The sequence below is a fragment of the Pelodiscus sinensis genome, chromosome 6 (genome assembly GCF_049634645.1).
Source record: "Pelodiscus sinensis isolate JC-2024 chromosome 6, ASM4963464v1, whole genome shotgun sequence".
Lineage (NCBI taxonomy): Eukaryota > Metazoa > Chordata > Testudines > Trionychidae > Pelodiscus > Pelodiscus sinensis.
Window position 1 is genome coordinate 36,649,380 of NC_134716.1, and position 576,716 is coordinate 37,226,095.

General features: G+C 42.2%; 4 protein-coding genes and 1 long non-coding RNA gene across 14 annotated transcripts in view; 2 read left to right on the plus strand and 3 right to left on the minus strand.

Annotated features, from left to right (window-relative positions):
- Positions 1-1,485: 1,485 nt before the first annotated feature.
- FOXB2 (forkhead box B2) lies at positions 1,486-3,386 on the plus strand. Its single transcript, XM_075932889.1, has one exon. The coding sequence runs from the start codon at positions 2,043-2,045 to the stop codon at positions 3,024-3,026; it is 984 nt and encodes a 327-aa protein (XP_075789004.1). The 5' UTR covers positions 1,486-2,042; the 3' UTR covers positions 3,027-3,386.
- Positions 3,387-61,818: 58,432 nt separating this feature from the next.
- Positions 61,819-358,078, plus strand: VPS13A (vacuolar protein sorting 13 homolog A). 8 transcript variants are annotated; one of them, XR_012904697.1, is made up of 75 exons: positions 61,819-62,115; positions 73,665-73,708; positions 79,681-79,723; positions 81,112-81,207; positions 81,502-81,603; positions 84,168-84,277; positions 84,638-84,697; positions 100,484-100,543; positions 106,192-106,272; positions 106,752-106,809; positions 116,659-116,786; positions 117,055-117,161; positions 118,179-118,350; positions 119,331-119,393; positions 122,137-122,272; positions 125,170-125,264; positions 143,169-143,311; positions 144,743-144,944; positions 146,354-146,468; positions 151,063-151,199; positions 157,017-157,149; positions 159,431-159,548; positions 165,848-165,986; positions 172,302-172,386; positions 173,956-174,134; positions 176,489-176,645; positions 177,480-177,556; positions 177,721-177,780; positions 177,880-178,033; positions 179,737-179,853; positions 179,925-180,028; positions 180,524-180,691; positions 181,382-181,686; positions 182,126-182,273; positions 183,280-183,430; positions 186,331-186,455; positions 190,986-191,155; positions 195,647-195,867; positions 204,158-204,390; positions 206,734-206,826; positions 224,187-224,543; positions 229,370-229,471; positions 231,629-231,781; positions 231,956-232,217; positions 233,756-233,916; positions 237,975-238,078; positions 240,468-240,765; positions 243,576-243,971; positions 246,366-246,470; positions 246,564-246,710; positions 251,423-251,551; positions 253,052-253,185; positions 255,793-255,922; positions 258,240-258,475; positions 264,266-264,419; positions 264,863-265,009; positions 266,101-266,182; positions 273,851-273,920; positions 274,945-275,050; positions 280,710-280,823; positions 287,069-287,214; positions 287,307-287,388; positions 288,959-289,072; positions 289,436-289,511; positions 289,631-289,794; positions 290,031-290,076; positions 290,391-290,514; positions 293,226-293,340; positions 313,083-313,168; positions 315,866-315,989; positions 318,278-318,352; positions 328,083-328,234; positions 344,069-344,131; positions 345,308-351,848; positions 357,856-358,078. XR_012904697.1 is itself a non-coding variant. In XM_006122479.4 (72 exons), the coding sequence occupies exons 1-72, from the start codon at positions 62,016-62,018 to the stop codon at positions 319,554-319,556; spliced, it is 9,579 nt and encodes a 3,192-aa protein (XP_006122541.2). In that variant the 5' UTR covers positions 61,819-62,015; the 3' UTR covers positions 319,557-323,974. The 8 variants fall into 8 exon arrangements, 3 of the variants coding, with proteins under 3 accessions (XP_006122541.2, XP_014428812.2, XP_075787852.1); XR_012904695.1 differs by having other exon boundaries at positions 345,308-358,078; XR_012904698.1 differs by lacking the exon at positions 344,069-344,131 and having other exon boundaries at positions 351,781-351,848.
- Positions 301,207-338,690, minus strand: LOC112545689 (uncharacterized). Of its 3 annotated transcripts, XR_012904702.1 has the most exons (5): positions 333,468-338,690; positions 329,388-329,659; positions 302,211-302,297; positions 301,676-301,747; positions 301,207-301,344 (listed from the first exon to the last, which is right to left on the minus strand). It is a non-coding gene; the product is annotated as an uncharacterized LOC112545689 (long non-coding RNA). The 3 variants fall into 3 exon arrangements; XR_012904700.1 differs by having other exon boundaries at positions 329,388-338,690; XR_012904701.1 differs by lacking the exons at positions 329,388-329,659; positions 333,468-338,690 and adding an exon at positions 303,356-303,578.
- LOC102454716 (guanine nucleotide-binding protein subunit alpha-14) lies at positions 340,027-400,535 on the minus strand. Its single transcript, XM_006122477.4, has 7 exons — positions 400,018-400,535; positions 363,398-363,582; positions 350,496-350,650; positions 347,931-348,059; positions 345,947-346,073; positions 343,356-343,509; positions 340,027-340,752 (listed from the first exon to the last, which is right to left on the minus strand). The coding sequence occupies exons 1-7, from the start codon at positions 400,127-400,129 to the stop codon at positions 340,562-340,564; spliced, it is 1,053 nt and encodes a 350-aa protein (XP_006122539.1). The 5' UTR covers positions 400,130-400,535; the 3' UTR covers positions 340,027-340,561.
- Positions 400,536-435,722: 35,187 nt separating this feature from the next.
- Positions 435,723-576,716, minus strand: part of LOC102454459 (guanine nucleotide-binding protein G(q) subunit alpha) — a 222,015-nt gene continuing 81,021 nt past the window's right edge. Inside the window, exons 3-7 of the mRNA XM_014573325.3 lie at positions 512,490-512,644; positions 492,712-492,840; positions 490,713-490,842; positions 442,839-442,992; positions 435,723-439,929 (exon numbers count right to left, since the gene is read on the minus strand). Of these exons, the coding sequence (XP_014428811.1) occupies positions 439,739-439,929; positions 442,839-442,992; positions 490,713-490,842; positions 492,712-492,840; positions 512,490-512,644 (759 nt within the window). The 3' untranslated portion in view covers positions 435,723-439,738. The remainder of the gene's footprint in view (positions 439,930-442,838; positions 442,993-490,712; positions 490,843-492,711; positions 492,841-512,489; positions 512,645-576,716) is intronic.

Genomic DNA, 576,716 nt, shown 5'->3' on the forward strand with positions numbered 1-576,716 from the left:
TGAGGCAATCCATTGACTTTCAGGCTATTTGAATGTGTAAGGAAAAAGGGGGAGGGGGGAGAGAAGCTGAAACAGGACTTCTAATCAAGTGGCATCACCTTCATAATTCGACTAGAAAATAAATGTTTTGGAAAAATTCATAGCTACCGCAAGGAGAGGAGTCACACGATGTCTCCACTGGCTGTCATTGCCAAATTAGAGTAATGCCCACAATTAGGGTGCAAGGTGTAGGTGTTCTATATCGTTCGACTGAAGATAACTACAGTAAGGAACAAATCGGGTGCCTTCAATAATAATAATAAATACTATACCGTGTAATACATCATTGTGCACGTTAATGGTGCTGACCTTGACCTGTTTGTTTTCCAAAATCACGCATTTAGCAAATTAGTACGCGTTCCTGTCCCCTTGCTTTAACCTGTGATTGAGATCTTTCTTTCAGTGAGCCTGAAGCCTACCCCGCTAGATGCAGTAGGCAATAAAAGTCACTCTTGCAAGAGTTCTCTGTCTTCGATATAGAAATCTAATTTTTCCCCTTTCATCAATTCTCATTGTAGTGTCTGAATCACCAAGGAAAACATATTTGGTGCTCACAACAAACTTGTCATAGATGGAGGCTACTGGCTACGGGCAAGCACCTCCGTGCTACAAGTTAGAGATGTCTATGTTATTATTTTTTATTGCACTGTTGTATGAATACATTAAAAGTACGAAAATAAAACAGAGTAGGGTGTGTGTATTAAAAGAACGCATGGTTAGTGTGTGTTTTATGTTTGGGGGGTCCATTAGATTATATTCACCCTTCTTTACATAGAAATTAAAGCCACGCGGGGTTGATTGGTTTGTTTTTCAGCGTTAGTATTAACTGGGGCCGGTTTTTTTCCATCCGACGTTCAAATACCTAGCTTTTGCCAAATACATTTTGGAGGGCGCCTATCAATTGTTGCATTCTCAGTTGATTTCTACTGATTAACATCTCAAAAACACCTGAAGCGCATAGGTGTTGGTTGGAGGGAGCTTTGTTTTACTTTAACAACCCCCCCCCCCCAAGACTTGTCACTGCAGTAAAATACGTTACTTATGATCCCTGAGGGAGAGTGGCGGTACAGAATTGTTACTTCTCCTTTGTTCCTTCACAATGCGTAGCTGTTTTATTGTTCTATTAAAAGTAGCCCGAAGTTCCCTCTTTTCCAAGAAAAGATGTGTAAGCTCAGTTGATGTCAGTTACTAGTTTCCACTTGCTTAAATGGATCAGGAGCTACCAGCTCTCCGTTTCAAATCGTGCCGGGGAGGGTGACCCTGGAGGCTGCTAGGTTTGGAGCGTGGCTGCACATGCTGGCCCCAGGAAGGCCAGGAAAGCGGCTGAGGGGCTTGCGGAGAGGGGAGGCTTGGCAGAGGGGAGGAGTGCGCCTTCCGGCTCGGGCTGCCTCCCCTCTCCGCGCTTTGAAAGCGCCTCTGGACCTCACAGGGCGCTTTCGAGCCTCCCAGAAGCGCCGCCTGCGCATCTGGCCCCACCTCGTCCCGCTGAGGACTTTGTGAGCCGCTGCGCGGCTTCTGGCCCCTTTCGCAGGAGTCGCTAAGTCCCTGAGCAACTGTCATGTGATGACTCGGGCGAGCTGCGGGGGTCTCCGCAGCTCCGGGATCGTTACAAAACCGCGCCGGAGAGCGCTTCGCAGCCAGAGCCGCGGCAGCCGCCTCTCCGCCGCCTCCTCCCCGCGCCGGCTGCGCCACCCCGCCGGCCGCCGCAGCTCGGCCAGACTTTGATGGGACGCGGCGCCACCCCCGCCGCTCACCCCTGCGCTGGGCAGCCGAGCTCTGCCGCGCCGAGAAAGGCCCGCGCCGCTCCCGCCGACAAAGGGAAACTTGGCGGCGGTGCGGGGCCCGGGGGCGCAGCCCGGCAGCGAGCGCCCGCCCCGGTCCCCTCGCGCGGGCTGCGGCGGGCAGGGCAGAGCGCACGGGAGACGGGCCGTCCGGCCGCGGGATGTAGCGGCGCCGCGGCGGGGGCGCGCTAGGCGGGGGGCGCGGGGCCCGGCGGGGCGGCCATGCCGCGGCCGGGGAAGAGCTCGTACAGCGACCAGAAGCCGCCCTACTCCTACATCTCGCTGACGGCCATGGCCATCCAGCACTCGGCCGAGAAGATGCTGCCGCTGAGCGACATCTACAAGTTCATCATGGAGCGCTTCCCCTACTACCGCGAGCACACGCAGCGCTGGCAGAACTCGCTGCGCCACAACCTCTCCTTCAACGACTGCTTCATCAAGATCCCGCGCCGGCCCGACCAGCCGGGCAAGGGCAGCTTCTGGGCGCTGCACCCGGACTGCGGCGACATGTTCGAGAACGGCAGCTTCCTGCGGCGCCGCAAGCGCTTCAAGGTGCCGCGCCCGGAGCCGCCGCTGCCCAAGGGCCCGGCGCACGCCCCGCACGTGGTGCACTACTTCCACCCGCAGCCCGCCGCCAAGGGGCAGGGCGGCCTGGGCGCCTCCGAGGCGGCCGTGGCTGCCGCCGCCGCCGCCGCTGCTGCTGCTGCGGCCGCCGGCGTGGGGCGGCTGCCCCAGTTCCAGCCCTACAGCCTGGGCGGGAGCAGCCCGTCGGCGGGCTTCAAGCACCCCTTCGCCATCGAGAACATCATCGGCCGAGATTACAAGGGCGTGATCCAGGCCGGCGGGCTGCCCTTGGCCTCCGTCATGCACCACCTCGGGTACCCGGTGTCCAGCCAGCTCGGCTCCGTGTGGCCGCACGTGGGCGTCATGGACTCCATGGCCGGCATGCCCGTGGCGCACGAGTACGGACCCTTCGGGATGCCCATGAAGGCTCTGTGCCCCCCGCCCGGCCAGACTCTGCCCGCGGTCCCCGTGCCCATCAAACCCACCCCGGCCATGCCACCCGGCTCTGCCCTGCCCGCTCTGACAGTCACCCCGTCGCAGCTCTGCCCTTCCTCTTCGCCAGCCTCTTCCTCCCTCCTGGAGCAGACTCCAGCCCCCTCCGAGGGCAAGAGCTCCTTGCCCTCTGTCCTAGTCCATTCCTAAAGGAGTCGGGCAGAGAGGGACACCTACCCGCGAAGGGTGTATCCTAGGGGCCAGGACTGGATCTGAGACATGGGCTCTTAAATGGTTTCATTAATATAACCCCTCTGGTGTCTGTGTTTATATATTGTACAATCAGATTTATTGAGAGCCAGGTTTCAGGTAAGAGCTTCTGTTGTTGTTAAATATTATCAAAGAAGGGGTGAAAAGGTGATGTGAAAAGGCCCTGTGGCTGCCCAAGTGTGCCCTGCTCCGTTTCTGAACAGAGGGAACGGCTGGGTGGGCAGCACACGGGAGCGGGGCTAAAATCCAGGTACATAAGAGCTCCTCACTCGGAGTGAAATCGGTTTCTCTTCAGCATTCTCTGTTTTAAGTGGAATCCTATTTCTGCAGCCGGGATATATGTATAAAAAATGCTCAGATTCAAGATGTGAATCTGGCCAATAGAAAGGATTCTCGAGTAGTTAGGGCAAAAGGGAATTATTTTTAGAAACATTGTATTTCCTGAGCAAGATGAAGAGTTGCATAAAATTGCCATTCAAGCCTGCGTTTCTCCGCTGGAGAGCGAGGCTGATCTTGCTCTGCAAGGGACACCAAAGCAATTACCGTTGACAAAGGCAAGCAACAAGGGATTAAAGTGGGAGGCTCTCGATTGCAAAAGTAAATTTTGCAAAACAATAGAGAAATGACGAGTAGAAATTTAAACTGCAGCTGCATTAACAACAAAGGGCTCCTTTAAATATAGGTAAGTAGCCATGACTCCTCTATATTCTTGTGTGCGGTGTTGTGGCAGAGTTTGTCACAGGATATCAGAGACACAAGGTGGGTGGGGCAATATATTTTACTGGACCAACTTCTGTCGGTGAAATAGACACGCTTTTGAGCTATTCTGGTCTTGACGACTTGAAGAAGAGCCCGGGATAGTTCGAAAGTTTGTTTCTTGACCAACAGAAGTTGACCAATAAAAAATAGAACCTCGCCTTTCTGCTGTATACTCTTTACATTTTACAGCGAATGAATATTTAACCGGAGGAGGGGGACATTTTTATAGAGGACTCTTTAATTAAACAAATGTGCGGAATGTAGCATTGCCTGTAAACTTGTACCATATCTCTCAGTTTTCTGTTTTCTTCTCAACATAAAAAATCCCCGCCGTTAAGCTTTTCACATCACCTTTTAACAACTCACAGATATAGCTGTTGTATGTGTGTTGCTCTGTGTGTATTGCAGCTGAATTTGAAAACTTAAGAACTGCTGAATGAGAAGTATAAAAACAGAATTAAAAAAATCACAGGAAAAGCACTTTACTTAAAAAAAAAACTTCCAACTGAAAAGAGGGAAGTTATGAAGCAAACCTTTCAAAAGTCACCTTTTGTTTCTTTGACTGATGAATCCCGATTGGTTTGTGAATGATTGTTACCGTTGTCTGTCTGCCCTGCTGTACAGTAGACCAATGTTTTATTAAAACCGAACTATTGATTTGCTTCTGCTGGCGCTGCTGTTTAGGAGTTTTCACTTGTTTTCGTCCCAGATGGGCACAGATTTCTGCTCATAATTCAGTTTTATGAATTAGGAATCTCCCAAACATACACAAATACACAAACATTTCTGGTGTTGTGTTCTGCTAAGCATAAAAGGAGGAGTGTTGTGAAAAGCAAAGTTGCTATTTCATAGAGACATTCTTCATCCACTTCTACTTGATCTGTTTCTTTCGCCTAGTTGGAAAGTTTGTTTAGAAGTTTCTACTTTTTTCTCAGCCTTAATCTCCAATATGGGTCTGCTCTTATACTTCCGCTAATGAAAGAACAAAAGTCTTGAAGTTGGTTTTCAATGACCAGAAATCCTGCTCCTTTGCTTCTCCACAGCGATGCTGTGAGAAGGGTGGGAAGACAGGAAAAAGAAAATGAAGCTGTGAAAGGAAAGACGGGGCCACTAGCTCCGATTCTGATTCCACTGAAGTCAGTTTGAACTAATGCCATTGATTTAAACGGATGCAGGGGTCGGATTCACGGGCTATACTTGTCTGACTAGATAAACTTGAAACCTTCCGACTCATTCGTTTCAAAATTTTCATCGAAGGGGTCTGCCGGGTTCCCAGACATCGCAGTCCAAGGCTTTGCTTTAGAGGAGGATGGCTGGTACCTAAACCAACTGCTTTCCCCTTCTTTGGCGATATGGATCTATTCGAAACTTTGCCTGGGAAAGCAAACCTGTTGCAATCTCCGTGGTCTAGGCTGAAACTGCATGTAGCTTCCTGACACAAATTGTGGCAGTATCTGTTCACCTGACATTCCACTGGAATGGTTCCATCTGATCCAGAAAATGTTTTAGACTTTAATTTCCAGAATCAAAATAACTCTTAGAGCAGCGAAGACCGGGGAAAAGAGGAGGGGGGGACTGCGAAGGAAGCATAGATCTGTTGCACTGTTAGGAAATCAGATGGGGGACGATGCAAGAAAAGTTTTTCATCGCAGATATGCCGGGCAGATGTTCAGAATAAAAAATGACAAGAAATAGACACACACACACCTTCTAACCCTTTTGTAGCTTCCCTTAGATTTTACATGGGAACAAACTTGGCTATTTCTGTAATGGCATTAGTTATATATTAAGCGATTCTTAAAATATTTGAAATTTAAATTTACTTTCGGCTGTTGAAAGCCTTATACATTGCTTTTAAAAATTAAAAATCGCTCTTGATTTAAAAATGTGCTCTTTTCAGAATTAGTTCTGTCTAGATTTTTATTTTATTGTAAATCCGGACTGTTTTTAAAGTAATCTTTGTCGGTTTTGTATATTTGATTGCAGCTATGTTGGCACCTAATAGAAAAGAAAGTTGTGCGCTTTTAGGGCCAGCTCCTACTGACTTCAATAAAAGTAGGGTCTGTCCCTTATATTGATATGAATACCATTTTCTGGTGTATCTTAAACAAATCCCCCCCCCCCCAAAAAAAAACCCAACACACACGGGGTAAAGGAGACGACAAATTCAGAGTGGAAGAAATAATGAGACTGCAGATACTTAGAAGATTCATTTCTGGGTGGAAACGTCATTTGATTCAACAGGAATATTGGTGTCAGAAATATGGGTGGAACTGTAACAGTGTGGATTAGATATCTGTTGGTAGGGTGTAGACAGACTCTGCCAAGGTAAGTGAAAGGGATTGTGCAAGTAGAGGGACCTTTATTATATCTAATACTCTTCCCCCCTTTAGTTGTTTCTCTGTCAGAATACTATAGTGTTTGGCTGGCTGTCAAAATATCTTGCGTGTGGGGATTGTCTGGGTTTTTATTCCAAAGTGAATAGATTTTGCCAGCAGTTAACTCATCACGTATGATACAGCAGTCAGAAAAGGGCTGTGGATCGGGAGGGAAGAAACAAGGCGAGAGGCACAGGTGACAAGCAGAGACTGGACATCCCTCAAGTTTGAGAAATTCCTTCCATTGACACGCTGGTTTTGTCCGGGGTTCTAACGATGCAGCCCCGGTCCCTGCAAAACTCCACGTCCTTTAAGTAGGCGGTGAGCCTGGGCACATGGGCAGGGCTGCACGCTGAAAGAATGCAGGGGCTGTGTAGGCAGAGTGACTTGAGGGTTATCGACAGTGATGTTTGCTCATCATGCAAAATATGTCAGGGAGGGATCGGGAGAGGAACTCGCCATACTGGGCCCTGCTGCCAGAAATAGTCATTCATTTCCACAGGACTAGCCTGCAAGAAGTGAACTGGATTTGGCCCGAGGTCAATGACTCAGACTAACCTGCTGAGTCCTATTCAGGTCCCCCAAGTACAACTACAACAAGTTTTTAACTCGGATAATTTGCAGTCTATCCATTTTAATACAGCTGCTGGAAGGAGTGAACAAAGATCCTACCCTTACAGCACCGGGGAGACATTAGTTGGCTTACACTTCTGGACAGACGGGAAGTAGAGAAATGAATCACTGACACCTGTTCTCAGGCAAGTCATGTCTCAGCACTAACATCAAAAAAGAGAAAGTCCCTCCAGTCCCATGCCACCGCAGAGGACTCCCATCAAAGACTCCACGTGCTTGCCCACAGGTGATGGCTGGGTTTCCAAAAAGGCGCTTGCTCCCCGGCACCCATATTCGAGCATGGGGTAGAGGGTTTAAATCACACGCTTTGTGAAACTGGGCGTTTCTGATCTGATTCGCTTGGACCACAACTAAATAGGCGAGTTAATATCCCCACTGACTGATTTGAGATTTTTGTTCCGTCAGCCGAAGAGGGCATTGGGGAAAGAGCGAGCCACCCTAAGCCTCCTGCGCTGTATTAAAAGGAATGCATTACAAATGGTGTACATTAAACATTTGATTGCAGCTGTGGCTTTCAGATATGCGAGGCAGAGATTACACCGTGCCTGCCCGCTAGGGGGCAGGTACTGGAGGGGGGGGCGGTTACAGTCTTCAGGTTGCTGTCCCCCAGTAGAGTTCTAAGAGGCCCAGGCAAAGGAGAGTGATTCATGTTATGTTCCTGGTGAACTTTTTTCGGATGCCAATGAAAACCTGGAAGGAAATCTTGAGTGTCACATCTCAAAATCGTGGGAAATTAAGAAGTGCCCTGGGACCTGCAGCAGGACCAGAGACCCATTTCAGTCCGAAATGCACCTCTGTGACAGCTTGACACACACACAGGTGGCATTTCCAGACACTGAGAAAAAGGTATCAGACCTTCTCCCCTCAGGTAGATTGGCACATCTCTAACTACTGCTTTCCTGTTTTAGCAGGAAGTCTTGGAGTCACTGGATGTGTCCTTCTTAGTTATGAATGGTTTAGAGTCTTTGGTGATGTACATATGTGTGTACACTGACAGGCCACAGCTGGCTATTAGCTCTATTGGGGAGGAGCGGGGAGGTGATCACATGCAGAAATCTCCACAGTGTAAATTACACTATTCAGAAGTAATTTCCTCACCTAAGCAACAGTTGATGGAAGGAGTGGAATTACATAGTCCTCCTGATAAAAGACAGATAAACTAATTTATTTGGAAATCTAAAACTTTTCCACTTCAGGATGACTAAATAAAAGAAGATCTTTATGCATGTAGCTTGTAATGAAACATTTACATAACTCAGGATAACCTCATAATTTGATTGAAGATTGGAGGAGAGAGAAAAAAAGCATAGCCATAAGTGGGGGATATTTTAAAAATATAACTTACATCGATTTTTTTATTTCAAAACATTGATTTCCAAATACCTACCTAAAAGGTGTCATATATAAGATTAACTACGCTTGCATCAAAATTGGTCTTTCTGCTCCAAAAATGCCAGCCCATGGTGTGAACAAAAAGCAGTAAAAATAAAATAATTGCCCAAAGGAAAAGTCTGATAAAAAAGAGCAAAACATTTTTATAGCTGTAACCATTAACTTTGCACAGCATGGAAAAGTCCCTCAATATACTACATTTAGAAGCTGTTGGTCTTCAAAGCATAGTGCAAGGTGCATCATTTCAGCCAAGCCTTTAGTGGCTGAAGATAAAGTCTCAATCTTGCAAGCACTTAAGCATTTGGTTAACTTAACTATCATGGACAGTTGAATTGAAATCTTTGACCACTCATGGTAATAAAGATAAACACGCGTCCGAAGGTCTGAGGAATACATACTGCCATCACACTATTTTTCTGATTTATTTTCTTGTGGACAATCATTAATTAGGGGAAGGTTAATATTTCTACTCCTTGGGGGTTATTCTAAAATCGTATATTGTTTTGAGTCTAATTTGGTTTATTGAACCTTTATAATTGATGATCATATGCATGATGGAGATAACTCAGCTTAGTTGTCAGAGGACTTTGAAAGAATGGCTATTAGGGGAAAAATCAGCCTCATATTTTTACACATATACTGAGTATATCTGATAAGGAAATTCACAGTGCCATCGAGTCCATAAAGACATTTTGTATCAATTTTAACTACTTTAAATACAACTTGTTGCATGTTACAAGCTGTTGCAATAATTAGTGTTGCAATAATTTTGGATAATGATAGTACGTCATTTGGTTTTTACCTGTTCTACTCATTCAAAATGTCTGACAGATGATAAATTAATCCAAAATTAATGTTAGCATTTTTAAGACACTGATGACTAGATAGAATAAGAAAATTAGGTTGGTATAGAGGACCTTTGTCTACCAGCATCCCTGCATGTAAAACCAGAGCTCTTATAACAGATATAGGTGCTACAGCAAATATTGATCTTTGGAATGAGCCACTAAAGATTTTAACATATTTCAAAAACTCATGAAAATGAAATAAACATGTGGGTTCTCTACATTTGACACTTCAACATTAAGTTTGCTCTGACAATAACTGGCTGCTGTTGTTTAAGCCCTCAAGAACAAGTGACTTATCAGTTTTACAGTTAACTGCAAACATCAGCTATAGGTTTTATCACTGCACTCCTGCCCCATTAAAGTAAATCAGAGTTTTAATATTGCCTTTAATGAACCCCAATTTCCCTTTATCCTTTGAGAGGAACTTAAAAATTGAAAAAGTTGTTTTTAAATTAACTAGCACTGAATCATGGAGGGAAAGAGTAGTGTTATTTATAACCTTCACTAATGATCAGTAGCATGAACAAACACCACATTAGTGATATTCACTGATGACACTAAATTGATAGTAGACCAATAAGGAAAGAGAGATAATACCAAGGGACGCAGAGAGTTTAGAAAAAAAAAAGGTCAGAAAATAAAATATATTTCTGCATGGACAAGGGCAAGTTACTACATCTTGTGAAAATAACTCAAAACTGATAGAAAGGAGAAATTTTCACAGCAGTAATGCAGATTGAGACCTATGTGGATAGTGGACCATAAATGATGTACGTTTTCAATGAATTTTAGTGGCAAAATAAAAGTTTAATGTAATTTTGAGTTCAATAAGCAAAAGTATCATGTCACCAAACAGAGGGGAACTAACTTTTCCTTGCAGAGTTCTGCTGTGACCTGAGATACTGTATTCAGGGCTGGGCACCAGCAGAGAGTCACTAGGACCTAGATCCTGAAAGGTATTTAGGTGCCTAACTACCTTTGAGTATCTGAGCCTTTCTGTCTCTTTCTTGAGCCTTTTTAGAACTCTGCTCCTTGATCCTCGTAGAAAAACATTAATACATTTGAAGGGCATTTAGAAAAGAGCGAGAGAAATGATCAAGGGGCTTTTGAGGAAAGATTTCAGGAGTGTTTTATGTATAGTTTGGCTAAGAAATAACTGTGAGTAGACATAATACCCTACAAATATCTAAAGGGTGTAAATAGTTAGGGAGGGATGAATATTTAGTGTGATACATTAAGAAAGGTCAAAGTCAGGCCAAATACCTGGGGAAAACCTCCTTGTAGAGAGATATTCTTAGGTATACCAAAGGGAGGGGCAGAAGCTCCACTTAAAGGAGAAAAGGCAGGGACAAAACACTAGCAAAATTACTGCAGAGAATAATCCTGCATTGACAGGGAAAGGAACTCGATAATCTAATTGATGTTTTCAATATTTAGTGTCTAGAATTATGTGATAATACGATGAAGTGTATGGGATTATAATTTAGTAAAATATTAAAATCCAGCATGCGTTTCTGTGTAAATCAGTTTCCTAAAATTAAAGATCCACAAAGTTCATATTTCAGAGATGAAGGGACTTTGCAGAAGAGATGTTCCCTTACTCCTGACAAAGAGTAACTAAAAAATACCATTTAAAAACATCATCTAATCTCCTTGTTCAGGACTCTCAGGCATGCTTAAAATCCATAAATTCTCATTTTACACTAAACACTAACCACTTTATATTGTGTACTATTTGTGTTCCTACAGGCAGCCTCAGATATCATGATGATTTGCTAGCATTTTCTTTTGCATCCTGGGTGACCTACTGTAGTTTCCATGTTTCTTCTTCAATTCCTCTTAAAGCCTCTTGGACAGTCTGCTGCTGTTTCTTAGGCCTCATTTCTGCAAACATTTACTTATACGCTTAACACATATGAATAGCCCCACTGACTTAAATGGCAGGCGAATAAAGCTAAGCATGTGAATAAATATTTGTGGGATCAGAACTTCATTCATTATGCCTTTTTAAATTCCTGACACAGGATCCTCAACAGCTGCAGCTGAGTTGAGGTAAATATTGCAGCTATACCTGGTGCTGCCATCTGGAATGAGAGCTCCAGTTTTTAATAAAAGCCTTTAATTTCCCCAATTTTTTCACTTTGGTGGTCTCTCTGTCTTACACTTTAGCAGAAGTCAGGTTCATAGTGAGCTGTGTTACCAGACTGTAATTTTAAAAGGCTTGTAAGCAGGTATTATTTTTAAAATGCTGGTAGACCCATGGAGCTTTGGGCAAATCCACCTGATTTCCATTTCACAGGTGTTTACCCTAGTGTAACTTCATTTTGAAAGGTTGTACCATATTCATCATTTTTGCCTTTATTCTCCTCCTCTGCCATACATAATTGAAGAAGGGGTAATTAAATCAATTCCCACTATAGGTGTGATCCTGCAACCTTTACTCAGGCAAAAATTCCACTGAGCCCTCTGTTAGTCAGCTAGCCAAGTACACAATTACTTTACAATGCGTTTCCTTTGCAGTTTATATATCCAGGGAATGATTCACATTAGAGGTTTAGAGCTTGACAGGGTTACAACAAATTGGTGTTACAACCATGCAGTTTATTCATTACAATTATTATTTTACAAAATGAAAGCAGAGGAAATGTAATCATGTTTTTCATTTTTCTAATCATATTGTTTAGTCTTTTATCATCTGCAGATAAAAACAATGTGTACAATTTAAGAAAATAAAACTGACACTAATTTGACAAAAAGGAGGAAACCCCCGTCAACCATCCCACAGAAGAAGAAGAATGTCTGAATACAGCACAAATGGCCTCTAGCCAACACACTGGTGTGATCTTTTACATTTGGTCCATCCAACAACAGACCAATCTCCAGTAACAATCTTATGGTATAGATAGGTCTGATTGAGCTGTATTAGATTCTTCAGTGCCCATAGATTTTTGTCACAGATTGTAGCCAGATACAAAGGCACTGACTTGAGTTAGGGGTTTTTGTTGTCTTTTGCAAGAGGGTTAAAACATACCTGCTTCAGTACACAGAAGAAGAAGAAGAAAAGATAATGGACATGCTTCAACTGCAGCAGAGCATTTCATTCTGAAGGAGCATATGTAACAGTGGGCCAAACTCTGAGCTAGACTGCAGTCTGAAGAAAGGTTACAGATGGAACACAGATAAGTAAACCTGGGGTGAAGGTGCAGAAAACCAGGGAAAGACCTGAAGTCATATCCATGTGGTAACTCTCAGCTCTTTCCCTGGGATTGCACACAATAATGAACTCTTTCATTTTAGATAGCATTTCAGCCAACCAGGTCAGGCACTATGGGGGCAGTAAAATGTGTATCACAAAGTCAACTTAACTTACATCATCAAATGCCATGTAGTTTAATACTGCTCATTCAGGGTCAGGTTAACAATTGAGAATAATAGGCCCATACTCGGGGATCACATGATGAGATCAATGACAGATCTCAGTAATTAACTGTAAATAGGGAAATATAAAATTGTCAATGGGGCTGTTTCAAATGGGGTCCCACAGGGATTGGGTCTTTGTCTAACACCATTTAATGTGTTTTTATCAGCAATACAGAAGAAAATACAAAATCATTGCTTATAGAGTTTGAAGATGACACAAAGATTGGTAAATAAAGAAGGTATGTCACTTATGTATAGTGATCTGAATTGCTTGGTAAACTGGGTGCAAATGAACATATTCAGGAAAGTGCCACTCAGAAAAAGACGTAGAAGTCATCATGGGCCACTCAGGAGCTAAATACATGTAAATTCTGAATGTAATATGGCCAAAAAAGCTTCTGTATTCCTGGTATATATAAGTAAGTATACTGAGTAGTAGTAAGGAGGTGACATTACTTGCATTGTATATGGAGCTGGTGAGGTCTTTTCTAGAATACTACGTCAAGGTCTGGTGTCCACACTTCAACCAGAATGTTGAAAATTGGAAAGAGTTCAGAGAAGAGCTACAAGAAATGGTGTGAGGACTAGAAAACATGCCTTACAGAGAGAGACTTATGGAACTCAATCGATTTAGCTTGTTAAAGTCAAGGTTAAAGGTGACATTTCACACTCTGTAAGTAGCTACATAGGGAGAAAATACCTGTTAACAGAGGTCTCTTTAATATAGCAGACAAAACACAAGATCCGGTGGCTGGAAATTTAAGCTAAACAAATTCAAATGGAAAGTGAGGCACATGTTTTTAAAAGCCAACATAGTTAACAACTGAAAAAACTTACAAAGAGATGCCATGAATAGTCCTCCATCCCTTGATGGGTCTCTTTCTAAAAGCACAGTCATGTCTCCTTACCTTTTTTAATGTGGGATTTAGCATTGTCCAATTCCTGATATACTTCTGTCCCTGAAATACGTTTTTTGAAGATGGGGATATATGATCCCAAGATATGTGTGTGTGTGTGTGTGTGTGTGTGTAACTGTAGATAAAATGGTGATTTTAAAAATAACCATAATATAAATATTCTGGAATAATAAAAGGAAATGTGATTTCTGTGGAATTGGGGAGGGATGAACATAGCCTACCTGCTAGGAAAGTGACAGTGTAAAGAGGTGATACTTGAATGTATCCTGAAGACTAAAGGACTCCTGTTCAGCTTGTTCACTGATGGAGTTCATAATAGCTGAGACTGGTCTGCCCCAGTTTTCTACTAGATGCAGTTGGAGCCACGTCAAATTTGTTTTTGTTCCAGGCAGCTGCCACTCTTGAGTGGGGAATAGCAGGCCCAGCCAAAGAGTTTGTGGGGCCCAAGGCAGCATGCTGTGCCACTGAGCAGTAAGCACAATAAACAAGAGGCAGGCCGGGCGGGCGGGCAACAGGCAGCACAGGACCTTGAAGGAGTGAGGCCCAAAGTAATCACCTTGCCTTAAAGCCAGGCCTGGGGAAGAGAGAGAAACACGGAGCCATCTCCACCCTACAACAGACCAACAAACTCATAACTTTAGGTTAACTAATTGTGTGAATATACGCTTGAACCTTGATACGCTTGGTATCCCTAACCCGGAGACGCCTGTCATACAGAGGAGGAAGTAGCTCTTTGTGCTACCATTCCCCACTGGGGGAATGCCAGTGCACAGAGCTACTTCCTCTCAGGCTGATCCCCGCTGCTCCCAAAGCAGTGGGGGCAGTGCCTGGAAGTGGCAGGGAGCTCAGAGCCCTTGGGAGTGAGGCACCAGGTAAGTGCCACACCTGTACCCCCTCAAGCCCAGACTTGGCAGCACCTTCTCTGGCCTGGCAAAATCTTTAATCCAGAATACTCTGTTTCCCAGGGTTGCCAGATTAAAGAAGTTCAAGTGTACTTACATGGATTTAGGGTGGACATTAGACATCCTAATACACTATATTTTTATCCACAGATGTCATAGGGAAATCTAGACTCTAAGTCAGTGGAAGATTTAAGGTTAGTAGGACCCTGTGTGTAGCTTCATTTTTGGGGTATCCCTACAAATACCCAGCCAAGAGAAAGAACATTAGCTCTTATCTCCCCCCACCCATTTTTCATTCTTGTTTTCTTCCTCCTCCTCCTCTATTATAAGTAATAACTAGTAAATGACAATCAAATAAAGTGAGGTACCATGATTGAGGGAAGGGATGCAGTATGGGAGAGAGTGTGGGAGTCAGGCTCTGAGAGGGAGTTTGTGTGCACGGTATGGGCTCTGGGTTGGGGCAGGAGGTTGGAGTGTGTGAGAGGGCATGGGGGCCAGCAGGACATTTTGGAGACTTCCTGGGCTAAACTAGCCAGTCAGTTTTACGTAGATCTACAGGCTGTGGCTTCAACTTGATGCAAGCCCTTGTCTAAGAGGCGTGTATGTTCAGATCACTTTCAGAACTTGTATTAGCCTGAATGGAAGTTCACCATATCACTGAACACTAGTGCATAGGTCTAAGGGAAATGGGGGAGGGGAGGGAAATTTCTGACTCATAAGTCACATGCACAGTTAAAGTTAACTCTAGCTGGCGCTAGGACTAACCAGAACCATGTGAATGGTTTCTGAACTTTTATTTGTATCAGGTAACTCTGCCTACCAACCTGTTCTTCTGTATCTCACACAGAATGTTTTGAAAGTGCTCTTTCAACTTTTGCAGGTTGGGAATTAGGGAAGCTGTGAGAATGAAAGCAGAGAGAAGCAGCAAAGGTTATTGAAAGCTTGTTAAATATTCTAATAGTCCCTCTCCCCAAGACATGTAGAATTTCCAAGAATTGCATTGACTGCAAATGTTTAGAGGAAACCAACTAGCCACAAAGGATCAGTAGGACCACCCAGAGCTGCAAATACTATAAGGAGCTTCAAGGGCCTCTTGCAGGATTAAAGTTGCTCCCCCCATTAACATCCTGAAAATCTTCCATGAAGGCCTCCCCACCTCCATCAAGTAATGAAAACCTTTCTTTGTAGTCTTCCAACCACTTCAGCATCACCACTATGTCCTGAAAGTGGACCAGAAGAAAATATCCCACCTGTAAAACCGACCTGACATAATGGTGTTATATGATACTGCTAAGGCCATTTTAAAACACATTCCTTTCAATTCTCACATTTCATGATTCTTTGGAAAATATAATGAATGATCACAGGCCCACACACATTTAGTATGTATTACTAAGCTCTGCATCATGAAAAAACATTCCAAAGCAATCTCTCAATGAATCATTTTGAAAAGGCACTATTAATGGCTCTTCAATAGACTGTACACTAACACATCTTTCTGTATAGGAGGATGTCCTACATCTCGATGAGCTAATTCTAAAAATTTCACAAGATGAAAATTATCAGCATCATTAATAAAATAAATCCAGACAGAAAAAGAAACAGGTAATTAAGTGTGAGGTGACAGCGGCGGGGGGAGAGAGAGAAAAATTATGAATTGTGAGCCCACTTATAACAGTACAAATCAATGTAACATTGTTTTGCTTCTCCTATAGTATAACTACAACCATGAAGCTTAAAAATCCAACTGTTGATTGAAAAGAAGTATTAAATTTCTACAATGATCAATACATGGAACATATTTGTTCCATGTTTACAGAAAATAAGAATATAAACATTGTATTAACAAGGTAAATGTTCTTCTTTAAAGTCAAGGCAAATATTGACTTGTACCATGTATTTGATGAGAACAGAGTAGAATAGCAGCAACGTTGCCCATTTAACACTGCAGTTGATATTGTTGAGAATATGAAGATGCTTTGGTGTGTGTAGAGAAGGTGCATGTTTCTTATGTAGACTGTTGAATCTGATTGTCCATGTTTTGTAACTAATAGTTCGTTATCTCTAATCTCTTTGTCTGGGGAGGGTGTGCCTAATTCCACAAAAGTTAGAGAAAAGAAAAGCTAACAGAGACCAATCTCAGTCTTGTGTAGAGAGCAATCATACTAGCGTTTAGTATTTGAAAAAGCTTCTAATAGTCAGCCTGAGTTATAAACTGCCCAAGAGCACTTATTTTGGCCTTTGGGAGATTAACCAACCACTTGAATTCTGATTTACTGCTTAAAAAGCAAGAACACTAAAAGTCATGGGTTTGTAGTTTGCAAGTGTTTAAAAGTCTTCCTGTAACCATGTGAGACAGTGAATCTGTAAAGGTTTGTATTCATCTCAGACAATTCCTTTGAGGCTCAAAGCAGATCATATCACTCAGTTATAGAGAATTATCATTTTGGAAGACTTCCCTGCTGAAAAAAGCCAAGTATTTGAAGTGTAAAAAAGCTCAACATTTTGCCTTATATTCAGATTCCTTTTATAATACATATACACACTTGTGGTGTCAAATGAACAAGAGATAAGGTATAAAACCTGTGGTACCTTACAAAATATGATCATAGGAAATTCATTAGTAACCGATGTTGTATTTTGGCATTTCCCTCTTTAACTCTAATAACTCCGTACTTGCCTTCCCTGAAATCAAGTGAAATAAGTTAAATTCTCATTAAAGAATAATTCCAACAACATGCATAACAACATATTAACTTGTAGAACACAGCCTCCAAAACCCTCAGATAATCCTTTAGCACATTTTCGAAGATTATGGCTTAATGTACAATCCTTCAGCCTGCCTGATATACTAGTGCATTGATGGAACTTACTCCCTGCACCTGGACCCTCGCTTTTTGTGTTATGAGGAGGGTTATTTTGGCTTGGAGAGAGGAGGACTTTCATGACTTCAAACATGGACATTAGATCAAGTTTTTATCTTCTCACATAATCCTGTCTTTGATGTCACAAGACCGAAGCCTCTCAGAATAGAAAGAGAAAGCTGTGAAAAGAGGCCTAGTTAATTTATACATTTAAGTGCTGCTGTTCTAATTCGCCTGTGTAGCATTTTCATTGTTTTCTGCTTTGCATCCTAAAGGCAGGCTTACACCAGGCAATTATGAATAGTCCCTCTGAACAAATAATTGAAATTCACAAGTTGTGGGATATAGTTAAACAATGTCAGGGTTGGAGGTGTGAGGTCAGACATATTCCCAGTGGCATTATTAAAGTTACAAGGTATTCTTTTCACTTGTTTTGAAAGATGAATATTTGTGTTACATTAGCTTTAATAGCAACTAATCAGGTGAGCAACATGAACTAAATAACAAGCATGTGGTGACGTTTTGCCTCATCTTCCAAGCAAAATAACAGTCATTAGCTAAAATTGGTGTCCATATATAAAATGTTATTCAGAAATTCTTATGAAGTATACTCTGGACTTGAGAAAATATTTGTAAGAGGCAATTACTTTTAACATTTCAAATTTGCAAACCCCCTTCCTTTGCAATGGCAGTGGAAAAACAATAATAAAAAGGTGAGTGACCATATGCAGATACATGAATCTTTGAGCAATATTGCAGAGTAAAGGTAGTGCATAGTATTAGGACTAACATTTTATTCTGTCCACACTAGAGACAAATGCAAGAGAAATAAATTCTCCTGAAACATTTTTCTTCAGACATCAGAGAACAAACATCCTTGCCCATGTTATTATATCAATCTGTTATTTAAGCGCTGATAAAAACCAGCCAACCAACTCTAACATAAATTATTTACAGATTACTTTACAGTGAATTATGTAATGGGAAGAGTTTTGCCCCTACCAAAGACTGTAGTCTTAGTAACAACAGATTTGGGGTTTTTTTCCATAATAAAAGGAGATGCCAGGATGGTGGTTTTGGTGGAAAGGAAGAGGCAGCTGCAGAAGTATAGAATATATAATCTTGTCAAGGGAAAAGATGCCATCCTAATGTATTAAGGAATTTATCTGGGTCACAAGACAGAAGTCTTAACTGACAGAAAATGCGAGTCCTTCTAATAAGTGCTTTGAAAAAACCTGAACACGGAAAACACCCTCGCTGAATTTTGCCATACCAAAAATAAAACAACTTATTACACAACCTTTTTCAAAATGCTGCCCACATGACAAATTTTCCCTTTTTAGCCTATTGCCTTACCAATTTAAAACATATAGTTGGCATAGTACTGCCAATTCTAAGCATTCAAAATCCATGAATATGACCCCCCAAAATCATGATATTGCCTTAAAACAAGGTGGATAAAAATCAATGGTTATTTTAAAATAAAAAATCAGATTTTTTAATTTAAATTGAATTTTTTTGATTTTTTAATATCAGCTAAATATTACATTTTTCATGTAAAAATAAGAGTTACAATTAAATCTCATTACAAACATGCTATACTGACACTTTTACAGTCTCATAAAATGAATTAATGGTTCTAGTCTGTCCAGCCTAATTACTAGCTATTGGTTTTTGAAAGTTCTGGGCTTTCAATTTCTGTTTCTCAGCCAGGAGCATACTGGCAATCAAAATAGGCCCAGGAAATGGGTTAAGAATGGCCCTTAATCCTCGTGGAATGAGGTTTACAGGGACATGGGAAGAGTGTGCCTGCTATTTCGAAAGATATTTTGAAACAATGGGTGCGCTGTCAAGATGCGGAATAGCGATTTCTGGATACCAGAAGTATTCAGAAATAATGCTGGAGTGTAGACGTACCCTAAGCACAGTCAGACTTAGCTTTTTTGGAACTTGATTTAAATAAATTTTTTTTGGTGATTTAAATCACCTTGCTTTAAATCAATCCAGTCTAGCTTAAATAATAAATGTTGGGTCCATTTTATTTGTCTTCTGGACTTTGATTCTTTAAGGTTCAGATTTTCAAGCTTTTCTCTGCAACTACAGGCCTAGAAATTTATTTTTCTTGACAATTAAGGCTGGCATTCACATATACTCACATTACTTCATTAGCTGTGTCTCTAACAAAAACATCCAATATTGTGAGGCTTAGGATACAATTGTGAGAGTTGGCTACACTGTAGAGTCTAGACAGAAAATCCACATATCACATTTTTAAATATATGACCAATATGATATAGGCTATGATGTTTAAATATTTTCTGTATTTAATAACAATAGTTTAATAAAACACACAAATAAATAATTCTAATGAAATGTTCAGCTTTTCATTCTACAGACAAACCTTTACAAGTGAAGGAGTAAGGAAAATATATAAAAATAAGATGCTGTCATACAAAACATTAGCTAGACCTAAGCTTCCAAAGGCACTGAATAATAATGAGTATCCAGACAGATACACCTATTGAGTGAGCTGCTCATGGGGACTTGAGGTAGTGTTGTGGAGTTCCATACCTCTGAAACTCAGCCAATAAGCAGCCCTAGGAAGTCTATTCCACGTCTACACAAAGCGCCTGTTATTTCAAAATATTTTTTTAAATAACGGGCGTGCTATTTTGGTATCCCAGTAACTCTCGTTCCACGAGGGTTAAGGGATGTCTTGAAATAGCATGTTATTTCGAAATTTGGCACTGTGTAGATGCGCCAAATTTCAAAATAAGTTATTTCAAAATAGATTCAAAATAAGATACACAATTCGTGTAGGGCAAATTGCATATCTTATTTTGAGTTTAGGGTGCTGTGTAGATGCACCCTTAGTTACATTACAACTGTGTTGTCCCTCACAATAGTCCACAATCAAGAAGGCTGAAAGGTAAGGCAACATTTATTTTGCCCCTTTCTGTTTTGTCTAGACTGTACTTCATAGGAGGGTACAGAACAGATTCTAGCTCAGTATCATATATAGTGCATTTCACGCAAAGATATCAGGCTGGTTTGTTATCCATTCGATGTTCATTGCTGCACATACCAATGTAAAGAACCAGAAATAAGGGTATGTCTACACTGCATTTCTCTTTCAAGAGAGGAATGCAAATGCAGCCGAGCGAAATTGCAAATGAAGCGCAGATTTGAATTTCCCATGCTTCATTTGCATAATTGCATCCAGCTGCTATTTTGAAATATCCTATTTCAAGATTAAAAACACCATGTAGATGCGGTTATTTTGAAAGAAACCCCTTCTTTCAAAATAAACCTTGCTCCTTAAAAAATGAGATTTAATGGTTATTTCAAAAGAAGGGGTTTCTTTCAAAATATCCGTGTCTATACAGCGTTTTTTATCTCGAAATAAGGTATTTCGAAATAGCGGCCAGATGTGATTATGCAAATGAAGTACAGGAAATTCAAATCCGCGCTTCATTTGCAATTTCACTCTGCTGGTTTTGCATTCCTCTCTCAAAAGAGGAATGCATTGTAGACATACCCTAAATGTAAAATATGAATTAGTATATTGATCTATCTATTAGAGTACATCTGTCTGTGAGTCCATCTGTATGTATGTCTGTGAGTCCATTTGTTTGAAAACTCCTCCCAAATAGTAAGAGTTAGGGCCAGCAAATTTGGTATGCAACTTCCTCTTCTCCTAATTTAAAGCTAAGTCAGGGTTTGGTTGTGATTTTTAGTCCCATTTTGTGTATCGGGGTGAAATACTTGATTCCACCAAAATCAAGGATAGTTTTGCCATTGACTTCAAAGGAGCCAGGATTCTGCCCAGGAAGAATGAAGCCTGGTGATTTTCCCAAGGGCATGCAGTAACCATTAGCTGTGTTGGGAATCTCTCGGAGCTATTCAGACCTTTACACTGCCTCAGTTAGCCTTCCAAATACAAACTGAGTGTTTCCTCACAATCATAAGGTCTAGGAACTTACTTTTTTAATGAAAACTTGGATTCTGAATAACCTATGTCTTCAGGATACACACGTACATAAAATAGATCAGATTGGCCTATAGGATGGATATTTAATAATCCTGCTTTTAACACTGTTTTATCATCATAAAGGAAACCTTGAATACTATTCTGTTCTTAAGAACTATTTAAAGTAATGTTACAATGGTTACATTAGCAAATATTGCTAAATTGAAGAATTTATAGGGAAAAATCTTTCACACTAAAATATTTTTTCTCTCAAGGATACTACATATAGTTAAAAGTACAAATAAATGCTATCCCCAGCTGCTCTCAGTTACACATCCTTTCCTTTGTTTATGGCCCTTTTATGGCTATTAATTTTTAATTTCAGGAGACACATTCACTGTTTTTTCTGCTCTCTGGTGGGAGGTTAACATGATTTAAACCCTAATTTATGTTTATTAGGAGTTGATGGTTCTGACTGTATTCCCACAAGAAATATTGTCGATTTTCACAACTACCATCTTGCTGGTTGTAAAACAAATATTGAACAATTACAGCAGCTAAAGAACTTGTAGGTAGAATTAAATGAGGGCTGCCAAAACACAGGCCCAGATTCTGTTCTGCAGTGCTGTCCATCAGTGTTTTTAACCACTGTGTCCTCCAGATATGATCTGTGCAGGCTGTGGTAACACAGTGGTTACAAAGCCCATAAACACTGGCTGCATCTAGACTGGCATGATTTTGCGCAAATACTTTTAACGGAAAAGTTTTTTCGTTAAAAGTATTTGCACAAGAGAGCGTCTATACTGGCATGTGCCTTAGAGCAAAAGATTTGCTTTTGCGCGAACGCATCCATGCCAGTGTAGACGCTCTCTTGCGCAAGAAAGCTCTGATAGCCATTTTAGCCATCGGGCTTTCTTGCGCAAGAAATTAACGTCGCTGTCTACACTGGCCCTCTTGCACAAGAATACTTGAGCAAGAGGGCTTATCCCTGAGCAGGAGTGTTGGAGTATTTGCGCAAGAACCACTGATTGTGTACATTACAAAGTCAGTGTTCTTGCACAAATACTTGTGACCAGTGTAGAGAGGAGGCAAGATTTTGCGCAAAAGCAATTGCTTTTGCACAAAATCGTGCCAGTCTAGACGCACCCACTAGCTTTCCCAGTGCTAGAGTAGCAGAAAGAAAATTTCCTAAAATAGTTAATGTAGCCATGCCTTAGGAAAGAGGACACTGTAAGCATGATACTGCTCTTACTGAAGTTGACAACAAACATCCCATTATCTTCTACAGGAACAGCATCAATTTCTTTGTGTATGGGGGGGGGGGAGGAGAGGAGGAGTTAAGTGTTTTAGAGCCACTCAACATCTCCTTGTACATTGTACAACATCCCCATTGTCCTCAGAATCAGTCATGATAGGATTGATGCTCTGTAGACTGAGTAAACTGCGCAATTTCCCTTTCTATTTTAGCACTAATATAGATAATTCTTTGTCTGACTTATTTAACAGCCACTTGCATTACAATACAATTGTCCAGTGAGATTGTAGATAGTGAGGTGGTTTTGTAGTTTACCTGAGAAGACACTGAATTCAGCAACTAATGTGTATATTTTCTCCCAGGGATAAAAATTTTGGCTCACCCTTTCTAAAGGAAAATTTCCTCAAGTGATTTTTAATTAGATCTTGAATAGGTAAATGCATATTTTCTGAAAATAATATCTAGACTATATCTGTAAATACCACATTTTAATAATAAAATAATCATAGTACTTTGTATAACCCATATGCTTGCATTGCAGCATTTAGTGGTATAAATAAGAGAAGAAAAAGTAAGAATACTTAATTATAAATTTTGCTTTGGGAGACTCTGGGAGTATGATGGTAGAGCAAAATTGCCAGAGCCAGGTGGAGTAACCCTGCTAGATCCAGAAATTGCATGTGACAGAGAGTAGGTGTGCTCATTAGACATTTCAAGTTACATGAGTGATTTCCACTGTGGGCAAGCAATCTGCTAGGACACACCCAGAGTCGGCCTCTGCAAGTGGAACCAATGGGAACTCAAAGAGGACATGGAGAGTTTATAAAAACGTGTGGCAGTTAGATTAAATGAGTCCACTATGGAGTAAAAGGGGCTGTTACAAAGGATAGAGTTTCAGGGATTTTATGCTGTTGTTGGATTTAGACTGAAAGCTTGTTCACCTCACTGGAGAAGAAGAAAATAGAATTTCTGAGTGCCGTGTAAGTTGCAAACTGCCCTTACAAAGATTCAAGGGGAGACAGAAGGAGATTGTGGGGCTATCTTCCCCACCCCCAGTTATAAGGAGCTGGAGAACAGAGGATTTGGATACCATTGCACAAACACCATGAAGGATAAATCATGCCAGATAAGAGGCTTGAGGGTGTGTAGGTATAAGCATATGCATAATTATATTTTGCATTTGAACTTGTGATCGGGAACCCTTCCACCTGCAAAACTGTATGCAAACGAGTTGTTATTGACACTCTTGAAACAATTTTGAATAGTATAAGTAAATGATATTTATGTACATATAGAAAAAGTGGGTAAATTTCCCTATAGGGAGTGTATTGCACAGTGAGTTAACTTTCTATAACATATATAATCAAAGCCCTGAAAAGACTAAAATGTGCTGTGCTACAACAGAGAGGTAAACTGATGTATAGGAAAGGGGAAAGAAACATTATATTTAACATTAGCCTTGTGCTTTTCCCTAAACCCAGATACAAGAATTTAATGTGAAAATCAATCTGAATATAATCAGGCAACTGTCAGAACTAGATCCCGTTGGCTGACAGCTCAGATTTATAGGGGGTCTGATTCTTCACTTTTGTGTGCCTATGAAAAATGAGTGCAAAATGGGGTAGAAAATGCTATCATCAGTGAAAGTGATTGGAGAATTCAAATTTGGCACCAATTCATGCTCACTTTGCACAAATCTAATTGACTACTAAAACTGCTAAGCAGTGTAGAATCAGATCCAAGAAAGGTACTTTTCCTTCTTTATAAGTAAAACAGACATTTCTAAATCCGCATACTTCCTTTGAGTCGAAAGCACCCAGCTGGCTTACTATGCCTTTATTTTTGGTTTGCATTTTCTGAATTTTTCATATCTTTAAATAAAACTAGCCATTTATATACATGAAGTTATGAAAAAGTAAGCAGCAAATATTTATTTATATAGAACTTTCTGGAATATTTGTTATCTTTTGCAGCTGGTCTTTTTACTTTTGTAATAAACATACAGTTTTAAATGAGGTGATTGGATTGCCTTCACCAAGTTCTTCATTATCATTTATTTATGCATTAGTGCAACTAAACACTTTCAGACACTTAAAGATGATCGTGGCCTGAGGAGTTCACCACTTGAGGACAGAGGTCAAGAGAATAATAGACAAATTATATACAGTTTATTACAAATAAAAATGATTAACTTCTGGCTACATGGCACAGGTAGATCTCAAAGGGTATGTCTCCACTCTGGGGTGGACCAGAGCTGCAGCGATCGACCCACCAGGGATTGGTTTAGTATGTCTAATGAAGACTAGCATTCCCCCTCATTTTTTTTATGTCCATGTGCGGAATGACTTTTGCTGTGTTTCCCACTACGGAGCTGATGTAATACATACCAAAAGTCATTTTGCAGACCGCTAGTGTATGGAAGGGGTGGAGCCAAGAAGTTGGGTTGTGGAAGGGACCTCAGAGCTGGGGCAAAGGGTTGGGGTTCAGGGCGAGGGCTGTGGCTGGGGGTTTGGGCTCTGTAGTGGGGCCAGAGATAAGGGCTTCAGGATGCAGGTTGCTATGCCCAGTGTGCTCTCTCACCGCAGCAGCAGATGAGAGGCACCTCTCCATTGCTGGAAGAGAGGTACCCTTCCCTGGGTCCAGCACCGAGCTGCCATGGCAGATCTGCTGTGGCAGCTCTGTGCTGGGGCCGGTGGGAAATGGTGCTTCTGCCCTGGTCATGGTAGTTCAGTGCTCGGACCACAGAAGCAGGCCTCTCTCTGGTTGTGGCTACTCAGTGCTGGGGCTGGTGGGTAGAGGTGACACAGTATGTAGCAGCCCTAATTCCTGTGCAGGTCTAGTTATGCAGCTGCACAGGGTAGAAGGAACTTAGGATCCACTAAATCAACTGCTAACCATTCTCCCATCAACTCCAGTGTATCACCAGAACAAGATGAGTAAGGGGAATAATGGGAGAGTTTCTTCTGCCGACCCAGCATGTTGTGGACCCTGTGGTAAGTAGATCTAAGCTACATCAATTTGAGTTATAGTACTAATGTAATGCAAATTGCATGGCTTAACTCAACTTGTCCCCATAGTGTAGACAAGAGAGACTTGAATATGAATAATAAAGGCTTTGTGGATCATAGAAGAGTATTGTGCCTAAGGGCTTCATGAAAGAAGGGTCAGAGATGACTGAAAATCTGACAAAGAAGCAGCTGAGGTTGGAAGCACTGGCAGAAGTAAGGGGAGATAAGTAAGGTGAGGTAGTGTTCTGCAGAGCTTTGAAGGTGGTGACAAGAAGGTTCAGTCTGAAATATTCCATGGGAAACTGATGAAGGATTAAAAAAGGGAGCTATATGATCAAATTCATGCATTTTGTATGGACTGAAAGGGATAATGCACGTGATTATGAAGCCAGAGAGGAGGATGTTGCAGAAATCAAGACAGGGTGTAATTAGGGGTGAATAAAGGATTTAAGCATGGTAGTAGAGAGTAAAGAACATATCTTGGAGATATGGAGGCGGAAACAGTGGCAAAATTTAGAAATGTCCTGGATGTGAGTTAGCAAGCTCACAGAAATGCAAAGCAATTGTCTCTCAAGGTGCAACCCCTGAACTGCATTATATGCAGTGGCTTCCACAAAAGCAGGATCAAACATTCTGTAGGATTGGATTAGCACAATCCCTAAGTAAGACAGCATCGTAAATGTGATATAGGGTGCCTCTCAAAAGAGCAGACCCATTAAGTCAGTAGTGGAGACTGCTGAAAGAAATAACTTGAAAGTACATCACACACTCTTAAACATATGACCCCATATACCAATGGGAAAACGCAATTAAAATGTAGACTATCAAATCTTTCACTGCACACAGCATATTTACTTTAGATTCATTGACTTCTACAGTGAGAGCAGTACAATTATCCTGGTTATAATGGAGATCTGAAGTGAAATGAAGATGGGCTTTAGGTGATGAAAATTAAAATACTTGTATTTTATGGAGAAATGGACTACCAGTTAATTGCATCAAGATAATGATTTGGTATATCTCAATATTCTCAGTAGATTTCCTCTCCTTGGTTAGCATGCTCCTGTTTTGCTTTGGCTAACATATTCATCAACAAAAGCACAAACAATTTCATAAAGAGTTTGTAATTCTGAAAACTGATACTTTTCCCCGTCTGCAAAGAGCAATCACTTGAGTAAAATCAGGCTTCAATTTGATATGTAATCTCGCATTTCAAAAATATTGAAATTTCTGCTTAAAAACAGATAGTGTGACATGGTTCATTCATTGCATTCCTTTTGGTAACAACTTATGTGTGAGTACAGGCAGTCCCCGAGTTACACGGATCCGACTTATGTCGGATCCGCAGTTACGAACGGGGCCCTCCCTCTCCCTGGTCTCCAGCAGACCAGGGAGAGGAAGCAAAGCGGCGGAACACGCGGGCAGTGGACAGCCCAGACGCGTCTGGGCTGTCCGCTGCCCGCGTGCTCTGCAGCTTTGCTCTGCTTTGCTCCCCGTCCCCCTGGTCTGCAGATCAGGGGGACGGGGAGCAAAGCGGCAGAACACGCAGGCAGTGGACAGCCCAGACACGTCTGGGCTGTCCGCTGCCCGTGTGCTCCGCGGCTTTGCTCTGCTTTGCTCCCCCGGGGAGCAAAGCAGAGCAAAGCCGCGGAGCCTGGGGTTTTTAAGTTGAATCTGTATGTAAGTCAGAACTGGCGTCCAGATTCAGCCGCTGTTGAAACTGATCAGTTTCAGCAGCGGCTGAATCTGGACGCCAGTTCCGACTTACATACAGATTCAACTTAAGAACAAACCTACAGTCCCTATCTTGTACGTAACCCGGAGACTGCCTGTATAGGATAAGAGTAAATAAAGTCATCCTCCCCACCCCCAAATAAATAAAAATCACATTGGACCTAGTTCTCAATTACAAGATGGCTCAGGCATCTTAAACAGGCCTTCATATGGATATATGCTTTTATTCCGTTACATTGCCCTGGCAGTAATAGGTAACTTAATGTAAATGAGAACCAGACTGATGAAGTAACTGTTGTAATACATGTGAAATTGCTTTTGCTTTTCTCTACTCTTTAGTTATACTCTTTCTCTCCCTTAAATTCATAGCAGCAGATAGTTTGCAATAGTGCCTGTGGCAATGGTGTGGTTTGTTGAAAGGGGAGTTGGTCCAGTCTTGTGCTAAGTTAGATGCTGGTTTGGGGATGGTACATGTCAACTTAACCCTCTCCCCCATAAAATAATGGTTAGTATACTTGAAAGAGGGTAATCAAAATGTTAGAATATTTCATTTATCTTGAACACACAACCATGGTTCAGCAGAGCATGAAGGGTTTTACACTGTGTTGTGGATAAAATACATTTTAGAAATTAAAAAAAATACATGAGGTTGCTTTTAGTTCTTGCTAAATCTGTTAAATATGAATGTGAAAATGAATAAAGTATAAGGCCAAAAGCAAATCACCCTGTTTTTATGAACCTTGATCATATAATAGAAGTTATATTTGTTCCTGAGATGTGAATGGAGATGGAATTCAAGATAAGGTATTAATCATAATTAGAGTGACTATGACAGGTCTGTGGTGACAAATTCTTAACTACTAGAAAGGATGCTTATCCATAATGAACTGTTTAATTCATTAATTTCCTCATTAAAAAGGTTGCCACTTAATAAGTTCAATATAAAGTTGATATAACATTATGTTTGTATTCTCTATTTTTTATCAATTTCCATTTCAGTGGTATATTATTCAGAAAATGAAATAATCATTTAAAACATATAATTGCTCGTATATATTCATACAGTAATTCCCTAAAGCTAGGCTGTGGTTATAAGTTGTCAGTGTGCATATTAATTTATCATACCCAGTAGCCCCATGTTCATTTATTTGCTACTAGCCATTGAAAAGCAAATTAAAAAACACATGCTGCCCTTCTTCGAAAGTTTTATTATGGTGCAAGTAGGCCAAATGGTATATTCCAGTTAAAACCCTGATGATTGTCAGGACTCGAAAATTACTCATTACAGTCATAACTGACTTAATGTTTGTATGGATGATTATTTATGAATACATGTTAGTGATGCATAAAATACTTTGTTGTTTCAATGTAAACTCTTACCAGTTGTCCAGCAGGTGCAGGTTTCAACTGACCTTAGTGAATTCCCTTAACATATTGAGATATATTCATGTCTATTAAATCTGGCAAAGATTTAAAATAAAAACATGATAAATGTCAGCCCTCAGTCAGTGGCTATATATGTGTATATTTAAACTACAATTACCTGGGGAGAGTCAGACTATCCCCTAGATCATTTTTCATTTCCCAGACAAACAGCAGTACAGGCTAGCGGGTGCGTCTAGACTGGCAAGATTTTGCGCAAAAGCAGCTGGGTCACTATTGTCCATCCCTGAGCCAGACCAAAGGCTCAGCCACCATTGCTGATAAACTGCATGAAGACAAACTTCCCTGCTGTGTGCCCCAAAGGTGCCATCTAGATTGCGTGGGGGTGGGGACCAGGGGCATCTAGCATGTGATCTACACTTTCTGGACACTGCCAAAGGAGGAGACCAGTGAAAACTCTTGCTGAACTGAATGGCAGAGAGTTGGGCTGCAGTCTACTCAGTCACAGGTTTGAAAAGTTGAGGCTGTAGCTGTTTCTGCCCACCTTTACTCTCCACTGCCATATTGAACAGATCTGTTCTCCCTAAATCCTACTTCCCCATAATAGCTTATAGAATTTGCCAGAAGTTAAGGGATACCTTCTTCACAACCAAAGGAGACCCATCCTCAAACCACCATCCAGCTCATCACTAGAGGGGACCAATTCCCCTTCCAGCAAACCATGCCATTGCCACATCACTATTCCAAACTGTCTGCAGCTGTGAGAACAGAGCTGGTAGATAGAAGAGCTTATCTCAGCTGTTCCAAACTGGAAATTATGCAAGGTGAATGAGGGGTAAATAAGCAATGGATTTAGCAGAGCGAAAGAGTATGAACTTGATGTAGCTACTAAGAATGTTTCTTTGTGGCTCCTACTGCAGAGAGTCTGTGGAATATGAACTTGGCAGGTTCCCCCCTCAGCCATAGGTTCTGAGATATGCACATCTGTGCAGGCAGAGACCTGAATATTTAATTGACCAAATTTGGACATAGTTGGTCTGTAACACCATGCCTGAATTTAGCACTCTGTGCTCTTTAGAATGCAGCAGCTCTTTCAAAATATTTTATTTCTTACTTATAGATAACTTCTATCAACCATCTAACATGCAATGGCAGCAGACATCTAGATAACACAGAGAAATAACTAAAACCACAATTATAAAAAAGATGGATTTTATGCCACAGAAGAGGATTAAACACGCATTGGGCAGTGTGTTCCCTCTTTCTTCTATTCATGCGTGGAATACATTTTGTTACATGCATCAAGGCATGTGTAGAGGTGCACCACCAGTAGAAACACAGGCTGCCAGCTGCTGCCAGCTGTGGGTTCACTGCTAATCAGCTGGGCAGCACTGGAATCTCTCTGGGGCAGCCACCCAAGCGCTCAGTTTAGGGGGAACACTAGTCTTAACTACATAAAGCAATTCTTAAATCATTTATCAGGAACAGTGTTTAGTTTCCCAAGGCCAAAATCTGCTTGCAGGTACCTTGTGTAACTGAAAGAAGAATTTAATAACCCCATCCTCCCATCTTCAGCAGATAACTGCTAGAAGTTAATCTGGAAGTGACAAATTCATTTTGCTGTAGTTGCAAATAAGAACTCACAATTTATAAATGTCTCAGGTATTTTCTATAAATTGGAGGTCACTGTAAAAAGATGTTAAGATAATAAATCTATCTTATAAACATATTCTCTTGGTACTCAGCAGGAGCCCACTTGGGATCATTTGTCTCCAGTTCATTATCTTGTCTGCATTATTCAGCAGCCCAGTTCATGCTCAATGGGCTTCAAACAGCTTTTAACAGATAGTCGTCTTCAATTCTGAGTGAAATTCTCACTTTTCTTTTTAATAAAAATTTGGAAACTAATAGCTGGCTAGGTAATTGATGTCAAAGGTCAGTGCACTTACACACCCTCATCAATGTTCGACTTCTAATATCTGGTGTACATCATTTGCATTTAAATATTATAACTGTCAAAACATTTAATATACCTATTACATTTTTGTTTAAAAAACTGGTGCTTTGTGTTAGGGAGCAGGACATAGAGGATCTTGCCAGTGGTTGGAGCAGGCATCCCGCCTAAGGGGTCAGAAACTGAGGTTGGGGTCAGAATCGGTGTCAAATGCTAATTACCAGAGCCACAAGTTGAGCCAGAGCCAAAACCAGAAATTGAAGCTGAAGGTCAGAGCCAGGATCAAATACAAAAATGCCGAAGTCAAGGATCAAGTTGGAGTCAGAGCCAGAACTCAGATGGTCCGAATGAGGTGTAAGGACAGGAACTGAAAGAAAGTCGAACATCGGGCATGGAGCAGAAGCACAGTTCAAAGGCAGAGGTGGAGCAGAAATGGAGAAAGAAGGCAATCACCTAGTTGCTCAGACATTTTTCTGTGCCACATTCTAGCTTAAATAGCAGTTTGAACCAGTCAGTGAGGTTGGGTGATTCTCCAGTCAAAACTTGCATGGATAGTGCTTCAGCTGAAACTGTAGTTCTGCTTGCAGCACCAAGTTTCAGCAGATGTCAGGTGGTGGCAAGAATGATTATCTGGGAACTCACAGATCTGGATTAGGGACCCAGGAACTCACTCTACCATACTTAGGGTTTCAAAACAATTGTGATAAATTATAAGTGTGTGTGTGTATAACAAACTTCTGTGTGAAACTAATAAATCCATGAAAATATCTCCAACTAACATTATACTGAAGTTAAAATTAATTTTGAGCAGGTGATGTTTTATTTACATATAAGAAAATGATATATTGGAGAGTGCTTAGTGATCTGAAGACTCATTATGTATTAGTTCATCTATTCTTCCATGAATGGAGTGGGTCTAGCAGATCTCAATAGGAGGGCATGGAAGAGGCTGTAAGCTGGAATTGGGTTTTTTCCGCCCACGTTCTCCTCAGCCTCAAGGAAGCTTCCCCTCATTTCCTGATAAGGTTTGCTATAACAAGGAGTAAGGTGGGGCAGGGCTTTGGAACTTCCACTCTTTATAGTGCTGTTTCCTTTCAAGTCAAATGCTATTATCGTACACACCATGTTAGTTGAATGAAATTCTGGCCCTTGAGAAGAAGGTTTGGATGGACGCACAGTATGAAGGACCCATTTTACCACTGGGGTCCAGATGGTATAGGAATCAATGCATATGGTCAGGGATTTTATCTGTGTCCCCAAGAATCATGGATTTCGGTACTAAACTTCTATCTGTTTTACCAGCTGGTAAACCCTACTCCCATAGGGTATGTCTACACTACCCCGCTAGTTCGAACTAGCGGGGTAATGTAGGCATACCGCACTTGCAAATGAAGCCCGGGATTTGAATTTCCCGGGCTTCATTTGCATAAGCCGGGCGCCGCCATTTTTAAATCCCGGCTAGTTCGAACCCCATGCTGCGCGGCTACACTCGGCACGGAGTAGCTAGTTCGGATTAGGCTTCCTAATCTGAACTAGCTGTACTCCTCATTCCACGAGTACAGCTAGTTCGGAAATGGCGGCGCCCGGCTTATGCAAATGAAGCCCGGGAAATTCAAATCCTGGGCTTCATTTGCAAGTGCGGTATGCCTACATTACCCCGCTAGTTCGAACTAGCGGGGTAGTGTAGACATACCCATATAGAATAATTTGAAGGAAACCCTTCAATTGGGAACTCTCATTTCTTTCTCTTGTCCTGTTGTTGTCTAGTTTTCTATCCCTATATTGGGGAAAATCTAGCCTTGTGGTGTCCAACACACTAGCCACTAGCTACATGTGGCTATTTGGCCAGAGTAGTGTGGCTAGTTCACTATAGCAGTAGCCATTATCGTGGTAAACTGTGGTAAAATCTTCATTGTCCTGAAATATTTTCAGAATGAAAGGTACTCTATAAGCATCTGATAGTGTTATTGATTCTCCTGTTTCTCTTGTCAATATAGTATAGCATCCTAAGTTGTATCATGATCACCAGTCACAATTAATAAAAGACAATACGTTCAGATCATTGAGATTTTGGAATATAAGGGAATGTTAAATTGGATGTGGCTATTTAAACATGTTTATCACACACCTGTGACTGCATGCTTCACATATTAATGTTTCTCCAGTGATGAATAATGTGAACATCCCAAATTCTTGCTGATAAATTATTTATTCCACATCCTAATGTATTTAATCCATGTAGGCTTATCTATAGATATACTAACTGACTTAAAATTTAGATAACTAGAAGATGCACTGTGTAATGAAGCAAAATAGATTTTATAATAGAAAAGGTAGATAGCCAACAGAAAGGAATATGCACACAGTTCTGATTTGGCATCCACAGTCATTGGAACTGCCAAGAATAGATACCTCCATTGTGTGTTTGTAAAAATTAAATTCACAGAAGAGCTAATGAAGGCACTTCAGAGACCTATCAAATGCCAATTATTTCATCCTACTTATTTGAAAGTCAGGCATCTATTCAACAACTTCCAGTGCTGAGATCACGATACTGAAACTTAATAGCACTGATACCTAAATTATGAAAAGTCAACTAGATGTGATGGGAAAGAAAAAAAGTTGTAAAGAACAGTTTTTTGAAGAGAATTTGGTAATGGAAATATTGTTTCGTATTATTTAACCATGTGGCAGTATCATGATTATCAGAGCTCTTTATTAAGTTCACAATTGAAATCCTAATATTCTCCTTTTTGATGAAGAGGAACAAAATAACCCAAAAGCCTTGTAGTTTTAAAAGTGTAAATATTGTCCTGCATGATTAAACATCTCCACTGAAAGGTGAAGCAATGGAGTAGTCAGTTATACACTATAACACCATCATCCAGATCATATCGTCACTTGAGACGGACACATCTACAATTGTTGGAGTAAGAGGGTTATATCTTTTTATATTTGCATTTTAGGTTTAATAATGTTGTAATGTAAGATATATTTTTAACATTTTATTAATTAAACCCGTTAGTTAAATATACATTTTTGTTTTAAAGTTTAGTAAGTAGAGACTAGGTTTTGGTATTGTGTCTGTTAATGAGATTAGAAATACTGAAGGCCCGGGCCTTCTATGTGAATTGTTTTGATTTTGATTTTGGTTAATATAAAACAGTACTGTTTACCTTTGAAGGTTTCTGTGAAAGACTGTTTGTATGAAGGAGAAATGTATCATCATAAAGATAAAGGTGTGATTGCCACTGTTAGAGCCAGATGGCCAAGAAAGGAGGGGGCAATGCGGGTGAAGACAAACTGTGAAAGAGGGACTGCGAAGAGACATATAGGCATCAGAAGAACCATCAGTGTGTACCCATGGTCAAGGATTGATCAGATTGGCGGATTGATGACTCTAAAGTGAAGCGAGCACCCCCAAAAGACAATTGATTCTAGGATGACCTCTCAGAGATGTTTAGAATGTCAACATCAAAAGATAACAGTAACCGGCCACAGACTGACCCAGCAAAATCCATAGCGGAAAGGATTATAAAAGCAGGGTGCTTTGTCATAAAACTTTGGGTTCGTCTTGCCACCAACTCCAGGAGAGCATCGGATAGCGACCGACAAAGCCCGTCTCCTCCTCTATGATCGATCTGGCTGGCCACTAGATTGATCCAGACTCTGGACTGATAACTATAACATCATCTGACAGTACTGTGTGTGTGTGGTGTTCGTGTGTGTGTGAGTGATTGAAAAACATATGCTACTTTCGTATTCTCAATAAATGTAGCGTACTGCCTTTTCCCCTATAAAAGATATTGTGTGCTTTGTTTAAGCATAACACAATGAAAACACAGATGAGTAAATAGACCTGGGGAAGAAATCCCAACATGAATGTGTTGAAATAACAAGAGTACTTGAGAGCAGAGAAAGAGACAGTAGAAACAGATGGAGGAAGAAACTTTAGGGAGAGACATGATGAAGAAACTATACTATTGTAAATATTCTTTGCATACTTGAATCTGTGGTAAAGACACAGTGCTTTTGACCTTTGAGCTGCAGATACTTTGATTCATTGGAAGTTAATGTGTATTTTCAGAAAAAAAAAGTAGAAGGAATGCAAAAGATCATCAGGTTTTAGGAACAACATATAGCTATGGGACTGGAAGGCCTGGGGTTTTCACCTCAATGTGGTATGTAGAGAAAAAGCAGAATAGTTAAACAGGTCACACACAATAAACACACCACTGTTTCTTAAAGCCAGCTTCTGTGTTGCATCACTTTTTGCTAATGAGACAGTCTTCTGTAACTGGTAAGACTAGACGTTGAATTGGACTTTAAAGATATCAGAACTATTTTTAAAATTTTCCAAAGTACGTTCTTTTATTTTTATCCATAAATAGTACTACAATAGTAATCCAATCAATAGTTAAAGTGAATGTTAGCAAGGTAAAATTACTAACTACTAGCCAAGTATTTTTAACTATTCTTGATAGAGTTCATATTCTCCAAGAGATAGCTCTAAAAGAATGCTATCGTACAATGTTCGACAGAGGCCAGGCCATCTGCTTCTAACACTAGGAAGCAGACAAGAGCTAATTTAACTATGTTCCAAAAATTAATTCTGACTAAAGATACACAGAAAATTGGGAGAAAGGCAGACATCTGACAAGTTGGCAAAAAGTAAATAGAATCACAAAGGGCAAAACATCCATTGATGTTAGAGAGATTGATTAAGTTGGACATCAGTATGTTACAATATTATTTTTAATTAGTTTTTAGAAATACAGAAAACTGCTGCCTCAAGTAATGAGAGAACCCATTTACAGAACAAAGCACAACTTTGAATAGGAATAAGGAGCCTGATTCACACCTGCTTTCCTGCAGTTTTATGCTAGTATGACTCCATTGACTTTATTTGAAGTTATACCAGCATAAAACTGGAATAATACAGCCGTGACTCATCCTCAAGATGCTTTATATTCATTACTGTATTGCCCGATAGTTTTAAGGAGTATAAGAAGAGAAGAAGATGAGAAATGATTAAGAGTAATGAGTAATGAAGAGAAGAAAAGGGAAGAATGATGAAACCTTCCTAAGGAAGACTTCATCACTGATACAGTCACGAAACCAGTCCCAGGTGCTCTCATACTTTTCTTCATTGATGTGCAATTATTATAATTTTTTTTAAATGAGAGGCTTCTTCTGTTAGAGATAACATGTCTCCGGAGTTAGGAAGGAAATCTTATTTTAGTTTTGATTTGCCCCCTCCCTCCCCCCTCCATTTTATAGCATTACAGTAAAGAGGTAGCAGTCTCTGAAATGAGTACAAAAACACTAGCTGGCCCTTGGACAGGGCCAGCTATTGGATAACACATGCCCCTCTGAACAAGGCAGGCAAAGTGAGAGACCACAGCAGGTGTAGAGACACAAAGGCAATCACAAAAGGAGTTATCAGCCTTATGAATTGAGAAGTCTTGACACTACTTGACATTCATTCTCAATTATCAAGCACAGGTTTCTCTCCTTCATTGAACAGCACTACAGAATACCTCAAGTAAATGAGTGGATTCTGTGCATCCATAATAGTGTAAGTAGCATGCTTCACTTCTTCAAAGGACCTGGGTCAGCCAACAAAGCACTAGGCATTAAATTAAGTTTGACAGCAGCCACAAGCTATTAGAAATATAACTTTCCACTATCTTTTAGATGTTTATCTTTGAAGAAAGCACTCAGTATTTTATTGCAGCAATAAAGGCTGTTGTAATGATTAAGAAAAGACATTTGACCTATGGTTTTACACAGTAGCAGACCACTAAAAAGTGTTAATTGTCTTCTTTCACACTTCTTTTAGTTATAACTCCAGGTAGACTTGTTCAGAGCACAAAATTAAGGATTTATGATAAATAGTCAGAAGAATCATATGAAATATCAAATAATTTGTCTGCAGGAGAATGCAACACTGTACAAAATGCGTAAGGGAAAATATAGATGTTTAAGACAAATACTTTGTATAAAACACAGTCATTAATTAGAATCTACTGCTAATAAGAAACCATTGGAATTGGATATTTTAGCTGTTCAGCAAACTAGCCTAACAGAAAACATTCTAAATGATTCCATCTAGTTTCTAATTTCTACCTAGTTCTTCCTATCTAATCCTGTGACGATGATTAGGGTTCTTCACAATAAAAGCACTTAGCTGGTAGTACTTTTTGAACTAACATTAAATTTGAAAGATAAAAAAGAGCTTTTATATCCTTTCCTATTTTACATAAACCCTACCAATAGCTGTGTACTGAATTTTCTTTACAGATAGACCTTAGATAATGATGGATAGTTAATCCATTGTTTAGATTCTAAAGATGAACAGCCTACCCTTTACATTCTATTATTTGGTATCTGTGTAGTATTCTGGTTCCTAACCAACATTCTCTTCCAGCCAAAAAACCTCAGGACTCCCACATAGCTACTGCTGTCCAACAAGTTTATCTTTCCTCTTGGTTGGTGCTATCTTCTGGAAATGGCCTAGAAACATACTAACTCTCTCTACCCTCAACAAAAATACTCCGGTATGAGTTCTTCAACTGATGTTCATCTGTCTCACCTTCCTGTCTTCTTGTGAATGAAGAGATAGAACATTGCGGCTAGACCTCCCTTACAGAATCCTCACAGCAGAGATCTTTCAAGGTTGTGGAATTCTGGCCATGTTGCATCAGTGAGTGCCAAAACTCTGCTTTTTCATTCATTTAATTCACTGTGTGATGATGAACCATCCCAGAATGCACTGGGCAGAAGAAAAACTGATGGAGTCAGGTGTAGCAGAGGCAGACTAACAAATGCTCAAAGAATATTTGGTGGGACCACGGCTGGTGACAGATTTCGCTGGGCCCCTGGAAGGGGCAGGATCTCAGGCAGAAGGAGTGGGGGCAGGGGCTAACCACCTCCTCCCAGCCTTCAGCACCAACGAGACTGTGCCACCCAGGGATCCAGCTACTGTGGCTATCGCCACAGTGGCAGCCAGGAGCCACAGGCCCTTTAAAATCACCAGGCCTCAGGACCATTATCCCCTTTACTCTCCCTGTGGCCCGTAAGGGGGCAGAACAATTGTTACTATATACAATTTAAAAAAATGTGGCTGTCCAAATATTACAGATTGTTTTATTTGTTTTGCTGTTTGGAGTATATAATATTAGATTTACACATTCTGACTTGTAGATGAATCCTGAAATTACTCAGACATTTTGTGTAGCTATTATTTGTTTTATAAAATACACTTCATTATAAAATCTCAGTATGTATGTATGCCATTTGTAAACATTTAGAATGTTTATTACATCAATTTCTTGTATTAACTGCATATAGATAATATTGGGAGCATAGCATCCAAGGCAATAGCAAGGTTTGGTGAAATTGCCTTTCCAAAATGAATGCCTTCATATATTAAAAAAGAAATACTTAATTTATCGTCTTAAATAATACTTAAATTAATTATGGTCTTGAATACTAACTTTCTCTCTAAGCTGTAAGTGGAAGCTTGTAAGAAGGATATCTTGAAGGTTACCCTCATGGAAATTCTCCCATGTTGATCTATGGTAGGGGCAGTATAGGGTTTGCCCCCGCATGATATAACTTGAGAGAACTTTTTCCAAATGCCTCAGATCTACAATAGAACCGGACATCTCCATTGTGACTTAATGTCTTTGAAGCTCTGAAACCTGGCCTAAGACATGGCTGGCTGTGAGTCTCTAGTTAAAGATCACAGGAGAGCAAGGTATGGTTTCTACTCAATGTACCTTTCCCCTGCATGGAACCCATATCCACAAAAAACTACCCACAGGATTTTTGGAAAAGGGGACCATTGCTGGAGCAGCAGCAGCTGACATGTCTTTCTGCACAGCAGAGGTGAGATCATAATTGTGTCAAGATTTTGGGAGGATAATTCTCCTCAACCCACAGTAATTTGGTACAGATTATACTGCTGCAATAATAGGAAGATGAATTGATTTAAATTGTATTAAATTGCATATTATATGATCTTTTCCAAATGCAGAGAAAAAATATACAATCTAAACCAGCAACATCAATTAATACAAATAATATATTTAAAATATCAATCAGAACTTCATCAAAACAACCTTCTTTGGCATGATGATAAAAAGGTAAAAATTGTCACTGATTTAATTACTACTTAAGATTGAAAGAATTCTAAAAATGTTATCTTTTGAGGTGATGACAATGCTTCTTTTTAATGCAAAACAGTTACAATCCAGCATTCTCTCAGAAACTGTAAAATTCTACATTCCTGAATCTAATGAGGAAGATCTGCCAGTACTTCAGATTTTCATGGTCAAAAACAAAGTTGTGAAGGGAGTCTTCCATATTTGCCTTTGTGGATAGCAGTTTCCATGGTCTGAAATCATTACTGAGTATAAGTCTTACATAAATGAGTGTTTGATAAGTCATTCAATTGCAGTTAAAAACTATGAGCTGTCTTCAACATTAAAAACCAGAAGACACATTTAGATTTATAGCCAAATCTTCTTGTTGGGTAATGTCTGTCACTGGCTACAAACCTGAAAAAGAGTTCTGTGTGGCTTGAAAGCTTGTTTCTTTCATCACCAGAAATTGGTCCAATAAAAGATATTACTTCATCCACCTTGTCACTCTCTGTGGGTGCATGTACACAGTAGGGCTTAACTCAAAATAAGCTATGCAAATTTAGCTTCATCAATTGCAAAGCTTATTTTGAAATTGGGAGTGTCTACACAGTACTTATATTGAAATAGAGCACTCTTCCTCTGATTTCCCTTACTCCTCGTACAATGAAGGTTACAGGAGTTGGAGTAAGAAGTCCTCTAGCTTGACAATATTTTGACATTATTTCAAATTAATTGCCAGCTGTGTAGATGCAGACTATGTTATTTTGAAATAATGCTAGTTATTTTTAAATAATACTGTTGTGTACACATACCCTGTAGGAACAGTTGATTAAAACAGATTGACAATAAATAAGTAGTATTAAAAAAATCCAGTCTAACTACAATAAATTGGAAGATCTTTTACCATGGAAATAAGGAATCTACATGTTGTTTCTCCATCTCCTAAAGGCAAAGATGGGACAATCTATAATCTGGAAGTGAACAGATCTTAGTTCAAAATTTAAGAAAAGTAGAAAAGTATTACAAAATCTACTACTTACAAAAGAACTGCCCTTTTCCCCCCCCTCCCCCGTCCCCCTCCAAAAAAATCCCCCACCCCACACATGCTCACAAAAGTGAGGCAGAAGTAAACTTTGGGAAAATGAAGAGTCTCATCAAAAATAATTTTGAATGTTCTCTGAGGCCCAAATTTGGCCTCTAACCCAAACTTTGTCCTAGGGGCCAAACTCTACCTTGATTGCTTTACTTTTATGTTGTGGCCCATTCCTGTCTCTTGTCATTTTAGACTGTGCAAGCTCTTTTGAGGGTAGGGCTCAAGTTGTCTTTTATGTTTGCATAGAACTGAACTGCTTCAGGAAACAAACAATAATAGATGAATAACATTATGGTGCCAGATCTTTGTAGTATTGAAACCTAATTAACTTAATTTTAATGCAAATTTAAGAGAAGCAGTGCTGAAGTCACTGGTGGTAAATATTAAAAACTAAGCTAAGTGGATGAATTCTTGGTGGAAATGAAGAACAAATAAGTTTAATCATCTAGCTTTATTACTTCGACATTATAGCAGACATGCTAAAACTGAATAAAAATACACTATAAGGATGATATTTCTTATGTTAATAGAACTTGGAATATTTAGCAAATACAAATTATTGAACGATTAAGGTGATTGTATTGTTAAGCAATGTGTCCAAATATTCCCTATAATGCAGCTGCAGTTTATCATCAAGTTCCTTATCATATAGTGATTTATGGAATTCTATTTATCTATTCTATTCTAATATCTCAAAGTCTAAGGGTACGTCTAGACTACATGCCTCTGTTGCCAGAGGCATGTAGTCTAGACGTACCCTTAATGTTGTATCTTACAGGGGCAATTGTCTTCTGAAGTGTGATATTATAGTTTCTGTTAATATAACAAAGTTCCTATAAGATATCTAAATTTCTTCTCTTCAAAGGATCGTGATATAACAATGTCATTTTATAACATTTATTAGCTTTGTTATGACTCTTTCAGCTCCCTTCTGGTCCATCCTCACTTATGTAAATCAGAGAGCACAGTTCTACCCTGAAATGTATGGAATTACCAAGGTAGAGTTGGGGATGAAATATGACACTCCCCCCCAAATCAGAATGTGATTTTTCCATAGAGGATTTTAAACTAATATTTTTACAAACATGCAGTTGCTGTTACAGACTTGAGGTAAATGCAGTGTTGCAACAAATGGTCTGGTAGCACTTTATAGACTAACAAAACACGTAGATGGTATCAGTCCCTACTCAGTACTTACTAAGGTGATACTCTCTCTAAAATCAAGGCTAATTTTGCATCTATTAAGAAATGTAGAAGCTATCTTGAAATTAATATATATGTAGGTACAAAAAAAGCTTAGTCTTTTTTTGTTTTCAGATCTTGATATTTCTATATAGCTATCTCATATCTCTTTACAAACTTGCACTAAGGAAAGCTTCAGAGATTAAATTCAACAAACAGCCCTTGTTTAAACATCAAGCATACAAATACATATGGCCTTAGTACTGGGAATATATGAGCGCTCTCATATTATTTGTTCGGCATATGCATGCTGGCAATCTCTCACAGCGCCAGTCTTTTCAAATGGATAAATCTGTTTGAAATGCATTAGGCTCCTTACTTCTCTGTGTAAGAATAATGGAACTGATGCAAATGTAAATCAGCTTTTTGGTTGTTATGCACAACATTCAAAGCAAATGTTTGTATTACAAAGGTTATTAATTTGCTCTAAAGGTGTGGAGTAGCTGGATAGAGTTATGGTCGACACTTGCTGCCATCTTCTGGTCTCACAGAAACCTGCAAACATAAAATATAAAGGCTTCTTAGCAGGTAGACGGAATAGATCAGATTGTGTTCAAACTGAAACAGTGAATTTCTTTTAAAGTTCACTATTTAATTTAGTAGGTAGTATTATTGTGTTAATGCCAGGATATTTGAGAGGCAAGGTGAGTGAGGTAATGTCTTTTATTGAACTTCTGTTGGTGAGAGAGACAAGCTTTCATGCTTATACACAACAGAAGGAGAGTTTTGTTGTAATCTAAAAAGCTTGTGCTCCTCACTAACAAAAGCTGCTGTTTCAAAAAAATATATTCCTTCACCCCCTACCTTTATTCATAAGAACATCAGAACGGCCGTACTGGGTCAGACCAAGGGTTCCTCCAGCCCAGTATCCTGTCTGCCGACAGCGGCCAGCACCAGGTGCCCCAGAGAGGGTGGACCGAAGACAATGATCAAGTGATTTGTCTCCTGCCATCTCTCTCCAGCCACTGATAAACAGAAGCCAAGGACACCATTTTATCCCCTGGCTAATAGCTTTTATGGACCTAACCTCCATGAAATTATCTAGCTTCTCTTTAAACTCTGTTATAGTCCTAGCCTTCACAGCCTCCTCTGGCAAGGAGTTCCACAGGTTGACTACACGCTGTGTGAAGAAGAACTTTCTTTTATTAGTTTTAAACCTGTTACCCACTAATTTCATTTGGTGTCCTCTAGTTCTTCTATTTAGGGACCTAATAAATAACTTTTCTTTATCGGCCCTCTCCACACCACTCATGATTTTATAGACCTCTATCATATCCCCCCTCAGTCTCCTCTTTTCCAAACTGAAAAGTCCCAGTCGCCTTAATCTCTCCTCATATAGGTTAACACTATGGACAAGCAATTAAATGGGATTTTATATCCCTACCCAGAGTGGTGGCTTCTGAATCAAGGCCCAACTCTCCAGGCACCAGTGCAGAAGTAAGGGCAATAATACGGTACCTAGCTATACTAACTGCTGTTGCTGGCAGTGGCTCTGCTTTCAGTGCTGAATTGCCAGGCCTCTGGGAAAGGGGGGTGGGGCAACTCCATGCTCCTGGAAGGTGCAGGGCTGCTGACAGAAGTGGTACGGCTATAGGGAGCCAGCCTTCAGAGCCATCCAGACTATACCCTCCCTCTCCTGCCAGCCCTTTGTGCCTCCTGGAGTGTGCCACCTGGTCTCAATGGCGATTTAAAAAGCCTAGGTGTGTGAAGGGAATAAATGCAAGTTTATGTATAGACAAGCCCTCTGTTCTTAGTTCTTCTATTTTTTTCCTCTCATTTCCTTCTCCTAGTTCTCTTGCCCCATCTTCTGAATTTCACAAATTAAGATTGCATGTTTGTGATGTTAAACAGTGTTCCCTATAAGCTGAGTGCTTGTGTGGCCACGCAGGAGAGATTCAAATGCAGCTGATTAGCAGAATGCCCACAGCGTCCACAGCTGGCAGCACGTGTTTCTACTGGTGGTGCACATCCGCACATGCCTTGGTACACATAATGCAATTTATTCTGCACGTGGATGGAAAAAAAATTAGAAGAACATTTGTGACAGAGGCTATTCCCTGTGAAATGGTAGCATATTTGATGTTATAAACAGCTTTTGATTTAAAGGGAAAAAAATCAGGGACAAATGCATAACATGTTTAAGATTTTTCAGGAAATCATGAGAATTTGATATCTAACTGCTTTCATAATGTTTGGACATTCATTAGTGAATGCTTAATCTAATAAGACTCATCACAACCTTCCCAAATGCTCTGCATCTTTTTAACATTAAACTCAAGTTGGAGAGGTATTTGTCTTAAAGTATGTACCAAAGTGATCAATAGTAATTAATAGTAATCTATATAGAGATTATTTTTATTTTGAATGTATTTACTTTGGTATGCCTTTGGTGAAATTTGCTGTGATGTGAAATCATTTAGGGATATGTTGGACTGAAACTAAATGATGTGATGACTAGAAGGCTCAAACTTTTGCTTTTTGTGTGGGCTGTATGTTCAAAGGACTGAATGGGCCTGAATATTGAATTTTCTTTCAATTTATAGTTTTTAGACTCTCCAGGGCAGAGCACATTGACATGGGAGTGTTCAGTCTCCCAGAGTACTAATGTACTCTTAGAAAAAACAATAAATAAATGAAACTGTCAAGTGATTCCATGCCACCCCGCCGTTCACAGACTGATTCAATATGATTTGGAACTCAGAATTTTTCCTCAGATGGATTCCAATCAATAGATTTGTTCCATCATCTGCTGTAGATTCAGATGCTCATATTGGCACTCCTGAAATTTGTGAAGAGAGGATCTGAATAAGAGAAACACTTCTTTTCCACTGAGAGAAATGTATTCTTTGGAGAGAATACTGATTGGCTAAGGGAATAGAGCAGGCTAACATAAGCACCATTTTATTTGGAGGGGGCAGGTGGTTTTGGCAGCAAAATCAGGCAGCAAGGGACAAAGCTAAAACAAGCTGTACATCTAATCTTTGCTCTTTGCAGGTGGGTGGGCCTCTGCTCCTTCATTTTGCCTCACTTCATTTCCCATATGACTCTCATGTCTTTGACATGTCTCATTCCTCACATCATTGATGACTGGCATCAGGCGCTCTGGCTTTTCTTGAAGTTTCAGCTGCTTCCGGGGGCAGGGGCATGGTGCCTTAATGCTTTTTTTAATGCTAAACGTTACTATTGACTTTCATTAGGCTACCTAGGCTAGCTGTTATAAAACAAGGTTAGTTTCAGTACCATGTGGTTCTTAATTACAGAGATCTATCATTTGGATGTATTAGAACACAACCGCCCATATGCTCTGCTCCTGTGCAAAAACCCATACAGGGGAATACATCAATGGAAAAACTCCACTGGAGCTGCAGAGTCTAGGCATTCTCCCTACAGTCTGCAGAACTAGTGAGAGAGCAGAATGGGCAGGAAGCCAGACCAAAAAAGGGAGTGGGAAGCCAGAGATCCTGGCTTCAAACACTATGGACGTTAAGTGCTGACACCAGGGATGCTCTGGGGCTAGAGCTCCCATGGAAAAAAAAAGTGGGTACTGAAACCCACTAGCAGGCCTCTCCTCCCCACCACAAGCAGTGGCCTGGCCAATCAGCTCATCCCTATTCCTTTCCCCAGTGATTCCAGTATGTTGTCGAACAGCTGATAGCAGTGGGTGGGAAGCACCGAGAGGCAGGGGCAAGAGCAGGAAGCAGGCCTATTTGCTGCATGGCCCACATGCCAGGAATGATAGGGATGGGACCAGCCCTTTCTAACTGCTGAGATGCTGCTTTCCATCCCTGCATGGCAGCTGCTTGAGAGAGACTGTCTGGTGTGTGTGTGTGTGTGTGTGTGTGTGTGTGTGTGTGTGTGTGTGTGTGTGTGTGTGTGTTGGGGGGGGGGAATGGAAGCCACCTCCTTCTCAGCTAGGCTTGCTTGGGCAGATGTCAGGCAGGGCTGCAGAGCACTGACTGAGAGAGGCTGGCATTCAAAATGGCTCCCTCCTGCTCCACGCCTGAGCAGCAGAACATGCGGAGGGTGGGGGGACAGATGTAGCAGGAGGACAATGTGCACATACGTGCGCTCACACACACACACACACACACACACACCTTCTGCAGGTTACCATGGGGAGGCGAGAGCATAGCGGCTCCAGGGCTGGCCACAAGGGGTGGGGGCACGTGACTCTTAGATCATGCCTCCACCACAGCATCCAGATGAATATGGTGCCCCCTCAGAGGGGCAGGAAGTGTTGGGATGAAGTGGGCACTGGAGGGAATAGTGTGGGGGAGCAGGGCTTAGAACTAAGTGTAGGGTCCGGGGAAATCTAGAAGTAAGTGCCTATGCTATGAATGTATCCAGTTGTACAGAAACTCCCCTTTGAGTTCCACTGCAGCACACCCTTCACTGTCAGGACAGCAGAAGAGGGCTAATATCTGTTCTGCCATTGATTCACTGCCCCAGTGTGTACTCTCTGGCTTGGTCTATACTACAATGTAAGCTGCTTTCTGTGACTTGACTCTGTAGGCATCTACACTAAAAGGTAACTCCCCTCAGTGTAACTCACCCATTACACCAACTTAATATCTCCACCTCAGCAAAAGATGTAGCACTTCCATTGATGTAGTTAGGTCAGTGCAGTACCAGTGTAGACACTCTGTTACTTACATTGATTGCTGCTGCCTTTGAGGAGCCATACCCAAATGCCCCACTCAGACAGTGAAATAGGTGCATGTGCTACTACTGAGGATTCAGCAAGCTTCTGACACCAGCAGTGTGTCGCATGGATGTGTAAAACCTATATAGTTACTGCAGTGATGTAACTTTGGTCAACTTAATTTTGTAGTGTAGACTTGGCCTGTGATTCCAGGGAGATAAATCCTATAGGGTGGAGGAGGCATTGATATTTCTTCAAGCAAATTTCATTATGGCTAGATCTAGTTTTGTAGGAGGGTACTCAATGCCTCTCCTTTCCAAAGGTGAAAGTAAGCTGGCACACTTCGGTGCAGCACACTGGAAAGAGACTGGCCTACTGTGCAGCCACAGTGCACCCAGACACCAATCCCAGTACTCAAGCAGCATGACACCTGACACCCTGGCCAGGCCTGGTGTTCAGGCTTCTAGGCAGCGTGATAGCCACTCTCCGCGGTTGCCTGCCTTGAACCCTTGGCACTCCATCCTATGCTTACATTTCTTACAGGTACTGTCCTATCATAACTCTCCTTTGCCCACCTCCTGTTTACCCCCTCCCAAAAGGGCTGCAATATGACAGTAACTGTAAGAAATTTGTTACTTTCATTCCTGCTCCTCTCTTGATCTTCCTATTTTTTACCAAGTAGCTTTTAGATGAAGAGGAAAAAAGTGGGTATCAGGAACATAGCTCTATTCCCTCTTCCATTGGTCAAAAATAGCCTTCACGATAGATTTTTCTCCCCTCCATACCACATGATATAGATGGAGAACACAAGGGCCAATGTAAATAACAATGGGGGGGTGGTAGCGCTAAGACTTGGGTTTGTTCTAATTTAACCTCAGACTGTATGTGGGCCATGAACAGCTAAAATAACTGCAAAGTATTACATTCCAGAAATACACCCTGGCTACGTCTAGACTGGCATGATTTTCTGGAAATGCTTTTAACGGACATCTTTTCCGTTAAAAGCATTTTCGGAAAAGAGTGTCTAGATTGGCACGGATGCTTTTCCGCAAAAGCACTTTTTGTGGAAAAGCGTCCGTGCCAATCTAGACGCGCTTTTCCGCAAAAAAGCCCTGATTGCCATTTTCACGGTTGGGGCTTTTTTACGGAAAACAAAGCTGAGCTGTCTACACTGGCCCTTTTGCGCAAAAGTTTTGCGCAAAAGCACTTTTGCCTGAATGGGAGCAGCATAGTATTTCCGTAAAAACACTGACAATCTTACATGAGATCGTCAGTGCTTTTGCGGAAATTCAAGCGGCCAGTGTAGACAGCTGGCAAGTTTTTCCGGAAAAGCGGCTGATTTAGACACAGCCCCTGTGTATCCCTGCATGCCACATACTAGGGCTATAAAGGGGTTGGTGATTTAGAGCTGTCCCACTATCTAATTCAAGAAGAGACCTATTCCCTTTCCTGAGGGTATTTTATAAGGCAAGGATGGGTAGTAAAAAAGCAGTGGCCTGCCTGCCACTGCTATGTTTAACTGTGCCTCCATAGGTATTGGGCAACTTAGATGGGGCTACTATAAGGTGGGTGCATAACTGGCTGGATAACCATACTCAGAGAGTAGTTATTAAAGGTTCTCAATCCTGCTGGAAAGGTATAACAAGTGTGAGGAGGCGGGGCGGGACGCCAGGAAGCTGGGGTGACCTGGCCCCACTGGTTTTAAAGGGCCGTGGCAGCTTGGCTCTGGCCGCATGTCCCTAGGAGCTGGCTGCGGTGCGTGGCACAGCCAGGGCCCACCCCGCCGGCTCTAGTCCTGCCACGGCCCCAGCCCCCCTTTGTCTCCGCGCCGCCCGTTTCCCACGCCGACCCTGAACCCTGGACCCCCTGCTCTCCCTCTTTCCTGTGACCCTTTGGCTCTGCGCCGCCCTTACACCCTGCATCCTGATCCCCCCAATCTCTGCCCCCCCAACTCTGTGCTGCCCATTCCCTGCACTGCCCCTAGACCCCGATCCCTCTGCCCCTCCCGTTCCCCGCGTCCCATTCCCCATGCCTCCACCACACCCTGCTACCCCTGATCCCTGCATCCCTCTGGCTCTGTGCCTTCTGTTTCCTGCGCCACCCCCGTACTCTCCCACTGTTCCCTGCACCCCTCTGGCTCTGTGCTGTCCCTGCACCCTGCTCCCCCTGTGGGTCGGGAGTGAAGGGTTCTTGCCCATAGAGGGGCTGAACAGGGCAAGGAAAAGGCTGCTGTGACCCAGCAGTGAGTGAAAGGGGGAGTTCACTTGAAGCGCCTTTGCCTTTACAGAAAAAAATGAATGAAAATGCTATTTGTTATTTATAGGGCTAAAATGCCAGGACAAAAAAGAAAACAAAAAATAAACCCCATTGCAAAATGCAAATGTGTAAAAGACAACAACAAAGGGGGGGGCAAAAATGTTTTGCTTGGGGCAGCAAAAAACCTAGAGCTGGCCCCTGGGGAGGGGAGGAGAAAAATATGGGGAAGGGGCTTGTGCTGAGGGGAGGAGGTCAGGAGAAGAATAAGAATAAGAAATGGGAAGGCACCAAGGAACAGGGGTGGAGGACAGACAAATGCCAGGGGCCAAGTGCAGACAGTGAGGAAATGGGCAGGAGGGGAGGTGTCAGTGGGAGGGGGGACAGGGTGATGCTGGGAGAGGAGAGGGTAAGGGCACTGGGGGGCTAGACTGGGAGGGGGAGGTGCTGGGAGAAGACTTGAAAGGAGTGGGCATGAGGAAGGCAGGGATGGAGCAAGGCATCTGTGAGGGCACAGGGGCATGAGGGGAATGGGGGCAGAGGGTGGTGAGGGGGTGGGTATCAGGGAAAAAGAAAGCAAAGGGGGCAGGAGCAGTGAGGGAAGGGAGAGGCACCAGGAGGGTGCAGGTGCCAAGGGATTCTGAGGGTGAAGCAGAAGGGCAGACACCTGCAAGGGAGAGACCAGCACCAGTGGTGAGAGGCAGAGCAGGTGTGTAGAGGGAAGTTTTAGGAGAGGGGATGAGGAGGGGTAGCTCACATGATCAGAGTGGGGCTACTGGAGGAGTGGGCACAGGGCGGAGAGAAGGGCTGGAGGAGGGGGGCAGGTCTCAGGAAGGCTTAGGGCAGTGAGAAGGGCAGGAGTCAGGACAGCAGAGGGTGAGGGGTTGGGGGCAGCAGGCACCAGGAGAGCTGATGAAGCAAGGGGAGGAGACATGGCAGCAGAGAGAAAAGGTAGAGATTTATAAGATATTTAATAATAACCAGGGTGATATTTATTAACTTGTTAGTAATTACTGTTCTTATTCTTATTAGGAATTTATGCCATTAAAAAAACACTTTTTGTGGGGGAGGGTGGCAAGTCCCTTTTTTGTCTGGCGAGTAGGGTTTTCCATAATTTGTCTGCCCCTGGTTGTGATCATCCAATACCCGCAAAGGCGCAGGTAAACATAGATGTGGAGGACCACCAGGGACTAACTCTGGTGGACCAGATCTAGCTTGTGGACTAGTATTTGCTCACTCCGGTTGTAAAGGCTACTTTCACTTGGTATATTGCCCCTGCACACCATTGGCTGTGTAAATATTGCACATGCTTAACTTTACTCATATGCATTGTTCCATTGACTTAAAACCTTTATTTTAATTTAAAATAGATACAAAATAATTGTCACTAATTATTGATAATTTATAATCATACTTCTGAGGAAATAAGATTATAATTAATATATTATCTATTATCTGAATTTAAACAATGTAATGCTAGTTCCTGAAATCTGATGTGTGTCCACTAGATGGTGCCATCTCTATCAGCTAAACCAGAAGATTTTCAATTCAATTGACTCAAAGTCCTTGAAATCAATAGATAAATGTTTCAATTACTTTGTTTCCTGAAATCTTATGAAGAACATGAGCTCTTCTGCTTTCTATTTTAGCACCAAGAGGTCTCACTAAAGTTAAGGTTGTAAAACAGTTTCCATTATAATCTTGTGTTTTTGCCATAAGCGTAATTTACCATTCTGAGATTCAATTTTCCATGCTTCACCCTGCCCATAGATGTTTTTTAAAAAAATGTTTGAATTCCCACTAGCTGTTTGTTTTATAAGAGAAATTACACTTTTCACAGATGAAAATAATTCTAAGTATAAGTGTTTGATCAGGGATATAAACATAATGGAAGTTTGAAACTTTGCCCAGATGTAGCTTTCACTGAGCATGGGCAACAGAAAATTTCCTACAAGAGGATAATGAACACGGTGATACTATGTATAACATGAAGTAAATTAAATCCTTGTTAGTTGTACAGTGAATGAAGATTGTGAATTTCCATTAGACAAATGGGGAGAATGTTCTGCTGCATAACTGGCTGGTAAAATGGGAGAAATGGGTGATCCAAGTGTCAAGTAACATGATTTGGAGAAAAATAGTATCCAGCTATGATCCATGTTAAAATTCATTCAAGTTGCACCTACTAGCTGGTGCAGCTTCACTTTACTGATCAGTTTTGTCATGACTTCATGTATGGAAGGATCAATTACAATCATTCTGATACTCCCTCTGAATTCCAGATGGAGGAAGATATTTGAATGCTGTAGGCTGGTTGTGAGTCATATGTTGTCATTTCCAGTCTAAACAGTGCTTAGTGGCTGGTATTTACTAATCTTGAACAGAGCTGCGAAGAATGTGTGCTGTGTTTCCCTTACTCCTGATTACATTTTGACATCTTCAAAAAGTATTTTTTGCTTCCAAGTGCTGTATATTTCTGTCCATACACTAAGATCAATGGTCATACCTAGTCTCCATATTCCTACGAATTTGATCGTAAAAACAGTAAATGAAGGTTAGGACTGGGGATAGCTTGAAATGGTTTAATAGCCAGGACAATATTCATCATTGTGGTGCCCAAGCTCTAAGTTAAATGTCTCCTTTTCTGCCTTCCCAATCTCTTCTCCTGCCTTGAAATGTGTAATAAAAATAATGATAATAAATGCTGGATCCTAAATTGTACTGTGGCCTCCTTGTTTCCAGATCACTCCATTTGCAATCAGTCTCTGCATCAAATTCAGTTGCAATTTGATGTCTGATCAATTAGCCACAAAAATGGCTAATGTGAGAGGTCAGTAATCCAGTAACAACTGGATACATCTGATAAACTAAGCGGCGGCTACATGCTGTGCAATAAATACAACACAAGATTTCTTGGTTACTCAAAATGCATTGTGTTGAGACAACTGTCTTAAACTGTGATCCATGAATCATCTATAGTTTGTGGAACCCTTGGTGGTGGTCCACAGAATGAAACGTTTTGAGAACCAGGCACTTGGACTTTGGAAAGCTGGTAGTGGGACTAATATTGAGATTACCTCAGGGCAAGTCTGAACCATATGAGTCAGTCTAAACTCAGACAACCACTAGAACTGTGTTATAGATAGATGGAGGTAAAATGATTTTCAGCCTGAAGCAAATTCAGATCCGATCCTGATACTGCTTTTCTGGCCTAATATAGCCTGTAGAGTTGCCCAGTGTATGACTGTTCCATTTTGTGGCAACTTCTGAGAGTTCAGCTTTTTTGGTTGTTGTTCTGCACTGAAACAAACATAAAAACATAAAGCTTTCAGAATAAAGACTTTTATAAAAGGGATATTTGTTGTAATTTCCCTTTTCTGAGGGAAAAGAGAGATGATAAATTGCCTACTCTGAGAAGACATTTTCAATATTCGGGCATAAGAGATGAAAATCCCCATGCTAACTGAAAGTTACTTAAGATATATCACAAGAAGTCAAATATTTGTTTACAATGGCTCTATCAACAGTATACATATTGGCTGTGTCTACATTGGCACCCTTTTCTGTAAAAGGGATGCTAATGAGACACTTCGGAATTGCAAATGCCGCGGGGGATTTAAATATCCCCCGTGGCATTTGCATGAACATGGCTGCTGCTTTTTTCCGGCTCGGGGTTTTGCCAGAGAAAAGCGCCAGTCTAGATGGGATCTTGCGGAAAATAAACCCTTTTCTGGAAGATCCCTTATTCCTACTTTCAAGTAGTTTCAAGATATTTAAATCCCCTGCGGCATTTGCAATTCCGAAGTGTCTCATTAGCATCCCTTTTACGGAAAAGGGTGCCAATGTAGATACAGCCATTATGGAGGTGATATGACTCAAAGAAATCTTGTATATTGCAACACTGTGCACTCAACATGTGTTCAATGTATGCTTGCCAAGTGCCTTTTCATTTGCTATTGACAAATATTAGCATCAATGGTCGTACACCAATGTTTGAAGTATGGCTGTTCCTTATGTAAATACAACCCATATACATCCACAAACAAGGGTATTCACATATTAGCAGAAAAGGTAAGTTTATATTTATATCAACTATTCATCAGTTGTTTTTTTTATTAAAATGTTTCATTTGGTATATGTCTACACTACAGGGTTTTTGTGCAAAAGCCCGCAGAGCGTCCACACCTCAAGTGCAAGTAAATTTATAGTAAATCAAAAGAACGGAGGGGTTTTTGTGGTGTAGGTATTCCTCTTTCTATGAGTTTTTTCAAGAGTTCTTGCACAAAAAGGTGTGTGTGAACGGGCAACAGGAGGTTTTTGCGCAAAAAGAGCCAATCAACAAAAGCACAGGTGCTCTGGTGGCTATTCTGTGAATAGCAATCAGAGCTTTCTTTCGAGAGAGCATCCATGCAGTGTGGACGTGTTCTTGCTCAAGAAGATTTTGTGGAAGATCTCTTCCGCAAAAAGCTTCTTGCACAAGAGCCTGCTATGTAGACATAGCCTCTGAAGGCAAAAACAATACTTACTGTAAGACTTACATGACCATACAAATTATCATTAACAATGAACAATATGCAAACAATTCATTGGTTGATTTTGCATGCACTTACTTTTAATCAAACAATTAAATTTAAGTTGTAAAATTAAATAGGTTATTCATAATTTGTATTTAAAGATGAGTTAAAAAGATTTTTTCCCTAATTATGGCAGGAGTACCAATAAGGTTTTTAAGATAGCTCTGTTCAAAATTCTACATTAGATGTAAGCTATAAAAAATGGCAGAAACCATCAATTAGTGTTTTTGTTGATTTGCTTCATGACACAGTAAGCACAGCTAAAATATTTAGCTTGAAATATTTAGCTTGAAATCCATTGTTGACTTCAATAGGTCCTGGATTTTGCCCTTAACTTTTATCAAAATCTTATGAATGAAAAGCTAAGGAGATTTAATATGGACAACTCTATATTTATTGTACTGGAAACAGAATGAATTTATTTTATTATGATTCTATCCAATTGTTCATTAAACTTCTAAACTCAATGATACATTTTAAATTGCTTGTCTCTTTACTTTCTAGGATGGTATCAATGTAAATTATGTACCATGTGTAGATAGCTTATCAGAAAAAAATTAATGATAAGAAATATGGACTTAGTCCTGGTTTACCTCTTTTAAAGAAAAGAAAGCAATTTCTTAAATATTAAATTTATCAGAGATAAACTGACTACATATTCTATCCAATATGTACTTTATTGATTATCACAATGGTCCCTTCTGGTCTGAAAATTTCTGAATAAACTAAAACTTCATGAATAAGATTTCCTTGGAAAAGTCTGCAAAAGTGGCGAGGAGTCCTGTGGCACCTTATAGACTAACTGAAGTGTAGGAGCATAAGCTTTCGTGGGCAAAGACCCACTTCGTCAGATAAATACCCACAGGCTACGTCTAGACTGGCATGATTTTCCGCAAATGCTTCTAATGGAAAAGTTTTTCCGTTAATAGTATTTGTGGAAAAGAGCGTATAGATTGGCATGGACGCTTTTCTGCAAAAGCACTTTTTGAGGAAAAGCGTCCGTGCCAATCTAGACGCGGTTTTGCGCAAGAAAACCCTGATCACCATTTTCACGATTGAGGCTTTTTTGAGCAAAACAATACCGCGTTGTCTACACTGGCCCTCTTGCGCAAAAGCATTTGTGCAAGAGGGCTTTTGCCCGAACGGGAGCAGCATAGCATTTCCGCAAGAACACTGACAATCTTACATGAGATCGTCAGTGTTCTTGCAGAAATTCAAGCGGCCAGTGTAGACAGCTGCTTTTGCAGAAAAACTTGCCAGTCTAGACACAGCCACAGAGTTGGCACCTATGCTCAGTGGCATAAAAAAATACACATCTCTGAGAGACACAGTTAAATGGACCTAACTCCTGATGTAGATAGTGCTAACTAGGTGGCTGGGAAGGTGCATTACTGACTAGAGACGCCCTCCCATTGGTATACATAGCCTGTTGACTGAAGAGCCATAGTGATGCAGCATTAGTATAAATAGCAGTGTAGCTGTCACAGTGTGGGTAGTGGCTGTACAGGCACAGCTGAGCCACGCTGACTGACATACACACCAATTTCAGGTGGGATTATGCTTGGCAGTCAGCCCTTCTTTTATTGACACTGCTGTGGCTACGCTGCTATTTATACCAGTGCTAATTTGATGAGAGCTAGAACGAGAGTGTGTACTTGAGCAGAGGAATCATACCCATAGCTAAGGATCAACCCCAACCCATAGTTCATAATGTATGCATAGTCAGACTGTTCACAGTATACACAGAGAATGCTCTTACAGGAAGGTTGCAATATAACATGACTTTATTTCTTAGAATTCAGTATGACAATCCACAAGACAAGAATCCAAAAACAGAGAGGCACAGAATGCATTGTTCCCTAAAACAGAGCCACAACTCTCCTCCCTGTCTGCAGAAATGACTCTCTAGACCATATAGCAGTGCTGCAATTAATTCAGGAATCCTTTTTCCCATGTGCACTCTGTTGTGTTAATAACCTAGGGCCAGATTTTTAAAGGTGCTTAGACATCTTTGAAAATAGATGCCTAGTGGTATTTTTTTGAAAAGCACCTAAGCAATTTAGGAGCTTAGAAAATCTGACCCTTTGCACTTTGGTTTATATGTGTTTGAAGACTATCGGAGATAAAATATTGTATTTTAAATATTAAAATATTTTATATATATATATATATATATATATTATTTTTAGATAAAGAATTAAGTCAATCTTAATTAACTTTGGTCTCTAGGAACCAAACTCAAAGCTTGTAGTTAATCCTAGTTGCTGATACTCAATGGACAACATAAGCAGTATTCCTTTGAAATGTAACTCCAATTATGTCAAATCAGGAGTGTGGCTTTTCCCACATGGTGGGGAGAAGAATGAGTAAATTCATAGTTTAGACCGGGGTCGGTAAAAGTCTCTCAGTGGAACAGATCTGGCCCACGAGGCAAGTCCAGGCCCCGCCCCCTAACTGACATGTGCTTCAGGGGAAGGAGCTGAGGCCCACCCTCCTTCCCCAGCGCAACCTCTGGAAAGGAGGCAGTGCTGGGGCTGAGGCACCTCAACAGAGCCAGCCCCGGAGGTGGTGCTACTGTGGCCAGGTGGCCGGAGCCAGCCCCGGAGGTGCGCTACCGCAGCTACGTGGTCTGGGGCCAGCCCAGAAGACTGGAGGTGCCGCTGCCACAACACCTCTGGGGCCGGCTCCAGGCCACGTGGTCATGGCAGCGGTGCCTCTGGTGCCGGCCCTGGGCCTCCTGGCCATGGTAGTGTGCCTCCGAGTTGGCCTCGTGATGCGTGGGCATGGTAACAGCGCCTCTGGGGCCGGCCCCAGGCTGTGCGCCTCCAGCTTCTAGGGCAGCCTGGGGACACATAACTGTGGTGTAACAGTTAACTCAAACTAAGGACTTAGTTCGAGTTAACGTTTGACTGCTGCGTGTAGCCGCAGGCAGTTAGTTCAGACTAAGGGGATTTAAAAATGGCGCCCGGACGGGAAGATGCAAATAAAGCCCGGCATATTTAAATCCTGGGCTTCATTTGCAACTTCGAAAGCCTACATTAGCCTTCCTGGTTCGAACTAGGGGACTAGTGTAGACATACCCTTTATGTTAGGCCTTGTCCACACTGGCATATTTTGGTGACAAAACAGTGATTACACTGCAATGCAGCTTTTGTGAAGAAAACCATGCAGTTTTGTTGACTTCCACTCCTGCAAGAGACTTTTTTTCCTTTCCTCTCCTTTTATTGTAAACAAAGAGCCAGTGTGGACTCTGCTGTTTGTTTTGTCTAGAGAACTGACTTTTTCCAATATCTACAATAATTATCCTAATTAAGGATGTTAAATATTGACTAGTTGATAGGCATTTCCGCATTCCTCCTTTGAAATGTACAAGAGCCTCCTACCTTTCAAAGGAGGAATGAGGAACTCTGCGTGCAACTCAGAGTCCCCCACTGACTCCAGCTCCACGCTGTGCTGCCACTTTGAAATGCCACGTGGAATCCGGGCTCCGCTGGGGACTCCCCAGCGGATCCTGGGCTCTACGCAAATGCTGCGGCGGTGTTTCTAAGAGGCAGTGTCTTCAAAAAGAGGCAGCTGATCCCGGGCTTAGCCATGCGGTGCTGCCCCTTTGAAACACCACGGCAGCATTTCAAAGCAGTGCCGCAGAGAGCTGGCCCCAGGCTCCATGCAGTGCTGCCCCTTTGAAATGCAGAGGTGGTGTTTTAAAAGGGCAGTGCCGCACAGAGCCTGGGCTCAGGTTTGCAGCACTGCCCCTTTGAAATGCTGCCACAGCGTTTCAAAGGGGCAGCGCCGCATGAAGCCAGGGTACGGGGTCTGTGCGGCACTGCCACTTTGAAGTACCCCTTCTCCCCCCCACTTTGCTACCTCTATATGTTAGAGGCAGCAAGGGGAGGATATCGATTAGTCGACTATTCCTTAACATCCTTAGTCCTGATGGCTGTGCTCAGTGTTCTATGATTTCTTCTGACCTGCAGGCATGGACCCCTCCCCTTTCAAAGCTCCTGGAAGTATCTGACATCTGAGTGAGCTGCTTCCTTTGGGGAAGAAATGAAGAACAAATTATTGGAGTGCTTTTGTTCTGCCCTGCACTAGCAACACAGCAGCAGGCAGACTGCTGCTGGAAGGAGAGATTGCTGTGCTGCTTTGACATTCCTCAGCACAGAGAGTTCCCTGAGTTACAAGGGACTCCCAATAAGTGCAGCAATCAGCTCTGCCTTCCCACAGCACTGCCAGGAAATGTTGACAATGGAAGGCAGAAAAACTGGTTTGATTGGTTTTCACTTTGGGCAACTTTTGCATGTCAACAGCACTTTTGTCATGAAACATTCCCAGTGTAGCTATAGCCTTAGTCCAGGGGTTGGCAACCCCCGGGTATGTGTGCCATAAGCAGAACATGAGCGGATTTCCCGTGACATGTGGGGTGGGAGCTCAGCCCCGCCCCCGCTCCCTCCCCTGCACAGTGGGGAACTTGTGCTGTGGCTCCTGCCTTAGCTGCGCGTCCCTGGGACTGTGCCTGGGTGTGCAGCTCCTGGGAGCTAAGGGGTTAACACCCCTCCTCCCAGTTAACGGTTTCCTACTTTGGGAGAGGGCAGAGTTGGGCCTGCTTCGAAGAGCCAGGACTGGGCGCCTGGGACATATTGTGCGCCAGGGCCTGGGCTGCTCCCCAGTCTGCGTGTGGGGGTGGGGAGCCCATTCCTCAGCACCCCACTGCACCTGGCTGGGCTGGAGCTGCCAGACCTGGGCAGCCCTGGGCTTTGCCTACCCCAGCCCAGGAGCCACAGCCTGCAGGCAAAGGGTTGGGCTGGGCAGGAAAGAGATTCTGTCTCTCCTGCATTTCCTTGTCATAGTGCTGCTGCCCTGATGGTGAGTGATGTGGGAACAGGAGGGGGGTGAAGGAGGATGCAGGGCAGAATGTGAGGGGGCAAGGGTTGCATTGAGGGGCATGGAGCGATGCAGGGGATCAGGCTGGGGGTTGGGGATCATGGAGCTGAAGGAAGCAAGGCTGGAGCAGAGGGAAGATGTGAGAGAGGGATACAATACTACTTTGCAAAAGCTGCACTTTCCTTTACTCCCCACTTCTTTGCCTCCTTCCCCAACTAGCTATTTGGCTGCATTCTCACCCTCTTACCGTTTTGGTGTTACACCTCCTCTCACCCCCAAAGTCCCTCTTGTACCTCTACCTCACACCCTCTTCTGCCACCAAACACCCTTCCAGACCCTGCCCTCCTCACCCCATCCTGCATCCCTATCCCACTCGCTGGCAGCCCTGTCCCACACATTTAACCCCTCATTTTTCTTCCCACCCCAGAGCCTAAGGGGGGGGGGGTCCACAAAATCCACTAACTCCAGAACCCCAGAAAAATAAATCTGGTCTATGGGAAACCCTGAACCTCAGTCCTCTCTGTCCCTTGCCCCCACCCCGTGGGGGCTGGAGTGCAGAGGAGTGAGCTGTCTCAGTTGCGGGCCTCATCAGTGAGCATTGGAGATTTGAAGAGTTGTTTTGCTTCTCACTTGTGTGGTCCCCAACTGATTTTTCTGTGGGTCAGTGACCCCCCCAACCCAAAAAAATGTTCCCCGCCCCTGCCATAAAGAAAACATTGAAACCTTTTGTGTTGGATATATTTTACTCTATTGAAATTAAGTTTGGGAAACTAACATGAGAAAGTTAAAATTTAATAATTTTAAATTAAACCATTCTCTCCAGGTGCAGCACTAGCAAAATGGCTCGGATGTAATTATGTAATTAACGGTAAGTTTCCATTAGCAACTGGTGGTCCGTGGAAAGGTTTACATTAAGCCAGGTGGTTCATGGGCCAAAAAGTTTGAGAACCACTGAAACAGAGGCATCCCCGGCCTTTCCTGCCGAGTTAATGCAATACAAGTTGGTTTAATGCAGTTGCAGCATAGTTGCATGGAGGATTTGTATAAGGCTCAAACCCAACCCTATTGATAGAGGATGGTGGGTGGAGTTCTTAGAGGGGGCCACAAGACACCTTTTATTTCAGGTCATGTGTCCATCTTGACTCCTGGGAGTATTACCTCCAGGGATGGGATTTCTTGTGGCAGGTGGGCATGGCTAATGGGGGGTAAGGAGGTGTGGCTAATTGAGGTCAGGGGGCATGGCTAAAATGTCCCCTAATTTTGGTTCAGAAAATATGGTCACAATGCTTATACTGGACTATTTTTTAATCCCATCCCCAGGCAATGTGGTCACAGACCACGAGCTGCTCTCAGTCACCCCAACCCTATACCAAGAGCAGTTATAGAGTCCAAGGGCTCCCCACAGTGGGCTGGGATCTGTGGCCTGCTCTTTCCACAGCCTGCCTCAAGTTTCCAGCCTGGTCAGGGAGCACAGCCAGAGTGGGGGGAAAGAAGGTAGAGGTGCAGGGAGTTCCAGAATGTATCTGCTTTTGCATTTTGAAAAGGTGGTCTCCTTCCTCTGGATGGCGTTGGCTGGAGCTATGCTGTGAGTTCAGGGTGGAGTCCATATCCAGCCCCCCATCAATGACACGGTCACCCTTCCTGGTTGAAAAACCTTGCTCTGACACTGAGTGTATTCAATTACAAATTAACATCAAGGCATATAGATAAAATACAAATAAAAACTAATGGCAGAGAACAGATTTAGAGGTGAACACATGATCCATAGATGCCCAGCAAAAGGATTGTGTTAAAGATCTTTGTGCACTGACCACTATATAAACTCAATCAGGGTTCAATTAAAATGTTCTAATTGGTACATGAATTGTTAAATTTCAATGTATATTTCTAAAATCAAATCAACATTTTTGTGTTTCAATTTCATAACCTAAAATACTGGGTTTTAGATTAAAGGTAACTTGTACTCCAAACTCTGAAGTTTTATTTATAAATTCCTGTTACAGTATTTCATAAGCCTCAGCACATGTCAGAAAAAATATCTCCCAAGAACCCAAGGGCATTACAAAATGGAATAGGAATTAATCTTAAAATTTTGGACTGGGTTTGAAAATCAATGTTCAATACCATCATTAACTTCCTACTACTATTCTTTATTTTTTTAACATAGATGTACAACACAGGTCTCCCATAATGATTTTGGCATAATGCCTTTCTTTATTGCTTCTGGATAAATCTCCCTTGAGTCTCCCATTAATTTCATCTAAATGCCCAGTTGTGAGCCGCTCCAAATCAGCATGTTTATTGTGCTTTAAATTTAGTTTTCTTGAATATTTTTAACCTCAAGGTTCTATTTCGTAATCTTCTGTTCTGGCTGTTCTATATGCATATATAAAATTAAACTCCTGTCCTTATTTTGAATGGTATCTTATTTTTTGCATTGTGAGGATACAACACTATTTTCTTCTTCTGCACTACAAAAGCTCTGAAAAATATTTTTGGGTTTATTAAGGCCCAGAGTTTGGGGGAATAAAAGAGAAATTATTTTTTCTATCATAAAAGCCTTATCCACAATGGAAAATCTATTGACTGGTGAAGTATTAGTATTTGTAGTATTTGTTTAAGAAATTGTAGTTAAATTTGTTAAAACATTTAGATTCTGATATGGTGCTGAATAGGGTTTGTCTTTGCCTACCCTTGAAGCTGTTCTGTTTAGAATCAGTTTACCTGAATCTGTTACTAATACCTAATGACAAAATCTGGCACATCTTATAACACATACAAGGCTATAGAAAGAGTCTAATTTACACATGTGTTTCCATAGCTTTATCAATGCATGAAAAGTTTTATGAATTTCCTGATTGTGGACGCAACTTACAAGGAAAATACAAGAGCAAAACTTGGTGGTTTTCTTAACAAGGAGAAACTTGAACTTGACCTTCAACCTAAGCCTTTGCTGTTCTTGTAACACTCAGTTTATATAAAAATAAACACTTTCTAAAAACAGAAAATAAAACAGAACAATACTTCTTGCTATTAGCAGAGAAGTGTATTCTGCTGGTTGAACAAATTACTAAACCACCATTCATCAATCACAATATCCACCATTCTTTAGCAAATCACACCTAGGCCTGGTCCGCATTAAGAATTTAGATTCCTATAGCTCTGACTCCAGGAGTGAGTGGTATGAAAAATCTGCATCCTGAGGGAGATACTGACCTAATCCCTGGTGTATATAGTGCTAGTTTAACAAACGGATCCTTCTGTAGATCTAGCTTCTGCCTCTGGGGGAGATGGATTAAATATAGCAAGGGAAAAACCAATTGACCCTGGCTCTGAACTTGACATGTGCTTTTTCTATGCAGTGTAGACATTGTGGCTGTGTCTTGACTGGCAAGTTTTTCCGCAAAATCATTTGTTTTGCGGAAAAACTTGACAGCTGTCTACACTGGCCGCTTGAATTTCCGCAAGAACACTGACAATCTCATGTAAGATCGTCAGTGTTCTTGCGGAAATACTGTGCTGCTCCTGTTCGGGCAAAAGCCCTCTTGCGCAAATCATTTGTGCAAGAGGGCCAGTGTAGACAGCACAGTGCTGTTTTGTGCAAAAAAGCCCCGATGGCTAAAATGGCGATCGGGGCTTTTTTGTGCAAAAGCACATCTAGATTGGCATGGACGCTTTTCCGCAAAAAGTGCTTTCGCGGAAAAGCGTCCGTGCCAATCTAGACGCTCTTTTCCGAAAATGCTTTTAACAGAAAACTTTTCCGTTAAAAGCATTTCCGGAAAATCATGCCAGTGTAGACATAGCCTGTGTGTCTCTAGGAATGTGGATGTTTGGAATTGTTATGGGGAAACATGACCTATGGGGGTGGAATAGAGGGATGTGTGGTATGGATGTGGAGGGTTATTTGAAAATATAGTAAATATGTGTAGTGGGGTGGATTTGGGTACAGGATCTGTAGTGAGTTGGTTACATGGTGTGGAGTGTGTAATGGTTGGGGATGGGGATAGTGGGCTGATGGGGCATTTGTAAATGTGATGTACAGGGAGTGGAGAGAGGGGGTGCATGATGCATATTGGGGACGTGGTGTGGAATGGGCGGAACTGAGGGAAGGGGGAGAGGAGGAGCGCTGAGGAGGAGCTGGGAAGGGAGGTGGTGTGTCCCGGGCAGCAGCTGGAGGCAGGGCGGAGGAGGATTTGGGGAGGGGCGGTATGTTTGGCCAGGAGGCAGAGCACTGGACTCCAATCTAGGAAGCTGGGTTCTGACTCCTGGGTCAGGTGGGCCCGGGGTCTTCGCCTTGGTCCCCACTTCACAGCGGGTCCCTCCCACGTGCAGGGACACAGCGGCAAACGGTCGCAACCAGAACCCCAACGGCGCGCCCGCTACCGTTTGGGATGGTAGCAGCGCGCGCCGCCGCGTCACGCGCTCTGCTCTCTGTCAGGTGGCGGTGGGTGGGAGGCAGGGAGCGCCGCTCGCGCGCCTGCGCGGAGGGAGTGGCCGGTCGGGGAGTCCAGCTCTCGCGCTGCAGGGGAGGGGAGCGATCCCGCCGCGCCGCGGTCCCGGCTGCTGCTCGCTGCGCAGGGCGAGGACCCCGCAGCTTCTCGCCGGGGCGACGCCCCAGCAGGCGGACGGGAGCGAGCGCGCGGCCCGAGGCAGCGGCGGCTCCCGGGCCGGGGCAGGATGGTGTTCGAGTCGCTGGTCGTGGACGTTCTCAACCGCTTCCTGGGCGACTATGTGGTGAACCTGGACAGCTCCCAGCTCAGCCTGGGCATCTGGGGAGGTAACGCGTCCCCGGCTCCTCCTCGCTCCCTCCTCACGCGGGCGGCCCGGCGCCTCCCCCACCCCGCCGCTGGGAGCAGGCCCCTCCTCGCGCTCAGGGCGAGCCGCCTACCTCTCTGCACGAGGGGCCCCTTTCTCTCGGCGGTGCCTGGAGGTGGCGAGGGGCAGGTGGCTCGGGGGCTGCCCCACGCGCCGTGGCCCCGGGGTGTGGCCCGCCCTCCCTGCCCCTGCGCTGAGCGTGGCCCGCTGCCAGCTGTGCTCGCCTCGCCTCGCCTCGATCTCCTTTCACAGAGCGAAGGGACGCTGCCAAGTTAGGACGACTGCTTCTGTCCGGGTGTTGAACCCAACGCGACTCCTAGGAAGAGGGCGGAGGAAAACGAGCTCGTCATTGGATTTGACAGCTCGTAGGTAGAGATTTCCCGTCCTTCCAGCTCGTGCCCCCCTGTTCCTCTGCCCCGTCAGTGGACGGGGAACCCCAAGAGGCAATTGTGGCTGCAAAACTAGACAAATTGGGGCGGGAGGCATAAAAGCAGGACCTGAAACTACTTCACTTTCTTTACAAAAGATCCTGTAATCTTAGTATTAGTGTCTCAGTTTGGCTGACGACTTTTGAAAGGAGCTCTTGCCATCCAGGACCAGTGCACACTTCAAACACTCTAAAAGTGTTTTTAAATACTCACCTGCACAGTTTAAAACCTAAACAAGTGAACTGTTGAGAAACTAAAAGTGAAACTGCCTGTGAATAAAAGTGGATCAGACTTGATTCAATTTTCATTATCCAAGGGTAGAGAAAAACAGGTAACTTTCAAATGTAATTGCATAAAGATGAAGGGAAATCAGTTTTACTGTAAACAGATGATTTGTTAATGATTTATAAAAAAACTTTTTTGTTTTTTTTTTGCTTCAAAATATATGAGCATGGAACATATATGACGTGGAAGGTTTTATTTACTTGTTTAGCTTTCATTTCTTTTTACCTATGTTAACCCCTCCTCTTCTCTAGCCGAGTGTGAGGTTATTCAGCATAGGAGAAGCCTTGTGACTTCTTACACCACTGTGGGAGGCTAGGCCTGAGGCTGCTTAGTGTGCTTTGTATTCTGTATTTTGTGTGTGTGCACCTCAGACCAGACTAATTCAGACAAACCACCAGGAACAGGCTTTATTCTGTAACAAAACATAAAACAGGATTACAGTTTCAGCAACCCCTCCTCTCAGCATGCAGCCTGTGTGCTGCTTCTAGCCCTGTCCCTGCTGAGACCCTGCTGGGGGCAGAGGTTGCAGCATACAACACAGCCCCCTTACAACGTGTTCCGACTCTCACAGTAACTAAACCCCACAATAACCAAGTCCATGTTCTCCCTTTGTGTCACTTAAACTCCTCTCAGGGTGCTCTATAGCCCTTTCTGGTCCTACCTGTGAAAAACATAAAATAGGATCTCAGTTCAGTAGCCCCTCCTCTCCGCATGCAGCCTGTATGCTGCTTCTAGCACAGTCCCTGCTGAGACCCTGCTGCAGGCAGAGGGCACATCCTGGCAGGAACCAGGAAGTTTTCCCAACATGCTGCAGTTTGCAGACCACAACTTGTAGTTCCCAGGGCTGCTGCTGAAGCACACTGGATCTTGGGCTACACCTAGAAATTATCAGGAATAGCAAGTATGCTTTTCCCTACTTATTTTTTCTTTGGAGGACTGATTGGTTGTCTGTCTGAAAGCATTGTAACCAACTCCCTCTTGCCCAAAATAGCTTTAAGCTTGTGAGCCTATGAATGTTAGCGAGTAGTCGACTAGTCTATTGGAGTATTGACTGCTTGCTTCTCGCCTTGCTGCCTCTCTGTGGGCCGAGGCAGCTCCCACAGCAGCCCCTGTCCGTGGAGGTCCCAGCGTGGAGCGCCCCCCCCACCGCAGACAGGGGCTACTGGCTGCCAAGCAGCCCCTGTTTGCTGTGGCCTGGGCTGGTCACATGCAGGGGCTGCTCCAGCAGCAGCCCCGGCAGTGGTGAAAAGGGGCTGCTCCTGTAGCAGCCTGCAGAAGCTCCGTTTGAGGTGGACCAGGCTGGCCACGGACAGGGGCTGCTGGACTCAGTGGGAGCTGGGATGGAGTTGCTGTGCCTCTCCTGGCGGCTCTTACTTCATTTAAAATTCAGTCACAGCACAGGTTGCTCCTGGAGCTATCTCTGCTATGGCTCTGAAGAGTGGTCCTTATTGATTAATCATCAATAATCAAATTGTTATCAACTATACGATTAGCCAGAAAACTGCAATTTAACATCCTTATTTTAGCCATTGTATATACTATAGAAACAGGTAGTGCGAGTGACAGTGCTGACCACACCACAAGCCCTGAAGGCAAGTACTCCAGCTATTAGAATTTCTTAAGCATCTGGGCTCACTAAGTGGCTTGCATGCAGGATATGCAAAATAATCAGAACCTTTACTGTCAGAGTAGCTGGAGCAAGGGAGTTCAGCAAAGTAAAGAACAAGTAATATATATGTGCGCACACATATACACAGATAAGGCGAGTGGATACTTTATTTGACCATCTTTTGTTTTGGTGAAAGATACAAGATTCTGAATTTGAACAGAGCAAGTGTGAAAGCTTGTCTCTTTCACAAACAGAAGTTGGTCCAATAAGGATATTACTTCACCTTCTTTGTTTCCCTAATATCTTGGATGCATACACACGTACAAAAAAATCAGTTAATAACTAGGAATGTGAATGTGAACCCAACATGGTTAATTAACGAGCCTGGGATTGTCAGTTAACCCTTGGTTTACATGCAAGCCTCGCCCATTCCCGTAGCTGCTACCTCTGTATCAAAGGCGGGGCAGGGGGGAACCTTTGACAGAGGGAAGCTGGTTTAAAAAATTAGTGGTTACATGCTTACACTCAGGGGTAGCTCCCCGGGAGCAGGTGTCTCAGTTGATAAGAGGTGTGGGAACTAGAAAAATGTAAGTAGGCATTTTCCAGTATATCCTGAACTCTGCATAACTTGTACAGGGTGTTTAGGACCCTATCAAATTCATGTCTATTTTGATTAGGGATGTAAGAGACTAGTTGCTTCCGCCCTCCCGCCACTGCCTCTATGGGAGAGAGGCAGCAAGGTGGGAGGAGCAGGAGCTAGTGCTGGGGGGAGCCAGCTTAAAAGCTGGTTTTTCCCCCCAGCACCATCTTTGCGGGGGGGGGGGGACACGGGAGGTAGAGGCACAGCGGAAATGGTGAACGGGGACTGAAGCAGTCTCCGCTTGCGCCACTTCTGCTTTTGAAATGTATAAGAGGAGAAGCCCGGCAGGGAGCGCGGGGCCCAGTGAGAGACTCCCTTGCTGGTCCTGTGCTCCTTGTGGGGCTTCCTTAGCCCACTGGGGCTCTTGTACATTTCAAAGGCTAAGGCGCTGCAGGGAGCACAGGGCCAAAGGGGTGCCCCGCTGGTCCCATGTTCCCTGCTGGGCTTTTTTTTTTTTTTTTTGGAAATGTACAAGATCCCCACTGGGCTTTGTAAATTTCAAAAGGAAGGTCCTCTTCTGCTTTTGAACTGGAGCAAGAGCTCGGCAAGTCCCAGCAGGGCTCTTGCTACAGTTCAAAGGTGGAAGCGCCCTTGTAGACTAGTGAAGTAGTTGATGGAAATCCCATCGACTGTTCTGTTAATCTAAATTTAACATCTCTAATTTTGATCAATTTCATTTTCATAGGATTTTTTTAAATCATACATTTAATTATTTTAGCTGTTTAAATCTGAAATGTCATGGTGTTGTAATTGTAGGAGGACCTGACCCAAAAAAGTGGTGTGGGGAGTAGGGATGTGAACGACTAGTTGACTATCTTATAGGCAAATGCTTATCAGATAGTTGACATACTAGTCGACCAGTCGCTTTCTGTCCCCCCACCCTCTTGTTGCCTCTATCAGAAAGAGACAGCAAGGGAAAGGGGGAAGAGGAGGGGGTGCTTCAAAGCAGCAGTGCTGCATGGAGACCAGGGGCAGACCTGGGGCTCCCACAACGCTGCTGCTTTGAAATGCCACATGCAGCCCTGGGGCCAGCTGGGTGTCCCTCGCTGGCTCCATGCTCCCCACAGCGCTTTCGCCTTTGAAATGTAGTAACAGCTGTTTGAAGGGGCACTGCAAAGGCCAAGGTGCCCTTGTTGATTAATCGAATAGTCAATGTAAATTGCATTGATTATTTGACTAGCCGATTAATTTAAATTTAACATCCCTAGTGGGGAGATCACATGGTTATTGTTAGGGATGTTTAACAAATTAATTGTGTAATTGTAGTGCTGCCACCAATTAAAGGGGGTGTGTCTGGAAGAGCTGCTCCAGCCCCACTGGGGTCAGGCTAGAGAGGTGTGGTTCCCCCCTCATGGGGGCTGCTGCCATGGTTCCCAGCTCATGTAACATTTTAACTGATTACCTGCTAACATCCCTAGTTATTGAGGGGAGCAAAGCCTTCAGAGCTGGTCAGTTGGAGTATGTCTAGACTACATCCCTCTGGCGCCAGAGAGATGTAAATTAGACATACCGACATTGCAAATGAAGCCACCCAGCTCTGAAGGCAGCACAGTTGTAAGGTGGTAATAATATGACCTCTCCCACATCCCCATAACCTTGTGAACTCCATGAAACTCCCTTTTAGGTTGGGTCCCCTAATTTGAGGAAAAAGTGGTCTCTCCCATGAAATCTGTATAGTATAGGGCAGTGGTACCCAACCTTTTGGAGTTGCTGGGTGCCCAGGGGCGGGGCCGCTCGCGCACCCAGGGCCAGTGCTCCCCGCGCACCCAGGACTGACACTGCGCATGCACTGCGCGCCTGGGGCGGGGCCAGCCCCGAGCACTTGGCGGGTGCACATAAATGGAGTTGCTCCCCAGGAGCCTCTTGCTTACTGTGCAATGTGGGGAAGGCACAGGAAGGAAGAGGGTGTTGATGACTGTGTCTTACTCACTTCACTCCTGTGCCATATCTCTGCAGAGAGGGTGGACACAATAAGATTTGGGATGGAGCGAGTTTGCTGATAGTTCCTTCTATGTCTGAATTAGGCATGTTAAAGACTAGTCGACTATCTGATTTGCTTATCGGATAGTCTGTTTACTAGTTGATATCCACCTCCCCTTGCTGCCTTTGGAGGGGAGGGAAAGCGGTACTTCAAAGCAGCAGAGCCACACAGTCGATCCACGGCTCAGCTGTGCAGCGACGCTGCTCCTTTAAAATGCCCAAAGGCTGTGGAGCCTAGGGTCAGCTGGGGACTCATCAGCTTACCCTGGGTTCCGAGCAGCATTTCCCCAGAACCCGAGGTCAGCTGGAAAAGCAAGGAATTCCATTGACTACTCGACTAGTCAATGAATCTCATTTTAACATCCCTAGTCTGCATATGCTCAAATGCCAATCTCTGTCACTCTCACACGCTATGTGTGTGTCTGTCTCTCACACAAACATACTCCTCTGTCTTTCATATTCACATCCCTACCAAGCACACACTTAGTTGTTGGAAAAACTTAAACAACAAATAGTCTTTAAGGTGCTATTAGACTAACAAAACATATAGATGATGTCATGAGCTTTCGTGGACACAACCCAATTCTTCACATGACAGGAGTGTTGGAAGTCTGGATCCAAGAATAAGTAAGGGGAGGGAGGAGAAGGAGAAAAAATGGAGGGGAGGAAGAAAAAAAGAGACATTGAGTAGATAAGCTTCAGAGGGATAGCCAAGTTAGTTGGTGATGGTACTTTTACATTTTTCAAGCTTATTGACTTTTAACGGCAGCTAAAATATAATGTGAAATGCAGGCATGGAGCACTTATGAAAATCCATTCACTTTTATTTAGGAATCTAAACAAGTTTTAAGCATCTAGATTTTTAACACATTTTTAACAGACATTTCACTTTAGATTTTTGTACAGGAATTTCTTAACTTGGTGGCATGCTGAAAGTTAAAATTAATTTGACATAAAAAGCTCTGAGAGGAACTCTTTGGACATGATGACCCTGCACAGACTAAACACTATTGGTTGTGAGTGAATAGTATGGTAACTGAAGTTTTAGTCTGCTTGCAGGATAGTAAAACTTAATACTTCATTTTTAGCCAAAAAGGAAAAGAATCTGAAAAGAGAGTTTTTAAACCATTTTTTGTGTGACTGCCAACCATAGATTCCCTCTCCTGCTCCCTCTTTTAAAGTGTCAGTAGTTATATTTAGTCTTATAAATATCTGAACGGTAAGAGCTAGAAACACCATATTTTGCACGGATGCTACTGATTTCCTAACTTAAATAACGTGATTGGTTATATCTTGAAATTGGTTCCCCTGTTGCCCCCAGAGCCCCAATTGGGCCCACTGATAATTAGCTTTTAGTAGTGCCCGATCATAGGCGTTTGCTGGATTCTTCTATTAAGCATGTCACATAAACTGCAACTACGAGATCCTAGAGGATAAAGCATATGGGCACCTGCAGCACCATCAAGAGAAAGCCCATGGGGAAGAGGCTGCAGTGGGGCAGAGAATCGGCAACCTCTCCTATACTAGGGCATCAGCAGGTCTCCAGAACAGACCCAAATGTGGCTGATGCTGGCTGGGGTCTAGCCTTGCTAATTGTGGCTGGGAGAAGCCTCCAGCTATTACAGCCTCTCAACATCTTCACGCAACCGGGCTCCGACTGAACCCCATCTGGAAATTAAAGTTGCTTCCCTCCCCCCACACCCAAACTAGCCATCCCACCACTCACTCTCCCTTGTTCTGTATGCGTTATCAGCAAGTGCCATGGGCATTATGCACTATGCAGGATTCAGCTCACGGTACAAAGAGGGGAGGTGGGTAAGAGGACAAGGTTTTGAGCATCGTGGAGCCTGAGGGAGGACACAGTATACTCAGAACAGCCTCTTCTCATTAGAACAGGTACATTCAGATGCTGCATGTTCAGATCATCTAGATATCACTAATTGCACTTGGTCTGAAGGTGTTCAGTTTTGTCTGATCAATGCAACTGGTCCAGCTGCCGCTAGGAAGTCTATTCAGGTTGCCTAATGGAGCATGCAGTGAAGGCACTCGGGGAGTGGCTACTTGGGGAGCAGTGATTTACTGTTACTGCAGAGCCCAGGAGACATCCCCTCCATTTCTCAGGGCTTCTGGCAAGGAGGCTGCAGGCATTGGTTTTCATAGAGTCTTTAAGGGAAGATGGGCCTTCCTGATTTGTGGCGATTGAGAAAAGAGACCCTATGGGATTGGTTGTTTTGTAACATCACTAGCTATGTTAATTTCTTAAAGTAATATATCAGAGAAAAGTATTTCCAATAAAATATGCTGTGTTAATGTAATTGAGACAGTTCATTCATCACACCTTTTACTATATTTTCCCCAGGCGATGCCGGATATTTCTGCTGGTAGTTAATATGTAAGCTGCATGAAGTGTCTGCTTCTTAATTAAGGAACTGATTGCAGTATCTTTTTATATTAACTTTCTGCTTAGAATATCTGTGGTATGGTACAAACTTTATCAGCATCATTATAGGTAAAATTTAGGTGGTGGGAGAAATATCTCTTCTACCAAACAGTGATGTATGTACTGTTATTTCAGCCAAGAAGCTAACCCAATAATTTAGGAATGAACTCCTATGGATTCAGTTAGGGATGTAAAATCCAGTTAGTAAGTTAATCTGCTAAATGTTATGATTAACTGTTAACTGATTAAACCTGCAGCTTGGGTGGAGTGCTCTTCCCTCCCCCCCTCCACCTCCTGTGTCAGGGGCTGGAGCTGGAGCTGATTTAGCCCTCATTAAGGGTGAAGTTTACCAGTTAATTGTTTAAACATTCACATTCCTACTTTCATTATGCCCGTGTTAACAGTTTGTAACCTTCTTAGTAGTTGTAGCTGACCTCCAAAGTTTGATTATGTCCTAACTCGTGCAAATACATTGTGTTGTTTATAAATTACCTTTCTTTTGCAAATGGTAAAGTATTAATAAACTATTAAGTGAAGATGCTGGTAGATGGTGATGGTGATGCTGGTAGATGGTGAAACCAGAAACCATATTGAGTGGGAGAATGATTTTTAAAAAAAGTGAGGAGAAAATATGAATGAATATAAACTGAAAGTTTGAAGACAAGATCTTTGAAAAGGATTAAGAAAAATGATAGAAAGAAACAAATGACAAAGGCCTGATCCAAAAGCTTTAGAAAACTGGGGGAGTCTTCCCATAGATTTGTTTCAGGAGCAGGATGAAAATAGCATTTTTTATTTAAAACTTGTTGCTGATGTTCATATGATAAAATCTGTTCCGTAGTCTTTTTAAAACTTGTGAATAAACTTCAAGCAATGAATAGGGCTTTAGTAACATGACACTTACTCTGTGTAATTTGTGCAGGGAAAACCCATTTACAACTTTGAAGATGTATGTTTTAAAAAAAATAATTTATAAAGCAAATTGTAATTTAACCTATAAATGAAATGTTTAGAGTATCTGAAAGTTCTGTAAGAAATATAGTATAAAAAAATTTAGCTCTTGATCTGGAGAGTTATATTACTACAGACATTTCACAAGATTTTGTTGGCAGATTGATACTGTGGTATATTGCACCCTCAGTTCATTAGTAAAAATAACAGTTTATACAGTGTCAGACAAAACTAAGAGAAAAATGCCTTTTTAATTTTAGGTTGCCATTGTGCATATATGTGTATGTAGGAGCATAAATGTAAAGAAACAAGCACTTGTTTATGGTGGGAAGTAGATACACTCACAGTTCATACAGATTTTTTAAATACACACACTAGAAATGGTGACATTTCTCAGTGAAGATTTAACATTCTTACCTGAGCTGTGCAGTGAAGTGTCATTACCCAATTTCATTATCTGTAAAATGTTGTTTAGAAGATTTATTGGTGTATTATGAAATGCAGATAATTCAGATTAAATTGCAGCTGTCAAACCAAGAAAACATTTTGATGGCTTTCTTGTTTTTGGAACGTTGTAAATTGCCAAGTAATCTGTAGTGCATATCCCAATCATTGACAAGTTACTGACCTACTTTATATGTTGTTGTGCATCACAGCAAATTCCTGTTTATGGGGCCTTTCTATAATCCTGTTTTGGTCTGTATAGTGTCCTAGTGTTGTGATACATTTCTAGCCAGCAGTGTCCACTGATGCCATTTAGCCTTTCTCTGCAGAAGATTCTGAGAGAATAGATTGGTGCCTGATGGGCCATTTTGCACAGTCCCAAGATGCTCTGCGCTCTATCCCGCAGTTCCACAACACCTAGTGACAGATGTTAACAGATGAATTAAAAAGGTGGACACATTCTGTTGACAAAGGGAGCCAGTGTAAACACAGTTTGGTGACTTTTTTTGGCAATTTCTGCGTGTCGACATTAGTTTACGCAACACAACTCCATAGTGTAGACATATCCTTAAAAACAACTGAAGGAGTCCAGTTGACAAAGCAAAAGCTGCTTGTTAGGGGGCTAAAAGTGCAGACAAACACAGTGTTTATCCTGCCTGACTTTTAGCAGAATGGCTGTCGACATAGTTATGTTGCTAAATGCTGTGTAATGTGGATATGCCCTCACAAAAGAATCCAGTTAACTCTCTCATAGTTGTTTTGTTTCTACAGTGTTAAATACAATGAAAAGCAGGAGAAGATTATCTAAATAAGTAGCTATAACTTAGTATATATCCAGGCAGCTGATCTGTGGAGCAGCAATGTTCTGTGTTTATTCAGGTAGTCACTTTTTTGAGCACATTCATACAGTACTTGAAAACATTTATGGTTAGATTTTCTTCATTGTTCTAGTAGGAAATATGAGCATTAATTGTAAGCCTGTAAAAGTCACATACATGGATGTTTAGCCATGTTGTTAACAGATGCAATTTCAAACTTAATTGCTTTTCTGGATGCTAGGGTCTGGAAATGTAGCCACAGGTAGCATCTGGGCCCTTACTTCTTGCCCTACTCTGCCTGGAGCTCCAGCTGGGCTTGGGGAGCAGAATCAGGGACTTCCCTTGCTCTGCTCATCTGGCATTTCTGCCAGCGAGCAGGGAGCATGTTCCCACTCTTTAGCAGGAGCACCTAGTGGGAAGATCAGGGCATGCCCCTGACTTCACTGACTGTCTAGAGTGCTGGGCAAGCATGGGGAGCAGGGCAAGCCCCCAGTCTAACTCTGCAGCTGGAGTGCCAGAGCGAGGCAAGCCCCCTGATGTCCTGATCCTTTCTCCCCATTGGAACTCCAGGTAGGCACAGCAGGGCAAACCCTGAGTGGGGGAAGTGGTGTGCATTTGTATGCCCCTCCCCCCATTTTTACAGAAGCTGCTAGCCAGAACATGTATCTCTCCCTTCCTCCTATGCAAGCTGGATGCACTCACTGTCCTATCCTAGTTATACCATTACCAGGGCCTGGCCTAAAACTAACTGAATTGTGGTGAGTCTTCTATTTCTTTACTAGTCTATGAGTTAGCCTCTCAATCAATAACAGAGGATCTCAAAATTTTCTCCATCCTTCTCCTCCCCTCTCTCCAGTTATCAGTTCTGGTCAGTTAACAAAAGAGACACAATATTCAGTATACAAATTTAGTACACCTAGCTCTATAGAAGGCAATTTTGATACACTAAAGAATGTTTCAGAGAGTGTCTGTGAAAATTAGGTATAAGCGTGTAGTCAACTATTCGACTACCTGATATGCTTATGTTAATTGGATAGTCGAATGGAGTTCTCGACTACTCGCCCTTCCCCTTGCTGCCTCTGTATTAGCTGGTCCTGGGGGGAGCTGGCACTGAGGGATTGGGGAGGTTGCAGCCCCTGTCTGAGGGGGTCCCAGCAGGGAGCTGGGCCCCCTCCCGCTCCACGGACAGGGGCAGTTGCCACCAACCAGCCCCTGTTCACAGCGGGTGTTGGCTGGCCACAAGCAGAGTCTGCTGGACTTAGCATGAGCTGGGGCTGAGCAGTCCCAGCTCGCATTGGTCTGGGACACTGCGCCTCTGTGTTTTAAAAGTAGTAAGAGCCCAGTGGCTCCTAATACATTTAAATGCAGAGCTGCAGCAGTGTGAGTCGGTACTGCTCAGTCCCAACTCCAGCTGGCTCATGCTGAGGCTCTGCAGAGGGCCCCCTTATAGACTAATCATGTATTTGATAAAATTTTGATCTACTAAACAGATAATTGCAATTTAACATCCTTAATGAAAATAATAAGAGCTAATAAAGACATATGAAACTTGTTTATATAAAGTCATTTTTAAAGATCTCCTGATATTGCTGTATCATTGGTGCTAGTATTAGTGGCAGTTCTAGTGGTCTGGCAGCTAACCATTTTTGATCATGGCCCCATCTATTCTAGACCTGCTTTGCGACAGCTGGCTTACAATAGTACTCCCTTCGTTATTGGCAACTGGGAAAATGTCATTAATTGCAGCATATGGGCTGTTTGCTCTTTATAAACAACAAGCAAAATATTAATACTGAACTGCTATCCTAATTACTCAAAGCTTACTGTGAAATAAAGGTGTTTGTATGTTTACAGGCGCTCAAGAGATCTAGTACTGTTCAAACTTCAATATCAACCCTTTTCATTTTTCTCTTTAGGAGCTGTAGCACTTAAGAATCTTGAAATAAAAGAAAATGCACTGGTAAGTTCAAAGTGAGCAAAAATGAGATACTGTTGTGAGAATAAATGTTTGTGAGAATAAATATTTATTATTTGGACATTTAAACACCACGTAAGGATGAAGTTAGTGGAATTTTAGATGGAATATTAGTAAACAGACTAAGGATGTTAAGTATCAGGTAATTGACTAATCAAATAGTCAATGCATATTGCATCAACTATTTGATTAGTTGATAGGGCACCTCCACGGTGGCATTTCAAAGCAGCAGCGCTGCATGGAGCCCAGGGTCAATGGGGGAATCTCCAGCTGATCCTGGGCTCCACGTGACGCTGTTGCTTTGAAATGCCGTGAGGAGCCTTGATGCTGAGCTCCCCATGGCATTTTAAAGTGACAGAGCCACATGGAGCCCGGGATCAGCTGGGGAGTTTCCAGTTGATCCTGGGCTCCACACGGTGCTGCCGCTTTGAACTATCTCCCTCCCCCTGCTACCTCTATCTGGTAGAGGCAGCAAGTGGGGGAGGGAAGCGTCTAGTCGACTGTCCATTAAGCATTTGCTTATCAGATAGTTAACTAGTCCTTCACATCCCTAAAACAGACATCTTTCATCTCAAGAGATGCATTGCTTTGGTCTTTTGAAAAACCTTCACAAGTGTTTTGTTCTGTAACTTTTATTGAATGCTCGGTTATTCTTATTTGAGAGGCCATTATAAAACAAAGTTACTGTTGAATCTGACTTGCATTAGAAGACATGGATCTTGAACACTGCTTAAGAGAGCAAAAATTGTTTTATGGTCTTGATTCTACAAATGCTTATTCACGTGAGTGTGAGAGTTGATGTTGGATTGTCAGCGCTGTTCCCCACTCTGGCGCTCCTCAAGTGCAGAAGATGGGGACCCAAAAGACACCTTAAATACCTTGCCTTTAAAGGCTCTGCTTACAAAAAGTCCCCAGAGTCACAGATTCATTGACTTTGGGAGATAGCTGCTACCATCAAGTGATTTAATCCCCCCATCCCAAAAAAACCAAGGAATAAACACTTAAAATTCTTCCCAAGGGGTACCCCAAGCTCTTTTGCCACAAGAGAGCTTGAAAAAATGAAGAACAAACTGTGTCCCTGATAGCTGATCTCTCAAGGCTAGGCAGGCACACACATAGACCTCTTGTTACCTTCCAGGACACAAGAATAAAATCATTGCTTTTAAAAAAAGGCAATTTTATTAACAGCAACGAAAAAGATATACTTGATAAAGCATACTTGATTGCTAGGTGTTACAGAGCAACTGAGAAAAGAACAGATTAAAACACAGAGAAAAATGGTATCTCTGGGCTGTAGCTTAAATATGGTGAGTGGGGAAGGTAAGGCATGGATTCATACAGATGTTTAACCAAACAACCAAAACAAAGAAAAAACACCCTGATTGTGACTAAATACACATTTTCCCCTTACTTACTCATAATCCCTTCGTGGTCCAGTCCACTTCCATTCCTGAATTCCTTTGAGGCATGGTAGTCCCGCCTGGGTATAGATAGTTTTAAACCAGAATTTGGAAGAAAGAGAATTAACACAAAGAGAAACACCAGCAGGTATATATTTACAATTTAAATTTCAGCACTGTATCCCATTGGTTCTTTTAACTACCTGCCAACAACATCTTTAGCTACCTGAGTTTAATCCTTTGCTGCTCCTATCCATCACTGGAGACTAAGCTACAAAACAGTAATTGAAATCAGGAAATTAAAAGTGAAGGCTTAGCCTTTGTCTTTTTTGCAATTTGGGGGAAAAAGGGAGCGTAATCTCATTAAGTTCATTTTTATCAAAGGAGCACTTCCATGTCAAACAACTTGTTTGAAAACCAAATATCCTCATTTTTATAGTGTAGATTATGTGTAGGCTTGCCAGGTGTCCGGTTTTGAACTGGACAGTCCATTATTTGAGCTTTCTTTTCGGGAAATAAATTGAGAAAATATAAATGAGAAAATATAAATGTCCGGTATTTTCTAACTAAGATGTAATGTAGATTGTGATGTAATGTCAAGTGTGTGTCAGGTATTTTTGTTGAATCCATCTGGCAACCCTAGTTATGTGGCTGTGTAGGTATGTATAAAAATAGCAGCATTATGTCAGTGAAGAATCTAGCATATATGGCATTGTTTGGAGGGGCATGACTAATTACTCAATACTTCAGACATAATGCTAATGAAAACAATATTTCTAAGGCCTAACTCTAAAAAGTGAGGAGGAGGTTTTTTAATTATTTTAAAAATATTACTCTTTTAAATGTTTGGCCTAATATTTAAGTTTCATGAGGAAGCTTGAATGACAAATACCACTCTGATCTAAAAAATATTTAGTTTTATGAATAACAAAAAAAATTGCTGTCTAGAATACAGTTACGCATGTTATCTAGTAAACATATTTGATTTATATTTAAATATATAGCAATATCCTGAGGACATCAGGAAATATTAAAACGTGATGTTCTTGACGTTTAAAAATTATTTTTAACATTTAAAAATTATTTAAAGATTGTACAATCATGGAAGAAAATTCCTTCTTCCAGGAGTGTTGGAATGTTTGTTTGAAGACCTTGGATATTGTTTCCAGAGCTTCCAATGTGATATAGAAGTAGTGGTTTGCAGGGGTGGGAAGCCTTGCTTGTAACCAGGAAGGTTAACCAATGAGCACAGGTTCATTAGTTAACCATTTAAGCATTTTAACTATCACATTCCTAACCAGAATTGGTATGTTGGAAACTAGGCCTGATTGGTAGACAGCATAAGGGGATAGGTTACTGTACTGAGTGTTCCCTTTGTGGGTCCTTAAAGAGATTTTGGGGAGAGAAATTGGCTAGTAAAGCAAGCATCCGCATCATGGCCAACACTCCCACTGTCTCCTGGGACACCGGGCCTCGGTTATCCCAAGAGATGTCCTGACCAGGCCAGAGATTGGATCCAGAAGATATCAACAGGTCTTCTATGTCCAGCTGAATCCAGGAGACTGCTTGAGAGGAAATGTGATCAGACCTCAACAATAGTAGTATCAGCCTCTCTTAACTAATTGCTCTTTTCCCCAAGAGAACAATCATTAATATCTTAGATACCATATAAGAGCCTGTCAGACAAAGGTTCCTTCAGGAACTGTCTCCAGCTTAAGGGAACAAAGGATATTGTTAAGATGAAAGCCTTACTTTAATATTTTACACTTGAACTGCTTTGTTTTTCTTTTTCTTTATATTTATTAAAAGCTTGAGAGGATTTCTAATGGTTCATTTTCCGTGCTATTAAGCATACTGAGATCTCTCTAAACCAAGCCCCAGACTTTGTTTAATACCTTTTGACTCTCTGGGCCCATATAGTTCATCAGCGAAGCATATAGACAAGTTAAATAATTTTCCTTTATGAGCTCAGTGTCAGACTGTCTTTAAAACAACCAAAACAAAAAGTGATCTGATTCATTTTTCATTGTGCCTAGAAAGAGATTTTGCCAAGATCCACAGATCTAATATAATAAGTACTTCAACTTGCAGTTGCTATAGTTGGAAGCAGAACCAGATCTGTCAGTCACCCAATATAGAGGAATGACTTCCTCACTGAAGTGCTTCCCAGTTTTCCTGCAAGTGCACTGGGTGTACGTAAATACATCACCATCTCCATGAAGTGCTGTTTGTGGCTACAAGCTTCAGGTGAATTGAAGTGGCTGCAAAATATGATAGAAGATTTGTCCTTTAAAGGATCCGAGCTTTTTTTTCACTCAAAAGGCAGACATTGCAATGTGCACTGTAAAGTGCTCTTGTGCATATCTCTGTTCACTAGGAGTTTACACTCCAGTGACAAAAGCAGTTTAGGCCTCATCTTTATTAGAGATCCTTGATCGAGCAGAGGTCAGAAGATTCTACCATGAGAAGTTCTAGAGCTCCTCCATTGTTGTTAGCCAACTTTGTCTATAGGCCCTTCTCACCATATAGCCTCAGTCTCCAAGCAGTCATTTTTGATTGCTTGACAGTGACCATGTCTGCTTTGAAAGACAGCTATCTCACATTCTCTGTGCCTAGAAAGAGATTTTGCCAGACAAGTGGGTGCTCATAGTGAACGAATGATATGTTATCCAATTCTTCTTACTTCCTTATGCCAGCATACTTTCCCTATCTTTTTTCAGGGGTGCATCTTTTGAGACAATTTAATTTTAAGAAGTGCAGTCTCTTCTGGAATTGGAAATGATTGGGGAGTTTCCATACAAACAACTATTCCTTGTACTTCCTGCTCCCAGAAAAATCTGGTGGACTTTGCCCCACTCTAGATCTAGGAAACATGAACCTTTTCATTAACAAAGTCACATTCAGGATAGTCACTGTTGCTTCCATTAAACTATTATTCGAGACTGGAAATTGGTATGCTGCTTTCTGCGTAACAAAAATCTGCTCCACAGGAAGTACCTTTGAAACATAGCAGGAAACAATTACTATCATCTCACAATGTTCCCATTGACTACCGTTACCCAGGAGACTTCACTTACTATCATCTCACAATGTTCCCATTGACTACCGTTACCCAGGAGACTTCACTTACTATCATCTCACAATGTTCCCATTGACTACCGTTACCCAGGAGACTTCACTAAGTGCATTGTGGTGGTAGTGGAACAATGATGATAAGTTTAGGTATTTAAATATTCCCTTATTTGAATAACTGGCTGGTTTGTGGAGCAATAACTGGTCAACTCCAGAAAATCATCCTTGTTATCAAGTAGCTGTTGTCTGACCTGAGACTATATTTGGAAAAAATCAAAGTTACAGCCAATACAGTACACAACCTTCATGAGGCAGGCCTTGATGCCATGATTGCCAAGACTTATCTCCAGTTCAAAGCCTTTCTGCTTGAAAGTTTTAAATCCAACCCAACGACAGTAGTGCATACCATCCTACAACTTAGATCCAGAGAACAGCAACAAACATGATTAAAGGTCTAGAAAGCATGACCTGTGAGGGAAGACTGAAAGAATTAGGTTTGTTTAGTATGGAAACAGAAGAGTAAGAGGAGACAAAATCACTTTCAAGTACCTAAAAAGTTGTTACAAGGAAGAGGGAGAAAAATTATTCTCCTTAACCTCTGAAGATAGGACAAGAAGCAATAGGCTTAAATTGCAGCAGGGAAGCTGAAGGTTGGACATTAGGAAAAACTTCATAACTGTCAGGCTGGTTAAGCACTGGAATAAATTGCCTAGAGAGGTTGTGGAATCTCCATCATTAGAGATTAAGAGCATGTTAGACAAACACTTGTCAGGGATAGTCTGGACCAGGGATGGGCAATAAAACGGAGGAGATACACCAGGGATTTCCCCTCCTGAGCTGCTGTTGCTTTATTTACCTGTACCTCCATTGCTTGCAATTCCTGTTGGCAGTGGATCACTGTTCCTGGCCAATTGGAGCTGCAGGAAGTGGTGTGGACCGGGCATGTTCCTCCATTCCCCCTTGAAAGTGTGACCCACGGTTGAAAATCTCTGGTCTTAAACGGTTCTTCCTGAAAAGACAGTGGGATACAATTATATGAAGCTCTGGTCCTTGAGATCAAACAAATAGGCAGATCAGCTCTCCTGATGTCATTGTGGAAAACTTTATGGGAAAATTCAAGCTTAACCAAGGTATGGAAAATAAAGTCGTCTTACCATCCCGGTTCTTAGAAGCTGTAGGAAGGAATATAGATCATATATTGAAGTAGTTCAAAGGAGAGCAGCTGGGAGAAAATACCACTTTGCAAGTGATAGGTAATATAGTATGTTAATTGAGGTCACTAGTTTCCCTCAGTTCTATCTATCTGACTCCCAGTCAGCCTAGTCTAGAGTTAGACCCCTTCCCCCAGTTGGTACTATGCATGTTAAAAATTGTGTATTAAAATAACTATGTAAGTGCTGAAAATCTCAGAGATTAAATGGTTACCCATGCTACAGGCTCTGCGGTATAAAGCTTTTTTTTTTTTTTTTAATATTCTCTTTGCAGAGTCAGCTGGATGTACCATTTAAAGTAAAAGCAGGGCATATTGGTAAGTTGTGTTTTTGTAGCATGCACTACTTTTGTAATAAATGAATAAGAATTTGCAAATGTATTCTGTGCTCTTTCATTTGACTTTGAGCATTTCCAGTAGTTAATTTTCTTAAGGGGGCTCTTCAGTGTGTAAATGAATATGAATCAATTCATCCATTCTGGAATAAATGATATAATTTAGAAATGAAATTTCAGTCTGCCTGCTGTTTGTGCAAGAATTCCTCCTAAATGGTAGGGCCACCAAATTTGGTAGACAGCTTCCTCTTATCTTAAAGCAAGGTCAGGGTTTGCTTGTACCAGGAACATGGGAAGTGGCAGGAATGGGGCTTTTCTTTCCAACATGGAAAGGGGAGGGACAGAGAGAGGAGGGACGTGATCCTTATTTACCATTGGGACCAACGAGCGGAGATGGGATACTGAAGAGTGAGCACTGAAGATAGCCATACCAGCAAGAGACTGACCGGCTGGGGACAGGGCTCTGCATGTTGCCAGCCAGGCCACCACCTTATCTCTCTCTCCCTCCTCTTCTCTCCCCCACTCCATCTACAGCTACAGGGCCTAAATGTTACTTTCCTCTTACTATGGAGCCTGGGGGATTCTCTCCCCTCCTCTCCCAGCTATGAGGGGCCTGCATACTCTCTCTTCTCTGCTATTCCACACAGGTGCATGGAGATTTCTACTCCCCCATAAGGCTCCTATAGGGCCCAGTGATTTCCCCCACATGCCCTTCCACGTCACTTGGAGTTCCTCATGGGGCATAGAGATGCCCTCTGCCCCCCTCCCCCACCTCTGGGCCTCTCCTCTTGGGTCCTGATGATTCCTTCCCCTCCCATCCTGCATCACTTCACCTTGGGTAGAGAGACTGTGTGCTTCAACTCAATTCACACACACGGTTGCCAGGTGTCTGGTATTTTTGCCTCCTGTCAGGTTTAAAAAAAAAAAAAAAATCAGAAAATACTGCACACAGGTATGCTGAATCTCAATCCGATATTTTTTCCTCATTCAAATCTATCCCTACGTGCACTTTTTTCATAAAGCTTACAGTAAATACTTAAATATTTTGGTTGAGCAACATATACATATACCTAAAATGTCCAATCCTGTTGCTGTTGGCCTTATCTTTCCTAATCTTATCTTCTCCCCACTCTTGTGTGTTTACCTTATTTCTAGAAAATTGTAACGTATCTAAAGAATTTAAAATTGTTAGACTGTTTTTCTGTTTGCTTTGAAAAGTAGCTAATATGCATTTGACTGTTGTAAATATAATTTCTTGCTCCTAACCTACATATTAGGGCAATTTTAGATTTTTATTTTTTAAAAGCCTTGTAACGTGGTTTTTAGTCAAATATCATTGCCTAGTCTAACTCTTTCTTTTATATATACTAGGTCAACTTAATCTACAAATCCCATGGAAAAACCTTTATACTCAACCAGTAGAGGCTGTTTTAGATGGAGTTTTTTTGCTGATAGTGCCTACAGCTAGTAAGTTGAGTGAGAGGAAAACTATCATAGAGCTTTATTTTACTGTAATCCTATTTTAAAAATCACAGTAATAGATTATATATACTGTTTCTCTTATTCCCAGGAATTGCTGTTGCCTGACCCTAATTCCGTTTTTCGTATCTGATTTTGTGTTACTGTATTGTTAAATCTTTCTGTTCAATGTATTCAATAGAGATTTTTTCTTTATTACATCAAATTATCTTCAAAGATTTTTTCAGAATTTTTCATTTTATATAGTTATTTGTCTTAACTTTCTCTCTCTTCTGTACGTAGGCATAAAGTATGATGCTGAAAAGGAAGATAGACAGCTCCTAGAAGCAAAGCAAAGGGAACTACAAAGAATAGAGGATGCAAAACAGAAAATAGCTGACAAAGGTAAGGAGGAAAAACCAATAACATGGGCATGCAAATTGCTAGATTTTTTTTTAACTCCAAAACTGCCTGATGTTAAACTAATTGAATATGGCTTTTAGCAGATTAGTTTTAGCTATGTGTATTAACATATAAGTTAACTAATGCCCTTAACTAGTAGCTATGAAAATTGATGGCTACTGGCTACTACACATTTTTGTGCAGTATATTTACTTTATTTCCAAAGTTTCTGTGTTTCTTAGAAATATTTATGGTAGAGATAGGTCAACTATTATAGTTGGTATGTCAGTTACGTTATCTGGCTTTCAGGATGCATCTATTGCATAAACTTTCAAAATTAAACATGAATAGATATAAACAGGGCTTTGGAAATACGATTCACTATTTAAAAAAAATTGTTTGCCAAAACACACACGCTTTCTGATATGAAGCCATTTTAATTTTGCCTCCAACAACATAGAATCTCCTTGTATTTTTGTGGCAGTGCCTCTCTAAATCTTAATTCTACAACTTAATAAATGCCTTATTGAAAATTTGAGTGTTGAAAGAGTATACCTAGGACTGGACTTTGAAAGGTATATAGGTACCTAAAGGTGTAGGATGGGTACTAGTAACTTTTGAAAGTCTGTGGGTGTGCCTAACATCTAGAAGAGTGATAGAAATGTAGCCGTGTTAGTCTGGCATAGCTGAAACAAAATACAGGACTATGTAACACTTTAAAGACTAACAAGATGGTTTAATAGATGATGAGCTTTCGTGGGCCAGACCCACTTCCTCAGATCAAATAGTGGAAGAAAATAGTCACAACCATATATACCAGAGGATACAATTAAAAAAAATGAACACACATGAAAAGGACAAATCAAATTTCAGAACAGAAAGGGAATGGGGGGGGGGGGGGGGGAGGTAAATGTCTGTGAGCTAATGATATTAGAGGTGATAATTGGGGAAGCTATCTTTGTAATGGGTAAGATAACTAGATCCTTTATTCAGACCCAGGTGTAAAGTGTCGCATTTTAGCATGAATAACAGTTCAGAGGATTCTCTTTCAAGTGCAGTCTTAAAAGGCTTTTGAAGCAGGATGCAGGTAATTAAGTCGTTGAGACAATGTCCTTTCTGGTTGAAATGGCAAGAAACTGTTTTTTCTTTGTGATCCTGTCCAATATCTGTTTTGTGGGCATTGATCCTTTGGCGAAGTGTCTGAGACGTTTGTCCAATGTACATAGCAGACAGACACTTTCGGCACATGTTCGCATATATTATATTTCTGGATGCGCAGGAATATGTGTTCTTGATCTTATAACTCACTTGGTTAGGTCCAATAATGGTATCAGGAGAGTGAATATGTGGACAAAGCTGGCAACGGGGTTTGTTGCAAGGGAAGGTACCAGGGTTGGTATTAGTGTGGTATGTCCTGTGGTTGTTGGTAAGAATCATCTTGAGGTTTGGTGGTTGTCTATAGCAGACTATGGGTCTGTCTCCCAGAGCCTCTTGGAGTTTAGTATCCTGTTCCAGTATAGGCTTTAGTTTATTGATAATGTGTTGGGCAGGTTTAAGTTGGGGGCTGTAGGTTTTGACAAGTGGTGTTCTATTGTTGGTTTTCTTGGGTCTGTCTTGAAGTAGATGGTTTCTAGGTATTCGTCTGGCTCTTTCAATTTGCTTTTTTTATTTCTCCGGGTGGGTAGTTGAGGCTTATAAATGCTTGGTAGAGATCCTGAAGTTTCTGGTCTCTGTCAGTGGGATTAGAGCAGATGCGGTTGTATTGAAGGGCTTGGCTATAGATGATGGATCATATGGTGTGTTCTGGATGGGAGCTGGAAGCATGTAGATAACTGTATGAGTCAGTGGGTTTTCTGTAGAGAGTGGTGTCTAATTTTCCATTGTTGATTTGTACTGTGGTGTCCAGGAAATGGATCTCTCGTGTAGAATGGTCCAGGCTGAGGTTGATGGTGGAGTGTAGGTTGTTGAAATCTCTGTGGAATGTCTCCAGTGTTTCTTGGCCGTGCGTCCAGATCATAAAGATGTCATCGATGTAGCATAAGTAGAGAAGGGGTAAAAGGGGGCGGGAGTTGAGGAAATGTTGTTCTAGGTCAGCCATAAAGATATTAGCATACTGTGGGGCCATGCGTGTACCCATGGTTGTGCCGCTGATCTGGAGGTATAAGTTGTTCTCAAACTGGAAATAATTGTGGGTGAGAACAAAGTTACATAGGTCTGCTATCAGGTTGGCAGTGGTCTCCTCTGTCTAACATCTAGAAGGATTTTCAAAATCCTGCTGGGTGCCTGTCTGCATTTTCAAATGCCTTTAAAATTCTAGCCCTTAAGCCTGGTGGCTTAAACAGGAAAAGGCCTTAGAAAACAGCGATGTAAAGATTATGAAAGTAAAGTGAAGGGTACTGTTTGATACCACTCCAGAACACTATACCAGGCTTTTATAATTAGGAATAAGTATGCTCCTAACAATGTTGATTCCTGGAGTCTAATAAGTTAGAACATTTATAATATTTAAATTATTTCTCAGTCATAATTTGAGTAAAATATATATTTAAATATTTATTTCAATTTAGATAAAGAAAAAGAAGAAAAACAAGATACCTTTGTAGAAAAATTAGTCACTCAGGTCATCAAAAATCTTCAGGTGAAAATTTCCAACATTCATGTTCGATATGAAGATGATGTAAGTATATATGGAACATTTAGCTCTTGTTTATAATTTTCAGTTATGATGGATAGACCCCAGTTTGTTTCTTTTCTCCTCCTTACACTTTCTACGTTGTGAGGGAACTTTTAACATTCCATCTGTTTTTGTCTTTTCTAAGGATTATGCTGTGTAATAAATTAAATAGCATTGATTGAGATTTCTAAAACTACTAAAATAAGTAAATACAAAAATAAATTTGGAGTTCAAAGTACAGAAAATAAGATTGCATAATTGAGCGGACATTTTCAAGCAATTATTCTCATGTTGCAAGTTTATTATTTTCTTTGCATGAATTCTGATTTTAAGTAATTCTTTTTGTATTTTTCTTCTTATTAGATCACAAATCGAGAGATCCCCCTGTCATTTGGGGTCTCACTTCAGAATCTCAGTTTGCAGGTAATTTAGTTTTATACTTGAAAGTATCCAATAGACTGATTGTGTTATAAGGAATATTAATCTAGTAAATTTAAAGATGGATTTGGTATACTGATATTGTTGCTAATGATATACTTTCCTAGGAAAAAGACCTAGGAGATTGAACTATGCACAATAGCTGTCACTTTATGGAACATGAAATCTAGCATACAGCTGTAAAAGTCATGTAGTGCAGCAGTACTCACTAGAAGGGTTTGAATTCTAAATCTCACCATATTGTACACTAAGGGTATATGTCCACTGCATGTCCCAGCTACCTTGCAGAGTGCTTCTAGCCCGAGCCCACGTGTCTGTACTACAATTAAATAGTCTTCAGTGCCAGCCTGAATCAGTTTGTACACAGGCCAGCTATAGGTTATACGCCAATTGGCCTGTGTAGATCAGTGCTTCTCATATTTGATCATGCTCCCTTCTTTGTATCTGTACAGGCTGAATTACTCTAGTCTGGCACCCTTGAGACCTGACCAGTGCCAAACCAGAGAAATTGCTGGTCCACGGGAGGTCAAAATTGTCTAGCAGCAACAACACTTCCACTGCTTACTAGGCTCTTCAAAGGCATTAGGGGGTAAATTAGAGCTAAATAACTGCACAGAACACTGAGAGCCAGGACTGCTGGCTGTAAACAAACTTTGTGGGACTGTGGGAAACTTGGCCACATCCATGTTAAGTGGACATCTGGCTAACTAAAATCATGCTGGATCACAGATGTTTCTGGACCAGAGAATGCTGAATTAGAGAGGTTCAACCTGTAGTAGCTTATGCCCTCTCCTACCATACAAGTACATGTACTGTACTGTTTTTAAAAAATACGCCTATCACTAAATATGAAGAACAGTAAGATATTGATTCATATAGCCCTGTGGGGTTCAACACGCTAGCCACATATGGTGGTTTAGCTGGTTAAGTGTGGCTAGCTTGCCATAGCAGTGGTTACTGCTTCAGAACTGGTTGAACACCATTGATTGAGCTATTTAAGAATACTGTATAGCTCTCTGGCCCAGCTCTCTGCGTTCAGCTCTGAAGGCAGCACCTCCACTAGCAACAGCAGGAAGGGTGATAACTGTTTCTCTCCAGGTATTGTCAGAAGTAAATTAATGTGTCTGATAAATAATTGACATAAACATGCTTTTATTTAAAACTGTTAGATATAGTGCACATATACATATGCAGTAGGTTTAGGACGTTCCAGATATAGTTACCTATAGTCTAAGGTGGTTTCTAGTGATCCCCAGTTGGGCTTCCAGGGGTCCTCTTTCTGCCCAGCTGATGGGGCACTTAAATGTCAACTCCTTCCCTGAAGACAATCTCTTGGATTGTTCTCGGGTATTTATTTTTACCTATCTTTTATAGCTAATTCTAGCACATCACATATCCTATAGTGACTCCTAGTGGATCAACATATAACCTCTATTATATCACCAATTCTCCTAATTTCAACAAATTGTTCATCTCAAAACATTTCTAACAGTATATCAGATCAACATAAAATCAAGGTAGCTATTCACTCACTGTCTTCCATAACTTCTTATCCCATCCTCCCATTCTGATGATAAACTGCAAGTATGCTGCTGTCTGACCATGTCTCTCAAAGGCCAAAGATTATTCTTTGCTGTGTGATACTTGGTTTTCAGCTGCCAATGGCTGAATCTACAAAGTGGCTGACTGTAATATTGTTAAGTTCTGGGGTACATTCAGGAATGACGAATTCTGGGTTAACAGTGATGCTGCTTTCAGATGTAGGACTTGGCTAGCTGCCACCACTTTGCTTTCTCCCCCATCTGCTCCCCCAAGAAAACATCTGGCATTGAGGTTCCATGCTGATATGCATAAAAAATTCTCTAGTATAGCTGGAGTATGTCTTGCACTGTCTGAAGTTGCTTACAACTGGGAGAGCCTACTTCAGGGCAAACTGTCATCAGAAAACAAGTCAGATGCCTCAATTTGGTGGTATGTTCTGTAACTAGATTTCACCAAACCAGTGATCAGCATGAATTCCTGTATCATTGTACTGGTCACATGGTGTGTCAGAACCATAGACTTGCTACCCCAATCAACTTGCTGTGCAGACAAACTGGACTTTGTGATACAAGGACAATTAAACCAAAAATCATACCACAGCAGGTTGCTCCACGAGGCCACTTACCTTAGATCAATTGATGATCTAGATGCTACACCAAAACCAATCTGGTAGCCATTTCTATAGTAAAGTGACTAAAGGTTTGTTAGCTAAGAAAAGGAAATGAGAGTTTTTGAGAGGTTAAAGCAGATAAAACACGTGCACAGGTGAGTTCATTTGTAATTCCAAATGGTTGCAGTGATTTAATAAAAAATATTTTCAGGGTAACTAGAGTGTGTTTGGTAATCTCCACTTTTTATCTGGTTCACTCCCTCTGAGTCCAAATACTCCAAAGATCCAGGATCTTTCCTTGAATCCATACTTACTGCTTCTTCTCACAGAAACAGTGTCAATGTCATTACCCACATGAGTTTTTTCTTTGACAGTGAAAAGTGAGGAATGCATTTTGAGTCTTTGACCTCTGATCATCACACACAATGACCATTTGCTTTGAAATTAGCACTTTAACAGAAAAGTTCTTCATTTGCATTCTACAAGGCTTCTTTCTTTTTTATTATGGGGTATACACAAAGTAAATGTTTGTTCCTACATTATAACAGGATGCAAATAATATACCATTTGTTTTCATGATGCTTTAACTCCAAATAAACTCATATATCTAACAGTCATTTTGATCAATACTAATGCATGAGTGAATTGGCCTTGGACTCTGTCATGAGCTGGCATCTGATCTGCTATCTGTGTATTACTTTTGAATCAGTACTATGTTAATGTATTGTGCATTATGGAAGTTTGTATGTGTCAGCAGGGTCTACATGGGCAAGTTGGAGTGCAACATCCTGTGGCTTTTTAGAATTCACGTCCCTTTAGTGTTCGCTGTATAAGCAAATTCTCTGACTCTACTAGCCCTGAGACCTCAAGTTAGTCATAGGAATTGCCAGTATCCTAAATACAAAGGGTGATAGCTTCTAGAACTCATTTCTCACTGTTCCAGAGGCTGTCTTGTATCTGTACTCCATGTTAATAGATGCATCTTCCAATTTTAGACTCAGATTACAACACTGATATTTTAATTCACTTCTCACTGAAGATTATTGTACCACCAAAAAAAATTGCTACAAAATATGATGCTAGCATTACATTGCAACCACCATATCCTAAGTAGTTACTGCACTTATTAAGAAAAGAAAAAGTGTAAATGGAATTTAATCACGTTAGTCAGATGCTCAGATTTTAAATGATAGAATTGCAGCTGCCACCATTCCAGAATGTACTCTAAAAGAGTGGAGGTGGTGAAAAGTAGTGACTAGATGAAGTTTTTGTGTGTAAAGGAGTGAGAGAAAGTCCTGAGTAGTCTCTTGCCTAAGTCATTAAGTCAAGTGGGAAGTAAGAAAAAAGCTTAGAGAACTCTAAAAATGTTCAGGAATGGAAAAATGGGAATGGTGTGTTTTTGTTTTTCCATAAGCTCTTTTTTATTTATTTTATTTTTGTTTTTCCATATATTTAAAGATGTAGAATCCTAGCAAACCAATCAAACTTTTGAAAATAGGATTAAATATAGTTTCACATACAACCACTGCCCCACACTGAAAAACCTAGCTGTTCTATATTGTTGCGTTGATGACAGACTAACAGGAAGATACGTGGAAAAACAATAAAAAGATGTATTTAGCAGCTCTTTATGTAAAGTCAAAACAAGCCAAAAATAAATTCCCTCCCATTCTTAATTTCTCGGGATGTCTGTTGCAAAAAAGGTATGTTCTCAATTTGAGTTAAAATAGCAATGAAAACAAGGCATTTTGGGTTTTTACTTGTTTTATCAGCTTGAGTTCAATCCCATGTTCCTCTACAACAGTGGTCCCCAAACTTTTTCTGTCATTCCCCTCTCCTTTAATGTAGGACACCTCAGACTCTTTGAAAACAAGCTGAGCCTTCTCTTCAGTCCTGTCGGGGGTAGGAGAGAGCCAGTATCTTTGGATGGTGTTTCTCACTAGTCACCATCCCACAGAATCTGCTAAAAAAAAGTCCAAGATTTATCACTTCCCAAGCCCTGCTCCTTCCAAATCTGTGTGACACTGTGATCTGTATCTGCCAGATGATAGTCTTTTTGCACTGTCTCTACTGATCACACAAATTCAAATCAGATATCAAGTTACTACCTGTCTGCAACTTCTTGGGTGTGTGGTAGCTTGTATTTTTGTCATGTTTCATGCTTGACTGTAGTTGTGTTGCTTCCAAGCCAGTTCAAGTCCATTTATACAAACCCAACAGAGACAGTCTATACTAGGGATGTAATAGTATAGTCGATTAACTGATAAGCGAAAGCGTATAGATTAATGCTATAGATTACATGCATTTCCTTCCCCACCTTTTGCCTGTACATTTTTTAGCTGGCTGGCCAGCAGCCCAGCTCAGTCCCAGATTGCACTGGGTCCTGAACTACCCCCGCTGCAGCTCTGCATTTAAAATGTGTTAGGAGCCAGGCGGGCAGGCAGCCCAGTTCAGTTCCGGTGTATGCCTGGTTTGGGAGCTCAAACCCCTCCCCCCCCCCAGGACAGGCGCTGCTTGGGGATTATGGAATAATCGACTAACCAATAAGAATTCATGAGGTTAATCGACTATTCAGCTAACTGATATTTAACATCCCTAGTCTATACATGTTGCTCTCAATCTCCTGTCCCTCAGTCACCAGTCTAGTTGCTCCCCACAGTCATTGAGGTCAGCCTCAGGGAACTCCTGATACTGAGGAGAAGGGAATGTATTCATTCACCATCTAGGGCATTGGCCAGTGTCCGGTCTGCAAGCACTGTTTTGGAACCTTTCTCCCGTCCTTCAGCACAGACATCGGCACCCTCTTCAATGTTGCACCAGTTGGTACTGCAGGCAGGCTTACAACCTGCACCATGACCACAGACACCCTGGCCTACACAATGGTGCCCATGAAACTCTGGGGGTTCCCCCATGGAGCCCCAGGTTACCTGTTTGGTGGCCACATTGGCGGTTCTCTCTGCTTCTCCCTTCTGCCAGCCCTTCTCTGGCATTGGAGTCTGCCAGATCTGCCACTCCTCTGATAAAGAAGCAGCAGTAGACTAGCTCCCAGCAGCAGAAGAGTTAGTCAGGACAGGCCTCATCTTTGTCTCTGGATGAAGCTATGGTGGTCCTACAGGACAACACCATGGCCCACCAGGACTTTTTTTAAAAGCCTGGCCTCTAACCTGAACCTCCAAGCAGAGGAGCTAGAAGAATCAACTGACACTCCTTTTGGAATGCTAGGACAGGTTGCCCTGGCTAGGATGGTCTTACCCTTACACAGTAGTCGCCAAGATTGCCAATGCTCTTTGGCAAACACCTTCCTCATTCTCCCAAATTCCAAAAGGAGCCAACCGTAAGTACTTCATCCTTTTGAAAGGGCACAGTACTTATGCATTCTCACATGACACTCAGTTGGCTCGTTGTGGAAGCAGTTAACTACCATGAACAACAAGGCTAGCTCGCTGCAACCCTGAGAAATAAAAACTCCAATGATTTGATCTCATTGGTTGCAAGCTTTATTCCTCCTCCAGTTTCAGATCAGGTGGCAAATGATCAGGCCCTCATTGCCGACTAGAACTTGACAGACAATGCCAAAGTTTGAGGTATCCCTGCTGAAGGCCCCTAGGAAGAAGTTTCAGGCCAACACCAATGAAGGCATGTCAGCAGCCAGAGTCACACTGTAAGCAGCATCTGATGCATCAGACTCTGCAGTGCGATCAGTGGTGTCCACTGTGTCCATGTACTCAGCAGCATGGTTACTCCTGTTGGGGTTGTTCTGTGAGCCCAGCAGTCTATCCAGGACCTCCCATTTGACAGGGCTGCCCTGTTTGCAGGACACACAGACATAGAGCTACAAAGGCTTAAAGACTCCTGTACCACCTGAAAGATCTTAGGTTGTATGTCCCAGGTCCTGAGATAAATTGAAGCCCAAACCTTCCCAGCCCACTGGGTTTTACCCCTGAAAGGACTCATCTTAGGGGAAGCCTAAGCCCTGGAGGAGGAGGCCGAGTGGACAGTCACAACCCTCCTCCCAGTCAACCTCATGTTGCCCCAGGACTACCAGAAAACACCTCTTTTGAGGGTGCACCTGAGGATGATATACCTCTTAGATTACCGGATTATTTTCCTCCTGCTTATGCCCCTTCTTCCCAGCCTGGTGCTCTATTATGGCGGACTGTTGGATTCTCAGTATGGTGTAGCATAGCTATACTCTCCAGCTCTCCTCTACCCTTCCTTCCCATCCTCCTTCCCTGTTGCTCTTCTGGGATCCTCCTCATGAGAAATTGCTCTTGAAAGAGGTAAGGGTTGCTTCGGATGAGTTTGGTGGACAAAGTTTCACCCCCACTACAGAAAGTTGGGCTATTACTCCTGGTACTTTCTAATCCCAAAAAAGGTCAAATGGGGCCTTTGCCCCATTTTGGACCTGCAAAAACTGAACTACTACCTAGTGAGGTTCAAGGTCTGCATGGTCTCCCTGACTTCTATCATCCCCTCCCTGCATCCTGGGGATTGACATGCTGTCCTCCACTTCAATGATGCATATTTCTATATCACAGTCTTCGAGGGGCACAAATGCTTCTTTTGATTGACAGTAGGTGTGAACCATTTCTAATTCATGTCTCTCCTTTTGCTTTGGCTATGGGTCTCGGGGTTCACAAAGATGGTAGCAGCTTACCTGAAATGCCAGAGGGTCCAGGTTTCTCCATATCTGGATGATTGTCTCATCAGTGGTCTCTGAAATCAAGGTCCAAGAGGACATCAGTATTCTGCTGAGCATGTGCCAGTATCTAGGCCTCCTAATAACAAAAAGTCCACATTAGTCCCAGTGCAGAGAATCAAATTCATTGGAGCAGAGCTGGATTCAACTTTGGCCAGGGTATTGCTGCCTCAAGACAGGTTCCTGATGCTGGCAAGCCTCATAGCGGGAGGTCTGACCACATGCAAAGTCTGCCTCTGCATTCTAGGCCACATGGCGGCATGCAATTACATGGTGCACTTTGCCAAACTTAGGATGCACTCCCTACAGCAGTGGCTAGCATCAGATACTCATCTGCCAGATATCTTCTGGATCTGGTAGTGACTATTCTGGCAGAGATCCTCTAGTCCCTGTCCATGACTGTGCAAAAGAATGTCATGATGGGCATACCCTTTCAGATGGCATGGCATTCCATCAAGCTGGCATCTGATGCCTCAGATCAGAGCTGGGGTGCCCATGTGGCATGCTTCAAATGCAGGGAGAGTGGTCTCTGGATGACGCAACGCTTCATATAAATGTCAGGGAGCTCAGAGAGTGCAGAGGGTATGCAAAGTCTTCCTCATTTATTTGTCAGGGCAGAGTGGTTTGAGTCCTCATGGGCAATACAGCTACGATGTCCTACATCAACAGATAGGGAAAGGTCTGGCTCTGGGATTTTTGAGTTCACCATGACATATCTTTGGAGGCTTGAAACCTCCCCAAACTTGGAACACGCACATCTGAGCATGGAATGAAGGATGTCCTCTTAGAAAGTTAAGTCATTCACCAGGCAAAATTACTTCAGTAAAATGGACCCAGTTCTCAATGTGGGCCAGTAAGAAGGGCATTAAACCTCTTGAGAGCCTGCTGCAAATGATCTTAGATTATCTTCTGTGTCCGAAGCATGAAGATCTCGCACTTGCTTCAATCAAGGTGCACTTGGCCACAATCTCAGCCTTTCTTCTACCGATTCAAGGCCAGTTAGGGTTTTCTCAGAACATGACAGCCAGATTCTTGAAAAACTTTGAGAAGGTCTTACTGCAGGTTCAAAACCACCTGCCCCAATGGTAGTTTAATTTTGTCCTTGCCAGGTTGATGGGGCCTCCCTTCAGGCCAGTGGCTGCTTCCTCTGTTTCACATCTTTCTTCCAATGTAGCCTTTTTTGGTGGTGATTACATCTGTTAGGAAGGTGTCTGAGCTCCATGCCTTGATGATGCACTACTTTATACTGCCTTCTTCAGAGATAAGGTGCAACCCCACCTGGCCTTCCTACCCAAGGTGTTCTCCATTTCCCACATGAGTCAGAACATTTTTCTCCCAGTCTTTTACCCCATATTGTGCATGAACAATGAGGAGAGGTGCCGTCATGCTTTGGACATGAGGTAAAGAGCAAGCACCCTCCTAAAGTGCACAAGGTCTTGTCCTAAATCATTTCAGCTATTCATGGGCTATTCTCTGGGAATGAAGAGCTTTGTAGTGTCCTCGCAGAAACTCTCCAAGTGGATTAGCTCCAGCATCAAGATGTGTTATAAATTGGCAGGGCTGCAACTGCCCCTGTTGGTGAGGGCACTCTGCCAGTGTATAAGCCTCTTCCATGGCCTTCCTAGCTCACATTTCAATTCGAGATCTGCAAGGCTGTGATGTGGTCTTCTGTTCATACATTCACAACTCATTACATCATCACATAGCAGGCAAGAGCTGATGCTGGGTTTGGCAGTGCTGTGTCGCTTTCAGCATGTCCTTAAACTCCTGTGCACCTCTGCAAATACTGCTCGGAGTCCCCTACGGTGAATGGATATAAGCAAGCCGTCGTGTGGTTTGATTTTTAGATACGAGAGGAGCCAGTAAAATACCTCAGATAAACTCTCTTTAACTTTATTGTGCACAGAATAGTAAAGTAAAAAGCAATACAAGGTTTCTCAGATCTATTTCAATACACAGGATATTTAGCATAGACAATATAATAACACCTACACCTAGAACAATACACACTATACTTGATTTTAAGAATATGAAAGTACATGTACTTATTTCTATAAATCACATGGCATTCCAATGCTGTTACCCTTACAATTGTCAGATGGGAGGTCGTGGCCTCTTTCTTTTCCCACGCACAAAGGTGTCTACAATGCACCGGGCAGTAGGAACTGGTTCATTTGCCTGTTGCAGTGAATACGGTAATGGGAACACCTTACCCAATCCTTCGCACTGATTAGGTTTTCTATCCCATATTTATACTCAACTTGGTCATTCTAATATCTACCAATCAACTACATATTGTGTAAGATACCTACTATGCCAATATTTAGGGTGCATTTTGCTACTTAGAATATTGCAAAAGCACTTAAGTTTCTTTTCAGCTGTCTCTGGAATTTTTCTCTTATAAAAAATGGGATGTACTAGTACCAGGTTGTTTCTAGTCGTCTTTGCCTGGTCTGACAGAACTGTACAATTTCTGCATGATTGTGCAAGCATTCCTGACTCTCAAAGCTCCCCCCACTTTCGGACTGGCCTGCATGTGTATGTGCACCAGACTTGAGACAGGCCTAGGGTTTGCTTTGGTAGAGATCCATACTTTTGATGAGGCCTAACAATGCAGACATTGTTCAGGTCACCGGAGGCCAGTCCAGGCTCCCCTACACAAGCACTCAAAGGGACAGTTAACTGGTATTCTTTGAGATGTGTTGCTCATGTTCATTCAACATCCCTCCCTCTTGCCTCTCTGATGTAATTCCCAGCAAGAAGGAACTGAGGGGAGAAGGGTTTGTTTGGAAGATAAGGTGATAAGTAACAGTCAGCATGGATTTGTCAAGAACAAATCATGTCACGCCAACCATATAGCTTCCATGCTTATGATTCTGTGATGGGGTCCCTGTGTGCAGTCTGGGACACTAGGATTGCTAGGCCTCTTTTAACTCTAACACTAAAGCCTGGACTGTCTCATTATTTCTTTTCTGGGGAGACCAGACAGCATACACTACATTTACACAGAGCTATATAATTTTCTGTTTCTAGAATGAAGCAATTTCCTGTATCATTCAGACTTTTTGTGGCTATAGGTGGCAAATTTAAGAATCAGACTGTTGCCTCTTGGAGGCCTTTAAAGTGTGTTTCAGATTGTACTAAGGTATCCTATACACCGAATAAACTACCATTTTCTTCAGGCGTTAGGGCACATTATACTACAGCTCAGGTGACACTGGGAGCTTATTATAGTAAAGCACTTAGTTCTGAGATTGTGTAGGAGAGCTACTTGAAGTTCTAGTCTTATGTTTACCAGTTGCTACTCCATTGTGACAGCTCCCAAATTCATGTGTGTGTTTTCCAGGGCTTTCTTACAGTTATTTACGTAGGACTATAACAGGCATCTTCTTCAGAGGTAACTGCTAGTTAGGCACCTGTGGTGGGATCTCTAAAAATAAATGTCTGAGGAAGAGAGTTTGATTACCTTATAGTAATTGGGCTACTTCTAGATTCTTTTTCCCACAAGGATCCCCCACTAATCCTCCTTCCCCATGGATGAATAGTCCTTTACTTGGATGCTCTGTATTCATGAAGGAACTGACCAGTGATTGGGACTAATTTACCTGTTCAGGGGCCTGAAGGCATAAAGGGCGGCATGTGCATAGCCTCAACAGACGTTGCCAGCTCATCAATTGCAAACTCATGCATGTGGGGTGCACACTTTCATTGGGATCTGGGTAGGTAAAAAGAACTTCAGTTTCTCTAAGGGAAATAATCTCTTTTTTTGAGTGCCTGTGATTTCATATCTATGGTATTTGGCATCTCTGGCATTAAGCTATGAACCTGCATCGAAGAGATGCTTGTTGGCAAATGTAGATTGCTGTCATACTTTGGATCACATCATTTGGCTCTGTCTTTGTAAGAGAGCATCTCTCCTGATCACCTTGGTTTCTTGTCTACTACAGAAAGACAGTACCACCTATGTCTGCAAACTTGTTGTTGCATATTTTCATCCAGTTTCTTGTTATAGTTAGTTATATAGGTTAGAGTTATCTGTGTTATTTCTCAGGCCTACGTTAGGACCTGAACCTCACAGAATGTTGAAAAGATGCATGTCTGGTTCAGTTATATTTCCTAGGACAGATGTCCATGTTAGGTTCGTGGTGTGCATAGCTCAGTGCATGGTCTGCTGCTGCAACTTCACTCTTCAGATGAGGAGGAATACACAGTGAGGCCGCAATCACACTTGGTCTTGTCTACACAAACATTTAATTTTCAACAAGGTGATGTGTGTAAATTACCTCACATTAGTCTGTGTGCTAACTGTCCGTGTGGATCTTTCTGACATGCACTAACATGCGCTTTGATTTACTATTTGGTTTGAAATAGGCCTACAGTGAATGCCGAGAGGATGTAAACTTGAAGTACTTGGGCCTGGTCTACACTGGGAGCTTAGGCTGATTTTTCTAAACAATGAGTCCATACCATTGGACATGAAGGGCTGTTAAAGTTGATTTCTGTACTTCTGCTTTCACGAGGAGTAGCTGCTAAATTCAACCTTGCATGGTTGACTTTGAGGTAGTGCAGATGCAGTGCTTTGAAAGTTGACATTCTTAGTCTCCAGGAGAGACCCTGCAGTGACTGCTCTGGCCACAACTTTCAACACTCTTGCTCTACAGGTGAACAGGAAAAGCCCTGGGAAAATTTGATTTTCTTTTCCTGTTGGTCAGCATGGTGAGCAGACCTCAGTGCAGGCAGCAGACCTGAGCAGCACACCTGCCCATGAGCTCCATGAATTCCTAGGGTTGCAGATGAGCACCACCAGGGTGTATGCAGGGGATCCTGGACCTCATTGCTGTGTGAGGAGAGGAATCTGTTCTCGCAGAACTATGAACTTGTAAAGGAAATGCAGATATCTATGCTAAGATCACAAAGAATGGAGAGAGGATATGCTAGGGACATGCAGCAATGCCGAGTGAAAATAAAAGGAGCTGAGGCGGTTGTACTGAAAGATACAGTAGGCATATGGTTTGTCTGGAGCATCATTACAAACATGCCACTTCTGTGAGCAGCTCCATGCGATCCTTTTGGGCGGGAGGACCTAACCAGCTTCCCTAGCCAGTCTGGGGAAGTCTCCCAAGTCTCGGGGCAGTAGCGTGAAGGACATCGAGGAAGATAATGGTCAGTAAGCGAATGGGACAACTGATGTCACTGAGAGCCAAGAATTTTTTCTATAACCTTGGTGACAATCTCCCTCCTGCTTCCCAGGATGTCTCCTAGTTGGACACTGATCCTGGGAAAGGCACTTCAGGTGACTTAACCCACATTTAGTAAAATAAAAAAATGTGAAGGCAGTTAGATTTAATCTGTGGCAGTCACTGTGCCTACACAGTAGGGCCGTGGTCACCAACAGGTCGATCGCGATCTACTGGTCGATCGCGAGGCCTCGACCAGTCGCTCGCGAGGCGTCCTGTCTGCCCCGCCCCCATTTCCCTCCCACCCCCAAGAAGCCACGCTATTTACCTCAAGTGAAAATGGAGGTAGTGCCGGCTTCCTGGGGATGGACAGAAGTCCCGCAGCTTAGTGCCATTTCTGGCGATTCTAGAAGTGCGCTAGCTGCTCTGCCGGATGTACTGCGGGAGGGAGCATTGGCTCCCTGCACCGCACAGGAGGGGTGAGTCAGCCCCATGGGAGGTGTGCAGGGGGGTTGGCCCTGGGGCAGGCGTGTGCATGGGGCTTCCCTGCATGGGGGGATTGGTGCTGGGACAGGCGCGCACGGGGCTTTCCTGCACGGGGGGGAGGGTTGGCCCCCTGGGCAGGCGTGCGCACGTGTGGGGGGGGTTGGCGCCGGGGCAAGCAGGTGGGGCTTCCCTGCGCCGGGGGTGGGGAATAGGTCGCCCCCTCTGGGAAGGCGCGCGCAGGCCTTCCCTGAATGGGGGGTTGGCCCCGGGGCAGGCGCGCGCATGCGGGATTTCCCTGTGTGGGTGGGGGGGATTGGCCCCCTGGGCAGGCGCGCCCGCGTGGGGCTTCCCTGCGTGGGGGAGGTTTGGCCCCGGGGCTTCCCTGCTTGGGGGGGAGGGGGCTTCCCTGGGGGTGGAAGGGAGAATCCTGGGAGGAGGGAGATGCAGGGGACTCTCCCCCTCCCACTCCGCGGTCCCCACTTCCCGAACTCTGTCCCCACTGGCACCCTGTCCTCAGCTGCAGAAACCTGTCCTCTGCCTTCCCAGCACCCTGTTCCCTCTCCCCTGCCCCCAGCCCCCGAACTCTGTCCCCACAAAATGTATAATTATAAATGCTTCATTTTAGATTTAAATAGCATGAATAAAAACCAGACCATTTATTTCATAACTATAAACACGTGATTTTAATTTTACGTATCGCATAATTTAAAAATAAGCTGTTTATCAGAGTGTAAGTAAGGGCTGGGGATAGCAAGTGATGGACAGTAGGAGAATAGAGAGGGTGGGGTGGTAGATCTTCACCTGCTCTGAGATTTAAAAAGTGATCTTGGGTGTAAAAAGGTTGGAGACCACTGTAGTAGGGCATCCCCAGCTGGAGAGGGAGTGGGAATGCTCCCTGCATATTTCCATAAAGCTCTCATACAGGAACTCTTTCATCCTTCTTGCATGGTTTCTGGAAAGGCCCATCTTATTCTGTCCTCCATGGTAGGACATCTTTTCACATCAAGCCAGCAGTAAGTGGTCTGGCATCATTGCAGCAAAAGGTGCAGGTTTCTGGCCACATTGAGTCAGCATCTGCTCCCTGTCTGGGTGATTTGGAGAAGACTGATATTCTGCATGGCAACGTAGATTAAGAAGTTTTAGCTATTAGCTGATGTCTCTCCAGCAAACATTAGTTTGCTCATCCTCAGTGAAGCATGGCTTGAACCCTGGCCCTGACCTGCCACCACACCTGAACCTGCTTCCGCCCACCTGGTCCGGATAGAAGAGAAAGTTGCATTCTCCGAGCAAATGTGGGTGCTGGACACACGGGCACTATGTAGGCTCCTGTCTGCTGCCATGCCTTGATCCTCTCTTTCCTCCTGTCTACAGGCTGTCCTGCCCTGCCCTGTTCCTTACCATGCTTGCCACCAAACTGAGTCTAGCTGCTCCCCGAAGACTCTTTGCACTTGCTGCGTATTGGCTGTTAAAAGCTTAACTGTGGCTTTGTACAGTGGCCCTATTGTCTTTAGACAGACCTTCATTTTATTCTAACAGATTAGGTTTTACACTCTACAGTGTAGCTCCTGTAAAGTCTGTCCTTCACTTTTCATTATGGCAGGAACAACAGTGAGCCTGCTGCGCACTCCCCTGGCTCCACCAGCTGTCCACCTGGCACAAATCCACCAACTTAGGGAGTATGTAACCAAACAGAGGAACCCAATCATGGCAAAGTGCTCCACTATATCCGCCACATTTCCTAGAGTCACTACTCTCCGTAGCAGAAGAGTATTGATTGTCTTGGTTACTTGGATAACAACTGCTCCCACCGTAGATTTCCCCACTATGAATTGATTCCCAACTGATCGGTAATTGTCTGATATTGCAGACTTCCACAGGGCAATTACCACTCGTTTCTCCACTGTCAGAGTGGGTCTCATTCTGGTATTCTTGATCTTCATCATGTGGGAAAGCAGTTCTCAAACTTCCATAAAGTGGCCTTGCTCATTTGGAAGTTATTCAACCACTGTTGATCATCTCATACCTACATAAAAATGCTGCCCCACCAGTCTGCTTGTGAGACATTACCAGAACCATCATTCCCCTGTGTCCAGAAGATTGAATGTCAGTGACATTTGCAATTTGCTCAACTCAAGTGCTTCTCAGAGTATGTTCATGGCCTCCAGAGATTCTTCTTCATTCTAGCAGACCCTGGATAGGCTCTGGACATACTCCTGCATTAGGTGCGCTAAGGTTAACATCATCAACATCATGCTTTGATGCTCAACAGGATCGATGATGTGTTCCATGCTTATGCCGCTATGATGTCTGCGCAGACAACCAAGGCAAAAAAGAGTGTGAAAAGACTGTTTGCTCTCGGTCTTAAGTGGAGGTCGAGGGAGGAAATGAGTGCAGTATGGGGTGTGGATAATGGGTACCTAGAACCTCCCTCTGCACAGTTTTGGTCCCAGTGTGCGTTGGGAGCATAACCCAGAATGCAAAGGGGTGCAAGTGCTGTTGGATAGCTACCTCCAGGTGCATCACTCTCATAGTTGATGGTAGCCAACTAACTAGGGATGCCCTGCTTTGAACTGTTTTGAATTCTTGCACACTGGGGGGGCATGCACCCTTGACTTTACAAAATCTAGTGCTTACAAAGTCAACCTTAATCAATTCAACCTTATCTCATAGTGTGGACATGTCCTTAGGAAAAACACGCACTCCAGTGAAGTGAAGAGAAGGTATTATTGCTTCACTCGTGGCAGATGCTGTTTTTGTTCTGAGAGCCCACTTAATATGGCATGGTGTGCTGTCTATTGAGTTGCTTTTATTAATCAGCTGCTATAGATCATAAAAGTGAAGTTTCCATGTGAATATTGTTTAATTTCCTGCGGGACAATGCTTAATGAATTGAAATCAGTATGCTAACGTAAATGGCGTTTTTTGGGGGGTGGGGGGTTCTGTCAGACACTTAAAAATAATTAATCGTGCAGTTAGACAATAATAGAATGACATTTATTTAAATGTTTTGACTTTTTTTAATACTTTCAAATATGTTGATTCCAGTTACAATATAGAATACAAAGTGTGTTCAGAAAGAATTCCAGTCATGGGCACCATTGTATGAGATTCTGTACAAATAGCTCTAAAAGCCAGCCCATGTCCATTAACTTCAGGGGTTATTGAGCTAGGCCCATACAGTGTTTTCCCTTTTGTTGTGTGATCTGTTAGACTCTGTGATTTGATTGTACTAAGTCTAAACCTTTTTTCCTTTTTAGACCTCAGATCAAAATTGGAATCCATGTTTACATGATGAAGCTACCAAGTTGTTCTATAAGGTAAAATATAGACAGTGGCTGCCTAAGTTCCCTGTAAGCTACACGGCTACACAACTGTTTTCTGAGCTCTGCTCATAAGTTCAAAGCTCCCGTGAAGGCAAAGAGCTCAACTGACCAGCAGAGGGGGAAGGGCTTTGTCTCACTGAGCAAGCAGAAAAATGGGGCCGCTCTGTGCTAGAAATGGAGTAGCTCTCAGAGCAAATAATAAAAAGCGAGATAATGAGACAATAAGTGACTGTGGGGAGTGGGTGGTTGGCTGAGGTGGAGTCAGAGGGGAGGGGAGTTTGGAGAATCCCATCTGTGCAAGGAGAGAGGAGCAGGAACTCTGCGCACTCAAGCCTCCTGGGAAGGCAGATAAGGGGCTGACTGCATGGGGTGTGTCAAGATATTTGCATGATTACATTTCAAACAAAGTTTACATCGGTGTTAATGTCTTACAATAAGCAAGAAAAATATTCTTTTTAACAGAATTTTTTTGGAGTGTTGCAGATATCTCAAACTCTGGTCTTAATGATTTTTTTTTTTAGATCCTTTGTTACTAATTAATACATAGTATGTTGTATGGCATTAAGGCTAGATCTTTGCTATGTGGTAGAGTTCTGGCTCTTATGAGTCAGAAGTACCAAGTACTAGGTGTGATGCTAGTTGTTTTGTAGGATGAAACCTTATTTGCCAGTTCTTTGAAACATGTATCTGTCTACAAACCCTGAAACCATGTGTTAATTTGTTCTGGGGCATCTATCTTATCTATCGTCTAACACACATGATTGGAATATTGCTGTAGAAGGATACAGATTACTCAGGAAAGATAGATGGGGAAAGCAGGGAGGAGGTATTGCCTTATATATTAAAAATGTATACACTTGGACTCAGGTGGAGATGGACATAGGAGAAAGACTTGTTGAGAGTCTCTGGGTTAGGTTAAAAGGGGTAAGAAACAAGGGTGATGTTATGTTAGGATTCTGCTACAGACCATCTACACAGGTAGAAGAGGTGGATGAGGCATTTTTTTTAAACAACTAACAAAATCATCCAATGTACAGAATTTCGTGGTGATGGGGTGCTTCAGTTATCCAGACATATGTTGGGAAACTAACACAGTGGGGCACAGATTATCCAATAAGTTCCTGGACTACACTGGAGACAGTTTTTTATTTCAGAAGGTTGAGTGTGCTACTGGGGGAAGCTGTTCTAGATTTGATTTTAACGAATAGGGGGGAACTGGTTGAGAATTTGAAAGTGAAAAGCAGCTTGGATGAAAGTGATCATGAAATCATAGAGTTCATGATTCTAAGGAATGGTAGAAGGGAGGAAGAACAGCAAAATAATGACAGTGGATTTCAGGAAGGCATATTTTAATAAACTCCGAGAGCTGGTGGGTAAGGTCCCATGAGAAGCAAGACTAAGAGGGAAAACAACTGGAGAGTTGGCAGTTTTTCAAAGGGACATTAAGGGCCCAAAAGCAAACTATTCTACATTGTCCTGTATTTTGCTTCAACTACCCCAGACTAACACGGCTACATTTCTATCACTATTCTACATGATCTAAAAATAAAAAAGGAGTCATATAAAAAGTGGAAACCAGGACAGATTACAAAGGAAGAATGTAAGCAAACAGTACAGGTATGCAGGGACAAAATTAGAAAAGCAAAGGGACAAAACAAGCTCAAACTAGCTAGAGATATAAAGAGAATTCTATAAACAAGAAGACATTCTATAAATATATTAGAAGCAAGAATAAGTATAAGGACAGGATAGGCCCACTGCTTAGTGAAGAGGGAGAAACAATAACAGGAAACTTGGAAATGGCAGAGATGCTGAATGACTTCTTTGTTTAGGTCTTCGCCAAGAAGTCCGATGATGAAGGAATGCCTAACATAGTGAATGCTAGTGGGAATGGGGTAGGTGTAGAAGATAAAACAAACAAAAAAAGTTAAAAATTACTTAGGTTAGATGTCTGCAAGTCACCAGGGCCTGATGAATTGCATCCTAGAATACTCAAGGAGCTGTTAGAGGAGGTATCTGAGCCGTTAGCTATCATCTTTGAAAAATCATGGAAGATGGGAGAGATTCTGGAAGACTGGAAAAGGGCATAAAAAGGGAAATAAGAACAACCAAGGAAATTAAAGACCAGTAAGTTTAACTTCTGTGCTAGGAAAGAGAATAGAGCAAGTAATTAAGGAATTAATCTGCAACTATCTGGAAGAAAATAAGGTGATAGGCAACAGCCAGCATGGATTTGTAAAGAACAAGTCATGTCAAACCAATCTGATAGCTTTCTTGTGAATAAGGGAGAAGCAGTGGACATGGTATACCTAGACTTTCGTAAAGCATTTGATACAGTCTTGCATGATCTTCTTATCAATAAAATAGGCAAATATAACTTAGATGGAGCTACTGTAAGGTGGATGCATAACTGGCTGGATAACCGTTCTCAAAGAGTAGTTAATTGACGGTTCACAATCCTGCTGGAAGGGCATAACAAGTGGGGTTCCACAGGGATCTGTTTTGGGACCAGTTCTGTTCAATATCTTCATAAACGATTTAGATATTGGCATTGAGAGTACGCTTATTAAGTTTGCAGAGGATACCAAGCTCGAAGGGGTTGCAACTGCTTTGGACGATAGGGTCATACTTCAAAATGATTTGGAGAAATGGTCTGAGGTAAATTGGATGAAGTTTAATAAGGACAAATGCAAAGTACTCCACTTAGGAATGAACAATCAATTTCTCACACAAAGAATGGAAAGCGACTGTCTAGGAAGGAATACTGCAGAAACGGATCTAGGGGTCATAATGAACCACAAGCTAAGTATGAGTCAATAGCGTGATACTGTTGCAAAAAAAGCAAACATGATTCTGGGATGCATTAACAGGAGTTTTGTGAGCAAGACACAAGAAGTCATTCCACTCTACTCTGCGCTGATTAGGCCTCAGTTGGAATATTGTGTCTAGTTCTGGGCACCACACTAGAAAGGTGTGGAGAAATTGGAGAAGGTCCATAGGAGAGCAACAAGAATGTTTAAAGGTCTAGAGAACATGAACTATGAGGGAAGGGTGAAGGAATTGGGCTTGTTTAGTTTGGAAAGGAGAAGTTTGAGGGGGGACATGATAGCGGTTACTAGTATCTAAAAGGGTGTCACAAGGAGGAGGGAGGGAAAAATTGTTCTCCTTGGACTCTAAGGATAGGACAAGAAGCAATGAGCTTCAATGCAGCAAGGGAGGTTTAGGTTGGACATTAGAAAAAACTTCCTTAAGTGTCAGGGTGGATAAAAAATGGAATAAATTGCCTAGGGAGGTTGTGGAATCTCTTTCTCTGGAGATGTTTAAGAGCAGGTTAGATAGACACCTATTAGGGATGGTCTAGATCAGTGGTCCCCAACCTTTTGAGGCTGCTAGGGTGGGGGCCGTGCATGTGCCGCGCGCCCTGGGCGCAAGAATGGCTTGGGCCAGCCCTCGTCACTTGGCGAGTGCACATAAATGCCCCGGCGGGCGCCATGGTGCCCACAGGCACCATGTTGGGGACCAGTGGTCTAAATGGTACTGGGTCCTGCCATGAGGGCAGGGGATTGAACTCGATGACCTCTCCAGGTCTCTTCCAGATCTTCTCTATCTAAAATGTAGGTGGTTTTTTGTTTGTATTGGCGGTGCACATCCACACCCTACCTCAATATTAGTTTTGCATATAAAAAATTTCGACCCGCCCAAAAGAAAATTCATCCTGCCCAAGAATAGAAGATGTTATAGGGAACACTGATGGCTGCTATCATTATAACTAGGGATGTAATAGTATACAGGCAGTCCCCGGGTTACATCGATCCAACTTAAGTCGGACCCCAATTTACGAAGGGGGGGGACGCAGCTAGTGCGGGGTGCCTCCCCCATTGTCGCCGCCAGAGGCGGCGTGGGGGGCACCCCCCCCAGCAGACCAGGGAGACGCGGAGCTAGCACCCCCCCCCCCAGCAGACCAGGGAGACATCGAGCGGCTTTTCTCGCCGCGGAGGACGCGGGCGGCGGGACCGCTGAGACGCGCTGCGGTCCTGCCGCCTGCGTCCTCTGCCGCGAGGAAAGCAGCTCCGCGTCTCCCTGGTCTGCTGGGGGGGGGGGTGCAACTAGTGCGCCCCCCCGCCCCAGCAGACCAGGCTTCTCTCACTGACGCCTGGGGTAGAGCAGCTGGGGGGCTGCCGGGTTGGTCCCACAGCGCCGAGGAGCAGCGCTGCGGGACCAACCCAGCAGCACACCAGCTGCTCTGCCCCAGGCGCCCCCAAGTCAGCCACTGCTGAAACTGACCAGCGGCTGACTACAGGAAGCCCGAGGCAGAGCTCCTCTGCCCCGGGCTTCCTGGAATCAGCTGCTGATCAGTTTCAGCAGCAGCTGACTTGGGGACATTTGGGGTAGAGCAGCTGGGGTGCTGCTGGGTTGGTCCCGCCGCGCCAAGGGTCGGTGCTACCAGACCAACCCAGCAGCACCCCAGCTGCTCTGCCCCAGGCATGTCTGATTCAGCCGCTGCTGGTCAGTTTCAACAGCAGCTGAATCTGGATGCCTGGGACAGAGCAGCTGGGGCGCTGCTGGGTTGGTCCCCGCAGCGCCACACCTCGGCGCTGCGGGGACGAACCTGGAAGCACCCCAGCTGCTCTACCCCCAGGTGTCCCCAAGTCAGCTGCTGCTGAAACTGATCAGCGGCTGATTCCAGGAAGCCAGGGGCAAAGCAGCTCTGCCTCGGGCTCCCTGTAGTCAGCCGCTGGTCAGTTTCAGCAGCGGCTGAATCGGGGACACCTGGGGTACAATATGTACCAGTTCCGACTTACATACAAATTCAACTTAAGAACAAACCTACAGTCCCTATCTTGTACGTAACCTGGGGACTGCCTGTAGTTGATTAACTGATTAGCCAATAAGCAAAAGCTTATAGGTTAATGCTATAGATTATACTCATTTTCCTCTCCCCCTCTTTCTGCCAGTAAATTTTTTTAGCAGACTGGCAAGTAGCCTGGCTCAGTCCTGGCTTACAATGTGTCTGGGACCTATGCCTGCTCTGCATTTGAAGCGTATTAGGAACAGAGCAGGCTGGCAACCCAGCTCGGGACTGGGTCCGGGATCTACCCCCGTTTCGGCTCTGCATTTCAGAGCTGGGCGGGTAGGCAGCCCGGCTTAGTTCTGCCTTGTGCTGAGTCCGGGAGCTCAGACCCTGCTAGACAGGGACTGCTGATATCCTGCAATGCTGCCTCTTTCTCAGAAGCAGCAGCATAAGGTGACAGAGAGGAGCTGGTTTTTAAACTGACTCCCCTCATGGACCAGCTCCTGCATGGCATCCTGTGCTGCTGCCTCTGAAACAGTGGCTGCTGGCCCCGCCTCTGGGGGCTATAGAATAGTCTACTAACTGATACAGTTTTTATAAGGTTACTTGACAGTTCAATTAACTGATGTTTAACATCCCTAATTATAACAAAACATTGTCAAAATAGAAGCCAGCTTCTGTTGGTTTAAGGTTTTGCTAGGTAAAAGGTATCTATCTGTATATAATCAAAACTGCTGGGGGGAGAATGCATTTGGTGATTTTAATATCCATTAGAAACCTAAAAATAATGGAAAGCACTGAAAGAGATCACAGTGTATTCAACTTCATAAGTGTTCTATTTTATTTTCAGCTTGTACGTCTGGATAACCTTTTTGCTTACTGGAATGTGAAGTCTAAGATGTTCTACCATGGAGGTTACGATGAATCTTTAGTAAGTATGAGAAAGTGTATTCGGCCTTTCCATGTTTCATTTATGTAATATTCAGTGTCATTCCTGTTCATTAGGATCCAGTTCTGATTGATTGAAGCCAGAGTCAGTTTTGCCATTTGCAGGATCAAGGTGTATGTTCGTAACTATTCTACTGGAAGATGTTGAATGTTACATTAATTAGAATGTACAAATATTTTGTGGTATAACTTATTCTTCTCAATCTATCCCAAGCTACTTAAAATTACCTGTGCATTCTGTATGATAGGCTGATTGTTTTTCACTCCATTACAGGGTGGTTAAAACCTTATGTCTTTAATAAAAGGGCTTTATAGATGTAAGGTGCAGGAAGACGGACTTGTTTTAAAATATATTTTGTTTTCAGAGGTATTATTCTAAGAGTGTTTTATTATATCCTTTTTATATAAAAATGTTAAGTGAAAATGAAGCCCTCAAACTGAATTTTAATTTTTTATAAACAGAATAATTTAAAGCATGGAGTTGCCTGCCGTAATGTGATGCCAGAAGGTTATGATTTTGGTAAGTGTTTTCCTCACTTTCTGTACTTTGAGTACTTAACAGATTATTTCACTTTTATTTTAAAAGTATAAGATCTTAAATAAAACTAAAGAACATAGCGCACACCTCTCTTGCCACGGTGATTACAGCATATAAGTGTCTACAAAATTGTTTTTGCTCAAGAACTAAAATAGATAGCAATTATAAACTATATATTTAATGTCACCATCCCTTGTTCATATAACGGATTATCTGGATTTTAAAATACAGGCAGTCCCCGGGTTACGTACAAGATAGGGACTATAGGTTTGTTCTTAAGTTGAATCTGTATGTAAGTCGGAACTGGCGTCAGCTGCTGCTGAAACTGATCAGTTTCAACCGCAGCTGAATCTGGACGCCAGTTCTGACTTACATACAGATTCAGCTTAAGAAACCCAGTCGTCCCCAAGTCAGCTGCTGCTGAAACTGATCAGCGGCTGATTCCAGGAAGCCTGGGGCAGAGCAACTCTGCCTCGGGCTTCCTGTAGTCAGCCGCTGGTCAGTTTCAGCAGCGGCTGACTTGGGGACGCCTGGGGCAGAGCAGCTGGGGTGCTGCTGGGTTGCTGGTCTGCAGGGAGACGGGGAGCAAAGCCTTGGAGCACGCCTGCAGCGGGACAGCCCAGGCGCGCTTGGGCTGTCCCCCTGCGGGCGTGCTCCGTGGCTTTGCTCCCCGTCTTCCTGGTCTGCAGGGAGACGGGGAGCAAAGCCTTGGAGCACGCCCACAGCGGGACAGCCCGGGCGCGCTTGGGCTGTCCCGCTGCGGGCGTGCTCCGAGGCTTTGCTCCCCGTTTCCCTGGTCTGCTGGTCAGGAGACGGGGAGCAAAGCCGCGGAGCACGCCCGCAGGGGGACAGCTCAAGCGCGCCCAGGCTGTCCTGCTGCGGGCGTGCTCCAAGGCTTTGCTTCCCGTCTCCCTGCAGACCAGGGAGACCGGGAGCAGCTTTTCTTGCCCCGGAGGACGGGGACGGCGGACTGCGGTGCATCTGGGCATCCCGCCGCTCCCGTCCTCTGGGGTGAGAAAAGCCCTGTTCGTAACTGCGGATCCGACATAAGTCGGATCCGCGTAACTCGGGGACTGCCTGTAACAAAAACACTACTACTAAAGTGAAGAAAATACAGCTCTGTATGATGCTGGACCAATAGTTTCAGTGTTAACTAAATTATGTTGAGGATATTTTTTTCAGAAAAAGATACAGTAGCAGCCACCCATAAGTGTCAATCTGTAAAAATACATTGTTCTCTTAATTGTCTCTTCACACTTTTTTTTTTTTACTTTATTTTGAGGAGCATCATTAATTTTAGTTCCAAACTTGCCTCCAGTAAAACTTAAATTTTGGTGATCCTTCTCTTTCATTGTTGGGTAATTATGCATGTCAGAAGGAAAAACTCATGAAACTTCTAGAAAGTCACTTACTGTAAAGGAACAAATCCCACAGTTAGCCTTTTGCACAAAATACAGGGGTTGAATCTTTTTCATACATTGTCTTGCTGAGAGGTATGGTGATGGTAGGTTTGCAGAATGAAAAATGTAATGAAAGAGGAGGTGGTCTACTTTGGAACCTGCAAATGTTGTGACTCGTCAATTTTTGTAACTTCTAAATGTTAGCAATACTTTTGGCTATTTTAGTGTTCAAAATTTTGCAGTTATGTTAACTGTTTATAAGGTCATCAGGGTTAAAAACTTCATTGATTTGTTCCTCTTTTGGTCCCCGGCTTTTCCCTCCTCCTCAATTTCCAGTTCATAGCTTATTCAGTTGTTCCTACACATTGTCCTTTTACGGTTATCCAGGACTAGTCTGTGAGATCTGCAACCATGGGTGATTCTTTGAGGGATTGCTCATATACATTCCATTTAGGTGCATGTGCGCTGTATGAATGATTGTCGGAAGGTTTTTCCCTTAGCGGTATCAGTTGGGTTGCCTGTGGATCCGCCTGGACTGGCTCCTTTATGGAGTTGCGTATATATACCCCTGCTGACCCACTGTCCACTGAGGTTTTTTTCTTACTGCCTGTGCCTGTTGTTGGAGTGTCTTGGTTCTTGTGTTCTGCAAGTGCTTTTCCTAGAGGTCATTTCTTTTTATTTCCTTATATATACTTGTTGGGCATCTTCCCCTATCTCCGTTTCTTTGGATGGGGCACGTCTCAGACTCAGGGCGTAAGCCCTGTGACAAGTGCTTGCAGCAGATGCCACGTGTTGTGACCCTGTCTTAAGTGTTTTGGATAGGATCACCAATTGGACAAGTGCAAAAGCTGAAGAAGCTTCAAGCCCTGAACAAAGGAGAAGGATTCTTGGCTGAAATGCTTCCTCTTGGAGGCAGCGCTTAGTCTGTAGCTGACATCGGAGGTGGCCTGGCAGCTTTTGTGTGCAGCTCATTGGCATAGATGCCGGACCCCCTCTATACCGACGATCTCTGGCACTGAGGCCTAGTGGGAGTGTGTAGCACTGTTCCCAGTCACCGGTGCCAAATAAGAAGAGTGGAAGGGGACTGCTCTCTGACTCTGTATCCCAGCGGAGTGCTTCCTCAGTCAGGACACTAAGTCTGCTGCACATGCTACACAGCCATTGACTGTGGCTATCCGTAGGGAGCTGTTGAATCCAATGTGGGTAGACTCTCCCAGGCCTGAGGACATGGAGCCGAAGACCTAGACATCCCTTCTATGCAGGAAGTATTTAAGGGACTGATAAAAATTGATCCAGTCCCCAGGCTTGTCCTTCAGAGCCCTTGCACTGCATTCCTCAAACATTGCATTACGAGCCCCAGCACTGATTGTGGCATCGACTTCAGCGGTACCAATGCTGGCATGGGCCACAGACCCACTATTACTGAGTTCTTGGTCTGCTCCTGTACGCCACTCTTCCCTAGCACTACTGATGGTAGCACCACACATCCGACATCAGAGGAAGCCAATGATGTTGAGCCAGAGCTCCATGTTGCCTGGTCTGCCTCCGAGTACTCCTCCCACGGGGAGGCAGAGTTGTGTTCCTCAGGCTCCATAGCTGCCCCAGTGGCAAGGGCCCATGCAAAGGCTCTTCTATATCCCATGGGCATACAGTCAGGTTCAGGGCCCCCCAGAGTCCAGAAGAGCCATTGCATGTCAGTGCTATGCAGAATCCTGTCAGCCACATTGGTTTCCAGGAATGCAGTGCCAAGCCTAGGCACAGGCAGACTCGTGCTAGACCCTGGCCATCTCTGGCAGGTAGAATGACATCAGCCTAGGACCTGGCAATGGTGGTGGCAGTCCAGGATGCTGCCTATGTCTCCCCCTTCTCCCACTGTGGTAATCATTGCTGTCTTCCCCAGATGCAGTGATAACAGGCACAGCTATCTCCCTCCCTGCTAAGGATTCCAGGGCTCCCCAGGACCTTCTTTGCAGGGTTACCCAGAATGTGAGAATTCTGACAGAGGAGGTTGCAGAGGAGTTTGACCCCATGGTGGTGGCACTATCCCTTATAAAAACAATTGCCAATACTGTTAAGAGTCTTTGTCAAATCCCAACCTCCATTCCACCCAAAGACAAAGGGTGAAAAATGCTGCTTTGTCCTGTAAAAGAGGCATAAGTACCTATTCATGTACTTCCCCACTGTGAACTCTGGTATTGGATGTTGCTATTCATGGGGTGGCAGGGGCAGCCGGGCTCTATACCGATGTCCAAGGAGCCATCAGCTCCGCACCTCTGGTGAACAGGCGGTGCTGAGCAGATACTGCTCCTGGTCATCCCTTGCTAAATTCAAGGAGTTGCTCCCCTCTGATGCCCTTGCAGACTGAGAGTCTGAGAGTCTATGGAGGTGACCATTTTGAGTGTTAATATCATTCTTCACTCTTGATTCTGTAGACTTGCAGGAAAGATAAAATATCCTAACATTTACCAGTATGTGCATATGCAGCTCTCCAGCAGATGCATTTGAAGAATTATCACTTAAGAAATCTTCAGATTTTGAGAACTGCTCAAATAGGTGGGCTGCAGTTCTGTACCAGATGAAAATAGCCCTAATTATCTTGCTTATCTTCTCCAAAATCTTAGCCTGTATTGTAAATACTATATTGCAAAGCACTGAGAGCTGTTGTGGTCTGTCATGACAGTAGTCCTTTGAAAATACAAGTTTACTTCTTGTTGAAGTTATACATTTTCCAAAGCAGCCAGGGTGGTCTGCCTTAAAGAATGGGAAGTGTTCAGTTTTCTGTTTGTTTCTTTCTTGAAAGTGTTGAGTTTTGAAATTTTATAATCCATCAATTTTACATTTTGCTCTGGTTTTAATTTTTTTTTGTTGTGTTTTGGCAATCATAGTGGCATAACTGTAACAAATATATATTTAACTGTATAGGGATGTTTACCATATGTTAAAGTTTATTTGATACTGCCACGAAAGCTATAATTTTGAACGTATAGCTGCTTTCCAAAAGAGTAATTTTCCTTACAAAAATAGAGTTTCTGTTGTTAATCACTGATACTTGTGTGTCTAGTTCTAGTACCTTATGCTTATCTAATAGATATCTTTAGAAAGCTGAATGTAAACAACCTTAGCTAGCTGTAAGAGTTTAGAATACCAAAAAAGATGGTTGTTTCTACTGAATAGTCTAAATTCTCCATTGAATGGCTTCTTCATATTTCCACTCATGAAATGCACCAGCTATGTGCAACTCAGATATTGGAACCTGACTAGCAGTGCCTGTTGGAATGCTCATATATCCCTGAATGTTCTAGGAGCAAGACTACATGGGTCTCTAGCCATTTCAGTTCCTTTCACTTGCCAACTATGATGGATTAGGAATCATTCTGGACCTTCGGTCCCAAACTTTCTATTAGATGATGCCAAATTAGTCTGAACATTCTGTTCTTTAGATAACTACTTATTGCTTTTTTAAATAGGTACTGTTATTCAGTTGTTTAGTATAGGGTTTTATTGACTTAATTTGTATTATGGTTAGTATTGCGTTTTTCAGCTTTGGTTCTGGACTAAGACTTTATGATGGATTTGAAGATCAGGTAACTAGGTTTGAAATGCTATGCCTCTTGCTCTTTGCTTTTTGCAGTGTCAGAAGCATAAACACACTTCCTTACCTGCATCAGTGAAGGAAATTCAGACTCCATATGTTTCATCTGCAACACCTTTATCCTGAGATCATGATAGGAGAGACAGAACAGATGACAAGCTTTACTCCTTTGAGAGATGCTTACTGTTCAATTTGCTAGGCTAAACTGCAGCGTTCCTTCTAATCTTTTCCATCCATGTGCAGATTTCTTTCACCCATTTGCAGAATAAAATTTTTATGTGCACCGAGGCATATGTGAATCTACATCACCAGTAGAAATAAAAAAACCTAGCTGTGGTCACTCTGATAATCAGCTGGGTGACATTTGGATCTTTCTTGAGTGGCCGTACAAGTGCACAGCATATAGGGAATGCTGTTTGACAGTATGGTTGGATTGTCATGGGGCCTCCCCATGTTTTATGAAAATTGGCTCATGAATATGCATAACTTGAGGAAGCTTTAGACAACATACCTCCTGTAACACATCACTGTTAATGTTACAATCTGCTGAATGTGTGTATCTTATTTTTGTGCATGTATCATTCTTGTACTTCATATTTCTAACTTCATGTATGAATCTGTTTATAGTTCTAATGTGCTAATGAGGGACAATAGTGATATTTCAAGAACCCAGTCATGCATTGCTTAAACCAACGACCAGTGAATGGCCATGTTTGTCCTATACGCCCAAATTGTGTGTGTTCCTAGAAAGACATGACTATGCCATCTGGTACTGGAATTCATCTTGAACCTTGTATTTTTCCATGGACATGGTGGGTATCGAACAAAGGATTCCCTCCCTGGGACAAAGTCTGTTTAAGCAATGGGAAGCCATTAGTCCTTTGTTTTCAGCTAAACTTTGAAATTGCCTGGCCCACCCTAAGATGATACGTAACAATGACGAACTATGAAAAAGCTTTTAGACCCAAATTAAAAATCAACTCTGATTTGAAGCATTTCATTTGAGATAAAATCATTTGTTTAGGGTAAGAATTTGTACATGGAGCAAGTTTTTTTTAGAGCTTAGCTAATCATTTCGGTTCATTTGACGTTAGTAACTTACTTTAATCTGTTTTCACTTGCAACCATGTAAATCCTCCTTTTTATTCTTAATAGAAATACTTTTGTTTGTTATCAAGCCCAGTGTAAATAATAGTTAGCTGGAGTGGGGAGCAGCCATTGTGCATCTCTCTCTTTTCATGGATAAAGTGGGTGGACGTTATGCCTTTTCCCTGTGTAAAATTTTTGCACACTGCAATATGGATTTGTTTGGTCCCTTTTAAGGAGTTGGTTTCCTGGGTGTTGATCTGGAGGGGGAACAGTTACCCTGCCTCTGTGCCTGGTCTGGGAGAGACCAGAGGATTTGGCCCAGAAGAACAGGGTGGTTGGGAGCCCCAGAGAGCAAGAAGGTTGGTGTTAGTGGCATGATCAGCACACTGGGGGACCACCCCAACAAGATTGCTATGATTCAACCCATCACAGTATGATTGGCTCTGAAAGAGGTCATAGACCAGTTTTGATAAATGAATATGTGGATAAGACTCAATGTTATAATGTGTTGTCAGTACCAAAATCTTAATTGGATCTATTTTCTAAGAAAATTTGAAAAGATCGAAAACTTCAGATCAGAAATCTGAGGGATTAGTGGATAATTTCCTCTTTGAGCAGAGCCAGTCCACAAACAAGAACTTCTTTGAATCCTGTTGCATCAGAACAAAGTAGAGGATCGTTACCTGGAGGTGGCGCTAAGAAGCACCTGATTGTGATGGGGTATCCCACTTTGACACTAGTTTCCAGAGATACTGATCTTGTACAGGAATCATAGTATTCTGAAGACTCCATCATCAAGATGACACAGGGACATAACAAAGGGCAGAACTGGATGTGTGTATTGATTCTCATCTTTTTACTTCACATCCTTTTGTGGGAGCTGTGCAAATCAATTGCTCAAATGCCTCTTCCTTGGTTCGATCTAGAGCGTGAAGGTCTACAGAAGAGATCTCCAGAATCAGCTGTAGCAGAAATGGCCACAAACAATAGCTTTCTGTGGTTTTAGACTGTGTGTCTTGTCAACTCACCGGGCCAGGGCCCAACAGGATTATGGATTAACTTCAAGACAGAATTGATTAGTAATAGCTGCTGTTATTAATCTCACTACGTGACTACTATTACAGGCTTAATACCTCCAGATGGTTACACAACTACTGCGAAGTAATATGCCAATAAGTACAAGCAGAGCAATGCATGAGAGAGCAAACAGGCATTTGGAAATGCTTATGCCCCTTCAGTCTGCAGGGAGTCCCGTTCTGGTCACCTTGTACCAGGCTATAGTGGATGTGGCTCCAGCTGGGGGGGATCCAGGGCACCCTTTGAAGTCTAGGTCCCTGATGAGTCTCACCAGGGACCTGGGACTTCCCTACACTAGTTATACTACAGTTGTTTACCGGGTGTGTGTATGCTGGCCCAGTGCCACACTAAATGTCCCACGGGGCTGAGAACTGAGGTAGTGTTGTTTATCCCATACTTGGCTCTCAGCTAGCAAGCACAGGGAGTTTAAATTTAACTGCTGCAGGCCTTCATGTGTCTCTTTATGTGGCATATGTAATGTATGCTGTCTTAATTTATTTCCTGTCAATGGATTTTTGTCTGATCTTCAGTGTAAATAAAGGTACAGGTTGGACCTCCCTGGTCTGGCACCCTCAGGGCCTGACTGGTCCCAGGTGAGGGATTTTGCCAGACCAGGGGAGATCATTTTTGGAATCCCTGCTTCCAGCCCGCTGCCCTCCTGGCTGGCTCCTCACCTTCTGCTGGCCCCACTGCTTTGCTAACTCTCTGGGCAGCCATCTCTGCACTGGCTCTGGGTCCTGCTGAGCAGCTGTCTGTCTATGCGCCAGGCAGCCACGGGCGTGTTTCCCAACTCTGCTGGGCAGTCCTACTGCCTCGTGCTGGTCAGCTCACTATGAGCTGCTTGCTGCCTTAATGGCCCCACAGGGATCCTTGCCATTGGCTCTCCACCGAGACTCTCATCCTGCAACATCTGTGCTGGATCATGGATGTTGCTGTACCAGAGAATCCTGGTTAAGGATTTCAACCTGTATAAATTATGTCAGTTTTAGCTACAAGTAATCAATGTGTAAGATTGTTTATAGGAAGGTTTAAAAAGTTTGACTCCAAGTATGTTTTAAAAGTAACCTACAAATCTCACTGCAAAATATGTTTGGATGCTCCCAACTGCCAGTTTAAGAGATGACTAGGCAACAAGTTATAATTGTGAAAAGATTTGCAGGTCACTGGCAAATGACAAGATTATTAAATGAATAGGTGCTATATATAACAGATGGATGTTGGCATTCACATTTTTAATGGAATTATCCTGGAACCTTCACTAAGGCCCCATGTATACATATGTATTCACAAAGATGCTTTGTTCTACCTATACAGATGCAGCTTGCAGAATCAGGAGTCAAATGATGAATAGAAACCTGCCCTGAATATTTAGATATCTATTAATTTTTCCACTGTTCTTCTCTAGTATTTCCATGGATCATATTGTGCAAATGTGATGTTGATGTTTATTTAGACTTAGATTTGAAACTTGATGTGTCAGTAAGTGATGAATGTTCATCCTTTAAGTAGAGCTGACAGAAAATGAAAGAATTTACCAAAATTTGTTTTAATCAGTTGTCAATATTTCATTTTCTCTTAATCAATTTTCTGACACTTTCAGTTTGCTGAATTGAACAATAAGTGAAATTAATATCTGCACCTGAAGCAATGAATAGCCTTTTCTCTATAATACACTGATGTTACTTGAGAATACTAGTAAAATTCTAGAGACTAGTACTTGTCACTAGGGATGTTAACTATCGGTTATTTTACTAGTCAAGTAGACTATGGAATTAACATTGACTAGTCGATAGGTACTTCCACATTCCTTCTTTGAAATGTACAAGAGTCCCCGCTGGGGCTCTTATACTTTTCAAAGGAGGAACGCGGAACTCCGTGTGCAGCCCGGGGTCAGCGGAAATTCCCACTGACTCTGGGCTACACGCGGCATGTCAGCTTTGAAATGTACAAGATTTCCCAGTGGGGGCTCTCATGCATCTCAAAGCGGAAGGGTAGCATGGAGCCCGGGCTTGATGCTGCGCTGACCACGGGCTTGATGCTGCGCTTCCGATTTGAAATGCACGAGAGCCTGGGATCAGTTGGGGAGTCCCAGCTGACCCTGGGATCTGCGCAGCGCTGCTGCTTGGAAGTACCCCCTTTTTTCCCCTCCCTATTCTGCCCCTATCTGATTGAGGCAGCAAGGGGGAGGAAATTGACTGGTCTACTGACTATCTGATAAGCATTTGCTTATTGGATAGTTGACAAGTCCTTAACATCCTTACTTGTCACATAGTAATAATTGGTATTGTGAAATACGTATTTTGTTTGAATGATTTCCCTAATGCAATAGAGAACTCAACATCAAAGGAGGCAAATCAAATTTAGGTTTTACTGCAGATTGAGATTACTTCTTGAAATTCCTGATTTATAATTCTATTGAAGATAATTTTGAAAGGGAATTTCTTTACAAATATCCATTGGTTTGGGATTTGGCTCAGTTCTAATTGAGTGAACTTAAGATGTCTTATAACAATCTTAGTGTTCTGAAATTGGGATATTTCAATTGGATGGCATGTTCTAACTTTTACAGTGGAATCTATCCTGTGTAAATATTAGACTGCATCAAATAGCTTACTTATTTTCACATTTCAGTTTCTTTTAATTCACACTTTTTTCTAAAATTCTATTTTCTAGTATTCCGTCCAATTTCTGCTAAAGCCAAACTCCGTATGAATCCTCGATCTGATTTTGACTTTTCTTCACCAAAAATGGACTTGGATGTAAATTTACAGGATATAGCCATTGAATTCAATAAACCCCAGGTAACATTTTGTTGGTAAAATTCAGCTGATTCAGTTAAAAATATGAGTGGATTTATTAGTTTGGGATGTCTTTTCCTGAGATTTACAGAATTAATAAATAGCACAAAAACTTTCTGAAAGAGAGGTTCTATTAAAAGGAACCTACTAAATTAAACCTCTTTGAACCTTACTGTGCTTGACTTTAAATAGTATTACTTTGGATACATTTGAGTTTGTATAGTATTACTATCTTTCTGCTAATCAGACCATTTTGGTATGTTTTGCATAGTACTTCAGTGTAATGGAGCTCCTTGAGTCTATTGATATGATGACCCGAAATCTGCCATATAGGAAATACAGACCTGATGTTCTTCTGCACAATAATGCCAAGATATGGTAATATCTCTTTAAAAGCTTTTAAATCTTATTTGTTTTTTTTATAAGTTGCTTACTTGAAATCATTTTCTGATCATTGTTTTCCTCTTTAAAGAAGAGTGTGTTGCATAAATTCTTTGCAGAAATTTTTGCTTATCTGGATTTTACTTTATATATTTGGTAGATCTCCTCATTGCACATCCAAAGTAAACTTGTGGCATCTTGGAGTGTATTGTGATTTTAACAGGGCACCATGCTACAAATTTTTCTTGTTGCCATCACAGCTTCCACGAAACTGATGATACATTGATTCTTGACCATTTCTGTATACTTGGAGCTTACAAGGGAAGAACTGATCTTAATGGATATGTGATGATATAATAGGAATATACATATCCACAAACCAAAATGAATTAATGCAACTGCTTTTCTTCCTAAATGTCAAGGATAACAGTAAGCCCCAGGAGACAAAACTCACTTTTAAATAGCTAGGATATGGTTAAAGCGGGTTTTACTACAGCTGTCATTCTAAGAATACTACCCTGTGTAGATCCTCCCTCAGTGTCTTCTGAGTATGAGTTTAAGGGTTTCCGTAATTATACTCTAATTTTTAGTAGTTTATAGTTTTAAAAAAAAGTGAATAGTTGAGAAACTGAGAGCTAAATACAGCATACTTGCTCAAAGCTTGTAGCTAGTGTCGTGGACAGCATATTTCTGTTTGACTCTGATAGCATCCTAGTTTTTATGCTGTGATTTGTGGATGAAACTCCAATACTGCATTGAAGGTCACTAGTTGAAGAATGCTATTGTTCACAATAAATAGTTAGATCTTTTGTAGGGAGATGAAGATAAAGTAGTAAACTGAAACTTTTAAGTGATACCCTTTTGTTGGACCAGAGGACTGATTTTTGACGAGGTGTTACACCGTTGCAAAACTTGGTTCTATCTTTTTGGAGATAAGTCAGTGTGGAATAGGGAAATGAGTACTTTTATCTTTTATTGATGTATAACAAACACTTGACTTTGGTTTTACATCAGGTGGAAATACATTATTAATGGTATTCTTGAAGTGAATGTTCGACCCAAACTTAATATGTGGTCATGGGAACACATTCGACACCATAGGAAACAAGTGAAGAACTACAAAGAAATGTATAAAATGAAGATAACATCAAAGAAACCCAGTGAAGAGATTGTAAAATTGTTGGAGGTTAGCAATTTTCCCTTTTGATATTGAGCCCCAAAATTTAAGTGTCTTGTTAATTTTTTTAGACCTAAAAGGTCAAACATAGTCAGAAATTCAGTAGTAAAATCCAGTAAAATTTATTAAAGACCTTAGATTACAAACTTATTCATTTTAACTAGTTATATGCTTTGTAAGTAGCATAGTGGTACTAATTAGCAGGGCTCAACAAACTGCGGCGAGAGCTTACTCGCCAGCTCCGCATGTGCACAGTGCCGGTGAATGGGGCGCACGGAGCGACCGGCTGAAATCTACTCGCTACTGGCGAGTAGAAACAGCAGTTTGTCGAGTCCTGCTAATTAGGAATGTTAAAATCCATTTAATTTAGTAATTTTTCAACAGTTACACTTGGGAGCAGGTGGTGCCCATCAGAGGCAACAGCTTATGTGTGTGGGGGCGAGAAGATGGCAGCTTGGAAGTTTATTTGCACAGAGATGTGATGTAAGCCAGCTCTCCGCCCATACTGGTTCCCACCTGCCCCATTGTGCTGCTGTCTCTGTATCAGAGACAGTAGCGCAAGGGGTCACACTGCTCTCTGGGAGCCAGTACATGCATACCTGGAGCATCCATTTAACTGTGAAGGTTAACTGATGAGCCCAAGCTCATCGATTAACTGTGTACATGGTTACACTTTCACATTCCCAGTACTAATTATGTTGAGTTAGGGTTGCAGAAAGTCAAGTTAATAGAGTGAGGAAAACTGGTGGTTGCATTCCTCTGAATCTTGTCTTCAAAAGCAAAATACTTGGATTATGTTGAAAGATCTATATACTATATAAGGAAATATAAGAGTATAATTATTAGAGTTTTATTAAATAGCTGCCATGCTGAATCAGAGCAGTAGACAATTTAGCCTAGTATCTGGTTTCCAGAAGAAATTTATAATGGAGCTTATGGGAGAGTATGGTAAGCTGAGCAGTTAATATTCTATTTTTTTCACTTTTTAGGAATTTGAAAAGACTCTGGATATATTTAACATCACTCTAGCAAGACAACAGGCAGAAGTTGAGGTAAAATGGCTATTAAGCTCGTTGAAAATAAACAATATATGAAAAGCGATTTTGAGGAGATCTTAGGCAGATAAATTATTTTATTTCTGCCTTTTAATTGTAAAGTTGGCTTAGTTGCTCATTGTCTTCCTGCCTTGGATTGATAGTACATGTGAATAATTGGGCTGAGTCTGTTGTCAAGAAGCATCCTGAGTGGACAGAACTCAATGGCCCCCTAATCTTCTTGAAATACCATGAGCATTTCCCCCACCTTTTTTTAGCACCAAGGCTTGCTCTGGATATATAATAAAGAATTGCATAACATACCTTTTTCTCAGTTGAACTACACACTTTAGTCTTTTCCTTCTGGAAAAATGACTGGGACTCAAAACACTATTTCATGTACACTACAAAGTTCCTGAAATATTTGATTACTGTTGGCAGATGGTATCCCACATATATAAGTAATACAAAATGACCACACACTAGTAATCACGTATGGTCAGATTTTTCCACCTTTACTTGGTAAGTAGCAAACTTTTTATTAGTGTTATCTTTTCAAGGGTTTGTACTGTTGGCATTTAACATAGCACTTGAACATCTGTTATAGAAAATAGATTGGAAATAGAAAAGTGTATACTGGATTTCATAGAATCTTGGCTTTTCTCCCTTAAAACACTACTCTGAGAATAAGGGTGGCAAAAACTAGCTCATAGTGAGTTGATAGATCTCATAAGTCTTATGCTACAGCGATGCTTCTGATCTTGGATCTAAAACTAACTTTATCAGTAGAAATTCATAAATGTGAACTCTCTAGACCCTATGAATTTAGAGTTTTATAGCCTAGTTTGTAGATGTGTTTTTGCTTTAGCTTATCTTTTTGATGGTATACTGTAGCACAATAGTGCATTTGTGTGCTTAATATACAGATAGATAATTTATATTATAACCTGCGTATGAGCAACTTTCTCTGGTACCATTCAATTTGGCATATTTGAAAAAATAGGAAAAGTTGAATGAAGAAACAAAATAGAAAAAAAATTCATATCTGATCAAATGCTATTGTTATGAGCGCCTTCATTTCAACATGGGGATCAAAATGGAAAGAAGTTATCTGGCAGCAGCAGAAGCCAAAGCTCAGTCTAAGATGCATCTGGCCTTAGAGCTACCTGAGCAACTGACCCCGGAGCCAGCCAAACTAGCAGCTGCAGAAATCATGGAGATGGTAGAAATTCATGGAATCTGTTACTTCTTTGATCTCTGATGTCATTAGTTGTATCAAATCATCTAGGCAGCAAAAAGATGTGCCAAATTTAGGGCAAAGGGTCTGTTTAATTGATGTTTTAATGGTTATACCAACAAATGAGAATCCTTCCCCTTTTTAGAAAAGTTGATTAATTTTAATTATTTAAATCAAGGTTTTCCACTTGATAATTTACTCAGCTCATTCTTTAGCAGGGGGGAGAAACTACAAAACAATGTACAAAATATATTTAAAAATATTATTTAGGTTACAAAGTCAAGCACCTGTAAATTAGGACTTGCTAGTTCTCCAGTTGTCGTAATTTTGTCTGTGTATACAAACCTTAATTTTCATAGAATCATATCAGATGAGGTATGGAAGAGACCTCAGGAGGCCATCTAGTCCCAACCCTCTTCTTCTCAAAGCAGGACCAGCCTCAACTAAGTCATTCCAGCCAAGGCTTTATCAAGCATGACTTAAACCTTTATGGATGGAGATTCTACCAACTCCCTAGGCAACCCATTTCAGAGCTTCACCACCGTTGTAGTGAAATAGTTTTCCATAATATCTAACCTAGACCTCCCCTATTGCAACTTGAGACCATTGCTTATTGTTCTGTCATCTGCTGCCACTGAGGATAGCCTTGCTCCATTCTCTTTGGAACCCCTCCTTCAGGTAGTTGAACACTACAATCAAATCCCTTCTCATTCTTCTGCAGATTAATTATGATGAGTTCCTTCAGCCTTTCCTCATAAGTCACATGCTCCAACCCCCTAAACATTTTCATTGTCTTTCACTGGACACTATCCAGTTTGTCCATATCCTTTCTGTAGTGGGGGTCCAAAACTGGATGTAATACTCGAGGAGTGGCCTCACCTCTGCCACATAGAGAGGAATAATCATGTCCTTTGATCTGCTGATGCAGCCCAATATGCTGTTCATTCTTTTGCCTCAGTATATATGAAATGTGATTATATGGTCTTTAAAAATGCAGTCAAACGCTATTTTTACAGGATTAACTTCATTAGTCAGTGCATAGTTTGGATGGCCAAAGAGCGAGAACTGAGGCTGTATGAACAAACCTAAATGTGGCCTTTCCTGGCTTTGTAATACTTGACTTTATGTTCTAAATAACTTAATTTTAATGTACATTTTGTATGTTGTATAATAAATATATTAAATTATCATGGAATATTTTGTGTAGTTGGGTTTGAGAGAAGAATGCCTGGCTTACGTGGAAAGCTTATAATAAAGGCATTTGGTGACTTGAAAGAGATTAATTTTCTTCCACTTTATCACTCACTTCACTGAGTTACCTTAATGAAAATTGAGACATGATTTGATATTGGGTCTACTGTGTCTGAAAAACTATACAAGAATATAAACCAAAAGATAAATGTCATCTTTGTCATGAATTCATTCCTTTTGCTTTGGGACACTGAATCATGACCTGTATTTATGTTTTTTTACCTACTCTTTAACACATGTATAGAATTTAACTGAGCTATTTTAAAATGACAGGTAACTAAAGCTGGATTAAAGATTTACAGACCAGGCGTAAAACAAGATGATGAAAATTCTGGCGGTTGGTTCAGTTGGATATGGGGTTGGGCAGGAGAAAGAAATGATGAGACGAAACAAGAAATAAAGGGTGCAAGTATGTCTTATTTTATTTTATTTTAGTAGTAGTAATTTTCTCTCACCATAAATTGGACTTGATGGAAAAGCTGGTCTATACCAAAGAGTCTTGAGTTTTTTGTAATGTTGCTATTAGAAAATGTCCTATAATCTTTGTTGTTAGACTTTCTTCTATTGTTATTCTCAAGGATGTTGTTGCACATTGAGAAGTCTCTAGGTTTTTAATTGTATTTTGTATAATTCTTTTTTTCTTTCCGCTCTTGGCCATTGTTTGAAGTTTGCATCATCCTGCTCTACTAAAAATGGGGCATTGGAGAGATAATTTAGTCAGAAAACATTGGTTACTGAAAAGTAACTTATTTAATTTTTTTACACTAATTCCCTTTATTAATCTGGTCATATTACGTATTTTATTACATTGCAACTCACTTAAATGATTATCTGGTAGATGACCTGAAAGGATTTGGGAATGGGGAAGCAAAGCCAAAAAATCTTTAGGTTTATGATAGAAAATTAGGAAGTGGATCTGTTTGGATTTAAAATAGAACTACTGTATTTTTAAACCATAATTTAGGAGACTTGTTTTCAATGAAAGTTTTTTGTGGGGTCTCAACTGTATATTTACTATTCTGTTTGCTTTGGTGGAGTGAGGGTAGAAACCCTTAAACATCATAAGACTAGATGAAGTAAAGGGAAGCCCTGATGAGTGGAATACATTTTAGTTGTAAAATACTTGTTTGTGATCCTCTGAACTAGTTTATTTAAACTCTAGAGAGACAGTAAGGTTAAAATCAAAAAATTAGGCAGTCACAAAATGCCTCTTGAAACTTGAGAATTTGAATCCATTTATTTTTTTATTTCTAACCCCTGCTAATTAAATATAGTTCATAATCTTTGCTTAAGGAATAATTTTAAGACTTGTTGGGTTCATTTAAACAATTGTCATTTAAACAATTGCACAAATTTTCGAAAAGAGAGACCCTTAAAATGGTCTTCTTTGGATGCAGACAAGCAAGTTAAGACAGTGTTCCCTTTAAGGTGTGGGGCAGCACAGCTTCACAGGTGATTAATCAGCCCCTCCTAGTTAGTCAGCTGGCCCTAAGCCTCTGATTGGTCAGGGTTGTTTAATGACCTGTGAAGGGGTATTGTTGAGTAGCTTAGATGGAACACTGGTTAAGACCTCCTTTCATTTGTTGTTCTTTGTACAGCAGCATGATAGGACATGAGATTATGCCAGTGCAGCAATGTCTCCTCTGTTAGCTGTACGAAATCTTCTGAAATGCATCCAGCAGGAGACTAAATGGGAGGATTATAAGGAATGGTAAATCAGCATTTCTAATAGCCTTTTGTTAAATTATGTATTTACTGATTGATCTGATAGGGTGAGTGTGTGGCAAATACTTGCTGTCATAGTATTCAATACTAAGGTTTCTCAGGAGTTACTTGAAGAAAAGGAAATAAAACTTTCAATAAAACATACAATTTTGGGTATGAAATGTGATTGCTGATCTGGGAGTCATTCAGATGCAGTAGCAGTGCAGAGGGGGGGCTCTTGTGATGGTCAGTGACTTCAACTTCAGTTTGATTACACACATTCTGATTTTTCAGACTGTGTTGTTTCCATTTTGAACACACACAAGGCTGTGTTAAGAGAACAGTGTTAGGTTTCAAAGTCAAGCATTTAAAATTAGGAAATGCCAGTATTTGCCTGTGGAACCTTAATTTGCATTCCACCCATCTTGTGCATAGGTATTGTGTGGCAATCTTTAATTAGACTGACTTGTTCTTGTTGATCTATAACAATTCATTAATAACACCCGTGAAAACTTTCAGATGGTCAACTATAAGGAAAATCCATTACATATTTTCTGTAGTAAGAAGGCAGTGGCTGAAGATTTTTAAATCTGTTGTGAAATCTAAACCAACTATTTTTGGATTAATTTCCAATATGAAAGTTTAGCTTCTAAATTCTTCTTCTGACAAGTTTTAGCCAAATACTTTCAGACCAATTGCTTTATCCCATCCCTATTGATTTTCAAATCTAAACATGAAACCTTAATTGCTGCCTCCATAATAAACTTTTCCATTTTTAGTCGTCAGTACTTTCTTTGACTTGAGGAAGGTTGTCTACACAATGTCGCGTGCTGCACAATAGGCAGGTGTTATCATTATTCTTTTTCCCCCTTCTGAGGAAAGGTTGAAACTAGTTCTGAGTCCACAAACTTGCTTCAAGATATATTTTAAAGTCTGATTCTGCAAGCATACATTGATTAGCGCTTCATGTCTCTGGGTCTACTTGCTAGAGGTGGGGAGTTGGGAGTGTGGTGCTAGATAATTTCATGGAGGTTAGGTCCATAAAAGGCTATTAGCCAGGGGATAAAATGGTGTCCTTGGCCTCTGTTTGTCAGAGGCTGGAGAGGGATGGCAGGAGACAAATCGCTTGATCGTTGTCTTCAGTCCACCCTCTCTGGGGCACCTGTTGCTGGCCACTGTCGGCAGACAGGATACTGGGCTGGAAGGACCTTTGGTCTGACCCAGTACAGCCGTTCTTATGATGCGGGATGGGGGCAACATGCAGCTCGGCTGTGCTGCGCTGGGAAGGGGGCGAGAACTAGAAAGTTGAAAGTGTGGCTCAGCTGGGCTGCTGGGGGAGGAAAGGAGCCATGAGCTGGCAAGGCTGCAGGGGGAGCCAGAAAGCCCGATTGAGGGGTTAGGAAAGAGGTGGGGCTGGAAGCAGGGGAGCCAGAAATGACCTCCTTGGTCCAGCAAAATCCTTCATCTGGGGCCAGTAAGATTCCAAGGGTGCAGGACCTAGGAGGTCCAACCTGTAGTTGTACAAAGACAGCTGCATTGTTTTTTTTGTGTGGGTGTGGAAATGCATACTGCAGACATAATAAATGTTTTATAATGTGGCAGGTCTTGAAGAATTGATGACACTTGAAGAAAAAGCTAAACTCTATGCAGCCATTGGGTATAGTGAAACAACTGTTGATCCAACATTGCCAAAAACAGTAAGTAAGGTTTGGCTAGCTTATCTCATCAGCAAACATTCAAGTATATATTCTATATAAATATAAAAAGCAGTTTGACACTGAAGTACAGTGTCGAAAATGTAATCTCTGCAAAATGCATGGAAAGACACCATAATAGAGGTTCAACTTTGATGTATACTCCAAATTACAAAATCATAGTAAGAGAACCAAAAAAATACCACTGTGGCTTAACAGCTAAGTAAAAACGTAGTGAGAAACAAAAAAGAATCCTTTAAAAAGTGGAAGTTTTAAATCGTAGCGAGGAAAATAGGTGCCTAAACTCTGTCAAACGAAGTATAAAAATATAATTAGGAAGGCCAAAAAGGAAATTGAAGAACAGCTAGCCAAAAACTCAAAAAATAATAGCAAACTTTTAAGTACATCTGAAGCAAGAAGCTTGCTAAGCAACCGGTGGGGCCACTGGACAATCAAAATGCTAAAGGAGTACTGAAGGATGATAAGGTCATTGTGGAGAAAGTAAATGAATTCTTTGCATTGGTCTTCAGGGCTGATGACGTGAGGGAGGTTTCCAAATCTGAGCCATTCTTTTTAGGTGACAAATCTGAGAAACAGTCCCAAATTGAGGTGTCATGTATCAACTTGTTCCAAAACCGCCTCTAAACAGTAATAATTTACTAGGACCAGATGACGTTCGCCCAAGAGTTAACTCATTTATGAAATTCTGGAACTAGCAACTGCTTGTTACCTACCATTTAAATAATCTTCTGTACCAAATGACTGGAAGATAGCTCATGTGATGCTAATTCTTAAAAAGGACTCTACAGGGGATCCTGGCACTTATAGGCCGATAAATCTAAGTTCAGAATGGGGCAAATTGGTTGAAACTCTAGTAAAGAATAGAATTGTCAAACATAGATGAACATAATTTTTTGCAAAAAGGTCAACACGGTTTCTGTAAAGGGTAATTTTGCATCACCAGTCAACTAGAATTCTTTGAGGGGGTCAGTAAGCCTGTGGACAAGGGGGATCCAGTGGATATAGATTTCCAGAAAGCCTTTGACAAGGTCCTTCACCAAAGACTCTTAAGCAAAGTAAACTGTCATGGGATAACAGGGAAGGTCCACTTATGGATGGTTAACTGCTTAAAAGATAAGAAACAAAGGGTAGGAATAAATGGTCAGTTTTCAGAATAGAGAGTCTTAACTAATGTTGTCTTCCAGGGGTCTGTACTGGGACCAGTCCTGTTCAATATATTCATAAATGATCTGGAGAAAGGTGTAAAACAGGGATACTCAACATGCAGCCTGCAGGCCACATGTGGCCTGTGGCCCATTTGTTTACAGCCTGCGGGGAGTTTTGGGTTTATGTGGGGCTCAACACACGGCCCGCGAGTGGGATCCTTTGAACATGGCCTCCACTGGGAACACTCTCCACAATGGTTAGGTGTCTCCCAGGTAGGGTGAACATTGAAAGACTCAAGCAGAAGGCTGGCTGGAGCAGGTGGGTACAGGGTGTCAGCATTTCTAGCCCCAACAGAGGAGGTGCTGGGAGCACTGGGACATTGTGGTCAGTGCTTTGTATTCATGCCTGTCAGTGTGAAAGAAGCTATTTGCATATATATGCAACCACACTTAAGTTGTGGCCCTCAGCATGTGCTGTGAGTATCATTGTGGACTGTGGGGCATCCAAAGTTGAGTAGCCCTGGTGAAAATAGTGACATGGCAAAATCTGTAGGTGATACAAATCTGCTCAAGATAGTTAAGTCCAAAGCGGACTGTGAAGAGCTTCAAAAGCAGGGGCAGGCAATCATTTTTGCAGGGGAGCCACTTCATGAATTTTATGTGGCCACAGGCTGGCTTCAAGCCCCTCGTAAGGAGGAGGGGTCCCAGGCAGAAAGGGTAGAGCTGGGGCTACAGAGAGAGAGAGAGAGAGAGAGAGACACTGTATGTGAGACAGACTTTGATACAGATTGAGTGGGTGTGGCACAAAGACGGAAGAGTGTGTGTGGCAGTGAGTGTGTGTGGGGCTCAGACAGTGTGGCACGAACTGGGTGCGTGTGAGTGACAGTGTGCATGTTCTGGCGGCTGCTGGTAAGTTTCTGAGAAAAGCCACGTTCTGTCTAAAACCTGGAAAGCTGTCCTGTCTTGATAATTGCCTCCTGCTAGGGAGGGAGGGAGAGAACAAACTGAAATTTAAGAAACTGCCTCTTAAGACAGACATGCCTGTGTCACTTACAATCCATACTTCAAATTGGAGCAGTTTCTCTGTGTGTGTTCTCCCCAACCCCTGCTCTGCAAAGAGCGGGTACAGAGACACCTTGACTTCAGCACTCCCCTTCACCCTCTCTCCCAACTCTGCACAGCTAGCAGGAGATCCTGGGATTAGGTCAGCTGCAGGTTGGAGCAAGATGGGTGGAGGGGCAGCTGAACACAAGCTGCCTGCTATAATTATGCATACTTTAATCAGCTGGGCAGGCCAGAGAGAAATGCTTGATAGGCTGAATGCCTGCAGGCTGGATTTTGTTCAAAAAGATCTCCCAAAACTAGGTGACTGGGCAACAAAATGGTAAATGAATTTTAATATTGATAAATGCAAAGTGTAATACACAGGGCTCGACATATCGCTGTATCTACTTGCCCGTGGTGAGTAGATTTCAGCTGGTCGCCCTGTTTGTCCCGTTCACTGGCGCTGCGCGCATGTGCAGTACCAATCTGGCACATGCATGGTGTGGGGCTGGGGAGTAGATCTCACTGCAGTTTGTCGAGCCCTGGTAATACATATTGGAAAATATGATCCCACCTCTATGTATAATATAGTGGTGACTAAATTAGCTATTTCCACTTGAGAGAGAGTTATTGTGGATACACGTGACCCTATGAACTGTGGGTGTCCCTAATCTGGAAACACCTGTGGTATGGAGGAGGAAGCTGGGGGAACGGCTGCACAGTGATGCACTTTCCATGAGGCTTTTCCTCACTGCTCCCACAGAGGCAGGGGGTGGTGCGTGTGAGTAGCAGTAACATGTGCCCCCAGGAGCAGGATGCCAGATAAGTGCTACACCCTATCCCCCTCAAGACCTGACACCGCAGCCCCCCCCCACCCCCCCACCCCCCGGCCCAGAAAAATTTTAATCTAGCATTCCCTTTTTCCTAGGGTTGGTGGATTAGAGGTTCAAGTGTAGTTCTCTGAGAACATCCAATCAATGTGCAGTAGCAGTCAAAAAAGCAAACAACGTTAGGAATTAAGAAAAGGATAGAGATAGAGAATATCTTATTGCCTCTATATAAATCCTTGATATGCTCACATCTTGAACACTGTATGCAGATACGGCCTCCAAAAAAGATATCTTGGCATTGGAAAAAGTTCAAAAAAGGGCAACAGAAATGATTAGGGGCATGGACAGCTGCCATATGAGGAGAGGAAAAATAAGACTGGGACTTTAAAGCCTGATAAAGAGATGTTTAAGGGGGGATCTGATAGAGAGCTATAAAATCACAACTTGTGTGGAAAAAGTGAATAAAGAAGAGTTATTTAACATAAGAACTAGGGGTCATCACATGAAATTAATAGATAGCAGGTTTAAAACAAATAAAAGGAAGTACTACTACTTCAAGGACTGTCCCTGTGGGTGCTCCACCGCCGCTGAGCCCTGGATGGAGATCTTTTACAGCAGTACCCCTGGCCGGCTGCGCACACAGGGAGCTGGTGTGTGTTCTATACAGGCTACTGCACATACTACCGCCCCTCCCAGTTCCTTCTCTACTGCTGCTGGCTTTGGTGACAGCTCCAGCAGTCTCCCTCTAAGCCTTATCTTATCTACTCTGGAAATAGTTACCTTAGCAGTTAGCCACTTAAGTTTAGTCAGTGTTAAGTAGTTTGTTTAGATAGTTTAGAAGAAGAAAAAACAAACAAACAAAAAATAAGTGAGTTATAAGATCAAGAACACATATTCCTGCGCATCCAGAAATATAATTTATTCTATCATGTGCCGAAAGTGTCCGTCTGCTATGTACATTGGACAAACGTCTCAGACACTTTGCCAAAGGATTAATGCCCACAAAACAGATATCAGACAAGACCACAAAGAAAAAACTATTTCTTGCCATTTCAACCAGAAAGGACACTGTCTCAGCGACTTCACCACCTGCGTTCTTCTACAAAGACCTTTTACATCTGCACTTGAAAGGGAATCCTCTGAACTGTCATTCATGTTAAAATTCGACACTCTCCGGGGGGGGGGGCGGATTGAACAAAGACCCCAACTATCTTACCCATTACCAGGATAGCTTCCCCAATTATCACCTCTAATACCATTAGCTCACAGACATCTAACTTTCCCCACCTCTAATATCATTAATTCACAGACACTTACCTTCCTTCCTTCCCTCCCCCCCCCCCCCCGCATCCCCCATCTGTTCTGAAATGTGAATTGTCCTTTTCATATGTGTTCATTTTTTTAATTGTATCCCTTGGTATATATGGTTGTGACTATTTTCTTCCACTATTTGATCTGAGGAAGTGGGACTGAGGAACAAAAAAAAGGACGACTGAAAGAGAAGCAGCCGCTTCCCTCAACCATCCTTCCTTCCGCATCTCAGCGGGATATGACTGACTCGCCTGACCTCAAGTACTGCTCCATTTGTAAAGCAGCCTTATCTATGTCTGACAGACACGATAAGTGCCTCTGCTGTTTAGGGCAGCTTTATTTCAGGAAAAGCAGCCCTCACTGTCAGCAACTGACAAGCCGCTCCAAGAGAGCAAGAGTGCTCTGAACAAAACTCCTCACCATAGAGAAAAATGACAGCTTTTCTTGCGGAAAGGCACACTCCACCCCAACCTGTCATGTATCACCAGTTATGGGGTTGGAGATAATGGCTCCCTCCAGGTCAAGCCCGAAGATCAAAGGATGAGTAACCTCAATAAAAGGGCTCATTCTCCGTCAGGCACTGACTCTCCATTCAGGAAGCGGTCAGTTGCCACTGCTGAGCTGTCCCAGCCAGCTGCAAAAAAGGCTGCGGACAAGCTAAAAGCAAAAGCTGCTGACAGAGAGAAAAGCCGGGAGGCAAAGCACGCTTCCCGTGCTTCAACCATGGTACCGAATGGGGCAAAAGATAAAGCCTCCACATCGGTACCGAACGCCCACTCAGGGCTCAGAGGGGTGGTGCGAAAACAGCTGCCTACGCCCCCAGTACTGAGCTCTGCCAATCTTCCACAGCTGGTGCCACACATTCCGCACCAGAGAATAGCTAATGCTGAGCACAGCAGGCAGGCAGATATGCAAATGCCTCAAGCCTCACAGCTGCTGGCATTTGCTCTCCCTCCCCTCCTACCACAGTTGACTAAGGCAGCAGAGTTGGCAGTGCACTATGTCCCGAGCACGCTTCTCTTTGGCACTGACGGGACCTCACACAATCTGCGGGGCACACTTACAGTTAACCCATGCAGCTTGCCCACAGGTGCCCTTGGTGAGGAGGAGCAGGGATCATATATTAGAACACCAACCTGTTCCCACTGCAAACTCGACTAGATATCTCTCACAGGCACCTCCCTCAGTGGCTCTCACTGCCAGTTGTATCTAACTGGCCATACTGGGATCTATCTCTTTTTTTTTTTTTTTTTTATAGGCAGCAACGGTGCACGCTGCCATAGCCTGAACCTGTGACAACCCAGTCACAGACTCAGCCCATAAGTTATTTGCATTGCATCTCTGACTCAGATGATCAAGAGAGCTATATCACGGATGAGGAAAGTAGTTTTCCCTCCTTCCTTCCAGAGCAAGCCACTGACAAGTCCCTTGAAGACACATTAATGGCCCCAGCCACCACAGGAGGTGATGATGCTAAGGCCTTTCAAGAGGGTGTTAGAGACATTAGACATCACGCTTTCAGATGCCCCCCAAACCCAGCACAAGTTGATGAATTTTTTACAAGCATCTCCATATTCAAAATTGGCCATCCTGATGAATGAGATATTAATGGATCTGGCAAAAGTGGTATGGAATACCCAGCCACAGTTCCCCCGGTATATAAGAGAACGGATAAGAAATATCATGTAGCTCCCAAAGGGGCAGAATTCCTTTTCTCCCACCCGACACCAAATTTTCTGGTAGTGGAGGCACTTACTCAAAGGGGCAGGAAACAAAACTTACACTTAGCCCCCAATGACAGAGACTGGATGTAATGGGAGTAAAAAGGCTTATTCTTCCGCAAGCCTACAGATGAGAATAGCTAATTACACAGCCCTCTTAGCAAAATGCACGCATCACATCTTTGATCAAATGTCAACCTTTATTGAGGACATTCCAAATCAGAACAAGGACATCAAATCAGAAAAAGTCAAAGCAAACGTCAAAGAGGATACGCTTATACACGCACAGCGCTTCAAGATGCGCTGGACTCCTCAGACACTGCATCTAGATCTCTTGCATCCGCTGTAGTCATGAGAAGGGCATCATGGCTGCAACAGTCAGGTTTTCTGAGAGAGGTTCAGGACACAGTGAAGGACCTGGTGTTTGAAGGCACAAAACTGTTTGTGGAGGGCACAGATACATCTCTTTAACATGTTGAAGGACCCCCGGGCTGTCCTCAGAACATTAAGTATCAGAGGGCTAGCCGTGTTAGTCTGAATCTGCAAAAGCGGCGAGGAGTCCTGTGGCACCTTATAGACTAACTGAAGTGTTGGAGCATAAGCTTTTGTGGGCAAAGACCCACTTCATCAGATGCATGTAGTGGAAATTTCCAGAGGCAGATATAAATATGCAGGCCAGAATCAGGCTGGAGATGACGAGGTGGATCCAATCAGGGAGGATGAGGTCCACTTCTAGTAGCTGATCTGGAGGTGTGAATTCCAAGAGAAGACTCTTGGAATTCCAATTCTACTCAGACCCTACGCCACCAGCACTCCCAGTTACCTCCGTGACACTACGGATTTCCTGAGAAAACTACAATGCATTGGTGCTCTTCCAGAAAACACCATCCTAGCCTCCATGGATGTAGAGGCTCTCTACACAAACATCCCACATGCAGATGGAGTACAAGCTGTCAGGAACAGTATCCCTGATGATGCCACAGCACAACTGGTGGCTGAACTCTGTGAATCTATCTTCACACACAACTATGTCAGATTTGGTGACAATATATACCTTCAGACCAGTGGCACTGCTGTGGGCACCCGCATGGCCCCACAATACGCCAATATTTTTATGGCTGACTTGGAACAACGCTTCCTCAGCTCTCGTCCACTTACGCCCCTTCTCTACCTACACTACATCGATGACATCTTCATCATCTGGACCCAGGGGAAGGAGACTCTGGAAAAATTTCACCACGATTTCAACAGCTTCCACCCCACCACCAACCTCAGCATGGACCAGTCTACACGGGAGGTCCATTTTCTGGACACCATGGTGCAAATAAGTGACAGTCACATCAACACCACCCTATACCGAAAGTCTACCGACCACTATGCTTACCTGCATGCCTCCAGCTTCCATCCCGGACACACCACACGATCCATTGTTTACAGCCAAGCACTGAGGTACAACCACATATGCTCCAATCCCTCAAACAGAGACCTACAAGATTTTCAACAAGCATTCTGTAAACTACGATACCAACACGAGGAAGTGAGGAGACAGATTGACAGAGCCAGACGTGTACCCAGAAGCCGCCTGCTACGGGACAAGCCCAAGAAAGAAACCAACAGAACACCACTGGCCATCACCTACAGTCCTCAGCTAAAACCTCTCCAACGCATCATTAGTGACCTACAACCCATCCTGGACAATGATCCCTCGCTTTCACAGGCCTTGGGAGGCAAGCCAGTCCTTGCCCACAGACAACCTGCCAACCTGAAGCATATTCTCACCAGCAACTACACACCGCACCATAATAACTCTAACTCAGGAACCACTCCATGCAACAAACCTCGGTGCCAACTCTGCCCACATATATACACCAGCAACACCATCACAGGACCTAACCAGATCAGCCATACTGTCACTGGTTCATTCTCCTGTACATCTACTAACGTAATATATGCCATCATGTGCCAACAATGCCCCACTGCTATATACATTGGCCACAGTCCCTACGTAAAAGAATCAATGGACACAAATCCGATATTAGCAATGGCAACATACAAAAACCTTTAGGGGAAGACTTAAATCTCCCTGGACACACAATTACTGATCTAAAGGTAGCCATCCTGCAGCAAAAAAACTTCAAGACCAGACTTCAAAGAGAAACTGCTGAGCTACAGTTCATCTTCAAGTTTAACACAATCAACTCAAGATTAAACAAAGACTGAAATGGCTCGCTAACTACAAAAGCAGCTTTTCCTCTCTTGGAATTCACACCTCCAGATCAGCTACTAGAAGTGGACCTCATCCTCCCTGATTGGATCCACCCCGTCATCTCTAGCCTGATTCTGGCCTGCATATTTATACCTGCCTCTGGAAATTTCCACTACGTGCATCTGACGAAGTGGGTCTTTGCCCACGAAAGCTTATGCTCCAACACTTCAGTTAGTCTATAAGGTGCCACAGGACTCCTCGGCTCAGAACATTAGGAATCCATGTACCTGTGATGAGAAGAAAACAAAATATAGGTCTTTCCAACAACAATACAGACCTACAGCTTTCAACCAGCAGCAAAGACACTTCTGCAACAGATGCAGACAAAGACAAAACAGGTGCAGGCAACCATCTGACAGTTATCCAATCAACAATCCATGGCAGCTAGACAGCAAATTTGAAGGCCCGGTGTGATGGACCCAGGGCCGGCCCGAGCCATTCGTGCGCCTGGCGCATGTGCGGCCCTGCCCCCGCCCGGTCCGGCAGCTCCATGCAGCGCCCCCTACAGTGGCGCACCCCTGGCGGTAGCCTGGTCAGCCTGTAGCTTGGGCCGGCTCTGGATGGACCGGGCCGGCTCTGGGCACAGCTGAGGGTGTCTGCTCAGGGTGAATTGCTCAAACTCGGGGCTCCTTACAGCTCCAGACCCGCATACCTTCCCAAATAGGTCAAAACCAGTCACACTGAGCGCTTCAGCTGCCAGTCTGGTCAGCTTGAAGCCTCGATTAAAACCCCTCTGACATCCCAGCTCTTCCTCTGCCCCAATCAGCCCTGGACCTAACACACAGGTGAGGGATTATAGAACCCAATCTCACCTGCCCTGAACGGGTTCTTCCAGTCCCAAGAAACCAGCCACAGTTCCCAGGTCAATTTACACTTTGGATCTTGCCCACAAGATCATTCTGAGCCAATCCTTTAGAATCTACAATCTAAAGGTTTATTACTAAAGGAAAGAAAAGAATGAGAGTAAGGTTGTTAAAGAAAATACATTATATGGATCAAATCACCCAGTTCTTGATACAGGCTCTTAGCAGAGATGTTATAAACTGCTATCTTAAAAGTCTCTGATGTACATCCTATGACAAGATGGGTCCACGGTTCTTCCCGGCTCGTTGTTCCCTTCAAGGCTGAATCTGGAATCAGGAGCTGAACTCAAGACAAGATGGAGAGTGCCATATGGCACTTATATATCCATCCCTGGTCTCTTCCAAGCTGTAGCAGGTCACATGCTTGCAGCCGTTATGCCCTGGCTGGTTGCAGATAGCCAGACACATTCCTTCAAGTGTGTGTCTGGCACTTAGAGATCTATTGTCCATGGAGCCTTGCACTAATTAGCATAGCCATTGAATGAACATTCCTGGTACATTGCTCTGCCTCACACAGAGAATTTTCCAGCATCAATACAGAGTACATATTTATAACCACATACAGATACTGTACAAGTACATGAATAGCATATACAGAATCAGTAGATCGGTCAAGGATCTGATATCACCTGAATCTCCAGAGCAGCAAACAAAGCCATCTGCATCATTTGGCAACAGACGAGCCAACTTTTATCCATCCTGGCAGGACATCACCACTGACAAGCGGGTGTTGGAAATCATAAGAAACGGTTACTGAATCCCCTTCACATTCATCCCCCCATCTTGTCCCCTCTTTGCCCCGGTCCCTCTTCAGGGACCCTGCTCACAAGGCCTTACTCTTACAAGAGGCGGACCACCTCAAGGCCATAGGAGCGATAGAGGAGGTCCCCAAACAGCACAGGAGAAGGAGTTTTTACTCCCATTATTTTCTTACGACCAAAAAGTCAGAGGGATGGAGACCGATAGTAGATCTCTACAAACTAAACCGATATGTCCAATTCCAGTGCTTCAAGATGGTTACGTTGGCTATGATTATACCTACCCTGGAGAAAGGAGCATGGATGTCTACCCTCGACCTTCAAGATGCTTATTTCCATATCTTTGCTGCACAATAAAACACAGACATTTTCAATTCAGGGTACTACCTTTCGGCCTCTCCACAGCCCCAAGGGTCTTCTCAAAAGTCCTGGCAGTTGTGACCGCCCACTTACGCAGGAACAACGTTGCAATATTCCGTTACCTTGATGACTGCCTCATTACAGGGCCCGCTCAACAAGAAACACAGCAAGCTGTCTCCATGTCCAGAGACAGCTTTGGCAAACTGGGCCTGATGCTCAATATAGCAAAGTGCAGTTTCTCTCCTTCCCAGACCCTGGAGTTCATAGGGGCATATCTAGACTGCACAAAAGCCAGGGCATTCTTACCTCACAACAGATGGCTGTCTCTCAAACACCTCATACAGACAGCACAGTCATGCCCAGGCATAAGTGCACAATCTTGCATGCAAATACTGGGACACATCAGCTGCCACCTTTGTGGTCCAATATGCCAGATTACAAATGAGACCACTACAGCTGTGGCTATGCATGGTACATCAACCTCACCTTCACCAGTTGAGCAAGAACCTTGTTATGCCCAACTACATAAAAACTTCTCATGGTTGACGGTACATGACAACATGTGTGCAGGAGTCCCTTTTCAGCAGCCTTCCCTGTCAGTGACAATCGCCACAGATGCCTCCCTCCTAGGTTGGGGAGCGCACCTGCCCCACAAACACGTACAAGGACAATGGACACTGAACGAGACCAGACAACACACAAATGTGCTGGAACTAATGGCAGTAAGGAATGTGTGCCTCCACTTTCTCCCTACCATTCGAGGCAAAACAGTACAGATACTCACAGACAACATCTCAACTATGTACTACATCAACAGACAGGGAGGAGCATGCTCTTACCAGTTGTACCAGGAAGCACTGAGTCTCTGGGAATGGTGCATTCCATGGAACATACAGCTGACTGTGACATACCTGCCAGGCAAAGACAATATACTGGCAGACAAGCAAAGCAGAGTTTCCTCAAAACCACGAATGGGAGATGAGGAAAACAATCCTCAATCACCTCTTCAAGAAATGGGGCTTCCCAATAGTAGACCTTTTCGTGACCAGCAATAACTCCTGATGCCCACGCTACTGCTCCAGAGCAGGCATAGGTCCAGAGTCTCTGGGGGATGCGTTCAGCATAAAATGGAATGCACACTTAGCATACGCGTTCCCTCCCTTCCCTCTAATACAAAAAGTGATCCTCAAGATCAGATGGGACAGGGCTAAAGTGATACTTATAACACTCAAACTGGCCCAGACAAACCTGGTATCCATACCTGTTATGGATGAACGTACTGCCACCATATCGCTTCCCGTCAGTATGTATGTTGCTGGCTCAACAGAACAGTCGAATCCTCCATCCGCACATCCACAAATTACATTTGCGGGTGTGGATGCTTCCTGGCTGACTCCATCAGAAAGGGTATTCATGGAACTGGTGCAGCTTGGCCTCACCAACTACAGACAACCTGCAGTGAGAGAGAGACATGCTCAGAAATGGAAGAAGTTCCAGTTCTGGTACACAGCCCACAGATGTGAACCTCCTCACACGGACGTATCTTACTTTTTACAATACCTGTTAGAATTACATAGCACGGGTTTCTCCCTCAATACCACTCATCAATCAAACGATTTATGTGGGGTCTAGACAACCTATCTCCTCCCCCCCATAAGGACCCAACCCCAGCGTGGGACTTAAATCTGGTACTGAAAGTGCTCATGGGAAAACCTTTTGAGCCGCTTGCCACCTGCTTGATCTTGCATCTTTGTATGAAAGTGGCATTCCTCGTTGCAATCACATTGGCGAGACAAGTAGGTGAAATAGCAGCTTTGATGTCAGACCCACCTTACACTGTATTCTACAAGGTCATGCTTGGAACCCACCCCAAATTCCTTCCCAAAGTACTTACCAAATTCCATTGCAACTAATCTATGTATTTACCTGTCTTCTTTCCTAAACCGCACAAGGAAAACGAAGAAGCAGCTTCTCCATACCTGGGACGTCCTCAGGGCATTAGCGTTTTACTTACTATGGACTTAGCCCTTTAGGAAATCTCCATGGCTGTTTATCTCTTCAACAGAGAGGTCACAGGGACTGCCTATATCTAATCAGACTGTCAAAGTGGATATCTAGCTGTATCAAACTAGCATATGCCGTAGCCTAAAAAGAGTTAACAACTGTATGGATACACTCGACACGGGCAATGGCAGTCATGACAGCGTTTCTACGAGCTGTCTCCACGGAAAACATTTGTAGAGCCACTATATGGGCTTCAATACACACCTTCACGCAACAGTATGCACTGCAGATTTTCTCAGACGCGAACACGAAGTTTGGCCACACAATACTTTTGGCCTCACAATCTCAGCATCCGAAGCTCCCACTTCCTCATATGAGCACTGCTTCATAGTCACCTAAGATGGAGCACCCACGGGGACAGTCCTCGAAGAAGGAGAGGTTACTCACCCATGGGGACAACCATCTCAAAGAACTCCAGTTACTGCACAAGGTGAGTAACCTCTCCTTCACACAATGCACAGTCAACCTATGCAACTCCTTACCAAACGATATTGTGAAGGCCGAGGCTATAACAGGTTTCAAAAAAGAGCTAGATAAAGTCATGGAGGATAGGTCCATCAATGGCTATTAGCTATGATGGACAGGAAGGATATCCCTAGCTTCTGTTTGACAGAAGCTGAGAATGAGCAACAGGGGATGGATCTCTTGGTTACTTTTTCTGTTAATTTCCTCTGGGGCACCTGACATTAGCCACTGTTGAGAGACAGGATACCCATTCCTGAACAAGATCATACAGACACTGTTGAAGCTAATATTCTTGGCCTGGTACAATCTGGCCATTTCAAAATGGCGACTGCTTTAGTGAGATGGATGGATGATTTCTCCTGTCAATGAATAAAGAGTAGACATCCTTTCTCATATGTTTGGGAAGGTCTGCAGCATTTGAAACTGCAGAGAAATCTGAGAGTAAGGCCCTGAGAAAATCAGTATTTTTTTAAATTCATGGTTGTCCTGAGTAATGTACAGATTTTTGCAGACTGTGCACGGCCACCAAATGTCTTCCCCTGTCCACTGAACTGCTGCAGATTTTCCAACAGCAGGGAGGCAGAAACTGGCATCCACGCATGCTAGTTTTGTGCTTGCTGTGCCTCAGAACATGTGTGTGTGACAGCATCATAATATCAGAGCAGCAGTTTAGGTAGAGGACTAGGTGGCTGGTTATACCAAGCCAGTAGCCAATGTTGTTGCCTCTTGGAACATGCACTGTGAGCCCTAAGTGTGTGCACATGTCTGCTACTGTGCCTTGAATAAAAACAGACATTAAGTCCTCTTCTGAACTGTTGCTCTAACATAAGGCACACTAAGTACGAGATTGCTGTGCGAGAATGCCCAGTTCTTCCTTTCTGCTGTTGGAAAAGTCCAACACAATGATAACTTTGTGATTTTCATGAAGTCTATGAAGTTGGAGACGTAGCCTTAGTTATGCATTTTTTTCATCACCTCTTGGCAGTGGTGATGCACTATATCCAGGCATGAAACATTCAGCTCTGAAAGTCCAGCTCATACAAAATGCTGCACCGCATCTCTTCAGGGCACAGACTATTGTACCTGTTTTCTGCTGTCTGCCTTAGCTTCCTTTAGAATTTTGAATCAAGTTCAGTTTCTTTCTTTAGGCACAATGGACTTCTCAACAATAGAGGTAAAGTTCAGCTGTGTGGGAGACAGAACATCCTCTTGGGGTGGTCTGAAGTTGTGGAATTAACTCCCCCAGGAACTAAAGACAATCCAAATCTCAGCACTTTCCTCTCCAAAGACAAGGCACATTTTTTGACCTTGGTTTCTCTAATGTAAACATACAGCAATTGGTATATTTACAATCCCACACCAAAATTAGATACTCCGCTGTACGTTCTTCTTCCCCTAGGAAAGAGAGAGAGCAGATGTGACAGCTATGTAGTTACATAACTTACTGTGCCACTGGAAGGCATTCATATGCTATGGGGATGAATCCTGTATAAAAATCTATTTAAAATCAAACCTGGAATTTCCCCTGACTTGATCTCAAGGACCCCAGTCACCTTCCTTAGCCCCAGATTCAGTCATCATAGAAGTATCTCATGCACATCCCTATTCATTTCTGCATATGACCCTGCATATGCCATTCTATGGAAGACCTTCTGGAGACTGATAATACTCTTTTCAGCACCATGCTAATGGTGTTCTTGGGTACAGATGCCTTTACAAGTACACATTTAAAACCCAGCACCTGTGCAAAATTTGATGTCAAGGGACCTTTCACATAAGTTTGAGGATGGGATGAATGTCTATCAGAGGGATTGTGGGAGTCCCCTCCAGAAGAACATACAGATGGCACCTTACCAGAAGATCACATTGGTTGTTCATTTGTCCACCCCTGTGAATAGCAGCTGTTTTTGAGGAACTGTTGGGGAGAAGGGCAAGCATACTGCCACTACAGTCTGGCTACAGCACTGGAAACATCAGCTCCTCAGTTGGATGGGATAGAAATGCAGGCAAGGGATAAATTAGCTCTACTTATCAGCTCCAGCTTTCTTTAAGTGGCCAAGAATATCTATCTCACTCCATTCTTATTAACACCTGTATCCAAGAGAGCTGAAGGACATCAATTTTGTTTTGTTGTCCTTTATCAAACCCCTTGGTGTGATTTGCAGCATAGGAAAGAGTTAGAGACAAGAAGACAAGACCTCTCAACTCTTCCCCATCTGACATTGAGGGGACGTAAGTTTTTGCCTAAAGAGCCTATTTGTTTGCCTTAGATCTTGAGTGGCCACTTTTTTGTGGCTATTACATTCAGATCAAGAATATGTGGTTCTCTGGGGGGGATGACACATTTCCACTTCAGTTTTTTGGTTTGTTCACAGCCCTAAGATAATTCACTGTGAAGTTCCCTATGAGTATCCAGGATCTAATGGTACCTCCTCACCACCCTCCCTTTAGTATGAAGTAACCTTGTCTGTTCCTGCAGTGAATCACAAGTCTGTGGTAATGACTACCTCTCAGGTCTTGCTAGGTTTGCTCTCTCTGTATGGATAGTAATGGGTAGGAACCCCCATGTCCCTGGAGTATTCCCGGTAGTGGCCATCCTCAGACGGTTCATGTATCCTCTGAACAGTCTCACTGAAGTACCAGGTATGCTATTTCCGAAGGATCAGTACATACCAGCTTATAAGATTCAACTCAGGACCAGAACTTTGCTTAACTCCACTGCACTAAGGTGCATTTAAAGTAAAAATAAGAATGTTTATCCTTAATGCCTAGAGATTCAGGAGATAGTGAGTTAAGGATATAGGAAATAATCATAACACATTTGCCTGGATATCTGAGACATGACCTGTATAGCCCTTGGAAGCCCAGACTCCATGTTAAGGAATATGATGTACTGTCAAGACTTTTCTCTTGGCCTGCAGCTTGATGCAGTGTAGATGCTTACAGACAATGTCAGGGTTACATACTAGACCTACACGCATGGAGGCTTATGTTGTCTTTTCATTAGAGGCAAGACAATTTTGAAGGTGATACTTCAAGAACCAAAACCACTTAGTGGCTCTTCACCTTGGTGGGGAAGAAAATGTGAAGGCAGGATCACTTAGCAGATGCTCTCAAGATCAACACAAGTATTCAGTGAAACCAGTACTCCATGTCGTCAATGGGTTCACCAGGTAAAAGATCTCTGTGAACAAAACATCAGATGCCAGCCATACTGAATGAGAGCACCACAGTCAAAAGCTCTATCTGATATGGGTCTTCTGGCCTGGAGACTATTCCTTTACATCTTCCAGTCCTCCTATTGCCCAGCGTCATAAAGAAGATAATGGTGGACATCACATACTAATAGCCCCAACTTGGCATGTCAACAGTGATATCTAGATTTTGTGTACTTGGCCAGGGATCTACCATATTTGCTGCCCTTTTCTACTGACCTGTGTCAATAATAAGGGGAGGATTCTGCATTCCAACCCAAAGACACTTCACTTGGCATTGTGGAGGAGGAACCTCCTAACTAATGTGGTCATTTTATGCTCTGAGTTTGAGACACTTTTGTAATCCATAAAGAGCTTCACTTTGCAATTATAGACAGTCTCAGGGCTTAGCTGTAGCCTTTCTTATAGTCCATAGAACAACAGTTATCTGTTCACATTATGTTATGGACAAACACATATTTTCTTTCCTTGCAGTCTCCAGATTCCTTAAGGACATGGTAAACCCCCCCATTAGGGAGCTTCTATTTTTATGGAACCTAAAAGTTGACCTAACAAAGCCCATGGATTCTCTTTATGAGCCTCTGGCAGAAGCCTTTCTTGAAAATATATCTTGATCAAAACTGCCTTCCTTGTTGTAGGATCTATGTTCTGATAGCTTCTCTATCTTATGTTCTAGTGGGAGGGAAAAAAGGCAGTCACATTGAGACCTCATCCCAGCTTTATGATTATTGGTCTTAGATTTCCCCCTATTTCAGTGTATTTTCATGCTTGTTTTTCTCCAGATCCCTTTTCCATATCCTAGATGTTAAGTGGGAATTCTGTTCTTGTCTGGAAAATATCAAGCATTTAGAAAATGTGTTTTTGTAGCATATGGTCAGATGCCAAGACAGGGGTGGCTAACCCGTTACAGACAAAGAGCCAAAATAGTGGTGGATACAATGCAAAGAGCCGAGGGAGAAAAGTTGTTGAGCCACCGCCCTTTTAAGAGCAGAGCAGGCATTGCCCTTTGAAGATGGCAATTTTGATCTCAGCACGGGATGCCACAACTCTGTCTCTGTCTCAGAAACACGCTGCCCCGCGAGGTGCAGGTGCAGGAGCTGCAATATTTTCTTTGAAGAATCGCACGTGGCTCTCTAGTCACAGGTTGGCCACCCCTATGCCGAGAGAACCCATCACCAAACAGATTTTCTTATGGATTAGGAACTTTATAGAACGTAGTTACATTTTAATTAGGAGACTAGTAACTTATGGTTTAAAGATCCATTCGAGGAGAATCACTGGCATATCTTAGCAGGTTTTCCTAGTGGAGATAAGCAGAGCAACTTGCAGTTCTGTGCACACTTTCACAAGATGTTAATTTTTAGATTTAGCATCTTACTCTCATGCCTGACCGGGGAGAGCAGCTATGTTACAGCTAACAACTTATATGTTCATCAAAACTCCTAGTTCGTTGTTCTTCTTTTGGACCACTGTTTGGCAATGCTCTCACAAATGGAATGTACAGGGACCTTTGAAGAAATAGGAGATACTTACTAGTAACTTTTCTTCGAGTTGCTCCTGTAAATTCATACAGTTTATCTCTCTTCACTTCTGCATTGCAGTTTTGTCTACTCTGAAGTTAGTGCAAAGAGAAGTTGAGTGGTTGGGGTGGCATGTGTATTCTTCAGAGTGAGGCAATGACATCACCGTCATGTGAGCTTTCTTGTGAAACCCCAATGGGCATGACTTTTCCGGTAGTAGTACTACTCAGTGCCAGGAGCGCAAGGGTGACTACATCAAGGTGATTTTCAAACTACAACAGTTACTGTTAAATAATCTCTTTATTTTTTATCCTATTTACATAGTATGAAGCCATGAAACTTTCTGTAAAGCTGTTAAGCATGTCCATATCAATAAGGGAAAACAAGGAGAAACCGGAGTTGATTAAATTTGCAGTAATTGACTTGAGCACATTGTTAACGCAGCGACCAGGTGCAAAAGCAATAAGGTAAGCCTTTTCCATCAAACTATTTTATTCCTCAGAAAATGACCAAGATATTAATAAAGATGCCCCTCTTAAGACTTTTCCTTTTATTCATTGATACAAATAAGTGAAGTATAACATACCAGTCACTGTTAGTTAGCAGGTGCCCTTTGAAGTAGGAATAAGATCCTCCAGAAAAGGGCGCTTTTTCCGGAGGATCGGGGCCAGTGTAGACGCTCTTTTCCGGCTTTTCTAAAAGCCGGAAAAAAGCTGCGGACATTTTTATTTAAATGCCGCAGGGGATATTTAAATCCCCCACGCATTTCCCTATTGCGATCTCAAAAATTACCATGCCCCTTCCGGAAAAGGGGCCAGTGTAGACGTAGCCCCCGTGTGCTACGATTCTGCCACGGCCAGGCATATATTGGTTTATAGGCTTTGGTTCATCCCAGTGCTTTTTTTGTGATGGTTCACACTGATCATCTTTTTTTTGGGAGCACTCGCTGCTTTTCTCCAGCATAGCCCCCAGCCGACCCTGGACACACTCGAGCCGCGCTGGATGGAAGCCCGCTCAGGACATGTGGCAATTAAAGGGGCTGCTATCACTTTTATTTCTTCGACAAAACCATTGGCAACCCTAGTACTGGCACTTTTTTTTTTAAACAACAAAAGCACTAGTTCACACTATTAGTTATGCCTAAGGATCCTGCAAGGCCTACACAAGTAAAATGACCTGAAAGATCTGGGAATTGGTAACTGAAGGACTAGCATTCTAATCTAAATTTTTTCTTCTCCATTTCAGAAAAGACTATCAGAATGCTCACAAGGAGCATTGAAAACAAGAAAAGGGGCATTTGCTATATACTGTAGCAGTGTAGAATACTTCTGTTTTTATGAGGGGAATTCTCCAACAGGGAAATATTTAAAAGGTGGGGAGTGTTTTAGAAAATGAGGGCTTTGCTACACAACCAGTTCTCAGAAAACACACACACACACACACACACACACACACACACACACACACACACACACACACACACACACACACACACACACACACACACACAGCTTGCTGAGAACCGAATGTGTATTAGATGAGTGTGTGTGTGTATAAAATATAATAGAGAATATCAGCATCACAGTCAGTCCTGCTAGGGACTAACTGTTGTTGTTGACCCCACTGATTCATTGGTAGTACTTTCATCTGGTCCTTTTTTACATGGAAGTAGGTTAAATGCTCTTCAGCAGAGTTAGATAGTCCTTTGTGAGCTAGTACTGGGTAGATTCGCTCCATAGCTTGTTGTGAATTAAATGCTCATTAAGGTAATTCCTTAGACTTGTTTTGATGGAGGGAGGAGGGTGTTTATTCCTTTAAACTGGTATACATTACTTGTAGCTAATAAGACATCTGCTGTTTATTTAATGTTCCATTTCTATACTATTTTAACTTCACAGATTTGAAACAAAAATAAGCATGTTTGAAGTTACAGGCATGTCTCAAGCAAAATACATACCTTGTTTACTATCTTCTCGAACAATCCATTCGGAAAACAATACATCACTCTTGAGCATAATGTTTGAAACCAATCCTTTAGATGAGAAAGCCGATCAGAAACTCAGAATAGAATCACAGCCATTGGAAATAATATATGATGCTGTAAGTAAAAAATAAGTTAATGAAGGATTAGTCTGCTAAAAATATGATGTACCGTATATACTCGAGTATAAGTCGACCCGAATATAAGCCGAGGCACCTAATTTTACCACAAAAAACTGGGAAAAAGTATTGACTCGAGTATAAGCCTAGGGTAGGAAATGAGGCAGCTACTGGTAAATGTAAAAAATGAAGATAGATACCAATAAAATTACATGAATATTTATTTCAAAGAAAAACAATAACCTAGCTCTGTAAGGGGAAAAGGGGGTCAACAAAAACAATATGATTCTGCAGGCACAGCCACAGCTCAGCCCCCACAGCCCCCACGTTCCGGCCCCCTCGCCTGCCAACGAGCCCCCTCTAAACGAGCCGGGGGGGGGGGGGGGGGGGGCTGTGAGAGACCAGAGCCGGGCATCGATGGGCCAATGAGCCGCGGGGGGGGGGGGGGGGGGGGGGGGCTGTGCGAGACCCGGGCCAGGCGTCGATGGGCCAATGAGCCAGCGGGAGGGGGGGGGGGGGAGAAGAGAGAGGGAAAGAGGCTCCGCGCAGGGGCGGGGGCAGATCCAGGCTCCCTGCCCGCCCGCCCTCGGTTCGGGACCCACCGGAGCCTCCCGGGCAGTGGCGCTGGCCCTGGGCGCAGCAGAGCTCCCGCCACCTGGCGGCGCCGCGGGCTGGTTACCGCCGCTCCCTGGGCCCGGCAGCTGCATTGATGCGCACCTGGCATGGGGCCTCCCTGTAGCCGGGAGGCCGGGGCCGCCGCTGCCGCCGGGGGCTTTGCGGTTGTTCCCAGCGCCCTGGGCCGTCTGCTGCTGCTGCTGCTTGAGGGACATGGCGAAGGGGCCGGGGCCTGCTGCACTCGCTCGCTGCGCAGGAGCCGCCGCCTCGGCCGGTTGCTCCCAAACAGTGTGAGCCGAGCCGGGCTGGGTAGGGGAGGGAGGGGGAGCGCGCGGGCAGCGGGGCGCGGAGGGATCCGGCAGGGGGAGGGGAGGGGCGCTGCGTACCTGCCCGCCCAGCCCTGCCCGCTGCCTGACAGCGCCCCGCCGGGGGGCCGCGCCCCGCCCCGCGGCCCCGGCAGCCCGTCGGAAGGGTCTGAGCGGGGAAGCGGTAGGTGAAGGGGCGGCCGGGGAGCGAGGGGACAGGGGGGCTGAGAGGGTCAAGAGGGCAGGGGCCGGAAGGGCCAGGAGGGCAGGGGCAGGGGCTGGGGGGCCGGAGCTCCGGGCTCACGCATCTAGACCCGGCTGGCGGCAGAGACGCGCTGAGCCCGCCCGCGAGCAGGAGGCTGACTCGAGTATAAGCCGAGGGGGGTCATTTTTCAGCACAAAAACTGTGCTGAAAAACTCGGCTTATACTCGAGTATATACGGTAAGCATATATATTGTTTTATGTTTATTATATCTTTGTTTTAACAGAGAACTGTGAATTGTTTAGTGGATTTCTTCAGGCCTCCGAAAGATGTACATTTAGAGCAACTGACCTCAGCAACTTTGTTGAAGCTTGAAGAATTTCGTGAGAAGACATCAACAGGTGAATGTTGATAGATGCTTTCAGTGATGCAGTTTCTGATAAATTTTGAACACTTTTTTTAGCTGAATTTGTATATATATTGTAAATATATCAACTATTGACTAATGTACTAATTGCAGAGAGACACAAATAGGAAATGTTTTCTTATATGTACTCGGATATTGTGGTAATGGGGCCATGTAAATACGTAGATAGTTTAATGAGTTCAATAAACACATCACAAAAGATGAAATTTAAATAGAGCAAAATGTCCATATAATATGGGTAATACTGTTAATCACTGGTTTCTGGCACTTTTAGGTATGTTTAAAAGTTATGTAACGTTATATAATTTAATACATAAAAATTTTTTGTTTGGAAACAGTTGTGTTAGGAAAGAATAGTTAGTTGAAGGACTGTGTGCTGAAGAGTTGTTACAGGGGACAATAAAAACCTTGTATGACATTGAAGCAGACTTCATCCTTATAGGATTATCTTTTGCATATTGCAAAGTCTGAGGCACTTGCTGGAGCCTGATGCTATGATAGTGTTAAATTCTGTAAGTATAACATGGATAATACTTTCATTTTCCAAAGCAGACCAAAGAAAAGGCTGAACATCAGTTCTGTGAGTAACCAGATGGAGACTTACGGGGCATTTGAACATGAGAAAATACTTCTGTTAGTTTCCATCGTATGTGGTGAACATTTGATAGTATAATACATCAGCTTGCAAAGTCCATTGTACTGTAACTCCCTTCTGACAAGAAAAATTACAGAGGGCACTGAGGTCATATAGTTACTCAGAATTGTTAGTATTTTAAATAAAAACATTACAAGGTTGTATCTATGAAATGCAGCCACTAAATGTTTTAATTCACAAGATAATCTTTATATCTAGTTAGGGATGTGAAGTAGCAATTAATTAAGTGATTAAAGGGACAGAGGAGGGGGTAATCTAGTAGTTGATAGTGCTTTTCAACTACTCCTTCTCATCCCAGCAAAGGTGGGAGGAGACTTCAAAGGGCAGCACCGTGCAGCTGAGCCCAGCTGAGCTGTGAGGCGCTGTCCCTTTGAAACGCCGTCTCGGTGTTTCAAAGGGGCAGTGCCACCTGGAGCCTGGGAGAGTCCCCAGCTGACCCTGGGTTCTGTGAAAATGCCACGCAGAACCTGCAGTCAGCTGGGGAGCCCCCCACTGACCCTGGGCTCCATGAGTGTGCTTCTGCTTTGAAATGCACAGGAGTTTACATTTCAAAGCTGGCACACCCACATGTAGCCCGGAGTCAGCGGGACATCCCGCTGGCCTTGGGCTGCACACTGTGTTCCACATTCCTAATTTGAAATGTTCAAGAGCCCAGGGGGCTCTTGTATATTTCGAAGGAGGAATGTGGAAGTGCCTGTCAACTAGTAAATTAACCGCAATTTACTAGTAAATTTACTACCCGACTAGTAAATTAACCGCAGTTTAACATCCTTAAGTCACATTTCCATTTAAGGGATTTCTAATCTGTGCCTCTGTTTCCTGATACTTTTCAGAGGAATAGTCAGAAACTGTAGCTTCAAGCTTTTCATGGCTGATAATAAAGGTTTATAAGTAGTGCTTTAGCAAGGCATTTTCATCCAAAAAGTCATCTAGTGGGGGGAAAAAAGCTTAAAAACTGCCATGGTTCACACAAGTCTACCACAAAGAGTTTTTTGATCCAGCTTTCAATTTTCTCAGTGAGAGAAAAGATGAAGTGTGTCACATTTTAAGTGAGGTATTTAACACATTTAAGCATTCAAAAATGTCCATCAGGTAAGCTATCAGAGCGAGCCTCTTGTATCTGCAAACTTTTCAGCCATCTCATAAAACAATACTCCAAACAGATATACACTTCCTTAACGATTCTTGTTTAAGTTAATTGTGTGAACAGCTTTAATAAGAACTTGTTTGAGCAGATGGAATTTTTTTTCAACTAGAGCTTGTATGTATATAATACGGAGAGTCCAAACTGCTTGTGGTGCAGCAGACTTCACTCGTTACGAGTCCCCTGTTTCTTTAAGTCATTGCACGAGTGCTATCACTGCAGATTCCTACGCAGTGCTTCCATTCCAAGCCCAAATGTGAATCAAAAGCATCCATAAGTGTGAAGAGCCAGTTCCCTGTAGTTTGCTATGATAATAGCCTTCAGAACAGAAATTCCTCTTAGTTTTTTGTCATTCTGAAATTTAACATGTCAGCATCTGACAGTACCCACCACATCTGTCATTTCAACAGGTTGAATGAGAAAAGAGAGGACTTCACTAAATTTTGGTAATCATTCAGTCACATTTGCCGTAGTGGCAATGCACCTGGAAATAGTGTAATTAAGGATTGGAGTTGAATCAGTTGCTCTACCTTGCTCTGCCATAATTTGAAAGTACTGTCTTGGCACATGGCAGAACAAGTTTCACCAATACTGTGCTATTTCCCAGTTTTAGCTATCCACATCAAATGATGCCTTGGGGGCTTTCTCATTTGCTGTAGCTACCATTCCCAGTACTGTTTTTCTGGCCCTTTAACTTTCCAAGTTTTCATTGAAGGGAAAAAAGCAGTTCTATTTGAAGAGAACTGTGCCTTGTCTGCAAGTGCCACCGTATTTTAATCTATTTTAAGCTCTCTTTTACCAGAACTTTACCACACACATGTGCTGTGGCCATGATTTTTCCTGAAAGCAAGTCCATGTGAATCCATATTCCATATATTTTGGATCGTATTTGTGGTTTCTTGGCTTTTTTACTGCTGTTTCAAATCCCATTGTCAGCCCATCTTTTGCTACAAAAGCAGCCCATATGTGCCGGAACAGCAGCAGAGCTGGGGCCACAGCTGTCCGGGTGGCAGAAAGGCTGGCCACAGCAAGCCCAGCAGGGAAAGCCTGTCCAGGGCTGCAGCAACCCAGCTGGGGCAGGCCGGCAGCCCAGTTAGGGCTGAGTGCTCGTCCAGCAGCAGGGCTTGTGCTGCCACAATAACCTGTCTGGGACCAGGGCTGCTCAGCCATCTGCTGCCCAGGAGTGGGACTAGCTCTGCAGCGGAGTTGGGACTGTGCCAGCCTTTCTGGCAGCAGGGCCAGGGCAGCTGTCGCCTGCCTGGCAGTGTGGCTGAAGGAACCAGCAGCAGGGAGAGGCGGCAGGCTAAGAGGGTTGCTGGCAGAGGCCTCCCCTGGTCCGGCAAATTCTCTCATCTGGGGCCACGGAGGTCCAGAAGGTGTCAGACCAGAGAGGTCCCAACCTATACTTAGTAGAAGCTGTTTAACATCCTCCTTAGTTATTTAGGGATTGCAAAGGACTTCATCATTCTAATCCTATTTCATCCTGCTTCTTTACAAATATAGAAGATTTTAGTAAATGCTTTTTCCTCTTCTAAATTAACATTTTTACCATCTCCATTTAGTAATGGACCCATGCCATTGTTAGGAATTCTTTTGTCCCTAATATATGTTTAAAAAAAAAGATTCTTTTCCTTGTCCTCCAGCTCTGTCAGCATGGAATTTTTCTTGTTGTCTTCAGCTTCCGTTATCAATTTTCTCCACTTAATGCCTCTTGATGTTTATTGATGGCTGTCTACTTCCTCTTTTTCATTTCTTGTTTTCAACCTTCACTTTCTTGCTTAACCAGATTGATTAATGATCATAGCTAAATTAGTAGCTGAGGCTTACATTTCAAAAACTCATAAGGTAGTGTGTGTATATTACAAGTCTTGTTATTTTAAAAACAATATGATTTGTTTCTTTACTTTTTTTGTCTCAATTTGCTGAATTCTTGGGGCTAGCAGTAGTTGACTGACTTTCCCAGGTAATGGAGTCTTTTGTAAAAATGATTCAATAAAATTGTTTTTTCTGAGCAATGACTCAGAAATTATCAGACTAAGACATGGTAAAAATAGATGGGAAATAGAGAAAATACATTGAAGATTTAAACTTTAATTAAAAGCGACGAGGAGTCCTGTGGCACCTTATAGACTAACTGAAGTGTAGGAGCATAAGCTTTCGTGGGCAAAGACCCACTTCGTCAGATGCATGTGGGTCTTTGCCCACGAAAGCTTATGCTCCTACACTTCAGTTAGTCTATAAGGTGCCACAGGACTCCTCGTCGCTTTTGCAGATTCAGACTAACACGGCTACCCCTCTGATACTAAACTTTAATTAAAAGCAGATCTCATTGTCACATGATTTTTTTTGTTATAACTCAGTTCCAGTGTATTAAGCTTAGACTGTCACACAGTCCTCATGAACATGGTTATGTGATTTCTTAGAGAATATCTTATTTGTCACGGTTTATGCTATGTTCATTAGGGCTGGCATGATTGATTATTATTCATGGATACTTGGAACACTGAACTACGTTAATTATGAAATGTTTCTGAAAGTGGAACAGATAAAGAGAATTGAGACTATCAGAATAAACCAAATTACCAAACATTTGGGACTGTTGGCAAGTTTGATGTGGTTGAACAATTTAAGCTGTGTATTTTTGGTCTTTTTATTGTAATTAAATTCATCCTCCTGTTCATAAATCATCACCATAATTTATTTTAAATCTGTTTAAAGATATGGTTTAATGTTGGCTCCTTAACTGTCTCAATGTGATTATTTTCCTAGGATTATTATATATTATTGAAACACAGAAAGTTCTTGATCTAAAAATTAATTTAATGGCATCATACATCCTTGTTCCCCAAAATGGATTTTATGAGTCTAAGTCCAGTTTACTTCTTCTGGATCTTGGTAACCTACAGGTACAATTTCCACTCATTAAATGATTTATTGTTTGTGATAATTTGGTTTCTGTTTGTTCTAATAAATTAACCTAAATTCTGTTGCATGTAACTGGTTAATTTAAATGTTCCTCATTCATTTTAAACTGCTTTTGAGTCAAGGCTGGATTTCTTCTCTTTTGAACACTTCTCTAATCCACTTCAGAGTTACTAGCATAGATGACAAAAATGAGACCATTTCCTTTATGAATCTTTGAATGTCCCTAAAAGTAATAGATGAAAAGTGTTAACAATTTTTAATCCTGGCATCTCTAGTGCAGTATTGCAATACAAAGAAACCGAATCTCTTTACTTTGACACATGTGACTAAGATTCAACAGATTGAACCTCTGTAGTATGGCACTCTCTTGTCCAACAACATCCGTGATCAGCATAATTGAGCCAGATGTCCACTCTTCATGGGTGTGACCAACTTTCCCTCAGTCCAGTAAAGTTTGTTTACAGCCACCAGTCCTGCCTCTCTGGGTTCAATGCTGTTGTTTAGCTCCAATTTAACCCTCAGTGTCTTCTGAGATCCCAGGAAGCAATGGAAGTGTTGGTAATGCAGTTAGACAATATTGACCTCCCAATATTGTTTGTCCTTTTCCTCCCTCTCCTTGTCAATGCTATTTTCTTTGTTCATTATTCACTAAAATGATATGAATTGAACAGAGTGATCATTTGAGTATTGTACTTCAGAGTTTTTATCATCTAAATTTATAGATGTATAGATTATTTAAACTGAAGTGTAAGGAAAAAAGCAAGCAAAGATAAATTAAATGTATATAATATTCTATTAAAGTATTTGACACCCTACAAAACACAAAAAATATTATGGCTTCCACCAACTTGATAGACCTCTGATTGAGCTAACAAAATTTAAACTCGCATGTTTCCTTTCTTTATATGTTAGAAATTGATCTCTGTCTATCTGCATATTAGATTTGCTTGACATTTCCCATTGTGAGAATGTTTGCTATTGCTGTTTATCCAGTTTCCTCTCAGTCTTCTCTTTTTCAGACTAAATAAATCCAGTTCTTTTAATCTTCCCTCATACATCATGTTTTCTGGACCTTATAATCATTTCTGGACCTTCTTTCATGAAATATGGAGCCAAGAACTGCACACATTACTCCAATTGAGGCCTAATCAGTGCAGAGTAGAGCGGAAGAATTACTTCTCGTATCTTGCTTTACAACGCTGTTATTAATACATCCCAAAATAATATTTGCTTTTTTTGCAACAGTGTCACATGTTTTACTCATATTTATTTTGTAGTCCACTCTGACCTCTTGATCTCTTTCTGCAATACTCCTTGCTAGACAGTCATTTCCCATTTTACATGAGTGAAATTGATTGTTCCTAAGTGGAGTGCTTATCATTTATCCTTGTTGAATTTCATCTTATTTACTTCAGACCATGTCTCCCTTTTGTCTAGATAATTTTGAATTATAATCCTATCCTACAAAGCAGTTTCAACCCCTCCCAGTTTGATATCATCCACAAACTTTACAAGTGTACTCTCAATGACATTATCTATATTGTTGATGAAGACATCGAACAATCAATCCCAAAACTGATCCCTGTGGAACCCACTCATTATGCCTTTCTGCCATGACTGTGAACCACTCTCTCTGTTGTGCTCCCACCATACAGCAGCTCCATCTAGGTTGTATTTCCCTAGATTGTTAGTGGGAAGGTCGTGAGAGAGGCATATCAGATGCCTTCCCAAAGTTGAGTTATGCCACATCATCTGCTTTTCCCTTCCCCACAAGGCTACCAGGTTGATTTGATGTGACGTGTTTTTTACAAATTTGTGCTGTTTCTTATCACCTTATTGTTTTCTAGATGCTTGTGAATGGATTCCTTAATTATTTGCTCCATTATCTTTTCCGGTACAGAAGTTAAACTGACTGGTCTGTAATTGCTTGGTTTGTCCTTATTTATCCCTTATTTATAGATGGACACTGTCTTTGCCCTTTTCCAGTCTTCTGGAATCTCTTCCAGCTTCCATGAGTTCAAAGATAATAGCTAATGGTTCAGATATCTCCTCAGTATGCTCCTTGAGTATTCTAGGATGTCCTTGTGCCCTGAAGACCTCTAACTTGTCTAAATAATATTTAACTTGTTCTGTTCTTAGTTTAGCTTTTGAACCTATCCCATTTTCACTGGCATTCACTATGGTAGGCATCCCTTCACCACCAACCTTCTTGGTGAAAACGGTAACAAAAGTCATTAGCCACCTTTCACATTTCCACATTTTCTGTTAGAGGTTGAATCTCTGTAATCAGGATTTCCCCAGTCTGGCAATATCCATGGTCCAGCTTCGGTTGCTGACCCTCTGGGTACTCTGGGTCTGGAGCATTCACAGGGAATAGCCAGCAAGCTGGGACCAGGATTGTTGCCAGACCAGGAAAGAATCTCCCAGTGGTCTGAGCAGGGGAGCTCTGGAGGCTGTGCGCTTGTGTGGCCACTCAGAAGAGATTCAAGTGCTGCCCAGCTGATTAGCAGAGTTGCACAGTTCACACATGCCTTGGTGCATGTAAAAATTTATTTTGTACCTGGATGAAAAACGTTAAAGGGAACATTGCATTGCGCCCTGTGGGCTGGAGCATGGGAGCCGTCGTGGTCAGAGCAGGAGAGCTGTGGGGTTCCGAGGGCTGGTGGCCAGAGCAGGGGAGCCACAGTGACCTGGAGACCAGAGCAGGAGAGCCTTGGTGGCCAGGAGTGGAGGGGCTGGCAGTGGCCTCCGCTGGTCTGGCAAATTCCCTGGTTTAGGACCAATGAGGCCCTGAGGGTACCTGAGCAGGGAGGTTCAACCTGTATTGTTTTTCCCTCTTTGTTGAGTCTTTGGTCTTTCTCTTGATTCTGTTATATTTGTAGAATATTTTTTATCCCCCTTTATGTCCCTAGCTACTTTGATCTTGTTTTGTGCCTTGGCATTTCTAATTTTGCCCCTACATACATCTGTTACTTGTTTATATTCATCCTTTGTAATTTGACTTAGTTTCCACGTTTTGTGGAACTAATTTTTTATTTTGAAATCACTCAACATCATCTGGGTAAGCTATGGTGGTCTCTTGCCATATTTTCCTATCTTTCTAATGCAGTGGAAAAGTTTGCTCTTGTACCCTTGATAATGTTTTGTTAAAAACGGCTGTGTTCAATTGTTTTTCCTCTTAAACTTGCTTCCCATGGGATCTTACCCACCAACTCCAAGTTTGCTAAGGTCTGCCTTCTTGAAATCCATTGCCTTTATTTTGCTGTTCTCCCTCCTACCCATTCCTTAGAATCATGAACTCTTACCGTTTCATGATCACTTTCACCCATGCTCCCATTCGCTTTCAAATTCTCAACCAATTCCTCCCTATTTGTTAAAATCAAATCTAGAACAGCCTCCCCCCAGTAGCTTTCTCCACCTTCTGGGGAAAAAAAACCATTGTTTCTTATACATTCCAAGAACTTGGATAATCTGTGCCATGCTATTTTCTTTTCTCAACAGATAATCTGTAGAGTTGAAATTCCCTATAATCCCTGTGCTTTGCATGATTTTGTTGTTCAAAAAAAGCCTCATCCACCTCTTCTTCCGGGGTAGGTGGTCTGTAGTAGAGCCCTTAAAATGAGATCACCCTCTTTTTTTTTAACCCCTTTTATTCTTACTCAGTCTCAAAAAGTGTCTCCTATTTCCATCTCAACCTCAGTTCAAGTGTATACATTTTAAATATATAAGGCAACACCTTCTCCTTTTTTCTCTTCCTGTCCTTCCTGAACAAGCTCTATCTTTGTATACCAGTATTCCAGTCGTGTCTATTATCCCACCAAACGTCTGTGACACCAACCATGTCATAGTTGAGTTTATTTATTAGCATTATCAGTTCTTCTTGCTTATTCCCCATACTTCTTGTATTAGTAGAAAAGGAGGATACTGATGTGATTTCTCTCCCTAGTTCTGTCTTTTGTCTCCTATTATTAGAGCAGGGGGTGGGCAATAATTTTTGAGTGTGGACCAATTCAAAACATTTTTGAAATGGTCACAGGCCGCCCTGAACAGGGTGGGGTCTCGAATGGCAGGGGTGGAGCTTTTAAAAAGCAGGAGTTTAAAGAGCTTGCACTTCCCCTGCGGCTCCCGGGCATCACTTTAGCCAGACATGCGAGCTGCAAGCCCTTTCAGTTCCTGATATTGAAAGGGCTTGCTGCTCCTGGCCTCACTGCTAGTTCATTGCCTGGGAGCCAGGGGCATGCGAGCCCTTTCAACTGCTTCTGTTTAAAGGGCTTATGCTTTCCCTGAGGCTGTTGCCTGCTAACAACAGGGAAGGCCTGAGTCCTTTTAAATAGAAGCAGTTAAAAGGGCTTGTGCGTGGCTCCCAGGGAATGTGCTAACAGTGGGCAAACCCTTTTAACTGCTAGTGCATTGCCTGGGAACCAGAGCCCTTTCATCTGCTTCTATTTAAAGGGCTCATGCCTTCCCCAGCTGCCAAGGCTCTGTGTGTGGAGGGGTTGTGCCTCGTGGGCTAGATCTGGCTTGCAGGGGAAGGAAGCAGCTCCGTGCGCTGCTGTTCCCTCTATCTCTAGGAGAACAGCAGCACAGGAAACCACTCACTTGGAGGCTTTCCTTGTTGCTCTCATTGACTAGAATTATGGCCAGTGGATGGCAGTGTCTGAGAGCAGCCGGAGGCATGGAGCCAAGTAAGTATCCCCCTTCCCCTCATGCCCAGATGCTGTACTCTCATCCCCCTCAAATACCTCTTTCCATGGAGATCCCCAGTCCACTCCTGTACACTTCTCCCTCCCTCACCGGTCACCTTCATCTTCAACACCCACCCTCAGCCCCCTTCTGCACCTCACCTTTCACTCAGAACCCTCACCCTCAGCCCACTCCTGTGCCTTACCTCCCAGCCAGACGGTGCACCCCAAACCCGTCTTGCATTCCTTTTGTCATGGGTGTTTGGCTGGTGGTCCATGGAAAAGTCTGTGTTGAGCAGGGTGGGCTGTGGAACAAAACATTTGAAAACCACTGATCTAGGATGGAACTTCATAATTGCATTTTTTTTTAAAGATTGTTTAACTCATCTCAGAAACATATCTTACAAATATAAGTTTCTGAAGGTAGATGATGACTAGAAGCCTGGGAGAATTTTTTTATGGGATTAAAAAGACGAGGACTTGTCTAAATTAGTAGATGAGTAAAGGGGATAGCATGAATATACAGAATGGTACTGAGGACATTTAGACACTTTTATGTTTACCGTTTTTCATAATAGAAGACCAGTGTGATGGCTTATAAGATTGAAGTGCAAGAAATTTAAAACTGATTAAAAGGAAATACATTTCCATGTATATTGGAAAGTATGTAATTCTGCTACAAATTACATTAGAAAGTGAGAGTTTAAATTGGCAGGATAAAAAAGATTAGACTGTTGCATGGTAAACTATTACAGCTTATTTTGTTATTGTTACTATAAGGAATATGATTCCTCATGCGCCTGGATAGAAGTCACTCAATAACTAATAGGAGTTTAAGAACCAATTTCTCCTATGAGCAGTTTATTTCATAGTAGTTCATTATGGGGCTTCTTGCAAAGTATTTAATTCTGGCTTCTACTGGAGACAGGATTTTCCATTAAATAAATTACTGGTCTGATCTGGTATATTAGTCCTAAGGATCCTGTGTTGTTGTTTTTTTAATTATTTGATATTTGACATCTAATCATGCTAGATGTTGAATATTTATGTAACCAGTGCTTTGAAGGCCTTTTAAATTGATTTTAATTGTTTTATTTTTTGTGATTTATTTTTAAGATGACGAGTAAAAGTCGTTCTGATGTGTCAGAACTCAAAGTAGGTCAAACCACCATTGAAGATATCATGTCAAAAGCTTATGATAGCTTTGATATTCAACTCAGCAGTATACAGCTACTTTACTGCAAACATCGTAAGTATTCACAAAATAAATTGCTTTTTGTTCTGCCAACTGAACAAAAAAATTTGCTAACCGATGTGCCAATTTTTAACCAATCATTGAGTTTACACTAAATTTTGTTCTTCACTTCCGCAGATTAGCACATGCTGGGGCATGATCGTCTTTAGGATAGATACTTTTAAAACTGCAAATTGAGGCCCACACATTTATACACAGTGAATTTCCCTAGCCCTTAAGTAAGCCTATCAGCCAAGCTTTGCAATCTTGGTGCTCATCTGTGTGACGCAGGTTGCCATAAGGCAATTACGTCCAGGGCTGGCTCTAGGTTTTTTGCCGCCTCAAGCAAAAAATCCCCCCCCCCTTTTTGTCCGGGGAGGGTGCGCGTGCAAATGCAGCTTGTGTGGCTTCCTGGGGGGTGGGGTGCGCGCTTCAGGGGGAGCCCAAACCCTGGGGCATTTTCATCTCCTAGGAGATCACCAGGAACTCACCACGTGAGGAGGGCAGGTTTATCCACAGAAAGTCAGGTAAAGACTTCCAAAGCATGCAGCTGTTCACATCACCTAGTGCTGGATTCCCGATCCCACTCCTCACTCTGCAAAGGGATTTTATTATTAGAAGCCTTATATAATCACTCAGACTCCAGCACCAACACATAAGCTGTCCAACTCTTATGAAGAGGGCTGGTGGGGGGGACAGTCGGGCAAGGGGGGATTCACAGGCAGGGGAGTTTTGGGGGAGGGGAAGTTGCGGGAAGGGCACACGGGAGGGAGGTGGCCGGCCAGGGGGAGGAGGGGCACTCACGAAGGTGAAGAGGCTGTCCCCAGGCTCAGCCTCACCACCTGCAGCCACCCTCCAGGAAGCACCCAAGCAGGAGCCGCGCCTCGGGGTTGCCCTTCAGGCTCCAAGTAGCTGGGTCCGAGGTTCCTAGCTCGAGGCGGCCTCCGGGGGGCTCCCCGCTTGCGGGATGGAGCCCCGCCGTGGCTGAGCCCCAGTGCCCGCCGAGCCCCTGAACTCCGCTCCAGTGAGCTGGCTGCCTGGAGCAGCCACCATAGCTGAGGCCTGCCCCGCTGTCTTCAGCATCACCAGCTGCAGCTGCCCTGCACAGGGGCCAGGCGCCCCACCCCGCCTTCCCAGTGCCCCGCCCTGCCCTCCCAGCACCCTGGGGCCAGGCGCAGGCTCTGAGCAGCCTGGCGCGGGGCTCCAGCTCGGGGCGGCTTCCACAGGGCTCCTTGCCTGCTCCTCCTTAGGCCGGAATGCTGCCCCTGGCAATGTGCCACCCCAAGCACCTGCTTGTTTTGCTGGTGCCTAGAGCCAGCCCTGATTACATCCCTGTCTGCACTACAGCCTTCCTTTTACGGCCGTAAATACTGAAATACGCAGACGTCATAATTCCATCTCATCTGGGAGCTGAAGCCTGGGTGGCTTTGATTCATGGGGTCAGAAGTGGGGGGGGCAGCTTTGAATCCAGCTGGGTGAGAAGCCCAGTAAGCCCCTTACCTCTCCCTGGATGAGAGGGGACAGCTCAAAAAGCTAGGGGGCCTAAACACTGCTCCCCCAGTTGTAAGAAGCTCTGAGCAACTCCCAAACTCCACTTTTGGTGGGGAACGGGAAGCCAGAGGATGTTGCAGGGGGAGGGGGAACAGCATCCTGAGAGGCAGTCAGGCTCCTGAGAGGAAGCTGCCAACACTAGAGATGTTAATGGGTAACTGGATAAACGATTGCCCAGTAACATCACCCTTAATGGTGACTGGCAGCCTGCACCCCGGGGGGGGGGGGAAGGGACAGAATGGGAGCCACGGCCTCAGCAGCAGCCCCCCTCAGGGCTGGGAGCATCTAGCCTGATCACGGTGGCTTCCACGCATTTAACCATTAAAAGGGGATTTTACATCCCTAGCCAACACAGCTGAGCAACCAGGCTCCCCAACCTGCCCTTTTTAGGTTGGTGGAGGCACTCATGGTGAGGACATAACACCAGCTTAGGCTGGGTAGTGTGGACATGCACTTCTGCAGTAATTACTGTGGTAGAGGTAAGCCAACCTAATATAGATAGACTTCAGTTTCAAGTGTAAATATACACTTCTTTTTTGCATTCTTAAAAATACATAGACATTTGAGGCCTAAAGGTCTCAAGATCACTTAGCCTGGTCTGGTGCATAATATATAGACCATAGAATTTCACTTGTGATTTTGGCATCTTCACCTTTCCCAACTCCAAAACACGCTTTGTCATTGTATTCAACTTGGAAAAATCTGTTGTGCTATAAAATAAATACAACTGTTTTCCTTTCTCTAGAAGAAAATTGGAAGGAGGCTCGTAAGCTAAAATATTCATCACACCATATCTTACAGCCTTTGGATGTGAAAGTGGAATTTAGCAGGGCAATGGTTGTCACTGATGCAAGAATGCCCAAGTACGTTTTTCTTTCTGTTTTGTAAATGTTTACAGCTGATATCTCTTTATTGGAAAAGTCTTGCTAAGGACCTAATAAATTACAGGCTAAAGAAAGTGTAGTTTAATCTTTATCATGTTTTTCAATCTAATTTTATTTATTGCTTATTAATTGTATTATCATGTATATGGCCCAGGATATCACTATGTGAAGCATTGAACAAAAAGGATTGTCCCTGTCTCTAAGGGTATGTCTACACTACCCCGCTAGTTCGAACTAGCGGGGGTAATGTAGTCGTCCGCAATTGCAAATGAAGCCCAGGATTTGAATTTCCCGGGCTTCATTTGCATGAAGCCGGCCGGCGCCATTTTTAAATGCCGGCTAGTTCGAACCCCGTGCCGCGTGGCTACACACAGCACGGAGTAGCTAGTGGAATGAGGAGTACAGCTAGTTCGGATTAGGAAGCCTAATCTGAACTAGCTACTCCGTGCTGCGTGTAGCCACGCGGCACGGGGTTCGAACTAGCCGGCATTTAAAAATGGCGCCGGCCGGCTTCATGCAAATGAAGCCCGGGAAATTCAAATCCCGGGCTTCATTTGCAATTGCGGATGACTACATTACCCCCGCTAGTTCGAACTAGCGGGGTAGTGTAGACATACCCTAAGAGCTTATAACCTTATTCTAATTCAAGAGATATTGGGTAGATAAGATGGATTGAGTAGTGAGATGATATTGATCAGAATGGTGCATTTTGGGTTCAGTGAACTAGAAGACTAATTGTCAAGTTTTTTGTGGGTGACTTGGCAAAATAGAATTTGAAGGAGAAAAATAAGTTAGTCTTGTGCATGTTTAAGGGAAACTCATTGAAGTGTGAGGTGTAGCATAGAAGAAGGCATGTAGCCGTGTGTTAGAAAATGTGATAAGGGGGCAATGGAGGCTGGCAAAGCCAGCGCTGTGTGTTGGCCTTTTAATGCAGAATAATAGATAATAGTAGGGTGAAGAGCCATGAAGTAGCTTGAAAGTGAAAACAGTTCTCTGATGATAAAAGAAAATGGAGACTGCGGAGGGATGCAAAGAGCGGATGTGATCAAAGTAATAGGCTATGAATATACTTTTAGCAGTATTCTGGATGTATCCTATTGGCGCAAGATTTTATTATCAAGACCAGAGAAAAGATAGCCAGGGAATAAAAGGGAGGAAGTGTTTCTTTATGTATTACAAATGCTTATGCTTGGAGTGAGGTTGAGCTGGACATAGGAGACAGATTTGTTGAGAATATCTGGGTAAAGATAAAAGGGGTAAAAAAATTAAGGTGATATCATTTTAGGGGGGCTACTGCAAATCACCTAGCCAGGTAGAAGAGGTGGATGAGGCTTTTTTTTAACAACTAATAAAATCATCGAAAGCACAGGATTTGGTGGTGATTGGGGACTTCAACTATCCAGACATCTGTTGGGAAAGTAAGACAGCAGGGCATAAGTTATCCAAAAAGTTCTTGGACTGTATTGGGGAAAGTTACAGAGGGGAGGCTGTTCTAGATTTGATTTTAGCAAATAGGAAGAACTGGTTTCGAATTTGAAAGTGGAAACCAGCTTGAGTTAAAGTGATCTTGAAATGATGGGAGTTCATGATTGTAAAAAATGGTAGGAGGGAGAACAGCAAAGTAAGGACAATGGATTTCAAAAAAGCAGACTTGAACAAATTCAGGGAGTTGGTAGGTAAAGTCCCATGGGATGTGGGACTAAGGAAAAACAATTGAAGACAGTTGACAGTTTTTCAAAGAGACATTATTTAGGGTGCAAGAACAAACTATTCCACTGTGTAGAAAAAATGGGAAGTATGATAAGAGACTGCTCTAGCTTAAAAAGGAAATCATGAAGGATCAAAAAAATTCTACAAAAAGTAGAAACTAGGTCACATTTCAAAGGATGAATATTAACAAGTAACATAGTGTGGCAAAGATCTGGCTGTATCTGTGGGTCCTGCGCTTCTGGTGGTTAGTGTTCAGCCACAAAGGCTCACTGTCCCACCACACGACCTCTTTTTACTAGAGGCAGCGTTCACAGCCTACTAAACCATGTCACAGGCTAGTCCATAATATGCAGGTGAAACCCCTCTATAGTCTTGGTCTCCCTATCCTGAGCCTGCCCACTACTCTGGGTTCCGGCCCAGGGACCTAAGGCAGCGGCAATGGATGGCATACTCCCTGTTTGGCAACTACTTCCCTGGGCCACTTCCCCAACAATTCCTCCCGGTACCTTTCCTCTGGTACCTGTTCCTCCAACACACTCTTATCTTGCAGCTCCCAGATCTCACCCAAACTCTTCTCACTCACAGCACTTTGGCTCTTTTCTTCCTTCTCATGCACCTCTCAACTGACAAAAGAGGAGTCCTTTTGCTTTCTTTTACCCATCTCAACTGGTTCTTGATTGGCCATTGGTTCTTGATTGGTCTGATTTGCCTGACTCCCTTGGCTCTGGAAGGCTTCTAATTAACTTCAAGTGTTCCAACTGACCTGATTGTCCAGACTGCTTCTGGAAAGTTCCTGCCAGTTCTAGGCCAGCCCCTGCCAGTTTACCCAAGGAACATAAACCTACTTAATCTAGGGCTCATATACTTTCCTTATACCACTCTTTTATATCCTTCTGACCTACCCTGTTACAATAGATCTGTAGGAGCAAAATTAGAAAAGCCAAGGCAAAAAATGAGCTCAAACTAGCTAAAGACATAAAGGGTAACAAGAAAATGTTCTATAAATATATTAAAAACAAGAGGAAGACCAAGGTCAGGGTAGACCCATTCCTCAATGAAGTGGGAAAAACAGTTACAGAAGATGTGGAAATGGCAGAAGTGCTTAATGAGTTCTTTGTTTCAGTTTTCACTAAGGATGTTAAGTAACGGTTAATTGACTGGTTGAGTAATCGATGGAATTTCCATCGACTGCTCAACTAGTCGATAGGCACTTCTGCATTCCTCCTTTGAAACGTACAAGGGCCCCTGCTGGGGCTCTTACACGTTTCAAAGGAGGGATGCAGAACTCTGCATGTAGTCCAGGGCCAGTGAGAAATCGCACTGACTCCAGGCTGCACGCGGATGCCAGCTTTTAAATTTACAAGAGTGGCTCTTGTGCATTTCAAAGCAGCAGAACAACATGGAGCCCAGGTTCAGCGGGGAACCTCCCAGCTGATCCCAGGCTCCATGTGGCACTTCAGCGGAACTTGGGATCAACTGGGGACTCCCCAGCTGACTGCAGGTTCTGCACGGTATTTCCCCAGAACCCAGGGTCAGCTGGGAGTGCTGCAGAAAGGGATCTAGGAGTCATAGTGAACCACAAACTAAATATGAGTCAACAGTTTGACACTGTTGCTAAAAAAAAGCAAATCTTATTCTGGGATATATTAGCAGGAGTGGTTGTAGCAAGATGGGAGAAGTAATTCTTCCACTCTATTCCGCATTGATTAGGCCTCAATTGGAGTATTTTGTCCAATTATGAGCTCTAAATTAGTTGTCACTACTTGAGAGAGATCTTGGAGTCAGCATGGATATTTCTCTGAAAATACCCACTCAATATGCAGCTGAAGCCAAAAAGCAAACTGAATGTTGGGAATCATTAAGAAAGGGATACACAATAAAACTATATTGCCTCTGTTCAAATTCATTATATCCACATCTTGAATTCTGACTGCAGATATGGTTGCTTCATCTGAAAAAAGATATACTGGAATAGGAAGAAAGGGGAAACAAAAATAATGAGGGGTGTGGAACAGCTGCTTTATGAGGAAAGATTAATAAGACTAGGACTTCTCAGCTTAGAAAAGAGACCACCCAAGGGGGGATATAATAAGAGAGAGAGAAAATAAGGAAAAGTTATGGCAGCCCAGCATGGGGCACCCGGTGGGGCTGGAGCAGCCCTCTGCTGCAGCAGACCGTGGATGAGAGTACTGCTCACGGGGAACAGATTAACCAAACAGAACAATTAAAAGAAGTATTTCTTCACACAATACACACACAGTACTTAAACATGTGGACCTCCTTGTGAGAGGATGTTGTGAAGGGTTTTAAAAAATCTAGATAAATTCATGGAGGATATTAGCCAGGATGAGTAGGGATGGTGATTCTAGCCTCTGTTTGTCAGGGCTGGGGATAGTCAGCAGGGGATGCTTACATTTTCTGTTCATTCCCTCTGAGGTACATGGCATTGTCTACTGTTGGCAGACAGGATACAGGCCTAGATGGACCTTAGGTTTCACCCAGTATGGCTATTTTTATGTTCAGAATCAGCTGCTTTCAGGCTTACCTAAAAGGAGGCCCTTGCTACTGTTTTTCCCTCCTCAATCAATGAGAACTCTTGTCTTGCATCCTGAGGGAGTAAGTCCTTAAATTTTTGCATTGATTTCTACACATTAAAGTCATAGCAGCCTCCCAGAGCCTTCTGGCTTGCTATTGGAAGTTACAGATCTCCCATTGAGTAGGCCTTCCAGCCACACAGGCACAACTTCTTTGGATCCTTTGCCTTGAATGTGATTCTCAACTGACCCTGTCAATCTCTCTCCTGGGCAGCCACTGCCACCAGAGAACCTGGGAGAAGGTGCAAGTAGAGAAACGTGTACCTTTGGTTGTATTTCCTCTGCGTACATTTTGCTATGGGAGGGAGAAAAGGAGGAATCTACCACAGAACAGTAACTGAGTCTATAACATTATTTCTGAGAGGCAGACCTGCCTTAGAGGAGCCCGCTTCTGACAAAATATCTAGAAACTGGTGACCTATTTCCTTGACCGCTTTTGTCTGTATAGGTTGCTTAGGTTTGAGTCCACCCACTTTAAGTTTTCATAAGCCTCGTGGTCATCTTGGGGAAGGGACACTCCTGCTGCCAATATAGTTTGATCTGGGGAAGATGCTATGACTAGCTTGGGGACCTCCACCACTCTCTGCGTATCACCCGAGACCTGTGGGATTTCTCTGAGGCTCTGTGCAAGGCTTGATACCAGAGTCTAGTTTGGGGATCTCCGAGCAAGTTACCAAAAATTCTCTACTCTGAGGCCACCAAGTAAGAATAACTTGAGAGGCTGCCCTGGCCTGGGAGAAACCCCCACAGGTTTCAGAATAGCCACTGCCTGGAAACCTGTCTGCATGCGCATATGGTGGCCAAGCATTTGAGGGCATCCCTGTGCTTGGGGCAACAGCAGAGTAGAAATGGCTCTGAGCTGCACAGATGGCACCTGGAAGAATAGCACCTCGTTCAGGCTCTGATGAAGACTAAAAGCTGCAGAAACCATTGCAGTCCTGAACTCCTTGGTGCCGGTGACTGGTGCCGAGGAGAAATCTCGGATGAAGCTGTTATAGGGGGTTTCCTTTACACAACAACAGTGCTCCCAGGTGGGGGATGAAGGATGTTTCTCTGCCATTCATGGGTACCAGGAATACAGAGTCATGAACCTTTGGGAAGGCAGGAGCTAGTAGCGAAAACAGGTCTCTGGCTGCTGTGCTTTTGGAGTAGACAGTATTGCCAACTGACTAGCATGCTTTCTGTTCATACCTCTGGTGCCAGAGTCAGCAGGGCCAGTGAAGGAGCGTGACCAGCATGGGTGTGTCTATCCTGGTCCCCAGGCATGCTTGCCTTTGGCACCACTAATCGGTGGTTCTCCTATTACTTGTATTTCTTCTTGAGCACTGAGAATGCAGATGAATGTCAATACTCATTACCAGTAGGAGTGCTCTCCTCAATCACATAGTTGTGATTGTTTTCCAATGTGCATTCCTTTTCATTTATCATAATTGAATTTCATCTGCCATTTTATTGCCCACTCACCCAGTTTGAGAGATCCTTTTGAAGCTCTGCTGTGTACTTAACTATCTTGAGTGGTTTGCTGAATTGGAGTCCTAGATAGCACACAATTTGGGGTAGAGAGAATGTGTTCTACTTCATAAAGTACTGTGGAAGTATGATACTATTCAAGTGATATGCTCTAAATAATACAATAAAAAAAGCAAATAACGGGATTTTCTGGTTGTGGAACATGTGTTGTATACTACCAAGTCAGAACTTGGTATAGTACCCCAAAAATAGATATTGAAAGTCTTCTTTTAACAGAACATGGTAGCAGTGGGGAAACTTAGAATTGCTCAGATTGTTGAAAGGGTATTTCTGCAACAGTTTTATATAGACAAAATAACTTTTCCTCAAATTAAATATATCATATTTAGTAATTTTCCTGTTTCTGTAATTTGCTACCAAATAAGCATTATGTAGTAACAAGAAAACACACGCAGCATTTAAATTGATAAATCTATTTGAAGTAACTATAATTATTTATGACAGATTCAAAATCTTTGGAGAACTGCCTTTGCTCTCTGTTCAAATCTCTGACCAAAAGCTGATGGGTATCTTGGAGCTAATTGACAGCATTCCTAAACCAGAAAGTGATCCTGCTACTATGTCTGCTCCCAAACCAGCTCAGGTAAGCTAAATGTTTTACATGGTAAAGACCAGACCTTTTACTAAAATATATGGGTTTGAAAAGCAGTTTACAGTAGTTAAATGTACAACACACATTGTCTTTTAATGGGAGTTGGGCACCTCCCTCCCTTTTATGCTCCTTTGAAAATCCCATGCAACTTTCTACTACAGCTCCAGAATCAAATATAAGGTTTTTTCCCCTGTTGGTTTCTGTACTGTATCTATAGCATGGGTGCCTTATGGAGTTTAGCTTCATTAACAGTGAAATGAAGATTTTAATTTGGATACAGGTCAGTTGCTTTGCAGATGGGAATCTCTCTGCTTGTGTTCATTATGTGGTATGCTCTGTAATATACAACAGTTACTGTTCCCTACCTCCAAAAGAGACCAGAACTCTGAGTCTTTCTGCTCCCTCATAGACTTTTGCCTTTAGAAGCAGCTTCTGCCTGACTGTTCTATTTTACCATCTCAACCATGGTCCCCATTAGAGGGCAAAGGAGGTCAACAGGCTTCTGCATGTAAAGCTGTTGAGATAATAGCATAGCACGCAATTTATTCTGGCTATATGCAGAAGTTTCAGCTCAACTGTCTAGTGATTTTCAGCTGCTGCATTTTTAGGCAGATACCGACATCTGATTGCATTGTGTTTGAGCTGAGGTTTTTGTCATTGGAGCCTTGGTGTATGTAGTGCATTTTAGCAGTATTGTGCTAATTTGTATTGTTGTAGTTTCTTTACCATAGGCTTCAAAAACTAATTCTCTTCTGTATCAATAAAAATAAACCTAGCACACGTTGGATGGATAATCTTCATCTCTGATTTGAGTGATTGCAAATATCCATTTAACATTAGGTGTGCACACCTAGTGCACCAATTTTGGAGATTTTCTATAGCAGTATCTGTCAGGGCAGATGTTACTACTCTTAGGATTGTGTCTCCTGGTTTGAGTGATACTCCTTTTCACTGGAGCATCAAAGAAATGATATCCTTTTTCTATGGGGTAGGGATGTGATAGTGTAATTGATTAACCAATTAACCGATAAGTGAAACGTTATAGGCTAATGCATAGACTACACACGTTACCCCCCTCTCCCCCCCCCAGTAAAGTTTTAGCAGGCTGGTGTAGCCCAGCTTGGTCCTGGCTTGCGATGGGTCCGGGACCTACCCCTATTGCAGCTCTACATTTAAACTGTATTAGGAGCCAGGTGGGCAGGCAGCCTGGCTCAGTTCCAGCTTGTGCCAAGTCCAGGAGCTCAGCCCCGCCCTCTCCCCCGTCCGAACAGGGACTGCTGCTACCCTGATACAGAGGCAACAGTGTGGGGTGGCAAGGGGCTCCTCGTCAGTGGGCTGGAGCACACTGACTGCTGGCCCTGGCCCTGGGGACTATAGAATAGTCCACTAACCAGCAAGAATTAATGAGATTACTTGACTATTCAGTTAACTGATATTTAACATCCTTACTATGGGGTCAATGAGCTAAAGGCAGATGATTTGGAAGCAGCTTCCAAAGACAAAGAATAGGGCAAAGAATACCCACCCTGCTACTAACAAGGCTTCATAATCTTGCTATCCCTTGATTGAGAATTTAGAGGTACTTGGATATCAAGGTTAGTGTGTGTCACGACTCAATCTCCACTCTGGCATTACAAATGCAGAAGGTGGGGAGCCAACTACCAGAATAAACACTGCAAAACCTCTGACTGTGGTTCCCAGAGACAAACTTATTTGATCTCCACCAAAGTGATTAAAAGAAAATATAAAATAAAAACCCTTTTCCAGGGAAGAGATCACTTGGGAATCCCCTCCCTAAGGAAAAGCTCTCCCCTTTGCTCCAACCTCTGTTTTGCTTGGAGTTGGAAAAACAGAGGGAATCCACAGACAACAATAGACTCTGCCCTTTTAACTAGGCACTTAATCCTTAGCATACAACAATCAACCAATACCAGTTAATTAAAATGAAAAGAAAACTCTTATCAAAACAAAACTACTATTGCAAGCATAATAAATTGGGTAGGTGGTAAAAAGCCATAATTGACATAATCTCAGGTAAAGTCCCTGGGCTGTAATCCCTAGTTACAAAAGAGAAAAAACAATTAACCAGCTCAGACATCATATCCAAACCCCCCCCAAACAAGGAAAACAGTAAACCCTGATGAACTATCTAAACTTTTCCCTGCTTACACTATTCAAGAAGTTTGTTCCTGGAGAGAGACAGCGTCTCCCGTCTCCCTCAATACCTGGGAGAAACTGCTCTGCTCTCAAACAAAGGAGAAAGAGAGGGGAAAAAACCCTCTCCCAGTTTGAAATTCCTATCTGCATTTTTATTGGCTGACTGACTGACTGACCCCCCCTTCCCGCCCCCCGGTCGACACCTTTGCTAGGTACCTGAGTTAACCCCTTAGTCACTGGATGTTGGTCAGCACTCCTGTTCATGAAAGAGTGCAAGACCCAGCTCGTTGTTGCCCAGTACTGATGGATAGCTGTCTCTGATTCCAATTTCAGAAGGTTAGCTATGTTAGTCTGTAACTGAAAAAGTTAGAAAATCACAAATACTCTTGCAGCACTTGAGACTAACAAAACATTGTAGATGATATCATGAGCTTTCGTGGGCACAGCCCACTTTTTCAGATGACTCCAGTGCCATTCATGCTATTGCTGAGACCATCACTAACTACTCTACTCCTTATATTGTGGAACCAGCCTCCATTTCAGCACTACCACAAAGCAGAGTGTAGTCTGTATTGTTGGTGTCAAAAGTGCCAAAGAAATGTGAGCTGACTAAGCTCTTATCTATACTTTTGATCCGATGAATGCTCTGGAGGTCAATTTTCTGGGGTTTGATTTAGTGGGTCTAGTAAGGACTCACTAAATCAAAGGCTGGAGTAAGAAAAGTTGACGGGGGGGCCACCCCAGAAATTCAGGTCACGGTACATCGACTCCATCTATGCAATTCTCATAGCTAGAGTTGCCTATCTTAAGTTGAATTTCTGGGGTAGCGTAGACCAGGTCTAAGGACCTTCTGTGCTTCTTGGTGCTGGACTCTCCATTACTACAAACTGATGTGGCCCATTCCCTTCAGCTATACAAATTCTAAGACCATTCTCGGAATCATTATTGTTGCATACCATTGCTGCCCTGAACCCACCACCATTTTCACGTTGAAACTGACTGGGAAAAAGCCCCCAGTGCAGTTTCCAGGCAGACAGAAGGTACTAATTGCTTGTAAACATTTATTTCCTTCAGCATTGATGTCCACACATCACTTCCACTTTCAGTCCTCATTGACTCTGCCCAGAACTAGGGATGTAAGGAACTAGTTGATTAGTGGACTACCAATAAGCATATGCTTATTGGGTAGTGGTGTCAACTACTTGCTTTCCTCCATTGCTATCTCTGTGTCAGAGGCAACAAAGGGACAGAAGCAGGAGCCCGTTTTGAGGGAAGCCAGCTTAAAAGACTGTTCCCCCAGCACTGTCTCCCCACGGGAGTGGGGTTGGGGGAGGCAGAGGTGCAATGGTTATGGAGCTGGCACAAACCAGGACTGCTTAGTCCCTGCTCGTGCCGGCCCTGGGAGTTAACCCCGAAGTGACCCTGCCTTTTAAATGTAGGAAGAGCCTGGTGGGCTTTTCCTACATTTAAAAGGCAGACCACAACTTCCTGGAGCTGTTGCAAACTGAGATTGTTTGATCCCAGCTTGCACCGGCCCCAGGAGCTAACAGTTCTGCAGTTTAAATGTAGTATGAGCCATACAGGCTTGGCGTTTCAAAGCAGCAGCGCCTCACAGCTGATCCCGGGCTCAGCTATGTGACGCTGCCACTTTGAAGTACTCCCCCCCCTTTGCTGCCTCTATCTGATAGAGGCAGCAAGGCGGGTGGGAATTTGCACTTCCCCCCCCCTCCCCCCATCCTAACTCCAACATGCTATATAGCTGATGTGAGTGTGAGGTTTCACTCAGATATTCTTTCTGCTCAGTGGAGAAGAGTTGTTTTCATGTTCAAAAATTATAATGAAAAACATTTTGTGCAATGAAAATCTGACCATGCTGATTCTGGGGAAGGAATAAACAGAGCCAGAAAAAAATACAAATAGGAAATATGGAATCCTTTGGAATTCATATAGTCCTTGGCTGCAATGTGTTGTTTGTGCTGAAGTTCTTGCTCAGAATAGCATAAAACCAAGAAAACTAAACATCACTTGAAAACCAAACTAAGGATGTTAAGGACTAGTCGACTATCCAATAAGCAAATGCTTATCGACTAGTTGATGGGCCCTCGGTCAATCTGTCCTGTCAAGCCTTTTTATCTGGCCCTTGGGAATGAAGCAGCTCCATGCCACTCAAAGTGGCTGGCTGCTTCATGTGGCTCTCTGCACTGCTTACTAGATGGGAGGAGCCTTTGTGCATTGTCCCCTGCACAGTCTCTCTGCACCTATTGCCTGAGAGGATTGTGTGGAGGTGGGGACAGGGAGCAAAGCCTCCTCCTCCCCGGTACATGGCACGAAAGAACCACATGGAACAGCCAGACACTTTGAGTGGTCTTGGGCTGCAAGCTGCTGGCAGGGAGCCTGCCTGAAGGTCCCGTTGGGCTGCTGGCCAGGAGCTGCCTAAGTAGGTGGCAGCAAGAGAAGGGGGAAGCAAGTAGTTGAGTAGTGACTCCATTATGCAATAAGCCTAGACTTATCGGGTAGTTGACTATTTGACTAATCATTTAAATGCCTATCCTGCATTCTAGTCTCCTATCCCAAGCTCCCTTCTGCACCCAATTTGCCTCCATAGAAAAGTGTGGCCCTTGAACACTTACCAAATTTTGGTATGTCTCCCTCCCCCCCCCCCAATGAAAAATTATTGCCCACCCCTTGGTTAGGAGGTGCTGACTTGGCATCAGCACACTGGTATGTTCTGGTAATGTGATTTGAGGGACAAAATCCATGTGTAATGAAAGCAACAGGCTCTTTCTGAAGGGAAATTCTAATTTTATCAACAGTATTTTGAAGAAACAAGAAAAAAATTACTATGGCCCTTATTTTCTCTTACTATTTTAATTTAATTTAAAAATCTGAAGAAATTCACTAAAAGCTAAAAATGAAGTGCAGACTGTGGAAGTGATTAAATTTAGGGGGATCTGGAGGTGAGGTGGGCTCCCGTACTACTTTCAGAGCCACCTCACTTGGACGTATTCAAAGGCTCCAAGGAAGCTGTGTTTTCTTTCCCATATACTCATGCTTTGTGCCTAATAGTAGGGCCAAAAGCTGCAGCAAAAGAAGCTGTCGCAGGTAACACCACCCTATTGTGAGGTGGGAAAAAGTCAGGGTGAATTGAGGGGATTATCTGCTGAGAGAGGGAGACTGCTGGAGCAATCAGACTCCTTTATGTCATTGCAAGGGGAAAGAGGATGGCAGAGAACAGGAGCTGTCGCTACAAGGGACCCATGATTCAGAGGGACAACAACCCAGCCATGCCCTTTCTAGGAGTTCTGCACTGGATCTGCATCTTCTAGATAGAGAAGTTAGAGTAAAATGTGGACAGAGATGAAGGGTGGAGGCAGGGGTGTTAGACGCAGAGAAGAACAAGAGAGCTAGGGAGTGCTGAGTAGGTGCAGAAGGCTGGAGGAAAAGCCACAGGGTAGAGGTGGGAGTTCTTGGCAGGGACAGGATCACAAGGCAGATGGGAATGTAAGGGGTAGTGGCAGTTATAAGGGATGTTTGTGTGGGCACAGAAGGGAAAATTATTATGAGGACATGAAGTGGAAGGTGTGAGGGGTATTGATAAAGGAGATGGGGGAAATTAGGATTGGGCAGAAAGGACAGACAGAAAAGGAAAGGTATGGGTAAGGGAGGAGGCAGGAGCTAGGTCCTCAATATCCAGGGACTTGGGGGGCTGATCATGTAGCACTTAAGAGCCTTCAGCTCTCCACAGCACGCACTTTGTCTTGGCTGTTTGGACACAGGTCCTACCCATCTTGATCCCCGAAGCACTTTGCTGATGGGCTGGGGTCAGGACGAGAACATAAGTCTGCACCCTATGAGTATTGGCCCATACCAGGCAGAGCCCCATTTTGACCCTTTGCCACTCATTGTGGCCCCATGTACTACTTCTGCTTTGCTGACTTCACTACCAAGGGAGCCTGCCCACAGTTTCAAAACTTTTCATTTAAGATGTTATTTTTAGCAGTTAATTAAAAATAATTCCTATGGAAAAATTTCTTCCTCATTATTGCAAAATCGTAAAATACATACATATAGTTGTCTGAAATTGCTGTATTCAGTCAAAATGGATAGAAAATTGAATTAACATATTTTTAAACATGTTTTTTGTTTCAGATTTCAGTAACTCCTCTGATTTTAACACCACAAGTGTCTCAAAATGTACTTCCTCTTTTGGAACTTCACTCGTTAACTGAGTCAGGTAAATTATTTTAGAGCACGTTTTCTTAAATAGGTACTATAATATCTCAATAGAATGATCAAATTAAGTGTAGTATTTCTGTGAATTTTAAAAATCTAAAGATGGTGAAAAGTAAACATAAGACACTTCAATATAATGTGGCATTGCAGAGCAAAGTTACTATTTTGAGATTCAGTTCATGTTGTGTATAACCTTCTTCCCCAATTGAAGATTCAGATGGCGTGGAAGAAGTGATAAGTTGCTAAATGTTTCTCGCATACTGAAAATCATAATTTCCATTGTATGTTCATTAAACAGCAATGGTGCTGGGTTTTTTGCTGTTTCCATTTTTATGCTTTGGATATATTGGATGACAGTGTTCAGGTGTGAGAGGGTTTAATTTGCCTTTTACTTTCTATTAAATCAAAATTTGTTTTAATGGCCAAAAAACATTCATGAGACTGCATAAATAACAAGTTCAAAATGTACAGTGCGTTCATGGATTGCTAATTGGAAGCTTGTGGGCAGCAGAGTTTTAGCTTTTTTTTAAAAGAGCACTGTGACATGGAAACACATTTGAGGTAGAGTAAGATGATATTCATGCAAAAAAAAATCATGGTTCTGCTGAAAATACTCTTGCTTAAGGCTTCCCCATTCTAGCTCATTTTTTTCTGAATGATACTGCAATGAAATAATGATTATAGAAGTGATCATCATGTGAAAAATAGAGCATCGAGTCTTCTGCAGGATCAAATAGAAGATGTCCGATGGGAGAGATTACTTCTGAATATGTATGTTCATAAGGAGGTTATGAAATCTCATGTATTGATTACATTTATTTTTTTTAGTTATGTAGGCTAATGTTTTTTCTAGTATTAGACTTCCTTATACATAAAAAGATCATCAATAGAAAAATAACATCTGACAAGGTTTATTTACTTTAATATATTGTATATGTAATTATTTTAACAGGATTAGAGAAAAATGTAGTTCTTTTAAAATAATTTACACTGAGTTCTTTCAGTGCAGAATGTAGTTCAGTTCTCCAGTAGTTTGTGTGTGGATTATTCACACATGACAACAGTGGAGAGTAAAACATTTTTAAAAAATTACAAAAGATGAAAGAGACCAAGAGCAGATGTATCTGTAATCACTTTTAACTTAAAAAAAAAAAAAAAAAAAAAAAAAAAAAGATTAGATTTCAAATTGGTAACCTGTCTTTCTGGTTTTCCTTTTATTACATCTGTGGAACAGTTTGATCATTTATACATTTGATAGTTACTTAGCTATTATTTTAATTTTATTCCTGTGTTTTGCTTTAAATGTTTCATTTAGATCTCCTGTCACATACATATCTTCTTCATATAGCATATAGTCACTCTTGTCAAATAATGGCATCTCCAAATACACTCGGAGCCCTTTAAAAGTCTCAACCTTAGCATTGATGGTGTCTAATTTATTTATGAGATAATTTTATCATACTCCTACATATATGGTTTACATTTCAGAGAAGTTTAGTACTATATTATTGCAAAATAATTGTTTAGTGATATTTAAAATTTCATGAGGTGATCATTAATACAACTTTAGATTTAGAATCAGAAGAAGAATTTTATGATGCCCCAACAAGTCCTGTGGAGGAGATGCCATTTTTTGAAGCCTCTTCTGGCTCTCTGACCAGAGTTCACAGTGTGAGAAGAAGGAGGTTACAGAAGCAAGAATCTTTGAAGAATATGACAGAATTCCAGCTAAGATTTGAAATATCTGAGGTAATGTAACTTTTTTTTCTTTCTCCTTAATATAGTCTTGTCTGCCTGTAGCATCTTCACAGCCTGGTGCATGTATTAGGAATGTAAACGACTACTCAACTATCCAATAAGCATAACTTATTGGATAATCAAGTAGTGACTTGACTAGTCACGCGCCCCTCCTCCCCTTGCTGCCTCTATCTTGGGGGTAGGGAGGCGCAGCGGGACTCTTGTACATTTCAAAGGCTGAAGCGCTGCAATGGGAACACAAGGCCAGTGGGGACTGTTTGAGTCCCTGCTGGACCCATACTCCCTGTGGTGCTCTTCTCCCCCTCCCCCCCCCCCCCGATGCCTCAATGAGAGGCAGCAAGGGGGGAATAGGAGTTGGTGCTGGGGAGAGTCATCTTAAAAGCCATTTCCCCTCCAGCACTGTCTCTTGTATGCCACCTATGTCGTTCCCATCCCCCCCCGCGCTGCCTCTATCAAGGGCAATGGGGGATAGGGGAGGCTGCTGCAAAGCAGCCTTTGTCCATGGGTCCAGCGGGGCGCTGCCCCCCTTCTCTCCCCCCCACCTTCCCCCCCCCCCCCAGATAGGGGCTGCTACTACCATGTAGCCTCTGTTCACGGCAGCCAGGGCTGGCCATGGACAGGGGCTGCTGGACTCAGCATGTGTTGGGCCCAAGCAGTCGCAGCTTGTGCTGATTGCTGCGCCTCTGCATTTTAGTAAGAGCCCGAAAGCTCTCTCTGCATTTTAAATGCAGAGTGCAGTGCAGGCAGCTCGAGCCGGGTCCTGAAGCTACCCCTGCTGAGGTTCTGCAGAGCTGTCCTATTGACTAATCATGATTAGCCTGATAACTGCATTTTAACAGTCTTACCCTGTATGTTGCTTACTTGAATCTATCTGTGTTCAAAGCCTCATTAATTCCATTGTTACCTCTTACAGTAGAGTCTCGATTATCCAACCTAAGCGGGATTGGAGGATGGTCTGATATTGGAAATGTCAGATAATACTGATAATTTAAAATTTAAAAAATTTTCCCTTTGTAATACCATGCGGGGTCATGAATCTGCTGCCTTGATCAGCCCTTGTATTTCTCCCCAAATGGGAGTAAGATCCTGAGCTCTGCCTTATGGCAGGAGCGCAGCTCTCGCCCTGCGCCACTCCACGTCCCCCGGCAATGATTTTCCAGAGCTGTGTGTGGATTGCTTGAGCCATGATGGGGGGCAAGGCACTTGCCGCTTTCCCCAGAACGGGAAAAAAGTGACTTCGCCAACGGTGAATTCTTCAGCCACAAGAGGGCGCTGCAGACCTGCCAACCAGAGTTCCTGCCTAGCCCTGGAAAAGGGAAAGGAAAAGCAAGGCCACTATGGTGTGAAGCTTCCCTGAAGCCTCTTGACGTGACGAGCGGCATGTCGGATAAAATGGAATGTTGGATAAACAAAGGTCGGAAAATCGAGACTCTTCTGTATTCTAATTGTTGCAGCTTTCATGTGGTCTCCCACACATCCTGAACAGTAGAGATTGGAAGATGCCTGCATTAGTATCAGCATCAAGAAGTACATTCCTTCACCCCTATTTTCATACATTCATGTCCTTTTTGAGTTTTTTACCCTGTCCTTTCTTTAAAAACAAAACTACTGTGTTCTTATCCCATTTTAGCTCCCAGCTTTGCTCCCCCTCTTCAGAACTTGCCATCATCAGTGGAAGAGCCATGTCTGCAGTTCCTTTTCTCTGGAGCAGCCTTTCTCTGCCAATAATACTCCCATCTCCTAATAATTAAAATCTAGCAATATTCATGTTGCTAGATATCTTTGGTTTCTCTTGGCCTGTGTTATTGGTGTTGTTCGTTGTGAGATTTTTGCATTTCCCCTCTCTTGTTACCTCTTTAAAGCTTACCCTAGTAGTTGTATGAAAGACATAATTTAAAATAAGGTTTAAATGGGCTGTCTTATGTTCTCATGCAGAACCTTTGTCTTATGAAAATCCTAAAAAAAAATTGTTTCAATTATGGTAATACTTTAAATATGATAGGTCCTTTCCAGATGTAAGATGCAATGCCTTGCCCACAGAGCTGACAGAATAAGTGTAATTCATGAAGTCTTATCAGTATATAAAATATGATATTTTCTGTGTTTGAAATTTTTATGTTGGGTTCTTTAACTATTTGATAACATGAATTACATTGATAAAGGAGTCTGTTATAGACTTTGTTTCTTTCCTATTCATTAGCTTTGGTACTTGAGAGAGCTTCTGTTTTCTCTACTTATGTAGGAGTAGCCACTAGTAGAGATAGCTGGATGACTGAATATAAATTCTGATGAAACTATCTTTGTGTCACCATTATCACATTATGCCTTATAATGTTTTTTCTCAGGTCTTAATTCAGTTGTGTCGACTTGCTGATGGTACTGAAAAGCCTGTGCTACAGCTAAAAGTTTTAGGATTAGGCACCGAACTTAAACTAAGAACATTTGATATGGCTGCAAATGCTTTTCTTAGAGAAGTCTGTCTGCTGTGTCCAGAGTATATGGGTAAGAATGTACATGATGCTCTAAAATTGATCTGCAAACCTACAATAGCATGTTGCAGAATTCATTCTTGGAAGTCTGTTGGACTGCCTTATGTCAGCTCAAGTTGCAGGATCCATTCCTCAAAAATTAATCACGAATGTAAATGGGATTTGAGAGAAAACAATTATTCATGGACAGTATTTCTTTCAATTTATCCCTTTTGATGTCAAGAAAAATGCAGCATTTATGAAATGCACTATTCTTGGCCACACAGGACATTTCACCACATCCAGAAGTTTTCATGAACTTATTTTTATTACAGTCATCTTTGTCCACTAGACACATGATTTTAACTATCATGAGAAGTACCTGTGTATCTCTGAAATGTGAATCTTATTTCATAAATTAGGCTATATCCACATGCACTCTGGTTACCTTGTGGGGTGTGTGTAGAGCATTTTAGGTTTCCATTTAAAAATATTTTTATGCTAATGATTGCCAAGGAAATCTTACAAACCATGAGCTAGTGCTGTGGTCTTGAAATTGCCTCCTGAATAAAATAAGAATCGGAGGGCTATATTGCTTTGGTCCATTGAAGTGGAGAGCTAACTACATGTGCAATGATCACAATCTAAATGTCAACATAAAATTTTGCTGGTGATCATTTTAGTAGAAACACTCATTTATTCTGGGTTTGAGAGTGTCACTGGTGATCCTACACTATAGTGACTGATAATCTGTTTTACAATTCCATATAGTATGTATCTGATTATAACAAATGTTTAGATTGTTTTAATTATTTGCATTAGTTTGAAAAAGTGTAAACTAAGCTATTTTAACATTTTTATTTGAAAGATAAAGACAAACCTGTTTACATCATTACAACACTGGATAACACAGAGGATGATCTTCTTACCCTAGAATATGTAAAGGTAAGAAACAATGAAGCTAGAAATGTGATTTTATTAATCTTTCTGGTGATTATCTTTAAAACTCGGTGCATATGATATCTAAAAAGTCAAATTTATGCATCTGTAATAGATTTTGCAGTAAACTTTCTGTATGACATTTGCACTTTTTTTTTTCTGGGGGATAGGCTGATATTAATGGACCGGAATTGAAAACTGCTTACAAGAATGTTCTGCAGCTGTTAAAGGTATGACTGTGATTTGTTTCTAAGTTTGTATATTATTATTATTTTGCAAAAATATTTTTTGGAAAATGTGTTCCTATTATTAAAAATATCTTTTTTTAGGTGAATTTCTCCTCTCTAGATGTTCATTTGCATAATGAAGCACTTCTAAATGCCATGAATTACCTAAATAATTTTCTACCAAAACAAGAGACTAAAATAGCAGAAGAATTAGTCCAGGAAAAAGAGGAGAAAAAGGATGTCCTTAAGAAATTAAGTAAGCTCATTTTTTGTCTTGGTTTCCCTCTTCCTTTTGCTTTGCTCTTCACCCCATGCCTCCATCACCCAGGACATGTGACAGTCTCATTAGTTTTAGAGGTAGGGAGATGTTCTGAATGACAGAGAAAATGTTAACTGTGTGAAGATGGAGAAGCAGGAAGCCCTTCAGGCTGTTGTATTCCCAGAAATAAGGGAAAGAAAAGCTAACGATTGAAATAATTTTTTAAACTTTGCTGGTCACTAACACTTTTTAAAAAGAGCATGAGAAGAGTAGAAACTGATTGTGTTCAGGCAGAATGTTGTGGAAGAATGTGAACTATTGGTTTTTATGCATCTTTGCCTATACAGGCACTCAGCATTGGGAGTATACTAGGGGCCTCAACTAATTCATTCTTACTGTGTCATTGGTTAGTATAGAAACTGTCATTTAACCTTCTGAGAGTTGTTGGGCGTAGGCTAATTAATGTTAGTTTGGTCCAATATCTAAGTAGGAACCTGACTGGCTGTTCTGCACTTGTTGTACAGTTTATTTGAATTCCTGTTATGGTTTGATTTATGCCCAGCTGTTCAAGTCTGCAGCTGTGTATGCGATCTCTAATATTGTATCTTGAGTGTAGCCAGTGCTTTTTGTGTGTGTGTGGGGGGGGGGGAAGGTGCTGGTACTCCAGGGGGAAAGTTGTTGAGCTCTGACTGGAGGTGTTGGTACTGCATCTAGAGATGCCAGTATGGAGTCCTGGGTGGTGCTATCACAAAAAAAGCACTGAGTATAGCTATAAATGCTGACCATGGACAAGTATGCTATTAAAAAGGCACATAATGTACTATGGTATGTTATGAGGCTTCCTTATATACACTATGGATTCCTAGATGCCATTTCTGCCCTTGGGGCCATTGCGCTTTACATATCTAGCATTGGCTAGATGCAGAGTAGGTTAGGAATATGGGGAGCACAAAGACCACTTTTCACCCCCATTTTCCCCACCTCTTGGAATGGCAATTGATTTTTCTCTTAGAGCTACTCTTTTTTCCATCTGTAGTAGAAAGGACTAATGTATGTTTAATTTTAAAAAATTAAATATACAGTAAACTTCCGATAATCCGGCACGTTTAGGACCTGGGGGTGCGGGATTATCAGATATGCCGGACTATCAGAAGGGGGGGCTATGAGGGGTCTTGGGTGGAGTGGGGGGGATGCGCCCCTCGGCGCTGAGGGACCAACCCGGCAGCACCCCAGCTGCTCTCTCCACCCCCCTCCCCCCCCCCGGGCTTCCCCGAGTCAGCCGCTGGTCAGTTTCAGCAGCGGCTGACTTGGGGACGCCTGGGGCAGAGCAGCTGGGGTGCTGCCAGGTTGGTCCCGCAGCACCAAGGTGCGGTGCTACAGGACCAACCCGGCAGCGCCCCAGCTGCTCTGCCCCCAGCTTGCCCAGATCAGCCACTGGTCAGTTTCAGCAGCGGCTGAATCGGGGGAGCAGGGGACAGAGCAGCTCCAATTGTCCAGCTCTCCGGAGCACTTCCGGATTCCAGATGGTGCCAGACCAGTAGGAGTGCCAGACCATTGGATGCCAGACCACTGGAGTTTTACTGTACAAACTCATCCTACTACTGAACTTGAAATGGGTAAGATGTGTCTGTAATTTCTGTGATTGAGGTATTAGCAAAATGTAAACAATAGCTTTAGTGTTGTTTTCAATTTTCTTACAGCCTCAAAAAAATCTAAGTATGAGGATGTCGTGGATCTTCATGTCTGTGCAGATTTATCCTGTTTACGTGTTTTTATTAGAGAACAAAAACGCAGAATATCTGAAATACACATAGAAGGTAAGAGTGAAAGTGAACATGTAGTTACAAAATACTGACAGATATTTAATTATGCTGCTTGGATTTTTTAGGTCTGGATTGCCAAGTGATCAAGAGGAAAGCAGCAACTGAAGTGTGTGCAAAATTAAAGAACATAATTGTTATAGATTCTGATGAGATGGCATTATATAAAAAGGTACGCATTTTCATATATGCTATTAGTTTCTGCTGCCTGGTGGACAGATGGTAATTCTTGCTTAATTTCTGGAATCTATCATCTGACAATATTTTCTCTATTGCTCTGTATGTGTTCCCACTAAGAGGTATGTGCATACTTGTCCAAGAATCTAAATGTCAGTCCCTACCATGACATTGTGATGGCTATACTTAAAAAAAAAAAAAAATCAGCTTTCTGTGACTCATATGCTCAGCTGCCCTTTATGGCCTCTTACTATACTGATTTTCAGTTAGCTGATTTTACATCTGCTGTTTTTATAGTTCAGCACTTACAATTCTTCCACAGATTTTTCAAACTCAGTATTTGTAAAATTCTTTAAGATCCATAGCTTAAAGGGAGCCTAGAAGTATGAAGTATTACTTTTTTTTTGTAATAGGCTGCTGTTAATTATTTCACGTTGAACTTCTCTGTTAGGTTTTTATTATTATTAATTACCCCTTTCTTTATTTTAAGGCTCTTTATATCACAGGAAAAGAAGTCTTCAGTTTTAAAATGGTGTCATATGTGGATGCTACAGATGGTGCTGCCTATACAAATATGAATATTGTGGACAGCCAAGTTTACTTAATTGTTGGTTGCATTCAAGTAGTTTTTGTCAACAAGTTTGTATCAACTATTTTGGTAAATCAGATGTTTGTCTTACCTCTCACCCCACCCCTGTTTCCTCTACACATGTAGGTAGCAGTGTCAAACTGGAAGTGGAAGAGGCACATGCAGGATGATATATATTTACAGGAGCTCCCTTATTTTTGTACAAGTGTCTAGTTAATCTTGGGAAAGAAAAATAATTTTCTTCCAAAATTAAAAAATTCCAACTTTAACACACTCACCAGCGAGAACTGAAAAAGTTAAACTGCAGTACTTGTATAAATCTGCTGTTATTATTCATCATTATTCTACATTTTTATGGTACATGACCAGATTTCAAACTCACCTACACAGTTTGCTGTCACATGACATTGGAGTATTAAATAATCAAAATGATGCCTCTTCCCTAACATTTGTCAAAACTAACCATTCTTAGTGATCTTGGAATAGATTACATGCAGTTCCTTCCATCATGATTCTGAGGTCTTTGAGGCTGGGATTCCAGACTCCATCTTTAATACACATATAAAAATAATTGTACACATGCATTTCAATTCCACTGCAATTATTCTGTAAAGAATCGCTGTAGGAAAATTGTGTGTGTATAATATTGCCACTTATGGAACATAGCATTTGGGACAGAATTTTAAAGGGTAATTAATTAATGTAATGTTCCCATGTTTAATAGCATCAGATGTAATGACAATTTTAAATTATTTTTAGGCTTTTGTAAATAACTTCCAAGCTGCTAAGGAAGCTATTACTGAGGCAACTGTTCAAGCAGCAGAAAAAGCAGCTACCGGTGTAAAAGAATTGGCACAACGGAGTTCCCGAATGGCACTGGATATTAACATTAAAGCACCTGTAATCATAGTGCCACAGTCAGCAGACTCGGCTAATGTCTTGGTTGCTGATTTCGGTCTAATTACTGTAAAGAATGAGTTCTGTATTAAAACAAAGGCACGATGTAACATTCCACCTGTTATTGACTGTATGACAGTGAAGCTGAGTGAACTGAAACTGTACAGGTAAGTGAACTGAAACTGTATATGTATCCATGTTTGTCAGTTCTGAAATGTTTCATCTTGACAATTCTACAAATTGAAGTGGTTTTATCTAAAGAACAGGCTTATGCTCATCACTTATGTAGCACCATTAATGTATGTGACACTACAGATAAATGACAACAGAAATGTTTGTGAGAAAATAATTAAGGTGGTTGTTTAAGGAAAATATTTACCTATACAAGCCTTTTTAATGGAAGTAAATATCCAATGAGTGTGTCCTTGTTGAGCATACCTTAATCCATACACACAATTCACTACTTACAGGGACAAGTTCTATTCCTCATTATATAGATACTATTCAAAAGGATAATGCAAATGCAAAAATGTTTCATAGTTTTGTTCTTCAGATTATTAAGTGAAGGATATTGGATTATGAACATCACTTTATTTCTATCCACAGAACACATTTTGAGAGAGGTTCATTACAAAGTGAAATACAGCTGTTACAGCCACTAAATTTGGAAGTTAGTATTGAACGAAATTTAGCTGCTGCCTGGTATAGTGAAGTGCCTGATATTAAAATACTTGGACGTCTTAAGCCTATGAATGTAAGTATCCAATACTGGAAATGATAGAAAAATATTTGTGGAAAGCTGAGGAATTTCACTGTCCACAAGTGCAAAACTTCTTGACTTGGTGGTGGTTTGATTATGAGGTATAGCGGGAGTGGATTTTCACTGATAGCGGCTGAAAAAGGGGGAGGCAGTGGTGATAAATGGGAGCTTACAAAGACACTTTCATGAATTGGTCTAGGATAATGTGAAATGCAGATGGACATTGTCTCCTTTATTATTATAATATAACTCACTCCTGCAATATCCTTGATTTGTGCTTGTTCGGTATTTTGTATACCTTTTCAGGTATGGTTTGAAACAAGTTCGTGTATTCTTTTCAGAAACTTTTTATGGGTTTCAGTGTATGTCATTTAAAAATCAGGACTGAATAAATGTTTTTTCCAACATGTATTCTCATTAAAATATATAGGCAAAGTTTGTTTTCTATGTTTGTTCATATACATTGGTTTGCCAGACTTAGAGACAAAACTAATGATTCTGAGTTGAAGTATTATGTGACTAGTCCCATGTGACAACTTCCAACAAATATAATTCAGACTCTAACTAGATCTGTTAATAGTCTCAGTGTTCATGTATAGACACGTATAGCAATATAGTTAATTTAAATCTAGGTAGCTGAATATTAAAAGTTTTCATAGTTGAGCTAAATAATTTGTGAACCATACATAAGCTGAATTCTAACTAATGCTGATTTTAAGTACAGAGGATAATTGATACAAATGTTTTTCCTGGTTCTAGTCTTCTGAGCAAAGACTCAGGTATGCTAATTTATATTATCGGAATATAACAACACAGAGTCATGACCAACTAATGAATAAGTCTACTTTGTTAGTAAATGCTTGCTTTTTTAGAACAGATTTTTAGAGTGGAGAATGTTTGAGTAATGGACTAAAAAGGAATGAGAAATTTTGTCTTATTGAGTGATACATGTTCAGAGTGAAAATAAGTTTGTTCTTCAAAGTTACCCTTTTTTTTAAAGCTCATTCTCAGTCAGGAAGACTTAACTACTTTATTGAGGACTCTGAATGAAAATTTAGGGGACAGTTCTGGTGCTCCACCTCCTTTACCAGAACTGAAAGATACCAGTAGCAACTGCAGCGATGCCCGCAGTACTTCCCAGCATTCTGCCGGTATGTTCTTTAAACTTAAGCAACAATCCAGAAGCATTATATGGTATTAACAGGTTAAATTTTTTGGTGGATTTACAAGGATGTCTCATTTTAACTATGTTTAAATCATATGTTTATACTAGCCAATTAGCCCGTCATAACACGGGATTTTCAGGTCTCTCCTCCACGTTGGTCTCTCTCTCTCTCTCTCTCTCTCTCTCTCTCTCTCTCCCTCTCTCCCCCCCCCACTGTCTCCCCCCCTCCCTCCTGCCTCTCTCTCTGTCTTTCTTTCTCTTCTCCCCGTCCTGCCTCTCACTCTCCCTTTCTCTCTTCTCTCCTCTCCTCTCCTCTCCTCTCCTCTCCTCTCCTCTCCTCTCCTCTCCTCAGTCTCTTCCCACCCTCCTTCCCCTTCCCTCCCGCCATGGCGCTTGGCTGAGTGCTGCCTGCTCAGCCGGGCTGCCGCGAGGGAGGGGGGCAGGGCGGTGACGTACACGGCCAGGCGGCGGGGCCGTGTACGTCACTGCGCTCCCTTCCCCTCCCACTCCAGTGGAGCCTAAACAGCCCCTTGCACTGCTGGCTCCCCTGGCGGCCCGGCTGAGGGGCGCAGCACTCAGCTGAGTGCCACAGCGGGAGGGGAAGGGGGCAGTGACGTACACAGCCCCGCCCCCTGACCATGTATGTCACCGCCCCGCCCCCTTCCCCTGCCTCTGTGGTGGCTTGGCTGAGTGTTGCGCTCTCAGCCAGGCTGCCGCGGGGGAGGAGGGGCAGGGTGGTGATGTACACAGCCAGGCGGCAGGGCTGTCTACGTCACCGTACACTCCCCCCCCCCCCCCCCCCCCCCCGCAGCGGCCCGGCTGAGAGGCACACCACTCAGCACCACGGCGGGAGGAGGAAGGGGGGTGGTGACGTAGACAACCCCGCCCCCTGGCTGTGTACATCATCGCCCCACCCTCCTTCCTGTCCCATCAGGGCTCAGTTGAGCGGCGCAGCGCCAGCGCCACTCAGCTGGGCCGTGGCCAGGGAGCAAGTGGCGTCAAGCAGCCCTTTGGGCCCAAAAGGCCGCTTGCTGCTGCTTCCTCCCCCGCCAGGGCCCGGCGGGAGCGCTGCTCAGCTGAGTGGCGCAGTGTGCAACGGAGGGAGGGGTAGAGGGTGGGGCTGGCCTGAAGGGGGATGGGAAGCAGAGCTATGTGGCGGGGGAGGGGAATCAGGGGTTGTGGGACTTGAGGGGAGGATTGGGGGCACTAAAGGGCTGCTTGCCGTCACTTGCTCCGCTGCTGGGGCCCAGCTGAGCAGCACAGCACTGGGCCGAACCACCACAGAAGAAGGGAAAGGGGCGCGGGGAGCTGATGTGTACACGGCCAGGGGCCGTGGCCCTGTACGTCAGCGTTACAGACGCACAGACAATGGGCTACTATATATATGATTCCTTGGCCTTGTCTGAAATGTATCTGGATATGTTAAGAATGAATTAAAGTAGAAGTAGGGCTAGAAAAACAAGAAGTAACCTGCTGCGGTAGATCTTGTGATAATGTATTTTACTAGAAAAGTTGTATCCAGGTTTTCTGACAATTTAAGAAATGTGGAAGACATTCAATAATCTACATAAGAACATACAAATGGCCATACTGGGTTAGACCAAAGGTCTCTTTAGCTTAGTATCCTGTCTTCTGACAGTGACAAATGCCAGGTGCCCCAGAAAGAATGAACAAGAACAGGTAATCATGGAGTGATCCCTCCCATTACCCATTCCCAGCTTATGACATTCAGAGGTTAGGGGTACAATTTCTGCCCATTCTGTCTAATAAGCATTAATGGACCCTTTATGAAATTATCTAATTCATTTTTTGAACCCTGGTCTTCACAACATGCAAGGAGTACCACAGATTGGCTGTGTGTTGCTGGAAGAAATACTTCCTTTTGTTTGTTTTAAACGTGCTACCTATTTCATTTGGTGACACTTAGTTCATATGTTATGGGAACAAGTAAATACTTTTTCCTTATTCACTTTCTCCACACTAGTCATGATTTTATAGACCTCTATCACATCCTCCCTTAGTCTCCTCTTTTCTAAGTGGAAAAGTCAGTCTTTTTATCTCTTCATATGACAGCTGTTCCAAACCCATAATAATTTTTGTTGCCCTTTTCTAAACTTTTTCCAATGATAAAATATCTTTTTTTGAAATGAGGCGAGCACATCTGTACACAGTATTCAAGATGTGGGCATACCATGGATTTATACAGAGACAATAAGATATTCTCTGTCTTACTATCTATCCCTTTTTCAATTATTCCTAACGTTCTGTTTGCTTCTTTGACTGCTGCTGCACATTGAATGAATGTTTTGAGAGAACACTTTGCTTTTTAGTATCAGTTATTTATCTCTATTCACGTTCATCTTTTCTTTCAGTCACTATGTTAAAATTGCTTGTCCCAACAGAACCAGTATGATTGGATCCACCAAAAAACTTTTTACAACCAGAATCTCTGTAGGGCCTGTGCAATACAGGGTATGAACAAGTAGTAACAAAAAACGCTGTTATGAAGAACAGTCTACATAAGAAGAAACATGCAAAAGCATGAAGTAAAATAACAGGCCCTGTTAACTACCTCCATCCAACTCTCTTCCCCGAAGCATATATGAGATTATATAAACCTCCTAGGCATGAATACGTAGCCCTAAATAGTTAAGCCTGTATGTTTTTACTTTTTGTGGAATTCTGATCATTAGAACAATGTTTTTCTGTAATTTTCAGATTAAAATAATACTTTGCTATACAGAAGAGTGGACTTGGTAAAATCAGATTATTTTGGGGGCTTAGGGGGAAGGATGTAACCATATGAAGACTGCTATGCATTAAGGACTGTATAGTTTTCTGTTTTGCTGTCAGTTTTAATGTTAATATGTCTTCAATTTTTAAAAGGAGTAACTATGGTGACAACTGCTGTGGTGGAATTGCATTCACCTGTTAAAGTTAAGACAACACTGAAACTGGATTTCCAATTCGACTCGCTCACTTTGGTATTGTACAGTCCAAATTCTAAACAGGTAAACAAAATGCCATGTTATCAAAGACAACAAATCAGTAGTGTTATTGAAAATGTTGGCAACTCTGAACAGAAAAATGTTGTAATTAGAGTATGTTACACAGGAATAGCTTAAGGACAGTAATTACTAACTGCAGTCACAGATTTATTATAAGAGTCTGGAGATTAACCAGTCAACTACATCACTTCACAATGCTACAGAAAACAGAATAAGTAAATTCAATATCTCTGAAGTCTCTGTGATTTGATTTCACATTTTCCAGAAAATCTAACTTTGGATAAAACAAAGCATGAAGCTACAGATAGATTTGCTTTGTTTTTGATGAAATTGTAGAAGTGGGTTGAAAATTGGCATTGTAATATGAAGTTAGCTTCAATCTTAATGTGCTTCAAAATCATCATACATGTCAGCTAATATGTTCTTAGAAGGTTATTTAATTTGGCGTGTGTTCCCTTGAAAATCTATTTACATTTTGCCATGAGTTTAACTCTTGATAAGTTAACTAGTTTTGTCTTTAACCTTTTAGAACAGAGTCATGTTCCTTAACTAGCAATAGAGAAATTTACATGTTTATTTCTGTCACTAAATAATAGAAGGTTTTACAAGGTCTTACACGTCCTCTCTTTTCAGAAACCTGGATTAACAATTTTGATAACTGTTACAGACTATAACTGTTGCAATACTACCTGATTGCTAATGGGAACAGTACTAAACAGTAGCATAGGAGAGTCCCCAGTGGGGTCAGAGTTGGAAGACCTGGTTGCTTCACATCTTTTGCAATACAGTCCATGGTATAGGATTAGAAAGTCAAAGTGGCTGTATTGCACTTTACTCCAGCTTTGTATAATGTATGGTCTATAGGGGACTGCTTCTAGCTGGGGCAAATTAGAGCAGCTCCCACTCCTCAGCTGCTGTATCCTGAGCTTACCTAGAGGATCAAAGGGCTTTAAATAGTTGTTGTTTCTCAGACCGCAGCTCCACTGCAGGGACTACAAGAGCATAACAACAGCACTATAAAATTTGCCAGCACAACCCCAGGCAGTAGACATGGTCTGCAGCAATAGAAGCAATTTTTTTTTCCTTCACTGTAGGAACACCACCTTTCTGAGTAGCAGTGGCTATATATGAAAGCGTTTTTCTATTGTCCTACCTATGCTACAGTTGGAGTTGGGTCAGAATAGCTATGGAGTTTACGAGTATGAATTTTTCACAGACCTGAAGTGCCACAGCTATGTCAACTTAAATTTTAAATGTAGGCCAAGCCTCAGCTTCTTCTCTTCTTCCTGATGTGCGGAAATGGCAAAGTTTTATTTAAAAAAAAAATCTAGTAAAAAGTAATAAAACTAGTTTAATTTTTTCAAATTTTGAAAGTTTCTTATTCTTTTTAATAACTGATTACTTGAACCTAATGAAAATAATGCTTTAAAAATTTGTTTTCTTGTCTAAATTGCCATATCCTTCTGCCAGAGGAGCACATTATTTCCACTTGCTTATTATAATACACTAAATATAATACTTAGCCTTCGTGGAGCTGTGTCTGTATATCTGATTGATTTAATGGTACTGTAGTGATTAGATTTAACTGTACATTTACCTTTTTAATCTTAATTTAATGTAATTGCAATTAATACTCGGGGAATACTACACCAAAAATTAAAAATTCTGCATATATTTGAAAATTCCTCTAGATTCAGCATATTTTATGTCAAAATAACATAATATAATTAAGCTCTTCTTCAAGTGATGTCCCCATGAATGCTCCACTATTGGTGACAGGTTGTCCAAGAGCCGGAAATCAGAGCTTTGCAAAGCAGTTTTCCCATTGGGCCACACACACGTGAAAGGTGCCATGTGGGATTTGTGCCTCAGCATCTCGTGCACCCAGCCGGACTCCTTCCTCTCTCTCTCTCTCTCTCCCCTGCCTCCGCTTCAGTTCCTCACTTACTGCCCTTGGTCGTGGATGGAACTTAATCTCTCGCCTCATAGTGTACTTAGGTTACTAAGTACAACAATTTGTTGTTTTTCCTTCATAGTGAGCTTATCATTAATATAAATTTTCCTCATGAAAGCCGATGCAGCTCGGTCACTCAGTGAGAGCCCTAATTTTTTTCCCAGTTCTATCCTTCCGCATTACTCTATTTTGTTTCCCCTGAGGAGGGAAAAAAAACGTTCAATACTGATCACGGACGACATGCCACACTCACCGGGGTTTAAAAAGTGTGTCACATGTCATGACCCCATGCCAGTCTGACGGACACTCATCTTGTATCTGGTGTCTGGGTGAGGCCCATTTCCTCAAAAATGTGAGCACTGCTGCAGATTGACATCCAGGGCCAGAAAAGAGAGAGCTCCACCTCAGAATGATCCTCTTCAAAAAGGCCCTGCAGTCTTCTGGGGCTCAACACTCCTCAGCTCCAGGAGCAGTCTTCTAAGAAAAGAGCTTCCTCCCGGCTGCCCAGGAAGACTTTTCAGAAGAGAGCTTCCCCAGCATGGTCTCTCCCTCCATCATCATCTCTCAGCGTCAGCAAGGGAAACAGATGTAGTACATCTGGTACCGTATTACCAAGACCCTCATCAGTTCGATGCCTCTGGAACTGACTTTGGCACCAGTCCAGGCATCTTTGGTGCCATCTAAGCCTCTTAAACTTTGGTACCAGCTTCCACTGTGACCTTCCACTTTGGCACCATTCACTATGGCCGAGCACTGACAAAAATCTCGGAACCAAACACTAAATTGGTGCCTTAAAAACATCTCATGCAGCACCGTTAAGCTTGGCACCAAGCCTGATCCCACAGCCTTCTGCCAGTGCTACAGGAACAGAAGAGCCAATTTACATTGCTCACTCAGCATGGGTGGCACCCGACTAAGGACCGCCAGCATTCGGGATTTATGGCACAGACCATCGTTCCCGCCCTGCCAGTAGAGATCCATCCCTGACACCATTGACCCAGAGCTCTCTGGGCCTCATCAGATCTCGTATGTTGTTGCAGCACAGTGTCCTGGGAAATGAGGACGACAAGAGTGTTTTCTCTTCACATCACTCCACTCCCACAGGCTCTTGGTCATATAATTATTGAGACAGACTTCACCATTATCCTTGGTATGCACATTGGCCATACCCTCTGCCCCAGTATCCACCCCAGAGGCCACCGTGGGATGACTGAGGCTCGTATAGACACTGATCAATGGCATCCTCCTCACCAGCTAAGAGACACACCAGTCTCACCACCTTGTTCTCTTCTTGCACCTGAAGAGGAGGAGGGCCATATTCAGAGCCAAGATCCTGACCCTCAGGCCCCAGATACATCCCCAACCAACAATTCCTCTTTATTGCTCGACAAGGCAATCATTCCAGCAGCCTGGCCAACGATCTCAAACAATTTCAAGAACTTAAAAGTCTGACCGTGAGCCAGGAGGTTTCCCTTCAAGAGGTGGACAAGAAATAGCACCCGCTTTTGAAAAACATACAACTCACGCTACATGGCAAAATTGCCTTACCCATTGATGAGGCAATCATAGAGGCATCGGACAAGTTGTGGGAAACTCTAGCCTCCATTCAACCCACATGTAAGAGGGCTGACAGGAAATATTTTGTTCCTGAGAAGGACCTAGACTTTTTATTCATACACCCCCAACCAAACTCCCTCATTATGGAGGCTGCTCAACATCTATCTAAGCTGCCAAATTTCAGAACTATGGCCCACGACAAGGATCATGAGAAGCTGGAACTTTTTGGTAGAAAAATGTATTCTTCTGCTATGCTGTAGCTAAGAATTGCTAATTATTTGGCCGTTCTAGCAAATCTATCATGATTTTGATAACTACTCAAAATTGGGGGAGCTCGTGGAGCACCATCCTGACTCCAAAAGATTGATATTAAAAGCTGTAGTCCACGGGTGCCACACTATAGACCATACAGCCCTGTTTGATCTCCTTAGATGTGGTAGACATGGCGGCAAGAGCAACTGCAGCAGCCATCGTGATATGCTGAGCATGTTGGCTGCAGGCTTCCAGCATTCCTCTGGAGCTTCAGTCTAAAGTAGAGGATCTTTCATTTGCTAAACAAAAACTGTTCTCTGTGAACTGGATGATGTGATGAACTTCTACTCCTGGTGGAATTCTGCTGCAATGGGCTTGCATGGACTCCCTCCCCACCCCCCCCCCCCCTCCCTTTCCCACGCCCTCGAATAATATGCATTCTGGCCAAGAAGTGCTGCAGTTTCACCCTTTAGCCATCAGATGCCACTGTGGCACCAGAACAGTTCATGCAGCTGCTTGTTCTGCAACTTCTGGTTGGAAAAATCCAGAACTGCAGCATTTCTTGGCCAGAATGTATTTTCTGTGGCTGAAAAAATCAAAACTATGCAGGACTGATGTATTCTGTGCATCTGCAGGTATGCAGAATGCTTTCAGGAGATAATTAAAAGCCTTGTTAGTAAAATTGAGTCAAGCCAAGCTTTAAGTATACAGTAGTAGTTATGGACAAATTTAGTAAATGCTTTCCCTTTTGTTTGTTTTTTTAAAAACAGGTTCCTGCTTTGGATCAAAGAGATGATCTTTTGAAACTTGCTGAATTTAAATTGGTGTCGATATCAGCTGCTGTCAAAATGTTGTCAGATGGCTCAATGAATGCCTCAGTCAAGTTAGCAAACTGCACGTTAGATGATAAACGATTGACCTCCCAGAAGACAACTCCAAGGTGTTAATTTTGCATAAAAGATTAAATTGTTAATTTAATCCTAGGGCTGATAACGCTATCCACTAGGTGCTTTAGTTGTTAAATTATGTTTCTTATAAATACAATTTGGAAAGCAGCTAAAATATGTGCGTATGCACAGATTGGATCATATATTCTACATGTTATTTGCTCTTTCTTTCTTGAGGCCTATCAACATTGGTGGGATAATAATATTTTCAAGATGGAAAAAATAGGAGTATACATTCCACTTTTACAAGACAATAGATAGGATATATGGAGAGAATTGTGCCTGTATATGTCTGGAGGATTTTGGCTTTTTTCAGTGCAGCAATAAAATATATTAATATAACTTAAGTAAACATTAAAATGCAGCTGTGTAGGTTTCATTGCAGTTTTTCTGATGTCTAGGTTATTATATTTTTAGATCCTAGTAAAGGATTTGAAATGTGACACACTACAGGCAGTCCCCGAGTTACGCAGATCCGACTTATGTCGGATCCGCAGTTACGAACGGGGCCGTTCCTCTCCCTGGTCTCCAGCAGACCAGGGAGAGGAAGCAAAGCGGCGGAACAAGTGGGCAGCAGACAGGGCTGTCCGCTGCCCACACGCTCCGAGGCTTGGCTCTGCTTTGCCCCCCCCCCCCCCCCGCTCTGCAGACCAGGGGGACGGGGGGGGGGGGGGAGCAAAGCAGAGCCAAGCCGCGGAGCGCCCGGCCAGCTGGCAGCCCAGACGCGTCTGGGCTGTCAGCTGATCGCGCGCTCCACGGCTTGGCTCTGCTTGGCTCTGCTTTGCCCCCCCCTTCCCCCCCGGTCTGCAGACCAGGGGGACCGGGGGGGGGGCAAAGCAGAGCCAAGCCGTGGAGCGCGCGATCAGCTGACAGCGTCCCAGCTGCTGTACCACAGGTGTCCAGAGCAAAGCCACGGAGCACGGGGGCAGCGGGACAGCCCAGACGCGCCGTGGCTGTCCTGCTGCCCTCGGGCTCCGTGGCTTTGCTCTGCTTTGCCCCCCCGTCCCCTTGGTCTGCAGACCAGGGGGAGGGGGGGGGGCAAAGCAGAGCCAAGCCGCGGAGCGCCCGGCCAGCTGACAGCCCAGACGCATCTGGGCTGTCAGCTGATCGCTCGCTCCGTGGGCTGTCAGCTGGCCGGGCGCTCCGCGGCTTGGCTCTGCTTTGCCCCCCCCCCCCCCTGGTCTGCAGACCAAGGGGACGGGGGGGCAAAGCAGAGCAAAGCCACGGAGCCCGAGGGCAGCAGGACAGCCACGGCGCGTCTGGGCTGTCCCGCTGCCCCCGTGCTCCGTGGCTTTGCTCTGGACACCTGTGGTACAGCAGCTGGGGCGCTGTCAGCTGATCGCGCGCTCCGCGGCTTGGTTCTGCTTTGCCCGTCCCCCTGGTCTGCAGACCATGGGGATCGGGGGGGGGGGGCAAAGCAGAGCCAAGCCGCGGAGCGCGCGATCAGCTGACAGCCCACGGAGCGCACGATCAGCTGACAGCCCAGACGCGTCTGGGCTGTCAGCTGATCCCGTGCTCCGCGGCTTGGCTCTGCATTGCCCCCCTCACCCTCCGTCCCCCTGGTCTGCAGACCAGGGGGACGGGGAGCAAAGCAGAGCAAAGCCACGGAGCCCGAGAGCAGCAGGACAGCCACGGCGCGTCTGGGCTGTCCCGTTGTCCCCGTGCTCCGTGGCTTTGCTCCGGACACCTGTGGTACAGCAGCTGGGGCGCTGCCAGTTGGTCCCGTAGCGCCGCTCTGGGCGCTACTGGACCAACCGGGCAGCACCCCAGCAGTTCTGCCCCAGGCGTCCTGATTCAGCCACTGCTGGTCAGATTCAGCAGCGGCTGAATCAGGACGCCTGGGGCAGAGCAGCTTGGGTGCTGCTGGGTTGGTCCAGTAGCGCCGAGGAGCGGCGGCGCTACTGGACCAACCCAGCAGCACCCCAGCTGCTCTGCCCCAGGCGTCCCCAAGTCAGCCGCTGCTGAAACTGACCAGTGGCTGACTACAGGAAGCCCCTGCCCCGGGCTTCCTGGAATCAGCCGCTGATCAGTTTCAGCAGCAGCTGACTTTGGGATGCCTGGGGTTCTTAAGTTGAATCTGTATGTAAGTCAGAACTGGCGTCCAGATTCAGCCGCTGTTGAAACTGATCAGTTTCAGCAGCGGCTGAATCTGGACGCCAGTTCCGACTTACATACAGATTCAACTTAAGAACAAACCTACAGTCCCTATCTTGTACGTAACCCGGGGACTGCCTGTACATTTAAAATGGTCAGAAATCAACCCTTCATGATTTGTATGAGTGGTCTTTTGCACAATTTTAATGTTTCAAGTGTTACCTTGATGTATGATTGTTTATCTTTGCAAGTAATTGGTCTATTCATCATCCATCACTGTAGTATGGATACTGTGCATAACATGGGAGGAAGGTATGTTAATAAACAGTAACATATTCTATTCTCTTATTAGTTGGTAGCATATATAATATTAGTATCAATTTAGGTTACAACCTACATAACATGTACTATAGAACTTTAATAGAATCCTAGAACTGGAAGGGACTTCAAGAGGTCATCATGTCTGGTCCTCTGCATTCATGGCAGAGCCAAGCACTGTCTAGAACATCCCTGACAAATGTCTGTTTAACCTCCTCTTAAATATCTCCAATGATAGAGATTCCACACATACCATGGGAAATTTATTCCAGTGTTTAATCACCCTGACAGTTATGAAGTTTTTTCTATGTCCAACCTAAACCTCTCTTGATGTAATTTAAGCCCATTGCTTCTTGTCCTATACTCAGAGGCCAAGAGAACAAGTTTTCTCCCTCCTCGTTGTAACATCCTTTTAGATATTGAAAACCGCTCTCATGTCCCCCTCAGTCTTTTCCTTTCCAAACTAAACAAGCCCAATTTTTTCAGTCTTCCCTCATAGTCATGTTTTCTAAACCTTTAATCGGTTTTGTTGCTCTTCTCGGGCTTTCTCAAATTACTCCACATCTTTCTTGAAGGCGATGTCTAGACTACATAGAATTTTCGAAAGAGGATATGCAAAGTCTGTGGGAATTTGCATATTGTCTTCCAATCTAATTTTTGAAAGGATTTTTCAAAAAGTGAAAGTAGTCTGGACGCAGGGGGAGGGTTTGGGGAAAACCCCCTTTTTCAAAAACTGCACTTCCTTAAAAGAGGAGGCTTACACGGTTTTTCCTCTTTCGAAAAAACCATAGTTTAGACATGCCCAAAATGTGGTGACTACAACTGGGCACACTACTCCAATTGAGGCCTAATGAGCGCAGAGTAGAGCGGAAGAATGACTTCTCATGACTTGCTCACAACACTCCTGTTAATGCATCCCAGAATCATGTTTGCTTTTTTTGCAAGAGTGTCACACTATTGACTCATACTTAGCTTGTGGTCCACTATGAACCCTAAATCCCTTTCAGCAGTACTCCTTTTTAGACAATCACTTCCCATTCTCTGTGTGTGAAACTGATTGTACTTTGCATTTGTCCTTATTAAACTTCATCCTGTTTACCTCAGACCATTTCTTTAGTGTGTCCAGGTCATTTTGAATGTTGACCCTATACTTTGTTGAATACTATTAGATTTTATGAACTAGTTATCTTGACAAAAATACATAGTATTAAACACATGATGAATGCTATATTAACAAATTTATTAAGCCTCTGTTCTGGAATTCAGGCTCTTGCAGTGGCCATCAAAAAGAATCTATGTTCTTTGGCTTACGACAACAAAGAGACAGAGTTAAATGTTCTGTTAATTTCATGTTTCACCTCTGTAACTTTCTTTAGTCTGTTGAATGGTAATGAGGTCTTATGAGAGAGCTGCAAATGGCACACAATGCTCTTATTTTAGTTAAAAAATTAGAACCAGTCAGATATAAGTAGAAAGCTGATTTTTTTTTCTGTCTGTTCTTCCTACAGAGTAAGTATTTCTTTTTCATGCATTAACAGTATTAATAAATATTCTTTGGAACAAATGTTACTCTTTTATACTTGTACAGTATAAGTATCTTCAAAATATGCCCACAATGACACCTGTCCATTGTTGTCAATGGATTTGAATACATATAACTAATTAGAATGCGGTTCTGCTAATGGATTAAAAAGATTGTGTCGGCACACACTTAGTTTGTGTTTTGGTTGCCAACAAAAATACAATAATAAAAACGTAGTGACCAAAGTCAGCATGTATGATTAAATGGACAAGAAGAGCAGATCTCCTGAGTAAGAAAATGGCATTTTACAAAGTTGCCTTTTAGAGTTGAATGTTGTTTTAACATTCCTTTTGGGCTAATGCTTAGATTGGCGGGTTTTCTAATTTTTTAACAAAGAGTGTTTTGTTTTGTTTTGTAAAAAGAGAACTTATGCTAATGTCCTATATTATGTGGAATGAGAACACTTCAGTATGAGAAGGAATTATTTATATTAGATTCCTGGTCTGTTTTTGAAAGTGTCTTATTCTATACTGTCTTAATTGTCTTCCAGAATGGTGGAAATGAAACATGGATTTGAAAAGAAATTCATGGTGGATATAAGCTATAAGCGGGGAAGAGATGGCACCGTCCTGGACACAGTTGTTCAAGAGATTTATCTCTGCGCGAGCATGGAATTTCTCCTTACTGTTGCAGATATATTCTTAAAGGCTAGTGCAGAAAGTGCTGCTGCACAGAGGAACATCAAGCAAACGTTAGTTGTAAAGGAGCAAGGTTGGTAACTGTGCACAAGTTCTTACACTGCAGGTCAGGACTCCATTTTAATGGGATCACCAGGGGAAATTCCACCCCTCACTATGGCAGTGGGGCTTGGGATTTGCCCCCTCTGCTCCTGGAGTCATGTAGTAATTTTGTTGCCAGAGGGAATCTCTGGCATAGAAATATATAATACTAAATTTGGGCTGCTTCCCAGTTTGGCTCCCAGTGTGTGAAACAACCAATCAGTCTTACTATTCATTTCCAGTTTATCAGCTTACTTTTCTGCTAATGTTCCACTGTTGAGTATTCTCTTTTGTATGATCATTCGAACCATGCCGAATCTCAGCAATGCATATCAAGTGACCATTACTTCCACTTCCCTTTTTTTCAGTAGGACTTAGAGGGTTTGGTGTGATGAAACCTGAAGGTTTCAAACAACGTGCCATGTGCAGAGCCACTATCCCTGTCATGGATGGGCACGAGAGTTTTCTGTGGGGCATATGAGAGATACATGTCCTACTTTTGACTTCTTTCCCACCAGAACTAAGAAACAGCCTATTGCTTGAAGGTTCGCTTTCTAAAGGAGGCAATGTAAACAGCATCTGAGCTGTGTCTCAGTCATGATCCAGAGGACTTTGGAGTAACTTAGGTTCCCCCTCTTCCAAAGATGACAAGCCTGGGAGTAAACATCAAGCTTCCTCATCTCTGAGTTAAAGCATTCTAAACATTAAGAAGTTCAGAAGATCTCTATACCTAATCAGACTAAGTCCTCCAATACCGATTTAAAGCCTCACACACTGAAGTACTCGCTGGTTCTGGGAAAAGTGGCACTGTCAAGTCTGGTTCTGTGGGCTAATGAAGTCTGCCTACAGGGCAGCCCCAAGCTGCAATGCCTCCAGGGTAGTCGTGTGGCCGCGGTAGCGGTGCCTCCGGGGCCAGCCCTGGGCTGCAGTGCATTCAGAACCGGCTGCGTGGCTGTGGCTGTGGCGCCTACGGGGCGGCCTCGGACCTGTTCCAAGGCCTGTTCCAAGTTACATTGCCGCAGCAGTGGCACTTCTGGGGCCAGTTCCAAGCACCTCGTGTGGCTGTGGTGCCTTGGGTCTGGCCGCGTGGCTGCAGAAGCGGTGCCTCCGGGGCGGCCTATGGCCGCAGTGCCTTGGGGTCAACCCTGGATCACTTGGCCACAGCAGCAATATCCCTGGGACTGCGTGGCCGCAGAAGCAGGGCCTTCCTCTGGGGCGACCAGGACAACATGGCTGCAGCCATTGCTGTAAGGGAGCATGAAGCCAAGTAAGGTTCCCCCTCTTTCCAAGACCCCATCACCCAATCACCTCACTTCTCTCCGCCGCCCCCCCCCCCCAGGACCCAGCACCGCCAGCTGGCTCTGACACCTTCCCTTGTTCTTGTACCCTCTTTCCTAGCCACACGCTGCACCCTCCCTTGTTCCTGCTCCCTCCACCTGGCCAGACACCCTACTCCCAGCCTGCTTCTGCACTCCAGCTACTTCCCAGATCCTGCATGCCATCCCTAGTCTACTTTCTGGGAGCCCTGTCTCATGCACTGTACCCCTCATTTTTGTCCTTATCCTAGAGCCTAAGGAGATCTGTAAAATCCACTAACTCCAGAACCCCAGGAAAGTAAATCTGGTCTATGTTTACCTCTCCCCTTCCCCTCACCCTGTGAGGTTGTGGCACTAGAGGAGTGAGGTGTCTCAGTTGAGGCCGCATTAGTGAGCATTAGGGGTGGAGGAGTTTTTTTGCTTCCCATTTGTGTGGTCCCCAACTGACATTTTTGTGGATCAGTGACCCAAAAAGTATTCCCCACCCCTTCCATAAATAAAGAAAACATTGAAACCTTTTGTATTGGACATAATATTTTAGTTTATTTAAAATGAAGTTTGATAAACGAACATGAGAGAGTTAAAATGCTTAATGTGTTTCATAATTTAAATTGAACTGTTCTTATTAGCTGCAACTGGTTCAGAAAATAAGGTCACTGTACCCAGCAGGGTAGTTCTCTACCCCACCCCTTCCAAGGCCCCACCCTTTCCACCTGAGGACCCCACCCCTTCCGGTTTGGCCCACAGACACTTCTGAAATTTGAAGTGGCCCCCCTTCAAAAAAATTTTCCCACCCTGATCTACACCAATAACTTTTTCTAAGGTGTTTTCTACCCAGGTTTTCCTGATGGAAAGGGGCCTTCTTTGTTTTTCCCTGTTTGACTCTCCTCTTCAGCAACTGGCCCCAATAATTAAGTAGCTGGCATTGCAACTAGCACTGATGATTGGGTCAATTCCACCAATGCAACAACTGTTGGTGCAGACACCTTCCTCAATATTTTGGCTGGCTTCTTCTGCTGATCCTAGTATATCTCCCAACGGTAGACCACTTATGGAAATGGTTTCTCATTCCTCCCCTCTCCCAACCTTATTGTGAAGAAGTGTTTGCCTCTTATTCGTTAGGCTCAGAAGGAAAAGGACCTCTCTCTCATCCAGGATCCTTTAGCTCTCCCTATATTTTCTGCTGCCAAATATAACAGGGAAGTTCCACTTTGGGTTCCTCAAAGTGGATGTCTAAGTCCATGCATTTCCCTCAAAGCCATATTGGTATTGGGCCACTCTAAAGGACACGAGCCCCCATTTCACTCACTCCCACCAGGGGAAGTGAAAAAACAGATTGAAAGGGCCAGACGAATACCCAGAAACCAGCTTCTTCTAGATAGGCCCAAGAAAATCAATAATAGAACACCACTTGGCATCATGCTGCGTCTAGATTGGCATGATTTTCTGGAAATGCTTTTAACCGAAAAGTTTTCAGTTAAAAGCATTTTCGGAAAAGTGTGTCTAGATTGGCATGGACGCTTTTCTGCAAAAGCGCTTTTTGCAGAAAAGCGCCCGTGCCAATCTAGACGTGCTTTTCCGCAAAAAAGCCCCAATTGCCATTTTCGCGATCGGGGCTTTTTTGCGGAAAACAAATCTTCTTGAGGTTAGCCACTTCAAATTTCAGAAGTGGCTGCAGGCCAAACCCCTTCCAAGGCCCCACCCTTTCCATCCTGAGCTGTCTACACTGGCCCTTTTTACTAACCTCAAGAAGATTCTCACTAACAACCACAGGGCATACCACAATAAAACTAACTCTGGAACTTTCCCTTGTAACAAAACCCCGTTGCCAGCTTTGTCCACATATTTAATCTGGAGACACCATCACTGGACCTAACCATGTTAGTTATATGATCAAGGGCTCACATTCCTGTACGTCTAGCAATATGATATATGCCATTATGTGCCAACAATGCCCCTTTGTGATGTTGGACAAACTGGTCAGTCACTTCACCAAAGAATCAATGCTCACAAATCAGACATCAGAAATGTACACACACACAAACCTGTCAGCCAGCATTTCAATCAAATTGGCCATTCCCTTAAAGACCTGACAATATGCATCTTACAACAAAGAGACCTTAACACCAGATTACAGAGGGAGACCTCAGAACTTTTATTTATGCTAAAATTCGACACATTGCAAATGAGCCTTAATCGAGATATAATTCTTACACATTACAAAGACAGACTCCCCACCTTTTTTTGTTTGTAGTGACCTCAGATTAGGCACTTAATTGACTCTTACAGTAAGCAATTTCCTCCTTCCTTGTTGCTCCCCACCCCTACCTTCTGTTCTATGTAATTTTTTTACCTTCTTTCATTGTATCCCTCTGTTATAAAATGGTCATGCCTATTCACTTTCAAAATATGATCTGAAGAAGTGGGTCTGCCCAACGAGAGCTCATCACCTAATAAACTATTTTGTTAGTCTTCAACGTGCTACATAACTGCTTTTTTTGTTTTACCAAGATCAGACTAACACTGCTACCTCTCTGTTACTGTTTCCATGGAGGTAATCGCAACTGGCTAGCGTAAGAAACATCAGACCAGATGCAAGACAGTGTTTTAGCCCTCAAAAGAGTATTCCCTAGTCTAGACTTGAAACTAAATTACAGCCCATTCAGCACTAACTCTTATAAGGGCAGACCTTTTTGCCTCAACAGCTATGGTGTGCCTGTGAGACATAGAAGAGATACTACAGAATTACAGTGAAGAGTCTTTTACTTTCATCGAGAATATTCATTATATGTCTAATGATGGTGGTTACACACTTAAGTGAAAAATGTATTCATATTTATCTATATTTGGATATCTGGCTAATAAGGGATGAGATCCTAGCAAGAAAGTTCAACACATCTGAAACATGACCTCTCCTTGTGTCCACTTAGGCCTCCCGATGACCTATGAAAAATCCTTCCTTACTTTCGTCGCAGAAAATAGAATTCAGAGGAGCTGTGATTGATTCCAAGTGGTTAAGGTTCTTTCCACAAGGACAGGTTCTTGTTTGTTAGAGTTGTCTTCCTATGCATTCAGCATATCACCAACCATAACTTGTCACCTCAGAGGTCCATCTCACAACAATACTAAATTTATGGGTCATTTCCATACTAAACTGTCTTATAACCCAGGACAATTCCAAGTGTGGAAACCTTTACTCCCAAAGAGGCAATAAGTTGGGTTCTTTACCAAATGCCTTCTTTCTACTGTGGAATTGAGGCTCACTGTATGCCTCCCCACAAATTCCCCTGAATCCTAGGGTGATAGCCACAATCAGGTAAGACAGAGCCCTATTCATCCTTGCAGCTTCTCACTTGCTGAGACCTTTTTTGGCTAGTGCACCTGCTACAGATGCCCCTTCATCCTTCAATGTGCTTTTTAAAACTCAGAGTACCTGGACCTATGATCATAGAGCTATTGCCATATTCTACATCCAGACTCTGTCTCTGATGGCAAGGTTATTGACTGGTTGAGTGCAACCGAAAGAGACGACTTCTGCTTCAAGAGTTCCTTATGCACAGAAGAAAGACTTCAAGAAAAATTGATGTTCCAAATTGAAGAGAGTCTAGATATGGAGCTCAGCAAAATCTGGCCCTAGCATATAGGTGCCAGTATCAAAGATCCTTGATTGTGTTGCATTTCATCATTTTAAACATATGTAAGATGGGAAGAGGCCTCGAGGTCATCCTAGTCCAGCCCCCACACTGAGGCACGGTTAAGTATAAGATATGAGCTAGATATAGATGTTTGTCATTCATTCTTACAAACATCCAATGGGGGGTGGGGGAGGGAGAGGATTCCACAGTCTCGTAGGTAACCTGTTGCAGTGCCTAACTATCTAAAGAATTAGAGTTTTTGCCCTAATATCTAACCTGACTCTGCCTTGCTATAAATTAAGCCAAATACTACTTGTCCTATTCTAAGTGAATAGAGGGAACAGCTGATCATGGACTTCTTTCTAAAAGGCTTTCACATATTAGAAAACTCTTATATTATCCATCCTTCCTACCTTTCCAATCTTCTCTTTTCTAGATTAAACCTATCCAGTTCTTTCAATTTATCTACAGTGGTAGGGCCCTACCAAATTTGAGACTCTGAAAAACACATCATAGATTATGAAACCTGATCTTGCCTGTGATATCTGACTGTTGTTGAGGAAGTCGGTCTGATATCCACTGTGCAGCTGAGTGTGCCCCAAGTGGAGGCTCCTGCTGTGTACCAGATTCCAGCTACTCATCCTACCAGGTCAGGTAGGGACAGAACTTTCTCTTTCTCTGCCGGGGAGCTACTTCTGGGACTGGGTTAGACCCACCTCCAGGAACTTTTCTCCACTGCAGGAAGCTCCACAGCTATGCTGCCATCAGAGACCAGTGCTGAAGATAGCACTGAAATAGTGTGACTCCTAGCCAGCAACAATGGGGCGGTAGGTGTGCTTGTTCTACAAACTTTGCAGCACACAATGGCCTTTATTTCTCTTTCCAGAATGTTTCACTGTTTTAAATTTGAGATAAAAGTATTTGCTGCAATAGTTCTTTAGGGTTTTTCATTCGCAACCTATTACTGACTGAAAACAACCAGCTGCCTTTGAGCCTTTGTCATTAATGCAGTTGTATTCATACACTTTCCAAATTTTGATCCCAAAGCACAGGTTTGTGAATCAGATCTGCAGCTCCAGTGCTACCTGTTGGTCATTTGTCTTGTGATTGCCAGTGTTCCCAGTGAGTAGACCTGCCTCATGGCCAATAGCCTAGACACAGGGACATTTTTACTTATATGAAAATATACAGCCATGTGGGCACCACAAAACTTGAGATATTAAATTGCCCCAGATTTCATGGTGACTTTTGCAGCCATGTGGTGCCTATAGGCTTTGGCAGCTCCCATCCCCAGGTTAGTCCTGCTCACTTGAGCAGCGTGAGCACTGGCTGGGGAACTCAGGAGGAGCAGGGGACAGCTGCGCAGCTGGAGAGACGCAATGGTTTCCCCTTCAGAGCATTGCTTCTCTTCACCCAGCAGCTTGGCCGTTCTCTGCTCCTCCTGACTCCTTGACTGTGCTCACACTGTCATCCAGGCCTCCCACTTGGTCCCCTGATGCTGCAGGTGAGCCTCCCTACCTCCCCTGCTCCAGGATTGCCAACTTTCCTGGACCAGATGCCATTTCAGCAAATGGTGTGTGGTCCATCTGATCAGGGTGAGCTGCCAACCCAGGCTCTGGCCACCAAAGCTTCTGCCCTCATGGCCTCTTCCCTGTTTGTGTGTGGTAGTTTGGGGGTAGGGGCAGAGAGAAGAGTTGCCTAGGGTACCAGCATTGCTAGGGACTAGGGATGTAATAGTGTAGTTGATTAGTCAATTAACCGATAAGCAAAAACTTATCAGTTAATGCTGTAGACTACACACATTCCCTCCCTCCCCCCAGTAAATTTTTTTAGCAGGCTGTCCAGTAGCCTGGCTCAGTCCTAGCTTCTGCTGGGTCTGGGACCTACCATTGCTGTGGCTCTGCATTTAAAATGCATTAGGAGCCAGGTGGGTAGACAGCCTGGCTCAGTTCCAGATCCTGCAGGGTCCGGGAGCTCAGATACCTTCCCTTCCCCCCTCCCTCCTCCCGCCCCGGACAAGGGCTGCTGCCCCCCTGTGCTGCTGCCTCTTATCAGAGGTAGCAGTACGGGGCAGCAGGCAGCCAATCTGCGAGGGAGCTGGTTGTTAAACTGGCTCCCCTCGCGAACCGCCTCCCTCCTGGCACCCCATGCTACTGCCTCTTACACAGAGACAGCAGTGCAGAATGGGGACTATAGAATAGTCAAGTAACCAATAAGAATTCATGAGGTTAATCAACTATTCAATTAACCGATATTTAACATCCCTACTCAGGATGGCCCTGCATAGACAGTGGTTCTCAATCAGCGGTACCTGGAAGTACTCAGAGGTCTTTCAAGAGATAGTAAACTCATCTAGATGAGTTTTCCCATTGTGGGTGTTGCAGCTCCTAGAGGGGAGTCATGGAATGAGTTCAGGGGTCTCACAAGTGCATGGAAACTGCCCAGAGCTGGCCACGCAAAACTAAGTTACATGCTTCAGACAAGACCCACATGTGGAAAAAGAAAGACTGTTTATACTGTTCTATGCAGTAAAATATAAGTACAATATTTATATTCCAGTTGATTTATTTTACAATTATATGGTAAAGAGGAAGTAAGCAATTTTTCAGTAATAGTGTGCTGTGGCACTTTTGCGTTTTTATGTCTGATTTTGTAAGCAAGTAGTTTTTAAGTGAGGTGAAAGTTGGGGTTTCTCCTCAAAGAGGTACCGTAGTATGGAAAGGTTGAGAACCACGATTATAGGAAGTGTCTGGTTGCAACAGGAGCCATGAGGAGTAGGAGGATGAGCTCCCAAGCCACGAAGTCGGCCACCCTGCTATTGAACAGCTCCTGCCCAGAACATCAGATGGTCTGCCACACTCATAGCTTGAGAGTAAGCAGGACCATGACTGTGGGGTTGCAGAGACCCTTGAGCCAAAACTATGTTGAGGATTATGAGCCCTTATCCACAGGGTAAACCATTGCACTTCTGAACATCTCCATGGTTGGGGTCAGTGGGTGATTCCCTGCATTCCTAGCCAATGAGTATGAGAGAGCGGGGCTGAATGGGGTCCTTTGTATTGCTGAAGGTCTGGCATATCAGATCCCTGCAGGTGCCAAGTGCAAGGGAGATTTCACAGACCATATGGTTTTCTTTGATATCTGTGTCGTCAGTAAAAATCTATTTCAGCTAACAATTCAAATGGAACCCTTCCAAGCCTACTTAAAATGAATTTTTACTCAACAGCAAATGGAAATACAATATATATGTGAACAATAGATATCAATGTATAATTATAGTAATTTTGGTGTGTTCAAACATAGATTTAACTTAAATGGATTTCTTTTTCAGCATCTGTGCAGCCAGTATCTTCAATGGAAATGAACATTGTTGTTAAAAATCCAGAGATAGTATTTGTGGCTGATTTAACAAGAAGTGATGCTCCTGCATTGGTGATGACAACACAGTGTGAGATCTTCATTAAGAACAGTTCTCAAATTAATAAAATGACAGCTGCTGTTAAAGATATACAAATGAAAGCCTGTCCCTTTGCTGCAGAAAAGAGAAAAGGGAATGTCACTACAGTGAGTTTGCCTTTTAAATATATGAGTGTCTGCAAATTGCAATAAATTTGGTGTTGTAAATCCTTTCCTTTGGCTAATATATATTTATAACTGTAATCAAAGTTTGTGGATTTGATGTTTAAAATGTTGTTGAAAAATTATTCTTGAATGAATAGCCATCTGCAGTCTCTGACTGTGCTATTGCATTTTATATTGCTAGCATGTTTGTTTTCTCAGTTAGTGGAAGGGTCACGAAAATCTGGCAACCCTAGAACCATCAGTGGGATGAAAAGGGAAGTCATGCTTCATGGGTTTTTTTCCTGAGAATTTAGATTGCCAGTAGTAGAATTTAAATTTTTTCTTTGTGTTAAGGTCCACAGATATTTTATAATGGCACTTCAGCTTGCTTGCAGCATGGGAGCAGAACCAGACTGGTCACTTACTGGGAGCAGAGGAATGCTCTGCCCCTGAAGATTCATTCATTTTTTTTCTTCCTCTGCAGAAGTTGGTGGCTTTACCAGTCCTCCTAACTGCAGAGCTTTTCTGAGGGAAATTCCAAACTAATTAATGTTTAGACTCAATGTAGTATGTCTAATTTCCAGACAGGTGGCATGCGGTGTTTGCCCTTTGGGGAGCCATTTGCAGTAGCTGGAGTCTTTTCAGGTTTCAGGGAGTGAGTTGGCCAAGAAAAGCCAGAGACCTTTGTCTCCTGTTTTCACTATCCCTCCTGGACCGTGTTATGGAGGAATTTGACCGACTTTCTAGGCAGAGTGCAGTTTCCTTCATAGCTCAAAGGCCAGCACAACAGATGGGGAATCATTCTTGAGTCCTTGTGGCTGACATCATCAGTGATACATCCAACTGAGGAGTTTGACTGTTCTCATCACTTCCACACAGGTCACACATTGAGAGCTTTGGATGCAGCGTGAACATTGCCAGCTCCAGTGAGCATAATAAGGAGCCTTCAGGCCCAGCTTCATTCTTCTGCTGCCACCTCTTAAATCGCCTCCTCAAGAATCCCTACTCATATCCTGGTTTGAAACCTTCAGAAGCAACATACCACTGTCTGTTATGTGTACATCCTGCACTATAGACAGGAGTATTGCTTTTTGGGAAATCATCCTTGAGCCCCAGGCTTCTCCCTTCCTTGACAGAGCCAAAAGGGGCCCATATGCCTCCTTTGAGTTTGCCTTCATTGCACAAGGGGAATAGCTAGCATTTTAAAATACTTTTGGATCAGTCTCTGGGCAGGACTTTTTTCTCCTCTGCAGACTGCTCTAGTGCTGGAAGGAGGGGACCAGATTAGACCCATCTCCAGGTGGCGTCCAATGCAACAGGATGCTGTCTGAGACTGGGCAGAAGCCTGAGGTTTCTAGAGTTGGAGCCTTTGTTCCCTGTGCTGCTATGAGGGCCCCATCAAGGGGCTTTCCTACCTTCTACTGGGCAGGGGAAGAACAGAACCTGTCCCTCCCCTGCCAACTGCTCTGGCAACAGGAGGAGGTGCCCAGATCAGAGCCACCTCTACTTCTTGGAATTTCCTGCAGCTGCATAAAGGTCTGTGGTTGCTGCCTTCAGAGTCCATTTCTGAAAGCAGCATAGAAGTGAGGGTGGCAATCCTATGATCTATTTACAAAGTTATGTAACCTCCCCCATCTCCTTTTGGGTCAGATCCCCACAGTTACAACACTGTGAAATTGGCCATAAGGGTGGACTCTGGATTTGGCAAGGCTCTACCAATGTCAGATTCTCCTGCTTATACTCTGAGTGAAGCATGACAAATGAAAACAGACTCATCATACACCTCTATACATGCACAAACTACAAAGGGAATTCTTCATCCTTGGAGAAGAAGCCTCCAGCAGTTCAAATCAAGTTATAGAATAAAGTAGTTATATAATACAGAAAATGTCTTTTGATCCACATCTGTTCCTTCACTCTCCTGCCACCTACCTAGGAGATAAAGGGCACGACAGACCAACTGTCAATTTAATTCATCCCCCACATGACAAGCAGGCTGAAGGACCATTTTAATGGCTCTGTGGATCTTATTGCTCAAAAAAAGGACATTTTCTGGTAAGAATTGGTACTTTTTCCTATCATTAATTTTTGACATTAGGTGAGTAACAGTCCAGTAAGGCTGACATTGTTTACTCTGTTCACTTTTGTTTCATTTCTCTTACATCAGTAAGAATGGTATTAAGAGTTATTTTTTCATTTTAAAGAACCGACAGAATTATCACTAGTAACACTTTCCTTTAAAACTTCTTAATGGCATTTTAGAGATTTTTTTTTCTAATTAAGCATGTATTTTTACTCTGATTACTATCTATTTTTGGAGTTGATCAGGAATTCTTTCTTATTCAGGTATTACAGCCTTGTGATATCTTCTTTGAAATGGTGCAGTCAGGTACTAATCCACAAATGGCTAGCCTATCCATTAAATCCTTAACAATAAAGGTAAGTTGAAATGTATTTTATGTGTCCTGTCTTCCCACTTTCCCCTATTGCTGGCTTGAGTTATTGGTTTTGTTTTAAAATTTTGACTTAACTAAAACTAAACATGTTTCTTAATCTTGTACCTCCTATTGCTTACTATATTGAAAAAATAGAAGAAAAAAGCCTTTCACATGGACTCCCAGTCACATCACCTCAGTTTTTTTAATGGAATATGGTGTCTCATATGATGGGTTTGGACAAAGATCACCCTATTTCCATGAGCTGTAAAAAGCTTGTAAAAAGATTTTAATGGGAAGGAGCAATCACAGATGTCAGATGGTGAAGGCAGCCATGGTTCTCCAATTTAGTGAAACTTGCACAATGTCTATCATATCATCTATTAAACCTCTTGTGATAGCCTGATTATTGAAAGAGGAGTATTAATAAAAAGGGGGAGGATACTAAAAGTTGGGCAATATACTTTTTACTTACTGTAACCATGCTGACCCTCAGTCCATGCTAAAACATGTTCATGACTACTGTTATAACAGTGGTTATCAAACTTCGTTGATTCATGAACCACCTTCTTCAAAAATTGACATTTTAGGTACCACCTTCAAATTTATCCTCTGTACACATTTGGTTTAGGCCTTTCAAGACTTACGTATTTTTGGACAAATGTTCCTTATCTTTTTTCATCCACATGAATTTTTTCTTTTGTGTGGAATAAAATGTTATATGCACCAAGGCATGTGTGAATGTGCATCACCAGTAGAAACAAAAAACCTAGCTGTGGGAACTCTGCTAATCTGCTGCATGGGATTTGAATCTCTCCTGAGTGGCTGTATAAGCACACAGCTTACACGGAACACTGTTCTGGACTCCAATGTTAGATTATAACATCTATTTTAAACATCTGAGGTTTTGAGACCGTGACTTAGCGAGCACAATGAAGTAGTGATAATTTGTCTTTGTTACTTTGATTATAAGAAACAAGTATATTAAATGACATCTTGCTATATATTGACAGGGCACAGAAGGAAATCAGTGGCATTTTTTAAATGTATCTAATTTTAGTTCAAAGATTCTGCTAATTCTTATCTAGATTATAGTTGAACACAAGTTACTTATCTTTTTATAGAACATAAATGAAGAAAACACAAAATACTTTGAGTAGCTCTGAGACAATTTTAAGCGTCATTAACTCATAAGGGTATTCTAGCTTCACAGAACATAATTGTGTTATGTTGGTGAGATGTTGAGAGAGCTTTGACAGAAAGTTTATCCTTCACTTGTTTTTAACGGCAACCAGAGCAAAGAGCTTAGTATCACAGAGATACATAGTGCTGCAGAGCATCAAAAATTCCAAGTCTCTGTCCAGTGTTAAGCCTAAGTTCGTTCTTCTCAACTATGTGACTCAGAACTTTATTTTATGGAGTGTGAGCTTAAGTCTACCATCACATGACTGTTTAGTCAACTTTTACTTTTCATTGGCATGGTGCTTTGCATTGAAAATTGATCATTTATTACGGTGTCAGGAAAATATTCATTAAACTTGGTGACCAAATTAAGGTAGTATAGTGTTCTCTTATGGTCAGTAGTGAGGTCAAGATGAATTTCGAACTAATTTTCAGTGGGGAAATTTGCCAAATCTGGGAGTCATTGGCAGACTGTCTTTTCTTCTTTTCATGCTGCATTTTCTTGATGATTGCTCTTGATTTGTTGTGAAAATTAAAAAGTGTAATTTTCATTCCCTATAAGATGGCATTCAGTTTGACATACATAATAGCTCATCTAAATACACTAGTCTTGACACTGTAATTCAGCAATATATTCAAAACTAAAGTTACCAAGGAAAATGTGTGCATCTGAATGGAATTGAGACAAGTCAGCACTTTCCCATGCATTAGCATTTCCCATTTCATTGCGTGTAATTGGAAAGTAAGTATGAATTCAGAGCTCAAGGGTGAATAAAAATGACCATGAACAACTTTTTGATAGGAATATTTTGGCAATGAAGGCCTTACAGTGAATAAATTTAGCACTAGTAAAATAAACCCAATGATAAGTATTTGAGATAATATTTTTAACAAGCTTATATTGTATTGTTTGTAGCAGGAATCCAACAAGTAATGCCTGAAATTTCTTCATTTTTTTCCGTCTGGTTTTGATTCAAAACACTGCCTATTGCATCAACAGACATTTGTGTTTCAGTATAATTTCTTTTTAAACTACTGAGAGTTAGCCCACTTATCCATAGTTGAGGATTACAGATATTCCCAAATACTTACCTTTAATTTACCACATAGACTAAATTAAGTTACAGCAAAGCATTCAGATGAGAGGGTCTAAGGTAGATGAGCTTTCAAAACTTTTTGCTGAACTAAGGCTTGGGCTATGTTCCTGGAATGTATGTATATGTGTGCTTATTAAAGTGATCTGGCTGGAGGATGGGGGGAGATATTCTCAGGAAAATTACAAGAGAAAGGAGGTTGGAGGACATGAAGTTTAGAGCAGGAGGAGGGATTGTGGCTAGAGTTTAGGGGCTCTGGTGATGTGGGTGGGTTGATGTAGAAGGTCAGCATTGGTTCACAGCGAGAAAAAGAAAGATGGGGTAAATTGTGACTGGAAAAAGGGGGTTGTACTTAGGCAATAAGCAGTGTCAGCTCCAATTAATCTGTTCCAACACTTTAGTTTCACAGTTTCCCTTAAGTCAGTGATTTCTGGTTTCTGTCAGTCCCTCTATAGCCCTTGGCCTTGTTGCAGAGTCTTTCCTACTCACTACCTGCTCTTTTCAGGGTCAGATTTACAATGAAACACACCCACAACAGCACAGGGCCCCAAGAGGCTGGGTGCGCGCACACACACGACAGCCGCTCTGCTGGGGTTCAGTCCCTCTGCAGACAGGGCTGGGGGAGGCAGGAGAGCAGGGAGGCTTGGCTGCAGCTTCAGGAGAGCCGGCAGTAGGCGGCCAGCAGCACAAACACTGTCTGAAGGGCTTCAGAGGAGCATGGGGCAATCGCACAGCCGGCCAGAGAAAAGCGGCACTTTAAAGTGGGAAAAGGGCTGCTTCTCTCCATCTGCCAGCTGTGTGGTTACCCACTGCTCCTCTGAAGTCTTTCAGACAGTGTTTGTGCTACTGACTGCCACCTGGTGAGTGGTGGCTGCCCGCAGCAAGGAGTAGGGAAGCAACATGGAGATGGAGAGCCTGCAAGCTGCACAGCTAGCAGAAAGAGCTGCACTTTGAAGAGGGAAAGTACCGCTTCTCTCCAGCAGCTGGCAGTGTGACTGATCTGCCCACTTCTTCTGAGTCCTCCAGTTCCTGTAATGTTGTGCTACTGTTGGCTGCCACCTGGTGAGTGGCTGCCGCCCACGGGCAAAGGGAAGAGTGGCTGAGGGATGGAGAGCCCAAGGTGGTAGCCGGTGGAACTGGTGGCCGGTGGAACTGTGCCCCCCCTCATTTTCAGGTGGACCACATGTGGGTCTCTGCCCACTTCTCCAGGCCAGCCAGCATAGGGCCACTGGGTCACCTGAAACTGTCCTGCGGCCATGGAGATCTTCATATCTCCTCTGTCAGTCTTCTCCAGCCCCACCATGGCGGCTTTGCTTCTTCACTGGGTCCCCAGCTCTGCCTCTTCCACCCAAGGCCCTGTCCTTCTGGGAGCCCAGACCTACTACTCCCCGCCCCCTCCTCACCCCCCCCCCCCCCCCCCCCCCGCCACACACACCTTTCCCAGGGGCCTGGCTATTCTGTCAGCAGCCCTGTCTGAACCCTTAGTTCCTGTGCTTGTGGCCTGCACCCAGGTCTGGACCTGAGCTGGCTTTCAGCACCCCACTACTAAAAATGTTCCAGTGCCAGACCATGGCCCACCCATAGCTATACCTGCTCTTTCAGGCATTTTTAATCTGCCTAAAAATCAAGGTGAATTTTTTAGCAATAATGAAGTGATTCTATACATTTGGTAGTCAAAAACACCAAAAAATGGAGGTGAGACAAAAAGACGAAACTAAGCAAAAAGACAATTTGTCATCTTATTTTAAAAATCTTGAAGTTCTGAATTGAGGACATTCAACAAAAAGTATGGGCAAGGGAGACATCTCAATGATCTGATCAGTTGCCAAGTTATGGGGCTGCCATGATGACTGCAAAAGTTGAACAAGTGGACTCTGAAGTGGCAATGGAACTAAAAAATAATGGTAATTTTGTTGAAGTAAGAGAAGAAACCTACCCTGAAGACGTTGCAGTATGACCAAAATCTATTTCATTGCATATGATAGTCTATTTCTTAGTAAATAAACCAAAAAACATAGGTAATATGGAAAATTTGAGAGAAGAGTATGAGGTTGGAGGACAAAAGCAATATAGAGGTCTTCATGAGTCCCATTTTTTGAGAGTGAAGAAATGAGAAATTGGTTGACTTTTTTTTCTTCCCCCGGAAACCACCAAGGCAGTCAACTGTTATGTTTGCAAATTTTTCCCGACCATAGTAAAGGAGAAAACACATTTGTTGACAGGCAGTCTAATTTGGAGAAATGTTGCAAAGACATTGCTGATACTCAAATTTTCTAAGGTCACATTAATGCTGTGTGTAAGTTCGATCAAAATTATCTGAAGAGACGATTCTGGGTTGTCGGCTCAGTTTGGGGGGAGTGTTCTTATTGGAGGAAAGTGCTGAGATGTTTTGTTGCCACAGTGAAGCTGCTGTCTTCTTTGGGACTACCTCTAAGAGAACAAGATGAGTCATCAGTGTCAAACTGAAAATATAATTTTTTAACATGCCTTGAATATCTTACTGAATTTGAGACTTTTCTTAATAAACATTTGAAAAATTAGCAGTATTGTGGCTAGGGGAAGACCAACTTTTCAACGCACTAAACCTACAATGAATTCGTTACTATAATGTCAGAGAAGCTGAGAAACCAATTCACTAGTGAAGTTAAAGGATGCCAAGTACTGTTCCATAATAGTTGATTCAAAACCAGATGTGAGTCATGTAGACCAATTAACATTAATTTTAATATATGTGATGGTCAATGGTAAAGTTGTAGAGTGATTTCTTCGTTTTATCCCATTAAAATCCTACACTTCTGAATGTCTAAAGGAAACAGTTCTGGAAATCACTGCAGATTTAGGTTTGGACATAAATTGTCATGGGCAGAGCTTTGATAACACCACAAATATGGCAGGAAAATATTCAGGTCTACAAGCAAGACTGAACAATGCAAATCCCTCTGTTTTTTTCATACCATGTTCCAGCCATTTCTTTAAATTTAATCTGCAGTGCTGCAGCCACATCTTGGCAGAGCTACACATTTTTTTGACTTTGTTCAAAACATATATGCTTTTTTTCCAGTTTGTACACATCGGAGGAGAATGCTACAATCATGCTTGGAGCAGGCAAATGGAAAACATTTGACAGTCAAAAGAATTTGACACCAGGTGGTCTGCTCGTGCAAATGCTGTTTTGCCTTTGAAAATGCACTAGCATATTATAAAGAGAACGTTATTAGACATAGCCACATCAAAGACTGAAAAACCAAGTATGAAAACGGAAACAAAATCCTTAGAAAATTTGAAAAGCATGCTATTGCTGTTTTTACTATTTGTGGACCCATTTACTTCAAAGAATTAATGCCGTCAGCAAATCACGGCAAAAAGTTGATACAGAATTTATTGAATGCTGCACAATTGTTAGCCTCAGTTACAAGTTTTGTCATGGAAATTTGAAATGACAATGGGTGTGTCTATACTACAGGGTTTTGTCGACAAAACTGGACTTTTGTCGACAAAACTATACCTGCGTCTACATTACCGCCTAGTTCTGTCGACATAATGTCGGCAGTTTTGTCGACGGTGGTAAACCTCATTCTATGAGGAATAAAGCCTTTTATCGACAGAGTTCTGTTGACAGAAGGCATTATTGCATCTACACTGTCCTTGGCGTCTACATTGGATGTAGTCTAGATGCTCTTTGTCGACAGAAGCTTTGTCAACAGTATCTGTCGACATAGCCTCTGTCGACAAAAGCCTGTAGTCTAGACGTATCCTATAGGTCCATAGAAGCAGAGGCACTAACATTAACAGCAAATACTAGTTATTCTGATATTTCTGAAGAAAAGCTTAAAAAAAAGGAAGTTATTTTTCTATGAAACTAGAGATAATCAATTTAAAAGGGAAAGAAGATCATCATTGAGTCTGTCAGTGTTATTTGTGACACAATAATAGTGCAATTGTAGACTAGAGGTGAATCTCCAAAGAAAACTGTTGATTTATTTGCATGTTTTTTGACAGAAGTATGGATGAAGATGTTCAAAGGCACTACAGTAAGAAATTAAGTGAATTCTACCATGGACATCAACACAAATCTTTTTGAAGACGAAGCGAAACATTTAATTTAACAAAAATGATGAGGTCTGTGCATCAAGAACACCATTGATTTGTATAGACTTGTACATGGCTGTTTACAGGCAACCTTTCCAATTATAGAAACATTCTGAAAATATTTTTAACAATACCTATCACAAATGCTTCTGGTGAAGGTTCTTTTTCTGTATTGAAACAAGTTAAGATTATTTACGAAATATGATGAGTCAGGAACATTTGACATGTTCAGCAATATTGACAATTGAAAATTCCTTTTCACAAAATATTCCTTATATTAATGACTTGACAGTTTTATTAAGAGACAGTGTAGAAAGAGAACTATATGAATAAATTTTTTTTCAAATTCAGTAAGTTTCTTCAGGGGAAGTTAACTTCTTTTCATTCACATGTCATCTATGCATTTTATTTTTATACATTTTTCACATTAGCTTAATGCAAATACAAGTTTTCATCTAAACCAGAAGTTCCCAAACTGCTCTCTGAGAACTCCATTCAGGTGGACTCAGGAAAAGTTCTGTTTTTTTTTTTAAAATAAAACACTCTTATCCAAAGCTCTTTATAATACTTAGCTCATGGTACAAACAATATTTGGAAAAATCATTAAGTGGTCCGCTGAGACCCTTAGCAATTTTCAAGTGGTCTGTGGAAAACTATCAAGGTTCCTCACTTTTTCATGTACTTATTACTACTTACAGGTAGAAGAGGAAGAAAAAAATGAAAAATGGGAGGGACAGGAAGAGTAAATGTTCTTTTCTTGGCCGGCCCAGGGCAGCCCCAAAAATGAAGCTGAGCATGGGCCCCACAAACTCTAAATCTGCCACTGGCTCTCTTCCCTGCACATTCAGCTTCCTTATGTTTTCAGGATGCCACAGCTATGCTGCTTAGGGATTGGCTGTGGTTCAGAGAGGCCTCTTTAGCCTATCACTCTCCCACTCCAGGGACCTGTCCTCCTAAATCTATGCTTCTCTGTAATTCTCTTCTCCCAACTCTCTACTCTTTCTCTCCTCTTCAGAGTCACTCCCCAGCTGGGTTTTATCATATCAAGAAAGTATTAAGTATGTTAGTAAGAAAGATTTAACACCTGCCCTCCATTCGTCAGCTAATCTGCTGCTTCCTTGAATATCTGGATTTTTTTTTTTAAAAGGGGCCGTGCTATGGTTTAGAGGGGTTGGCTAGTCCCAGGTTCCATTACCGTTTGCAGGGAACAGATCATCCTGTTATAGCACATTAATTCCAAGTCATTGTATTGCAGTTTGAGGATCTCTGTTGTACTGGCAAAAACCTTAGTTCTATTAAAGCAGGCATAACAATGGCCATATTGGGTTTATTATCTTGGCCTTGATATCATTCTCTGGCAAAGGGTTCCACAGGTTGTGTGTGTGTGTGTGTGTGTGTGTGTGTGTGTGTGTGTGTTTTGCAAGAGATTTTAACCCGATGTCCATTAATTTCATTTGTGACAAATCCTTCTCCTCCCACCCTGAGCACTTGTGTTATGAGAAGGAGTAAATAGCTTTTATTAGTGTGGAGAAAGTAAATAAGTCATAATATTTCTGTAGACCTCAATCATATTCTCTGTTAGTTGTCTGCTTTCCGTGCTTTAAAAGTCCCAGTTTTATTACTCTCTCCTCAAATGGGAGCCATCCCATACCCCTAATGATTTTTGTTGCCCTATTCTTAACCTTTTCCAATTCCAATCATTTTCTTAGATTCCCAACATTCTGTTTTTTTTTTTCTTTTGACTGCCACTGCCCATCGAGTGAATGTTTTCAGAGAACTATCCACCATGGCTCCAAAATATTTCATGAGCTAATTTAGACCCCATCATTGTATATGTATTGTTGGAATTATATTTTCCAATGTACATTACTTTGCATTTATCAGCATTACATTTCGTCTGCCACTTTGTTGCATAGTCACCCAGTTTTGAGTGATCCTTTTGTAGCTCTTCATAGTTTGCCTGGAACTTCTATCTTGTGCAGTTTTGTATCATTTGCAAATTTTGCCACCTCACTGTTTACCCTTCTTTCTAGTTCATTTATGAATATGTTAAATAGAATTGACCCCAGTCAATGTTTCCTCTAATCTTTTCCATACATGTGTGGAATACATTTTTGTGCACTGATATATGTGTGAATGTGCACTACCACTAGAAACAAAATGTAACTGTGGGCATTCTGCTAATCAGCTGGGCAGCATTTGAATCTCTAAGCGCACATAGCACATATCTTACAGGGAAAACTGGCTTCAGTACAGACTCTTGGGGGACAACCCTGTTTACCTCTCTCTTTTCTGAAGAGTATTTATTCTACTCTGTTTCCTATCTTTTAACCAGTTACCAATCCAGGAGGGCCTTTCCCTCTTCTCCCATGACAGCTCACTTAAGATTCTTTGAAGGACTTTGTCAAACACTTTCTGAAAATCTAAGTACACTACATCCATTGGATCCCCTTTGACCACCCTTTTGCTTGTTAACCCCCTTAAAGAATTCTAGTAGACTGGTGAGACATCATTTCCCTTTACATAAACCATGTTAAGTCTTCTCCAAAAATATATTCATCTATGTGTCTGACAGTTTTGTTTCAACCAGTTTGCCCGATACTGAAGTCAGGTTTACGATCCTGATCACCTCTGGAGCCCTTTTCAAAAATTGGCATCACATTAACTGTCTTCCAGTCATCTTTTGCAAATGGCTGATTTAAAGGGTAGGTTACAGATTCTAGTTAGCAGTTCTGCAATTTCACATTTGAGTTTTTTCAGACTCATTGTGTGAATACTAGCTGATCCTAGTGACTTATTACTGTTTATCTGTTTGTTTCAAAATCTCCTCAAATTACAACTGAATCTGGGACTGTTCTTCAGATTTGTCACTTGGAACAAATGGCTTAGATTTAAGATTCTCCCTCACATTCTCAGCCATGAAGACCTATTCAAGAAATTCATTTAGTTTCTCTGCAGTGGTTTTATCAATTTTGAGTGCTCCTTTAGCCCCCTCGATCATCCAGTGGCAACACCAATTGTTTAGATAGCTTCCTGCTTCTGTTGTACTTAATATTTTTTTGCTGTTACTTTTGAGGTCTTTGGCATAGAGATGTTAGCTTGTAATTGAATAGTCATGTAATTGCATCAAATTTTAGTGGTTACATGACTATTTGATAGTCCCCTTAGACGGGACCAGCAGCCAGTGCGCTCCTGGCCCCACTCCTGTGAAGCCCCCTGCCATTCCTACACTGCTGCCTTTGTATCCGAGGCAGCAGTGCAGGGGGCGGGCAGGAGCTGGTCCACAAGAGGAGCCGATTTAAAAACCAGCTACCTGCACAGACTGGCTGTTTGCTGCTCCACGTTGCTGCCTCTGATACAGAGGCAGCAGCACAGGGTGGCACCACCCCTTTCCGTGGGGGATCCAGACAGAGGCTGTTCCATGTGGTGGGTCTGTGGGATGCCAGAGCAGCCTCTGTGGGGAGCTTGGACCCTCCCCCCCCCTGCACCTCCAACTATCAGAGGCAGTAGTGTGAACCAGAGGGCAGATGGATCTGGTGTCCATGGGCACTGGCTCCTGCTCCTCTTCCTTGCTGCCTCTGAAACAGAGGCAGCAAGGAGGGGAGGGGAATGTGTGTAGTCAACAGGATTAACCAATAAGCCCAGGCTTATTGGTTAATCATTTAGGTGTCTACACGTTGACATCCCTCCTTTGGCTAGCTGTTCAAATTCTTTTTTGTCCTTCCTAATTATATTTTTACATTTCATTTGCCAGAATTTGTTCCTTTCTATTCTTCTTCAAACAGTTGCTCATGTGCATTCCAAGTTAGGTAGGTGTGTGTGTGTGTGTGTGTGTGTGTGTGTGTGTGTGTGTGTGTGTGTGTGTGTGTGTGCCGTGTGTACAGTTGGAAAGCTTTGACCCATCGGTCAGCAGTAGAGACCCCTAAAGTGGTGCCAGTATGGCAAGGTATATAGTCTACTGCCAACAGTTCCTCCATCAGTTCCTTCTTAGCACCAGTGACTGATAGTCCATTGGAGCTATCTCTCTCTTGCCCTGAGCAAGTGTTAATCCCTAGCTTTGTTCCTGTTCTTAGTTAAGTGTTAAATAGTTAATAGTAGTTGTTTCCCTTCCCCATCCCCAGATCTGCGGGAGACCTCGACTCTAGGGCTTTAAACTCTATGCTAAGTGCCAGAAGTTTATGCCTATGGGGATCTCCACGACTCCTGTCTTGAGTGTCTGGGAGTGGCGCACCTGGCAGATAAGTACAAGATGTTTAAGCCAAGGTCTCATACAGATAGAGAATTTTGACTAGAGATCTGCTCGTGGAAGCTTCTTTGCACCCCCATCCAGTACCACAAGCTTTGGGACCAAACCAGGTAGCTTTCATGTGAAATGTGCCATTGTTAGTAAGGCGTGCACCGGCTCCACATAAGGACTTGGGGAAGGTCCCTTGACATGGGTACACTCTGGCACTGAATGCTCTGCCTGTTCACATTCACCGGTAGCACCAGAAGCAGGAGGACCAGGAGAGATTGCCTACTTCAAAGGCAAAGAAGTCCAAAGGGCTGTGTTAAGCATTGGAGCGCCCTACGGAACCGACCACTCTTCCGGCATTGTGGAGTCTGGTCCCAGTGGACTCTCCATCTAGAGAGAGTCAGATGGGAGAGGTGGACATGCTGTCCACTCCCAAAACATTTGAGGTGGCTCAAGACCTATTGAATTGAAGTCCAGCCACTCTGCTTCTCCAAGGAAATCTCTGGTGCGGCAGCTGGCTCAGTCTCCAGTTCCCGGTCCTGTGCAGTCTTGGAGCAAACCGGCTATGACGTGACAGTCACCATAGCCATCACACTGTTCACTTCAGTGTGACCACTCCAGCTCTCTACATTGGAGGCATCCCAACGATTTAACACTGTTGCTGTGTCCACTGGTATGGCACAGTACAGCACTGCCCTGGTCCTTGCACTTGGCTTCCATGTCTGAGTTGGAGCCTGAGTCATACCAGTCATGAAGGAGTCACCGTAATTTGGCACACTGCTGTCTTGAGCTCAGGCAGGAAGTCCCAGTATCCTGGCCTCCTCAGTGGCAGCCCCCTCCGTGGTGGCCTTTTTGGACCCTTGGACCTATCACCAGTTGTAGGTGGGGGATTCCAGATTGGTGTCAGTTGCCTTAGCCAGTAGAGGTATGCCGTCAGTGTCACTAGGAAGAGACCCCGCCGTAGGGGCGGAGCAGCCTCCATCTTCACAGATGATGTCAGCTTCACAGATGATGGCTTCTCAATCATACAAGGCACCAGTACAGCCTCATCCAGTACCATGCTTGTCATCCAGGCAGCCTCCGAGCCCTTGTCCTGGGTCGGACCAATGTCACTGGGAAATTGGGGCATCACTGCACCAGGTGCTGTGCTTGATCCGACAACCCGGTGCCAGTGACCATGGGTAGGTGCCTTTGGTGCCAGTGCCTGTTGCTTTTCCCGGTCAAGCTCCTGGGATTACATTCCCTGTCCTCTCCAGATGAGGTGGTGGTAAGTTCTGTGATGTCCCTGCCATCTATGGACCGTAGGGCACACCATGAGCTAAGGCATATGGTCCAAAACCTTGGCCTTCATGCCAAGCCAGGTGGTAAAGGACGTGGTCCCTAGGATGGACATCCTTTCTCCGGGGGGGGGGGGGGGGGGGGGCGGGCGGAGAGGAGAGGAGACTTTCCAGAGTGGCCCTCCCATTTACCAAGATAATATCCCCCACTATGAAACCCCTCTGGCAGATGCTTGCCTCTATTTCCCCCAAGCCAAAGGAGTTGAGCATAGATATTTTGCCCCATTTTGGGGGAAGGTATGAATGCTTGTCCACCACCAGGCACGCCGGTACTACATGCAGCGAATGCCAGAGAGAGACAGGGTCCATAAGGTCTTACTCCTAAGTTCAATTATTTGAAAAAGTTGGACATCCTGGATAGGAAGGTATACTCATTGGGCAACCTTCAGTTAGATTTCTAGTCATTAGGCAGTATTAAGTCGCTACAACTATAATTCATGAGCAATCATGGTTAAGTTTAAGGAGTTTTTGCCTTCCAACTTGAGGTCAGAGTTTGGAGCTCTAGTAGAGGAGGGGAAGATCATCTCTAGGACCTCCCTGCAAGCAGATCTGAATGTAGCGCAGACTGCTACACGTACTGTGTCCCCGGGCAAAGTCATGGGGCAAAACTCCTGGCTCCAGGTGTCGGCTATACCCCAGAGGTCCAGCAGATTATTCAGGAGCTACCATTTCTTGGGTCTGGTCTCTTCGCTGAGCAAACGGAATCTAGGCTGCACAGCTTTTCGGATGCTAGGGCTATGTTAAAATCATTGGACCTGCATACACCATCCACCCAATGCAAACATTTAAGCCTCCCACTCCCCCTCCATTACCCGTACCACCAGAGGCAGCATTCTAGATTTTTACTTCATTTAATTCTATGCTTTCTTTCACATATAGTGCCACCCCTGAACAGCATGACCTGTTCTGTCCTTCCGATTTATTTTGTGTCTTGACATTACATTATTTCATTAATTTTCCACATTTATTTCACTCATCTTTTTATTTAGACTTCTAGCATTTGTATATAAGTGCTTCACATACTTTTTTCACTTGACTGTTTCTCATCAGACATTCTGTCATTTTCCATCCTTTCCTCCTTATGAAGATTCAGAGAATCTCTATTAATAGATCCTCCCCTAAGCGCTGTTTCTGTACAAACCACATGCTCCTCCATACTCCTCAGTTTTCTTACAGCCTACACTTTTAATTTTAAGTGCCAGCAATCTGGTTCCATTTTGATTTGGGTGGAACCCATTTTTCTTGTACTGGCTCCCACTTTCCCAAATGTTTACCCAGGCCCTAATCTGAACCTTTTCTCCCTGCCCCGTTGTCTCATCCAGGGATTGAGACCCTGTAGCTTTGCCTATGTAACTGGCCCTGTGCTAGAACTGGAAGCATTTCAGAGAGTGCTACTATGGTGGACCTGGCATTGAGTTTCTTGCCTAGCAGCCTAAATTTGACCTCCAGGATGTCTCTCCTGTCCTTCCCTATGTGATTGGTGCCTACATGTACCACGACCACCAGCTCTTCCCCAGCACTACACTTGATCTAGACATCTTGAGAGATCCATAATCCTTGCATCAGACAGGCAAGTCATCATGCTGTTCTTCTGTTTGTTGTAAACCCGGCTATCTATTTTTCTAATGAACAAGTCCCCCTCATAACTGTTTTCTTTCTCTTACTAATAACTGTAGTTCTCTCCCCCAGAGAGGTATCCTCAGTGTGAGAGGATATCATGACAACATCTGGACAGAGGGGCCTGACTTTAGGAACATTTCCCTCTGTCCAGTTGGATTTTCTCTCTCTCTCAGACTTTGTTCATCCTCAGTAGCATAGAGGCTGTTGGACTGTTGGTGGGACAATTCTACTGAGTCCAGGGAAGTCTCATTTATACACTTCTCTGTCTTCCTTAGCTCCTGCAGTTCAGCCACTGTGGCCTCCAAAGCCCATACACCAAGAGCAAGGAACATTTTTTTGGTCAGTAGCCACTGACCCAGAGAAAAATTAGTTAGGGGCTCCTCACAAGCTAAAAACCCCAAAACCCTCCTCACTACTCACTGCATTTCAAAAAGAGAAAAATCAAACTTGTGCACTTAAATTGCCAGTTAAAACTAAGTGGAGTTCCATTTTATATTGTTTGAAAAGCTTATTGAGATTAAAAAAATGTCTTAAAATGCCTTGCTGTCCATGAAGATTTACAGACTAAACTGAGCAAACGTACCAGGAATTCAATCCTGGACGAAGATGTATTTTGGGAATGGGTTCAAAAACTGCATGCACTGATAAGTCCTGTTGTTAAATGGTTTACACTGCTTAAATCTGACCAGCCAAAAATGAGTAAAGTTCCTGAATATTTCAGGGAATTAAGCGATCATTTTGATAGGCTACTTCCCAAAAGTCCACTTACCAAACAAGAAAAACGGGATGTGATGAAAAGTTTTGGAAAAAAAAAAAAAAAGATATGGCTCTAAAGACATTCACTATGCTGCAAATATTCTAGATCCAAAATTCAATGGTGAGTGCCTTACTAAAAATGAACAAATAAAGGAACTGAATTCATCGATAAATTAGTTGCAAGAATGTATGGCACTGATCACTCAGAAAAAGTCATAGCAGAGCTTGCAGGGTATCATGCTAAAGAAGGCTTTTTTTGAAAATCATATGTAACAAAATCAGCTGGCTCAGTAGAATGCAATAACATGGTATTTGCTATAGATCAAAATTAGGGAAAGCAGCGATCAACATATTGAATATGCCACCAGCAACGGCAGCAACTGAAAGATGTTTCAGTACTTACAGTATCATTCATAATGCAAAAAGAAACAAGTTAACACAAGAAAGGGCAGGCAAGCTGACATTTATAGCCCATAATATAAAGCTTCTTAAAAACCGAAATGATGCTACATTGAAATCCCCAAGAGAAAAAAGGAAACAGAACCAGAGAAATGAGGAAGAAGAAATTGATGATGCTGAAGAGAAAGAAGAGGATATATATGAGGAAGAAGAAGAGAGACATATATTTTTAACTTTCTGGATTGAATACGAATCTAATCAGAATCTGCACTTTCCGAATCTGACCCATATATTTCTATCCTGCAACAGAAGATTTGTAATAAAAGTTCTAGTAATTTAAATCTGTCTCTTTTTCTTTACTTTCCTGAATTTTCATTTTAACAATTGGAAACTTTCATGATTCTTGAAGTTTTATTAAAGAAAGACATTATTATAACTAGTAAAATTCTTTAAAAAACTATTTAACAAGTATTTAAAAGAAAATTCTCGCATTCGAGAATATTCTCCGAAAGTTTATTCACGAGAATTTAACATCACTATTTCACACCCTTATGTCAGAGCCCTCATACACTGTCTTCCATAAAGACTAGGTCCAGCTCAGCCCACACCCGGCTTTCCTCCCAAAAGTGGTCTCTAGATTCCACACTGAGGGCATTTTCCTTCCCATTTTTTACCCTAAGCCTCACCTGAAGTGAGAGGAACAAAGGTTGCGGTCAGTTGATGTCAGGCAGACTCCCACTTACTACATTGACAGGACAAAGCCCTTCTGCAAATCCTCGAAGTTATTCGTGACAGACCATATGAAAGGGCTGCCAGTGTCATCACATCGCATCTCCTCCTGGATTATGACATGCATCCCCATGAGTTGTGATCTCGTCAAGGTTTCCCCTCCACCTCTCACAGTACATTCTGTGTGGGCACGCACCTCTTCAGACACTTTCCTGGCTCATGTTCTTCTTCAGGAAATCTGTAGAACTGTGCTGCGATCATCAGAGCATTCACATCACACTACGCCATTGTGCAACAGTCTAGATACAATGCGACCTTTGGTGCTGTGGAACTTGAGTCAGCAACACATTGAGTCTGATCCGTCCTCCTGGACAAGACTTGTGAATCACCTAATTGGAATAGATATGAGCAAGCACTCAAAGAAGAAAAGACAGTTACTCACTTCTGTAACTGTTGTTCTTTGAGATGCATTGCTCAGGTCTATTCCATACCCACCCTACTACCATATTTCCCCACTTTTGGAGTAGCTGGCAAGAAGGAACCTGAAGGGCAGTCAGGTCGATAGTCATATACAATGTGCCATTCTAGGTGGCTCCACAGCCGACCTGATGGATAGTAGCTAAGGTAAAACTTTCTGAATGTCATGCATGCGGTGTGCACATACCTAATTGGAATAGATATGAGCAACACATCTTGAAGAAAAACAGTTGCAAAGGTAAGTAGCCATCTTATCTTCTGAGTCACTCTAGGGCCATCATCTAGCTTCTTGGTGTTACTTACTTGTTAAAACAAGCTGGTTCATTTGCACAACCTGGAACTTTTCTGTGTGTTTAGGTTTTTTAATCTACTCTTTATATCTGTCAGTCTGTTGGCTATTATTTCGCTTCAAAGGACCACTGAGAGATCAGTCAGACAATCCCTACTGTATTTTCCACAGTGTTTGTCATCCTCTTACCAATATTTTTCTTGATGAAGGTAAATGTAACTTTCCACACTTACCAACAGATTGTTGCTATCCCTTTATTTAAATACTCAATGCCGTAAGAGAAAAAAGGTAGAATAAAAGGGCACTTGAAAAGTGGTTGAGACTTACTTGAATCAAATGAAGAAAATCATGTTTTTCTTGATATCTGAAATGTTTCTATTAAGCTATCCAATTTATCTGTAATGTTGATAATTCGCATTTTTGCACTAACATAACATCAACTTTCTGAAGGCCTATTTCAGAGGAGATAAAAATTCATTCAGAATCTCTCACTCCAGTTTTATGGGATAAGTGTGATTGGCCAACAGAAGAGAAATTTGCAAAGATCTACTTAATCTTTGCTCAAAGGCTTTATTAAGTGCTAGAGTTATGATCTATTTTTTCTTCTACAGAAGCAACCTTTGGCAGGAAATAATAGTCCCAAAGTAAACTACATTGTTATTGAAAAAAGGGAAATTCATTTAATTGTTTCTTTCCTTATTATTTCTGCATACTGCTCACTACATTCCATTTATAAATGGGGACAAGGTATGGAAAACTGGTTAATTGTTAAATTATTTTCTGTATTGACCTCTTCTCCAGTCTGTCAAATCTCTGAAATGTGTACACAGTTGTGTTGTTTTGAGGTTACTAAATAGAGAGTTCAGTTTTACACATTTGAAAGCTGTTCTGTAAGGAAGAAAGAAGGGTCATGGCTTAACCCCAGAGCAAGTCTGAACTGTCTTTAGTATAGGCAAAGAGAGAAGTAAAGCATATGATTATTAAAGTTAGTCCCTAAAAGGAAACAACCAGGTGTTGTAACACATACTCATTGTAATTTTGCAACTAAAAGCAGTAACAAGAGACTACTTTAAGAAGTAGTTATTCATTCTCCATATACCAAGTTGCACGTGTTTTCCATATAATCAACAGCACTTGAATATTTTTTTTTCGTGATAGGTTTCACCAGTTATCATCAATACTGTGATCACAATAACATCGGCACTATCTCCAACTACAGAGGCTGCAGAACAAGAGATTAGTCCAATTCCTCCAGACCTATGGGACAAGAAAGATATAAAAAAATTAAAAATGTGGTTTCTTGAAAAATCAAATGAAAATGAAAATAAAAATATAGCAACTGAGTTAGTTCTGAAAGGAGAGACATTAAATATGATAATTGAATCAGTCATTGTAACTCTTGAAGCTGGCGTTGGACACAGAACAGTACCTATGCTTTTAGCAAAGTCGTCATTTTCCGGAGAAGTAAAAAATTGGAGTACACTCATCAACCTCCATTCCCAGCTTGAACTGGAGGTAAGTATATAATATATATCATTTTCTCCAAAAGCACATGTAATAAAGATTATGAAAACGACTTGTTACTTATCAATAGTTTTTTTCATAAATCTTGTCTAAGTAAAATGGTTATTTTCATCTAACACTTAAATTTCATGGGAAAAAGGTGCCTTATGGAGCACAACCTTCCATCATACAGTATGTACAGAGTCCATTGTACTTAATAGCAACAACCCTAAGTTATGGAGCACAGATTCCCAAATTCCCTGGTAATGTTATTCTGTCACAAAATTACTACCCTTCAATCCCAACCTCTCTCACTACATGCAATTATGGCTCATAATAGAAAATACTTAAACACAAAATTCATCAGTTATTTCAGATAGAAATTATATTTGAGCATGGATTTTATTACATTTGTTTGCATTCCTGTAATGCCTATAGATACAACCAAGATCAGTTCTCTATTCTGCCAGGAACTGTCCAAATATAGGTGATGGAGATTATTTATAATATAATGCTCCATTCTGGCAAACACTTAAGTTCCACTGAAGTCAAATTACTGTTAGTGGGATACGGACATATATACATAAGACTTTCATGTAATGGGGAAAAAGATATAGAGTTCAATTTTCAAAGGCTCTGCAGTCTCATTGAAAATCTGTAGGACTTGATTTAGTGTCCTAATTTTGAAAATGGGATTTAGGACGAGATTATTAAAGATATTTATGCACCTAAAATTCAGATAGATACATAATGAGATTTTCAGGAGTACCTAGATATGTAACTCCCATTGATTTCAACAAGAGTTGAGCACCAATGCTGCTGCGCTTTTTTTTTTTTTTTTTTTTTTTTTAAATCCTACTGTGTTCATCTTTGGGCATTTACACACTTTTAAAATTCTGACCATTAGTACTTCGAAGATCTTTTTTCATATCCTACAAGCAAAGTAATTTGGAAATGTTTGTTAGTACAGCAGATGTTTGTTTGCAGCAACATTTTGAAAGAGCATTTGCTGCTTATGGACATTTCCTCTGTCAATACTCCTAATATCAGCCACAACCACTTAGGAGGAATGTAGCAAAAGGGCACTGATATGTTGCTGTCAGCCAATCAGCAATGTGGAAGAGAATCCAGAGTAAAAATTATAAAAAACAATCTATTATCATGTAGCTCAGGAGTGGCCAACTCATGGCTCTCTAGCCACATGTGGCTCTTTGCTCATAGAAATGTGATTCTATTATTAGGGTTACCATACATCCAGTTTTTCTGGTTTTGCTTACCAGGATCCGCAGGGGAGCTGTCTGGCCCGGCGCAGGGAAGCATGATGGCTGGAGCCAGCCTGTTATGCCAAAAAGCCTCAAAAGTGTTTCTTAAAGGGCCACACTGTTTTTAATTGTTTTTTTTTAATCGTTTTTTGCTTAACTCTTGGGATCCTTATTTATTTATTTATTTATTTATTTTTTCTTGCTCAACATCTTTGGTCTCCCCCTTCTTTTTTCTCAACAGAATATTTTTCCCCGGTGGTTTTTTGGGGGGTTATGGGGAGTTTTTGGTATTTTTCGTTAAACCATCTGGCAACCCTAGATTCTAGAGGGAAGTTTTTTGTAATCAGTGCCTGTAGAGGGAAGGTTTTTAAGCTCTCTTGCAGGCCCTCACCTTCTGCACTTGCAGTGCCAGAGTGGGGAACAGCCCTGACAATATCCATGGCACAATCTTAATCTTACTCTTCACACCCCCTTGTCACCATCCTGTGGTGCTTCTGAAGGTTGACCAGGTATTGTGTTATCAAATTAAACTTACTTCATGTTTTCAAGTTTATCACCACAATCAAAAGGGCTGGAAACATCTTAGTCCGGTTATCAAATGTTTCTGAATAGTATAATGTAAAATAGTGTTGTAATGCTCTCGTGTTTTTTCATTAGACACGGATATTTTGATATAATACTCATTTTTGAGATTTGTACCTATCTCTTATAACACTTTCATTTCACCTTTCTTTCCTTAATTGTTAGCCCACATGGATAGACTTCCTTTGAGACTTGAGGAGAAACTTGAGCTAATGTGGACCTTCTGTTACCTTAAATGGGGATTACTGAGTATAGCATCTAGGGCAGGAAACTGGATACCAGAGTTGGTTTTTAGGCTTTGTCATTGAGTTGCTATGTAAATATGCCTATGAGACTCTGTTTACCTAAATATAAACTAAGGATGATATTACTAATCTGACTCACAGGATCATAGAATCATAGAATACTGGGACTGGCAGGGACCTTGAGATGTCATCGAGTCTAATCCCCTGCCCTCATGGCAGGACCCAGTACTGTACACCATCCCTGATAGACATTTATCTAACCTACTCTTAAATATCTCCAGAGATGGAGATTCCACAACCTCCCTGGGCAATTTATTCCAATGTTTAACCACCCTGACAGGAAGTTTTTCCTAATGTATAACCTAAACCTCCCTTGCTGCAGTTTAAGCCCATTGCTTCTTGTTCTATCCTTAAAGGCCATGAAGAACAATTTTTCTCCCTCCTTCTTGTGACACCCTTTTAGATACCTGAAAACCACTATCATGTCCCCTCTCAATTATCTCTTTTCCAAATTAAACAAGCCCAGTTCTTTCAGTCTTCCTTCATAGGTCATGTTCTCTAGACCTTTAATCATTCTTGTTGCTCTTCTCTGGACCCTCTCCAATTTCTCCAAGTGCGGTGCCCAGAACTGGACACAATACTCCAACTGAGGCCTAATCAGCACAGAGTAGAGCAGAAGAATGACTTCTCATGTTTTGCTCCCAACACACACGCATCCTGGAATCATGTTTGCTTTTTTTGCAACAGCATCACACTGTTGACTCATATTTAGTTTGTGGTCCCTAGATGCCTTTCTTCCTGTACTCCTTCCTAGACAGTCGCTTCCCATTCCATATGTGTGAAACTGATTGTTCCTTCCTAAGTGGAGCACTTTGCATTTGTGTTTATTAAACTTCATCCTGTTTATCTCTGACTATTTCTCCAATTTGTCCAGATCATTTTTAATTATTACCCTATCCTCCAAAGCAAGCAAAGGATGGTTGTGAGGATTAATGTTATGCATTTTGAGATGCCCAGATGAGAGCAGACAGATATTCAAAGTACTGTGTGTCATTTACTATTGCATAATAGGCGATAAAAGAAATGTGTATTCACTGGTCAGCATTTTCTGTTGACATATCCTTCTTTTTCTGGGTGTGTGGCATGGGCATATGAATCTGTGCAGAGCTGCTTAAATCCAAATGACTAAAATATTTTTCACGAACTGGATCAACAGCTTGGAGCAGGAGAGCTCTTGCACCATGTTTCCAGTATTCAGCCTTACTAATTGTGTTGTGCACTGAGCTCAAGGTTTGACCCTATACAAAAAATAAAAATGGAAAGTATGACCAACTTTTTCCAAAAACACATACTACATTAAAGGCAGATAATGAATTTTTCCATATTCTATTTCCACATAAGCAGTTATAATAGTTGCCAGATTGATTGCAGCATAATTATGAACAGGATAGAAAATGGTCACTTAGCCAATATCTCTTACACATTATGAAAGACTGTAAGAAGCCCTGGATTAGAGAATTGCTAATTGGATACAGAAACTTTTTAATGCTAGACCAATTACTCAGATTTAGAGCTGGAAAAGTAAGTAGAAAATTAAATCTGTTACCAGCAGATGGCAGTTTTATAGCCTGTGTGAAGTTGGTAGGTGTTTAGCTCAACTTATTCTGGACTTGTATCTGCATCAGTTGTTCTATTGACATGCTTCTCAACAGTACCAAAGATGAAATGGTTATGTAGAGAAGAACTTATTCTGATGGTTCTTATTGATTATAGTTGAGGCACATATATATATATATATATATATATATATATATATATATATATATAAATAAATGAGTTTTGAGGAAGCTTGTGCTGCTGCTTCAAGAATATGCTTGTTTTGAGTTGTATAAGTAAAAGATTTCAGTCCCTAATTCCCATTTACTACCTTTATTCAGGTTTAGAACCTTACTCATTGATTTCTGTGAGGATACTTGAGGTATAAAGTGCTACTCAATTTGAATAAAGGGGTAGAATTTAGTCCATGATGACAAGCATGAAATTCCTTCTAAATAAACAACATAATTCAAAGTAGGGATGTTAAATTGTGTTTAATTAGCTAATTGAGTAGTCAATGAAATTTCCATCAGCTATTCAATTAGTTGATAAGGGGAGAAACTGCAGAGCTACACCGTGGTTAGCTCCTGCCCCTTAGAGCTAACCCCGCTGTGGCTCTGCCTTTTAAATGTATTAAGAGCCTGGCAGCTCTTAATTCATTTAAAAGGCAGAGCTGCAGCCCGTTCTCCCCAGCTGTACCTATGCCTCCCACCGCAGAGTCAGCTCCCCCAGCACCGGCTCCCACTCTCCCTTCCCCTCCCCCTTCCCCCCCCCCGAACCTTCCTTACTGCCTCTTTGATAGAAGTAGCAAGGGGTGGAGGGGAAGTGACTGGTCCACTAGTTGCTTACATCCCTAATTCAAAGACTCATCTACCTATATGTGGAAAACAGTTAGGGTGAAGTCCTGGTACCAGTGAAGCCAGTGACAAAAGTCCCACTGACTTCACTGTGGCCAGGATGTCAGTCTCATTGTTTTTTCATACTTTATTTGAATTTTACCTAAAGGCTTATTTAAATTTTTTTTGTTTTCTAATATAATGAAAAAACATGTTATGTCTTATTTTGAAGTTTGTGTGAGTCGGTAGATTATCTTTTATTTGCTGTTGGTTCTAGGTGTATCTTAATTCAGTAGTCTGATTTTATATTTCTTTAGGTGCATTACTATAATGAGATGTTTGGTGTGTGGGAACCTTTGCTTGAGCCACTAGAAATTGAAAAGAGTGATGAATTCAAGCCATGGACTCTTGGAATCAAGGTATATTTTCAGAAGCAAATTGAAACAACTGACGTACAAATTTACATTTTAAATAACTTTTGGGTTAAAAAGTGAATCAGTAGACTAAGAGTGTTTGAATGTAAGGTTAATACCCTGTGTGTCAAGCGTATAGAATGCAGGGTAGGCCACAAGGATAATATAACTCTGACTACATATATAGTTTGCCAAAAGTGAGTGATGACTGACCACACTTTTCCCCTTCTCTGCATTGTTATAACTTCAGCATGTACAGGCATGATTAACTTGGAGGGGAGGGGGAGCGGAAATTATCTACATAATGCAATATAGTGATAATTCCACAATTACTACTCACTTGCCAAAGTATGTGTTTAAAACTTCATTTTTAAAGCATTTTAATACAAAAAAGAAAAACTTCCTTGTCATTAAGCCAGCAATTCTCCTTTACAATGCTTAAGCCAACAATTTTTCTTTGGGTAGATGCAACCGTGTATTTCGTGTGTGTGTGTGTGTGTGTGTGTGTGTGCACGCGTGCGCGCAGGATGCTAGAGCTAAAGAATTTGCCTAGCAGAATCCGCAGAGGAGTGGCACTTGTGCCCTATTGCTGCAGTCCTTCCCCTGGCTCTGAGGAGGCACTGCTCTGACAACTCCTATAATATATGGAGATATACCTATCTCATAGAACTGGAAGGAACCTTTAGAGGTCATTGAGTTCAGTCCCCTGCCCTCACGGCAGGACCAAGTACCATCCATGACAGATTTACTCCAGATCCCTAAAAGGTCCCCTCAAGGATTGAACTCACAACACTGGGTTTAGCAGGCCAATGCCCGAACCACTGAGCTATCCCTCCCCCTGGGTTCTTTCTTACTACCTAAAACTCGAGTTGGAGCTCTCTCTGGTTTCAATCTCTCAAGCCTCTGTTCAGTGAATTTTTTCTAATTCTGCATAGTTCATTAGTAACCCAGGATAATGTTAGATGTAGTTTGTCTCCTAATGATGCCTTCTCCAGGGTTTAAGCATTGTCTGTTGTGTGGATACAGCGAACCCTACTAACTCCCTACACACAATGCTAAGTATACCTAGGCAAAGCCCACCTCAAGAGGAAGTGTTTGATTTGCACATTGTTCACATAACACTCAACTGGTGAGGAATCTCTGTCCGAAGCAGCACCTGCTCTAGCATGCCATGCAGGCCGTTTTAATACCAACGCCCTTATCAAATCATAAGTTATCTTTGGATATGGAAAATGCTGCTGCTTCACTTCTTGGAGGTTGCATCTCTCCAAAGAGATTGAGTTGTTCCCCATCATGTGTGCTGAGGAAGAGGTCACATAAGAGCAAGCAATGCCACTAGAGGTCCTGTGGGAATTTTTCTCCCTCCTTCAGAAAGAATATGGATTGGTACATGGTAAATGTTGGTGAATGGGATGGAATGGGTCCTATTAGATGCTCCTCTTCACCACGTAGTGAGGTTAGAAACTCTGTACCATTGACTGGTTTCTGGCCCAAAGGTGTCCTTTGAATCTGGTACTGCCAGGCATGATGTTGGCATGCCAGTGTATCAGGCAACAACAACCTCCTCTGTCCTTGATAGCCCTGTTGGCTGGACAAGCTGCGAAACTTGTGGGTCCTGGTGTTTCTCTTCCACACGAAGGAGAAACAGGTCCAGTACCGTACTTCATGTAAGTGACCTCCTTGGCACTGGCAACATCTTCAGTTCCTCCACTGACAGCACTGCAATGTTGCCAAAGCAGCAGTCACTGCCCTGCATCTTGACATTCTGAGTTACTGCAGTGTTGTCAACTTCAGGATCAATAGCATCCAAGTACCGGAAATAGGGCAGGTGTACTCACTGCTAGCAGTACCATTTCCACCCCTAAATATCAGCTCCCACATCCAACTGACTACACACATCCTCAGAGCTGTCCCTCTGATTCCTCAGTGTCTAAATGGATGGAAAAGCATGTTTAAAAGATAGCTTCCTGAGCAGACCAGCTCCCGCCTGCTGCCTCGCACTGCTGCCTCTGATACAGAGGCAGCGGTAGCAGCCCCTGTGCATGGGAGGTCTGAGCTCAAAATGTCTCAGACTGAGGCAGAGATTATTCCCAAAGAGAAAATGATTGATTACATAATTTCCCTTTTACTTTTTTGGTTAATTTAATCTGATGGCCTTTTTAGATGAAAAAGAAGGCTAAAAAAGTACTGGATTCAGATGCTGAAGAACACTACAAAGTGCCAGAGTATAAAACAGTAATAAACATCTCCTCAAAAGACCAACTGAATATTACACTATCCAAATGTGGACTGCAAATGTTGAGTAACCTGGGCATGGTAAGAAATATCACTTATCTATTTACATGGGACATCCTCACAATCAAGAAATTGTGTTAGCTTGGATTACTTTTTATACAGGTAATCCAGATTTAAATAACACTTTGGTATTTAATACTGTTTGGAGTTATATGTGCTTGTAAATAGATATTTAAAAATATTTTGTTTGTTTAGGCATTTGCTGAAGCAGCTAGCAAAACTGCAGACGTTTTCAAAAAAGATCAAGCACCATTTGTAATAATGAATTGCTTGGGACTTCCCATCACTGTCTCACCCAGTGATTCCTTTCATGTCCTGAATGTTGAGTCTGGAGCAAAAACATTTCATTTAAAAGATGGAGAAAGTCTACATATGGATTTTTTGAGAACTAAAAGTGAGAGTGACCAGTTCACAGCAATGACCACGCTAAGCAGCAAAATGTTTTACATTCAGCTCAGTAAGTTGGATAATTAATATTCTGGTTTTTTTATACGTAAGTACAGGTTGAACCTAAAAAATTCAGGATTCTTTGATCCTGCAAATTCGTGATTCGGAGGGACCACACACATTGCAGGAGCAGAGAGCCCCAGCTGCTCAGATCCAGGAGCTGGTGGTGGGAATCACAGTCCTGGCAGTAGCAGGACCTGCACAGTGGAGAGCATAACCCGGGCTGGGACTTGTGACAGGTGACAGGGAGCATAGCCCCAGCTGGGAGCGCAGCCCTGGCAGCAGCAGGGCCGACACAGCAGAGCACACGGCCCTGCCCGGCCGGTGACAGCAGGGCCAGCAGCTGGGAGCACAGTCCCATCTGTGCCTGTATAGCTGGGGAGCGTAGCCCCACGTGGGCCTGAGGCAGCAGAGCCAGTGCCCAAGAGTGCAGCTGGGCTGGCGGCAGGAGTGCAGACCCACTAGGGTCAGCACGCTAGGGAGCTTAGCTCCAGCCCTGGCCAAGAAGGCAGGGTGAGGGTCCGTGGGTCTGGGATGGGAGATGGGCCAACAGCCAGGAAGGGAGCCTTGACCTTCCTGGTTGGACAAACTCCATGGTTAGGGTCTGCTGAGGTCCCAAGGATGCCAGATCAGGGAGGTCTCATCTGTAGTTCATCTTCCCAGTGAAGAAGATAACACAAGTTTCATATGGTTTTTATTCATATATTTTTTATTAGTTGAAAGGGACAATTTCTGGCTTTCCAATGATATAGCAGTATCTGAAATCTTACTGTAGAGTCGCATCAGATTTGTTTTGTGTGTGGGTTTTTTGCTTTGTGTGTATTTAGTGTTGTCCCCTGGTTTATTCTATGCCATAGTAATTTAGGCCCCAATTTTTGAACAGGCCTTGTCTCAGTCTCTGATTTTTGTGTCTAGAAACAAGTAGTTCAATCTTTGTTTGCGTATACAACTTCAAATGTAAAAATGTGCCCCAAAATTTGTGGGCATTTATGTATTGTCCTTCTGGAAAGGGTTCTTTTTAATAAAGGTTTTTAATAAACTTAAAATGATTTATTAATTCAAAAATAATGAACCTATTTTAATGCTGCATAGCTTTCAATTCAATAACTTTGTTAATAATAGTTTATTACGAACTTTGGAACTTTTCAGAATAGGTGTTAGTGTCTTTAGCCACTTACTTCGTTATTCCCATGAAACATTGACTGAAGCTAGTCTGCTGCTAAGCAACTCTTGCACCACAGCAATAAACCCTTCTTTTTTAAAAAAAAAAAAAAAAAAAAAAGGTGCAAAACATATGCGAGTCACCAGTCTTTACAAACTGTTTTGATGATTTGTAGTGATTAAAGAAAACTACTCTGCAACTTTATTTCTAGGAGATTGCTATTCCGATCAGAAATAGTATGGTTCTATATTACATTTTGTAAACCAGTGAATATTCTTCAATCAACATTCTTGAGCACAGAATTTTTAATTGCTGTTTTTTCAAATATATGTACATACGGGTTTGATTGTTTCGTTAATAACTTAATGTATTTTTTCAACTTTGAGGTCCTCAGAAACATTCCACTGCTGACAAGATTCCATTGACAAAAGTGGGTCGATGTCTTTACAGAGTAAGACATGAGGAGTCGGGTGTTGAAAGATCCATTGTTTGTCAAATTGATACAGTTGAGGGGACTAAGATGATAACTGTACGTTCTCCTGTACAGGTAATACAGTTCTCTTAAAATACCTTTTTATTAAGACTGTTAATCTGGGTTACTTTGTTTACTGTAATTTCACATCACTCACATTTACAACCATGTTTTAAGAACAGTTACTGATAAGACAGTCTGCACTAGAACAGTTTTATCAGTGTGGACTGGATTTGGTTTAGCAGTTACAAATAATCATTAGAGATATTGTATAGTACTTGCACTATACTATGTATCATGGTAGAAAAACCCCATTCACACTGACCAGGAAAACAGCCATAACATAGTTTCAAATATTATGAGGACAAGAACATAAGGTTATTTTCACCTATTCCATGTATGAATGTGAGTTTCTATTCTCTTTTCCCTGACAAGTTGTGGAATAGTCATGGAGGAAGCCGATTCCATAGATGGGAATGGGACTATTTTGCCTTAAGTCGTGATCCTTCTTTGAAGTATTTGCGTTGCATCTCTACCTGCAAATATCAGAAATAGTTCAGATATCACCACTTATCTCTGGGATTTAGCTGTGCCCTTTCAACCTTCTGAAGCAGAAACTTCACCTCTAGAGCTGTAAATAAATTGACAATTTAGGGCACCTACTTTGCCATCACAATCCTAGTTCTAAAACTGATCTCAAAACAGCAATAAGCAAAATCAGTACACTTATTTTTTAATCCCTTAGGGAAGTGGTTCTCAACTGCTGGTCCACTGACTGGTGCTGTGCCGCAAGCCGCCAGCTGCCGGGCCGTGGCACGCTGCTAGGCCACGCCCCATGACTTGATGATTGGCTTGGCAGGGTTCTCTGTAAGCTATGCAGCAGTGTTGCTGCACAGCTCCTAATTGAGCCCTGCCTGCAGAAAGCTTCCTGACTGGGAGAGGCACTCACTCAGCAGCAGAAGCTCCCTGCTCCGAGTCCAGCCAAGAGTGTGCTGGTAGGGAAGAGGACAAAAGAGGGGAGGAGAGAGGGATGAGGGAATAAGGATGTGGCTGGGATAGGAGGAGCACAGTACACCTCTTCCCTCTCTCCAGCTACAGCCTCATGTTTTGTTGGGCTGCTTTAATAAAATACTCTGGGTAGCTAGCGATGTGTAATATGATTTTTTTTAAAAGTGGAAAGCAAATACTTTGGGGGGAGAATAATAATTAAAAAATCCAGTACAATTACATGTGTTGTGTGCATACAGAGGCAATGTAAAATAACATGTGACCACTTAAAATTAATTACCATAATGAATATGCAAATGTTTCTATACCTGTCCACCAAAAGTTTTTGAATGAGTTTTCTGGGCCATGGTATAAGAAATGATGGGAACCACTACCTTTGGGGATCAGATCTCCAGAGCTGTCCTTTGAATGCACATCTCCTAAGCTCAGTTTTCCTTTTTGCTTGCTCATCCCTAATGTCTCAGATTTTGGAATAGGTTGGTATTAGGGATGTTAGATATTGGATAATTGAATAGTTGTGTAACTACACAAAATATTGTCAGTTACATGATTATTTGATAGTCCCTGAGGGCAGGTCTGGCAGCCAGCATGTTCCCAGCCCCACTCCCGGGGATCCCTCTGCCATCCCATGCTGCCAGTGCAGGCTGGCAGGCGGGAGCCAGTCCGCAAATGTAGCCAGTTTAAAAACCAGCTTCCTGTGCAGACCTGCTGCCCCATTCTGCTGCCTCTGTATCAGAGGCAAAAGCCCCTGTTCATGGGAAACCTAGCTCCCCATGGACAGAGGCTGCTGCAGGAGAGGGGTAGCAAGGGAGACTAGTGCAAAGTGGCAGACCCTGGCCCAGCAGCAGCCCTTGACCTCAGGGGTTCTGAACTCCCCGCAGACAGAGGCTACTCCGCTGGAAGCTTGGGCCCAGCGTGGACAGAGGCTGCTTTGCGTAGGGTTGCCAGATGGTTTAACTAAAAATACTGACATCCTCCCCCCCAAAAAGGGGAAAAAATTCTGTTGAGGAAAAAAGGGCAAGGGGAGAACAAAGTTGTTGAGCAAAAAAGAGGACCCTGAGAGTTAAGCAAAAAAAACCCACAGCATAGCTCCTTTAAGAAAAGCCTTTGAAGCTTTTTGCTGGTGGCCATCTTGTTTTCCTGATTGAGCCAGAAGACAGCTTTCATGCAGAACCAGGTAAGTGGGGGAGCCCGGTTGCTGAGTGTGTGTAGGGTTGCCAGGTGTCTGGTATTTTTGCTTCCTGGAAGGGGGGAAAAATCAGAAAATACCAGACATTTTGGGTGCCTGGTATTTTCTGAATTTTTTTTACCAGACAGGAGGCAAAAATACCGGCCTGCCTGGGTCAGTACCGGACACCAGCAACCCTAGCTTTGCAGCAGCCTCTCCTCCCCTACTGCACTCTTCCCACGCTGCTGCCTGTCATAGAGAGCATTGTTAGTGGACTAACGATTATTGTAATAAGTTAAATCCAGTGTGTCTGTTAAGTCTTTAATATTTAGTGTCATAGAGGCAGCAGCGTGGGGGTGGGCTGGTGGCACCATGGAGCCAGTACTAGGGGAAATCTGCTTTTTTTTTTTTTTTTTTTTTTTTAAGGTATCATTTATTAGAGGTATTCTTGCCCTTCCTTGAAAGCTAACTTCTTTAAGTTTATTTCCTTAAAGGGAGCTTACATTGGAATGCTAATTCTACTTAATTCTTGTTCATGGTAAAATGGTTTTAGGCTAGAGTATTTATCAAGAATCAATTCTTTAAAAAAAATTATGTAGAATATTTACAGGGACAACGTGGTTTAAGTAGTATCTTTTATTGGACCAACTTCTGTTGACAAGTCTTCAAGCTTACACAGAGCTCTTCTTCAAGGGGAAGCATTATCAGAGTTTCACTGCTAAATACTGTTGAAAGACCCTGAAATGGATTTTAACCATTTAAAAGCTCATGATCCTTAGGGTTAGGGTTATATATTTGTGTTTTAGTCTCTAAGGTGCCACAGGACTACTCATTGTTCTTAGCAGATGTAGTTAACACATATTTCCAGAGATTTAAAAGCGAAGTGGCCCACTATCTCCCTTCCAATCATAGGAGACAAAAGGAGGCGGGGAAGTCAGCAGGAGAGGGCATTGTTAGTGGGCTAAAGATTATTGTAACAAGTTAAATCCGGTGTGTGTGGTCAGTCTCTAATATTTAGAGTCTAACAAAGTTATGAAGGTAGGCTCTCTTGGTCATTTTTTCAAAGTGTTGTGCAAGTTTACTATGAGAATGAGCTCATACATAGTGAGCTTGTCTGAAGTAGTGGGTTTAGCCCACGAAAGCCCATGGTTATCTGTACATTTTTGTTAATCTCTAAGGTGCCACATGACTACTCGTTCTTTCTGAAAATTATTCACCCAGAGGTGATACTGTGTTTGAATTTTAGCATGTTTCTGTGTGGGTTCATTGAGATTGGAATGATTTTGTTTTCACCCATATAATCATTGGCTCATTTAGTGCACCAAATGTGGTATATCACATATTGCAATTGGGCATGCGTAGAATCTATGGATCTTGAAAGATGTCTTGTGAGAGGTGTTGGTCATTGTAGCAGTAGAGGTATGGCTATAGGTTTTACATCTGTTGCTCGGTGTGGGGTGGTGCTGCTTTGTGTTAGTGTGTGGCCTGCTCTGTGGAGAGCTTGCTTTTGATCATGAGCTTGGAGAGGTTGAGGGATTGTTTGAAGACAAGGGGTTTTAGGAAAGATTTTTTTTTTCAGGGTAGGGTGCCAATCGAGTATGGGTTATGGCTGTCTGATACCGTATATGGGATAGTAGGTGACAACTAGGGATGTATGGTTAGAAGGGAGTTTTATTTTTGTAATGAAGCAGATGTGATCTCCTATTTTGGGGAGTGTCCTTGTTTGGAGAAAACAGTGCAGAATGTGTTAAGATCTATATCCTTGATTTTCACCTCTGCAAATATTTTGTAATATCAGAGTGCCTGATTTTAGCTACTAAATTCATTGGTGTATTTGGAATGGCTACTGGATATCCATTGTAAGTAATTTTTCATTCTTCATTTGACAATAATGGAAATATTTTACATCTTTGAGGTTTTTATTAATGTAATTCATGCAGACTTTTATTTTATACAGATAAAGAATCATTTCTCAGTTCCACTGAGTCTTTTTGAAAACGGAACATGTCTAGGAACTGCTTCACCAATAAACGAATTTAACATACCACTGACCTCTTACAGGTGAGTATTTACATTTTTAATACAGAATGTACTGTCATAAGTGATGATAGCTAATCTAGTAAATAAAAAGACAATTTATAAAATATGTTTTAATTGAAAATTCAACAAGGTTTCCAGGCTTTATTCTTTTCATTGTTGAAAGTTTTTAGGGATGATACAGAAGCAGCCTTACCATGTCATTCTAAAATTTTTATTGCTCCTCAAAGTTAAATAAGCTAAGTATTTAGAAGGGAGTAATTCCAAGTCTGGGTCTCTTTGTTTAGGGTAGTTGGACACCTAATTCCCATTGACTGCTTTGAAAATCCCAGTGCAAGAGCTCCAGGGAATTATTATGGTCACCCGCTATAAGGAATAGTTTCTATACTTGATTGAATAATTAGGTTTGATAAGATTGAAATTGTTTCTACTCCTCTCATTTTCACTTTCATTAAACATTTTGCTGCATTTATTGTAAATACTGGAGTTAAATTATATGTCAAAGCCCTTTATGTGTCTCCAATAATCACTACTTTCCAGTGATAGAAATGTAGCCGTGTTAGTCTGGGGTAGTTGAAGCAAAATGCAGGACAATGTAGCACTTTAAAGACTAACAAGATGGTTTATTAGATGATGAGCTTTCGTGGGCCAGACCCACTTCCTCAGATCAAATAGTGGAAGAAAGTAGTCACAACCATATATACCAAAGGATACAATTAAAAAAATGAACAAATATGAAAAGGACAAATCACATTGCAGAACAGAAGGGGGATGCGGGGGGGGGGTGGGGGGAGGAAGGAAGGTAAGTGTCTGTGAATTGCTGATATTAAAGGTAGGGAGAGTGGGATGTTTGTGAGTTAATGGTATTACAGGTGATAATTGGGGAAACTGTCTTGGTAATGGGTGAGAAAGTTCAAAGTCTTGTTAAGTCCTTGTTGGCAAGTGTCGAATTTTAACATGAATGACAGTTCAAAGGATTCCCTTTCAAGTGCAGATGTAAAAGGTCTTTGTAGCAGAATGCAGGTGGCTAAGTCATTTAGAGAGTGTCCTTTCTGGTTAAAGTGGCAAGAAACTGTTTTCTCTTTGTGATCTTGTCTGATATCTGTTTTGTGGGCATTAATCCTTTGGCGAAGTGTCTGAGATGTTTGTCCAATGTACATAGCAGACGGACACTTTCGGCACATGATAGCATAGATTATATTTCTGGATGCGCAGGAATATGTGTTCTTGATCTTATAACTCACTTGGTTAGGTCCAATAATGGTATCAGCAGAATGAATATGTGGACAAAGCTGGCAACGGGGTTTGTTGCAAAGGAAGGTACCAGGGTTGGTATTAGTGTGGTATGTCCTGTGGTGGTTGGTAAGAATCATCTTGAGGTTAGGTGGTTGTCTATAGGAGACTATGGGTCTGTCTCCCAGAGCCTCTTTGAGTATGGTATCCTGTTCCAATATAGGCTGTAGTTTATTGATAATGTGTTGGACAGGTTTAAGTTGGGGGTTGTAGGTGATGACAAGTGGTGTTCTATTGTTGGTTTTCTTGGGTCTGTCTTGAAGTAGATGGTTTCTAGGTATTCGTCTGGCTCTTTCAATTTGCTTTTTTATTTCTCTGGGTGGGTAGTTGAGATTTATAAATGCTTGGTAGAGATCCTGAAGCTTCTGGTCTCTGTCAGTGGGGTTAGAGCAGATGCGGTTGTATCGAAGGGCTTGGCTATAGACGATGGATCGTGTGGTGTGTTCTGGATGGGAGCTGGATGCATGTAGGAAACTGTATGAGTCGGTGGGTTTTCTGTAGAGAGTGGTGTCTAATTTTCCATTGTTGATTTGTACGGTGGTGTCCAGGAAGTGGATCTCTCGTGTAGAATGGTCCAGGCTGAGGTTGATGGTGGGGTGTAGGTTGTTGAAATCTCTGTTGAATATCTCCAGTGTTTCTTGGCCATGTGTCCAGATCATAAAGATGTCATCGATGTACCGTAGGTAGAGGAGGGGTGAAAGGGGACGGGAGTTGAGGAAACGTTGTTCTAGGTCAGCCATAAAGATGTTAGCATACTGTGGGGCCATGCGTGTACCCATGGCTGTGCCGCTGATCTGGAGGTATAAGTTGTTCTCAAACTGGAAATAATTGTGGGTGAGAACAAAGTTACATAGGTCTGCTATCAGGTTGGCAGTAGTGTCCTCTGGGAGGTTTTGTAAAGGGGTGCACTGTGCATACCACTCAGAGCCCTTTGGTTAGAAGCATGTTTTGCTTTCTGTTTCAATACCTTTTTTGTTTTAATTTTATGTTGCAAAATGCTTGTTTAAATGAACAAATCCTGTAAATAATATAATATTGACTTTTTTGGTATTCAAATTTCTATTTTACAAAGTTTGTTACTGGAAGAGTAGAAAATGTTTACAAATGTTTTCATTTGCAGATCAGCACTTTGTTTGCAACCAGTAACTGATGAAAATGGAATTGGTGGAGAATATGAGATGTGTGAAGGAATTAGCTTTGATGAAATTATGAAAAATTTTGGCAAGTTAATACAGAGGAAATGTCAGTCAGTGAAATCATCTAATCATTCACTTATTATTAATGTTGTGCCACTAAAAGATACCTTGATATCCTCAGTATGTGCAGACGATAGATGGGATTTGCCATATGTTATTCATTTATGGCCCTCACTCCTTCTTCGCAATCTTCTTCCTTATCCAATTACTTACTCTCTAGAGGTAATTTTTACAATTATTGTTTTTATGCTGTATAATTTAGTTGAAAGTAAATATTCTTTTATGGGCAGGCCTAAACAGGCACAGAAATGTTTATGCTGCTTTATCAGTTAAACTAACTATAGATATTTTAGAGATGTTGTTTGGTCTGTTGGGGAGAAACAGATACTATAGTATGAAAGATACTATAGTATGAAAGATACTATCCTGAGCCATAAATACATTGAATATATGAAATGCAGGCAAAGAGAAACTTCTAGACTTCCACTCTAGACAAGTTTAGCAACATACATATTAATTTTGCCATATGAGACTCCATTTGACTAATAAATAAAGCTGGATCCTACTAACTCTTCGCAATGTAAATGTTCAGGGTCCTTTTTCATGTGGACAATGTCTGTTTCTGGAAACGATGACATCAGTAGGCCTATGTTCAGTGTATTACAGGAGAAGGGCAATGGAAATTTAGATGGGAGACACCAAAAATAAACATCAGGTGTACAAATAATAAACTTTGTTTGGAGAAGTGTTGTCAGAACTCATCTAAATGACTCTCTCAAGTAGAGACTATTACTTGTAATACAAATAAGAGCAACAGAGAAAAAGTTTTCTACATTTGTCATTCTATCAAATTCTAGAGACAGGTTCAGTTAAAGTACTTCCTCCAAAAAGTACTTCCTCCTACGTCAGCCTGTGAATAGGTCCTTCAGTTGAACTCTGTGATTACTTTAAATGCCCTATAGATAACTGGTAGAATTTTAAATGATTTAGAAGTCTAAATCCCACTGAAAGCCATTTTATGAATGGGTACTTAATTTACCTTTTTCATCTTTGTTTTAAAATAGTGTGGTAGTTATAGGTTGGTTATTGAGAGTCATTGTTTACATAATGACCGTTAAAAATATAGAGGTCTCCTCCAGAAAAGAAACATTCTTTTGACACTGAAGTGCTTCTTAATTGGAATAATGTGAAATTTTCCTTTTTTGAGAAACAAGTGGAATCTGCTATATGTGTTTTTTCAATGCCAGGTCTGGTTGGTAATTGAAAAGATAAATTACAGCTTCTAGTGTTGATTCCAATCTTATTTCAAAGTTGAGTTGCATGCCATGTACAGTACTGGTTTTAGTCCCAGATGATTTTGGCCATGCTAGAACCCTCAGTAATTTTTGTTATAGTTTATCACACACTTTTGCTTTGAATAATTAAGGCATGTTTCTAGTCTGTCTTGAATTACTGTCCAATGTTTCAAACAATATCTTGTAGACAAAAGTTGGTTGATAATAAGGGGCAATTTTATGTCAGCACCAATGGGTTTTAATAGCTGGGTTCCTCAAATATCTACTGTATTCCTAGTGTTGGTTGATGTATATATGAGGTCACTCAGTGGTAATTATTTTTTAATCCCATATAAAATATATGGGGTTTTCAGATGAATACAAATAAATTAATCCAAAATGAAGGAACTTCATAACTGTGTAATTATTTATCATTAATTAGATAATTCAAGAATGAATATAATTGTGATGACTGCTAGAGAAATTTTTCTCCAATGCGTTGAGTAAAAAATGCAAAATCTTAATATTTTGTGGTGTTTTAATAACTGTTTTTCATAACAATTTATTATTTATCATTTATTAATTTTGAATGACCAAAATGTGCTAAGAACTGCATAAACATATAAGAGACATTCCTTGCAAAAAATTAATAAGTTAAAAAAAAAAATATGAGGGAAAAGAGAAAGGAGAGAGGGTATACAGTAAACTTCCGATAATCCAGCACCTTTAGGACCCAGGGGGTGCCGGATTATCAAATTTGCCGGACTATCGGAAGGGGGGCTATGAGGGGTCTGGGATGGGGGGGGATGCCACCCCAAATCTCTCATAGCCCCCCCTTCCGATAGTCCAGCTCTGCCCCAGGCGCGACCCCAATTCAGCCGCTGCTGGTCAGTTTCAGCAGCAGCTGAATCGGGGGTGCCTGCAGCAGAGCAGCTGGAGTGCTGCAGGTTGGTCCGGTAGCGCCGACCTTTGATGCGGCGAGACCAACCCAGCAGCACCCCAGCTGCTCTTGGGGACGCCTGGGGCAGAGCAGCTGGGGTGCTGCCGGGTTGGTCCCGCAGCGCCGCTCCTCGGCGCTACTGGACCAACCCGGCAGCACCCCAGCTGTTCTACCCTAGGTGTCCCCAAGTCAGCCGCTGCTGATACTGATCAGCAGCTGACTCCAGGAAGCCCGAGGCACAGCTGCTGTGCCTCGGGCTTCCTGGAGTCAGCCGCTGGTCAGTTTCAGCAGCGGCTGAATCCTGATGCCTGGGACAGAGCAGGTGGGGCGCTGCTGGGTTGGTCTGGTAGTGCCAACCCTTGGCGCTGCGAGACCAACCCCGCAGCATCCCAGCTGCTCTGTCCCAGGTGTACCCAAGTCAGCCGCTGCTGAAACTGATCAGGGGCTGATTCCAGGAATCCCAGGGCAGAGCAGCTCTGCCTCGGGCTTCCTGGAGTCAGCCGCTGGTCAGTTTTAGCAGCGGCTGAATTGGGGAAGCTGGGGGCAGAGCAGCTCCAATGGTACAGCTGCCCGGAGCACTTCCCGGTTCCTGATGGTGCCGGACCATCAGATGCCGGACCATCGGAGTTTTACTGTAGTATTAAGATTATGGAACAGAGCTTAGTAATTAAGTGACACATGTAAATGCTTTTAAAAACTTTTTCCTATTCTGTTTTTACATTTAAAATTAACATTTTTTTAAAAGTGCATAAAAGTTAAACCAAGAGGATGTTTCAGCTGTATGTCTTGTCCCATTTGAATATACATTTTTTTTTTAGGGAAGTGTGAACAAATGGGATACTCTAGAGGATGGATGTTCCGCTCAGATTCATAATGCAGTATTGGATCAAACCAAGCTGGAATTACAGTTACTTAATTATCTTGATCAAAATTGGAAAAGCGAGTACCATATAAGAACTAATCAGCAAGAAATTGGCTTTATCACATTCTCTTCCAACACTGAACTGGATAAGACAGAGTTAGATATTGCTGTTCATGTAACCTACACAACTGGACAAATGATCATAGCAATTCACAGTCCATATTGGATGGTAAATAAAACTGGACGAATGCTGCAATACAAAGCTGATGGCATTCATCGGAAGCATCCTCCTGACTACAAAAAGCCACTTCTTTTTTCTTTCCAGCCTAAAAATTTCTTCCAAAATAACAAGGTACTGTAAATGAATTTTATTAAGGAACTGACAGCTAAGTGAAATTAGTTATCCTTTCTTTAAGAACTGAAAGTTTTTCAGAACTTTGAAAACTGACAGCTGAAAATGTAGTACAGTAGACTTCTAATAATCTGGCACCTTTTGGACATAGGTGGTGCCGGATTATCAGATTTGCCAAAGAATCAGGAGGTCCGGTACAGCTGCACAGCTTACCAGCTGGCCAGGACACAATCTCCCTGTCTCTCCCCTCCCCTTTCCTCTTCACATCCTGCTCCCCCTCCTCTCCCCTTTCCCCTTAGCTGAAGCAAAACTCTCTTCTCCATACTGTAATTTGATTCCACTCCCTCCCCCCCTTCCTCCACCTTATGCTCCCTCTGTTTACAGCCAGCACCTGTGCTGAGCGGCAGGCTTTTTAATCAGATGGTCAGGAGCTCTTGGCATTTTGATGCTGGCGTATCGGGAGTGCCGAACAGTTGGATGCCGGACTATCGGAGTTTTACTGCAATAAAGTTTATTATATTTACTAGTTATCTTGAAATTAGTACATTTGTGCACCGAGATTAGAGGATTTTTTTTAATACCACATTTTGAGATTTTCTAAGGAGATGAGAAATAACCTATTTTTAGATTGTAAATGAAGCATGAAAATAGAAACTGAAAAATCATTTTAAGGTATGATGTATTATATGGAGTTTCATTTAAAAGAAAAATGTTAATCAACAATTGCCATCATGGTACTGGAGATACTGCAGGCATTTCTGTATTTTTGGAGGAGACAGGTGCCAGATCTCACTTTGAGAACTTGCACTTGCCACTGAAAGTGAAAACTGAAGATGATCAGTACTTTCTGTGATTTATCACTGCCTGTGGTCTCTTGGATATAACAATTAAGATAGCAACCATTGGTAAATGGTATAAATGGAAGGGCCAAGATGCCCAAATCTAAGATAAGTTCCATTATGCTGGCCTCTGCTCCAAACAGCTTTCAGTCTAAAGGCTCTGATCCTTCAAGCTAATCTCTGCGAGTGCAACAATTTGTACATGTAAATCATCTTTAAGATCAAGGTTTAACTGAAGATAAGAAATTTTGTGCAAAAGTCTAGATTTTGTCTATCAACTTGGTTGAAAAATAAGCAGAGCAAAACACTAGTACAAATTAAATATGTTCAAACTGAAAACACTGTGTGTGTGTTTAACATTCTTAAGGCTACTACTGAAGTGAAAGATGGTTGTAACAAGGAATTAAGGCATCCTAGAAATGGAAAGGGATGTGTGTGTGTTTGTGTGTGTGTGTGTGTGTTTTTAAATTGGGTGACGATAATTAGATAAGATTGATACAGCTTTTTGATGTTTTTAAGGGATTACTTGGCAATTTGTTTAAGCTTGGAACCCACTATTAAAATGATTAGGTATTTGTAATCCTGATCGTAAACTTTGCCATGATGAGAACATACCAGAGAGAGAGAAAATGAGAACCACATGACATTATAATTTCTGTATGCCTCAACTAAATGATGAACAAAATCTTAGATATTAATCTGTAGTTTTTTACCTTTGTCTCTCTTTTTTTCTCCTTTTTTATCTTCCTCTTTTTTTCTTCTGACTTAGCTAGTTAAGACAAATCTGCCTTTTATAATACTGTGATGGGTCTGTGACCTAAAAGCAAGCTAAAGTAACACTTTAAACAGTTAGATTTTATTAAAAGTTTACTGTTTCTTGGAGTGGTTATTAAGATTATGATCTTTGCATGTAATTTCTTGGAAAATAATTAAAAAGCGAGGGAGACTGTGTGAGAGAAGTATTTTCTGGTTTTACTATTTTTTCTTTTTCCTTTTTATTTTTATGGGTTTTTTTAAGTCTTAAGACCATTTGATATGATTTTTTGCCAAAAATAGGACAGCTATAACACCACATTTTATATTAAGTACTGTCAAACAGTTTAAATATATATAGCCAGAGGAAAAGGGACTATGGGAAATTTGTTAAAAATAGTTTTACTTAACCTTTCAGACCACAAATCAGGACACATACCTACTCAGAGCAAAGCTTAAGCAGATGCTTAATGTAAAGCTGTGCAATAGTGTTGCTTAAAAGGTTAACATATTTTAGTACTGGTTGTTGTTATGGGTGATAAGTTGACACAAAATTGCAATTTATTGGTTAATGTTGTAAGAGATGATAATTTTAAATTACCTTAAGCCTTGTTTTGAAAACTGCTTTATTAATACAATAGATATTACAAGATTGCATAAATGTGCATGTGGATTTAAAGAAACACTGATGTAAAGAAGTCAAAGATAACAAAGAAGATCAGAAGATATGATTGTTTATAAATCTGGCTATTTTAAATATATTTCATTCATTTTCATAATCTAAAAAAAATTATTTTTACAGGTGCAGCTTATGGTAACTGACAGTGAACTGTCTGATCCGTTTTCTCTTGATACTGTTGGCAGTCATGGTTCTGTTAAATGTAAGAGTCACAAAAAGGAGTACCAAGTGAGTATAATATGCATCTATCAAACTTCTATATGTCTAAAAATATAAAAAAATCAAATGACTAAAATTTTAAACAATTTCCTTCATTCACAGGTTGGTGTCACCATCAATAACAGCAGTTTTAATATTACAAGAATTGTAACTTTCACCCCCTTTTTTATGGTAACAAACAGAAGCAAATATACTTTAGAAGTAGCCGAAGAAAGCAGTGAAAAATGGATTCCTGTCACTTTTCAGCAGGTAGATTTTTAAAAATCAAACCCTAAATATTTGAACTGTACACAGTTTCTCAAATTTTCAATTTTCATTTCCCACGCAGGTTGTCTTAATATTTTTGTGTTATACTGTTTAATGATTATGCAGAAATCTGAGGGCCTGATTTTCATATACTATTCAATGGAAGTAAGGATCTTACTTGAAGCCAAGTTGTAGCTTACCTTGAATGGCAGGGCAAGATTAGAAGGAGGCTTATGGCACATCCTAGTCACATCACAGGTAGCAGCCCTGGAGAAGCAGTCCTCTGAGAGCTTCTACATTCTCCTCCTTTCCCCCACAAAAATGAATGGGGAGTAGGTGCAGACTTGTTTCGTTTCCTCTTATGGTTGTGATGGTTTAGTTGTGCTGACATGTTGGGCAATGTGCAGTTTACTCCCTTCTCAAAGCAGCAGAACAATGAGTGTCATATTTTCCTTATGGATTGGTCTGAGTACGGTTATGCTTAAATAAGAGTATTAGAATATGGCTTAATGAATTGTAACCATATCTTACAACTGTTGCATGTAGAGTTCATGATTACAAAAGAAAAATAACAATTGAATATAAAATTGTTAAACCACCATTTTTCATAAACAACATGGGAATTACCACACTGGATCAAGGTGGAGGTCTGTCCTTTTAAGTAATCTTTCCATGGCAATGGCCAGAGCTAGATGCCCCAAGGAGTTTATTAAAGGAAAATATCTTCTTGACCTTCTATCAATTAGATTATTTTTTGCCTTGAAGAATGAGGGTGTATTTCCGTTCTAAGTTTCTACGTTTTTCTAAATCCTGTTTGATTTAACAGCTTTTTCTCATTATCTGTACAGATATCTTTTTTTATGAATACTACTAAGCTCTTTGGATTGGTGATATCTAATGACAATAAGCTAGATGGAGTACATTGTGTAAACGATATTTTTTTAGTTTAAATTTTCTGCCTTTCAGTTGAATTAAATATCCCCTTGTTGTTGTGATTAGAGAATAAGTAGGTTTATTTATCTTTTTGTATTTCTTCAGAATTCATTATATTGTTATATTCTATACATGGATATGTTCTCTCTTATTCACATCTCCCTAAACTGAAGACTCCTGGTCTTTTCAGTCTTTCTAAATAGAGAAAAAAGAAAAGAACATGTCTGTTGTTTCTTTTTAAGAAAGAAAAATTAGAACTCCACGGCATTCCAATTTTAAATCCTTATTGAATTGTGACTCCGAGACCCACTTCAAAAGGATTCGTATGTTGCTAGTTAATCTATCCCAAGAGTAGGAATATTCACAGAACACACAGAAAGAAATTAAGATTAATGACCTGTAGCCAGAGTTCTCTAAGATGGACTGCATATGCATACTCCTCTCCATCTTTCCTATCTTCCTTAGGGGTCATAATTAACAAAGGATTTGAGGTGACAAGGGAAGAAACTGAGGCAGCCAGAGTATAATTCTCCTTTTTCTTCCCTTGCCTCTGAATATTCATAAACAGTATGATGAGTGACATGTGAGTGTTCCAAATATTCAATCATAGTTAAGGTTCTGTCCAAGCTGCTCTGGTGAAAGCATCTTAAGTGTGGTAGTATGCAGAGTCCACCTTGAAAAAACCTTGTTGCAGGTGAGTAATCTTCAATTTTAATGAAAAATGTCAAAATTTGTAGCTGCTCAGCCACGTCAGTCTCAAGTTTTTCCAAATATCTACAGTACCTAGTTCTGAGCTCACTTGTTGCTCTCTAACTTGTTAGATTATACCAGCTCCTTCTTTTTTGACACGTGGCTCTGACACTGCCTCATTTTCTTTGTCACAGCTAGACCCAGTCCCCTCTAGATGGTCACCAGTCTGTAAGTGGACCAAACATGTGGGCTCTACATGTTTTTAGCTCTTGTTTTCTAGAGTGAATTGACAGTCACAGGCGGCTTGTCTGAATTTTTCCTTGATATGTTGGGATGTTATGTCTAGTTCTGCAAGGTCCTTTATACCAGTGCCTCTAACTTCCTGTGTCCTCAGTTGCTTATGCATGCTCCCAAAGGGTTTCCTACCTAGTTGTGGGCACCCTGGCTTCTAGTTTAACTCCTTCAGAGACAAGACAGCATGCAAACAAAGAACATAGCCTTTAGCAAAGGAATTTCTTAACCAGAGTCACTTCAGTGCTTTTTAATAATAAAGTTAGAGATGTTTGTAAAATAACTAATGTACTGAAACATTGTCACTCTCCACTAGTCAGAACTTACCCCTTCTGTGATTCTGAGGTTTTGTCAGCATTTCAAGGTGGGCAGTTTGTCCTGCTTTCTCCATCTCCAGGAGGTTCTTCTTTTCACATCATGATGAACAGCTTCCTGTCGTACGGTAGTTACCCCTTCTTAAATACAGTCTCTCTTACTTTCACTCTGTGTTCAGGCTGAGAAGCTACAGCTCCAATAGCCATGTTGATGCCCCTGTCTAGAAAATTCCCTGTCCTGGTGTTAGGCCAGCAGTTGAGACACAGTCCAAGTTGATGGCTCTACATTGTTCTGTGATAGGATGGATAGATTCAGACATCCCTTGGAACACAGTAGAAAATTGAGTTCCTTGTGTAAAATGAAGATTTGAGTTTGACATGGTCAAATCCCACTCAATCACATTTCTTGCCTATGAAGATGACTTTTGAATATGCATGCTCTGTGGCTAAGATTAGTGCAAAAAAGTTTGTCTAGTTTTTCACAAAGTCCTTTTTATTCTTATCGCTACCATTATTCTGTTTTGCAGTTTTCCTGCTGCTGATATATGAAATAAATAGGTTTCAAACTTGTCTGTTTTGGGTTGTTTAATCTTCAGATTGCCTCTTTGCTTTCCTAATTTCCATCTTACCGTTGACCTTTCCATCTTTCCATTTTACCTTTAATAGATGATGATCCTTTTTGTTAGCTTCATGAGTGTGAATTTCCATGGTCTGTAGCATTCCTGTTTAACTTAAATAGCCTAATCAGTCTTACTATTTCACTTTTGTTTTTCTTGTCTTCCTGCTTCCTGGGTCTAAGAATCTGTGGGAGAGGGAACTTGATGGCATGGTAAGTTAGTGATCTAGCCCTTCACCATTGGAGATTTGAGTTAAGATTGCTGTAAGATCACACACAATTGATCATGCTGGTCTCATCCTAGTAGTACACTTCATATGTTCCCTTTGGAGATGTGCATTTGGGATTATCAGATCATATAGATAGCATTTAAAAGGAGAGAGTTCTATGGCCAACCTTGTCTAATATCTGTCCTAACAGTCTCTGGCTCTAACTTAGGCTTTCCTTCCATAATAACTAAATTCACCCTAAATTTTAAAAGTATGTTTTTTAAAAATCAAAATGTGCATGTGACTCAAGACCTCATTGCTATTCCTAGTTTTATCAGTGACCTTCTGTAAGATCTTGGGCAAGATCTTTCATTGGCTCTTTTTCCCCTCTCCCTCTTTGTTTGTATTTTCTATTTGAACATAAGATCTTTGTCTCTTATGTGATTGTGAGATCTAGTACAGTGGGTCTATGATCTCGAGACCTTTATGCTCTACTGAACTGTAAATAAATAATGTACTGCAACTGCAGTTGTATGATGAAAAAGTCCATTGACAAACAGGAATGAATTAAACTGGAAACAAAACATGCAGTATTTAATTAAGGAAAAGGCAAGTCTAATATTAATTGACCTTATTATACATTATATGCACAATTGAAAAATGTTTAAAAAAAAAGAGTGTGTGAGACATTGCTAATAAAGAGCAAACTTGCAGGGTTCGATTTAATTGCACAGTCCTTCAACAGAATCAGTATTATATTGATACCCAACTTAATTTGCTTATTTAGGGGTTGAATGTATAATACTAGATTTAACATTATACTAAAGTAAGATTTTTGGCATTAAATGTTCCTATTGAAACTAATGAATAATTCATGTATTTTATAAGAGATACTGAACTACTTAAATTAGAATAGGTTTGTGCACACTAATAGTTCACATTGGTTATTCTTTTTGATGTCACGCTTGTGCACCAGCTTTCAAGAATATGTAGCTGGGACCTCCTCGGAAATAAGGGGAGAGAAATACCTGATCTCATGTTAAATGGACTAAATTGGAAACTGGTGGTTAAGTGCCAGGGCTTTCTTAATATACTCTAAATTTCAATTCAGTTTTCCATTACGAGTCCTGTTCTTTTAAAATGCTATATGCATTAGCCTCCTTTCTTTTTTTTTTACGTTAGCTCCTCACTCCTGCCTTCTTTCCATGCTCTTGCTCTAGCTTACATGTCCTGTGTTCCTCTCAATTTATCTTTTTTAGATTAGGTACTATTTAGGAAATCCTAATAGAGTTCCTAATTCATTTTACAATAGTTAAGATGAAAGTGGTTTTAAAAATAATGTTTGTGTGTGTGTGTGCTCTTGAGCACTGTAAGGGGCTGAGACTACAGCCTCTGATGTTGATCAGTACTGTCCCATTGTTTCTCCATATCCATCTTCTGTCTCTTGCCTGATACTTGCTCTGTAAATTCTTTAAGGTAGGGGTTGCCCTTGCCCTGTGCTTGTACAACATGTAGCAAAATGGGTTCTTGGTCCTTGATTAGGGCACCTTGATGATGTAATATAAATAATAGAAAAAATAAAAATGCTATTTGAGAGCTGCATAACAATTTTTTATTCTGATTTTTATTCATTTGACTATAATATTTATTATTTTATTCTAGTGCATTCCCTTTTGGCCTGAAAGGGATTCAAATAAATTGCTGATTAGAGCTGAAAACTCTGACATTCCTCCCAAGATGATCTGTTTTAAGAAGCAAGAAAACTGTACATTGCTGTATTTGGACAATAAGGTAAGTGATTTTTAATAGTTATAAAAGAGACACAAATCCATACTCTACCCACTCCCATAGCAGAGAAAACCTCCACTTCCAAAAACAGCGAAGTACTCCAAATATATATAATCTTTATATATTTTGTAAAAAATGAATGTCAAAATTGAAATGTTGGCTTCATTTGCATTAGTTTCACACTTGTAGAACAGTACAGACTTCATTGGTGTTACTCCTGGTTTATAAATGAAATTCTATTTAAATGAAATCAGAATCAGGCCAATCCTATTTTCTGCCAGTGTTTGATCCTTTAATTATTTCATTCCTGGAAGCAGGTAGATAATGCTCCTTTTTATAAGTCTGCAGTTTTTCAATTTGCCTGTTCACTTTTTGCCCAGCGGTGAGTGACTTTGTTATCTTGATATGAGGTGACGGTAGAGGAAAAAGACTGTAAGCTAGATACTCAGCCAGTTAAAAGGTATGGTAGCAGCATTTAAGTCAGTGGAGCAATGCTCTTATATTCGAGCTGAGGATCTAGACCACAGTGTTAAGTACATTGTCAGAATTCCATAAAATGAACTATAACTTTTACCAATTTGTTTACTGTAACTGAATGGAGAAGTCATAAAAATGAAGGTGTGCTGCAGGACTGCTACCTGTTATGCAATTAGTGATTAACAGTGGGTTTGATTATTATTGCTGAATATTTTTTTTTCAGCTAAATTTTTAAACTCTGATGTGTTTAGGAAACATGAATACAGTTAGAGATTTGTGAAAATAAAGGCCCATATGCTTCTAAATGAATTTTCCATATAAAAGTGTTCTTTTGCGAGAGAGGCTGTTTTGTATGTTTCAGTTTAGCGCTGGCTTATGTTAATTGGAAATATATAAAATGTTACAAATAACCAGTTTATAACAATAATGGTGGACAGTTACCCTGTTTGTAAATCTATCCCTTTTTTTCGTTTTGTGTGGAGGGCTGTTGATTGTTATAATGAATTTTTTATATATTTCTGAACTTCCTACAGTGCATGTTTTATTACCTTGATGTTGCACAATATTGTAAAATGAAATAACGAGCTTTATTCACAGGCTTGATTATTACCCATGTTAGTTTACCTGGTAGAGTTAATCTTACTTCTGCCTAAAAAGATAGTTATAGTATAGTGTTCTTCAGCTTTTTGGGGGAGAAGATTAGATACTGACTTAACAAAAGCCTATTGCTGATAGCAGAATATACAAACTCATCAAACATACCATGAAGTTTAAATGATCCAGTCGAGGAAAGGGTTGCGCACTCAACAAATAATTGAGAGCGTAGAATGCCCACGTAGTTTTGTGACACTAAATGCGACTTCACTTTCCTGATGTTAGAAATAGCATCAGGAAAATATACTAAAAGTAGATTAAAAGTGATGTTTGTGACCATAAGCTTTTTAATATTGTAAAAAGTAAATTATATTTTAAGCATTTAAAGGCTTATAACACCACAGATACTTACTATTATTTCATATCTCATAGCTTGGTGGCATTATAGTGGATGTTAACCTGACTGAACATTCTACAGTGATTACTTTATCAGATTATCATGATGGTGCAGCTCCATTTCTGTTAATTAATCATACCAAGGAAGAGATGATTGAGTATGGGCAGAGGTATGTATGCAGTCTTACTATATATTTTAAAAAATATGTCTGTCTTTCTGAGAGTCCATTTGTTCAAGAACGCCTCCTGGTATGCAGCTTCCTCTTATCATAACTTTAAAAAAGGTCAGGGTTTGTTTTTGCCAGGATAATGGGATGTGTGTGGAGTTCAGTTGTTTTGCATAAAATGGAAAGGGAGGGACCTGGAAGCAGGGCATTGTACTGCAGAATGACCACAGGGAGGAGGGCAGCAAGGGACCAGAGATGGGAAACAGGGTGGCTATAACTGCACTGGGCTAGCAGAGGTCAAGGGTGGAGAAAGAGACAACTATCTGCTATATATTTGAGTGTGTGTGTTTCTCTGCCCCTCAGTTGTGGGGGACATGCAATCTTCCCCTGGCTATGCCGTCTGGAGCTACAGCAGCCATGGACTGGCTCCAAGATGCTCCAGTGAGAGGGGGCTGGGATAGTCCTCTCTCCATATGGCAGCCTGCATACTGAACTCCTCATCCCCAGCCCTACCCCAGAACAAGTATTTAAATTAAGAGAAACAAAATTTATTTTAATTATGGACCCAAGCATCACTGGCTATAAATCTTCTAGTGTTCTACAATTCTCCATAGCGTAGAGTTGCAGGTTGAATATATATGATTGCATGTGTATATGTGCTTACAGTGAATGGGTTGCAAGTTCACATACATGTATAGGTGCTTATATATAAATTGTGTGTGAGAACAAGAATGTGCAATTTATAAACATCTAAGATTTCTATACTGTCTCAAAGAGCTGTGAAAAATCAGATGAAAAACACAAAATATTCAGCATGTTCCATGAGGCAGAGGTGTACTCAAGGTTTGCAACACATGATATTCTGTTCATGTAATACTCTAATATAATGTATGTCGTGAGAGAACTTTATAAATTGGTATACACCTGAATTTGGAGTCTGCTGTTGCAAAATCTATAATCTTTTTTCTCATTTATTACATATTATATTTTTAGCCACTCTACATTTGCATATTCGTAAAACATACTACTTCAAGTGCTTGCTCATGTCCATTCAACAGAGGTGTGTGTGCTTACCACATGCACCAGTGCAAGAAGATTTTCCCTTACCCAGGCTCCTATGGGTATGCTATCAGTGCTCCCTGGAGTAGCGTGTCATGCCATGCTATATAGGGTGCTCCTGGGCCCTTCCCTACTCAGTTCCTTTTGCCTCCAGTGAAGGTGCTTGGAATACTGCTCCAGCCTTACCTGTAGTGTTAGTCATTTCCTCTATTTAGTTGTAAATAGTTTCTCTTTAGCCACTGTAGTTAATAACTAGTTAATCCTCTGTTGGGACTTAGCCTAGGGATGGGGCATTCCTCATTCTCCTGGCTTTAAAGCAAGTGCTGTGTGTTGCAGACTGTGCCAGTTAGCAACCCACATGCTGACTGTCTCTGTTGTGTAATTCTCTTAAACATCTCCTCCAAGTGCAAGATGATTTGCAGTTCTTTTCGCCCCAGGACAATAAGAGATAGGGGCATTCAGCTAAGGATGCTACTTGTGAAGTCTTCCTTAGAGCCACAAGAGCTGCACTTGGATTTGGCTCAGAGTACCTCGGACTCGATGTGGAGCGCCCCTCCAGTGCCAACTGGGCACAGGTGAAAGCTACTGTTTGCAAATAGGTCACTAATACACCAGTGCTCACCAAGTGCACAAGGACAGGTGGGCTTCTCGTAGCCTCACTGGTTTGGTGTGGGTCTCACTATGGAGTCCTCAATATCCTGTACCTTGGAGCACAGACTATTGGAGGCATGTACTCTACGGCCACAGTGGTGTCAGAGACAACACCACCAGGCACTATTCGCCTTCCACGGCAATGCTCCCCTCGGAACCACTAGTCACCACCACCAAGCAGCTCTGGTTCCTGTTACCCTCTTTAGAGGTCCAGATCCACATCCCAGCACTAGAGATTGCCGTCCCTGAGTGCACATAGCTCTTCAAGTGATTGTAAGAGCCCTCTTTAGGCATCATACTTGGTCATTGAGATCACTGTCAGTACTGGGATCTCAGCACTGCAGGGAATGTAGTGCATGCTCCAGGTCATAGGCCTCCTCTAGTGTCCACTCAGCAGGTGCTATCTCAGCCTTCCTGCCTCTGGTGCAGTCCTCGGCACTGTGCCCAGAGCTATACCATTTCACACTATTTTTGAAATTTGAATAAAATTGACCAAACACAAATGGGGATTAAATGGAAACAAATATGAGCTATGAATAAGTTTTCCTAATACCTGCATGAGAAGTTCATTTATGTTGCTAATAAAATATTTTTTACATTTTTAAACATTATAATTCCACTAAGATGAACTATCCCACACTTTGTAAAATTATAAACATGTAATATAGATTTAATTACTCTTTAAATTTCCCACTTTTATAGTTTAAAAAAAACACCTGTATTAATATATTCCAAGTAGAGTATTGCCAAGAATCAGGAAACCTAGTAGTGATAGATGGATATTATGAAAGTAAGAATAAATTAACAGGTACGAAATGTTGCAATTATTTGATTTATGTGTTAGATTTTCAGTTTGTGTAAGAGATCATTGAATGTTTATTGTTAATAATTATTTTGCAGTTCTCTCAATGTGATGGAAGATTCTCTTATGCCAAATAAAGCGGTATTGTATACCTGGGCTGATCCAGTAGGCTCTAGACAGTTGAAATGGAAATGTGGAAAGAAAGATGGAGAAGTAACGCATAAAGATGTATGTGTACTGCTTAACCTAATACAACTTTTACCAGTGGTCTCTTATGATATTGCATTTCTGTTAATTTTAGACCCCAATATTGCCTTTCTGATTATAATAATTATCAAAGCAGCTTTCTAGCAGAATCACTAGCAGACTAGTTGTACTTTATTTACAGACTTTTTTTCTAAAAAATTAGTAGTTTATTAAAATACCCATTGAAATGTATTACATGGCTAGGTATTCAAAAGTCAGATATTATGGTTGCCAGCCAAACTCAGTTCTTTCTCTTGTACTATGCACTGCAATAGCCTTTAAATTGCATGATCATGCTATCTCAACAAATAGAAAATACTCTGGCTTTGGTTTTTTTACAGTCTTTACATTCTTAGATACACACAGAAGATGGCATATATACGTGTGATGAGTTGGGTCACAGAAATTCCCTTGAGATTGTCACTTGATGTGCTGAAATACCACTGAGTCTGTCTGCCTTCTGGGGTGCCCCATCTTTCTGTCCTGTTGAGTGAGACTCTCCTCTAGCAATGCAACAGAATTGGAGTCACTGCCCATAGCAGCGAAATAAAGACTCTGAGATTAGATCAGCTCTGCGAAGACTTAGTAAAAGGGTCTTGACACACCACCCATTTGCACAGCCCAAATAGGACCAGACCCCAGATAAATCTCTTTTACTCTGTATGAAGTTTTACACCAAGTAAGCTCATAATTTTTTCTCCCCCTTTGAGAGCTGCACAGGTGTTGTCCACACCCAGGTAGTAATTATTTACACTGAGTTTATTAATAAACAGAAGTGATTTTATTAAGTATAAAAATAGGATTTAAGTGTTTGCAAGTGATAGCAGACAAATCAAAGTAAGTTATTAAGCAAAATGAAACAAAACACACCAGTCTAGTGAAATACTGTTAAGAAACTCATTACATTCAGTTTCTTATCCTAACAGTAGTTATAATAATCTTTTCTTACAATCTGGGAAGCCTCCCAACTTGGTCCTGATCCTTCCCCATGTTCAGTCTTAGATATCTGTTTCCAGCAGCCATCTTGGGTGGTAAATTGGGGTGCTTTGGCATTTGGCAGCAGTTCCTATTATTTGGTTTCCTTTCTATATATAGGTTTTGCCTGATGCGAGAATCCTGTGTGTTCAGATCAAGCTTTTTTCACCTCTCCTGCAAAAGTATAGCCTCCAAAATGGGCTCTATCATCAGATGGCCTGGCCTGACCAAGCATATCTTGCAGGACCAAGCATAGTGCAGGCTTACAAGAAAATCAAGACTATTCACACATCATTGTACTGCGCCATTAAGCTCATTGTGTACTACTAACTGCCCTCACTTAGCATATCTAGATAGTAACAGATTTAAGCATTTTGCATCGACTATTCGATTAGTCAATAGGGTGCCTCCTCCTTTAAAGTGTAGCAACTGCCCTAGGGTTATTGCTATACTTCAAAGGCAAAAGTGCCCCATGGAGCCCCAGGATCAGCTGGGGACTCCCGCTGACCCCGAGCTCCACGTGGTGCTGCTTTGAAACCACCACATGCAGTCTGGGGACACCTCGGCTGCCCCTGGGCTGCACACGGCGTTTCAACTATCCAGTAAGCCTGTCGACTATCCAGTAAGCATTTACTTATTGGAGAGTCGACTAGTTGTTCACATCCCTACTTTAAACAGAAGCAATTGAAAAGAGCTTACAGCTCTGCCCCCCGCGGCCCATTGCCTGTGAGCTTCCTGGGAGGTCTGAGCTCTTTCAGCTGCTTCTATTTAAAGGGCTTGTGCCTGCCAGGCAACTGCCAGACAACAGGTTAGCAGTGGAGGCCAGGAGCAGTGAGCCCTGTTATATGCAATCTAAGCTTCCACCCCAGACAACTCTGGGAGGAGGCTAGCCCCTGACATGCTCCCTTCTGCTCCAGGCCCCTTCCATTGGCCAGAAGTCAGGGGCAGGGACCCTAGGCCAAGCAAAACTCCCAGTAGGGTAGCTCTCAACCCCTCTCTTTCCGGTCGGCCTGCAACCACTTCTGAAATTTGTGAAGTGGCCCCCCCTTTCAAAAAGTATTGTCCACCCTTGCATTAGGCTGTTGTCTTTATCAGTGCTTGCACAATTGTGATCTTGCTTTATTATTCAAAATTGTACTATTTCAAATAACATATTGCTTATGAATATGCTATGTTTTTCCTATTCTTACCTTCTCTGGTATCTACCTTCCCAGTGTCACTTTTATTTGGTCAATGTCAATATTGCTACAAAATTTGCATTGGTTTGTCAAAGTAGAATGAACAAGAGTTGCAAACATTTGGGGTTTTTTTTCTTCTCATGTAGGATATGATGACATCAATTAGCCTGGATAATAAAAAGACAGTTTATATAGCTTCATTTTTTGAAGGCTTGCAAAGAATTATCCTATTCACTGAAGATGAGAGTGTATTTAAAGCAACATATGAAAGTGAAAAAGTAGAACTAGCAGAACAAGAAATTGTTCTGTCATTACAAGATGTTGGAATTTCTTTAGTCAACAATTACACAAAGCAAGAAGTGTCCTACATTGGAATTACAAGGTAAAGTAATCTATTCAGTAGGGGAATCACTGTAAAAATTATTTCAAGCATTTTAAACTAACCTAGTTTTATGCTTCTTGATATCTAATCTAGTCGTCTTGTGTTAGTACTGAAACATTGTATGTTTGTAGGTTGCATTCAGAATTCCATTTCCATTTAATTGTGTGCTTCAAATTGGTATCTGTTTTATATGGGTATGTGTGTGTACAATATGTTCTGTTAAACTTTCTACTGTACGGCTCTGCTCCTCATTCATCACTAATTGGTAATACCTCCCCTCCCACCTGTTGTATTTGCAAGGATTCCAGTGCTATTGGGGTAGACTCCAGATTTCAGCATAGGCCACCAGATTTTCTTCTTCCAAAAGGAGAACAAGTTAGAAGTTCAATTTCTCCCAACCGTTATGTTTTATAACTAATTTAGCTCATCTAGCACCTTATGAGTAGCTCCCTCTGCCCCCTATCGCATAGCAAATAAACCCTACTAGCACCTAACCAATTCTGAGATCTACTGTATATCTGAGAGTTTGACTCTGTCGGTCTGTCTCTCTATCCATCTGTCTGTGAGTCTATTTGTTCAAGAACTCTTTTTAACCAGTAAGAGCTAGGACCACCAAATTCAGTATACAGATTCCTCTTATCATAAAGTAAAGCAAGGTAAGGGTTTGGTTGTTCCAGGACAATTGGATGTGCGTGGAATGTAATGTTCTCATAAAATGGAAAGGGAGGGTTCTGCTAGCAGGGACAGTTATACTATATAATGACCACGGGGTGGCAAAGGGAACAGGACAGTTATAACCCAATTGAGCCAGCAGGGGGTAAGGGTGGAGAAAAGGACAACTATCTACTATATATTTGAGGGGTGCATGTCCAGTAGGGGGACATGCACCTCTCCCCGGCTGTGTTCAACGCAGCTGCTGCAGTCATGGACAGGCTTCTCACCTGGCCCTAAGGTGCTGTGGTGAGAGAGGGCTGGAGTTGTTGCCTCTTACTGGGGCAGCCAGCATACTGAACCCCTCATCCCCACCCCAGAGCAATGATTTAAATAAAGTAAAACAAAGCTTACTTGAGTTAAGGACGCAAGCAAAACTGGGTAAACCCTTTAGTATGCTATATTTTAAAGGACTCTCAGGGAACAAGCTATGACTTGCTGACATAAGCCACCAAATCTTACTCTTCCAAGAAGAGTAAAGTATTCCTCTTCCTTTTCATCAATATTCTGCACCCAGATTGTTTAAAAAAACAGCTGGTAGTGGCTACAGCAAGGTTCAGATTGCAAGTTATACATCTGTACCATTCAGGGGAATATCCCAATCAGTGCCCTACATGGAGAATATACCCACTCATAAATTGCCAGGTGCAGGAAACAATTTACAATCAAGAAACGCTTTTTGATCCCAATTCAGAGAGCTGTTTATCTGCGGTCAAAATAGGCATGGCTCTACAAATGTTTGCCATGGTGGTAAATTGTCAAAGAACCAAAACTTTACCAAATCACTGTTTTTCTCGCAAAATTTACAAGCTAAAGTTGCTGGTGATATGAATTAATGTCATCCCCTGAGTGGGATATCTCAAAATGTGTCCCCAGAAGTTCCTTCTAAGGATGTAGAACTGCATACTAAACAAAATGCAAAATTAGGTGGTATTTCCAAATAAAATGATCCCCCTTGTAGGCAGGTAAGGAACATAGAACATTGTGAAAAAACATCCTGTTTTTCACTCTAGAACCCTGTATAGTCACTATAGAAGGGGACTCAGAGGGGCCAATATCTTGATAGTAAGACAACGAAGGGGTTATGGTCCCACATTTTAGACAAAGGAAGATGTTAGTTGCCTCAGGCATCATTTTTTTTAAATCTCAGCATACTTCACTTAACAGCTCTGTTAATGACATGTCTGAGCAAAAATGTAGGAATGACTGTGTGAGATCAGACTAGTGGTCCAGCAAGTCAGATATTCTTTTTGCATCTGGCAGTGACCAGTGTCAGCTGCTTTAGGGAAATGTGCAAACCCTGTGGTAGTCAATTCTGGAATAATTGCTCAGATGGGAAATTTCCTACAACTGGCTGTTAGAGATTGGCATATGCTGTGAGGCATGAATGTGTTTTCATTCCTTACAAAACTGAAGAATAAACAGGAATCAAAGCTTCTTCCAGAAGCAGTGTTGAGGGCAGAGAAGAATTTGCTGCCTTTTTGCTTACTTTACCTAAACTGTTCAGAAAGAAAGAAGAAGAAATCTTGAAGTCATTCTCTTAGTCTTGCACTGGCTTGATTTATACCTGATAGAGACCAAGAAGGAATTTCCAATGTACTTGTTGAAGAGACCAAACTTCTTCAGTCAAGGTCCCCATCTTCATCTGGATCTGGATCACCTACGGGTAACAGCTTGGGCGATCTGAAGAGGAATGGATTCTTACTTAGCTTCATATATGCATTTTGATATCCCTGCAGAGCTCAATCATGAAATTCATTCATTGATCTGGTCAAGTTTTATTTTTAGTGTGATGGTAAACAACAAAAATCCTGAAATTCTGTTGACATCAGCTACACTGGAATTGCTCCAGGATATTTGGTTCTTGTCCTAAAATCAAGCACTACAGTACAGTGGGTACCAATGCTGATGGCATCAGGCTCCTTGACTGAAAATCCTCAGATGTCAAGATCATCCAGATGACCAGAGGACATATGCCTGCAGTGAGCAATTCTATTTGCATTTAGAAAAAGAAGTTTCAGAATTAGAGCCCAAATGTTATGGTCTGTGGGGGGAGAGGTGGAGATTATTTTTATAGTACCAGAAATATTTCTGATAAATTCTTATCAGGTTGGGAAATGGTACTTCCATCATTTGATTTTTTCATTCCTTTGGAAATGTTTGCCATAAATAAACATTTATAAAGCTCTAAGGATGTGTCTTCCAAATGTACTGAGTACACATTCTAAGTGTATCTCATTAATCTTATTTCATCCAAAATACAGTAAACTTCCAATAATCCGGCACCTTTAGGACCCAGGGGGTGCCGGATTATCGGAAGGGGGGGCTATGAGGGTTCTGGGGTGGGGTGGGGAGGTGCATCCCCTCCACCCCACCCCACACCCCTCATAGCCCCCCCTTCCAATAGTCTGGCTCTGCCCCAGGCATCCCTGATTCAGCCGCTGCTGGTCAGTTTTAGCAGCGACTGAATCGGGGACGCCTGCAGCAGAGCAGCTGGAGTGCTGCCAGGTTGGTCTAGTAGCGCCGCTCCTCGGCGCTACTGGACCAACCCGGCAGCACCCCAGCTGCTCTGCCCCACATGTCCCCAAGTCAGCTGCTGCTGATACTGATCAGCAGCTGACTCCAGGAAGCCCGGGGCAGAGCAGATGAGGGGCTGCTGGGTTGGTCCCACAGCGCCGAGGTGCGGCGCTACTGGACCAACCCAGCAGCACTCCAGCTGCTCTGCCTCAGGTGTCCCCAAGTCAGCCGCTGCTGAAACTGATCAGCGGCTGACTCCAGGAAGCCCGAGGCAGAGCTGCTCTGCCTCAGGCATCCTGGAGTCAGCTGCTGGTCAGTTTCAACAGCAGCTGAATCGGGACGCCTGGGACAGAGCAGCTGGGGCGCTGCAGGGTTGGTCCCCGCAGCACTGCAGCTCTGCCTTGGGCTTCCTGGAGTCAGCCGCTGGTCAGTTTCAGCAGCGGCTGAATTGGGGACAGCTGGGGTGCTGCCGGGTTGGTTCCGCAGCCAGGAGTGGCAGCACTACGGTACCTACCCGGCAGCACTCCAGCTGCTCTGCCCCCGGCTTCCCCGATTCAGCCGCTGGTCAGTTTTAGCAGCGGCTGAATCGGGAAAGCTGGGGGCAGAGCAGCTCCAATGGTCCGGCTGCCCGGAGCACTCCAGGTTCCTGATGGTGCCGGACCATCAGGAGTGCCGGACCATCAGATGCCAGACCATCGGAGTTTTACTGTAATGGGTTGAAGCACTAAAATTTTGTATTGGCATCACCGAGCTCAGGATTGTGTCCCAAGTATTTATAGCTTCAAAGATACGGCAAGAAACATATTAAAATCCTGCACCTGTTACTATGCTAGACATGAGTGAAACCATTCATACAGGAAATTAAGAATGCTAGTGGCATTGTGGATAGAAAATTGGATCTGAGTCTCTTCTAAGGAAACTTGTAACATAGGTTTCTTTCCCTATTCTTTCCCAGTTCCTCATATGAAGGAAGGTAGGGGTGTGGGAGTGTGTGTGTATGAACTTTTCCTGTGGAATGACAGGGTGACGTCATCATGTTACTCTGGCATCCTGCCTCCCCTCCCCTTCACTTTTCCCCAGTGCTCAGCTGCCACACTGCAGCCCTCCCTCTCTTCCCCTCCCTCCCCCCACAGAAGAGGAGACGTGTGGGGCCTGGAGAAGCCTTTGTGAGAGCACCCTCCGCCAGCAATGGCTGGGGAAGGAGGGGGGGAGGGAGAGTCAGGCCTGGTGAAGTCTTGCAGTGGCCCCCCTCTACCTCCCAGCAGCCGAAGGGAGAGAACCGGGGCTGCTGAGGTACCGCCTTCCTGGCAGCTGAGGGAGAGAGCGAGGGCTGGTAAGGCTCCATCCTTCTCCCCTTCCCCTCTCCCTCCCCCGGCGGATGTGGGGAGAGTTGGGGCTGGCGCAGCCTCGGCTTTGCCTGGTGGCCGGGCAGAGAGAGCCAGGGCTGCCTCTCCCCAGAGAGAGGAGGGTTGGTGAGTGTAGCAAGCAGGTGGCACAGCCCCCTAGTTCTACTGTAATAGAAATTCCACCTTGCTCCACCTACAACACAAACATTCTTCTGTCATTCACTACTCACCTCTTGCCATTTTTTGTAGATAAGGTGAGAATGCTGTACAATACAATGTGGAATGTTTTCTAATTTTCTTTTGGTTATCAGCGTCTCTTGTTATTCAGCCCACACTGATAGTCTCATAAGTGACTGGAATGTAGTTTTTATTTTAGCCTATTGAAAAATTTCTGTAAAGAGACTTAAACATGGCATTGCTTTAAGGTTAATTAATATAATTTCAAGTTGTTGTCTTAATGCTTATGATTTGTTGTTAGGTGTTTATATATAATTATGACAAAATTCTTCTGCTGGCTTCAGATGAAGGAAGGACCTTATTCCTAAACTGTTATAATAATTCTGGGTTATTCCTAAATTCCACAGATGAGGCCATGTCTACACTACACTTCTTTCTTGGAAAACGATATGCAAATTGCGGAGCATAATTTGCGTACCCTTTTCCAATGTTTTTTCGGAAGAGGCTTTTCCGAAATTTGGCCCATCTACACTGAACCAAATTTCAGAAAAACCTCCTCTTTCGGAAGAGCTCTTCTTCCCCATAAAATGAGGTTTACAGGGCTTCCAAAAGAGTGCCTCTGCTCTTCTGCAAAAAATGTCGGAAGAGCAGACACGTTCCCTGGACGCTGCAGAATTTTTCCAGGGTACCAGTGGTATCCTGGAAAAACTCTGTAGTGTATACGTCGCCTGAGAAACATTACTTGTTTGTTCTGAATGATAAGAAAAACTTAACATGTTCAAAATGCAAAACAAAATATATCTTTCCTGAACAGCCCTTGTAGGAAAACTGTGTAATTTAACTTCAGAGAATAACTGAGTTAGTCTGTAACAGACAAAACTTAAAAAACAACGAATAGTCTAGTAGCACCTTAAAGACTAACAAAACATGTAGATGGTATCGTGAACTTTTTTATTCTTCTCTTTTTCAGGTGACCTAATTAATTCTTTTCTGTTTTGTTATATTTGTTTGTTCATTTGGTTATGTTTTCATTTACAAGTTCTGATGTAGTTTGGGAGACAAAACCCAAGAAGAAATCAAGATGGAGGCCAATGAGCATTAAACAAACTGAAAAGTTAGAGAGAGAATTTAAAGAATACAGTGAGCTTTCCCCTTCAGAAAACAAGATTGTGGAGCTGGAAACAAATGTTTTGGTAATACTTAACAGTACTTTATAGTCTTGGATATATATTGCTATGTACGAATTAACATACGTATAGAAATGGAGAGAAGAAAAAATTCTATATCTCGTATGAAATTGACAACATTTGAGTAGAGTCCATTTGAAAACCTCTGATAGAGAGGCAACAGCGCAGAGGGTGAGGGAGGCAGGTGGAAGCCTCTATGCGTGGGAGCCAGCTTCACAGACCTGCCTGCTCCCCCTTTTGCTGCCTCCTATAGAGGCAGCAGTGGGTGGAGGCAGGAGACCGGTGCTGCACCTCTCACTCATTCACTCACTCACTCACTCTCCCCCCCCCCCCCATTTTAAAGTTAACTTTCAATACGTTGGGAGTACAAAATGTACATTTTAAAATTTGAGTTTCTAGCTACTGAAGCATATACTACATCTATGGGTTTTTTATTATTAATATTACAGGTTTGCTTTACTCCTAATGGAAGTAACATGAAAATCCAACAACCAAATGAAATTCCTATAAGGAGAAATTATCTGCCAGCTTTAAAAGTAGAATATAGTACATCTGCACATCAAAAGTCCTTCAGAGTCCAAGTTTACTGGACACAGGTGAGTCTTCCAAATAATTGTGTGATCTCATAGTAAAGTTACTTTTCAAGAATTGTTTACAATGTTAGGGTTACATGTCAAGGCTGTTCCCCACTCTGGCACGACAAATGCTGAAGTTAGGGTCCCACAAGAGTGCTCCAAAACCTTGCCTATAGAGGCAATGGTATAAAACTTCCCCACAAAATCCTAGTACCCAGATTTTGGGGGACTCGTTCCCACCGCCCAAATAATTCCAAGAAAATCAGGGAAGAGATCACTTGGGAAATCTCCTCCCTAAAGTTAAGCTCTCCTCCCTGCCCCAACCTCTGTTTTGCTTGGAGTTGGGCAAGACAGAGGGAATCCACAGAAAACAACAGACTCTGCCCTTGTAACTAGGCACTGAGTCCTAAGGACACAACAATCAACCAATACCGGTTAATTAGGGAAAAAAATGTTATTATCAAAGCAAAACTACAATTGCAAGCATAGTACATTGGCTAGATGGAAAGAGTCACCATTTTATATAGATACTCAGGGAAAACCCCTGAGCTGTAAAGCTTAGTAACGAAAGAGGGGAAAAAAACAATTAGCAAGCTCAGACATGATTTCCAACCCCCCAAACAAGGAAAACAATAAATCCTGATGGACTATCTAAACTTTTCCCTACTTATGCATTTTAAGAAATCTGTTCTTGGAGAGAGAAGCATCTCCCATCTTCCTCAATCCCCGGGAGAAACTGCTCTGATCTCAGAAAGAGAGAGAGAGAGAGAAAACCCCTCTTTTCCAATTTGAAGTTCCTACCTGCATTGTTATTGGCTAACCGCCTGATGCCTCTGCTAGGTACCTGAGTTAACCCCTTTGTCACTAGGTGCTGATCGACACTCCTGATTATGACACTACATAAATTAGTTTTTCTAGATTTTGTAACCCAGATGATCTTTTTCAGAAATATACTGAACCCTTTTTGGATCAGTCCCTTTTTTAATTGTGTTTTGCATGTGTAAAGGACATTTTAATGTTTCTCACCTAGAGTTTCTTTTTAAAGTTTTAATAAACAGATGCTAGTTGAACAGCTAACATATATCATCTTGTCCTATCATTACCCTTATCAGATACAAAACCAGATTCCCGGAGCCATATTTCCTTTTGTGTTTTATCCTATTAAACCTCCAAAGTCCATCGCCCTGGATTCAGGTTTGTTGACATAGTTTAACATATTTCATAGTTACAAAAGTAGAAATATATATGTTATGTGCATTTGTAAATGGTTTAGGTTATCACTATAGTCAGAACATAAGTTGGTGTCCTTAAAACAGAAAGATGTGCATAAGAAAAAGAGGGTATATTTAGGCCACTATAAATAGGCATCCTAGAAATGTGGTACCTGCCATAGTGGGTGTAGGTGTAGGCACTTTGAGCTGTCTGTTTGAACGTATCAGATACCATGATTAATCATAATGATATAAGAACGGCCATACTGGGTCAGACCAGTAGTCCATCTAGCGCAGTATCCTGTCTGCCAACAGTGGCCAGTACCCAGATGCCCCAGAGGGAATGGCCAGTACCCAGATGCCCCAGAGGGAAGGAGCACAACAGGTAATCCTCATGTGATCCCTCCCCTGTCACCCATTTCCAGACAAACAGAGGTGAGGGACACATTCCTGCCCATCCTGGCTAATAGCCGTTGATGGACCTAACCTCTATGAATCTATCTAGCTCTTTTTTGACCCTGTTAGTCCTAGCCTTCACCACATCCTCTGGGAAGGAATTCCAGAGGTTGACTGTATGCTGAGTGACAGAAAAACTTCCTTTTGTTTGTTTTAAAACTATTGCCTATTAATTTAATTTGGTGACTCCTATTTCTTATATTGTGGGAATAAGTAAATAACTTTTCCTTGTTCACTTTCTCCACACCAGTCATGCTTTTATAGACCTCTATCATATCCCCCCTTAGTTTCCTTTTTTCTAAGCTGAAAAGTCCAAGTCTTTTCCAAACTCCTAAAATCATTTTTGTTGCCCTTTTCTTAACCTTTTCCAATACCAATATATCTTTTTTGAGATGAGGCGACCACATCTGTACACAGTATTCACGATGTGGGTGTACCATGGTTTTATATAGAGGAAATAAGATATTTTCTGTGTTATTCACTATCGTTTTTTTAATGATTCCTAGCATGATAGATTAGACAAACCTGTGGCTAGAGTTTACTATTACGTCCAAAAAGTAATTTATTATGTCAAAGTTAGGTTATGGAATTAATTCTATAGGAGACCTATATTGCTGTTGTCATAAAGAAAGGTTATTTTTTCACTCCAGAAATGTTTCTTCTCAAGATGAATTCCTTTTTCCGCAATTCCTTGGAAATACTGCTTCATCCTTTTGTTCTGACCCTTTGCATACCTGGTCTATGATTAGTAGCCCTAATCACTATGGTAGTACAAATAATACTTAAAATTAATAGCTTAAGCATGTGGAATATTTATAGTAGTGGTACCCAGTTCATTTCTTTTTATCCAAATTGTGAAGGCATTGGTGCATCATGGTGGCTGCAGGCCAGATGTTTAATTCCTGCACCACTTGGCATGTTTTCTCATGAACTGTTCATTACTTCCCATTGCTGATGGATAAGGAGAAAAGCTATTTAATAAAATGAGAAATTTCATAGTTGTATTAATGCTAGTAATTTGTTGCGGGAGTGTTCTACAACTTTAGAAAATCTGGTGGCTTCAGCTGAAGGATGGGGCTTAGTCTTTGAACTTCCATCAACAATATTGGACTTGGAAACTTATGGTATATTCTGAGGCAGTTTATGGACTGGAAGCATTTAAGACATAGCTCTCCACCACTTCTGCCTTGCTGAGGTTCCTTACAAATGAAATACTTGTGCTTGGTCTTATATTTTTTCCCGATTTGCCATTGGGGGTAGGACTGAGGTTGAAGAAAGAGGCCAAGAGTGGGTGCTGTTTATATATGTTTAACATAAAAGGTGTTAAGTGAAAGGGGTGATTCCTGTCTGGACAAGTGCAAAGGGAGGAGAAGGAGAAGCTCAGGAAAGAAAGGAAAGGGTTATTTGAAGGGTGAATAAAAATCAGTGATTTCTTTTTAAATTTAAAAGGTTAAAAGGATAAATTGTTTTCAAATTAACTACTGATTTATTTTTTAAAACAATTTAAAAATATATTTTAAATTTACAACTGAAGTTAATGCCTAATCTTGTTATGATCTATTAAAATAATTAATATTAATGCACAGTATGATAGTAAGCAGCATCTTTGATGCCAGTTTTTAAAGAAAGTTTAACCAACGAACTGCTGGAAGTCCTATTGTTTATTCAAAGCTAAACAATTTGGAAGTTAAAAAATCAGGAAAATTTGTTTTTCAATTTAGGAATAAAAATTAGAAGAGTAAGTCTACTAATTCTAAAATTATGAAGGACTTGGTGAATTCAGTTGACTGGTTTTAGTCACTGAACTACAGATAATATTTTATTTAATGAATCAGTTAATACTTAATGCAGAATGTATTATGGTAAACTTTTTAAATGTATCCAGCACTTATAAGGTACTTAAATAAAGTTGCTGTTTTTGTGCAAGTTCAGTATTTGATGAGTGTGACCGTATTTCCCTATGCTGAATATGGGACACCTGGTAAAATTACTCATATTCAAGCAAATACAATTCCACATAGACTGATCACAGTCATGCAATACAAAAGTTCAAAATAACATCAAGCCTTCCCTCCCCCCACTAAAAAGAAATACTGCATAGTTGGATTCTTTCTGTTTACTTTTTTTTATCTTTAAGGCTTTAGGTTTTACCCAGGGGGAGGGATGATAAATACAGACTTCTGCATAACTCTTTCAAAAGGGGAGTGATCAACCAAACAACCTGACCCTCCATGCCCAATGATCTCTGCCCTCCATGCCTGGCTGGATCTCCAGGATGGACCTGGCACCATCTTTTCCTGAGACAATAAATGGGTGGGCATACAGGGTCACATCCACCCTCATATTTCTGCCAGGGTTCACACCAGAATGTGGCCAGCAGCGGCCTTTTGACACTGTGCAAGAGGGAAGGGACTTGGAGCTCCTCTGACCCCTCCGCACACCACTCCTTCTACCCATCTGGAAGTAGCTTATTACTTTCTGCTTGCATCATAGTGTCAAAAGGCAGATAACATCTCCTTTTATCCCAGCTGTCTTCTGCTTCTACAGCTATAGTGCAGGCAGGAAGGGGTTAAGCCCTTAGGACATACTGTGCACCATGGCCCTGGGAACCTGACTCCAGGGATTTCAACCAACAGCCCAGACATGCTCGGGAGGAAGGTGGGGGGAGGAGGGGACTGGATGCTGCCTAGTGGATGGAGCAGCTCCCTGCTTCCTGGGAGCAGGACCAAGGGTGGAGTGTCGGTGGGGTGAAGAGAGTTTTATGCCTCTGCCCCAGGAGCTGTTACAAAGCCTACAAGTTCAGGGCATTTCAACAGCACAATTCCATGCTGAAGGGCAGAGAGGATTCCTTGTACCAGCATTTTGCAGGGTCTTGGCACATGCAGGTCTCAGCTCTCCATCACCTCTGGCTTGCTGAGGTTCCTTACAAATGAAATACTTGCTCTTGGTCTTTCCCTTGGTCTTTCCTAGGGTGCCTGCCCAGCTAGAGACTGTGGGAAGAAAAGAACCTGCCGTTCAGTCTGTTGGTGAGCTGAGCAACGTGGCAAAAGGCTGGTTCTCTGCATAGCACTGGGAGAGGGATAAGCCCCACTGGTATGAAATGGCAGGGCAGCAAAGCTAAGAGGGCACAGCAGGGAAAGGACAGTAAGAGGTAGAGTGCATAAAGGGCCAATGGATAGAGAACAAAGGCAGCACATAACTGGCTGCTCCCTGGCACCTGCTTGCATACACCAGTCACCACAGCTCACAGTGTACAGCCAAAGCTGATTGGAAATGGGATGGAGGGTAGGACCCTGCTGACTGAGTGCTCGTATGCATTAGGGGCTTAACTGATGGCCCAGCAAGGAGAGCGGCCCCATGCACTGCATCTTTGTCCTGCCATCAGCTTTGTTCACCCACCCCCAACAACTGTTAGAAGCCCCACTCGCTTCTGGTGGGAGGCTAGCAGGTGAGCAGGGATCTGGCTAGCAGCAGGACAAGTCAGTACTGATGGGAAGGAGGTAGAAATTGGGGGCCAATGTGATCGTTTTTAAGAAAAAGTTGAGACACCTCCAGGAGGGTTTGTATATGGCACTGTCCCTTTAAAAATGGAACGTCTGGTCCCACTATATTTCACTGACTATCCAAATAGAGCTTGACACATCACAAGTTTAAAAAAAAATGTACAACATACACAAATATTCAGTCAATGTAGGATGAGAAATATAATCGCTTAAATAAGTGTGTGGATATTTTATATCCTCCTGGGTAATAAAAAGAAACATCAAATTTAATGTAAAGTGTATATTTACTTTAGTTTATTAATTAATGAAAATCAGCCTCCTTTTTGGAAAATAAATAAGAACATAAAAATGGCCATACTGGGTCAGACCAAAGGTCCATCCAGCCCAGTATCCTGTATGTCGACAGTGGCCAATGCCAGGTGTCCCAGAGGGAGTGAATAGAACAGGAAATAATCAAGCAATTTCTCTTCTGCCATCCATCTCCACTCTCTAACAAACAGAAGCTAGGGACACCACTGCTTACTCATACTTGCTAATAGCCATTAATGCACTTACCCTCCATGAATTTATCTAGTTCTCTTCTAAACCCTGTTATAGTCCTAACCTTCACAACCTCCTCTAGCAAGGAGTTCCACAGTTTAACTATGCGCTGTGTGAAGAACTTCCTTTTATTTGTTTTAAGCCTGCTGCCCATTAATTTCATTTGGTGGCCCCTAGTTCTTATATTATGGGAACAAGTAAATAGCTTTTCCTTATTTACTTTCTCCACACCACTCATGATTTTATAGACCTCTATCATATCCCCCCTTAGTCTCCTCTTTTCCAAGCTGAAAAGTCCGAGTCTCTTTAATCTCTCCTCATATGGGACCTGTTCCAAACCCCTAATCGTTTTAGTTGCCTTTCTCTGAACCTTTTCTAATGCCAGTATATTTTTTTTGAGATGAGGAGACCACATCTGTACGCAGTATTCAAGATGTGGGCGTACCATGGATTTATATAAGGGCAATAAGATATTCTCCGTCTGATTCTCTATCGCTTTTTTAATGATTCCTAGCATCCCCGTTTGCTTTTTTGACTGCTGCTGCATACTGCGTGGATGTTTTCAGAGAACTATCCATGATGTCTCCAAGATCTCTTTCCTTATTAGCTGTAGCTAAATTAGCCCCCATCATATTGTATGTATAGTTGGGGTTATTTTTTCCAATGTGCATTACTTTACATTTATCCAAATTAAATTTCATTCGCCATTCTGTTTCCCAATCACTTAGTTTTGTGAGATCTTTTTGAAGTTCTTCACAGTCTGCTTTGGTCTTAACTACCTTGAGCAGTTTAGTATTGTCTGCAAACTTTGCCACTTTGCTGTTTACCCTTTTCTCCAGATCATTTATGAATAAGTTCAATAGGATTGGTCCTAGGACTGATCCTTGGGGAACACCATTAGTTACCCCCTCCAATCTGAAAATGTAACATTTATTCCTACTCTTTGTTTCCTGTTGAAAAGTGCAAATACAAAACATGATTAAAATCCATTTATTTAATTCTAGGTTTCCTACTTGCTGATTTAAATTATTATTTAAGTTAGTGATTTAAACAGCCTTGATTTAAATCATTGTACCGTGGCTGTTAATATTTATTAGCTTTGAATGCTGATAAATAAGGATGCAGGCATTGGTCTACTCTGTTTAGTCTATTTATATCACCAGGGATTTTTAATGGAAAGAATGGGTATGTCTTAGCTGCATACCTAAACTGGTGTTGCCTCTGATATTTGTGTGGAAAAGGGTATACAGGGCATCCCTGCTATAAGTCGTCCAGTATACATCCATTCTGCACTAAAATCATTGACGCTTGTAGGAACTGGTGTGTTATAAGTCCTCCTATTCCCTGCTCTTAAGTCACGCAACCCCCTCGCTCTCCCCTCCTCTTCCCCCCCCCCATTTGCACAAATGGAAGTCAGCTGTGGAGAAAAAAAATCCCCGCTTTAAGTTGTTTTGCTATAAGTCTAAGTTTTTTGGAACGTATTTTGGCTTATAGCAAGGATGGCCTGTATCTCATTAGTGGAGGAAAAGGTATGGAGCCAGAATAGATCATTTTCAGCTATAAAGTTGAAGCCTCTGCATGTAATACAAAAAAGCTTATTGATTTTTGTTTTTCAATTAAGTGAATGAATTGCTTGTGCATGGCTTACATCGGTAGCCTTGGAAACTTGATATATGTGGTTCAGACATCTGCCATGAAAAACTGACACTGTAAACCAGTGGCTCTCAATCAGGGATACACATACCCCTGGGGGAACTCGAAGGTCCTCCAAGGCTGCGTCAACTCATCAAGACATTTGCCAAGTTTTACAATAGGCTACATAAAAAACCCAATCAAAGTTGGAACAAACTAACAGACAGTGACTTGTTTATACTGCTCCTTATGCTGAAAAATATATTTATATTCATATTGATTTATTGTATAATTATAAGGTAAAATAATAAAGTAAGCAGTATTTCAGTAGTAATGTGCTTTGGTGCTTTTGTATTTTTATGTCTGATTTTGTAAGCAAGTAGTTTTTAAGTAAGGTGAAACTTCAAGGTACACAAGACAAATCAGAATATAGAAAGGGGTACAGTAGTCTGGAAAGATTGAGAGAGACTGTTGTAAAGTTCGACTGCTGTAGGGATTATCTGCAGAAGTTAGAGAGTTGTTTTCCATGACCCTTAAAATACTGGCCATTTCCCAGATGTGTGCAACAAAACACAGGTGGCATTTATTAATTTTTTTTTTACTTTCTCATAAAAATGATCCAACCATTAATAATTTGTTGTTCATGACTGCAGTAGTAAAAACAAATTATAGGCTGAAAGTACACTTAAATAACCAAAAGTGAAACTGGTATAATCAATTATATTTAATCTCTCATTGAGATTCTTAACATTATGTCTTGCTATTGAGAAGCTACTATGAAGATGTTTATGCGGAAAGGTTTTTTTTTTACTGGCTACGTGAAAACTTAAAGCTAACTGGCTTAAGTTAACTGCCTTAATCTGAGAGTTGGAAATAGATTATTTAGAGGTTCTATTTCTTTTTGCTTAATTTTATTAATAGAGCTATACAGAACATTAAGGTCCAGATTAATCCTTTGGATAATAATGTAATGTTTAACTAAAATGATGGTAATTAACCATTGGAATAATTTACCCAAAGCTGTGGTTGATTCTCTTTAACTGGAAATTTTAAAAGCAAGGTTGGGTGTTTTAGTAAAATATATGCTTTAATTCAGGGAAGTCTTTGCTTTATGGGGAGTTAAATGCGATTATCATAATAGTGCCTTCTGACCTTACAATATATGAATAAAAGATGAAATTGCAGCTGTTGATATATTATTATACACATCTAAAATATCCTTCAAAGCATTAATTTGCCATTAAGTGAAAATGCTGTATTTCTAAAGAAACTGGGCGGGAGTAAAGTTCTTTGATGTTCCATTTCCTTCTCTCCCCTTCTCTGCCTCTTCTCACCTGGTCCTCTTCCTTCTCTTTCATTTGAATCATCTGAGTGCCCATTCCTTCCATTATATTCTGTTTTCTTGGGATTTAAATATTTCAGATGATGATCATAAATGGCATTTTTATATTCAGAGAAATTTCGTTCATATGTATTTCTTATAAAACCTATACTGGCCTCTTGGTTTTACCTCTTCATAGCACCCAAGCCATTTACCGATGTCAGTATTGTCATGAGGACTGCAGGGCATTCTCAAATATCACGTATTAAGTAAGTATATTTTATATATACCATTATGGTGGAATGTTTATGGTGGTTTACAAAACCACAGTCTTTTCTTCTAAGAGGTATTCTTTCAATTAATAAAAATATCTTTTGGTTAAGCTACTGCTATAGGCTACTTTACAAACATTTTTGGAGTCACATCAGCAATATATTTCTGATTGGAACATGTAGGAAGATGTGTATTTTTATGAACTTGCAATGAAAAATAGCTAAACTGACTTGGCTCACACTTTTGGAAATGAATTTCACCTGTGGACTAAGACAAAGCAATGTATATTTCAACCCAACAGGAAGTAATTTCAGAAAGATATGAGCAGCTGGGGGGAAAAAAAGGAAAGTGGAATTCCACCTTACTTGACCTGTTGGCTACCTATGTGAGCACTTACAGTTCTGCATTAGAGCATACATTTGTTAAACAAATGCTGTGTATGAGACATTAAGTTAAAATGTTCTATGTAGTGGAATTTCTGGTTATAGCAAATATATTTTACTTTTGTTGTTGTGATTTATACTGCAGTAGCATCTTGGAACTATAGTCTAGAGATTAGGTCTCCTATAAGATAAAGGTTGTACCAACACAGAAATGAGAAATGATTGCTGCCCCAAAGGGCTTACAGTCTAAAATATTCAGACAAGAGAGACCACTGATAGACATGAGACTGGTGAGGGAGTACAAGTAAACACAAAGATAGTACTGGTCAGTATGATAGGCAGTGATAGTGAGTAGTCTCTCTACACTAGCAGCCAAACTGTTGTCAAGTTTTTCATAGTATTTATGGCAAAGGAGAGTTTTGAGAGATGGAAGTGGATAACAAGATAGGGTTTTTTTTGGATGTTCACTGGGAGTTCCTCCAAATGGTGGTGGAATGTTTAAGAAATTATTTTGTATCTCTGCTTTAATACCTTATGTGTGTTAGCTTGTAGTTCATTCTGCTTTACAATCTGAAACTTTTCTCTTAAAAACAATAAATTGCTGCTTTTTAATGGCTATTTTTATTGTCATATTCAGGTATTTTAAGGTACTGATTCAAGAAATGGATCTCAAATTGGATCTTGGATTTCTGTATGCATTGTCTGAACTCTTTATGCAGGCTGAGATGCCCAAAGACCAAGAGGTAGAAATCTTTTTCATGAAAAGAAAGTCTATTTTTAATTTGTAAAATATCACTCATATGTATACAACTTGGGCATCTGGTGCTATGGGCAGGAACAACTGACAGTGATGTCTATGGCACAGGTTGAGCAAGGTTCACAAGACTATATTGAATTATGGTTTTTAGTAGCTGTTTACTCTCCCGTGTAGACAGCAAGTGTTCTGCTTCTCTTTTTTCCACAATTTGGCATTAACATACAGAGAAGGAGACCAGATCTCAGAATAGAAAATAAGACAGATATTGTGCAGGAGCCAGCATCCAGCTTCCTCTGCCTAGTAGCAGTCAGATTCTTTGTTCTGTGTTATCTTTGATCTGTATTATCCCAAACCTTGCTGGTGGTTTCCTGCGTCTTTTCTCTACCTCTATTAGGTTTCTGCTAAGTACAGGCAGTCTCCGGGTTACGTACAAGATAGGGACTGTAGGTTTGTTCTTAAGTTGAATTTGTATGTAAGTCGGAACTGGTACATATTGTACCCCAGGTGTCCCCGATTCAGCCGCTGCTGAAACTGACCAGCGGCTGACTACAGGAAGCCCGAGGCAGAGCTGCTTTGCCCCGGGCTTCCTGGAATCAGCCGCTGGTCAGTTTCAGCAGCAGCTGACTTGGGGACGCCTGGGGCAGAGCAGCTGGGGTGCTGTTGGGTTGGTCCAGTAGCGCCGAGGTGTGGTGCTGCGGGGACCAACCTGGCAGTGCCCCAGCTGCTCTGTCCCAGGTGTCCAGATTCAGCCGCTGTTGAAACTGACCAGCAGTGGCTGAATCGGACACGCCTGAGGCAGAGCAGCTGGAGTGCTGCTGGGTTGGTCTGGTAGCGCTGACCCCTTGCTGCTGAAACTGATCAGGAAACTGATCCAGGAAGCCAGGGCAGGGCAGCTCTGCCTCGGGCTTTCTGTAGTCAGCCGCTGGTCAGTTTCAGTAGCGGCTGACTTGGGGACGCCTGGGGCAGAGCAGCTGGGGTGCTGCTGTGTTGGTCCAGTAGCGCCGCACCTCGGCGCTGTGGGACCAACCCGGCAGCCCCCCAGCTGCTCTACCCCAGGCGTCCTAATTCAGCTGCTGCTGAAACTGACCAGTGGCGAGAAAAACCTGGTCTGCTGAGGAGGGGGGGGGGCACTAGCTATGTCCCCCCCCCCCCCAGCAGACCAGGGAGATGCGGAGCGGCTTTTCTCACCGCGGAGGACGCAGGCGGTGGGACCGCGGTGCATCTCGGTGGTCCCTCCGCCCACGTCCTCCGCTGCGAGAAAAGCCACTCCACGTCTCCCTGGTCTGCTGGGGGGGGGGCACTAGCTCCGCGTCTCCCTGGTCTTCTTTCAGGGTGTCTCCCAGAGGCGGCGACAGTAGGGGAGACACCCTGCACTAGCTGCGCGCCTCCCCCCCCCCCCGTTCGTAACTAGGGGTCCGACTTAAGTCGGATTGACATAACCCGGGGTCTGCCTGTATACTAAAATTGTTTAATAAAGTAAACTTGTAACCCCTGGTTTCATGGTTAAACGCAAGGAGGAGGACAGGTGGCTTCCCAGGCCTGCTCCTCCTCCCTCCCCGCTCCCTGCCCTCCCCTCCTCCCCCCACACACACATCTGCCTCTGATACGTGGGATGGGGCAGGTAGCTCCACTGGAGCCAGCTTTTAACTTGGCTCCCCATGCATATCGGGAGTCTGCATGTAACTATGAAGGTTAACTGATAAGCTCAGACTCCTTGATTAACCATGGACACGGTTACATGTTCACATCCCTAGTTTCTGCTTCGCTATCCTTTTGGGAAAACACTTCCTTCAGCAGGCGAGCCAGGGCTTCTGCTTTCCCTCTTTTTTCTACTTTCTTCCTCCTAACCCAGAGAGTGACTGCAAGTTTCCAGAGTCTGGTGCATTTTCCAGTTCTCTCTTCCTGACCTTAAAGCAATCCTACTGCTCCTGCTCATGGATTGTTTATTACATATAGTTCTTCCTCAGGTGGTTCCCTCTGAGCAACATTAAATCTTTCTGGAATAGAACACCTCATACTCATGCACAAAATGTCTGTGGTTTAGAACAAATTACTATCAATAGATATTTATAGTGTTCCAGCTTTGGGAGGAAGGGGGAGAAATGGGGACAGAATGTGAATCAGGTGATTCGCATGCTCCGAAAGTGCTGAAAGGGAGGGGGGGAGGTGTAGGATGTGCAGGGCTCTGGGGCTCCCAGTGCACAGGAAGCATGTATAGGAGGAAGACAGGAAGGGTGTGAGACTGCAGGTGGAACCCCAGTGGTCTGTGACTTGCTGCTGCCACTCAGGTGAAGGAGGGCCACTCATGCAGCCCACTTCCTACTTCTGGTTGCCCATCACTGCTCTGTTATGTTACAGCACATATCTGGATGATCTAGGTGCTTAGGCTTCTCCAGAAGAATCAGTGTGACATATCAGCACACAGGATCCTAAGGACAAACATACAGGATATGCATTCATTCTTTTCAGTGAAACAGTCTGTTCAGATGTCAGAAAACATGGAGCAAAACAATCCCCTCCATACAGAGGCAATAAGGCTATTGAACTGATGCATACTATTAGTGGTTTGCTTGTTAACTCTTCAGAATACATTAATGGACAATGTCAGAGGACACTTCTTCATACAGCATGATTAACATGTCAGCAATTCAGTTCATTTTCCATGTGGGGCTGACAAGTAGTTGACCTGTTTGAAACAGACAAGAACAAGAAACATTCCATATTTTGTGTCAGGTCAGAGGGCATCAAAATCCATGCTCTGTGATGGATACATTCCTGATGTTGTCGTCATAGAAGATCCTATATGCCTTTCCACCAGTTCTCTTTCTTCTGAGGGTATCGAAAATCAATCACAATGAATTAATGATTATCCTAATAGTCTGTTCTTTTCTGAGAGATTAATAATTTTAAGAGCTGCATCATTTATCCACTTGTCCTCCAATCTGATTAAATTTAAAGGTTGGATCTGCTGATGTGCGGTGAGGAAGTGATTCGCCATTCAAATCCAGTTTTCTTTATACTTCATTTCTTTGTTCTTTGATGGTTCTCAGGACTAGTAAAAATATGTTCTTCGGATGTACAAACCATCATGGGCAACAATAGAAACGATTCTATAAGAAAAACACTCTGCAGAGTGTGAAAGATTTTTTTTCCCAGAGTGTTGAATGGATTGTCCCAGTTATCTCATATTTTGGATTACATTTGTTCTCTGAAGAGCTCAGTTCTCACTTAGCTCTCTAGACTGCATCACTCTTATGAAAGAGGGATGTAGTCTAGACATGCCCTAAGAGCACATCTAGTGTACATGTCGCTTTGGGATCATCCTTTGAACCTTGACACTGTGCTCCTTTCTGTCCATGAAGACCTTATTTTTTTGTAATAAAAACATCAGCAACTAACAAGGATGTGTGAGTTAGGAGCTCGCTCTCTCTCTCTCTCTTCCACAAAACCAAAATTGGTACCCAAGATTGTCTGAATTGCATATCTGACAATTCATACACTTGCTAGTTTTTATCCTAAACCTCAGTCTCATAACAAGGCTAGATTACATGTTTTAAATGTTAAACAGGTACTTATGCCTGTAGAGACTGAAACTATTCCAATCATCTGCATGATTGTTAATTTCATTTTTGTAGAACAAAGATACCTGATATCCCTAAAATAGTGTCAAAATTAATTTCTGGATTAACTGCCCCAATCCATGTTGAGGCTTATTTAACCAGGGCTTAGGCAACTTTGGTGGCCTGTCTGAAGGGCATTCCTGTAAAAGACATATGTAGACTGCCTCATGTATTTGTATGTGCACCTTTGCAAGCCTATGTATTTCAGTAGACATCTTCATCAGATGTCTCTTTAGGCTGTTGTTTGCTTTATCATAGATAAGATTCAGCACTATAGATAGATAGTTGCTTGAGAGTCAACTAGAATAAAATATAAACAGGGACAAGCTCTGCTTTTGATTCCTCATATACTATATAGAATTTGACGTAGAGAAAAAAATTAGAGTGGCAGTTGGTTCTGCACTATTGTTTATACCTGTGTATGTAACACAAGTGTAACCCCCTTTTTCCTCCCTGGGTTACTTGGGAGAGGTCACACTCACATGTGTGCCTGGGTGCCTGAAGTTTTTAACATAAAAGGAGATCCTGAGTACCCCAGTGGTGGTGATGTTTAGTTGGGGATTCCCTACCAACCCCCTTGCTGCAGTGCCTTGCTCCTAAAGAATATACAATGGTGGTGCCTCCACCTGGCTGGCCCTGTACTCACTTACGGGGTGTCTTGGGAGCCTCCAGGAAATAAAATGATTCCAATAATAATCCGGAACTAACTTCAAGACAACAATTATAAATAAGATATATCTAATTGGTTACATTAGAATTAACACACCTTTACTTAATAGCTTAGAGAAACCAGGTTTAACAGATGAAAAGTTAACAAAATCAATTAAAAAGTACACAGAAAGAAAGGAAACTTCTCTATCTAGCATTTGCATTGCCACCATTTATGCCACCTCTAGATTCAGAGTCCCAAACGCTTGCGTGGGCATTCTTAAAGGTCCGCAGCTAGAATGGAGACAGCACTGTGCAGGGTCTGTGTGCGTTAGTCCAAGCTGAGCAGCCAGCTGCAAAATCCCTCTGCCACTGGAGCAGGCCCCACCAAATGCCAGCAGCTCTGGTTCCCTGGGCAGATCACTCTGGCTCTCATTGCACCTAGAGTCAGTTTGTCTTTCATGCTCTATCCCAGGCAGCACTTTTCCAAACAGCCCAGTTACTCAGTTATCTCCTATGTAGATTTATGTAAGCTCTTCCCAGCCAGAGGCACAGCCAGGATCTCTCCCCTCCAGGGACAATCAACAGCAGCCCGCAAAGCAGCCTGCTAGATCCAAGCCCCAACAGTAACAGTCTCTAGCTGCAACACAACAGCTCCTAGCCTGGAAAAGGCTCCACGCCTGCAGGCTTGCTCCTCTCTCCAAAAATGGAGCCTAGCCTAACTCCGTCTGCATAGCCTGGAAGAGGCACCATTCCCCCTTTTTTCCCCAAGGCTATTGGGAATTGTAGTCTCTAGGGCTAGATTGCAGCACAAAGGATCCTCCCAGTAAAAGGATCAAATTTAATAAAGGGACTACTCAAGGGTAGTACATGTGTGGACTGAACTGACACCGCTAACAATCTTCAATCACGGGTTCATGGGGTGTATGCATACCAAGAGTGTAATACATACAAAGACTACACCTCTCTAGTTACTATACAAGTAAATAATATCTCTTTAGATGTCCACTTGCCTACAGATCTGCATAAATATCTCATGTACTTTATTTGGTGTATCTTCTGGCAAGATAAATATGAAATCTAGAAAAGGTTTTAAAAGATTTGTATCAGTTACTGAATAACTTTTATTTATGTATTTGACCCAGGCTCTGTTTGTTTATTATTTGAACTTTAGACATTTTCTGGTAGAAATTTGCGCTACATACAGAAGACACTCTTTTTTGAAGTAATTTCAGCAGACTGTAGATCATGCAGTATCTCTGCCAATTTGTTTATTATATCTCCCTGAAAATTGTTTGCTTTTCTGGAGTTTAATGCTTTAATAAATACTGTAATTCTAAAACTAATTCAATTCTAATAATTTAAATACTTTGACAGGTTGAACTTTTCAAAAAGGATATTGAATCTCTCCAAAAAGAATTGATGAGTATGTCATCAACAGATAGATCACAAATCAGCTTGTATGAATATTTTCATATTTCTCCAATCAAGGTATGTAAATTACAGAAAACCATTAAAATCTATAGTTTTTAGTAAAGGAAGGTGAGTGTCATATTCTGAGAACAGAGATTTGAGAGGGATAGCAGCTAGAAAACAGTGCTCAAGGAAGTGAACTTAGTGTTTCTGCCTGTGTGTGTGTAAGGAGGGTTTCCCCTTAGTCTATGTAGACATTTCAGCATATCAGAAAGTGCATGTCTAAAAACATCAGTGCCATCATCCTTTACAAGTTCCTAACATTTTCTTTTTCATAGGATTTTCTGTATCTCAAATTAGTTAACATATAATATCCTCCTCACAGCCCACAGTTCTCTCTGACTTCTGAGAATTTTTGTGAGAATAAATGTGTCTGGCAAGTCTTTCTCCTGCTTCCCAAAAGCTGGTGGATTTCTGGCTGGTAGTGTGAAGTTTATATAGCCAGACACATTATAGGCTGGAGAAAAATATTTCTTTTAAGAACCCATACACACAGGATCAAAGGTGAAAATAAGACAGTGTGCCAGCTGGAGTGCTCCACTGCATGAGGAGGTGGATCGTGCTTTCAGATGGGCTCCAGGGACTCTCTTGAAGGCTGAAGCACTAAGCAGTATGTTATCATATGAGATAATTTAAGGATTGGTTTGTGACAACCTTTTACACATCATTTTCTGTTCCACTCATATATGTTTGCCTTTTTCTATTGTACCCACACCATGATACATCTAAGACCATATCTGATTACATCTCAGTCCCTATTCGTATTTCGAATTCTGAGAGACTAACGTTAAGGTTCTGGTTGTCTGTATGTGATATTCGGATTGTCGGTACATTACGTTTCTGAAAGTTAATACAACAATTTGCATCAGTCTCTTTTCCAGTAGTTTTGATAACATTAATGCAATTAGCTCTTGTTGCAAAAAATCCCTAAAATGCTAACCCTAACCCTCTCTTTATTTACTGTTTGCCTATTTTTCATGCAGGGCATTGCTAAACAATCACCTGATACATATTGCTAAATTGTTGTACCAATAAAAGCAAGCAGGATCTTATGAGGGGGATAAGGCAAAAAGCCACATTTATTGTAAAGATAATAATAAAGAAAAGATAGAAGCAAACAACGTTGTTTAGCTACTTATTCCTATCACTACTTAACCCTTATACACTTTATATATATATTAAACATTCATTCAATTCATTCATTCAGGTTCTGTGAATTTGTTATAGTTACCAGCCTGGAAGTTGCTTGTGACAGAATACTGGCCAGGTATTCTGTACACAAGTGATGGGAGTGGGGAGCGAAGTCCTGATCAGATGCGCATCTGAAGCTCCTGGTGGGCTGGCAGCAGAACCTTGGACTCTGACTCCATAGTCTTTTAGTCCAGTTCTTATAGGAATTTCTTCCTATGCCAGTCTATGGGAATTGCTGCATCATGCTGATGTCCAGGGTGACTGTCAGGTGCTTGTCAGTGATCTCATAGGGTGGGCCTCCAGTACTTGGTTTTTTCCACTTGACACCTTTTGGTTGCACTGACGCCTTCTTCAGCCCTTTGTTGCTGCATTCTCAGGCTGGCACCTCTCAAAACCATTCATTCATCATCCAAGCACTCTTCTCTCTCACATACATTCCCTAATTAATGTTTCACATACAGTATTTTGTATAATAATAACTTTACATATACAAGCCTTTAGCTATGATCTTTGAAAAATCATGGCAGACAGGGGAGATTCCAGAAGACTGGAAAAGGGCAAATATTGTGCCCATCTATGAAAAGGGGAATAAGAACAACCCAGGAAACTACAGACCGGTCAGTTTAATGTCTGTCCCAGGGAAGATAATGGAGCAGGTAATTAAGGAAATCTTATGCAAACACTTGGAAGGTAATAAAGTGATAGGGAATAGCCAGCATGGGTTTGTGAAGAACAAGTCATGCCAAACTAATCTGATAGCTTTCTTTGATAAGATAACGAGCCTTGTGGATAAGGGAGAAGCGGTGGATGTCATATACCTAGACTTTAGTAAGGCATTTGATACGGTCTCGCATGATATTCTTATTGATAAACTAGGCAAATATAACTTAGATAGGGCCACGATAAGGTGGGTGCATAATTGGCTGGATAACCATAGTCAGAGAGTTGTTGTTAACGGTTCTAAATCCTGCTGGAAAGGGATAGCAAGTGGAGTTCCGCAAGGGTCTGTTTTGGGACCCGTACTGTTCAATATCTTCATCAATGATGTAGATATTGGGATAGAGAGTACGCAGATGATACCAAACTGAGTGGAGTTGCAACTTCTTTGGAGGATAGGGACATAATTCAAAATGACCTTAGCAAGTTAGAGAAATGGTCAGAGGTAAACAGGATGAGGTTTAATAAAGAGAAATGCAAGAGAAGTGCTCCACTTAGGAAGGAACAATCCGTTCCATACATACAAGATGGGAAGTGACTGTCTAGGAAGGAGCATGGCGGAAAGGGATCTAGGGGTCATAGTGGACCACAAGTTGAATATGAGTCAACAGTGTGATGCTGTTGCAAAAAAAGCAAATATGATTCTAGATTGTATCAACAGGTGTGTTGTAAGCAAAACTCGTGAAGTCATTCTGCCGCTCTACTCTGCACTAGTTAGGCCTCAGCTGGAGTACTGTGTCCAGTTCTGGGCGCCACATTTCAAGAAAGATGTGGAGAAATTGGAAAGGGTACAGAGAAGAGCGACAAGAATGATTAAAGGTTTAGAGAACATGACCTATGAAGCCAGGCTTCATGAACTGTGCTTGTTTAGTTTGGAAAAAAGAAGATTAAGGGGGGACATGATAGCGGTTTTCAAATATCTAAAAGGGTGTCACAAGGAGGAAGGCGAAAATTTGTTCCTCTTGGTTTCTGAGGACAGGACAAGGAGTAATGGGCTTAAAGTGCAGCAGGGGAGGTTTAGATTGGACATTAGGAAAAAATTCCTAACTGTCAGGGTGGTCAAATATTGGAATAAATTGCCAAGGGAGGTGGTGGAATCTCCCTCTCTGGAGATATTTAAGAACAGGTTAGATAGACATCTGTCAGGGATGGTGTAGACGGAGCTTGGTCCTGCCTTGAGGGCGGGGGGCTGGACTCGATGACCTCTCGAGGTCCCTTCCAGTCCTATGATTCTATGATTCTAAGAGTTGTAGTTACAAAAAGTCACAAAAGTTTCTGGGTGGCATTTCTTAAAACATTCTCTCTCTGAGTGCTGAGATAGTTACAATGTTTCACTTTGCGATTAGGGTTAATTGCTTCACAATGCTTTGAAGAGAATGGGCGTCAATCGTGTAACAATAAGTTTGAGCGTGCCCTGGGACACAGAGAGGGGAGCTGTTTCTGGCTACATAGTATTATATTTTTAACAGTTTTAAGTTACATGACCTAATATTACATTCCTCACAAATTATATTCTAGAGGGGCAATAATTATAAATCTAAACATTTAACAATCTTAACAAATAATAATAATAATAATAATAATAATAAATCTAAACAGTTCTCAAGCTTGATAACACTAAATCTAAACACTTATATGCTTCTTCTACTTAACAAACGTATACTACTTAGACTTTTAGTTGTGGGGAACAAATTATGGGGAGTCACTTCCACTTGGGGGAATCATTTTTAATACTTTAAGATGTTATCCCTACATAATTTTCATGTGTTGTTTTATAATCTTTGATCAAACACATAATACTCGTGCAGAGTTATGCCAACAGCCAACTCCTGATAGGCCTCATTCTAAGCCCTTAAAGATTAAGACCTGTAGCCAAGCCTATTTTTAATACATATATTTTGGTTCTACTACCTGATACAGCTTCAGTAACTTCCATAATTACTTCTATAAGCATGTTTAGCAGATTATTTTTTATCCAATACAATTGATGTGCCGAGATCAGGGAAGAGATCAACTTGTGGAAGCCTCCTTAGGAAAAGTATAGGTTTGACATTTGTTAAGGTATGTAATATGATGGCAAACGTAATGTCCTCTGCATCCAGCTCCCACTTGGAGGTTCAGAGGAATCTCCAGGGAATACCAAACACTAAAGAGAATCTTTTTGGGGAAAGGGAAGAAATATCTTCATAAATCAGCCTACTGAATTGACTTCAAGGAAATATCTCAGTACTCCCAATCCCTAGAATCTTGGATTCATGAGCACCAGAGACCAAAGGGGATGATGCCCTATTTCCATAAGGGTTTTTTAAGTACACGCATTGATTTAAAACCATTCGTCCTTACGACCAGCCTCCCATTAAGTGCGTCCCTGAGTTACGAACGCGATCCGTGCTTACGAACAGCGCGGTCACATTTAAATTAATGGGATCCGACTTATGAACAGATTGAGTTATGACCAAGTGTTTGGTACGTAACTCGTTCGTAAGTCGGGACTATCTGTATATCTAAGCGTGGTCAGCCTGTCTGCCCCCTTCAGTGATTGCCACTTCCTTGCAATTAGAGGCAGACTTGGTGCCTTTTGCTTGCCCATCCCCATATCCTGAGGCCTCAAAGAATGTGTGATTTTTGAGCAAGTAGTCAACACAGACTCTGAGAGAGCCTCCAAAGACCACAAATCAGATAAGGATTGAAGGTTTCCCACCAGGCTTCTTGCTAAATAAAGTATGGTAATAGTTGTCAGCAGACCTCTCTACTGAACCACTACGCATATGTACCCATAACAGTCGACTGACTCAGTCAGTGAGAGGTAGCACTGCCTCCAGGTCAGACAAATACTCCCCTCCAAGACACCACTTTTTATACAGGTACAAACAAGTTACACATCACTCCTGATGTGTCAGTTTGATATCCTCTGACATCAGGTTACCACCCTGTAACGCTACTGACATACCACCCATCACCTTGCACCTCATGATTTGAGTAGAACATCTCTGTCCATCATTCAGTCATTTTAGACCTTTTCTTCAATCTGGGTCGGTATCTGTGGGGAATGTGGGTACCAGGTCTTTTTTAATGACTTGGTATACCATCCTTTTGGAATGTGCTTTCAACTTATGGGCCTATTTCCAATTAGTGTTTTGCACTCTCCTCCCTGTTTGTGCCAAGTTCTGTGAGTTGGGGGCCTACCTCTTGCTCACAGCTTAGCTTTGTTTTATATTAGACAAGTTTTGTCCATTGTTAGCTATGCTTCAAACCAGGCCTGTGCTACATGGACTTTTGTTTCAGGCTGTCATCTTACTACAAGGTGTATTAAACCAAATGAGAATCCTTCAGAGAATCAGAATGTCAGGAAGTCAGTTTTTCTTATGCATAGATGGGTACGGTCTAGGGATACTAAGTAGTCATTAATTTGCTAGTCGACTAGTCGATGGAATTTTCTTCGACTAGTCATAAGCACTTCCGCGTTCTGCCTTTGAAATGTACAAGAGCCCCAGTACATTTAAAAGTTTGAATATCGCATGAAGCCAAGGGCCACTGGGAAGTCCCGCTGACTCTGGGCTCCACCTGGGCACTTCCGCTTTGAAATGAGTCCCCTGCTCACCCCATGCTATGAGTCCCCTGCTGACTCCAGGCTCCATGCTGCGCTTCTGCTTTGAAATGCAGAGGCATTTTAGAGGGAGGGGAGCGACTAGTCCTTTACATCACTAGTACAGTCCTGAGATGCAGAGTGCTTGGAGCAATTTTGTTTTAATATCTTTTTTGAGTGCAGGACAGGCTGCTATAAGCATGCAGTTTACTTGTAAACTGGATTTAATCAGTCAAAAATGCTTTGTTAATGTGTTGGGGATTTTTTTTCCATGATTGAATAAAGTCTGTACATGCATTCACTGTTTTACTCTGATATAATCCTCAGTTTGCTGCTGCTATTCTACAAGTTGTATTAGTCATTTTCTTTATCTTCATTCTTACCCTTTAATGTGCTGCTTGCCAGAATATTGATTTACACTAGATGTGAATACATTTTTTTGAATTTCACTCATTTATTTATTGAGTAGGAGTCTGTCAGTGCCTTAATCAAATGCTGTTGATGAATTCCTCTTCTCTTTTAAAAAAATATTTGCTTCAGAGTTCAAATGATTTAGTGAGGGAGCAGATTCTGCTCTTCCAGAAAAATTCTGCTTTTTAGTCCTGTGGTATTTGCTGTGTGATATTATTTAAAAAGTTTTTAACTAGGATTTACGCAAGATTAGGGATATATTGTAAGCTAATGACAGCTAATAACGTTTTATTAAAATGTCATTCCAATTGTAACCAATTAAATGTGATGTTCCACATTCTCATTCTTATTCCTGCAGTTACATTTAAGTTTATCACTAAGCACAGGTGGAGAAGATAGCAACAAAGAAGAAAGACAGCATGAATTGATTCCAGTTCAGTCCGTGAATCTTTTACTGAAAAGTATTGGTGCCACACTCACAGATGTACAAGATGTTGTCTTCAAGTATGTTGAATATATAGACTTATAACATTAAACTAGCACTTTGAACACAGGAAAATTAATTTTGTTCTACCCCAAATGTGGATTTCTTTTAGATTGGCTTTCTTTGAACTCAGCTATCACTTCTGTACTACACAACAGCTGCAATCAGCAGTTATTAAACATTATTCCAAACAGGTTAGTATACATTTATGTACTGTATTCTTTTCTGGTTTCTGTATATTATATGCACGCTTGTTAAAGAAGCAAACAAAAATATGTGGCTAGTAACCTAGATTATATCTAGTATTTTTAGAAAGCTGTTCTTAAAATAAGGCTGGAATACCACCTCTTCTTGATAGGATACCAGTTTTAAATAAAGTCAAATTTAATGACAAACAATTTAAAGTTAGTTCCAGGTGCTACAGTTGCTCTGACCTATAATGCCGTATTTTTAGTCTACAGTTCCATTTTTCTAGTAAGTGCTGAGCAACCCAAGCTGATAAACAGCCTATACTGGGAAACTGATACTGATCTTTGTGAAGTAGATTCTGTGACATTTATTTATACACAATAATCCAGTTTATTGGAAAAGTACTACTCTAGTTGGGGGCTGGTCCTGCTTTGAACAGAGAGTTGGACTAGATGATCTCCTGAGGTCTCTTCCAACCATAACCTCTATGATTCTATGACACGAGTAAGGGTAGTTGAACCAACTGTAGAGCATAAGGGTGAGTAAAGAGTGCAGTGAAACAAAGCTAGCACCCTTAATTGAATAGTGTGAAATAAAACAAAAGTAATGTCAGGCTCTTAGTGTTTTATTTTAAATTCAGTAACTTCTAAATTGTGATTCAATAATTTCAGCATTGTGACTTCTCCCCGGTGCAGTGGTGATGTTAAATTCTCTGCATTTCTAAGATGAGATGCTCCAGAGACTGACAGAAGAATGGTTCAGTGCTGTTCAGCTCAGGAATCTCACCAAGATGATTCATCCTCACTAATCAAGCATTCCTTAGAAGCAAATAAAAAAATTCACCCCAATTTGGCCACCTCTAAAAAGAAAAGCACCATGGTGCTTAACTGAAACTAAGGGACATGGCAAGAAATCTGACATCCTTTCTGACTTTCCCTATTCCCAAGGGAAAGTTTTGAATTCTTTTGGGCATCTTGCCCTCAATTTTTCATCCAATTACATATCAGAGTGATGCAGTGGTGACTTTCCTGACAAAGGAGAAACAACCTTTACTCAAGTTTCCTGCCAAGGCACCCAAACAATCTTTAACTCTGCCTTGTAGTGATACAGGTAGGAAAAAGAAATGTGCAAATATGTCTTTCATTTAAACTGGGATTACAGACACTAACATGCATTAGTCATAATTGTGAAGCTACTTCATGGTGTCACTAAAGGCAGAGTTAAGGTTGTTTAGCTGCAAAAATGTTGTGTTTCCAATTTTTTTTATGTTTGGATATTTTTTTAAAGTTTAATCGTACTCCTGAATTATGTGAGTTCTGCTTCTTTGGGGGATAATTTTAACATATCTGAAATATTTTTTTTACCCAGAATCACCACTGTGTACTCTCAACCTTTAGCTTCATCTTAGCATAATTTTTGTCTGTAATTTTGAATATTACCATATATTACCACATTCCAGCTAGAAACCAGTCATCTAGTATTGAATGAAAAATGTTCCTTATCTGCTATGGTAACATTTTCATGGAAACCGTATACTTTTTTAATGTTTTTAATACAAACTTATTTTCATTTTAGGCCATTAAACAAATGTATGTTCTTATTCTTGGCCTTGATGTTTTGGGCAATCCATTTGGATTCATACGAGACTTGTCAGAAGGAGTAGAAGCATTCTTCTATGAACCTTACCAGGTAAACTTGCTATTTAGAGGCTTATGAAACACAATACAGTTTCTAAGCTACTTAGATGGGGTATGAAATTGTGATTTCTAGGAGATGCATTCACTTCTGCCAAATCCTGATGTGATACTAATTATCAGCATAAATTTGTGTGAATGAAGATGGGAACAGCCTTTTTCATACTTCTGCAAGAAACTATTCTTTACGCTAATTTATTTTAAAGAATATCAAGCCCATAATAATTAGAAGAATCCAGTGGCTGTATTTTGTTAAAGTATGCTTTTTATATAAAGAATATCACATTCAGATAAATTACTGTTTTCAAATAAGATTATTTCCTTTTTCTATCAACCTTTTCCCCCCACCCATCTTTAGGGAGCCATCCAGGGGCCAGAAGAATTTGTAGAGGGAATGGCTCTAGGTCTTAAAGCACTATTAGGGGGAGCTGTAGGTAAGCTGTAATATATTTACACTTTTCTCTTTTGATAAATAGAGATCATGTAATCATGTGTAATGTAAACACATTAAGTCGTTTGTGTCACTTTTACATCATCTTTAACTTTTCCACAGGTGGATTAGCTGGTGCTGCATCAAGAATCACTAGTGCTATGGCTAAAGGAGTAGCAGCAATAACTATGGATGAAGACTACCAGCAGAAGAGAAGGGAAGCCATGAATAAACAACCTACTGGCATCAGAGAGGGCATCACTCGTGGAGGGAAAGGCTTAGTGTCTGTAAGAAATACTGAGAGAGAATAAGGCATTTTGTCCAGTTTATCTATGTAGATTTTATTTTGATCTAGCTGTTAGAAACTTATCGACAAAGTAGGGTTGTAATTGTAAACTGAAAATATATGGAAATTATGAAGGAGATACCTCCACCAGATCCCATGTTATGAATCGTATTAAATTATGATTACTGTTTTTGTTCTGAAAACATACGAATGAGATTTGTCTGTTTCTCCCTTTAGGGTTTTGTTAGTGGCATAACAGGAATAGTGACAAAACCAATAAGAGGTGAGTATAGTTCTTCCTCTATGTTAGCAGTGCTTTGTGTTCTTGATTGTAATATTTGTTTAGCTTAGTTACAAAACTCAGATCTGGTATGCAGCGTATCTTAATGTTGTGTACTTCATTCTGGCTTCACTGATTTTTGGATCCTATGTAGTAACAACATTGTGTAATTATAATTAAGGTAAATTAAATTGTACTTTTTATCGATCGGTGAAAGTAGAAAAATGTGACAGTGATTGTTTAAAGTTTTCAAGTATTTAGAAAGAAAGGCCTCTAAGTATTACTACAAAGATATTTTTCTTTTAATTATTTTCTAGGAGCCCAGAAAGAAGGAGCAGCTGGTTTCTTCAAAGGGGTCGGGAAAGGATTAGTGGGAGCAGTAGCAAGGCCTACTGGAGGAATCATAGACATGGCAAGCAGCACGTTTCAGGGTATTAAAAGGTATAATATCAAATAAAGACAGAATAGCACCTAGCATGAAAAAACTAGCCCTGATACTAAAAATGAATATATTCTGTCATTGTGCTTTGGCATTCTTTCAAAAGCTTTCAACTGATCATTTTCTCCAATAGCACAAATGCTTCAGATAAGTAGCTCATATTCAGTTTGTGATTAATATTTATAACAAACCTCTTTCCAGATGCTTTACGATAACTGAAGCCACAGTGTCAAATCACAAGTGTAATTTTATAAAATTACTCGCCTACTTGAACTGTTAAAATAACTACCTAATAGCAACGTAAGCAACTAGTTGAGTAGTCGACTACATAACTAGTTGCTTCTCCCACCCAGCATCAAAGGCAGCAATGGGAAGGAGGAGAGAAGGAGCTGATGCGGGAGAAAGCTGGCTTAAAAGACAGTTCCCCCCAGCACTGGCTCCACAGGGAGGTAGGGAAGGCAGAGGCACAGTGGGAGACAGGGCGCAAACCAGGAATCAACTGATTCCCAGCTTGCACCTGGTCCCAGATGCTGTGCCTCTGCTTTAAAAGCAGAAGTGCAGAGTCTGGGATTGGACACAAGCCGGGACAGTTGATTCCTGGCTCACGCCCGGTCCCCGGCTGTACTTCTGCCTTTCAAATGTAGTAAGAGTCAGTTGGCTCTTACTGCATTTGAAAGGCAGAACTGCAGTGAGGTTAACTCCCGAGGCCGGGTGCTAATCCCTCTATGGCTCGCAGTTTTCCCCCTTATCAACTAATTGAGTAGTGGATGGAAATTCTATCGACTATTCCATTAGCTGATAAACGAAATTTAGCATCCCTACTACCTAAAGCCTTGTAATCAAAATTTCTACAAACCCATCTCTCAGCCTGATTCTAAATGCTCAAAAGAAAACATGGACTTTGCAGATTGATCACAAGGTTAATGTATGCAAAATCCATCAGCCATAAAAGGGAATTCCAAAACTGTCTGGCATTGTCAAGTTTCTTCTCCATTCCTGTTTAAAGTGAGAGAGTTGCAGCACTTCAGCTGCACACAGCTATGTATTGAATATTGTGAAATCCATACTCCGTGATCCTCAAGCCTTATAAAAAGTGAATCTGTGTACATTCAGTGTACAAATAAGTAGGAGAAAACATTTAAAACATGTAAATATTTAAGTAAATACATTACATATTTATATTTTAAGTAGCTTGGTTCCCAAATGTAACTTACCTAATGCAGTTGAATCTGTGGTTGCATATCCCTAACTTTAAAATTAACTGTTTTTAATAAAATACACCATTTCCTGTAGTGTACTCACCATGTATATTAAATGAAGTGTGCATGCAAAGTCATTTGATAAATTGACCTATTATACACTTTAAATATTTCTCTTGTCACTATTCCATCTTCCTAGGACTTATTTAAACCAGATTCCTATTTTAAAAATGAACCTGCCATGGAAGTATTACCATCTTCTCCTTAAAATTACACTGTCCCGATAGGCAGACAAACAATAATTATTCTGGCACTAATAAAAGATGTTTACATTTTAAAATTCTAATATCACTCATCATAAAGTCCTAGAAACTGAGGTTTCATCCAGTAGAAAAGAAAAACTTGCAGCTTCCTAAAATTGTTCTGTTAATGGTCTTAAAAAATATTTTAGAAAGAGGAAAGCTTCCTAAAAGAACTGAAGTGTCTGAAACATTCCATGTGTGTGATTTATAAAGATTAAATATATGAATATATCAAGTACATAATTTTTAAAAATATGAATTTAGTATTCATCTTACGAAGTTCAGTGCACAAAACTAAGGGAATAAAAGAACAAACAATAAAGCAATCTCATAGTAATATACATTTGCACATATGGATCAAATTTTCAAAAATTGCTTGGGCACAAATGTTTACATGCCATTCAGTGTCCTGAGGGAGCAGACAGGTTAGAAGTTACTGCATCCCAGTCCAGCTAATAAGTTTGAGCCACCATTCCTTCTCTAGTCCTCTTAAATTATAAGTTAGTCCTGGGGAAAATTTGCAATTGTTGATTTGGAGCCATAGTAAAATTGCAGAACTCCCATAGGACCGATAAGTGAAATTTCATGCTGTGACCATATTTGCGTACTGCCCTTGCTGCTTTCCAGGATCTGGACCATTCTTTCTCCCTCACACCATCACTATCTCCACTGCCTCTTACCCTTTTTAAGCTCCTTTGTGGAGAAAAAAAGAATATGGAACAAAGCTGAAAGAAAAACATTATCATCACAGGGTACTTTTACGTGGAAATTTCAGTTAGAGGAATTTTGCACATTCATTTACCATATAATCACATTGCATGGGCGCCTGCTGGAAATAAATACCTACTTGTTCAACATTGTGATCCATAAATCAGTAATACGAATATACCCATAAAATTATATGCAATATTTAAACATAAGTCTCTGCCACCAAAGCCATAGTATGTGTAATATATATGTATAGCATAAATAATAAAGGTATCCTGACCAGTCAGTGAAGATTACAGTTGTCCAGTTACTTTAGCTACATGTGTCTCAACAAACTGAAAATTGCAATTAAAATACAGAGAGATCAAATATGTCATTTTACCAGCAATTTAAACATTTACATAGGCTTACTTTAGGAGCTTTTGGAAAACATGGTATTTTAAAAGTACACCAATATCTGGGTTAAATATTGAACATATTTTGTATTTGTTGCTTTGTTTTCAGAGCTACAGATTCATCTGAAGATGTGATGAGTCTGCGCCCACCTCGTTTCTTTTGTGAGGATGGAGTTATTAGACCTTACAGGTTAAGGGATGGGACTGGAAGTCAGATGTTACAGGTGAAGAAACTGAAACATAATTTAATACAAACTTGCATTGGGAGAGTGAAAAAAACCTAAATCAGTTTTTTCCAGAATTTTTACTCTCAATCTCCTGCTAGTACATGTTTTATATTTAGTAACACATAATCTAATTTGTATCTTCATTGCATAGGGTTTTATGGCCAGTCTGGCAAGATTTTATAAAAAGGATAGCCAATACCTGATCTTTGACAGGGAACTTACAGCATAATTATATTGAAACATCCTTAATTATGCACATGCCATCAGTTTGGCTTAAATAAGAGAGGGTGTGTGTGTGTGTGTGTGTGTGTGTGTGTGTGTGTGTGTACATGCATGCGTGTGGCTTTTTAGTTTTATTACAGTAGCTGCAGTAAGGATAGGTTTTCTTTTAGTAGCTTTTTTATATTGTGCATTCACGTACAGTTATATCACATTGGAAATTTTACCTGAATTTTAATTGATTAAACACTTTTACAACCATTCTGTTTTTAATTGAAAATGTACAAGTAATGTTTTTGCAGAACTTTGTATTTGAGATACAGTAAGTATATTTATATCACACAGCATTAATTAAAAGTTTATCAGTAATTTTAAGTATAGAAATATTGATATCCAAAAATATAGACTTTTATAATTTATATGTAATATTTTAATAATTGATATGCTTCCTATTTTAATTTTAACCATCTTTCTTTGAAAGCTAATATATAATTCTAACATAGTTCAAGTACTTTTTTAAATGATATACAGTATGTCCATAAATAAGGTGGAAAATTCCTAACATCAAGCTATCTTTTATTGCCATAGAAACTGAATTTTAAAAATATCCACACCTAGGAAATGACTGTCAATAGCTGCTAGTTCAGTTCCAATTGGAGAGGGCAGATAGGATGGTCTAATATATATGAAAGCCTTAATGCTAGAGATTTGCCTTTAGTATCCTATCTCTGTGCTTGTGTTCCTGAGATCCAGAGATAAATTTCAGAAAGAGTAGATGGCTTTCTATAGGATGGATGGGAAGTTACTTAACAAATGCTTTTAAACAAGTTTAGCTATCTGGTAGGGATTTTGTTTATTTTAGAACATATTTTGTGATGCTGTACTGTACATCATTTATATGAAAGTAGAATCTGTCTAATTCTAAGTATTCTAGATGTCACAGAAATATCTTCTCTACTGCCTCTTACTTAAAAGGTGCTTTTCTGAACCAAAATATTCTAGAAATGAAATTGGTAAATTGAATTCATATTATACCTCACTACAGAGTTTCTCTTCAACAGTATTTACAGATCCTATAGCAGTAAGGGCTACAAACTTGCTTTTTTCTCTCATGATGCAGATTATATTTCTTGTGCTATTATCTTGCAAAACACCTACTAACAAACAGCACTAGCAAACAATTAAAACTGCTACTGATAACACAAAAAGACTTTGTCACTGTACTTTCTCTTTCTCATAAGCCAGTAAGGTTCTTGATGTATTTCCCCTTGATCTTTCATGCTATGCTAAGGAAGCAAAATGCCAACAAGACAATAAATCCAATTCCTTGAATACAAATTATCTAATTATTTTGTATTGTTTATTTTCCTCCTTGATTTTGCACTTATTTGCATTAGATAACATTTGTGAGCAAATAAGTAGCTTTGAGAGGAACCAAAAGGCACTGGACGATAGATTGATTCAGTTTGTGTAATTCTACTTTTTATGTAGAACAATCCCATCACGATTTTTCATATGGGGGGGGGGGGGGGAATAGGAAAATGGAAGATTTTGTTCCCTCTAGTTGTTCATTCTTTTATTAAACAATAAGGTGAAATGAGGAGTGTGTTTAAATTATCATCATACACCTTGGAGAATATTCCGGTTCCCAAATCACATTCAAGTACTTTTATCTTTAAAGAAAAGGAATAATCACCTTAAGAATGTTCTTTTTATGGAATGAGATTTATACAGTAAACCTTCGATCTTGCAGTAAGATATATGGAGGCAGACCCCTACTGAAATCGGGTCTTTGTGCACTTTCAGTATTCTGCCTGTGTACAGTAAGTTTCAGGATTAGGATCTAATAAATCTTTGGGAATTCATTTACAGTTTATTATAGACTGATCTATTTCCGTTAACAGAGGATTGGAACACTTCTATTGCATCCTGAATTCAGAAGCAATTTCAGAATTTGTCTGCTTTTTAAAAACTAACTTGCCAGTTTAAACTAACACTTCTGCTTTTTTTCTTCCCTTATCATGCTTGCAGAAAAGACAGGCCTACAGGGAATGGACTAAGACTCTGAATAGTAGTGGTGATGATGATGATGATAATGAAAATTAGAAAAATATGCACCATAAGAAATGCATGAGTTTTTGTCACATTAAGTGAACATCTTAATTTATACTATTAAGAGTTTTGCTGCCATGTTGCTGAAAGTAACTTTGTTTTTAATGTTTGTCTCTTAAAAGTTGTACAAAAATATAGGCAAACAAAATACATGATAGAAGTTAGACAGATAAATTAAGAATATATTTATGTACTAAATTGAACAAACAGTATTCGACAGCCCTGCTCTAGTGTTATACTGTAATTTAATAATATTTGAAGGTAAATTTCTATAAATTATCTGTTTTTTCCATTTTCATCAGTGTTTTGTTTAATATTTTTTTAATTTTAAATCATTTGTTATATAAGATACCTTTATAATATACATACATTCAGTGTAATCATTTTGAGCTGTACTGTGCTTATTGATATTAAAAATGCTGTTGAATATTTTGCATCCTGTTTATTTGATATTTCAAAACTATTTTGTCTGAATTTCTTTTAATAACAATAAACTTGTTTAAAGTTTATCTAAAATTTTGATTCATCTGTTCTGTTCCATCATCACCACTCATATTTCCCAGAATTAGATTATGTAAAAGTATATTATGGAATATTACAATATTTGGCCTAGAAAGGTGAGTTTTAAAACATATTTTAAATTATTTAATTATTTATTTTTCATCCATCATTTCATTTACAAGATAACTGGTTCTTTTAATATTCATTTTAGTTTACACATCTTGAATGTTTCAGTGAAATATGGATCCTCTTAAAATTCTTTGTCACCTTAGAAGTTCTTCATATAATGTGAAGCATTTTTTAGAATGCATTTATATTGTCATTTACTCCAAAAATCGTGTAAGAGACTTTTGGGAATATGTAAATACATATTTTAGTCTTGTACATTATTCTGTATAACAACACGTATAAAACATACAATTCTTTATTAAATTAGGTGGAAAAAGCAGAACGCAAAATAACCAAAGGCTTAAACAGCACAGTATTGGATTGTAAACTTTCAGTTGTTAGTGTAAATGTTCTTTGTGTCTTTGAAAAGTAAGTGTTTGATTTACATTTCTTACTTACTGGTAGGCTTTCATATTTTTCTCTAATCCGTTTAATAGTCTATACCTAAATTGAGGTATTATGAGGCAAGAGAGGGCATTGTAAAGATCATTAGAGTACATATTTGTCTAACAGTATGTGTTGTACAAACCAACTGTTTACTCAAATATCAGCGGAAGAATAGTCCCCAAAAAACCCCTTCACTCTTTAATGCCAACTAAAACTTTAACATATTTATCAAAAGAATCAGCCTCCTTCCGTGCATTCTGTTGTTTCATTACAGTTTGTTACCCTACAGTTCAGACTGCTTATGCTAGTTTTCATGCTGTTGCTATTTCACATGCTTTAAAAGCTTACACCCAGTTTGTACTCTTGGGCACTGGGCAGAGGGTTTAGCGTTAAAATTCAAGATAATAGGGTGAGGAAATTTGATTTGAAAACTTTTTTCAAAGGCAGAAGATCACTATGTTCCTTGCACTACTGGTTTTTCTACAGTATTGGACTCAAGGGAAATCCCACATAAATGGTTTAGACAAAATATTGTATTTTATTATTTTGAGATACTGCAGGAAGAATATAGGAGTATATCAGACATAAATTTAATTAGTATACTGTATTGGAAGAAAATAAAGGGAAAAAGCATACATGTTTTTTAACCTGAAAAAAAAATCACGTAATGCTTAAAAGGGGAAATAGTTTCCAGTTTATCCTTCTAAAAAGGTCAACGTGCAGTATTTAATGTTCCAATTGTGGTTTATTAGATTTATTGCAAGCAAAATGTAACTTTTAAATTAAGTTTCTGACATTACCCATTTTCCTGCATTTTTAGCATGTATAATTTGGCTTTTTTAGTACAGCTCCTTGTATTTTTGCTTTAGATTCAAAGAGTGGTGTTGAATTTGTAGATAGTTTACAGAATGGACTGAGGTGGCTAGGAACCTTTTTTAAAGCAGCACGTACTCAGAGGCCTTGTGGCCTGTCTTTATATCGAGGCCTGCATTGGATCTGAGTTTGCTATTTGGTTCTGAGAAAGCAGCATGTGGCTTAATAAATGGAAGGAGCCACTCCTCAGTGAGTGCACTGAGGAAAAGGTGTCATAAGATCAATGAGATCACTCTGGAAAGAGCATGGACTGACACAGTATTAATGCTGGTTGAGCAATGGAGCAGGTCCCTCCAACTGCTTCCCACTACTGCTCAGGAAAGTCTATTAAACTGATCCCATCACGGATTTCTAATGGTGTTATACAGAGTATCCGTTCTATAAAGAATTTGAACTTGGTACTAATAATACTTATTTTAGACCGTTATTATCAGACTGCATAAACATGAACTAATACTTGCTGTGCAGTTAATAAACTTTCTCACTATTTCGTAACTATTTACTCGGTTGCACAGCTTCTCTTTCATCACTAAAATATCTTTGCCTGTGGAATTCAGAAGTGATCTTTTGTTGTTGCTGAAGTATCCAAGACTAAGCGCTGCCCTTGAGCTACCAGATTTTATGCCTCCAGAACTGCAGAACAAGTTGGCAGTTCAATTTCTCATGAGCATTCTGTTTTATAAGTTTATTTTTTATTCATTTTCTTGCAATAATGACTTGATTTGAACTTTTAGCTTTTCTCTTCCTCTGCTGAGGTGAGGAATTAGGCCTCTGGTTTCTTCTTTGAGAGATGTCCCCATGTGGTGCTTCACATCAGGTGTCAGTGCACGCACGCGTCATGGATCGGAGTCTTCAGAGCAGTGTCCGTGGGACCATGCATGCATAGATCCTGAGCTACGTGCTCCAAGTGTGCTGGCATTGCACACGCGCAATTCCCTCCCCTTCCTCTCCCCCCCCCCCCCCCAATTCCTTCTCTACAATCTCCAGCCTGAGGTGGAGCAGTGTTCCTGACCTAGCTCCATATAGTTAGATAAGTAATCTGTTTCATCTTTCTCTGAGTCAGCTACTTAATAGTTCTTTCTTCCGTGTTTTAAAAAAAACTTTTCCACCGTTTCCCCCTCCATTTCTCCCCTCCACCCCCCCCCCCCCCCATTTAGATAGTAGTTAGTTTTAGCATTATGCCTGGTTCACCAGGATTTAAACCAGGGGCAGGCAATAATTTGTGAGGGGGCCACTCCAAACATTTGGAAGGTGGTTGAGGGCTGCACTTTTTCATGATATTAATAGAGGTGGTGCCGAATCTGGGGTGCAGATTGGGTGCAGAAGAGTGCTTGGAGTAAGGGAGGGAGTTTGGGTGAACGACATAGTTGTGACCTGGGACAGTGGATTCGGGTGCAAACAGGGTGGTGGATTGTGACCTGGGGCAGGGAATTAGGGTACGGGAGGGGGTGCAGGGATTTAGGTTGTGAACTAGGGCAGAAGTGGACTGTGATCTGCGGCAGGGGATTGGAGTGCCGGATCTGGGAGGGAATATGGGTACAGGAGCAGGGCAGAGGATTTGAGTATGTGGAGTAGGGGCCAGAGGATTGAGAAAGGGAGGGACTGTCCTGCCAGAGGCAAGCTCTGGTCAGGAGACTTACCATCCAGCAGCTGTTCGTGAATCAGCCTCCCTGCCTGCATCATCCCCACGGAAGCTGCAGGCATGTGCTCTGGAGTCCCTTGTGCTTTGTGGCTGCCTATTATTGAAACAGGCAGTTCCCATTGGCCGGTTTCTGGTCAGAAACCAGCCAATGGGATTGTGCTGGGGGTGGGAGCAGCTTCTAAAGCTTTCCCACCTCTCCTCCAGACTCACTGTTTTTAAAAGAAAAACCACCCCCAGGCCGTGCTTGAGTGGTTTGAGGGTGGCATGAGGCAAGCTGGGAGCCTGCCTGGGGCTCCCTGCAGCATCCCTGGACCGTTTGGCGAGCCACGTCTTGCCCTAATTTAAATGCTGCTCTTCATATAACGCCCCCATTCCAGTGTCAAAGGAAAACTCACAATGTATCCCCTGCCTTGGGGGAAGCATGCGTCTCTCAAAAGTGCTCCCATTGCACAAAATTGAAATCAAGAGCCCATCATGACAGAGACCTGTGACTCAAACTTATATTACTAGAAAAATCATTACACCCTGTTTCTAACCCAGGACAAGATTCTGAGACCTCTCAGGCGCATGAAGATAAAAAGCCTGTGAAAAAGCCAGCTTCATAGCTCCTACAGAACCCAACAGCATTCACCAGCTTCAGTTGCAGAGAACAGCTGAAGCTCTGTGCCTCAGTACCTGTGACACACTGAGCATTGCTGGTGCCACACAAGACAGAGTGTACAAAAAACCCATGCTTTGAGTTGCCTGTTTCACATACAACAGCAGCACCAGGCATACGGGATGCCACAATGGCACCATAAGCACCTCTGATGCCGATCGCTACTCCTGCAGTGGTCACCAATGCCGGGACAGCACCGACAAGATCACCAGTTTGCTTAATGCTGAGATTATATCCAGCACCACAAGTCTCTTGAATACAGCCAACCATGAAACTGTCAACACCTGCACTTCAGTACACGCAGCACAGAGACTTACTCATTTCCTCTATGTTCATCTTACCTTTCCCTGATATCAACCGCTCTCCGGGCACGCTGGCACAGCACCAAACGCTTTCACCAGAACGATTCTCAAGTGAGGAGGATGATGTTGATGTGGACGTAGTTTTCTCTCTGCAGAATTCTCCCCCTATGGATCACTCCATTTATTCTGCCAGAGCTTGTCCAGCATACACCAGACAGAGAAACATGCCACCCTGGTATGGAAACCCACGGATGCCACCTTAGTGCCCTTCTTACCAAAATCGTGCTATTGGAATCCACAGCAGTCCCATCACAAACACCAGCATACGCACCATGATACAACACTCTCTTTCACCACAGGCACTGTCTCCTCAGCACCACCAGGACACAGAGGATGCCCACAACAGTGACCCAACTCTGGATAGTCTCCTAATACTAATGCATCTTTCTCGCCTGACAAAGCTGTCATGCATCCTCCACCTACCACTGCTGTCAACTTTTTACGCTTTCAAGACCTCTTCAAATGGGTCTCTGCAGAACTTAACATTCAATTGCAAGAGGTCACAGAGAACCAACATGAACTTCCAGATATCTTACTGTCGGTAACATCCTTGAAAATAGTCTTATCTGTCAACCCTATAATCATGGAACCAGCTGAAAGCATCTGGCAAACACCCACCACAGTCACACCTATGTGCAAGAGATCGGATGATAAATACTTTTTCCCACCCAAAGACTCTTGAGTTTCTCTTTACCCACCCAGTACCTAACTCACTGGTGGTGGAGGCTGCTCACAAGAAAAATGAACAGCAACACTTGAGATCTATGCTGTCCAACTTTGACAGTAAACGGCTTGACTTGTGCACAAGGTTTACATGTTATCCACATTGCAGTTCTGTGTTGCTAATTATATAGCCCTACTAAGCAAATACGACCACAGAAATTATTCAAAACTCAATTATTTTATTGCAGACAGAGCAGAGGCTAAGAAACAGTAATACAAGGACATAATCACTGACAGACATACAATTTCTAAAACAGCTTTGCAGGCAGCCTTAGATACTGCAGACATCGTTGCAAGATCCATAGCTATCACAGTTGTCATGAGGTGAGCCTATTGGCTCAATTCCGTTTCCTTTCCTAGGGAGATCCAATCCACCATTGAAAATCTCCCATTTGATGGCAAGAAACTATTCACAGCTAACACCAACAACATATTTCATTCAATGAAGGATTCCAGGGTAACGCTCAGATCCCTCAGCATCCGCAATCCAGCGCTTAGGTGATGACAATTTAGATATCCAAGATACCCTCAATATACCCAACACCACCCAAGACAAGCTCAACAAGAGCAACAGCGGAATAGACATAGATCATAGCGACATCGCCCACCCTCCAATACCACGCAACAACCCCAGCAACCCAATAAGCAGATTTGAGACCTATGTTGAGAGCCTGGAATACCACTTACCTCCTCCAATGTAATCATCCTCTCTCAAATTTTTCCAACACCGCCTCCTCACGTTCTACCATAACTGGTTAACTATAACATAAGATAGATGGGTGTTTCAAATAATCAAACACAGCTACGCTAATCCCTTTATGACTATTTATGAGCATGAGAAATGGTTCCATGCAGTTCATAGCGAGAATAAAAACCTTTCCCAATTTTCTCACTGAGAAAAGAATTAGGGGAATGACAGCCTATCTTAGACCTGAGAGCATTGAATAAGTATGTGGGAAACAATGATTCAAAATGGTTTCACTTGCTACCATTATCCCAGCATCGCAACAGAGCAACTGGTTCTCAAGACTTGCAAGATGCTTATTTTCACATCTTTATTCATCCAGCTCCTAGACGTTTTCTTCAATTTGTTCTAGATTCAAAACACTATCAATACAAGGTACTACCCTTTGGCCTATCCACCACTCTCAGAGTATTCTCCAAAGTACTATCTGTTGTCACTGCCTACTTAAGAAAGCAAAATATTATGATGTTACCTTACCTGGATGATTGCCACCTCAAAGTGCATTCCAAACTCAACTATCATCACAGCATGTCCATCACAATGCATGTCTTCAAAAGACTCGGCCTGCAAATAAACATGCTTTACATTACTGCTTTACTTCCTACACAGAAAATACAATTCATAGGGGCTTACCCGGATTCCACATTGGCTATCTCCTCTCTTCTCACAGAAAGATTCCAGACTACTAGTATGCATATTACAGTCCAGCCCCAAAGTTACAGATAACGATTGCCTCTTAATTACTGGGGCATATGGCTGTGTGCAATTTTATAGTAACGAGTGTAGGCCTATACATGCAATGACTTCAGGATTGGCTCAGATGGGTGTACAGACCCAATATATGCCCATTGTCCAAATTCCTATCTGTTGCCACAACAGTGAGGCAATCCCTCTAGTGGTGGACAGTACCTGAGAACCTCTGTAAGGGGGCTTCATTTTTGCACCAGAGCCCTCAATTACCATACCCTCAGAGGGTGGGGAGCACGCTTGCACACCATACATCTCAAAGAATGTGGTCCAACACAGAGAGGAAACTCCATATAAACATGCTTAGAACTTCAAGTCATACAGCCACGTCAGAATATACACAGACAACGTGGCAGCTATGTTTTATTTAAATCAACAGGGCGGAACCTGATCACATGCATGGAGTATTCTGTGCATGTGATCAGGTTCCATCCTGTTGATTTAAATAAAATCAACCTCTGGGAAATGGTGCATAAAACAGAGGATCAGAATCATTGCCCTTCATCTTCCAGGCAAGCTCAACACTACGGCTGACACACTCCCAAACACGAATGACTAATCAACCTGGACATCTTATTATGGATCTTCCTCCAATGGATTCACCCCACCATAGATATCTTCACCACTCAAACCAACAAGATGTGTTATCTCTTCTGCTCCAGAGCAGGAATGGGGACAGCCTCCATAGGTGATGCCTTCTTAATCAGTTGGTCATCTGACCTCCTGTACACGTTCACACTCATACCTTTCCTAAACAAAGTCATACACAAAGTAAGAACAGGCAGCGCCAGAGTATCCCTCAACTCCATTGTGGCCATGAGAACCTTGCTTTCCCTTCCTAACCAGAATGTCACAGGTTCCAACAATATATCTACCGGAGTCTCCAGATCTCCGAACTGGGAATCCAAATGAGCTACCACAACCTTTGCATGTTGCACCACAAAACATGGCAACTCGATGATTTTCTGCACAAAAATTAGAATGTTCAGAACTTGTACAATGGGGTATTACTCCATAGTAGGTTCCAGAACACTCCCAATACCTACACTCAAAGATAGAACGGATTTTTCATATGGTGCTTGGACTGTCAAGTCGTCCCGTCAGTGACCTCCATATCCCTTGTTCCTGAATACTTATTGCATCTTAAACAATCAGGCCTTGCTATTAGTTTCATTGAGATACACTTGGCTGTATAACAACTTTGCATATTAAGATGACTCCTCAATCATAGACTCATAGACTTTAAGGTCAGAAGGGACCATTATGATCATCTAGTCTGATCCCCTGCACAATGCAGGCCACAGAATCTCACCCATATCCCATCTTTGCACATCCCATCACCAAAAGATTCTTAAAAGGCTTATAAGCACTTTATCCAGAGGTGTCCCCACCACCCAAACTCTGGGATCTGCACCTGGTATTTGAATGCACTTGCATGGCCCCTCCTCTCTATTACACTTATTTGTGGAAACAGCATTCCTTGTAGCCATTACATTGGCCACATGAGTGGGAGAAATCACAGCATTTACGGCAGATCCCCCATACATGACCTTTTTTAAGGAAAAGGTGACTACAAAATATGCTCATCCTTCGATCTCAACCAGATGATACATATGCCTACATTCTTTCCCTAGCCTCATGCCATCTCCTTCGAATCAAAGATGTATGCACTTGACTTACACAGGGTGCTTTCTTTCAACCTACATTATACAAAGCCATGTAGATCTTCTCCTAAGCTGTTCGTTTCCATAGCAAACCATAATAAACGTCAACCCATCTCATCACGGAGAATTTCTCACTGGATCTCAGAGTACATTAGACTCTGTTTTAACTTGTCCTTCAATAATCCTACAAATATCTGGCTGCACTCCACTAGAGCCATGGCTACCTAAATAGCATTTCTACACAAGGTCACCATTGCGGACGTATGCCAAGCTGCTACACTGTGCACTTACTCACTCACGGAACATTATCCAACCTAACGTTCCCCAAGGCAGTCATTTCCACAACCTTCATACCAGATCTGAAGCACTTGCCTTCTTGAGTCATACAGCTTTATAGTCCCCTGATGTGGAACACCCAGAGGGACATCTCTCAAAGAAGAAGAGGAAGTTACTCACCTGTGCAGTAACTGACTTTCTTTGAGATGAGTGTCCCCGTGGTTGCTCCACTACCCTCCCTTCCTCTCTTCTACTTTGGAGTTCCTGGTCTCTTCAGGAAGTCTCTCTCCACATTAGAGAAGGAACTGAGTGAGGGGGAGATTCATTCATGTGTGATGTCAGTACACTCGGAGCACGCAGCTCAGGATCTGCGCATGCATAGCCCCAGGGACGCTGCTCTGAAGATTCCGATCCAGAGTGCAGAGATGCACCAACACCTGATGTGGAGTACCCCAGGGACACTCCTCTCGAAAAACATCAGTTACTGCACAGGTGAGTAACCTCCTCTTCTCTGGAATAGCACCTTTTGAAAATGGGCTGCTCTTTGCAGCAGAAGAGAAGCCTTACAAGCAGGGAGCCAACTCCAAGATGCTTAGGGTAACTTTTTAGTATGCTTGGTGGGCAAGCTGTGACCTGCTGCCAGGAGCCATTGACCCTGCTTGCCAGGATTGAAAAGGCAAGTTTTTGCTGCTCTGCAGCCACAAACTCCTAACTCTCACTCTGCCAATCCTTGGGGCTTTGAGTAGGAGAAGTGGGTAAATCTTTGATCCTGGAGTGAAACCATGACTCAATCATGGGAGGCTCAACAAGAAGCATGAGACTTTGCAGCGAGAACACCTGAACACAGAATCAGGGGTAAGTCTTGGAAATTCCAGAGATTTTAAATCCCAGAAAAGCAGAGGCAAGTGTCCCCTTCATAAACTACAAATATATATTATTAATGAGTGAACAATGTAAAAATTGAAGTTAAAAGCCTTTCTCCTTTGTCTTGTAAGCCTAGCGTCGAGAAGAAATATTTTCTGGGGGGAGGGTGGGTGGTTCTCAGCAGAAAGGCTCTTTCACAATGTCATTATCACACACGCTGCCTCTTTCCCACCCTCCAGTATGGTATGCAGAGAAGCATGTGTCTCATGTGGAGCCTTGCTCAGAGTTGCAATCTAATGTGCCTGTCTGACTTTCAGCTCACAGGCCCTCTCTCTTCCAGATAAAGGGGTCAGTCTGATAAGTGGGAAGGTGTTTTTGCCACTCTTCCCATTTTCTATTGGTTGGCTTACATTAAATCATATGGAGCACTCCAATCACTATGATCAGAAGAAAGGAACATGAGTATTTCATTTCCTTGACAATTTCACTATCATGGGAATATAGGGAGGTTAGTGAGAAATCCCTTTCAATGTTCATAATGACCCCTGTTTTACTCAAGTGCCCTGAGTGATACTAAGTGGTGCTAGCCAGCCTTGGAAAGCAAGCATGCATCCTTTCAGATTGTAGCCGACGTGTAGCAAGCTATTCCCCCAATCAAGGTATCTGTACCAGTACTCTTGTTGGTTTAGGGGTTCCCTCATCAGGAAATATAGCATCCTACCTCTTCTCATATGCAGCCATCAGAAATACCACAAAACACCATACAAAAATTAAACTAAAATGTTACATAAAAACATAAAAGAATTTCATACAAGTCTGTGAACCTTAGGTTGTGGCAGCAAAATTTCCATCAGCAGAAGACATAATTCACTTTGAAAAGTGTGCCTTTCTTCAAAAGACCCCGGAGAGAATGAGAGTGAACACATACTGCACAACAATTTTAGTGCCTCAGATATAATCATTCAGACAAAGATTTGGAATAAGAGGCCTTTGGTTCTATTCTGGTCATATATCTTGATGTGATTTGTCACAAGAGCAATGGTTCCTAATATAGTAGCTACAAGGAAGTCATGTTAGGAATAGACCCACGAAAGCTCATCACCTAATAAACCATCTTGTTAGTCTTTAAAGTGCTACATAGTCCTGTTTTTTGTTTCAGCTAGACTAGGCTAACATGGCTACATCTCTATTACTTTGTTAGGAATAGGATTATCCTACACAGGAACCTTGGGAATACAAATGTACAGGTGAGAAGCTGGTCAGTGAACAAAAATCAGTGAGTAACTGAGATAGCAGAGAGGCCTTTGCTCTTACTATTAAAGTCAGCATAGTCAACGCAGAGTATTTAACAAGGGGCTGTTTCCCAATCAGAGTTAAACTTCTGGAAGAGATGTTCTCAAGAAAACCTGTGAATTTTCTTCTCAATCTAACACAGTCTTCACTTTGGCAAAGACAAAAGGAACATTTGTTTATGCAAGCTCATAATTTTTGTACAAAACACTTACTTTTGACCTGCCCTCTGCATCCAGAGCCCTAAGAAATACCTGGTCATCACAGTAAGTCATGTCACAAGTTATGAATTTATATTTGTTCATGGACAATATACCAATCAGTGTCCAAAGAGACAGACTTTCTTATAACTTGCTGGCTGACAAAAAGAATTCATACTTACCCATTCAAAATCAAGAGTTGCTTAACTTAATCACTTCTAGCTCTAGCTAAAATTTTACTACCACGCTAAAGATTTGCAAAGAAGCAAAACTTCATTGAATCAGTCTTTTTTTTTTCCCCCGTCAGTGGTCATCTGGAGCCAATTGTCTCCAGTAGCTAGCATGGGTGTCGTGCATCAGGTAATCTGAGTGTGATTTCTCAAAATGCACCTCCAGAAATTCCTTCTTAGGACAGAGAACCACTCTGATACATTGCAAAATAAGGTGTAATACCCAGTTTATATCCAAATGTCTCCTTGTGGGCATATAAGTACAGACATCATGACTGCCAACCCACCCTGTGGTAGCAATCCTTTCAGTGGCAATAGAATATTTGGAAGATGTGTTTCTAAAATTTCAGTACACATCCCTGTAAGTGGCACATTTCAGCACACACACACAAACTTGGCCACACATGTTCAGCCCCAGTAGTTCATTGAGGCCAGGATCCTGTCTACGAAAGTTGCCGAAACTAGTTATTTCAGAAGAAACCTCAAGAAACCATGTAGTGGGTAGATATGTGGTGATTACAGAAGAATTTGCCTCTTGCTTTCCCTTAGATGTTAATGATTGAAATATGAGTGTTTACTCCCTGTTTTTGGAAGGGATCTAACCAGAGGTCAGCCTTCACTTTGGAAATGGAAATAGAGTCCTGGGTTCAGAAGAATCTGCTGATTTAAAGACAGCTTATACAAAGGGTACAGAAAAGAGGGGAAAGGGGAGAGCCAACTTCATCCTCCTATCCCCTGTTGAGTCAGGATGCACGTCAGACTCAGTAGATAGCCATAGAACTTCTATTCCAACTGTAGAAAACACTGGACTTCTTGAAGTGAATTTGTCATCTTCATCCAGATCTGGATAACCTACAATTAATTGATTGGGCATCACTCTCATCAGTCAGTATTTTTTAATACTCAAACAGAACTAAATCAGAAAATTCCATACATTGATATGGTCAAAATTATTTCTGGTGTGAAGAGGAAATAGCTTATCTGTTTGTACAGTAGCTTGCATAGTGGGACCTTGACCTCTATAAGATACTGCTGTACAAATAGTAATAATAACTATTGATCTCAGCTACTCTAAAATTTTTACAGAATGTGTTTGCTTGGAGTCCTATAATCAAGACCTTACATTCTTTCGGCAGGCACATCTGACTTCTCATCTAAGTATCTTCAAATGTCAGGATTATTCAGAATGACAGACAAGTCTGTTGCAGGCCTTTCTATTGTTGTTACTTCTGAAAGGATATAGAATTGGTTTCTCCAACCATACAAGAATCACATTATTATTGTGTATAAAACGTTGTAGTTCTCATGCTTCTAAGAACTTTTTGGTTCAATGTAAATTCTTTTTGTAATTTCTGGAAAATGGTTCACCCATTGTTTTGTTCCAATTACCATCACCTCTTTAAAAGCAACAAGGAGTCCTATAGCACCTTAGAGACTAACAGATGTATTGGAGCATAAGCTTTTGTGGGCAAAAGACCCACTTCATCAGATGCATGTAGTGGAAATATCCAGAGGCAGTTATAAATATGCAGGCCAGAATCAGGCTGGAGATAACGAGGTTAATTCAATCAGGGAGGATGAGGTCCACTTCTAGCAGCTGATCTGGAGGTGTGAGTACCAAGAGAGGAGAAGCTGCTTTTGTAGTTAGCCAGCCATTCACAGTCTGTTTAATCCTGAGCTGACGGTGTCAAACTTGCAGATGAACTGTATCTCAGCAGTTTCTCTTTGAAGTCTGGTCTTGAAGTTTTTTTGCTGCAGGATGGCTACCTTTAGATCTACTATTATGTGTCCAGGGAGACTAAAGTGTTCTCCTACAGGTTTTTATATATTGCCATTCCTAATATCTGATTTGTGTCCATTTATTCTTTTATGTAGGGACTGTCCCGTTTGGCCGATGTATATAGCAGAGGGGCATTGTTGGCACACGGTGGCATATATTATGTTGGTAGATGTGCAAGTAAATGAACCAGTGAAGGTGTGGCTCATCTGGTTAGGTCTTGTGATGGCGTTGCTGGTGTAAATATGTGGGCAGAGTTGGCACTGAGGTTTGTTGCATGGATTGGTTCCTGTGTTAGAGTTACAATGCTGCGGTGTATATTTGCTGGTGAGCATATGCTTCAGGTTGGCAGGTTGTCTGTGGGCGAGGACTGGCCTGCCTCCCAGGGTCTGTGAAAGTGAGGGATCATTGTCCAGGATGGGTTGTAGATCACTGATGATGCGTTGGAGAGGTTTTAGCTGAGGTCTGTAGGTGATGGCCAGTGGGGTTCAGAGGGCCAGGACTGTAGGTGATGGCCAGCATCAACTCTTTAGAATGGTGTGGTATAATTTGATATTCCTTGCATTGTGAAGATTATTTCAAACATATTGGGTGCAGACATCAACTGTACTCTGTTCATCTCATTCCATCCAAAATGACAGGTCCTTTATGGCCTTAACATTACTGTGAGTAATATGTTAAACACCTCAGATGGGTAGCCGTGTTAGTCTGTAACTGAAAAAACTTAAAAAACAATGAATGGTCCTGCAGCACCAGAGAGAATAACAAAAGACGTAGATAGTATCATGAGCTTCTGTGGGCACAACCCACTTTTTCATCTGCAGAAGTGGATTGTGCCTTCAAAAGTTCATGATACTAACTAAATTTTTTGTTAGTCTCTAAGTTGCTACAGGACCATTTGTTGGTTTTTAATTTTTTTCATGTTAAAAAACTTATATCACTTGGCCTGCTGCATATCTGGGAAGCTGTTCACAAAGAGTCAAATTTCCCTCTACAAGATCCCTGGTTGAGTTATGTTGAAAAGGATTGACCTTCGAGAGATTTGCAAAGTACAGTAAAACTCCATTGGTCCAGCATCCAATGCTACGGCACTCCTGATGGTCCGGCACCATCAGGAACCCGGAAGTGCTCCACCCGGACAATTGGAGCTGCTCTGCGCCTGGTTTCCCCGATTCAGCCGCTGCTGAAACTGACCAGCAGCTGAATCGGGGAAGCCGGGGGCAGAGCTGGGGTGCTGCCGAGTTGGTCTTGCAGGGCCGAGGGGCGGCACTACGGGACCAACCTGGCAGCACCCCAGCTGCTCTGTCCCAGGGGTCCCCAAGAGCAACTGGGGTGCTGCTGAGTTGGTCTTACAGCGCTGAGGGCACCCCAGCTGCTCTGCCGCAGGCGTCCCCAATTCAGCCGCTGCTGAAACTGACCAGCAGCGGCTGACTCGGGGACGCCTGGGGCAGAGCCGGACTATTGAAAGAGGGGGGCTATGAGGGGTCTAGGGTGGCATCCCCCACCCCACCTCAGACCCCTCAAAGTCCCCCCTTCTGATAATCCGGCATATGTAATAATCCGGCATCCCCTGGGTCCTAAAGGTGCCGGATTATCGGAAGTTTACTGTATGTAGGAACATGCTACTGGATTAGCTTCCAAGTAATGTTAAATTACAAAGCTCTTGCTTTGTTGGGTGAACCTCTATTTCCTTGTTATTCTACTATAATAACAATAAAGATTCTCTTCATTGTCCCCTCTACTTTTAAGATTCATTGCTTGCAATTTCCCATTAGCGATGTATGTGGAAAGCTGTGCAGCAGAATGATGAATTTCTTTCGTAGTAATTTTCTTAGTTACCAACTTCTCTCATTCAGCCTATCCTGGTATTTGGTAAATGACCAGAATTACAATTTTTTTCTTTTAAGGGATACTTGGGCATATATATAAATGACTTTAATATAATTGGATACCAAGTTATCTTAATGATAGTTATCTGTTGATGGGGTATTTCTGAAGCTTTGAAGAACTATTCTGGTGATCTGAGCAGAAGATTGGGCTTAGTTCTGGAGTCTCAAGCAACAATACTAGAATACTTCTACATTTTACAAGTGGCAGGTCTTGCCCATTAGTGGTGAATAAGGAGGAGAGAAGCTGCTAAGAGAAGATTGTCAGATAATATACTTTTCAATCTGTTCAGCTAACATGGCTGGTTACTGAGTGCAAAGAAGTGTGGCCTAACAGATTCACAACTGCTGTTTAATTTGTAGCGGCTTTCTTGTTCCCTCGTCCTCTGTGCTCCCATATAGTCTCATTTAATTATGATGCCCAGTTTATGTACAGTTTTTGTAAATCTTTATAATTTTTGTTGTTCTTCTCTGGTCTCTCTCCAAGTTGTCCACATCTTTCATAAAGTGTCATCTCCCCAGAATTGGATCCAGTACTCCAGCTGATGCTTCACTTGTGCAAAGTAGAGTGAGACTATTATGTCTCATGTCTTGCTTATGACTCTTCTGTTAATGAACCCCAGAATATTAGGGGTTTTTTGCAACTGTTACATTGATGACTCATATTCAATGTGTGATCTAGTGTAACTCTCACATCCATTTCAGCAGTACAGTACTTTCACCTTGCCCATTATTCCCCATTTTGTAGTTGTGCAATTGATTTTTCCTCCCTGACTATTGTACTTTATAGAATTTCATCTTGTTGATTTCTATCAATTTTCCAATTTGTCACGGTCATTTTGATTTGTAATTTTGTCCTTCAAGTGCCTTTACTGCAAACTTCCCAAAGCTGCTGTTGTCTGCAAATTTTATAAGCGTATTCTCCACTCCGTTCTCCAAGTCGTTAATGAAAATATTGAATAGTATCAGACCCAGGATTATAAAAAGTTTCTTTCATGTTAGCAAATATTTTAAGTTTCTTCAGTATTTGTTTCACAGCTTTAAGGAAATAATCATTGAGAGTTCTTATCCTTCTGTCACTGAGTTTTACTTTATCATAGTGTTCTGTGATAATATCCTCCAAACTATATAGCTAAATTATTCAGAACATACCTTTTAAGTTTTGTTACATCATTCAATAGGCACTGTTCAGTTTATTTCAGGAGCCTTCCTATGTTAATTCTTTACTCCTGTATGCCCCCATAGAGTCTCTCCTATGTAGTTTGAATCAAAGTGGTAAATTAGGATTTTTTTAAAAAGTTGTAATGTCCTGTTCTTATACATACATGCATGTAGGTGTTTGTCAACTCTTCAAATTCAAACATTTAACTCCGGAGTGTGCTGAGTTTTTCAGTTCTTTAATTTAAATTATATATTAAATATTTCCTGTGTCCAGACCTTATGTGTAGCTATGGAAGACTATTGAGTAAAATAATAGATTGTATAAATTTAAAACCTTGACAAGAATAAGCAAATGTTAATTACAACATTTTTATTTAGATTATTTTCTGTTCATTGTTCTGGTGTGTTTTAATAATGTATTTATTAGTCATTAAAACTCTAATCCAGTGTAGTAACTTGTAAATGAATTTAAAATTCTAAATGTTTTTTGTTCATAGAATTGTGTATTGTCTATGTATTATTTTCTCCTTGTTGATTGCTTTACATGATTTGTGTCTGTAAACCAAAACATTTTATATTGGAAGATATCCCAGTTGTTAAATTTACTATATACACAGGAAAACATAATTTTAAAAAATTGGTTAAGAGATTTTCACTGCTGTTTGCTGAGAGTATAGTCATACGGTAGCATTGTTTAATTTTTTTTTGTAATATTAACAATGGTTTAAGTGGTAAATAATAGTCACCACTTTGGCTCTTTATTTTTATTTGAGAGAGGACTGATTTATGAATCATATATATAGTTTTGAAAACTTTTGTGTCTACAATATTTAAAGGACTGTTATTTAGTTAACTGTGCTATTTTGCATTTAAATACAAAGGGGCATGTGTGTGTTCACTTATGGAAAACATAAAGTAAACAGCTCTTATGTTTATTTCCTCACAGTATGAGATCCAAATTAAATCACATTTCTTAAGCTAAGCAGAATACTTTTGGAACATAGTCACTGTAAGCAAAGGAGCTCTGTCATAGTTGAAACTGAAGGAGAAGCCTGTTTTACATGGTTATATAGTTCATTCCTCTGAAATTCTGGCTTCCAGAAGTTTATAGAGCCTCAATATTTAAAACTGAAGATTCAACTATAGTATTCAGTCTACTGTAAATAGTATGCATGTTGTGATGGAAAAAGCTCCAGAAATAGATACATTAATGTGTTTTATTGAATGCTGTAACGCATCTCTTTTTTTCTCCAGAAAATTGAAAATGGAAGATTTGCAAAACTCAGATATATTGCACATGCCATGGTTAATAATACAGATTTGTTAATGATAACAAAAAGGTAAAAGATTTTCTTTTTGAATAGTAGTAAATATAATAATATGGTAAAATGTACTGGTTGGACCTCCCTGATCTGGCACGCTCGGGACCTGAACCATCTCAGACAAGGGGAGTTGAATGCTCCACTGCTGGCTGCCCTGCTGCCGGCTCCTTTTCTTTGGGCTCTCAAGGCTGGAGTTTCCCGCACTGCTGCTGTCACGCTAACTCTGGCCCGGCCGAGGCTCCCCAACTGCTGCTCCCAGTGGTTCCCCGCCACTGCTGGCCCCATTACCTCCAGGAGTTCCTCGGTGTTTCTTGACCCTGAGGCCACCCAGCCACTACCTGCCATGCTGCTATGGGCCAGCTACCAGGGGGTTCCCAGCCAGGGTCGCTCAGCCACCGCCAAACCCACTGCCGCCGGAGGTACCTGCAGTTTCCTAGCCGGGGCTGGCCACAGCGGATTCCCCTGCTGGGGCCGGGACTCCTGACTTCTGCCTGGCCTTGCTGTTGGGGCTCCTGGGTCACTGTATGGCCCTGCTGCCACCAGGGAATTCTCAAGGTTTCCTGGTCGGAACTGCTTTGGCCACCTGATCCCACTGACACTGGGGGGTTCCCCAGCCAGAGCCAAGGGTCCTAGACGCCAGCTGACATCATGGTTCCCCTGCCAAGCTGCTGCTGGCCCAACCGGGACTCAGCAGACCCACTCTCCTGGGGCTCTTCAATCCAGCAACATCCGTGGCCTTGCTGGACCATAGAATCCCAGATTTGAGAGGTTCAAAATGAACCACCAAACTGTTTGAGCAATAATTCTTTTAGATATAGTAGCTATTTTTATCATTTTAAGTATGTGTTTATACATAGACATATATATGCACACACAATGGATTAAAAAAAGTGTCTGGTATCCTATTATCTGTGACGACTCCATTGCCAGTTTGGCAAAGAATATATTATCGTACTAGCAGGTAATGCCCATCATTGACCGGACAAAGTCATTTTGCATAGATTACACTTATAGGAAAATTCAAGAAATTAAATATATATAATAGAATTTTTTATTAATGTGCTTGCAAAAAGTAAGTAAAAGAACAGTTTTAAATTTGTAGGATTTCGATTGCAAACATTTATTTTCTTGAATAATTACCATACATAGTAAATTTGAATCAGAAACTCATAAAGCTTCCATTCCTCTTTCCGTAACTAATTTGAATTATTTTGTGATTTATAGCATTAACATTTTCTTTGCACGAAATTGACAGTTGAATAGGCAACTCGAATTTAATTTTGTTAGCAAATATTTTTATGAAATCTAATCTGATTAAAAACAAAAATAATTAAACCTTTCACCTAACATATTCCAGTGTAAAAAGTAGTGTATTAAGCTAATTTAAGTGGCAAGATTGTTTATGCAAAATTGGGTATCTGTAGGTAATCGCAAAGTATGACTCCATTTTACACAAACAAATCCACAAACTAACTAACTTTTCAAAATATATGATAGATGCCTCACGGGTATAACTTCTATAATCCAAGGATGACTAATTTTCATTCATGTTTTCCATAACTGAAACAGATAAATTGTGTATTTAGTCTGTATGAAGTCAGTAGGATTCTGTATGGACTCAGGCATCCACTTGTGAAAAACACATTGCAGGACTGAGATTTAAATAATGATACTCAGTAATAAAGGAATGGAATTTTCTTTGCGACTCAGAAATATTTAATAATGGAGCATAAATCATTTCCATTTTTCTGTCTAGGGACTGCTTTTCTCCAGAGAATGTCAAGTTAGAAGTAAAGTTGCTGCTTTGGCATAAGAAAAATGCTGATAGATGCTATCAGTAAGCTATAGGAACCTGCAGAATTTAGGAATTTAGTACACAGGGACAATCAGGAAAATATATATGAATTAACTAAAGTGTGAATTAAAAGTGTGTTAATTAAACCCACTAAACCTCTATTTGGATGCTATTATTTAGAATTTTAGTAGTCTTAATTTTGTTTACATTAATTCACCTCCAAAGTAAATTATGCTAAGATGAATTAAAAGCCACTTCAATTTTAATCCACACAGGGGTTTAATGTCATTTAACTAATGCACTTTTAAAGTTAATTTGGGTTAACTTTCTTGAGTATCCCTGTATAGACAAGCCCCAAATCTTTTAAAAAATCATGCTATGTTGGTTGTTGTATGTATCTTAACTCGTGAGAGACAATTTGAAATGAAATCGTTTCACTGCACTGTCATTTAGACTACGTCTAGACTACATCCCACTGTCAGCAGAGGGATGTAAATGAAGCACTTCGAAAGTGCAAATGAAGTGAGGATTTAAATATCCCATGCTTCATTTGCATAATCCAGTAATGGTGCTCTTTTGAAATTGAAACCACAGTCTAGAGGCGGTTCTTTCGAAAACGGGGCATTTTTTCAAAAGATCCTGTAAACCTCAGTCTAGACTGCGGTTTCAATTTCGAAATAGCACTTTTTCAAAAGAGTGCCATGACGTGATTATGCAAATGCAGCATGGGATATTTAAATCCCCGCTTCATTTGCATTTTCGAAGTGCTTCATTTACATCCCTCTGCCGACAGAGGGATGTAGTTTAAACACACCCTTAGTTCCTAATTTCTTTAGTGGCAATGAGGAAGTATTTAATACCTTTTTATTTTCTGCCTCCATTTTCATTTCTGCCTCATGTTTATGTTTTACTCTTGCTAGTGGTGTTTTGTTTGTGACAAAAGGAACATTTGGACAGCTGACATGTGAGTGGCAATACACTTATGATGAGTTTACCAAAGAGCCATTCATTGTTGATGGAAGAAGATTACGCATTGAAGCCAAGGTAGGGTAAATGCCTATTGAATGAAATGTAAAAGTATGATTTATTTTTTTCATTCTGAAGTTCTTTTGACATCTTTACAGGAGGTAGCTCAGATTTGTCTATGAGCTTGATCATATCCCAGACTAACTCACGTCCAATGAGTGGATCAGAATGTTAACTCAGCTTTTCCAATTTATTTTTCAATTCCCAGTTTTTAAAAGTCAGTTTTGGGCAGTAACAAGGGAATTTCCTTGTCCACATTCACCCATGTTGGTTTTTTTGTTTGGTTGGGGGGTTTTTTGGTGGTGGGAAGGGTTTCAGCTTCCACTCAGACACTTTTCTTCTGTGTGGAAAATGTTTATTAAAATAAATAAGTAACATCTTCACAGGTAGTATTTCTAGCCTACGCAGACCACCTGCACATCTCTTTTCATATGTTCCTGCCCTTGCTCTTCATATGGTAAACCAGTTGTATCTGCCAAGATATGCATTCAAGAATTACATAGAAAGAGCTCTGCAATAATTGTTTCCAACTCTGTGGATCCTCAGTCAGCCAGAGAAAAGAGGCTTAGGACATATCTACCCTGAAATGTAAGCTTGAGATTAGTGAGTCTCGAAGCAACTGGCTTCACAAAGTTGGGGTTACTTCAGTTTCCCTGGAGTTGATTGAAGATTTTTGGGATAGAGAGGACAAAGAAAATTGTTGATATTATATGGTAATTTTAGTGGGCTCTCAGGGCCCAAGTCAGAGGTAGGAGGGATGGTGTATCTACACTGTAAAGAATAGTGGTTGAACTCTAGGTCCCGTTTTGTCTGGGTGAAACTCACACCCCTGCAAGGTCCTAGAACCTGAGGTCTGAGTCCAAGTCTCAGGGACTTGTGGTAGATGGAAGGGGGCTCAAGTTGGAGTTGAGCTCAGTCTTATATTGCAGTATAGATATGCACTTAAAGAGTCCTTACAGCTTCTTGGATTCCTACATCTCCCGCCTATATATGCTAACATTCCTTTGGAAACACTGTAGTAAGAGAGGGTCACAACTTTCTAGCACCTGGGACACAACAGGAAGGTCTGTTTTTCAAGATTAGAGTTTTATTTGGGTAAATCCAAACACCCTCCCTAAAACCCCGGCACAAGAATTACTTGGCAAAGGGTCTGGTATTCTCTTCCTAAGAAGAGTGGAAATTGAAAGAAGATTTGAACTCACTCAGGAATACCTTTTTTTACTCATCTGAATGTCTAACAGTAAAGGACATAGGAATGTAATCTCCCCTCCATGGACAAGCAGCAATGAGGAAGAGGAATGAATCCTAAAATAGAATTCTCTAAGAAAGTGAGACCATGCATGAAAAATAGCTCCAGTGTGCATTAGTTCTCATGTAGTTCACATCATGCAATTATTATATAGAAAAATTTAGCACATCAAATGCTTTTAATTAACTCGCCTGTTCTAGATAGTTGATTATTCTATAGATATATAGATGTTTAAAATGATAGACATACAGTGCATTAAACAGAATGATGTTGTAAAGTAAGGTTTGTAGTTAAAAATTTGTTTGAGTAGACTGCTCTTTAAAAGGTCTTTCTTGTAGAGCAAATCTTCTTACTATATATTTTAGAAATGTGTCTGTCTGTCTGTCGGAGTCCATTTGTACAAAAAACCCTCCTAAATGGTCAGAGCTAGGATCACCAAATATAGTATTCAGCTTCCTTTTATCATAACTTAAAGCAAGGTCATGGTTTGGTTGTGCCAAGATAATGGAATGTGTGTGGAATTCAGTTGTTTCTTATAAAATGTAAAGGGAGGGATCTGTCAGGAGAGAGTTTATTCTGCGGAATGACCAGAGGGGGACAGAAGGGGACCAGAGATGGGGACCAGGACAGCTATAACTGCGTTGGGCCCGGAGGGCGGAGAAAGGAACAGCTACCTACCATATACTAGTGTGTGTGTGTGTGTGTGTGTGTGTGTGTGTGTGTGTGTGTGTGTGTCTCTGTCTGTCCCTCAGTTGGACATACATGCCTACCCTGGCAATGCCCACTGGAGCTGCAGTGGCCATGATGGACAGGAGCTTATCACCTGAACCCAAGCTGTTGCAATGAGAGAGGGCTGGGTATACCTCTGTCTCTGGGGCAGCCTCCACACTGAACCTCTCATTGCCAACCCCATTCCAGAACAATGATTTAAATTAAGAAAAAACTTATTTGAGTTGAAGATCTGAGCAATGCCAGGTGCATCTTCTAGTAAGAGTATAAAGATTCATTAGCTTCAGAAAAACTGAGGTAATATAATTTAAACTTGTTTGTTTTGTAGGAACGCGTTAAGTCTGTATTCCATGCCAAAGAGTTTGGAAAAATAATTAATTTTAGGACTCCAGAAGATGCCAAGGTAAAAACAAACAACTACTATTTAAATTATAACAACACAGTACTTTACTTGGGTGAAAAGCCTGGCTTCATAAGAACATTGACATGTGAAATTTCTCCCATGAATGATTCTCCATCAATGATAATTGTAAATCAAGATTGTATGTATTTCTGAGAGAGATGGGCTATAGGAATTTGTATTAGAAAGTTCTATGGCCTGTGTTTCACACAGACTAGATTATCACACTGTGTTTTTTGGCCTTGGAATTTGGGAGTCCTCAATTTACAGATGGGGAAATGGAGTCACAGAGCAGCACACAACTCCAGCCCTATTTATTTATCTGACTTGACCTCTTATCAGCCTTGATAGACTTTTATCTTTCTCCCAGGACACTTTAATCTCCTTTTTTATCATACTTCTCACGATACAAGCAATGCCTTTCCCACTCCTATCTGCCATGCCAGTACCTTTGCACTTAAACCTTTCTAAAAACTTATTTCTCTACACTGTGTTGACTTATTAGTATATTTATTTTCCTAATTTTAAAAAACAACCTAATTGTTGAAAACAATTTTGACAGAACCACAACATGTTTGTGCTTAAACAAACAATATGATCATATTGCAGCATGATTCAATTTTTCTGATTCCATCCTCTTTCGACTGTTTGTCATCCTCTCTCCGTCACCTCTTAACTTTAATTGTAATTGTTTGGTGGAGGGATCATGTCAGTCTCTGTTCTGTTACTTGCCTAAAATGATTGGATAATATAAATGAACAGTAATGTTTCTCCAGCATATATGCAAAACAGTGATGATTATTACTTTTCTAAAATATTGTTGTTCATATAGGACACCCAGACACAGAAGCCTAAAATTGGACTGTCCAGGTAATATCCAGACAGGTGGCAACCTTATCCGCAGATTAGGACATTGGAATCTTATTTTAGCATTAGTCTTATGTGTTGTCACGTGAAAGAGTGGAATTTGAACCTCAGTCAGTTTCTCTGAGACAAGAAAGAGAAATACTATTGATAGATTATGATCTTTGCATTATGTTAAGATTTGATTAGACCCGGTATTAAATGATGACATGTCTGGCCATTCCAGCCAAATGTTCTACTGCATGGCACACTTTTTACTAAGGGGACTTTTTTTTTCTCTTAACTGCCACAGTGGATCCTTTCTAAACTGGAAGAAGCAAGAGAAAGTCATCCAAAGTTGTAATTTCTGGAGAAGCACCAAGACACCGAAAACATGGAATGTGCACTTTTGGCTGTTGCGTTTTAATTGGTGTTTAACATGTGAAAGTGATTGCCAGCAAAAAAAGAGGAGAGTTTGTAGAAGCCTTTATTGTAATAGCTTCATTCTGCCTATATAATATATAATCATAAGCAAATTTTAATTGAGTAGTCAGTCAGTGTCAGGTTAAATAGTCTGGTTTTTCACTTACGAAATTAGACACTTAAATCTAGATAACTGAATCCTTACAAATACAGTACAAAAACGTAGTAGTCCTATGTTTGATTCTTTCATGATCTCTAGAATAATCTGTGTGATATTTAGAATGGAACATCTCTTGAGGTGGTAATCAAACACTAAGAACTCTTGTTCTCCCATCAGTTTTCACATAGATGTCAGCCACTTCATTATATTGAAATTCAAATGAACTCATCAGGGATTAGGCAGACTTAATCCTAAATCTTGAAGAAAATTCAGAATGACATTGCTGACAAAAATGTCTAACTCAGATATTTTATCTTAGAAGGGCTTTATATGGATAAATATCATGGAATTATTTTCTTTACTTTTTAAATAAATGAACAGTTCATGATAAACTTAATATAGTTATATCACTTTTAGTATAAACTTTTTTTATGTCACTTAAATTTAGAAAAAGCTTCCAATACTCATCTCTCTCTCTCTCTCTCTCTCACTCACACGCGCTCACACACACACACACGCGCACACACACGTACACATATTCATAAGAAAGAACGGGTGTGTTTACCAAAGGAAATGATAATCTGGGGAAAGGAGAAGCAGATAAATCTTTGGAATAATGTTGTGAATAGTATGACCATATTTTAACACTATGAATATAGTGCATAACTGTATGAATATATGCATAATGAAGCATATGCTGATATTTTGAGAGTACTGATTAATGCAAGAGTATTCCTAGACTTACATAGTAGTCCATGCAAAGAATAAATTACAGATGACGACTGAATTAATCAAATCTTATATAAAAATCATGTTCATTTTAACATAATTTAACAAAAGTAATGTTGACTTAATTACCTTTACATAACTAATGAAACTTTTTTTTAAATGTTTAATATCAAGATGGGATAATGTAAGTGGCAGTTAGACTTCAGTAAAGAAAGCCTTGCTGTGGTGTCACATTAAGGGTTTTTTTTTTTTTTTTCAATTTACTGTCATGATGTATTAATTGTAATATTTGAGGATGGTTTAAAAATAATATCTATTGATCAGTTGACACAAAAGGTGAAGGGGAACTGTATAGTGATAAATGAATATAATGCCTACTCTAGTTTTTGAAGTCTGTGGAAGGTCTGATGCATGTAGTATCTGCTGCCAAAATGTTATTTCCAAACCACTGTTTGGAGTATGTGTAGTTAGGGAATTTAATTCTCCTGAAAATGCTGGTGCTGTTTGAGCTATCTAAAACGTTTTCTCTATTGTAAGAGCTAAAGTAAATGGCTTGCCAAACTTCAGTTAATTTCATTTATACCAAGTCTTCCCTGCTGTGTTTAATCTTACAGCTGGTTACAAAATATATTGCATTATTGTAATTTTCCCCCACAATATTTTATTCTTTGCTATATGGAATGTACATTGAATCAAAAGAGTATAAACAAGTTCCAAACTATATGATTGTGTGTTATTCCAGTCATGTGTACCCTTTGTGGTACAGAAAACATGAAATATACACCAAGAGTATTTGTTACATTCACACCAAAATTATAATGAATATATTGCCTTGTTTGACTGTTGGTAATGTCTTCAGCTGAATACCGGGTAATACAAACTTTCTCCTCCTTTTTACTTTCTTCTACTTCTAAATTTATACAATACAGCTGGATCAACAGCCTTATTATGATCTCCTTTAGAATGCCATTTTATTTTTCTTCCTATATTTGCTAAAGATCTGCTCCCGGAATTTCTGCTTTTGACCTCCATCACAACTCATGCCTTCTTTGTGTGTACTCATTTGTATAATCTTTTTTGTTCTCTTATTTGTAAATCATTCCTCTCTCTTTGGAACTTTCTTTTGTTCAATGGGTTTGCTTATCACCACCTTTTATTTTCTGGTGTACTCTGACACTAAAGTAATTTTGTGTGACTCCTGTCTTCAGCCTGATCACCTAGTAAGTTCCTAGAGGATTCCCATTTTTTTCCCCCATTTTAAATGCCCAATTCTTAAACTAGATCTTCAAAGACTGAAGAGCTATCCTTAAGTGCCTATTTTAATAGATTGTAGTTTTCTTCCATTTTTAATGCTATATTGCTATAAATTATAAACTATTTTGATATTATAAATCAGCAAAGATCCTTACTTAGTCTAAAAAATATGGAAAAAAAGCCCAATTCCATCATATTGCAGAACTTTTGAAAAAGGCATTTGCAGAACTCCTCCCAGCTTCCAGGATCCTATCTTGCCCTTATTGTCTAGGGTTCCTCTCTTGAACAACACGCTTCATATGTTCCTTACATTATTTTTTCTTTACAGCTGCTATTGCCGCACCCTGCTACAAGTTTTGATTACATTGCTACACTTCAGCCATTCTTTATTCAGTGGAAAAGAATATATTCATTTTATTAATGACTTATATTAAATTTAAGACATTGTAATGTTTGCATTTTGATTTGGTCCACTGTAGTATTAAAATATTAGTTAATTATTACTGTGAATCTTTATTGAAGCATATTGTCTCCTTTAAATGAATATGAATTTTCTTTTGAAAAAATACCTGGTTTGTTTTCTCAGAAAAAACATTTTATGCTTTTGAACTATGTTAAAAATAGTATTAGTACAGATTGGGCTTCCCTGGTCCAGCACCACTGAGATATGACCAGTTCTGAATGAGAAAATTTGACAGACCAAGGGAGGTGGTCTGCCACCAGCCCCCAAATCCATCTCCTCCTGCTGCTGGCAGGCCCCAGTAGGCACCCTGCTTTGCCCTCCCCACCAAGCTCACTGTCCTGCTTCCCCATCTGCTGCTGGCTCCCTGGATGATACAGGCTCTGTCCCTGTGCATCGGGGGACAGCCATGGGGCTTCAGCCCCTTGCTATAGGAGGCTGCCAGGGGACTCTGCCTCTGTGCTGCTGTGGGACTCCAACTTCAGCCCTGGGAGCTGCCACGATGCCCCAGACCAGGGCTCCAGGGGGCTGCCAGGAGTCTCCAGCCCCGCACTGCCATGGGGCTTTGGCCTCAGCCTCACATTGCCGTGGACTGCTGTAGACTAGTGTGGGGCTCCAGCTATAGTCCTGCACTCCCCCCAGCCAGGCTGCCAGCCCTGTTGCCTCAGGCCAGCCTGGCCCTCCTGCCCTTCAGGCTCGTGGGCGCTCTGGTCCAGGAGTGCCAATTTTCAGAGGTACAACCTGTAATAGCTATTGGAAAACCAAAACATGAAGTAAGAACGACTAGTTTTAAATAATAGTGACTAAGCCCTATAAAACAGTGGGATATTCTAGTAATAAAAATACAAGACAGATGATGAAAAATAAGTCAAAAGATGTAATGTCTATTCTACACAACTAAAGTTTTGCATACAATTAAGGGCCCTATAAAGGTTTTTTCCGGGCCTTAAGGTTTAACAAAAAGTAAAGATATTAATATAGCTTTGAATATTTTCCTCTTAATTTATAAAGTTTAACTATGTGCATTTTTTCACTAGTCTTGTGGCTTTTGTTACCACGATTGAGGAGAGTTTGTGTGTTACCACACAGAACCTTTAGGCTATAAGCAACTAAAGCCAAATTATCTTCAAAGAGAGTTGCTTGCACCTGAGCGTGGCATGTAGCCCTTAGCTTTAAGGTTTCCTTGATTAAAAAAATAGAGGTTTATAACTGGATTTTTTATTTAGAACTGCGGGGTGATTATAATTTGCATTCATAATACATATCGTTTTTCTGCCTCTAAATGAAGCAGGATTTAGAAGTTACCGTAAGTTCTGGAAAAAGAACTTCTTAAAAATCCTTTATTTTCTACTATTTTTATAAAAAATAATAGTAGTAGTTTATGTATCTTTGTAACCTTCATAAAATACACACATATATTAGTGTTGGTTAGCAGTTCAAAAATGTTTATTTTCATATCTGAGCAGCCCTTTGTGGTTCTGTTTGGTTTTTGTTTCTCATGTGTCTATGAAAATAGTAAATGTAAAGGTTACACTCTGGTCTAACCAAGTTCTTGAGCTTGAACTGTAAACATGCAGTTTTCCTAAGAAATTAGTCTGCTAATGTCAAATGATGATTTTTATAAATACAGCGTTCACATATCTTTGTAAGAATGCTAAATCTTGTATAGCTTGTAATATGACAATATAATCACACAATGCAAATATTTATGCCTGGCTATAGATGAATATGTTTATTAAAATTTTTAAAAAACTTGTATGCATGTTTCTTCACATAGTGTTACTTTACAGGAAAAAGTAGTACATTCTTTCTAAAAAAACTAGAATGTTTCTTCTCTTTCTTGTTGCTTTGCATTTGATCTCCAAAAAGTTATACATTTTTCATTAATTATTGATTTACATATGTAATGATTCCACCGTGCCACAAAGAAGAGTGGTTCTGCTGTATTGTATTTTCAGTAAGCAACCAATCACTGCATAATTAAACATGCTTTCCAGCAATAGATTACATTTTCCTAATTTCTCAACTGTTGTTTAATTTTTACTGAAGTTTGACTTTTCCTATTAACCAAGACAGTTCAGTTCTATAAGAATATACCTGATGTCTCATCTATTAAGTAAACTACTGAAAAAAATCTATCTCTGGGAGATCAACTGAATGCAGCAATTCACCATTTTCATTTTTAAACATCTGTGATTTTTGGGGGGAAATAGGGAGACCTTCTTTGTACTTTACCTCACGTGTTGTCAGCATTTATCTTTGAGGCTATTTTTGAGGCCCCTTAGGGACCAGCCTAGAAGCACCCATAGAGGGGCAGTGCTCACGCCTCTTAGCCATAGCCTTTCCTCTAGCTACTTGAGGTGGCACCACCCCAGTGTCCCTCAGCTCCTTCTTATCTCTCCCCCATGCCTAGAGTTGGAGATCTGCATGGTCTTTACGAGGGATGTAATAGTGTAGTCGATTAACCAATAAGCAAAAGTTTATAGGTTAATGCAATAGACGATACACATTTCCCTCAACCCCCTCCCTCCGCCAATCAATTTTCTAGCAGGCTACCCAGCCCAACTCATCCCTAGCTTGCACTGGGTCTGGGATCTACCCCTGCTGTGGCTCTGCATTTAAAGCTCAGTTCCAGCTAGTGCTAGGTCCAGGAGCTGAGACCCTCCTGCCTCCTCCCCCGCCCCCAACAGGGGTTGCTACTGCAGACCAGCTCCTGCCTGGCACCCTTCACTGCTACCTCTGATACAGTGGCTTGCCCACAAGCTTAGAGTCTGTCTAATTGCCATATTTGGATCGGAAAGGAATTATCCCCCAAGTTAGACTGGATAGAGATTGTTGGGGGAGGAGAGGTGGGTTTGCCTTCCTCTGCAGCATGGGTCATGTTTAAGCTAGTGTAAATGGTGAAATCTCTCTATCTTAAAGTCTTTAACCATAATTTGAGAATTTCAGTGACTCAGCCAGAGATTGGACTCTGAGGTCTGGGTGAGGTTATCCGATGGCTATGCTTCTTGCAGGAGAAAACAACATAGTTGCTGATAATCTGAGTCGAGACCTCCCAGATTTGTGAATGGTTCCCTGAATGATCAATTGACTCAGACCATATTCTCCAGTTGGAGTTGATGAGATGCAGATCTGTTCAAATAGGGTCAATAAAAAGTGTTGCCTCTTCTGCTCCTGAGTGGGCAAGAACAGTCTTTCCCTATCAGATGCCTTCCTCCTGCACAGGGATAATGGTCTGATGTATACCTTTCATTCCTTTCCCTTGACTCAGAAGGTAGTGAAAAAGATAAGACAGGGCAAAAATAGTCTCATCATTCAGGCTTGGCCTTGTCAACCGGTGTTTACCAATCTCCTGTAAGTGTCCTGCAGAGTCTCTGATTTCGGTGTCAAGGGAAGAGTAGGATCTTTCATCTGGACCCACGGTCACATCATCCGGCAGTGTGAGTGATCAAACTGTGACTTGTCTGCTCTTGAGCAATCCTGTTTTTCATCTGTGCACGATATACTACTTAACTCTAGAAAGCCATCAGCTAGAAACTGCTACCTTCTAAAATGGTCTAATTTTCAAGCATGAATTAAGAGGAATTATGATTCACCTGTATCAGTTCACGTTCCTTGTGTTCTGGAATATTTCATTCATTTAAAAATCAGTTCATTGGGCAGCCATCTCCACATATGATATATTTTTCGATGGCAGTTCACTGTTCGCACTTCAGTTAAGAAGTTCATGAAAAGTTTATCAAAAGTGTATCTTCCATTAGAAGTCCTATTTCCTCTTGGGATCTTGATCGTTCTGGTGAATTCACCCTTTGAAAATTTGGTTGTGTTTTCACACTGTCATATACTTATCAAAACAGCCTTCATTATCACCATCACATTGGCCAGCAGAGTGAATGATTTTATAGCTGATCCATCTCACTTCTTTTCATAAGGACAAGGTAAGTCACAGGCCTAATCAGTTTCTTACTGAAGGTAATGTCTGATTTCCTCCTCTTCTTCGCCCCAACCCAACCACATTCTATAAGAACTGAGAAGTTGTTTTATACTTTAGTGGCTAGAAGGGTTCTTGCCCATTTGGGTATGACTAAAGAGTTTTTATAAATAATCTAAACTGCATCTTATGCTAATAGCCACATGGGTTACACAGTTTCTTCCTAGACTGTTTCTTTGTGCATTCAACTATGTATTGATGCATGTTACATATTAGCATAAGTTCTTTACCTGCTGCAACTGAACCACATGAGCAAGTTTGTTCTCTTGTTTTCAGCAAGTGCTAATTACTGAAATATGCAGGGCTGCCACTTGGGCTACGGTGTACACCTTCACTGAGAATTATGCTCTAGACCAGTGTTTCTCAACCTGTGGTAAGAGATAAATCGGGGGGGGGGGGGGGGGGGGGGAGGGAAATAAGTCAACACAACTGAAATTTGGAGAAAATTGAATTTTTGTTTTACATTTTATACCGAAACATTTCCGTCACCTGCCCAGCTAGAATTGCCAGGTGTCCGGTTTTGAACCGGACAGTCCAGTATTTGAGCTTTCTGTTCAGGAAACAAATTGAGAAAATATAAATGTCTGGTATTTTCTAAATAAGATGTAATGTAGATTGTGATATAATGCCAAGTGTGTCTGGTATTTTTGTTGAAACCATCTGGCAACCCTAGCTATGATTAAGTTGTTTAAACAAATGTGTTGCAATGTTAGAAAAAAAATTGTCAGAAAACTGTAGGTACTGGGATAATTATATATATTTAAAAAGGGAGTACTTTATAAAAAAAAGGTTGAGAAACACTGCTCTAGACTTGGCCTCCAGGGAGGCCACTGAGTTTAACAAGACAGGGCTTCAATCTCTATTCAACAAGGACTGTTCCTGCCTGTAGGTTAGATTTTAACACTGCTTATCAGCCTATCCCATAAGTAGGAATATGCAGACACACTTGAAGAAATGCAGGTTACAGTTACCTACCCATAACCAGAGTTCTTGGAGATGGCTCCATGTATTTATACTTCCCACCAACCTAACCCTTTTTGAGAGAGTCCTTGTTCATTTCTGTCTCTGGCTTTGTGGTGCAAGGAACTGAAGATGGTAGGGGCACTCCATTGTATGGTCTCTTTCTCAGAATATTGGTGACACTAAAGGGAAAGGTACCACAAGGCATCATAAGGTGGCACAATAATCCATACATGGGAATATGTGGAACCATCTGGAAGACTCCTGGTTACTGGTAAGTAACCTCTTTTTCCTATGTACATTTATTTCAGGCATGTTTTGCTTTCACCTATTTATTACATTTGTGTTGGCTGATGCAGCACAACATAAAAGACACATTAGAAGAAAGTTTTTAGAAAAGGCTTACAGCAGTATATACAAATAATTTTGTGGTGTTTCTCTCTAACTTCACTAAGTAATGATCCCTGTAGTGTTGTCACCACAACAGAATGTTTTAAAGTGTTGTCAGAAACACTTATACAAAAAAAAATCTGTTTCCTACTGCAATGTTTGCAGAATTGAACACAGTGGCAAATGAATTGCTGTTACACTTTGAGAAATTGTAAAATTACATAAAGTTGTAGAAATTAATGAGAAGCACTTGGTGTTTGAACATGAGGTTTTTACGCAAAAGTCCTATAGCTTTAAGTTATTGGAAGCTATGCCCAACTCGGCCTTGTGATCTAAAAATTCTTATAACTTTGAGTTCCCACACTTCCATACATCAGTTTATTTTTAAAAAGTGCAAATTTTAAAAATCTTTTTTAAAAAACCACCCAGGTTGTTCTATTAATATTGATTGACATGTTCAAATCTATTGTGCATACTTCTTACTGTTCATCAAGATTGACACGTGGCCATTGTTAAATTACAGGTTGGTGCACAACATTCTCTCCCCAACTGATAAATTGCAACATGTAATGGAGGTCACTTAAAAACTGGGCTGAGATGAGCAGTTGATTGTCTTCAGAGTCTGTGTATTATAATTGGACAAAGGGAAAGAAGCAAATCAGAGGATAATCTCAGGTATGTTGCAATTTTCTCTAACCTAGTTCATCAGTGTTTTCAATGTGATTGTGGGTGAAAAAAGCTATATAAGGGGTTGTTGCTAAGAGACACTATTTGTGATTGATTCTAGGCAAAATGTAAAGCATAGTTCTGACAGTCTACTAGCTAATGCTTTTTTGTTCATTTTTAGGTTTTAAATTTTTCTAGTATAGGATAATTATTTGCCCTAGTAAACAGATACAATTTTTGCAGAAGACAATTATACTGACACATAGAAGATAAAGTACATGCAAATATATTATTTCTGTCAGTCACATTTTCCATGTATTGGTTACATGGCGGTCAAATGATTTGTAGGTTAAATGTTACATTGACATATCAGTATTTGAACTCATTTGCTAATATTCACTAACACCTCTTTCCATTTAAGCACATGACAGATTTTAAAACCTTTTGCTATTATAGTACAATCTGATAGGTGTTTCAATTTTTTTTAAATGCAGAGCTGAGATTTGTAGAAGCCAGTACAAGTATCTGCAGAGGTCACCCAGCATCTTGACTTATAGAATCCTAGAACTGGGAGGGATCTTGAGAGGTCATTGAGTCCAGTCCACTGCCCTCACGGCAGGACCAAGCACCAGATTGTCCCTAACAGGTGTTTATCTAATCTGCTCTTAAATATCTCCAGTGATGGAGATTCCACAGCCTCCCTATGCAATTTATTCCAGTATTTAACTACCCTGACAGTTAGGACATTTTTCCTAATGTCCAACCTAAACCTCCCTTGCTGCAGTTGAAGCCCATTGCTTCTTGTCTTATCAGAGGCCAAGGACAACTACTTTTCTCCCTCCTCCTTGTAACACCCTTTTAAATACTTGAAAACTGCTATCATGTCCCCTTTCAGTCTTCCCTTTTTTAAGCTAAACAAGCCCAATTCTTTTAGGCTTCCCTCATAGCTCGTTTACTAGACCTTAAATCATTTTTGCTGTTCTTCTCTGTATCTTCTCCAATTTCTGCACATCTTTCTTGAAATGTGGTGCCCAGAACTGGATGCAATACTCCAGTTGGGGCCTAATCAGCGCAGATTTCCACATTGTCATGTTTGCTGAACTGTCCCGAGGGTCTGCAAGCTTGGCCACTAGAGATACATACAACTCCAACCCATACTTACAATGCACGAATGACTGGAATACCGGCTATTCTTCTTCGAGAGGTCCCAGTGGATGCTCCATGCTTGGGTCTTGATGTTGTCCTGATGCCTGGATCGGAGATTTTGCAGCAGTCCTTGTCGGGCCATGCATGTGCAGCACAAACCAGCGTGTGCTGTGCCAGTCGGCACCACACATGTGCAGCCCATCCTCTCCAGTTCCTTCTCAACCACCCTCGGCCTGAGATGGAGCTCTGCAGTTCTCTGCCTTATTCACACTCTTCAACTGTTATTAGCTGTTAATTGATAGTTCTTAGTTAGTGTTGGTCTTCTCACATTGTTAATAGTTATAGTTTAAAAAAAAAAAAGGTTTTCATTGTACCCAGCTCTCCGGGTTTTAAACGGTGTGCCTCTTGTAGAGACGTGATGCCTATCTTGGACCGTCATTCACAATGCGTCAGATGTTTAGGAGAGCACCATTCATCTCAGGATTGTCCCCACTGTGCCAAACTCAAGGCCAGGACTCACAGGGACAGGGACCTTTGCCGGAAACTGAACCTTCTGGAAGAGAAGGCAAACCTGGCTTCAGACCAGGGAAGGCAGCCCAGGGAGGTACATTCAGCCCCAGGCTTCCCTCAGGGCAAAAAGGTACCAAAAAAAGAGGAGTTCCTCTCAGCCTCATCACCAGCCCTCCTCAAGGAAACCATCAGCACACAGGCCTCGCATCAGCGCTTATGATGGGCCGGGTACCTCAGGTGTCCAGGCATCATCAGCTACCAGCGGCACCTATGGCAAAGGGCCTACACATCGCCCTAAGACCATACTGGCACAAACCACGGTACTGTCATCCACATCGGTACCGACAACTTCACCGGTACCGATGACTACGGCACTGCACCCTATGGCACCAACCACTTCCTCTGCACCAACGGTACCTTCTCATTCCTTGGCACTGGTCGTATACTTGATATCGCCAACATACCAGCGATTTCTGCCATCCAGGCTGAACACTCCATTGGTACCGTATAGCCACACACTACAAACACCAGCACTGATCCTTGCAGCACCGTTGCCATATATGCGAAATGCTTGACTTGGCAATCACATTTGCCCCTGAGTCACTTCTCTTCGGAACCGACGCTTCACCGGTATCAACGACATCACATGCTTTATCCCCGGTGCCATGGAAGTTCTCCAGCAATGACGACAAAGAGGTACAAGCCCCAATATGATCCAAGGGTGGCGACTCCTTAATATAAACACCACTGGATGCCTCCTTCACTACCACATCCAGCACAATGGCCTTATTGGAGTCCTGGGAGCTCCTACAGGAGACATCACAGCCCACAATCAAGCCCTTATAAACAAGCTACCTCCCTTACACCTCGCACAACTTCGATTTAGCTATCAGAAACTCAGGCACCACAAGCGACAGTCATCATCCCCTGATTCATCACCACCCACCAACTCTTCTTAGTCACCAGATGAGGCTATCATGCCACCTCCACCATTAGCCACGGAACTTCAATGAACTCTTTGAGAGACTTGCAGCTGAACTCAAAATCGCCACTGAGGTGACAACCCCAGCATGAGCTCCATCCAACAAAATTGCCTTTCCCATCAATCCTGCCATTTTGGACCTGGCCAACACAATTTGGCAAACACCTGCATTGAACCCACTTATGTGCAAGAGTGCAGACAAAAAAATACTACACATCCACTGATACCTCGCCATTCCTCTTTACTCATCCCACACCAAACTCTCGAGTGGTGGGAGCTGCACACCAGCAGGCAAAACATCACTTTCGTACCTCTCCACCTGACAAGGACACAAAGAGGCTCAACCTATTTGGGTGCAAGACGTATACTTCTGCAAATGTACAGTTCAGAATCTTGAACTACTCAGCCTTGTTAGGGAAATATGACTTTCACAATTATTCCAAACTCATGGAGTTTGCTGATATCCCAGAGGCATCCAGGATGCATACTTTCATATCCTAATCCATCCCACCCACAGAAAATTCCTGAGATTCATGGTAGGCCAGGACCGCTACCAATACTGAGGGCTACCCTTCGGTCTCTCCATGGTGCCTCGCGTTTTCTCCAAGGTACTTGCCGTGGTCACAGCGCATCTTCACTCCATGAGAATAACTATATTCTCCTATCTCGATGACTGCCTTCTCCAGGCGTTGTCACAGACGGAATCAACACACAACAGCAAGGACTATACAGTGCTCCCAAAATCGAGGCCTTCGCATAAACTGGAAAGAGTCTTCCATTCACCTTCCCAAAACATACTGTGCATTGGGGCACGCCTAGATTCCACAGCTGCTCGGGCCTATCTACCTCACAAAAGATTCCTCGTCATTCAGATTCTAGCCACAACAATCTACCTCACCTCTCGCACCACAGCCAAAGATTGCCAGCAAGTCCTTGGCCACATGGCGGCCACAACAGTCATAGTACTACATGCTCGACTTCACATATCTTGCCTAAAAATTTGGTTTTCCAGAGCTTACAAGCCTCAGAAACACCACATGTCACTCTCACTTACAGTAACACACAACGTCAAGACATCGCTCCTTTGGTGGACCAAATGAGCCTATCTTTGCACTAGTGTCCCCTTCCTTCAGCCTTCCCCCTCATGAACAATTACAACCAATGCCTTCCTCACCAGATGAAATGCTCATTTCCGAGATCATACTGCACAAGGCCTCCGGTCAACCCCAGAGATGCCTGTACACATAAATCTGCTAGAATTGGGCACCATACACAATGCTTGCAGACATTTCTTGCCTTCTATTCCCAACAAGCATGTCCATGTTCTCACAGACAATATTGCCTGTGTCTTCTATATCAGGGGTCTCCAAACTATGGCCCGCGGGCCGGATGCGGCCCGCGAGGCCCTCTCATCCGGCCCGTGGAGACCTTTTTGTCTACGGAAAAAAAATACGGAAATTTACGTGTATCCTGCCAAGATCAGCCGCCGCTTAGGTGGACGTTATGTTTTTACCGAATTAAAATAGAGGCACACAGTAGTGCGTTATGTTTTCCAACCGATCATTACATTGCAAAACCTTATTCGCTGCTTACTTTTTCTAAATCTAAAGCCAGAAATGTCTGCTATTTTGGCATCCAGGAAACAATTTCACCATTCACACTAATACAGGTGTTCATGTGTAGTGTATCAATGTGTTATTAAATAATAACTGAATAAAATAATATTAAATAAATAATTAAAAACAACATCCATGTTTTGATTGTTTTTTATTTGGACCTCAAGTGTGTAGTCGGCCCCCGAACTGCTGTTTGATAGTTAATGCGGCCCTCAGGCTGAAAAGTTTGGAGACCCCTGTTCTATATCAATAGACAGGGAGGGACCAGATCACCATCCGTTTACACTGAAGCCATAAAACTCTGGAATTTCTGTATCAGCCACATATCCACCTCCGCAATCCACATGCTAGGTGTCTCCAATGTGACGGCTTACGCTCTCGGCAGACACTTCCCCCAACATCACAAATGGGTACTCGACCTCTCGATAGCACACTCCCTTTTTCACAGATGGGGCCGACCATCAATAGATCTGTTTGCAGTGCCACACAGTACCAAATGCACTCAGTTTTGCTCAAAAAGGGGCATAGGAACAGGATCTCTTGGGGATGCCTTCCTCATTCAATCTTGCTTATGCCTTCCTCCCACCCCCATACCACTTCTGGCCAGGGTTGTTCAGAAGATCAGGATGGACAGCTCTACCCTGTTAGCCCCCATCTGGCCCAGACAGCTGTGGTATCCCTTCCTGCTAAGGATGTCAATCTGCACACCCATCAATCTCCCTTTCCGACAGTCTGATCACTCTGGGGCAGATAATGCAAACCTACCCGGATCAATGCAAGCTACATCTAAAAGCATGGCTTCTCCGTGGCTTTCCCACATAGAACTCAACCTCTCAGAACTGGTCCAAGCAATATTCATCCACAATTATAAGGACTCCACCTGCGCCTCCTATGCTTACAAGTGGAAGCGATTCTCAACGTGATGTACATCAAAGGGGCAGGACCCAACTTAATCAAGGATGAAGGACAGAGATGTTTATCTACTCACCTTAAAACAATCATCGTTTCGTTTAGTTCCATCAGGGTACACCTAGCAGCCATTACAGCCATTCACAAGAGGTTATGATCGACATAACAAAAACCAAGCGACTGTTCAACCTGCTGGGGCTTCTAATCAACGAACATTTGCTAGCAATGGTCTACACACCCTCGTTGTACAAACAGGTGTTTGTGCCAGACAAAGTACTGCAGTCGCTCAAATGGTGGACATGTACACACAATCTTTTAACTGGAATCCCCTTCCTACAGGAGGAGCCTGCTGTACAAATTACTACAGACACCTCATTACTGGGTTGGGGGGCACACCTCCAGAGCAGAACTGTGTAGGGCAAGTGGCTACCACATGAGGCTCTGTTACATACCAACATTCTGGAACTCAGGGCCATCAGAAATGCCTGCAGGCATTTTGCCCTTTCGATAATCAACCACTCGGTTCGTGTTCTTACAGGCAACATGACCACTATGTACTATATAAACAGGCAGGGGGGTTCCCGCTCCAGATCCCTGTGCACAGAGGTAGTCCGCCTATGGAACTGGTGTATAGGGCACGAGGTCACCCTGAAAGCCACATATCTACCAGGGGCGACAGCACTATGGCAGATGCTCTAACCCGCAAATTTACAATTCATCACAAATGGGAACTCCACCCAGCAGTCACGGATAGCATCTTCCACACATGGGGCTATTCTACCTGGGATCTCTTCACAACACCCAACAACACCCAATGTCCCAAATTTTGCTCTCGAGCGAGCCTGGGCATGAGATCCAGGGACAATGCTTTTCTCCTCTCTTGGGACGAACCACACTACTATGCCTTTCCTCCAATTACATTGATTGCCAGGGTGTTGCAAAAAATTCGGCTTCACAGCACTTGTTATCCTGATAGTCCCTGCTTGATCCAGGCAGATTTGGTATCCAGCCCTTCAGGACTTGTCTCTCGAACCACACTACCCACTACCACCCTGGCACAACTTCCTAGTCCAGAACAGAGGAAAGTTGTCACCTGAACCCGCAGTCGCTACATCTGTGCATGGCTCCTTAATGGTTCCATGACCATGAGGTCCGCTGCTCTGACCGGGTGAAAGATGTTCTACTGCACAGCAGGAGACAGTCCGCTAGGACAACTTTCACAATGCAGATCATTCTGGACTACTTATCCACCCTGAAGTCTCATGGGCTATCTCTCTTTGATCAAGATCCACCTGGCTGCCATTTCGGCATTCTGTGGCCGAATCGAAGGAGCTTCTATATTTGCACACCCACTATCATGGAGATTCTTCAAAGGCCTGTACAATCTCTATCCACCTCATAGGGTGCCAATCCCTACATGGGACCTTCATCTTGTATTGACTGCTCTCCTGAAACCCTCCTTTCAAGCCAATGGCTTTGTGTCCTCTGCCTTTACTTATAATGAAAGTTCCTTCTTGTAGCCATAATTTCAGCGAGGAGTCAGTGAGATAGGTGCACTGATGGAAGACCCGCCCTATACAGTGTCTAGTAAGGATAAAGTGACTTTGAGGCCACGTCCGGCATTCCTTCCAAAAGCTAGCATGACTTTCCACATCAGTGAACCCATTGTTCTACCTGCATTCTTCCCAAAACCTCATGCTTCTTCCAGGGGGACAATGCCTCATACACTGGATGTATAAAGGGCTTTGGCCTACTACATGGACAGAACTCTTGAGTTTTCGCAAAACCCCATGACTCTTTGTTGCTATGACGGGCCTTTCAAAGGGCAATCCCATCTTGGCTCAGCGAATTTCAAAATTAATAGCGACTTGCATCCTTCAATGCCATTCGCTCTCCGGAAAACCCTTGCCAGTCTTACCCAGAGCTCATTCTACTTGCGCGATGGCAGCATCCACGGCATTCTTCAAAAATGTGCCCCTACGAGACATTTTCTGGGCAGCCACGTGGCCTTCTGAACATCCATTCTCTAAGCATTATGCTATAATGCCCCAGTTGGCGAATGATACAATGGTGGCTAGAGCAGTTCTGTCCGCTGCCATTAAGCAGGAACTTTGAGTCCCACCAACCACATGGGACACTGATTGGTAGTCACCATACGTAGAGCACCCACAGGGACATCACCCAAAGAAGAAAAGGAAGTTACTCACCTTGTGCAATAACATCTGTTCTTTGAGGTTTATGTCCCCGTGGGTGCTCCACGACCCTCCCTTCCTCCCCGCTACTCAGAGTACATCTGCCCTGCGATAGATGAGGAAGTGAGGGGAGGGGTCAGGCCGTGCTCAACTATCAAATTGCCAGCAGCATGAGACACCCACTGCACATGTGCGGCCCCATTAGCAACTGCTTAGAAAACGCTCCGATCTGCGGCTCCAGGGATGCCCATCACCATATATGGAGTACCCATGGGGCCATACACCTCGAAGAGAAGACGTTACTGCACAAGGTGAGTAACTTCCTTTTTCAGAGCACCCCACTGTGTGTTGTCTTTTTCCTTGTTGGATTCAGACCTATGTACTCCAGCATTCATGCTGCTGATTAATAATAATTATGCTAATTGCCTAAGAGGTACATGGGCGGAGTTTGGAATAGAGGCCTAGCTTTGTGGCACAAACCAGTAAAAAGCCCATGGATGATCGATATAATGGTGATAGCTGGTGTGTGTACTTGAAGCTTAGGACTCTGCCTTGTCAGCAGCTGCTGGTTTGGTTATGAGAGGCTCTCACTGTGTGGGTGAGATACTGGAAACCATGAGAGTGCTAAATAGCATTGCTGTGACAACATTAAATATATATACTGGTGAAGTTTTGAAGATTACTTTTAGGAGTCTCTAATTAAATCTGGGCAAATAATCCAGAATCCATATCAAACAGGTTCTACTCACATGTCTGAGAGAAGGGAAAAGTTGTAAATTTGCCAATGCTCAAACTTCCTCTTTTAGAGACACTGCCCACATTTGAATATTTTTGACAGTAGGTTTCTGTCTAAAATACTCCATATGGATTTGGGTTAATTCAGTAGCTATTCTAAATCCAAATAAATCAGTGATGTAAAAGTTTTATCTGAGTTATACCCACTTTTTTTTGAAAGTGAACAAGTTACTGGCATATGATGTTGGGGCACTACTCTGTAAAATAGGAAGTCTGTATTCCTCTGCTTGACAGTTCTCCTGGGCTATTTTGACTTAGCATTTGTGTAAACAAAATCCTGTTTTTGACAAAAAAGTTGTATCAATGAGATGGAGACTAGCTTCTGCAAAGAATCCTGTATGAAATGCATTGATTTTATTAAAAACCTGCATGAAAGGAAAGAGAGAGAAACAGATGGGTAGAAATGCAGAGATGGGAGTGTTATATCAGAGCTAATTCAATCAGGGTGGATGTGGATAAAGTTTTTAGAGGACATTCCCATCTCTGTATCCCTCATTTACCTGATGAAGTGAGTTGCAACTCATGAAAGCTTATGCCTTAATAAAATTGTTAAGTCTTTAAGGTGCCACCGGACTCCTTGTTATTTTTGCTGATACAGACAACATGGCTACCTCTAAAACCCATAGATTTTACTAGCAGATTTTGTTCTGGAATTCCTCGCTGGTTAACTCATTGAAACAAAATACACACTTTGTAACTACTCTATCCACTCTCTCTCTCTTCCACACTGTCATGTTTGCCAAACTGTCCAAGGATCTGCATGCTTGGCCACTTGAGATATTCACAACTCCAACCCACACTTACTGTGCACGAATGACTGCAATACCAGTTATTCAGAGCACACACTGTGTGTGGTCCTTTTCTTTGCTGGATTCAGACCCAGGCACCTCACCATGTTTGCTGCTGATTAATAATTTCACCTACATGGACACAGAGGCATGGGTAGTTTCTCCAATGCATGATTATGGAGCCAAGTCATTTCTATCTTTAAAGGAAGGTGGGGATGTTGCTCTAGATTTTGTTCTAACAAAGCAACAAACCATTTTGATTCATTCATTCATGTCTCTTGTTCTTTCATAGGATGAGTATTCCCTCATTCTTATAAAGAAATCTACAGTATTCATTCTTGTGGGAATGGGATGATAACAGCTGCTACAGCGGGAGACCTTGGCCAATGAAAATCTGGGAGCTTTATGTAGTCTCAAAGGGGTAGCCATGTTAGTCTGTAACTTTAAAAACAATGAGTGGTCCTGTGACACCTTAGAGACTAACAAAAATAAATAGTTCCTTAGGTGCTACAAGACTGCTCATTGTTTTTGGGAGCTGTATGTTAGGGTAGCATTCCCCCAAAATAATAGGTAATAGCCATGGGGAATTTTTTGGGTGGCATGGAGGTGGTACTTGTGGGTATCAGCACTGTTTAGGGAGCATTTTATGAGTAGGTAAGTGTAATTCTCAACAGCAGTTGAAGAGTGTAGGCTTCTCCCAACAGGCAAGTGATTGAATGATAACATAATATTACTTTTTATATCAGCATTGTCTCCACCCCAGAGGAAAGCTGATCCCATCATGGGCTGTTGAAAGGTGTTGATTTTACATGCCAGAGAGGGAAAATTTTGTCAAGGGCTAGATTAATTCTAAAATGCAGTCTGAATGTTTTATTAAGTTGTATTTGCTAGATAAAAGTGGTATTGCTAAATCTAAAGGTACATTTGGTGATGAGCAAGATTCTAGCAGCTGTTAACAGTGTTTGTGCCACATTGACTACTTACAGCCTTAATGAAATGTTTGAAATTGTTCACTGTCACACATTATATTTTAAATGGATATTAATACTATTGCAGAAGCTGCTGAGAATGCTCCTAGTAATCTGAAAATCCTCTGTAAGTACAGGCAGTCCCCGGGTTACGTACAAGATAGGGACTGTAGGTTTGTTCTTAAGTTGAATCTGTATGTAAGTCGGAACTGGCATCAGCTGCTGCTGAAACTGATCAGTTTCAGCAGCAGCTGATGCCAGTTCCGACTTACATACAGATTCAACTTATCAGTTTCAACAGCTGCTGAATCTGGACACCAGTTCCATTTACATACAGATTCAAGGTAAGAACACCAGGTCAAGAACCCAAGTCAGCTGCTGCTGAAACTGATCAGCAGCTGATTCCACGAAGCCCAGGGCAGAGCAACTCTGCCTCGGGCTTCCTGTAGTCAGCGGCTGACTTTGGGACACCTGGGGCAGAGCAGCTCGGGTGCTGCTGGCTTGGTCCAGTAGCGTGGCCGCTCCTTGGAGCTACTGGAGCAACCCAGCAGCACCCCAGCTGCTCTGCCCCAGGCATCCTGATTCAGCCACTGCTGAAACTGATCAGCAGCTGATTCCACGAAGCCCAGGGCAGAGCAACTCTGCCTCGGGCTTCCTGTAGTCAGCGGCTGACTTTGGGACACCTGGGGCAGAGCAGCTCGGGTGCTGCTGGCTTGGTCCAGTAGCGTGGCCGCTCCTTGGAGCTACTGGAGCAACCCAGCAGCACCCCAGCTGCTCTGCCCCAGGCATCCTGATTCAGCCACTGCTGAAACTGATCAGCAGCTGAATCAGGATGCCTGGGGCAGAGCAGCTGGGGTGCTGCCTGGTTGTCCAGTAGCGCCAAGGAGCGGTGCTGCGGGACCAACTGGCAGTGCCCCACCTGCTCTACCACAGGCCCCCGGCTTTGCTCCATGTCTCCCTGGTCTGCTGGGGGGGGGGGGGTCACTAGCTGCGTGTCCCCCTCCCCCGCCCACAGCAGACCAGGGAGCTGTGGAGCAAAGCTGCAGAGGACCCGGGCCGAACTGTGGCGCTTCCAGATCAGCGCTGCGGTCCGGCCCTGGTCCTCCGCGGCTTTGCTCAGCGTCTCCCTGGTCTGCAGACCAGGGAGACGCTGAGCAAAGCCACGGAGGACCTGGGCGGACCCACGGCTTCCAGATCAGCTGAAAGCGCTGCGGCTCCGGCCCGGATCCTCCACCGCTCTGCTCCGCGTCTCCCTGGTCCGCTGAACAAAGCGGCGGAGCACCGGGGGCTGGACCCGCGGCTGCTTCCAGATCAGCTGGAAGCGGCGCAGGTCCAGCCCCGGGTGCTCCGCCACTTTGTTCAGCGTCTCCCTGGTCTGCAGACCAGGGAGACGGAGAGCAGCTTTTCTCGCCCGGGAGAAGGCGGGCGGCAGGACTAGGCATCCTGCTGCTCTAGTTCTCCGGGGCGAGAAATCCCCGTTTGTAACTGCGGATCCGACGTAAGTCAGATATGCATAACTGGGGGACTGCCTGTACTCTGGGGTGGTTGAAAGGCTAGCAATGCCTCCTACACTTGCCTGTAAAAACCAAATACGGGGTTGATGAAAAGTGGGGTTGTAGAAAGGAATAAGTTCTATAATGGAAATGAGCAATTTAGTGGACAGTTTAGCACATGTAACTGCCATCCTCAAGGATGGCAGCCTTAGTCTTATTCTTCCTATGGTTTTCAGAGGAATCACATAGATGAGGTTTCTAACCCCAAGTGAATTGCAAGTGCTGGTGATACCCCGACATTGAAAACAGAAATGACGGCTCTTTGATATTATCTGCAATACTGTACAAGACACTATTAAGATTTTGGTATGTTGCCTACCAAAGATACTTCCAACATAAAAATCCCAATGATAAATTTAATATGGCCTCAAATTCATTAAAATGCAAATAGCTCATTCTAATTTATGACAAATCTTAGAGTATCTAGCATTCTAAAATTGCATCGCTTTATCGATTCCTAAGGCATCTCAGGTTAAAATTTCCTTCTATAATTGTAATGATTATGAAATTCAATAAAAACCCTAAGAAAATACCAGATGAATGGCAATGGATTTATATATGGTTCTAGAACATTATTTTTAAGTATCCTTTGAACCACAGTTGTCTTAAAAAAAAAAAACACCCACACACACACACACCCTCACAGCCACAATTAAAGAGGGAAATATAAACTCCATATTTAAAACGTATAATTTAAAACAAAACTGTAAACATTGGAAGTTCTTTAAAGTTCTGTTAGTCCCCTTCTCTTCAGTAAATAGCTACAGGAATAGCCTCTTTCTGTAAGTAAATTGTTTAAAAGAACACAACTATTTTGTGTGTCTTTTATTAAGTCTGTGCTGTGTTGATGATGGTGGATCCAAGCAGTATTTCTCCTTTACACCAGGTTGAACTCCCTCAGGTTTAGTTGTAGGATAGTGTCTTTGACAGCAGCAAAGACAAAGCGGATATTCTCTGTGTCTGTGGCACAAGTGAAGTGGGAATAGATTACTTTTTCATCATCTGGATTCTGGTCCTGGTACAGTTTCAAAATGAATTCTCTGGCAGCTTTCACATCTTGTTTAGGTCCTATTTAAAGACATAATGGATAATGTTTTAATGGATCTAGAACATTATGGAATTCAAACAAAATAGCCCATTCATATCAGTATCTAGTGACATATAATGTACTGTGGTGGCTATTTAACATGAGAATTACCAGGAAATATTTTTATAACATCATTGCATAATGCTATACACATAATAGTGCTAAACTTGTTTTAATACATATGCCAGGTCTACACTGCTGGGCTAGAGTGATCTTCTGGCATTCGATTTTAGTGGACCTAAAGGACCGGCTAAATTGAACACTGAGGGCACCTCCTTTGTTCCTCATGAACTGAGGACTTACAGGAGTGTTTGCTTCCATCGACTTCCCACTAAAGACAGGGCCAAGTTCAGCTTAAGGTATGTCAATTCCAGCTAAAAAAGAACATAGCTGGAGCTGACATACCTTAAGCTGAGCTTCCAGGTCCAATATAGATCTGGCTGTAGAAATGGCACTGTTATGGTTAAATGTTCTGATAAACTTTTGTGGTAAAACTTTACCATTAGTACAAATAGCTCAGAAGTATTCTACAAATTACTTTTGTATAATAGCAGCCTTAAAATACATACTCAAAGCGTCAACAATGTTTAAGTATAAATAATGCAAAACTATAAATTAAAAGGTAATCTCCATTAATTTAATATCCCCTAGAACTTTGAGTATAGTCTCCTGCCTTCACAGCAGGACCAAGTACTATCCCTGAACAATTTTTGCCCCAAATCCCTTAATGGCCTCTACAAGGCTTGAACTCCCAACCCTGGGTTTAGCAGGCCAATGCTCAAACCACTGAGCTAGCTATCCCTCCCCCTACACAATTGTCAGACCAACACACCATATATTACTTTTTCATTTCTTACATAGTTGGTATAGCTCTGCATACTATAACAGGATTTTATTTTGTCAAAAGGGAGGTAGACTTTTTTCTGTAAATATGTTAATCAATATGATGTAATTAGCAAGCTAATGCATTTTACCATGACAGTTGTAACTAAAATGTTGATTGATTAAAATCATGGTCTTAATCCATTATCAGCATAGGGCTGTCATTCATTTGGAAGTATTGAATAGATACTGAATGGCAGTGTACAAATGAACACACTTTAAAGGTAACAGCAAGGTTGTGTAAACTACACCAGATTTTGTTTTATCCAGTTATTTGTGAAATGCCTAGCCACTAAGAGGATGCCTATAAAGTAAATATATCACAATATATTTGTCAAACAAACACCTAGAAAATATACTAGAAGCTTTTAGACTATATAGTTCCAGGAAGGGAAGCAAAAGGCATGCATTTCCCCCCTATGTTTCCCAATATTATAGGTAAAACTGATCATCTTCCTTTGTATCAAAATGCATGCTTTTTCCAATGTTGCATTCACAAGCTGTAATACTTAAAACCATACTCCAGTCTCATTCTGTCTCAATAAATATTCATGTTGATATTAGAATACAGAAATGTATATTATCAGGTCAAGATACATGAAAGTGGGTCTCCTGTGTTTGGTATATTTAGTCCAACACTATGGGTATGTCTATATAGCAAAGTTATTTCAGAACAACAGCTATGCAAGTTATTTCAAATAACTTGAATAATTTCAAAATAATGGATGGCTTAGTCATCTGACTTCTGTAAACCTCATTCTACGAAGAATAACACCTAATCTGAAAGCATGTGTAGATGCTCCACTTTTGCTATTTCAAAATAGAATGGCCCTCGTGAGGAGCTAAGGTTTTCCTTTTAGGCCTCTAAATCAAGATAGCATGTCTGCGCTGGAGGAAGGACTCAAAATTAGTCCGAGGCAGGCTTCCCTAATGTATACATACTGTTTCGAAATAAGCTATTTTGGAATAATTATTCTGGAATAGAATATTCAGGGGGTAGCCAAGTTTGTTGTTGTTTTTTTTAAGTTTATCCTGTACGGACTAACGGTCTGGTAGCTACATGTTTGTCTATTTTAAAGTGCTAGTAGCATGAGCTTTTGTGGGCACAACCCACTTCTTCAAATGACTGGAGGTTTGAGTTTAGGATGTGCAGACATTTAGCATTTATTTTGGGTCTGCACATCCTAAACTCAAACCTCCAGTCATTTGAAGAAGTGGGTTGTGCCCACAAAAGCTCATGATACCAGCTACATGTTTTGTTAGTCTATAAAGTGCTACCAGACTATTTGTTGTTTAAGTTTATTCTGGAATAGCTTATTCTGAAATAACTGTGCAAAACTGTGTGTGTGTAGATGAAGCCTATGACTTCATGAAATAAGCTGCTGGCTCCAATCTTGTAATCTCGGCACACAGCTTGCCATAGCTGCTATTGAGCTGTTTATGGGCTCAACAGTCCGCTTATGTTGCAGGATCAAGGTCTATGGTTTTCATACAACAAAACTGCATCTTACTTACCACGACCTAAGTCTATATTTTAACAGGCAGAATTTGAAAAAATTAGTTGCCAAATATTTTACACAATCCCATTTATAAAGCAGGTGGGGAAACAAACTAATAAAGGAAAATGGCAGTGGGATTAACATGTTTCAGTTTAAATTTGGTATTCAGTCACTGCTGTAAACAGTCTGGGATATAAGCTCACCTGTGTATTCTGGGAAATAGCTGATGAGATGGGAGTGCATGATTTTTTCTTCTAGAAGATCTTTTTTGTTTAAGAAAAGAATGACTGAAGAGTTCCGAAACCATTGGTATCTGATGATTGAGCGAAATAAGGCATTGCTTTCTTTCATTCGATTCTACAAGAAAACAAATCAATTTGAAATTAAATTGTTTTTAAAGCATTACCATATGCATAATTAGGACACGCACAAAGAATAAAATCACTCACATCTCAACCACTAATCTAAAATGGAATTCTCCTTAAAACCAGTGTGTTTCCAAGTTTTCTTACCAGACTCTCTCTGCCTAACAGATTTATACCAAAAGTATTAACTTACCCTATTCAATATTTATATCCACCCATTCAGAGGGCTTTGGATCGGGCCTGCCTGAAGCTAAGTGAACGGGCAGTGTGGTGATGCACAAAATTCAATGGAAGGTAATAATACACAAGTCATTTGAATACTTACATATATTACTGGACATCTTTGTGGCCAGCCCAATGAAAGCCTCTGCTAAAATGTGCAATGGCCATCAGGAGAAAAAGGGAATGTTAACCCATCCATTACAACGTCTCACAAGCACTGACAGTATTATAATTAGAGCTAGTTGAACTTAAGATTTCTGATTAGTAGGCAATTTTCATTAGCTTGAGATTGCCCACAAACTGAAAATATTAATGAAATTTCATTTCAGAAACTGTGATAGTGGTTCTGAAACAAAATATTCTCTATGGAGACCATGGCAGCTACATGAATGGTAAGCTTTTCTGTTCACAGTTGCCAGACCAGCTCCACCATGCAGTCTTCCCCAGGCTGGGGATGACGAACTTCCTGGTTCTCAAGCCAGCTCACTTTCAGGACTGCCCACTCAAGCATCTGGAGGTCATAGGGGTCCCACCCTGGCCCAATCCACATAGTGCAGCTTCCCTGCAGATGAGGCTTCTGAAGCAGGGATCAAGAAAACCCTAGGAGTCCCCTGAATTTCTTGGCTCCATGGGAAGAAGTTTGGTGTTCCCAGCAGCCTGCGAAGAAGGCTAGCAGAGAACCAGGGTAGACAGGGAGGTTTCCATCAGAACTTTACTTGTAATTTGACCAAAATACAAAACTGAACAATTCCAGAAATGGAAATAGCCTTACTTAGGATATGGTATTTAGTCTTGACCATATCCTGATTATGTAGTCTCAAAAAAAATGTAACTGAAAAATAAGAGGTATGATTTAAGAATATAAAATAATGAATGGTATACTAGAGAGAAATCAGACTCTTAGCTTCACTGAACTATGAAGATAAAAAGTCAAAAAATCTAAATGAGGATGGTAGGTAGTTTTTCACAACACATTTAATCTGTAGAACACATTGCTGCAAGATATTGATGCCTAAAGGCTAATAAGAGTCAGACAAGGATTAGAAAACATTTAGAGAACATCTAAATGTTGGATAATTATTTTAAAAATATTTCAGGAGGTAATGGATAGAAAGGGACTCAAACTATTTTGAAATGAGAGATGAGTATTTATGGTGGTTACATTAACAACAATAATCTTAACTGCTTCTTTTCCTTGCCTTCTCATCTCCTTTTGGTGGGAGACTGTTGCCCTACTCTCACAGCTGGCAAATGAGAGTACAGAAGGGATTAGATCTCCAGCCCATAATTAGCAGGTAGCATATGCACAACTTCCTGTTGTACAGTGGTGAGCTGTGGCTCACAGTTGAAGATAGCTGCAAAACAGTGTTCAGAGGGATTGGTATTTGTACTTGGAGTACTATATTTGTAGACTTTCAATCATTTAGGGTTACTGAATTGCATACTATACTTTCCTGGCTTTTAAATACTTGTCCCTCTTCCCTCCACCCATGCAATAACTACAGTGTTCTGTTAATGAAAATGTTATAACTCAGTCTCACTTTTGTTTTTTAATAATATGTGAAAAGTTTTATAACCGAAACCTGGAAGAACAAGGAAAAACTAAGACTCCTGCAACAGTTAGCAGTTCCTCAGGAGGCCCTTGTGAGTTGTGTGGAAGCTGTAAGGTCCTGAGAGTCCCTGGCTTAAGAGACACACTTTTGTCTGTTTATATTAAAATAAAGCCGCAGGCACTATGACGCTATTGTAAATTTCATATAGCTTGATAGCCAGTTAAAGCTATACTACCAACTTTGTAAGAGAAAACTATTAGTAAATATATGCATTTATAAAGCACTGCAGGTTGAACCTCTCTAGTCTGGCATGATTTTAGTTGGCCAGATGTCCACTTATCATGGGAGTGGCTAAATTTCCTGCGGTCCCCAAAAATGTGTTTACAGCCACCAGTCTTGGCACTCAGTGTTCTGTGCTATTATTTAGCTCTAATTTACCCTTAAATGTCTTGTAAGAGCCCAGTAAGCAGTGGAAATGTTGTTAATGGTGCTAGACAATACTGACCTCCTGTGGTTTGGCAAATTCTCTGATTTGGCACCAGTCAAATCCCCAGGGTGCTGTACTACAAAGATTCAACCTATAGTGTTTTATTTTTCCTACAGAAATGCAAATATCTTTTTTCCATGCCTCATCCAGAAACCCTCATTCCTTACCTCATCACATTCAGCCAGGACCTGGTCGTATTCACTTAATGCAGCTAAGAAAATGATGGAGGTAACATTTTCAAAACAGTGAATCCATTTCCTTCTTTCAGACCTCTGGCCTCCTACATCCACTATTCTGTTAAACAGCAACGAACAACACAATGATTGTTGTGTGTCATTATTTAAATGTAATTAATAAGTACAGAGAAGCTGTCAACCAGTAGAATCACAAGACACTTTGCAGACCATTTGTCAATTATCACTTGAACCACAAAAAATGTAGTTACCTCTAAATTGAAACATGGAAGCTAGCTAATATATTTTCAGTTAATTCACTAGCTGAAGCATAACATATACCACTGTAGGTCAGAATGAATTGAGCAGGCCACGATATATGAAAGCTATCGTGATCTGCTCCAGGTTTCTAAATGCAGTTCTTGAGGAAGGATTGTAAATGTATGCAGGTTTCTTCATATGAAAGTAGTACAGTTAAGTCACTAAATGGAAATGTTTCTCCCACATAAGAGCATATTTAATGCCACCAGAGATGTTCCAGCTCTACCACTCAGAATTGCTCCAGTGCATTTTCCCTCCATACAATGACTTAAAAAAAAATCAAAAAAAAATTATTATTTAAGCCAATATTTATATTCATAGCAACCTCTGTGCACATTTAACTACCATACGTGCACACAGACTCTTCAGCTCCACATCAGATGCTTAGTTCTGACCCAGAAAATCTGATAATGCATACTTCCAGTTTCTCATATTCACATGCAACTTTTTAATTCTCTCCAACTTCAGCTATATTATAATATTTCCCTAGAGCCAGGCAATGTTAAAGACTATGAAATGGTGTGTCTACATGAAAAACTAAGATATTAGAGGTGAGGGTTCTACATTAGAGTGTAATTTTGAATGCCCTCTATGAAGTGTAGGTGGCTCTGTATTGAAAATAAGGAGCTTTTTGAAAAGCAGCAGAACTAGTGAAAGTTTGGATATGATGATGCTTTGGTGCACTGATGCGGATGTGCATGTTATAAAGCAGGAGTGGGCAATAATTTTTGATGGAGGAGGTCATGCCAAGAATTTGGTAAATGGTCAAGGTCTGCACTTGAAGGTGCAGGGTCTGGGATGGAGGTTGGGAGAAGGGAGCTTGGGATAAAGGACTGGGGTGCGGAATCTAGGAGGAAGGTTGGGTGCAGGAGAAGGTTATGACCTGGGGCAGGAGATTGAAATGCAGGGTCTAGAAGGGGTATGGGTACAAAGGATTTGGTTTATGTGGGGTATGAGTGCAGAAGGGGTTGAGGGTGCCAGAGGCAGGCTCTGGCCAGGAGTCACTTACCTACGTGCCTCCCCAGACAGTAGCCCACCAGGTTCCTCAGCTAGGCTCCCTCACCCCATGTGCTTTGAAAGTTGCAGGGGGAGAGGGATACTTAGCACGCTTCCTGTCCTGCAAATAGGCAGCTCCCATTGGATGGAAACTGCACAATGAGAGCTGCAAGATTATTCTGGAGCAGGGGCAGCACGTGAAGTGTTTCACCAGTTCCCCTTGGGACCCTGCAGGAGTCTAGGTTGGGAATGTTTGAGGGGCTCAGCAGGGGATTTGGGAGTATGATGGACACAAGGCACAAGATTGGGATGTATGGGGGTGCAGGAGTGTTACGGCAAGGGACTGGGAATGTGGGGGTGCAGGAGTTTAGAAATGTGGAGGTATGATGGGCTCAGGGTTGGTGTGGGGGATGCAGGAGCTGCACCCCCCCCCCCAACAACCCTAAGCCCCTCATGCCCCCATATCTCCAGCCTCCTGCTCAAGAGATACTTATTAAACCTTGAGACTAAATTCAATCCCTGAAGTGTAAGAAACTGATACTAATCCTGTTTTGAGTATTATGCTCAATGTGATCTTACGGGTAGAGTCTCAGCAAACAGCTTCATAAGTCATCTATCTTTTAATGTATTTAATGCATTGCCAGAGTACAATCAATCTTACCTAAAGATAACGTTTTCTAAATCAAAGGGATACTCAACAATTCCAGTGGTAGGCACTCTTACTCTGAGAACATCTTGCTGAGTTGGCACAAATGAGGGCATGGCAATACGATCAATGTCAGTAAGGTAACTGCAAAATAAGATACACACAGCTATATTACTAACTAAATGTTTTGATGTATATTAATCCAAATATTAGTCAAAATATTTAAAGCAAATATTGAGCAGTAAGCATAATATACAGTATTCACAAAGCCAGTGGAAGAAATACGTACTTTACATAAGATTCAAATTGTGTAAGTACCTGCAAGGATATGCCTTGAATTTACAGATACCCACTTATTTAAAGTCATTTCTCAGGCATTCCCAACTTCCTCAAATAGTTGATGGATATAACAAATCAAAGTTAGATTTCTACCCCTGGTTAACAAAGTGTATGTACCATAACCCACCACAGTAACATAAAAGGATGCAAAATAATTATAAAACTTTTAAGATAAAGAATTTACAACTGAAACTTGCATGAGTGTTATAACTTTGCCCATCATCCAATGCCTCATATCCATTTATTAGATTCCTTGCAATGGGACTGACAATACTGTGTATTGTCTGAATATGTAATAATCATTCAAACATATGCCCAAAATATATTATGAAGAAATGAGCAACTTTACTTGTTTAAACAAAGCATCATCTATAATAACCAACGTGTCACCCACATTCTCTTCTGGAGAAAAAAAACAGGTGGCTCTTGTACATTTCAAAGGGAGAGGTGCAGTTGTGCCTCTGCCTCCCCTGCCCCATGTGGAGATGGTGCTGGGGGGAACCAGCTTTTAAGCCGGTCCCCCCACCTCCCCCACTTGCTGCCTCTCTATGATAAAGGCAGCAAGGAGCAGGGTGCAGCAACTAGTCGAGTGACTACTTGACTACCCACTGAGCATATGCTTATCGGGAAGTTGACTAGTTGCTTACATCCCTAATTTACACAACCTTGTATAAAAATATAATATAGTTAAAGTTATCTCTACACTGCAATTCGACATTTGCAACTGACTTGGGTTTGCAAGGCTCTGACTGTGGAACTGCACTATGAACGTTCCAGTTAAGGCTGCAGCCCAAGTTCTAAGACCCTCCCACACTGCAGGGTTGTAGAGCCCCAGGTTCCAACCCAACCTGGAACATCTATATCACAATTAAACAGCCCCGCAGTGTGAACCCCAGTCAGATAGCATGGGCCAACAGAGGGTTTCTAACTGCAGTGTAGATATACTCTAAGACAGCAGCAGTGAATAAGTGGACTGCCAAATACTTTAATGGACCCTGATATATTTTTGTTTACTTACTTTCTCTGGAATATGTATCTTGATAAAAAATAAACTACCCCTGCCCTTAGGATTTTGTGTGTTTTCTAGGAGATGCCTACTGGTGTTTGATAGGAATTTACTTACTTCTCTTGATATTAGTGAAGTACCTAACTTTCTGTGCTTTGTTAAAGAAAAACAGGTGTCTAATCAAATGGACTGATTAGTCACAATTATATTTCTAAAGAAATCAGTAAGTGTTTACTGCCTTTCATGCAGTTAGTCTAGAAATCTAATTTTACCTCTAATTTCACAAGATTTAGTCTTTATATAATGTTCTTATGCTTAGATAAAGTAGTATGACATAAGGAAGTAAGACCATTCAAAAGAGCACTCCAGATACACAGCATTAATATCTGCAGCTTCTCTTTTCATCATTACACCACAATAGCAGATTGGCTAGAACCCAGTTCCAAACTACCAAAAAAAAAAAAAAAAATTATGCTCCTCCACTGAAAAGTCACCCCATGCTTACAAAAGAAGACTCTTATCTGCACTAGACAATTCACATGAAACCTACACCTCCTTCTGTCATACCCTCTGTCCTAAACAACTCAACTAAAAATGGGCACCAAAATCCATACGGTTTTATGTTCATAAACAGAAACTCTTTAGTCTTCTAGAATAGATGTTTAGCACAGATTATGAATGTAACAACCACTTTCTCCTCCTTCAAGAAGCTATAACAAGTCACCAGATCACATCCGTGATCTCAAAACTATAATATAGACCACATTAGCCAAAGGAAGATTTACTTCACAGTGACGCTAGAGAACTTGCAAACACAGCTAATCTGTACATCAGACTTCATTCCCTAATTTATGTTATTTTAAAACTACTGTCACATAACTGTGAAATGCGCTGGCCATCCTGCTTGATGGGGGTGTATTTTGTACAGCTGTTTTCAAGCTTTCTCCAAAGGGAAATTTAATCATGTACCAGCTATGCTGACCTCAGCATTAGGAGGGAGAATAACTGAATAATAATTTCAGGGAGCACAGAAAGAGAGGAAGACACTTGGAAACAAACATTTTATGCAGATTTTTTAAAATTTTAGCAGTAATCTCAGACTAATGTAAAAATTGGGTACCGTTTTCTGGCTAATGGATATACAATGGAGTAGATAACATAAGCAGGGGAGTCCATCACTTTATGTTGCTATGGAAGATGCCAGGGTCAATATTGTGCTGGCACTGTATACCTACTATTTGGCAGAGTCCGAGAGCTGGTATTCTCTCCGTCTATCATAACATTCTTGGATTCCTGGGTCTGCCCAGAGCTGCTTGATTGCTTCCGCTTGTTTTCTTTCCAGTGATGTTACTTTGTCCACCTCTACTTCTCTGATCATCAGAGCATTTTCCTAATTAAATGGAAAAAAAAAACCTGTATGACTAAAGAGTGTGTCCTACAATGTAATTGGCATTAATGGTATGTCAAAAGCAAAACTTCAACAAGGAGCATGGTGGAAGGCAAACAGCAAAAAGATAAAATCATCTGAAAAAATAAACAGCTGTAAGGAATGCATCAGTAGAGAGTGCTTTGTCCACACCAACCAAAGAAATAAGTCACTTGAACATGGCCATTATCTGTAATTTAGCACTATTGTATCTTCGCTTCATGGAAGATTTTTGTGGTAAAGGAAAGTACTGTACATCAAAACAGCTGAAGCCAACATAAAAGATTGAAAATCTCAAACCTCATAACCTATATCCCTATAAACTTAATCCTAAATACTACATGTACTAACTTAGAAATTATTATGGGTGTTTTAATTTCAGTACAAACAAAGCTTTTCAAATGGAAATGATATATTCTTAAGTGTTTGGATGGAGCATGTTTCACTGAGATGGAGAGAAGAGATGACCAAAGACATACTCGCCTACTGCTGCCATTTTGCAGAGCATGATAAAGGAATATACTTGAATTATAAAAAAGAAAAATGTTTAGTGTTTGCCAAGTATTGTTATTTGTGGCTCCTCCTGAAATAGAACTGGCTTGCTGAGTGTGAATTGGCAATAGAAGAATTAGGAATACTTGGTTTGCTAAGATTTCTACCAATACACTATTAGCTAGATTTATACTGTTCATTATGATCTGTAATGTGGTAGTTGTTTTTTCTCTCCTAGGTATACTGTTTTAATGGGTTCAAAACCAAAATTGGGTAATTCTGTTTGAGGGACCAATGGAACATTTCAAGTATTTGAGGCACTAAATGCTTCTGACAGGATGTACAAAAATGGCTATAAAAGCCAAGTTTGCATTGTTTTTATGGTACTTTTTTATATGATATACATCTTTACAGAGCTTTAAAATGTAGTCTCTTAAGCAAACAGATTTTATTAATATCATGAGTATAACGGTCAGTGAACTAATGGGATGGTGCATTTTTGAAAGCATATGATGGGTATTATTTCCAAATGCAACAAGGTTATTGCTTATGCTTATTATTGAATTACAGCTAAATGTATTTAGTTTGACCTTTTATTTCAGGGGAAGTACCAATTATGAGATTTTAGCTTCTATTCCAAAATCAACTGCTCTGCTAAAATGGCCCTGGCGTAAGTATAATAACCACTTCTGTACCATAAATGCCTCCCACAGAACATAAGGGAAAGTTGTCCCACTGACATTTTTTCCAAAATGTTGTGCATGCTCATTAATACCCTGGAGAAAAGTCTCTTTTTAAACATAGGCAACAGAAATCTTTCTTGTCTCTCTCATACCACACTTCTAGCTAAGCGTGCATTGCTGCTGTCACTGTTTCAGGGTAATTGTACTTGTATTCCCTCTCACCCATGGTCCCTTGGGGCACCCATTAAAATTCAACTTTAAATTTCAACTTTAATCATTACCTCTCGAGTGGAAGCCCACATCTCTTTCCCTTCTGACTAGGGGGCTGCTTTAAGGGTAGGGATGTTAGATATCAGGTGACTGAATAGATGTGTAACCACATGCAATCTTATCAGTTAATTGATTATTTGTTAGTTCCTGGGGTGGAGCCAGGAGCCATTGGCTGCCAGCCCCACTCCCAGGGAGCCCCCTGCCACCTGGTGCTGCTGCCGCCTCTCTATCAGAGGCAGCAGTGAAGAGTGGCAGGCAGGAGCTGGTCTGTGAAGGGAGTCAATTTAAAAACCAGCTCCCCCTGCGCTCTGATACATGGGCATCAGTGCAGGGGTGGCAGCAGACCCAATCTGTGGAGGGAGTCCAAGCTTCCCGTGGACAGAGGCTGCTGTGGGGGAAGGGACAAAGGCATGGAAGGCTGCTCTATGGGAGCCTCCCCTGCCGGCTCTATTAGAGGCAGCAGCACGGAGAGGGGTGCAGGTGGCACTGCAGAGCCAGTGCTCTTCCCCCTTGCTGCCTCTGATACAGAGGCAGCCATGGGGGGGGGGGGGGGGGAAGAGGAGGGGCATGCAAGTAGTTCACAAGGTTAACCAATAAACCTAGGCCTATTGGTTAATCATACAGTCCAGTGGTTCCCAGCTGCTGGTCCACGGACCAGTCCTGGGCCATGAACTGCTGGCTGCCAGGCTGCAGCATATGGGCAGGCCATGTCCATGCCTTGATGATGGGCTTGGTGAGACTCTGGAGCAAAGCTCAGTCTGCCCAGAACATCTGCCCCCCCCCCCCCCCACCCCTCACCCTGGGATTGTCTCTTCTCCCAGCACTGCCTTGGATTCTCTGCATGATGCTGCCTTTAGGTGGAGGACGCTGCCAAAGCCCAAGGGTGAGAAGGCCCGCAGTGCAGTGAATTGCTCACTAGGACCCAGCAGCAGTGGGCAGGGGCTCTGGGAGCCAGGGCTGGGCTCAGGCTCTGCAGCAGGAAGTGACTTGCAGTCACTGCTCACAGCGATTCTGGGGCCTGGGCTGCAGCATGGGGTGGGGAGAAGAGAAGGTATATGTGAGATAGGGGCAGGAGGGGGATGCAGGAGGTGCTGAAGGGAGGTTGGTGGGAGGCAGATGGGAGCAAGGGTGCAATGGAAGGAAACTTGGGGGGGTCACAGGGAGGGAAAAGGGGATATGAGATGGGGAGGCTGGAGGGAGAATGGGAGCAAGAGCAGTCCGGCTGGGGAAAGGAGACAAAGCAAGGGTTCTACAGAAGGAGATGGGGGAGATACAATAGCAGTTCTCCCAACCCATGGGTCAGGAAGGGAGCAAGACAGAGGTAACTGATGATAGCACTTGGAGTAGGGGTGGGCAATAATTTTTGCCCAGGGGCCACCCCAGAAGGAGCAGGGCCTAAACGGGAAGGGGTAGGGCCAGGATGCTTCTGGCCACCAACCATGTAGACCATGATTGGTCTGAGGTGGGGAAGCCTCTTTGACTCCCTCCCCTTCCCACCCTGATGCCCTGGAAGAAGCTTGGCATGCTCCACCACCCCCAGGCCAATTAGGACCTGGGGGTAGGAGAACACAGGCAGCCTCCTCCCACCCTGTGAGGAACACGTGGCACTTTGAAGTGTCGTGAGCTCCTTGCAGAGCCAGAGCAGAGAGAATGAAGCTTCATGTAGCTCCCCCACCCCCAGGTCCTAATTGGCCTGGGGGTGGGAGAGCAGCAGGGCCTCTGCAGGCTGTATCAACCTGCTGACTTGAGGGCTCCTGTGCCCCCAACAAAACTACAGTTGCTAAATAGGGTGCCCTACATGCCCCCTGCTCTATGGGTGCTCCTCACTCTGCTGGCAGCAGTTGCCCCAGGGGAGGGGCTGCCCTAGCCAGCAGCCAGAAGAGAATTCTCTCTTTGGATTTTGTTGAGTGTTGTAGAGATCTGTAAACTCTGATCTGTTGTGACATGTATTGGGTGCGTACAGATGCATTGTAAAATAACATGGGAGCTTTTAAAATTAATTACCATAATGAACATGCAAATACAATGTTACCAGTCACCAACAGTTTGTGAATGGGTTAGTCTGTCCGTGGTATAAAAAAGGTTGGGAACCACTGGTATAGTAAAATACTCGTTGATGTCTCTATTTATGGATGCACAGCTTCCCTACCTTACACTGCAGCGTCTCTGCAGAGATCAGCACCTGTCTTTTGTTTTCTCACTTTGAGAACTATGGACGGAGTGTTATTGGAAATTGTATATTACTGAAAAGCTTGTGCTAAGCAAGTATATTTACTTTTAAGGTAAAAACAGGACTCCAACAGACCTAAGTCTGCAAGCATTGAGACTTTCTTTGGACAGAAGATCCTTTCCCTTTGCTAGTTCAGAAAAAAGCCCCCACAGCCTTTTATGCTAAAAGTCCTCTCTTGGCTTTTAATCTCTGAAACCTCACACTGAACCATATGGATGTCTGTTACCTCTCTGGGGGTCTAACTGACAAGGATAAAAATATATCAAACAATTATAATGTAACTTTACTAATGTTGACCAGTCCTCAAGCAGCTCCCAGTGGCTACAATTTGCTGTTCCTGGCCCACATCACTTCCCACAGCTCCCATTGGCTAGGAACAGTGAACTGTAGCCACTGGGAGGTGTAGAGCATTGGGTACTTAATATACATATTAGGGATGTAACAATTCAAAAAAATTAACCCTGTAACTGAGAGAATTTCTATCAGTGACATGGCTAACTACAGCTCTAGGTCCAGCAGCGTGGCCGGAGCTCTTTGTAGCCCTATAAAGAGTGTAACTGGTGCCATTAGCCAATAAGCAGAGGCTTACCAGTTGCACTCTTAATCCTAATAAATACATGGAATATTTAAATATACATTTTATTTAGACATATACTTCAGTGAATACTGTGGAAGCTTCTGAATTTTCAAGACAGAAGACCATTCATAGGCCTACATGTTGGAGCCCTTTAAAATCTCAAGGATATAAATTAAAGTGTTCAGCCCTTTCGTAAATAATAATGAAATTAGAAAAATGTGTTTGTCATAGATTGACAGAGTACTCAAAATCCTTAGGCAAAACATGGTATAGTAAAACTCCAATAGTCCGGCACCCAATTGTCCGGCACTCCCGATACTCCAGCATCAAAATGGCAAGCACTCCCAGCCATTGCCGTTGAAAAGCCGGCCGCTCAGTGCATATGTTAGCTGTACCTGGACCCAAGCATAAGGCTGGGGAGGAGTGGGATCAGGTTACAGCATGGAGAAGAGTGTTTTGCTCCAGCAAAAGCGGAAGGGAAGGGGAGGATTGGGTCCCGGCTAGCTGTTTGAAAAGCCATGCGGCTGTACTGGGATCTCCTGATACTCCGGCATATCAGATAAACCAGCACCACCTAGGTCCCAAAGGTGCCGGATTATTGGAAGTCTACTGTATGTGTGTGTGTTTGTTCCAGCTCTGTTATGGTCACAGATGTTTTTTAAAAAACTTTAAAAAAAAATTAAGTAGTAATTAGTATAAGTTCCACTTTTGCCATATTTTGAGAGTCTAAGTGTGATGTAAGTAAAGCACAGGCCCAGAAATGTTACCCATAGATTCTTATTACAAAGCTCTTGTTGGAGAATGTGTTTATTCAAAATTTCAAATGATTCAAGCAAATTTTCATACTTTTAAGAGCTATTATTATTTTCTAGAAATCAATTTAAAAAAAATCAGTTTCCTCTCACTAGGGATGTTAAATATCAGTTAATTGAATAGTCGAGTAACCTCATGAATTCTTATTAGTTAGTTGTCTATGCTATAGTCCCTGGGGGCATGGACAGCAGCAGTGTGGCGTGCCAAGCGGGGACTAGTCTTTGAGGGGAGCCAGTTTAAAAAAAACAGCTCCTTTTGCTGCCCTGCGCTGTTGCCTTTGATAAAGAGGCAGCTGTATGGGGTGGGTGGTCTGAGCTCACAGACCAAGCATGAACCAGAATGAGCCAGGGTGCCTGGCTGCCCAACTCCTAATACATTTTAAATGCAGAGCCACAGTGGGGATAGGTCCTAGAACCGGCATGAGCCAAAACTGAGCCAGGCTGCTGTCCAGCCTGCTGAAAAAATGTACTGGTTGTGGGAGAGGGAAATGCGTGTAGTTATAGCATTAACCAATAAGCTTTTCCTTATCGGTTAATTGACTAGACTATTACATCCCTGCCTCTCACCAATCTGATGTACATTTTTATTTAAGTGCAGCATGAGATTTCCCATACACAGAGGCTACGTCTAAACTGGCATGATTTTCCACAAATGCTTTTAACAGAAAAGTTTTTCCATTAAAAGCATTTGCGGAAAAGAGCGTCTAGATTAGCACGGACACTTTTCCGCAAAAAGTCCTTTTGCGCAAAAGCACCCGTGCTAATCTAGACGCTCTTTTCCGCAAAGGACTTTTTCCGGAAAAGCGTCCGTGCCATTCTAGACACGGTTTTGCGCAAGAAAGCCCTGATCGCCATTTTCGCCATCGGGGCTTTTTTGCGCAAAACAGTTTTTAGCTGTCTACACTGGCCCTCTTGCACAAATACATTTGCGCAAGAGGGCTTTTTCCTGAATGGGAGCATTTTGCGGAAGAACACTTACAATCTTACATTAGATCGTCAGTGTTCTTGCGCAAATTCAAGCAGCCAGTGTAGACAGCTGGCAAGTTTTTCCGCAAAAGCAACTGCTTTTGCGGAAAAACTTGCCAGTCTAGACGCAGCCAGATAGTACAGTTTGAATGACATGGCAGAAATGTATGGGGCGCGGGGGGTTTCTACCCTGAAAACTCTCTCCATTCCATACCTGTATTTAATTCATAATATTTTATTCTAAAAGTTATTTTCAGAAAAAAGTATATATTTTCTGAAATCCACAAAATAGCCCAATACCTTTTATAAAGAAAACTGAAAAAAGTAGTATTTTGATGATTTTCCACATCAGACAGACAGATTTGGAATTACCTTTTGTTACAGGTAATCTGTTCCTAAAAGCGTTGGTATCAAATGTAAACTCTGATTTTACTAAAATATTCTTTATTTTTCAAAAGTAAAGGATATGTTCTTGCAGATATTGCAGAATACCTTTTCTAATTAAAGATACCTTACACTATAAAAAGCTTGGGTATCATTTCTTCCAGGCCCTTCACAGGAAGGTTGACGATAAAATAATGATGGCACTAGCAAGGTGTCAAACACAATAAAATATTTAGCCAGACAGGCAGTGTGTCAGCCTCCCTAAAATGATATTTCTATTCATTATTTATGTCATTCCCATCCACAGCTTGGACTCATACCCTGTTCCACTTATATTTTAGGTATCGGTAATGGAAAGAAATAGGTGCCAGGACCCACACACTACATCATAAGCTCCACACCAATCTTGGTGTACAATTATTTTTGCAAAAGGATTCCACACACTACCAATAAATCTGCTGTCAGGCAAAATTTCACAATTTTCTAAAGCCTCTAACAGACATCTAAGATTTCAACTTCCTTAACTGGAAAGCGGAGTTATTCTTGTAATTTCAACAATTTTGGGTGCTAAAAAATTGAATGTATTGTAATTTAAGTGGTGTTTTTAATACTTTCAATATTATTGTAGAATTGTTTCTCACAAAAACATTTTATAGACAGTTGACGAATTTTAATAATTCTGAAAAAAATTCAAAACAATTGTAAATTAACTTTAAAATCTACAAAAAGGAAACACTGTTTCTCTTGTTTTTTAGACTGCTCTGAAATGGAGCCAATCTTATGAAAAAATTGAGATGGCCAGAAACTACCCCCCACCAATCCCCAATGGGGAGTTTGCTACTTATGGGTATGGTCAAGGTGGAATATTACATGAAGTGGTAGTAACTGCGAAACAAATGGAGCTCCAGATACTCAGACCGCGAGTCAACTTTGCTATCATAATGTTAAACATTCACACAATACATGTTAAGAAAAGAGCATCTGTATATCTGGGTATAGTGCTTTCATTATCCACAGAGCTTGGTTTCAACAATTATCTACCCGAATTTTGGTGAATTTAGACAAGTCAGATTACTATTTCACATCGGAAGTAGGATAACCTGGTCTATTTTGTTCTTTGGTGAAGGAAAGATGGAGATCAGCCTTATAATAGTCTCCAAAAACTTAATACTGAGAGACAGTTGATTGATTCACTATTATTCCGTGGCATTTTTCCCTCTTCCTTCCTTCCTCAGTAAAACTGTTTGGGCTACGTCCACATTGGCATGAATTTGCGCAACTGCTCTTTAATGCAAGAGTTCTTGCATTAAAGTAGTTGCGCAAGAGAGCGTCTATATTGGCGGGACACTCTTGCACAAAAGCAGGAGCCTGGAACCATTCTGGAGAGGGCAAAAGGGCACCAGCCTTTTCCGAGGGCAGGTGCTGGAGCTCCTTTGATTCACATGCTTAAAGGGATCTCCCCAGACAGCCGTTTCTCTTCTGCTGCGAGCTTTAGGACCTCTTGCTGTAGCAGTTCTACTCGTGGTTGCCTCTTGCTGTAGCAGTTCTACTCATGGTTGCCCTCTATCACACCACAGCTTGTGCCTTAGTGCCATTCGCTGATTTTTGGACCTCAGCTCTCTTTTTGTGCCATGAAGCCAGGGATGTTCTTGTGCCTGCTCTGGCCCCTTCCGGCCATTTTGGAGTGCCTACAGCTGCTGCTCCAGGCTGCTGCACTGCTCCTCCAGGACCTCGAGGTGCAGGTCTCTCTGGACTCCCTCACCAGGGAGGCCATGGCATCCCTGTGGCATCCCCAGCCCACCGTGGAGAGGCCCTTGTGGAGACTGGACACCAGTACTGACTGGTGGGACCGGCTGGTCCTGGGGTAATGGGATGACCAGCAATGGCTCTGGAACTTTCGGATGCGAAAGCAGACGTTTCTGGAGCTAGGTGCCTGGCTCGCCCCTGCGCACCAGAGAAACACCTCCCGGGCTGCTGGCACCCAACCCTGTGGACAAGAGGGTCGCCATTGCACTCTGGAAAGCTGGCCACTCTGGACAGCTACCAATCAGTGCCATCGTCATGCAGGTAAGTCCGGGGGAGGGGGGGAGGCAGGAGAGGGTGCTGTGCTCCATGGCCAGGGGCAGGCAAGACTCCAGACTGGGGCAATGGGGAATGCCCCATCACCCAGGGGTTTGGGCCATCCCTCCCTTGCACAGACCTGCTGGGGCCCTGGTGTGTGTAAGGGCATCACAGGGGGGGTGGGAAGCCCCCAAGGGAGCACGCACTCACCCTGCCTTATGTGATGCGTTCTCCTCTGCTTCTGTGCACCCTTCTGCAGGTCATCCATGCCATCAACGACGTCCTGCTCCAGCGAGTCATCCGCCTGCCGGATGTGGAGGCTACGGTGGCTGGCTTCGCTGCCCTGGGGTTCCCCAACTGTAGGGGAGCCCTGGATGCAACCCACAGCCCCGTCCGTGCCCCGGAGAATCGAGCGGCCCATTTTATCAACCAAAAAGGATATTTCTCCATCGTACTCCAGGCCCTTGTGGACCACCGTGGCCGCTTCCTGGACACACAACGCCTGCATTCTACACAACTCCAGCTTGTTTGACAGGCCGGAGGTGGGCACTTTCTTCCCCCACCAGGAATTTACTGTTGGGGACATGCCCATGCCCACGTGTGTTGTGGGGGACACAGCCTACCCCCTGCTGCCCTAGCTAATGCGGCCCTACATGGGGCAGACAGACCACAACTGGGCATGGTTCAACGACCGCCTCAACCGGGCCCGCAACCAGGTTGAGTGCGCCTTCGGCCATCTGAAAGTCTGATTTTGCTGTTTGCTCACCCATCTGGAGATGGGTGAGTGAGCGGAATGTCCGCGAGGTAGTGGCCGCATGCTCCAAAACGTGGAACGGAAGGGGGAGGCCTTCCTCCCGGCATGGATAGCAGGTGAGGGCCAGGCCTTTCAACAGCCCTGCACAGGTGCCATCCACCAGGTGCACCATGATAGGGTGCACTTCCAGGAGGCCCTGACAGAGATGTTCTCCCAGGCCCCACAGTAGGGTCACCTCTGTCTCTCTTGACAGCTCCCTCCCATCTCCAACCCTCTTCCCCTCCCCTTAACTCCCAATAAACAACCAACACGGGTATTTTTTGGAAAACAACGTTTTGAACTTTTTATTTACAATGGATGGGGGGATGTAGGGTGGAAGGGGGGGGAGGAGGCTCTGAACTGGGAAGGGTGGCCCCTGCGACTGCCTCTGCGAGGGCAGACCTGGACATGGGGGTCAGGCCGCATCAAGGGAGGAGGGGGCACAGGCATTGCTATGGGAGGGATGGCGGGTGCATGGGGCAATGCTATGCACTGCATGGCCAATATGTATGGTGATGGCATCTGCCATGCGGACACACGGGGCCTGGAAGGGGCCTTCAGGCCTGCTGGTGCCACTCCAGGTCCGCCTCCACCCGGCGTGTGATTGCCATCTCCACAGGTTCGACAGCCTGCACATGCAGCTGAAGCAGTTGGTTCTGCTGCCAGACCCACTGGCTTGGTGCTTGGGCCGTTGGGGGTGCTGTCACTGCCGCAGGGCTGGAGGGTCCCCCGCTTCTGCTTGGTCCTGCTATAGGGAACAGAAGAAAGGATGGGTCAGTCAGGCAGCCCGGCCACTGTCCCCACACCCTCTACCCCTGAGGCTAGGTGACACCACAGTAGTGTGGCTGGGCCCACTTGGTCCCGTCCCCCCCACTCGGTTCTCCCTCTGCCCCCCCATGTTGTATGTTTGCATACAGGACAGCCCTGGAGTAGGGTCCTCCTCCATGTATTGTAATCACCGGTCTGTGTCCTGGCCCGTTGGGGGGTGGGAGGGCGCATGTGTTGTGTTAACCTGTGGAACTCCCTGCTGGTGGAGGCTTTGGGCTAATCAATGGTGTTTGACAGGGAGCAAGATGAATCCCCACACAGTGCCTGGGAGCACATCTGGCAGACATGGTCTGGGCTCTCAGATCCCCATCACGTGGGATATCTCCTGGGTGGAACCAGGAGAGTGACTGGGGAGCAAAACTCCTTGCAGCAAAACTCAGGTGGCCCTAGGGCTGTCCCAAGCGCTTCTCCCCTCCCCCTCCCGCTAGCCCTTACACACATAGCCCAAGAACATGTGTGGCCGCAGTGGGGACTTTCCTGGGGGGGGGGGGGCATCCAAGGCACCGGGAGCAGGCGAGGGGCTCAGTGGGGGCCACGCTCACAGGCTGTGATGGTGCGTTTTTCCCAGGAGCAGCTGGCTGTGCCTCCCAACCAGGCATGGGACAGTGTGCCATTCTGTGTGCTGCACCATTGTGGAGCTGTGGGCTCTGGCCTGAGCCCCTGGGGCCCTGGCTGGTTCCAGCTGGCATCCACCCTTCCCCCCTGGTCCAGATGTGAGTGAGCAGCACAGTCCCAGGCATGCCCTGAAGCTGCTTGCCACAGCCACGTGCCGCTTGGTCACCAGGCTGCATGTGGTTGCACATACTGCATACTGCTAATGCTACACAGTGTGCAGCTCACTCTGCCTAAGTGACGCCCCTCCCCGCCCCGCCCTTGTGAGTACAAAGTGTAACACTCACCAGTGGATTCTTCCCTAGCCTCTGAGGATGCACAGGAGACATCGGGGTTGCTGGAGGGTCCCGCTGCTCCCCTGGTGGTCCTTGTCATCCAACCCACAGGGCAGCTGTTCTTCCTCCCCCGCCTCATTGGGCCTGGTGACGGGGGGGGGGGGGGGGCACCTACTGGTGTTCACGGGAACCGAGGGTCCCTGGGGTGGTGCCTGGCCCAGGATGCTGTGGAGCTGCTAGTAGTGGGGGCAGGTGTCAGCTCCTGCCCCCTAGCCCTCGCTGGCCCAGACATAGCCCAGGCACAGCTCTTTGACCTTAGCCCGGACCTGCTCAAGGGTCCGGGCTGGATGACCCTGGTCAGAGCGCGCCTGGGCCATGAAGCGGAAGATGTCTGCAATGTGCCGACGGGAGCAGGTGTCATGGAGGGCCTCCTCGTCGGCCCACAGGTCCAGGAGGGCCTCGATCTCCCCTGGGGATCAGGACAGGGTGCGCCACTTCGTGCCCCTTGGGGCCTCCTAAGCTGGGGGTGCAGGTTGTTCCCCCCCCCCCCCCCCCCCGGAGTGGCCATCCTGGTGGTCTGGTGGCTGTTCGGGGAGGGAGGAGAGCCACGCAGCAGAGCTGGGTGGGCAGAAGGGCTTCTGTCTTGTGGCCTCTGCAGGCTGCGCCTGCCTATAAGGAGTCTTGGGTTACCAGGAAGTCCGGAGTTGCCTGCGTGTACGGAGCATCCAAGCGGCCACTAGGGCTTTTTTCCATTAGGACGGCTCTTGCGAAAAATCTCTTGGCTGCCTGTCTACACTGGCCTCTTGCGCAAGAACAGTTGTGCAAGAGGGCTTCTTCCTGAGAGGGAGCATCAGAGTTCTTGCGCAAGAAGCCCTGATTTCTTACATTACAACATCAGTGTTCTTGCACAAGAACTCGCAGCCAATGTAGTCAGGCAGCTGCTTTTGCGCAAAATCATGCCAATGTAGACGTCGCCTAGCTGTCCTGAAAGCATTACTGCCTAGAAAGGGGTATTTGCAGTTTAGGAAAAAAACCAACACGCCAATTAATCCAAATGAGAAGGGAGGAATTACATCACACTCAGGTGCCAATGCAATGTACACATTTCCATGAGGCTTTGCCACTAAAAGGCTTCACTTGCTCCTGGGTAAAGAGAGAGAGAGAGCTTCCAAGGTGGCAAACAGCACTTCTGTGCTTATCTCTGATCCGTCCCACGGGGGGTATAGCCCTAACCAGGCAGGCTGAGCCGCAGGTCTTTCCCCCAGCAACTCAACAGCACAAATGGAAGGGTGAGCTGACCACGCAGTACAGCCTTTTGAACACGAGTCCCCGCCCCCTGCCAGCTGGCTAGGTGGGGCTCAGCACCAGCTGTGAGGGTTCAAAGCTGAAAGTGGCTCACACCTGAGTAACAGAGGCTGCCACAGTATCCGGAGCTAAAGGACAGGAGTAAGTGGAGCTGCGTTGCTGGGGCTAGAGGACTCTAGCCCTGCCTTAGGAGAGTGAGGCCGCATGCCTGGGACACAACTGTAGGTACATTTAAAACCTACTAAAAGACCCCTTTAAAACAAAGACCATGATTAGGAAATATTTAATTATCCAAGTAATTTAAAAAAAATCCAAGCTGAGGATGATTGTATAAAATGGAAAGAAAAAAAAAGGTAAGACATGACACTTAAGTAATGGGATCTTAAATAGGAAATCCATGATTTTCTAATGGAATCTTCTTACCTTGTTTTGCTCAGATGTGTACTGTATGTTTAGAGTGTTCATTGCCTTGATCAGAGATTGTATAGCTGTAAATATGTTTTGATAAACCAGTTTTGAGAAGCCTTTTCTATCTTCATCTGTGAAACCTGACCCATGAATAATCCTCATCTGTTTAATAAAGGTAGTCTTTCCACTTTCTCCTGTGCCTGCAATGAAAAGACCATTTAAACAGTGTCAGGGAGGACAGAGGCACCCACTCATGAGTCCCAGGTAATGCCTCAGGGCTGGGGAGCCAGCCCCACTTATCAGGAACACACATTTGTGCTCCCATCCCATCCCTGCTTGCTGGAGGCAGCCACTAAGGAGGCAGAAAGGCTGCTGCTTCAGACACTTTTTTGGGGAGGAGGGGGCAGAGGAGAAGGGCAGGAAGGCAGCTGCTTCCTCCCCTCCCTCAGGGTCTGTTTGTATTGAAAAGAAAACAACTTGTACTTAACAGTATGCTGAAATAGAGTCTGAGGATAATGGAACTCAAAGGGAATATAGGTTCATCCCTGCTACTCTGGCTTAGAAAGAGGCTTGGCGTAATTTGTCTCTTCATAATTTTCACAATAGTGGGAAATTATGGGGAACAGGGAAAAGGCCAGATAATTGTTTTTAATGACAGCTGAATCTCAACTTCTAAATCATCTTGGTACCAACATGTCAAGACATTATACAGAATAAATATTCTAAAGCCCGGTTCATAATCACTACATTTTACACTTTATATTTTCTTATTGATTAGTTCAGTTTTTGAAACAATAAAATTAAATCAATCCTGTGTCAATTTTTAAAGTAAATTTCTGAAAACTTTTAAAGATTATTAGTGCACACAAGTTTAAGTGGATTAGATGCAACACTGCACTCAGATATGGTCCTCTCAATCTCAATACAAGAACTAGGTTTGTCACCAATGCACCATGCCAATAAAGAATAATTAAAAACATTTCACAAAAGTTAAACATTTTTGAGAGAGCCAGAACCAAACTCTTGTAATGAGGCCTGGAAGAATTCAATTTTATATACAGTATCAATGTTACATTTTTTATCTATTTACATCTATTTACTTTAAGGATATTTACTTAGTTTGGTAAACTCTAGTTACAAGTGTTCAATATTTTTTGTTATTTTGCTTATTTGTAAATATGATCAGTATGTACACAACGCATCAAGAACCAACAACTAGATATTTATTCATCCAATTTCTACTGAATATTTAGCAGTTCACTTGATTTGCAGCAAGTGAAAAACAAGTGTATTACACAAACAGAACCAAAAGGAGTGAGAAGACCTTGTTCAGCAAGTTTAAACAAGAAAAGTTTCTGCAATTAATGCTTTTAAAATAAATATATGTATATTTTAGCTTAAGAAGTACCAAAACACAAACAATAAGAAAGGAATCCAGTTATCTACAGGATGTCAAAATTAACCATTTTGCAGGTTAGCACTAAAGAAAGTTCATCTTCTAACCTAGGTTTAAGGTTTAGCCAGTATTAAGGTTGTTAAAGTGTGGTTATTAATTATACAAATAGTAGCTAGAACTGCTCTGCAGAGCCGCAGCGGGGGTACAGAAGCCACCCTGCAGCTCAATGTATAAGGCCACAATGATCTGTGCAAGCCAGGACCCACCAGTCCCAGGTCACGCTGAGTCCAGCAGTCGCTGTCCATGGCCAGCTTCCCACTGGGACCCTCTACAGACAGCCCCTCTCTGATGGAGGCAGTGGGCGGGGGAAGCAACTAGTCGAATCACTACTCAACTAGTCGCTTAGATCCCTAGCCAATATAAGCAAAAGTTTCCCCTGCCACAGTAAGAGAATATTATACTAAGCTGTATGAGGATTTACCTCCTCAGGGAGTTTTATATTTTCAGGCTCACAAAATTATTAATATCTAGATTTCTGTTACTTGAGGATACATTTTAAAAAACTGCTTATTATCACAACATGATGATACTTAGCCTGCCGTGACTTCAGTGATATCAGAGTGTTACGTTTATCTGGCAGGAAACCATCAGCATTCTACAAACCAGGCTAAAACAAGATCCTACATTACAATGAAGAAAAGTTTAGTGAAACCACAAGGAGATAGCTGTGCTTCAAGGAAAACAGGAAAGCAAATTATTCAAGAGAAATCTCTAACTATGGAGCATGGTATCCTAATGGATCCTAGCTTTAACAGTGAACGACAAAACAGCAAAGCTTTTGTTCTTTGTTTTAACTGAAAGTCAGCTAAATAAAGAGATGATTGCCCTTGTTTTGAGAAGATCTTTAGAGCAATATAATTAGAAAGCTATGCTTTGCACTTTTGTGCAAAATAATTTGCATGCCAAATAATTTAAATTTTTGTTTCAATAAAACCAGGAGACCTTTTAGCTCTCAAGCAAAATTCTCTCTCTCTGAAATTTGTATTTGTTTTTTAAATAAAAAAGTAATCTAACAGCTAGTCAACTGCTGGCTGCCCTAGACTTCATGAGCAAGCCTTCCATGAACCCAGCTGGTATTTCTGTGTTTTCAGCCCATGGGGATTTTCAGCTACCAGCTTTTTTTCCCCCAATTCTTTTCCTCTTTAGAGCAAACCCAGAATGGTTAAGCATCACCAAGATATTATCCGGAGCTCATCTCTATTGAAACACATTTCTCTAAGCAGCCCTGCTCTATTTCACATCAATTTTAACACAAAAGAATAAAGCTGTTAGCCCTGGTACACTGGCCCAGTTCCATTACAGGTAAATGCATTTAACACACTCAAAGTTTATATGTAATTTCAGTTCAGTCTTTACTTCCTGTCTTGAACTGCAGTCCAGCATTATTAGCTTAATTTTTTTTCATTAAACACATTTGAGATTTTTTTTTTAAGTCAAACTCATTGAGAACTCACCTTCCAAATTCAATCCTCATACAGGGGATCAAAGGGTTCTGTGCCCACGTACACAAATCAAGTACAGTAAAACTCCGATGGTCTGGCATCTGACGGTCCGGCATTCCTGATGGTCCGGCACCATCAGGAACCCGGAAGTGCTCTGGGAAGCCGGACCATTGGGGCTGCTCTGCTCCCAGCTTCTCCTATTCAGCCGCTGCTAAAACTGACCAGCGGCTGAATGGGGGAAGCCGGAGGCAGAGCAGCTGGGGCGCTGCCGGATAGGTCCCCTAGCGCTGCCCCTCGGGGCTGCGGGACCAAGCGGGCAGCACCCCAGGTATCCCCGATTCAGCCGCTGCTGAAACCGACCAGCAGCTGACTACAGGAAGCCCGAGGCAGAACTGCTCTGCCTTGGGCTTCCTGGAATCAGCCGCTGATCAGTTTCAGCAGCAACTGACTTGGGGACACCTGAGGTAGAGCAGCTGGGGTGCTGCCAGGTTGGTCCCCGCAGCGCTGAGGTGCGGCGCTGCGGGGACCAACCCAGCAGCGCCCCAGCTGCTCTGTCCCAGGCGTCCAGATTCAGCCGCTGTTGAAACTGACCAGCAGCGGCTGAATCGGAGACGCCTGGGGCAGAGCAGCTGGAGTGCTGCCGGGTTGGTCCGGTAGCACTGACCCTCGGCGGGCGGGACCAACCCGGCAGCACCCCAGCTGCTCTTGGGGACGCCTGGGGCAGAGCAGCTGGAGTGCTGCCAGGTTGGTCCCCCAGCGCCGCTCCCCGGTGCTACTGGACCAACCTGGCAGCTCCCCAGATGCTCTGCCCCAGGTGTCCCCAAGTCAGAAGCTGCTGATACTGATCAGCGGCTGACTCCAGGAAGCCCGAGGCAGAGCTGCTCTGCCCCGGGTTTCCTGGAGTCAGCGGTTGGTCCGTTTCAGCAGCGGCTGACTTGGGGACACCTGGGGCAGAGCAGCTGGGGAGCTGCCGGGTTGGTCCAATAGCGCCAAGGAGCGGCACTGCGGGACCAACCCGGCAGCACTCCAGCTGCTCTGCCCCAGGCGTCTCCGATTCAGCCGCTGCTGGTCAGTTTCAGCAGCGGCTGAATCAGGGACGCCTGGGCCAGAGCCGGACTATCGGAAGGGGGGGCTACGAGGCCCCTCATAGCCCGCCCTTCTGATAGACCGGCATATCTGATAATCTGGCACCCCTTGGATCCCAAAGGTGCCGGATTATCGGAAGTTTACTGTACTGAGTCCCTAAAGGTTGGGAATGATACCGGTATAAATTGAAACAACAGGAGCTTACATTATTTTCAACCCTCTCATTAGCTCTTTGCTTTGACATTGCTTCTTTCCATCCTCGTTTGTCTGGTAACTACAAAGGAAGGCCCTCATTTTGTAGCCGTTCAGGTGACCATTAAAACAAAATTGGGCACTGGATAATATTACAGCCCCTGAAGCACAAGGGAGAGGCAAGGTCTGTGGGAGGCAAATCCTGCTAGAATCTCCAATCTGAAGATTTTGAGAAGTCATATCTGAGACAGAAGGTCACAATACTGCCAACCCCAAAAGTTATACATCAGGGCCACAAAATAATGAGATTGAGATTATGTAAAAATAATAGATTAGGTGTTCTTTTTATGGGCCTTCTACTTTTTGAGCCTTTGGAGGCCATGGGGGGTTACATACTGAATTTTGTATGATCACAAGGCTAGAAACATGCAGTAAGCTTCCGATAATCCGGCACCTTTGGGACCCAGGGGGTGCTGGATTATTGGATATGCCAGAGTATCAGGAGGTCCTCTGGAAGGGGGTCTGTGAGGGGTCTGCGGGAAGGGGGGGGTTGGCGGGGAACAGCGCCGCATGGTACGAACCCTCCGCCATCTTGCAGGGAGGCGGGGGAAGCCCTGCGCAGCCACCAGCAACAGGCCAGCTGGGGCTGCAAGCGACAGCAGCGACTTAGGGAAGCAGCGGAGCAGATCAGCTGGGGTGCTGCCAGGTTTGTCCCGCAGTGCCACCCCTCACCTGAGCCGCACTGCGGGACCAACTGGACAGCACCCCAGCTGCTCTGCCCCCAGCTTCCCCAAGTCCGCCACTGGTCAGTTTCAGCAGCAGCGGACTTGGGGAAGCGGTGTGGAGCAGCTCCAATGGTCCAGCTGGCCAGAGCACTTGCGGTTTCCAGTTGGTGCCGGACTATCGGGAGTGCCAGACCACTGGATGCTGGACATTTGGAGTTTTACTTTGCTTAGAATCACAGAGCTGGAAACGACCTCAGGAGGCCATCAAGTCCAGCCCCCTGCTCCAGGCAGGACCAACCCCAACTAAATCAATCCAACCAGGACTTTGTCAAGCTGAGACTTAAAAACCTCTAGGGATGGAGATTCCACCACCTCCCTAGGTAACCCATTCCAGTGCTTCCCCAGCCTCCTAGTGAAATATTTTTTCCTAGTATCCAACCTAGACCTCCCCCACTGTAACTTGAAACCATTGTTCCTTGTTCTGCCATCCGTCACTACTGTGAACAACCTCTCTCCATCCTTTTTGGAACCTTCCTTCAGGAAGCCGAAGGCTGCTATCAAATCCCCCCTGACTCCTCTTCTGTAGACTAAACAAACCCCAATCCCTCAGTCTCTCCTCATAGGTCATGTGCTCCAGCCCCCTAATCATTTTGGTCGCCCTCCACTGGACCCTCTCCAATGCGTCCACATCCTTTCTATAGTGGGGGGCTCAGAACTGGACACAATACTCCCGATGTGGTCTCACCAGAGCCAAATAGGGCCAAAGGGAAATAATCACTTCTCTGGATCTGCTGGCAATGATCCTCGTAATGCAACCTAATATGCCATTAGCCTCCTTGGCGACAAGGGCACATTGTTGACTCATATCCAGCTTCTCATCCACTGTAATCCCTAGGTCCTTTTCTGCAGAACTACTACTTAGCCAGTAAGTCCCCAGCCTGTAACAATACTTGGGATTCTTCCGTCCCAAGGTCAGGATTCTACACTTGTTCTTGTTGAACCTCATCAGATCTCTTTTGGACCAATCCTCTTCTGGCAATTCATCCCGTCATCCAGGTCATTAATAAAGATGTTGAACAAAACCAGTCCTAAAACAGATCCTTGGGGCACTCCACTAGAAACTGATCACCAACTGACATCGAGCCATTGATCACTACCCATTGGGCCCGACCTTCTAGCCAGCTTTCTATCCATCTTATAGTCCATTTATCCAATCCATATTCCCCTAACTTGCTGGCAAGAATATTGTGGGAGACAGTATCAAAAGCTTTGCTCAAGTCAAGGTATATCACATCCACTGACTTTCCCATATCCATAGAGCCTCATCATAGAAGCTAATCAGATTGGTCAGGCATGACTTGCCCTTCATGAATCCATGTTGACTATTCCTGATCACTTTCCCCTCTTCCAAGTACTTCAGAATGGATTCCTTGAATATCCCCTCCATGATTTTTCCAGTGACTGAGGTAAGGCTGACTGGTCTCTAGTTTCCTGGACCGTCCTTCTTGCCTTTTTCCAGTCATCTGGGATCTCTCTCGATCTCCACGAGTTTTCAAAGATAATGACCAAAGGCTCCGCAATGACATTTGCCAACTCCCTCAGTACCCTTGGATGCATTAAATCCAGACCTATGGATTTGTGTATGTTTAGCTCCTCTAAATAGTTCCTAACTTGTTCTTTCCCCACCAAGGGCTGTCCACCTCCTTTCCATACTGCGTTGCCTAGTGCATTTGTCTGGGAGCCGACTGTGTCCGTGAAGACAGAGGCAAAGAAAGCATTGAGTACTTCAGCTTTCTCCACATCATGTCACTAGGTTACCTCCCTCATCCAGTAAGGGTCCCATACTCACTCTGATCACCCTCTTCTTGCCAACATGCCTGTAGAAACCTTTCTTGTTACCCTTCACATCCCTTGCTAGCTGCAATTCCAATTGCACTTTCGCCTTTCTGACAACTCCCCTCAATTCTTGAGCAATACATTTATACTCCTCCCGTGTCATCTGACCAAGTTTCCATTTCTTGTAGGCCTCCTTTTTGGGTTTAAGGTCACTAAGGATCTCCCTGGTAAGCCAATCCAGTCTCTTACCACATTTGCTTCTTTTGCTGCACATCAGGATGGTTTCTTCCTGTGCCTTCAATAAGACTTCTTTAAAATACTGACAGCTCTCCTGGACTCCTTTCCCCTTCATGAAAGCTTCCCAGGGAATCCTGCCCATCAGTTCTCTGAGGGAGTCAAAGTCTGCTCTTCTGAAGTCTAGCATGTGTATTTTGCTACTCTCTTTTCTTCCTTTGGTCAGGATCCTGAAATCTACCATCTCATGATCATTGCTTCCCAGGTTGTCACCTACCTCTGCTTCCCCTGCTAATTCTTCCCTGTTTGTGAGCAGCAGGTCAAGCTGCACATGTCCCCTGGTCAGTTCCTTCAGCACTTGTACCAAGAAGTTATCCCCAACATTCTCCAAAAACTTCCTGGATTGTCTGTGTACTGCTGTATTGGTCTCCCAACAGATGTCAAGGTGATTAAAGTCCCCCAGGAGAACCAGGGCCTGCGATCTGGAAGCTTCTCTCAATTGTCTGAAGAAAGCCTCGTCTATCTCATCCACCTGATCCCGTGGTCTATAGCAGATCCCAACCACAACATCATCCTTGTTGCTTCCGCCTCTAAACTTAACGCATAGACTCTCAACAAGCTTCTTCCCTCCCATATACTGGAGCTCTGAGCAATCATATTGCTCTCTTACATACAATGCAACTCCTCCTCCTTTTCTCTCCCTCCTGTTCTTCATGAACAGTTTATACCTTTCCATGACAACGCTCCACTCATGCAAGTCATCCCACCAAGTCTCCATTATCCCAATCAAATCATAGTTCTTGGACTGGGCCAGGGCTTCTAATTCTTCCTGTTTGTTACCCAGGCTTCTCGCATGCGTGTACAAACACCTTAGATAACCAGTTGCTCGCCCTACCTTCTCATCCACTGTAATCCCTAGGTCCTTTTCTTCTTTCTCTTTAAATCATCTATCCATTTGACTCCAGGAGCCGGGGCATTAAGGAAAACAATAACTGTCATGAGTCTTGGCAACAGTGATGTCAAGTCAGACTTTCTTCCATGGTGCAAAGATACTGGAATTCTGCTGATTCTCTAGCAAATGAGTTTTGAATGATTGGGGAAAAAAAGAAATCGGGCAGGTAATCCCCAAATTAGGGATGTGAACAGGTGACACCCTGTAATAGTCAACTGGTGCCCAGGAGCAGGCCCCTCCCACCCACTCCCACAGGGGTTGCTCCAGTCCCACTGCACAATGGGCCAGAAACACACACACATACACACGGGAGTTAGCAGTCTCCTGTGGGCTAGGAAGCTGCTTCAGCCTTGCTTAAGCAGTCCCCTGCCCAGGATCTCACTTAATCAGTAAACTGGTTAAACCTGATTAAATGGGATTTTTACATCTCTACCCCAAATGGCTCCTGGCTAAATCAGTAATTATGCACATAGTATTATTCTGAGTACTCCATCTCAGCCCCCTTCACAGCCTTCTTGTCTGTGTCATCTACCTGAAATTTACTACTTAACTACTATGTAGTAAAACTAAGAGACCCCACATACACACTTCAATCCCAATACCTGAAACTAGACAGGTGAACCAGCTTGGAGACAGTTTAGAAAGAACAGAAGGAATTCAAAGTTGTCTTCACAATTATTTCATAAGGAACTGGAAATAGTGTGAATGTGACCCATTATAATACAGCAATAACAAGAGAAAAAAGTGGTCAATCAATATATAAAAACAGCCAGAAAAACTCTTCTGCAGGAAATTGGATAACTCCCATGATATGAGCCATATCTGTAGTTTTTCAGTGGCCAAAATGCTGAGTCGCCAATTTAGCTAAAATTTCCCTCGCCAGAATGTCTGAACACATCTACAGCCATGCTCATATTCACAATTGCACATTTACTGCAAAAGCTTGCTTATCACTTTGTTGCTAAAGGACCTTTTTTGTTTAAAAACTGGGAGCAGTCAATAAGGTAAACACTTATAATATATGGACCAGGAAACAGCCTCTATCCAGACTGTACATGTATATTACAGATAAACATTTTAAACACTAATTGCTATCCCCGAGAGTTTGACAAAGGTAAAGATGATGTGCTGTTTTACCACAAGCAGCCATACATATAAACAACTACTCACTACCCATCTCCATTGCTATAAGCAGGCAAGATCAGGACAGGAACCTAACAGAGAGATGAATCCCTTGCATTTCTGCTGTGACAAAGAGAATAAGGAAATGATGGGAAAGCTTCAGAGAGCAGTCATTAATGTTTATGGTTTCAATTCAGAGCTCACTGACACCAACAGGAATTTATGAAATGTTTGAGTGTATGCTGGATGATGGCTTATATAGGACGTTCATTTCTGTGCACAGGGCCATTAAAAAGCTGTTAAACCCAACCCCCTTCTTCTCCTCCTCTCCCCCCCCCCATATACACTTACAATAGGACTTAAAATAGGACTTTTGTAGGATTAATCAGGTGCATAGTAATGATGTTAGTGGCTAGTCGGCTAACCATTTAACCGATTGTGGAACGAACACACACACACACACACACACACACTCTCTCTCTCTCTCTCTCTGCATTTAAAACTCAGACCAGCACGCTGGCTCAGTCCAGGCCCACCAGTCCAAGTTTTAAATGAAGAGTACGCAGGGGACCCCTTCCACCTCTGTATCAGAGGCAGCAGTACAGGGTGCTCCCTGGGAGAGGGGCTGAGAGCACACTGACTACTCGTCTCCATCCCCAGGGAGAGGAAGTATTTTAGCTAAACGATTACTAAACTAAACGATTTCTAACATCCCTGGTGCATAGGGTTGTGGTGCCCTGCTGCTCACCATTCATGCCCTTCAAATGCTTAGGAAATGGGCCCATATGTAATTCAATGTCAAATGGGGAGTAATTGCCAGTCTTCCACCTAGAAGCTGAAGGGCCACATTGCTGCTTCCCAGGAGATGCCTGAGGTCAGCACCCTGAGCTTTGCCCCACACTTTGAACCCCAGAGCTCCCCTTATGTATCCCAAACTCTGTATCCCTGGCCCAACCCCAGAGACTGCACTCACACCCCAGCTGGAGGCCTCACCCTCTGCCCCAGCACAGTGAAAATGAGTGAGCAAGAGTGACAGTGAAAATGAGTGAGCAAGAGTGACAGAGCAAGCGACAGGACCTTAAAGAAGGGGAAGGTGCTTGGTTTTCTGTAATTTTTTTTTTATAAGGAGATTGCCTATCTCCTAGAACTGGAAGGGACCTTGCAAGGTTGAGTCCAGTTCCCTGCCTTCACAGCAGGACCAAGTACCATCCCTGATGAATTTTTGCCCCAAATCCCTAAATGGCCTCTGCAAGGATTGAACTCACAACCCTGGGTTTAGCAGGCCAATGCTCAAACCACCGAGCTATCCCTCCCCCTGTCTACATTGCACATTTATTTCGAAATGAGCTATTCCCGGAGAAAGCTATTTTTGAGTGTTATTTCAAAATAGAACATCTACATTACAGGGAAACCTCAAAATTAGTCTGAGGCAGGCATCCCTTATGTGGACGTGCTACCTTGATTTAGAGCTCCAAGAGGCACTGGGGAGTAATTACACTGAATGGCCCTGAGGAGGAGCTATTTCGAAATAGCAGCAGTGTACTGTCCACACTACAGCTATTTTGAAATAGCTATTTCAGAATAGGAGTGGAATGAGGTTTACAGAAGTCGTTATAAGCTGTCCGTTATTTCGAAGTAACAGAATTGCTGTGTAGACACTCTCATTGTTATTTTGGATTAACGCTGCTGTGTACACACACACACACGCACAAGATTTCAAATGGGAAAAAAAGTCAGGTTCTCAGTCTGGCTGCAACAGCTCAATCTTCCCTTTACCACCACTAGACATTTGTTCTTAAATCTACACATAGATTTACAAATATATTTAGGGATAATACTGCATTTAGCAGGAGCAGTATGGACTTGGTCTCGTTGACAACCAAGTCTTAATATTCTAAGTCTGAATCCTCCATACTAAAGCCTTTCCCTGTTCAAAATTGCCCATGGAATCAAAATACAGTGACATTATTGCAGCATTTCTGCTACAATTCTCTGCTGAATTCCAAATGTACTAGTAATTATGAATCTTGAACATTATTCTGGAAAAGTCAAGAGCAAAGCAACACTTTATTTTTGGATTTAATAACTTCCCTTAACTGATGCATGGGTATGTAGCTTCCTGATCAAATCTGATGCATTATGCTAACTGTTCTTTGTAATGTGCTTTCCATGTTGGGTTTCTGATGAACACACACCACAAGCATGTGTTTCACTGCAGAGTAATTTTTTGCTAGATGCTTGAAACTGAGACTGTGTGCTAATCTATTTTATTGTTCAGACACTAGATGGCAATATGCATAAATACCTTCTTTAAATGAACCTCAGCCATACCTGGCAGAACATTACAGAATGTTATGCGGAACACATCTGGTGTGCATAAGCAAGCTTTGAAGCCAGTCCATATCTGAGACAGGAACATGGCACGATATCCATGAAATACAAATTGAGCAAAAGAATACCAAAATTACTGTGTATTTGAAAATGAAGCCAGCTTCTTTCAAAGAATTGTAATTGGAAAGTGCATAGCATCACCTTCTTTATTAAATGAGTCCTAATACTGCCCCACTGTTGCTCTCCATTTACTAGATCAAGTCAAATATAATACCTAGAGGACTTTTTTTTTTTTTAAGAATATACACATTGAGAACAGCTGCTGATTTTTAATCATGCAACTCTGCATTTAAAGACAAAAGGTCAAAATGATAGTGTTTTTTAGTACTTTCAGGGGAATATCTGTAAGCAGTAAATGATCTTCTCTGTTTATATTTCATTTAGTTGGGTACCAGTTTTGAGCGACTGGTAGTAAAATATTTTAGTAGTAATATAAATATATATATATAGGCTAAACCTCTGTAAACTGGGACACTCTGATCGAGCAGGACCACAGATGTTCCAGGACCACAGAATCACAGTGGAGGACTGGTGCCTAGGAGCCCTGCGGACTGGCAGAGTTGCATGCTGCTGGCAGTGAGCTGCTAGTGGGGTGAAGCGCCTATATCACAGCTGAGAAGCACACTGTGAGCTGGGTTGCCTGGAATGATTAAGGTGGGAGGGGCAGAGATCAGTAGCGAGTCTAGTGCTGGGGTGGCAGAAATAACTTCCCCTGGTCCAGCAAAATCCCTCATCCAGGATCAGTCAGGTCCCAAGGGTGCTGGACCAGGGAAGTCCAACCTGTAGTAACATACAGACACACAATGTAACTAAAGGTCTTATCCTGAATGCTTATATTTTGGCAGCAGCTGGATGTTAGAAACAACTTGATGCTGGAGATACGAGTTTGCTGCAGGATCCAGAAAGCCAAACAATTGCCAAAGCTTTCCTATACAAAGTCTGACAGTGGAAAAGAGGTAAGAGGGTGGGTTTGAAAGGTCAGGATGCAAGTGTAACACTGAGAGGCAGAACCATACCTGGAACCTCTACAGCTTGGCTACGTCTACACTGGCATGATTTTCCAGAAATGCTTTTAACGGAAAAGTTTTCCATTAAAAGTATTTTCGGAAAAGCGCGTATAGATTGGGAGGACGCTTTTCCGCAAAAGCATTTTTTTCGGAAAAGCGTCCGTGGCCAATCTAGACGCGCTTTTCCGCGCCATTTTCGCGATTGGGGCTTTTTTGCGGAAAACAATTCTCTGCTGTCTACACTGGCCCTTTTGCGAAAAAGTTTTTCGGGAGCAGCATAGTATTTCCGCAAAAGCACTGACAATCTTACATGAGATCGTCAGTGCTTTTGTGGAAATTCAAGCGGCCAGTGTAGACAGCTGGCAAGTTTTTCCGCAAAAGCAGATGATTTTGAGGAAAAACTTGCGAGTCTGGACACAGCCCTTGAATTATAATGTCAGCTAACTCTCAGCTAAGGCTACAGAGGGAACTCAGACCACTAACAGTGAGAGAGAAGAATGAGTGCCACTGCATGGGACAGTGAACCACACCCAGTAGGTTTCTAGGTTACATAAGAAGAGTATAAAAAAACAACTTTAAATCTAATATTAACAGCTCTAAGCTTATCAATGTCAAATAGCTTTTTTGCTATCTGGATTCTGAAATAAAAATGATGGAATATTATATATTTTAGTGATATCTTTATCATCTTACGTCATAATGAACATAATTGGGGGACTTTGCATTGAACTTCAGTGTCACACTGAAACTTAGAATTGGGACGTGAAGAAAAGTGAAAGCACAGGGGAACACCCAGACAGGAAGGATGAGGCAAACTGTGTGACAGGGATTAATATCTTCTCTTACATCAGACAGAAGGTTCTTTATTTTTCTCTCTCTCATGGCCGAAAGGAACTGCAAGACCCCACTATGCTAAGGCAAACAACAAAGATGACAATCCCTTCCCCAAAGATCAGAGGGGTAGCCGTGTTAGTCTGAATCTGCAAAAGCGGCGAGGAGTCCTGTGGCACCTTATAGACTAACTGTAGTGTTGAAGCATAAGCTTTCATGGGCAAAGACCCACTTCGTCAGATGCATGCATCTGACAAAGTGGGTCTTTGCCCACGAAAGCTTATGCTCCAACACTTCAGTTAGTCTATAAGGTGCTATAGGACTCCTCTCCGTTTTTTCCCCAAAGAGATTATAACTTAGATCAGTGTTTCTTCAACTTTTTGAGACCTCGGAACACTAAACAATATTTTTTAATGCAGAGCACCTATGAAAATTTTCTTCAAAAAAAAAAAAAAATTGTGATCACACACACAAAAAAAAAGATAAAAACAAAGAAGAGGTTGCGACACACCTGAGAATTGTTCATGGAACACCAGTGTTCCATGGGACATAGTTTAGGCAACATTGACCTAGATTTCAGACAGGATGCAACAAGGCAGAATGACAGTAGCAGGTTCTGAGAAGATTAAGTAACAATGAAACAAACAGTTTACCATAAGAGCTGAAGTCTCAGTACATAATTCAACTAATACCCATTTTTAATTTGAAATAGTTTTCCATTTCAAACACAAAAGACATTCTAAGGGCCAGTATGAATTATTGGCCTTTGCTAACAAAAAGTTTAATCAAGGCTACCTTTATTGTTGGGTGCTTAATAGGGATGTTAAAGCGGTTAATTACGTAATTGTGTAAGCGCTGAAAATCTAAGTGGTTACACGCTATATACTCTGCAGTATAAAGCTTATTCTCCAGAACCTGCAACGGAGCTGGCAGGCAGTACACACTGGGAACTGGCTGCCAGCCTCATCCCCAGAGAGCTGGCTGCACTAGGACTCTGCAGTATAAACTTTGCAGCATAGGGCAGCAGTCAGCTCCCCAGCTTTTAAGCCAGCTCACCAGTGTGTACTGGCTCCTGCCTGATAGCCCCACTCCCAGGGAGATGGCTACTGTCACATGCTGCTGCCTTTGTATCTGTTTTTAAACTGGTTCCTGGCACACACTTACCTGCAGCCTTGCTCCTGGGGAGCTAGCTGCCACCCTTTGCTGACACAGTGCCAGTAGCATGGGGCAGCAGCTCGCTTGCTGGGAGCCAGCATGTAACGATTACGGTAACCAAAAAGCTCCTGGTTATTGGTTAACCATTTAAATAGTTATACAGTTACATCCCTAGTGCTAAGTAATAGAAATGTAGCCGTGTTAGTCTGGTCTAGCTGAAACAAAAAACAGGACTATGTAGCACTTTAAAGACTAACAAGATGGTTTATTAGATGATGAGCTTTCGTGGGCTAGACCCACTTCCTCAGATCAAATAGTGGAAGAAAATTGGCATGACCATATATAGCAAAGGATACAATTAAAAAAAATGTATCCTTTAGTATATATGGTCATGCCAATTTTCTTCCTCTATTTGATCCGAGGAAGTGGGTCTGGCCCACGAAAGCTAATCGCCCAATAAACCATCTTCTTAGTCTTTAAAGTGCTACATAGTCCTGTTCCCTAGTGCTTATTTGCCTTCATATGTTTAAGAAAGAAACTAATATTTTGTATAATATATATGGGGGGAGGGAGTAGGTCTGATCATTATTTTCTTTTCAGGTGTTAGCTCAACTATGAAAATGGGGAAGGGGAAAAATAATGATGTATTTCATGTTAATTCAAGATACCTAGTATTTCAATGTGTAGCAGTTCTTTCATATGTCTCCCAGACAGCATATATGGTTACAGGCAGTCCCCGGGTTACATCAATCCGACTTACGTCAGATCCCTAGTTACAAACGGGGGGGGGGGGTGCGCAGCTAGTGCGGGGTGCCTCCCCCACTGTCTCTGCCTCTGGCGGCACGGGGGGCGCTTCCCCCCAGCAGACCAGGGAGACGCGGAGCTATCGCCCCTCTCCCCCCCCACAGCAGACCAGGGAGACGCGGAGCGGCTTTTCTCGCCGCGGAGGACGCGGGTCTGATGGGGGGGAACAAGACACCAGCCAAAAGGGGACACCCCAGAGCGGAAAAATTAATTTCCTAGGGAACAGCAGGAGCAGCAGGCAGTGAGACCCACTGTGTTACAGTCCCCACCCTGGGAGCAACAGCTCTTTCCCTCTTCAGCACTAGAGCTGCAAGTATCTTGTTAGCGTCACGTGAAATTAAAAAGTCCCTTCCCGCCTGACAGAGGTGAAGCTGAAAAATTACCCAGTGGTGTGGGTGGGCAAGAATGGGGAGGAGCAGGGCAGAAGGGAAGAGGGGATAAGCCCCAACCCCACACCCTGGCTGGAGTGGAGCAGGGTAAGCACCGAGGGGATGGGTCTGGTTGCAAAGTGGGGGTATGTCTACACTACCCTCCTAGTTCGAACTAGGAGGGTAATGTATGCATACCGCACTTGCAAATGAAGCCCGGGATTTGAATTTCCTGGGCTTCATTTGCATAAGCGGGGCGCCGCCATTTTTAAAACCCCGCTGGTTCGAACCCCGTGCAGCGCGGCTACATGGGGCACGAACTAGGTAGTTCGAACTAGGCTTCCTAGTTCGAACTACCGTTACTCCTCGTGAAATGAGGGGTTAGAACCAGCGGGGTTTTAAAAATGGCGGCGCCCCGCTTATGCAAATGAAGCCCAGGAAATTCAAATCCCGGGCTTCATTTGCAAGTGCGGTATGCCTACATTACCCCACTAGTTCGAACTAGCGGGGTAGTGTAGACATACCCTGGGTGAGTGGACAATGAGGACCCACCTGTGGCTAAACTCCTGTTCCCAACACAGAATTTTTCTTTAAAATTAATCCTGTGGATAAATTCACACACACACTTCACAGAAAGGGATTTCCATTTTCTGCTCAGCAGAATACAACAACAGCTTTGATTGTATCAATATTTCACTGTGCTCTCCAATGACTATTGATTACACTTAATACCCATTTCACTGAACCATCTGTAGAAAATTCTATTTGGAACAGTAATATGCATTGAATAAACTTTTTTTAGTTATAAAAAACAAAGATTCTGACTATTAAATGAATAACTGGGATCTTTCCGGTACCCCAAAAGGAAGATTTGGATATAGCATGAAATACTGAAACTTACGATCAACCAAAAAACCCTTCATATCAAAACAGTATGTGTTTTTCTTAGAATAAGGAAGTTGTATGAGAATCAGGGTCTTTTCCACCTAACTCCAGCTCCCCGTTCCCCCCCCCCCAAAATATGTACCAGTTCCGACTTACATACAAATTCAACTTAAGAACAAACCTACAGTCCCTATCTTGTACGTAACCCAGGAACTGCCTGTATTTCAGGAGATAGGGTTAAATGTCAGACAGGCTGCAACAGAGGTACAGGGGTGGGGGTGTAAAGTTCTTCAGCAGAAGACAAGCACACGCAAAATCATACCCTGAGGGGGAGAAGAATCAAATTTTAAAAGCGACATTAACTAAAGGAATTCTTGTGTTCATGTTTAAACCACAGAAATGTAAGAAATATGCATGGAAAATTTTTCTCTTAAAGTTAACTTCATTTTACAAAATGTTCTCGCACATACTTCCAAAGAATTGTACTGGCTTGATTTTTAATGCGGAATTGAGGCTCTCTTTATAATTGCATCAGATAAACTATGCCTGCTTCAGCTCTCCAGTGAGACCACTCCAGTTTTTTATTTAAAACACAACATGAACTTAAGACTGTCAGAGCAGAAGCAATTATTTAAATACTTTGAAATTCCTCAGTAAAAACATCTATTCCTGGGATTTAATTAAATATTCTTTCTTCTCTGAGAATCAGCTGCTGGATTCATCACAGAACTTTCAGATGCAATTTTTAGTGGAAAGACACAGTACTATCTTAAAAATAAATTCAGGCAGTCCCCGGGTTACGTACAAGATAGGGACTGTAGGTTTGTTCTTAAGTTGAATCTGTATGTAAATCGGAACTGGCGTCCAGATTCAGTCGCTGCTGAAACTGATCAGTTTCAACAGCGGCTGAATCTGGATGCCAGTTCTGATTTACATACAGATTCAACTTAAGAACCCCAGGCATCCCCAAGTCAGCTGCTGCTGAAACTGATCAGCGGCTGATTCCACGAAGCCGGGGGCAGAGCAACTCTGCCTCGGGCTTCCTGTAGTCAGCCGCTGGTCAGTTTCAGCAGCGGCTGACTTGGGGACGCCTGGGGCAGAGCAGCTGGGGTGCTGCTGGGTTGCTCCAGTAGCGCCGCTCCTCGGCGCTACTGGAGCAACCCAGCAGCACCCAAGCTGCTCTGCCCCAGGCGTCCCCAAGTCAGCCGCTGCTGAAACTGACCAGCAGCGGCTGAATCAGGACTCCTGGGGCAGAGCACCCCAGCTGCTCTGCCCCAGGCGTCGTGGGCATAAAAGCCTGCTCTGCTGGGGGGGTGGGGGCACTAGCTGTGCCCCCCCCCCCCCCAGCAGACCAGGGAGATGCGGAGCAAAGCCGCAGAGGATGCCCGCAGCGGGACAGTCCAGGTGCGCCACGGCTGTCCCGCTGCAGACGGCCTCCGAGGCTTTGTTCCCAGTCTCCCTGGTCTGACCAGCAGACCAAGGAGACGGGGAGCAGCTTTTTTCGCCCCGGGAGAACGCAGGCGGCGGGACCGCGGCTCATCTGGGCGTCCCGCCACTCCCGTCCTCCGGGGTGAGAAAAGCCCCATTCGTAACTGCGGATCCGACATAAGTCGGATCCGCGTAACTCGGGGACTGCCTGTATGGTTTTCTACATTTATTGACCCTTCTAAACTATTGGGGCTTAAATATCAGCCAGGTTGGAACAAGAAGGAAAATACAGTGATAAAGCAAGGTTAAAATGTCCACTGTCATACAACCTTTGTTTTTTGTGTACTTTTGGGGGAGGTAACACAAGGGAGGGGGGATAAAATCTAAAGACCTATAAATGAGGCCATATTTAAGACAATTTTCCAAAATATAAGATTTTATAACATCTAAGACAATTAGAAATTGTTCCACATTTTTTCCCTCTGAATTCCACTAGAAACAGATTTCTTTTTAGACTAAAACAGTGGTCACCAACCAGATGATCAGGTTCTACTGGTAGATCTCAGAGCCTCTGACAGGTGATCCTAACTGGTTTGGCACCATGGCTATCAAGTGCCAGAACTTCAGCTGCTCCTCCTCCTCCCACTGCTGCGTATCTCTGGCCCTTTGCCTTACAGCTCCCTTGGACAGGAGAGGAAGAGGAGGGTGCTGATGTCAAGGTGTCTCCTTTTCCCTCCCTGTATCCTATTTCCACAGAGCAGAGAGGGGACACAACAGGACTAGGGATAGAGCAAGTTTGCTGGCTACTTTTGGGAGTGGTGCAGGGCTAGGGAAGTGGTGAGCCTGCCTTAGCCCCACTGCACCATCACCCAGGAGCCCCTTGAGATAAGCAGTGCTCAGCTGGAGTCCACATCCTCAACCCCCACCCAAGTCATGAACCGCCTCCTATACCTCAAGCCCCTGCCCTAGCCCTGAGCACCCTCCAACCAAATACCCTCCCAGAGCCATCACCTAGAACCCCCTCCTGCAACCCAACTGCCCGCCCCAAGCTCAGCTCAGAGACCCTCTCACACTCTAAATCCCTTAAAGTAAGTCCAGAACCTAGGGCTCCCAGGGTGTCCAGTTTTGAACCAAACAGTCTGGTATTTGAGGGTTTGTCAGGGAAACAAATTGAGAAAAATACCAGACATATAAAATGTCCAGTATTTTCTAACTAGGTAAGTTTTATTATTAGGAGTATTGGTACATAGCTGCATGCTGCGTGAGCACGTCTACCAGCCAGGCAGTACGCAGCTACGTGTCAGAGGGCCAGGCGTGGGGGTGGGAGGAAATCCTCAGTGCCAGACTCACTCATGCTTCGCCGGGACAGTGCGCGGGACGGGTAGCACCCTGGGATCTGCGTGCGCCCGGGCCAGCCCACTTCCCACCAGCCAATTCTCTCCCACCTGCTCCCCCCTGGCCAGTCCCGCTCCTCCTGGCTGGTTCTTCCTCCCCCCCCCCCCATTTCCCCCGGCCAGCTCCACTGCCCCCCCTCACCCTGCTTCCCTCCCAACAGTCCCCTCCCCCCAATCTTCCCCGGCCAGACCTGCTGCCCCCGATTCCCCCCACCGGCCAGCCCTGCTTCCCGTCAGATGGTCCCACCCCCACCCCTCCTCCGACCTCCCCTGGCCAGTCCCGCTGCCCCCGCCAGCCCTGCTTCCCACCAGCCAGCCGGTTCCCCTCCGCCCCCATTCTACATCTGAGATCAAGTGTGTCTGGTATTTTTTTTTTAAACCACCTGGTTACCCTACCAGAACCTGCACCCCAACCCTCTGCCCCAGCCTAGTGACAATAGTGAGGATGGGGGAGGGAGGGAGGATGGGGCAGGGCCTCAGAGAGAGGTAGGGCAAGGAACACAAAGGAGGTTGGGCTAAGGACATTTGAGTTTGAGATAGATCTTGCATTGAACTTAAATTCAAAAAGTTCTCTCATGCTTAAAAAGGCTGGAGACCACTGGACTAAAATATTGTGCTTAAGTGTTTGAAATCCAAGCATTATAGCAGTAGTAGGAACCTGAAAGTGAAGCTGATAAAAGTGCAACTAATGTAAGTGAATTTTCAGTGTGAGTAAAAAAAATTAAAAAAAATAAAAATTGTACTAACTAGATTTTAAGAATTCTCATATTTAATATGCAACATTAGTCAAATAAATAAAGAAATCTATTTGCATTTAACACATGATATTAAAGTGACAGTGGCTCAATCAAATATCTTCCTTCCTTCTTTGCACTATATGAAAGTGAAAACTTAGCAGACGGAAATGTAAGAAGTAATTTCCATATTGTTGATTCTCTAAATATTATTATTGTTATCCTCACCACATGGAAACAACTGGTAGGTACAATCAAACATTATTTTGAATCTGTATTGTTTTATAACTTTCATCAATATAAACAAATTGCTGGGGCTTTCAGACTTCACCAGTGACATCCTGATGTGAAAAACACTCAGAACTGGCTTCCAAATGTGTCCCGGAATCTTTAGCACTCACACTTCAAACCAGTTTCCATAAAAATTAATGGATTGGTTCACAGGTCACTCTTGGTGTGAGAATGAGACCAACTAATTACAAGTGATTCAACAAATAAGATGTAGGAGAGAATGGGATTCAGTTAGAAAATTCCCAGACAATTGAAAGGACCTTCTCTAGAGCTAGATGTCTCAGAACAGAAAAAGTACTGCGAAGCTCTTATAGATGTAACAGTTTGCTCTTAAATCTACTTCCAAATAAAATTAAAAGATATTTATATATTTATCCCCATTTTACATGGAGACTGTAAAGACAGAATTAATAGATGTGCAGCAAGATTTGCCTTCACACGCTCTTCTGAGCTGAGAATAAGGATGAGAAATGTCAGCACAAAAATTGTTTTGAAGAGGTCATTAGCAATTAAAATAGCATTATATGGCTGTCATCTTACTTACAAATATATTATGATATTATTTGTGATGATATCTTGCATTTTAGAAGAATTATTTCTACATATTAAGAACTTTACAGAAGGAATATGATTGATTCATGTTATATGGCCATATTACAAGCTATATATTAAAAACAAATAATAGCAGCTTAAAAATTAACAGAGCACATAAAAATGTACATTAAACGATATAATGCTTTTTTGGTCAATGTATGTAGACAGTCCCACTACTAGTTAGGACTGATAGGTCAGACATAGTGATCACTTTGTGGAAAAATTTTTAGGGAGCATCTGTCTTATTTTTCCTGTGGGAGTTCATTTGAGAGCATAGCAACACAGGCAGTCCCTGGGTTACGTACAAGATAGGGACTGTAGGTTTGTTCTTAAGTTGAATCTGTATGTAAGTCGGAACTGGCTTCCAGATTCAGCCGCTGCTGAAACTGACCGCCAGTTCTGACTTGCATACAGAATCAACTTAAGAACCCCAAGTGTCCCCAAGTCAGCTGCTGCTGAAACTGATCAGCAGCTGATTCCAGGAAGCCAGGGGCAGAGCAACTCTGCCTCAGGCTTCCTGTAGTCAGCGCTGGTCAGTTTCAGCAGCGGCTAAATCAGGACGCCTAGGGCAGAGCAGCTGGGGTGCTGCTGGGTTGCTCCAGTAGCACCGCTCCTCGGCACTACTGGACCAACCCAGCAGCACCCCAGCTGCTCTGCCCCAGGCGTCCTGATTCAGCCGCTGCTGAAACGGACCAACAGCGGCTGAATCAGGACCAAAGCAGCTGGGGTGCTGCTGGGTTGGTCCAGTAGCGCCCAGAGCGGCGCTGCGGGACCTACCGGCAGCACCCCAGCTGCTCTGCCACAGGCGTCCGGTGAAAAGCTTAGTCTGCTGGGGGGCGGGGAGGGGCCTACTAGCTGCGCCCCCCCCCCCCACCCCAGCAGACCAGGAAGACACGGGTGGCGGACCGAGACGCACCGCGGTCCCGCCGCCTGGGTCCTCCGCGGCTTTGCTCCCCGTCTCCCTGGTCTGCTGGGGTGCTGGAGACCAGCAGACCAGGGAGACGGGGAGCAAAGCCTCTGAGGACGCCGGCAGCGGGACAGCCGCGGGGCGTCTGGGCTGTCCCGCTGCCGGCTTCCCCCGCGGCTTTGCAAAACCTCGGGGAAGCTGGCAGCGGAGCAGCCCAGGCGCGCCTGGGGTGCCCCGCTGCCCGAGTCCCCCCCCCCCCTCGGCTTTGCAAAGCCGCGGGGAAGCCGGCAGCGGAGCAGGGAGACGCAGAGAAAGCCCCAGAGTACACGGGCGGCAGGACCGCGAGGTCCAGCAGTCCGTGTACTTGGGGCAGCCCCGTTCGTAACTGCGGATCCGACGTAAGTCGGATCCGCGTAAGTCGGGGACTGCCTGTAGTCTGGTTTTACCCACATAGTTGCTATTGGGGCATTTAGTGCATTGGATGAGATACAACACATGTAGTAGGTATGTGTAGGACCCAGGGACATTGAAAAGTGAGTTGTAGGAGATGTTGATCTTTGTAGCAATGGAGAAAGATCTGCAGGTTTTACAGCTGTTGTTCTAGCAAGGTCATTTTGAGTTGGTATATCCTGCTGGACAGAGGGGGGGGGGGGCGGGGGAAGGGGAGGGGTTTGTTTCTGATGGCCTGTGGAGGTTGAGTGAACTCAGGAAAGCTTTTTTTCAGGGTCCAGTCACCACAGAGGGTGGGTTATAGTTGTTTGATGGATGGCCCCTATGGGTTCTAGTGCGTGATGATACATGACAAGTAAGGGTGTGTGGTCAGAGGGAGGTTTTATTTCTGTATTGTAGCAGGTTCTCTCAGGATATTTGGGTGTGTCATTCCATAATCCAATCTGCCCACCATATATTTAGCAGTGCACTTTAAGTAAAGGCTGGCCCACTGAAAGAGAGTACCTCATGGTCTCCAATAGTCTGGGACTGACACTGGCATGGGTACACCAACTACGGATGTAATAGTGTAGTCAATTAACTGTTAAGTGAAACCTTATAGGTTAATGCTATAGACTACATTTATTTCCCTCCTCTCCCGCCTCCCCTGCTTGTAAATTTTTAGCAGGCTGGCCAGCAATCCGGCTCAGTCCTGGCTTGCGATGGGTCCAGGATCTACCCCTACTGCAGCTCTGCATTTCAAGTGTATTAGGAGCCAGATAGGCAGGCAGCCCGGCTCAATTCTGGCTCGAACCGGGTCCAAGATCTCCCAGAAACAGGGGCTGCTGCCACCCTTTGATACAGAGGCAACAGTACAGGGTGGCAGGGAGCTCCTCAGGAGTGAGGCCAGATTGCACTGGGGACAATAGAATAGTTGTCTAACGAATAAGAATTAGTGAGGCTATGCGACTACAGTTACGACCGTTCGCACTTACGACCAAAGCTCCCATGGAGCGGTTGTAAAGGCGGTCCCCGAGTTACGAACGCGACCCACGCTTACGAACAGCGTGGTCGCATGTAACTCAATGGGGTCCGAATTATGAACAGATCGACTTACGGCCAAGTGTTTGTTTTGTAACTCGGAGAGAGGCTGTATTCAATTAATCAATATTTAACATCTTCAAGCACTAAACACCGCATACTACAGAGTAGAAATGTATATGAGAAGAGGAGTCAATGGGTTTTCATGCAGGTTTTTTCTGTGTCTAATAGAGAAAACCTTAAATTGCAAATTAAATTGATTCATCAATTGTGACAGCTGAACATATGAAAAAATACCTAAACAGAAGGGATTACTTCTTTATTATTCTTTCATCAAATTTCCTATAAGCTTTAGTATTATTATAGCATACCACATTTGGATTTGTACTAGACATGATTTTTCAATGTTGTGAGTTGCCTCAATATTATCAGCTAAAAGAAAACCATTTTGTACACAAAAGTCTTGATCCTTTTAATCACTCACTATATAAAAAGCACAGCTATTACAGATTCAGCTTTCTTCATTTCTCCTAAAAACCAGAAAGGAAATAATTTGCTACCCCCTCCTAGTAGCATATTTTCATATACATTTTAAAAATGATTTGTAAATGTATAATTTACAAATTATACATTTGTATAATGTATAATTATACAAATTATATTATGATGTTTTATATTATAAAATGTTAGGTATAGTTGATATCTGATCTTAAATATTAGGTATTAGTAACAATTTTACATTTTTTCTTTCTAAAGTGGATGATCCAAAGTCAAAAATTTTCCTATTTAAATAATACTGACAGCAAACCTAAAACCTATTTGCAAAAGTATTTCTGAATGTCACCGTACAGTCCTAAGAGTTGCTAAGCAAACTAAATTTAAATGAGTTAAATACATTTAAATGAAGGAAAGTGAAACACAAATATCTATAAACAAACTAAAGCTGGAAGTAAAATAACCACTGATGCTACTGCATAGTTAACAACATACTACGTATCCTGCATGCAAAAAAAAATTTATCCACATCCTTTGAAAAACAAATTACTATTGATCTCTTGTTCTGATTTGTGCAAATGAAGCTGATCCCTTAAGGTGAATATCTATGTTAGAGAGATAAAATAATTACATGCAGGTTATTTACAAAGTTAGGAAATGGCAAATTAAATGCCAAGTGTTACTGTTTGTTGTTCAGAAAATATCTTGAAAGCACAAAATTGAGTCAACTAGTAATCTATAATAAAATAAGAAATTGTCTTATTTTCTAATCGTGTGTCTCGTTTTCCTTAGTGAGAAATAATTCCTAATGATTAATTTCTAATTAAATAAATATTCTTAGAAAACAAGAGAAAATAAGGTGCAAAAGATTTTATCTTTGATACCTACTTGAAATGGACTCCTCTGCAATATGAAAACATACACAATTCACTTTTAATGTGCTATCTTTATTAATGGACATGCCTGATATAAGGATGTTAAAATTAGATTAATCTACTAATCGAATAGTTGATGGAATTTCCATTGACTATTTGATTAGTTGATAAGGGTGCTTCCACTTAGAAAAGTAGAAAGAGCCCGCTCAGCTGTTGCTACATTTCAAAGGCGGAAGTGCCGCACAGAGTTCTGCAAGTCCTCTGCTGGCCCTGGTCTCCATGTAGCGCTTCCGCTTTGAAATGTACAAGAGCCCCAGCAGGGACTCGTGTGCATTTCAAAGCAGAAGCGCCACATGGAGCTCCTGCCCCCTCCCATAGAGCTGGAGGAAACCCCCACCCAGCACGCCCTCCTCTACGACTGGTCAACTAGTGGGTCAACACCCGATAAGCTTTTGCTTATGAGGTAGGTGACTAGTTGATAAGTCACTTACACCCCCTAGTCTGATAGACATTTGTTTGTTCACACTCATCATCTGCACTTCTTTAGTTTTAAATACAAGATTCATATTTTCTTATGAGGCTCTCTTATTCAAAGGGAAACCAAGTACTGATCTGCCCTGAATCAGATCATGTTTCATTTACTGGACTTTGAAATTGCATAAACTGGTTAATCATTCTTTTTTCGGCTTATGTAATGAAGGCAAAAGCACACTCCATGAGACTAGATAGCCTCTCATTTATCTACTCCAAGATCAGCAAATATTAGCAGATATAAAAACTAGGTTTAATGAAACTAAGGAGACAGAAGGCCCATCAAACCCATCCAAATCCTTGAAAGCATGGAAACAATTTAAAAGAAACGTCTCCAGCATTCCTTGCCACCTTCATAGAATCATAGAATAATAGGACTGGAAGGGACCTCGAGAGGTCATCGAGTCCAGCCCCCTGCCCTCAAGGCAGGACCAAGCTTCAATGTCACCTATAACTCTGTTGATAACACTCTGCAGTAGGGATGTAAGAGACTAGTCCAGTAGTCAACTCATTACTTGATTAGTCGCTTCCTCCTCCCTTGCTGCCTCTGTATCAGAGGCAGTGGAGGGAGGGGGAAAGGGGTGGGGGAGAAGAGCAGGAGCCAATTCTGGGGGAGCCAACTTAAAAGCCAGTTGCCCTCAGCACCATCTCCGTAGGGGCAGGGGAGGCAGAGGCACAGCGGGGGACCCAGCATACGCCAGGACTAAGCAGTCCTGACTCATGCCAGGTCACAGAAGCTGTGCCCCTGCTTTTTAAATGCAGTAAGAGCCAGCTCTTACTACATTTAAAAAACAGAGCCCCAGCCAACCTCCTTTTTTGATTAATTGAGTGGTTGATAGGAATTCCATTGACTACTCAATTAGTTTGCTAACTGCTATTTAACATCCCTACTCTGCAGTGCTCCATAAGACACTCATCTCCACCTTCAGCACATGCCAAAAAAGCAATACGTACCAAACTTCACCCAATTCAGGTGGTTATGTAAAACTAGCCCAAACAAACAAAAAACCTTACTCTGTTATGCTCATGTTCTCCTGTTCATTTCCTACACACCTGACAGTCACAATCCATTTTTTGGCAAGTTATTCTGATTTAACATTGTAAGGGCACCATCAAACTTGTGTGTGTGTGAAAGAGTTGGATCAAGTTTGGACATGTATTATTATTTTTTGGAGCAATTTGCTGGCAATCAAAATGAGACTAGTGTCCTTGTATAGCTTGCACAGCAGAGGTTAGTTTCTCAGTGAAAGTGAAATTAGGCAATCCTTCCACCATGCATTTGACTCTGGAAGCGGCCCTCATATTTAAATCAGAATTTAATGTTGCTCCGTACCCAGCAGCACCTTCTGTAAAGCCTCATTACCATATTCTGCAACTTCACATTTTATACTGACACATGAGCCTGCTACTGAACTTGCATTTCTTGGTAAGATATGAAAGGGTGAGATGAGGTGGAAAAAATGTCTTATATGCCATCTTTTTATTACAACAGCCATATAAAATAATCAAATGACATTTTCTTTTTCACATTATTAGATGAGTGGGCACATAAAAGATACCTTGGAAGTTCAGCGGGGCACAAAAAGGTGCCAGCAGGAACAACAACAAAAGTACAAGAAAATCTTAAAGAAAATGTCAGTGTTATTACTTAATCACTTGTTGTTACAGAGGTGATTACTAATGATCCAATCCTGAGGGGTGCTGGATGTCTATGAAATCTATCCCCCCTTTCACCACTCCCAAAATATTCTCCTTGTCTGCCACATTCAAGGACCATTTGAAATGGCTCAAGAATTAAAATTATATTACTCTTTTCCCCGTCCTCCTATATCACTTTTATTTATGTCCTACAATATTTGGTAAATATTATAATTGCTCCAAAACCTGAAGTCTTTGCAGAAGTTATGCTCTAGTTCAGAGGTTCCAAAACTTTTTGACACGGGGACAAGTAAATCCATTCACGAGCTTTTGGAGAACCAGTAACATTCATTTGCATATTTCCATATTCATTAACCAAACGATGAATATTCAAAAAAGTTATTTCTGGTCCTCCCAAAGCCCCCTGTGCCAGCATTAGCACAGCTTTTGATACAGTCACCCAGCATATTCTTGCCAGCAAGTTAAGGGAATATGGATTGGATAAATGGACTGTAAGATGGATAGAAAGCTGGCTATATCAGGGTTTCCCTAACTTTTTACTTTAGCTGGAACCCGTTTTTTTTTCCAGTACTGTTTTTTGCAGCCCAAAAATATAAACACACATAAAAAAAAAAGAATTAAAAATGAATAAATTTTCAGTGTTTCACCTGGCTGCATCCTCTGCCCAGCCTGTGCCAGGGTTTGGGGGACCCAGTACTGCATGGGCACTCCAGGAGGTGGGAGCAGGAGCAGATTGGGGGTAGGGTACCTGACTAGGAGGGAGGGTGCAAGAAAGGGTAAGGTTGCCAGGTGTCTGGTTTTGTACCCGACAGTCCGGTATTTCAGAGTTTTGTCCAGGAAACAAAATGAGAAATTACCAGACATATAAAATGTCTTGTATTTTCTAATTAGGTAAGTTTTATTATAATTAGATGGATCAGTCCTTAGCTATGAACTGCCTGACAGGTAGATGTGCTCACACTGCCTGAGTGTGTCTACCTGCCAGGCAGTTCACAACTACTCCAGGGAGGGAATGTATGGGGGGGAGGAAGCAAAATAGAATCCCCGGCCAGACTCACTCGTCTGCCAGGGTCTGCATGTGCCTGGGTCAGTCCCACTCCCCTCCCTTCTCCTCCCGATCTCCCAGTCCACCACTGCTTCCAGCGGCCAGTTCCCCCTCATCCCCGTCCCCCACCAATCTCCCCTGGTCAGTCCTGCTCCTCTGACAAGGCCCCCCTTCCCCCGACCAGCCCCGCTGCCCCCATCCAGCCCTGCTTCCAGCAGCTGGTTCTCCTGACCTCTTCCTCCTGATCTCCCCCGGCCAGTCTCCCCGCCCCCTGGCCAGCCCTGGTTCCGCTGCCTGCCCTCCCCAATCTCCGCCAGACAGCTCTGCTGCCCCCAACCCTACTTCCGCACCCGCCCGGATCTCCGCAGGACAGCCCCGCTGTCCCCAACCCTGCTTCCACCGGCCGCCCGCCTCCCCCCATCTCTGCGGGACAGCCCTGCTGCCCCCAAACCCTGCTTCCTGGCGGCCGGTTCACCCCTCCCCCCCCCCCCCACACACACACACAGCTCCTCCCAGCCTGCCCTGCTCTGCTCCCCTCCCGGCAGCCACGCTGAGGCCCGGTATTTTTTTCCTACAGCTTGGGAAACGCTGCTCTAGTTCAATCTCAATATTAATCAGAAGTTATGGGGATGATGAAGGAAATATCACTGGAGTTATACACAGTCAGAATAAGTTGTCACTTGTCCCTTCTGGACTTTAAATCTATGAATTAATGAAAACCTAGAAGTCAGTAAGATAAGTACCAGTCAGCAGGTCTTTCATGACCTTCTTATAAACAAACTAAGGAAATATAACTTAGATGGAGCTACTAAAAGTCGAACCTCCCTTGTCCAGCACTCTCAGGATGTGAGTGGTCCTGAATCACAGTTTGCTGGACATGGGGAGGCTCCCTACTGGGCTGTAGGCTCTGCTCCTGGATGGAGCTGAGCTTCCTGCCACCTGCTGCTGCCTCCAGCCCCCCACCATGCCAGCCCTGACTGGGGCTGCGTCCCCCTCACCACACCAGCAGCGAACAGGGACCAGCCCCGCTGCCTCTACCTCTGGCCGAGACTGCACTCCCTGTGCTCCCCTCAACCCCGTGCCAGCAACAACGGAGTCTTGTGTTTCCCACTGTACCAGCTCTGGGTGGGGCTATGCTCCCCACCTCGCCAGCCTTAATGGGGCTGCACTACAGGCCACAGAGTAATCATCAGTGGTTCACAGTCCAGCTGGAAGGGCATATCAAGTGGGGTCCTGCAGGGATCTGTTCTGGGTCTGGTTCTGTTCCATTTTTTCATACATTATTTAGCTAATGGAAAAGAGAATACACTTATACAGTTTGCAGACGACGCCAATCAGGGAGGGGAAAACAAGTGCTTTGGAGGACAGGATTACACTTCAAAATGATCTGTACAAACTGGAGAAATGTTCTGAATTAAGAAAGATCAAACGGAGTAAGGACAAATGCAAAGTACTTCACTTAGGAAAGGACAATCAGTTGCACATATACAAAATGGGAAATAACTGCCTAGGAAGGAGTACTGCAGAAAGTGATTTGGCAATCATAGTGAATCACAAGTTACAATGAGTCAACAATGAAACACTGTTACAAAAAAAAAAAAAAAACGCCCCACACCACACACACACACACACACACACACACACACACACACACAACCACCGTCATTTGGGGATGTATTATCAGGGGTGTTGTAAGACACAGGAAGTAATTCTTCTGCTCTACTTCATGATGATTAGGCCTTACTTAACTGGAATATTGTGTCCAGTTCTAGGTGCCACATTTCAGGAAAGTTGTGGAAAAATTGGAGAAAGTCCAGACAACAGCACCAAAACGGATTTAAAAAAAAAAAAAAATCTAGAAAATGTGACCTCTGAGGAAGACTGAAAAAAGTGGGTTTTCTTTAGTCTGGAGAGGAGAACACTAAGTACATAAAACGTTGTTAACAAGGCAGAGGGAGAAAAATTGTTTTCCTTAACCTCTGAGGACAGGACAAAAAGCAGTGGGTTTCAATTGCAGCCAGGGTAGTTTAGCCTGGACATTAAGAAAAATTTACTGTTAAGCACCGGAATAAAATGTCTAGGAAAGATGTGGAATCTCCATAATTAGATATTTGTAAAGGCAGGTTAAGATTAACACCCATCAGAGACAGTCTAGATTTATTGTTAGTTGTGCCATGAGTGTACAGTGAACTAAATGTCCTCGGAGGTCCCTTCCAGTCCCACAATTCCATGATTCTGAAAATCTGCCTCTTACTTAAGTTCCTAAATGGGAGCGGTTGATGTTAAGCTCTGTTAAAAATCCGGTCCTTAGCTAATGCAACAAGAGAAACAAGGAAGAATGACTGTTTTGTTCTTTTTAAACTTTTATAGCACATGTTGAACCTCTCCAGTCCAGCAACACTGGTGGTCCGGCATGATTTTAGTTAGCCAGATGTCCACTTATCATGGGGGTGATCAAGATTCACATGATCTCAAAGTTTGTTACAGCCACCAGTCCTGGCTCTCAGTGTTCTGTGCTGTTATTTAGCTCTAATTTACCCCATGATGTCTTCTAATAGCTCAGTAAGCAGCAGAAGTGTTGGTAATACTGCTAGACAATACTGACCTCCTGTGGTTCTGTAAATTCTCTGGTTCGGCATCAGTCAGGTCCTAAGGGAGCTGGACTAGAGAGTTTCAATCTGTACAGTAAATTCTTAAGCAAGAAGTTTCAATATTATAGCACTGATGGTTGCTTTAGCCTGAAAACATACTATATCCCTTCTTATTTCACAAATTCAGAACAGGAACATTAGGAAACATTTTGCACACACAGATATTCTATTTTGGTTAGCAACAAAGGCCATGATTTAATGTCATACAGTTATCAATACAGATACTTCCCCTATGCAAAGCCAATCACTTAAATTATATGCTCAGCTATGATTGTAGCTTTCATAACAAAAAGGTAAGCATGCACATTTTTATACTGAGCTACGTGAGACTAATCACACGCTTAAACTCAAGAATGCATGCAGATTTGCAGTGTCAGGGCCTCTGACGCTGATCTGCTCATGCCACAGTCCCCATGTCTCCACTGATTCCAACTATGTATTTCTCAGTGTTCAATGTTTCTTTTGTGTTAATAAGGTTAAAATAGGTATTCAAACTACGCAACTTGTGTTCAGTGTTTAGACTTTATTGAATGCTTGTGAGCTGCTGCATGCATTAACATCACTTATAGCATCTGTGTTCCATATTGTAGGTACTGTAATATTTAAGCATTTGTATTTTAAGTCTCTGTTACATTATAAATCACCAGACAGAGACAAATGTTAACTACTGTAGCATGCTAGGTGATATGTCCTGCCTAATAAAGAAGGCCCATGGACACCATTCAGATTATTGTGGAGCATTAAAGAGGATAAAATATTTTGTTGTTCTGCTTTTCTCCTACTTCTATGAAGATGAGTCATGAAAGTGGAGTTCTCCCATCAGCTGAGTGTGTAGTTCAGAACACATGTAAAAGAGAAAACCCCTAACAAAAAGGAATTGTAACTAGAGATGTAAAATTCTGTTTAATTAGTTAACAGTTTCAACATTAGGTTAACCTAACATTTAACCGGTTAACCAACAAAGCGGGATCCAAGGCAGGGGGACCTCTCCAGCCCAGCTGGAACAGCCCCAACTTCGGGGCTCAAAGTCCCAGCCAAATGGGTTGGGCTGCTGGTTGATGGCCCCATGCTGTGGCCAGCAGGACCGTGGACATGGGGCTGCTCCCAGAGAACTACTTAGCCCAAGGGTGGGCAATAATTGCCTCCCCATGTCCAGCAAACAGGGGGCCACTTCCCTAATTTTTTAAGTGGCCCTGGGCCACCCCCGAAGGGGCAGGGCCAGGACACTTCATGCTTCCCTGCCCACAATCCTGATTGGCCTGAAGGTGGGGGAGCACATGAAGTCTTTGCCCCGCCCTCCCCCCACCTAGAGAGAATAATCCGCTGTTCTGAACAGCTGGTGGTTTCCTCTCAGCACCCACACCACTGGCTGCGGGAGAACACTTCACACACTCCCCCCTGCCCCAAGGCCCTAACTGGCCTAGGGGGAGGGGAACAGCAGGTATCCGCGGGTCAGATCCAGCCCACGGAGACCCCTGCGTCCACCCCTGGCTCAACCATTCACATCCCTAGGTAATGGCATGCTGGACCACTCCCGCTGCAGGCAGGACTTGTTCCAGCCAGTCTGTAACACCCTCCCCCCTGCTGGTTAACCATAAACACTCACATCCCTATCTGTAACTGCTTGGACTCTAGGGGCAAGGTTTTCTAGCCATAAGCAAGAGCTCTCCAGGGCTCAGCCTGGGTTAGCCATATAGGACGTATACAGATTGCTTATTTTAGAAACTTATTATTTGAAACTTAAGATCGTAACTCATCATATACATCCGCCTTAACCTTGTAAAGAACTCCTTTCCTTTTTAATATTTCTATGTATAGTTTATTATAGGAGAGGCTATCGTATTGTGTTGGTGTGCAGTCTAAGGTGCAACTGATCTGGGGTAAATGACTCATCTTTAGCAACTGGGAGTAACTTGAATATTGCTGTGATTCTTGATGTAAGGGACCATCTATCATAAACACAGTTTTACCTGAGTGACAAGGGACTGTCTGTAATTCTATATTGAGGCTGTGATAGTGCCCAATGAGTTAACGTTTGATAATTGGTTGGTGAAATCCCAGTATATATTTCACAACTAATTTGGGGATTGTGCCCTGCTTCTTAGATTGGTGCTCACGCTGTTGAGCCACTGCAGGACAGCTTGACTGGGCCTATACAGTAAAAATGGACCTATATGGTAAAATATGTACACAGTGCTTATGTTCTTCTGAAAATAAAGAAATATCCTGAATATTAGTCAACTAAAAATCACATCTCTTGTTATTTGTCTGAAAATGTTTACCTTATAGTTATAGTGACTACAATTACAACAACCAAGGCTAGAAGAACATTTCAATTTTTTTCAGTTTGTCTGGTTTTGAAAAATCTCACATTAGTTTAAACTTTCTCTACTTTGAGTGAACTCAAGCCAGCGGTGAGCACTGTTGAAAAAAGCCACACCATTAATATTTTGATACTATTTTCCTCTATATCCTGTTGGGTTCTTTTGCTGAGGGTCTTTCAAAGCAACAGGTGAGGCAAGCTCTTGTTAAAGTGGAAAAATCTGACTTAGAAAATATAAAATAAACACCATAACTAAATTAAATTTTTAGGCTATTCCATAATCTTCTTTATCAGAGATGTTGTTTGCAACAGAGATAGAGACTTTATTTTAACCTATGGGTTTTTTTTCATTTCTCTCTCTCTCACACACACACACACACACACACACACACACATACACACACACACTTGCTATCTAAGATTTTTTTTTCTTTTCTTGTACACAGACATTGCTTGGGACAGCAAAAAGTTTAGTTTGGCATGTACATGACAGATGAGGGATATTTTTATTATCTGTTCTTTCTTTACACATCTCCACAGGAAGAAGCAGAGGTAAACCTGCCAAGCCTCATTCACTGAAAAGGCAGACTCACTCATTTTTATAAGGTTAAATATCAGATGAAATATTTTTCTCTGTTTAAATCTCCCTCATTCTGAAGTAATGAAGACAAAGGCTGTGGCAACAGAGATCAAATTTTGGGGTAAAGTACTAACATTACTCTTACCTATCTCAGTGCACTACACTTAAAAACTGTGTCTATAGTGAGCTTCAGACGGGTAGCCGAGTTAGTCTGGAACAAGAAAAACTTAAAAAACAAAGAGTCTGGTAGCACTTTAAAGACTAACAAAACATGTAGATGGTATCGTGAGCTTTTGTAGGCACAGTCCACTTCTTCAGATAATCGGGAGTGTTGGAAGTCCCAAAGGGATAGCGGAGCCAGTCTGTAACAGGAAAAACTTAAATAGTGTACTAGCACCTTAAAGACTAAATAGTTAAAAGAAGCTGATAAGAACTATTAGTTTGCACTAGGAAAGGAAGAGTACTAACACCAGATTCTACACACATCAAGAACCACTGGCACCTTCACTGTTTGGTTTGCTGATAATGTGCGAGCCAGATATTGGATATCAGGATTTAGATATCGGATGCAAATGGTCTAAATTGGCTGATAATGTGCAAGCCATCTGCAATTTAGACCATTTGCATCTGAAGAAGCGGACTGTGCCCATGAAAGCTCACAATACCATCTACATGTTTTGTTAATCTTTGAAGTGCTACCACGCTATTTGTTGTTTTAAAGTTTTTTCCTATAATGAGCATTCTTTTCGCAGATCCATAGAGCTGAACATTAGAAGGGATTTTTAGATCAGTCAGACGTCCTGTATAAACACAGGCCATTACATTGCACTCATATACCCATGCATTTAACCCAATAAACTTGTTTTACTAAACCTTGTATTCCAGAAAGGCATTCGTTATTTATTTGAAGTCTTCAAGAAATAGAGAATCCACCATTCTCTTGGTAGTTTGGTAATTAACGAGTGAAACAATCCCTTACTGTTCTTAAAAGCTTCCCACTCTTATACTACCAGCAATGTGACCCCGACACATCACCATGAGGGCAATGGAAGCTCAAATGAAGACAAATTGCTAGTGTTCATTTATCCCTGCTCAGAGCAAATCTAAACAAGTTGGTAAAAAGGCTTACAGCTGTCAGCTCCTTGTCTCTACTAGAAGTCCCATCAATATTACAACCACTGGAGCTGCACAACTACTAATGCAGCCATGGCAAATTTTAAGAAAAAAAAACCCTCAGTGTAGACAGAAAGAAGTAGACTTAAAACCATGCACTGGAGAACTCACCTCCCTCACCAAACACACATGTATTCTGTTGGCACTAGGTCCAGTGGGGCCTCCCCTTCTCCAGCCATGCATCCTTGAGGGAAAACTGAAGAGAAGACCCAGCCAAGAGATTCTAACCATTGTGTGAAGAAGCTGACAAAAGCCAGGACCCTCTGGATATTCAGAGAACTTCCAACAAAAAGACGACCAGTCCCTGCTGACTGGATGATTGTGAGGGAGCGGGAAGGTAAAGTTGGCACAATCTCCTCTAACCCTCTTTTCCCCATCCTTTCCCCCTTCATTCTTCTCTTCCCTTTTATTTCTATTTAGCTGATCCTTTCCTAACTAACCATCATCCCCCCAGAAAAACCCATGGAATAACATGTTGTTTGCTACCATCACACTGTTCACTGTGCTTGTGTGTTCAACCTCTTCTCCCATCCATCTTGTCTATTTAGACTGTACATTTTTTTGCAGCAGAAACCAACTACTTCTCAGTGCAGTGTCCAGAACAAGAAAACCCACTGTTGTCTGGCTCTTCCGCATGACTGCAATCAACACAATTTCAACAGGAAAGTGCTCCAAGCATCTCTCCAGAATAATGTTTACATACAGACTGGGTTAGGCAACCACTCACTCTCCCTGTTCTTCACAGGTATTTTATTGACATGATACTATTCAAGTGTTTGCAAAGTGCAAGAATGACGGATATCTCAAGGATACATCAGAAGCAATGGCTCTTTTCTGCACCAAGGGCTGACTTTCATATTGCGTTAAGGCAGGGGTTCTCAAACTCTGTGATACCAACCCCCCTCTAAGTTGCTTGAGACCCCCCCTCTAAGTTACTACAACCCCCCAGGGGGTCAGGACCTCCAGTTTGAGAAACACGGCATTAAGGGATTTTATTTTCTGTGGTCGCACTTCCTAAAAAAGAAAATTTGAGAGTAACTGACGCAACAAAACATTGCACATTCCTGTTACCGTGGCAGTCAAGGTGGCTTTTCTTGTAAAACAAAAGCTGAAGAAAAAAATAAATCAGGAGAGACACACCTGTGGCCTGGCAGGCACAAGGAAACTCAGTCCTGTCATCCACCTCTAAGGGAAGCTCCACACAGGAGCAGCAGCAGAAGCCACAAGTCAGGCTTAGCGTATGCTAGCATTTTGCTGTATGAACAAGACCATTTCGCCAGTGTCTGCACCAATCAGGCCTGCGAGGCCCCAAGCCCGGCCAGTGAATGGTGAATACTCAAGCAGCGCTGAGCCCCGAAAGACATTTGCCTTGCCACACAGCTCTGGGCATTTTATCTAGAGCTGCTCTTCGCAAGCAGAACGGTAGCCAAAATGCCAGTGTTTCTTCCATGACTTACTCACAACCTCACTGTCCTTCCCACCAACAGCAGGACTGTCCTGGTGGGCCAAGTCTCTGTTCTGCTTCTGTAAATGCAGGCAGAAGCTGCCTGGCAATTGCCAGGGCACCAGACCAAATGGCACCCTCAAGCAGAACCCTGCCAGGGAGAAGGTCGCTGGCAATGAATGGCGCAGCTCCAGGCCAAGTGCTGTTAATGGCTGACAGACACACGCACGGTCACAGAGACGGACTGAGAAATAACGGGTCAAAGTTGGACATTCGGATTAAAACGGGATTGAAACAGAACCTCGGGGGCGCTGGCAAGTCTTGTGATTCGGCAGGAGCCAGCTCCCACCTCCCTCCCAGCCCAGTCACCGCCCCCCAAAGAAGGGCTCCGGCCGGGTCCCATTATGCAACCCCGGCAGCGCCGCAGCAAAGCAGGGGGATGGCTGGAGGGCCGCGCACCCTCGGAGCCCTCCGCTGGGCTCAGCTTCCCCGTCCGCAGGCCTGGTGCGGAGCCCCCGGGCGAGGCAGCAGAGGGCAGCGGAGATGGTCACTCACCCAGCAGCAGCAGCTTGAGCTCCTTGCGCGCGTCCTTGCGCAGCTGCCGCTCAATCTCCGCGCTGATCCGCAGCGACTCTCTCTCCTCCGCGGATAAGCAGCAGCCGGCCATGGTCCGCTCGCCGCAGCCGGGGAAACGACGCCCTCGGCCCTTTGGCGGGTTGCGCCTCCCGCCCGAGTCCCACGCCGGGAGGTGGCGAGCAGCGACAGCCAAGCAAGAGGCGAGCGCCGCGGGGGCGCCCCCACGGGGCGTCTCTGCTCCTCCCGCAGGAGCAACGAGCCGCGCTGGGCTGGGCTCTCCGGGCTGCGGCGGGGCAGGTGGCCCGGTCTCTAGGGGCCCCTCCTCTCGCGCGTCTCCGGGCGAGGGAGGCGCAGCAGTGGAAGGGCAGGAAACGCGCTGCCCGGGGTCACTCGGAGGCGGCGGGACGCACGAAACCTCTGGGCTGCGGCTGCTCGTCTGCAGCGGGGGACAGGCAGGGCGGAGCCGCCGCCGCCTCCAGCCCTCGCGGACCGCTCTCGCCAGCGCCCGCTTGCGCCACTGGGAGGCGGGGCGTCGCGCTAGCTGCGGCCCCCTGGCGCCGGGACTCGGGCAGGGCGCTGGAGCCCATGGCGCCTCCCTGACCTTCCATAAGAATCAAGCCATAATGTAAAAGAGGCTGGAGGCCGGGGAGAGTCAGTGGCTGAAACCCCTTCCCCGTGGGAGAAGTTGTAACAGCCCCGGCTGCCTCCTCTGCAGCCCCGCACGCCTGCACCGCTTTCCTCCTTAATTGAAATGCAGCCCCGCTGCGACAGGGGAGCGGCTGCGGCTCCCAGGCAGGGGGGAGTCGCAGCAAACCAGATGTGAGCTACTGAGCTCTAGAAGGGGGTTGCCTCTTCGCTTGTCAGCCTCTGGGCTGAAACCTGCAGCCTGGATTCCTCCCGTCGGGGTTCAGCAGTTTCAGGGACCTCCCTGCAATGAACACGAACCTCTTTGGCTGAGGAGTGGCAGTCCCAGACCAGAGAGATATTGTCATTCTGCCCCAAGCCCTAGCTGGAGGATGCTGGTCTTTCAAAAATATTCAGATTTAGGAATACACCATAAGCCAGAAGAGGAGGAAAGTCTAAGTGGACGAGGGATTCATTTGTTTAGGTCTAAAATTTCACTAACTAGAGCAGAATAGCTCAGAGGGGAGTAAGCGGGTTACACTGTAACTTTAAAAAAATAAGACGTGGTGAATGGTTCCACCTGTTTAGTGTCAAGAACTGATCGTTTTAAATCAGTTAATCCTACTTTGCTGTGGGAAGAGATTATTTGGCATCCACACGAAGCGATGTTCTTCAGAATCTGGTGCAATTGGGTGAGGTGGAGAGAATTTTGTAGGAAGTCAGGGGTCCAGTTTGTTATCCTCTCATTTTAAAAATGACACTTGTTTAAAATGCATAGTGTTATATCTCCCAGCCCTGTGCAACTCCCACCCATGTTTCTTTTTTCCGAGTTTCACTGTGATTTCTCTATTTGACCCTTCAGTTGTAGCACTTCGTTTCTTAGACATTGTACAACTAATCACATTTTTCTCTTTGGCTCATACACTTATTCTGTATTTTGTTTTACAAATAGTATTTTCCATTTTGTGAGGTGCAAAATGCAATTCTTGAGCCTTGTCTGCACCCCTAGAGTTAGAACCATATTCCCCCGATTGTCAGCAATAGTGTAAACTGCTATTATAACAGAGTTCAGATCTTTTTACTACTATCATGAACACCTGTTTTTACAGCAGTGTTATACCTGAATCCTATTTGTACTAGACACTTTACAGTTTACACTTTACTAAGCTACATTTGGGGGTCTCCAGTTGCTACTGTTAGTAAGTAAGTAAGTGAGCAGCTTTGTTACAGCAGCCTGTTTCCTACTGCTAAGCCTACAACAGTGGCAAATTAAAGATTCGAATATTACCCTCTTTTCCACAGGCATGGAGGGTTCACTTGCAATAGAAATGATGTAGTACTCTTGCAAAAAGGGGAAGAGTTATTTTGTTTGTTTTTGGAGAGAGGAAATATTTACTATGTACTAAAGGGGAAAAAACCAGAAACTTGACAGTTGGGTGGCCTACTGTACACATACTTCATCACAAAGATAAGCAAATATTTCTTTAAGCAGTCACAAAGCAAATATTTCTTTAAGCAGTCACAAATGGTTAAAATTAAAAGATTTGTTCTGCAGTGTGGGGTTGGCTTAATATTATGTTGTGAATACACATTTTAAAATAATTTAAATAAAAAAAATTCAAGTTGGTGCACTTAATACATAACTCCATGGTTAAAATATTAAGATTTAATAGCTTGATGCTAAATAAATTGAGTGTCTTTTTAAAGATAGCAGTTTATGATATTCCTTCTCATAGGGGTGAGGGTTAGAGTAAAGGGTCAAACTCCCTTACCTTTGTTACCACTACGTTTTCATGCAAACAGTGATTATTCTTTGAATATTATTCCGGCTGCATCAGCTGAACATTGCTAGTGTAGATAAATATTGGACGGCCCGTACCTAGTGAGGTATTTGTCAAAGGATTAGTTTGTGAATGTTAGAGATGCATACACACAGTAATACAATTTCCCCCAGCAACTTTAAAAATTCAAACCATAAAAGTATTCTAATGTTGGGACAGGAATTACTGTATGGGGAAGTTCCAATAACAGAACAATTCCAAAGGATCCATAGCTTAAATTTAGGCTATTGTGCACGTTTAATTTTTTTCATGTGAATTTGTCTCTGACACCTCTGGGGCTATGCATATATATGAAGTTAAGGACTGACACACAGACTTGCAGGATCAGGGCCATATTAGTACTGAATCTGGTTCTGTATGAGTGTAAAGGACTCCTTGGGGCAAAGGTTTGCATCTATTATGCACCTATAAGGGAAAAGATCATTTTAAGAAAAAGCAAAACCCAGACTCCCTGCCAAAAACACAAAGTCAGCCTCAGCATCACAGTATTGATCAAGAGAAGAAAGAGTGAGTGGAAGGAAGGGATCCATAGACAATTCTGCTTTAGTGGAAGTACGACAGATTAGACCTCTTGTAATTTTGATTCTGATTTGTTTGGAAGAGCTCTACACAACGATAGCGTCCTCAGCAAACTTCTTGGCCATTAGGAAGTGCAGGTTCCTTACCCCTAAAGGATTATAGTGATCAGGAAGAAGATCGCCTCTCACTTCCAGATCTGTTTACATTTTTAAAAATACCTTCTGATTAGTTTTATAACCTGGAGTTAGGGGGAGCAACAGCTCCACTCCTGATCTATAGGGCAGCGGTCTCCAACCTTTTTAACCACAAGATCATTTTTTCAATGTAAGATCTACTTGAAACCTAAATACCCTTGCCCCACCTCCTTCGTGCCCCTTCTCTGAGGCCCTGACCCTGCCTGCTCGGTCCTCCCTTTCACCGGGCAGGGGCAAAGGGTTGGAACATAGGCTCTGGTCTTGAGCTAAGGAATCTGGAGTGCAAGGGGGCTCTAAGCAGAGCCTGGAGCAGGGATGCAGGATGGAGTTCAGGGTACAGGCTCTGTAAGGGAGTTTGGGTCCAGGGGGCTCGGGCAGGCCTGGCCTTTGGACAAGGTGAGCAATGCAGTTGCCTTGGGCTCCATGCATTCAGGGCCCCATGCTGCCCAGCTTCCGGCCCCATGCACCAGGCTGTTCACTCGCTGCTCTGAGAGCTGTGCAGCCGTACGGCTCAGCTAAACACAGCTTGCTGCCTTGGGTCCTGCAAACTCTTTGGCCAGGCCTGGGCTCAAGGCTAGGGCAGAGGCTGGGGTGCAGGAGAGGATTCATGACTGGGGCAGAGGTTTGGAGCTGGCTCCAGATGGACACTGCTTACCTCAGGTGGTTCCTTGGTGGTGGTGCAGTGAGGCTAACTCACCCCTGCCCTCGCCCTGCACCACTCAAAAGCAGCCAGCAAATTCCCTTCATCCCAAGCCCTGTTGTGTCCTCCATGCTGTTCTGTGGAGACAGAATACAGGGTGGAAAAGGTAGGGTTACCAGATGGGTTTAAAAAAAATACCGGACACATGTGATCTCTGAACGGAGGGGTGGGGGGGGGGACTTGAGGGGAGCTGGCCGGGAGGGAACCAGCCGGCAGGGAGCAGGGCTCACTGGGGGATATCGGGTGGGGGGGGGAGAGAACCAGCTGGCGGGAAGCACGGGTGGCCGGGGGGAACCGGCCGGTGTGGAGCAGGGGTGGCCTGGGGCACGCAGATCCCAGGGTGCTGCCTGTCCCGCACACAGTCCCAGCAGGGTGCATAGGTGAGTCCAGCCTCAGGGATTCCATCCTGCCCTGACCCCACCCCCTTCCTCTGCACTATGTAGTTTCCGGTGGCCCCTAGTTCTTATATTATGGGAACAAGTAAATAACTTTTCCTTATTCACTTTCTCCACACCACTCATGATTTTATAGATCTCTATCATATCCCCCCTTAGTCTCCCTCTTTTCCAAGCTGAAAAGTCCCAGTCTCTTTAATCTCTCCTCATATGGGACCTGCTCCAAACCCATTTTAGTTGCCCTTCTCTGAACCTTTTCTAATGCCAGTATATCTTTTTTGAGATGAGGAGACCACATCTGTACGCAGTATTCCAAATACTAAATAAAACTTAATAAAACTTAATTAGAAAATACTGGACATTTATATGTCTGGTATTTTCTCAATTTGTTTCCCCAACAGAAAGCTCAAATACCGGACTGTCTGGTTCAAACCCCAACACCTGGTAAGCCTAGGAAGAGGGGACACCCTCTCATCAGTGCCCCTCCTCTCCCTTCCCTGCAAAGCAAGCAGGAGGCTCCCGGGGCGGGAGGAGGGGGGAAAGGGGAGAAGAGGAGCTCCAAGACAAAGGGCAGGAGTTGCACAGCAGTGATGGGAGGGGGCAGCTGAAGTGCTGTGCTTGACAGACTCTTGGCCAAACCCCGGTCAGGGGCTCCAAGATCTACCAGTAGATCCTGATCTACTGGCTGGTGACCACTGCTGTAGGGGAACCATTAGGCAATATGGCTTTGAATTGAAAACCAGTTAATTGCTGGGATTTGGCAATTATGAAACATGCTCATGTGCTAGAGCTCTTTCCTGAAGAGCCCATTTTTTTTTTAACTTGTTGCTCATATTAATTGTTCTTCCCTTGGGATAAGCTCGGCTGGAGGCTGAGCACACCCTGTTATGCTCTATAGCGTGTGTGTAGCACTGAAGGTTATGCATATTTTATCCCAAAATGGGTCTTTAAGGATTTACACAGTACAAAGAAACTTTATATCAATAGAAAATCTGAGCACAGACAAGACTAATGTCTACATACTCCCCCTGAACAACTTGTAAGCATTACTCAAATTGAGCTACCTGGACCACTTTTGACTGCCCAAGTTAGTCAAAGAATTTAATGGAACAGATTAATCTCACTCCTACCACACCAGGTAACACAACAACAGTGCTGATCCCACATTCTGTTTAAGACAAGCAAAATCTTGGGGTCATGATCTCATCCTTGGTTCTGGAGTTAATTATATCTGAACTGTCTACTTGGCTGAGAAATTCTGCTCTTAGATAACATAGCAGATTCTTCACCACGGTGGCATCCTCTTTGAGACATGGCTCTCCAGCAGTACTAACTGGTTCAGTCTCTCACCTCCTTTTGGGGGCATATTAGCAGTCCTCAATCTTTATACCTGCCATTTTGGCCTATACAGACTATGGCTTGCCCCTGAGGCAAGGGGCTAGACTTTCAGACTGCAGTAGGCCACTCTCCCTGGTGGCAAGGTGTGGTATAAGAGGCGAGGGAAGGAGAGATTTAGGCCCACCCAGGGACCATCTGGCAGCAACCTTGTCCTGCCTTCCTCCACTCGACCTTAAATGCTCACATTCCCTCAGGCCACTTCCCCATGACTCCTTGGGCCTTCTCAACCCTTGTATCAGGGCAACAGCGTGGGGAATAAGGGGCTGGAACCTTTGTCTAGCTCCCATTAGCTGGCCAAACACTGCCTTGTCCAGATGCTTCTCCCCATTATGAGCAAGTCATGCACCCTTTCCTAGTCAACACCCAACTGCCCTCTCCTCTACAGAGCAGCTCCTTATAACAGAACTTCCCTAGCAAGCTCCTCTCCAATTGGCTTCTTATAAGCCCTTTTCTAACTGGCCAAGGCTCTGCACAGGCTCCCTCTTGCCTATAACCCCTTCCCTACAGGAGTGGGCAATCCCACTACAGCTACACACAACTCCCAGAGCTAAGCTAAGTGTATTTCTGAGAGAAGACTCTAGATCTATTCATCTCCCACACTAGTTGCCAGGTACTTAAGTATAATCACACATCAGAACTCGAACATCTCTTTATTGTCACTTTTAGAAACCATCTTTGAATTGTGTGTATGGGAGAAAAAGTTTTCATGTTGCTGTCTACAAAGATGGGCCATTTTAGGCAACCTTTTGTAGCCAGGTGTTACACAGCTGGTTAGACCTTTCTTTTCGTACTCCCCACCAATTTGGTAAACAAATTCATTTAAAACAGAAAGCCTTCTTTAATGAAAGCCCAGGGGAAAAGGACTCAGAATTAAATTAAATTAAATTAAATTAAATTAAAGGTCCTTATTTCAAGACCCTGATTAAAATCTAGATCAAAGTCTCTAACTGGTTAGGCTACCCTCCTAAGGGAAAGATTACCTCTTTTGCAGACTATTCCTTTTTTATTCTTCTCTGTGCTTGCTCACTTTGTTCTTCTTGCTCAAGTAGGTCACTAAAGTGAATCAGGGACTCTCCATAATTGAATTCAAGCTGTTCTGTTTGTGAGTCCTAGTGTGGTCCTCAAAGGGCTAGTATACTCCTTATACATTAACATGGTAGAGGACTGCAGGTTGACTAATAGTGTTTCTCAACAGGTGGGTCGTGGTCACAAAAGGTAATCAAGGGGGTAATAAAATGTTGACCATTTTAATTCCAATCTAATAAAAAAAGATAACCTCTCCCCCCTCACTACCCACAGTGTCAAAGTCTTTAATGTAAAATAGTATTTACCAGTCCTTAACACACAACATTTTAAATATCCTGTAAATATTTAGTCAATGATAGTAGATGTATGGAGATAATGAACATTTTTTCTTTGTAAGGAGGTCACTAACCAGGAAAAGGATGAAATATGTACTGTATTTTGGCAAGGGGTCAAGATCTAAAGGAAAGCTGTATTGGAATTCATTCCCAGTTACTTGATAATCCTCTTAAACATTTCCCTATGGAAGGGTACTTGATGGAATGAAAAACAAACAAACCCTATACCTAGAAGAAAGAAGAAACATAGCAATGTACTCTCTGAAACATGTAACATATTGCTCCCTGAAGGTGTGACAGACTATGAACAAAGTCTAAGCTAAGTTGAACTTGCTGTAAGAGATCATAGTGACAGTTTGTTGGAGCCAGAAGGGCCAATCTAAGAGCCATTGAGCCTGGAAAGGTGTGGGCCTTTTGGACTTGGCACCTAAAGGGATTACTCTGAACAGGCTGTATAAAGGCTAGAGGCCTAGCACAGAGATTATAAAACCATTACACACAATATTGTTCCATAGTCAGCTTTGACTCCTAAGACTATTATTAACTCCTTTGTTTGAAACATGCTCTTTTTAATCTCAGTTGTCACAGAGTGAGAAGCCCAGCTCCTTAGGAGGCCAGGCAGGGAACCTCTTAGGTCCCATCTGGGTTACCCTACCCCATAATCGTTCCCCCTGTCTATAGCCACTATCAGGGGGCAGTAAGGCCCAGGAGCCAAGCCTCTAATGCAGTCAAAGCACACATACCTTTTTGGGGGTCAACAGGGGTGGGGTAGGGGGCCGTAACCCAGGGCCCTGTCACTGGTGGATGTGTCCCACTACTAGGTCAGTGGGGAATTATCTCAAAACACGCTGAGCTCACCAGATGCCCTCTAGCTCCCCACCTCCCCCGGGCTACTTCCTACCTTGTCCAATGGCTGACATCTTCCCCACCTGTGTCCTCTGGGCCGGCCTGCCCCTGCCCCTGCCCCTGCCCCTGCCTCTCTCTCTTCTGTGGTCAGCCCTGAGTGAGCTGCTCCCCTGGCTTTTATACTAAGCCTGCAGTTGGTGCATGCCCAGCAAGGGGGGGGGGGGGGGGGGAGGAATCTCCTCAGCCAAGCAAGTCTGATTAACCCCTCCTGGGCCAGTGCAGGGTTGGTACACCCTGTCACTGTTATAAATAGCAAAAGCAGTAGTAGGATGGTATCAGAAATTACTCTTCAGGACACAGCAGAGAAATAAGGACCAATACATGCATGGAATTAAGCTGCAGGCCCAACTTTTGTTAAAGTTTAACACAAGGGAGAGGCATTACCTGCCTATCCTCTATATTTTCCTATTCCCGCATTTAATTGGTTCCAGTGGTGCAGAATGGGATTACAAGGCTCTTTCCATATAATCAGCCTATACTTCCAACACTCAGCTTTCCCTGAGGGCTGGATGACACTACAGCCTAAGCCAATGTAACTTACATCGCTCAGGGGTATGAAAAGCCTCCCTCCCTGCTCAAGGCACATTTTGCACTCTCCACACTAGGGATGTTAAAGATTAATTGACTAATCAAATAGTTGACGGGATTTCAGTTTAAAAATGGAAGCCCCGCAGGGATGCAGGGCTAGCGGGGGACTCCTGCTGGCCTCATGCTCTTTGTGGCGCCTCAGCCTTTGAAGGGTTGGGCTCTCCTGGACCCCGGATGCTGGGTTGGGGCAGGTGGCTTGGTCTCTGGTGGCCCCTCCTGTTGTGGGCTGGTGTCTCTCTGGGTGAGGCAGTAGGGCTCTTGTACATTTCAATAGGAAACCCCACCGGGAGCACGGGACTCCTGCTGGCCCTGCGCTCCCTGAGGTGCCTGAGCCTTTGAAATATACAAGAGCCCCAGTGGGGCTCTTGTACATTTCAAAAGCAGAATTGCAGCAGAAGCAACACAAATGGAGACTGCTTCAGCCCCTGCTAGCACCATTTCCCATTGTGCCTCTACTTCCCCAGGACTTCGTCTAGATATTACTGGGGGGAACCAGCTATTAAGCCAGCTACCCCCATGCACCAGCTCCTGCTCCCTCCACCTTGCTGCCTCTCTCTGATAGAGGCAGCAAAAGCGGGGGAGCAACTAGTTGCCTATCCGATAAGCTTATGCATCATTAGTTGCCTATCCGATAAGCTTATGCTTATCAGATAAATGACTAGTGATGCAACTAGTCAACTTCATCCCTAGTCCACACAGATACAATGTCAGCAGGAAATGCTCTCCCATCAAAGTATCTTCTGCTTCCTGCTGAGGTGGAACTATTATGTCAATTGGAGAACGCTCTCACTTTGGCATAATATGTCTTCACCAAATGCAGTGCAGCTGCAGCAATATAACACTGTAGTGTAGACTTGCCTAGAGTCCTAACCCCCACTCCTCCCTTCTAAGGGGAGAGATTTGCAGTAGGGTGGGCTGTTGGAACAGAGCCAAAAAAGGGGTTCCACATGGTCCCTGTGCTGAGCTTAATCCTGGAAACAGGGAAATGCTAGCCAATCAGCACCTCTCTCCCTGAGCTGGCCAGTGTGTCAGAGGGAGAGTCTACCTAATGTCCTTTGGCTAGCACCTACTGCCCTTGCTGCAGGGCCTGTTGTTAATGTGGAGTATATATCATTGTGCTGCATGTTAAAACAAAATGGAGTCGGTCACCTGTACCTAGGCTCCATATTGGGCTTTGCCCTCTACCTCTGGAATATTCAGAGACCAGAGGCAGACTGGCCCGGCAAGATACCGGAAATTTCCCGGTGGACTGTCCTCCGAAGGGCCGGCTGACGGCTGCTGGAGGAGAAGGAGGATTGTGAAGGGGTGCTGCAGCCCCGCACTTTAAATTCCCTGGTGCCGGCCACGTATGGGGCATGGTGGGGCTGAGGGAGTGCATGCATGGTGTGCTCAAACGCCGCACAACAGCTGAGAGGAGAGATGCCTGGACGTGGCATAATGTCACATCCCAGGACTTAAAACCGCCAAGCCCAGAGTTGTGCCACGCGATCCAGCTCCAGGCCCAGCACGCAGCTCCAGGGCTATGGGGACTTCTAGGGCCTGATCACAGACTACAGTGCTGCAAACTGGAAAGCAGAAGCGGAGGTTGGGGGGAAGGGAAAATAGGGGAAGGGGTGAGAGAGGAAGGGGCTTATGCTGAGGGGAGGGGGGCAGGTCAGGAGAAGAAAGGGGAAGGCACCAAGGGACAGGGTGGAGGACAGACAAATGCCAGGGGCCAAGTGGAAACAATGAGGAAAAGGGCAGGAGGGGAGGTATCAGTGTGCGGGTTGGGGGGCAGAGTTATGCTGGGAGAGGAGAGGGTAAAGGCATTGGGAGCTGGAGGGGGAGGTTCTGAGAGAAGGCTTGAAAGTAGGGGTGGGCATGAGGAAAGCGGGGATGGAGCAAGTCATGTGTGAGGGCAGAGGGACATGAGGGGAACGGAGGCAGAAGGTGGTGAGAGGGTGGGCATCAGGGAAAAAGAGGGCAAAGGGGGCAGGGGCAGTGAGGGAAGGGGGAGGCACCAGGAGGTTGCAGGGCTAAGGGAAGGTGCAGGTGCCAGGGGATTCTGGGGGAGAGGCTTCCCCCAGCCTCTCCGCCCCCGAGTTAATGTCACACACATTGGGTTAATGCAATTGCAGGATAGTTGCATGAGGGGGGTTTGGTGGGGGCCAAACTAATCCCTATTGGTAGGAGGATGGTGGGAAAAGTCCTTAGAGAGGGGTCACATGACTGCTTTTACTTCTGGTCATGTGTCCATCTTGCCCCGAGAGCGTTACCTCCAGAGGCCTGGCAAATGGGAGTCAGGGGGTGTGGCTAATGGGGGGGTCAAAGAGTAAATTTAAAAAAAATTCTTTGATGTGAATAAGTGGGCCGTTCTCAACCCATTTCCTGAGCCTATTTTGATTGTCAGTCCGCCCCTGTCAGAGACCATTGGGGAACTGGTTCTAACCAGATTTTCCCACCTTGGTGAGAGTTCCACTTACCTCAGGTTTCCCGCCAAGAAGCCTATATGAGACTGTGAGTGACGTCAGTCACTGCTGTCTGCCCCAGAGGCAGCAAGAGCACGCACCTGCTTTCCAGCTCATTGTATAGATCACCATCAGCAGGAGTTATTATTTCAAAACATCAAGCCTATTATTTCGAAATAACAAGCTTGGTAGTGTGGATGCTCACCTTGTTATTTCAAAGTAACTCCCTAGAGTAGACATGCCCTCTCTGAATAACATCAAGGGACTCCTCCGCTGTCCTCCCCAAAGGCTCTCGAGCCCAACGGTGGGAGGGTCTGAGCACCCTTCAAATGGCAGTCACCATTGGTCACTAGATCAGGTCTTTGTATAAGGGTCTCCTTACCTTGACTTATCTGATGTGGCCAAGGTTAACCATATGGGATCTGGGCTTCAAGTCCACTGACTAAGTCACTGTATCGCTATTTTCTTTGTTGTTTTATTTGCTTGCATGTTACCTCTTTACCCCAAATTCCCTGATTTTGTATCATTCCCTAATACACTTTATCTTGGTTTACTTTATACACAGCCTCCTCTTTATTTAGGGAAGGGAAGGGGGTTATAGAGCATTGGGGTAAACTACAAGTGACAGACCCTGGACCAGAGGAATGGGGCTGTAATCTTCAGTACAGAAAAATCAGACAGACACCTTATATCCATATATCTTCTTAAACTTTTAAAATTCTGTGTGCTAACATTGTCCCTCTTCACTACCATCAGTTTCTCCCACCTGTTCATGTGTGTTGGTGGCATTTTTATGATTCATACAGAAAACAAGGCACATTTTGAAATATAAGGCCCTGATTCTCCACTGCATTCACTGAGACATATACATATGGTATAAAATATTATCACTGCTTTAGGTGAAGAATTACAGTTTGGTAACAGGATAAACTTAAAAAACAACAAATGGTCTGGTAGCACTTCTTCAGGCTGTGCCCACAAAAGTTCATGATACCACCTACATGTTTTGTTAGTCTATAAAGTGCTACCAGACCATTTGTTGTTTTAAGTTTATCCGGTACAGACTAATTCGGCTACCCCCTGAAGCTTCGGTTTGGTAACATTTCACATTCACTTTCCATATGATTAATCACTATGTAAGCTAAAATGCAGTAGAGAACCAGACTTTAAAAGTGTATGTCAAAATCAGGCTATTAAAGTGAATTATGCTTTTCAATAATTCAAGATCTTGTATGACTAACTGGCTTATCTTCAGGATGGGGGTTTTAGTTTGTATTGTTATTTTACACAGTGATAAAGTTTCACAACAGCTGACTTCTTTATTGTCTTTGGCAGTCTGTGTATTTTGTGCATTTCACTGCTCAATATAACTCCCATTATCTACACTCCTTAAAAGGCACTGACTCACAGAAACTTTCATACTGGACCAAACAAATCTGACAGGTTTAATGACCCCAATATATTGGTGCAGTGAGAAATAGCCTAGATTTAGTCATCTTCAAAGTACATCCAGTTTGATCTTGAATTGAACGGAAGAATTTGGATAAGAGAGTGCCATCAAAGTACTGTAACATTAAAATAATAAAGTCAAATGAAATATCAGTAGAACAAAAATAGTATTTTAAAAAAAATAATTCACTAGAAATGAGTGACTACTTGTCATACAAGTCCCTTGAAAATGAGAAAGAATAGTACATATTTAATATTGGCAGTTATTTTATCATCACAATCAAATATTACTAATTTTATTTTGTGTTAGAAGAAATCTAATCTTTGCAACATGGAGTAATCCTTCCTCCTTGTCCAAAACTAAAAACAAAAATTATAGTGTTGAGAACCAAGAGAAACTGCTGGTAGCCCATCTCATCTGAAGACTGAGAAAGAAGAGATAAGAACGACTAGCAAATGATGAAGTAATAAATGGTCAATTAGTAGGTAATGATCAAATGATCTGTTCTCCTAAAGGTGAAAAGGAGATAAGCCTCTCCTTAAGCATCTCACTACTAATGGCTTGTCCATGCACGGAGTTATTTAGGAACAGCCATTCAGGAATAACTCCTATGTGTGATCAATTTAAGTGCTTTGTTCCTGTTAAGGGTCATGGAAGTGATGCATCTCACAAATGGTGACAAAAAGTGCAGGAATGAAGCATTTTCCTTCAGCAGCACATGTTTTCCATTCACTAAAACACAAGTCAGAGAAGATGATGCAGCATCAAACAGGGTGCAGTGATATTCGTGGGTTCTATTGGGAAAAACTGCCCTTCCACGGGGATAGTAGTGTCTTTGACTAATATTGAAACAACCACATCCACTTTAGGAAGAGACAAAATATGCTCTTCTATGGCACACGTTGTAGAAATGTTTGGCAAGCCTGGATAACCTCATAGATTAGTGGTTCACAAAATAGGATCCCTGAATCTTTGGGCAGTTTTGTTGTGGGTTATCCAGGAGTCCATTCCTTGACCCAGAGCCAGAATGCACGTGGTGCCTGGGTCACACTGAAAGGAGCATTCCAGTAGCACTGGAAATGGAAAGGGTCTGGGACACTTAAGGTGCCAAAGGAGTCCTTTGTAAAAAAAAAGTCTGGGAGTCGTCAGATTTTGCAGGTGTTCCCCTTTGGCCTTAATTACTTTTCCCAAACTGATGTGAAGGAATGCGTGATTCAGAATTTGAAGCAGTTGGAAAAATACTTTTTGGTAATCTCTGTGCCAATCATCTTTTCTTCTTCTTCAGAATCTTTTCTAATGGGCTTGTCTGATGGAATACTCAAGTATTTAATCACATCATCTTCTCATGGGATGAAGTTGGGAAAAGAGGCTCTTGTGTTGCTTCATTCTGCAATTCAAACTCTGAGATTGAAAGTTCACCTTCCTCCTATGAACATGACCCTGACTTTCCTCTTGGCTTCTTTTTCCCTCTCTTGAACTTAGATTTAACAGATTTCTTAGCCTTTGTTCTTTGGTAATGCTCTAGATGAGGTTGAAAATGAATTAACTGATAATGAAGAACCAAACACATAACAGAATTCTGTTCCTTTCGTAATGCCTTTTCTTTCTATGTATGAAAACCTTGAGAGCAGAGCCTTTAGCTTTGGTGCCATCTGGTGAGAAGTCAGAGGAATAGCTATCCCAGAATGGAGTGGAGAATCTTTATCCTAATAGGGGCCACTGACACCCAGAAAAAAATCAGTAGTGTGCCAAGAGGTTGGGGTGCAGGAGAGGGCTCAGGACAAGAGGATGAGGTGGAGGTGTGGGGAGGGGAGGGGCTTAGGGCTGGGGCTGGAATGCAGGAAGGGGTGCAGGGCACTTACCTCTGGCAGTTCCCAGTTTTGGAAGCAAATGAGACGTGTCCGGGTGGCGCCTGGGGGGATTAGTAAGCAGACAGCTCCGTGTGCTGCCCTCGCATGCAGATGCTGCCCCTACTGCCTCCCATTGCCAGTGGGAGCCATGGACACTGACAAACAGAGGCCAGGGACACCTTTTCTATTCCCTGGCTAATAGCCTTTTATGGACCTAACCTCCATGAAATTATCTAGCTTCTCTTTAAACTGTGTTATAGTCCTAGCCTTCACAGCCTCCTCTGGCAAGGAGTTCCACAGGTTGACTACACGCTGTGTGAAGAAGAACTTTCTTTTATTAGTTTTAAACCTGCTACCCATTAACTTCATTTGGTGTCCTCTAGTTCTTCTATTATGGGAACTAATAACTAACTTTTCTTTATCTGCCCTCTCCACACCACTCATGATTTTATAGACCTCTATCATATCCCCCTCCAGTCTCCTCTTTTCTAAACTGAAAAGTCCCAGTCGTTTTAACCTCTCTTCATATGGGACCTATTCCTAACCCCTAATAATTTTAGTTGCCCTTTTCTGAACCCTTTCCAAGGCCAAAATATCTTTTTTGAGGTGGAGACCACATCTGTACACAGTATTCAAGATGTGGGCGAACCATAGTTTTATACAGGGGCAGTAAGATATTGTGTCTTATTTTCTATCCCTTTCTTAATAATTCCTATCATCCCATTTGCCTTTTTTACCGTCGTTGCACACTGTGTGGAAGTTTTCAGGGCACTATCCACTATAACGCCAAGATCTCTTTCCTGATTTGTCATAGCCAAATTAGCCCCATCATACTGTACGTATAGTTGGAGTTACTTTTCCCAATGTGCATTATTTTACACTTATCCACATTAAATTTCATTTGCCATTTTGTTGCCCAATCACTCAGTTTGGTGAGATCTTTTTGGAGTCCCTCACAGTCTGCTTCTGTCTTGACTATCCTAAACAGTTTGGTATCATCCGCAAACTTTCCCACCTCATTGTTTACCCCTTTCTCCAGATCATTTATGAATAAGTTGAACAGGATTGGTCCCAGGACTGACCCTTGGGGGACACCACTAGTTACCCTTCTCCATTCTGAAAATTTACCATTTATTCCTACCCTTTGTTTCCTGTCTTTAAACCAGTTCTCAATCCATGAAAGGACCTTCTCTCTTATCCCATGGCAATGTAATTTACACAAGAGCCTTTGGTGAGGGACCTTGTCAAAGGCTTTCTGAAAATCTAAGTATACTATATCTACTGGATCCCCCTTGTCTGCATGTTTGTTAACCCTTTCAAAGAACTCTAATAGATTAGTAAGACATGATTTCCCTTTACAGAAACCATGCTGACTTTTGTTCAACAAATTATTCTTCTATGTGCCTCACAATTTTATACTTTACTATTGTTTCGACTAATTTGCCTGGTACTACAGTTAGACTTACCGGTCTGTAATTGCCAGGATCGCCTCTAGAGCCCTTTTTAAATATTGGTGTCACATTAGCTACCTTCCAGTCATTAGAAGCTGATTTAAAGGATAGGTTACAAACCACAGATAATAGTTCAGCAATTTCCCATTTGAGTTCTTTTAGAACCCTTGGATGAATGCCATTCTGTCCCAGTGATTTGTTGACATTAAGTTTTTCTATTTGTTCCAAAACCTCCTACAATAAAACAAGCATAAATATTTGTGTCACCAGCATACAATAATCCTGTCTTATGATATGTGACTGAAGCCAAGAAACATAGTGTTTCTTTGCATGACAGGGGGTTTGGTGTTTTGCTATGTTATTATATAGCCGTATTGATACCAGGGTATGAGACACAAAAGGCAGGCGAGGCAGAATCTTTTGCTCAATGTGTTTCTGTTGGTGGAAGGTTCAACCTTTCAATCTACACAGAGCTGTTCTTCAAATTGACCTCAATGGCCCATGTATTTTAAAATAACCTCCTTCGACATGCATTTCCCTGATACTTAATATTCCATCGCAATTTGTATTTAGCTCAGACACTCTGATTGTCTTCCCCAGACCTGTACTGTTTGAAAGCTTTTAATCTTTCACCAATATAATGTGGCCCAAAACTATATTATCTCACCTACCTTGTATCTCTCAGAGTTCAGTATCTCTCACTGCAAATGTTACACATGCATACAAAAGTCAGAGTTTCAGTTACAGGTCTCATCCTAGCAGATCAGCTAAATGCGGCTTGTGACACGGCCCTGGCCACCACAGAAGAAGCAGAGTCCATGGCTGCATGGAAACGTCTTCTAATGGCAGGGGGAAATCTCTCTTCTGCAGCAACACTGCAATCCTTGGCTAAGCCCCCTCTCCAACTCAAACAGGCTGGGTGAGTTGAGGGTAGGGGTTACACTCTCTCCCCAAGTCCCAACCAGAGATGAAGTCCAGTTTATTTTGGTGGACCCCCTGAAACCTCTTGTTAAAGATTGATAGCTGGTTAAAAGACAGGAAACAAATGGTAGAAATAAATGGTCAGTTTTCACAATGGGGAGTTTTCACAATGCTCCCCAGCAGGCCCTGGACTCTGAAGACCAGTAGCCTAGAAAAAGTTTAACAGGTCTCTGACCTTCAGAGGGGAGTGTGAGTGAATAAGAATTTCCCAAGAGAATTACATTCATGTTTTTAATCTTAAGTCCGTTCTCATCATCCTACCACCTCTGTAGTCCAGTTACCTCACCACCATGACAAATCAGTTCCCAGGCAACATTATTATTTTTACAGAGCAGAACTTCACTTCCATTAGCTATCTGTGCTATTGGAGAACACCCTGAGCTGATGACCAAGGAAGTTCCTGAATCAGTGGGAGCAGCAGTTCCCACCACACGGCTCCAGCAGCTGCCAAAGCAGCAGGAGCAGCAGTCCCTGCCACGCAGACCTGGCTGCTGCCAAAGCAGCAGCGTGGCAGCTACCAGAGCTGAAACCAGGGCTGTGGTGAGGCTGTCCCAGTAGGGACAATCTCATTGTGCCCTGGCTCCAGGTGGAGCAAAGTGGGACAGCTGACCACTGCCACATGGCCCAGCCAGAACCCACCAGGTCAAGCAGTGAAGTGAGTGGTGGTGAGTGCTGCTGCACAGGTCTGCAAATGAGGTGGGCGGACATGAAAATGTTTCTGCATGGCCACGCAGGCGTGCAGCTTAGAGGGAATCTTGGATACCAGCTATTAATGAGTTCAGATAAAGGCATCATATCATCTAGTATGTCAAATGGAAGAAGGAGATGTTTTTAAAAGCTGCATTTAAGACAGTCACAGAATTATTATAGAAATAATTCATTATGGGTGAAAGAAAGTTTGATTAAAAATAAAACCAACATCAAATGTTTCAAATGCATAAAGACTCATAGGAAAACATGATCTATACTAAAACTAAGTTAATAAAAGAAGCAATGACAGAAATAACAGCGGCATATTTGTTAGAGAAGAAAGGAACTAAAAACAGGATCATTTAAAACAAGTGGTCGCTTTAATAAAAGAAACCTATGTATCAATCTGCAGACAAAACTGGAGAAAGTTAATCAATTATGACAGAAATGGAGGTTGGTGTGGATTGCACTGGAGAGAGACTCAATTCCACTCACAATTCCAAGAACCACTTAAAATATAGAGAAGCCAGATAACTCTGCTAAAATGATCAGCAGAGAAATAGTTATTGTAGAAATTAAAATAGCTTGGCTTCAGAGTTAACACAGACAAAAGCTACTATACAAGGATGAGATAATTACTTAAAAAAAAAAAAAAGCAAATCAGGAACAACCGTACCCACAAAAGCCCACAAACAAGATGCCAGTGTATCACTAGTCTAACACAAATAACTCCCTCCACTTCCATTTTGGTTGGGGGAAGGGAGAAGTAAAGCCCCATCTTTAGAGCAATGCAAATCTGCAGATCATGGATGGCAATCCAGAATTTAGATATCTGCAGATTTGCAGGGCTCTATATCTGCTTTATATCTGCAGATCAGAAGCAGATACAAATTTTGTACCCATGCAAGGGTCTACCCATCTTACTTGCGATGAGTTGCCAGCTAAACAAGGAAGAGAAACAAAGGGCATCAAAACAGGTATCTGTCACTGCATTAAAAGTCTTATGCAAAAATAACCATTTCTAGAAAAAATCATATGGTTGCCCCCATCCACAGACTTAAATGGAGTTACAGCAGAGATTAATTAGGTCCAGTTAGACTGTCAAGACACAAGACACATGTGGGAAAAGTCAACATGGATTCTGTAAAGGAAAAACATGCCTTACTAGAGTTCTTGGAGGGGGTCAACAAGCATGTGGACAAGAAGGAGCTAGTGGAGGTAGCATACTTAGATTTCCAGAAAGTTTTTGACAAGGTCTCTCACCAAAGGCTCTTAAGTAAAGTTAGTTGTCATGGGATAAAGAGAGAAGGTCCTTTCATGGATTGATAGCTGGTTAAAAGACAGGAAACAAATGGTAGAAATAAATGGTCAGTTTTCACAATGGGGAGAGGTAACCAGTGGTGTCCTCCAAGGGTCCATACTGGGACCAATCCTATTTAACCTATTTATAAATGATCTGGAGAAAGGGGTAAACAGTGAGGTGGCAAAATTTACAGATGATACCAAACTTCTCAAGATAGTTAAGAACAAAGCAGACTATGAAAAGTTTTAAAAGGATCTCACAAAACTAGGTGACTGGGCAATACAATGGCAAATGAATTGTAATGGCAATAAATGCAAAGTAATGCATATTGGAAAAATAATCCCAACTATACATACAAAATGATAGGGACTAATTTAACTACAACTACTCAAGAGAGAGATCTTGGAGTCATTGTGGATAGTTCTCTGAAAACATCCACTTAATGTGCAACAGCAGTCAAAAGTGCAAAGAGAATGTTAGGAATCATTTAAAAGGGTATAGAGAATAAGACAGAAAATATATAAATCCTCTATATAAATCCATAGTATGCTCACTTCGTGAGTACTGCATACAGATGTGGTCGCATCATCTCTTTAAAAAAGATATATTGACATTGGAAAAGGTTCAGAAAAGGGCAACAAAAATGATTAGGGATTTGGAATGAGTGCCATATGAAGAGAGATTAAAAAGACTGCTACTTTTCAGTTTAGAAAAGAGGAGACTAAGGGGGGATATGATGGAGGTCTACAAAATCACAACAGGTATGAAGAAAGTGAATAAGGAAAAGTTATTTACTTGTTCCCATAACATAAGAACTAGGAGTCCTTAAATGAAATTAATAGTAGCAGGTTTAAAACAAACAGAAGGAAGTTTTCTTCACGCAGCACACAGTCAATTAGTAGAACTCCCTGCCAGAGGATGTTGTGAAGACCATGACTTTAACAGGGTTCAAAAAAGAACTAGATAAATTCATGGACGTTAAGTCTGTCACATAAAAAGTCATACGTGGGGCCTGAAGCTCTGCAGGCTAGGATGAACGTTTTCATCCCTGGAATATACAGCTTAGCATAGCCTGGAACCCTGCAAGTGCAAACAGCAGCTGGGCTTTATCTGCTTTAACCCATGCTTTGAGCTGAGAAACTACTAAGTGGTAAACAAGTTTGACCTCAGTTCCCAGCCCCGTGGGAACATTCAAAGTGGCATTGGGCCAGCTCATGGACACTCATTAAACAACTGGGCTACGTCTACACTGGCCCCTTTTCCGGAAGGGGCATGTAAATTTCACCAGTCGTCGTAGGGAAATCCGCGGGGGATTTAAATATCCCCCGCGGCATTTAAATAAAAATGTCCGCCGCTTTTTTCCGGCTTTTAAAAAAGCCGGAAAAGAGCGTCTACACTGGCCCCGATCCTCCGGAAAAAGCGCCCTTTTCCGGAGGGTCTTATTCCTACTTCAAAGAGCGTCTATTCAAAGTAGGAATAAGACCCTCCGGAAAAGGGCGCTTTTTCCGGAGGATCGGGGCCAGTGTAGACGCTCTTTTCCGGCTTTTTTAAAAGCCGGAAAAAAGCGGCGGACATTTTTATTTAAATGCCGCGGGGGATATTTAAATCCCCCGCGGATTTCCCTACGACGACTGGTGAAATTTACATGCCCCTTCCGGAAAAGGGGCTAGTGTAGATGTAGCCCTGTAGTATAACTAGTGTAGGGAGTCCTGAGCCCAGTGAGTCTCACCAGGGACCTAGACCTTGGAGGGTGCCCTGGATTCCCCCAGATGGAGCCACGTCCACTACTGCAGCCTGGTGTGAGGTGACAGGAACGGGACTTCCTGCAGACTGGGCATAGGCATTTCTAAGTGCCTGTTGCTCTCTTATGCATTGCTCTTATGCTCTCTTTGCAGTAGCTGTGTAACCATCTGGTCGTATTAAGCCTGTAATAGTGACATAGTGAGATTAATAAAAGCAACTATCCCTAATCGACTCTCTTGTGAAGTGAATCCATAATCCTGTTTGGCCACGGCCCCCTGAATTGACAAGGTCCATCAATACTTATTAGCCAGAATGGGTAGGAATGGTGTCCCTAGTCTCTGCCTGTCAGGGGCTGGGAATGGATGACAGAAGAGGGATCACTTGATGATTACCTGTTCTGCTTACTCTCTCTGGAGCATCTGGCATTGGCCACTGTCAGCAGACAGGATACTGGGCTAGATGGACCTTTGGTCTGACTCAGTATGGCCATTCTTATGTTTGTATGTCAAAGAAACATATATCCAAAACTACAAAATTAAGGGCACATGCCTAAGAGATGCAAACAAAAGGATATGGTATCTTCCCTAGAGTTGCCATTCTAAAGCACAAGATCAAAGGATGTAAAAGTTCTGAAGTTATAAGGATTGGTCTACTTACTGGTGAGTTCAGAAGCACTGGAGATTAAATTACAGAAAATATGCCTCAAAACAGGAATCCATTCCAAACTATTTCCAACATTTCACCCCAATTGCTCATTTCAGACATTGTTACCTGCTTCTTGTCACAGACATCACGCAGCTTTGTTCATTAGAGCCTGCCGTACACGTTAGCCTGCAGCTATACATCAGAATCCACATCCACCGCTTCTTAGGGATTAACATCAGTTAAGTATCCCTAGGGTACTCTATGGTTGGGTTGCAGATCTGCTCCAGAGAGCAAATAGAAAGCTGTACCTGTAGCCAAACAATGCTTAAATACAGAGAAAATATTGCATGAGAGCTACATTATGGGTCTTTAATAGACTCCACTTATTGCTGACAGAAAGGGACGCTGATGACATGAACCCATAACCACCCACTGAACAGTTTTGGCCCAAGTGTGCACTGGGAGCATGACCCAGAATGCAAAGTGGCACAGGTGCTGTGGGATAGCTACTTACAGGGCATTGCTCTCAAAGTTGATGGCAGTCTCCCTACTGGGGATGTGCTACTTTGAACTATGTTGAATTCTTCCCCACAGTGGAGACAGGGACCTTCAACTTTGGAAAGTCAGGTGACCGGAAATTGACTATAATAGATCAACCTTACCTTGTAGTATAGACATGGCCTTAGCAGTTGAATTGTAGCACTACAGTAACTTCCTTTCACCAGTTTAAGGAAAAATGTCACTGGTGAACCACCTCCTAACTGGCTAGCAAAATGGTAAGTCTGGAGAATGCACTGTGGTTTTGATCATCATCTAGGCTGTGAGAGGAAAGAACAAGCTAGAGCTGCAGACTTTAGACCTGAGTACCCCATTATGAATATCTCTAATTCAATCTCCAGTAATTTTTAAAATGTGATATGGCATCATTTAAGTCTATTGGAGTTTGGCCATTTACTTTCACAGAAGTAGCCCCCTAACCATGTGTTCGTTGGACTGGCCTACAAGAATACACTGTTTGAGAAGATTTTTTTGGCTGACTTAAGCTAAGTTGAAATAGGACAATCTCCCCAAGTGTCCACACAAAAAGCTTGCATCACTTTAACTAACGTATTGTTCTTCATTTAATGTTTTTAAATAATCTGCAAATCCATATAATCCATTCTAAGGCCAGTAGGGACCATTTGGTCTGGCCTCCAATATAAAAGGGACCATGGAATTTTACCCAGTTGCTCCAAGTTTGAGCCCAATAACTTGTGTTTGACTATAACTAGAAGCTATCATATTAGAAAGGGGAGATATTTATAATATAAATAAAAACCTCCATGTAGCTGGGAATAAAAATCATCTTCCTTGTGTAGTCTTAAATTTAAATGTTGACCTTCACTTCATTAAAATGACTCCTTCTGTTGCATTAACTCGAATAACCTGTAATTAAATAAACAACCTTTAAACTAAACAGAAATGTATAAAAATAGATTCAAACATAGATGCTATCTTTCCTCCTGTCTCTTCTTGGAAAGAGGAGGTTAAAAAAAAAACCAGACCTGTAACAATTTTGCTATTTCTGTCAATTTTGCTATTTTGAATATAAGTATTTCAGTTTCTGGAAGATTTTCATATGTGAAGTAAGAATTTCACTGACTTTTTAATAGCAGGATTTTTAATCTCAGTAAACAAACCAAAACTATTGTGAATTCAGTTTGTGCCCCCCCTCCCGTGTGTACTTACTCCTGATTTCTTCTAATTCTATAACAACTGCCCTGATTTCAGTAGCAAAACAGAGTGGACAGGATACCATTCAGGAATTTGAAATATATTTTAAAAGTTATGTGAGGCTTTTTAAGAAGCAGATGGCAGGAAAACAACAGATATGTCTATCAAAGATGGCAGAGGACCCTCTAATAGGGAATAAACCTGACAGATGAAGATTCAGATGATATGCAAGAGTTAGAAACAGTCAAAAATTATAATCATATTTATTGCAGCTCCTGAGACATGGGAGTATGAGGCAATTTGGCATATTTGTGTTGAAGCCATAATGATCCTACTGGTACTCTGCCTCTATTTTACATAATAAACTTTTCCTGTGGGACTCATTTAGTCTCATGCCTCTTTACCTTATCATTCACAGACACATTTCCTTGTGTGACTTTTCTGAAAATAGTGTGGATGGATTTAACACACTCATGTCATCTGGCTACTCTAAGGAGTACAGTGAAAGAGCTCCTTATTAGAGATGCAGCTCCTGGTCTTTAATAAATGATACTAGAAGATTTACCTGCCATTGCTTGGGTCCTTAACTCAATTAATTTTTGTTTTTGGAAAATAAATGAAAATGTACATGCTTCATTTAAATCATTGCTCTGGGATGGGACAGGGAGGTCCAGTTTGGAGGTTGCCCCAGGGAGAAAGGACTACCCCAGCCCTCTCTCAAGACATCAGGTTGGGGCCAGGTAAGAAGTGCCTCTCCATGGCCACTGCAGCTGGCATTGCTGTGGGAGAGGTGCACGTCCCCAGCTGGGGCAGGTTCAGGTTCAGGTTCAGGTTCAGGTTCATTTGCCCCATGCTCCCCAGCCAATCGGGAACGCAGCAAACTGTGCACTTTCCCCTTCCTCCCTGGGAACAGCCAGCAATGTTCCTGTTCAAATTGGAGGGAGGGGAAGGGAAAAGGCAGCCCCCTTTCCCTAAAGTGTGTTTGGGGGATGGGAAGCTCGGGGCTGGAGCAGTCCCAAATAGGGAGGGGATGGACCACTGCCAGCCCCTTTCACCTGACTGGTAAATCTCTTTTCTGACTGGTTTTCTGAGAAGCACTCCCATTCCAGGCATATCCCATTTTCCTGGCACAATGAAATCCCAACCTTACTGAAAATTCCAGTAAGAGGAAGCTCTACACCAAATTTGGCGATCCTAGCTCTTACCATTTGGGAGGCATTCTTGAGTGAACAGACACACAAACAAACTGAGATTGGTGCTACTTTTAGCAGGGGATTAGACTGAATGACCTCCTGAGATCTCTTTCAACCCTATGATTCTATTTAAACACTCTCAAATTTATAGTAAAAAGACAAAAAGAGGAAAAAGAGGCCTTTTCCCTTTAAATGATGAAGTAATTTCCCACCCACTCCTGGCACCCTTTAGAGAGGGCATTGGGGGGGGGGCTGCAATTCCTTCTCCCCTGCCTCTACACTGGATTTGAACAGGAACATTGCTAGCTGTTCCGCTTCATCAAAGAGCGAGGAGAAAGTGCACAGTTTGCTACATTCCTCACTCTGGTTAGGGAGCATAAAATAGATGAACACAGGACTGGTGTTTGTATAAAGCTCCTGAACTGGTTTTATAAATGATTGCTTTTCCACATGCCTTTTGCTTGCAAAGTGCAAACATTTACAAAGGGCCTGTTCTAACAATCTACATTGAGTTCAAACAGAAATAAATTTTCATCCATAGAATTAAGAGAGATATACAAGTTATATTTTAAATAATCTGAAATAAAGCAAATGAGTTTAATGATCAGCAAAAAAGTAGATAGATGGTGTTTGTTGCAGAAAACAAATTACACCTTAAAAATGGGAGGAAAGTAATAGAGATGTAGCCGTGTTAGTCTAGTGTAACCAACAAAAAACAGGACTATGTAGCACCACTTGTCATCACCTATAGCCCCCAACTTAAACCCGTCCAACACATTATCAATAAACTAAAACCTATACTAGAATAGATACTACACTCCGAGAGGCTCTGAGAGACAGACCCATAGTCTCCTACAGACAACCACCTAACCTCAGGATGATTCTTACCAACAACCACGGGACATACCACACTAATACCAACCCTGGAACTTGTCCTTGCAACAAACCCCGTTGCCAGCTTTGTCCACATATTTACTCTGCTGACACCATTATTGGACCTAACCAATTCAGTTATAAGATCAAGAACACATATTCCTGCTCAACCAGAAATATAATTTATGTCATCATGTGCCGACAGTGTCCGTCTGCTATGTACATTGGACAAACGTCTCAGACGCTTCTCCAAAGAATCAATGCATACAAAACGGATATCAGACAGTATCACAAAGAAAAAACAGTTTCTTGCCATTTCAACCAGAAAGGGCATTGTCTTAATGACTTGATTACCTGCATACTGCTTCAAAGGCATTTTAACACCAGACATGAATGCAAAACCTCTGAACTGTCATTCATGCTTAAATTTGACACTTTACGCTGGGGTCTTAACAAAGACACTAATGATCTTACCCATTACAAAGATAGCTTCCCCAATTATCACCTCTAATATCATTAGCTCACAGACATTTACCTCCCACCGCTCATCCCCCCCCTCTGTTCTGAAATTTGATTTGTCCTTTTTATATGTGTTCACTTTTTTTTATTGTATCCCTTTGGTATATATGGTCATACCTATTTTCTTCCACAATTTGATCTGAGGAAGTGGGTCTGGCCCACGAAAGCTCATCACCTAATAAACCATCTTGTTAGTCTTTTAAGTGCTACATAGTCCTGGAAAATGGGAGGGTATTTTGTGACAAAAAAAAAAAGTTACACATAAAAAAGGAGATGAAGAGGAAAATAAAACTGACATGGTTACAGAAAAAGTAGAATGAAGACAGGGAAGTGTCAGCAGCAACATGGGAACTCGTACAGGCACAAGGAGGTAGAGCTTTCAGCCAAAAACAAAACAAAAACAAACAAAAACCCAAATGGCTCCAAGTGAATTCAATGTTTGTGAAATGCTGAGATACTGGGAGACTGCAGTTTTCTGTTTCCTCCAAAGTCAGACACAGTAAATGTAAGAATGTCAAAACTCACCCAACCTCACCACTGTGTCTTAGCAGGATTCACTGATCTATACCATATTACATATACATACCATATTACTACCATCTCTACAAGAAATGCAATGGACTTCACAACCATACTAATTATTAAACACCTAGATAAAATATTGTTTCAGACAAAATGTAACCTTGTTTAAACAGACACATAACATGGATTATTCTCACAATAGCTCTTGGATGTTTTTGAATGTCTAAAGCAGTGTTTCCCAATTGGTGCTCCGTGAACCCTAGGTTCCACAAAGCGAAAGTAAGGGTTCCACGAGAATGCGGCATTGCCCCGCCCCCTCTTAAAGAGACAGAGTATTTTGCAGGTTTTTTTGCTCAGCCGATTCTGGCGGGGCTTTTTTTTTTTTTTTGCTTGCCAAATTTTACTCTGGGAACCCTAAGGGTTCCTTGAAATAATTTTGAGCTGAAAAGGGTTCCGTGGCCAAATAAAATCAGGAAACACTGGTCTAAAGATGCAAACAGTTTTCTTATTAGCTTCAGGAAAATACTCTCTCTCTCTCTCTCTCTCTCTCTCTCTCTCTCTGAGTACCATAATAATCTGTTTCAATTTGTGAGATGTAGGTAAATCAACTAAATTTTATATATTGTACGTGAAAACAAAATCTGATAATTCAAAGGATCCAATTGAGTTAAATATATATGTGGTGGGGCAAAGCACCTCCTCTGTCTCGTAGGACTTTGTACTTCCCTCTCCAGTAGTAACAGGACCAGAATTAAATCAGCCCCACCCTAGCCAATGTTTGTCTTCCTCCTCTGTATTCTCTTCTTAGTACTTTCAAGATAGACCCAAGGAGGGTTACTTCATCGAACAAAATTAACCAATTTACAAACACAAAAGGGGAATACCTTTCTCTCCCTCATTTGCTACGGTGGTATTGTCCTGCTTTTGGTTCTGGGAAAACATTAGTCCTTCCCCTAAAAAGAGGTTCTACTTCGAGAGTTCAGAGAGCAGCATCTCTCTCTGGAAAAGGCCATCTTCCTGCTGTCAGCAGCTTGTCTGTCCTCATCTCTAACCAAAGAGGGGTTTTATTAAGGTCTCTGGTGGCCCTTAACTAATTGACCTGAGGTAACCCCTCCTCTGCTTCTAGGAAAAAAGGTCTTTACCATTCCACCACTTTCTCACAGCTGCCTAGTCTTTGTCACAGTGGCTTTGGCCCCACAATCAGGCCCACTGATAGGGTGAGGGAGCACGGGGTGAAGAGCAGACAGCTGCCCCCGGGCCTGGCAAGTTACCGTGGCTACTGTGGCATTGGTGGTGGCCAGAGCCCTGGGCTCTTTAAATTGCCATGGAAGCCCCACGCGTCCTAGCCCCAAGTAGTAAGTCTGTCAGCTGTCCTATGCACAATAATTACTCAAGGCCGTTGAACCATCTGATAAGCTAGGAAAATAAAAGTTTATCTGACAAAACACCATAGTCATGGCTCCTACATTTCGGCTTGGAGACACAGATTAATTTTTTTTTTTTACTAAACTAAATCAGGCTACGCCATGCTACTAGTTGTAAAAGAAATCAGAAACTTGGATATTGACATATTTTAGTATAATAAAGAACTACTTAGGATAGATATCAATATTTTTACTGCTGCCCATCTGAGTAGCTGAGCAGTAGTCTAATTCTCCATAATAGGCCTTTAAAATGATCAATAAGCAATTTAATTTGATCTTTAACACGTAAAAAAAGTATTTAACATGTAAAGAATACATGTTCATAGCCAGCCCTGAATTAAATGGCACTCCCCGTGAGGTGTGTTTTTGGCACCCCTCTCCATTTGTTACACTTTTGAATTCCCTATTTTTTTTATTGCATTTGTGGCCCATTTCACAACTTTGATGTACATTTTGCATGCATGATCTATCCTTGTCATATAAGACGATAAATTTTCACACTAACAGCAGTAAATCTGTATTTATTCATGCCATATATAAGCACATTAAAACCAACCATTTCCTGAAAGCTTATAGAAACTTTTTAATTTTATGAATAACTGAAATGTACTAACATCAAGAAATTGAATTTTGCATCAACATTGGGTGGACCAATATTAAATAGTGTTAGCGTAAACAGCATTACAATAGGTGACAGTCTTAGAAAGTTAAACGTCAAGAAGGTTGCTTTTCTTGCCTTTGCCATCATGAACTGAAGCACCATGTCGAAGAGATCCAAAGACTGGCCAATGGCATTTTCAAGTGATAAAATCACAAGCAATGTCAGTCTCGCACTAGCTTTTATCCATCAAAGATATTTCTGACAACTCTAAATTTTGAAAAGCTGCACTAATCTCTCATCACAACTGTGACAGGCAGCATGAGCAGAATCCTCAAAGCTATGCACTCATTATGGAAAGTGTCCTTCAGCTCTGCATAATGAATTAATTGGAAGCCACAAACAAGAAGAAAACTCTTGGATTCAGCACCAGAATTGTTGCCTGAACACCGGATTAACAAAAATGTCAGGTAAGAGGGATTACCTGTACAGTAGTTGATTCAGGCGGCCTGGCCCCTTCCCTCCCTGCAGCCCCCAGGCGCGGGCCGGGAGAATGGCCCCGCTCGCTGCCCCATCGCTGAGGGCGCTGCTGCTGCTGCTGGCGCTGCTCGGTCCCCATTCTTGCCTGCCCCCTTCGCTCCCTGCAGCGCCTGGAGCGACATGGTAGGGAGCGGAACCATTCTCTGGGCCCGCGCCGGGGGCTGCAGGGAGGGAAGAGGCCAGGCAGGAATGGGGACTGAGTGGCGCTGGCAGGAACAACATCAGCAGGGACGTCATCAGCTGGGGAAGGAGAAACAGGCCAAGTGACATGTCAGGTGGTCGGGGGCAGCATGAGGTTTTAGTTTTGCTTTCAGGAGCCGGCTATGTCGGATAAAGTGGAATGTCGGATTACCGAAGGTCGAATAATCCAGACTCTACTGTATGTGAGGTACGTCTATACTGCAATGCTATATCGAGATACCAGAGTATCCTGAAATAGCTATCCCGTGTCTTCACAGCAAGCCCATTGTTTCGGGTTCACTATTCCAACATCCCTGTAAATCTCAGTCTACAAGGACTAAGGGACATTTCAGAACAGTGCTATATTTTGAAAATTGGTGCTGTGTAGACAGTGTCAAATGACGGAATAAGCTATTTCAAAATAGCATTGAAATAAAATAGGAAATTTCTGTAACTCAAATTGTGTATCTTATTTTGAGTTACAGTGCAGTGTAGATACACCCGGACTAATGTTGGGAGTGCAGTCCATTATTACAGCATAGTACTTCGCTTTGCTGGGCTACTTATTATCAGGCACCTTCCTTAGCATAATATTAATCGATTCATTTTGAACTGTTTTGCTGCAGTAATGGTTCATAGCTTCTTTGTAAACTACTTAACATAGGTGCTGAAGCATGACATCATATTTACCAAAGAGCTCTACCAGAATGAGGAAAGTACCATTATGTTCAGAGAACAACTCAACAGCCAAGCCCCCAAAAGCCAAATTATTCCCTGCAAGGAAGAGGGAAATTGAGATCAAATGTTCGAACATGTTCCCCCAATGCAGTTTCTACATTAGTAATGCACTGATTTTCTGCATCTATGTATTTATTCTGCTTGAGTCTGGAACCACCCTTCATCCATTTATAGTGGGCTGTAACATGTCTGAGTGACTTTTCATGTCAGTTCAGAGCATCAGCTTAGTTATTCCAGTAATTGTGCCCAGAAAGTGCAAGCAATGATTTATCATTCTTGACAAATAATTTGCAACTAAATCATAACAATTTGTCAGTTGATTATGAGTAAACTAGTCAATGTAGTTTCAGTTTCTCACCATTCTAGAACTCTCTTTTCAGTGAGACTTTGAGATGCCATTTCTGCTCATTAATTGGAATCATCATATTCTTAATTTTTCCCAGACCCTTCAAAATTGTACGATCAAGATCTGCATCGTTTAAGACTATGGACTATCAAGGAAAATCTGATGTATCGATTTGTGATGTGCAATTTTTCTCATTGCTGTTTCTGTCATCATGTAAAGCTGATTCTTATTTCTCTTCTTTTCATGTAAACCATATTTTACTGTCATTATTCTCCTTTTCCATAAGCCTCATTCTTCCTTATTATCACCAGGATAATTCTCCATCACTTTTCTCACATTTCCATTTCTTATCTTCCAATACATCTGCTTACTAATAGGACCACTGTCATTTATGTTTCATTTCTCAATTTCTTTTGCACTGCAGGATGATTGCTACTGGCTAAAGCCTGATCTATGTCATTTTGTTTCTGGTATTTTCTCATCAGATTTGCCCCAGCTGCAGACTGGATTGTAACTAAGCTTCCACTTCCTACACTGAGCTCCAGAAAACAGACAGTAGTAGGGAAGGTAAAAGTTTATGTTCTGCTGTCTTAGAAAGTCATAAAACATACATCTTAAAGACAAAAAAAGAGAATTTCTTTTATATTGTTATGAAGATCAGGGTTCAATAGATATCTCTGGCATCTCATGAAATATATTCTCTTAGTTGCTACTTAGTGTTCAAGTCTTAAAATACAAGTACTGTACTTAAGAACATAAGAACAGCCATACTGGGTCAGACCAAAGGTCCATCTAGCCTAGTATCCTGTCTACCAACAGTGACCAGTGCCAGATGCCCCAGAGGAAGTGAATAGAACAGGTAATCATCACGTGATCCCCCTCCTGTCATCCATTCTCAGCCCCTGACAGACAGAGGCTAGGGTCACCACTCCTACCCATTCTGGCTAATAAGTATTGATGGACCTAACATCCTTGAATTTATCTAGTTCTTTTTTTAACCCTGTTAAAGTCCTGGTCTTCACAACATCCTCTGGCAAGGAGTCCCACAGATTGACTGTGTGCTACTTGAAGAACATTTCCTTGTTTTAAACCTGCTGCCTATTAATTTCATTTGGTGACCCCTAGTTATGTTATGGGAATAATTATATAACTTTTCTGTATTCTGCTTTTCCACACCAGCCATGATTTTATAGACCTCTATTATATCCCCCCCTTAGTTTCCTCTTTTCTAAATCAGAAAAGTCTGAGTCTTTTTAACCTCTTTTCACATGGGACCTGTTCCAAACCCCTTATAATTTTTGTTGCCCTTTTCTGAACCTTTGCGTGCCAAAATATCTTTTTTGAAATGAGGGAACCACCTCTGTATGCAGTATTCAAGAGGTGGGAATACCATGGTTTTATATAGAGGCAAAAAGATATGCTCTGTCTTATTTTCTATCCCTTTTTAAACGATTCCTAACATTCTATTTGCTTTTTTGACTGCCACTGCACACTGAGAAGATGCTTTCAGAGAACTATTCACAATGACTCCAAGATCTCTCTCTTGAGTAGATGTAGCTAAATTAGTCCCCATCATATTGTATGTATAGTTGGGATTATTTTTTTCAGAGTGCATTATTTTACATTTATAAACATTAAATTTCATCTGCCATTTTGCTGCCCAATCACTTAGTTTGGTGAGATCTTTTTGAAGCTCTTCACAGTCTGCTTGGGTCTTAACGATCCTGTGCAGTTTAGTATCATCTGCAAATTTTGCCACCTCACTGTTTACCCCTTTCTCCAGATCATTTATAAATAGGTTGAATAGGACTGGTCCCAGGACAGACCCTTGGGGGACCCCTATAGTTACCTCTCTCCACTCTGAAAACTTACCATTTATTCCTACCCTTTGTTTCCTATCTTTTAACCAGTTTCCTATCTTTTAATCCATGAAAGGACCACCTCTCTTACCCCATGACATCTTACTTTACTTAAGAGCCTTTGGTGAGGGAACTTGTCAAAGTCTTTCTGGAAATCTAAGTATACTATATTCACTGGATCCCTCTTGTCCACATAGTAACATAGATGTAGCCATGTTAGTCTGGTCTTGCAGAAACAAAATACAGGACTATGCAGCACTTTAAAGACTAACAAGATGGTTTCCACTACCTCAGATCAAATTGTGGAAGAAAATTGGCATGATCATATATACCAAAGGGATACAATCAAAAACAATTTAATTTTAATGTCAATTTTAAAACTCATCACCTAATAAACCATCTTGTTAGTCTTTAAAGTGCTGCATAGTCCTGTCTTTTGTCCACGTGTTTGTTAACCCTCTCAAAGAATTCTAGAGTAGTGAGTCATGATTTCCCTTTACAGAAACGATGTTGACTTTTCCCCAACAAATTATGTTCATCTATGTGTCTGACAATTTTATTCTTTACTATAGTTTTGACTAATTTGCGGGCTACAGATGTTAGACTTACCAGTCTGTAATGGCCAGGATCACCTCTAGAGCCCCTTTTAAATATTGGTGTCATGTTAGCTATCTTCCAGTCATTAAGTACAGAAACTGATTTAAAAGATAGCTCACAAACCACAGGTAATAGTTCCGCAATTTCACATTTGAGTTCTTTCAGAAGTCTTAGGTGTATGCCATTTAGTCCTGGTGACTTGTCACTGTTAAGTTTATCAATTTGTTCCAAAACCTCCTCTAATGACACCTCAATCTGGGACAATTCCTCAGATTTGTCATCTAAAAAGACTGGCTCAGCATTTCTCCCATCAAACTTCCACTATGAGGACAGCACTAAAGCTCAAAAGTACTTAAATTCTCTTAAAGCTGTGTGGCGTGGGGCTGAACAGCTGCCTAATAAGCACTGCACAAGGGCTTAGGATCACTGTGTACTGAGGTGCTGTGGCTAGGGAGAGGCACAGGGCTGTTACTTCTTTAAAATCTGATGTCTCAGGCATTCACAAGACTACAAATAACGTTCGGATCCCACTGGGAAAAATGGAAATTTCCCCTTCATAATCAAGTTTCCATTTTTAGACTTGAAAGGCCACAATTATGACATTTTGATTATAGAAAGCTTGACAAAAGTCCATTCTGGGCCTCTAGCAAGTACAATTTTTGGTGAAATTTCTTATTTAGGGGTAAGAAACATTTCTGTGGAAGACTGTGTGTTAAAATAACAACGTTTGTTTGAAATTCTGTAGGCATTTTGAATATTAAAGTTCAGGAAGATGAATTAGTGATCAGATAATATGTTCATAGATATGCAATACACTGAACTGATGAGAGAAAAATTTAGCAGATGAATATCAATTCTACTTTCATTTATACACAAGGGCTGTGTCTAGACTGGCCAGTTTTTCCAGAAAATCAGCCGCTTTTCTGGAAAAACTTGCCAGCTATCTACACTGGCCACTTGAATTTCCACAAAAGCACTGACTTCCTACTGTAAGAAATCAGTGCTTTTTGCGGAAATACTATGCTGCTCCCATTTGGGCAAAAGTTCCTTTTGCGCAAAACTTTTGCGCAAAAGGGCCAGTATAGACAGCCGAGATTTGTTTTGTGCAAAAAAACCCCGATCGCAAAAATGGCAATCGGGGCTTTTTTTGCGCAAAAGCACATTTAGATTTTTGCAGAAAAGCATCCGTGCCAATCTAGATGCTCTTTTCTGAAAATGGTTTTAACGGAAAACTTTTCCGTTAAAAGCATTTCCGGAAAATCATGCCAGTCTAGACGTAGCCTATAACTAAATATCACAAGTGACAAGGCTTTTCTTATTGAAGTTATCCTTATAAAGTTGATATAAGTAAATGTTAAATTATTCTTCACTACTCCCCCCTTCTCCTTAAAATTCCATTACATTAAACAAGCAAACAAGTGATAAAACAGTGGCAATTCACTGAATACCTGAGTCAGGCAGACTACTGAAACAGAGACAGTCTCTTATTACAACAAAACTGATTTCTACAAATGGCCTGGAACTTCATTTCTTCTGCGACAGAAGATTAAGCTATTGGTCCCTGAATGCAGTATTATCCAGAGAAGTTGAAAAGCAAAATCTTGTACATATTACTCTATCATCCTTGTCATCACTTAAACAGGCAATCAGAAAGATGACATGTCTGCTATTACTATTAGTTTCTAAAAGGCTATGTCTACACGACAGGGTTTTTGCGCAAAAACTCACAAACTGCCCACATCTCAAGCACGTTTTTGCGCAAGAAAATTTACAGTAAAACAGCAGAACAGAGGGCTTTTTGCAGTGTAGGTATACCTCTTCCCACGAGGAATAACTCCTTTTTGCACAAGAGTTCACACACAAAATGGTGTGTGTGGATCCTCAACAGGGTCTTCCTGAGCAAAAAGAGCCTATCAGAAAAAGCACAGGTGCTTTGATGGCCATTCTGTGAATGGCCATCAGAGCTTTTTTGCACAAGAGTGTCCATGCAGTGTGGACACTCTCTTGCGCAAAAGCACATCGCTTTTGCAATGCGCTTTTGAGGTGTGGACGTGCTTTTGCATAATACGTTTTTGAGGAAGATCTCTTCTGCAAAAATCTTCTTGCGCAAGAACTCTGCAGTGTAGACAAACCTCAGGTGCCACAGAACTCCTCGTTGTTTTTGCTGAACCACTGAAATTTAGCCAACCCAATTTAAAAGATTTCATCCTGAAGGCTAGCAGGTTTTGTTAATTTTCTGTAACTGCCTCTTAAGGTTTTGCTTTACATAAGCCAATCAACCTTTCAAGTATCAAGTAATTTCAATATCAAGTAATTTTCTCCACTACAGAGGGACAAGCCTTAAAGGGTTTGAAATTTCTGCTGTTATAAAGAAGTTTCATGTTTAGAGATTACTGTATCTAATGAGGATAAAATATGTACAGTCTAAAAAAGTAATCACCGGAATAAAAAAAAGATTTATTCCCATGTTATCATAAAAAGCATCCTAGGAAAACAGATAAGTCAGAGTTCTTCAAAAGAAGCAAACTTCAAGGAATGAAGATACTGTAGTACAAAATTATGGCCAAAAATACTGTATTTTTAACCAGCAATATCATTTGGGGGCAGTATTTACACAGTATTAGTTCTTTTCAAAAACTATTTCTCATCCCCAAAAAACAGACAATACATGCAATTTAATGACATTTTAGGAACAGCAAGTATGATTTTTTTTAAATACTGCAAGTTAAAAATGTATCTGACAAACCTCCCTAAATATACAGGTCAAATAAAGACTACCTCCAGGTTGGTATGCAAAGAATCCAGTAATAAGTATAGATTAGAGTATCCTTTGAAAAAGCAATTCCTGACAATCAGATTTGTCTGGCTGATTTTATCTAATAGTTTCCCCACCATCACATTAATATTCAACTGATTAATCTTTTCTTTTTTAAGAGCTAAAGTGTATGTAAGAGTTATAATATTCCCTTTATGCAGCAAAGCAATGACTCCATGGGATTTTTACTTACACAGTATTAGTTTTTTTGTTTGATGTAACTCAGAATCATATGGCTAAACAAATGTGTGACGAGTGAGGAGAAACACCCCCAGAAATTTTGGACATATGGTTTTGAGGACCTGGTAGGCAAGATCATTACTGAATTGACCCTAGGATATGGATAAAGGACATAAATTACTAGTGCATACTAAACTGTTAAATATATGGATTATACCAAAACCAAGAACTGTATTTACAAAAAAAGCATATGTCTAAATGTCCAAAATACAGCAGTTAACCACATGCAAGAAGCCACTTTAATTTTCTAGTCAGATGGCAACAACATGATGAAATCCCAAAGACACATGTGGACTATATAACTGATTTTTAAACTAGAGGTAGGTCTTTGGTATGCCATGTTAACATATTGTGCACACATTATTAATTAAGCAAATTAATGTAGTAGTTAGTATGCAGGGTAATCCTTATATAGAGTTTCAAGAACAGCAGCACATATAATAAATTATTTGGGTACATTTTATTTTCTTCGAGTGGGTTAACATGTTTTTGTGTTTTCCTATTATTTCAATCTTTTGTGAGGAATGCAAAACAAGGGAAGGGGTCATGACAGTGAGTACTTTGAAGGTCATTTACATCTTACAACCAAAAGCTGGGAGTTTAGCAGTATCTTAATATGCAGCCCTTTACCCCCCATTTAAAGTTTTTGCAAATCACACAGTCAATTCTGACTGATATCCAGCATAAAACGTCTCTTCTCAACTTTCAAACTTAAAAAAAATTATGGTTTACAATCATGTGGCAGTATGATTAAAATTACAGTTCATACACCTTGACAATCAAAATAGTCTTAATTATAAAAAGTAAAACTGCCCTTATAGCTATACTTATCCTCTACCTCAGGACAGTGCCAGTTAATTTGTGAAAAAGGCAAGTTTATGGTTTTTGTAAAACACATATTACAGCTTTCTTGTGCTAGTGAACTTCTAGTATACACAAGTTTCCAAGAGGTTTTCTTTCCCTCCTCCCCAAGCTACGACATTCAACAAAATCACATTGTTTTGGCAAAGTTGAAAGGGTTTTTGTTTTGTTGTTTTTTGCCCTCAGCTTCATATTAGAGGCACAAACGTCTGCTCTATAAGGCATAGTAGAAACCAAAAAAACCCCAACAACAAACAAAATGAAACAAAAAACAAAAAATAAAAACAGCAAAGGATTATATTGCAAGTGGGAACAACTGTGTCATTTAAAAAAGAAAAGATGTTTTCTGTAAACTGGAATACTGAATGATGTGTTAGGTGATTCATGAAAAGCTGCCTTGGCATTTTGAAGATTTTCTCTCCTTCCCGAACATGATCAAATGATCTAAATGTTTGCCACAAGTCCAAATTACCTAAAGCATACCAGAAGTATCCCAGCGGCACACACACACTGGAAAACTTTGGCAATCACAATATAACTACAAAGTAAACTTTTGTGGGTTTTTTTGGTTGTGGGGGGAGGGTTTGGTTTTATACAAAACTTAGAATCAACTCTTCCCTCCCACTCCAGCCCAAGCCCTTGGAAAAAAAATCCATAAACAAAACAAGCACAATAAGACCTCTTTTAGGCTCTCGTGGTCTCTATTTCCTACAATTCCATTTAGATCACCAAATCTGGGATTGTCATTCTATTCCTATCTTAAAAGAAGGGATATTATCATGTACCCCAGAATCAACAATGGAAACAGAAACTCAATTGTGTTTATAGAAAATTAAAGAACAATTTTATAATGCCGTATACTGTATAACAAAACTAACTTCTGATTGTCCATTTAGAACTTCAGTGTCACTTTTTATATGCGGTATCTACCTGCTGTAGCTTTATTTATAAATAAAATACCTTGACTCACTGGACACTGGTGACTTTTTTGTTTTGTTACATTTAAGATTTTCATAACCTTTCAAACACTATCCCATTGGAGTTCTCTATTATGCTTTTTCATATTTTAGGGAAGTGGTGATATATAACTGTTAGTACATTTGTACAATAGGCTACAATAGCTTCTAAATCCACTTTTCTAATAAAAGCTATCAGAGAGGTAAGACTAACCTGCTGCGCATTTGCCAAAAAATTCATATTAAAGAGCTCACATTCCAATCCTAGGTCATATGGCAAAAGATCTTCTAACAGGTGGTTTCTACATCTATACAAAGCCCTGTCAAAACTCAAGCATTATTTTGAGAGTGTGACCTCTGGGTGTTGTTTTCAATTTCTTTCTACTCAGGAATGTGCAAATGGTTTTATACAGCATGATGCTAGTACCGCTCTGTACTATAGTAAAGTATTTTGTTTTGTAAATAAAAAAATCCCTAGTCAGAAATAAACTGACAAAATTTACATTCTTCTCTCTTAAAAAAGTAAATAAAATAACATTATTTAAAATGTGAATTAGCTATAAGACATACAATACAATTACATAGATACATATCAATACAGCACATTCAATCTGCCAAAAAATTAATGATTACAAAGCCAGTATGGATGTTGCCACACACACCTGTCTGTGTGTGTGTGTGTGTGTGTGTGTATGTGTGTGTGTGTGTGTGTGTGTATGTACAATGATTATAGCTTTCATAATTGCACTATACCTACAACCAGTTTTTACATGGTGTCTCATGAGAGAGAAAAAAATACAACTTTTGTTATTGTTGTTTTGGGGCTGGGAGGGATTAAAGATGAACCACATTTCATTAGTATTTATTGTTAACTTTGGTACTCAACTAGTAAGCCATTCTCCCCCCCTCCCTACCCCCCTCCAATCACTGTTCTGAAGAAGCAATTTCTACATAAGTGCACTCTAGTGCTGCATGGTATTGCAGATAATCAGTCCAACTGATGTCAGACCTCTTGAGTTCTCTGCAGCTCTCTAGTGATCATATGACTGGTTACATTTTTTTTCACCCCAACCTGCAGAATGAGGCCCATAAATGTGTGTGCTGTTTTTGTTCTTGTTTTAAAAAATTGCACATTTAGAGTTCAAAAGTAAGGTTTTTGCTCTTGTGTTTACATTAATAAATCTTTCTATGGAACACAGAGAGGCTACTTTGTATTAAGCCTATTAGATATCTGTTTATCAATTAATAAGCAATTGTATCAAGACAGGTTTCTGAATGTGATTATTACTCATTAGTAATTTCATGTTTCACAACTAAAGGTGCCTTGATATTACTGCAGAAAATGTCCTTTGTATTCTCATACTATCTTTGAGATAAGGACAGACTAAAATTGTCTTTAAATTAGCATAGAAAATATGCACGTGCATGATGCACTTAACAGCATTTTCACTCATGCTGCTGTTTTTGGCATTGAAAATGGAATACTTCCTTAACAAAGGGAACATCTGAGCTAAAACATTAATTTTTTTATCATTTGGCAGTTGCCTCAATCAGGCCATTTCCCAATGAATCAATTTGGCATTTGAATTAGTATCTTACATTTCAAAGCTATTAGTTTTATAAAAAGCCAGGTTTGGCAACATGATTTTAATACAATAAAATATGTTAAAGTTGTGGTCAAAATATTTTAAAAGCTCTAACTAAAACAAACAAAACAAAACAAAAAAGTAAAACAAATAAAACCAACTTGAAAAAACAATATTTCAGGCTGTAGCCACTAGGGAAAACGTAGTGTCTATGGCATTTTTGTTTGGCATCTGTGATTGAAAAGAAAAGAAAAGAAAAGAAAAGAAAAGAAAAGAAAAGAAAAGAAAAGAAAAGAAATGGCACAGAGCAATTAAAATCAATTGTCATATTTCACATTGCCATTTTGCCTTAGTCATTTCATTACTGCCTTCTATGCATCATTTTGATGTGCCATGTTATAGCTAAAGTTAAAATCCATGTTACCACAACTGCTATTTGTGATCCCAGTATTCTAGCCCACAGCATGAAGACAGTTTGCAAAATATCCATGTCAAGAATTTTAAAATCGCAGTATCAATACTTTTAATTTTTTAGAAAAAGTAAATACTGTAACATAAGAATGACTGATGGCTTAAATTGTGATGATAATATTTTCCTGATCAGATCACTGTAGAGAAAACAGTTTATCAAGGAATGCAACTAGGAAAAAAAGGCCATTGTACCTTTGAAAACAATAATAAAATGTAGCGTAGGAAGGGGTAGAGAGTGAGGATGAAAAAAAAAAACCAATGGAAAGGGGAAGCCAGTTTGATTTTCCCTCAATAGAAACCCCCCCATCCTTTGCGAGTGCATGACTGAGAATTTAAAATACATTGAGTCACAAGGTTTTGCCTAAAAAATGAGGAAACATGCTGTGAATGTATTTCAGCATCTTTTGTTTTTCCTCAATATAGTTTAAATAAAATCATAATATTTACTACAAACTCTGTGATCATTCACAGAGTCCAGGCCGGCAATAAATTAGTATTATGCAAGTCGTTTTCACAGATAATACAGTCCCTCTTGTACATCTTCAATTGCCCAAAGGGAATTTTGGGGGGCTACTAGGCACAGTTAGACCAGGTTGTACTCCTTCAGGTTTAACTGTAGAATAGTGTCCTTGACAGCAGCAAAGACGAAGCGGATATTCTCTGTGTCTGTAGCGCACGTGAAGTGGGAGTAGATAATTTTGTCACTGTCTGGATTCAGATCTACGAACATCTTCAAAATGAACTCTCGTGCTGCCTGTGCATCTCGTTGTGGTCCTGTTAGGTTAGAAAAGAAAATCAGTTTTGCTAAAGCTAATCAAATGTATGAGCTTCTTTGTTAGAAAGAATCTGACTATGTCTAGCAATAAGTGGAAGAAAATTGTAGTCTGTAATACCTGTACAAGAGAAATAGGGAAATAATATTTTAAAAATCAACTCACACCATGCCCTTGCTCTTTTTTTCCCCTGGGTAGGACCTTTTAAAAATAAAGTTGAGGGAAATTTCGGAGATAAAATTATGCTCTTCAGGCATAAATATTATCCTGCCAATTATTCCCCTTCCCTACCAAGATACCTTATTTAATGGGAAAATGAAATTAGACAATCTGTAACCCCAAAGGATGAGCAAAACAAAAATCAATCTGTTCATAATTAATCTTTCACTAATTTCAAAGCGTTAAGCAGTGTTTGGGCTATTGTAATATAGTGTACATGGTTCAACTAAAATCTATTTTTATGCTGCAGCATTGTACTGTTACAAAGTTGTTAAATTACAAAACTTAATGACCTAACTAATCAATTGTTATTTAAATTACACACAATAATTATCATATTAAATTAAAATTAAGACTGCAATTCTCAGAAGGCACGCAGTCTATGTAAACAGGCTGCATGTTCAGCTATACGCACAAGGCAAATGGACCAAACACTCCCAATTTGGAGTAGTCAATGTTTATCCACTCTATAGCTAGTACCTCAGGGAACTGGCAGGAGGGGTCAACACAGGTTGCTGCTTCCCAGACCAATATATGTGAGAGTGCTCCAAAAGCTGAGAGGCCCCAGAACATCTCAAAGAAAAGATCCCCAGAAATTTTTTTTAAAAGTGGGCAAAGCAACATATTCTTCGCTAGCTCTGTCTTTAGCTATGGCTGAATCATTCTGAATGCATTTTTCCAGAAAAATTCAGCCTGGGGCAGACACTCAGCATGGAAAATTTCAATCCAAATAGTTAAAATCTGTCAAAGTTATAAACAACTGAAAACAGGGTCTTAAAACAGGAATGCCTTAGTAGGACACTTTAGTAAGAGAGGCTCAATTAGGGTTGAAAGATTACTAAAAAATAATGACTACTCAACTGTCAACTTTCAAAAAAAGACAGAGGCTTATCAAACTAAAATTTGCTGAATTGTAAACTACTATGGCCTGATCCTTCTCTGTGAGTGGACCCCTGCTACTGCACTGACCAATTTCCAGGAACATGACCAAAGTCTCTCAAATCATAAAATAGTGTTTTCCTAATCCCTTTTTTGAAAATTAGGGATACTACCATTCTGAAGCCTCATCAAACTTCTAGCCTAATCTGCTGTTCATTCTCCAGTAGAGACAATGGAACCTTTAGGTTAAGTACTCAGGCCCTTTCGTCCACTTACCAGATGAACCTGGGACTTCACTTCAAATTCAAGCAAAGTCTCCACGCAGATACCTTAAATAATTTCACTTTCATCTCATAAAACCTTCCAGAATGTACATCCTGTGAGTTTCCTTAGCAACTGGTATAGAACCTGCATTAAGGTTCTCTGGAACAGGCACATTAAACCTTGTATAACAACATAAAATTAGAATGAAGGAAACTCCTCTGTCCCAGCTCCCCTCGAGCGCCCGATCTGCTGCCCCACCTCCCGCCACTGATAGAGGCAGCAAACACATAGGGTCAGGGAGGTAGGTGGGAGCCGATAATCTCAGGGAAGCGGCTGTCAGAGGCAGGGAGAGGTTGTGTGTGTGTGTGTGTGGGAGGGGAGGAGGGAGGAAGAAGGGGGGAATGAGGAGGAGTGAGAGGGGCCTGCTGCGGAGCAGTCTCTGTGTGCGGCAGGCCCAGACTCACTGCGGAGAGAGGCTGCTCCATGGGATGCCTGTGCAGCCTCTACCGTGGTGAGCTTGGACTCCCATGGACAGGGGCTGCCTGCCGCCTTGCACTGCTGCTTCTGTTTTTAAAATGACTCCTCTCATGTACAGGCTCCCACCTGGTGCCCTGCCTCCGCAGATTATCAAATAGTCGTGTAAATGCTAAAATTTGGTGCAGTTACATGACTATTCAATTACATGTTATCTAACATCCCCAATAAAAATCTACTTGATAGTCTACCACTTTTCTTATTGCCATTATAAAAAAATGCTGCAAGTCTGTGGACTATTTGAGTTCATTAGAAATTCTCAAAATAACTATTTTCTTTTGTATTTTTTCCCTTTTCACATGTTTTTGAATCTAGTATATTACATGTCCAGCTTCCCAACCATAAGGTTAATCATTTGACACCACGGCTACGTCTACACTGGCACCCTTTTCCGGAAATGCTTAAAACGGAACAGTTTTCCATTATAAGTATTACCAGAAAAAGCGCATCTACATTGGCAGGATGCTTTTCCGGAAAAGCACTTTTTCCGGAAAAGCGTCCATGGCCAATGTAGACGCGCTTTTCCGAAAAAAAGCCCCGATCGTCATTTTCGCGATCGGGGCTTTTTTGAGGAAAAGACTACTGTGCTGTCTACACTGGCCCTTTTCCGGAACAGTTTTTCCGGAAAAGGACTTTTGCCCAAACAGGAGCAGCATAGTTTTTCCGGAAAAACACCGACAATTTTACAGTAGATCGTCATTGCTTTTCCGGAAAAGCAAACGACCAGTGTAGACAGTTGGCAAGTTATTCCAGAAAAGCGGCTGCTTTTCCGGAATAAGTGGCCCAGTGTAGACACAGCCCATAAGTATAAAGTCTAATAACTTTGCAGACAATAGTTGATTATTATTGCAGTACAAGATTCTATATGTCATATAAACCAAATGCATTTTTAAGCAATGGGTACTGGAAAATTCTCTCTGGAATTTAGACAATGCTATTTACCACATATCATCATTTTAGTGCAAATGATCTCCAGTTCTGGAGCATGAATTCTGGTGATGCAATATTACTTACCATCATACTCTGGGAAATAGTCAACTAGATGGGAGTACATAATTTTCTCCTCTAGAAGATCTTTTTTATTTAAGAACAGAATGACGGAAGAGTTCTGAAACCATGGATATGTGATAATTGTCCTAAACAGTGCTTTGCTTTCCTCCATTCGGTTCTGGAAGAAAATAAGAAAAATAGAAAGGAAATGATGTGGTCACAAAATATGTTCGTTGTACTGTATTTATTTTACAAACTGAACTATTCCTATTCCATCATATGAATTTTCTTGTTGCTTTTTGGGGCTTCAAGTCACAATTTCTTTATAAATAGTTTGTTAAATTTGTACAGGTTGAGACTCCATAATCCGGAATTCCCTAGTTGGGCAACACTAGGTCTGGCATCGTCAAGGATAAACTGGCGGGCTGGGACCAGGAGCATTTCCAGACTAAGAGGCCAAGAGAGCAGAGCCCCAGGAGGCAGTGTGAGCTCTCCTCCCCCCGGCAGAAGCAGACCTTCTAGGGAGAGCCCCGAGCTCCAGGCAGCAGCAGGAGCCACAAAGAAGAGCCCCAAACTCTAGATGGCAGTGAGGGAGCCGCTGGGGAGAGCCCTAAGTTCTGGGCAACAGCAGCAGCTGCTGGGAAGAGTCTAGAGTGGCAGCCACCTGGGAGAGTTCAGAGCTCTGGGTGGCAGCGTGACACTCCCCCGCTCTCCAAGAGAAAAGTGGGGAGGGGGAGCCAAGCCCCCTGCCTATGGGGAGAGTGCAGAGTGGAGGGATCAGAAAGCAGAACCTTCTCCCCTCTCCCCCACTGAGGGGCGAGCAGAGCCCCTGGTGGCAGCGGGATGGCCAAGAGGAAATGCAGAGCCCCTGGCGCATTGACCTCCCATGGTCCAGTAGATTCCCCGGTTTGAGACCTGTCAGGTCCCCAGGGTGCCAGACCAGGGATGTTCCACCTATAGGATATTACAGTGATGCAAGTTGAGGCTAATATACGTTAAATATTTTTTTAAATGGGCCATGAATGTTAACCATGTATTAGGAACTGACAAAATATGGCTATTCATATATGCAGAGGGCCACCATCACAAACCTGCATTACTGGAAAGTGTGTGGAGAGCAAGCTAAATCTACAAGCATAAGAGCCAAGTTAAAAAAGAGAGTATTTTCTTTTGTTTTCAATTTCCTAATTTTTGTTGGCTTTGTGTTCCAAACTTAACTGCTTACTCACTACTGAAACATGACGGATTAGTATTACTGTTTTCACCATCCTGAAATTTATAACAGTCAGAAAGGACTTGCCTCTATTACAACATTTTATTGTGTTTTAAAATAATTGAGAAAAGTTTAATTATCTGACACGATGCAGACTTTACTTAGTGGTCGGTACGAACTAGGTTCAGCATTGTCTCAGCTAACCACAGCAAAACCCTTCTTCCTCCTCTCCTATGAATAGCTCTAAAGCACAACTCTCATCCTTATACTGCACAACAGCAGCAGCAGCATTAGAAGAGTGAAAGGATTGTTAAAGTCTAGCCATTGCCTGCAGGGTTCTAAAGAGTCACAATAAAGAATCAGGGGCCCTGCTAATTTTACTCCTGCTTGGCTAGACGCCCCACCATAGGCATGGAAGCTTCATGTATGTAGACAAAGATAATGCATCATAGTTTGATTTTATTTACTTGGGTGTTTTTGTATATTTTACATTCAGTTCCTTTGTGAAGTTAACTTTACATGCAGGCTAGGAACATTTGTATCAATTCAGCAGAAATTGATGGATTAGTTCTCTTGTACAGGGAAAGTTTCCTACTAGTGGATAAACTGGAATTTTCAAAGCCCTGCAATAATTAATTAAACCTCTAAACATACTTTTCAGACAGTAACTATGGGAAAACTAAAACACACAAACTGGGATCCACACCAGGACTTAGGCATCTAAGGTACCTTTTTTAGATGCCATTGTACAGGCAGTCCCCGAGTTACGCGGATCTGACTTATGTCGGATCCGCACTTACGAACGGGGCTCTCTCGCGCCGGAGCTCGCAGGCAGCGGGACCGTCCAGAGCGCAGCGGTCCCGCCACCTCGACATCCGGGACAAGAAAAGCTGCTCCGGGTGCCCCTGGTCTGCTGGGGACCGTCTCCAGCAGACCAGGGACACCTGGAGCAAAGCCGTGGCTTTGCTCCCCGTGTCCCTGGTCTGCTCAGGGGGGTGGGGGAGGGAGGGCGCAGCTAGTGCGCCCCCCCCCCAGCAGACCAGGCTTTTGTTGTGGACCCAGGGTAGAGCAGCTGGGGTGCTGCCGGGTTGGTCCTGCAGGGACCTACCCGGCAGCCCAGCTGTTCTGTCCCAGGCTCGAGATTCAGCCGCTGTTGAAACTGATCAGTGGCTGATTCCAGGAAGCTGGGGGCAGAGCAATTCTGTCTCCAGCTTCCTGTAGTCAGCCCCTGGTCAGTTTCAGCAGCAGCGGCTGAATCTGGAGCCAGTTCCGACTTACATACAAATTCAACTTAAGAACAAACCTATAGTCCCTATCTTGTACGTAACCCAGGGACTGCCTGTATTCCGCAAAACTCATGCTCAGCTGCTGCCTAACCTCATAGGTACCTAAATTCACTCAGCACCTATATTTTTGCAGTTGAAGTTCCTTAGGCATATATGTTCCTCCTTTTGGGCACGCACCCTGCTGCCTCGCTCTAGGCATCTGGGTATCTATCTTGCACTGAAACAGCAGAGTGATCCACACACCTGCGGAAGATACATGTTTTGGCTGCCTAAGTCACATGGGGGGTCCCAACTGGTAGATACGCTCAGAGGCTGCCTAACTCCACACAAAGGAGCTAAAGGGGTGTGAGAGGAGGTAGCCACCCTTATAACTTTAATCCAGGTAGGGTATTCAACTCCCACTGAATTCAGTGAAACCAGGATATCATGCATAAAGCTTATCTGATTAATTTAAGATCATTACATCACGACACTGGCATAGCTGGGCACAGAATCTAAATCATTGGTCTGTGATTTAAACACCAGGTCATGCTTCTTCAACATTTTGTATAGGCTTCTTGCCACAAACCTATGCCCAAGTCTATTTATAACTCACAATAGTAATTAAATTAAAATAGGTTTTTATTTCCAGTTTACACTTCTTAATCATAGAGCTGCATCATAAGTTCATTTGATAAATCCAGCTACATTTCTGAATCCCGACTTTTGATAACAAAGTTTGATTCCACTCCCCTAATTCCTAACTAAATTTGGCATTTGCAGATACGTGAGTGTAAGTCTTTGTGAACTGACAGTATGTTTTCCTTCCACAACAAATTAAAAGCCATTGTAAACACTTTAAAACTTATGAATAATTAGCAAAGTGCACAGGAAATACAATGGCTTAAATTATTAATGCAAACTTGAATTATATGCCCTTTGCAGAACTCTTAATGGGAGTTGAAACATGCTCATCCAGCTATCTGACAGTAATGCAGAAGCAACAGAGAGGTAGCCGTGTTAGTCTGATAGTGGTAAAACAAAAAAAGCAGTCATGTAGCAATTTAAAGACTAACAAGATGATTTATTAGGTGATGAGCTTTTGTGGGGAAGACCTGAAGAAGTGGGTCTGCCCCACGAAAGCTCATCACCTAATAAACCATCTTGTTAGTCTTTAAAGTGCTACATGGACTGCTTTTTTTGTTTTAATGCAGAAGCTTCGTGCTCTGTTTTTTTACAACACACTGTTATACAGACAAAGCATGCCAGTCTATAGTAGGGATGTTAGCATATAGTCGTGTAAACAATTAACTGATAAGTTTGAACCTTATAGGTTAATCCTAATGACTACATGCACACTGCCCTGACCTTGCCGTTGATAGATTTTCTCAGTGCTTTGAGCTTGGGTGAAAGCTGTCTGTCACTCAGCCCACTTGAAACAAAGGCAATATTTGTGGGTGAGAGAAAATCACTAAAGGAAATGGCAGAGGTAACACCTGCTCCTTATCCGATGGAATTTGTCCACATTTTGGTACTTCAAGGTTGCAATTTTGTGAGTTTTCACTGAATCCTAAGTTATTTCTTGAAGTTCCGATAGTAACAGTGGCTTTTTTCCTTCCCCGTCTGCACTTGGTAAATGGGATATTCTATTTTCCTTTACATGTGGACTGTATTATAGTTATAATTAGGGGTCTACCAAATTCACAGTCCATTTTGATAAATTTCATGGTCAGAGGATTTTCAAAATATGCCATGTCATGGATTCAGATATTAAAATCTGAAATGTTATGGAGTTTTAACTCTGGGGGTCCCAACACCAAAGAAGGTTGTGGGGAGTCTGCAAGACTATTGTGGAGCTGAGGTACTGCCACCATTGTGGCTGGCCACAGCGTTGCCTTCAGAGCTGGGCAGCCACAGAGCAGCAGCTTCTAGCCAGGCATCCAGCTCTGAAGGCAGCACCACTGCTATCTGCAGGGCAGAAGTCAGGTTGGGAATACCATACCATGCCACCCTGGCTTCTCCGCTGCTGCTAGAGGCAGTGCTGCCTTCAGAGCTGGGCTCCCACCCAGTATGTAGATGCTGAGCTTCCAGTATTCAGGGGAGGTTCCTGGAGGAAGGTCTGAGCCAGCCCCTGGAGCAGCCTGTGCTAGGAAAATGAAGTCACATCCCTCTCCTGCTCAGCAATGACTAGCTTGGCTTGCTGTGTGTTTTGGGGGCAATTTGGGGTGACCATGGCACCCTTCCAGCTTAATGCCTTGGACAAGTTGTTCATGTTGCTCCCTAAGTCACAACCCCCCATAGCATGCCACCCTCACTTCTGCCCTGGTACTGGCAGTGGTGATACCTTTAGAACTAGGTGTCTTCCCAACAGCTGACGGTGTCCAGCCATCCAGCTCTGGAGTCAGCACAGAAGTATGGGCAATATGCGATCCCCTCCAACAATAATCATGGGGTGAGGGAATTTCATGGCTCATGATGAATTTTTCACAGCCATGAGTTTGGTGGGGACCTCATCATAATAATCACTTCTAGGCTGGATTATTGCAGTGACCTCTGCAAGGGAAGAAGCTTGAAGCTCACCAGCTGCACCCCCATACTCCACCACTCCCGCTCAAATCCCATGCTTGCCCTGCCTCTTCCTATCCCTGCACTGCCTCTTTCCTCACGGTTCTGCCCCTTCCCCTGAGTACGCCCAGTCCCTGCTGCTCTCCCTCTCATCTAGGACCTCCTGTGCTCTGTGGAACAGCTAATCATAGGGCAAGGAAGACTGGGAAGGAGAGGTAAGAGCTGACTGGCAGGGATTGGTGGGTTCTAAGCACCTGTTGATTTTTTTCAAGGATGCTCCAACCTTGGGGTACCCATAGAGATGGTGCCTATGGTAGTGCATCTCAGAGCATACTACACAATTGACATTTGTTTTCAGCATGATCCTAGATGAAATTCAAGGTCATTGTTTGGAAATAAGGAAGGTCTCAGAAACAGCACTCTCCATATTTCATCTAAAGAGTTGAGATCAGCTGGGTTGCTCAAGTTCAAGATACTTTAAAACAACTCACCCTTTGATTCAACAGAGTCTGAATCTTTTATGAATAGGAAAGTATGGGGTGAATGGGAAAGATCTCAGGCCCCAATCCAGCAAATACCTAAGCAGGAGCTTGGCTAATCAATTGGTACAATGTTAAACATATATCTCTCTGCAAGGTCAAGTTGCAGCTCTGTTTGGGGTGTGTGCATGAAAGAGTATTAGTGTTTACAATGGGTGAACTAGGGATTTTACTGTATTTATAAAATATCAATTGTAAACATCTAGAAAACTGGATAAATTTGGAAAGAAAGAAAGACTACAGTTAAACATCACAACGAATATGATTACCAATACATATTTTCTCATAGATTTTGTCCTAATATTGTGTATACCTTGTGTTTCCTTTAAAAACAAGCCTGCTCTATTTTAACAGCACAGCTGAAAAACATTTTTGCTTCATTTTTGTAAATCTCATGTTAATTGCTATGTAATAATTGATAACAAAAAAGAAAAAGAAGCAGGAGGAATCACTCTGAAAGTGTTACAGAAAACACTATTTGTGATCATCATACAGGTGGGAATATTTTCTCTTTTTAAATTAATTTATTTATTTGGTCACCTGTGAAGAATAAAGCTCTTTGTTTGCCTTTGTATCCTCCACAGGATCATATAATTATGTGGCCTATATAACATAAAAGCTAAAATGATACAAAACACACTTTGGCCTAAAATTCCTTTTTGGAGGTTAAAAATTAAGTTGACAAATTTGATAGTGTGCGAGCTGTTTTCAGCTGGACTCTTATATTAAAAGGACTGTAGAAGTGAGCAGTTCTTGAACCCTGCTTGCCACACCCAATTCCAGATATGGCTGCAGCCTTCTTCCCAAAAGACTGCCAATTCATGATTCTAAGTATTACAGTCACAGTTAAAAAGATGGGTTAGAATTTCATCAAACCAATCACACTTATATTGGCATTGCCTTCTGTTCCCCAACTGAAGATGGCTCTTATCTGGCAGGAGGACATGTCTAGCCATCCACCATGTATATCTGTTTGCTGGCCATACATTTTTGGACTCTGTAAGCAAAATAGAGCTGCTTCCTGAGCACTGTCAACCACAATCCTGAAACTTGGCCAACACAGACAGTGAATCTATGCCAAGATTAGCCAGCTGCAGAATGGATCATTTTGATTTTGTAAACCTTCCAGCTTCAGTTAACACTTGGAACAGAAGACTGTTTAAGATCAGATCTGGAATAAGCTCCTGGCTATGAGCTAGCAACAGTAGGCTTAAATATAACACAATTTCTGTATGTGTGTACATGTCCAATATATGTTATACACACACAAATCATGAGACAGGGACTACTCAGGCAAGTATCCAGTGCAACTAACAAGTATTTGCAAAATCATTTTGCCTTTTCTGTTGAGTACAATAGGTCTTACTTTCTTGTAGTCCTTTATTGCAACAAAATTACCACAAAAGAACAAAGGTTGAGTTTTGCAGACATCCCACACAAAGGGTACAGCTAGACTACATTCTTCTTTCGAAAGGAGATATGCAAATTCGGTGCTAATTTGCAGATCTTCTTAGAACATAAGAACATAAGAATGGCCATACTGGGTCAGACCAAAGGACCATCTAGCCCAGTAGCCTGTCTGCTGACAGTGGCCAGCATCAGGTGCCCCAGAGGGGGTGGACTGAAGACAATGATCAAGCGATTTGTCTCCTGCCATCCCTCTCCAACCTCTGACAAACAGAGGCCAGGGACACCATTTCTATCCCCTGGCTAATAGCCTTTTATGGACCTAACCTCCATGAAATTATCTAGCTTCTCTTTATACTCTGTTATAGTCCTAGCCTTCACAGCCTCCTCTTGCAAGGAGTTCCACAGGTTGACTACGCACTGTGTGAAGAAGAACTTTCTTTTATTAGCGTTTAAATCTGCTACCCACTAATTTCATTTGGTGTCCTCTAGTTCTTCTATTCTTCCGATCGCTTTTTCAAAAGTGAAAGCAGTTTAGACTGGGAATTTGAAACCCCCGCACCTCATTTTTCGAAAGAATCCTGTACACCTCATTTTTTCAGAAAAAGGGTTCTTTCGAAAAAGGGGTGTGCTTTTGAAAAAAACCTGTCTAAACGGCTTTCACGTTCGAAAAAGCAAGCGGAAGACGATATGCAAATTAGCACCAAATTTGCATATCTCCTTTCGAAAAAAGAACATAGTCTAGATCAGTGGTCCCCAACCTTTTCAGGTTGTCGGGCGCCAGGGGGCGTGGCCGTTCGCCCGCCGGGTGCCAGGGGGCGGGAACACTGGCCCGCCCTGGGGCGGCCCCCCCCCAGCCGCATGCCCGGGGCCGGCGCCCCCCCCCCGTAAGCGCCGCGGGGCCGGGGCCAGGGCAGCGCCCCCGGGGGCGGGGGTCAGGGTCGTCATCGGCACGCACGGCGTGCCCGGGGCTGGCACCTGCCAGACCAGATTGCTCCGCAGGCGCATGTAAAGAGCCCGGCAGACTCCATGGCGGCGCCTGCGGGCACCGGGTTGGGGACCACGGGTCTAGATGTACCCAAACAGTGGTTATTCTCCCCACCTTTCTTTCTTTCTTTCTTTCTTTCTTTCTTTCTTTCTTTCTTTCTTTCTTTCTTTCTTTCTTTCTTTCTTTCTTTCTTTCTTTCTTTCTTTCTTTCTTTCTTTCTTTCTTTCTTTCTTTCTTGCTACATCTAGACTGCAGGTTTCTTTCAGAAGAAACTTTTCTGGAAGAGATCTTCTGGAAAAACTTCTTCCAAAAGAGAGCCTCCACACTGCCAAAGCACATTGAAAAAGCAAGGTGCTTTTTTGAAAGATAGCATCCAATCATTTGGACACTATGTCACATTTAAGTTCTGATTGCTGTGGACGGAGTGGCCACCAGGGCACCTGTGCTTTTTCCTGGAGGCCTCTTCTTTCAAAAAAACCCTCTTCCCTGTCCACACATACCTTTTTCTGAAAAAGTTCTTTTAGAATAGGCGTTCTTCCTCGTAGAAAGAGGTTTACTGCTGTTGGAAAAATCCCTCTGTTCTTCTGATTTATTTTTTGAAAGAACGTGATTGCAGTGTGGATGTAACTGAAGTTTATTTGGAAAAACAGCTGTTTTTCCGAAAAAACTCTGCAGTGTAGATGAATCAACATACCTCTGCTGGAGATATTACGTGCTATTACAGAAGCACAAATTAAACAATAAATTAGGGATGTTAGCCGGTAATAGACTAGTCGAGTAACTGCATTAATTCTTAGCGGTTTGTTGACTATTCTATAGTCCCTGGGGGTGAGGCTGGCAGCCAGTACGCTCCCAGCCCCATTCTTGGGGAGTCCCTTGCTACCCTGCGCTGCCGTCTCTGTATCAGAGGCAGCAGTGTGGGGTGCCAGGCGGGAACCGGTTTGCAAGGGAAGCCAATTTAAAAACTAGCTCCCACACAGACTGGCTGGCTTGGACCAGCCTCTGTGGTGGAGCCAAACTTGCTGAGGACAGAGGCTGCTCTGCAGGATGTGGTCATTTCTTAGAAAAATTGTAATATCTCAGGGTATGTCTACACTACCCCGCTAGTTCGAACTAGCGGGGTAATGTAGGCATACCGCACTTGCAAATGAAGCCCGGGATTTGAATTTCCCGGGCTTCATTTGCATAAACTGGGCGCCGCCATTTTTAAATCCCTGCTCGTTCGAACCCCGTGCCGCGCGGCTACACGCGGCACGAACTAGGTAGTTTGGACTAGGCTTCCTAGTCCGAACTACCGTTACTCCTCATTCCACGAGGAGTAACGGTAGTTCGGACTAGGAAGCCTAGTCCGAACTACCTAGTTCATGCCGCGTGTAGCCGCGCGGCACGGGGTTCGAAAGAGCAGGGATTTAAAAATGGCGGCGCCCAGTTTATGCAAATGAAGCCCAGGAAATTCAAATCCCGGGCTTCATTTGCAAGTGCGGTATGCCTACATTACCCTCCTAGTTCGAACTAGGAGGGTGGTGTAGACATACCCTCAGAATGAAAGAAAAAATATCTGGGGGACGCCCTCTGGATCATCTCTTTTTGAATTCTATACGTGGCTAAGATACAGTCTTAATTAGAGAAAGACAGTAATGGGCATTAATAAGATGTGGCCTTCAGTACCTATTGGGAAAGGTATTTGGACAGGGGAAGGTTTCTCTGAGGCAACTTATTTTATTTTCATCATAAAGCATAAATGAAAATTACTTTTGTTAGCCATAATAGGGCTGAGTGTTGTCTGTATTTAATAATAACAAAACAACAAAAATATTATAGCTCTGTAAATTAAATCCAACCAGCCTTCTCCAATAATGCATGAAGATACACTGATAAATTACAAGCCTTTATAAAGCAACATTACATATTTATATGGCATGCTTATAAAAAGCAGACTTTTGGACACTGTCCTGATCCTTCTAAAAGCAAACAGTAATGCTGCTTGCCTGCCCAGAGCAAAGCTTTTCCTTCAATTCAGGAAAGTCAGAACATTATCTGTGCATTCTCATTCACTGAGTAATAAAATCCCTTATAAGGCAACTCCTTGACTGCTCTCTTCACGGGAACTGCTAATTAATTACATGTTCTTGGGTTTATTTATTCAGAATACACAGTAATATGTTTGGTATAACTTTTTTGCATTTGTATTTACAATTATCTATTTTTCCAGCTATTTTACAATTTTCTTTATTGGTTCTCATGTTGCAAATTTGTTTTCTCAAAGTAATTTCAATACAGGCAGTCCCCGAGTTACGCGGATCCGACTTATGTCGGATCCGCAGTTACGAACGGGGCCCTTCCTCTTCCTGGTCTCCAGCAGACCAGGGAGAGGAAGCAAAGCGGAGGAACACGCGGGCAGCGGACAGCCCAGACGCGTCTGGGCTGTCAGCTGGCCGCATGCTCCGCGGCTTTGCTCTGCTCTGCTCCCCGTCCCCCTGGTCTGTAGACCAGGGGGACGGGGAGCAGAGCAGAGCAAAGCCGCGGAGCCCGAGGGCAGCAGGATAGCCACGGCGCGTCTGGGCTGTCCCACTGCCCGCGTGTTCCGCCGCTTTGCTCCCCGTCCCCCTGGTCTGCAGACCAGGGGGACGGGGAGCAAAGCAGAGCAAAGCCACGAAGCCCGAGGGCAGCAGGATAGCCACAGCGCCTCTGGGCTGTCCCGCTGCCCCCGTGCTCTGCGGCTTTGCTCCGGACGCCTGTGGTACAGCAGCTGGGGCGCTGCCGGTTGGTCCCGTAGCGCCGCTCTGGGCGCCACTGGACCAACCCAGCAGCACCCCAGCTGCTCTGCCCCAGGTATCCCCAAGTCAGCAGCTGCTGAAAATGACCAGTGGCTGACTACAGGAAGCCCCTGCCCCGGGCTTCCTGGAATCAGCCGCTGATCAGTTTCAGCAGCAGCTGATTTGGGGATGCCTGGGGTTCTTAAGTTGAATCTGTATGTAAGTCAGAACTGGTGTCCAGATTCAGCCACTGTTGAAACTGATCACTTTCAGCAGCGGCTGAATCGGGACGCCAGTTCCGACTTACATACAGATTCAACTTAAGAACAAACCTACAGTCCCTATCTTGTACGTAACCCGGGGACTGCCTGTACTACTAAAAATACAAGTTTACAAAGCGCACACTTGTAAATAGATGAGGCTTCCACCACACTCAGCAGAGAACAGGCACTCACTGTGTATAGTTCAAATTGGGGCTTGTCCAGTGCAAACAATAATACAATCTCTGGGTCCAAACCAACCATCAGGCAACTATCAATAAGCAAGGAGAAGAGTGGAAATCTTTAAAAAGGAAACTGAACTTCTTCCCATTTCAAAAACCCTGACTTTTACCTATATGCTGCATTCAGCAATGAGCCCAGCTTCAGGAAGGAAGAAAAAATTAAAGGTGGTTGCTGCTGGCTCTGTGTGCTATGGGAAGGAACCATCAACAGTACCCTTTCTTTATTCTTATCTAAAATAGGTATAAGGTAGTGGTCCCTGATATCTTTTTAAATCTCTCCATGGTTTACAAGGATCTTCAAAAGCCACCATGGATAACCAGCAACTGAAACCATTAGTATAAGGTGTAAGCAGTGTGTGGGTTCTTTTAGAAATAAATGACCCCACATAAAACATTTTATCTGCTATAATATTTGCCAGAGAAGCTTGAGAAGTGAAGGGAGGGGAGAGCAGAGAGACCACACAGAAATCATGTGGATGAGAAATGATAGCATAAACTCCAATAGAAAATGAGCTTTCCAGGAAATGCTGTAATACAAATTCCCAAAGCTGATACGTATTATTACTGTTATGTATTATTATGACTTTTTGTTAAACAGCCTATCACTAAACAATGTAATATAATTACAATAAAAAACAAGTGCTCTCTGACTGACCCAACAATTTCCTTCAGCTCCCAAAACAAATATTGTGGAAGAAAAGAATTCACTTGATATCAGCTGTTACTCATACACAAATAATTCTGATTCAGCAAAGTAGTTTAAGCATACGTCTAACTTTAAGCACATTAATGGAACTATTCCTTTGCTTCATGTTAGGCACATACTTAAGTTCTTTGCTGAACTGGGGTCTGAATCATTCTGATAAACCGTCCTTTTCACAACAGAGTGAAAATAATCTGTAGCAGGCATACTACTATAACTGTATGGCCTCTCCCAGTCTGTGGCCTAACTGGGGAAAAGCCTCAGTGATTGCCATTTGTTTCTAGGGATTTTACATTTACTGAAGGATTTGCCCCTTAGTATATTTCACTGGGATTTATCAGTTACGAAATAAAAAAGAAAGAAAGAAATATATTTTACCTTTTTTACTCAGAAGCCAGACCTTCTATTAAAAATAATTATTCCCATCTGCTATGCTCTTCGGCTTTATAACGAGAGTGGCTTCCGGATGACAATGACATTTACTAATTAGTGTCTAGTAAAGGTACGGCTATTAAATGAGAACACTGTATCAGTAGACAGATATATAGTACCAATGTGTTTGTATGGTGCCTAGCAGGATGAGGCCAGGATCTGTGACTGGGGTCCCAAGAAGCTATTAATACTAATAAATAACAAATACTAATAACAAAATAAATACAAGTAATAATAACAAAAATTCTAATGACCAACAACAATAACAACAGTATATTTACAATATTAAGGTTTAGATCCTGATGATTTAAGACACTTCATTTCTGGTAGCAGACACCAGGAAGGAACTCAGACTAACTCCAGTCATCTGAAGAAGTGGGTTGTGCCCACGCACGCTCATGATACCATCTACATGTTTTGTTAGTCGATAAAGTGCTACCAAACCATGTGTTGTTTTTTTGCTTTTTCCTGGGTGGGGCTGTTTTCAGTTATGGGCTGCAATTCTAAATATATTCCTGCTTCCCTGTCTTTGCCCCTTCCAATGGCATTTATAAACCCATGTATTTATTGACACATTTCTTGTTGGAAAAGACTTTTATTGGTGATAGTGTAGTTTTATATTAATTGTAAGATTGGTTAGAGATTTCTTAAGCAGTGAGCAGGAAAAGCACTCTGGGTACTGATACACAAATTAACAGACTAAGCATTTCACTTGGTTTAAGTAAAACCACAAATGCAGAGCTTTTAATATGATCCAGGTTCTCACAGACCAGGTGTGGTATGGTATTAGCTTTATAGATCAAATGATAACATATAAAACAGCTTTTCTTACAGAAGTGACTTGTCTATTTCACCTGGTATTCCTTAAAATTCCTCTTAAACTCTACTGTTCATTGCCAATTGCCTATTTCATTGCACAGTATTCTCCTTCACTAATCATATAATTTAATATTTGTATTAGTGTGATTAATGGAATTACACAATATTCTACAATGCAAAATTAAAGAATTTTTCATTTGTTCTGTACAATGCTTTTTCTTATATAAGGAACACTTGGTGAAATTTTATGAACCTTTTAAACCAGTTCTTCATATTTTACAAGCAGATTTTTGTTCGTTTGGAGAGGGAGTGATTAGGAGAGACTTTTCTTTCTTTGCTGTGGGACACTTGTTGATATTGCCCTTCCACACCCTTCTTGTGGATTGGTGTGTGAGGAGCCCTAATCCTCCCATCCCCCCTCTGTCTCCAGACTCACCTCATGCTTCCAAAGAACTAACACTTTTAACGGCATCCTAGAGTAAAATTAGAGTGCCTTGTAGGGATGTAAATGGTTAACCAACCTGTGCTAGTGAACTCCAGTGGCACAAAGCCAGAGCTGCGGAAGGGCCATCAACCTGGGTGGTGGGACCCCGCGGCTGTGGTGGGGCCTCTCGGCAGCAGCTCAACCCCAAAGCTACAGCCGCACTGGTGGACCAGGCAGCAGGCCCTAACTTAACTGGTTAAGCGCTAGCATTTACCTGGTTAACTGTTTTCTCATCCCTAGTGTTTGGATGGAATATCCCTCACTTGTTCTTAGTCTTTTGACATCATCTTTTCTCTGACATTAAAGAACCGCTATCTTGACTTGCTCCAACTTTGACATTGCCCTGTACACTAATCTGGAAATGGTTCTGAGATTCTCAATATTGACAAAACAAAAAGAATGCCCAAGATATTTGGCCTCTATGAAATTATCTCTTGTGCACCCTGGCATTTCATGGATGAACATCTTTGGTACTGGCTTCTAAAGCAACCCTTCGGACTATCAGCTTGTCACATCTATGCAGAAATGTTAGAGGTACAAATGGGAGCTAGGTGAAATCAATGAAAGTTAGGTGCCTAAATACCACTAAGCAGCTGAGCCTTAAGTGCTTTCTGTGCCTTTACAAACCAAGCCTTGAACAGTACAGCTCTGAAGAGAAGGAATGAGGCAAGGGATTGCTATTGCACAGATTTGATAAATGGTAAGTGTACACTGCAATCCAGCATGATAATATACAGAATGGCACAGAAGAATGAATTACACTAATTGGAAAAAAAGAAAGCTGTCTCATCAAAGCCTATGATCAGCCAAAGACAAATAGCATGATATACGATCTTCAAGTTAGACCACCCCTATACAGTCACAACTGCTCTCAGAATTAGAGCTTCTATCCAGCTCCTCCTTGTATGCAAGCACTGGAGATTTGATCCTTACTTGCAAATTTCCATTTTCTGTGGATTTTTGTCACAGTCTTTAACATTTCCAATCTTATTACAGAAATGTATAAGCTGTTCAAATATTTTTTTCCTTCAGAATTTCCATCTCCCAGTATTGTTTCTTACCTTCACTACAGTGATGTAGACAGGCTGGAACAAGATGGCGGGCCCCAACTTCAGGTGGGCAGGTAGCAACAATGGGACCACCTCTCCCCACCCCCAACTGGCCTTGAGGGAGGGAGGGATAGATGCTCTGGCCAAGAGTCCCATAAAAATGGAGTCAAAGCTAAATCATGGGGTTGAGGCCTACGTGCCAACCCCATCAGAAGGCGTTTAAGCCACTGATCATGTTTTCTTTTAGTCTGTGCTTAACCCCCTGCAGATACTGCACTTGTCTTGCTGATGGCCTTCTTCTAGGCACTGTAGACCGGCAACATGCTCTGGGCATATGCTTCACCCACTTAGCACATTGTTTGAAAACTTGGGGCTGCTGCATGCCCTCTGCGCTTGAGTAACAAAGGGAGAGAGAAACTCCTGAAGAACAGCTATTTAAATGAACTAAAAATAACTGTCTATACTACAAAGAACTGTGGAACAAAATACCAGGACAGAACTACTTCCAAAGCAAGAAGTCAGAAGCTCCAGGGACCACTACTGTCGGAAAGAAGGAACTGAAGAAAGAGTCAGGTTGGCGAGGGTTTATATACGACCCAGCAAGGCATCACCACAGGGGATGCCACAGCCAACCTGATTCAGAGTTTATTTCAACTGCTTTCCTTATTATTTATTTTAACTGCTCTCTCCTTTGACCAAAAACCTGAACAATTTTGGTCTTTTCTTATGGTGTGTGAACAACTTCTGATTTTACTTATATATTAGCTATTGATAAATACTGCCAATAGGGTAGGTTGAATATATATATTAATTGTGAAGTAAGAACATAAGAATGGCCGCACTGTGTCAGATCAAAGGTCCATCTAGTCCAGTAACCTATCTGCCGACAGTGGCCATGCCAGGTGCCCTGGAAGAAGTGGACCGAAGACAATGATCAAGCTATTTGTTTCGTGCCATCCATCTCCAGCCTCTGACAAATAGAGGCCAGGGACACCATTCAGGGATCCTGAATCAGGTTGGCTGTGGCACCATGTAATTTTTAAAAATTAAACTAAATATTTTTCATTGATTTTTTTCAGTGAAAAACTGTACAAAAATAAAAAAATTCAATTTGCTTCCATTTTTAATTTATAAAGATTGGGAGTTGAGGGATTTTTCACCTCTTTCACTTTTTCCTTCATCTCCTGTTTTTCACTGGAAAAAGGGAAAAGAAAATTATTTAAAAAACTCCTCAAATGAAAAAAAAATACATAAGTGAAAATACTAGTGTTTGAGAAAGATGAAACAAGTGAAACTTATTTACAAAACAAAATTTTTGCTTTTGTTCTAATTTTTTTCCTAAACATCCCAAACAAATGAAATTTTCTCACTACTCTTTTTAATGTCCCTGTAAATTGCTTTTTCTCTTTCTTTTTTAAAACCAAACTTTGAAAAAATTCTTGGATCAACCCTAATTAGCTAACAATTCTGATGAATAACCTACAGACTGTGATGGTTCACAGAATAATGGCATTTACTATACTGAATTTGCAATTTATGGCATTGGCCAATATGTTATTTTCTTTTTCTAGACTGAACTGTAAAAGGAATAGCCAGTAGTAAATGAAGAATGGTGAATTATGACAAGTGAAAAAATGACTCACAAAGCATATATTTAGGGAATCAATGCATGATATTTTCACAATTACTGCATAGATAATGAATAGCATGAACACAAGCACAGAACTGAACTTAATCCTTTATTCATAAATATGACTACACACCTGCTATATAAGTATGCTCACTGTACATTTGATATAAATCCACACTAGACCTTTATACTGTTTAAGTATAAATCAGATATTATCTAAGAAACAAATATGTGTAATTGCACATATACACACAATGTACTTTGAGCCTAATTCTCCTTTACACACACCAAGGTCTCTTTACAGTGCTCTGACAGTGTAACGGGGATTTAAAGTAAGAGTAAATTATATTTATTTACACTTTAGGTCCCCCTTGAGCTTCTACAGCAGAGTAAAGTTGTTTATTGGCATAATTTGTATTTATACTTAATGTTCAGCATATAACAGCAGATTGCAAAAAGTTGCAAAATGTTTCATATGCAGAAGCTTTAGGGATCACAGATTGAACTCTGGAACCGTTTTTTGGAAAATTTATTATAAACTAGAATAAAATAAAATTCAAACCAGTTGTTGCTAACATGTTGTACCCTACGTTTGTGCACATACCAATTACTCTGAATCTTTACTAAGCCAGCAATATTGAAATTTACACTCATAGCCTCTAGCTAAGTTTCTATCAAATAGTCACAAAACCATTCTGAATTAAGCTTTAGCTACTTAATTTTTTATATTATTAAAAGAAATGAAAAAAGAGGAAGAAGACTAGACCAGAAGAAGACTAGCTAAACCACTTGAGAAACTATTTAAAAGCTATTACAGAAGGGCTTCCTAATGATTCATGTGTAGACATATGCACATGTATACAGGCACAAACATTTGCAGAGGTTTTTCCTTTGTTTCCCTCATTCTTTCCTTCACAAAATGTGTGTATTAATGCTTGCTTTGTTCCACAACATTCTTTCAATGTTCTCATTCTCTGACATTTCATTTACCTTGAAATAGTACTAATCGACTCACCCAATTTGCAAATAGAACTATTGGCACAAAGCACCAAAACAAGGAGTGGATAGAACTAACATTTGTGTCAGAATTTAGCAGACTATGTATTCTAGGACAACATTATTATATTTCCTTATTAAGCATCTGACACATATTTATGTACTTAATTCACAAACATGACTTAACTAACAGAGCCTCTTGCTGTGTCATAAAGTAGTCCCCTTAAATTAAATAAAATGGGACTTCACTTCGTTTTTATCATTGTGTATCTTTTTTTATTACACTGAAATGCTATGAATAATTAGCTTGTTATCATGGGAGAAGACAAGGAGAGTTAGAAATTGTTTATATCTGTAAATGCTAAATAGAGAGACAGACAGTTTTTCCACATTTTTTACAAATCCAAATTTATAGTGTAGGAGCTAGCCTTATATTTTTAGCAAATCCCAATTTTATAGATTTATTTCCTACATATAATTTAAAAAGTTTATAATTTTAGTTCAAATGTGACAAAGCCTAATTTCTCTTTTAGTAATTACATTGTATTTCTTTATATTTGCCATTTCTTATAGAAAATACTTATAGATAATACTACTGCAATTACAGAAACAATAAATTATGTTAAAATGTAATTTTAACCTCCTAATTTTACACAAATAAATAATTATTTGGCAATAAGGGAACAAATCTGTATGTGCCTTACATGCCTGTGGATGTTAAAAGCAGAAGGGAAAAAAACAGTGCTTATTGACAAAAGGAAAGACTTCATTTTTTTAATCAATAAGATGAGCACAGTATTTACATGTACCGATACAGAATTAGCAGTGGAATAAAATTAATTTAACACTTAACTAAATGTCTTTATGGTAGCCTAGATTGCCATCTAGTGGGTAAAATAAAAATTACGTATCAAGCAAAAGGAGATGTAAAAGTATCAAACACTTGTTTTCCTCCTGAAGTATTTTAAATTTAAATAGTTAATTCTTTTTTGGTGGAAGGCGGGTGATGGAGATTTTAGAGAATTTGAATTGTGTGTGCATTTGTGCTAGTAATCTGACTCAGACCACAAATGAACATAGAAGCAGACAGCATTGTTATTACAAGAGCTTCCAGTGCAGAACTGGTGAGAAGATAAAGAGAAGAAATACAATTAAAAAGGAAAGGTATTGCCCTGACCTATTTTAGATTAATGAACAGAAAAAAAAGCTTTATTAGAGCTGTCAATTAATCACAGTTATCTCAAGCGACTGTTTCAAACAATAGCAATTAATAAAATTAATTGCAATTTACTCAGTTTTAACTTCAGTTAAATAATAGAATACTAAGTAAAATTTATTATAAATATTTTTTGTTTTTCTACATTTTCAAATATATTTATTTCAGTTATAACAGAATACAAAGTGTACAGTGCTCACTTTATATTATTTTACTACAAATATTTGTAGCAGAAAAATGATGAATAGGATTTTTCAATTAACCTCATGCAACTACAGTAGCACAACCTCTTTATTGTGAAAGTGCAATGCACAAATGTATATATTTTTTGTTATATAACTGTATTAAAAAACAAAACAATATAACACTATAGAGCCTACAAGTCCAACCAGTCCTATTACTTCTTCAGCCAATTGCCATGACAAACGAGTTTGTTTATATTTATGGGAGATAATGCTGCTGGCTTATTTATGTCTCCTGAAAGTGAGAACAGCCATTTGCATAGCACTTCTGTAGCTGGCATTGCAAAGTATTTACATGACAGATATGCTGAACCTTCATATGCCCCTTCATCCTTTGGCCACCATTCCAGAGGACATCCTTCCATGGTAATGACACAATTTAAAATAAATTAAATTGACTCCTTGGGGAAGAATTGGATGTCTCTTGCTCTGTTTTACTTGCATTGTGCCAGATATTCCATGTTCTAGCATCTCAGATGATGACCTGCAACATATTTTTTTTTAAGAACTCCTTCACTACAAATCTCACAAAACACAAGAAGGTACCAATGTGAGATTTCTAAAGACAGATGCAACACTCGACCCAAGCTTTAAGAATCTGAAAGAAAGCTTTCCAAACTTTGAGAAGGATGAAGTATGGAGCATGTTTTCAGAAATTTTACAAGAGCAACACTCTGGAAACTATAGAAACTGAAGCACCAAAAGGTAAAAATCAACCTTCTGTAAGTGGCACCTGACTGATGATGAAAATGAACATTCATTGGTCCTCATTGTTTTGGATTGCTATGGAACAGAACCAGTCATCAAAATGGATGCATGTCCTCTAGAATGGTGTTTGAAGCATGAAGGGACATATGAATCTTTAGCGCATCCAGCATGTAAATATCTTGTGATGCTGGCTACAAAAGTGCCATGCAAATCCCTGTTCTTGCTTTCTGGTGGCATTATAAACAAGAAGTGGGCAGTATTATCTCCTGCAAATGTAAACAAACTTGTTTGTTGGAGTGACTGGCTAAACAAGAAGTAGAATTGAAAAGGACTTTGTAGGCTTTCAGTTTTACATTGTTTTATTTTTGAATGCAATCTTTTTTGTACATAAGTTTACCTCTCTAAGTTCATCATAGTACTACAGTCATTATATTATAAGAACAGAAAATACTATTTCGTTTTTTACAATACAAATGATTATAATCTATCATTATATTGGAGATTTGTGAGTCCATCTGTCTGCGAGTCCATTTGTTCAAGAACTCCTCTTAAGCGGTAAGAGATAGGACCACCAAATTTGATATGCAGCTTCCTCTTATCCTAAGGCAAGGTCAGGGGTTGGTTGTGCCAGGAAAATGGGGTGTGCCTGGAATTTGACTGTTTTTCATAAAATGGAAAGGGAGGGGGCAGAGAGAAGAGGAATGCAATCCTCACAATCTCCAACGGGGGGCACCGAGCACAGGGGAGAGCTATAGTGCAGAGTCACTACTGGGAGCAGTCGCACCACCAACCGAGTTGCCAGCTAGGAATGAGGCTTGCATGCCACCAGCCCAGGTAAGTGGCCTCATTGCCTCAAACCCCTCCCTTCTGGGCTGCCCACCCCACCACCACTGCCTCCTCGCTTCCCAGGCTGGGCAACACAGCCCCGGCTACTCCCCACAGGACCCACCAGCACCCACCCCCTGCGCCACTGGGCCGCTCAGGGAGCACTGGTGGGGCAGGCCTATGCAGACCCTCCCCAATCCCAAGCTTGTTTCCTCTCCCCAAACCCTGTGCTGCCCACCCAAAGCGATGGGCTGGCTCAGGGAATGCTGGCAGGAGGCCAGGCAAGTCTTCTAGTAAAAACATAAAGAGAGCGCTGTCTGTCTACTTTGTGTTCTATGTTGTTAAAAAAAAAAAAAAAAAAAAATCAATATATTTGAAAATTTAGAAAACACTCCAATATATTTAAATAAATGGTATTCTATTATTATTTGACATTGCAATTATTTTTAATTGTGCATTTTTTTTTAAAAGCTGGATACTCTAAGCTTTACACAAATCAGTTCATATGCACTACCAGGACACATGAACTATAGAGGACACTGAGAAAACTGGCCTCCTAACTTTACCTCACTTCAACTCTCGAGGATAATTAAAACAAAAAACAGGACTATGTAGCACTATAAAGACTAGCAAGATGGTTTATTAGGTGATGAGCTTTCGTGGGCCAGACCCACTTCCTCAGATCAAATAGTAGAAGAAAATTGTCACAACCATATATACCAAAGGATACAATTTAAAAAAATGAACACATATGAAAAGGACAAATCAAGTTTCAGAACAGAAGGGGAGGGGGGAGGTAAATGTCTGTGAGCTAATGATATTAGAGGTGATAATTGGGGAAGCTATCTTTGTAATGGGTAAGAATTAGAGTCTTTGTTCAAACCTAAGTGTAAAGTGTCAAATTTGAGCATGAATGACAGTTCAGAGGATTCTCTTTCAAGTGTATTCTTAAAAGGCCTTTGAAGCAGGATGCAGGTAATCAAGTCATTGAGACAATGTCCTTTCTGGTTGAAATGGCAAGAGAATCCTCTGAACTGTCATTCATGCTCAAATTCGTGCACAGGTGCACAGAGTTAACTGAGAAACAAAGTCAGACAACAGTACTGTTGTGACAGATGCTGTCACGAGTATGGTGATGAGCAAACCTCATTAATCTGAAATAGCTATAATTTGACTTGTAATATATTATAAAAGTGTGACCTCCCCAGGTAAGAGACTCAAAGACAGTTTACATTCATTAAACCTTAGAAGAATTTTCAACTCCAAAACCTTAAAGTGACCGAATGACATGTCAGACGTTTGAGCCACGTCAAAACGGCTAATGTAATGATGATATATAATTTGTCATCAGTTAATGCATCATAGGTGAACATCACTTAACTATCATTATGTGAAAACATCATTTGGCAGCCCCCCCAAAAATTTGAAGAGCAACTAGAAAAATACACAAAAACTAACAGCATTATTTTTAAGTACACCAGAAGTCAGACTACCAATAGGGCTACTGGTCACTCTGGGTATGTCTAGACTGCATCCCTCTGTTGGCAGAGAATGCAGATTAGGCAGGTTGACATTGCAAATGAAGTAGGGATTTAAATATCCCACGCTTAATTTGCATAAAAATTGCTACCTTTTTTGCCAACTCAGCACTTTGTCAGTAAATAGAGGAAGTCTAGAGGGGGATCTGTAGAAAAAGAAAACCTTTGTCAACAGATCCTGTAAACCTCCTGGAAGGAGGCCTACATACCCTCAAAGTACTAAACCAGAACTCCAAAAAGACAATGTTGTTAAGAAGAAGCTAACTGAATTCTATGCATAAGTCTTCACTGCAGTGGATGTGAGGAAGATTCCCACATCCAAACCATTCTTTAGGTGACAAATCTGAGGAACTGTCCCAGACTGAGATATCAATAGAGGAGATTTTGGAACAAATAGATAAACTACTCACTATGTGTATGTCTACACTAGCTTGTTAGTTCAAGCTAGGTAGGCAAATGAGGGCAACCGGAGTTGCAAATGAAGCCCAGGATTTAAATATCCCAGGCTTCATTTGCATGTTCCCGGGCACCGCCATTTTTAAATCCCCCTTAGTCCGAACTCCGTGCCCGCGGCTACACGCGGCACGGAGTAGGTAGTTCGAATTAAAGATCCTAATTCGAACTACCGTTACTCCTCTTTACTCCCAGGTGGAAGAGAAGGGCTGGTTGCAGGGGGGCAGGTCCCAGGAAGGCTGAGGGCAGACAGAAGTGCAGGAGTCAGGAGGGCTGAGGGTAGTCAGAAGTGCAGAGGAGGGTGAGGGGTTGGGAGACAGCAGGTACCAGGGGAGCTGACTGAGTAAGGGGAGGAGACAGGGCAGCAGAGGGAAAAGGTAGAGGTTTATAAGATATTTATTAGTAACTTGGGTGCTACAGTGGCACATCCAAACAAGCCACATGAACTCAATACTAGTGCACAACACAAAATTCATTCTGCTCATGGGAGGAAAATCTTGGAACACTTCCCCCAGCCTCTCCCTCTCCACTTCCGAGTTAATGTGATACAAATTGGGTTAATGCAATTGCAGGACAGATGCATGAGGGGAGTTCGGTGGGGGCCAAACTTAACCCTGTTGGCAGGAGGATAATGGGAAAAGTTCTTAGAGGGGATCACACGACACTTTTTACTTCTGGTCATGAGTCCATCTAGACCCCGAGTGGCAGGGGCATGGTTAACAGAGGTCAGGGGGTGTGGCTAATGTGTCCCTAATTTTGGCTGGTCACCATATGCAGAGAGAACAGAGTTCAAATGGCCGCCCTTAAAGGGGCAAGCCTTTATTTTTTTGCCCAACAAAAAAATCCTTGGTGTTCCCCATAAAAAAAAATTATTGTTTGGTGTTCTTCGGTCTTAAAAAGTTTAAGAAACACTGATGTAGATGGCATCATGAGCTTTTGTGGGTACAACCTACTTCTTAAGTTGTTCACCAAAGGCTCGTAAGCAAGTAAGGATAAGAGGGATGGATCAGTAACTGGGCAAATGATAGAATGATTATTGAACAGCGGAGAGAGGTAAACAGAAGTCCTCCAAAGACTTCCAAGGGGACCACGGCTGTTCAACATATTCATAAATTATCTGGAAAAAGAGTAAAAAATTAAGGTGGCAAAAGTTTTTGGACAATAAAAAAAGAACACGAGAGAGTTAAGTCCAAAGCAGATTGCAATGAGTTACAATGGGATCACAGACAACTGGGTGGGTGGGCTACATGACGACAGGTTGAAAATGATGAAATTTAAGTACAAAGGAATGCACACTGGAAACAGTCCCAGATACACCTACAAAATGATGGGGTCTAATGAGCTATTTCCACTCAAGGAAGAGATTTTGGAGTCACAGTGGATAGTTCTCCGCAAACATCTGCTCCATGTGCAATAACCATCAAAAAAGCTAAAGGAATGTTAGGAACCATTAGGAAAGAGATAAGACAACAGAAAATATCATAATGCCACGATATAAATCCATGGCAAGCTCACACCTTAAACATTACATGCAGTTCTGGTTGCCCCATCTCAAAAAAGATATACACTTGAACCTCTTTAATCTAGCAACCCTGGGAAACAGAGCATGCCAGATTAAAGATTTTGCTAGGCTAGGGATAGCGCTACGGTATCTGGTACCCCACTACCAGGGGCACACGTAGCTTTGTGCCCTCTGCCACTCCCAGACACTACCTCCCACCACAATGGAAGTGATGGGAAAAAGTCACAGGGGAAGTAAGTTGCGATGCTGCCATTCCCCAAGGTGGGAAAGGGGGACAGCAGTGCACAGTGCCACTTCCTCCTCCATACTAGGGGGCTATGTCTACACTGTGCCCATTTGGCGCAAGAAATATGCAAATGAGGTATAGTGTGGAATACCGCAGCACCTCATTTGCATAATTAATGAGGCTCTGTTTTTGCACAAGAGGCATTTGTGCAAGAGCCGTTCTTCCCCCCCAAAATGTGGAAGAATGGCTCTTGCACAAGAGGGGGTTTTTGCACAAAAGGCTATAGCGTAGACATAGCCAGATTGTTCTTGGATTAGGGACACCCACAGTATGGAAATTCAAGTGTACTAGTCTTTGAAAAAGTATAGAGAAAGTCAATAAAAATTATTACGAGTATGGAATTGTTTCCATATGAAAGAGAGATTTAAAAGATTATCATAGAATCATAGAACCATAGAGCTGGAAGAGACCTCAGAAGGTCATCAAGTCCAGCCCCCTGCTCTAGGCAGGACCAATTCCAACTAAATCAACCTGGCCAGGGCTTTGTCAAGCCGAGCCCATTCCAGTGCTTCACCACCCTCCTAGTGAAATAGTTTTTCCTAATATCCAACCTGGACCTCTCCCACCACAACTTGAGACCACTGCTCCTTGTTCTGCCATCTGACACTACTGAGAACAGCCTCTTTCCATCCTCTTTGGAACCTCCCTTCAGGAAGTTGAAGGCTGCTATCAAATCCCCCCTCACTCTTCGCTTCTGCAGACTAAACAGACCCAAGTCCCTCAGCCTCTCCTCATAAGTCATATGCTCCAGCCCCCTAATCATTTTGGTTGCCCTCCGCTGGACCCTCTCCAATGCATCCACATCCTTTTTGTAGTGGGGGGCCCAGAACTGGAAACAATATTCCAGATGTGGCCTCACCAAAGCCGAATAAAGGGGAATAATGAAATTTAAGAACAGATTGGGACTGTTCAACTTGGAAAAGAAGAGAGGGTACGATAGAGGTTTATAAAATTATGGTGTTCAGAAAGTAAATAAGGAAGTGTTATTTCCTTATTTCATTCATGTACCACATGAAATTAATAGGCCACAGGTTTAAAACAAACATAGGCACTTCTTCACACAACACAGTGTCAGCCTATGGAACTCACTGCCAGGAGATATGGGCTCAAAAAGGAATAATGTAAGTTCCTGGACAATGGGTCCATCAACGGCTATTAACCAAGATAGCCAGGGACACAATCCTGTGCTCTCGGTGCCCCTGCACCTCTGATTGCTAGAAGCTGAGAGTGGATATTAGGGGCTAGATCACTTGAAAAATTGCCCTCTTCTGCTCATGCCCCCTGAAACAATCTGGCACTAGCTACTGAGGCTATGTCTACATAGTGATTTTTTTGCGGAAGAGGATATGCAAGTGGTGTGCTTATTTGCATATCGTCTTCCGATTCTTTTTGCGGAAGAGGTTTTGCCACTAAAAAGCCCGTGTAGACGTGGCCATTTGTCGGAAAAAGCCCCCATATCCTCTTCCGCAAAAAAATACACAGTGCAGACAAAGCCTGACAGAAGTCAGGGATACTGGATTAGCTGGATCAATGGCTTGATCCAGTGTTCTTATCATCCAGACTATAACAGGGAAGAGCTGTACTACTGTAAAGCTCATGTCCTCCAGTTTCAAAAGGCACACAACAGAACAAACAAACAAACAAGCTAACCAGATTCTGGGCATTTATACAATTATTAAAAGCATTCATGTGAAATCCAGATATATTAAGTAACAATAAAAGGTAAAGATCACCTACACTGTCCTTAAATACTCAACTAAAGGCTAAGTTTTCCCACTAACTCCTCTCCCCATGTGTTCATGAATAACTCAATAAAACTGATGTTCCTGCATTGTGCCCTTTTATAGTGTTTGTAGAATAATAAAATTTCACAGAAAACATTTTTCAAAACTCTTCCTGCCTTCCAGAGCCTCAGTCAGTGACACTGCCTTAATCTTCTCAAGGCCTTGCCACTATGGCAGCATTTTTATCTGCAAAATATCAAGGAAATTCTTCACAGTGGGAAAAGCTGATTCAGTAGCTGAGCCTGAGGTAACCATGTTATACCGGCTATCCTTCACCAGCAACAGTTCTGCTGTTCTTTGGGGACTTCACACATACTACAGTGGGGGCAATTCCACATGGCTGCACAGCCATAGAAAATGATTTTAAAAAATGCTGCTGTTAGCCAGATTCAGCACAAGAGTCTACTGACTCCACTTCATGCATCTGAAATATAGTCATCTGCAGGGCTTGACGAACTGCGTCGAAAGCCACTCACCAGCCCTGCACTGTGCATGCCAAGAACCGCATTGCGCATGCGCGCACGGCTGGTAAACGGGGCGCCGGGCTGAAATCTACTCGCTATGGGCGAGTAGATTCAATAGATTGTCGAGCCCTGGTCATCTGTAAATCATGGAGACCTGACAAGATGAATCTAAAAGAAGCTAAAAAACAACAAATAGGCTGGTAGCACCTTGAAGACTAACAAAACATGTAGATGGTATCATGAGTTTTCGTGGGCACAACCCATTTCTTCAGATGACAGGAGTGTTGGAAGTCCAGATCCAAGAATAAATAAGGGAAGCGGTTGGGGGAGGGGGGGAAGAGGAATGGAGGGGAGGAAGAAAAAAAAGAGATAGTGAGTAGATGAGCTTCAGAGGAGTAGCCAAGTTAGTCTGTAACAGGAAAAACTTAAAACACAACAAAAAGTCTAGTAGCACCTTAAAGACTAAATAGTTACAAGAGGCTGATAGGAACCATAAAAGAAGCTGATAATGAGATCCGTTGCACCGATAATCAAAAACAAGTCATTTTAAAACTACTGACTGTGGTTTGTCAGACACACAACATTTTCTTTTAGACATCTGGAATCACACTGTTTCTATTTACCTCTCAGTGTCAACTATCAAGAGAAAAATGATAAGACTCCCTTGCAGTAGTGTCATGCAAATATTCACCCACCACTAAAGAAGTTATATACTGTTGTGGAGCACATAGAGGACCCAGCTCAAAACTGTATAATCACAAGACAATGAAGAGTTTACAATCAAAGAATAAGATGAGATAACAAGCAAATGTAACAAGTACGATTTAAGAATAGGATGAGATAAAGTAAATACAACAAATAGATGGAAGCAGCATAAAGTAATAATAAGAATTATAAACAGAGAGCAAAATGATGGTCACAGTCACCAGTTGCTTAACCATTTCTGAAGTGATTTCTGGAGACACTGCAGCAGAAGGTAGTTTTAGGGAGTATGTGAAGGAGGACTATGACACCACTTTGTAGAGGTTTACAGAGATGTTCTTCAATACAAAGTGGCATGCGAATAAAACCTGTTAAACAAATTTGACAAATGGGCAATCTAGACCAGCACCACTGGCAGAAAGAAGGCAGGAGTCAAAAAAAGAAATGATACACGAAGTAGAGGACAGACAATGAAGGAAGGACCTTAGAAATGAAGAGAAGCAGTTTGGTTTTACATGACAGAGAAGGGGAAATCCCATGGAGAGCAGAAGAAGGTTATGAGGTCAAAGCAAGAACCCAGGTAAAGTACCTATAGTCAGCATTTTGTAGAGATATAAGTGAGACATTACAGAATTTGTCAAGGTCAGAGATGAATTTGCTGAAGGCAAATGAATCTGGATCAGAGTTTTAGATGCGTGGATGGAGAAGAAATCCAGATGTTAAGAGATAGTGTGCAGAAAGTAATGGCAAGATGTAGACACAGTCTGGACAAATGGATCTATAGTTTTGTAAGTCAATTAGGTAATCCATTGTGCTGTGATCTAAAAACTCACAAACCTCAAATCAGTCCTGGTTTTCATTTATGTCATGTTACATATGGGCAGAACTGGAATCTAAACTTGAATCTAAGAGTGTATTATAAGCTAAAAAAGCTGGAGCTACAGTCTAAATACTATAACACAAGTCAGTTGGCAGTGGTAAACATGTCAAGAGAAGAAAGAAATGATACGAGAAATTGGTCTCCTATTAGAAATTATATTCAGCACATACATATAATTTTAAACACTAATAATTTAACATACAATGGAATAAAACAGTTTTGTTATTAAAGGTACATTATTAGCTCAGCCTTAAGATATCAGAAGGATACAGAATGTAATTTGAATATAAACTATTAGTAAATGTAAAAAAAAAAAAACATATATAAGCAACTCTTGAAAGTGTTAAATGTGTCCTCACTCTATTAATTAAAACCAGAAAGTGAAATATATCAGTCTGGTTTGTTTCACTGTTCATTATAAAAATAAACGAACAGGGTAAACATGAAAGATGAAAGCTTTTAAAAATTCTTTCAGTTTCAATTATATAAGTTGTCTTTAATAACAAAAGCAAGCACATTTTAATTTTTATCTTGACACTGGCTGTTTAACAATAAAAAAGTGAAATCTTGAAAAATAAACATTTTTCCCTTAGTATACGTACACATTTGGACACAGAAGAGTAGAGTTTTCACATTGCTCCGTTTTCACATTGCTCCATTCACATTGCCATGTCAGTAGAAGCTGACATGGCAAATAAGAATTGAAAGACTACATTACAGCCAGCAAAAATTGGAACAACTTAAAATGTTCTTCTCCCCAATCCTCAGTGACAAATATGCATATAAATTCATATCTAAATGCGTACTCTTATTTTTTTTTATAAAGAAGGTGAACTCTGACTATAATGAATTAACATTTTTATTTATCATGTGTACTAGATACTCTGGGCCACTAGAACTATTTTCAAACACCAACTTCTATCATTACATATCTTGTTCTAACCAATCACTCTGTAGCTTTTCCCATCCATGAATAATGATATGAGGTTGATAAATCCAATATCTCTGACTTTTGATATGAGAATTTCATTCCACTTATCAAAACTCATGACCCCATTTATTTTCAGTGATATAATACAAAATTATTCTCGTTAGAATTAAGAGAGATGTCCCAGAAGTAGTCACCTATTTAGGGACATGAAAAGGATATTCATTAAGTATTTTTAAAAAACCCTCACAAATTCAAAGAGCCCTTAACTGAAACCATGCAATGCTTACATTATCAACAATTAATATATTTAACAATATTTAAATGGGTCTGCACCTACAAATGCCGTATACTGTATTTACAACATCCTTTGCTTTGTCCATCCAATCTCCTTCTTTATCAGATAAATAGGAATAGGTATCTATTCTCATTCACTCCTTCATAACTTACTGCTTCCGAATAATGGACAGTTGAACAGCCATTCACCAGTTTATAAAAAGGAATCTGTTATTTTGTTTCACCTATTTCTTATAACATGTAACATTATAATAATGTACAATCATAACATTATAATATACGTAACATATGTAATTTTATAATTTAAAAAGTGTGTCTAATTACATATATACACACACATGTACATGTTCACGAATATAAGGTTGTATGCAATATTAAGGGTTTAATTATATAAATTGAAAATAACCACCTTAATTGCAATTAACAAAGTCATGAGTTATGACAATTAAAAAAACACCTTTAATACTATACACATATATATTCTGTATGTCACACATATGTTGCGGGAAATCTATTTTGCAAATATTTTACAGGAGTTAAACATTTTCTGGGTACTATTTTGTGTCCCTCCACTTCTCCACCTTTAGTGTCAGGTGCCTTAGTTACCAAGAGTCACAAGGCACAAGACTAAGTGAAGGCCATAAGAAATAATTATACTAAAAAGGCATTAACTATATTCTCTCTCTATATAAAATAATATTTTCTCTCTATATAAAATATTGTACCTCCCAAGACTGTAAATGCTTGCCAGTTCTCATCGGGAATCTGGTAATTTTCCCTATCAAGTAGCATTAAAAGTTATATTTCTGGCCCTGCTGGGCAGTAAGATATAAAAACTTAAAGATCTGTAGGCATAGAAAATTTGCCACTTGCCCAGGACTGAATCCAACCTATCCTAGCATATACTGGAATAATTTTTCCTGTAAAAGTTCCACAATTGAGAGAATAAAGAGAAAACATTTGTCTGGCAGGCTTTTTTTTTTTTTTTTTTTTTTTTAAACTGCAGCTGTTTAAAGCCACTCATTGTTTTGGAATGTTAGAAAACCAGGGGAAAATTTGTTAGTGGGAGAGGGTAACTAAAGTGTCAAATGTATATGATAAATTAGAGAACCATGCGATAAATTAATTTATCCACATAAATATTCACCTCTAAGCCTGTGTGTACATATGCATATGAACCTACTCACCCCTTTATAGAATATAAAATGAATGAATTTCATTTTGTTTATAATACTAATGCTGTGATTAGCATGTTATCTCCTCAATCAAATTTTGGGATCTAGAGAAACTTCTGGAATTGTACTGAGCAGGAGATTTTGGAACTTTTAAATGTCTCCTCTCTTTCCTATGTGTATTTAAGAAAGCAACAGAAATTCAGCTCTGCAAAATGTTGCTAGATCTTATCCCATGTTTGAAAAGGGAAAGATGGCAGTAGCTCAGAGGTGAATAATGACTGCTAGTTGAATCATAATTTAAGTGCAGTCTGGCATCTGTTAATACTTTTCTACAGGTATAAAGCATTCCTCGCCAAGAGGCTGCAATTTCATGAGTTCTATCCAAATCAAAATAGTCTCACTGGCTACAGTCATTCAGGGTACACCTATACTGCAATTAAAAACCCAGGGCTGGCCTGTGCTAATAGGCTGCATAGTTGCAGTGTAGATATTTGGCCTTGAGATGGATTCTGGGCTCTATGACAGTGGTGGGCCACATGCGGCTCACTGCGGTTTTATGTGCTGCCTGTGTACTCGCCCAGCGCCTCTCGTGTACTGGGGGGCCTGCCCTTACCTACTCTCCGCATTGCTCTCAGCACTTCTGGAACACTGTGACTCAGCTGATTTGTGGCATTCAACTCTGGGAGGGAGGGGGAAGAGGGACAGGGTATGAATCAGCTAATTCGTAGCACTCTGGATATGCTAGGCTGGAGGGGGTGGAGAAGGGACAGGGCCTGCTCAGAGGAGGAGGAAGAGAAGAGGCCAGGTAGGGAATCTGAAGGAGAGTTGGAGTGGGGGAGGGGGGGGGGAAGGGAGGCGGCCCTGCAGCAGAGATTAGGGTCGAGCAGCCCCTGTCAAAAAGGAAAAGTGTCATGCATTTAAAACAATGACACGTGCGAGGCATGCTGATTGCACATATTGTGGGAGAAAAAGAGCCTTCCGCGTCTCTATGTTACTTTTACTGGCAATTTAATTTGCCCCTAATAATGGTTCACTTTGTCTTGAAAAGGAATGAAAAGGAGGAGATTAACATCAATGTTATCTTATTCTCAGGGTCATAGTTAATGCACATGCCTGAGTTCAAGAGAACCAGAGTTCGGACCACAACCTGAGCCCAAAAGTCTATACCACTGTCAAACAAGCCCATTAGTCCGAGCCCCATAGCCAAAGTCAGCTGGAATTGACTAATTACAGTATCTAATTGTAGTGTAGACTTAGTACTAGGAACTCTACAAGCTTCATGTGTCATTAGTAGTTAAGGCTGTTCTAATCCCCTACATAGCACTTTCCTCTCAAAAATACCTCTCTGACCTTTGAAGACAGAGCCCTATTGTGCTTAAATGTACTCTACAGGCAGTCCCCGAGTTACATTAATCCGACTTACGTCGGATCCCTAGTAACAAACGGGGGGGGGGGGGCAGGGGGAGGCCGCAGCTAGTGCGGGGTGCCTCCCCCACTGTCGCCGCCTCTGGCGGTGCGCAGGGGGCGCTTCCCCCCAGCAGACCAGGGAGACGCGGAGCGGCTTTTCTCGCTGCGGAGGATGCGGGTCTGATGGGGGGGAACAAGACACCAGCCAAAAGAGGACACCCCAGAGCGGAAAAATTAATTTCCTAGGGAACAGCAGGAGCAGCAGGCAGTGAGACCCATTGTGTTACAGTCCCCACCCTGGGAGCAACAGCTCTTTCCCTCTTCACGAGAGCTGCAAGTATCTTGTTAGCGTCACGTGAAATTAACAAGTCCCTTCCAGCCTGGCAGAGGTGAAGCTGAAAAATTACCCAGTGGTGTGGGTGGGCAAGAATGGGGAGGAGCAGGGCAGAAGGGAAGAGGGGATAAGCCCCAACCCCACACCCTGGCTGGAGCGGAGCAGGGTAAGCCCCGAGGGGATGGGTCTGGTTGCAAAGTGGGTGAGTGGACAATGAGGACCCACCTGTGGCTAAACTCCTGTTCCCAACACAGAATTTTTCTTTAAAATTAATCCTGTGGATAAATTCACACACACACACACACTTCACAGGAAGGGATTTCCATTTTCTGCTCAGCAGAATACAACAACAGCTTTGATTGTATCAATATTTCACTGTGCTCTCCAATGACTATTGATTACACTTAATACCCATTTCACTGAACCATCTGTAGAAAATTCTATTTGGAACAGTAATATGCATTGAATAAACTTTTTTTAGTTATAAAAAACAAAGATTCTATTAAATAAATAACTGGGATCTTTCAGGTACCCCAAAAGGAAGATTTGGATATAGCATGAAATAGTGAAACTTATGATCAATTTTTAATTAAAATATCAACCAAAAAAACCTTCATATCAAAACAGTATGTGTTTTTCTTAGAATAAAGAAGTTGTATGAGAATCAGGGTTTTTTCCACCTAATTCCAGCTCCCCGTCCCCCTCCAAAATATGTACCAGTTCCGACTTGCATACAAATTCAACTTAAGAACAAACCTACAGTCCCTATCTTGTACGTAACCCGGAGACTGCCTGTAATTCTAAGCTCAAATGTAAAGTATGTGCGAGTTCTTAAGATGTCTCACTTTTTGCCTGCTTGGCAATTTAACCATGGAAAATAAGTGATTTTTTTCAATGATTAAATGTTATAAACAGGTGCTAGAAAACCAGACAGAGAAATTGGATTAGCCCAAACAAAAAGGGTCCTGCATATATGATTCAGAGACTGTGTTGAAATTATACTTGTTAAAAACAGGAGATATGGAAATAGAAGTTAATGAATCAAAATTGGTATGTCAGATATTAGGCCTAACAGATGGACAAAATAAGGATGAACTATGGTAACCACTTCTCCCCTTTTCTGAGTTTCTTAAAAAAAAGTATGGCTTGTCTGTTCCACTTTGCATCTCAGTTCAACTTGTCTTGTCTCCCTGCTTCCATGGTAGGAACAGACCAGACTTAAAGATTTTCTCTCTCAGAGGAAGGCTAGAAGGTCTTGTGCTTGATCATGTAACGTTCTTTTTTCACGTGAGAGTCCTGAAAATCATCCTTGCATCATGACAGCCAGTTCTCAGCCCCTCAGTGGGGATACCTAATAGCCAGCACTCCAAGGAAACATAGGATTCTGTTCTGTTCCCTTCCTTTTGTGTGGCTTCTCTTCTTGCTTCCTTCTTTCTACCCTCCCTCTTATTCTCTCAGCTTCTCATCAAATCCTGAATCAATTTCACTGCATCAGCACAGTGAGATGAAAGGACCACAATCCTACATAGAAAAGACCTGACCAGATCATGCCCCAGATCAGAATATGAACCAGAATCTAAGAAACCGGTGCCAGGGTCAGCTTGCCCACCAAAGTGTTCATTTGTGACTGAAAGCCATTCATTCTTTGAAAGACAACAGCAAAGGCTCTTTAGTCCTCTCTCCCCTTTATCTTGTGACTCTCTGTTAGAAACAGGAGTCATGAATACCCTTTACACATGATTATTGAGAACAAAATTAACCCTTTCCTTTTTATCAAAGAAAGATCACTCTGAAAATAAAACTGATATTTTGCTTCCAAAAGAGGAGATATTTTGAAGGTTCTGATTGCATTTGTTCCCAATAATGTCTCAGTTTCAGTATAAAGGCTCATTTCATTTTAATATTTTATTCAGAGACAAGTGTACCAGGGTCTCTGAATAAAAAAACCTGCCACCGTACCTCTTTATATCATTAATTTTTATGATGGACAGTGAAAAGGTTGATAGCACTTTAAACACTTTTGATCCTTGAGATTAATACAACTGCCCTCCACAGAACTCTGTCCAACAAAATGCCACAATCCATCATTGTACCTTCCTAAACCGGGACTCTCTGCTCTGGCACCATGGAGCACAGATTTTCCTGTACCAGAGAGCCCTGGGTGATGGGGGCCAGCATTCAAACTGGGAACCATGCAGTGTGGGAAGAAGGGGTCATGGCATGACTGGGAGCCTGGTGGCAAGGGGCAATCTGGCGGCGCAGCTGGGAGTCTGGCCAGAGCTGGGACAGGCTAGGGCCAAAGCAGAGATCTCTCCTGGTCCGGCACATTCTCTCACTCAGGACCAATCAGGTCCCGAGGGTGCCGGACCTGGGAGGTCCAAGCTGTACTTAGAAGTTGATACACTGAGTTATGTGACTCATGTATACTGTTGTTCATACATGAAACAAAGATTATGGAAAGGAACTATTCATAACTGAGAAACCCTCACACAAACAGAAAGCAAGCATTTCCTTTTTTGAAAAAGCACAGTATAAACAAAAAGTAAAAAGTTTTCAGGCAGTATCATGCAGTGGATTAACTAGAGAAAAAATAGGCCATCTTACAAAAAATTACACTGTTTAATCAGGCCATGAAAACAGTAAAAAGTGGAGCAACAGCAAATTGTTAAAATGTTGAGTCAGATCTCTTAAATTTGATTAAGAGGCAGAGAGACTGATGTAGGATTATCATTGTATCATTGTATCAAATTAATGATGCTCTAGCTAAGGAACATTTCATTGCCCCTTTCTCTCCCTTTTTCCTTTTGGATTAAATTTGTCATGCCTGTTCTCAGCTCAAAGGTGAGTTTATTTTAGTTTATTTTATTGATGGCACATTGAACAAAATGTTCAGTTGGTTACGGAGTTGTCCAAGCATGGGAGAAGCAGGGTCACACGTAAAAACAAAATAATTCAGGAACATTTTGTGTTTGAGTAATTCATAAATAGTTTTGTTTTAAAACTGAAACTTTACATGCACATAATTCTCAATTAGAAACACTTCGCTATTTTTAAAAAAAGAAAGCTTGATATAATTTAAAAGCATATTCTGTACTTGCAAAGTCCCTCACTGTCCCTTATATATTAATCACTCATAAGGGCTGTTTTCCAGATAGAAGCACATGCATGGAGGCACTGATACATTTGAAATAAACTCATATAGACAAAAAAAAAAAAAAAAAAAAAAAAAAAACCCTGAGAAAATATAAACAAAACACTCAATTGAATCCTTTGGTAATAAAATAAAGCCCAATCAAATGTATGTTAATGCATTGTTAAGTTTGAAAATTTAAATACAAAAGACAGGATATTCAGAAAATAAAGAGAGTCAGCTGTTATATACTGGTGTAATTTTCTTGCACTAAAGCAGGGAAAAGGGTCCTATAAACACCAATACATGAGGATCACCATTGTTTAGGATGATTCTCCAATGGCTTAGAGGCAGCACGATTACTTCTGTACCAATCTTCTCCTGGTTACTGGTGGAAAGGTCATGGCTGAGGATCGCTTAGGTCAGTGGTCCCCAACGTTTTGGGGCTGCTGCGCACCTGGGGGAGGGGCCGCCCATGCGCCCCACGCTAGGGGGCGGGGTCGCCCACGCGCCATGGGCCGGCACCAGCATGAGCCGCACCCCTGGGGCAGGGGCCGCCCATGCACCTTGTGCCTGGGGCTGGCACCGGCATGTGCTGCACACCCGGGGCAGGGGCCGCCCATGCACCTCATGCCCAGACTGTTCGGCGGGCGCACATAAATGCCCCGGTGGGCACCATGGCGCCCGTGGGCACTGCACTGGGGACCACTGGCTTAGGTACTGGCCATCAACACAAGTTAGAACGCTTTAATGCTTCTCTAACATACGATGGCAACTGGCCCAGCACATAGACAACCCAGGATTGGAGGAATAGCAGGTAGGGATGTTAAATTTAGTTTAATCAACTAATCGACTAGTCAATGGAATTTCCATTCGCTAGTCGATTAAGTTGATAAGCAGGGGAGCTGGCCCCAGGAGCTAACCCTGCTGCAGCTCTGCCTTTTAAATGTATTAAGAGCCAGCAGACTCTGAATTTATTTAAAAGGCTGGTGCGCTGCTGATTCCCGGCTCACGCTGGGTCTTCTGCTTCTTAAACGTATTAAGAGCCAGTAAGTACATTTAAAAAGCAGAGACACAGCATCTGAGACTGGGCACGAGCTGGGAATCAGCTGATTCCGGCTTGCCGCAGTCCCTGCCACCCCTTTGCCTTCCCTGCCCCCCATGGAGACGGTGCCGTGGGGGAACTGGCTTTTAAACTGGGTCTCCCAGCACCAGCTCCTGCTCCCACCAGTGAAGCAACTAGTCGAGGGACTATTGGCTAACATCCCTAATAGCAAGTGACTTAGAGCTCTCCCTTTCTCCCTTTGCAATGCAAACTTCTCATCCAAAAATAAGGGTCTGGCTAAGTTTTTCTGAGGCAATGTTACTTGACTATATTATTGTTATTGTAAGCAACCATGGACACAGCTTAAATACCAATCCAAAATCCACTTATGCATATCATCATATTTTTCAATCGCTTGACTTTTGTCAGTATACATTTGAAAACCTAATGATGAATTCAGGGCACTTCCATAAAGCTACAGTGAAAGTTTTGTTAACCGGCACTCATAGGGAATGGGCGTTGCCAGTTAACTGAATGTGCTGGATAACAAAGCTTATTGCTCTGCCCTTGCTCCTGTGGAAGCAAGGGATTTGTATGCAGCCATTTTTAGGTTTGTTAGCCTAACTCTTGTTCTGTTACTAACTCCGAGGCCTGACAACGCGATATTTGTACAGACACACTGTCTCCGCTTCGCTTTAGGAGATAAGGATGGAATGCTGACTCCAGTAGGGACCTTGGGATAGGGTAGCATCTGGGAGGAACTAAAATAACTGTTAGCCTTGTTATTTGTTATATTGCCCAGGGAGGTTGTGGAATCCCCATCTCTGGAGATATTTAAGAGTAGGTTAGATAAATGTCTATCAGGGATGGTCTAGACAGTATTTGGTCCTGCCATGAGGGCAGGGGACTGGACTCTATGACCTTTCAAGGTCCCTTCCAGTCCTAGTATTCTATGATTCTATGTAATGGAAAGGTATATAAACTGCTTCATAATTGCTTGTATTTTGAAGATCTGCCTGTGCCGGGGGAGTGTCTCTAGCCCCTCTCCCCCGTCCGAATCAGGCTTCCCTTGCAATATTGCTCAAATAAACTGCCTCTGGCTACTTGTTGCTTACAAACGCAGAGTGAAGGCTTGTTTTCTTCCACACCCCCTACTGGCAGAATCTCAGCATCTTGAGGCAAGTTGCCTGCTGATGATGTCAGCAAGAAGTCCGAATTCTTGCAACAGCTGGCGGGAGTCAGGTGTGTACATCTGAAGACGCAGAGGTATTGTGGCTGTTGTTAAAAGCCAGTTAACACATTTTCTGGTTAGCAGAGTGCTGGATAACAAAGCTTTCACTGTAGTTTAATTAGTATTTGTAGAAACATTTCGTTGAAGAGAGATAACTTTCCTATGCATTTTCGAAGTGTCCATCACCACATATTTGGGCATTGGAATAAAACATGGCAAAACCACATTCAGTAGGATTCTACTACATATGGAGGCTCACACAGTTGAGAAGAAGCCATGCATTGCTAATCACTTTATACAGATGGCAAATTATCAAAGACTGGTCAGACTGCACTCAAAAGACCACTGAGCATGTCAGATAAAGAACAGAGGTTACAGGGCCAAAGGTCTTTCCATATCCAAAATGACTCATATTGCTTAGATGGAGCAGCAGACGGCCTCCACAGGACAGCAGCTTCACACAGTGACTTGGCTGACCAAGCAGGTAACATTGGGCAGAAAAAAGACTTAAATCAAATCTTTCTGAATTTTGATGATTTTTTTTGAAATGTGCTTAATTCCTAGTGAATGGAAACCAAAATATCACTCTCTTTTCCCCTCCCTTCCCATTTATTTAGTGTTTTGTTCTTGTTTCCCCTCCCTTCCAAGTTTTTGAGGTGTGTATGGGAAAATCAATAACAAATACATTAAAAAGAAACCAAGGTTACTCTTAACATATCAACAGTGCATTATTAAGTCTGTGCTAAAGCACCTATCTCAATTTCTAGCTTAAAAGATCCAAGATTTCTTTTGTTTACTGGCATTATGGCAAACACAATTACACAAATCCATTTTTAACAGGTTTAGGCCCAAATTCTAAATCCTGTATTCCTAGAAACACAGAACCACGGAGATGTAGGGCTGAATACGATACTGAGAGGTCATCTAGTTAAGTCCCCTCTCCTGTACTGAATTAAGACCTACTATACCTCACTGACAGGTGATTTTCCCACCCTGTTCTTAAAAACCAGGGGATGCCATGAAGGCCAAAAGTAGAATTAGATAAGATCTGGGAGAATAGGTCTATCAACACTTATTAGCCAAGATGGTCAGGAATGCAACACTATGCTCTTGGTGTCTCTAAGCTTCTGACTGCCAAATGGTGGAAATGGATGAGAGGGAATGGATCACTATAACACTCCCCAGTTTGTTCCTTCCCTCTGAAGCACCTGGCATTCCTCATTGTCAGAAGACAGGAAATAGGGCCACTAGTCTGACCCAGTAAGGCCATTCTTATGGTTCTTACTTCTAATGACAGGGATTCCACAATCTCCCTTTGGAGCTTATTCCAATATTTAACTATTCATAGAATTAGAACCCTCTCCCCAATATCTAACCTCAATTTCCCTTGCTGCTGATTAAGCTAATTATTTTTGCTTTATCAGGTCCCACCTGGGTCCTCTTTTCTTACAACCCGGAACACGCTCAGTTTTTTTAACCTTTCTTCTTAGACCAGATTTCCTACTTTTTTTTTTTTTTTTTATCATTTTTGTTGCTCTCCTCCAGACTCGCTACTTTTCCACATCTCTCTTAAAAATGTGGCACCCAAAACTGGGCATAGTACTCCAGCTTGAGGGCTCACCAGAGCCAAGTGGAGGGGGACAATTAGCTCTCCAGTATTATATACGTCACTCCTTGTTAATACACAGAAGAATAATATTAGCTTTTTCACAACTGCGTCACATTCAATTTGTGATACACTACAAGCCCCACTTTTTTTTCCCAGCAATATTTCTGCCCAACTAGTTATTCCCCATTATTATTTTGCCTTGGCTCCTCCATGAGTGGGGCTGAATCCAGCCCAACAAGCTAGCCTGAAGGTGTAGTAAATCCTGCATCTCCCATGGCACCCTCCAAGGTGAAAATGTCTTTTTCACGCTCCTTTCTCAGCCCCACTGACAACAGCCACCTGTGCACAGGGAGCTTCACTGAGACGACTCAAGGGTCTGCAAAGAACGTGTGCCCGTTGTGCTGGCTCCACTGAGTTCAAGCTACATCTGGACAGCTCTTCAACTTCAGAAGCATTGGCAGAATTAGTTTAAAAGCTCCTCATTGCAAATCACCACCTTAGGTTTTAAATTAAAATGTGTAACAAATGTTACACACTTCTTAGTACTTTGTTTACTGTCAGGAGAGCGCCACAGGTCAGGAAAGCTTATTATCCTGACGCTCATATTCAAGCATTCTTCTATACTGTCAAGGACTGGAAAGTTGAGTGAAAGCCAGGAGTGAGGGTGAGTTAAGCAGTACTTTGATATCCCACCAACATCTATTCATAAAATAGGGTCACACTGTGTGAGGGGAAGTGGAGCTCCCCGAAGGACAAAACTAAGCTCATCCAAACTGGTGTGGAGTTTTCAGCTGAATTGCAAGAGGATAGGCCAAAGGCTGTTAGAATATGCTTATCTGCATAGAATACAGACGTAGGACCCAGAAAGCCTGATTCAAACTAAAGTAACAAACATAATATTTGAAAGTGAAAAACAAAAAGTTTCAGAAGTTTATTTTCACTGGTGTTAATGTGCACAGAAAAATTCTTTAAGAAGGCAGAGGCTAGTCTTGAGGACACGTAAGAATTTTTGCAGCTTTATATCTTCATCAAATGCTTTTCACAGTTTCTCTTTTTAAAAAATTAGAAAAACATTATAAATTAAGTTTTGTTACCAAAAAAAAAAAAAAAAAAACCTCAAGGGTTGAACTAAATTCAAGACTAGAAGCTATTATAATTATGGGGTCCAAAAGAGATGCTTTTGTTTACAGGGACTGATCTTCAATCAAAATGAAAAAACACATTGCAGTTATATCACTCAGCTTTTAAAAGCTGAATGCCAAAGTTGAAACCAAAAGTATTGTACTTAACAATAAGCCTTTGAGACATGAATGAAAATTGACAAGAAACATTTGAGACTGAAAAGCACACATGTGCTGCTTGGCTAAAATCCCCATGGTCTGCGCTGAAAATGTACTGTTCAATGACAACAGTATTTGCAAAACCCAAACCTTCCCACAGCAACATACTGACATCAACAAACAAAATATTCTTTACTTCAATCAAATTTTTGGCAAAACTGCTTCCCAAAAGCCTTTTATTTCTCTTATGTACAATTAATTTCCATGATGTGGCAAGATGAATACGGACAATAGATACACTCTCGTCTGCTTCAAGTTTTCTAATGCCCTCATTTTCTCACGAATTTCCAGCACCATTTCCCAGATAAGAATTTCCAAAGCAAAAATAGGTTAGTCTGCACAATATTTCCTACACTTAGTCCTGACGGGAAGATTTAGGAGCACAAATCCCACTGGTTGTTTGTGGGAAGAGTACTCCTAAATCACTTAGGCACTTCTGAAAATCCCACTCTCTGCCTAAATTCCACAATTTACGGATACTTTGGTGGGTTTCTCTCCTGGAATTGCCACCTCTAAGAAAAAAAACTAGCAGTCAAGAGAAATTTGATTTTTCTGAGATGTGGTGATGCTGGTACATAAAGAATTTGTCTTGAAGAGGCAAGGAGTGAAAGTAGCCAAAAAAGGATCAGATGGAAGTAGCAGTAGATGTGTGAGAAAGAAAAGAGAATGTTTGGAAGGGGAATCAGACTATTCCTCTCCTCTCTGCACATATCACATAGGGATTTCAGCTGACACAAATGGAGCACAAGGTTGTAAGGGGTGGGGAGGGGGGGGGGGTCTTCCCAATTCCACTGCGGCAGCTATCCCTTCGTCAACTGTGGCAGTAATGACTGCTCTTACTGTGGAGGCCTTCAGATTAAGAGAATTACTTGATCTAGCTAATAGAAGAGTTTGATGCAGTACCTGAACCATCAGGCGAAGACATCTCTAGAGGATATTTCTTCCCCTCAAAACTCCTCAAGAAGGAGGAATAGTGACCTAGATTTCCTAAACCCCTCTTTCTGGGAAAGGTAAATTTTTGTAGTCCTTTGGACAGCTCACAAATTCCATAGGACTTCCTACCTAGCCAGAAATTTGGTTCATGACCTGGGACAGAAGATCTCTACAGAAGGCTTTGAGAGAAAATCACGGTGGGCATACAGGCCCACTTTCCCTATGTGGAATAGCTAGCGAAAGATACAGACTAAAGCAAGAAGCCATTGCTATTGTATGGACTGAAGTGGTATAAATAACAAATTCTATCTTAGAAAATGCAGAGGATTGTAGGGCAGTGACTTAAAGGTAACCTTGGCAGAATGTTCTGTGGATCAGTTTGAAGGTTCCATAAGGGAAATTATGATTTAATTAGAGGCCTCAGACATGTAATTGCCTTTTAAAAATGTGGGACAAAATTTTCAAACCAAGATTCCTAACATAAGGTACCTTCAGCGAGTGTAAATGAGCACAGTATCACGGAGGTCAATAGACCTATGCTAATGTACACCTTCTGAAGCTCTTTACCCTAAATTCATAATGAGAGTCCAGTTTGCTTGGAGTCTAAGGCAACCCAGACTATGGAGTACAGATAATTCTGATACCTTTTCTTTGCCCACTGGAACAGGAAAGCAGTCTCTTTCTTGATTCTATCCCTGCTACTACAGAGATGGTGTAATCCTGTCTGATGAGAATAGGATGCAGAGGAGAAATCTTCAGGAACGACAGGTCTAGACATAATGTCCTCAGAGGCCAATACATTTTCATTTTTGATGGGAGTACTTTCTCCGCACAACCTTATGAATGAAACTGATCCCACTTCAACTGAGGTAGGCATCCATTGTTTTCAACAGTTATTCCTGGAGTGTAAGTCCTTTTCAAAGAATGCCAGCTATAAACTGGTCCTGGATGTTAGTTTCCAGGTACATAAGGTCAATTAGTCTTTATTACCAGTTTGTGTTAAACACCTTCAACTTTAGATTTGCTATTACAGGAGTTAATATATAGTGGTGAGAAGCAAATTTCAAAAAGTTGGGAAGTTCAGTTTGGACAAACACAAAGTTTCAGATGATTAATTTGAAGAGTATGCTGGAAATCAGGCTGTGCATCTGTCATAATTTGTTTTACCCTGTGTGATTTCTAATGCTTTTTGGTTTCAACTGTGTAATGAAAATGCCATGAGAATAGCCCCCTTTTAATAATTCAATTTTGAGTCCATGGTTGCAACAGGATAATGCTGTCATGATTATGAGGGTTAGCCAGCAGCCTGGGATTAAGGGGTTAACTACACCTAGCCAGGTGGAGTGACCAATAGGAATGTAGGTGGGACTTTTAAAACTGGGACACAGGAATTTGGGTTTTTTTCCTTTCTCCCTTTTGTCTCTGGGGGAGAGAGTTCTCTGCAGCTACAGAGAGGGACAAGCATGTCTCTCTCTCTCTCCAAGATACCATTCTTCCTTTTCTGTAAGTAGGGTAAAGTTTAGGTAGTTTCGTTAGGTTTTATTGTTTTAAGGATTGGGTATGGGATCTGAGATCTGGCACTGTTTAAAAGATGTTTTGGCTTTTCTTTGTAACTAAGTTCTAGGCCCATGGAGTTTCTCCATGAGTATGTTTTGTTACCTCCCTATCTAGTCATTATGTTTGCAACAGGAATATTGTAATAATAAAAGTTCTTTCTTTTCTTTTTATTAACCTGGCAGTGGTTAATTGTGTGCCTTGATTTTTATTTTGGGGGTAAGATTTCCCAAATGATCTTTCCCCTGATTTCTTTATCAACATTTGGGTGGTGGCAGCGGAAGTTTTGTTCCCAAGATCTAGTTTTTTAAGATTTTGGGGGGAGTTTGATACCAAAGCCTGGTAGATAAGGCTTTGGGGTACACTTGCTGGCCCCCACTTCTGCATTTATCATGCCAGAGTGGGGAAGGAGCCATGACAAATGCAGAGAAGAAACAGAAACAAAAAGACAACCAAACTTTTTTCTAACTCAAAAATATTCTAGGCTTGGTTTGAGTTAGGGATGTAAGCGACTAGTTGACTACCCGATAAATATATTGGGTAGTCGAGTCACTACTCGACTAGTTGCTTCCCCCCACTTGCTGCCTCTATTATAGGCAGCAAGGGGAGGGAGCAGGAACATCTCCACGGGGGGGCAGGGAAGGCAGAGGCGCAGCGGGGAACCAGGGGCTGCTCTCTCTACATTTCAAAGGCAGAGGTGCAGCAGTTGGAACCCAGCATGGGTGGGGACTACAGAAGCCCCCACTCACGCTGGGTTTCCCGCTGCGCCTCTGCCTTTGAAATGTAGCAAGAGATGAGGGAGGCTCTTGCTACATTTCAAAAGCAGAGGCGTACCTTCTGAGACCAGGCACAAGCAGGGACTGCTTCAGTCCCCACTTGCCCAGGTTGACCGCTGCACCATTGTCTTCCCTGTCCATGTTCTCTACTGTCCCTCTTCATTTGAAATGTAGCAATAGCTGTGGGTGGGCGCCTCTTGCTATATTTCAATGGCAGAGGTGCAGAAGGGATAGTGAAGTCTCCACTCCCCCATATCGACTAAGCCATTAGTTGATGGAAATTCCATCGACTACTCAATTAGCTGATTAATCAAAATTTAACATCCCTACTTTGAGTAAGGGGACAAGTTTTGATAAACTCTTATTTTATTGGAACCAATTCCATTTCCTAAGTTATCAGATCAAGCTGACAGGCAGATATGAAAAAGTGTTACCCCATTTTAAGATTTTTCTCAGTAGTTAACTGTGAATGCAATATTATATATCACTGCACAGAAACTACATCAGAAGTACACTCTACATATGACCTTCACTACAATTCACATAATAGACTTTTCATCCAGCCCCCAACTACTGCCTGAAGTAACTTCAATCACGCTTTATTCTCTGAAGTCAGAACCTTTCATGCATTAGAAACTACCCTTACTATGATGGATAGTCCTTAGATTAGAACCTATGTACTATTGTCCCATATTAAACATCCTATTATCTGAATGTTAATGCAATACATTTTTATATCACAGATGCAGAATCATGAGTGAGGGTTTTTTTAAAAAAATGATTAACCTAACATAGTTTGGCTCAGAGCCTATGTATATCTAATAAGCACCATTTATGCGACATGTTAAGGGCCAACAATGGTTTTGAGAAGTGTATAGGATGCTGTGTGTCTCCTCTGAAATGAGGTGAATTTAATGCTTTGAGCTTTCCATGGTATTATTTTTCTTGTGCCCTTAATTTTATTCTTCCTACATTTGGGCTTTGGTGGAAGCAAAGTACTAATGGTACAGCAGTCTAATTTACAGCATTACACTGATAAAGAATTACTATAATGTACATATTTTGTAAAATAAAATAACATGCTCTTGTGAAGCCTAGTTAAAAGAATGCAAACTTTGATCATAAACAGAATGAAAAGATGTATCTACATCTATTAGTCTATAGTTCATTAGGCTATTATGGTCCTTCACTGATTTGAACATTTTCTGAACATAAGAATGGCCATACTGGGTCAGATAAAAGTTCATCTAGCCTAGTATCTGTCTTCTGATCATGACCAAAGTCAAATGTTTCAGAGGGAATGACAGAACAAGTAACCATCAAATGATCCATACTGTAGTGGAGTAGCTGCCCCGCTGTGGCAAGGAAGAGGTTAAAACCAGGCTAAAGGGAGCTTGAGCAGAGCCCCAGCCAAGTGAGAAAGGGCTTATAGGGAGCCAATCAAAGGGGAGCTTGCTGAGGCAGCCCTGTTCATAAGAAGCTACTCAGCAGAGAGAAGGCAGTTGGGCCCTGACAAGCAAGGCTGCAGAACTGGTTCCCATGGAGAAACATGTTGGTCGGAGCAGTGCTGGGCAGACTCAGTGGAGCTGGAGAGAAGCCCCAGTTTGTTACCTCCCAAGCTAAGGGCTAAGAAGGTGCAAGGATCATGGGGGAAGTGGCCCAGGGAACAAGAACAGTAAAGAAGGGCAGGACAAGGCTGCCGCCAGAGGATCTTTGAACCAGGACCCAGAGTATTGGGTAGAACTGGTCCCTCCCTTCTTCTTTGCACCACAACTAGCTACCATGGAGCACGGCCTATACAGACTGCAGCTTGCCCCTGAGGCAAGGGGCTAGACTTCGGGGCTGCAGTTGGCCACGATGGCAGGTGTTTGAGGACTGCTGATACGCCTGGAAGGGTGTGAGAAAGCAGTGGTTGGCACTGCCGGAGGGCCATGTCCTGAAGAAGATGCTGCAGTCCAGGGAGCAACACAGGTTCATGGAGACAGGTTTGAGAGCAGAGCGATGACAGGCGAGACACCTGCCAGAAGGTGAGCCCCTCCATGAACTGAGCTAATTCCCAGGCTAACCACCAGAAGGCACCATGGTGGTAAGTCAATGCTATTACACATACCCTGTTGCTCATTCCCAGCTTCTGGCAAACAGAGGGTAGGGACACAATCCCTGTCCATCCTGGCTAATCATCACCCAAGGCTGATCCTCCATTAATTTATCTAGCTCTTTTTTCAATCATGTTTATAGTCTTGGCCTTCAGAATATCCTCTGGCAAAGCGTTTCACAGATTGACTGTGTGTTGTGAAAAAATACACCCTTTTGTTTGTTTTAAACCTGATGCCTATTCATTTGATTTAGTGACCACTAGTTGTTGTGTTATAACAAGGAATAAACAACACTTCCTTATTTACTTCTTCCACACCAGTTATGATTTTATAGACCTCAATCATACGCCCCTTTTTTTGTCTCTTTTCTAAACTGAAAAGTTCCAGTCTTATTAATCATTCCCCATATAAAAGCTCTTCCATACCCCTAATGATTTTTGTTGCCATTTTCTGAACTTTTCCCAGTAACACCTTTTTCGAGACGGTGAGACATGTGCTTTGAATATCTGAGTGTGTAACAAAGCTATGCAACTGAAAGCACTTTGTTTTACCTGGGATGTACTTTTAGCTGACTGATGTAACAGGAACTTTTTTTTTTTTTTTTTTTTTTAAGAAAGAGAACCTACAGGTTCTTGCTCAACTCTTGAAACCAGACTTTATGAAGAACTGACACTGAAAAAGAGTCAAGTATAATCACAATGGATGTCTAGGGGTGCCAGACTTATTTTTCTATAACTATCATTCTCTGAAGTGATGTAACTCACATTTGTGTAGTCATATACATATTATGCTGATTCATTGAAAGAACCTAAATGAAAAAGACTGACTAGGAGAGCTCTGGCACACCCTATTAGGTTTTGAAGGATAACAGAAACAGTTCAGTTTTTTTTAAAAGGAAATATTTCTAAATATTAAATTATCTCATTACCTTCAGAAATTGTCACAGACAGCAGTTTACATATGCAGTAACTGTTACATTAACTACTGGTGTTTTGCCTGATGAATCCATCTTTTATAATTAAGCTTGGAAGGATTCAATTTTTATGGGAAATGTTGGTCAGCACTGATTTCGCCATACAAATGCAAACTAACAAAAACACATTTCCACTGATAACTGAAATATACAGAAATGTAAACTAAAATAAATACTGATTGATTTAAGGAAATTTAGTTTGTACATTTTGACATGTAAGTACTAACAATTTGTGTTTTAATGGCTATTAAGCTTTACCTTTTTGCATCTCAACATTTACTGTCATTATTCTCAGGCTCACAATTTCCCACAACTGTGAAAATTTAAATAGATAAAAATAAAACAAAGTGGTTAAAAATAAACATGTATATTATCTGTCAGTCCTAAAAAGCGAATTCTGCCAACTCTATCTGTTACACCATTTTCTTCTTTTGCTATTTCTCATAATAACAGTTGAAAGAGAAAATATAATCCAGTGTAAATGCTATGCTAAGAAACACTGAAATGAAACTATGTAGCCTCTTCTCAATACTTTAGAATTGGGATTTACAATTGCAAAGAGACCTAGCAAATGTCATCATCAAGGCATTTCATTTTGCATTGCAACTAGTTAGTCTGAAATGCAAGATCCTTGTAACCACTCTAACTGTACATACCACACCTGTAGAGCTCCATAGGAAACTCTAGCTTCACAAATAACTACTATATATTTCTCTGTAATCAACAAGACTCTGCTGCATCAAAAAAACTGCTTGGCTCCACAGATCATCTACAGGGGATCTGTTTATACAAGAGCATTTGATGATCAGCCTTTTGATCTGTTGCTTTTGTAACAAGTTGCATGATACTACTGGTAGCCACATGGAAAACATTTGGTACTGGACATACCAATCTGTTCAGAGACCCGGAAAGGACAGCTAGGTTCTCTGAGATGAACTGGTAAGTACTGAGTATTATTTTCTGCATTCTACTCCTTTCCAGGCTCCACTACATAAATCCCAAATAATCATGTGAAAAAACACTGCTCTCATTAGTTCACTGAACCATGAGCTCAGGTTTCAATCAATTGCAATGCTGAAGAGAATGCTCAGTCAGTGCTTACCTCATTGTCCGACTCCACGAGTACTTGGTCATATTCACTGAGGGCTACTAGAAACATGATAGATGTGACATTTTCAAAGCAATGTATCCATTTTCTTCTTTCTGATCGTTGGCCTCCCACATCCACCATTCTGCAAGGTTAACAAAATCCACATCAATTCCAGGGGAATACAGAGCTTAATAAAAATCAATGTACATCACTTAAGGAGCAGCAGACGTAACAATGTAGGTAATGAGCAATTTGGGTGGAAACCAAAAAAAAAATCCTGTTTTTGTTAGCAGCTGTTCCATTAATATTTAAAAATCAACAGTGCATGTGTTGCAGGGGAGGCAGCTTGCTATATTTCCTTTATAAGCCTGACATGGCTTACATATTTTAATAATTATAAGCCTCGTACTCTCAAGTGCTCTGTCTGCAGAAATCTCTCTGAAGTAAATCTGAGCACCACTCCTGGAGAGCTTGCAGAACTCAACTTTATAGATTTATCAGAAAGAAACCAAGAGTAACACAGTTTGTAGTTGAAACAGTTTCTATACTTTCCCCATATAACTACAAGATATATTTTAGAAAATAACTTTCAAAAGATAATCAGTACATATATATTGTGGAATGAATAAATAATCTGCTGAGAAATAAATTTGGAAATGAACATGAAATTGTAATAAATTTCATCTTCTGGATGGGGTAAGTGAGCATGTGATACATAAGCAAACTTAGAATTGACATAAAATTTGAGAAACATGTTTTATTGAAAGTGCCTAAGAGGTTTAGTGTGTTTTCCAATTTCTGCCAAGAACAGAAGTTTGGATACAGGTTCATTCATCCCTGTAGTATCAGCTGCTTAAAAATGACAATGTTACAATTAGTCACTTGAGTAAGCATGTAACAGACTAAAATTCGGTATGATGGCATAAATGTTCTCTTTTTGCATTTTGAAACTGTAATTGTAACATCCCATTATTCTATATTCATTTTGAGAACTTTAGCATTTGGTGACACAGATAAAGAGGAGCAGTAGTGAAATGCATATAGGTATTTGAATATTCTTACTGAAACAATGAATATGAGCTTAAACAATGTTTGGGCACTTAACACAGAATTTTCAAAGCCTAAGTTGATTCTGACTCTGAATTAAAAAAAGAGATTCAATTCAATCTTCCTTTTGCAGGAAAATTTTGCACCCACAATTATCAGCCCAAAAGCTCTTTTATATATATATATATATATATATATATATATATATATATATATATATATATATATATATATATATATATTAAACATTGCTATATTTTTTTAAAAACTCACTTTCAAATTATTCCAATATCATCATAAGAACTGAATTAAAACATATAGACTGTGTCTACACTGCACCCCTTTTCCGGAAAAGGGATGCAGATGAGACAAGTCGGAATTGCAAATGCAGCGGGGGATTTAAATATCCCCCGCTTCATTTGTATAAACATGGCTGCCGCTTTTTTCCGGCTCGGGGCTTTGCCGGAGAAAAGCGCCAGTCTAGACGGGATCTTTCGGAAAATAAAGCCTTTTCTGAAAGATCCCTTATTCCTGATTTTAAGAGGAATAAGGGATCTTTCGGAAAAGGCTTTATTTTCCGAAAGATCCCGTCTAGACTGGCGCTTTTCTCCGGCAAAGCCCCGAGCCGGAAAAAAGCGACAGCCATGTTTATACAAATGAAGCGGGGGATATTTAAATCCCCCGCTGATTTGCAATTCCGACTTGTCTCATCTGCATCCCTTTTCCGGAAAAGGGGTGCAGTGTAGACACAGCCATACAGGTTTATTTTCTCTCCCTCTCTTGATCTCTTTACTTATATCTTATTGTCAGCTGGTAACAACTTATGTACAATAAGAAGCAAAATGACCAAAGTGCAGAATCATTTTAAGTTTAGACACTCCCTTTTACCTGTATGTGATATTTCATATAACTAACATATAAGGAAAACAAAAAAATGTATTCAACCTTTTTTCTTGTATTTTACCTGAAAATGACGCTTTGTAAGTCAAATGGATATTCAATTATCCCTGTTGTTGGGACTCGAACTCTAAGCACGTCTTGTTGGGTGGGCAGATAGGCAGGTTCTGCTATACGGTCCAGGTCGTTGAGATAGCTATAGACAGGGAGAAACAATAGGAATGCAAGATAGTGACACCATAATCCCACTGAGGGAAGGACCAGGGGCTCGTGAGGAAGGGAAATGAGGGAGTGGAGCGGGAAGAAGTAGTTAAACAAAAATAGAGTATAACTTAAATAAAAAGGGGGAGTGGGGCAAGGAAGTTGCACAATTATTCCCACCTACAGAACCCTGCTGTTAAAGAAATGTCATGATAGACTCAAAGATGGCAAAGGACCCTAGCACAAGTGTCTCAATATTATTTTCCTTTTCACCAGATTATACTCGGCTCCCTACTAAGAAATTCCTAGATTGAAACCACATAAGTACTCAACAATGGCCGTTTTCAAAAACAAGACAAAAAAACAGATACAATTGTTTAACTCTATACACAAATGTAGATATTCATCACCTTATACACAGAAAAAGATGTCAAAATAGTTTGGCATATGTTTTTCTACTGTATCTATATATGGGTGCATGCGCATGCACACTCACACACACGCACACACACAAATAGCTAGATAAAAAAACTTGAAAATCGTAAAGTGCTCTAATACAAAGATGCATTGACTTAATGTAGATCAATGCCTGTTAGGAAACTTTAGGAAGACAAATGGACTCCATAGGAGACATACCACCTGAGCCAAAACAGAACAATATACCCTCCAGATAAAAGGATTATTCATTGGTGCCAGTTTTGGACAATTTTCACCAATTTTTCAGGCCACACCAGACCATTATGATTAAGGCTGCAAGTCTGTCAAGCAAGTCATGGATTCTGTGACTTTGCAGCACCGGTCTTGGGCTGGCCGATGGTCCCTTCCCTTGGAGCAACAGTGACGGTTCAGGGCAGTATGATGCTGCCACTTCCCTGGAGCAAAACAGCAGTCCTGGGCTGCTCCCTCCAGAGCACCAGGGCTGGCCTTACCATGAGGCGAACTGAGGCGGCCACCTCAGGTACCAGACTGAGGGGAGGGAGGAGGCCGCAACTAGGACCCAGAGTGTAGGAAACTGTGCCTGCTGCTGGTGCATATGTATTCTCTCTGCTCTAGATGCACAGAGATGGTGGAGTAGAACAGAAAGGCGGCAGAATTGAGAACTTTCAAAGTTTCGGCCCAAGCGAGGGGACATGAGGGCGTCATTCGAGCTCCCCGCCTCAGGTGCCAAAATGTTGTGGGCCAGCCCTACAGAGCTTTAGTCACAAGAATATAGTACAAGTGATGATCCTGTCCACAAATTTTACTAAATCTTAGCCTTAGCTCTGATTATCTATGATTATCTAGTGTGACTGTCTGCACAATGTAAGCAGTAAAATTTCATCCAGAATTCCTGCACCAAGCCCATACATTCTGGGTGAACTAGAGCATATCTAAGATGAGCCTGCAGCACCTCTCACTAGTTTGGCAAATAATATGGTATTGCAATAGGCTCACTATTAGTAAGGATTGCCTATAAGTAGCACATCAGCCTGTCCTCTGCTGTGGTTTAATGGGAGCATATGTCCATAAAATAGTAATGAAATGAGGAACAGCAATACTGGTGTTAGTTTCATTAATTAGAAACACTGAATAGAGATGCACTTTAAAAACAGCAAGTCACCATTGGGCTTTAGGCTCTTTGTGCTGTTTTGCTGGTGTGAGGAAGCCATAAGCCAAGTGGACCTGGCCAGAAATGAGCCCCATGTCGATGGCTAGGAGAACAGGGGTGTGGCTGGAATGTCCTTGGCTATTTATGGCTGCAAGAATGAACCCTGGTCCACAAGTGCCCTGAAATAAGTTAAAGCAACCCTGAAGCTACTAACCTATGCTGAATACATGGATTTTTCTTCTCTTCTTTTTATACCCCATTATCTTTTAGGCATGTCATTAAATACTAACAATACTGAGTAGTTTTTCTCTTGGTGATTATTGTTAAAGGTGATTTTACCTTATTAAAGGTAAATTCCTTAATCCAGGAATAGAGTCACTTTAGTTGCTTTGAATCATTTGTTAAAAAAGAATATAAGTAAATGACTATGAATGATGGAAACAAAACACTTTTGCTTTAAAATAGAACATGAGAATAAAAACATACAAGATTTAATCTACTAGGTCTGGAAAGGAGCTAGAGCAATTATCAGATTCTCCTCTGAGTTTTTAGCAATAAGAGTAAAAGTGAAAATAAAATTGCAATGTAAGAAAACCCTATACATTCAGAAAGATATTTAGAACAGAGAATCTCTGACACATTTAACATATAGCTCCAGAGCTACCCTGAAAACATTTTTTTAAAGAAATCACTAATTTCATTTAATAGGCCAAAAGGTTTGATGAGAGTTGGATCAGGCCCGCCCTTTGACTTTTATACTGAGAACAGAATGAACAAACTGAAACTCCTGAAATACCAATTTTTAAAAATAAAGCCAACCCTCCTTCAAGGAACATGAAACACTAAAAACCAACCAATAAACCAGCACCCCAAAACACAAGTGGCTTTGATTTTGATTTTGGGCCCCAGGAAAGGAATTCTTCATTCACAGACAGAAGCTATGTCTACACTGAGAAAGGTTGGCAACGTAAGTGCTCTTGACATGCAAAAGTCACCAAAAGTGAAAACCTGTCAAACTGGCTTTTTCTGCCTCCCACTGTTGACATTTCATAGCCACATTGCTAGCACCCTGTCAACAGATAGAGCAAAGGAATGCGGTTAAGCAACCCACAGCGCAGTGTTGTGGGAAGGCAGAGCTGATCCCTGTGCTTCTTAGGATTCTCTCATAGCTCTATGAACTCTCCGTGCTGAGCAATGTCAAAGCAGCACAGCAGTGTCTTCAGCCCTCCCCCTGCAGCAGCAACCTGCCTGCTGCTGTGTTCCTAGAGCAGGGCAGAACAGAAGCATTTCAATGATTTGTTCCTTGTTTGCGCCCCAAATGGAGCAGCTCACTCATCTGTCAGATTCTTCCCAGAGCTCTGAAACGGATGGGGCGCATGCCTGCAGGGGAGCAGAGTTCACAAAACACAGTGCATAGCCATTAGGGCAGGCATTGTGGGATTCTGGCAGAAGCCAGGTCTCTCAACAAAACAAACAGCAGAGTCCACCCTGGCTCTTTGCGGACAATAGAGGGAGGGGAAAAAAGCAAAAGTGTCTTGCAGGGGTGGAAGTTTTTTGTCTTCAAAACTGAGTATTTTTCCCGACAAAAAGTCACATTGCAGTGTAAACGCTCTCACTGTTTTGTCCTGAGAGAGGTCCCTGAAGAAAGATGGAGAAGGTAGTGAGAAGAGGGTATGTGGCAGGCTCCCCAGCCCCGCCCTCTTCTCCCCAAGGTCTGGTCCCTTTCAAACGCAGGCCCAGAGGCCTAGTCCAAGGTCAAGGCGGGCCCTGAGGCCTAGTCCAGCACAAATGCAGGCCCTGAAGCCTAGTTCAGCACAAACGCAGGCCCTGATGCCTAGTCCAAGCTCTGGGTGGATGGGGTAGCGGGGTCCGGGCCCTCCCTCTCCACCAGACCCCAACCCAGGGCCCTATTAGTGGTGGATGGTTCCCACACCGGCTTGGCGGGGAGTTCTCCCCGAAATGCCCGAGCCCACCGGGGTGTTCCCTACCCCTTGCCCTGGGTTGCCCTGGTGGCCGCCGGAGACCTCATCTGCAGATGCTGGGCTGGCGGCGGCTGTGACGTTGGCAGGTCTGGCGTCTGGGTTTGGCGGCCCCCTGGGGTCGGCATTGTGGGTGCGCTCGACCCGGGGACGGTAGCAGCAACGGTGACGGTCCCAGCGACTCTTGCTCCGGCGGCAGGTCCGGCTGTGGCTCTGGAGGTTGGGCAGGAGCTTCTCCCTCCCCGGAGGCCAGCTCCAACTGAGCAGCCCGGCAGCCTTTTATACCGGGGCTGCACTGCGAGCATGCCCAGGAGGGCTGTGGGGGATGGGCATATTCCACCCAATAGGCGGGCTCTCTGCCCCCCTGTTCAGTGCGGGGCTGGCCAGCCCCATTACAGGGTGTAAAGACAAATTGGAGGGTGTATCCCCATGCCACTATCTGAAGGACCCATTTGTCTGAGGTTATGCAGGACCATGCAGGGAGGAAATGGGAAAGGTGGTTGGAGAAAACCAGGGATCCTGGAAATAGCTGGTAAGTCATCCTTCGGTATACCATTTAGCCCCTTGTTTAGTGTGGGTTGAGCCCGATTGGGCAGAGGATTGAGGGTGGCTTGGGTATTTTTTATAGCCCTTGATTTTTTTGGATGGTGGTTCTTCTTGTGGCTGGTTTTCTTGCCCTTGCAACTGTTGAGGTTTAAACTAGTTATGAGTTGGGGCTGGGACATACAACCCCAAAGTTTTCAGGGTTGCATGGGAGTCCTTTAACCTGTCAAGCGTACTGTTCATTTGCTCCGTAAACAGAAACTATCCATCAAAATGGAGGTCCTGTATTGAATGCTGAGCATCAGTCAATAGGCCAAAGAGATGAGAAGCTGAGATGCCTGGCGCATGGAAATGACCAAAGCCATCATGTGAGCTGCTGAGTCAGCTGCACCCGAAGTCACCTACAGAGCCACTGTTGCTACCTCCATAATGCCCTCATCTATGATGCCACAAAACTCCTTCCTGGATCCCCTGGAAAGCAATGCCTTGAACTTGGCCATGGCCTGTCACATTGTGGTTCCAGCACCTTAGGGAAGGCTTGGTAGTTAGCCAGTCTAGGTTGTAAACTGAACAACAAATAAACTTTTTGCCAAAATAAATCCAACCTTTTGGAGTCTTTATTCTTAGGAGTTGCTCCTAGCTGGTCCTCTTCTCCCTTTGATTGAGAACCTTCACAATCAGAGAATCTGGAACTGGGTGGGTACAGAGGTACTCTTGACCTTCAGCTGAAATCAAGTACTTTCATCTGCCCAGTCTCAAAATGGAGGGCAGGGAAGAAGGGGTCGGTCACAAAGAGGTTATGATTTTTACAGGTGCTGAGGAGCAGAGGACATCGAAAAGGGAGTCTGATGGTTCCTCTAATTCCTCTGTTTGGAGTCCCTGGTTCTTTGTGACCCTTTTTAGCAGCTTCTGATGAACCGTGGCAACATCTTATGGAGCTAGGCGAGGGGGAGTGGAAATAGCCTCATCTGGTGATGACAAGGACAAATTGGTACTGTGGGTGCCTCTATATATCCTGGTGGTCTAGTTGTTGGTTGCTCCATGTCTTCCTGGGCATGAAGTGTGACCACTTTGGGGACTTCCAGTTCAGAGGGAGGACGCGATGCTGCGGCCACATCTGAGATCCCCACCACAAATGGGTGGATTGAGAAGGCTCTGTGAACTTGCATAGGTTTCAGGGGTGCCAGGAGGCTGGCTACTGGCTCTGGAGTAATGAGGGAGGTTGTGGAGCTGGAGCTTGACCAATTGACAACAACTGTCTGAGACAGAGTCGGATGGTGAGTGGTGATGGCCAGTGGATCGGTGACCTCTTGCGGTGCTGACCACTGCACCTCCAGACAGAACACTCAGATTGGGATGAGTCCCTGACATGGGAGGCTGGTGACCGGTGTTGCCTGGCAGACCAGCAATGGTAGACTGGCAACTTAAGCTTCACACTGACAGAGTGGTATTGGCACCTAGAGCAGGACAGAGAATTTGAGTGTACCTGGTGACCAGAGGACCTCAGGTTTGGGAAAGTCTTCTCAGCAATTGCTGTCAATGGGAGGTCAGATGATGGCTACAAACACTGGAACAGTCCCATGATCAGTGCTGAGTTGAGTGGGAGATGAAGGGTCAGTTCTGCTGCACATGCCTCTGCAGGTCCATGTCAGGTATTGGACTGTGTCCTGATTCTCACCATCAGTGCCTCGGGTCCAGGGACCAGAGAGGGCTCTTATGGGCCTGCCTCTTTGGTTCTCAGGCATGTTGGCCCTGTGTGGGCGAGTGACAGAAAAATATTCCCTGGGACAGAGAACAGGGCCACAGAGACAGGGACCTGAGCAGAGGTGCTATATGGGAGCTGCTAAGCTGGTGTAGGTAGAACCAATAGGACCAAGATATCCTGCGCTGCCTGCAGGACCTCAGGTGTCGATGGGACATCTATTGATGAAGGACCTCACTGCAGTCCGGTGTAGGAGGCCTGGCTCAGGGCGAGGTAGTATGCTTGACTTGAACTGGTGCCGGCTCCCTGAAGGAGGAGTTGAGCCACCTGACGTGGGTCCTGGCTCGCCTCCAGTCCCTCCCTTTCCATTATGGAAATGGGAGCTGTCCCCCGCGCTAAGTTCTTGGTCTTCTTCAAGGGGGCCAGGGCAGGAGACTGGAGCCTGCAGGAAGATAGCACTGGTGGGGTGCGCCACACCGATGCCCCATTGACAGTGCTGAGTCAGACCTCTTCTCTAGTGCCAGAGTTAATGCTGACTCCACGAGCAGCTCTCAAAAGATGAATGCCCCTGTCCCTCTTTGTCTTGACTTACAAATGTGACCCTTGTTCCTTCTTCCAGGCACCTCAAGCAGCTGCTATGAGGATTGCTGATGGTCATGGAGCACCTATAGCAATCATGTGGCTTGAAACATGGGCTTCAAGGCATGTGCTGACCCAAGGCAAAGTCTCATTAGGACAAACTAATTCTAAACTACTAAGGGATAATTATGAACTATTTTACAGGAAAAGAGGCCATTAGGCAGATTGACTCCAACAACACTAGCGCAAGACAGCAGAAAGTTCCAGCACTGTCACTGGTGGCAAGATGGAACTCAGTGGGGAGTACATGGCACCCCTTGTAACAGGGCTACTCAATGGATACAGAGACAGCAGTGTGAGTTAGCCAGAAGCACACTGGCTGCTGGCCCTGGGGACTATTCAAAAGTCATGTACCCACTAAGATGTCATGTGGTTACATGACTATTCAATTACATGCTATCCAACATCCAATAAATAAATTAATGGAGATTGCCTATCTCCTAGAACTGAAAGGGACCTTAGGTCATTGAGTCCATTCCCCTGCCCTCATGGCAGGACCAAGTACCATCCCTGACAATTTTTGCCACAAATGGCCTTCTCAGGGACTGAACTCACAACTCTGGGTTTAGCAGGCCAATGCTCAAGCCCCTGAGCTAATCCTCTTCCCCTACTCCAGGGATTGCCTACTGATACTGATTTACTGATACCGCTAAAGGAAAAGCTTCCAGCACAGGTGCATGTAGAAAACGCACACATCTAATGTGGAATGGACATGAGCAAGCACTTGAAGAGCAAAATCTTGTTGACACTTGTACTTCTAAAATAGGTATTTTCTTCGTTTGTTAATTTTTCAATTTACAATAGTAATAATGACCCTCTTACACACATTTGGAATTTCCTGGCAACTGGTATTAGGCCCAATGCAAAGCCAGAAAAAACATATCTACCCCAGACAAGTAGCACAGTGCACTGCCAGCAGTAGCAGCAAGTGGCTACACAATTTAGGTTGAAACTACATAGCACCGTGAATATATTTTTATTATTTGCTGAGTATTATTTGATTCTGATTACATGTATTGTAGGTAAAGTCTTTCACTATATTGCACCTATTCAGCTAAGCATTTAACCAAAACAAAACAAAACAAAGACAAAACAAAGACAAAACAGCAAATTGCATAGTTACTTTAAAATACAATTGTACAGGTCTGAGTAAATTTATCTTACAGACCAAGTTTAAAATGTTAATTATAGCTGCAATCTGTTTTGTAGAAATGAATTTGAATGTCTGCTGAGGTAATTTTCAAAGGAGTTGCTATAGCGATAGGCACAAGGTTCATTACCAAGGTAATGTGTGTGTAACATGCTTCTGGCACAAGCTCTCTGCTGACGTCAGGAAAAACAGCTACAGTATCATAACATATTTGGGATCTGCACGCTAACCTGGAAGAGAAAGGCATCTGTTGTTTTCTGGTTAATGTTTAAAAGGGGTGAATAAAAGCAAGCATTTAAAGTCCTAATCCTGAAATGACTTACACAGAGAGGCTACAGAGCCATAATGCTGGTAGTGATACTTTTGAAACAAAATGCACAGTATTCCAAAAGTTCTACTTGCCTAGTGTGACAACCCAAGTGGAAAGAATGGCATAATGCCAACCTAACTACTTTCATATTTTCTGACATGGTTTTCTGTAGAGATGGCATCATGGAACATGACACCAACATTCTTATCATTGGAATAACACTGCAATGGTTCTGACCAACCTCTGTGTGCTGCTCTTCAGGAAGGCGAGCACAATCCCCTTCATTTTGAATCAAGACTGAGTGAGGTCTTGGTTGCATTTTCGCTAAGGTTAGTTACTCTCCAAGGCACCCATCAGTGTCTGTTCTCAGCTAATGGTATCCAAGATTCATTTCTACATGTGTTCACTAAAAAAAGAGATTTTTGACACACAACATTAGAGAGAAGAAATAATAATGCACTCACTCAAATGAATAGTATAGGAGGCTCCAGTAAGAAGCAGACCCCAAGAAAGCAATAAATATTGAGTCGTTATATATGGCAACAGTTTCCAAATTGTGGTTGGTCAACCAGTAGTGCATGCAGAGTAGTTACTAGCAGACCTTCGGGCTTCCTTCTTGTTCCTATCTGTTTCCACAACAGTCCTGACATTTTGTTAAAAAAAAAGTAGCTCAGGGCTACTAAAAGTGGATGGATACACGGAGGCGGAGCCAGCTTAGCTGCCTCTACTACAGGCTGCTGTTGTGAAGGACGTAGTCAGGCAAAAAGACCTATCCTCTGAGTCAGCAGCTGCTCATGGGACTGCCACTGGTGGAAGATTAATTATAACTGAGGGTTAACTGAGGGCTAACAGGGGAAAAAAACTAGGGTGGCAACATGTCCAAGAGCAACAGAGGAAAAGTGTTCGGTGACTGGGCAACAAGATCATATGTCTAAGGGAATGTGAGAAAAAGGACGCAAGTGGGCAGGCAGCTTTTGTGAGGGGAGAGGAGTACCAGGCAACAAGGAAGCATGGAGAAGGAGAAACAAGGGACTGGCTGGCAGGAAGCTTGTGGAAGGATGGGAAAAACATAGTAATTAAAAATGGCTAAAATACAAACAAATTTTACTCCTATTACTTACCATGTAAGCAAGTGCCACAAGAATGTGGTATGACCACATGTGAGGGAAGATGACCCGATGTGGTCATAATGATGAGAAGTGTCTATTTTTACTGATATTTATTATTTGTATTTGGGTACCACTCCAAAGCCAGGCTCCCATTGTGCTCTGTGAAGATGTGGTCCATACAATGAACGTATTTGAGAAACCATGACATCTACAAAAACCACCAGGTTTTTGATCTCCTAGATTTGACCTAAGTGCCTTTTGCAGTCCATTCTCAATCCCAGACACATCACATGTTTCTTCTTTCCAGCTAAAATCCCTCCTCATTTACATGTAACACTCTATAGATTTTGGGACAACTAAGAATCTCCAAAGCTAAAGATAAAAGTTATGTGTGTTAGATCTAGGGATGTTAGAGTATAACCAATTAACTGTTTAACTGATAAGCTGATGCTTAGCAGCTAATGGTGTTGATTACACTCAGCCAGCTCCTGGGGAGATGGCTTCGCAATGGTAGGGCAAATGAAATATAATACCATGCGCTTTTGGATAGGAGGGATTCTTTGGTCCTTCTATACCACTATCCACTATACAAAAGCAATACATGCTTTCTAGTGACTGAGGGAGAATTCCTCCAATTCAGGCACTGGGTAGAACGTAAGTCCCACTCTGGTGAGAGTGTTAGAGTGGGAGGGGCATACCAGCATAATGATAAGTTTTATGAACACGTGATAAATTCTTGAAGGAGGCTGCATATGAAACTTGTTGTTGAGACAGAATAGCATACCACTACTTTCTGAGTAACTTCTAAGTACAGTAGACTTCCGATAATCCGGCACCTTTGGGACCTAGGTGGTGCCGGATTATCGGATATGCCGGAGTACCAGAAGGTACTATATAAGGGGGAATACTCCCAACCCAATCTTCCTCCTCCCCCCCCATCTTATGCTCGGATCCCAGAGCCACTGGTAAAGCTGCGGGTCTCCTTCCAGGCACTGGGGCACGTGCGCTGAGCGGCCGGCTTTTCAATGAGCTGGGCAGGATGCCGTGTGCAACCCAATCCCCCTCCCTGCCCCTTTCTTTCCCCAGAGCCAAACACCTCCCCTCCCTGCTGTCACCCAATCCCCCTTGTCCCCCAACCTTATGTCCGGGTCCCAAAGAAGCTGCCTGTGCTCAGTGGCCGGCTGCTAGCATGTGCAGGCTGGACACTGTGTGCGCTGGGGACCGTGGGCGGAACGGTGCGGGCCATGAGCGTGCATGCGGCTCACAGTGGCCCAGCTGTGAGAGCAGCTGACCTGAGCAGTTCCGGGTTCCAGTTGATGCTGGACTATCAGGAGTGCCGGACAACTGGATGCCAGACTACTGGAGTTTTACTGTATAACTAGAACCACTGCAGGACAGTTCCAGGCACACCATCAGAAATTAATCTCCAAAGCAAACAAGCTTGCTGAAATAGCCACTGTTAGGAAAAGGGTCAAAGCTAACTGGAATGTGCTCCTTCAAGTCTGCAAGATCTCTGCCATGATGTGCTAGGACAGTCAGGAAATCAGATGATGTTTTTCATCCAATGGAAAAGAAAAGGCTTGGCCAGGAAACCACTGAATAACTATTCCCCACATACTGTGTCTGAGGCTAGGTTTCCAATAACATTTTACATATAAGCACGTTCATATATACCCCAAAGTAAAGCCGGGGGAGGGGGAGGCTGAATTTTTCCAAACACAATTTTTCCAGAACAAAGTCTTCACAAATGAACTCTCTCATACATACCCCAGACACAAACACTGTAAATGACAATAAAACCCTTTGCCTAATGAGAGCTTATGAATAAGGCTGCCTGAAAAATGGAGAGCAAACAATTTAATTAACCATCCCATGCTCCTGTCTTTTGGGGATCTGGCTGAAATAGAGTTGAGATTGAAGCCACCCTGGCTTTGATTTTACAAAACCAAACTCTGTCAGATGAGACTGTAAAAACCAGCACTGTCTTGCCATGTACTGCAAAATAATCTGTGATTTTTATTATTATTGTAATCATTATTGATACTAATTGAGGCACGAATTCAAGAAAAACTCTAACAATTGTGAATGTATGTACATTTTATACGCCTGAAAGCACACAAAACCAAAGTATTTCTTGGAGAAATGTAACATTTTTAAAGCTGGTGTAGTGGGATTTCTCTAACCTCCAGGATTGATGCCAACAAAACTGAGATAAGTATCCTCTGGGTAATGTCACAGTAACTCTGTTTTATGTATGCAGTGAAGTAAATGGAATTGATTTTCAGTGTATTAAAACAAGCTGTGAACAAAGCTATAATGTAAACAAGTACTGTCTGAATCCTCACAGCTTTTATTAACTCGGGAAGATTAATATTCCTGAGGCTTCATACCATTATTGAGAAGTTAACAGGCACATTTGAGAAAACTGTTACAGTTTGAAGAGTATATCTAACAAAAATCTAAGGAGAATGCAATACGCCTCTTGGTTGTATGTGTAGAACAGAAGGTGAAGGAGGTGGACACGGGTGCATTAAATTTGTTTTCTTATCCCATCCAACTCCTGCCCAATGCCTCTATCAACTTAGATTTTTCTACACGAGTACTTCCAGGAACCATTACCAACAACAAGTCTGAAAAACCCCACCAAATCATCAGAATCAAAGAATTTCCATAAAATTTCAAACTTCTGCTATTGCTCTGGATGGGAAATGAGGCTGAAGACTTAGATAGTAAAAGAAAAATTAGAAGTGTATGCATGTGCATGGGCGAATACACACACACAGACACACACAATTATTGTTTTACTCCCTTCCATTCAAAAGTTTTTTAATTTCTGTCATAGGGATTTCTGCACCACTCACCAAGGTATTTTCTAACCACATTCCAGTTTCCATTTGTCTTTAAACAGCATTTGTTTGCATAAGGAAGCTTATTAAATGGAGATTCAGTTGCAAGTATTATTACTAAAAGTAGGTGTATATGAGTGCACATGCATGCACACATTATATATATGTGAAAGCACAAGTGTGTGCAAGACATTTTCCTCAGTCCTATCTCAATGGAAGGCTACAGACTGTATATTCTTTTGGGTAAGAGCATGTCATACAGGCAGTCCCTGGGTTACGTACAAGATAGGGACTGTAGGTTTGTTCTTAAGTTGAATCTGTATGTAAGTCGGAACTGGCGTCCAGATTCAGCCGCTGCTGAAACTGACCAGCGGCTGACTACAGGAAGCCAGAGGCAGAGTTGCTCTGCCCCGGGCTTCCTGGAATCAGCCGCTGATCAGTTTCAACAGGCTGAATCTGGACGCCAGTTCCGACTTACATACAGATTCAACTTAAGAACCCCAGGTGTCCCCAAGTCAGCTGCTGCTGAAACTGATCAGCAGCTGATTCCAGGAAGCCCGGGGCAGAGCAACTCTGCCTCTGGCTTCCTGTAGTCAGCGCTGGTCAGTTTCAGCAGCGGCTGACTTGGGGACACCTGGGGCAGAGCAGCTGGGGTGCTGCCGGGTTGGTCCAGTAGCGCCCAAAGCAGCGCTGCAGGACCAACCGGCAGCGTCCCAGCTGATCTACCACAGGCGTCTGGAGAACAGCCTGGTCTGCTGGGGGGCGCGGGGCGCACTAGCTGCGCCCTCCCCCCCCCCCAGCAGACCAGGGAGATGCGGGCAGCGGACCGAGACGCACCGCGGTCCCGCCGCCCAGATCCTCCGCAGCTTTGCTCCGCGTCTCCCTAGTCTGCTGGAGACCAGCAGACCAGGGAGATGGGGAGCAAAGCCTCGGAGGACGCCGGCAGTGGGACAGCCGCGGCACGTCTGGACTGTCCCGCTGCCCGCGTGCTCCGCGGCTTTGCTCAGCGTCTCCCTGGTCTGCTGGGGGCGGGGGCTTCCCCCACAGAACACCAGGGAGACGCGGAGCAGCTTTTTTCTCCCCGGAGGACGCGGGCGGCGGGACCGTGGCGCATCTGGGCATCCCGCCGCTCCCGTCCTCCAGGGCGAGAAAAACCCGGTTCGTAACTGCAGATCTGACATAAGTCGGATCCGCTTAAGTCGGGGAATGCCTGTATGTATTTGCATGCTATGCTATATGCATACCTATCTTGTATAAATAACAGCAACATCTTTTACGGCACTGCAGCATGGGTGAATACCTGACAAAAAGCTGGAACAAATTATTAAACAACTTGTAAGCACCTAGAGCAGAGGTGAGGAACCTCAGGCCCAGGGGTTCCTCCAGCACCCCTGGCTCCCCAACCACCAGGCTGGAGTACACAAAATCTACTAGTCGTGGTCCTCTTAGGCTCTGGTATGGGAGGTGAATGTGCATGTGCCTCTCTCCTTCTCAGTCGGGGGCCACATCAGTGAGGTGTTTTGTTTCATTTGTTTTTGTTTTTTTGCTTCTTACTTGTGTGTGACCCCCGACTGATTTTTCTGTGAGTCAGTGGCCCCCAATCCAAAAAAAGGTTCCCTACCCCTAACCTAGAGGATAATAGTAAGATAAGGAATAACTAGCATGGATTTGTCAAGTGCACGTCATGCCAAACCATGTCAAACCTATCTATTTTATTTTTATGACATGGTTACTGGCCAAGTGGATGAGGGAAGCAGTACACATGACATATCTTCATTTTAGTGCAGCTTTAGACCCACATGACAGTCTCATAAGCAAACTAAGGAAATATGGTCTGGATAAAATTAGTATAAGGTGGATGCACAACTGGGTGAAAGACCATTCTCAGAAACATTCATTATCAGCAGTTTGTTGCTAGACTGGAAAGGCATAACTAGTGAAGCCTTGCTGGGATCCAGTATTATTCCATATTTTAAACTGGATAATGGAGTGGAAATTAAAAAAAAAAATCCAGATGACACCAAGCTGGGATGGGATGAAAGCACTTTGGCACATAGGATAAGAATTCAAAATGACCTTTAGAAACTAAAGAAATGGTCTGAAATCAGCTACATGAAATTCAATAAATACAAGTGCAAAGTACTTCACTTAACAAGGAAAAAAAAATCAAATGCACAGCTATACAGTGGTGAATAACTAAGTACCTTTGAAAAGGATCTGGAGGTGGCAGTGGATCACAAATTTAATCTCAGTCAACAGTGTAACACAGTTGTAAAAAAATCTAATATCATTCTGGAGTGTGTTTACAGGAGTGTCATATGTAAGGGTACATCTAAACTACATGGCTCCGTTGACGGAGCCATGTAGATTTGTTTGTTTGGCAAAGGGAAATGAAGCCGCGATTTAAATAATCGCAGCTTCATTTATATTTAAATAGCTGCCCTGCTCTGCCGATCAGCAGTTTGTCAGTAGATTGGGGCAGTCTGGACGCTCCCCTGCCGACATGAAAGCCCTTTATCGACCTCCCTGGTAAACCTCATCCTACGAGGCATAACGGGGAGGTCGATAAAGGGCTTTCAGGTCGGCGCTGGAGAGTCCAGACTAGCGCGCTGAGCTGACAAACAGCTGATCAGCTTTGTCGGCTCAGCGCGGCAGCCATTTAAATTTAAATGAAGCCGTAATTATTTAAATCGCGGCTTCATTTCCCTTTGCCGATCAGCCTAATCTACATGGCTACATCGATGGAGCCATGTTGTTTAGATACATCCTAAGATACGGGAGATAAATATCCCATGTGACTTAACACAAGTGGGACCTCAGCTGCAGTATTGTGTCCCATTCTGGATGCCATACTTTAGGAATGATGTGGATAAATTGGAAAGAGTCCAGAGAACAGCAACAATGGTAAAAAGTTTAGAAAACCTTACCTATGAGGAAATATTTAAAAAACTGGGCATGTTTAGTCTTAAGAAAAGATGACAGAGGGGGCCCCTGATAACAGTCTTCAAATATGCAAAGGACTTAATCCATAGAAGGGGAAATTTAGGTTAAATATCAGGAAAAAAATCTCTCACATTTAGCACTACTAAAGAAGAGGACCACTTTTAATACTACCATATGAACAGAGAAGAGTCTTTTTTTTACTGAGCAACAAGTAGGGTACTATCATTTATTGGACCAACTTCTTTTGGCGAAGAAGCGAAGCTTTGGAGCTTACACAAAACTTGTCTCTTTCACCAACAGAAGTTGATCAAGTACAAAGTTTTTACCTCACCCATCTTGTCTCTCAGAATACTAACTGAAATTTCTCTTGAAAGTGTGATATAGACATATTACTGTCTTGAAGGGATGGACAACCTCTGCCCAGTGGGCCGCATGCGGTTCATCAGGATTAGCCACTTGCAGGCTTCCAGATGGTTCACTTACCTAAGTGTTCACAGGCATAGCCACTTGCGGGCAGATGTGGCCTGGCCCACGCTGCTTCCCACAGCTCCCACTGGCTGTGAATGACAAACCATGCCCACGGGGAGCTGCAGGCAGCTATGCCTATGGATGTTCAGGTAAACAAACCGTCTGGAGGCCCACCAACAGTTAATCCAGACAAACCACACGCAGCCCACAGGCCAGAGGGTCCCCATCCCTGTCCGAATGTTAATTAATATATCAAAGTCATCTTAATGTTAAATAATTGGTTGCTGAAGTATTTTCTACAACTTTAGGAACCTTCTTTTGGTAGCCTGAGCTAAAGGGCAGGTCTAAGTCCTGGAGCTGCCATCAATGCTGGACTCTGAATTCCATATGTAGGAGCCATTAATCAATGCAGGACCCAGAAAGCTGTGAGGTGGAAAGGACTGGAAAGAATTTTCCCTTCTAAAACATGGAAGAGTCTGAAGGGTGTCATACTTGTCAGGTACCCGTTAATAGAAGCTACAAAAAAATGAAGCTTCTGAGCAGAGACAAATCATCTACCCTGCCTTTTTCCCTGTGGTCAGATGCAAAATAAAAGAAGGGATGCTATTCTACCATTTTTTTACTAGAATGCAAATTCTGACAACTTTGATGCCACCCATAGCAGACTGTGCATATCTTTCTTTAGTTAAACACTGGACCAAACTGCCTAGGGAGGCTGTAGAATTTCCATCTGTCAGGAATGGTCTACTTATTATATAGCCTTGCCTTGAATGCAGGGGACTGGACTAAATGACCTATTGAGGTCGCTTCAAGTCCTACATATTTATGATTCCATAATATTATTGTCACCCTCCTTTCCTGCATATTTTGAGTCGCAGTGAAATAGTTAGTTTGTTGATATTATACTGTTTTAATTAGGGCTCAGTGTCAACACTCCATGCAATGTACAGGAGCAGTTCATATCTCTCAATGCCACAGTGTTTCAGCCTGTCTGCAGACTCAGGTACACATTGCTGCACTGATTTGCATCTGGTTGATACTCTGAAGGATATCTTTGCAGCCTAAGGGGCTAGAGCTTTAATTTAAAAAAACCTGAGACTTACTGACACTGGAGCACAAAATACAACAAGCAAGGGTACTATACTGACTTGCTAAACAGCTGCTAAGAGGAACTATTAGACTCTCAAATTGTACAGGAACATGGGGTGAGAATTTGTGACTTCTCAAGGTAACAACTGTCCTTCATTTCCATTTTCTTTGGCACTAACAGGGCTGTGTAGATCAGTGATTCTCAAATATATATGATCACGTCCTCTTCTTTGCATCTGTACAGGTTGAACCTCTCTAGTCTGGCACCTCAGGACCTTACCGGTGCTGAACTTGAGAAGTTGTGAAACCACAGGAAGTCGATATTGTCAAGCAGCATTACCAACACTTCCACTGTTTAATGGGTTCTTAGAAGACATTTAGGGGTAAATAGAACTAAATTACAGCACAAAACACTGAAAGCAGGATTGGTGATTCTAAACAAACCTTATGGGAGTTGGGAAACTTGGTCACACCCATGATAAGTGGACATCAGGCTAACTAACATCATGCCAGACCATGGATGTTGCCAGACCAAAGAGTGCTGGATTAGAGAGGTTCAACCTTTATTAAAGTTATAAATGGAGCTGACTTGTTTTTGTTGTTTCAAGCTAAATGCTGGGCTCTGCCTATTTTACCTAGTTACTCATCTCAGGACTGTAACAGCACCAAAAAGTGGAGGCAACTTGGTAAGTCCCTAATATTTACTTTCCCCATACTTCAACACTGTAATTGATATGAGAGTTCCCTTATAATTTTGCTAGTTTAAAAATGTACGATTGTTCAGAATATTGGAAAATGAAACGTGTTTTTGAATAGGAGGGATTCTTTGGTCTTTGTATGCCACTATCCACTATACAAAAGCAATACATGCTTTCTAGTGACTGAGGGAGAATTCCCCCAATTCAGGCACTGGATAGAACATAAGTCCCACTCTGGTGAGAGTGCTAGAGCGGGAGGGGCATACCAGCAGTGGGAAGTGGTGAGGTCATAGCGCAAATCACTATGGCAACTCTGGGCAGCTCCCAAGTTGTAAAGATGCCTATGGGCAACCTAGGCAGGTTACCGCAACTTACAGTAATTCCCTGAATGCTTATCAATATATTAAGGAGGTACTGATTTTGTTGTTTTGAAACAGATATACAGCTGCTGGACAGGCTTCCTCATGGTGCAGTGCAAATGAATCTCAACCCAAGACCTGTATTATGCCTCCTATGGCTCAATACAATTCAAATTTGTACAAACAGGTCTTCTCATTGACTTCAATGTGTGCTGAATTATGCCCTTACTTCCATCCTGGGCATATCTTGAAGAGAAGCCTCCATTTATTCCAAACTACTCACGGCTTTGACATCTGAATTAAGCGAGACTGGAATGAGATGATCCATTTAATTTGTCCTTCTAATGTACAGGCTCGATCCAGATTAAAACTGATCCCATAACTGCACAGCCAGGAGGCAGCTATGTGATTTTTTGCAACAGTTCAAATGATCAGATAAATAGCCTAATTAATGTTACCTTTAATGGAATAACCAAATAGTTCTGAGTCATGGTCAAGCATTTCCTGTCACGCCAGAAGAGTTTTACCTCAGTTACTGCATTAAATAACTAAATACAGTCAGACTTCTTGGAGCCAGCCTGCAGGCTGTCCTAAAACTCCACTGTAAACCTCCACAGCATCATTATTTGAAACTTTTGACTCAAAAAATATAAGCCCAAAAGAATTCCAGGTCAAGGCTGGCCAGATTAATACTTAGGTTTTGATTTATAACATCAAGAATTCCACATGTGATACTTTTAGAGGCAGATTTAACCAAAGATCTAGCAAAGATTGCTTATTCTTTTCCAATTAACTGGACTGAAGTTTCTTATATTGTGCTAAGAGTGGCAAATATTTTCCACTCCCTTTTAAAATTAAATTGAGTTTTCAATTAAGAGTTGGCCTTCCTGACAGATATTTTGTTTTAGTTTTATGTCCAGTTTGTTCTTCCTGCTGCTTCCAACACTTCTCATAAAACATAAGTCACAGTTGCACAAACACAAGAACATTGACAAGCTATCAGACATCAGTTTCCTTTTTGTTAACAAAAGAAATATTATACAATCAAGTGTCCTGACACCAAAGCAAGTACTACACCAGCTTAAGTTTGTCACTTTTCCATCATCCAGACTACAAAATAAATCTCAGTTATACTGAAGAAGGCAATAAAAAACCAGGGAAGACAGCAATCTACTGAGAGGTTCCTATTCTTATCAACTCTGTTAAGTTTCAACTACTGAATTTCAGACCCTCACACTCTACTTGTGTTCCTTTCTGTATGCATATCCATGTGTGCACTTTTGGCCCAAAAGAGCTACTGTAAAATTTTGAGTATAATGCGCACTTTTTTCCCGGTTTTTTTTAGCATCAAAGTTGGGGTGCGCATTATCTATAGGAGGTTTTTAAAAAAAGTTTTAAACTCACCCTTGGCAGGCACGAGCTGGGGGGGAGGGGGAAGGGAGGCACGGACTGGGCTGGGGGGGCAGCAGATGCTCCCTCGGCACGCTGGCAGCTGAGTGGGGGATGCTCCCTCGGCAGGCGCGAGCTCAGCGCGCAGACATTTGGGCGGGGGAGGCTCCCCCAGCAGGCATGAGCTCAGCGCAGGAGAGCTCAGCTGGGCAGGGGGACCCCGCGGCAGGTGTGAGCTCAGTTGGGCAGGGGGCCCCGTGGCAGGCGCAAGCCCCTTCCTTCCTATGCATTCCTTAAAATCTTGAGTATAATGGGGGTGCGCATTATAGATAAGAGTTTAGTTTATTCAAGGATTTTGACCTTTAAAAGGCAGATGCGCATTATACAAAGGTGCGCATTATACTCGAGATTTTACAGCATCCAAGGTCATTCCTCTGCCCTGAAAAGAGTTATTGATCTATATGTCAGAGGTTGAGCAAAAGAGCTCAAGGGCACAAATACAATAAAAAAAAAATTGTTAAAATGATAAAAAGTTTTCTATTAAGAAGTCTTATTCCTGGTTTTCAAATTATAATGGATTCATGTTTTAGGAAAACTATACTATACTACTAGCAGTAAGTGAGACCCCCCCCCCCCCCTACATTTAACCTTTGTAATTCAACTTACAAAACACATAATGGTGTATATGTATGTTGTGCGTGCATACGTTTGCTTATACTGTGGGTACATGTAGATACACAGGTTGCAAGCTGCTCTAAAATATAACTAGATTTTTATTTTAAATTAAAAAGAAAAAAAGAATATCCAATTATCCACATCCATGTATACTCACTATTTAGTTGAGTCCGATAGCTGATACTCCCGTCGTCGGTCATAACACTCTTGGATTCCAGGGTCATTCCATAAACTCTTTATTGCATCTACGTAGGGATTTTCAAATGCTGACACCTTCTCTATATCAACTTCTCGAACTAACTGTGCATGGGCCTAATTCAAAACAAACAAAACAATAACTTTCACTCTATTTTCTGTGTTTGAAGATTCCTCATGAACAGCGTGGTTAAGCTGTAAAAATGATCTTTACAAACAGGCTATTTCATTATATTTATATAAGATTAGACAAATACACTTTGTTTGGATTTGAAAGAATCTGAACGTACTTCCTTGATAGTTGAAGGTATATCCAAATACCTTGAGGAAATACTAGACTGTAGGGAAAGATCTTGGGTGCTGGGTAAGGTGCCACAGCAGTTGGGAGGACTGGTGGGGAAGGCTACAGGAGGGTTCCAGGAATGAGAAGGGAGAGAAGTCTTCATCTGCATCAGGGGTAGGCAATAAGTGGCCCATGGGCTAGCTGTGGTTCAGCAGAGTTAACCTCTGGTGGGCTGCTAGACATTTTATTTATGTGCTTGCAGCTGGCCACGTAGTCCCAGCCAATAAGAGCTGCAGGAAGTGGTTGGGAATGGTGAACTGTAGCCAATGAGAGCTGTGAGCAGCCATTCTTGGAGACATGCAGGTAAATAACACGTCCGTGGCCCACCAGAGGCTAACCCTGGTGAACCACGTTCGTCCACTGGCCACTTATTGCCCACCACTAATCTACAGATTTCTGTACATCGGATTTGGATCAGAATATTTAGTTTCATGCTGCTAGAACCAGGCAAAAAGACATCTAATTTCATACATTTAGTAAGCAGTTGAACCCATGCTACTTGGACAATGTCTTTAAGGCACAGACCTTGACCAGATTAAGTAATCTTTATGCATATTAGGATGAGCATTTTATAAGAACCTCCATTCAAACAAATGGATTTGGTAGATGGGAAAGGGAAGAAATGTTGAACTGGTAGGGAAGAACAGATACCTGAGATTAACTGGTGAATGAGTGGGTATAGAGAACAGTGCTGCATGAGCTGAGGAAGAATGGTGACTAAGGATGCACTGACACTAGAAAAAAAATTGGATTTGGATATGGTGGTTGCTTTTTTAACCACATGTAAGTTAACCCTTGGTAACATGCGATAAAATGATAGTGGGAACAAGGTAGTTACTGTTTTAACAGATGTGATCAGATCAAGGTAAACACTATTAAAGCTGCACTGATAATCTCCATTAAAATGATAAGTATTTTGTCCATACTCGGATTTGAACACCTGCTAGTGAGCATGAGGTAAAAAACAATAACAACATTTTTTTTCCTAAGGAAAACAAGGCTTTAAAGGGTTGTCTACATAAAAACTGAAAGAATTAAATCAATTGTAATTCACACCTTTATTTCTTCTGATGCAAACATCTGGGTGGGCACTCTTATTGCAGAATAAAAGTGTCCAGTTTAGCGAATAAATGGTTACAATTTGCACATTTAAATATATATATTCAGTTAGTCGAATTTTCAAAACAAGTTTCTATTTGCATTTTTATTTTTATTTTGCATTTTACGGTTTTCCAGGTGCAGTCTTGCTGTATATAAAACTAAGATTTTTTTTAAAAAATAACTCTCTTACAAATTCAAGTAGATTTAGACACTAAAGGGGAGGGGAGTGAATAATTTCCTTATACTGTTCAAAGAGATCCCCCAGAAAGGGGATCTTGATGCCATATCAAAACCTGGTTAAAATTACCACTAAAGGAAGGAGCACGAATTAGATGTCTAAAAATGCTCTCTTAAATACAGCCAAACAATATTAGACTATGAACTGTGGAGATCCTTTAAAGCACGCTATTAAGGGAATTGCCTACTGGAAGTGATCTTTAGAATAGATTTCAACATTTTAAATATGATTAAAACATCTTGGCAAGGAACTACAAGAAAAACAGCAGAATGATTTGTAAGTTACGATCAACAAAAAGTTCTGTACTTTAGAACTTAGCTCCAGGAATCAGGACAAGCTATAACATAAGACACAAATAATTCTGTTCCCACGTCTAGTTTATATTCTAGGAATGGAGATATGTTCCTGTCTCTTATTTAAATATCTCACTTAGCTTAGTATATTGTCACAGGATTGTTTCTATAGTTTTTTGAACTCTCTCTTGCTTTCACACACATTTAACTTAGCATTTCTAGGACAAAGGAATCTCCTAGAATATCTAGAATAGAATACATTATATTCAAGCAGAAAACACAGACTCTGATATCAGTTTGGAAAACAAATAAAAATATTAAAAAGGTTTAATTAATTTAAATATTTTATTTTTTTCCAAATTGTTGTGTGTTGAATTAATGTTTAAAATGTAGATACCATGCTGCCAGCAAAATTTTATATATATACTCTGTTACTCAGTATCCTGAGTACAAAGTTATTCCTAAAATAGCTATTTCACAGTCTGCATTAACATCCAGGAGGCTGAAGGAAAAGAAAGAGAATATCTTATTTTAGAGTCCAAAGGCAACCATATAGTTGAGGAAGAAAATTCAAACCATCTGGAAGAAGAAATTATACCCGTGTGTTTCAGCACATATTTAATACATAAAATATTCACTTGTTAATATAAAAATAAGCTTAATATAGAACAAGTTATTTTCACTTTTTCCAATAAAAATGTATGTTTTGAGGATATTACAGGGTGTAGATACCATTAAACTAATTATAGTGTTTGTCATTACATAGCAATAATATTATGGCAAAACATACAATATTGTATATTATCAGGATCCATGATCTGCAGGCTCCAAGGACTGTTTCCTGGCATATTGTATCCATCTTTTCTTACAATAGGCATTTGGCACAAATTAAAGAAGTCTTTTAAATACAGCCAATAAGTAACAAGAGACAGCATTCTACTAAATATGTACCATAGCTCTTGTATAACAGTACAGACAAGTTTCTAGAACAAATCCTTCATCCAGTCCAACTGGGTAGGACGCATCACCAAGAGTTGTCAGATAAGCTAGTCAGCAATAGTGCAACAGAATATACATAAAAAGGACCTAAACATATTACCCAGTAATGGGACCCTCTATGTCTGGCAGTGTGACGGGGCGCTGGTTCCGACCGCCCCGGAACCGGGGACGCCCCACACTCCAGAGCCCGCGAGGGGCAAAAGGGCGGCTGGCAGGACCACCGCGGCAAGAGCCGTCTCCAGGAGCCGGAGATGCGGCAACCCGCAGGCGGCAGCCCGAGTCATGTGCCCCACATGTACGGGGCAAGCTGGGAGCATTGACATCACCCGGAGGGAATTTCCCTTCCCGGGTGACGTCATCAGAGGGCGCCCGGGTAAAGGGGGCGGGGCCGTGGAAGGCGGGTCCTTCAAAAGAGGCCAGAGAGCAGGGAGAGGAGGACGCTCCGGCCAGGGGAGAGGAACACGGTACAGAGGGAGCCGCGGTTGACGACTGGAGAAATGGAGCAGCGGATCACCGAGAAGGCGAGCTCGGCGAGGAGGAGGAAGCAACCCAGGACGAGGACAGCCGGCAGCGGCAACACCTCAACCGAACCCCGGGGGTTGGTGAGTTACGGGGGAGTCCCCACCAACCAGGCAGCGAGCTGACGCTGCTGCCTTTAGGGTCCTGGGTCGGGACTTGGAGCGGGGGCGGGCCCAAGTCCCCCTCCTCCGTTGCGGGTGCCGTATAACACTCGGGAAGACCGAAGTCGAGGAGGCCTTGGACCGGGCTTTGGCCCTTGCCGTTTCGGAAGGGATGAAGGTGGGGGAGCACATTAGGGGCACGGGTGGTAAGTGAAGGGACAAAAAGGGGAGACGCGGGCAGGGGGCCCCGATGATGACAGGGCTGTAAGCCTGAGGGGCAACCTGGCCCGCGACAGGCAGCAAATACACTTTTACTAGCTCTTGAAGTAGTTGTTCTATCCCTAAAGACTTGAGACATCTACTGATTGTCTAGGTATAATTTTGTGAAGTAGTCAAAATAACAATTTTGTGATAGAATTCAGAACTCCCATTAAAATCAACAGGAGTTTTCATGCACAAAGAAATGCAGAATTGGACACCAAGACTCATCAGCAAAAGTTACTCACACCCTTGTTGCTAATTTTGTATTTTGGTAGTGTGGGGAGGGGGGGGGGGGGAATTGTGAGGTTTTTTCTTACCAAAAGTAAGACTCAGAACAAAGCAGCCTTTTTAAACACCAAAATCATTTCTTCTATCTAAAGGAAGGGAGATACTCTTGCTTCCCTGTTCTAAAAACCTCATTTTCCTCTTTCTTTATCCTAAGCTGACATATACAGTAGTAATGCATTTCAGCTTTGAGTTTTAGGAGAACACTGTTCTCCAACTACTGTCCTTAAGACAGTGGCCTGCAACCTTTTTAAACCTTTTTGAATTTATGTGCAATTCAGGACCTACCTCAAAACCAAACACCCTTGTCCCTCCTCCTTCCCACCCCTTCTAAGGCTACGTCTAGACTGCAAGCCTCTTTCCAAAGAGGCTTTTTCAAAAGAAACTTTCCAAAAAGCCTCTTTCGAAAAAGAGCGTCTAGACTACAACCAGTACTTTCGAAAAAGCAAGCTGCTTTTTCAAGAGAGAGCACCCAGGCAGTCTGGATGCTCTCTTTTGAAAAACAACAGTTTGAATTACATAGAGCCTTTTTTCGAAAGAGCGCTTTTGAAAAAAGGCGTTATTCCTCATAAAACGAGGTTTTCCGCGGTCAAAAAAACTGCTGCGTTCTTTCAATTTACTTTCGAAAGAATGCAGCAGCAGTCTAGATGCAGGGGAAGTGTTTTGAAAAAAGGCCTCCTCCCCCCCTCTCCCCCCCGAAAAAACCCTGTAGTCTAGACACACCTCAGAGGCCCCATCCCTGCTCACTCCATCATCCCTCCCTCTGCCATCCTCACTCACTTTTATCAGGCTGGGGGCAGAGGTCTGGAGTGCAAAGGAAGGGGATGTGGACTCTGATCTTGGGCTAAACGACTTGGAGTGTGGGAAGGGTTCTGAGCTGAGTCTGGGGCACAGATATGAGGTGCAGGAGGGGGTTCAGGGTGCAGGCTCTGGGAGGGAGTTTGGGTGCAGGGACTAGGACAGGGGTTTGAGGTGCAGGAGAGGTTCAGGACTGGGGTTGGGGTTTGGAATGCAGGCTCCAGCTGGGCACTGCTTACCACAATTGGTTTCCTGGTGATGGTGCAGGGGACTAGGGCAGGCTCACCCCAACTCTGGTCCTGAACCACTCCCAAAAGCAGCCAGCAAACTCTTGTCATCCTTGGCCTCCAACTCTGTGGAGATGGGGGACAGGGTGGGAGGAGGGGCACCCTGACATGAGCACCCCTCCCTTCTTCTTCCTGTGCCCTGCACAGCAAGCAGGCGGCGCCGAGGGTTGAGGGGCAGCCCAAGGCAGAGGGCAGCACAGCAGTGCTGAGAGAGGCAGATGAAGAGCCAGCACTTGATGGTCTCCTGGCCAAACCTGTCAGGATTACCTGTCAAAGGCTCCAAGATTTACCAGTAGATCCCGATCTACTGGTTGGTGACCAGTGCCTTAAGAATTAGCTAACATTTGAAAGGCATGAATAGTGACATTTTGATGATTCAGACCACTGAAATGCACAGGGTTAGAACAATTTATTCAAAAGAGAAAAGGACAAGAGTGATAGTGGTATGAAAAAACAAACGGCAAGATTCCTTTTCATTCCTCACCAAACCCATATGCATGGGGAGAGTCAGTGGGGCCAATAATGAAGAGTCAATCACTCTGACCAGGCCTGTTGGCCATAGGTTTGAGACTCCTGGCTGAGATTCTTTGTTGAATCAGGATGGACTTAAGTAGGTACCTGAAGCACCTCCTTAAGTAATCTACTGAATCAGGTCCCATCCTGCTTACTGAAGTCATAGGAAGTTTTGCTGTTGACTTTAACAGGGGGCCATAAACAAGAATTTCCTTTTCAGTTTACAATAGGGGTTGGTTTTGAACCACATACATTAAGTTTTACAGAGAAAATCTTTACACTCTTTATTGAATCTGTTCCTGTAATACTTTTTTGGTTTACGTGAAAAACTGATCTAAATTGTGATATATGCTAGCAATCTGTACCAACCAGAAAACTCACTATGGGTTTGCAAGTTAAATTTTTCTTTTTTTTAAAACTGAATACTCTTTCTGGTTATGACTTTTTCTCTTGGTTTTGCATGGATAGACTCATGATGGCTTTTATTCTTCTGATATTCAGATCTTGATTGCAGTTGTATCATTTGAAAAGAAATCCCTCCTCGTCACTTAGATATCTACAGTTTTTATAAACTTGGCTATTTGTTCGGGTCCCACCTATATTCTGGACTTTTTTGTACATTACACATTTCTTTCTTTAATTCTTTGCCAGTTAGCCCATTTTATTGGCTTCTGATTTATGGTTTGAGAGACATCAATAAGCCTGATTTGTGTGTCATTTAAATTAGAACTAACCCCATTGAAGTCAAATGAGTTTAGTGACATACATTTAATGTGAAAAGGGAATTAACCCAGATGTCTGTTCACATTGGTTCTAATTATTTGCTTTACCTTTCTCACACTATTATAATGGCAAATCATATGCATTTAGTACTGCTACCTAAATTGTATATATAAAATATGCAAAAATTGAGGACCCTGTATTAATCACTGAAGTTTGTGCTAGGGATGTTAAGTATTGGTTATTTGACTAGGCATAGAGTATACATGTTAGCATTTCTAGAGCTATTTAATTTTAAACAGTACATAAATTGCATTGTTATATTCGCATCTTCCATAAGCCTCCCTCTTCTCAAATAAACAAAGGAATCAATATATTCCCCTCCATATAGGAAATGTCTAATATTCCATGAAGGAGAATGCGAACAGTTTTACTTTCTGTAACTTGTGTATGTTCATATGTATTTTTACTAACTACGTTACATTTCTGGTATTTATTCACAAAGGATGGAGTTAGGCATTATAGAAAAGAATATTTTCTTTGCTCTACCCTGAACAATATTAGAGGAATCAGTTTGAAGTTCATCTTTGCAATAATGTGTGTGAAGGGTGGAACTGGGAGACTAAGAGAAGACTGGCAAGATAACTGCAAAATGTGTGTGTCATGGTATTGACACTGAATTCTAATCAAAATCCATAACATCCCTATTTCCCATTCCCGCCTCCCCCATCAGTTTCTACTCATCTGTTCAGTAGCGTCCCCATAAGGGGAAACCTGCCAGAGATCCAACAGTTGGTTTTCCAAGGCCTCACCCTGCTTACTCCATCCCTTTCCTCTCCCATCCTCACTCACTTGCACCAGGCTGGTTGGTGACCACTGGTCTAGTATTATTACCGCCAATCACATTACAAGACAACAAAGGGATCTGATCATTTTGTAACTTATTGTCCAGCTTTCATGTTTTCCACATACCAGCTCCAGGTTGCTTGGCTATTTCTGTCAAACTGTTGCTCAACAAATCAAACCATTTCGAATTTATCAACATGCACATTTACAATTATTTTTGAGTATTTGGTTTAATGCAGAAGCCTGACAAATCATTTGCTAAAACACAAACTCCATCAAAACCAAACACAGCATTTATGCACCAATGTAAGCCATTCAGTTAATTTTCTCATTTCTCATTATTTGAAAAATGACCAACAGCCTTCAAGCAGCTTCTCCAAATATACACCTCTGACAATTACATAGCTCAAAAGAAGTCAGGTCAGGCTGCCAAAACAAGAAATGCAACATAGAAAGAGAGGACTGTATCTTTTCATAAATGCTTTCCCAGGAGGACCTGTAGGCTAAGGATGCTGTATCTGCTTACTCCCAAGAATAACAGATCATTCTTTTGTTAAATTGGCAATCTCAGAAATGCTGTCAAGCTCTTTATGGGACTCCTTCTCTTATTCTGCTGTCAGATTTTGGATGTTTACCCTGACATAACACATAATGGATTTGGTTTCAGTATTTTGTTTTTACAGAAAGACATCTGATATAGTGGACAGACGTCTATAAATATTTCATAGAAAGTACAGTATCTAATCTGCCTATTTCTCAACTCACAAGAATGCAGAAATGGCATTTCCTACACAGACACACAATTATACACTTAATACATTACATGTGAATATGCACACAGACTCATTGGCTTCTTCGTGCGCTCTCAGTCTTTAAGGGATCACAAAAAACCTGTTGCTCTGAAACAGACACAGGCCTCAAACACAAACCACGGATTAAGAAAGTGTATCTGTGCTTAATTGAAAATTTTCTTTTGGGAATATTATTAAGACTCACAGATCAGAAGTGAACCAGTCAATCACTGGCAGCAGGTGATGCCCTGCACCTTTAAGTTACTTTGAGTTTCACACACAGAATAATTCAATACTATCTTCATGAGTTACAGATATTTTTCAATTTTATTTTCAGGAAAAGCACAATTTCTCCTCCTGCATAATGTGGGGAATTCTCCCTAACAAAACAAACCCAAACCTTTGTATATCCATTTCTATCTTTATTCTGGAGAATCTGGCAGACCAGATCTGTGACGTTTATTACTCATTTTCCACTTCTTCATGGTGCTAAAGATCACAGATCAGTTACATTGGCATATTCACAGCAGTGTGCCTCATTGGTGGCAAGCAGGACTATCCTTTAAATGTGGACATTTAAAATGAGAGTCTAGTCCAGTCCTGGAGGCTGAGGCATGACTAAGTATTATCTAGATCAGTGGTTCACAAACTGTTTGGCCCGTGGCCTACACTGTTCAAAGGAAACCTTTCCATGGAGCACCAGCCAACCACCTATAAGGACAAAATGCCTTCGCTTATCTCTAAATATCTTAAACACTAACTTATTCATACCAGGCTACTGGAGCTATAACATAAAGTGGCCTATATAACTGGTAAGAAAGGAAATGTTAATCAAAATAAAAATAATTAAACAGATCAAAGGCTTTAACATGATCATTTTAGTTTACCAAACTTTGTTTTAAATAAAGATAAATATTAATTTATGTCCAAAGCATAAGGTTTCAACATCGTCTTTATTTATGGCTGTTATGGGGAACCGTTTTTGGGTTGGGGGCCGCTGGTTCACAGAAAATTCAGTTGGGGGGGCACGCAAAAGTGAGAGGCAACCTCCCCTGCAAAAAAAAACCACCCAACCTCACTGATGTGGCCCCCAACTGAGACACCTCACTGCCCTGGCACTACAGCCCCACAGAGGGGGAGGGGAAAAGGTTCAGGGCTTCGCAGAGGCCAGATGAACTCTTTTAGGGGAGGTCTGACTGGGAGTTAGAGTATGGGCGTGGGCTGGCAGTGGGGGTTTGGGTGCAGGAGAGAGTGAGGGTTTGAGATCTGGCTAGCAGAGAGGGTGCAAGAGTGGGCTGGGGGTGGCAGGTTCTGGCTGAGGGTAGGGTGTCTGGCCAAGTGGAAGGGTGCAGGAGCAGGCTGAGGGTGCACGATCTCAGTTGGGGTGTGTGTGTGAGAGAGGAGCTTGGGGGTACAGGGTCTGGGTATGAGTGGAAAGGGCATTGTTTACCTGGCTTTGTGCCCCCACACCACTCTGAGGCACCGCATCCGAGGCATCGCCTCTCCCTGCTCCCATTGGTCGTGATTCCAGCCAATGGGAGCAGTGAGGAACCCCTCCAGGCAGCATGTCTGTGCGCTGCTGTTTCCCCAGCCAGGGGGAGGGGGAGCAGCAATGCACGGAGCTGTTTGCTCTCCCAGTGAGCTGAATGCAGCAGTGAGCTTCAGGGCTTTTTTTCCTCTCTTTACCTCCCCAGCAGGAAGCCAGTGCTGGTGTTCCAACCTCATGGAGTGTGAGGCTGGAGTGCCTGCATGGACTCCCCACTGTGGGTGGAGGAAGGAGGGATTGATCTTGAGTTATGGCTCATTTTCAAAGCAGCCGCAAATCACCAGAGATCCATAGACTGAAGTTTGAGAACCACTGATCCAGATCATTCCGAGAGGTGTTTGTCTAACCTGTTCTTGAAAACTTCCAATGACAGGGATTGTACAGCTTCCCTCGGTAATTTGTTCCAATGCTTACCTTCCCTTACAGTTAGGAAGTTTTTCTAATGTACAACCTAAATCTCTACTGTTGCAATGTCTGTTGCTTTTTGGCCTGTCCTCTGTGAATAAGAAAAACAATTTATCACTCTACCTTTCATAACAACCTTGAAGACTATTCTATCCCCCTTTAATCTTCTCTTCTCCAGATTAAACATACCCAATATTTTTAAACCTTTGCTTATATGTCATGTTTTCTAGTCCTTTAATTATTTTTGTTGTTCTCATCTAGACTTTTCTGGTTTATCCACATCTGTCCCAGAATGGGACACAGTATTCCAGCGGAGCTCTTATCAATGCTGGATAGAATGGAATAATCACTTTTCATGTCTCGCTTACAACACTCCTACTAATACATCTCCAAATGTTTTCTTTTTCTGCAAGTGTCTTGCACTATTGGCTCATATTTAGTTTATGTTTAGTATATTACATTGTTCATATTTAGGACATTACTTCTCCTTTATTGTTCCCTGAGCACTAAGATATGGCAAACACATTTGATAAAAAATGGCATTAACTAAAAACTGGCTGACCAATATATAGACATTTTGGGGAATTTATGTATTGAATGCCTGTGATTGTTTGACAGATCTCAATATAGAATAATGGATTTCTCAGTCAGGAGATAGTCCAACGGACTAGACATTAATGCTTAATAGATGTAAAAATATTTCTTGAATTTACACTGGGAATTAATGCTATGATAATTTTGAGAACTGAATTAAAAGTACAATACTGGTCTCATCTGAGAAAGCTCCCATATTCAACATTCAACTGTCTGGAAATAGTATTAGAAGGTCTACCTAAATGGTTCAGAATTATGATGAAACATCCTGAGTTTGGGTAGTAATGTAAAGAATAGAGTGATGTTCCAAAGTTGTGCTCTGAGTGTGACGTAGTGTTGGTGCCTTGCTGGTTGCTAGGCTTGGGCTGTGGGTGACCACCACTGGCTGTTGTCTGTACCACGGCCCATAAGAGTAGCTGATGGGACAGGGAGGTAACCTGTTTGACGGGTTACCTCCCAGGAAGAAGAACAAAGGAAGGTAGACTGAGTGCAGCCCCTGGCTGGGGGGCAGGGCTGGAAGTTGGGTAGTTTCTGTCTGGTATCATGGAGGAAGCAGCCTAAGCAATGGGCTGGGATTTAGGGGCCCAGTCTTCCCCATCTCAAGGGGGGCTGAGGCATCCTAGGCCTGCCTTGTAACCAGATTACATCTTTGCTGTGCTGTATCCTGGAGAATCAATAAACTCCCTCTATTCTACTGGCTAGTGGAGTCTGTTCATGCCACTACAGGGGTGCAGGAGGTGCCGCCACACTGAAACCTTATGGGGGTGGAATAAGAGTTATAGCCCTAGGGAAGCATCAATGTAGAGACTGGACAAAACTTCCTTTTCTTAAACATTCACTTTAACTTTTACAGGAATGCTTCTCTAGTCTGGCATTCTCTGGTTCGGCAACATCTGTGGTCCAGCATGATTTTAGTTAGCCAGATGTCTACTTAACATGAAGGTGGCGAAGTTTCCTGTGGTCCAATAAAGTTTGTTTATAGCCACCAGTCCTGGCTCTCAGTGTTCTGTGCTGTTATTTAGCTCTAATTTACCCCTGAATGTCTTCTAAAGCCCAGTAAGCAGTGGAAGTGTTGGTAATGCTGCTAGACAATATTGAAGTCCTGTGGTTCGGCAAATTCTCAAATTCAGCACAGGTCAGGTCCCGAGGGTGCTGGACTAGAGAGTTTCAAGCTATGCTACAGAGACCTTTTTGCTTGCATATTCTTATACACCCATATTAATACCCTTCTGAAAGAACTGAAGGTTAGGTTTCATTTGTTTAAGCGGTAAACTATGGCCTTTGCACTAGCCAAAATAATACATTCTGCTTATTAACTCTGTTTAGGGTTCATGAGCCTGACAATCACCTCATTCAAGTATCTATTTTGAATCTTTCTGATACACTACAAAAGTTTTTCTGGTTTTTTGCAACAGCAGACCTCTTCTGTAAGTTAGAACATTGAAAAGTTCATAGCTAAGATAATCAGGCACGAGAGTGATAGCCAGAAAGGCATCAAATAGTATCACTGCCACTCTCTCTTCCCTAGGCTTTGTATGGTCCTAGGAAGCAGTGAGAAATGTGGGAAGGCATATGGCAGAGATACTGGCCATCTTTTCAAAAGATCATTCACCATCCCATAACCCTACACGGAGAGGCACGTAGCTCTTTATTGCTTTTGTCACCTAAACTATGTCCAGCTGGCATCTGATATAAGGATCATTCTGCTTAGTTGAATAGGTAGATTCAAAAAAGTTTGATTCTCTGCACTCACTTTTGTGAGTAGCTGAGAATTCACAACGGGAACTTGACCAAGAGACATGTAAGATGTGGGGAAGGGAATAAATAGTAGTGTATAAGTACCACAGGAATCCAGGATCAGTGAACCATGTGTATGAGATCAACCTGTCCAATAGGCTCCAATAAGATCTGGATTTTTGTTTCTGTGACAAATCTTCTCTTACAATTCTTCTGAGATGAAACTGTCCAAGGCCTCTAATGGACTGCTCTGGCACCATACATCTGTGTTTATTAAGAAACCAAAGCTATGTCTACACTTTGGTGTCTACCAGCTGCTACGTGATTCTTTACTTTAAACAAGTTAGGGGTAGGAAAGCAGAGCTGGTAAATGACATACATAGGGGCACAAGTCCAAAGATCAGTCAGGTTGTCTTTAATACTAACAGCAAAAAGATTGTACTTAATTGTTGAACTAACCCAATAATATATGCCTCTGCAGTGGGTTATAAATTAGACTCTTCATATCTCCTATTTGCAATAAATGTAACACCACAGCTGAAACTTGTAACACTGACCTTGAAATTGTATAGTTAGAGTATTTTTCTGGCAGGTGTTGTAAAATCTGCATTAAGGTTCTCTGTGACAGAGGATGTTGTACAAGCCCAGCCTTAAGGCACAGTGAGCAAGGCAGCTGCCTTGGGCCCTGCTCCTTCAGGGCCCCGCACTGCCCAGCGCCCGCCTGCCCAGCCGCTCACTTGCTGCCCTGGTTGGAAGTTGTCCGGCTGCGTGGCACAGCCGACCACAGAGACAAACTTTATCAGCCCTGGCGCCCACTCCCACAGATACCAGAGGGAGGCGCTGGGCTCTGGCCCCCATGAAGGAGAGGAAAGAGAGATGGACATCGGCCTGTCTTGCAACTGTTAGCAATAGACCCCACCCCCCACATCCTGCCCCACAGAGGGGATGCCCTGGCCAGGCAAAAGAGATTACCAGTCTGGGATCATCCCTGCCTTGAGGAATGCCTTGGTCAGAGAAAGGGAAAGAGAAATCTTGCTCCACTGACAGAATTCCCCCTCCTCCCCATATCCTGTAGCATGATGGGGGTGGGGGGGGGGGGAAATCTCTCATGTAAGGGACAGAAACTGGGGAGGGGGACCCCTGGGTCTCAGATGTGGAGTAAACTGTATTGAAAATGGTCTCAAGCTGCAGAAAATCTTACAATAACCTCCAAAATGACAAGGAGTCCTGTGGCATCTTATAGACTAGTGGCTCGCAAACTTTTCGGCATCACGCCCCCTTTTTGATATTTGAGAAACCCTTACGCCCCCCTCCCCAAAAAATAGCAGGGATTGACGGGGTGTGTGTGTGGGGGGACTGAGTCGCCTCGCACCCCCCTGGAATTTCTTCACACGCCGCCCCCCAGTTTGGGAACCCATGTTATAGACTAACAGATGTATTGGAGCATAAGCTTTTGTGGGCAAAGACCCACTTCGTCAGATGCGCAGTGGAAATTTTTAGAGGCAGATATAAATATTCAGGCCAGAATAACAATAAAGTGTGTCTTTGCCCATGAAATCTGACAAGTGGGTCTTTGTCCACAAAAGCTTATGCTCCAATACATCTGTTAGTCTATAAGATGCCACAGGACTCCTTATCGCTTTTGCAGATCCAGACTAACACGGCTACCCCTCTGATACTCCAAAACGAAAACATTTATCTTCAGTAAGAGTCTTTTACTCTGTTAGACCCTGGGAGTACTGACCAGATGTTTTAATAGACACCAGGTCTGTCAAATAAACATCAAGTCTCTAATACAAGCCAGGGGTCTCGGATGGTTTGTAATAGCAGATGCTGGGGGCTTCTACTGGAAGTTTTACAGCAGTGTATAATGATGCCATAGTGAACAGTAAAAGCTCAGTGGTAGCTGACACTGAAATAGATGCCAGTTGAAATTTTTCTTAGATCTAGAGGTGTGTTGGAATATATCCAGCAAGTGACTCGTGCTGGACTCTGTAACCCCTCAACTTGGTTTGAATTAAACCAGAGCATCCACCAGTCAGGTTCCGCTGTTAGCATGCTGCCTTGGGCCTTGCAAACTCTTAGGCCAGGACTGCTATTTTACATTCTGAGCAACAACTTAGGAGAGGGCAGGGTTGGACAAATTAAACTCCTGACTTTTAGACAGTCTCTTTATGGAACAGCCAAAGTTTGCATCCTTTCCAATTACACTAGTGATTCACCTTCAACTCTTTATTCCTGTCTTGCTGATAGCTTGGACATTCTGCTCTGCAGCTATTCAAAATAATCAATTTTTTGTTAAATACATGGTTCCACCTTCTACCGTAACACATTTTCTTTTGCTAGAAACTAAAACGACATTTACACAAAATCCCATTTTAATCTTGCTGAACAATTTCCTTAGGCCTTTTTATTTTATTACAGAATTCATTGCATAGCACTTATGTAATTTTAACAGATTAGTTCTGATCTTGTTCCACTAACAGGATAGATTTTAGTCAGTCTCCTAAAACTCACTTAGGGTGGGTTTTTTCCCCAAATAAAAAAAAATGGTTTGAGGCAGCAAAAGTAAATAGAAAAAAGAGAAAAGTTTTGGGATCAAGACTCTCTCTTTTTATAGGTAACTAGCTGGTGTCCAAGCACAGCACAATATCTTCATGACATTATTTTTCATCCAACTGTTATATTCAGTGAACTCTCAATGCTGGCACCAACAAAACATTCTATTAGAATCCAAGTCCCAAATTCCCATATTTCCCAAGCCCTTCTCTGTAGGTTTTATGGGGGGAGGGGAGGGGAAGAGAGAGAAGAGGAGTTGCAGGAAACGTCAGGACTTCTGGTTCAAATAGCTCTATTTTAACCCAGTGATGCCCAACTCTCATTGCACAGGAAGGCCACATTAACCTATACATAACCTTGTGTAGGCCAAACCCAATATAAATAAATGTATTTTAATAAAATCTAAAGTCATCCATATTTATAATTTTATGTTCTACTTGTTTTGTACGTAGATAGAAAAACTATGTACAGTATTGTCTATTTACACTCCTGTGCATACTAAAATCATGTAAACATGACGACAGAACACTAATGACTTGGCCTTTCATATACTGTGTTGAAGCAGGCCTCAGGCCTTCCCCAATGCTCTTGTGAAACATAAGTTGGGCACCCTTTATTTAAATAATCAGAACATCCTAGAGAACCTAAAACTTACCTCCATGCTCCCCCTTTGCTGTCACTGGCCATTGTACATGTTCACCAGTAAGAAAAATCTACACCCTCATAAAGCCCTCTCCAGTGAGTCAGACACAAATCCAAGGGATACAGTCTCTTTCACTCATTTTCAAAGATAACAAACATCTGCAGTGGCAAAAGCTGACACAGAAACATTTTGTTTTAGCTTAAATGTCCGTGGGCAGCTGAAGTACTGAGAAAGAAATCTCCAGTTATAGCAATCTGACACTAATAATCAGAAATTATTATGCAAGTATAGAAAAATGCCCTATACATACACACACTTGTAATCATGAGGTTATAAAACTCACATGTGTTGGTGCTCTTTCAAAATTATTTTCAGGCCTGTTTTCTCCAACAGATATTCCTTTATAAGCATATACAAATTTATGATAGCCAGAGAGGCATAAGCACAGGCATATTCTTTTACTCGAGTTAGCTAAACAGTGGATACATACATGGACAAAAAGGAGTAGTACAGGACAGGCCCTTTTGCACTGGTTCAACAATCCAAAATTGCCATAAAGCCAGCAGATCACTCCAATGGAGTCCTCCTGCTAGTGTATCGTCCTCATGTGGAACTCTCCCCCGAACCCGCCCAAAAAACAAACAAACAAAACAAACAAACCAACAAAAAGCAGGGCTAGTCAAGATACAGCCTGTGGGCCAGATCTGGTCCAACTGAGCTCTTTAATCTGGCCCATGGCCCCCTCCTGTGGCAGGGAGCAGTGCCACTCAAAGTGGCTGGCTACTTTCTGTGGCTCTCTGCACTGCAGAGAAGAGAGGTGGAGGCTTCAGGTGCTGCCCCCATCCCCAGCAAAATCTCTCAGCTCCTACTGGCCAGAAACGAGCCAATGGGAGCTGAGAGATTTTGCTGGGAGCTGGGGGGAGTGCAGCACAACTTCTCAGATTCCAGTTAATAGGTGAGATATTTTGCTGGCGGCAAGGGAAGCACATGAAGCCTCCCCCCACAACACAGATGGCCACACACAATAGAGTGGTCTGCAGCTGCTGGCATAAGAACATATGAACGGTCATACTGGGTCAGACCAAAGGTTCATCTATCCCAGTATCCTGTCTGCAGACAGTGGCCAATGCCAGACGCCCCAGAGGGAGGGAACACAACAGGTAATCCTCAGGTGATCCCTCTCCTGTCATCCATTTCCAGACAAACAGAGGCTAGGGACACCATTCCTACACATACTGGCTAATAGTCACTGATGGACCTAACCTCCAGGAATCTATCTAGGTTTTTTTTGAACCCTGTTAAAGTCCTAGTTCAGACTAATCAGGAAGGGAAGCCTGCCTAAGAGAGCTGCTGGTCGGAGCTGCTTAGGTAATTACCTTCTGGACGGAGTCTGCTTCTGACACCCTACCCCCTCTCATACCCCTACTTCCTTCCAGAACCTGCACTCCTTCTACACACCCCTGCCCCAAGCCTGAATCCTCTCATGCACACATACTCTATCCCAAACTCTGCACCTCAATCCCCTGCCTCAGATCATCACCCAAACCCTCTGAACACACCCTCCCTCCCTCCCCTCACCCCTGGTCACAACTTCTAGACCCTACACTTGCTCCTACATCCTTCCCCCAGACCAGAATCCTTTCCTACACCTATACCCCCTCCTAGATCCTGAACCTCAATCCTCTGCCCGAGGTCACAACCCCATCCTTCACCCAAGCTCCCTTTCAGATCCTCCATCATCTTCTGCACCCTCATCTCCGACCTTGAACTCCCTTCTGCAATCAACCTCCAGCCCAGACCCCACCTGCTCCCATAAAAAGCCAAGAGAAAACTGTAGTAGCAGGGGCCCAATATAAAGGGATCAGGATAAAAATTCTTCAAAAACATTACACCCAAGTAAAATTTGTATCTGCATTTGCCCAAAGGGTAACCTGGAATGGAGGAAATGACTAATGACTGAAAAATGAACATCTTTCTGCAATTGTTCCACAGGAAACTGGGCAAAATCTCTGTAGTTTTTAACTAACCCTTTTCCAGAGCCTATGGCATATGTACTTTAAAGACTAATGGTGGGTTTTGGCGTAGGCCTGTAAAGTACTATGTAAGCTTATTGCTTTTTGAGATGTTAATATTATTTCTCTTCTATGTAGTTGAATTTTACACATTTTTATTTGCGTCTGAACAAATATACCCAAATCTTCTTTCTACTGAGAGCTCTTCAATGAGAATATAATTAGCAACTATAATTATCAACAAGAATCTATTGCTTTAACAGCCTAATTGCTGATACTATCACAGCATAAGAAAGGGTGATGTGTATGTATTTGCATGCATGCAGCTGTGTTCAAATTCCACATGCTCGTGCAATATCTGAGTGATTATAAAAAGGGCCAGGGTACATACCAAACGCCACACACCATTCCCAAAAAAACATAGGTTATGGCCAGGCAGTTCATTGGCACACTGGACATTCCCCATTGCCACTGATCTCTACACACAAGAAATGCTATGGTTTCATGTTTCGCCACTACGCAGTGAAGTGCATATGTTAGCTAGGACAGGAAAAGAAACTGACAATAGATAAAGAAAATTATTATGACATCAGTATACCACTTCCTCTTCAAAACTGTACATATTTAATCTGATTCCTGCACCAGGCAAAATTTTAAGTTTCATATCTTTCAAACGCTGTGGCATGGTGGGGCCCAGATAAGTATTGTAGTATTTTTTTTTCATATGCCAGATACAGTAATTGTTTCACTTCTTTGTGGTTTTAAGTTATGCTTCCCTCTATTTCAAAGAAAGAGTGCCCTCTACTGACTAACAAATGGCTATGAGAAAGGAAGAAGCTCAAAGTAATACTTCTAGAAATAAATAGAGGCTCAGGAGCCTCCTTTCAAAAAACTACATCACCACAGTGGGAGTCTTGCTCTGCAAATATTGCATCAAACTTAAAACTGTTGTGTTTGTATCTTTCTTGCTGAGAGACTCCATTTAAAAAAAAATATATCATTCCATGGAAAGGAGTGTCCAGAAATTAGATACCACCATAATCTGGGCATGTAGAGCAAAGCTTTATCCTATCACCAAGAACCTTCTCACCCAGTTCCTACCAGCATTGTCTGAAATCCCTATTGTCTCAGCCTATGTCTACACTAGAGAATGGCCATGTCTGAAACAAGGTTATATTTAGCACCGATTTAACTTTATTCTGAGTGGAGTCATACAAGGCATGGATTAGGGATGTAAAATCCTGTTTAAAAAGTTAACCCATTAAACATTAAGTTTACTCGATTAACTGGGATCCTGTGGGCAAGGGGCCTGGCTGAGCTGCGTCCACCACACCGCACCCTGGGGCTGCTCTCACGGGGCCCACCATGCCGCACTACTGGGAGGGGGTTTTCCAGCCCAGCTGAGCCCACCGCATTACGTTATAGGTGTGTATGGGGGCAAGGGAGCTGCTCCAGCTCAGTCAGGCTCACCAGTTAACCCTCACATGGATTTGGCCCAAGGTGTTAAATACAGCAGCCTGACTTTATTCCCTTCAGGCTAATGCTGGAAACAGTTACGTTGTTAATAATGGGCTATTTCAAACTTTGTTGAATGAGGTGAAAGGGAAGAATGCTACATTTGACACATGAGATCAAGCAAACATGGGATCTTATACAACGTAGACATAAACTGTTTAATTGCTGATACTTTCTCTTGGACCAAATTACTGAAGCCAAGTGGGAGTTGTGTTTAAGTAAGGACTGAAAAAAGACTGTTGGATTTGTGCCTGATGTCACTGCCAGTCTCATTAAACATGGAGCTAACCTCCACCATCAGCTAGTGGGGATCGAGGAAGCGAGTCCTACATATGCTACAATTTGAAAACACTGCCATCTGTACAGCATGGTATGTATGAAGCTGATTGTTACTCATGGCTTAACCTAACTAACTGAGATCACTAACTAACTGAGATCACATTTCAAAGAGGAGAGAACAACATGAATTCTGCTGGCTATTTTATTTGATATTTGAATGTGTTGCTCTAATTAGGTTACATAGTGTTTATTTAGGAAGGGTTACTTATTTTTCACAGTTTAAAAGGAGTTTCTTCTCCAAGGTTTTAGGGAAAGGTGAGAGATATACTACTGCATGGTCTCAGTATGTCCAATCATCACAACGGGGGTGGAAATATGTCTTTTAAAAAATAAAGAAAATTGTTTGCTCCATTCTTTAATGTGTATGGCATGTAGAGGACTAAAAAGCAGAATATGTTTGTCCTTACTTTAAGTTAAATACTGAGGAGGCTTTCAGGAAAGGGAAAAACAGAGGTTAAAAAAATGAAAGGATAGTCAGATTAGTGTCCTTCTGGGAAAATTCTGAATTCTCATAATTAGAAAAGCAAGGATTCCACATTGAAACACTTAAGCCTCGTGAGCAATTATCCTGGAAGTTTGCTGGGTCACAGCAATGATCAGACTCTTGAAATTCCTAGGTGAAATTCAGTACTGGTGTACACTCCCATGAAAACCTATTAAAGACGATGGAGTCTGCTTTGGCAGAAGTCAGCTCACAATTTAGCCCTGAAGTATGTTTTCTCCCTCATCTAGATAATCTATAGGACAAGTATATAAAGTACTTTTTGGGGGTAGGAGGGTGAGAAAAAAGTTGTTTGTTTTTGTCAGACTAAAATAAATTAGTAATAGCTATTATATCTATTTATAAGTACTGCTGGAGAGAGAAAACAATACAAATCCAACTATCTGAATTGGAATTATACTTTACAATCTTAAATTCTAACTCTTGGAGTATGTCTAGACCACATCCCTCTGCCACCAGTTAGTGAGCGATAGAACGGCAGCTAGACTGCCGCTTTTTGTCACCAAAGCTCCGTGGCAACAAAAAGCGGTGGCCATTTTCATGCTAATGAAGTGCGGGAGATTTAAATCCCTGCTTCATTAGCAATTTCGGTATGGCTAATTTACATCCCTCTGGCAACAGAGGGATGTAGTCTAGACATCCTTGGCGAAAGGATGTACCACTTTTTTATTTTAATCTTTATTCTGATTATTTAAAAAAACAAAGGCTTCACAATTCAAAAGGGAGGGTAGGGTGTTCATTGGCAATATAATTTATCTGGAGGAGAAAGAAAAGGAAGAGATTATATCGAAAAAGGGCAGAAAGTACACTGACTCTGACCCAAATGGAGTCAATGTAAAGACTCCCATGGGGAACCACTGAACTTGTAATTTTTTACTTTGTTGCCTATTTATGTATTACAGCTGCACTAACATGCCTCGGATGTCGTCAACCCAAAGCACAGTTCCACAACTGGGGACTGCTGGGGTGGACAGATGTCTTGGCCATCCCTACTTATCCATGGCTATGCTCAAGCTGAGAGGGGATGACATAAAAGCTACGAGGAAGACTGTGCCATTTGAAGATTTCTCTGTACAGGGAAAGTCATGAACGGGCTAGACGAGCAAGCTTTAAGTCTGCTTTGTGCCATGGAAGCAATGCAAAGGTCCAGTATAACATATGCTCATATTTTGAGTGTGGAGTTCTGAAACTTCATTATTATTAATATGCCTTTGCATGCTATATCAGCTGCTAATATGTTAGTATGTATCTTTAACAGTTTGTTCTATCCAATTAGTGTTACTCTCTTATGGTGGATCTATTAATTAAATCAGTGGTTTAACAATATATTAATTAGAGTGCTGACGTACTAAAATGGAGAATTTAAAGGTCATAGTGGTAATTCAGCTTACTGTAAAAGAAAAAAACTGAAAAAGGTGGTTGAGCATTGTCCTCATACCCTATCTCAAAGCCTTTTTACATTTACCCCATTAATAATGTCTCCAAGAAGGATTTGCAAAAGTTGTGAACTATGAAAATGATATGCCCTAAAAAAGTGACCTTGAGTATGAAAAGGTCTGTTTTCATGATGTATTTGAGCATATTTACTATTTTCAGTGTGTGCGCAATGAATCGCTCTTCGTAGAATTTAACAGTCACTAACCCTGCCTTTTTCAGAATTCATAAAGCCTCTGTCTATCAAAGAAAACACATAAACCAGGTAGGAGTTTAAACAATCTGGGCCACATGTCATTATTACTATTTAGGTGCCTGTACATATAGAACAGTAATTATAGTGCAAGTAAAAAGTTTAGCAAATCATAGCATGATTGTATTTTGGCAAGACGGATCTAATTGAAAAATTTCCACTAGTGTAATTATTATACTTAGTTTGTTAAAGTCGTAAAGTAAAAAGACAGCTTGGGGCCAGGTGAGAAGCACCTCTCCATGGCCACTGCAGCCACAGTGGACGCAGCTGGGAGTGGGATGCATATCACCTGGCTGAGATAGTCCAGGTTCATCTCCCCCCCTCCTCCCACGCTCCCTAGCCAGAATGAAGAATGCAGCCAATTGTCCACTTTTCCCTAGCTCTCTGACGAAGGGGAAGCCAGAATGTTCCCATATGAATTGGGTGGGGTGGGGGGAGATTGCCTGAACCTCTTTCGCTCCTGCCCTCTCTAAAGGGCACCTGGGGATGGGGTACCCTGGGCTGGGGTAGTCCCAGATGGAGGTGGCACACCCCCAGCCAGCCCTTTTCACTTGCCTGGTGAGTCTGTCTTACCATTCATTCAGTTATGTCAATATTGATGATTGCATTTGATTTGGTGATTGCTTCTTTTCTGTTTGGTTTTATGAGAAGCAATCCCATTCCAGGCACATCTCATTTTCCTGGCACAACCAAGCCCTTACTTTGCTTTAAGTTATAAGAAGAGGAAGCAGTATACTGAATTTGGTGGTTCTAGCTCTAACAATTTAGGACAGGAGTGGGCAATAATTTTTAATGGGGGAGGGGGACAATCCAAGATTTTGGCAAGTGGTCAAAGGCCGTATTTCTACCAAGGGGGTGCAGGGTCTGGGAGGGAGTTGTGACCTGGGTGAAGGGGGTACAGAGGGTTTGGTTGATGAGCTGGGGCATGGGAATGGGGTGCAGGGTCAGGGAGTGGGCAGGGTGCAGGAAAGGGTTCTGACACGGCCAGAGGGTGTAGGAGGGTACAAGGTCTGGGAGGGAGTTGTGACCTGGGGGAAAGGGTACAGAGAGTTTGGGTGGTGTCCTGGGACAGGTAGTTGGGGGGGGGGGGGAGTGGGGATAGGGTGCCACAGGCAGGCTCTGGCTGGGAGACACTTATCTAGACGGCTGCCGGTCAGCAGCCCTGCAGGAACATGAAGGTTGCAGTCCCAAGCTGCTCCACATGACTCTGCTCCGGGCAGGGTGAAGGAGTGTGGGGGTGGAGGAGGCTTCACTGGTGATCCTGCCACCAGCAAAATATCTCAGCTGCTATTGGTTTGAAATTGGCCAATGGGAGCAGAGAGATTTTGCTGAGGGGCGGGACAGAGCACAAATCCTCCCTCCTCGCTCCCTGAATAGAGCAGCCACATTTAAAGCGGCTGCCACTGTGCTGTGGGTTAAGGGTCCCAGCAAGGCAGTGGTGGGCCAGATCCAATGGCTTGACAGCCCACATCCACTCCGCTAGCAGCCTTTTGCCCACCCCTGGTTTAGGACTTCTTAATTAGACAGACAAACTCTCTGAAACAGGTAGTAGATGGAAACTCTTATTCAGCAAATCAGAACTCAAATTCTGCACCTCAGCAAGAGGTGAACTGGGATTCTCCATGATTCTTCCTTATGCCTTACAGCTGCTGCTACAGACTTAAGATCCAGCCCCTGGCTCCTCTTGCCTCTCTACCCCAAAATTTTCCCTTGAACAATACGACAAAGATATCTTTACAGAACTAGGCTCCCAGGTGGGAAGAAGAACCATTTTACCTTGCATGCAACTGAGCTGCACCAATACTGCTGCATTTGAGGATTCTCACAACTAGAATGAAGGGGGCAGAATTTTCCCCTAAAAAAGCAATTAAAACCTCCATTTGGACTATCAAGCTTATTTAACTTTTACGAAGTGTAAGGCATGCCCCAGTAAAAATCAAACAATTTTAAAACAAAAATGAAATGTAATAGTACTCCATGATAGAAGACAGGCTTAGAAAATCTTATGCTATTCATAAGTCATTCTCTTTTCAGTTTAAAATGCAAAAACCAGTGTCTGTTCTGAAGAATCAACATGTGGCCTAAATATGACAGAGGAAAAAAAATCTGAAAAATAAGAGCCCTTTGGACAAGGCTCTGTCAAACTACATTTCTGTGACTGCTACTCTGTAGAAACTGTCTGGGTCTGCCGCACTATGCAACCACAGAGGCTACATACTGTTTTAAAGTAGGGTTGCCAATTTTCTAATCATACAAAACCAAACAAATTTTGTAGGGCGGAAGGATGAAATCACCCTTTTAATGAATGATATCTACCAACATAACATCTTACCTCATGAGTTGTGGACTAATTTTTTTTATTAATAAAAATGAAACAGTGTTAACCACTTTTGGATGAATTTGTTAGTAGTCTGTTAAGAAATGTTTTTGAAGAATTTATATATTCTTCCTATTTTAAACTTTGTGCTGCCTTAAGTCTGGTTAAAGTTAGGTGTGTATCTGTAACCGCATTTAGATATGTGAATGTGGGTGTGCACACAATGGAATAAGTCCCCCACACTAGCCTGTCTCAGTAATCACCTGCCAACAGCACCTTGATGGCAGAAGAACCACCTGAATGAGCCCCGCGAGAGAGGGAGAGGGACAGGGAGAGGGAGAGGGAGAGGGAGAGGGAGACAAAAGCCCCATCAGGAAAAGAAGATCAAAGTCACATCTGCTGTTAACTGATGACTCATAGTCATACAGTACCGTGGGACAGGAAAGGCTCTATGAACTAAAACATATTTTTAAAAAGGTGCAAAACTACAGAATTGGATTTTTCGGTTTTACCATTATTCTCCACGAGAATCAGTGCACACCGACGTGACCAGCTCCTCATATCTAGACCACTTGGCCAGTGGACTAGAATAAGCAACTGAGGTCGGTAATTATATCCCATCCATAGAACTGTGAGAATGAATGCGTGTATGCGTGGTGGATAATTTTAGTAGCTATGGGCTGTAAATGAATTCTGCATTCACAATTAATTTATCCCCCAAATAAGATCATGCTAGTTCTACTTCTTGAAGTAACAACTTGGCTTGAGGAGGAGGCTTAAGGTTGAGACAGAGGGGTGGTGTGCAGGCCTGGGGGAGGGATGAGGGTGGGGATGGGGGAGCTAGGATGTGGGTGGGAGTTCTGACCTGGGGCAGGCAGTTGGAATGTGAGAGGGGGTTCAGGGTGTCGGCTCTGGGTGGCATTTACCTCAGGTGGCTCCCAGGAAGCAGTCAGCATGTCCAGCTCCTACATGGAATGGGCAGGGCGGGGGGAGGAAATCTGTGCACTACCTGTGCCCACAGGTGCCACTCCTGCAGTTCCCACTGCCTGTGGTTCCCAGCCATTGGAAGCCGGGATCCCTGTGGTCACCCCTGAGTCTGGAAACTGGACATGCAGACTGGGAGTCATGTGAACCTAGGGCAAGCAAGGAACCTGGCTGTAGCCCTACTGCAGTACTGACTGGACTTTAAATGGCCCAGTCAGCGGAGCCTGAATACCAGGTATTCCAGTTCCATTTTCAGGTTTTTCAAGCAAGGAAAAAAAGTATTGGAAGCTTACTTTTTTCCCCCTCTAGATTTCTGTGTCATTAAAAGACTCATGGGAAGTAAGGAGGTGGAGTCAGGAATTGCAAGCTTAGCTGACCTGCAAAGGCTGGCTCTGTCTCCACTTATGCCAACTGCCTGGCAATCAGGCTCACGGGGATGACAGTATTACAGTATAGCCATCTCTTGCAATTTTATTTCGAGTCTCACAATATTTAGTGTTCTTCTTAAAGCCCTGACTCCTGGAATCAAGCAGCTGAGGAAATCTGGTGGTGTTCTCTCTTTTGCAGAGTAGTCAGGGATAACACCTGTAGTCTGCAGGACTCCTGCAGAGAGGTAGAAGATTATGGGAGTCAGAATTGAAAATAGGAAGATGCAGAGTTGTTAACTCCCTCAATATGTCAGATAAACTCTGCAAGAGTCTTGCAAAGCGACAGGGTGTTTTGTTTTCCTCCTCTTTTTTTGTCTTTGCTCACCAGAGCCAAATAGGAAGTGCAGCCAGCACATATACACAGCCATCAGCTAAGTAAGTAGCTCAGAAGGTCATGTTGCCTGGTTACAGGCTTCATTTGTGGAAAAATGCCCTGGGACCATTTTTTCCAAGTATATTGTAAAACCCAGAGGCCTTAATTAATAACAAATCAACTTTCAGTAATATAAAAATGAATTCTGCTACTGAATGTATTCTCCTGTTCCATGTCCCATGAAAAACATGATGGCAACAAGGAGGAAGAGGTAGAAGGGAAAATAATTTCTTTAAAAATTAGATCCAAGGATAGTATTGTCTTGAGAATTAGCAGAATGCTAAAAAGTAAGGAAAAAAGAAGGGCATGTAGTTTAGGTCTAAGAGAAAAGCTGCTACAAACTCCTTCAAGTTCTTTATTTCAGTGGAATATTTAATTCCCTATTTTTGCCAATTTTTCCTCAGAGCCAGGATGGACAATAGAAATTTTGCATATCCGTTCAACATATCCATGAAATACAGTCTACTAATACTTATACAAATTTTCTATCCTTGATAACCCTAATATCAACTGTACAAATCTCGCTCTTTTTCTCTCTCTGAAGCTAAAGATTTCTTGTGTCTGCAATTGAAAAATGTTAAAAGTTCAAATCATGTGCTCAGCAGCAACTTAGAACCTGACTGCTTACCAGGTACGCTGCTGTAGGTCACACCCTCAAGGCAGATTAGAGATGGATGACACTTGCAAGTCTTTCACTTTCTAGAAATGGTTTTGGCCAGACTAATCCTGGTCTCTCCCTCTCAGATGATTAAATAAAGTTGTCAGAACAAGCAACTAGCAGAATAAGTACACTGGGGAAACCGGAAATACTTATCCAAGTGTAACAGTAGCAACTAGACATGAACCTGGGGGCCACCTGTAATTTGCATTAAATAGAGCAGACAGTGGCTGCCCCTCGCCATCTTGGAAATGAGAGACTAAAGGTGTCTTCTTGAATCAAGATAGATTATTGCATGTTGAAACCTGCAGTCTTCATGGGCTGCACTTCCTTTTTAAACATGCGATGCACTGTAACATCACTGCAGTTGACTCTGAACTACACTGTAACCAACTCTGAGGTATACTGAGTTAGCCTGACAAAGAAAAATTCCAGCTAAAGGAAAATAATTTAAGACAAGCAATGGGAAGAGAGCTGAGACATGGAGGGAGAATGAATGAATGAGAGGAAGGTTTCCTTCTAACTTTTCTTCTTTTCTTTCCATTTCAGTCATCTTTCTGCATTTTTTTCTGGAAAATTAAAGGCAGAGCCCCTCATTAATACCAACTTAAGGTTACAAATTTAAATAGGACTCAAAAACGCAAATGTTACAGTCCCTACATTAATAACAACTCAACTGGCTAAACTTTTGTTTATTGCTTTTGTTATTTCATTTACAACATGTGCAAATGTGCTCAATGTTCTGAGAAAATACTGTACAAGATAGGCCTCCCCTTTCCAAACAAGACACAAATAAGATTACTAGTGGGACTATTAAATGTATTAATACATTTATAGTAATGGGCTAGAGCTAGTTACTATGGGAACCTTAATGTTTTTTTATTTCCTGACTTTTATTCCAATTGTAACCTTAAAGTTGCATAATCTATGTTTCTTGCCTGTAATTTTTAGATTGTGGAATAGATTCTGTATTCATGAAGGGACAGCTAATAAATAGACCTGAAAGCAAATACTTTATCATGAATAAGAAGACAACAGATTGATTGTAGGATAGCATTTAGTGTTTATACAACACAGCTGATTGTCATTTATTTAAAAGTTATTATTTGTGCATACTTCATAATTATTGAGAGAATTTCATTAAGTAGTACAGAATAGATTGCTAAATATTACTTTATGCACAGGTAAATATAAATAATTGAGCCACAAGCTAGTGCTTTTCTCTCATTAGTGTACAAGATAAAATATAGCATTTGTTTAGCCATAAGAATGTAAGCAGATCTACAAGGGAAACAAACATTCCACACAGCAGTAAAAACACTATTGGATTTTATACTACTAATAAAATCCATTTCAGAAACAGAAACTTGCCCTTTTAAAAATAACCTGTATCTATTCATACAATAGTGGTCTCAGGAGAAATAGTTCTGATGAGCCCAGCTCATTTTCAGAAACACTGCATTTATCCTGATATTAGAAGTGACCTTCGAGGATGAACCCACAAAATCACCAGTGTGTGCTTTGTTGTTCTTGCATTGCCTAAAGACGTTGTACAGTTTTACATCAGCCAAAGCTACTGCCTATTGCTGAATCCACACTGTGGGGATTAGCTAATACTTCCTTTGCTATTAAATAGTCCCTTTTATCCAGGGAATTCAATGTACTTTTACAAACATTAAGCCTCAATACTCATATCAAGCAGTAAAAGTATTATTATTCCAGTTATACAGATAGGCAGTTTGACACAGAATGCTTAAATGACTTGCCTGAGGTCACAGAAATAGCAGTCAGGACTCCTGGTTCCCACCCACTGATATCCTCATGCTTACTTTCCCACACAACTTGATTTGTGAACAGTCTACCATACAAAAGCATTTCCTAACTTGTAACTAGATCCTTTAATCAATATACTTGCACAAAGTTAGCTGTTAAGGATCCACAATAGCACAAACAGTAGTGTCATTAGACACTGGTGCAAACTAAAAGAGCAACAATAATGCCCACAAAAATATTGTCTCACTTGATATTTCAAGAGAAACCTTACATGCAAAGATGACAAAATGAAAATAACCCTGAAGTATGCCAGAATATGTGGGCCAAACAAGGCAGAGGAGTTAGTTAAGTCACCATCTTAAAGACAAAGAGACAACATATAGGAAAGGACTTAAGCAAAGCAGAAAAAAACAGTGGTGTGAATGGGAAAGAAAAAAGGGAAAACATTATTCAGCACACATATATTCCTCTACGCTCTTGCCACTGGAAAACTCTCATGGGCCTCTGGACAAGAGAGACACCCTATTTGGGAATATTTTGAAGAAATTCTTTCATTGAGTAAAAAAGGAAAACATGTCAAATGTAAGCAGTGCAAAAAGGAGATTCAGGGCCTACTTGAAAGAATGAAACAAGGAAAACAGCTTATTGGAAGAAAATGATGTGGATATGTCTGAAGAACAATGTGGATCCACTGGTAAATATATTAAATAATTCACTTTGCAATGCATCATTCTTCAAGGCTCTCTCTATCCCTTTTAGTATAAGTGTGACTTAACAAGTAAATTCCCAAGCTGTTTGTTGTGTGCAATGGTGCTTAAAAAAAGTTTAGCTCAACTAATCCTTATGATTTGTTTAGTTAAATAGGTTTAAAATCTATCACCCACGTACATGGTACAGAAAGCTGTAGTAAGAGAAATCTAGAGTTGCCAGCTGCCACTGAGTGTCATTTCCTTATTTTATATTACATAATACATGCCTCTTATTTTGGATCATCATGGCCACAGACCATAAGTCTATTCCCTATTTTACTTCAGCATAACTCAACTTTCCTAAGATAACTTGTTTTCTCAAAAGCAGAAATGCCACTGAACTCATTGGGCATTACTCCAAAATTAAGTGCACTGTAAGGGTACGTCTAGACTGCAGCACTATTTTGGAATACTTCAGGTATCCTGAAATAGCTATTCCGCATCTTTTGAGTGCACCCGTTATTCCAAAATGGATTTCAAACAACAGGCTCGCTATTCCAATGTCCCTATAGCCCTTGTTCCACGAGGGTTAAGGACGTTTTAAAATAGCGGTTTATTTCAAAATTTGGTGCTGTATAGATAGCGCCAAATTTCAAAATAAGCTATTTCAAAATTAGATCAAAATAAGATATGCAATTTGCATAGCTCAAATTGCGTATCTTATTCCGAGCTAAGGATGCAGTGTAGATGCACTCCAAGTGAAGCCAATCTTAGCTTTTTGGGTAATTTGGAATTAGATCTGCAACCTTGATGAAAAATGTAAATGATTAACTGAATAATAGAGTGAAAATAACTGACAAGAACGACTATTCAAAATAATTTCTGAACTTTTTTTTCAGGATCCCATTTAAGCTTAAGAGACTTTGACTGTTTATCTGCATCAAATTTAAGAGTCACCCTTTGGTACTTTTAGCAGCATTCCTAATGTACTGCTGCTGCATCTGCAGTTTGACACAGGGAATGAGTATTATGTACTATTTCCCAAGCTAATAAAAATCAAGTTATCTAAAAAAATTACACAATGTATATTCTTCTAGATATTGTAAAACACTCTACTAAATTGTAAATTAACACGTTTTACTGATCAGATTTGCACCACTGTTTAAGAAATATGTGAAGTATCATTGGGAAACTTGATTTAAATAAATGATTTTCTCTTGGTAATTTAAGTTAATCCATCCTACAAGGAAGCTTTCTACTTGTCCTTAAAAGTGTGCATGATTTTATTTCTTTCTTAAGTAAACAGTCAAAATTTTAACAAGTTCTCAAGCATAACCCCTCTAAAAAGGAGTGTGATTATTTTAACGAAGAATGTATTTTTGGCCAGCACATACTGAAGCATCTCAGCACAAGTTTTATTGGTTTAATATTTTTGCCCAACTCTTCGTTCCTCTTCTCAGGAAAGCAGCATTGTCAGACCAGGCACAGAGGTAGAATGATGAGCTTTCTAAATGGTTAGAAAATTCTAATAAAAATAAAACTATACTAACTCCATTCATCATTTTTTTTCATCTGCTGATTTCTAAACATTTGATAGAGGTGATTAAGTATCATCCCCATTTTACAGTCAGAGAAACTGAGGCAATGTGACTTTCCAATAACCATACAGCAAATCTCTAGCAAAGTCAGTAAACAGCATAGGTGTGAACTGCAGGCTCCTTTGGAGCCAATGGAAAAACTTCCACTGATTTCAGTAGAACAAGGATTTCAACCCAGGTCCCCTATTTTCCAGTTTTTTTGTCTGTGTGCTTATAAAGCCTTTGCATTCTAGGAACAAACAGGTTTGGAGAAAACAACAAACACCTGGAATTCCGTCATAGGCCAGAATCCTATTACTATTATTGAAATGGAAATTGAATTAAGGTCAAGATACTATGTGTTACTCATCCTACTGGTTACAAAATGGTTTTCATCCTGTGTGTTCATATTAAATAATGTGCATTGTTTCAAAAACTGAAATATGCTGAACTGGTTCATGTCTGTACAAGTCTGAAATTTTTCATTTTCAAAAATCACACATCAGGATATGCCATAAGCACCATTTCTTTGAATGAAACATGGGGGTTGTTTTATTCACTTCAGAGTCAATACAGTAACAGTGACTCTACAAGTGAAGTGGGTTTTACCCACAAAAGCTTATGCCCTAATAAATCTGTTAGTCTCTAAGGTGCCATAGGACTCCTTGTTGTTTTTACAGATACAGACTAACACGGTTACCCCTCTGAGACTTCTACAAGCAAAGGCTTGACTTGAGAAAATTATAATATGCAGTGTGAAAACAACATAGAATTGACATAAGGGGAAGGCAGAGCACCAAGTTTTGATACGTGGAATAAATGTCAGAAACAGTACATTGTGCACGACTGTCTCAATTTTAAAACATGAACATTTACAAAATTCCTGTAAGAAAACACAAAGCTTCATGAGAAAACAGCGTTTACAGTCCCTTCATAAAGGGACCATATTAGCTATATCATGCCTCTAAATGTATTCTAGAATTCTTCCAGAGATGCCAAACAAATGGATTACAACAGTGGCATAAACTAAAAACTAAATGCTGTTGTAATCTATTTATTAATTGATGGAAACAGACATATTTATATCTTAGAGAGGAAGAGGATTAAGAAACATCTTAGATTTCTTCTTGAATTATGAAGTTTCCATTACAATCCCTTCTTTTTAAGGACTTTCCTCGATGCTATGTGAAACTGTGGCAAGTAGAATCAATATCCAATCTATAATTTCAACATACTCAGTGCTTCCACACAGCAATGTCATGCCTGTAAATCAAGACTGAAATTAATGATCGTGCATTCAGAGGAGACCACATTGTAGCTGGCTATACCATTTTTAGCCTAGAGAGGCATGTCTTAAAATATTATTCAGAAATAGAGGGCTGATAAAAACAAAAGCTGTGCATGAAAAAATATCCAAGGAAATGTAACTGTATTAATGTAATAACAGGCTGCTGCAGCAAGACAGATTTCTGCCTACTGGAGCCAGACAGAAATCTTCTGAAGCAAAGCAAAGCTATGAGACTAGCCACCGAAAGTGAAAGCTACCAGGAAAAACAATTACTGGTAACTCATTGGTGCATAGGTCAGCATTGAACACTGCTAATATACTTGTATGTTATTTATCAGCAACAAATTCCTATTCAATGCTATATTATATTTTCTCTAAGTCAATCTCTTATGGCCATTTTGCCTTCTATTAGCGCTCACATTTCTTTCTTTTACATTTTGTATTAAGCATGGGAATTCACATATTCAGCTGCCATTAATATTCAACATTTGCTGGGAAACTTTCTAGAAGAGGGCTTTCAGCTTGATTGATAACCCCCTGATCCCTACTAATTATGGAAGAAAATCAAAGCCCCACTAACTACTTCAGCAGTCCTGAATTCCAAGCACTCTTCCTTTACTATTTGTTCAAGTTCAGTTCAAAAGACAAACATTTACATTTTCTTTTACTTTCATGCTGGTAAACTGATTTTGTTCTTTAATATAGCTTGGAAGCCAGCAAACTTTTATAGTCCTGGACACATAATTATCACAAAAAAAGACTTATTTGGGAATAACCACCTTCTTCTCTGGGCATAAGAAACAAACCTTCCAACTGAGCTCATACTTTGGCAGCACGGGAGTTTTTACTGACTCACAAGCATTGTAGGATTCCAAAGCTGCATATATCTATTCTGTAGTTCTGGAGAAACAGGATGTGTGGCATAACCACATTTAATTTCTTTCTAGTACATCACATGGACTGGTTTATATCCTAGCTGGACTCCAGTAGTTGCTATGATTTCTCCAATTATCCTTGCCGATTATTTCTTTTACATGGAATTAGGTTATTGCTGATGCAGAGTACCATAGGGTATATATTAATAGACACACTTCTGTCTCCTCTTGCTAAGCATGTGAGCAATGCAATAAAGAAATGCATCCAGCACAATTTTATAATTTATTTTTAAACAAACTAGATGGCTTACATATTTTAGTGTAAGTTTTAAATCTGTCTAGATTCGATAGCACCTATGACTATAGAATCTAAATATTTTCAAGTTAAATTATATTTTCATAGTGAGGCCCCAGAGAACTTCAATAAGCTTCTAATTATCTCCATCCCCTGGTTATAAAAAGTTCAGCTTGCAATATCCTTCTTTCACATACTCCTTCCCTCCACCTCATCTGGTTATGAGGGAAAATCTCTATTAAAAAGATAGATCTTGTAGTATGCCCTAAAGATAATCAGATCACAGACTGGTGTGACCTTCTCTGGAAACTTGCTCCATAGGTTCTCTCTCCTGCTCTCTCATGATTTGTTCTGGGCTTTGTGTATTGCATAGCTGTGTTGGTGGTTCAGGGACAGAAATGCATATGCTAATGTAGCTGAGCAATGACCTATTGCTATCCTTGAAAATCAGGACCAGAATCTTCAACTGGCAAGGAAGAGGATTAGAAAATCCATAATCCTGTGGTCGACTGTGCTGAAAATGGCAGGAAGATGCAGTAGTATCAGTGTGAAGATCTGCCCTGTCTCCATGGTTATACAGAGTTCCTCATTTAGACGTACCAGCGGCTGGCTCTAGTCTGTGCTATGTCCTAACTGATATGCCCTAATGCAGAGTTTCTCAAACTGTGGGTCGCAACTCGCAGGGGGGTCGCAGCAACTTGGGGGGGGGGGTCACAACTGGATTCAGTTTTTCACTTGCGAACCCTCTCCCCCGGGCCGCAAAGAGTGGCAGGGCAGCGGAAGGCAGCCGCCGGCAAGCCATGCAGCGTGGCCAGGGCCATGGGACTCCTGGAGCACAGCTCAGCTGCAGGAGGAGGCAAGGCAGCGGAAGAGTGACGCTTGCGCCAGCACAGGAGCAGACGTGCGAGGGGCCGGCTGGGACATGGTTGCCAGGCAACCGAACACTTCCCCAGCTGGGAGAGGGTGGGGTCCCCTAGGCAGCGGGCTGAGGGATTGGGTTGGGGCAGAGGACCCGGAGGTAAATAAGGGCACGTGGGGGCCAGAGGAGAGGAGAGGAGGAACCAAAGGGACATAGAGCAGAAAAGAAGCACAGAGGAGAAAGACGGGGGGAAGGAGCCTGGAGAGGGGAAGGGCGTTGAGGACCGTAAACGCCTTGAAGGAACCCCAGGAGGGCAAGGAGTCTGGTGAGAAAGGGGGAGGAAGCAACCCAGGGCAGTGAGGTTGGGGGGGGGGGGGGTCATACAAATTCATTTAGCATTTTAGGGGGTCGTGGTATCACAAAGTTTGAGAACCCCTGCCCTAATGGCTTGTTTGAGAGAGATCCAGGATATCAGCAGGGGTCACTTGTTACTGGTACTTGGTAGATACCTCTTGTTCAGAATTTTGCCTAGGAATGGGAAGTTGAAGAAACTTTCTGAGACAAATGGTGGCGTCCTGTGGACCTACCGGACTACTCCAGTTTTCAGTGTGGCTTGTATGTCTGCTTCTTGGAATAAGTGAATTGGTGTGAAATAACATGAGTTAAAAAGCAAAAACTGTGTCATTTAGATACATCACCCAGTGAACTAAATTCATCCCTGGGTTAGACTAGCCTCTGACAGCATAATCAACAGTGAAAGCCTTTGCTGGAAAAGTCTTGCTAGAGGAGACTTGCAACAGCACAATATGCCTCAGCCCCAGGGGTGGATGAGAGTTTTGCGGAGCCTAGGGCAGCACAATTTCGTGGGGACCCCCTTTGGAGAAAAAATAGAAAAAAGGCATCAGATGTGCAAATTGAAGGCTATTTTCATATTAAATGTGAATTGGGTAAATTTGATAGAAACTTAATTTAGTTGGATAATTTTAATTTAATTCTATTGTAAGTCATTCTTAAACAAAACTCTGCATTAATAATTAAAATTTTTCATTTGTATTTAAGTCTCCTCCCCTCCTGCTTCACTTTCTTTTTCTCTTCTCCTCCTGCCTCGCCCTCTCTTTTTCTCCTCTCCTTCCTGCCTCTCTCTCTCCTTCTCCTTCTCCTTCTCCTGCCTTACTCTCTTTCTCTTCCCCTTAGTCCTCCCCCTCCTGCCTCTCACTCGCGGAGCCCAAACAGCTGTTTGGGCCCCACGCGGTGTCCCAGCTGAGCGGCGCAGAACTCAGCCAAGCGCCATAGCGGGAGGCGAAGGGGGGCGGGGTGGTGATGTACACAGCCAGGGGGCGGGACCTGGAGCCTCTGTCACGCTATTCACCTCCTGCCCCCGGCCGTGTACATCACCGCCCCACCCTCCTTTGCCTCCTGCCGTGGCACTCAGCTGAGTTCTGCGCCGCTCAGCCGGGACGCCACACGGGAGCAAGTGGCTCAAGCGGCCGTTTGGACCCTGCTCGGCACGGGGCCTATATCCGCCGCTGCTCAGCCCCTATTTTGCTAAGAGGACAACAGAAAATCCATGCAGTCGGGGAAGTTACAATGATAACATGAGAGAAGATAAGGCCAGGGTGATTGAGGCTTTCTTTGATTCAACACCACAGACAAGACATCATTTCAGAGCAACTGGCATTATCATGGATGTACACAATCAATCAAAATATTGGAATTAAAATGAAAACCTCCGAATCAAATGCTAATGAGATTAACAATTCAAGAGAGACTTTTATAAACCATTGAATGTCCACTTCCTTGTTTCTAATAGGATACATGCTGAAATGGCATTATAGTCACTCATTTTTTAGGTTTGTAATTAGGTTACTTATTTTATAAACTATGCAATTTTTTATTTAAGTCCAAATTCCCAAACGTGTTTTTTAAAAGTGAACAACCTTTCTTGTTGTACTCTCCCTTTTATACAGATTTCTGATATTTCAATTGCAGTAACATTTGAATGAAAAAACTTACAATAGTATTTCCATTTTCTTGCCAGTTGAAGATACTGGTCCTGGTTTGCAAAGACAATAGGTCATTGCTCAGCTACCTTAGCACACGCATTTCTGTCCCTGCCCTCTTCTCAAGAACTCTGTAACCTGTCTATCGAAACCTGAAAATGACTAAAAGCTTGATATAAAAGACCAGTCCCACAAATATTTTATTTTGCAATTTAAAAAAAAAATGGTTCAGCTGCTTCCCCAGTGAACAGAACAGAAACAAGTATCATACATTTCTTTATTACATTAATGAATCTAAATATTTGCTTATTATGAAAAATCTGCAGCAGTGGCGTAGCCAGAAAAGCTTACTTGGGTGGGCCCCAACTTGGATGGATGGTTAAGAATGGGGGGGGGGGAGGCAGGGAGAAGCAGGACAGACTGGAGGGGGGTTAACTCTAGCCCTACTCTGCAGCCAGAGCACCTGGCTGAGCAAGGTAAACCCCCATGCTTTGGCACCATTCCTCCTGCCAGAGTGGAATATGAGAAGCTTGGGACCCATTCCCCAGCTGGAGCAGAGCGGGGGGGGGGGGGGGGGGGGGGTGAAGCCCCAACACTGCTGGCTTCCTGGCTGGAGCACTAAACAGACTGGCGAGGGGTGGGCTGGACAAAACTGAGTGGGCCCTGCCCCCTTCAGGCCCATTCATGGCTATTCCCCCTGGTCTGCCGGAAGTTCATTTCAAATGGAGTTTTGCTATTTTGATAAGCTGGGACACATGAAATGTAGAATTAAATATTTTCACATAGATGAGTGGCTACAGTAGAGGTACATGATTTTAAATTATTTTATTAAAAAATGCAAAGATTCTTAGAAGAGGTATGGTTTGAATGCAGGTCCCTTTTTCTGTCACAGCCTAGTGAACAGAGTACAAATGGCATTCATAACAGGTCTTGAGAACGTAATTTTTTAAAAAAATCTATTTTTAATTTAAAAAAGACAATAAAGTTCAGACCAACCCCGTCTCCTCATACAACGTCTGCATTTATTGTGTAGTTTATAATGACAGACGAAGAAAATGTAGTGAATATTGGCACTCAATAGTTGTATTTGCTATTTAACTTTGCTTTTATGGCCATATATATTATAAATAAGATCATACGCTGTTGTGAAACACCTACACTATTGCATGAGTTGAGGAATGGTTTAGAACTCTAAGCTTTATCATTTAATACTGTACTCTGTTCTTCAGAAAACACTTTTATACTATTGTACAGCTCACTCTTGCAGGTACTACATTTAGTAGGAAATGTTTGAAGGACTGGGTCAAAAAGCTGCACAATAAACTGCAAAATCAAAATGAACCTCACTTTACATATTGTACCATCACAAAACACAAGTTTTTAGTGCAATCATGAGTTATATTTCATTATGTTACTTCTTAAATGAGGTATTTCCATCACGGATACACAGCTTTAATAGAATAATAAGCACCTCAGAATTTACATACATTACTGTATCCCTTATTGTCTGAAAAAAATACTATAATGTCATATGCCACAAAATATACTCAATAGGAACAAGAAAAAAAATGGAAAATATTTTGAACCTAAGCAAAAATTTTGAAAAATAAAAAGATAGATTACTTTTACATTATAGCATGGCTACGTAAAGGGCCAAAACCTCAGTTGGCGTAAATCAGTATAACTCCATTGAAATCAAAGCTGATTTTTAGAGCACTGCGTGGACACAAAATTTTGTATCCTGAGACCAGAGAGGGGGAAGACGGGAGATAAGGAAAATCTGCATTTTAGCAAAGGTGCCAAGTGGCACCATTCATCCTCTTTCACCACCAGATTTTAAGTTGCTTTATTGTCTGACTGAACTTTAACTCTCAGAAAAAGGCATTTCAAAAGATTAGAGACAGGCAAACCCCCTTGCTATTTCTCCCTATCCATCCCTCCCCTTTCAACTAAAAAACAAAACTCACCGCCATTGGACTTTGGGAGCAGACTTTAGTCCGAGGCAAAGTCTATACTGATGTTTTACAAAGCTGTAAGTTTTCTGGCTCAGGGTGTGAACTCTCCACCCCCTGAACACAGCAAGTTATTGTGCTGTAAAGTATCAGTGTGAATCAAGATATAGTGCTGGGAGTGGTGGCTACTCTCTCCCCTTGTGGATGTGGTTTACAGAGCACTGGGAGATGCAGTGCCTGTGCTGTGGTTATACTTTCAGTTTTAAGTGCTGCATGACTGGGCTTTAAACTTTCAAGTGTAGACAAAGCCTGAGAGTCAGCAATGTTACTGGAAAAGCGGTAAAATTTTTACCTTGAACGAAGCCTAGATTGTTAAATTTAGCCCTAGGAAGCAATTTATCTTAATTTCTCTTCTAACTGTTTCTGACTTTAATGCCTTCTAGTTGTATTCACTTAAGAGCTAACTCTGTGGTTAAATGCACTTGTTTTTTTTCAATCTATATATAAAAACTTTTCCTGCGGGATGACAGAGTGACATCACATCACTCTGCATCCTCAGGAGCCCTGACCACGTGACCGCCCTGTGAAATGGGGAGGGGGGGGGGGAGAGCTCCATCCCTGCACACCCCCTGGAGCAACGTCTGACTGCCTCTGGAGCCCACCCCCAGACTGCCCAGCCCACATGCCTGCTGCACAGTTTTGCTCTATGCTGCCCCGCCACAGTGCTTGGGGCCCACGCTGCAGGTCTCCCCACAAGTGACCTGGGTCAACGCACTCTCCCAGGAGCTCCATCTCTGCATGCCCGCCTGGAACAGCATCTGCCTATCTCTGGGCCCATCCCCAGCCTGCTGGCCCATGCACCTGCCACGCGACTTGGCTCTCTGTGCCCTGGGCTCAGGTGCACTCTCCCAGGCCCACCACGAGCTGGGCAGATCTTACACTCCAGGTGCTTCCACAGCTCTCTGGGGTGACCGTTCTGTGTTCCGCACTCCCTGGGCTCGCCATGGAGCAAAGCTGCCCCAACAGGCCCATGCAAAAGGGCTGAGCTGGGGGCAGGCTCTGGCTCCTGCTGGGGTAGCCAGCGCTGTGCTGCCCAGCCTGGTGGTGCTCCTTGTGGGGAGGGGCAGGCAGCTCAACACATTCGTGGGAGAGGGCAGGGTGTGCATAGGGAGGGAGGAATGAGAATAGGGTGTATGTGGAGATGGGTGCAGAAATGGGGGGTGATAGGCAGGACTTGACAAATGCACTCGCCCGCTCGCCCATGGCGAGTAGATTTTTCCAGCTGGCGAGTGCAGGGGCGGACTGGCTGGGTGGGCCATTGTGAGAGGCTGGCCGAAGCCCACACTATGGGCGGCGTGGCCCCATCCGATCCACTGGCCGGCGGAGGAGCACAGCGCCACTGGGAAGGGGGAAGTGCGGCGATTCTTTCCACCAGGCTGCCTGCATGCAGCTCCAGCGCGAGGAGGAATGCCAGGACGCTGGCGTGACCTGGCCCCGCTGATTTTAAATGGCCGCGGCAGCTCGGCTCTGATCGCGTGTCCCTGGGAGCTGGCTGCGGTGCGTGGCACAGCCAGGGCCCGCCCCGCTGGGTCCAGTCCCGCCACGGCCCCAGCCCCCCCTTTGTCTCCGCGCCGCCCGTTCCCCACGCCGACCCTGCACCCTGGACCCCCTGCTCTCCCTCTTCCCTGTGACCGAGCCTCCACCGCACCCTGCTACCCCCGATCCCTGCCTCCCCAGCTCTGTGCTGCCTGTTCCCTGCACTGCCCCTAGACCCCGATCCCTCTGCCCCTCCCATTCCCCGCATCCCATTCTCTGTGCCTCCACCGCACCGTTACCCCCGATCCCTGCATCCCTCTGGCTCTGTGCCTCCCATTCCCCGCGCCACCTCCATACTCCCCTACTGTTCCCTGCAACCCTCTGGCTCTGGGTGGTTAGGGGATGGGTATCGGAAAAAGAGAGCAAAGGGGGCAGGGGCAATGAGGGAACGGGGAGGCACCAGGAGGGTGCAGGTGCCAAGGAATTCTAGGGGTGAAGCAGAAGGGCAGATACCTACAGGGGAGGGACCAGCACCAGAGGAGAGAGGCAGGGCAAGTGTGTAGAGGGAGGCATTTGAAGAGGGGATGAGGAGGGGTAGCTCACATGATCAGAGTGGGGCTACTGGAGGAGTGGGCACAGGGCAGACAAAAGGGCTGGCTGAGGGGGGCAGGTCTCAGGAAGGCTGAGGGCAGTGAGAAGGGCAGGAGTCAGGACAGCAGGGGGTGAGGGATTGGGGGGCAGCAGGCACCAGGGGAGCTGATGGAGCAAGGGAAGGAGACATGGCAGCAGAGAGAAAAGGTAGAGGTTTATAAGGTATTTATTAACAACCTGGGTGATATTTATTAATAACTTATTAGTAATTACTGTTCTTATTCTTATTAGGAATTTATGCCATTAAAAAACACTTTTTGTGGGGGGAGGGTGGCGAGACCCTTTTTTGTCTGGCGGGTAGGGTTTTCCATAATTTGTCGACCCCTGGTGATAGGGATGAGAGGGATACAGGAATGGAGGCAGAGGTTGCTGTAATACAAACCATCATCACCTTCCTTCAAGCAGATTCTGCTCTGCCCCGCTGCCATTCCTCTTTTCTCCTCTGCTCCTGCCCCTGCTCCTTCATTGCAATAAATGCTGTGAAATTGACACCTAAACCTCACAACCTCCTCTGTTCAACACAGTTCATCTGGTCCCACAGTATGCAGGAGCAGTCCCATCTCCATAGCTAAGCATGGTAGAGAACAATGGTTAAATTATCCCATCCTGGGGCCTCCATCTTGTATGTACTACATCTAAAACCAGTATCTACATAATACATGCATCCAGCATAATATCAGGATGCATTTACTATTATTATCTACCAAACCAGAAATGTGCAGCTGCAAAGGATTGTGGGATTGGGTCATCAGGGAAAGGTTGAGAAGCATTTATCTAGTCCATCTCCCTACATGTGCAGAATTGTTGCTTACGTTGTGTGTTCCAATGGTTTGAGTAGAGTCATTTGGAACTCAACAACTAATGGGGCTTCCTGAGAGATATGATTCCACAATCTTCTAGATGACAATCTAATCTTAAATCTCCTTGTACTCACAAAATCTTCATGAAGATTAAAAAAGCCATTATTGTAATGCTGCACAGCTGTTCTGAGCAGTTTGAAAGCAAAGTTTAATTTATAGTGGACTCTAATGCACCTTGGCAGGAGGAAGAATCCATATATTTGACATACTAGTATTTCAGATGCTTTTTAATATTACTGTTAGAGAGGATTAGTTACATCGCCTTTGTATTCAGTCAGATGATGCTCTTGATTCAGGAAGCAGACTATCAGGCTCAAGATGGAAATTTGCATTAGATTTGTATAACAATTTCACTTTGTTATAAATTTTGTTTATTCTCTCCGTTCTACTATTTCTCAGGTGGGGAAGATTAATAATTTTATGGAATGCTTTCATGACGTATAGTTTTAGCAACCAGTGGTATAGAAGAAGTACAGAATGATAAATCTGGGGGTAAATCTCTTGTCCTTTTCCACCAAAAATGTTATAGTTGAAGCCTCTTACCTAGACACAACTATTAAGATGTTCAAAAACCAATTTTATCTTAAAACATAAGACTTAGGTATCAATTAAAGGAATGTATGAATGGAGTGAGAAAGTGAAAACCCAAACCTCACCCATTCCCCCTCTCCCTACACTGGGGTTTTCGAGAAGTGGTCTACCAAGAAGTTTTTGTAAATTTAAAATAATATTTTAAATATCTGTGGTTCACTTTTAGCTATGTTTTAAATATAGACTAGGGATGTAAAATTCTATTTAATTGGTTAAACTGTTAAACATTATTGTTTAACCCGTTAACCAATTAAAGGGGGCACAGGTGGGATGGGTGAGTGATGTAGTTATACTGCTCTCACTTTCTGGTGTGAACAAGTTCTAAAAGTCATCTTTTCTCAAAGGCCTTCTCCCAACAAGTTCAGATCAGTCCCAACAATATACTCCTAACTGACAAACTACGCAGGCTTGATCAATTGTTACAGTCACTGCCTCAGAGAGAGAGAGTGACAAACAGGTTTGGGTTTTTTGAAGGAATGGATGATAGTTATGATTCAATTTTAAGGCATGTTTTATGCAGAATGTAATGATTATTTTTAATACCTTGTTTATGTTCACCTTTTAAGTTTGCAAAGATAACCAGAGTGCCTCAAATATAAGGTGACCCAGTACTGTCTCTGAGTTTTATAGCCAGAAAGCTCAGTTGCCTGTGGCAGCTCTTCATAGGTTGTCAACAGTACCAAAGAGAAATTTACAACTCTATAATAAGTTTTATAGTGGCAGTTCGCAACCTCAGAAGCAGGAGCGAAGCAGAAGACTCAATGTGAATTTTACACTATTGCCAGTGCTTGTGAAAGCAGTAGACGTACATGCTACAGTTATTCTAGGATAAGAAAAAGCCCAAAATTAGAGGTTCTGAAAGAGCACAAAGCCCAGAAATGGAGAAACCCCCCCCCCCCCCACACACACACGGTAAAGAAGGCTCTTTTTCTCTTCCTTCTGCTTGACAGGCCTGGAACTTCACCATTTATCACTCAACTTAACAGTCAGAGGCTAATATAAAGAATAGATCCCTTTCTATAGCATGCTAAAAGTTACTGCAGTAGAAATTCCAGCCTAGAAAATAGCGGGTGATACCGTGACAATGAATAAATACGCTCCAGCCTCTGCCCCTCCTAGGAGCTGGAAGCATCTGAAGTGCCAGGTTTCTCACCTAGGTGTAGTCTCAGGATTTTAAAGACACAAGAATAAGATTACAAATCCTATTTCTTTAAACATATTTTCAGCCAGTAGGTTTAAATACAGGTGCCTGGAAAAAGTTTCAAGGCTTTATAAAGTGGATCGGCTGAAAAGAAAGCAGCAAACACTGGAGGATGAAAGACCCAAGTGGAAGGCGTTCCATTACTAACAACTGTATCATGGCCAAATGACCAGAAAATGACTTTCCCTCCCACTTAATTCAATCATTGGTTATCTTGACTCACCATTTATTTTAAGCCTCAGGAACCAAATAATTTGCATTGAAAATAATAGTCTCCACCTGATTTACTGAGATCACTTTACGGAGGCTTAATTCAATGACTATGGAAAATTACTATTTAGCTAACAGCGAATGCAAAAGCTGTGAGTTAAACAGAAAAAAAGGGCCATGGAACTACAGAGTAGTGGTATAAATAGGACTAGGCATTAGAGAGATAAATTTAGGTAGGTAGATTGCCCAATATCCATCTCCACAGTATCTAAGCCTCAAAGAGATGGCATGGGTGTTATATTCTCTGTTAAGGTGGCCAATTTCTAATGTCTGAAAAGCTGACTCCCGTTACCCCGTTTCTTGCCCTTCCCCCAGCCCATGCACCACCTTTTCCCCCTAGTGCCCCACCACTGTTCTGCCTCTTTTCCCAAGGCTTGCCCCCTGCTTGCTACATTCTCCTCTTACTCGGTCGCTCACTGCTCTCCCCACGCAACTCCTGGGTGATCAGCCCACCCACCTCTGCCAATCCCTGTTCTGTGGCTTCACTGTCTCTGACGAGGTTCTATTTAACTTAAAAGTGCCTGCCAGACCTATTAGTAGAACACTAAACCTATGAAAGAGCCGTTCACTTGGTAAGTAAGCTATTTAACAGGCATCTGCCAACTCCAGGTATATACTGTCAGTTTCTCAATTTACAGTGCTAGTCTATAGCACCTTAGTTGAAAATTAGCCTTAAAAATGTTTCAGCAGTGCCATGGTGTCCAATGCGTTCTGAAGCAGTCGCCACCAGTGTTCCCTCTAAAATTTTCCATTCATGAGCAGAGTGAGTTTTGTCATGTTCATCAATATTGAGGTCATGTGCACTTGTTCAGGTGTGTGAAGCCATGGCACCCACTGGTTACTAACATGTACCATATCTATTTTTAAATGTTATGGAAGAAAGAATACTAAAACAGCCCTTTTCCATTCACAAAGAATTGAAAAAAGCTGTTAAATCAGAACCTTTCACCCAAGCGTTCTTATTATTATGCCTGACCCTAAATGCCACTATAACATGCCATCAGTTACAGATAAGGCAAAAAGTCATCACCCTCCCAACCCGATACACACACACATTCTTGCAAAGTTTGAAAAATAAGCTGTTTTTCTTAAAGACCTGTGCTGTGCTGCTACACAACACTGTGGATATTGTTGCTGATTCCTAAAAATTCACAGGAAGCTTTTTTAACTAGTGATCACAAGATTTTGCAGACATCTGCAAATCACAGGAAGACTGGATGAGCCGCTGGCTTTGGTCCTTTCTTACAGATCCCACTCAGTCATTTTGGGCAACTGCTCATTTGCTCCAAGAACTCTCAATAAGTGAACCCCCCAACAACCTACTGGTACATTTGAATAGAAAGATTGACAATCAGGTCACTGGAAGACTAGTGAGAAAACAGGGTTGTGATATATTTAGTATGACAACAATACAGAGCTCCACATAACTTTCTTCTCTTTTCAGGCTGGTATGGGGGAATGGATCACCTGATATCTCTGAAAGAGGGGCTAGTTGAAGGCTAGCTGGCACACTCAAAGCAGACAAGAAACAAGTGATGTTGGTCAGCAGGGAGAAGCACCAAAATGCAATAGTGAGAGTTATACAGGATCTCTGGCAGAATGAGCATGTCCACCATTTGCAACACACACTTGCCTTTTTGGAGTCTTCTTAGATCCAAACTAGCGGTAGTAGTAGTAGCTCAGGTAGTAGGTATGACAAAGAAGAATAAGCACATGTGTTCAAGTCAAAGCTTGCTTGATTTGAAAGGGAAGATGCAGATCAAGGGATGTTCTCCAGCAGTCACTCCCCCACCTAAGTTTACCAGAGCTTTGAATTGTTATCATCTGAGCATGCCACAAAGCCCATTTTTTTCACTGACACTGGGGGAACAGGTCAAAGAGGAGACCTGAAGGATACGATGCACACAGTGTGAGGACTCAGATGGATATTATTGCATGGTCAAGTTCAGTTAGCAAGTATTTTTTAGATTTTATATTGTTACAAAATGGTTTTTAAAAGGTTAAACTGCTTACACTTATGGATAGATGCTGAAAAAAATATATCTACAAGTACAATGCATTACAGTTCCCGCAAACAGCAGAAGATATAAGTGAAACTTGGCATAATTTCTTCAGTCGGCCACTTTTTGGGTTTACGTCTTTTCTGAGAGGACAGTTCTGAAGCACAAGTCAGCAAAGCACATCTTCAGGGGTATACATTCACTCTGTTTAGCCAAATGTTTCATTTAACTGCAATTCAACGTATCACGGTCACACTATAAACAAACTCTCCCAAGTCTTTCTTTTGTGCAAGATGAAGAGGGAATAGAGTATTTTCCTTTGGCACAAATTAAAAAAAATGGCTACCTTACTGTGGGGTTGTTTAAAATACATGTTTGCATCATGCCTTTTGCCTTAGAGGACTCAGAGGGGTGGTGCTCATGTTTTTTGTTTGTGGCACCTCCCCTAGGTATATGAAAGCAGTGCCTCCACACAGTGCCAGTCCCCATTGCCAGAGTAGCTGCTGGCTGCCTGTGATGCGACTCCAGCTCTGGTCCTGGCAGAGGAGCAGGGACAAAAATAATTAGTTCAATGTCTTCCTGTTTTCAGCTGCTTAGTTTTGCTCTGACAAGTAGTGCAAAGAGTGAGCAAGAGAGTGAGAGTGAGTAGAGGGCAGACCAGACTATACAATTTCTTCCAGACAAAAATACTATTAAATACGAGGCAAACGAAAGTAGCATGATCATTTACTGCTAATTGAATTTCAATTTATTTTTAATTTGTTTCCTGTTGTTTTTTTCCATCTTCTCCACTTTCCCAAATTAAATGTTCACTAATGTAAACAAAATTCAGCTTTTAATGGCCTGCCATCCAATCCCAGCTTCTGGTAGTCAAGAGATTTAGGATCACCCAGTGCACAGGATTGCATCCCTGATCATCTTGCCTAATACCACTGATTGACAAGTCCTCTATGAACTTCTCTGATTCTTTTTTTTAACCCAGTTATACTTACAGCCTACACAACATCCATGGCAACAAGTTCCATGGGTTGACTACACTCTAAAGAAGTACTTCCTTATATTTGTTTTGAACCTGTTATTTACTGACTTCATTGGGTGATCCCTGGTTCTTGTATTTTATCTAGGGGTACATAACACTTCGTTATTCATTTTCTCCACAACATTTGATGATTGTATTTATCAGATCCCCCCTCAGTCATCTCTTTTCTAATTTGAACTCTTCTTTTCAATCTCTCCTCATACATAAGCTGTTCCATATCCTAATCATTTTTGTTGCCCTTCTCTGTACCTCTTCGAATTGCAACCTGTATTTTTGACATGGGGCAATATTCAAGATACAGGTTTTCCTGGATTTATGTAGTGGCATTATGTTTTGTGTCTTATCTGTATTATCTATTCCTTTCCTAATGGTTCCTAGCATTCTATTAGCCTTTTTGATACCCGTTGCACATTGAGCAGATATTTTCAGAGAACCATTCACAATGACTTCAAGATCTCTTCCTTGAGTGTTAAAAGCCATTTCAGATCCCATCACTTAGTATGTATTATTGGAATTAATTATTTCCAATGTGCATTACTTTGCACTTAACACTGAACTTCATCTGCCATTTGATCGCTCATTCACCCAGTTTCATGAGATCGTGTTGCAACTCTTCAGTCTGCTTTGGACGTAACTGGTAGTGCTTAGTATCAGCTGAAATTTTGCCATCTCACAGTTCATCCCCCTTTTCAGCAGACTTATGAATATGCTGAACAGCACAAGTCCCAGTATAGATCTTTGGGGAACCCCACTATACACTTTTCTCCATTCTGAAAATTAACCAATTACTCTAAACCTGTTTAAACACTATCATGGCTACTACTATAGAAAACTAGCTGCACTCAACCAGCCAAATAGCCACATGTGGCTGTGGCTATTATGTTGGACACCACGGTCATCTAAACCTTTTTGCCCTACTTTTATCCAAGTACTTGAACCATGAGAGGACTTTCTCTTATTTGATGAATCCTAACTTAAGAGCCTTTGCAGTGGGATCTTGTCAAGGCTTTCTGAAAGTCAAAGTACAATATATCCAGTGGGTTACCCTGGTCCGTGTGCTTGTGAACCCCCCTTCAAAAGAATTCTAGTAGACTGGTGAGGCATGATTTCCCTTTAGAAAAGACATATTGCCTCTTTCCCAACATATCATCTGTGGAGTCTGATAATTCTGTTCTTCACTACAGTTTCAAACAATCTGCCTGGTACTTAAGAGGCAGCCTTACCACCCTGCTACTGCCAGAATGGCCCCTGGAGCTTACAATAAATAAATAAATAAAAGCTCTCTCATTAGCAGCACTAAAACAATCTGCCCTCACAAGCAATAATAGAGTACAACGCCTGTCAATTATAATCACCAGCAAGATTACAAGAGTTAAGCTATCAGGGAGATCATGTTGCAATCCACAAATGCAACATGCCCAGCATCTTGGGTTTTTCCGAAGTGTTCCAGAGCTGGGATTTTAATACTTCTCAATACACATCTTGGAAAGTCGAGATTTTCTCCTCACTCCCAGAATAAGCAGAAGGCCACTGTGGTGTTGTTTTTTTTTATTTAAATTTTTGAATGGAGGGAATCAGTTTTGGGCCTGTCCCTTAAGTTTTCCAAATACCTCAAGCATGATTACAGATCCCTCATTCATGCTGATGAGCCATTACGCATCTGAGTAACCCTATATTCATGTGAGCCATGGCTCATCAGCATGAGTTCCAGCAACAGCCCATCATAAATTAAGTCACATACCTCTTTGCTGACAGCCTGAAATACTGATGGGCCAAATCCAGCCCCAGGTCTGAGAAGGGGCTGAAACCACTGGAATCAATTCTACCAGTAATGAAAGTTTTTAGGATTCCTAAAACTATCTATTCAGGATGCAAACTGAGTATCTTACTTCAAATCTATTTTGAAATAGCTTATTTTGAAATTTGGCACATCTACACAGCACCAAAATTCAAAATAATGTGCTATTTTGAGCCATCCCATATCCGTCATGCAATGAAGTTTATCAGGATGGTGAAATAGCATGCCCGTTATTTTGAAAAACATTTCAAAATAACAGGTGGCTTGTGTAAACGTGGTACCTCTGGTATCCCGAAATAGCCATGCAGTGTAGACATACCCATAGTCTGTTATACAAAAAGAGTATTTCCACATAACGGGTTGTGTTGGGATGTTACACTGTCCTCAGAGAAATCAATTATATTAATGGACCTGTTGCCTCAGTGAGGATAGGACAGGGCCTTAGCATCTTTAGAATAATTTCAATTTCAGTTACATTTTCCATGGGGACTGTTTTATTGAGGGGGACATGAAAACTTCTGTCACTCACTACTAACCTTACCTGCAAGCGCAAGGGGAAAAACAAAACAAACAAATAAAAAAACCCCAAGAACAGTTTTCACTAGCACCTGGGGTAATCATAAAATAGATCTTAATTGATTCCTGAGTTAGTGGTTTTCTCTGCAAGAAGCTGACTATTCTAGTTCTGCAGACCCCACCCTGTCAACACCTCAAACTTGACTGACCTATGGACTTCAGATTACAAATAGTACAGTCATACAAATGTATGCGAGTCACATGAAACAGTGACATATGCTGTACACGTACCACACTAACAAAGTGGTGGGGCCAAAGTGTTGGGCGGGGAACACACTGGCCAGCAGAGTCAGTCTTTTTCTGTCATGAGATGAGGTGAGGTAAAAATGGTTTAATGAAGCAGGGAGGATAAAAGAGAGAGAGAGAGAGAGCCCATCCTGAATAAACTCACTGCATTCTGTCAGTCGAGCACAAATCCTCTTGTGATAACTACCATTTTATTAAAGAAACTGTGAAACAAGGGAAAGGGTTTTTAACTCCCCCTCCAGCACCCCAACAGCTACATTTGAGTCCTTTTTAGCCCACAAACACTATTTTTCATTTTCATATAATTCAAACAGTTATTCTAGAAGGTTTAAAGGCATTTTGGGTATGAGGAGGCAAGAAAGGCGAAGGAGTTAGAGGGAGAAAAACCATCAATACGTATTTGTTATAAAATGACTGAGCACAACTGCCACAAGGTACAAACGACTCCTAATTATTTGGCGAGCCTATCAAAGGACTCTGCTTTGATAACTTTAAATAGAAAACTAGAGAAGATTTCCAACTTAAAAATGGAACGAGCACTTCAGATATGCACCCCTTGTCAAAACCAGACTCAAGCATAAAAATGTTGACATCAAAAGGAACAAGTGAAAGCTTTTCCTTGAAAAGAATAGTACAACTTAATAACCTACTTTAAAAAAAGCTTTTGAATACTGACAAACATTTTAGCAGAGATTTTCCTTTTAAATACTAAGAGACAGTGCCTAATGAGATAGCATTCATTTCATCACATGAATGGAAGGTTACTACAAATATTTTCCCACAAATTTAAAAAACAAGTAATTTTCCAAATTTCATATATTACCTGACAATGTGTTGCTTTAAGACAGTGAATGGAGAAAAGAGCATTAGCAACAGGTAACAGCGTATCTGTGCAATGTCACTATTGAGTGAAAATTACGAGATCTCTTTAAAAAAAGAGACATCAGCCTTAGACTTGTGGCCACATTCTGCTCTTGGATGAAAAGGAGGAGCAAGAGTTTATTTCTCTGTATATATTCAATAGGCAACAACTGATGCAAAAAATTAAAAACAGTTCTGACATACACAGATGGTAGAATGACAGTTGCTTATTATAATAGCAGGGGAAAACTGTTTCCTGATTATCAGGGAAATAGCTAGTTTTGTGTGTCAGCCTCAGCAGTGTTTCTCAAAGTGGTCCATGAAACCACTTTGAAAAACTTATTAACTGGCTGCTCCGGTTTGTTTACTTACTAGCACCACAGCCACGGAGCCTTGCGGCTCCCATTGGCTCCAGCCCGACTCATGCCACTTCCTGCAGCTCCTCTTGGCAGCAAATGGTGAACCAGAGCTAATGGGAACCCCGAGGCTCCGTGGCCATGGCGCCTGTAAGTAAACACACAGGAGCAGCCAGTTAACAGGTTTCTCAAAGTGGCTTCACGGACCACTTTGAGAAACACTAATCTTGAGTAATCACTAACATCTAAAAGTAAACGTAAACTATATATACAAAAACTGAAGACAAAGGAGTCTGGTTTTGAGGGACTCATGTTTTCTGTAACTCTTTGTAACCTTGGAGACATGAAGCCAAAGCCAGAGAGGTCCTAAGCACCTTTTTCTGTAAGCTGAGCACTTGTGTGACTATTCAGGAGAGATTCAAATGCTGCCCAGCAAATTAGCAAAGCTCCCACAGCTAGGTTTTGTGTTTCTACTAGTGCTTCCCATTTGCACATGCCTCAATACACAAAGAATTTATTCTGCAAGTGGGTGGAAAAAAAATCATACATAGGTGGAAAAGATTCGAAGGAACATTAGCCCTAAGCAGCTGTGTACATCTTTAATCCATTTTAGATCATTCTTATGGCCAAGCTGAGGGGTCATGGCTAAGCTACATTCAGCACAGACCTTAGATGGAAATAAAGGTAGGATATCTTTTTACTGCCCTGATGCTGGGAACTTCTGTAGGATGTTTTGGCCACAGTACAATTTTGAACAGTCTTAGGGCTACTCTACCTTAGCTAGAAATAACCTTCTGGGTGCCACTCTACCAGCTTAGGGCAGCCTCTACCATATTTCCTGTTGTTCTGCAGTAACACCTCCATTAGGTTAAAATACATCAAGAACAGAATAGAAAACAAAGAGCAAGAGGCTGCAAAAAAGGAACCTGTCCATCCTGCTTTTTAGCAATGTATAGACATTTTCTTCCAGGAACTAATATAAGGTTTTTACACTGAATTTCCCTGGTTTTCTTATTTAAAAAAGTGAAAAACAGGAACAACAAAACCTATCAACTGTACAGTGCTTAATATTTTCAATAGTGCTTTACAAACTTGAACCAATTAATTCTCCTAGCATTCCTACTGAGGTAGGAAATTTTCCCAGCTTGCAGGGAGGGAAAGTGAGGCTAAAATGTGCAACTAAAGTTAGGAAATCAAGGACCCAACTCTGTACCATTACAGTGAATACAACACTGAGACATCGCAGCCAGAATTTTGTAATCATGAGTCAAAAATATTTTTTAAAAGCCCTTTTAAAAGGAAGGTTAAAGCTGAAGTCTTTATCCAGAAACTGACAAAACCTTTAAAGCAGAAAACTGCCTGTGAACCACTGGATTTCCTCTACAGCAGGAGGTATGTTAGTAAACCGTTCAGAGACAATAGACAGCTTATATTAGAAAAAGAAATGTATTAATATAGAAGTGTAAAGCTTGAAGTTGCCTCCCTATATTGGCTTTCTGTATAAACTGTATGTTTGCTATTTCATCCCTGACAAACTTCTATTTACTCCCAACAGGTTGCTGGTGTGCAAACAGTATGCATTCATCCCCCAAAGTGAACTCATAACTGGAGGGCTGGTTTCAAGACTTCAGGGTGACAAACCAGAAAGAAAAATCAGAGTGGCTCTGGAGAGACTCAAGAATGAAAAGGCATCACTCTGTAAAGAGTAACTAGGCTGGTAGAAGCGAAGGTGAGACCTTTCTGCTTGTGGGCGGGGCTACTGGCGTCCGGGCTGTGAGCCAAAGCAGCACAGCATGAAGCACCTACAGTTACAGAACAGGTTGGTGATGGAACCCGATTGCTTTAGGTGACCCCCAAATGATCACAATGTGTCAAGTGATTGGTTAAATGCATCCTAGTCTATAAAGTACTGCTCAAATTGAGTTGCTGATATAAAAGAATGGTGTGGTAAAAATATGCATAACATTTTTGCTCATCATCATAAGAAACTCTGGCAGCTTCTCTAAATGGAGCTAATCTCCACAAGTATTTCTTTTCTTCACTATTCTATGAATGCGACGAGGAGTCCTGTGGCACATTCTATGAGTGTTTCTAAAATTACTGGCTTCTGGTTGCTGACCTCACATCATGGCAGTGCAGTTGTTTTCTTGCTTGAATGCCATGGTTCTTATTTTTAATATATATGGTCTCTTTCTCCTCTGCTTCGCATCTTGAACAGTTAATGTCAACGACGTGGGGCTGAAATCAGAATGGTAGCCTGATTTTACAACCACCCTGTCATCTTTTTACACAAATGTAAATGACTATGCAAGAGTTAAGTCACTGAAGATTTAGATCCATGTGACTGATTTCAAGTTCTCCGCTGTTGGGCTCCCCATCAGGCTTTGACAATCACCATCTATATGATAGGACTGCCACACTGCTTTTGACTGTGATTTTCTTCCTGTTCCAAGCACTTCTTGTTTATTTGCTGTATGCCTCTTTCTAACAAAAGGTAATTGCATCTGATCAATGATGCAGGATATTACAGGTGACAGATCAGAGACTGAATCCATCAAAGGGATCCAACTATACACAATGGGGGAAGATAAGCTTAAGATTTGCAGTTCCAGCAACATAAAAAAATGTAGCTGGAGTCGATTTATCACGGCGGGCGGTCGATGGGAGAAACACTCCCATCAACTTCCCTTACTCCTTGTGAGGAGTAGGAGTACTGGCGCCTCTGGGGGAGCCCTCAGTGTTCAACATGGTAGGTTTTTACTAGACCTACTAAATCAAATGCCAGAAGATCTAGCACCACGGTGTCGACTTTCCCACAAGTGGAGACATGGCCTAAGTCCAGAATGATATCACTATTTCAAAAAAAGGTGGGGGAAAAGCTTACTTGTCACCTTTCTGCAAAATAATTATGTCATGTTCAAACTATAATGATTTAATTAGCCCATCTAAAGAAGCACTAACGAACAAAAGTAGGTTCTCAACATTTCAGCCTATATATGTCAACTGTCAAGCTCCATTTGTCAAACTCTTAACGTTCGCTCCAAACCATCTCCCAAATGTATTTCTTTAAATCTTCTTTCACTGAGATAGTTTCATGAGAAGAAACTAATTTTTAATTTCTTTCCTGAGGGAGGGCAGATCGTAAAATCTAATTTCCGTATACAGGCAGCCCCCGGGTTACGTACAAGATAGGGACTGTAGGTTTGTTCTTAAGTTGAATCTGTATGTAAGTCGGAACTGACGTCCAGATTCAGCCACTGCTGAAACTGACCAGCGGCTGATTACAGGAAGCGGCTGACTACAGGAAGCCTGACTTGGGGACACCTGGGGTTCTTAAGTTGAATCTGTATGTAAGTCGGAACTGGCGTCCAGAGTCAGCCTGTTGAAACTGATCAGCGGCTGATTCCAGGAAGCCCGGGGCAGAGCAACTCTGCCTCGGGCTTCCTGTAGTCAGCGCTGATCAGTTTCAGCAGCGGCCAACTTGGGGACGCCTGGGGCAGAGCAGCTGGGGGCTGCTGGGTTGCTCCAGTAGCACCGCTCCTGGACCAACCCAGCAGCACCCAAGCAGCTCTGCCCCAGGCGTCCTGATTCAGCCGCTGCTGAAACTGACCTGCAGCGGCTGAATCAGGACGCCTGGGGCAGAGCAGCTGGGGTGCTGCCGGGTTGGTCCAGTAGCGCCCAGAGCACAGGCGCTACTACAGGCATCCAGAGAAAAGCCTGGTCTGCTGGGGAGGGCGCACTAGCTGCTCTCCCCCCTCCCCCCCCAGCAGACCAGGGAGACGCGGGCGGCGGACTAAGACGTACCGTGGTCCCACTGCCCGGGTCCTCGGCGGCTTTGCCCCGCGCCTCCCTGGTCTGCTGGTCTGCAGACCAGGGAGACGGGGAGCAAAGCCTCGGAGGACGCCGGCAGCGAGACAGCCGCGGTGCGTCTGGGCTGTCCCGCTGCCCGCGTACTCCGTGGCTTTGCTCAGTGTCTCCCTGGTCTGCTGGGGGGGGGGGGGGGGGACCAGGGAGACGCGGAGCAGCTTTTCTCGCCCCAGAGGACGCGGGCGGCGGCGCATCTGGGCGCCCCCCCACTCCCGTGCTCTGGGGCGAGAAAAACCCAATTCGTAACTGCGGATCTAAGGTAAGTCGGATCCGCGTAACTCGGGGACTGTCTGTACTTTAGTGCAGTGGTACAGGACACAATACAAATTATACTAATAATTCTTAACAGCTACAATTTCATTCTATTTATTTATTAAAGATTTTGAAGATGGTGTTGCTTTTAAGATAGCCAGAAGCTTACAACATCTGTTTGGGATGCAGCCACAAAAGGCTGCCTCCCCATAGTCTGTTCTACTGTATTAGATTACAGATATTAGAAACAGAAACAACCTAGTAGATCACAAAAGTGTATCTTCCTCCAAATGAAGGATATCGTGTTCTGTTGTGGGTTAGAGTGGAGACTTTTATTTACATAGCCTTGTTGAAGTTTTATTTGTCAGATGGGAAAAACACACTACCGACTTTGCTGATTCACACAGTATCATGAAAGTGCGGCACACAGGAAATGCTACAGGAAGTCCACAAAAGATGAAGTGTGTCCAAAAAGGGACAAACAGAAAATGCCCAGTGACATACTAGTCAAAGTATACACACAGTTGGAATCAGAAAAGAAAAACGACATATCAAGATAGTTACTGATTCATTAGATGGTTATTTACCCTTTCAAAATTTGCATCTTTAAATATGGAGAGGAGGAAACAATTTTATTAATTTTTAGAAGAGGGAGCTGCTGGTTAAAATATTTTGCAATGTTTGACTGTACTCTGCTAAGGCGAGGGCAGACATGCAATGTCATAGTTTATCACACAAGCAGGACATGAACTATACAGCCCTCATCAGTTGTTGTACTGTCTATGCCTTTGCCAGTTGAGCACAATTTTATCTGTATGTGTCTCCTTGCTAAAAGGAAAGGGGTTCTTTTTTATGAGACTTCGTAGAATTAAACAAATAAAAGGGTACTGGATTTTTTTCTGGTTTGGTTTTCTTATCTTTGTATCTCCAGCTGGTGCCATTAGAATTGGTGATGGGAAAAGCTCAAAAAGCTTAGGGGCTCAGTTTGGAAAGTGCTCCTAAAAGTTCTGTAGTGTTCAGAGAAGAAGAATCAGGGTTCAGTTCATTTGTGGCGAGCAAACTATATCCAATGAAATGTCATTACATGCATTAAAAGAGAAACACTATGTTCCTACATTTCCTTTCATGGCATTGTGCTAGCCTTCTTCTCGCCAGATGTGCTCCCTGTGAACCTCCTTTTACAGGCTCCCTGATGCAATCCCTGCACACGCTATATATTTTCCTGAGGAGACCCCTTACATAATCTCACTGTGGTTATTTCTGCTGTAGAAGACTCCCCTCACACTCATGTTCATTATCTCTTCATTTATAGATTTGTGTAGATACATTCCCATTTGCATTCCTTAAACCAGGGGTTCTCAAACTTTGTGATACCATGACCTCCCTCTAAGTTGCTGCAACCCCCTCTAAGTTGCTCGCGACTCCCCCAGAGGGTCGGAACCCACAGTTTGAGAAACGTGGCCTTAAACCATTCCGCTGTGAGCACCTCTGCACACCCTTAGAGAAATGTCCCATACACTTGTTGGCTACTTTCTAAGCCAGTGTTTCCTGGGGTTCCACAGACCATTGTCTGGGGTTCCGCGAGAAATCGTGGAATAAATAAATAAAAATATTTTTCTTACAATGTAAGCTGACATATATATAACAGCTCTTTACAAATAAATTTTCTTCACAATAATTTAGCATTAATTTAATTGTGCTCCCCACTATCTACTTTTTCTGGCCAAGCAAATGTTTTCATAGGTAGGGGTGCCTCAGGATATGAAAAATTATTTTAGGGGTTCCTCCATGGGAAAAAGGTTGGGAATCCCTGTTCTAAGCACTCCCTCCTTCAGATCACAATGATTCCCTTATGTCATATCCCACAAACTTCCCATATACTCAGTAAAGACATGTTTTTCAAAATATCACAGGGAAACCCCGCTCCTTGACTGAATCTTTTAATGATATCGCAATCCAATGTTTGTGGTATGCCCATTTATCACCATGGAATCTCCTCTATAAAGGGAAGCACACCAAGTTGATGTCTGAATGCTTCTTACCAACCAGTAGTACTGGTCAAAAACAAAATTTTGCTCTTTTAGGGTTTTTTTAATTTTTCCATTGCAAAATTATTTTGGTCATTGCATTTTCCTAAAATATTTTTTTTTTGAAATTTTTCTCTTTAATTAATTCATTTATTTAGCCACTGAATGCAACAGACAAAATTATATCCAGGATTTTTGCACTCTCTTCTTTCTTTTGAAAGAATCTTTATCTTTTGCTATTCATAACTTTTCAAAGGTTTGAGACAGCTTGGAAAAGCTCCAGAGTAGGGGGAAGAAAGGGTGGGGGGGGGGGAGAAGGAGGGGAAAACCCACCTCCAAAATTCTGTAAATTTGTAATTTCAAAAGTAAATTGTAAAATTCTGTAATTTTCTACTGTAAAAATGCATAAGCTTTTTTGCAAATGTTTCCAGTTTTGAAAAAAATGCCTTTTTTGTGTACGAGGATTAGAATGAAATGTTTTGACCTTTTTGACTAAAAAGCTTCAGTTTAAATAAAACGACAAGAAAACATTCACAGTGAAATCAGGAAACACACAAAAATGACATAATAGGCTTTAAAAAGAAAACCACTTATCTGAATATAACTGTGGTTTTGTTATATTCCCTCCCTTCCCAGCCATGTCTGTTTACTTATTTTTTTTATTTTTTTTTAATTGCTTCATGTTAGGCATGTCAATAGTTAACCAGTGGCCATTCTAGCCTGAAGCAGCCCCTGCCCGCAGTGGTCCAACCTCCGGGTATCAGCCTCCTCCTGCCCTGTTTAAGCAGTTAACAGGTTAAACATAATGTTTAACAGGTTAACTAATTTAAACTGGAATTTACATCCCTACTGCATGTGCCTTTAAGAAAGCAAGCAAGCTTTTCAGAAAGCTGACCAGTAGATTCTCTGACCTCAGAGATTTCATTGTTAAATGACAGATTAAAGCAGGGTGCCTCTGTTTGGATACAGAAATATATATCAAAATAACATGGATTAACCCTGTTACTACTGTAATAAGTAACAGGGAACGGACCATGAGGCTCTTTTAACATATTTTGTTTAAGTCCCTAGAAAGGTAGAGTGGCACTTCCTTAACATATAAGCAAAATTCAATGGTACTTCCACACTAATGTATACTTGTCAGAGCACTTATTAAAATACCAGCACAAGCCCTGCTTCTGTACAATTATGAGTTGTTGATTCTGAGAGATTACTAAATGAACCCTGCCAGTGTAAAACCTATTAAGTGTCTATTTAGTATTCAGCAGACTTCTGTTCAAATGATCCTTGAAGGAGCCTTGCATAATTGATGCTACCATATTTCTCCAACTGCAGGCACCTCACTAAGTAGAATGAGCAGCATATGATAAATTGAACCATGGAACCACTTCAAAGTAGTGCAGTGTGAAAAAACACACATAAAATAAGCAAAAAGCAAAACATGCTTTAAACTTTGCTCTAAAACTCTGTTTTCTTAGATGAACTGCCACCATGACCTCTTTTTTCCCCATTGCTTTACAAATGGTACAGCTAACACACACAAGTCTTTAGCTAGACTAGAGCAATGTCCTTCCAAGGATGAGGTGGCACCATCTCTCAGAGGAGCACAGTGACATCATGTTTTTTAAAAAGGAATAAAGCTAATAAAAAGAGAAGAAAATTTAAAAATCACTGAAGCCTATTCTGATCCCAACATGTATGCTGTATTTGCTTATAAGCAACGATGCACAAACATCAATATACCTATAATGCAGCGTGGCAGGTATCAGAGGGATTGTGCCAGCATGGGGTGATCCTCTAGTGGTATATAGCTGCCTTGATTGCCATACTACCTCCCAACTCTTACTGCTGGCACGTAGGCTGTGTTTAGAAGGTAGTGGGAAAGTAGACGCAACCATGGCTCCTTTGTACTCCAGTGATCCAAAGCTAATGTATTAATCCCTTAGGACACAGGAAGCCAGCAGTCTATAAGCAGTACTGCTAAATCAAGAACTCCTCAGATGAAGCTGAGGATCTGGGACCCTGAATTTGTAATGCACACACAGACGTGGACATATGCTATATATAGGGAGACACAACAGAAATTCAGTCTGTTTGTTCTGTATAGAGATCATCCCCAGATTTAAAACACTGATGATTTGGCTACAAAATTAATCTTCTTAAGAAGGTGCAAATAAGGCCCCTGTCCATCAAACACTTAACACACGTGTTTTACTTTCATGTAGTCTGATAATTAGTTTACAAGGTTTATATGTATCATTAAACATTATCGTATGGTCTCATATACTTCTCTACCAGCAGTGTTATGCCTTTGTTATCCTTTGAGAAATCTCTCTTATACCATCAACATACTGGGCCTTATTCACTCATGCCTCTCACCTTATGGAGACACTTATGAAAGTGAATGCCAGAGTGAAAAATGGACGAAAAATGTTAATATCCCAAAGCCCTTATCTTCAAACGCGTGTCCTAGGCACTTGGCTAGAGTAAAACATGAAACTGTTCATGAGTCTGGGGTTCTCTTGCATGGGACTCAGTTTGGTAGGTAAACACTCTGAACAGGAGAAAAGGCTATTTTCCACTAGAGGAGTGACCCCACCTCCCCCTGGTGCTAGCCATGGTCAAGCTGATAGTGGGTACCTGGCTAGGCTCCTGGAGTGGGGGGAGGTACTTGCACCCACAGCTCTGGAGGCTGATGCCTTATTCATTAGGCCACTGATAGACCCAACACTATCTTCAGCTGGTGCCAGCCTCAGCCCTGGGTAAGCTGACTGTAGCTCTGGGAAAACTGATGGTGGCTGACCACTTGCTCCTGGGGTAGGGACTCAAACCCACAACCCCAGGTTCTGGAGGTTGATCCCTTATCCACTAGACCACTGGAAGAGCCACCAGTTACTTACCCTACCTACCTTCACCTTTTGTGCCCTAAGCCCATCATACACCCAAACCCCCTTCCATGAGTGCTTCATATACACCAACCCAGACTCCTGCACTCCCACATCCTCTGCCCTATGCCATAACACTCCTGCACTCCCACACATGGTTCCTTGTTGACCATTTTTTCTGAATTTTGATGTAGTTTGACTCTTTGGTTTGAAAAGATTGCTAACCCCTGCTATAGATCTTACAGTGAAGAATCAGGCTCATTCAATGCACACATCCAGACCCAGCATTCAATACATCCTAGTTGCATATTACTCCCACACACATACTCTCTCTTTCTCTCTCTCCCCTCTCTTCCCCCCCCCCGAGAAAGTAACTTCAATTTTTTTCCCAAATCTCAGTTGCTCAGGGTTAACCATTTTTCTCAACCAAAATAGAACTGTATAGTAAGAGGAAGTTTTCACATCTCAAAGCTGTTACAACTTTTACCACAAAGGAAGTGAAGAGTGAATAGAGAAAGGGGCATCCAAAATCTCCAGACAAATGCTGACAATTTCTTAACACATTCCAATATATCGTGTTTTAATTTATCACTCAAGCAAGTCCTGTATAATAGTAGAAATAGAGTACTCTAAAGGCTGCCATTGCACAATTGTTATATAGAACTAGATCAGTGTCTTTGAACCTTTTTAGAAAGATCTAATTTCAAGAAAAAAAATCAATGAAATATTTATTTGGACTAGGGATGTTAAATTTTGATTAAAGACCTACTTGATTAGTTGATAAGGGGTGGGGCAGGGCGCTTGCTATCCCATCTGCGCCTCTGTCTTTAAAATGTAGCAAGAGCCACCCTCAGCTAGAGTCCCCACTTGACTCAGATCGCCCCTGTGCCACCTCTGCCTTTGAAACGTCCCTGCTTGCCCAGGGTTCCCTACGATGCACCACCTCTGCCTTTTAAATGTAGCAAGAGCTACATTTAAAAGGCAGAGGCACAGCAGTTGGACCAGTGCGAGCGGGGACGGCTTCAGTCCCCACTCATGCACTTTCCTGCTGTGCCTCTGCCTCCCTTGCCACCTCCCCCCTCTCCTCTCACAGAGACGGTGCTGGAGGGGAACTAGATTTTAAACCGGCTCCCCCAGCACCGGCTCCTGCTCCCCCCCCCCCCACCTTGCTGCCTCTGATACAGAGGCAGCAAGGTGGGGGGAGCAACTAGTCGACTCGACTACCTGATAAGCCTATGCTTGTCAACTCGTCGTTTACATCCCTAATTTGGATCCAAAGTTATTTTCAAAATTATCATCTGGACACTTAAGACTCTATTAACTAATAAAATAATTGGGTGGCATTACTGTTAATCAATGGGTCTATTTTGGGGCAAATAAAGCAATACTTTTCATAAAGCAATACTTCAGCATTAGATGTAGTCTACAAAACATCATTCGTCAGATAAAAAAATCCCAAGATCTCATTACATACACAGGCCCATATGCAGGGAAGGGGGGTGCGAAGAGTATGAACACACTTCCCCATGGTCCTCCAAGTAAGCATGAGACTGTGATGGCACCTTTCTCTAGCCTCCCATCTCCCATGCTCTGGCCGACCAGGGGAAGACTGGTACTGTTTCTCCTCCCGATCCTTCCCCAAGAGTGAGGCTGGGGGTGGGGTTGGACCGTGAAGGCGGGGCAGCCACCAGCCCCTCCCATGACTTTCACCCCAGCACAGAAATTCCTGAGCACAGGCTTGATACAATAATGGCCTGATGATCCTTCCCATTTTGTCCATATCTCTGTCAGAGTGCTTGCATGATTGTGTGATTATGTGAGCAGACATATATTATGATTATTTAAACAGAATGATGTGCCACACACATTAGAAGGAAGATTTAGACAAGAGCAAGTTAGGGAGGAAACTAAGGATTTTGGAATTATGTTTTCTCACAGCAGGACAAATCACACAGAGATCCTCAAGCAAGCAATCACCACCTCCTGCTTTTCACACTAGCTGTTGAAATAAAATATGGCACAGGAAAGATAGAAAACAGACATCACTCCCCAGCCAGCTGTGTCCTTCTGTACATACTAATTTCTTCTTGCCTAAGTATAGTCCTTTATTTATAAATTATCATTTTTAAAGCGAACAAGAGATTATTTTTAAATGCTAAATGAAAGAGGAAAATGTTGTAATGAACAACAAAGGGAGTTGCTAACATTGAAGACATTTACAATTACAACTAAAATGTCTTTCTGCAATACACATTATGGCATACATATTTTGTAATTAAGACTCTGATCCTATCAAGACTTATAAACATGATTAACTTTAAACACAAGAGTGGTTCTATTACATTTGGGGAGGGGGAAGGAGAGAGCTATCTAAATGCTCAGCATGCATATAAGTCTTTGCAGAATTGAGGCCTTAAATGGTGTCTGTCTTACTAATTGCAATTTCTCCTAGAAGAGAAATGTTTTTGTGTATGTGTAAGTGTGCTTGTAATAAAGCAAATTTGGTGGCTGTTTACAATCTGGTGGCTGCTTACAATGTGCAAATTAATGTGTATAAGCAAACATGCTACTGAAAAAAACCATATATTCATGTATTCATCTTACCGAAGGTTTTCTTTAAATCTTCCTTATTAATTTCTAAATTGATAAACAGAAGCACACTGCAGTATGCATAATGAGGCGCAATTAGAAGTCTTGCAGCAAAATTGTACTGATATTCCTAGGCACAGAGCCATCCCCTTATTTGTGTATGACATTAAAAAATACACAATATGCTTAGATGAATGTAGATATTATGCAGAACCTGACCCAAGTTCTGCGACTGGAGCAATGTTGTCCTGCAAATGGAATAAAAAGAGAAAGGCCAAAATTTAGTCACTACCACTGAGTGCAATGGGAGTTGTGAGTGCTCCAGATTTCTGAAAATCTGCCCACTTTTATTTAGGGGATCTTTATCATTATTATTAGTATTATGACACAACCTACAACTCGGGGTGCATCTACACAGCACCCAAAACTCGAAATAAGATTAACAATTTGCGATATGCATATTGCGTAGTTTATTTCGAGTCTATTTCAAAATAGGTTATTTTGTCATTTATTTTTAAATAAAGTGCTATTTCAAGCCATAGCTTACTCCTCATAGAATGAGGTTTACAGGGATGGCGAAATAGCGTGTCCACTATATTTCGAAATGACGGGGGGTAGCTATTTCAGTATACCTCTGCTATCCCCAAAAAAATCTGCTGTGTAGACAGACCCTCAGATAGGAATCCCCTGTGCTAGACGTAGTACAAATAAGTAGTAAGAGGCAGTCCCTTTTCTGAAGTTTCTCCAATCTAAATAAAAAGTTGAGCTGTCAATTGATGTGTGTTAACGCCTGCGATTAACGCAGGGCAGGATTAACACTTTAATTTTTAACGTGTTACTTGCAGGCATTAATGCTGCGCTGCCCCTTTGAAGTGCTGCTCTGGCGCCTCAAAGGGGCAGCGCATTAGGAGCCTGCAATCAGCCGGAGTTCCCAGCAGACCCCGGGCTCCCGGCAGTGCTGCCCCTTTGAAGCACCAGCACAGCATTTCAAAGGGGCAGCGCAACATGGAGCCGGGGATCATCTGGGCACTCCAGCTGATCCCAGGCTCCTAATGCGCTGCCCCTTTGAGGTGCTCGGGCAGCACTTCAAAGGGACAGTGCAGGGCAGAGCTGCAGATCAACTGGAGTGCTGCCACAGCATTTCCAAGGGGCAGCACTGCATGGAGCCAGGGTCAGCTGGGGAGTCCAGCTGATCCCGGGCTCCTGTGATGCTGCCCCTTTGAAACTCTGCCGCTGCAGCTAATCCCAGGACTCCAGCTAATCCCAGGCTTCCGCAATATTGTCCCTTCAAAATGCCGCCGCAGCATTTCAAAGGGACAGTGCGCACGATTAATCACGATTAAATTTTTTAATCGTGAAATTAATCGAGATTAATTTTTTAAGTCACTTGACAGCCCTAATAAAAAGACAAAGAGTGGAGGAAAGGAAACATTATTGAGATTTTACAAATGGCGATTTGAGTCAAAGTGAAATTAAGGCCCCATTTTAGCAAAGAACTTAAGCAAGTGCTTAATATTAAAAATAAGGCCCTGTATTCATTGTAAAGAAATAAAATTATCTTTTTAAACTTGGCTTAGGTAGATGTGAGAGAAGAGGAAATGGTAAGGAGTGGATGAGGACACAGTGGAAGGAAGAAAAATGGAAGAAAGAAGGAAGCTGTGAGTGCAAGGAATGAAGCTTAGGCAGAAGGAAAACAGAGTTCAAAGAGGACAGCAGGAGTGCAGTGTGGGGTGAAGTCCTGCAGCAAATGGAATATGGAAATGACAAAGGACTCAGTTGTGGTTAGAACTAATTAATCAATCAATGAGCAAGCGTAAAGCCAAGTGTTCGTGTTGTGAAGAGAGGATTTCAGGATGCTTCTGTGGACGACGTCATCCCTTAGCACTGCGCTCCCTGTGCTGCTGCTGAAGAAGCAAGCATTCCAGAGGGTTGTGGAGTTTGTGTGTGTTTGTTTGTTTGAAGACAGACACTATGAAGTTTCTTTCACTGCTGCCTCTCAGGTGGACAGAGGGGTTAAGGGGTTACTGAGAGCCAATATTCATCTTACAGCAGAATATGACTGCTGTGAACCTGCTATGGGTACAGGTTCCATGGTTCCTTGTCTGCACCCCATGCAGTTAGGTGTGATGGTAATTTAAATCTTGTTCTGCAGTTTTTCATAGTTGCTGGCTCCTGCAAAACCTATTCCTTGCCCATAAATTGCATCCAGATGTAAAGAGAATGTAGAACCATTTTATTATCTTTGTAAACTTTCTCTTTACTGCACAAATTCCATCATTTTCGTGTGCCTTAAGGTAGATTTCTGAGACCACTAAGAAAATATGCTGAATATTAATGAATGCTGATAGTAGCCTTCTTTTCTATATTCTACTTTTAAAATCCTACCTCAATCTCTCAGGTTTGTGACTCTGAAGATCAGCACACAGATGGCACAGTTTGGATCTCTGCTCTGAGTTCAACTTTACAAGCTTGTTCTATGTTGATAGGCTGTTCTCGCATTAGGGATGTTAAAATGCATTTAATTAAATAAATGTGTAAGTGCTACAGTTTCATGCGGGTAGCATTTGGCTCCCCAGGAGCTGGTACCTAGCTTTTAAGCCTGCTTCCTGCATGTACCAGGAGCCTGTGTGTAACTGTGAATGTTAACTAATGAGCCCAGGCTCATCCATTCACTGCGTACACAGTTACACTTTCACATCTCTATCTTCACATCTCTATCTTCAATACATTATTTAAATACTACAGGAATCATTTTTCTAAAAATAGTTCCCCAGACTCTTCCCGCTTAACCCTTTACGTCCCTAGAACAAACTCCTTGCTCTGCTAGCAAAGCCTCCTCTCATTATTGTCTCCTCAGCCTCTTTGAATCAACCATTGCTTGT

What these genes read in the sequence shown, in the direction of transcription:
- FOXB2 (XM_075932889.1), top strand. Translation starts at nt 2,043, where the DNA reads ATGCCGCGGCCGGGGAAGAGCTCGTACAGCGACCAGAAGCCGCCCTAC.
- VPS13A (XM_006122479.4), top strand. Translation starts at nt 62,016, where the DNA reads ATGGTGTTCGAGTCGCTGGTCGTGGACGTTCTCAACCGCTTCCTGGGC. An exon ending in TGTTGAGTAACCTGGGCATG is followed by an intron (nt 231,782 to 231,955) that starts GTAAGAAATATC and finishes TTGTTTGTTTAG; the next exon opens with GCATTTGCTGAAGCAGCTAG. An exon ending in AGTGACAAAACCAATAAGAG is followed by an intron (nt 290,077 to 290,390) that starts GTGAGTATAGTT and finishes ATTATTTTCTAG; the next exon opens with GAGCCCAGAAAGAAGGAGCA.
- LOC102454716 (XM_006122477.4), bottom strand. Translation starts at nt 400,129, where the DNA reads ATGGCCGGCTGCTGCTTATCCGCGGAGGAGAGAGAGTCGCTGCGGATC. An exon ending in CTCTCGGACTCTGCCAAATA is followed by an intron (nt 348,060 to 350,495) that starts GTAGGTATACAG and finishes CTTATTTTGCAG; the next exon opens with TTACCTTACTGACATTGATC. An exon ending in CTATTTCCCAGAATACACAG is followed by an intron (nt 340,753 to 343,355) that starts GTGAGCTTATAT and finishes GTCTTTAAATAG; the next exon opens with GACCTAAACAAGATGTGAAA.